This window comes from Phascolarctos cinereus, unplaced genomic scaffold (assembly GCF_003287225.1).
Source record: "Phascolarctos cinereus isolate Bilbo 61053 unplaced genomic scaffold, phaCin_HiC Scaffold_3;HRSCAF=262, whole genome shotgun sequence".
In the NCBI taxonomy this organism is placed as follows: domain Eukaryota; kingdom Metazoa; phylum Chordata; class Mammalia; order Diprotodontia; family Phascolarctidae; genus Phascolarctos; species Phascolarctos cinereus.
Genome location: NW_027555736.1, coordinates 166872884 through 167449599, shown reverse-complemented (window position 1 = coordinate 167449599; position 576716 = coordinate 166872884). Strand labels below are relative to the sequence as shown.

General features: G+C 38.8%; 1 protein-coding gene and 1 long non-coding RNA gene across 24 annotated transcripts; one reads left to right on the top strand and one right to left on the bottom strand.

Moving 5' to 3' along the window:
* Positions 1-17900: 17900 nt before the first annotated feature.
* SEMA6D (semaphorin 6D) lies at positions 17901-87634 on the top strand. Of its 11 annotated transcripts, none has more exons than XM_020973045.2 (19): positions 17901-18214; positions 68900-69066; positions 69489-69600; positions 70183-70243; positions 70378-70440; positions 70552-70653; positions 70898-70988; positions 72809-72928; positions 73555-73643; positions 74739-74956; positions 75047-75178; positions 76164-76319; positions 76416-76589; positions 78528-78668; positions 78773-78850; positions 79216-79316; positions 79683-79739; positions 81350-81517; positions 83889-87634. In XM_020973045.2, exons 2-19 carry the CDS (start codon positions 68958-68960, stop codon positions 85166-85168), a joined length of 3252 nt encoding a protein of 1083 aa, XP_020828704.1. In that variant the 5' UTR covers positions 17901-18214; positions 68900-68957; the 3' UTR covers positions 85169-87634. The 11 variants fall into 11 exon arrangements, with proteins under 11 accessions (XP_020828704.1, XP_020829147.1, XP_020829063.1 ...); XM_020973488.2 differs by having other exon boundaries at positions 17902-18214; positions 79255-79316; positions 81350-81505; XM_020973404.2 differs by having other exon boundaries at positions 17902-18214; positions 79255-79316.
* Positions 87635-335201: 247567 nt separating this feature from the next.
* LOC110199368 (uncharacterized) lies at positions 335202-565705 on the bottom strand. Of its 13 annotated transcripts, none has more exons than XR_002322000.2 (11): positions 565598-565705; positions 551338-551801; positions 547556-547747; positions 538690-538940; positions 530529-530709; positions 526739-526813; positions 525633-525861; positions 521161-522233; positions 489992-490447; positions 352817-352980; positions 349852-352154 (listed from the first exon to the last, which is right to left on the bottom strand). It is a non-coding gene; the product is annotated as an uncharacterized LOC110199368 (long non-coding RNA). The 13 variants fall into 13 exon arrangements; XR_013485369.1 differs by lacking the exons at positions 349852-352154; positions 352817-352980 and adding exons at positions 467338-468043; positions 559240-559414; XR_013485370.1 differs by lacking the exons at positions 349852-352154; positions 352817-352980 and adding exons at positions 467338-468043; positions 497686-499283.
* Positions 565706-576716: the final 11011 nt, after the last annotated feature.

Genomic DNA, 576716 nt, shown 5'->3' with positions numbered 1-576716 from the left:
GAATGAAAAGAGGTAGATCCAGAACACTGGAGGTAATGATCTTATTGTATTCTGCTTTGGTTAGATCCCATTTGGCTTGCTGCATTCAGTTCGGAGCACCACAGTTTAGCAAAGATATTGACAAAGTGGAGAGCATCCAAAGAAAGGTACAGAGGATGGCAAAGAGCCTTGAGACAATGGCACATAAAAGATCAACTGAGCAGAGTCTTCCTGACTGCAGGCCCGGCATTCTGTCCACCTCTAAATCTATGATCCTATGATCTTATGTTACTGTTGTTCAGTTGTTTTTCAGTCATGTACAACTCTTTGTGACCCCATTTGGGGTTTTCTTGGCAAAGATACTGAAATAGTATGCCATTTTCTTTTCCAACTCATTTTATAGATGAGGAAACTGAGGCAAGCAAGGGTAAGTGACTTGCTCAGGATCACACAGCTAGTACGTGGCTGAGGCCAGAGCTGAACTCAGGCAGATGATCTACATGACTTCAGGCCAGGTGTCCTATCCACTGTACCACCTATCTGTCCCCTGGCATATAGAAGATGCTTAATAAATGTTTATTTACTATATATAATATAGTAAATTTTTTCCAATATTAATAATTTTATTTTATGCATTTAAAACATCTGTGAAGGGGGTCCATAGGCTTCACTAGACTGACAAAGGGATCCATGACCCAAAAAGTTAAGAGCCCTGGTTCTAGATTTCTTGATATTTCCTAGAGTGTAGCGATGGACTAGCCATCAGTCATCCCTTAATTTCACTACTTCACAACCCATCTCTTTTGGGCCATGGATCTATCTCTATGATGATACCTCACACCACTTATTCTAAACAGCTAGACTGTAGGCAAACAAATAAAAGAGGAAAAAGTACATTTTGAGGAATTTTCCACACTTCCGTTCCCAAGCAAAAGCCATTTTTTCCAAAACACCATTTAAACTCTTGAGGCCTTAGTTTCCTCATCTGTAAAATGATAACATGATCTCAGAGGAGCCTTTCAGCTCCAGATCCTATGATGCTCTGTGTCTATTGCTATTCATTGAATGGAGGAAAGGGCAGCACTCCAGCCTTGTCCCAAGCAGGTATAGCCTGGGCCTCAGATTCCTTCTTAACTACAGTTTTTAGAGAATGTTTCTTACAAGATTGAGATGGGGATGGAGAAATCTTATTTCTCTGCCCCTCTGCAACTTAGAGGATGAAAACATTAAAGAAAATTCAGCAGAGGCTGATCAGCAATTCAATCCATGCTGAAGCTGTCCCCAGATCTCATAGCTAAAGTGGCATCTTGAGAGTTCTCTGGCCTATTAAAAATTCATCAAAAGCAAAGAATGACTTTTCAACATTTGACTGAATAATAAAAGTAGATCTGTCCCATCTCTTTACCCAGTTACAGAAAGCATTAAATTATGGTTCTAATGAAGGCAGTTTGAAAAAGAAAGAGAAGAATTCACAGAGGTTTGTCTCAGGCTTTCATTTTCTTTTAATTCAACCATAAACTAAACGGAATCATAAAATGTTTATAGAGGGTAATAAAGTGATTTTTTTGTAATACAAAGGTTGCTATTTGTAATTAAACATATATTCTGTGACATCCTGTGTAATTTGAAAGGGTTTGTAGAAACTTAACAAATGCCCATATCTGTTAAATTTTCCTTCCATTAATGATTAAAAAAAGAAGAAGATATATTCCTGCCAACTATGAACCTGCAGTTCAAAAATTGAAACTGCAGATGTTGCTAAAGACTTTATCTTTGTCTTGGAAGTGTGCCATTAAATTTAATTAGTCTTTTCTCTTTTTTCCTTGCTTTTCTCTTTCTCTTTTTACTCTAGATGTTAGGAGCAAACTCCATCAAATGATAAGTAAATGCCATAAAATAAACAGAGAAGCTAATCACCATAATAGAAAAGAAAAGTTTCTTTCCTTTCTGTCATTCCTCTAGATGGTCCTATTATGAGATCCCTTTGTGTACAATTATTCAAAGTGCACGTTGAACATTAAAGAATACTATAGCATCCATGGCACTCTTCTTGCTCATTTTTCAAAACCTTTTTTTCCTAAAATGAAAATAAGGCTTAGTTCGAAGAATGAAAACCATGCTTCTTTTTAAAGATTCTTCCTTAGAAAGGAATTGGTATTACCAAATCATTGCAATTTTTACTGGCTCCAAGTCAAGATATAATTTCTTACAGCAAGATGAAGAATCTTTATTGAATTTCATTTAGAAAAATTAAAATGAAACAGAATGAAGATATTCCTGTTGCCTGAGGTACTTGGGAGAAGCCACTAAACATTGTTTTCCCAAGATTATACTGGCTTCGAGGAGACTTGTTCCCTATAAAATGTGGTCACCCTGCTCTTTAGGGACTGGGGTCGCTGAATTTTGTGTTGGGTAAGAGTATCTCTTAAACAAGTCTTTCCCAATATATCTCTCTTGTACAGTAGAATTTCTCTGTGTGTGTGTATACATATATGTGTATATATACACACACATATATGTATCTGTGTCTGTGTATACCAGATATTGTTGTGGTCCAGTAGCAATCAACTTATATTCTATTTGAATCCCTTTAATTTTTGTTTCTTTTGTGTTTCTGTGGTTATATGCTCATTCCAATTAAGTCCAATAGTAGTCTTGCAAAAATAAAGTTCAATTGTATAAAAAAAAAAGTCTCCCTTCTCTGAATTAGGAAAAAATAAAGCCTAGAATTAATTCCCTTTGCAGTTAGCAAATACTGATTTCAGATAGTTTTGCAAAAAGTTTTAATGGCATAGATCAGCATGTTTTGAAAAAGTAGATTTCAAAGCTGCTACTGAGCAGTTATTAGTGAACATGTGATGAAATACTATAGCTGCTTTTTTTTTCCACCCTGAGGTAAATGGAGATAAAACTATGCTCTTTTTCTTTATTCTTATTGCATTTCTAGGCTGCACAATTCTTCGGTTTGATTGGAGTCAAGATTCCAGTAGTGTGGACAATGAAGTGTTTCTTTCCCTAAGTACCCCTAAGGGCATTTTGCTAACTAGCTCAAGAGGGCAGACAAATTAATCTTGCTAAATAAACAGAAAACTTAATTTTTAAAAACTTCTGTATGTACGTAGAGTTCTATATATATTAGAAGTGGAAGGGTCTACAGGGACCATTTAGTGAGTCAACTCCACTCAAATACTCACCTTCCCTCATTTTGTCGAATAGGAAAACTGGGCCCAGAGAGCTTCAAGTGATTTGTCCAACGTCCACCTAATCCTAGATTTAGAGCTACAAGTTACTTTAAAGGCGATGCAGTTGAACTGCCTTACAGATGAGGAAACTGAGACCTAAAGAAGTGATTCTCCTAGAGTCACATAGCTACCTGAGTCAGAATTTGAATCCAGTCCATTTTCCTTGTAGTTGCAAAATATATTAACAACAACAAAATGTTTTACAAAGGAATCAAAGCTGAGAAGACAGTCAGAACTCTTCAAGCATCTGCTTTTTGTTGTTGTTTAGTTGTTTTCAGGTTTTTGGGTCCAGTCTGATTCTTCCTGATCACATTTGGGGATTTCTTGACAAAGGCGCTAGAGTGGTTTGTCTTTTCCTTCTCTGCTTAGCCCCACCTAAGGGTAGTCACAACCCCCTTCTTTGCAGATGCCCAGAATGCCTTTAAGTAGCTTGGAGACTAATTCAATTATACTTTTACTAAGCTCTTACTGTGTCAAAGGTAGTCTAGTAAGCCATGAGGACACAAATACAAACTGAAACAGCCTCTGCCCTCAAGAAGCTTACATTCTACTACACAAGCCAGTAATAAATACCCCCTTGAGAAGCTGCTTCCCAACAGAGTTTGAGTTAAAATGTGCAAACAAATAGTTTGGCCCCTTACTTGTGTAAAGAGGAAAATTTTTCTTTTCGGATCTTGATTGAAATCCTGATTGTGGGAAGGCTTCCTCACTGAGACCTTGGGCAGTGGGCCTCAGTTTTATTATCTGTAAAATGAGGTAGTTCAACTAGTGGTCTCCAAGCAATACCCCTTATTACTTCAGAAGGTCTATGATTTCATCAGCGTGAGCTCTTTCTTCCCCAGTGAAGATCCATACCTTGTAGGCGGTCTTCATAGCCTTCTTTTTTTTTTTCTTCAAAGTTTATTTTAAAATGTTTTATTGGTGTTTTGGTGCTCTTTTCTTTTCTTTTTCTTATATCACCTTCATTTCCCTTTGACTTCCCCTTCCTCTTATATCCAATAGAAACCTCTCTTGTGACAAGTAAGTATTGCTGTTATGGGACTCTTCATGACCTCATTTGGGGTTTTCTTGGCAAGGATACTGGAGATCAGCCAGTTTCTTCTGCAGCTCATTTTACAGATGAGGAAACTGAGGCAAATACACTTAAATGAATTGCCCAGAGTCACACAGCTAGTGTGTGAGGCCAAATTTGAACTCAGCTCTTCCTGATTCCTGGCCTAGTACTCTATCCACTGGGGTACCTAGCTGCCACCTAGCTACAGTCAAGCAAAATATAACAGTACATCTGTCATATCTGGAAAAGTCTATCGCATTCCACAGGTGGAGTCCACCACTTTGCTACCAAGAGAGAGGAAGCATTTTCACAAGTTTCTATAGCCAAAAGATGTATCTATCTGGTGGTCAAACTTCTAATAATGAGACCCTCCAACCAAAGATGGTCTGGTCTTAGAATAAGTGCCATAATCTTTCACTAGGACAGACTCAAAGTCCTTTCAGCTCAAGAGAATCTGCCAGCTCCCACTGTTGGCCTAACTCTAGGCAGCAGGTTCCCCACCCCTGTCCTAACCTTTAAGAACCCAAGTTCACCACCTTCAGGCCACAAAGAGGCATCAGCATAGAACCTTGCTGGTAGAAAATCAGTCACCTTTTTTGAGAACCAATTGAATCCTCAGAAGAAGAAGCCCTCCAGGAGGGTGTGTGTGTGTGTATGTTTGTGTGTGTGTGTGTGTGTGTGTGTGTGTGAAAAGGGAAAACTAAAACAATGAGGAAAGCTCACTCATTAGGTAAGGGGTAGGCCAATTACACAAATTACTATTATCAAATGATCAGAATGAAAATAAAGCCTTTAATTCAATCAACTGGCATTTGATTATGATGCTGAAATCAGTTTGGCTGATTTGACCTTTTAAAATTTACTTACATCCAACTTGTTACTTGACATTTAATAGACACCTTGTTTATCTTCTTAATCCTTACTACTTCTCTGTGAGGGAGATGGCAAGTATTATTTTCCTTCTTTTAACAACCTCAAAACGATGAGGTCAAAGATTTTCAAATGCAAAGTTGGCTAGAGCCTGTGGGAAGAGGTCTAAAAAGACCTCTTTAGAAAATATACTTTTGAATACGTTAACAATTACCCAAAATCCTTAGTGCTTTAGCAAATAACTCCATTATTGGAATTCTCAATATCAAGAAGCAAATGTACTTGTTCCAATTGGGGTTTTTATTTGTTTGTTTTGGTCTAAACTTAGGATTTCATTAGTACATGGACCTCCTTCTACAAATTCTTGACTGGCAAAGCATTCTTAGTTCCCTGAATTACTAAGGGGTCAGGTGAATCTCCCAGGGTCACCTGAGTCAAATCATCAAGTCGCAAAACAAGGACCTGCTTTGTGCCAGCAATTGTACTAAGGGGAATGCAAAGAAAAACAGAATAAAACAAAGCAGTCCTTACCCTCAAGGAACTCACAGTCTAATGAGAGACAACATGCAAACAATTATATACAAGCAAGATATATAAACAACCAATTAGCTGTTGCTGCTGAGTCATTTTTTAGTCATGTTTGGACTCTCCTGACTCATTTAGGGGTTTTCTTGGCAGGGATATGGGAGTGGTTTGCCATTTCTTTCTCCAGCTCATTTTACAGATGAAGAAACTGAGGCAAATAGGCCAAAGTGACTTGCCCAGGGTCAAATAGCTAGTAAGAACAGGAGACTAGATTTGAACCCAGGTCTTCCTGACTCCAGGAACAGCATTCTTTCAGAGATAATCTCAAAGGGAAGGCATTGAGATCAAGGAGGACTGGGAAAGGCTTCTTGTTGAAGGATATACTCTAGCTGATCTGAAAGAAGCCAGTAAAGCTGGGAGGCAAAGATGAGAAGGGACAGGGTTCCAAACATGGGAGACACCCAATGAAAGCAGTCTGAGTCAGGAGATGGAGTGTTGAGAACAGCAGAGACCAGTGTCTCTGGGTCACAGAGTACATGGAGAAGAGTTAGTTATTGGAAGACTGGAAAGGTAGGAGGGGGCCAGTTGATGAGGGGCTTTACAAGCCAGGCAGAGATTTTATTTGGATCCTGGAGATAATATGGAGCAATTGGAATTTATTGAATAATTATGTATCTGAGGCAGAGACTTGAACTCAGGACTTCCTGATTCAGAGGCTAGTTTTCTATCTACCATGCTCTTTTCTCTCTCCAGTATCATGAATATCAGTAGTATATTTTAGGAGTCAGTTAACTTCTCTGGGTCTCCATTTCTTCATCTGTAAAATGAGGCACTTGGAATCAATGGCCTCCAAAGTCACTGGCAGCTCTAAATCTGATATAATGAACATTTTTTAATGAAGAGGGGACAGCTTTGTAGAAGAAAAGCAGAGTGGATTCGGAGTCAGATAAACTGGGTAGAATTCCTGTTCCCACACTTATTACCTGTATGACTCTTTAATAAGGATGAACAAGTTGTAGGATGTGATCGTGTTGGAATAATACTGTGCTATAAGAAAGGATGAGCTCAGTGATCTTAGAAAAACATGGAAAGACTAGCACAAAATAATGAAGTGAAATGAGCAGAACCAAAAGAACATTGTATACGCTAATAGCAGTATTGTTTTAAAAACAACTTTGAGGGACTAAGTCATTTTGACTATTTATAAATACCCAAATTAACTACAAAGGGCCTATTGTTGAGGTTTAGGAGTTAAGCAGTGCTGGGTCCCAAAAATCACAATACGGGGATCCAGTCCGAAAGAATTCAACCCAAGCCTTCTTTCAGCCAAAGACAAGGTTTATTAGAACATCCCGTCATATTAGGCAGACTCTTAAGGAGCATGAACATTAGTAAACTATTGGCTAGATTTTAAGAATCTGAGCACCTTAATGGAGACAAGATGGACCTTATATACAGAAAGACTGTGGGAGGGCCCAGGACTGGCCAAGTAGTTTGGGGTGACTGGAGGAGGGGTCTAAGAAAGATCTGAATGGGAGTGGCCAGTCCTTGTAGCTAAGGGAGAACTGGAGCCTACCTAGGATTAAGGGTGGGAAATGGCTGGGGATTATAGGGAGGTAAAACAATGGAGAGCTAGACTAGGTGAAGGGTAACAGAACTGGGAGACTGGCTGTAGCCACAATGAAAGGCCAGTTGCTGGGATTATAGCCTCAGGGGAACTCCAGAGACTTGGCCATGTGGGAAAGTCCAGAATTTTTCCTTTTTTGGGGTCTAGCTCCCATCTTCATCACTATGAAGGAAGGCACTATCTGCATGCAGAGAAAGAACTGATAAACAGAAGTATGTGTAGAATGATTTTACATATATATGCATTTTTGTGTCTAATGGTAGTTAGGGGAGGAGGGGAGGAAAGAAAAAGAGGGAAAAGAAAAAGAAAGTTACATGATGGCTTTATTGTATATTTAAAAGGAACAGCTGGTTGTACATAAGAGATTTGCAGTTTCATGTGCAATCATCTTTTTTTCTATTCTACTATGTTATAGAAATGCTTGTTTTATTTCTCAAATTGAAAAGGAAAAAAAGGAAGTAATTGCTAATATTTAGCAGTATGATAGCTAATATTTATCAATGCTTTAAGATTGACAAATCATTCTTTTTGGAAGATTTATTATCTCATTTGATTACTTCTTTGGACCACAGTCTTTTCCTCTATAAATTGGCTTCCATTAATGGTGCCAAAGTCTAAAAAAAATAGATCCCCATAAGCTACATATTGACTTAGAAAACCACAAATTAACATTATCTGTGTTGTATTTTTATTAAACATTTCCCAGTTACATTTTAATCTTGTATGGGCTTCACTGGGGAGTAAATTTGACACCTCTGGCCTGGATTATCTCTAAAGTCTCTTACATTTTAAAATTTGTTAATCCACCATTCATGAAGTAGAGAACTAAATGAACAAAATTCTCATCCAAAGACTCTTAGGGGGAAAGTAGTATGGTATAACCCTGGTTGAATACGCCTAGTGTTAGCACTCAGAACTTCAGCAGTAATCTATGCCATCTATCTCATTTTTCTGGTGAAAAAAACTGAAGCCTAGGTAGGTTAAATGCTATACCCAAAATTACAAAATTAGTTAGCATCAGTCAGTCAATTGCTATTTATTAAGTGCCTACCATATGCTAGGCACTGTGCAGAGCTCCAGGGATACAAAAACAAGACAAAGACAATCTCTGCCCTCAGGGGGCTTACAGTCTAATGGGAGAGGCAGAATGCAGACAACTATGTACAAAAAAGGTATATACAGGAAAAATCAGACGTAATCAACAGAGAGAAGGTGTTAGCTTGAAGGGGGAGTCAAAAAGGCTTCTTGTAGAAAGTGGGGTTTTAGCTGGGACTTGAAGGAAGTTAAGGAAGCCAGGAAGAAGAAATGAGGATTGAGAGCATTCTAGTCTTGGAGGACAGCTAGTGAAAATTTCTACAGTCAGGAAAAGAGGTGTCTCGTCTGAGAGATAGCAAAGAGTCCAATGTCACTGGTTCAGGTAGTACAAGGATTACAATGTAAGAAGACTAAAAGGTGGGCGGGGGGTGGGAAGAGGGAGGTTAGGAAGACTTTGAACAACAAATAGAGGGTTTTGTATTTGATCTTTAGGGTAATAGGGAGCCCCAGGAGTTTACAGAGAGACAGACAGAGAAAGAGAGAGAGAGAGAGAGAGAGAGAGAGAGAGAGAGAGAGAGAGAGAGAGAGAGAGAGAGAGAGAGAGAGAGAGTATTTTGGGGGAAGTTGGGGGGAAGGGTGACTTGATCAGACCTGAACTTTAGGAAGATGTAAATGAGTTGAAACTCACTCTTGAATATTGCAGCATGATTTAAGCACCCTGGCTTAAAAATATATATATATAATGGGGTCACAGAACACAGAGATGCTAAAATAGTCCTTCTGCATCTATTCTGTCCCTGAAGTACCCTTGTCTATGCTGCCTTTTCTCTAAACTTTTTAATTTAAACACAAATTCAGACAATAACAAATAATGTAAAGTTCCTTCTTAGCCATTCCTTTAGGATATAAAAACTAAATTATCTCTTTCAGTCTACCTTATGATCCAAACTCCCTCAAGAATGCTAAGATGAACTTCACCCTGTACTATATGGTGAAAATTAACTTAGTTTATTTTTAAACCAGGTAAGCTGGTTGTTATAAAAATTTATAGGCCTCACTGTTTCTTTACTTGCCTCCTGGACTGGTATGTCCTAAGCCTTGATGGGTATAGAAAACAGAAGTAGAGAGCGATGTGGATATCTAGCAACAATCCTCGACTCAACTCCAAACTCCAACCTTCCTGGTGGCAAATAAAAAGCCAGTGATATCAGAACCGCCAAAGGGAACTTTGCCTGCTGTCTCATGCTCCTCTTTGCCATTGCTGACTCAGGTGATACATGACCTGAGGCCCAGATTTCAACATCAAGGCTAGTAGCCAAATGCATTTTGCAAATATCTTGGTGGGTCTTGATTCTTCACCCTAGTTTAATTGGGCATTCGGGGCCTTCGACAGCCCTCTTTATTATATCTGAGTACCAATAGAGTTTCATATTGATTTTTATCTTAAGCCAAAATGTGTGATTTTTCCTATTCCCTTGGATGCTGACGGACTGATTTTTTTTTGAGACTGAATATGCAATGTAAATACAAATTTCAGTTTAACAAAGCATAAGGATAAGCATCTTTTCTAGTATATCAAAAAAATGAACAAGCAAGACAATGGAAGTGAATTTTGAGTTGGGAGTTCTGATTCAAATCCCAGCCCTCCCCCTTGCCACTTGCCTAAGCAAATCCTTTGGTACTCAGTTTTGTCATCCATGAAAAGAAGAGGTTGGGCCAGACAACCTCTAAAGTCCTTTCGAGCTTTAAACTTCTGATCCTATGGCAAATGACTCTGTCTTTTCTGTACCTTTATATGGAGACTGGTAAATTACCCAGAATGCCATTCATTTCTTTTAACCAACAGGTGGCAGTAGTGGTTATAACATATGAATCAATCATCTCTGGTTGCAATTGTAAATAAATGCCTTCACATATATTATGCAACATAATCAGGCCTCTGGTCATGAATAGAATATATAGCCCAAACCAATGGTTTTATTTTAATACCATTTGTACATGATAAAATTAATTCAATTCTCTTACCACTTATCAATTGCTAACATGTACTAGCAAATTCTAAAATTCTTACAAAGGATTTTTAGGGTTACTCCATCCTACAAAGACCGTTGCAAGGATATTATCAGCACCATTCTGCACATGGCTAGGAAAACCTCTAAAGAATCAGAAATTTGAATGATTCTTTAAAGGTAATTCTCAATTATTTGGATGTAGATTTTCCATTTTGTGGATTATTTAGTATTCATTTCTTTTAATCTCACTCCATGTTCTCTATGTCTCAATGTATATGCTGATGTGTTCCCAATCAGTTTTAATTTCAGTATCAGCCTAAGCAAAATATAATGGGGGGGCACGCAAATATAATTTTAAAAACACTTTAAATAAAATATTAGATGCCAAGTTATTTCTTTAAATTTACATATCAATTTTGATCATCGGCATTATTATACTCCTTCCTTAAGATAGATCACACATTAGTCATCGTATTAACTTAAATGCTTTCTATCTGAAAAACACGGTGCTGGGAGAGATCCAAAGGTAATTGAGAAATGTTGTTCAGTTGTTTCTGACTCATTGTGACCCCATTTGGGGTTTTCTTGGCAAAGACAGTAGAGCGGTTTGCTATTTCCTTTTCCAGCTCATTTTACAGATGAAGAAACTGAGGCAAACAGGGTTAAGTGATTTTCCCAGGGTTACACATCTAGTAAGTGTCTGAGGACAGATTTGAACTCACAAAGATGAGTCTTCCTGATTTAGGCCTGATACTATATATCTACTGTACCACTCAGCTGTTCTAATTGAGAAATAGACTCTTTTTTAGCTGAAGTATCATGTGATAACCAGGGCTTTGCCCTATATCAGTGCTGATATTGTGGAATGGGGGAGAAAAGTTATGCTTTTTTCCCCATGCCAGCCTTCTACCAATGCTATCCCCTCCTTCTCCCTTGCCCAGGCCCAGGCCATCACTCCCCTACTCTCTCCTGTTGACATAATGCCCTTCCCTCAAGGATTGGCCTTTTTTTTTCTTTTAAACTGCCACACCAGTGCAACTACACCCAATTCAAACAGACTGCCTGTGCCACATTGCCAGTCTTGGGGACCTGTGCCATGGAAGGTGCCCAGGATCAGAGACAATAGCTATGTGTGCCAGCCTCCCCAGCAAAAAGCCTCAGGCTTCTGTCTCCTTCTGGCCCACCTCTTTGCTCCACTAAATGTGCTGTCTGGTGCCACAATTGTTGCGTGTGGCACTAGCTCCTGAGCTCTGAGAGTTTATACCAGCAAATCAAGAATTGTACATTTCTCTGATTGTTAATTCTCTCTCAATTATTAAAAGCCAAAGGTCAGATTATTATAAATTCACAGAGGGAAGCCTTTTCCTGGGTTTTCTCCCAGGTGGAAGACAAAACAGCTCTGTTTCCTTCCTATCCGGATATAAGATAAAATCCATATATCTTCAATATTGCCTTTTAAAATTCTATTTTGAGAAAGCAGAAGCAACTGCCCATTTGGTGCCCTCTATCCCAAATTGCTTTTGTTTATTCTGAAAGAACAGTTTGGCCAGTCAGTGAGTTTACTGGTTTAATTTATGTATTTTTCCTATGACTATAGCCAGTCCCCTTTCCACTATGCCTCTCTTCCTTTTAAAGGGGCTTGCTCTGTAAATGTGCTTTAAAAGGCATGATTCTGTGCCTTTATGCTGAGCATCATCCTCAAACACCTTGGTCTTCTTTACCTGGCTTCTTTCAAGTCCCAGATAAAATTCTACCTTTTATGAGAAACCTTTCTTTTCCTTTTTTTTTTCAAGCAATTGGGGTTAAGTGACTTGCCTAGGGTCACACAGCCAGTAAGTATCATGTATCTGAGGCTAGATTTGAACTCAGGTCCTCCTGGTGCTGGTGCTGTGTCCACTGTGCCACCCAGCTGTCCCCTACAAGAAACTTTTACTCTCCTCCTTAATACTAGTACCTTCCATCTAATTTATCCTGTATATATCTCATTTGCACATAGTTGTTTACCTGTTGTCTCTCCCATTAGACTAGGAGCTCCTTGAGGGCAGGGACTATCTTTTGCCCTTTTTTGTATCCCCCAGTGCTTAGCCCAAAGCCAGACACATAATAGAAGCCAAGTAAATACACACTGACTTAACTTAATAATGGTTTGTTTTCATGATGACAGTAGAAAGAATACAAAAACAACTCCTATATTTTTCCCCAAGTCCATCATTGGTTTTCTTTAATAGGCACACCAACAAGAATTATTCATGTGAGAGCAGACAAATTAGTTTCATTCAAAAGCCTAACCATCTCACAAACAGGTATAGCTGTATGAGTACACTCTCGTAGTGTGTACTAATAGTTATAAATTATATCAGCAAAATCTGGAGGCATAAGATTTAAGATGACAAATTATTTGTATTAAGTTGAAATATCTTGGCAGGGTCATTTTCATATGCAGACTACAGACACAGTACTGGCCATCTGTGCCAATGCATATGCAGAGTTTATAGTCTGTATATTATTAATGATTTATTATGTTATATGGGGCTGAGATTAGTTTTTAAAGAACTCCCTTGCCACAAAAAGCTCTTTCTTTAATGTGCATGCACAAGTAATTCTGTATGTGTATTCCAAATTAAAGTAATCACATGAGCTGCAGTCACCTTTTAAATTTAAATACCTCTGTAGTTTTATTTTGGAAAAGTGAAATATAGGTCTCAATCTGTGCTAGTCATTAAATTCTTTAAACATCTTATTTTGCATCAACATCCTTATTGGTAAGGGATTATTAGACTTTAGCACTTCATGGATCCATGGTCAGTAATGATGGCTCAGACTGTATCCCCTCTGCGCTGTCATCAGCTCTCTTCATGATGTACTGTGGCCAGAAAGTTCATAATCTTGTAGCCATCTGGTTATGGTCTTCTTTAGCTCCGAGAGCAGACACAGTCTGTCCTTGGCTGGTACTAGCAGCTTTTACAGATTGGCGGGACTTGCCAGAGCTTGTACTCAGTTGGCACAGCTTTCAGGAATTCTCACCGTATCTCAATGAGGTGTCAGAGAAGGACTTTAGTGGAGGAAAACACTACAAGTATCTACTACTATAAATATAAGGGATTCAGTCTACAGCTATATTATCAAGAAGTGGGGCAGGAAAGACTTGAGATCAACTCTGACCTCTCACACTCACCAGCTGAGTGACCCGGAGCAAGTCACTTAATTTCTGTCTGACTCAGTTTCCTCATTTGTAAAATAGAGATAAGAATAGCACCTACCTCTTGGGTTGTTATAAAGATAAAATCAGTTAATAATTGTAAAGTGCTTTGCACGGAGCCTGGCACATAGTAAGTATTATATAAATTTTAGCTATTATTTAGAAGTAGTAGTAGTAGTAGTAGCAGTAGTAGTAGTAGTAGTAGTAGTAGTAGTAGTAGTAGTAGTAGTAGTAGTAGTGGTAGTAGTAGTAAAGTTATCCCTTTCACACAGTAGAGGTTAAGGGTGAAGATCCCAGAAATCCAGAAAACACATATGTAAAACTTTTTGGCCTTCCCTTCATACCAGAGAAATCTGAATTATTATAGCATTAAAAGATAAAACATGTTGATATTATGTAATACTATACATATATTTAAGCATTTCTGAGTTTCTAAACTTTTTCTGTCATCTATGACTTCTGTAAAACTCCCCCCAAATTTGCATTTAATTTCTTATGCTGACCTGCAATATATTGAAACCATGATATGGAGGGATAACTGTAGTAGTAGAAGTAGTAGGTAATAGGTAGTAGTAGTAGTAGTAGTAGTAGTAGTAGTAGTAGTAGTAGTAGTAGTAGTAGTAGCAGCAGCAGCAGCAGCAGTAGCAGCAGCAGCAGCAGTAGCAGTAGTAGCAGTAGTAGTAGTAGTAGTAGTAGTAGTAGTAGTAGTAGTAATAGTAGTGGTAGTAGTAGTTGTTGTTGTTGTAGTAGTAAGTTGATTTGCAAAACCTTAAAACACCATATAGGAAAATGCTAGTTTTATTTTTTAAAAGGAGGCATCCTTTCTATTTGTTCTGATTGTTATATTTTAAAACCTTGGTATCTGAATGTCCAAGCTGAGAAAAATGCCTTTGGCATGCATTCTCTTAACTTCTTTGAAAAATAGCAAGAAAGAATTTAATAATTAAATCAATATTAACAATTAAATACATGAATAAAAAGGTGTTCATAGAATCTTTGATCATAACACTAGTTCAGCAAAGATTGACCTGCTTTGTGACAGTGGGAAGACTTAGCTTTAGAATTTAGATTTGGATTTAGAAATCAGAGGACCTGAGTTTGAATCTCAGCTGCGCCATTGGTGGCTTCAGCCAATCACTTGACCTATATGGGCCTCAGTTTTCCCATTGGTAAAATGAGGAGGTTGGACCAGATCTAGGTGCCTTCTAAATCTAAATCTATGCTACTAAGTTGGTTTTCCTTTTGGTTCATGGATTTTTATGAAATCACATAATCACCTATAGACTTTCTGTAATCTCCATATTTCATAGAATCCTATTACTGGATGGCCAACTAACTGATATATAGAAGTTAATCACTGAAAATAGAGGCTGATAATATCACCCTCTTCAATGAGATTCACTGTTGAGCCCTTGGAAATTCTTTTCAGGGAATTCTCTTTCATGATCAGCTGTGTGATATTATTGAAATCCATCATGATTTCAGCCCCCATGCCAGAAATCTGATGATTGTGATTTTAGAGTTGAAAGGGATCTTAGGAGCCATGGAAGTCCAACCCTTTCATTTTCCAGACAAAGAAACCCAGGGAGATTAAAGTGAGGTTAAAGGAGGGTAAATAATCGGAGTCTTGATTTGTCCACAGGTCCTCTGACCCTACAGCCAGTGCTCTTTCCACTGAGCTCTACTGCCCCTCCAAAATTTAAAAGGAGTTCTCAGCATCAACATAATAACAGAACCTGAAGTCTGGAAGAACTCAGTTCAAACCCAGCCTTAGTCACTTGCTATTGGTGCAACCCTGGGCAATTTATTTCACCTTTGTCTGCCTCAGTTTCCTCACCTGCAAAATGAGGATAATAGCACCTATCTCCCAGGGTTGTTGTGAAGATAAAATGAGATAACATGTGTGAAGTGCTTTGCAAACCTAAAAGAGCTTTATAAATGCTAGCAATTATTGTTGTTATTATTACGTGATGCTTTAGGATTTGCAAATCACTTTACATATATTTGTTCAACATCTCTGTGAGGCAGGTATTACAGGTGTTATTGTGCTTATTTGCAGATGAGAAAACTGAGGCCAAGAGGGTATCTGACTTGCCTATAATCAGACAAATAGTCATTATTTGAGGAATGATTTGAACATAATCTTTCTAGATCCAGCACTCTATTCAAATTGAGTAAGAGTGACATGCATGAACAACACATGATTTTTATGACTGTTATCAGTAGCGCAAGGACTACTCCTCCTTGGACACTTGTTACCTATGTGTTACCCTGGGCAAGTCACTTAACTTCAATGGACTGTATATTCCTCATGTGTAAAAAACAAGGACAAGATGACCTCTGAGGTTTCTTCCAACTCTAAATCTATGCTCCTAGGATGCTTGACTTTCCCACTAAAACTCCAGAGTTCAGGTCTTAAGTGAAACTGCAATCCATTCCCTCCTCCCCATTCCCACCCTCCACCCCCACTGACAGAAGAACTTTCAGTCTGAGCAAAAGGAAGAGGGATTCCACTATCTTCAGGTCAGAGGCATACTTTCTTCCAAGACTTTCCTCCCCTGGCACACCACAGTAGAACATTGGATCTGAGGTTCGGAATGGTATTTTGAATGAAAACACCTCAGAATCTTGGCTCAAGATGCAACATTGGCCAAGTACAAAATCAGGAGAATGCTCATTATTAGATTTAGGATTCCGATTTGGGCACCCAGAGAGTGGTCCTTGAAAAGCAAAAAATTCTAGATTTTAGAAGCACAAAAAAATTCAGAAATATCTAGTGAGCTGAACCCTTTTCGCCATTGCAGCCACTCTGCAAATTACAAGCTTTCTGCCCTCGGGTTGGCAATTTGATTCCTAATCAAGCCAATAATCACCTCCCCAGCATCTTCATGCAGTGCACAGATTCCTATGCCTGCAGTGGGGGGTGGCTCCCTTGAAGGAGAAAATAAGGGATGAAGTGATACCAGGAAAGCAGGCACAACTTTCTGGGTCAGGAATTGGCTGTGGTGGGGCTCTGACTGCCAAGAAACTTGCAATGATGTCAGAGCCATCAGCCCAGCACCACCAGAAAACACTAGGGACCAGAGGACTCACAAAAGTCTCAAAAAAAAAAAACCCCTTAAAGTCCTGTATTTCCAAATCACAAGAAGAGCACCAGGAGGAGATTTTCATATTTTATGTTTGGTAAGTTTTCTCTCTGTGTGTCTCTTTGTCTCTGTCTCTTTCATCCCTTCTTCTTCTCTTCCTCCCCCTCTATCTCTTCCTCTCTTTTCTAGTGTTAACTACCACTGTAAGTAGAACAACTTTCTGCATGAGCTCTTAGCAGCTCAGTTCCTTAGAGTGTATTCTTAGTTTTGCTTCAAGACTGCCAAAGAAATTTCAGAATTGGAAGGAAAAAGGTATTTCCCCCCTCACAAATGTAAACATATAACTTAATTTTTGGGAAGAAGCAGAGAAATGAAATCCTTTTTTTTTTCTTTTCATCTTGTAGGAGGATGAAATGAAAATTTTAAAATGTGGAAGAAAAGTCCTTTTCAATTTTTTTTTCTCTTTAAAACGGGGGTCCAATGCTTTACTCAGACCACTTTAAGCCTTGGGCGATTCATAATTCATCTAAAAAAATTAATGAAACATCCCTTTCTGAGAACAAATGTGTAAATTAAAATCTTCTTGTTTTGGAACATGTTACTTTTCCCTACCTTTCCTTTCTAATACTCTTTTTAAAGGATGTCACTTCAAGGACATTTTCATTTCTCCCACAACATTTTACACGAAACACTTGTCTGTAAAACTGGCTCATTAGCCTGCAAAATTATACTGTACTGAACGACTTTCATTCAAAGTAGAAATGGGATTTTTAGTAGGCAATTTCTGTATTTTATAAAGATAAAGCCATGTTTGATTGCCTCTTCCCAGCTGTTTTGCTTAGTGGTTATAAAGAGACAGTGTGGATGTGTTTTGGGGGTGACAGCTGGGGGTGGCTCTGTGTGTTAAAAATGTCCCTTACCCCAGGAGGGGAAGGGAAAAAAAAAATCCAACAACTAAGGCAGAACTTTATCCAACCACTGCGCATGCAGATCCATTAGGCAGTAACGATTTGTCCTTAGGATGCCTAGAGTAAACCCTGAATAAAGAGAGGGAAGGAAAGAGGAAGCAAGACTGCAGCACAGAGAGAGGACTGAGGTGTTCCGGAGTTGCTGGAAGGAGCCCTTCGGTGGAGGTGGGGAGGGGATGCGAGGCCAGGAGGCCAGAGAAGGGTCACTGGACGCCCAGTCCGAGGGGGCGTGGGCGGGGGCGGGGAGAAGGGGGAGGGGGCCTTTCGGAGGCAGCGTCTGATCCGCCAGTGAGGGCGTGCAGTCAGTCCCAGCCTGCGTCTCTTTCGTGCTTGGGGGTGGGACTGGAGCTTCAGAGCTGTCTGATTGTTGGGAGGGAAAAGCAGCCTCCCTGGCTCTCTGGATGGATTGACTGGAGATGGATCGAATTACACCATTTGCCGTGCTTGGGTTTGTTTTGCTCTTGCTCTGTCCCGCTGCTGAAAGGGCTGGTGGCGAGTTTCGGGATTATACCGAGGAAACCAAAACCTAAGAAGACCGGATTTTTTTCTCCCCTCTTATATTTTTTTTTCCTTACCCTGGTGGGTTTCAAGCTTCCTTGCCAGCCTCCCCCCATGAGGTAAGCGCTTCCTTTGGAAAAAAGAAGAAAAAATCTTTGCCACTGTCCAAAAGGGGTGGGTGGGGGGACCCCCAAATCCCCGGACTCGCAGCCCTGTACCTCTCTCTTTGCATGTGTGTGTGCATATAGATAGATGGATATTTATAGTGTCACTGGAGAGTTGATTTCTTTTGCGACGAACCCTGTCAGCCTGGCGTGCAAGGAGCACACCGAGTCGGAGTAGGAGAGGTTATTTGTACTCGCCTGTGGCCAGCTCCTCTGCTTTGCTTGAGGTTTGGGGGGGAGGGGAAACTTGGAAGGGGAAGAGGGACTCTTCTCTTAGTGCACTCGCTACCTAACTCCCACCCCTCAAAAAATAAAAGGCAGAAAGAAGGGGGAAAGTTGCTTGCCCACGGTTAGGTCTACGTTGTTCTCCGCTCCTCCAGCAGTTGGACTGGGTTCTTTAGGGTGCTTGGGCACGGATGGTTTCTCCAGCGATGGACTGAGAGCCGGGGCTAGGGTGGGAACTGGGGACTCCCCACCCCTCCTACTCCTCCCCCTCCCCAGGCAGGGCCCCCAGACGGCGCTGGCTTGGAGGCTGGGACAGAGAAGAGCCGCAGGCTGGAGAATGGACGGACGCACGGACTCACGAGCCTCCGCCAGCCCCCAGGTCGGCGGCCCGCCTGCAGCCCGGGGGGGAGCTTGGCTGCCCAGAGCTGGGGAGCCAGCCACCCGACGGGGGCTACCTGTTCGTGCGGCCAGAGCGCTGCAGCCCTGGCTGCTGCTGCTGCCGGGCTCCCGACGGCTCCCAGAGCCTTCCTGAGCACGCCTGCGGCCCCTCCTTGGAGAATCCCTGGGGCCCCGACCCGGGATGCCGAAGTGATCCCACCGAGGGACGGAGGGGTATTGTCCCTCCTCCAGCCCGCCCCTGCTGCCGGAGCCTGCCGCAGCGGCCGGGGCTACGGGTTGGGGGTCCTTACCCTCCTTCCGTTCCTATGCCACCCCACCCCATCCCTTCCCTACTCCTCCGTAACTTTCAATGCTTTGTTCGGCTTGAAATGATTTACAGAAGCTTCTTGGACGGGGCCTCCGCCAGGCTGTAAGAGCCCGGCACTGGGATGTGTTAGGTTTCCATCTACCCATCAATTATGGATGGAAACAAATAAGGAAGAGTCAATTTTGCATGAATCCCTTCGCGAAGGCTAGGGGCGTCCTCCTGCCTGGAGCCGCCTCTTCTTTTGAAGGGAACTGGCAAAGGGGGGTGGGAGGAAGACGAAAGGGAGGGTGATGGGGGAGTGGAAGGTAGGAAAACTTTCTTTCCCCTTTCTTTACGGTGATTATCTATTTGTTCCAGCTCTGAAGAACCTGATACAGCAGCTCACACTGGGTAATTTGGAAGGACTTAAATAAGGCTCCTCTATTATTTATAACTCTTGGATTGAAATGAAAGGTCATAGAGGACTTGAAGGTGTAGATGAGCCTTGGGTTTGAAAGATTCCTCGAAAATTGACTCCCAGAACCATTGCTGTCAGGTGATTGAAAATAATCCTGGACTTAAGGGATAAATGTCATAGAGCGAGAGGGGGGAAAAAATAAGTGTGGATATTAATTGGATCCTTTCAGAAAATCATTTTGACCAGTCCCGATGGTCATCAGCTTATTAGCAATGCTATATACTGCACAGTACTCCCACCACCCAGTAGTACTTTCGCTGTATGCTTCTTCTACTATACACTAAAAGCCCAAAAGGGGAAGGGGGAAGGGGGGTGCGATTTAGCACGCCTGCTTTTAGAAGCAGTGAGAGTGTGCAGTTGGTCACAGGCAGTATTGGATAGGCAAGTGTGGATGGTTCAGGGCAAGTTCATTCCCACTTATGGAAAAACAGCTCAAAGCCCATGACCTACTGACAGTAGGTCAGTAGTGTCATCTTTACTTGGAAGGAGGACGAGTTATCATTGTAAATATGTAGATGGGGGCAGGGAGGGGGAATGGACTTAACCCTTACTGTATTTTTAAAATACATGTGTGTATACACACACAGCTATGTGGTTGTATCTGGGGAGGGGAGGGAGATTGGTGAGTCAGGAAACCCAACTTTAAAATCATGGCACTGGCATAAAGTATCTTTGTGACCTTGGACAAGTCTCTTTGCTGGGGTTGGGGTGAGGAGAGCTCAGTTTTTTCATCTGTAAAATGAGATTTCCTTTGTTGATCTCTAAAAATTCTGTTATTTCAACACTGCCATGACATTATCTGAAACTGTCTTTTCCTGCCAAGGATTCTGAGTTTTATTTTTAAAAGAAAGTATCAGGGCTTTGGATATCTTCTGCCTTTTGGATAATAAAGTTGGCTCTTTCCTCATTTCAGCTTTTGGGTCTTCATGAAATATGTCTTAAAACTTCTGGGCAAATATAAGCTTAGGAAAAATATTTGTAGAGAGGATTCTTTAAGATTCCTTCCTTCTCTTCTTGAGGAATCTTATCCCAGGAAGCTCAGTGTGCAAGGGTTTGCTATTCTTTTGTGCTGTGAAAGAATACAATTTTATGCTGCTTTATTCATGCTGAGAAAAAAAAAAGCTACCCACCTCCTTAGCATATGTATTTAATTCAGCAAATTAAGTTGTATGTAGTCAAGTTTACCATAATGAGTGACAGGCATATTATATAAACGTTTACTCTGGCATAGATAAATAGAACTTGCCAGTTGAGCTCTTCGATTTTGGTCTCTATTATATTAATTTAAACCTTGTACAGCAAATTCATATGTAGTTCAGCTGTAATGAAGGTGTTGGGGAGAAAAGGCTTGTGTACAATCTATGCTTTGAATTGTTTCTAAAGTGTCTCTAAACCTATCTCAAAGGGAAGGTACTTTTGAGAAGGACAGACATAAGGTAAACTTAGAATTTCTAAATGTTTCATTTAGGAGACCAAGTCACTTCTGCTTGTATCTTTAGTAACCTTAAACAACTACTTTTTTTTAATCCTGTAGGATATCATTGCCTATGCTTGTTTCTAGTAAGGATGCAAGGTAGTTCACATCATCCTCTAAAACATTTCAGTGATGCAGAAGAGTGTGCCAAGAATATAGTAGCTGCCCTGTCATCTAATAGATAGTTCTTGTCTGATTTAAGGTTGCTTCCCTTCTCCTCCCCCCCTCACAACTAGACCATCTGGACATTTCTTAGTGGGTAGAATGATCTGAGACAACAGCAGTAAACCCCTTAGTCCTTGGAATGATTATTACAGTTTAGGTATCCTGAAGCCGTAAGAAGTTTATGCTCTGAACTGGGATGAGAGCGTGTGATCACCCTTATCTGGATCTGTTAGCCCCTTTATTTGTATTTAGTGGGTTATGCCTGTAGTCCTTATGACTGAAACCCTCCCTCTGTTATAGTCATTGGGACCTATTACTTAAAATGCACAAAACTCTATAAACTAAACCCCAGAAACTTTCACCTAAAGATTGTCAATATTGCTGTTGACACTACTGTAAATTGGTAGGGATAATGCTTGGGAAAGCATGTGTTCTTAAGTAGCTTTGTCATTGTTCTTGAGGAAAATATATGATTTTTCAAGAAGCAGTAGAAAGAGAAAAACGTGAGATCAGATTAGTTTCTGCATTACATATGGAATATAACGTGTAGTCAATCAGTCATTAAACGTTTATTAAGTACCTGCTGTTTACAAAGAGAGGCCAAAATAATCCTTGGTCCCAGTGAGTTCACAGTCTAATGGAGGAGACAGAGTGAAAACAACTATGTTCAAACAAGATACAGACAGGGTAAATTAGAAATAATCAATCAACAGAAGGCAATACAGGGCATCAGAAAAGGCTTCTGACAGAAGAGGGGATTATGTATATGGAAATACATGGATGGCTCTGTATTTCCTCTTGGTATTGCCATAGAAAGTCAACCTAATCGTTATGACTTTACAGGTTAAAATTGTATCTTTTTGTTTTATGTGTGTGTATGTGTAAAGACAGATAGATAGTCAGTCTGGACCTGTGATTTTCATCAGTGAATGGAACTCCCTGTGTGGAAGCTCCCTCTATCAACTCAAACTGGCAGCTAATTTGCAAGTCTTAAGGAGTTGCTAGGGGACTGAGGTGTAAAAAGACTTGCCTACAGTCAAACAGCCTCTACCTATCCAGTGATCCTGGAAACCCAGGTCTTCCTGACTCCAAGGCTTTTTCCTTTAGGCACTGTGCCAGGCTGCTGTAAATTAATGTTCTTTATGACTAGACATTGGAGGATGTCTGTCTTTATAAGAGGAGGAAGGGGAGAAAGGGAGTTTGAGGCCATCAGGTCCATCGATCTCAAAGGCACTGTGCTAGATAATGGTGTCAGATGAACGAACTCTTTTTGTTTTGTTTTTTTTCTTCCTCATTTAATGCTAAACCCATCACATAAGTACAAAGTACATACATATCTTCCTTTAGAGTCACATGAGTGTTTTATCTCGGAAAAAGATAAAAACAAGATTAAAGACTTACAGGACCAACCTGGTGGAATTACTGATCTCGGAGTTAGGAAGATCTGGGTTAGAAGTCTGCTTCTGCCACTTATTTTTTTAACCATTGGCCTCAGTTTATTCATCCATAAAATGGGGATGATAATAGTACCTACATCACGGGCTTCTTGAGGTTTTCAACCCTTACTAATAAAACTGGTATGTTCTTTCATTATGACGGTTGTTAAAACAGGCGTGCTCTCTTTTCTCAGGCTCTCATAAGCTAGGATGTTTAGAGTTAAAATCCAAGCCATCTTTATTAAGTTGTTGCTGGTTTTGAGAACAGCTACCAGCTCCCAATTCAGAAGAGAGTGTCTTCTGATCTGCTCCCATGTCCTATGTAAGAAATGAAAATCACATTACTGTAGCAACCTGACAATACCATTCTCAATTGCTGTGAGGACTGACTGTCTTGAGTTTCCTTCCTCAGACTGACAACCATGGTAGCGTGGCTAAAATTGAGTTACTTCCTTTTGGTCAAGTGGGAAAATGGTTAGATTGTCTTTATTTTCAAAAGCAAGTGTTTATGGAAGCAATGAAATCAAACCCAGGGACACAGTATAGAGCACATGAGGTGTCCTTCTTTCTCAAACTTTTCTTTTCCATTAGGCTTTTGTTAACCAACCCAGATTAGCATTTTAACAACCCTGAAGTGAACTTCTGCCATTCTTTTGACTTGGACACAGTATGTATATCATCCATCATTCTGTCCTTGGCCACAACAGGCTACTGGCTCCATAACCGTTTGGAGCTACACAGAATTCATCCGACTGTGAACAGCACAGCTGGCTATAGCAATTTTTTCTTCCACACTACTGGCATCATTGTCTGGTTTTGGTAACTAAAGTTAACATCCAGAACAGGAAGTTTCTTTTGTTTGCCAACCTGGGCCAAGCCCCTCCCTCATCCAACTTGGGGGGCATACCTGCAGAAAAGTCATAGTGGGGGGGAGGGGCAACCATGGGCATTTTTTAATTGGCGAATCATCCTAACCTTAATGTAGATTCCTATGTAGCCTCTTCAGGCTTGATTATTAAACCACTTGAGTAATGGAATTAGAAGGAGCTGCCCAGACGCCACTCAGACTGGACTTTGAGAATACCGTATATTTTGAAAAGGAGAAGAAAGAAATTAAAGTAGTTTACAGCCTGCAGTTCCACTTGACAGAAAACAGAACGACCCAGACTAATTCTTTGGTGAACTACACATGTTATTGCTACACCTCTTTTTTTTTTTTCACAAAGGCAAACACGTGATTTAGCTAAATCTGGGCCCCGTGTCTAATAGTTGCACCAGATGCTTTCTGCAAGAATTTCCCCCTTTTTTTGCAATAAAATGATATAAAAGTACAAACTTATTACTTGTTAAGGCCTAAAAGGCATGAATCATCATAGTAAAATCAGTTCTCCATAGGTTGATTATTTGTAACCCTTTTCTGACCTATATTTTCAAGGGTTTTTTAGCCTTCTAAACAGAAAGTTCTGTTGTTAGAAAAGAACATTAATTAATCAACGAATATTTATTAAGCACCTGTTGTATGTTTGCTAAGCTCTGAGATACTAAGAAAAAAATTCCTCCCCTCAAGGAGCTCCTCTTCTAATAGCAGAGATAGCATGTATGCATATACACTATATGTATTATACTGTATAAATATATATACACACATACACGTACACACACTCAAATGCCTTCTATCTGTTGTGTGTGTGTGTGTTACATATATATGTATTGTATTACATATGGCAGAGACATGATGTAATGGTGCTGAGGATACCAATGGCATGTGTGTGCATACACACACAGGTACAACAACACAAAACAGATACAAGGTATTTGTGCATATATATGTATACACATACATATACATATATACATACATAAGTAACACACATATAAAACAAACAGAAGGCATTTGCCGTGGGAGAGGGGCATGAAAGGTAAGGAGGGAAGAGCATCCCAGACAGGAAGAACAATGCAAAGGGATGAAGATAGGATATGAAATATTTTGTGTAAGGAACAGTAAGAAGGCCAATATGGCTGGATTATAAAGTGTGTAGAGGGAAGTAATATGTGACATGTCTGGAAAAATGTCATACAAAGGAGATTATATTTGATTCTCAAGGTAACTGGGAGCCATTTGAGTTGGGGTTAGGGGGAAGTGCCATGGTCAGACCTGTGTTTTAGGAAAACCCATTTGACAGCTGTGTAGAGGATGGTTTCTGAAGTGCAGAGAGAGTTGGAATTGTAAGGAGTCTCTCATTTGCATGTTAAGATTAGATTTCCTTGATAAATGCAACCACAGAGAAAACTCTGTTCAATGACTTTCTGATTATTACTATCCAGAAATGTATAAAATGGGGAGATATAAGCTAGTAGTGCTTCTTGACATCATCCTAGGATGACCTACACAAAATCCATCTGAAAGGATTCATATTATTAGGAGGTGGGGTCTTTCTTCCCGATACTCCTATTTGTGGATGACTTTGTGCTTTTTGCATCAAGCTCCGGAATGTTTACAGAGCGTCCTACTTGATTGCTATCTAAGACTATTCAAAAGAAATCAGCCTAACAATCCAAAAAGGAAAATGAAGTGGATGAAAAATGACAATTTTGCAGCTATGGCATTCAGTTGGATTATTGGTTCATAAAGTTGATATATGTGTGTATGTGAGTGAGTGAGTGAGTGAGTGAGTGTGGGGATGTATGTGTGTGTATATCTTAGACAGACAATGCAAGTGGAATATGAACTGGGCCCAGAATTGAAAGAGGGGAGGACGAGAGAAGAAAGTAGACTAAGTTGCATTTGGAAAATAGCACCAGCTTTTAATGATCTCAAGACTGCCCAGATTCAAAGGCTATTTTTTTTTTAACCTAAGTGTTCTCCCAGCAGCATGGTTGTGTATCATGGAATACCCTCATGTGCAAAGAATCAAAATTACAGGTGACCAAAGGATAATAGAGAGAATACATACTAGGGGAGTAACAGATGGACAGCCCCAGTTCTTTACTAATGCTCCACTGGTGCTTATAAAATGTAAAAGGATTAGAGGAAAGCAACAGCATCCTTTATGGAGGAACAATTAAAAACAAGTACGGAAAGTCACACAAGATAGAAAGTTGTGGATGATTTGCCATTTGCACCAGTGTATAAGATCACAGATCTGTTGAAGTATGAAGGTACTGAAATAGAGAAACGAAATGTGTTCCTATATACTGATATTTATTATTTGAAACAGGCATGTGACATTTCTTCATAAACGTTTACATGCTAATTTAGCCCCAAAGCAGCTTTGATAATAAGAATCTAGCTTTACTATCTTCTAGCCTCATGATCTTTCTGGCCTTAGTTTTCATCAAGGAGGGTAAAGAAGATATTTTTTATAACAAATTCATGTTATATAATACAATGTATACAGTATTTATAGAAGCATCAACATCAAATAACTTATCTAAGCCATGCTCTTGCTCTCTGTCCTTGAAATTTTCCCCCTTCTGCCCCCAAATTATGACATCTTGCCCCTTTCACAGTATGCCAGAGAAGTATCTTGTCCTGCAATTTTTCTCTTTGTTAGGGTTCCCTGTCCAAGATTGCAATGGCATAGGACAAATGGTGTTATTTATCACTCTCCTTCAAAAAGTGTTTTTGCTTCTGGTGTGATTGACATTCATTTCCCAAATCTTGGCAGGTGAAGATCCATTATGTATCCTTGTCTCATTTCCCAAGAGTATTTTATTGGCCCCATCAGCAAAGACAGCAAGGGCTGCAGATGTTCAAGCATTAGTAGCATCAGCATGGAGAGAGTAGTACTGTAGTTTCACTCTGTGTTACAACATATATTTTTCTGGGTTATAGTTGAATGAAAGTGTCCTTTTGCTTGTATGAGTAATCAGATCCATTTCTGAGAAATTGCCAACTAGGCTGTTTTTTTTTTCGGAGGGGGGGAAGGCTTAAGGGGGTACTTTTAGAGTAAGTTAGATGCTGCTATATTAAAGGTTTATATTTGGAAAATAAACCCTAACACAGAATACTGACATGTCACCCTAAGTCCTTCTAAGTACATTTTGGAAAGAAAATCACGGGTTAAAAAGTCCTGGGATTCTTGTATGTGTATAATAAGACCTCAGAAAAAGCTGCAATTACTTTGCCTATTACTGTAGTCTGTACTTAAATTTAAAGGAGAGAGTTGAGCTATACCATGTGTCTCCTTTGGCATGTAGCAGCGCAGCAGAGAAGGAGGAGGGCACCTATGCTTTGGGACAGATGAAACTCTGACCAAAATAACATATTCATTTTCTAGGATTAGGCTGTCAGCAGCCCAGCAGATAAGAACACTGCAGCTCCTGCTGCTGGCCAAAGACTCTCAATGCTATTAAAAGGGTTTTGGGTAGTTCTTTTTAGTTTGTTCTTTGCCATCATTTATCAGTGGCGGAGTTCCTGAAAATCCTGTGGGTAGTAGGCAAGCAGTGGCTCCGTCGGTGGGGTATAGTAAATGCAATATTTGTCATCGATTTCCCTTTTTTGGAGCTTACTTTAATAGCTAGTCATGGAGCAGCTGGCAGCAGAGGCTTTGAAAGCACACCATCCTTAAGACAGAGCGAATGGAATCGACCTTGGGGTGATTTAGTTTAAGGTGCAATGATTTGCTTGGTGATTGGCAAACACAGTTCCAAGTCGGCTGCTATTCAGTGCTACATATAACCATGGCAAAAGGTAACATTTTACCTCAAATCACCAGTTAGGAAAACTACTAAGCTGATAGGAAGCAAAGCCAGCCTTGAATGTTGCTGCTTCCTTCACATACGATCCCTTTTTAACTTGAGAGGACGAGAGAAATACTTTTAACAAACCAGTCATTTAACCAAAAGGCATTTTGTTAAGTCTTTATTGTGTACCAAGTGCTGGGGCTAAGCACTGACAGATACCAAGAAAAAGTAAAAACAGCCTTTGCCCTTCAAGAGCTTCTATTTTAATAGGGGAGACAAGATATACATATCTGCATGTATGAGATACATAAAAAGAGGAAGGCAGAGAGGGAGGGAGGGAGGAAAGAAGGAAGGATTAATTAAGAAACTACTGTTGTTTCATTTGATACTGGCAACAACTTTGGGAGGTAGCCATTATTATTATCCCCATTTTATAGTAGAGGAAACTGAGGCAGAGCAGTTAAGTGGCCTGTCCAGGGTCTTGAGGCTGATTTGAACTCAGGTCTTCCTGACTCCAGGTCCAGTGCTGTGTCTATCACTCTACCAAGTGCCTCTATAGTAAAACCTTAAAGGGGAAACCTGTCAGCTAGCAACAACTGGCAGCACAAGATGGCTCTCGAGTTGAGTCTGGAAGGAAAGTCAAGGATGCTAAGTGGTGGACGTGAGGAGGGAAAGCATTCCGGACATGGGGGGCAGTCAGAGTGGAGGCAGCAAAACCTACACCTGTAGGTCAGTTTTGATTTTGTCTTGGGAAGAATTCTAACACAAAGAAATCTTGTGAATGGGTAGTATTTCAACAGCAATAAAGTGCTTTAAGGTTTGCTTTATACACACACACAAATATATACATACATACATACATACATATATATATATACACATATATACAAATATTTGTGTAGACATACACACATAGATACATATATGTATGTATTATCTCATTTAATCTTCACAACACTGTCAAGTAGGTACTATTATTATCTTCATTTTATAGTGGAGGAAACTGAGGCAGAAAAATAAAATGACTTGCCCACAGCCACACAACTAAGGAAGTATTAGGTCTTCCTTACCTCCAAGTCAAATACTGTCTGCTTGTACCACTCTACTGCCCCGTGTGAAAGTTAAATAAGTTTCTAACTTGAATGCATTGCAGATGTGGCCCACCATGGCCCCCAAACCACATTTCAGACTGTAATTGATGAGAACTGGATGCTTTTCATTTCTCTGAAACTCAAGAGCACCAGGGTTGGAGAAGAGAAGGCTGAAGGTGAATATGTATCTTAAAAATTACTGGTTTTGGCACTCTTGCCATCAGATGCTTCTTGGAGACCCAGAATGAGGGTGCCCAGTAAAGCGAAAAGACTGGTGAGAAAGAACACGTACAAAGATCAGTGGAAGGAAAGTGGGAATGTGTGGCTTAGGAAAGAGAAGACTTAGGCAGCTGGGAACATAATAGCAGTCTTCAAGGATTCCAAGGGCTGTCATGGGGAAGAGGGATTACACTGGTTATGCTTGATTTCAGAAGGCAGAGCCAGGAGCAATGGGTGGAGGTTAAAGAGACAGATTTTAAGCTCAAGGAAGATCTAGACATGGAGCCAGTGATCACAGAGAGCAAACATGGCTTTACCAAGAGTGGGTTATGTCAGATGAGCCTCATTTCCCATTTTGACAAGGTTATGAGACTGGTGGGTCAGAGGAAGGAATGCAGGAAATAGTTTACCTAGATTTAGTCATTCAGCCGTTCGTTTATTCATTCATGCACTCGTATGTCTATCCGTTCACTCATTCATTCACTCACTCATCCGTTTATTTATTCATTCATTCATTCATTTATTTGAATTTGCCTAGGTTTTAGCAAGCATTTGACAAGTTTCTTGTGCTGTCCTTGTGGATAAGATGGAGAGATGTGGGATAGATGATAGTGTAGTCAGGTGGATTTGAAATTGGTTGAAAGTCTTGGATCAAAAAAAAAGTCATTGATGGTTCAGTATCAGCTTGGAAGAAGGTCTCTCTGTCAGAGTGCTGCATGGACCTGTGAGATTTAAAATTTGTCAGTGTCTTAGATAAGGTTATAGATGGCACACTTACCAAATTTGCAGATGATACACAGCTTGGAGGAATAAGCTAGCTAACGCATTAGATATCAGAGAATGGATCCAAAAATATCTTGACTGACTGGAATGTTGGGCTGAATCTAATAAGATGAAATTAACTCCAGTGCTAAAAAAGGGTCTGTGATCTCACTGAAGTGCCTGCTCATCTTCTGTGTGATTCTTATGAGTTCACTACATCTGGTATGCTTAGAGACCTTTTTTTTAACATCAGGACATCAATGGTACATGCCGGGTATGCAGTGGTCATCATTTACTTTCACTCTATGATTGCTCCACATTCTTTTTTGATCCAACCTTTCTTTGATAACCTTTATACCACTTTTCCTGTGTAATACTTAATCTGTAATATCTCTTCAGGTTGGTCTTGTCCACCATTAATCAGTCAACAGGCATTTATTAAGTGCTTACTGTATGAGACAGGCAGTGGGCTTGTGGGCTAGACTAAAGGAATACAAAGAGGAAAAAAAATGAAATCTCCCCTTCTCTTTAGAGCTTGCATTCTGTTGGGATGTACTTTGAGTGAACCTAATTGTAATTCTTTGGAGGCTTTCATATTCTATGACTTGTAACCATACAACATCACCATCAGGATGGTGACATTAAAGAGATTTTCCTATTTATAGAAAATTTTTATACACCCATCAAGGGCCTCCTTGATGAGGCTATTAGAAAGGAATAAGCAAGATTTACTAAGCATATTCCACAGTGGACCACTTCATTACCAATTACCGTCAACGGATGGTGAGAATACAAATCATACTGCACGTCGTGTTTGTTGGCTGTAAGAAAACATGTGACTCAGTCAAGTAAAATACTTTGAAGGCTGTCTTTCAACAAAGTGTCTCGAATAAATATGTCAGAATTCTGCAAGAGTCCTCAGATGATATGGTGATCGACCCTTTGATCGTTAATAATGAAATAATTACTGATAAGCAGGAAAGCTTCCAAAGGAGTGTGACCAGGATGATGAAGAGCTTGGCAGACATGCAATATGAGAATTGGTTGAAGGAACAACAGATATTTATCCTGAAGAAGTGAAGGAAGACTGAGAGATGGAAGGAAAAGAGTGCACACCCACACCTATACACATACTCTCTCTCTCTCTCTCTATATATATATATATGATTTTTTTTTGAGTGACCCTTGAGCATAGTATGTGTGGAAATTGCAAAGAGGCATATTTAGACTTGCTATAATAATAATAATAAAAAAAATCCTAATAATTAGAGCTGTCCCAAAGTAGAATGGGCAGCCTTTAGAAATAATAGATTTGCCTAGATTTTAGCCAAGCATTTGACAAGTTTCTTGTGCAGTTCTTGTAGATAAGATGGAGAGGCATGGGTTAGATGATAGTCTTTAAACCAAAATGAGATGTCTGCTCTTCTGACTCTGTTAGAGAGGGGGTCTTTGTTTGGACTGGATGGCTTCTGAGGTCCTTTTCATGTCTTAGATTCTGTGATTGGGCATTTCTTTCCTGATCCAAAGTCACAGGCTGCCGGGGCAGCTAGGTGGTGCAGTGGATAGAGCTCCGGCCTTGGAATCAGGAGGACCTGAGTTCAAATCCAGCCTCAGACACTTGACACTTACTAGCTGTGTGACCCTAGGCAAATCACTTAACCTGGATTGCCTCATCAAAAAGTAAAAAAAAAAAAAAAAGTAAAATAAAATAAACAAAATAAACAAAATCACAGGCTGCCATACACCAATGATAGACCACCAATAAAGCTAGTCTAGGTTGACATAACAAGAGGAGGCTGAAAGTGAAGGTCTCGAGTGAAGAAAGAAAAGAGGGGACTACAGTTCTGTGTCCAGGAGTGTGCCTGAGACAGTTCTAACCAGTTTGTGGGAGCTTATCATTAAATTTTCAGTGTATGCATTTAAACCTCAGAAACTGGCAAACACTACAAATGAGGGCTTCAATTATTGTTTTGTTAATTGTCTAGACTTAAGAAAGTGTTAATAAAGCAAATTAAATTTTAGTGTGTGCATACTTTTTTTTTTCCTAGAGATTTATAAGCACACACCTGCATTGCTCTATAATCATTACTTGAGCTCAGTGGGAGTACAGTAGAAGGCCCTGGTAACGAAGGCATCATCAGACCAGATATCTAGGCTAATAATAATAGTAATAATAATGATAATAATAATAATAATGTTAATTGACATTTATCTAACACTTCAAAGTTTGCAAAGTGCTTTGTAATCATTATCTCATTTGAACCACATAACACCCCTGCATATGCCTCTCTGCCTCCGGGAAATTGTAACAGCAGCAACCAGTTTTGATGGGCTAGTAGGTAAGGGCTCAAGATCTATGAATGGGTATAGGCCTTTAAATTATCACTGTGTAGGCCCTAGCCTTATTTTTCTTAATGCCCTTCCATTTCAGAGGTGGTCAGTAACAGTGGTAGTAGTAGAAATCTTGCCAACTTTAGAAGGGAAGGGGGAGTACTTCTCCCTATTATAAAAAATGTTTTAAGAAAATTCAGTGTAATAAAAATTAATTTATTAAACAGATAAATTAGGGGATAATTGCTTAAGCCATCTGCTTTACAAGTAGTATATGAGCCCAGAGTACATTTTAAACATAAGCTCCCCAAGTTCATTTTTTAAGACCTTGAAAGATCCTTTACTACTTGACAGAAAGTCAGAGACACTTAGAGAATGTTAGAGCATTTTTTACAGATGACGAAGCTGGGCTCTGGAGGTCAAGGTCACATAGTCTGTCAATTCAGTGGCAGGGCTTAACTGAGAACCCAAGTCTCTTGTCTGCCAGCCCGGAGTTCCTTCCTCTGGACAGCCTCTGCTGCCCAGTTGTTGGGCCACTGTCAAATAAAGATCAATCAGAAATGAAGACAAAGCTTGTCTGAACTTATAAGATGAGCCATTGGAGAAATAGGATACTGTTTATAAAAATCCAATACGGGTAGCTTTTCAGGAGCACATCTATTGTATAAAGCAAGATACACCTATTGTCTTTTAATGTCCCTAGTTAATGGTCCTAGGCACAGCATGAATGCCTGTTAGCTTGATGGACTGACTGCCTCACCCTCCCAGAAGTAGAATTCCATTTCTAGACTGGTCCTGAAAAACTGACCAGACTGGTCTAAATTTTCACCCTCAGAAAAGATCTTTAACAAAATCAGCTTGGGAATGAGGAAGGTCTATGTGTTTCTGTTGGGGAGGAGGAGACAAGACAGGAATTTTGTTTTTTTGTTTTTTGGTTGTTTTTTTTCCTGTTTAAGGAAGGGTTACTTTCCATTTCTCGGAAGCTTTCAGATGACTGGGGTGGGGAAAAGATGCTGACAACAATAATAACTCACTGTTATATCATGCTTTAATGTTTACAAAATGTTCTCTTTCCTCAAAACAACACTGTCAGGCAAGTATTATCATGCCCATTTTACAGATGAGAAAACTGTCTCCAGGGTTACTTGAACTCTTATCCACGGTCACATAGCTGGGGTTAGAAATCATACACAAAGTCAGGTGTCCTGATTCCAGATTTAACTTTCTGACCACTCCCCCATACTTTTTTTTTTTAACCAGACCTATAATTACATTAGTAGTGAACTTGGAGAAAATTCCCTCTCCTAATCCAAGCCAACACTTATTCTGCAATTTCAACAGTTCTGCCACAGACACCCAGAGGTTAAATGATTTGCCCAGGATCACACAGTAGGCATCAGATGGGCCTCAAAGCCGTCTTCCAGGCCACCCAATTGAAACAGAAAAGACAGTGTTAGTAATGATCCTCCCTTCCCATCTTATATTTAGCAGGGTTTTCTGTACTGAGGTGACCCTGCAGGTTGATAAAAGGTTTAATAAAAAGGCCAGAATTCGGAGATTTTCCTCAAGCTTCTCCGGTCAGCTCTAACACTTAGTTCCCTGGGCCCCTGAGTTACCATCTTCATTGATTCATGCAGCAAGATAACTAGCAGCTAGGATGCCTGTTGCTTTTAACTAACAAGGAGAATGGTTATAGGAGAGAAAACATCCCTAGCTGTCTCGGGAGAGAGTGAATCGAGTAATAAAGCCCGCTCCAAGCTAAATGATTTCTTTCAGTTAGCAAAGATCTTCACAGGGAAACAGAAATTAAGGAAGCAAAAGGGCAGTTGCTGATTTCTGCTGACTAGCCTCTGTAATTTCATAAATGGAGTCGTGGGCCAGTATTTATAGCAACAGTTTTTGATTTAATGATAAACTGAGATAAGGGTAATCAGACTTCATGCTTCAGGGCCTAAGGTGATTGGCTGCTACTGTCAGGATGGATTTTTTTGTTCCCTTTAGGCTTTGCCCAATTGACTAGATACATTAAAGAGGATAGTTAGCTTCACCCTATAGATCTGAGACTAGGAGAACCCCACCTGCTAGGATGGAACCATATAGGAGAAGATATTTTCCAGGAAGAGACAGCCCATCATCATTTTATTTGACAACTTATTACACTTTAAGAGAGATGTAGGCCAAATATGGTAGCCTGTATATGTTTGTGTATGTGTATATATATATAGATAGATAGATAGATAGATAGATAGATAGATATAGATATGTGTAGGTATATACATATATGCTATGTGTATGTACATATATGCACATATGTGTGCACACATGTAGACAAATACACATGGGACAAATACACCAATCAGGTCCAGATGCTTATATGGCGAACTGTGCTTTTATAGAATTACTGATTAATAAAATTATTTTCTCATTTGAATCAATATGGGCAAATGAAAAGCCATCTGTGTATTATTACATTTGGGGGAAAAAAACTTGCTCTCATATTAGAATCATGAATTTTGGATTTTGGATTCAGAGGCAGTAGTATTCAAATGCAGGTGGTGAACGCTTGGCTGAGGAAGCTCGTACAGATCTCGGTAGCTACTCTTCGTGTAGAGGATTCTGGAGGTGAAGACAAGGGTTGAAGGTCTGTCTTGAAGGTTGCATGAGCAAGATCCTCCTGTTTCTCTTCCTTCAATTGTAGAAAGTTGGCAGAGATGGGGCAGCTAGGTGGCGCAGTGGACAGAGCATCGGTCCTGAAGTCAGGAGGACCTGTGTTCAAATCCGGCCTCAGACCAAACACTTGACACTTACTAGCTGTGTGACCCTGGGCAAGTCACTTAACCCAACTGCCTAAAAATAAAAAAAAAAATTTTAAAACAAAAAAGAAAATTGGCAGAGGAAGCAGCCCAGTGGAAAGTGTACTGGGCCTTACTAACTGTATGACCCTTGGCAAGTCACTGAACTTCTTTGTGACCCAGTTTCCTCATCTGTAAAATGAGGAATTAATGTCCTAAAGTTTCCTTCCAACTTTAAATCTGTGATACGTGAATATTGCTCCTTTGTGCCAGGGTCCTGCTCCAATTTATGCTGTATCTCTAGCTTTAAATTGAAAGATCAAACCACCTTTGCTGGACCTAGATGCCCAAAAGCCAACTGGGGAATCAAAGGAAGATGGCCAGTGGGTCTGATCAATTTACAAAGGAGTCCAGTACAAAGTTGCCTGGCATCTTTTAAGATGCAGTACCCCGATGTTAGTATAGTTCTGAAGTTCAGAACATGAGACCTCTGGTAAAATGCTTTTCATGTCTCCACATAATTGAATTGGACAGTCAATCGGCTCAGTTACACAGTAATTCTGGTCTTTGGAGTCCATTGTATGCAGACACACGGTCACGCCTGTTTTTTATTATTGTATATTTAGATAGACCCCTTGTGGTGAGTTTCTGGGAGAATTTGGATAAATGTCCCAGGATGGACAAACATAGATAGGTTTCCATCTATCCAAGTCGTTGGAGGAAATATGCATATAAGTGACATCAATCAACCAGCATTTATGAAACTTCAGATGTGTAGTGCACTGTGTTAAGTGCTGAGAATACAAGGAGAGGGCAAAAACGTGGACCCTGCCCTCTGGGAGATGAGATTCTAAGGGGGGGAGACAACACGTAAATTACAAACTACGTGTGAGATGTATGAAGAGTTGACTGAAGGTAACCTTAGGTGAAAGGCTCTAGCATCTAGGGGAACCAAAGAAAACCTCCTACAGACAGTTAGGATCACAAATCCTTTTGGGGATCAGTCTAATTCTCACTTATTAGAGTATATGAGGTCATGTATCTATCTTATCTTTGGTTATTAGTATTTAGTCTTTTCAGTCGTGTCTGACTGTGACCCCATTTGGAGTTTTCTTAGCAAAGATACTGGAGTGGTTTGTCATTTCCTTCTACAGCTCATTTTACAGATAAGGAAACTGAGGCAAACAGGGTTAAGTGACTTGCCCAAGGTCACACAGCTAGTAAGTGTCTGAGGCCAGATTTGAACTTGGGAAAATGACTCTTCCTGACTCCAGGCCTGGAGCTCTACCCACTGTGCCACCTAGCTGCCTTATCTATCTCATCTGTGTCTTTGTAACTGTATAGAACCTACCATAGAACGTTGTACATAGTAGAATCTTAATGACTGTTTATTGAATCAATATATCAATTTAAAAATCATTTATTAGGGCCGCTAGGTGGCCCAATTGATAGAGCCCTGGAGTCAGGACCTGAGTTCAAATTCAGCCTCACACTAGCTGTGTGACCCTGGGCAAGTTGCTTAACCCTGACTTCCCCCCACTCCTGCAAAAAAAAAAAATCATTTATTAAGTGCCTACTATGTGTAGGCATTGGGGATACAAAGACAAAAAGTTAAGCAATTCCCACCCTCAAGGAGCCTCCCTCTAGTGAAGGAGACGATATGTACAGGACAAGTAAATATATCTAGACCATCTTATGACATAAATATAAGATAATTTTAGGAATCAGGACTGTAGGGTGGAGGGGGGTTCAGTAGAGACTTTATACAGAGAAGGTCATGTTTGAGCTGCATCTTGAAGGAAACAAGAGATAGATATTAACGTAGAGGTGAGGAGGGGGTACATTCCAGACACAGGGTACAGACAGTGAATGAAACTAATTGCTTGGGGAAAGTTTTCAAATGGAAATAATCATGTTTCTCTTGGAATTCATGGACTGACACTCTCACTGCCTCCACCCCCCAAGATCCCCATAATTTTCAGTTATGCTAGCCCTGAAGGGCCGTCTCATGTAAGTGGCTACATTGCACTTGCTGTCTTGTTCTGAGATGCATAGCTCCCCTACAGCAATCTCACCCACTGGGGTGATAAACAGTTATCTTACACCGAGGTGCCACCTGGGCAAATGCCCAAGCCAAGAGTGAGAAAGGAGGGAGCTAGAGTAATCTCCCCCTTGAGAAGATGCTTACTGGCTGCCCTGAATGAGAAAAACCATAATGATCATTGTACTTAGATCTTGCCATATCTTGTGTGTTATTATGGTTGATATGGGGAGTACAAACAGCGATCCAACCATTTTTACTTTCCAGCTATTTCCCAACATTTTACTGTAGGATGCAGAAAGGTTTTGTAAAAGTATGTTTAGCAGTCTCTACAACCCTATCTGTACCCAACTAGGTAAACATATGTATATATCTTCATGTGTGCATGTATGCATGCACCTGGGTATGTGCCCACACTTAAGGTATATTACTGAAACATGTTCGTGCATTCATGCCAGCTGTAAAAGTAGAAAATGTAATCCAAATGTTTGGTGCATGGCTCAGAAGAAATGTTATCCTGCGTCTATGGGAAAATTTGCGTGACTGGAACAGAGTCTGTGGCAGTTTTTTAAAATGCAAGAGTCTTTACACTTGAGGGCAATGCTTCAAAAGAACCACCTAGAACATGTTCTAAAATCGGTTTGCCTTCACCAGGCTTCCACTCTGTCTGCAGTCTGTCTTAAATGAGGAGTGACCTCCCTTCACCTCAAGTGATTACGTTGAGACATTATATGTAAGTACAGGCTGTAATTACTGAGGTATTTTCATCTTCTACAAGGGAGAAGCAAAAACAAACTTCGTTGTTTTTTTTTAATCCTAATAGACTTTTCATTATGACGTGGTCAAATTTTTCTATGGTTTACCCTTCCCTCAGTAAAGCAGTATACATTTATTAAGTGCCTACTGTGTGTCTAGCACTATGGCTTTGCTGCTACCAGAAACTTAATTCTTTATTTTTTTTAAGTTAAATTAATTTTGTACATTTTAAATTCTATGCTGGCTTCCTCCCTCCCCACCACTTCTCACACACACACACACACACACACACACACACGCACGCACGCACGCACACACATAGGAGCACATACGTGGGCGAGAGTATCTTTCTTTCATAGGTCCTTTGTACTTTATTTGAATACTCTTGAAACCCTGAAGGCAAGTTTCTTGCATTTCTGTTGTATTTATTTAATCTTATCCCCATTTGAAAAGTCTTGCTGATGCCTTCCCTGCCCCATTATGAGTGCTATTTCTGCACAATCTGAGTCTGTTACTATCATATGTTATAGCTCACCTTTTTTTCTTTTTTAATAGGGCTCTACAAGTTTACAAAGCTGTCACCTACATGGTGGGAGGGATGGAGCATTGGACAGGAAATCTTGCTCCTACCTGCCAGGGTTGCTAACCAGAGATGCTAGCTATTATACTAGCACGTAACAATCTGGTGAGGCAAACAGTGCAAGTATTATTCTACCCATTTTAAAGCTCAAGAAACTGAGGATCCAAAAGGTTAAGTGACTTTTGCCTAGATCACAGAGCCAGTAAATGGCAGACTCCAAGTCTGACGCATTGTAATTGCATTACATGGCTTTTTTTTTTTAAATAAAGAATCCCACTCTTCATTCCATTTTGCTCTCTCCTTTGTGTCAGCTTTAAGACATCCATACTTAATTCAATCCACTTAAATTATCAGTAAGTCCTGGGGTACTGTAAACTCTTGAGAATGGAGATAGCGTTTATCTATGCCTTGGGCTACAACAAACTTTTATTGGGAGTTTTGGGGCCCTGTGAAAGACCCTCAAGGAGCTTAGAATCTACTAAGAGCAGCAAAACATGTACATAAATACCTGTAAGAAAGAAATGAATACTAGAAGGGAGAGAGAAAAAGACTGGAGGAGTATGGAAGGAGAAATTCCTTCTGGGTTGGTTAATGATCTGTGAGAGTCCATGTTTCCATTTTGTTTGCCAAAATTAGCCTTCAGTCTGGCTTTATTAAAATATTCAAGAAGACCTTTGCTCTCAATAATGTGGAGATTCCTTGCAGCCATATATATGGCCACCCATCCATACCTGCTCATCTTGTGTCATTATTATTATTACTAACAACAACAACTAACACTTATATAGTGCTTACTATGGGCCAGGCACTAGGCTAAATGCTTTATAATTATTGTCTCATTTGATCCTCACAACAACCCTGAGAGGTAGGTGCTATTATTATTCCCATTTTCCAGATGAGGAAACTGAGGCACCCATAGGTTAAGTGACTTGCCTAAGGTCACACAGCAGTAAGTGTTTGAGGTCAAATTTGAACTTGGGTCTTTTTTGCTTCAGGCACACTGTTCTAACCACTGCACCATCTCATGATTTCAACATACAGGAGCCACCCGATTTTTGGGAGGCTTTCCATGCTTTCCCTTAATACTGAGAGAATACCAGGGGAGTCTATGCGCTGTGTCCATTGATTATCTCCTACCCTAGCTACTCACCCATCTTACATTTCTTTGATTACTTATTTTATTCTGATCTTTTCTTTGTAAGTCCTTGTTTGTAGCATGTTACATACGTCTGCATGCCCACCATGAGCCTTTTCTTTGCCAACTGGCTTTACAAAATTAAAATGTGGCTTTTTAGGGCCAAAAAGTGTTTAAAACCTCTTCTTGTCCCTCCTCTACCTCTAGTCTCTGGAACATTGGGGGCATTAGAAAGAAATGTGCGATGGTGGGTGAAGTGCTGGCAGCTTCCTTATTACATAAACCTTGCAAACAGCAGCTCTCCCTTGTATTTGTATATCCTCTTCTATGAATACCAGGCCAGCTCTGTTGTCTTCCCTCCCAGAGGAGACCATTAATCATTTCCAAATAGCTGCCTTTCTGAAATGGAACGAAGCCAAGGTGATCAATTGTGGGCAAATATGACTTAAGTGAGTGTCTAGTGTGAAGCCTTCATATACCTAAGGCTGGTTTGATCTACTCCTGTGTGTCCCTCACTGCAGAGTCTGACAGCCCTGGGTGGGAGGACAAAGGAGAAAGCACACTTTCTTTGCCTTTGCCCTCTGTCTATGTTCTAAAGCCTCAGTTTCCCCATGTAGTGGAGAAATAGGAGGAAGCCCTGGGGAAGGCAGCATTGAAATCACTATAGCGTGGCATCATTACAGTATAACAGCAACAGGCATAGGTGGGGAGGAAAAAACATTTCTGATCATATTGCTTCCTCAGTCAACGACCAGCCTTATAAAGCATAAGATTTTGACAAAGTCAGTTCCTCTGCAGTGTCTTTGCTTCTGGAGCAAGTCTTTGGAGCATTGAGGTGATGATGCCTATCACTAGTGAGGGTGGCTATTTGAGCTTGGGAATCTTGGGATTGAAATGATGTATTGATCTACCTTGGGGCACTTTTCTTCTTGGAGTCCAAAGGTCCTAAATCATCACAGTCAACATGCCCTCAGAGGTTCACAGATCAAAGAAGATCATTCATTCATTTATCATTCAGCAAACTCTTTTTCTTTAAAAAAAATTATTTTTGTTCTGACCTTAACAAACACCAAATAAAATGACATTTCCATATACCTAATAGAATGAGGGAGGGGGATTGTACATGAGATTCCACTCTGTTGCATAGAGCTTGTTTTTCTTTTAAAGTGAGTAATAAATTCAACCTGTGGTTTTCAAAGCTGTTCTACTTTGTACTTCGTTCTGGCCTTCCTTCTTTCCCTTCTCTTCTGTGCATTCTTTAAAGATGCCCCAATAATTGTCTTTTCTTCTTTCTCTTTTTTTGGGCTAACCTATACAGTTTGTCTCTCCCTTCTCTCCCTCATCTTTTTCTCTCCCCTTTCCCATCGTTAAAAGAAAAACAAAGCCCTTGTAATAAATATGCAGAGTCAACCAAAACAAATTCCCACACAAGCTTCAACAAACATTTAGTAAAGCCTACAGGACCAGTATTATTCTACAGTCTATAGATGTTGAGGACGTCCAGTTGTTTTCTTCCTGGCCATTTTGTTGGCCAACTCCCTCATTTTACAGATAAGGAAATGGATCTCCAGATAGATTAGGTCACTTGCCTAAGGTTGTACAGGTAGCAAATGACTATGCCAAAATTTGAACCCAAATACCCTGAAGTCCAAAATTTATGCGCTTTATGTCAAGCCCCGCTTATTGCAGGGGCAATACAGATTTTGTAAACTGGTAAGTGCTGAAGAGCCCAAAGGTAGCCTCTAATGTATGGTTTAACCAAGCAAACAAGAACAATTCCAACATTAGAACTGATTAATTCTCATCCACAGAATGCCCCAATGGGGCTCACCGAGGACTAGCCAAGTTAGTTATCTACAAGGCCCTGTGACGGGGCCTTGGCTCTCCGGTCCCCTTAGTCATAGCTGTGCTGTGCGGCTGTAGTATTTTTTAAAGCTTTTTTCAAATCATGATGCCTGACTCTTACTTCTCAAACGTTATGCCAGTAATGCAAAAGCTTTAGATAGACTATTCTCTGGAGACCAGCCTACCTAAGTTCAGGGAGTCTAATTATCAGAAAGTTAGCCACCAGGTGATTTTTTTTTTAATAGTATGAGGCAATTGCAATCTCTATTGCTTCAGGGAATTACCCCGCCCCCCCCCGCCCCCCAATATCACAAATCATTTGAAGTGTGGAAGTAATATATCTATCAGTAACCAATAAATATTTATGTGTTAAGTACCTACTATGTGTCCGGTATAGTGCTAAATACTGGATATACAAAGAAAGGTAAAGACAGCCTCTGCTTTCAAGGAACTCGCAGTCCTAATGGGAAAGAAAAAATGCAAAAAAAAAAAGGTACAACCAAGCTCTCTCTCTCTCTCTCTCTCTTCATGTGTGTGTGTATGCACATGTATGTGTATGCATATACACACATATGTATACACACATTATATCTGTCATATAATATGTGTACATAACTCACACGATAGGAATATTGTGTATGTGCACATATAACATATGGTATGAGTATGTTATATATGATATAGGTACACGTCACATATGACATAAGTATATATGTGTATATCTCACATGTGTGGATATATTATGTAGGTGTATATATCCTATATAATAGGGTATATATGATATTTCTATGATAAATTGGAAAAAATCAGTAGAGGGAAGGCACTAGAACTAAGGGATTGGGAAAGGCTCCTATAGAAGGTAGCATTTTAGCTGGGACTTTAAGGAAGCCAGGCAAGCCAGGAGGTGGAGGTGAGAAGGGAGAGCATTCCAGCCATGGAGAATAGCCAGAGAAAATGCTTTAGGAGTTAATAGATGGAATATCTTGCTCTAGAAACAAGAAGGAAACCATGGATCCTAAGAATATAAAGTGGTATGTATTGTCAGAAGACTGAAAGTTGGAGAGGGCAGGTTATGAAAGGCTTTGAATGCTAAACAGGGGTTTGATATAACCACCTAGCCCCCAAAATAATAAAAACATTTTTCTGGGGACTCCGGAAACAATAACTCATCCTTTATTCTGTCTGAACCTAAACCTAAATGGATAATTTACTAAAAGACACCTTAGCGGCTTTAGTGTAGATGGGAAACACTAGATGTAGATTTGGAGTCAGGGAATCTGGGCTTGAATCCTGTCTCTATCACTTCCTACCTGTGTGACCTCTTCCTTCCTTCTTGTGGTTCATTCAAGTCTGACTTTTAGTGGACCCCATTTGGAGTTTTCTTGGCAAAGATACTGGAGATTTTGCCATTTCCTTTTCCAGCTCATTTTACAGGTGAAGAAACTGAGGCAAACAGGGTTAAGTGACTTGCCCAGGGTCACACAGCTAATAAGTATCTGAGGCTGTATTTGAACTCAAGAAGATGAGTCTTCTTGACTCCAGGCCCTGGGTCTATCCACTGTGCCACCTAGCTCCCCTGGGCAAGTCACTTAATCTCAGTGGGGCACAGTTTCCTCATCTAGAAAATGAAGGTTGAATAAAATAATCTGGAAGGTCCCTTCCAATTGTTGATTAATGAGAGTCTGATATGAGAAAGAGATATGGCTGCAAAGGTCATCCTTTGAGGTCATCCAATTCAACCCACTCATTTGACAAAGAATCCAAGATCCAGAGCGGTTCCATTTCTATCCTTATTTCTCACTGCCCTCCTCACTTTAACCTCAAGCCAAATGGGGCTGTTCACTTATGACTGACCTTCTTCCACTCTTTCTCACCTTTGTTGTTCACACTATATCCTTTGTGCTCCTTACCCATCTTAACCTGTAGAAATCCCTGGCCCAGCCCTCATCCCCACCCCCACCCCCCAGGAGGTAGCCTTTGAGCATTGACTCTTGAAGACTTTCTTGAATCTTTGTTGTTGGAAGTGATCTTTCTCTATCCTCAGAACTCTTATGGTCTATTTGTTTGTACCTCTCAGTTACTTCCCATTTCAAATTTGTGGACATGGATTAGTACCCCTGCTCCTAAATTCTGTGAGGGTAGAGACTTATTTATCTTGGTACCTATTCCTTAGACATTAGTGGTGTTTTTGTATTTAGTAAACAATGAAGCAAATTTTATCAAATTTTAATTTTTTTTGTCAACTGATTTTCCCAAGGTCCCAAGGCTACTTTGTGGCAGAATAGGAACAGGAAAGAACTCAGGTTTCCTGACTCCTAGGCAAGTGTTTTGTTTCTGCTATATCATGATGGGTTTTTTTTTCTGTTTGTTTTTTTTTCTTTTTAGGCAATTGGGGTTAAGTGGCTTGCCCAGGGTCCCACAGCTAGTGTCAGGTGTTTGGTCTGAGGTCACATTTGAACTCGGGTCCTCCTGACTCTAGGGCCAGTGCTCTATCCACTGTGCCACCTTATGATGGGTTTTTTTAACTGTAAAAAAGAAAAACATTCTCAGAGATTGCTTTTGTTTCGATATTTGCAAGTGACCTCAACTTGAATGAAAACAGGCAAGTATTTGAGGTTCAGATATTTCATGGAAACAACTGCATAGTCTCTTTTTAGATTATAATTAAATTTTGGTTTTTTTCCAACGAGCAAAAATGGATTTTCTTTCCCTACTTTTGCCATTTAAAAAAATTAAACCTTTAAAAAAATTAACAAAAATCTATTTTCTCTCCCTTATACCCCCCCCACTGAAAAAGAAAGAAAACCCTTGTATAACAAATATTCATCATCAAGCAAAATAAATTCCCTTTTTGTCTTTGTCCAAATAATGTGTGGTTAAATCTGCGCCGAATCCATCACCTCTGTCAGAAGGTAGATAGCACATTTCATCATGGGATCAATTGTGTTAATCAGAGTTTTTGAAATCTTTCAAAGTTGCTTTTCTTTGCAGTGTTACTATTCAAATTCTTCTGCTCACTTCACTCTGCATCAGTTCATAGAAGTCTTCCAAGGTTTCTTTGAAACCATCCCCTGTATCATTCCTTACAGCACAGGAATATTCTATTACATTCACATACCATAGTTTGTTCAACCATTCCCCAATTGATGACCATCCTCTTGGTTTCTAGTTCTTTGACACCACAGAAAGAGCTATTATAAATATTTTTTGTACAGATGGGTCCTTTTTATCTTTCTTGATGTCTTTTGGGTATAGACCCAGAGTACTGTTAGGTCAAAGGGTGCACAATTTAGCAACTGTGGGGGCATAGTTCCAAATTCCTTTCCATAATGTTCTAACCAATTTACAGCTCTACCAATAGTGTAGTAATGTGTCTGTTCTCCCATGTCCCCTCCAACATTTGTCATTTTCCCTTTCTGTCAATTTTATTAATGTGATAGCAGTGAAGTAGAATTTTAGAACTGCTTTAATTTTCATTTCTCTAATAGTTATATATGCTATTAGAGATTTTTTACTTGGGCTCAGCTGTCTATCAACAGTTGACCAATTGATCAATAGGATTAAAGCTACAATGATGAGTGTCTTTCCTTTTCAAACTCAAAACACTTTTACCTACGAAGTTGGATCATAGATTTAGAACTAGAAGGGATCTTTGCCGTCATTGAGTCCAGACTCCTCATTTTACAGATGAGAAAACAGGCTTAAAGAAATTAAGAGACTAACCCAAGGTCATATAGCTTACACGTTTTGGGGGCAAGATTTGAACCCAAGCCCTTTTCTTGGTGTAACACTCTGTCATCTAATTTCCATTTAATAAATAAGGATGAGCAGCTAGGTGGTGCAGTAGATAAGAGTGCTGGGCTTGGAATTAGGAAGACTCGTCTTCCTGAGTTCAAATCCAGCCTCAGATACTTGCTAGCTATATGACTCTGGGCAAGTCACTTAACCCTACTTGCCTCAGTTTCCCCATCTGAAAAATGATCTGGAGAAGGAAATGGCAAACCATTCCAGTATCTTTGCCAAGAAAACCCCCAAATGAGGTTACAGAGAGTCAGACATGACTTGCCTATAATAAAATAAGAGGGCAGATGGTACTATAATCTGAATCTTGTAGCCAGCGTTCTGTGTACCAGATAACCAGCTTGGATCTTCATGGTTTTGCAATATGAAATCAAATTGATCAAGCACTGGAATAATTCTGCTCATTTCATTTAGATCTGTCCTATCTTCTTTGTAGATTTAACCTTAATTTTTCAGGGGAAACAACTCACTATAGTACTTTTGCCACAGTTAAAAAAAAATCTATATCCAGGACTTTAACATAAATTTTGGCATCCTTCAAAATTTTAGGGTTTGGGGGGCAGCTAGGTGGTGCAGTGGATAGAGCACCAGTCCTGAATTCAGAAGGACCTGAGTTAAAATCTGGCCTCAGACAACACTTACTAGCTGTGTGACCTGGGCAAGTCACTTAACCCCACTGCCTAGCCAAAAAACAAAACAAACAAACAAACAAAATTTTAGGGTTTGAAAGTTTGGTATAATCCTGTGTGAACTTGATTCCTACAAAAAAGATCCAATATTTCTTCATTTGAGGCCCAAAGATCCAATCTTTGAAGGGTATGGACAGATGAACCCTATCCAGACATAGGAAGTATCCATTGATGCAAAAATTTGCTTAATCCTTCCATATATTCTTAAAGTCTGGTCCTTCTAGTACTGAGCCTGTGCGGCCAATTCAGTTAATCTGGCACGTTAGCAGAGCCCATGTTTTTTAAAAAAAAATCTCTTTTTAGAATATACAACTGTTTCTGTGGCAGATCTAAGCCTCAAATACTGGCTTGTTTTCCTTCAAGTTGAGGTCACTTGCAAATTGCAACATGAAAGCCATCTCTGAGGAAATAAGCAACCCCAAATTAAACAAGATTCGATTATCACAATCCTCTCTCTTTTGGACAGGCCTCCCTTTCTGCCTGAAGCCACCTTCTACTTCAGCAAATTTTAGATCACAAGAGAATTCAGTCCTCAAACTCTCTAATCATCCACCTAAAGCAGTCTGCATCATTAAAAGTCAGCCACTCGACATTACAAGCATTCTGTCAGCTTGTTTTAGGGAAAAGGAGGCGAGTACTTTCTGTAATGTTAAAAGCCTGCAAACAACTAAAGTGTAGCTAGCAGAACCACAAGCCAATTAAGATCAAAGCTGTGATACTTAGTACCAAGGTTTCATCACTTAAATATGAAGGCTTTTTTTTTTTACTTTGACACAGATCAGGAGGTGTTAATGCAAATTCTTTTAAACAAGTCAAATAGTTTCATTTTATGGAGTGCAAGAATTGTAATTTTTTTTTCTTTCCAAGTCAATTAGTATCCGGCCCCTGGGTATCCCCAAAGCACTCTGGTTTAGGGGGTTAACAAAATTTTAGCTGAGAACAACATGGTTCCCTTCTGTTTTTCTTCTATAGCAGTGGGATGCATAGAAGCCTTGGAACCCAATGGGAGTTTACATTTCAGCCTGTAAGATATTTCTTCAGCTCCCAAGCAGTTGGCTGACTGATGCATTTACATTTGCCTTAGCATCAAGGAGGCTGATTTCAAAGAGGGCCACAGAGATAGTTTAAAATCAGTGGTTTGTTGCCATAACAACTAGATGCAGCACTATTCTTATCCCCATTTTAGTTTATAATTAGCAAAAATGGTTGGATGATCCCAAATTCAGAAGCAGATTTAGTTTTTCAGTGAGGGGCTTATTTTCTGTGTAAATTATAAAGAGCTCAGCTGTAGAATTTGGTGTGTGAACACTCCCATTCAGCATTTAGTTACTGAGCCAAATAAAAATTCTCCCCAGAGCCAATGCTTTCACCTGTTTCTATCCCAGATGTTTCTGGCCCTCCAGAAAAGGGTTAATTCAAACTCTTCTTTTCCTCTTTCCTCCCCATCCCACCAAGAGAGCTTGAAATATAAACAAAGCAGGGCTTTTATTAATAGTTATTGCTAGTTTACCAGCTGGCTCTAATGCAAAGTTGGAAATTTGTGGATTTATTGATGAAAAATATTTTGATAAATTGAGGCACAAAAGGAGTTAGTTATTTTTTTACCTACTCCCTTGAAATAATTCAAATCATTGCCTTAGTTTTCCATTTCCCTGCCATCGGTGTAAAAATGAACCCCCCAGTGTGAATGACCACAGCAAAATCAACTCAGCCCTCCATGCCTTTCTCAACCCACTCACTTTGAAGCAAAAAGTTATTGTTCCAGTTACTTGATTTAAGAGGGCAGGAATTTGGTATTGATAACAGAAATCTCTGCTGCTACATCTAGTTTAGTAATGAGGGTGTTGGAAGGGGTGTTTCTTCGGGGGAGAAAGGGGTAGGACAACAGATAGGAAAGAAAAATAATATCCCACACTTTGTTTTAAATCATCTCTTAGTGTCATAGATTTAGGGCTATAAGGGACCTCCAAGACCATCTCATTTTGCCAATGAGGAAACAGCGCTTTGCCCTGATTCACACAGGATGTAAGGAGTGGGACCTGGGATTGGAACCCAGATCCTCTGACTCCTCCAAACAGCAAGGTACCGCTTCTGTTTCAAACAAAAATACCTTAAAGTTCATGATCGATCACTGAGCAGACATAGTGTGAATACTCAGCTCTCCAATAAGAGAGGTCTTGTTCTCGGGGATAGTTTAGTAACTCTGGCCCCGAGACCAGATTGGATCTCCAAGAGTAGCCTTGTATAAAATAGGCTGGATGAATAACAGGATGTTAGGAATAGTGAGGCGGCACATTCTCTGCAAGTCACACAACAGTTCATTTAACTTCATATATGATTTCTTAATGGCAGAACTGGACTGGCCCATCCAGACATTTCAGGGACAATTACTGGACTGCTTGACACTCGCTTATACAATATAAAGACAAAGGAGACTTGTTAGAACTTCTGCCTTTTAATCAAAGGCTCCCTGTGGCTACTGGGTATGCTTAGCTCTGACAGCTAATTTTGAGCCACTGTTGGGTCTAGCTAAAAGAGATAAAAGAAAGGGGAAGTTCAGGACAGTGTAATTGGAGAAGACTAGGTCAGAGTGTATAGGTGGGGGAGGGGGTACTCAAGCCTGATGGGAGACCTGAAAGCTAGGCCCCTTGCTTTCCCAGGGAAATACTCTGAAATTTGGGAGGGGAGTATGGTTATCAGTTTCTTTCTACCCCCACCATCAGGAGGGTCCAGAACCTGGCTCAGCCCATTCTCCTGATGTACTGACTACACCTAATTAATTGCCCAAATTTGGTATACCCTGTGTAGCCAATGGCTTCTAGAATCATAATCTGAAAAGAGTTGAAAGAGAACTTACAGGTCATGGCAATCTAGAACAGCTTTTCTGAGTGGTCATCTAACCTCTTCATGACCACCTTCAGCAAAAGAGAACTAATATTACTAGCTGGCATTTATATAAATATATTTTGGACTAGACATATGATTTTGTTGATGTATGGAATTCTTACTTAGTTAACTCACTCCATCAATATAGGTCCAGCTTCCAGGGTGAAACAGCTGCCTTGGTCACTGAGAAGTTAATTGATTTGCCCAAGATTATGAAGCCAGCAGATATCAGAGATGGTACTTTCATGCAGGTGACTTTTGACTTCCAAGGACAGTCTTCTGCCCATTATGCCACAGTACTGGTATGAAGGAAAGAACTCAGGACTAGGTTAAAATTCTACCCCAGAGGTTCAATACCAGTGTGGCCTTCCTTGGGCAAGTCACTTAACTTTCTGGGCCTAAGTTTCTTCATCTGTAAAATGAAGCAGTTGGACGAGATAGCTTCTGATGTCCTTTCAACTCCAGGTCTGTGATCCTATGATATGTTTTTTCTTTTTCCCCTCTTCATAGGCATATGTACATATTTATATATTGTTTTACATTATACAAGATTTAAAGTGTATACTGTAACATATATACATTTATATACTACTTCAAGGTTTGCAAACTGTTTCCACATATAGTAATCTAATTTCAATTTTTGCAACAAACCTGGGGTGTGGTTAGTTGCAAATACTTTTAATCCTCATCTTAGAGATAAAGAAAGTGAGACTCAGAAACCGCTGGCCAGTTAATATAATCAATGAAAGATAGACAGGGGCAAAGTTGGATTTGAATCTTGTTCTCTTGTCTCCAGGTCCAATACTCTATCCATATGTCCCTGCCTCATGAGTAGTCTTCCCGCCACCTACGTGGGCTCCTGGAGCATTTCCCATTCTCCACCACACTACAGCATCCAATTCCCTATCCTTTGTAATTATCGTTGCTATCTTTCTCCTCTATTAGTACAGATAGTAGAGATAGGGAAGGATATATGTACAGAACATATCAAGGAAAACAATCTCCTTAGGCATATTTTGTCATTTATAGTAGGTTAAATTCTACTTTTTTTTCTCATTGTTGGCCACCCCACATTGGAAAATTCTGCCTGCTTACTGATTTGGAGAACTGAGTGTGTCCTTGTCCAAAATCAGGAATACGGATGTTGGCCAGAGAGGGGCCATTTCTCTCTTTGTCTTTTCCTTCTTTTTTAAGTTCTTCCATTTGCTTTATTTTTTTTTCATAGTTAAAAAGAAAACATTCCATATTGGCCATGTCCAAAAACGTGTCTTATTCTGCATATTAATCTATCACCTCTCTGTCCATATTTGCCTTTTCTGGAGAATAGAGCAAATGTGCTACCAGGCCATAAATATCTGAAGAGAAAACTTGGATGGAGAGTGGACTGAAGTAATTACATAATAGAATACTAGATGTGTAAAGCTAGAGATCATCTCATTCAACTTCTTCATTTTACAGATGAGGAAACTGAGGTTTGAAGGAACCCTAGAGATCATCTACCAGAGGTGGGGAACCTGCAGCCTTGAGGCCACACATGGCCCTCTAGGCCCTTGGGTGCAGCCTTTTGACAGAGTCCAAGTTTTACAGAACAAATTCTTTTATCAAGGGGATTTGTTCTGTGAAGTTTGGATTTGAGGCCGCAGATTTCCCACCCCTGATTCTAGCCCAACCTTTTCATATTATAGATGAGGAAACTGACACCCTAAGAGGGGAAGCCAACATGCATAGCTAGTTAAATTGGTGTAAAGGGTACTAGTAGGTTAAAGGTTGTTGTTGTTGTTCAGGCTCATCGTGACTCCGTGGACGAGTGTACATAGTACACCAGGCCCTTCTCTCCTCCACTGTCTCCCAAAGGATGTCCGAGTTCATGTTCATTGCTTCTGTGACACCATCTCTCCATCTCATCCTCTGCCGTCCCCCTCTCCTTTTACCTTCAATCTTTCCCAGCATCAGGGTTTTTCCGATGAGTACCATCTTCTCATTTTGTGGCCAGAGTATTTAAGCTTCAGCTTCAGTATTTGTCTTTCTAATGAGTCTGAATTAATTTCTTTAAGTAGTAAAAATGAAACGTGTCACATTACTTTTCCCTTTCGGGGCACAGAAGAGCATTAGTTCTTGGGTGTGGAAGGAAGAAAGTCTCTTTGGGTATTCTCATTGCCAGGCATACTCTGTCAGCATCTTCATTCAGTATTTATTGACTCTGCTATTTACCATTAGCCTTGGAAGAACCTTCCAATCCTTTCTGCTTCTTTTTTCCACCTGTAAAATGGGATAATGGCCATTTGGCTAGATTTCATAACCAACAGTTAAAAGGTGTTGAAGATCAGGATTTCATGCCAAAGCCACTGAGAAAACCTTTTTCCCTCCAAGGGCTCATCAAGCCTTTATTTGCAGCTTTCTGATTTACATGTGCATTATTTAGTATTGTACTTATCTGAAAAGGCAGCATGGTGTAATGGCTAATGAGCTGAACGTCAGTTAGAAAGACCTGGGTTCTACCCCAGCTTCTGATACCCACTGGATATGTGACCCTGGGCAAGTCACCTCAGTGCCCTAGGCAATTTTCTAATCATTAAGTTACCCCATGTGTTGTAGCTCTTCATTAGCCAAGATCATTGAGTTACCCCATGTGTTGTAGATCACCACTCAGATCATAAGTCTGGTCCAAAACAAACCAAAAAAAAAATTATATGTGTCATGTGCCTTTGCTAAACTATAAGGTCACTGAGGTCATGACTTCCACCCTCTTTTCTGAACTTTTTATCTCCTCTAGGGCCTAGCATAGTGTTATTCACATAGTAGGTGACTGGTGAATTTTTGCTGAATCGAATTATTGAGGAATATCTAGGAGTATCATCTTTTCCTTTTACCCTTAAAAAGGGAGCGAAACCTTCCAGAGACAGGAGGTTTAGCCTTCTTCCTTACTTTTGGTTTTTTGCACTCCCTGGTAGACATGCCTCTTAGCAGCTTCTTGTTCAGTTATGTCCGGTTTTCCATGACCCCATGGACCATATCACGCCAATACTGTCCATGGAATTTTCTTGGCAAGGATACTGGAGTGGTTTGCCATTTTCTTCTCCAGAGGCAAACAGAAGTTAAGTGACTTGTCCAGGGCCACACAGCTAGTAAGTATTTGAGGCCACATTTGAACTCAGGTCTTCTTGACTCCAGGCCCAGTGCACCATCCACTGAGCCATTTAGCTGCCTCCGTCTAGCAGCATCTACTCTGCTCCTCAAAGTGTATTTGAAGAATACTAGAAAGGATAGGGCCTGGGACAACCCTGAAGAGTCTAGATTTAAATGCCCCCTAATACCAGACTGACTAAGTAGTGCTGAGAGCCTTGTCCTTACCCAGTGGCCCCACATGCCTTACCCTTTACAACTTGGCCCTCTTGGAGATGGAAGGTGAAGTAAGACCTTGACCTGTGCTATCTCCCATGTTCAATACCACTACCTCTATCTTCAGTTGGGGCATCAACACATTTCATCAGAGTCAAGGAAGATGGTAGATGTGGCCACCTTTCTGGATTTGGGTTTCAGTGGGTATAAGGCCCCAGCAGAGATCCTTAAGACTAAGGTAATCTTGTCCTAGCTGACACTTCTAAGGTACCTCTGCTCTCTTGGTTCACTTATGGCACACAATGCGCTCATAGTTGTATTTTTAACAAAGACTTTCTTGGGTTCTATTCTACTAGATGGTGGAATTGGAAGAGGGAATCCATTCCATTTTTACCTTAACCACGAACCGTATTCTTTAGTAAATATGGATGGGAAGACCATTAAGAGCTACACAATGTGCCTAATAAGTAATCTGGTACTTGGTGATAACCATGAAGTACCAAGCTCCTACCTGGCATTTGGATTGATGGTCTTAGTCCAAAGCTGCTCAGCTCTCAAGGTCATATCCCTAGCTTCCATCCAGTGTGGACCAGTTGGTCCTGCTCTGTTGTATGGCTGTAAACCTGCACTACTATTTAGGAGTCCCTCATACATCTATACCCAATCCAAGTATCTAGGGTATTTTACAGATATTCAGAATTTCAGCCGCAGGCTTCAGGGGTGGATAGGATGTCAGAAAGGGTCTGGGAGAAATTCCAGGTGTTGGGAGTTGAGTGAACAAAAAGACAGAAGGAGAAAAGCTTGAGGCCTATTCAGGAGAAGACAAAAAATCATATTTTACTGTATCGTTAGATTACATGAAGAAGAGTTTGAGATAGTGGCAGATGGTGGAGAACCTTGAATGGTAGACCAAGAAGCTTGAACTTTAGGAGACAATAGGAAGCCTTTAAATCATTTTAGTAGAGTCCTGGGTATGAGTCACTATAACGAACATGAATTTGACAGTGACATGAAGGATTAGAAGAAGGAGAGACAGGAGGTGAGGAGACCATTCAGGAGGCCATTGTACCAGATTATTAGGCATTTTATTTGCAAGATGACTACTGTGTTTGAGGTATAATCAGTAGTGGCTATGAACAAGAAATTTTCTCTATATGAAGTTAATTGGACCATTTAGATATTAGCTATAAACAGTAGGGGGATGCTTTGGCTGGAATATTTGCTCTAAGAGGTGCCAGTAGTGGAAGGCCTTCATCGGTACGTAAATCTTGAGGAATCTTAGGAACTCCCTATATCATCTTAAGGCTGTATTTTGAACCAGGGAAGGACCAAGAGTCCCTGGGTCTGGGCTTGTCCCAAAAGTCCTGAGGATTGGCGGTCCCAAGTTACATCTCTTAACACATTGTTTTTCCTTCCCTTTTCTTCATGCCTTCCAGTAGGTCATAATCTTGAGGGCAGGGGCTCTTAACTTCTTCTGTGTTATGTACCCCTTTGACAGTCTGGTGAAACCTATGGACCCCTTCTCAAAATAATGTTTTTAAATACATAAAATAAAATACATAGGATTGAAAAAGAAACTAATCATCTTGAAATATAGACGTATTTCTTTTTCCTATCCAAGTTCATTGACTCCCTGAAATCTATCTATAGACCTCTGGTTAAAAACCTTTGTTTTAGGGGGACTCTGTGATCAAACAACTTACCTGGTGGTCTGTCACACTAAGAAGCAGCACAGATCCAGGGAATATTCCATTTCGCTTATTGGTCTCATGTCTGGTCAGTAGCAAGCACTTATTAAGTTCCTACAGTGTACCAGGTACTGGGCCAAGCACTAGAGATATTAAAAAATCAAAAGACAGTACCTGCTTTCATGGGCTTCACAGCCTAATGGCAGAAACAACATGCAAATAACTATGTACAAACAAGATTTGTGTATGCACTCGTGTGTGTGTGTGTGTGTGTGTGTGTGTGTGTATACACAGATAGATAGATATAATGCACATACATGTATGCTTATACACACACACACATATATATATATATACACATACCCACAAGACACTGGTTTATAAACAAAATATATGTACGTATACATATGTGTATGTGGATATGGACATAGCTGTAGATATACAGTTGGCCTTATATCCCAAGGAATCTATCAATAAGAAAAAGTCCCCATACACACCAAAATATTTATAGCAGCACTTTTTGTGATAGCAAAGAATTGGAAACAGAGTAGATGCCCATCAATTGGAGAATGGCTAAATAAATTGTGTACATGAATATTAATGTGCTGTAAGAAATAATGTGTGTGACGAATATAGAGAGGCATGGAAAGATCTATATGGACTGAATAGAATGAAGTGAGCAGAACCAAGAAAACAATATTCACAGTAACTACAACAAGGTAAATGGAAAGAATAACTGTACACCAAAAAATTAAAGAGAATGTAAAGTGAACGTAAAGGTCAAGCATTACTGGAATGAAGGAATGAGAAGATACCCCCCAACCCACCCCATTGTGGAAGGGGAAGATCTACAGGTGTTACACATTGTACATGTTTTCAGAATTTTTCAACTTATTGATCAGTTATGCTGACTTTTTTTTCTCTGTTTAAAAAGTATTATTTGTTATAGGGAGTCTCTGGGAAGGGAGAGGGGGAAGGATCCTGGGGATAGTTATGATGATGTAAAAAACCAACACAACAATAAAAACATGAAAAAAAAAAAGAAAGAAAGAAAAGAAAATGTCTGGCCTTGGGAGACGGAGTATCTAATTCAAGAAAGAACGAGGGAACCAATGTCACTGCACCAAGCATACATGATGGGATGTAAGATATAAAAGCCAGACAGAGGGTTCTCATCCCAACAGTTCAGCATTAGGTATGTTAGTGTATATAATAGAAAAAGAAGCAGACTTGGATTTGAGACGTGGGTTTGAATCCCAGTTTATTAGCTTTGTGATCCTGGGAAAAAGACTCCAGTGGTTTCCTGTTGTTTTTTAGGATAAAATACAGATATCCTTCACAGTCTGGCTCTAGGCCATTACTTGTCTTTGAAAATATTTTTTAAAATTTTCTTGATGCTTTCTTGACTGGGGGAAAAATAAAGTACTTTAAAATAAATAAATGAATAAATATTCTTTTCTAGCCCAAAAAGGCAATTTACTGTTTCTCATAGAAGATATTTGTTCCTTCTCTACCACAGACTATCTTCTATGGCTAGAATTGACTCTTCTTACCTTCACCCCTTATTATCCCTAGCTTCCTTTTAGATGTAGGTCAAACGTCACCTTCTCTAGGAGCCTTTTCCCTGATTCCCAAGTTATTCAGTGTCTCTCCCCTGCCATGTTACTTTATTTTTGTGTGTGTGTGGATAAATGTGTGTGGATATATATATGTACATACATACATACATACATACATACATACATACATACATATATATATATATATATATACACACACACACACACACACACGTATATTTTGTGCTTACATATCTGTGCACATGTTGTTTGCCCTTAGAGTGTAAGCTCCCTTGAGGGAAGACAATAATTTTGTTTTTTCTTTGTATCCCCAGCACCTAGAACAGTGCCTGGGCACATATTAGGTGCTTAATAAGTACTCATTGAATGAATAAAAAGTTGCTTCTTTTCCGAACTTCAGTTTCATCTGTAAAATGGGGGTAAGCAAGCTTGGCATGGTGGCACACTCCTGTAATCCCAGCTACCCAGGATGCTGAGGCTGGTGAACTAAGCTGATTGGATGTCTGCACTACAAGTTCAATATTAATGTGGTGAGCTGTCAGGAGCTGGGGAGTCCACCAGGTTGCTAAGGAGGGCCAACCTGGCCCAGGGTGGAAAGAGAGCAGGTCAAAGCTTCCCTGCTGGTCAGAGTAGGGTTCCATGAGTAGTTAATCAATAAGCATTCACTAAACGTCTACCATATATGCCAGGCACTGTGCTAAGTAAGCACTGGGGATATAAAAAAAAAAGGCAAAAGATAGTCCCTGGTCTTAAGGAACTCACAGTCTAATGAGTGAGACAACATACAGAGAACTATGTGCAAACAAGGATAAATTGGGGATAACAGAGATGACTCCAGAACTAAGGAGGATCCAGAAAGGTAAAAGGTGGGCTTTAGCCAGGGCTTGAAGAAAGTCAATAATTATCTCCTACACTTCCAGGCTTGGTGAGATAGGGAGGTTCTGTCTTCTAAAGTAAATAAAAAAAAGGAAGGAAGGAACAAATAAATAAATAAAAAGGGTCATCATTCACTGTGACCAACAATGAAATGAAAACCAGCCCAAACATCTGTGCTATTACAACCCCATTTCTGCTAACAGCACTGCCATGCCAAAGCCCCATCCCATAATACCAGAGGAATTGTTGTTCAGTTGTGTCCAACTCTTTGTGACCCCATCTGGCATTTTCTTGGCAAAGATATTGGAGTGGTTTGCTGTTTGCTTCGCCAGCTCATTTACAGATGAGGAAACTGAGGCAAACAGAGTTAAATGACTTGTCCAGGGTCACACAGCTACTAAGTGTCTGAGGCTGGATTTTAACTCATGAAGATAAGTCTTCCTGACTTCAGGCCCATCACTATGATACCTAATTGTGTCCAGAGGAGATCTATCAAGTAAAATCTGAATGAAAAACCCCTTTGGATTTTGGCCCTGGAGATGAGAAGCTGTGTCTGTAGGTATCATATTCCCCCTGTCTTAGAAAACTAAGATAGAGAACAGGTACTTCTGCTTTTGGGGGAGTTCTGGCACTTCCGAATAATTAGAAGTTTGAACTGGAAGTGATCATCCATTTGGTTTGGAGCATTGTATTATGGGCAAGACAATGAGCTTCTAAAATTGTTTTTGTTTCTGATGTATTTGGGCTAAGATTGATATTGCCTTAGGAGAGTTAGGGGGTGAGCTGAGAAGCAATACCGATGAAGACGGCGTGATATGATTTTTGTGAAACCAGGCTGTGCTTTTTCTGCCGACAGCTAGAGTACCCACGTGATGCCGCCGGGACTAACGACCTCCCTGCAGGTATGCTTTTTGCCTTGCAGGCCTCCTTAGTGCCCACACCCATTCTCCTGTGCAGAACAATAAAATCCAGCCAGACCCCATTGTCTCCTACGTCACGCCCGTCTAAAGGATATCTCAAGAGACCCTACTGCATGTGACCCTTGGTCTCATTGCTACAGGTGATGGAACACTCAGTTTTGGAAGCACATGCTCTCAGGCTCACCCTTGCTACATGATACTTTTTTTTTCTGATCATAGAATTCAGTCTATGGCGTTCTTGGTCAAGGCTCCATTTTTAATCCGTAACTCGCACCTAAATGGACAAGTCATTGTAATGTTGTCCTCACTGTCCGTCTCCCTTTCTTATTTGGAATTAATATCATTATCCCATTTTGCATCTTCCAGATAGTTGCACAAGCATATTGAAAGCTATTTAAATCCCCTGGAGAAAGGTATTCTTGTACAATGAGAATGAGATAGACTAAAGGTTCACTTACAGACTGCATTAATCAATCTGAACTTGGAAGATGATTCTTCCACTCTTACTTCAATGGAGTTATTACATCTCATTTAATCCTCACCACAACCCTGTGAAGTAGGTTTTATTGTTTTTCCCATGTTACAGATGAGGAAACTGAGGAAGTCAATGATTAAGTTACTTGCCCAGTGTCACACAGCTAGTATTGGCATTCGGGTCTTCCAGACTTCAGGTCCATTGCACTCTTCACTGGCTGCTTTAGGCGTTGTCTGACAACAAAACAGTCAGCTATTAATGAACAGCCGGTGAGTTTTCCTTTTGAAAAGGCAGTGTTGATGATTATAAGTTGTTATGGGCAACTTAAAACAAATCCTTTATATATTTTGGATTTCTATTGAAATTTTTTTCCCCATGGCCTTCCTGTGAGGGAGGTAGGAGGTAGACGTTTACATTCCCATTTTATGGGATATGAAAATAGATTTAGATAGCTGTTTTTATGTGATGTCACATTTCTAATGATTCAGACTCTGCCTTAGCCAGTTATTAACTGAATGGCCCAGGGCAAGGCACTTAAATCTCTCCTAGCCTCAGTTTTCTCATCTATAAAATGGAGGTAATCATTGCCTCTATCTCAGAGGATTGTTCTGAGGATTAATTGAGATAATGAATGAAAAGAGCTTTTGCAAGCCTTAAAGCACTATGTCTATATCTGTCTATCTATACATACATAATATATCTAGATATACATACATCTATATCTATCTGTCTATCTGTCTATCTATATTTAAACATTAGCTGGTAGCTAGTGGTAGTAGTAATAGGAATTGGCAACACTGAAACTTAAACCCTGGATTCTTGATTTCCAGTTGGGGGTATGTTCTTCTGACATACTTTACATAGTGCCAAGTAATTCTAGCCTTTCGGTGGCATCAAAAGATGTGGCTTAACGTCCAGCATTCTTCTTGAAGAGTCACGTGTGGTTGGTGAATTAACCACCTCTGTATTATTGAAGCAGTTCAGTTCAACAAGCATTCATTGGACACAAGCTATGACCAATGCATAGTTCTAGTCCCTGGGGACACAGAGGCAAAAACGAAACAATCTCAGTCCATAAGGAATTTCAACTTCTTGGAGAGGAGTCATGCACACAGAAAAATAAATACAAGGTAATTTGAAGGAGAAGTTTCACTACGTGGAGGCCTAGTTTTTGCTAACACTGATAAAGAGTAAGTAATGGAACATTAGACTCTGGGTCAGAAATTTACATATCTAAAATTATGATCCAATGCTCTTAAGTCCATGCCTAAATGGACAAGTCACTATACTGCTGTCCTTACTGTCCATCTTCCTCTCTTAACCGGGATTAATATCATTATCCTATTTTGCATCTTCTAGATATTGCACAAGTGTATTAAAAGCAATTTAAATCCCCTGGAGAATGGTGTTCCTGTACAATGAGAGTGAGATAGGCTAAAGGTTCACTGAGAAACTGCATCAGTCAATCTGGCTGAGTTGGTACAAACACACACACCACTTCTGTCATCTCAGCATAGAGAGCAGAACCAGGCATGGCACCAGAGCCCTATTATACTGAACAGAATGTCAGCATTGGCCCATATGGCAACCCCAGCAGGTCATTTGGCCCACGAAGGCAATGTTTCAAAGGCAGGCTTGAATCTCTTGGCATCCCATTCATACCTTGGAGTTTCAAGCTAATTATCTAGATTCACTCCGTTGCTTGGAAAGCCCATGGGGAGGATAGGGGAGAGAGGGTGAAGAGGTGTCCTGATGTGTCTTGAAATATGAGAGAGACAGAGGCACAGAGAGACACAGAAGGAGAGACACAAACGCACAGAGGAAGGGGGGAGAGAGAGAAAAAAAATTAATTTCTGTAGTCAGTAACTAATCTTGGAAGACCTTCTGTCCTTCACAGAGAAAGAAGCAGATAAATCTGTGTTCACTTCTGTCATAGTACATATCGTGTTCTTTTTTTTGGGGGGGGGGAAGAGATTGCAACTACTTTTAATGCTTATATTCTTACAAAGTTAACCCTGAGCCCCTGAGATCTTCCCACAAATGAATTTGTCCTTCTTCCCTAATAGGAAGTGCTTTTCAAATGAAAGGGCCATCTTACACGGGGATCATTCTCTCGTTAGTTGCCACATCATTTTCACTTTAAATCATACTTCATTTTCAGGACGCTTTGGCTCCAACATGTTTTCTGACTTGAATTTGGGTGGACAGGCAGAAACTTGTATGAGCTGTGTCATTTGGGGGGGGGGGGTTCTCTCCAGAGTCATTGTTCAGAATTTTTAGCTCTTTGGATCTTCTGGAGTTTGTGTTCAGTTTACAGAGGACTAGTCACATCTTGCTTTTGTGTCTCTTTTTTCTGCCTGGATCATTTAAATTCAATCTTGTTCGCTAATGAGTCACTGACATTTTTATTGAAAGGACTGGTAATTCTAGTGTGTAGGTGTTTTGCTTTAAGAAAACCCAGTATGCAAAAATCCAGGGAGAAGGGTAGGTGGTTATTCACTTTACCAGTGGGTTCTTCAGTTTACATTTTAAGTAAATTTTATTGAGATCTTTTGTTTTTACATCACCTAAATGCCTCCCCCTCCCCCCCCTTATATAACTAAGAATATTTTACAGTTCCTTTAAAAACCAAATTTCTATGATTCCTTTAAAATATAATTAGAGTTAAGAAAAAAATCAGCTTATACTCAACTTTTGTGGGACCCATAGATTACAAAAACAATGTAGAGACTGGGCCAGCCCCAAACCAGATTGCAAAATAAGCAAAGTTTGTCTTATAGGCCTTCTTCTATGGCCCCTTAAGCAGTCCATAGATAGATTTAAGGGAGTCCCATGATTTTGGGATGGGAAAAAAAATTATATTTTTATTTTCACCAAACTTTGGTTTCCTTTGTAACTCTATTTATTTCATTTTATGTATTTAAAACATTATTCTTAGAAGTAGTCCATAGGCTTCAGTGGGCCACCAAAGGAGTTCAGGTCCAATGACACCAAAAAGAATTTATGTTCCATGGTATTCTTCTCCATTTTCTTATGGCATCCAGGGTCTTCATCTTCCCCTGACCTTTTCAGACCCTTTCAGAATGAGCTATCAGAAAAGTTTTCTCTGATGCTTACTCCTCCTGTTGGCTGATTCCTTCCTTATCTAATCTTAGAGCACTTTGCCCTCCTCTTCATCACTAATTTTATTCTAATCTGTCTCATTTGTCTGTGTACAGTTTTATCGTTCCTAGCCCATGGTAAACTCCTTGAGGGCAGCTACCTCTCAGGATTTTCTTTGTATGACTCCTGTACTGGAGGAAAATTGCCCACTGTGACCTTGATGCCTCAACTGAGACATGTCTTAATTATGCTAACTTCCCAGGGATATTAATATTTTCACAAAGGGAAAAAATATTAAATCAAAGAAATGAATCCCAATTCAAAAATTTTCCAGTATCTGGGACAGCTGATCCACTGTATTTGGGCAAAACCCTGCAATCACATCTCTTAAGGCATCTGCCAACTCATAAGACTGCATGTGGCACCACAGTTCTTGTTGCTTTGGGCTTTGTTGTCTTGGGAAGGCTGGAAAGGGGGAAGCACCTCAAGGAAGGTGGCTAGAAATAGCTTGTGTTGCCCTTTTGTTGACTTTTGGTTTGGGGCAAAAAAGCAATTTATTGATTTGATTGTATGTTATGGTGAGTACATCAATTCAACAAATATTTGTTACATGGATACCACTAGCAAGTCTTGGTTTTAATTGCTTTAAAAAATTCAAAAATAAAAATAAGGTTTTCAGGCTCAATCTCAATTCAGGAAAATAAAGTATATTTTCAAGGAGGCTTTTGCCACAACAACAATGAAATCTTTTGTCTGACCAGGCTTACTGATTTTGGGTTTGGAAGATGGGATCACTCTTAAGAACTCTGATCAACACAGTGACCCACTATTACTCCATAGGACTGATCATGAAACATGCTACCCACAGAGGTGATTGACTCAAGGTATAAAATATGACATCTCTTTTTTTTCGATATGGTCAATGCTGGAATTTGTTTTGCTTGACTGTATATTTGTTACAGGGGTTTTGTTTTTCCATTTTTTTTTATCCCCAAGGGGAAGGGGCTGTAAGGGAGAGAAAAAATCAATTTTTGTTAAATGAAAAATACAGTTAAAAATAAGGTGACTGATTTTGTCAGTCAAATAGGGAAAGGGCAGCCCTTAATTGTTTATTTAAAAAAATGCATTGAGGAAATTCTGTCTTTAAATTGCAGGAAGATACAGCTTTGGAAATTGAAAAGAAACAACAGATATACCAACACTGATTCATCAAATATTTGCTCAACTCTTACAGTGTATATGATGCTGTAGTATCCCACCGGCTAGGTTAGGAACCCAATTGGCCTTTGAAGGGTACCATCGGGTCATGAAAGATATAAGAGTGAGGGTAAGGTCTAGTTAACATGGCTAGAGATCAGTCAGGGTGAAGGAGACTTATCTTTTGTCAACAAAGTTGAGGCAATATCAGGGTCCTGGTCTGAAATTGTCAGTCACTAGAATTCATTCAAGTTTGAAATAGGGTCACCATGTTGAGATATACAGAGTACATGATCAAAGGAAAAGAGTTCCTGATGCTTCTTATAGCCATATGCCTCTGCATTGCCCTCCAGGTGGGTCTCCTGGTCCCAGGTGAGCCATAGTGTTATTGGAGGCAGCAGGAAACTATGTAAGGGCTATGGGGGACACAGTCCCTCTTCCCCACGGGCTTTGCAGGTAAGACTCAGACACAGTGCAGTAAGAGAGGTACAGAGATGTCTTACTTGTCTTTGTGTATCTCCCTTGGCACCTGGTATAGTGCATTGCACATACATAGCAGATGCCTAATCAATATTTGTCAAATTAAATTATTGAATGGGAGTTCAAAGAATGGAGATTAAAACACTGATGGTGCACTGCAGCGCCTCCTGGCATATATAATATTGTGTGAGTATTGTTGCTATTCACAACTAGAGGTTCTAAAAGCTACATCTTTTACAGTGGGTAAAGAACCTTAATGATATCAAGGTGCTTCTTGCAGCATCCAGAGACTGTAACTGGCCTGGAGGATACCAAGGACTTTGTGGGTAGGCAATAGGAAAGCAGTTGTTAGAACGGGAGGAGATTTGCTGATGCCAAGGGTACTACAGGTGTTATAGAGGTCTTCCTGGGTGGCATGATGGGAATAGCACTGGACTCAGGAGTCTAGACACCTGGATTCAAGTTATAGCTGCCACATTTTCTAGTTGTGTATCCATGGGTAAGCCACTTAATTTTCCTGAGTATCATTTTTCTGTAAAATGAGGATTATGCATATCTCTATATAAAATAAAATAATGTGTCTTTGTAAACTTTAAAACATTCTGTGTCTATCATTAATAATAATTTTCCGTTATTATTATTATTGCCATTACCATTATTATTATTATCAGTACCATTATTAATATAATAGATAAACTTATATAGCAATACATTTTTTATTAATGATGTAATATTTATATCATGGATATGTTGTTGTTGTTGGGAAATCACCTTGTAAACATGCACTGACTGGCTGACTGAGGACAAGTCACTTAACCTATCAGTGCCCCAGGTTAACCCTGTAAGACTACAAAGCTGGTCCGCATCTGTGTTGGTAGAAGGAATTTCCTTACTGGGAGTTCCTTATCCAGCACTTCTTAAACTGTGGTCCATGACCCCATGGTCTTAAACTAAAAATCCAGTGCTTTTTAAACTGTGGTCCACGAACCATAGTTTAAAGAAGCTCTTCTTATACCAATGAAAGCATAGGTCCAGCTGCCCTTTATCCCTCTTTTTGCCAAATACTAACTCTATAAATGTGAGTTGTTATTTATGGTAGCTGAAGAAACTAGATGGTGAGGCCAGCCATATATAGTTGGATACAAAACACAAATGTTCCTGTATAAACCATCACCTATTTCTTTCTTCTGTTAAGAATCTGTGTGATACAGCAAAGTGGTCTCCAGAATGGTGTCCCATCCCCCTAGGAGGCACTGATTTAAACACATAATTTGTGCCAGGCGCTTTGCTAGGTGCCAGAAATACAAAGAAATAAAAGTACCTGCTGCCCTCAGGGAGGTTTTACTGTATTGGCAGAAACATGAACATGTTTAAACATTATAAAATATATACCAGGTAAATAAAAGGTAATTTTTTAGGTGGGAAGGGAGGCACCAGCAGTTGGAGAGGATCAGAAAGGCCCTCATGTAGGTAGTGGCATCTGAGCTGCGTTTTGAAGGAAATGAAGGGGCAGGATTGAGGAAGGAGTGCATCCCAGACATGAGATGGAGGTGATGATAGATAGTTCACCTGTCATGTGAGGAATAGCAAGATGTGGCCAGTGTGGCTGGACCAAAGAGTATGTGTAGGATAACAACGTATGATAAATAATAAACAATGACCCTATGCTTTGAGAGCATCCTACAAGTGCCTCCTGGCAGCTTAAGAGTGGCTTAGAGAGCCCAGTTCTTTCCCTGGCAGGGAAAAGAGGGGCCTATCATAAAAATATAGAAGGGATGCTCTTGGGTTTAGATTTTTCCACTTTCCACACTTAGTGTTTTGGATTTGTTTGTTTGGTTTGTTTGGTTTTTTTTTCTTTATGAAACACTGACACACAGGAGGAAAATAGGATGTAGCCTATAAGGCATGTGACTGCCTACGCTGGACTGTTTGTGCAATCAGAGAACTTTCCTGACCAGTGTTTATGGAGGCATAGCAAGGCAAAGGAAGAATCTGCTATGAGGGTGGAGAGAGAATATTTTCCCTTAATGTTCCAAAGTCATTGAACTTCTCAGTATTGGTTTTCCTGTAAAATGGAGATAATAATAGCACCTCACAGGGGTGTTGTGAGGATCAAATGAGATCACATATGGAAAGCATTTTGCAAACTCCAAAACACCATATAAATGTTTGTTGTTGTTCAGTTGTGTCCAACTCTTCATGACTCCATTTGGGGTTTTCTTGGCAAATTTCTTTCTCCAATTCATTTTGCAGATGAGGAAACTGAGGCAAACAGGGTTAAATAACTTGCCCAAGGTTCTACAGCTAGTAAGTACCTGAAGCTGCATTTGAACTCATGAAGATGAGTTTTCCTGACTCTATGGCGCTCTATCCACTGAGCCACCTAGATGCCCCATATAAATGCTAGTTACTGTTATTATTATTGTTACAGTTAAAAGGGCCCATTATACAGGGTTCATCATTAGTTGTAGGATACCTTCAAAAATTCTCAAGAGTGAACCAATCCCCATCTCCTAACATGAGGGGTTTTTTTTCCAATTTTTCCATCACAATTATCCCAGCCTCTGATGGGATATATTGAACTGTTTTGCTTAAATGTCTTATGGTGGTGGTGGGGGCGGGAATGCGGGGGGCCAAGGACAAAGAAAGAAAGACACATAGAGAAGGAGAGAAGTGGGGGAGGGGGAAGGGAGAAAGAGAGAGTTTAAAGATGACATTTTGCTGTGACCGACAGGAAGCATTGGTTCTGTTGGGAAGAATGTGGTTGCTGTGGGGGGAAGGGAGGGTTGTAATTTGAAGAGAAATCATTTTATGCAGTGTCAGATGAATGAATTACAGGAAATGATAGCTCACTAGGCAGCTAGCCTCTCTTCTATGAGTCAGCACTGATTCAGTCTTCAACCTTGTTGCTAGGGTCACAACTACTGAAAAGACAACCTTTCCAGGAAGGTGCATTATCCAGTCCGACTCTCCGTAAGACAGCAAGTCTATGTCTACATGATATCAATAGATTCCTGGGCAAAATACTGAGGTGCTTGACTGATTTTTTTTTTCCCCTAAGACTCTAGGACTAAAGATGATTTCGTCTTTGTCTCGTCATTTTTAAATTTCTGTTTTCATGTAAGTTTTATAATATATTTAATTATTAGTTTCAGTAGTATCTGTATATACTTTATACGTAGTGGTTTGTACCTTGATGAAACACTAGTACACAGGGGAGAAATAGGATGTAGCCTACATTGTGTGTGATGGCCTGTGTGATAGACTATTTCCTCATGGCTACCAAAGAGCTTTCTGACTAACATTTATTCATCGAGTTGTTTGTAAGTATCCAGATAAGTGGAAAGTTTTTCCAGTTTTTATCTCATTGTATCAAAAAACAGCATAGAGATCTACTCTTTTTTTTTTCTCCCATCTATAGCACTGAAGGTCTTAGTTCTGGTGCCCTAGCATAATTTAATTATCACCAGAGCATCTCATATTTACATAATGCTTCACCTTTTCAAAGGGCCTTATAAATTTGATAACCCCCTGTGAGGAAGGTAAGGCTGGAAGAACTTACCTCAGTAGAGGTATAAGACCTCTAGAGGTCATTTTGCTCATCCATCAGGTTCATGCAGTAATATAAGCCTAGATTAGCCCCAGAGCAATGAAGTGATTTTTGCTATAGCTAGAGGAAGCCATTGACTGAGGTAGGATTCAAATTGTAGGACATGGATTTCCCAGACCCCTTCTTAGACCCAAAGGGCAATATTGGGTAAGCTTTCCTAGCAAATGAGCCATTTTAGGGAATTGTCATGAAAGATTCTGGTTTCCCCTCAACACAAAACTGCTGCTGGATAAATTTGTAGGGTCGCAGCCACCATTTAAGGGAAAGACCTCCATCTTGGGACTACTGCCTTTCATCTCTCAACTGGGTACCAAAATGGATAGAACACTGGGCCTTGAAGTCAAGAAGATGCAAGTTCAAATCCACCCTCAGATACTTGCTAGCTGTGTGATTCTGGGTAATTTATTTAACCTGTCTGCCCCAGTTTCTTCAATTGTAAAATTGGAACAATAATAATAATAGAACCTATTTCCCAGGGTGGTCGTGAAGATCAAATGAGATAGTACTGATAAAGGGCTTAGCAATAATGCCTAGAACATAGTAGGAACTTTCATAATGTCTTCAATACCACTCACACTCAGCCAGTTAAGGTGCACAAAACTGTTTCAGCAACGCATAAAGTGCCTTACGGTGAGAGGTCTCAGTTTAATTGTTGGCTCTCTTTTTCACTCTCAGGTTAACCCTGGTCATGTTCCTCCTCCGGGCTTCAGTTTCCTATTCTGTCAATTGAGGAGAGAGCCCTAAATGATGATTTCAAGGTTCCTTTTAGCTCTACTTTCTGTGATTCTGAAGAGCTCAGGAACCAATCTATATAAATAAGTAGATGTATAGACAAATTATAAGCCCCTTGTCTTTTGACTCAATTTGATAACTCCATTTAATATTCTAAGTAGAATTTTCAGAGACTATTATTCCTCATTTTATTAATTTTATATTTAAACTATATTAAAATTCTCTAATATGTTTAAACATAAAATAAAGAAATATTTATTTTCTACAACCCTGGAATTCATTGTTTTATATTTAAGATGTATTAAAAATATTTTAATATGGTTAAAATAAATATATTTTATATTTTAAATCTATTAAAATAGCTTAATATATATATATATATATATATATATATATATATATATATATATATATATATATATATATATATATATATATATATGGTGTTTCCCTGTCTTGTCGCCCCACCCACCCCCCAGACACTTACACTCTTAGCTCAGATAAAATTTTCCCTTTAAGGTCTCTTAGTCACTGTATAAGCAAGATTCTCTTTGTCTGTACATTATATTCAGATTCAGGAATGGACTGAATTCAGGCAGTCTCCTTACATCCTGCACAGTACTGTTTTCCTAGTCTTCTACTTACAGACATCTCTGGTTTAGTTTTCGATTTTTCCTAGTCAGATTTTATAAGCTGATCTTTGCCCTCCTTCTCAAGCCTTCCTAAATCTCTCCTTGAAGTAAGCCCAAATAATCATCCTGATTTCTGACCTTCCCCACTGCTCCCCCATCCCCACTCCCACCCAGTTTTTCTAAAACACTTTCCTATTTATTTTCATCTCTGTCTTCCATTTAGCAAAAGCTTTTGGAGGCTAGTATACCTTTCATCTGGGCTCCAATATATTTATTCCAGTATTGTTCTCTCTTTACAATGGCAGCATTCCCCAAACTCACATTTACATGTGTGATTGCTCTAAGAATGGTGTAAGCAGCAATCTTGTTGCCTCTGGCCAAGAGGTTGGAATTCCCTGGGAGTTGGAATAATCTCGTGCCTTCACATTAGCCTCTCAGTGGGGAGAAAATCCAGGTGTTTTTATAGTAGCTGGCAGTCCAAGTTGGCAGAGAGAGTGTGGGCAAAGTGGGGTCTTTGGAATTTTGCATACATATCCATCTGTCCCATTGAGAGCTATCAAGAGAGTAGAGCAAGTGCCCTGGGGTTTTGGTTGCTGCTTGGTTTTTAAAGTTAATTAAGCTTTAATAACATCCTCCAGAGTAAACTTTTTTATTTGGTGAATTGTAATCTCAAGGGCCTTAGGAGATATGTGGTTCAACCCCTGCCCAGTGGATGGTTCCCCTCTCCAACATTCCCAGCAGACCAGCTATTACTATCTTCATTCTGTGTAAGGAAAAAAAAATCCACATGCATTTAATTAATTTGTTTCTATGAAAAAGTGCAGGATTTGGTATCAGAAGATCTGGGTTCAAATCCGACTTCGACATCTTACTACCTGTTTGAGATACCTGATCTCTTTGGGCCTCATTTTCTCTATCTGTTAAAAAAAAAACAGGGGTGAAGAAGGGATACAACAAAATGGCCTTTTAATGTTTGTTCTAGTTTCCAATCTATGATCCTGTATAACTTGCTGTGTGTCCTTGGGCAAGTAGCTCCCTCTCTCAGGGTCTCAGTTTCTTCATGTGAAAATTAAGGAGCTGGATGAGATGATCTCAAAACTTGGAGTTCTAATATTGTAAGAAGCCAGGTCTACATAATGTATTTTAATATGGCATGTGTCTGAAGGTTTTCATTAAAAAATATTTATACTTGGGTGATCTCTCTATTTATCAACTCAGCTATTTAATCTCTGCCATCTTTTTTTTTTGCCACATTATACAGAGAACTTTTTTTTCCACTGCCATTTCCTCTTACCCGTCTCACCTGTACCTATATTCAAGGCTATCTATTTAGTAGCCGCCATATTTTGATTACTGCCAAGTCCAAGATAAACAAAACCAAACCATCAAAACTACTCACAAACTTTGGGGTTAAACTCCTCATTATGCTTACAGCAATAGCATAGCATCATCTGCAACCAATAGGTTACTAGGGTGACGGCCATCATTATCTCTCTGGATATCTGTGAGGGCAGCTTAGGCATTTTATGGGGTGGAGGGAAATTCTGTAGTGGATGCTTTTCAGGGGGGTTGGGGGAAGGGAAAGAAATTGTAGTTTAATTGAAATTCTAGTCCCAACTTTCACTGTCTTCTTGCCAAGTCAGCAGCCCGCATTTCTGTCTGTGGTTCTTGTGACTTTGCTGTGATGACATACATAGTTACCTAAAAAAAAAAAAGGCCTGTGAATTTGCCTAAAAAATTCACAAACATCCATACGCTTCCCAGATGCTAAATTTAATCAGTTCTGGAATGCTGCCACTTTCTCCCTGTGTTTGTAAAGGTGCCAGCGTTTATGGGAAGGGGAAGGGGGGGGGGAGAAATTGAGCTGATTACAAATGAGAAAACAGTTTTATCACAGCTCAGAAATCTTTTCAACCTGTTTCTATTTTGCAGGTAGCTAACCAGGATTTCTGAGGAGGCTCTGCTCTTTTTTTCTCCCCTTTGGCCAACCATGAGGCCCCCCCTGCTTTGTGCATATATACTGTTAATAACCATCTCCCAGCTGAGGGCAGTCAGCTTTCCTGAGGACGATGAACCCATCAATACTGTTGATTACCACTGTAAGTAAGCCATAGAATGATTCCTTTTTCAAGAGAAAGAGCTACTTTGATTCTCAATTCCTTGGCATGTTTTATAGAGATGTGCATTTTTATTTGCTTTTTTTTAATAAGGCATTTTTAATTTTGAATTTATCCCTGATCATTTCTTAGGTTTTTCTTTTCTTTTTTTTTAAAACCACAAAATTAGGCAGTTTTGTTCAGGTGTTCTTTTCTAAAGCAATCAGAAATAAGTCGTGTAATTTTGGTATAAAAAAAGACCATTTGCTGACATTTCCCATCTTTTATTCATTTACATTCAGGACATTACCAGAGGAATTTAGTTAAAACCCTTCTACAACTAGTATATACAGCTAATCAATGTTCTCTATTGATCTTCCAACTCCATAATCCTGACTGATGGTGTAGGCCATTTTTACTTGCAGATTCAAGGCAATATCCAGTTTTTAGAGGACGCCCTTCAGGCAATGAATCTCAGCACAGGCTGGACTTTCAGCTGATGTTGAAAATTCGAGATACACTTTATATTGCTGGCAGGTAATTTTCCTCTCGTTGGTTTATTAGATTAAAATTCTTTTCTCTAGTGGTGCGTGCTTTAATGCATCTAGTTCATGAAAAGGCAATATGTAGATAGTGATCAAAAATCAGAAGTAGGCAGGAGAAAAGGGGGGGGGGAGAACCAAGCTATGCAGAAAATTTCCAGAGTTCTGTAGCAGGGACAACAACCAGAGACAAAGCATTCATCAGCACTTTGTTACTCTAGCTGTTAAGGTCTCACACTTGACTGTCTTTCTGAAAACTCTTCAGAATAGCTGGGAAATAATTCTTCCCTCTTTCTTAACTTAGAATGAACCAGCTGAATAGCATAAGTAAGTTTATGCTTATACTTTGAGCTACCATGATAACACCTCTCCCTGACTAGTGGAATGATCCAAAGGCATCTTACTCATAAAAATATACCCTTTGTTGACTAAATTGTTTCAGAGGGTGAGAAATCTCTAAGGGCTTTACAACATATTAGAGAGACAGATCTGTAAAAAAACAAACAAAAAAACCCAGAGACAAGCTTCTCATTTTTTTGCCTTCCAATAACATGGCCTACTCCCTTATTTCCAACAGGGATCAAGTTTATACTGTAAATTTAAATGAAATTCCCAAAGCAGAAGTGATACCAAGCAAGGTAAGCAACTATTTTTTCATGAAATTGATTTGGATTTATCCATCTCTGCCCGCCCCCATGCATCCTCCATCTCTGAGAAAATGTTTCCAAGGTAAAAAAGAAAGTTAATCTCTTTTTTAATTTAATTAAAACAGAAATTAACATGGAGGTCAAGGCAACAGGATCGAGAAAACTGTGCCATGAAAGGCAAACACAAAGTGAGTTCAACTGTGGAAAGCTTGGAGTAGTTCTAGTTTTTAGAGGGGTATTCTCTCAGAAAGCCATGTGAAAAATCAATTGTTAATGTGTAACTCAATTTTTTTTTTTAGGATGAGTGCCACAACTTTATTAAAGTGTTTGTTCCAAGAAACGATGAGATGGTTTTTGTCTGTGGCACAAATGCATTTAATCCCATGTGCAGATACTATAGGGTAAGTACATTGGGTAGGATATGATTTGTCTGTTATTGTTATAGGTTTTTAAACCTTCACTATTTCAATGTCAGAGTTGAGTTTTCTAGTCTGTACCCCAGTGACTTGTTTTCTCTCTGATGCTGTGGAAGAATAGAGAAAGACAGAATTAGTCATATAGAATTACAACAGGAGTCAGACACAGTTGCCTTCAAGCTGGTACATAGAACAGATGTGATGCCTGCTCTTTATTCTTCTTTTGCAGTTGAATACCTTAGAGTATGATGGGGAAGAAATTAGTGGCTTGGCAAGGTGCCCGTTTGATGCCAGACAAACCAATGTTGCCCTCTTTGCTGGTAAGATTTTTTCTAGTCATGATTCCAAAGGACATTTGACATTAAAGGAGATGAAGGATTTTTTACAGGAAAGCCTATAACCACTTGGATAGTATCTTTGACACAGGTGTGCTGAAAGTCAGATCTTTAAATAGGTTTCCAGAAGACATTGATGGGAAGTGAAAATGAAAGTTATAATAACTCCAAAAGAGAAGTGACTATTTAGGTGATAACAAATCATATGTATTATAGCAGAAAGACTGCTCTGTGTGGAGTAAGGAGACCTTATTTCTAGTCCTAGATCTGCTATTTAATTAGCTATATGAACTTAGAAAAGTAATTTTCTTAACTACTCTGTACCTCAGTTTCCTAACTGTAAAATGAAAGTAATGATACAACAGGGGCAGTATGATTTGGTGGATAGATTTGCTAGATTTATATGCTGGATTTGAATTCAAAAAGTCCTGAATTTGAATCTGACCTCTGACACTTAGTAGCTGTGTGTGTACATGGACAACTCAATTTAGTTTCTTCGAATCTATTTCCACATCTATAGGATGGGCATAATAATACTGTCAGGACCTACATCATGAGAGGCAGCGAGGTATAGTGACCAGAAGACCACCATTGGAGTCAGGAATACCTGAATTCAAGTTCTGCCTTTGACATATACTAGATCAGAGGTTCCCAAATTTATTTGGCTAACCACCCCGTTTTTAAAAAAATTACTCAGCGCCCCCCTGGAAATCTACTTTCTTTAATCCTTTAGTGATTTTTAAAAAAAAATTTGTATCATTTCAAAAAATATATTTTTTTAAATGATGAATCTTAAATTAATAATTTATTGTAAATTTGCGGTTTTTTTCCTGCATTGAAATTTTTCTGATGCAATATTGCATCATGTAACCATATAGTATCATATTGTAAACAAGTCATTACACACACACATATTCCTGCCAATGCATGCTGGACTTCCTAACAATGCACAACATGTTTGCCTACCAACACTTGCTTGTTAAGACCTGTCGGCAGACTTGACCACTGATTGGTTATAACTTACATTTTGTGTGTTTATTTGGAAAATAATGTATTTACCATGACTTTAACTCTATTACACAACAGATGTAACATGTAGGAATGATTTTTCAAAATTTTCTTTTCTTCTCTTCTTTCTTTATGCTTCCACTGCCCCCTTATTTTTGTTCAATGCCCCCACAACTGCACCAGAGGCTACTACTACCCCCCCATTATTCTAGTGCTTCGGGGGGTGGGGGGAAATCACCCACTTTGGCAACCTCTGTAACTAGATGAATGACTCTTAGCAGTTTCTCAAGGCCTCCAGGAAACTCTGTAAAACTTTAAGTTAGAGAGGAGTTGTTGATTTGCCTCTGTTGGGGGAGTTTTCCCACCAAGATTTCCCCACATAGATGCAATTACAGGTCCAAATAAAAATGGAAAAAAAAAAGCCTACCTCCCAACGTTGCTGGGAACTTTAAATGAGATAATGCATGTAAACTATTTACAAACATTAAATCCCTAAATAAATGCTAGTTATTAGTATTTACCCTGATTATCTCAAAGGATTTTTGCATGTATCAACATAAATTTATAGCTTAGAGACCATCTGAGCCAGCCCCTGTTTTCAGATGTGGACTCTGAGGCCACATGACACACATACAAAGTATTATTATTGTGACTAAGAGATCATAAGCTATCTGAGAAACGGGAGCATCTTAGTTATCTTTGCATTGGCCTTTGTGCTCATCTCTGCACTTTACACATTGTAGAAGCTTAATGTTTTATTCAATTGCTATATACCAAATCCAGAACTCTTATTTCAGATGGCAAACTGTATTCTGCAACAGTAGCCGATTTCCTGGCAAGTGATGCTGTCATTTATCGGAGCATGGGCGATGGATCTGCCCTACGAACCATAAAATATGATTCCAAGTGGATAAAAGGTACCTTTGAAAAATGGAGGCATCTTAGAGCCAAAGATGAGCCAGCCAAGGGCCCTGGGAGGGAGGAGGTCCAATAACAGACCGTTGTTTATTATCACATTCTGCTTCTGGCAGAGTCTAGGGAAGGGAGCCTTTGACTGGGAGTCAAGGGACCAGAATTCACATCAGGAGTCTGACCTCAGCCAGGCTCTTTTTCATGTGATCCTCGGCAAATCCTTGCATACAATCCTAGTAAGGGTGAATTTGGTGAATGTCTACAGACATAAGAATTGAGAAACTGAACTGTTTCTTTGGACCTGGAATTCAAGGTTTTATTTGCAGTGTAAGAGTTTTTCTTTCCTGGTTAAATAGGTTAATGAATAAATCTGTAGAAACAAAGACCTTTGCTGTAGTATAATTCCCTGCAGACCTTTTTACAGTCCATTAGCTGACATTAAAGACTCCCAAGTTCATCGAAGCTTGAATGCACCTATATTTGAACTCCTTAAAATCTTTGGCATATCAGAGCTCCTGTTGACTTGTTTGTATGTAACTAAGGGACATCTGTCAGTCATTCATAGCACTCAGCGTCTAATACTAATTGAATTCTCCTTTAGATACCAGTTTGTCTTCAATTTTTCTTTCAGAACCACACTTTCTTCATGCCATAGAATATGGAAACTATGTTTATTTCTTCTTTCGAGAAATTGCTGTAGAACATAATAATTTAGGCAAGGCAAGTATATGGTAACAGACTTATGTTATGTGGCACTGTGTGGGAGTGAGAGGCTGATCTGGGAGAGTTAGTGATATAGTTGTGATACCTTCGTGTATGGCTGCACTGCATGTCCTCCATAAAGGTTTTTTGGCTATCTTGGGAAGAGTATTGAATTTGGAGTCACAGGACCTGAGTTCATATCTTAGGTTGCCTTGCCTCTTACTATTTGTGTGACCTTGGGCAAAGCATTGGGCCTCAGTTGACCTCTTTAGGTACCTTCAAACCAGACAGCTTTCATCTTACGATAGTGACTCCTGGGGAGACTTGAACAATGTCCAAAGGAGAAACAGCAGCTTTGAGACTCTCATTTTCTCTTATTTTCATGGGTTTTTATCTATAAGTTTCGTCTTTGCTAGTTTCTTAACCCTCTAGAACTAGTCTTTTTTTCTGAATGACACAAAGCTATTTCAAAAGTAGACTACTATAAAAAAAAAGACAAAAGAAGGCTACATCAGGAATGAGTATTCTGTAACTAAGACTTATATGTGTTACTCTCCATCCCACCCCCACATGCACATGCATGCATACATAGGTATGCACACACTTCCCTGCCAATAGTAGATTCCATGGACAGTAAGAACATCTGGGAAGAAGTTAGGTCAGATCCAGGAGAAGCAGCTAGGTTGCTCAATGGATAGAGCACAGGATCTGGAATCAGAATGACCTGAGTTCAAATATAACCGCAGACACTTACTAACTTTGGTGACTCTGGGCAAGCCGCTTAACCTCTGCCTCAGTTGCCACATCTTTAAAATGAGAATAATAATAATCACATCTGCCTCCCAAGGTTGTAGTGAGATTCAAATGAGGTAATATTTATAAAATGTTTTGCAAATCTTAAAGCACTATATAAATAAGTTTTAGCTATTATTACTAAGATAGCCCCTCTCTCTGATTTGCTTAGTCTGGTCTGAATTCATTTTGTTTAAAAAAGGCTTCCTCTAAACCAGACAGTTTTCCTGTTTTGTATTGATCTCTTGAAAAACAGCTTTCTTTCTCCTGATTTTCCCCCCTATTCACATCCCTGCTGTTCTTCTTTCTTCATCTGGGCAGGCTGTGTATTCTCGTGTGGCCCGTATATGCAAAAATGACATGGGTGGCTCCCAGCGGGTCCTGGAGAAACACTGGACTTCTTTCCTCAAGGCCCGGCTCAACTGTTCTGTCCCTGGGGATTCGTTTTTCTACTTTGACGTCCTTCAGTCCATTACTGACATCATACAAATCAATGGCATCCCCACCGTGGTCGGCGTGTTTACCACACAGCTTAACAGGTGAGGGACTCAGTGCCTGACCTTCAGAGAAGTTCTTGGTTTCCTTGTTAGAATCTCCTAGGGATTTTTTTTCTCTCTCTCTTCTTACAGCATCCCTGGTTCAGCCGTATGTGCTTTCAGCATGGATGACATTGAAAAAGTATTCAAAGGAAGGTTTAAAGAACAGAAGACACCAGACTCTGTCTGGACAGCAGTACCTGAAGACAAAGTCCCAAAGCCAAGGTAAAAAAAAAGAGAGAGAGAGAGAGAGAGAAGAAAGAAAGAAAGAAAAAAGAAAAAAAGTAGTTGAGGTAGGGGTCTTACTCCTGATATAGTAAAGAATCAAAATTGTAGAATCTTAGCCCCAGGAGAGATGGAAGGAAGCATCCAATTCCAACTTCCCACATAGTTCTGGAATTCCTTCCATGATATCTTTAGTAACTTGTCAGTAAAATTGGTTTGTGAATAGCACCTTTGCAAGGTATGGAATATGGAGGAATCATCGTATAAGTGGAAATAACATTTCTCCTTTGTGACTCTTCACCACTCCCCTGCCTCTTACTATTGTCCTTTCAGAATCATAGAATCACCCAGTCTCCCATATGGAATGGTCTTCTGAAGCCATCCAGTCCAGGGATTGTTATTAGTTTTCTGAGTCATAGACCCCACTGGTAATGTGGTGAAACCTATGGACCTTTCTCTGAATGTTTTATTTTTTCAATACATAAAATAAATTACATAGGACCACAAAGGAAACCGAGTATATTGAAGTATAGATGTAATTCCCCCCCCCCCATTCAGGGTCACAGACCTTCTAAAATCTATTGACAGATTACTGCAGAGCCCATGAACCCCAGGTCAATTACCCCTGATCTAGTCTATCCCATACCTAAATCCCAAATATTCTCTTCAACATACTGCAAGTGTTCATATAGGATCCATTTGAAGATCTCCAGGGATAGGAAAACCTGTCCCTTTTTGAGGCATCTCATGCCACTTTTGGACAGTTTTAACTGCTAGAAAGTATTTCCTTATTCAGTATGCTTCTCTGCCTCATATACCCATTGCTACTGGTTGTGCCCTCTGAGATCAAGCAAAATAAAAATGTGTTTCCCCAAATAAAGATGACATCCTCATTTCTCTATTACATATTCTCTTATTAACTTCATTATCTCGCCAGAACTTTGATTTTAGTGGAAGAAAAATTAATTGGCATTGGTCTTTTCAGGCCTGGCTGTTGTGCAAAGCATGGCCTTGCAGAAGCTTACAAAACTTCAATTGATTTCCCTGATGAAACCTTGTCCTTCATCAAGTCACATCCTTTGATGGACTCTGCTGTCCCATCTATCATTGAGGAGCCCTGGTTCACAAAGACTCGGGTCAGGTAGGTTTGTTCAGGGAATTACACCCATGTCTATTAGAGTTATTATTGGCTCAGCACTCAACTTTACCACATCGTTTTTCCTCTCTTCTTTGGTAGGTATAGGTTGACAGCTATTGCAGTCGACCATTCAGCTGGACCATATCAAAACTACACAGTCATATTCCTTGGCTCAGAAGCCGGAGTGGTACTTAAGATCCTGGCAAAGACTACTCCTTTCTCCTTGAATGACAGTGTGTTACTGGAAGAGATTGATGCTTACAACCATGCAAAGTAAGTATATTTTAGAAGAGTTCTTCTCCAGCACAGCCCAAATATTTCTAGTGTTTTCCCTCTAGTACTTTCCTCTTGGGGACAGCTAAGTGGTGCAGGGGATAGATTTGAGTCAGAAGACTCATCTTCATGAGTTCAAATCTGGCCTCAGATACTTACTTAGCTGTGTGACCCTGGGCAAGTGACTTAACCCTGTTTGCCTCAGTTTCCTCATCTGTCAAATGAACTGGTGAAGAAGATGGCAAACCATTCCAGTGTCTTTGCCAAGAAAACCCCAAATGGCATCACAAAGAGGCAGGTGAATAACAACAACCTGTCTTCTCTTAGACCCCTAAGTTAGTCATGGTTTGGTGTGGGAGTATTCTTTCAACAAAAAAGTCCCCATATTTGTCATTTTATTGGGTACATGAAGGCAGAGAAAGTGAATTATTGAGCAGACTAAAAATGGATCCCCTCTTGCTTTCACCTGGGGAAAGGGAGAAGTTTTTAACAACACCCCTGTTACATCTCTGAGTTATTTTAGGATGCCACATGCTAGCCAACAGTTACAAGTAAAAAAAAAAAAAGAATGTTTACACATCTTTTTCTGTGTTTTCTTTAACCCCCTATGAAATAATATCCAATAAAAGAGTTGGATAAAATCATGGTAAAGGATGCTTTTACCATAACAATATGGGGATTCAAACCCAGATCCTCTGGCTTCAGAACCATTACTCTTTCTGCTCTATCACATTGTTTCCCTTCCAAGATGTAGTTAATATATGCATTGAAGCATAAACTTGTTCCCTTGTTCCCTTTAAAAATCATGTTTTTCAACTGTATATAATCCAAACCAGAAAACTGACAATCTTTAAGAACCCTTTAGCCAACTTTAAATTTGATCAATCTTTTTACATCTATAATCATTACACAGACACACACACACACACACACACACACACACACACACACAGAGGTGCGCACACACACACACCACCTTTGAAACCACCTGATACTATGACCAAGCTGACAAGGCAGATGATATCCTGTTTCCTCTCTGGTATATGGGCAGAGGAATGTTTCCTAATCTGTTCTGTGGCATGTTTATTGGTTTTTCCAATGAAGGTGAGTCTAGCTTTCTTTTAGTTGAACTTAAGGAAAACTCCAGAGGGGAGTTCATAGGATTTAGACTTCAGAGGTCATCTAGCATAGCACCATTGTTTTATAGTTATTGAGCAGCTAGGTGGCACAGTGGACAGAGTGCTGGGCTTGGAGTCAGGAAGACTCATCTTGGTGAGTTCAAATCTGGCCTCAGACATTTACCTGCTGTGTGGCCCTGGACAAGTCACTTTACCTCTGTTTCCTCATCTGTAAAATGGGGATAATAATAGCACCTGCCTCCTAGGGTTGTTGTGAGGATCAAATAATATAATCATAAAGCACTTAACATAGTGCTCGAGTAGGTAGTATATAAACGTTAGTTATTACAGATGAGGAAATGGAGGCCCAGAGACATTAAATAAATTGTCCAAGGTGGGAACATGAGTCGAGTGGCAAAGCTTGTGGTTCAAACCCAAAGCTTCTGAGTCCTAAATCTGACACTCTTTCATATTTTTACATGTACAGGAAGATCCATTTTTTCCAAAGCAAAAGTAGAAATTCTGATTCTGGAGCTATGGATCATCAAAATTCTGAAGCTTCTCCTAACAGTCTTTAGGAACCCTTTACCCACCCTTAAACTTGACTTCCTTGGGCTTGATACTCTCAGAGAGGTAGAAGATAGAACGTGTAAATTATTACATTTAAGAGATGACAGACATCTACCTAGATTTCTGCAGGGAGTATTTATTCCTCAAGACATGCCCAGTTCCAGCAGACAGCTACATCCCAAGTGGCTGTCTTCTTCTCCAGCCCATGTGGCGTCTGACTTGAAACTTCCAAACGTTTCCCCCCAAACAGGTGTAATGCTGAGAGTGAAGAGGACAGAAAGGTCATCTCCCTGCAGCTGGATCAAGATCACCATGCCTTGTATGTAGCCTTCTCCAGCTGCGTTATTAGAATTCCCCTCAGTCGCTGTGAGCGTTATGGGTCATGTAAAAAGTAAGCTGCTTTTCTTTTTTCTACTTAACCTGGAAGCTGCCACGGGGAGACCTTTGGCTGATGGGAAGAACCCATGTTACCTTCTATTCTCATTTTTCATACAGATCTTGCATTGCGTCTCGTGACCCATACTGTGGCTGGTTAAGCCAGGGAGCCTGTGGCCGAGTGAAGCCTGGGATGCTGTAAGTGCTTGTTGTCACATTAGGCAAAATTTCATTTGTTCCTTTTGATGGTGTGTCAGGTTAAGGCACTGAATTCTAGCAAAGTTCTAAGAACTTGTCTCTTCCACTGTTACTGGGCATAGACATGAAGACAAAGGCAGGAAAACCATAGCCAGAAAAGGGATGTGGGTGTGGAGGAAAAACTACATACTGTTATCCTAATCATCCTCATTAGCAAGCTATTGAGCACGGACATTGTAACAAGGGAATATTTGTATGTAATGTTGTTTGCTTCTTTTTTTTTTAAAACCTTCCCCTATCTTGTATTTGCTAACCAGTTTTATGTTTTTGGTTCTGCTTTGATTGTCACTTGTATTCCTATGAAGGTTGTTAACTGAGGACTTCTTTGCTTCCCATAACCACAGTGCTGGAGGATATGAGCAAGACCCCGAATATGGCAACACAGCACAACTTGGGGACTGCCATGGTAAGACGAGATCACTCGGGCCTCTTGCTGCCACATTCGCACGTGGACGTTACTTGATGATCAACTTTCTATTAAGGACATTGTTCACCTTACCACCTAGCATTTAACTTAAAACTTCGCAAAAGCCAGGTTATTTGGTCTTGGGGAGTCAATAGGGAAGTTTTCCTTTTTTTTTTTTTTCTCCTCTTCACCTCTTAAAACTGCTTAGGAAATCTACAGAAAAGTATCAGAATAGGTTTTTTTGTTTTTTGTTTTTGTTTTTTGAATTTGCAGTCTTTTAATTTGACTTTTTTTACCTAGAACTTATAAATTTTTGCTTTCTTTTGGTTACTTTGCACTGATTACTTGTTCCTTTAATTCTTTTAGAAATTTTGCCTACTTCAACTACACCAGATTACAAAATATTTGGCGGTCCAACATCTGGTTAGTTTTTTTTAATTTTTTGAATTAATGACTTTTTCTTTCCTTCAGTTCAGCATTTTCAGCCCCCCCTCCTTTTGCGCAGTTTGGCACCCCTTCATTTTTGTGCTTTGACTCATAATCCCACTGATGGTAGTGAGAGACTTTTTGTCTTTCTGGACACCTCACCCCCGTGTAGCCGCATGTTAACAGTTTATCATTGACCAAGACTCATCCTTTAAAAAAAATTTTTTTAAAGAAGGCTAATTAACATAGACTGCATCTCAGCTGCACGCAAGTCAACCTACCTTTTTTTCCCCCTTCTCCTGCATTACGAATGTTTCTCTTGGCCATCTATGCCCAATGGATGGTAGAATTTCATTGCCTTCCCCCTCTCTCTCTTCACCTATCCTAAGACTTACAAAACAAATACGCATTTGCTAAAATGTGTATTTACAAGTTTTAGAAATGTTACCTAGTGTTTTGTGATCATGGAAATCATCAGGCCTTGTGGCCTGATGAGGGCTTTAGCTAATGGATTACAGAAACCAGGCTCTGATATATCATATCAGTGGGCTGTTTCCACATCTGCATCTGTGTCTTGTCACAGTGGATTGACCTAGGACCGTTTGCACGGGTCTGAAATGTGATCCTTGAGGTCTTCACCTAAAAGAAGTTTGAGCTTTTGTTTTGTTTTGTTTTCTAAACTTGCAGAAAATCCACTTAGCTGCTTTCTGTTCTAGGCATGCTAAAGCGTTTAAGTGTTTTTTGCTCCTACTGGCACTTCTAAAACTCCCTGGCATCTTCATTTCTCAGAGTAAAGGGTGGCAGGCCTGATCCAAGAGGGCATGTTTTCTAGGGAAGTGGTCATTGTTTTGCTTGTGGATTCCATTTCTTTTTGCATGAATCTCTTAACTCTTCTGAAGACATTTCTACAGGGATCTGGGGGGAACCTTGAGCAAAGTGCAGCTAGCCATTGCTTAAGGGTTCTGCCGTGGGCCATGATCACTCTGGAGGGAGGGGTGAATGATCTACAAACCGAGAATTATTCACACCTAAGAAGAGCATAACCAAAACTTGTGGGTGCCCTTTGTTTCCTGGGTCAGAAATCTATTTTTCTAATGTACCTCTTTTCTAAGCAAATTATACTATTGGTTAAGGTTTCTGAGCTTTAAAAAAATGCATATTAGGTTTTCATAAGCCCATATCTGGAGCACATAATATGCATTTTAAAACCTTCCATGAATATGCTTTTAAAAAAGAAAAACAAAACAAAACAGGAGGAAATTAAATAGCTCTCTGAAGGGAAGGAAATAGAAATTAAATAGGACTGACTTTTTTCCCCTCTCCCTGGATAACATGAATGGCCATGGGGTATTCAATGGGAGCTTCCTGGACTTGTTTATTTTTGAAACCTGTTCAATGTTGTTTCATACTTGCTTTTTTATTTTTGTTCCTCCCTTGAAAGGAAGGGATTCGACTTAGTTTCCTCAGATGCGTTTGTGTGAAGAGCTAGAAGAAGCTTTCTTTGAATGTCACTTATAATTTGCTAAGAAATGCCACAGACTAGTGAGGGGGAAAAACATTCTTTCCCCTACACACACACATTAATAAAAATCTGTTTGCCACCACAGACATGGAGGTATCCTCATCTTCTGTTACTACAATGGCAAGTATCCCAGAAATAACACCCAAAGTGATTGATTCCTGGAAACCTAAACTGACGAGCTCCCGGAAATTTGTAGTTCAAGATGAACCAAACACTTCCGATTTTACTGATCCTTTATCAGGTATCCCAAAGGGTAAGGCCTTACCAGGGAATACATTACAAACTGAGTGGAAACCTGACGTTTGAGGGCTCCCAGTGCAGGGTCACTGGGTCCTGAGGGTGCCTTGATTCCTTTTTCTCTGATGGCCCTTGAGAAGTGACACTGGGAAAGTTTTATGTGTCATTGCTTCTGCTGCTGGTCCTCTCAGGCCCTCGGGTGTCCTTAGGTTAAGTCTGAATGTGTTCTTTAACAGATGAAAGAAGTGAACAATTCATAAAGAGAGGGCTGGTAAAACAGCCACGCAGATGATCTTGATACATTGAATTTCTCCCTGAAGGAGCTAATGGTCTGAGAAAGATCTGGCAAGAAATTGGAAGCCCCTTCAAACAACGCCAGAAAACAATGCCAGCTAATTGGTGCCCACTAAATTAAAGGCATCTATGAGATTGTGTCCAGCAGCCCAGACTCTTGCTATATTTATTTTGGCATACACATACATACATACATATACATATATACACACACACACACACATTTTTTCCCTTGCTTATGATATCCCTACTAGTTAAAATTTCATTTAAATAAATATACATATGTGTGTATATACATATATATATATACACATATTTTTTCTTGCTTATGAGATCCCTACTAGTTAATGCTTCATATAAATAAATGTATGTATGTGTGTATGCACACATATATACATATACATACACATATATACTTATACACAAATACCCACATATATATACATATGTACACACATACACACACACATATTTTTCCTTGCTTATCATATCCCTACTAGTTAATGCTTCATATAAATAAGTGTATATATGTGTGTATATACACACTTATATATATTACACACTTTTTTCCTCACTTGTGATAGCCATACTAGTTAATCCTTCATAAAAATAAATATATAAAACATTTATATATTTATATTTTAAATTACACATAAATAAGTTTACTATACTAATGTAATTAAATATATTATAAATTAAATATATTAAATTATACATGAATATATATTTTTTCTATAAGGCATTTACTGGTATGGCTATCATATGAAACAAAGAATAGCAACCATTTTTCCACATCTGTCATTTTTATTACAAGAAATAATAAAAAATATGTTTGCTGGATCCTTTTGTACTGGAAAAAAAATCCATACTGTACTATTTATCTAACATAATATCAGGTTTCCAAACAGTTTTTATTTTTGTCAGTGCATTGTCATTTATGATTTCTCTTTGTTGATTTGGGATTTTATGTTTTCCTTTTAATCTGTCACTCATAAGTTTCTTTTTTTTTTACTAGCTTCTTTTTTTCCTCTTGTTTTAGTGAGCTCTTCATTCTGCCTTCTCTTTGAGTCTTTTATACAATGTCACTGAAATCTGTAATAACCATAAACATGACCCCTAAACTAATATTCAAAGGCCTTGGCAACTAACCCAAAGCAAGAAAATCTTAAAATCTCACTCTTATCTTCACTCACTCTGGGATAGTTGTGTCTATTGCATGTAACAGAGCTAGGTTCCTCCTTAAACTAACGTTGTTTTGACTGTGGGATGTCTGTGGTTGCATTAAAAATTCCAATAATTACTAATCCACTCTTCTTCTAGGTCTAAGTTAAATATCTCTCTTGAAGATTCTTGTACTTTGTTGCCCCACTAGTATGTAGTGCCTTTCACTAGACTCTGTGGATTTTTAAAGGAGTGTATAATTTGATTGAGAGTACTTCCCAGGCAAGAAGTATAAAAAAAAAAAAGATAATTGGAGCAAACACACTCCGGGAAACTAGTGACTCACAGCTGCCCAATGAATGCTTTCTAGTGTGTGAATAAAATATGTGTGACTATTAAAAAAAATCCTAACAAATTATCGTGATTTTATTAGCATGGTGTGTACATTTATGTTAGTTCTTACATGTTTTTTCATAATACCAGCTGCCCTTTGCTATGGATTTGTGGGTTAGGGAGAAAGGCATGAGACAAATCCCTTTACAATTCACTAATTGCCTAGCTAGACAACAGACACCTAACCCCAATTTTCTGGCAGAAATCCTTAAAGTTACTAAGATTACATAAACTTCTTATGCGATAAATAGCGAGATGTTGGAGGATGGTAGATAGACAGGCACTGGATCATCAGTGGAGCCTCGTAACAATGGATAGTCAGGGATGTGAATTCTGATAACAGTCCTTACAGCTATGGTAATCCTCTCACCTGGGAATCCCATAGTAAAGATGAAAAGTTGTGGGAGCTGTCACTCCAAATCAAGCTTGTTAACCCTATGGAAGTAGTTTTACTTATAACATGACAATAACCCTTTTTCAAAGCTACTTGCTGGAAGAATTGCTAGGCCCTTAACTTCTTTCCTGCATATCTATTACAGGTGTAAGGTGGGAAGTACAATCTGGAGATTCCAACCAGATGGTACACATGAATGTTCTCATCACTTGTGTCTTTGCGGCTTTTGTACTGGGCGCCTTCATCGCTGGTGTGGCGGTTTACTGTTATCGTGATTTGTTTGTTCGGAAATCCAGAAAGATCCACAAAGATGCTGAATCTGCTCAGTCCTGTACAGACTCCAGTGGGAGCTTTGCCAAACTCAATGGTTTATTTGATAGCCCCGTCAAGGAATATCAACAAAACATTGATTCGCCAAAACTGTACACCAACCTCCTGACTAGTCGGAAAGAGCTACCACCCAATGGAGATACAAAATCCATGATAATGGACCATCGAGGCCAGCCTCCAGAGTTGGCTGCACTTCCTACACCTGAGTCCACCCCTGTCCTCCAACAGAAGACCCTTCAGTCCGTGAAAAGCCAATCAGATAAGGCACATGGCGCTTCAAGGAAAGACACTCCGCAGTTTTTTCCTTCAAGTCCCCCACCCCACTCTCCACTAAGTCATGGGCACATTCCCAGTGCTATTGTTCTTCCAAATGCTACCCATGACTATAACACATCTTTCTCAAATTCTAATGCTCATAAAGCTGAGAAAAAGCTTCAAAATATTGATCACCCACTAACCAAATCAAGCAAAAGAGATCACCGGCGTTCTGTTGATTCCAGAAACACTCTCAATGATCTCTTGAAACATCTTAGTGACCCAAGTAGTAACCCCAAAGCCATCATGGGAGATATCCAAATGGTTCACCAGACCCTAATGCTGGACCCAATGGGAAATATGTCCGAGGTTCCACCTAAGGTTCCAAACCGGGAGGCATCATTGTACTCCCCTCCTTCTACTCTCCCGAGGAACAGTCCAACAAAGCGGGTGGATGTGCCCACCACTCCTGGGGTCCCAATGACCTCTCTGGAAAGACAAAGGGGCTATCACAAAAATTCCTCCCAGAGGCACTCCATATCAGCTATGCCTAAAAACTTAAACTCACCAAATGGTGTTTTGTTATCGAGACAGCCTAGTATTAGTCGTGGAGGATATATGCCTGCCACGGGAGGTGCGAAGATGGACTACATGCAGGGAACGCCAGTCAGTGTTCATCTGCAGCCTTCTCTCTCTAGACAGAGCAGTTATACCAGTAATGGCACCCTCCCTCGGACAGGAATAAAGAGGACACCATCCTTAAAACCTGACGTGCCACCAAAACCCTCGTTCGTTCCTCAGACTCCATCAGTCAGACCACTGAACAAATACACCTACTAAGACTTGTGTGTTCTATTCCTGGGTGTTTTAGCCTGTACTGGTTGTAGGGATGATGTTGGGGGGTGGGTACCTTAAGACAAGAGACTCGCTTGTATTTAAAGAGAACCAAGTGGCCAAAGAAACTGCTTGACTTTGGCAACTTCAGAACTTGCCACATGTAGCTACTGCAAGGCTTCAAAGTACTTGCTTAAAACAAACAAACAAAAAACAAAGGAAGGTGCTGGTCATTCCATTTCTTTTGTTTGGAGTTAAGGAGGTATAGCAATGGGGCTACTTTACGGTTATAAATAGGGAATACAGTACTCAGAAGAATCTGTAAGCAAATACTTGAAAATGGGTTCATTTTAGACTGCCATGATGTGTGGTCTTCCCATTAAATGTGAACATTTAATATGTATGCATTCACCTTGCCTCTTGCACAAATGTCAAAAAAAGGATGGTAATGTCTCCAAGAAATGAACTTCTAGATTACCAAGCAATTTGCTGAAAATTCAGTCTCTGGCCCAACTGTAGCATTTTTTTTTCATGTGTGGCATTTTGTCAGTGCCACCAACAAACTGTTGTGATTGTGCACGTGCTTATGCACATGTGTGTGTGTGTGTGTGTGTGTGTGTGTGTGTGTGTGTGTGTGTTGTGTATACACTAGGATCTACTTAGGTACCCATTGCATCTTTTATGCTTTGGAATTGTTTACATTGAGCATGACTGAACAACAGACACCAATGTCTTTGTACAGCAGTCCACTGGGTTGAGCTTTGATTTAGAAAATGGAGCCAGGATTCAAGTGATTTAGCTGGAATGATGTGGGACCCAGTGCCAGAATGTAAAAGTCCTAAGGAACTTTGTGCTGCTATTCATCCAACCTTCAATTATGATCTTGCCAGTTTTGAGGGATAGAGGTATTAAACATGAGTCCATGGTTTTTCCACCAGTATTTGGTAGCTTAAGCTACCTGTCCACTGTGAATCCAAACCCCAGTCATTTTAGAAACTTTGGACGTACCAATGCAAGGTTATGCCTTGGTTCTGTTCAATATTACCCTGTAGAAAAATTCTTCCGTGTCCTATCCCCCATATCCCTTTTCATGCCCACCATCTCTTCCCTTTTTTCTTTTAAGTGTATGAGAAAATCAACAATTGGCCCTACAGAAGCAGTCTGAGAAAGTTAACAAGTAGTGCAATCATTTTGTTTATGTTGTGTTATGTGAAGATTTTTCTCCAAAGTCATGCAGGTTATGACAATTTGCTGTAAATATTACGTGTGGGTTTACCTGAATCTGTGCATTTTGTGCCTTATTCATGAGAATGGTAAAAGTACTAGAATCTGTCCGGTGTTCTCACTATCGCACATCATTTTCCGAGTGCCAGTTGTGTTTCTCAACCAGCACCTGCAAAGTTGTTGTTGTTTTTTTTTTAAATCATAAAATGATCTGGAACAATTAATGGTTAAAACTTATACACGAACACACAGAAACCAGTCCAACCATAGAGCTGCGGCCTATCCTTTGCCATGATGAACATTCCACTCCTGTTTTCCTCCTGATGAAACACTGAGAATGTGAAATTGAATGAGGTTTCCAGGGTAATGTGACACCTGCCGAGATCTTGTAAAGAGATCATTTATGCGGTTTTACTGAAACGCTTGCAGCTGAGGATGTGCCTCACCGACGACTGTTTTAGTTAACACGTTGTTTATTGAAACTAATGTAGAAAGAACCAAGGCAGAGAGCATTCATGGATTATTAGGACAAAGAAAAAAAAGAGATAAAGCTGATTTCTATTATATTGTAGGGGGTGGGGGAGAAGAATTTGCTGAAGGCCAAGGTTTTTGTTTCTTGGTTTTTGTTTTTTACACACAACATAGAATAATGCAATTATTCTTTTCCTTAAAGGATATTGCTTGATAAAGAGCATTATTTCCTGAGAACTCTGGAAACCCCAAAACTGTCGTCTTTGTTCTTAAAACACTTCAATAGTGCAACTAAATTATCGTAGATTAATAATGAATTAAATCAACCAATCACCACCAACAAACACGGCTCAGTTCACCCACAACAAATGTTTGTTTGAATTCACTTTACCAATATTAATCCTGACTTGTGTAAAACTGAAACAATACTTGTGCGTGAGCCCTGATAACTTTCTGTAACATTGTGCTGCCTTGTAGAGTGTAATGTGAGTTCTATCAGTATTTATGTTGAAATTTCTAACATTCAATCTAGTCTCGATTCTGTTAATTTAATTTTTTTAAATGCTTTATCCATTTGTGCAAAGGTAAACACAGATTGTATCTTTTTTAATGGTACGGCATAAAAAAGTAACCCTAACTTGAAGTTACTCTATACTGTTTTATAGAGTACTTTAACATGTATAGATATCTTGTAAACTTGTATTGTGGATGTGTAAATACTATGTACTTTGGGTTTTTAACACCGCATGTAAAGTCAAAATAAAATATTCAACTGGATTACATCCTGCTTTTTTATTATTATAGCAGATAGGGACTGGACCAGCGATATCATTGGTATAGAGAGAAGAAACTCACTCTACCAGTGGTTGGCCAGCATCTAATCTGCAAGGTCATCTTAAGGAGTTGCTCAGAGTGTGGGATTAAGTTACTTTCCTAGGGTCACACTTGTCAGAGGCCAGATTTAAACCTGGGTCTTCTTGTCTCCAAGGCCAGCTTCTATCCATTACCCCACACTACTTTTCAGTTGTTATCAATTATTATAGATTATATAATGGAACTGGTCCAAAGGGTACTTGAAAACAAAAAGAACTTGTCACAGTTTAACTCTGTATCTATTAAACAGCTTAATAAAAAATTTCCTTAACTAGGAATATTTATCATCATGCTAAATGAATGCTACCATGACCTACCATTATGTCTCACACATTTTTTGCTGTGTAACTTTGTTCAGAGGCCTAAATTACACAGGCATTACAGTGAGTCATGGGTCATGGATGTAGTTATATAGACATTTTGAAAGACTCATGCTTTGATAGCCCCATATACTTTATTTTTTAGAATTTCATTTCAAAATTATAGCTGGCCGGTTGGGTTCCTCTGAATATTCCATCTATGTGGAGGTACCTTCTGGGCAAATGAGAGGTTGTGGTGAAGATAAAGATTTGGAAGTCATTTACAAAGAGGTAGGAGTGATTGAGTCTATAATTAAGAGTGTAGATTGGATAGAGGTTGGAAGAGACTATCTTTGAGTCTACGTGTAGCATGGTACTGGGAGCCATAGCTCCCAGGCCTCTCCCTGTTCCAAGAACGTTGCTTTTCATTCTCACCAAAATAAAAAAAAAAAGAGAGATAATTTTAGTGCTCTTCATATGTATGCTTCACAACTATCCCTTTAGCGTTGGGGATACATGTTAATAAGCACCATGCTATCTACTAGGGCATATATGATTGATTTCCCAGAAGTTGTGTCTGAAAGAATTCAGAGATTTGCTATATTGATTGCACTCGACCTGCTCTAAAAGAAAGATTTGTGACCTTGGCTTCAAGGCTGTGCCACTTAACCTGAGGTGCAACCTTGAACCACAGGTCTTGATTTCTTTATCTGTTAAAAGGAGGGGGTGGGACTAGATGACTTCTAAAGTCTCATCCAGCTTTAAGCTGATGGTCCTTATCTCTTGGTGTGTGACTCTGAGACTACTGAGGAGGAGCTTCAAGGGCTGCACTCAATCTGTCAATTAACAAGCACTTAAGCTCCTACTATGTGCCTGGCAGTGCTAGACACTAGGGATACAAAACGAATTCTTTTTAAAAAACCCTAAACAGTCCATGCCTTAAGGAGCTTACGATTCTGTTGAAGGAAGCAATAGACACCTATGCCGCTACATACAAAGCTGATGCAAGGTGATGTGGTGGGGGTGATGTATATTATTTGCTGAGGAAGGTCAGGAAGGGTTTCATGTAGAAGGTAGCATTTGTGCAGAGTATTGAAGGAAACTAGGAATTCTAAGAGGCAGAGGTGAGAATAGAATGTTTCTGAGAATGGGAAATGCCCAGGATGAAGGTATAGAGGTAGCAAATGGAGTGCCATATGAGTTACAACAAGGCCACTGAATGTGAGAACGGGAGTAATGTGCAGGAGACTGGAAGCACAGGTGGGGCCCAGGTCACAAAGACCCCTAAATACCAAATAAAATAGTTAATATTTATTCTTAGAGGTAGTGGGAAGAACTCAGGTTTGTTAAGTAGGGATGTAATATGGCCAGACTAGCTCTGTAGGAAAAATGTTGGTGGCTGTGTAGAGGATGTATTGAAAAGGAATAAAAACTGAGGCAGGAAAATCATTTAGAAGACTATTGCAATAATTCACATGAGAGGTGATAAGGGTTTAAGTTAGGAAGGGACCTGTGTGTGGGAAGTGAGAAGGGGATAGATGAGAGATGTTCTTGGGATAGAAATGACAGCCCATGTTGGAAGAGAGAACAAATGAACAAGTATTAAGTGCTCAAGGGCCAAACACTGTGGCAAGGGCTGAGGGTACAAATACATGAATGAAACAGTCTCTGCCCTCCAGAAGCTTACATTTTAATAGTGGGAGACAACACATAGGAAAGGGAAAGGCATTTTGGTCTGGAAAATCATAGAGATGGAGCCACTGGGGAGCCATAAAGGACTAACTAATTGATTTGCTTTCCAGAAGCACTAGTAAGATTGATTTAATTGCAGTCCCCAGAACAAGAGGTGGAGGGATATGTGCATATTAGTAGGGTGGATGGTAAGAAGATGGCTAAGGTGGGCAACTGGAAATATAGTCCAGTGGTCTCAGGCTGGCCAGCTATGGCTGGTTATGCAAGTTTGTGCTCATTGACTCACCAATCCAGACAGCTGGGCCCTGGAGCAGGAGTTTGCTTCAAAGAGTCCCCTAAGGAATGGTCTCTGGAGGTGAGGTCAGGTAGTCCACAGGAACACTGGTGGAGAAGATGGCAAGAAGATGACTGAAATCAGTGAGAACAAAGATGTGGGGTCATCACCGAAGCTGTAAAGTTGGATTACTGAAAGGATGGTGGTGCCCATGGATGCAATAGGGAAGTTGGGGGAAAGACATGGGTGTAGAGGGCAAGATACTGAGCTCTGTTTTGGACTTGCTAAGTTTAAAATGCCTATGGGATATTCAGTTTTAAGGATACACATAATGGGGAGAAAGCAGGTACTTAAATTCACTTTGTTCTGTCTTCAGTGCTAATGACAGACTTGAACCATATTTTGTGAGGTTCATGGCAAAAGAAGAAGGTAGCAGTTAAAGCCTCTAAGAAGACTGGGGCATCTTGGCTGTGATAGTCTGGGTTTCCTCTTCTTGTGGGTGGTCCTGGCTGCTGTTCCTGTGGGGGAACGCAATCAGGCGCTTGGTTGGGACATCTCTACTCTGCCAGGTGTATCTACATGTGCTCCATGCTTGAGCTTTATGCTTCACCCAGAGCCAAGACACAGTGTACATACATCGAAAAATGTGACTTGGGAATTATGTAGGTAATCTGCCATAGCAGAGGCCAATCCTGTCTATGAGAAAGATTACCCAGGGGTGGGGCACCTTCATGGGAAACACGCCAGCCTTGATGGAACCCCCTCTTTCTTATCTGGTTATTCTGGAAGAGCTGTGTGTGGGGGGGAGACAAAAGAGATACAGGTAATGAAAATCAGATCTATCTAGTGGCTCAGCAAGAATAGTAGTCACTATCACTGTTTCTTCTCTAGCTGCAGTTCCTTCTTCACTAGAGCTCACCAAAGCGTTCCCTTCGTTGTTCAGTCATTTTAGACTCTTCATGGCCCATTTGGAGCTTTTGTGGCAAAGATACTGGAGAGGTTTGCTATTTTCTTCTCTGGCTCATTTTACAGATGAGGAAACTAAGGCAAACAGGGTTACGTGACTTGCCCAGGGTCACACTGCTAGTAAGGATCTGAGGTCACATTTGAATTCAGGTCTTTCTGACTCCAGGCCTGGTCCTCTATCCATGGTGCCACCTTAGCTGCCTAGTGTCTCTACCAGTTTTTAAAGGAAGGAGAGAAGAGACATTGGCTTTTCTTGCTCAAGAACAGGAAGGAAGCCAGTGTCACCTAATTGTAGAGTATGTAGAGGGGAGTAAAATGAGAGAATGTCAGAACAGTGAGAAGTAGCCAGGTTGTGAAGGAATTTAAAAACCAAATGGAGGACCTTATATTTGACCAGAGAGGTGATAGATACCTTCAAGGTTGTTGAGTGAGAGGGAGACATGATCAAGCTGACATTTTAGGAAGATCACTTTGGCAGCTAAGTGGAGGATGGGCTGGAGTTGGGGAAAGCTTTGAGTCAGGGAGATTAACCAGTAGGCTATTTAATAGTGAAGGTGTAAGGTGATGAGGGCTTGCACTAGGATTATGATGAAATAGGGAGGCATAAAAGAGATGTTGTGAAGATAAAAACAACAAGATTTGGCAACAGACTGGTTATGGGGGATGAATGCGAGTGAAGAGGATGACATTGAGGTCTTAGGTTTAGGTGACTGGGAGGATAATGGCGGCCTCCATAGTAATACGGAAGCTTTCAAGGAGGGAGGATTTGTGAGTAATGATTTCTGTTTTGGACATGTTGAGTTTTAAATAGCCCACATAGAGCCAAAGAGCCAATTCAAGGATGGGGAAACAATGCAGTCAGAAATGAGGTGGGTCATCTCAGCTAAGGGGACAGACCAGAAATCAAGAAAACAGCTTGGGGAAAGTGAGGACTTCTTGCCATGCTTAGCTTCGAAGTAGAAATGCTTTAGGCAGCTGAAGCTTGGTTTGAAAATGGGGAGTACCTTTCCATATAAAGATGACACCTACTTATGAAGTGAAAAGTGACTCTTTTCTGGCATGAATGGAATGCTTAATGGCGGCTAAGTGTCACAGTAAATAGAGCACCCAGCCTGGAGTCAGGAAGACTCGTCTTCTTGAGTTCAAATCTGGTCTCAGACACTTGCTAGCTGTGTGACCCTGGGCAAGTCATTTAACCCTGTTTGCCTCAGTTTCCTCATCTGTAAAATGACCTGATGAAGGAAAAAGCAAGTCACTCTAGTATTTTTGCCAAGAAAACTCCAAATGGAGTCACAGACTCAGACACAACTGAACAATAACAATGTACAACAATGTGTGCTGAGTGCTGGGAATATAAAGCTGAAAAACAGGCAACAACAGACCCTGCCCTCAAGGAGCTTACATGCTACTGAAGGCTACAACCAGTACAAAGATTAGCAAATACAAAATAATACAAAATGATTTCAAGGAGAGAGGGAAAATGCAAAAGTCCTTGTGTAGAAAATGACAACTAAGTTGTACTTTGAAGGAAACTAGGAATTTTATGATCAAAAGGTGACATTCCAGATCTAGGGAACCACCTGTGTAAAGAATCATGGGTGGGAGGGGAGTATTATGGATGGGAAACTGTCGGCAGACCAGATTTATTAGAACAGGGTATAAGAGGGAGGAATTATATGAAATAACTAGAAAGGGAGCCATATTGCAGAAGGCTTGTGTTAAAACTGTCCCTTGTTCTGGCCATCCCTTCCCTCATTTCTAGTTAATATAGTAAGTTTATAACTAGCCAGTATAAAGGAGTAATAGCAGGAAGTAAGATTGCAAAGGGGAGCCTGTAAGGCATCCCAAAGATCAAAAGATTAAATCAAAAGATGAAATAATTTACAAATTGTATCATATATTAACCAAAATTCACATCCTAGTAATATGTGCTTAACCGGGGGGGCCATCTGGGCGCTACTGTCAGGGTCTTTCGGTCTTATGATATGTAAATCCCAGACAAATTCCAGGCAGGAAAGCAGATCACTAAATGGTACTGATAATTTTGAGGTCATGTGAACATGTTAATTTTTAAGTTTTACTCACAGCTCTGGAATGCTATGGATATGTTAATGAACTAACCCCAAGGTGGCACAGAAAAGAGCCTTTTCCCCCCAAAACACCCCATAAAAATGAGACCTCCAATTCCTGACCTTCCCCCAACCCCAGCCCTCTTCCCTCTCCAAGGGGCCATGCTGACTAGTGTGCCCAACTGTAATCCATGGTTACATGAGTGATTGTCTCTGCTTCTCCCTGTCCGGCTGACTTGCTGCCTTCCTTTACCACTGAATCCCCTGACCTCAACCTATCTGCCTCTATCAAGCCACTTCTCTGTCTGTGCTGTTTGCCCCCATTCTCTCTGTGGTTATTAAAGTGTGATTACAGCTCCGTTTCCCACTGCCATCAAGGTCTTTACCGGCAAGCACCCAGATAACTGGGTGTGCCTGCTCCCATTTCATAACTTCATAAATTAATTATCAACTCAAGGTTTTAAATGCCAGAATGAAGAACTGGAATTTTATCCTAGAGCTAATAGGGAGCCCCTTAAGATTTTCTTTTTAGTAGTTTTAAAACCATTCTCCTTATTTGCCAGACAGATGACAGTAGAAAACAAATATTTGTGGAGAATATTACAGTTAAGGTGGCAAGGGTAGAATCTGAGTTATCATGGTTATAATCATATAATCCCCTTATTCAATGGTTTCTAATTTGTTTTTATTCTACAAAACCCTTACAACAACAACAACAAATATTGTGAACCTTCAGGCTAATTTAATATAGTATTCAATATTCTTTTATATTTATTCCCAAAGGGCTTACAATAACTACAATGGTAACTTTTGCCCCCAAGAGCTCCAAAGTAAAATGTACATTATATAATTATAATTATTTATTCTACCTACAATTATTAAAACTTTAAATATAAAATTATAAAACTCTAACTATAAAATAATTATGAATATTTTATGTAGAACATTCTATAGGAATTAAGAGTACTACAGCAGGACCTCATGCTTACTATTATCTACAAGACTTCATATTAAATTCCTTCATTTTACAAATTTTGTTGAACATAAATAACATTTTAATGAAAAGAGTTACAACTTGGAAGATGTTTGACATAACATAATCATGTTTAATTTAATTTCAATGCTGTAATATTTGGCTCAAGGTGAGACAAATACAGTTTTCAGTCTGATTCTGCAGAGAATTCATTTTTTATTTTGATTTAAAACAAGAATAAAGTGAAAATGTTTGCTTATACAAATATGTGGCAGAAAATGGTAGGCAAATTTTGCAAGCTGTCTTGCTAAGAGATTTTTCAAAAAAAAATTGGTCACTTAACCAATAAAAGAAAATGAATAGTTAAGTAATACATAAAGTATTTACCTTTCTACTAGTTAATAACAGGCACTATATAAAATGATAAATACATTTAAAGTTCATTTGCTTTATTTTTTAACAATTTTTATATATAAATTAACTTTGTAAGGAAAGAATCCATTCAGACGTGACTTTTTTCTCTTCTACTATTGGCTCACTGGCTATGTTCTCATAGACACCCTACTGAATGATTGAGCATTGCTGCCAACCTATTCATTTGAAAATCCACCAGATAGAAGAGTTAGTAACATAAGTAGAGGATAAGTTAGGGAAAAGCTTTACTACTTCAATAATAAGCAATGTAAGGTTTGTTTCCCTAGAATATTTGTGATGGTTTATAATCTGGGATGGTTTATAATACATACAGAAATTATTATAAGATGGCTTATAATACACATGCCCAACAATCATAGCATTTATTTGCTTGTCAAGAACACAAATATTCATAAAATCTTGGACATGCAATTATACAGCTGATGAGGTAAGATTATACTATAACAGAGAGGATTGAGGAAGCTGCTCTGATGCAATGTACAGAAAGCAGATGAGGGTGTGTTCATGCATCTTACCATTTGTTGGAAATTGTTCTGTACTTGAATATCGAATCCTTGTGGTAGTTTGGAAACAATTTGATGACAGGTCAAGAAACTACAAGAACACATTGCACTTAGTCAAAATTTGTCAGTTTGGTGTAATTACTGAACAAATACTGAAAGCTTTGTGCACATACATGACCATGATGGTTTTGAGACATTGCAAAAACAAACTTATAATGCTTTAAACATGTGCATGTTTATTGTCTCAGAAAAATATATTTGTAAAATACTTAGTCAATTATTTACTGCTTAAGGCACTATTTAATAATTTATATCATGAACCCCTTGGACCATCACCACTAAATAGAAACTATTATTCTTTTTTTTTTTTTACAATATCATTTTATTTATTTATTTATTTATAGGCAATTGGGGTTAAGTGACTTGCCCAGGGTCACACAGCTAGTAAGTGTCAAGTGTTTGGTCTGAGGCCAGATTTGAATTCAGGTCCTCCTGACTTCAGGGCCGGGGTTCTATCCACTGAGAAACTATTATTCTTATTGAATGAGATTTGGGTCAGTGTAACTTTCCTAAATGGGGTCCAGAATACCTGCAGTAAGAGACCTCAAGAAGCTCTCTGAGGGCTGCAAGCTACCATTAAGAGGCTGAGTACTAGGACTTAAAGACATCTTTAGAAAAAGGAAATGGATTGGTTGCCAAGATTAACCCACTATAATTATAATTGCCCATAAACCTGCTCCATAGACCATTATTTCCTTATCAACGTGGTGTACTCTCTTAATGAACAACAAAGGTCAATACTTTGGGCATATATTCAGGAAAATGTGAAGAACTAATAACCCTGATTAACAGCATGGTCACTCCTATTCTTTGTCCCCAGCAAAGGGAAGAAGCTGGAACCCTGTAGTGACTAGAGGGACATCAATGATACAATGATCTAAAACTACTACCCGCTAACCTTATTTCTGACACCTTAGATCAAACTACAGGAAGCCAACGTACTCTAAATTGGATTTATGTGGGAATTATAGTTTGATGAAGATTAGAGCTTCTGTGAGGGTGAAATGAGATATAGCAAAGTGTTTTACAATGCTTATAACGCTGTATAAATGTTAGCTTATCATCATCATTGTTATTAATATTGTTATTATTATTGACTTGATGACTACGGAGACTATTTCTAGTTCTAATTAGATCAATAGTGTAAGTCCAGGGTCTGGCCCAGGAAAAGCACATGCAATAGCCATGAAATAGATGGGAGGCAAACCCAGACCACTACAACCAATATAGTGCCAGCTTCTAGGACAGCCTTCTTGCCATGCATTCCTGCATCATCCCATCAGCCTTGCAGATTAGTAATCTTGATGTTATCAATTCATCCAGGGACTGTTGGGCTCTAGAGAACTGATTCACACCAACCAAACTCATAAGGAGTTGCAAATGAATAAATTGGCATCTGGCTTTATCAATCAATAAAAAACATAATTGCCAAGTAGATCAAAATGTTTTTGTCAGATGATCAGCATTCTTTTCCCAGCAGGAAGGAAAATAGACTTCAGAAATTCAATTAATATCAGGTTGCTTTGTAAGTTGAAGTAATAGGATTTGGATGGAAAAGCAAATCATCACAGTCAGACGCATCCTTCAAACAGAATATTGGAGGTGTCCTCAACCCTTGGATAACTTTGGATAAACACTAACAATTTCAGTTTGGGGCTGCTGTAGGGCCCTATACAAACTGCCAGTCTCCCATTTACATTTGTTATTAATATGCTAGAATTTACAAGGTTAGCATTTATCCCTAACATGTACCTTTAGCTTTTATTTCTTTCAAAATCGTCAATTGTGGGAATCTATAGATTGCATTACTTCTGTAAGAGCTCAGTCTCCTCCATTTTATACTAATGATTATTAGTTTCTTCTTAAATTTTCTAATTTTGCTCCATAACTCTGGGATATTCCCTTTTGAGAAATTGTAACTCCTCATGCAACAGTACATTACAGAGAATGTTCTCCCAAACCTTTGAGAAATTATGCATTTACAATTTACAGTTAGCTTAGAAGCAGTATGCACCCTCTTGGGGGACACAAGGTTTTCTATAGCAGTTTCATTTCCATTCAGTTCTTCCCTTTGCTATAACAAAGTGAAGCAGCTGTCTTTGCTCCCGAACGTGGAGGGAGCCTGGTTTTCTATGCTGTGTTACCGCCTTCCTCTCATATCCTCTCCTTCCTTCTCACACTATAGCCTGGATGGAGAAAAGTAGCTTGAGCATGCCCCCAATACAGGTTTTTGCCACAAACTTTCCTCTAGCAGGTTCGAATTTACTCCAAATTTATAGAGGCCCAAAGGAAGACAGGACTTTCAAGAAGAGATGCAAGAAAGACAAACTAGGAAACTGTCAAGGTAGAGGCAATGGAGTAGAGTGGAGCCTTAATTTTGTCACAGATGTCTGAAGGTTTCTTGTGGAGATCTCAGTTTTTGCCAAGAAATAAACTACTTGACAAATTCTCCAAGTTCTGAGAAATACTTTGTAAAAAGTAATACACCAATACAACATTCTGAAAAAATGTGTCAAATCTGATTAAGCATATTCCCTAAACTGAATGCTCCGTGAAGGCAGGGATTTGTTGCTTATTCTTTACATCACCCTACAATGCTTAGAACACATGGAGAATAGAATAGATGCTCAGTAACACATGGATGAACTATTTAATTTTTATATTGTATTGCATATACACATATAATAGCAGAATCAGTATTTATTCTCCACCACATTGCATACTTTTGTCTATATCCTCCCCATGCTCCCTACAAATTTACACTTTGTAATTATAACATAAACCTAATATGGGCTTTATGTAAAAAAAAAATTAAAACTAGTGAATCACCTGGTGTGATCACCTCTTCTCATTTTGTAGTAGATTTTCCACAGGAGGCCTACATTACTTCTAGATGATGGACCAAAAGGAGAGATGCAGGGTGGCAGAATCGTTGCTGTCTTTTCCACATTCATATTGAGTTTTCTTCCATGTTCGATATGCGCTAGCCCTATGTAGCGGTAGTAAAGTCATGTATGATGCCATGGTACCCAGGCTCAAAGAAAATGCAATGAGGGGATTGGCCAATGAGGATCCAGTCCTTAGGGAATGTATAATATGCCCCGCCTAATTCCAATCTTGGAAGCTTGGTGAGTGTGATACCAAGCAGGAATAATGAAGATGCATTTTCCCTACTTCAAAGCATGGACAAGTATCTTTGTAGCTTACCCAACCCATTTGTCCATCTCTTTCTATTCCCACAGATGCCAACCTAACACATATATTTATTGACCCTTATTTGAATTACTCAATACACTCTTAAGATATCTGCTCATTACCACTTTCTCCTGCCTCTATCTGCCCTTCCTACTACTTCAAAACAGACCTTAGCATAGACATGATGATGCCACACTACTGCCCCCAAAATGTTGCCTGAATGTAATACAAACTCCTTTGCCTGTCATTCAAGATTTCTCATAAATTAGTGTCATTCTACCTTTCCAGCCTTATCTCATATCATTCTCTTCCAGGTACTCTATGCTCAATCCAATTTAATTCAGCAAATATTTAACTAGTGGTTATTATATTTTATTTCAGTAAGCTGTATATCTTTCCATTGGAGATGTTGAATTATGTGAAACTGTAACATGAGGTTACTTCCAAACCTCAACTGGCCCTCACTGCTGCTAGGCAATCCTATACTTGCCTTATCAACTCACTATCCCATTCTCCACAGAAGCTCTTCTAAACCTTTTCATTCCTCCTCAAACCTCTCATGGCTTTTTCTCTCTCTTCCCTCTTAGCTAAGAATCTTGACTCATATCTTATGGCAAAAAAAATTGGGGTCATTCACCATGAACTTATTTTTCTCCTCTCTTCCTCATCTAGTTTTTCTCATATGCCTTCTGTCACTATCTCTTCCTTAACCCTTGTCTTACATGATGAAGTGGACTTACTCCTTACCAAGGCTGACTCCTCCAACCAGCAAAAGTCTGTCTAATAGCTCCTTCCCTAACGTCTACAAGCATGCCTATGTCTCCCACATCTTGAAAAATCTTTCACTTGATCCTTCCATCCTCACTAACTGTATCTCTTCTGTCCTTTGTAGCTGAACTCTTTGAAAAGGCCATCTACTACGGGTGCTTCTACTTTCCCCCTTCTCATTCTCTTAACACCTTACAGTCTGTCTTCCAACCTTTTAATCCATCAAAACTGCTCTCTCCAAAGTTACTAATGATATCTCAGTTACCAAATCCAATGGCCTTTTCTCAATCCTCATTCTATTCAACCTCTTTCCAGTCTTTGACACCCTCTCCCCCTTGATACTCTCTTCTCTTTTAAGTTCCTGGTTTTCTTCCTACCTATTTGGCCTCTCCTTCTCTGTATCCTTTACTGAATCTTCATCCAGATTATGCCTTCTATCCATAGGTGTCTCACAAGGTTCCATCCTGGGTCCTCTTCTTTTCCCCTTCCATACCATTTCACTTGGTAATCTCATCACCTCCCATGGATTTAATTACTATCTCTTTGTCAGTGACTCTCAGATCTACCTATCCTGCCTGAACCTCTCAGCTGACCTCCAATCTCACATCTACAACTACCTTTTTAACATCTTGAACTGGATGTCTAGTAGAGATCTTAAACTAACATGTCCAAAAGGGAACTCATTATTTTCCCTCCTAAACTCTCCCTGCCCCTCTACTTCTTGAAGAAGCCTATTCACTGAATGGGCATTGCCTCATTCAAAGTGAGAACCTGAAGAGACCTTAGCTTAGAAGGGCCAAGGTCTTCCGCTGCATTCTGGGCCATCTCCAGTCGTCCTGACTGATATCTGGCCGCTGGATTTTCTTTGGAGGAGAAAGTGAGGCTGGTGACTTTGCACAGCTCTCACTCACTCAAATCAAAGTCAATTGCAAGTCATGTTATTGCCTCCCTGATGTCATGGTCCTCTTCAACAACAAAGCACAAACCACAGTACTATAGGGGACAACACCATTCCCCCAGGTCCTCAGGCTTGCAACCTAGAAGTCATCCTGGACTTCTCACTGTCTCTCACCCCCTATATCCAATCTGTTGCCAAGGCCTGTCGATTTCACCTTTGTACTTATGCTATGTTAGCACATGGCCTTATTTGGATATCATATGCATAAGGAAAAACAACGTGGCTAGATTCACTGCAAGTCAAATCAAGTCATCTAGATTCCCACGGTGTGTCTCAGACTTTACCAGACCCCATGAGGTTTCTCAAATATGCTCCTTTCTTTCCTCTGACACTGCCACCACCTTGGTGTAAGCTTTCATCAACTCACATCTGGACTATTGCAATAGCCTACTGATAGGTCTGCTTGCTTCAAGTCTCTCCCCATGCCAATCCATCCTCCCAACAACCATCAGTGATTTCCTTAAAGCATAGGTCCAAACATATCACCTCTCTACCCAATAAATGCCATCAGGATCAAATACCCTTTGCTTGGCATTCAAAGCCCTTCATAGCCTAGCTTCTTCCTACCTATCCAGTCTTCTTACACCTTACTCCCCAACATATACTCTTTGATCCAGTGACGCTAGCTTTGTTGTTCCATGAACAAGACATTCCATCTCTTGGTTCTGGGCATTTACTCTGTCCATAGCTGTCCCCCATGCCTAGAACACTTTCCCTCCTCATCTCCACCTACTGACCTTCCTGGCTTCCTTTAAGTCCAAACTAAAATCTCATCTTCCACAGGAAGCTTTCCCAACACCTCATTCTAGTGCCTTCCCTCTGTGAATATTATTATGTATAGCTTGTTTGTAGATATTTGTTTCATGTTGTCTCCTCCACTAGACTATGAGCTTGAGGATGAGTGTCTTTTGCCTCTTTTAGTATCCTCAGCACTCAGCACAGTGCCTGGTACATAGTATGTACTTGATAAACGTTTATTGATTGATTATATTAGGAGCCATTGCCCCCTACCCCCATGGAGTACGATCACAGTCAACATTTCTGGTTTTAAGTGACCATATACATGGAAAGGTGAGAGATCTTGCTTCCCTCTATGTGTGATTCATTGTTCATAGGCTTGCATTTTGTGTATCTTAATAATCTGTAATGCAAAGCGATTTAGGGAAGGAGAGAGCTATGATGATTGGGGAATATGAATGGACATAATTCTGCACTCCAAACATGCCCAAAGTTCTCCCATCTTTGAGCCTTTTCTAAAACTGTGTCTGGAATGGACTTTAAATCGGGGAAAACTGGATTCTTGTCATGGCTTTGCTACTAACAGAAAATCAAAATATTTCTTCATGCCTCACTTCCCTCATCTGTAAAATGAGAAAATTGCATTAGATGACCTTTAAAGTCAATTCAATTCAGTTTAACAAATGTTTTTAAAATGCCTACTCTGTGCAAGGCGCTATGCTGGATGTGGGAAGCGAAGGCACTGACTGACATTCAATGATCTAGGTAATGAATCCTGACATTTAAAACTTACTCTTTTAACGGTTAGCTGTTCATGCTTTGTGTGGATGTAGGAAGCATATTCTAGGGTAGCATAAAGGGGGTGGTGTACAGAAGAGATTAGCAATAAAATTAGATATGTCAAAGGATGCACTTTAAGCCATCATTTGACTCTTATATGTGGTTGGCATTTCCCTTCTTCACATAGATAACCTATAAAACATTTCAACCTTTTGCCAATGTTACCTTCTTTATCAAATAAATGAGATACTGTAAAGCAGGGTGGAAAACTTCCTTTAATAAAATTCATCTTTAGTTCTCAGTGGGGGAAAAAAGTTTGCTGTCTTCTTATGCTTTCAGGTCATTAATCACCTAGAATTCTCATATAAATGTGTATAACATGCTGGCCCCTGAAGAACGACTGAACCATTCTTTCAAATTGGGCATAAGATATTGTTTAGCAAATCTGCTCATGATGCATCATTCCACACCTCTTGTGATGCTTCCATCTGGGGGTAAGAAATCATTACATATACCAAATGCAGGGGCTGCAGCTGATTTTTCCTTATTTACATGAAAATATCAGACCCAAATGCTATTGTAAAGATTACCTTGAGACCAGCCAGCCAGGAAAATTGTGCAGAGGTAGTTATATTTGTATGAAAATCAGTTACTCTGGTTATGCCAGTAGCTGAGAGTGATCCAGAGTCTGAGTGCTGAGCCTGCTTCTCCAATCAAGTTGATGCTCCTTGGAAGAGCTGGCTCCAATTGTCAAAGGCACTCATTGGTTTGAAGAACAGTGGGACATTTCTGGTTTTTGTTGGGTTTTTTTTATGTTCTATGCCATGGAGTCTTATATAGCCCTAGACACACCATAGGACTCTGGATAACTTGATTCAACTTGCAGGGAATCTATCTACACTCCCCCACCCCCAACATATATGATATCTAAATAAGGCCCCATGCTAATCGATTAATCAATAAGGATTTGTTAAGCACCTACCATGTGTCAGGCACTATACAATGCCTTGGAAGGGGTAAAGGAAGAGCACATAAAATAGTGCCTACTATGTACCAGGAACCATGCTAAGTGATTTACAAATATTATTTTATTTGATCCTCACAACAATCCTGCTAGGTAGGTTCTGGTATTATTCCCATTTTACAGTTGAGAAAGCTGAGACAAATAGTGGTTAAAAGACCTGCCAGGGGTCATACAGTTAGTGTCTGAGACTAGATTTGAACTCATATCTTCCTGACTCCAGCATTAATGCTCTATATGTTGTCACCTAGCTGCTGTTGAAGACACAAATCCAAAGAATGAAACAATCTCTACTCTAAGGAGCTTACATTCTAATACAGAAAACATATATACATATATGCAGATGTATATACAAACATACACATATGTATTGCATATGTATATACACACACATTCATACACACAGAATAAATACAAGGTAGTTAAATACAAGGTAGTTAAATTCAAGGTTGCTTGGGAGGGAGGTCACTAGCAGTTAAGAGGATAGGAAAGGCTAAGGAAAAGAAGGATTCTATGAGGCAGAAGTAAGGAGGGAATACATTGCATGCATGGGTATTATCTACTGTTACAGAGAAAGGAGTTGAAGTACTGTATGAAGAAGAAAGAGAAGATCATTAAGAGGATATCCAGCACCTGGGAAATCATTAATTTTTTCTAAATGTGTGGAAGTTTATGTTTTCCCCTTCTGAACTTATACTGGTGAGCCCTAATCAATCAGTTCTCAAAATGACCTTAAGAAGAGACATGGTTTATTATCTCCATTTTGTCTATGGAGAAAATGAGATATGAAATTGAGACCTACCGTTCTTAAAATCACATAAATCAGAATCATCACCAACACAGATCATACATTTCAGGGGTGGATGGGACCATAGAGATAATTTAGTCCAATTAAGGAGTTGATTAAGGGACTTTTCTTGATGAGTTTCCAGGGAAGTAAAGCAAGTATGTTTGATAAGAACCTCTCCTTTTTGAGTATGGGTATGCCTGTTGGCACCTTGTTGAGAGTACTAATACAACTCCTGCTTGGTTTATGGTGACTGGGTCTGCTCCCAAGGTGATTTGGTTGTCTGGGACTCATAAGCAGGCAGAGTCTGGTTGTAGAGAACATTCTTCTGTGCCAGCCTATAAAGAGATAAACATACTGTACTCAGCTATTTATCAACTCTTTCCACATGTCTTTCTTTAGAAGTTGAGTGGGCCTCCCCCAAAGGAGTTATCAATGGCTGCCTTTTGTCAGAAGCACATGGTGAACTGTTCGGGTGACCTGAGAGGGGAATTCTTGGACCTACACTTCCTGGCCAACTTCTGCCTATATTTCTTCTCCAAGCTCAAGTTAGAGACTAGAAGACTCCCAGCCCTAGTGACAATAACAGCCTCTGGGGAAGGTGGAGTATTAGACCTTAAGGTACGGCAGCCGTGTACATACCCACATGACATAAGAAGGGAATTTGTGAACACTGTTCCTGAAACCCAAAATCCTGTGTAAAATACAAGACAAACATTTCTGCTGGCATGGCCAGACTGTAGCCTTCCAGCAGAGAGAGAAAAAGGTTTCTTGGATAACAATACTGGGGACTGCCTTGGGAGTAACCTCAAGTCAAGAATTTGTAAATCTGACTTTCAAGATAGAAAAGGAAAGTTCCTAAGCATCATATGCTTGTTGGAGAAAGAAGATTGTCCAAATGGCCTCATGTGACTGGAAATCATTAAAGGAACAAAGCCAAGGGGTATAGAAGTAGAAGACTTGTACTTTGTTCCCTAATTAAGTTACTAGAATAGTGCAGGTTCTATGGCAAAAGGTCTCTCATCAGCAACCCCAAAGTATGTTTGCCTTCTAGGAGGAATCCATGCCAGAGTGTAGTATTAAGATCATGGAGGGAATAGCCTGTTTAGAACTCTGTGGAAGAGTGAACTTTCACTGAAATATCTGTGTATTTTCCTATCCATGACATCAAGTTCATTCCCCTTCCAACAGAAGCTAAAATGAGTGCTTTATGTGTTTTCTGTGTCTATTTATGGACTCCCACGAGTCCTTTGAACTTTCTGCATTTTTAATGGGGTGGAATGAAGGTTGTCCTTCATCTGATATGTATTTGTTAACTTGAGAGTTTATACAGGGACTTGTATTTTGGCATTCATGGAATACATATTTGGAGATTTCACAAAATGAATTGCATGGGATCATATGACCCAAATGAGAAAACGATACTTTAGTTTAGGGTCAGCCCCAAAGGTTGGATCTATTCTATGGGAGCCCTTGGATTGGGTTGGGGATTCAGGAATGCCCTGGGTCATAAGCTACATATAGATGAAGCCAAGAGAAATTAAATGACTTGCCCAAGGTCAAGTTGATGGCAGATCCATCATTAAAATCCATGTCTCCTGTCACCCAGTCCACTGTCCTTCTTATTAGATCACATTTCCTTAAAGTCCCCAATTTCCATATTTATCCTCTATATATAAGCCCAAGCAATTAAAAAAAAAGTTAGAAGCAAACTAAGTATTAGATCAGAAACTATGGCCCTTCTCTAATACTTCATTTGTAATAAGTAGGAACAATAAAGAAACAAAATGTTATGAATTATTATAGCAGCTGGGAGTCTATGCTAAATATTTAATAGAGGAGTGAAGAATTCAGTTTAATCATTGGGACATCTTAACAAGCCCATCAAACTAACTGTTTAATTTTAGTCTTGACCAAATCTACATGATACTTTAATAAAAGTTGAGCAAATATGGGGCTGTTGAAAACAATCAATTTGACCAAATTTTCTCCATCCAAGTTCTTGGATGTATTACTTTAGTATCATCATTATTATTGTTAAGGAGAGGCAGTGCACATAGAGAACCAGCCTTGCCTTGGATGGACCTGATTTCAAATTCATCTTCTGACCCTATGTGACCCTATGTTTTCTCTGTACCCAAGGAAACTCTTCATGATTATAAACTATAGAGAAAATGTCAACTTGCACAGGTAAAAGAAATTTCCTCATGTGGGAGTTTCCTATGACAACTAAATCTCAGGTCCAGTCATCATCATCATCATAATTTTTTATTACAATACAGCTATAAATTTCTTTCACAGTTTACAAAGTGACCTTCTCCACACATATATACGCACCCACTTAGTATTTACAACTACCCTGTATAGATAGAAGGCAATTGTGTTATTCCTCATTTTACAGATGGGGAAATATAGGTTCAACAAGGTTAAGTCACTTGCCCAGGGTCACATAGGTAACAAGTTGTGGAACTAATACTTGAACCCAGATATTCTGATCCTAGTCCAGTGCTCAAGAAAATATTCCCTTTGGGATCTTTCATGTATTTAGGAAACATGGAAAAGAAACCTGGAAACGTTGAGCCCTCTATCAATTTTGAAAAGCAACCTAGATTTTAGGGACAAATAAGGTCTACGCTTCCTAAGGCCAGGATATAGGCTCAGTTTTGGGGCACTAATCTATTTGCTTATTCCAGGTCATCCATATGTCTGTCACTTTGTGGACAGGTGTGGAGTAATCAATGTGGCCAAGGCTCATCTCAGTTTGATTCAAAGGAGACTGATAGACACAATACATACAGCTGCCTGAGACAGCCCCATCTAATCCCTCCCATCTGCAAAGACAGAAGTCCAGGACATGAGATTTTTGGTTCCAAGGAGCTTTGTCAGGCCTCACGTCCCAGCCAATTAAACAAGAACCCTCGGTAACTGTTCAAAATTTTATTTCCTCCCATGGCACTTTGTCCTCTTTGGAAAATTATATTTATTTTTCCTAGTAATAGTAATAGGATCATAGGTTTATAGTTGAAAAGGGATCATCTAATTCAACCACCTCATTTTACAGATGAGGAAACTGAAGTTCATAGAAATTAAATGACTTGTTCAAGTCACAAGAAAACCAAAGGACAGAGCTAGAATTTGAATCCAGGCCTTCTAACTCTTAGGTCATGTGGGTGGTACAGTGGATGGAGTGCCAGGCCTAAAATCAGGAAGATTCCTCTTACTGAGTTCAAATCTGGCTTCAGACATTTACTGGCTGTGTGACCCTGGGCAAGACATTTAACCCTTTTTGCCTCTATTTCCCCATCTATAAAATGAACCAGAGAAGGAGATGGCAAATCACTTTGGTATCCTTGCCAAGAAAACTCCAGATGGGGTCACGAGGAGTCAGACACGACTAAAACACCTCAACAATAGCAATAACCTCTGACTCTAAGCCCCGCATTCCTTCCACCGTGCCATATTCCTTCCTTATTAATGGTTCATCTTTCCTTTGTGCTTAAGATGTCCGCACAGGGCATTCCTCACAATAACCCTGCCAGATTGGGAATAGGAGTGTTATTATCACCATTTTCATTAAATTTAGAACTGAGGCATTAGAGTTTCAGGCAAACTCCAAATCCCTTTTACAAAAGGAAAAACCAAGGTGGGACAAGGGAAAGTGGCTCTAACTAAATACGGTACTAAATAGAAGAAGTGACTTCAAACTTCAGTCCTCAGATGCCTGCAGACTTCAGGCCTAGTTTACTTTCTTCCCTGAATGACTCTCAGTGAAGAGATTGAGGTTGACAAATGTTTAAGTGACTTGCCCATGGTCTTACAGGTATTAAGGGAAGGAGCCAGGAAATGAGCCCAGGGGCTTTTGGTTCTCAATTAATTGCTCTTCCCTCTACCAAACCAGTCTGAGGGCTGCAACTGATTCATACAAGCTCTTTGAGGGTGGGGCTTGTTTCATTTTTGGTTTTGCATCACCAGGGCCTATCACATAGTAGATACTCAATAATTCATTTTTATTTTTTAACATTGCATTCTTTTGTATTTTAAAAAAAATTTGTTCTGTCTCAACTCCAAGTCCATTAACTCTTGGTGACAAAAAGCTCATCATAAACACCAAGTACAGTCCCAGGCACAAGTAGGCACTTTGTACATAGCAGGCATTTGTTTTAATCATTTATAAACAATACTTCACTTCAAAATGTGGCTCACGTAGAAGATAATAAAATAAAATAAAATTGATGGTAGCACAGTGGTGTGCTAGGGCCAGCTCGTACCAGTTCTAGAGAGCTGATTGTGAAATTTTCAGTGTGAGCAAATTCAGCAAATGCTACAAATTAGGGATTGATTTGCTGTTTTGTTGATTGTGAAGACCAGTGGTGTCAAACTCAAATGGAAACGGGGTCTATTAAACCATAGGATTCTTTTATGCCACATATTGGCTTAGAAAACCACACATTAAAATTATGTTTTGTCATAGTTTTATTTATTTGTTAAATATTTCCCAATTACATTTTAATTTAGTTCAGGCTGTACTTAGGAGTGCTGGGGGCCATGTGTTTGACCTCTCTGGTCTAGATTTGGAAAGTGACAGAAAAAATGTTAATAGTGCAGATTAAACTTAAAAGTGTGTTGTGGGTTTTTGGAGAGTTGGCTGTTAAAAACATTTACCAGTACACCACTGGTTCAGATTTGGGGTTTGTTCAGGAAAAAAAAAATCTAGAAAAAGGGCAAACAACTTTGTCTAATTATCTTGTTTTAAAGCAAAAATTTCTCCAGTCACCATAGAAAATAAAACAGCAGAAGTTTTTATTAAGTGAAAAGGGAAATAGCAGTGATTTTCATTGACCTTGAATGTACTTCGTATTTTTGAGTGGCTGAGTGGAGTATTTATGTATTTTTTAGTCTGGTTTGAACTGATGGAAAATGGAAATTGTGGGGAAAATGCTGAACAGCAGAAAAGAGGTTTTACTCAAGGAAAAAAAAATGGACAGGAGATGACTGGGGAGTAAGAGAGCGAAGGCGTGTCTAAGTCTCCAGAAAGTTCAGCCGAGGCGCTAAACACAGAAAGGAAACATTAGGTTTATGCTTCCTTTGGTCTCAAGGGGCAATAATAGAAGAAGCAATGAATTCCCATTTCCTCTTTTGTCTTCTCTTACCTTGGCTTACAGAAAATGTAGAGGGTGTGGGGAGGAGAGTTGAATGAGGAAGCTAGTGCCTGCGTGGGACAATGAGATTGTTATGGTAATGACAGCTTGTGAAAATACAGGGTAATTAGTACAGCAGAATTCTCTCTTCCTTGACAGCATGCCAGTTAAGGCTGTTGGGGAAAACAACACATGTTTCCAAAAAATCTCTGTGGATTTTTTTTCCCCTCCCAAGAAAATAAGTTCATCTCAATTTACCTGTGTTCTCTTTGAACACAGGGGTAAAGAGGAAAGAATATTGGATTGGGAATCAGAGGACCTGAGTTTGAATCCCAATTTTTCTAACTACTTGTGTGTCCTTGGACAATTTGCTTCCATTTTCTGGGCCTCGGTTTCTTCACCTGGAAAATGAGATGGTTGACTTGACCACTAATATCCTTTCCAGATGTAAAGCTGTGATGTGTGTGGCTAGCTATAGTATTATTGAGTGTAAATTGATAAAGCAACTAGCCATTTAACTGGATATATAAAGAACCAAACTGATTAATTGAGGCCCTAAGCGGGTACTTAGAAGGTGCTTTTTCAATGGTTCTAATGTTTCAATCCATCAATAATCAATCAATAAACATTATTAAGTAATCTCTGTGTGCCAGGCACCATGCTAAGCGCTAGGGATACAAAAAGAAGCAAGGGAGTCCTTGTCTTCAAGGAGCTTACAATTTAATAGTTGAGAAAGAGCATTACCTTGGAAGCCAAGAAGATCTAGTTTCAAGAACTAGCTCTGCCCCTTACTTAATGAGAGCTTAGAGTCAAGAAGACCTGGGTTCAAATATCACCTGAGATACCAGTTTAGGTATATGATGTTGGGTGAGAATGTAACATTTCTGAGTATTTCTTCATCTCTAAAATGGGGATAATAATAATACTTACTTCAGAGGATTGTTGTGAGGTACAGGATATAAAATGCTTTGTAAACTTAAATGCTATATAAATGTTAACTTTTGTTGTTTTAAATTAGCCATGTAACCTTGAGTAAGTCATTTCAAATGGTTTCCAAATGCCTTTTAGTTCTGACATGTCATGGTTCCATAGTTCTGACATGGATTTCATAACACAGAAAAACCAAGTTGGGAAGTTGAATGGGTCTATCATATAAAAGGGTGAATAAAACACCCAATATTTCACAAGAAACCAGTATTCCCATGTAGAACTAAGCCTGTTCTTTCTTTTTCAAAAAAATGTAATTCTTAGTCAACAAAAATCTATTTTTGTTTCTCTCATCTATGCCCCTTGACCCTGAAACCTTTGGGAAAAAGAAAAAAGTAATTTTTTAACTTTTTTTTTTTGCTTTTTTTTAGTGAGGCAATCGGGGTTAAGTGACTTGCCCAGGGTCACACAGCTAGTAAGTGTCAAGTGTTTGGTCTGAGGCTGGTTTGAACTCAGGTCCTCCTGACTCCAAGGCCAGAACTCTATCCACTGTGCCACCTAGCTGCCCCCCGAAAAAGAAAAAAGTAATACAAAAGCTTCATAATAAGTGTGCATAGTCAAACTAAATAAATTCCAACAATGTCCAAAAAAACCATACCTCTCATTTCTCCCCCTGAGTATATCGCCTTTCTGTCAGGAGGTAGGTAGTTTGCTTATTATTTCTAAAATAGCATGGCAATGGGGGAAAAGCTCTGGCTTTGCAGCTAGAAGACATGGGTTTGAATTTCCACTCTGTTATTAGGAAGTGGGGGTCTTTTTTTATTTTAAAGACAGTATATTCATCTTCTCAATTTAACTGTCACCTAGGTGATTATGGTCAAGGCCCTTAACCTCTCCAAACCTCAGTTTCCTCATACATCAAGAAAAAAATCAGGGCATTGGCAACATGGTACAGCCTTCCTCGGTAAGATGAAAAGATTGGATAGATAATCTCTGAGGTCTTGTCTAACTCTAGAGCTATCAACCTATCAGCCCCACGACCACATCAGAGAAGTTCAGTATTGGAAGGGAGCTCAGACACTATCCAGTCTAATGTGTACCCAAGCAGGAAAGCTTCTACAACATACCTGAGAAGTGTTTCCCTCTTCTCAGAGAAAACTTCCCCAGTGAGGAGTTTGGGGTACAGGGAAGAGGAAATGTATTTGATCTTGGCTGGGCCACTCTCCATGAAGTGGGGGGAGGGGGAGCAATATAAAGGACTGTGTCCTGGGAAAGTTTCTTCTGCTCTAAACGCATAATTTATGATCCTAGGGGCACACTATTGCTCCTTTATCTCTGAGTTTCAGATTGATGATGAGCCATGTATGGCCATATATACTTTTTCTAAATGAAGAGGGATGACTTCATCTTCCTCAGTGTCTTAAAATTAGTCAAGTGGGCAGCTTTCTTTTATAGATTTCCAAATCCTCAGTAGCTGGGTTCGGTAGGCTGTACCTTGCCGAAAGCTAAGTTGGAACTTTTTTTGGAAACGGCATGCCTCTTAATTGTCCTACTTATTACACATAACACGTTGGAGAGAGGCCACTTTTTTCTGATCATATGATTAATTTCCTTTCAACCCTTTCAGTTGCTTGGGCTCATGCTTTGAGAATTAATGTTTCTTGAATGAGAAAACCTGAGAATCCAGGATTTAATACTAGACATGACTCTCGTCTATGGGATCTTGGCAGATGCATATCTAGCAAGGGGCAAATGGGGCTTTTTTCAAGGCTGCCAATATAGGCAAGTAGGGCTTCCTTCTTGAATTGACCACAAAAACTACTCCTTGCCTAGATATGCTATTGACCCATTCCATTGTGTAGCATAATCACCACCAGGTCATTCTCTCCCTCACACACACACACACACACACACACACACACACACACACCCCAGTATCACACTGACATAGTGACAAGGAGTCCATGTTTCCTTCCAATTCCCTTCTGTTTGGCTTGTCCCTCATACTTTCCCCTCCTCTCATGCTCCCTCACCACTGACCCCACTAAATTCTTTTTGTCCCAAATACAACAATTCTTGGTTAAGTCTCTAAACCTTAGACAAGTCAGTTATCAGTTATCTGTTGCATGCCTTATTCCTCCATTTATAAAGTGGCACCACTGCTAGAGTTTTATAATATAATAAATCTTGTCCCTTCTGAAGGCTTCTGGGAGGACTAACGTAAAGCCCCAGGAGAAACACAGAGAAAGCCTGTCCCTACACTGAACCGCTTTATAAATGTGTTATTATTATTGACATATGCTTTTGTGCTGTTCCCCAATGTGTCAGCTGCTCATTGAAATTGATTCTGACAGACACAGCTACTGCCTACAGGTCCTTGCAATATGAAGGAGACAGGAAAAAAATGAATATGGAAACACATTCACTGAAAGCTGTTTTCTCAAAGGCTTTGACTTTCTAGCTTGGCTAGCTCCCCTTTCTGTGTTTTTGGCTGCTGGGGATGGGAGAGGAGGAAAGGCTTTGTAGAAGCAGGAGATTTGAGAGTGAAACTGAAAACTAAAGAGCGTGTGGGTTTAGGGTTTTTATGTTTCTCTCTCCTTTCATTCCTCTGGGGAGTCTTTGAAAAGGAATGTGTTAGAACTTGGAAGAATCCAAGTTTAATTTCATTCTTCCTGTACTTCCATGAGACTTACTTCTACCCTAATGTCCCCTACTTCCTTCCCCCAAAATAGGAAAGAAATGGAGACAGAAAGTAAAAGGAGGGGGGGAAGAGACAGACACAGATGTGAACAGACAGAGACAGAGACACAGAGAAACAGACAGAGAAAGGGACAGGGACAGACAGAAAGACAGACAGACAGAGAGAAAGAGACACAGACACAGAGAGGGGTGGGATTGGAAAGAATGAGGACTGAATGACAGTGAAGGGTTAGAAAAATAACCCAACAAGAAGGTAATCTCCCCCTTCTCTTTCTTCTTCTCCTCCTTTTCCTCCTTCTCCTCCTTGTTCTCCTCCTCCTCCTTCTTCTTCCTTGAAAAACAAGTCAAGGAGAAATAATTTAAGAATAATTTGAATCCCTGAAAGCCATGATTTAAAGAAAATCTGGACACTATTTTCAAGAAATCTTAAATGAAAACTGCCCAGATCTATTAAAGCCAAAGGGAAAAAAGTGAATATAGAAAGAATCTACCAATCACTTCCTTTAAGAAACTCCAGGAATATCTTAGCCAAAACCTAGAGTTTCCATGTCAAAGAAAGAATACAGCATGCATCAGGTACCAGCTAACCACAATCAAGAGTAACTAAATTTGGAAGCTTCTGATATAAATAAGAGAGGATCTTGGAATAAAAATATCCAAAAAGCAAAAGATACGAACTTACAACCAAGAAAAATTTACCCTTGAAGAACTGAATATAAGCCTATAGGAGAAAAGTAGACCTTTAATAGAATAGAGAGCTTTCAAACATTTTCTGAGCAGAATAGAAACTTTGAAATGCAAACACAAGAATCAAGAAATCTAGAGAACTAAATTTATTGGAACAATTGCAAGGGCTTATGTAATGATGTGGTATTAATCTAAAATTTTGAAGGAAAAAAAAGTACCCCTTTGGAACTTGAATGCTTTTTAAAAGATACTGATGAAGTTAAATAAGAAAAAACAAAGCACCTAGGGATAGATTGATTTTATTCAAGTTTTAAGAGGGAAAAGGATAGGTTTAAAAAAAGAGAATGCACTGGTATAGAATGGAGGAATGAGGGGATGGAACTTGCTATTTCTCATAACTGTGGGACCTGAGAAGTATATCTAAACAGAAAAGAGGGAGTACAGGGAGCAAACATGAGAGGACCACTCTTGTCTGACTTTGACAAAAGAGGATAAAACTTGCCATCTCTCTCTGTCTCTGGACTCGTCTGTCTGTCTGTCTCTTTCTGTCTGTCTCTCTCATACACACACACACACACACACACACACACACACACACACACACACAAAACCACATACACAAAAACACAAATACAGAAACCAAGTTTGATGCAGAAATACATTGAGATCAACAGGAAAACAGATGGAGATAAGGAAAGCAGAGAGTACAAGGAGGGAATATTCACAAGCAAAACAACCTTCCTCATTCTGGAAGAGCAAAAAGGTTAAAAAAATTTTTTTTTAAGGCAGTTGGGATTAAGTGCCTTGCCCAGGGTCACACAGCTAGGAAGTGTCAAGTGTTTGGTCTGAGGCCTAATTTGAACTCAGGTCCTCCTGACTTCAGGGCCAGCGCTCCATCTACTGCGCCACCTAGCTGCCCTTAAAATTTTTTTTAAAAAGAATAAGATAACTGGAAACTAAGAAGGTGCCCATAGTTAGCAAATGGCTGAACAAGTTTTGATCTCGTAATGGAATGGAATATTATTGCACCAAAAGAAATAATGAAAGAGATGATTTCAGATAATCCTAGGAAGCAGAAACTGACGGAGAATGAAGTGAACAGAACTAGAACAATTTATACAATGACAACAACATTGTAGAGAAAAAGAACTTTGATCAAAGCAGTTACCTACCATGTTTCCAGAGGACTTAAGACAAAGCATGCCCTCCACCTCCTGACAGAGGTGGTATAGCCAAGGTCCAAAACAGAAAGAGACATACATTTTTAGATACGGCCACTTGGTTTTGTTTTCTTATACTTATTGGTTACAAGTTGGTTGGGCTGCTGCTGTTATTATTTGTGTCTTCTTTTTAACTCTTAATTGGGGAGAGCTTGGCAAGGAGTGAGTAGATTGACAATAATGATACTCCCTCACCACCCCTCCCCTCAAAGGATCACTGAAACATTTTTTTTTAATGCACAGAAAAGAACAGAAAGAAGTTTTATGGAAATACAAATAAGCAGGACAGTTTTGAAAGTTATGTGTGGCATTTAGCATATACTTTTTTTTTAAAGCAAGAAGATTTCATACACAATCTTCTTGGGTTCTGTTGTGTATGTGGAAATCCTGTCTTTTGTGTTTAAGTTCAAAAGAAAAATAGGAGTAAAAAAAAAAGGAAACTAGGTTACAAAACGTAGGGCCAAGCTAATGAAGAGAGCATCACTGCTATGACTGAAGGAGATACTGACTCTTGAGGGAATTGCTAAGCACAAAAAAATTACTTTTTTGGCCACCAACATGTCACCAACATAGTTTAGCTATCAGAATTCATAAGGGCTATCGAACATGTCACCAGTTGGTCTGTGGGGTGCGTGTTTCATGGGGAATATAAAAACTTAACATCAGTAACTGCTCTTTATTTTTGACTGGAGGGCTGATGGTGGGAGTGCTCTGATCACCTTGATGAGCTTTCTAAGTTTGAGTCTGTGTCTGAGGTTAGAAAAGCAAGTATCCATGCAGAGTATGAGAGTAGCATTTTTTTTTGAGGGGCTGGGGATAGTACTTGGTTATATTTCAGTGTAAAGGGGAGTAGGTGTGGTGGTTGAGTAAGGAAATCAATGGATATAGCACTGGAACTGGAACTGCAGTCAGGAAGAACTGAATTCAAATCTAACCTCAGATACTTATTAGCTAGTTATGACCTTGGGCAAGTCACTTAACTTGCCTCCGTTTCCTCAACTGTAAAATAAGGATAATAACTGCACCTACCTTTCAAGATTGCTGTGAGGATTAAAATGAAATAATATTTGTAAAAGCACTTAGCACAGTGCTCAGCACATTTTTGTTATTGTCGTTCATTTGTTTCAGTTGTGTCTGACTCTTCCTGACCCGGTTTGGGATTTTCTTGGGAAAGATACTGGAGCGGTTTGTCGTTTCCTTCTCCTGCTCATTTTACAGTTGAGGAAACAAGGCAAACAAGATTAAGTGACTTGTCCAGGGTCACACAGTTTGTAAGTGTCTGAGGCTAGCCTGGTACTCTATCCTCTGCGCCACCTAGCTGCCCCTCCTGGTACATAGTAGGTGCTATATAAATGTTTATTCTCTTTCCCCTTGCCCATTTTACTTAAAGTAAGAGATAAGATACCAGGATACTTTAATGAAATGAGAACAAGTCTCAATCAATCAATTACATTTTAGATTGGGGTTCTTAATCCTGTTGGTGAACTTTTAAAAAAAATGTTAGCTAGTTCAATATAATTGACTTTCTTTGCAAACTTATGCATTTTATTTTATGCATTTAGAAAGATTATTCTGAAGAGTCCATAGGTTTTACCAGACCAAAGGGGTCAATGACACAAAAAGGGTGAAGAATCTCTGCTTTAGGCTGTTGAGTGAACAAGAATTGGGTTTGGATAGGTTATGCCGTGAGGGTCATCTGTAAAATATCAAACTACTTGAGAAACAGAGTTATTCCAGAGATTGGAACAAGTTAGACATCTCAGTAAACCTCCGAGGAGGAATTTCTTGGAAGGGAAAAAGAGGCCTTGGCTTTGGCCTCAGCCTAGGCCTCTTTGCTACTCCCTAACCCACTTGGCTGACAGAGGACCTTTCAAACTTCGAAGGGTCTGAAGGATTCTGGACTTTTCATTTTCTCATCAGCATCTTAGCACTAATCCTCATGGGATGGCAGCGGCTGGCAGTAGTGTCTACAAGGGAGCCAAGGACAAATTAGACACAGATTCACAGTTCTGTAAAGAACCCAACATAGAAACTATCCCATGCTTAGGGAGAACTTTTTGAGTATTCCACATAGAAAAGCACTTTCAGCAACCGAGAGCTGTGACTTACCACTTTGCCAAATGTACTGTCTTAGCTTGAACCCACTTTCATTTGGCCTCTGACTACTGGGAGAATGTGTCAGAGATTTTTGAGGGGATGTTTTGTATTATAAGAAATTGTAAGAACTATTATTACTATAACACCTTATAAACACCTCTTTCTAAAAGCTACTGAAGGCTGGCTGACTAAATTGATTCTTAACTGATAATCTTGGGAAGAATTACACTAGTAGGGGTTTATAAGTTATAGCCCTAGAAAAAATGTCTCCCAAATCCTCAGGGCTACCTATGGTTGTCTAAGGGATTATAGTAGCCAAAGGCTGGGACCTGCCTCACCAGGACCAGTGGGAGCTGAGTTAAGCATCTCAGAGCATCAGCGATTTGTTCTGCCCCTTGAAATACTTGACTACCTGGGGGTCAAGAGGATAGATTCCTATTGGAAGAGCCACTTCTTTAGAAAGGATTAGAAAAGTGATTTCACAGATATCATTAGCCCTTTTTCTGGACTCTTTTTCATCTTTTTTTAGGGGGAGAGGGGGAGGTTCAGAGGACATACCAGAATGCATCAGAGAAGACCTATGTTCTTAGGGGAAGAGAAAAGGGAAGTTGGCAGGGAACCTGTGTAAACACACAGTTTCTTCTTCCAGAAATGGAAAAGGGAAGCGTTAGGACAAAATCACACAGGAATCACATGTGTCTATCCATAACTTTCTTATCACAGAGCAGGGTCTGGAGACCAAAGAGTGGACTTTCCCAGCTCAGTAGGTGTCAGTAGCCAAGGGGAATGATAGAGCTCCCACAAAAGTACATGGAAGAAGCAGATATGTGTTTTCCCACTCAGCTTAAGTGGTGTTTCATGGACAATGTTCCTGAAGCCCAGCCCTTTCTGTAGAGTGGGGAAGGTTTTAGTTTCTTGTGCTGCATGATTCTAGAATCTAGCCACGTAGACAAATCAGGGATATTTGTTGGTCAGGAACAACCTTGTAAGCTGCCCAAAGAGTAGCATCTATTCAAGAATTTGAAGTCTTGTCTTTCTAGAGAGAAAGGGAATTTGTGGGTAGTATCTTCTTAGAGAAAGAAGAGGCTTACCTGTATGTGCTCAGCAACCCAGAGAGCATGAAGGGGTAAAGCCATAACTTAAATGGCGAGGGACTGGAATCATACCCTATTATTTGGGCAGTGGAGGTCTGATAGGAAGGGAATTTCCATCTAGCATCCCTAAAGTGTGTTTGCCTTTTTCTGGCAAGGGGAAATCCAAGCATTGGTAGACACTATGAGTCTCTTGGGACTGTGGGTGAATTACCAGAATGCTCATTCTGTCTCAATAGCAGTGTCAAGTTTAGTACCTTATGAGGGGAACTACTATGAGTTCTTTCAGAACCTTATGCATTTTGAGGGGATAAGATGAAGGTGTCAAATAAAGGCTATCCTGTACCTATCAGGCATTTGTTACCTTGAGTGTTTACACAGGATCTGGAAATTCTGTAATTCTCATTTATGTTCGTCTAGATATGAGCTATAACTAAGCTATAGTTGGAAATTGTCTTATAGTATACCCTGGGTGGAGGCTGTTAGGCAAAAGAGAAAATGATAGTTTTTGGATAGCCCTCAGTATCAGAATGCAGACAACATGAATCCTGTAGAAGAGGAGTATCAAACTGAAAAAGAAATGGCGGTCACTAAACTGAACATAAAGATCCAGGCTGGCTGTATATTGACTTAGTTTTAGAATATAATATTATCTATGTTTCATTGCATTTTCATTTTCTTATGTATTTCTCAATTATATTTTAATCTATTTCTGGCTGCAGCCAGAAGTGTTGTAGACCACATGCATGTTTGACACCTCTGCTTTAGAGCCATGTCCATGTTTTAAAAAATTGTTTAAAATACTGACTTAACATTCTGGAATTGGGTCAAATTTTATGGATAATGAACTCTGTGAGCACAGGGATTCATGTATTATTCTTTTTTGAATCTCTTACCATGCTTGGCACAGTGCCTTGCACATATAAAATGCTCAACACATATTTTTGAATTGAATTGGTGAATCATTGCATTATACTACATTGAAAGATAATTAGAGCAGAAGCAAGATTTATCTTTTCAAGTGCTACACCTCTTTTTACCTAAATCTCCACTCATCTTTCACATTTGGTGTTTTCACAAACACCTAATGTGTGCATTCTGTCAACTGTGATTACATGGTGTACCTCCTTCATGCACTACTGCAGTCAGCTTCCATTATGGCCAGGTTTGGAGGACAAATTTTGCAGGCAATTTTTATATCATTTCTTAAGTAATGGAGGCTAGAATACACATAATGCTGAAATAATAGATTCTTGAGGTGGTAGAATAGGCTCCTTAAAATAGGATTCTACAGATACACAGAGCTAGTCCCTAACCTCTAGATGCTTAACATCTAAGGTTTTCATATTTACATATGAGGGGAGAGAATTGTTGGCTTCTTCGACCTACCTTTGAAGGTTCAGTTCTCTTCCCCCAATAGCATATATTGTTTTAAAAATAATTCTGTCCAATGATCGGCCAAGTTGGATGGAATAAGAGTCATACAACATTAGGACTGGAAATGACCTCAGAAATATTCAATCTAATGGCTTCATTTCTATGCTAAGGAAACTGAGTCACAGACAGATTAAATGACTCTATCTAAAATCAGACAGCTAGTTATAAAGGAACAACAGAAACAGACACTGAATCTCCTGATTTACAGCACAATTACTTTAAAATTTTAGTTTTGTTTATACTTTTTAAAATATCAATTTTCACTTCTCAAAAACTAACTTGTTCTTTTCAGTGGGGGACAGAACCAAGATGGCAGAGTAAAAGCAGTGATTTGCTTGAGTTCTCCCCCAAACCCCTCCAAATACCGTAAAAAAAAAAAAATGGCTCTAAACAAATTCTAGAGCAGTAGAACTCAGAGTGACAGAGTGAAACAAATATCCAGCCCAAGACAACCTGGATGGTTGATGGGAAAGGTCTGTTGCACCGGGCTGGTGAGGAGCATAGTTCAGTGTGGGTCCCGCAGGCAAAGACCAGGCCTCAGCAGAACTGGAACAGGCCTCAGGGGGCTGAATTACTAGCAGCTGTAGTTGTTTCTGGACTTCTCAACCCACAAATACCAAAGACAACTTAGAAGGTCAGGAGGAAAGGTCTGTTATACCTGGGTGAGAGAGAAGCACAGTCCAGCCACAGTCCTAGCATAGCCCTGTGGCAGCTGCTTTCAGAGCTCTCAACCCACAGACAGTGGGGTGATCAAGCAGCTGATCAGAGCAGGATTGAAGGGATCTCTCTGCTGGCACTGAGGCAGGAATCTCTTGCTTTGCCCGTGCTTGCATCTGGGTCACAGTCCTGGGTGGTGGTCCTGGGGAGAGGAGTAGCTTTGGTGTGGTGGAGCTTGTAGTGGCGGTGAAGAGAGAATCCTCCTCACATTTCCAAGGCAGAAAAGAGTACTTGTGGTCACTCATAGACCAGAGCACATGCCAGGAAAGGTGTAAACACCTCACTTTTTGATCATAGTACCTTGGAAGAACTGAAAATTTACAGGTCTCTAGAAATATCTCTGAAAACAGCTGTACAAAACTCCTGAAGCTTGGGACAGTACATTCTCCACACTGGAAGCAGACCCCTACCTTAAAAGAGTTTGAAAGTCAAGTAATTAGCTGGGAACATGAGCAAACAGTGCAAAAAAAAGTCAGACTATAGAATCTTACTTTGGTGACAAAGAAGATCAAAACATACAACCAGAAGAAAACAACAAAGTCAAAGTTCCTACATCTAAAACCTCCAAGAAAATCATGAATCTTTCCTAGGCCATGGAAGGGTTCAAAAAGGATTTTGAGAAGCAAGTAAGAGAAGCAGAAGAAAAAATGGGAAGAGAAATGAGAGTGATACCTGAAAATCACGAAAAATAAGTCAACAGTTTGCTAAAGGAGACCCAAAAAAATACTGAAAAAAATAACACCTTAAAAAATAGCCCAACCCAAATGGCAAAAGAGGTCCAAAAAGCCAATGAGGAGAAGAATGCCTTAAAAAGCAGAATTGGCCAAATGGAAAAGGAAGTCCAAAAGCTCACTGAAGAAAATACTTCCTTAAAAATTAGAATGGAGCAAATGGAAGCTAATGACTCTATGAGAAATCAAGAAATTATAAAACAAAACCAAAAGAATGGAAAAAAAATAGAAGATACTGTGAAATATCTCACTGGAAAAACAACTGACCTGGAAAATAGATCCAGAAGAGATCATTTAAAAATTATTGGACCATCTAAAAGCCATGATCAAAAAAAGAGCCTAGACAATCATCTTTCAAGAAATTATCAAAGAAAACTACCCTGACATTCTAGAACCAGAGGGTAAAATAGAAATGGAAAGAATCCACTGATCACCTCCAGAAAGAGATCCCCAAAGGAAAACCCCTAGGAATATTATAGCCAAATCCCAGAGTTCCCAGGTCAAGAAGAAAATAATGCAAACAGCCAGAAAGAAACAATTCAAGTATTGTGGAAACACAATCAGGATAACACAAGATTTAGCAGCTTCTATATTAAGGGACCACAGGGCTTGGAATATGATATTCCAGAAGTCAAAGGAGCTAAGATTAAAGTTAAGAATCATCTACTCAGCAAAACTGAGTATAATCCTTCAGGTGGAGAAAAGGATATTCAGTGGAATAGAAGACTTTCAAGCATTCTTGGTGGAAAGACCAGAGCTGAATAGAAAATGTTGCTTTCAAATACAAGATTTGAGAGAAGCATGACAAGGTAAACAGGAAAGAGAAATCATAAGGGACTTATTAAAGTTGAACTGTTTACATCCCTACATTGTAACTCATGAGACCTTTCTCAGTATTAGGGTAGTTGGAGGAAATATATATAGACAGATGGCACAGGGATGATATCTAAAAAATAAAATTAAGGAGTGAGAGAGGATTGTACTGGGAGAAGGAGAAATGGGGTAAATTACTTCATATAAAAGAGAGAAGAAAAAGCTTTTACTGTGGAGGGGAAGAGAGGGAGGTGAGATGAAATGAATGAATCTTACTCTCATTGGATTTGGCTTAAGGAGGGAATAACATACATGCTCAATTGGGTATAGAAATCTATCTTACCCTACAGGAAAATAGTGGGGAAGGGAATAAGAAATGGGGGGAGATGATAGAAGAGAGGGCAGATTGGGGGAGGAAGTAATCAGAAGCAAACACTTTTGAGGAGGGACAGGGTCAAAGGAGAAAATAGAATAAATGGGGGTGGGATAGGATGAAGGGAAATATAGTTAATTTTTCACAACATGGCTATTATGGAAGCATTTTGCATGGCTACACAAGTATAACCTGTATTGAGTTGCTTGCCTTCTCAATGATGTTGGGTGGAAAGGGAGGAAGGGAGAGAATTTGGAAACCAAAGCTTAAAAAACTAATGCTAATAATTGTTTTTACATGTAACTGGGAAATAAGATATATAGGCAATGGGGTATCGAAATCTATCCTATCCTACAGGAAAATAGAAGGGGAAACGGATAAGAGAAGGGGCGGGGGGGAGATAGAAGGGAGGGAAGATTAGGGGAAGGAATAATCAGAATGTACACTGCCTTTGGGTGGGGGAAGAGATGGGGAGAAAATTTAGAACTCAAAATCTTGTGGAAGTGAATGTTGAAAACTAAATAAATAAATAAGTTTAAAGAAAAACTATCTTGTTCATAGAAACTTCCCTTGTAGCAAACATAGTTAAACAAAACAAATTCTTCCCCCTCCCCCCCACTAGATCTGTCAAGGTAGCTTTAGAATGTAATATTATCTATATTTTATTGTATCTTTATTTATTTTGTTAAATACTTCCAAATTACATTTTAATCTGGTTTGGACTGCACTCAGGAGCATTGTGGGCCACGTGTGTGTTAACAGACGTGCATTCTACAACTGTAGTTGACCACTTCTCATTAGAAGAAGAAGTAAGCTTCATCATCTGTCCTCTGGTAACAAGATCTGTCATTACATGGTTCCGAATTCTGATTGTTCCTTTTTATTGTATATACATATACATATATATGTGTACTTATTCATATATATCATTGGGATCACTGAAGGTTTTTTTTTCTGGTTCTGCTTTCTTTGCTCAGCATAAGTTCCTACTAGTCTTTCTAAGTTTCTCTGAATTCTTAATTCCTTATATTCATAAATTCGTATGATACATGGTAAATAGGTATTCAACTGAATTATTATAATGATATTCTACTGGATTTAAATGCAACAACTTATTGAGGCATTCTTGACTGACGAACAATTAATTTGTTTCCAACTTTTTTGTTCTTCCACAAAAAGTATGGCTATGAACATTTTTGGCCCTTTCTTTCTTTGGCCACCTTTGGACTTATATTCCAAGTCCCAATAACACTAGGTTACACTGACACATTTTAGTGACTTCTCACTATTCCAAATTGTTTTCCAGAAAAGCTAGATCTCTGAGGTAAAATCTCAGAGTTGCTTTAATTTGTATTTTTTTTTTGTTACTGATAATTTGTAGTATTTTTCCATATAGGTTGTTAATGACTTTTTAGAACTGTTTGTTCACGTTCTTTGATGCCTCCAGATCTTATATATTTATGTCAATTCCCTATATATTTTGTATATCAGTCTTTGCAGAATTGATACAAGATTTTCCCCCAATTTACGATCTCTTTTTATTTTAGTTGCATTGATTTTGTTCATAACAAAAAACTTTTTTCATTTTCTATTATGAAAATAGTGTATTTTACCTTATCTTACCTTATGTATTTTTACCTTTTACCATCCTTATCCTTCATTTGTTAAGAATGGCCCTAGCTAAGGAGCAGCTAGGTGGTGCAGTGGATAGAGCACTGGCCCTGGATTCAGGAGAACCTGAGTTCAAATCTAACCTCAGATACATAACTCTTACTAGCTATGTGACCTTGAGTAAGTCACTTAACCCCATTGCCTAGCCTCCTCCCCCCCAAAAAAAAGAACACCCCTAGCTATGGTTGTGAGAGATCTCTCTTCTGTTCTCTGTTTTCAAAGTGACATGACTTTTTATCGAGCTGATATTTTTTCCACTTTCACATTTTTTCCACCCAATTTTCTTCCACTTCTAATACTAACTTTTCTAAGAAAGTAAAGTATTGATTAGTATATATATTTTTAATCTCCCTGGTGGCCATGCAACCAAGAGTATTATTTAGCAACATATTGTCATTCTCTTAGGCAGCCTCCTGCCAGCAAGGATACTCTGGAGAGTTTGTCCTGATCTTAAAGTCCAATTCCTATTCCCAGAGAAGGGTTTCTAACAGTCTTGCAAAGAATCCAGCTTGACTTTTCTATTTCTCTCTAACCTACTTCTTCTAAATTTCACTGTGTTCCAGTGCCAGCATGGTCACTAACATTATCATGCCCAATTCAATTCAACAAGTATTTATTAAATATTTATTATGTGTAAGACACTGTGCTGGGCACTGAGGATATGCAGACACCAGGGATACTTTAATTCCTTCTCTATATTGACCCAGGTATGGAATCACCATTTTCCCTTAAGAAATCCACAAGCATTTGCAAGGACAAAGCGAAGCAATCAGACTAGAGTATTAGTTATATATGATGGATAAAGGCACAATGAAGGCATCTGTACTGAGCACAGTTTTCCAGATTGTCTGGATGATAAACCCAAGTAATATGCTTTTCAGCCTAGGTAGATTTCAGCTATCTATGTTTCTGGGACAGATAGGATATTCCTATTTCTTAGTTCTGTATCTCAATGTAGTACCCAGATGATAACTACAAATCAAAATCTTCTGCCCTGAAGTTACCCTACCACCCTCTTGGCTACTGAACTGGTCTCTTCTCTTTGGTGATAGAAGGCACATTTCTATGGGAGCACCAAAATTTCCATCTCTGGGCTTCGTGTCATCTTGTCCTGACCTAGCAGGACGCTTGTCCACTAAATTTCTGTAGTTCCTGGACCTTTCCACCTTCTCAGTCTTCTTACACTTTACTCCCCTTTGAGCATTACACTGGTCTGTTATTCCTCCTACATGACATTCCATTTCCTGATTCACTACCTTTGTCCTTATCACCCCTTATGCCTGAAACGTTTTGCCATTTCACCTTCTCCTGTTAGCTTTCGTTGTTTCCTTCTTCTGCAGGAGATCTTTCCTAACTCAATCTCCTTTCTTCCTTCCCTGTTACCTTCTTTCCATCTACTCTGCATACATCCTGGAGGTGCACAATTATTTACATGTTAATTCCCTCATTAGAATACCCTTCTAGAGGGCTGGGGCGGTGTTTTTGCCAGTCTTTGCAACCCCAGAACTTAGCACAAAGCCTGACAGATCATGAGTGCTTCATAAACACTTGCTGACTGATTGACTGACCCTTCTCTTGCCTTTAGCTCACTTCTCTGTGTCATTTTCATAATGAAGCATAATCACTAGTCCATTATTAAGGCTAGTTTAACTCTTCCATAATACTAGACTTCTTTTAAAAATCTTCCTTTTTTCTTATGAATTTATCATCCACAAGAATGTACATTTTAATGTGCAAAGAACAAAAAAGAGGATTGTATAGGAAACCATGAATTTCTGTTTTTCAAAGTGCATATTAAATGTAACATGGTAGTAATAAAATTGCCCAATACTAGGTTTCTTCACCTCTTGTTCTAACCTAGGACCTTGGCCAAATTTCTATTTAACAATATGACCTTGACAATGAGCATCATCTTTACCTTTCACGTAGTATCATCTCTAGTCACCTGTCAGAAGTAGACTCTCCATTTCCTGTTTCAAAGTCTACGCTTCCTTTAAACTCACTTTCCATGTTCATGCTTACTGTTTGAGGAATGCTTCCAGGCCTAAACTCACCTGGAGATCAGATATCAGGATTTAGAGCTAGAAGGAATCTTAAACATCATCCATTCTAATCTCTTTATTTAGTAGATGGAAAAAACAAGACCCAGAGTGACGAAGGGACTCATCCAAGGTCACAGAGGCTATAAATGGTAGAACCAAGATTTGAACCTAGTTACTCTGACTCAAAATCCAGTGCTCCCTTCATTACACAACTCTGATAAGTTCTAAGATCAAGTTGTCGTCCTGTCCACAATTAACTTTTTTTTTGTAGCTTAAAATTTACATTAATCCTTTTTTGTTTGCCACGTTCCTTTTAATTTTGTCAATTATCTAGCATTCATTTTTTCTCCCAAACACCTGAAAAAAAGTAAACAAAATCTATGAAACAAAATAAATTCCTATATTGGTTATGCTCCCAAAAAAGTGTATGTCATTCTGCATATTTGGTCCATTACCTGTCAGAAAATGGATAGCTTTCTTCACTATCAGTCTGTTGGATTCATGGTTGATCATTAGATCTGGGTTCTTCTTTCAAGACTATTTGTTTTTCAATATTTATATTAAATAAATTGTCCTCCTGGTTATAAGTCATCCCAGGTTTTCTGAAACCATATCTTTCTGCACATCTTATAAGACAATATTATTCCATTACATTCACATACAATAATTTAGGCAGCCACTTCTCAATTACCTGGTACTGTGCCCACCCCTTTAGCTTCCAGCTTTTTGCTACCATAAAAAGAGCTGTGGTATATATTTTTGTACATTTAGTATATTTTCCTTCTTTTTTGATCACTTTGAAGTGTGGGCCTAGTAATGTCATTGCTGGATCTCACAGTTAACTTGTTATAAAGTTCTCTGATTACTCATGAATTTGAGTGCCCCAAGTAAAGAGAGCTTTCAGAATTCTAGCCCTAGAGTTTCATGATATACAAATATTTTAAGCATGTATTAAAACTCTACACACAAAATCCCCAATGAAGAAAGAGAAGGTGCATTCCTTCACAACATCTTCATCACCATCCCTGTCATCATCACCATTAATGCTTTTTATTTAGTATTTTATTTTTCCCCAATTACATGTAAAAACAATTTTAACATTCATTTTTGAGATTTTGAGTTCCAAATTCCCTCCCTTCCTCCTCACCTTTTTCATTGAGAAGGCAAAAAATTTAATGTAGGTCATATACGCATCACCATTAATGTTAATCAAGAAAGAACCATATCTCATACAGTACATCTTCCAAGACCATGTAACTTTAGTCTCCCTCAGCCACCACAAACACTTACAGAATCCTAGAGTTGGAAGGGACCTAAAAACCATCTAGTCCAACTCATACATAAACAACATTTGCCTTGAAGGAAAAGAGCAGGGATTTGGAATGAAAGGACTTGGGTTTGTCTCTTGGCTATGACATTAACTTCCTAGGCCTCAGTTTCCGTGTCTGTAAAAGGTGGGGGTTGGATTAGATGGCCTAGGAGGTCTCTTCCTATAAGTGTATCAGGCATAAGGTCACTTATACAAGCTCTTCAACAAGTGTTCATCTGCTCTCTTTATTTGTAGCACCCAGTGAGGTTTGAGGTTAAAATATTTAAGGAGCCAGTTGCTTGTCTGAACAAAAAAGTCTAAAGTTGTTTTTACTTAGAGCACCTCTTGGAAACTTTATAACCGAGTAAAGTCTGGGTGGAAAGAGAAGTCTTCTGGATGCACAATTAGGGGACTTGGCTTATAGTTCTATCTGGGACATTAACTCTCTAAGCTGGGCCAGCAATTTCACTTCAGTCATCTCATTTGTAGAATGAGAGGCACTGGACTAGAGAGGCAGGGTGGCATTGTGGCTAGAGTGTTGGACTGGGAGTCAGGAAGATCTGAGGTCAAATGCCTCCTTTTTAAAGACCATGTTGTTGTTGTTGCTCAGTCATGTCTGACTCTTCATGATCCCCTATGGGGTTTTCTTGGCAAAGACACTAAAGTGGTTTGCCATTTCCTTCTCCAACAGATTAAGGAAAACAGAGGTTAAGAGACTTGCCCAGAGTCACACAGCTAGTGAGTATCTGAGTCCGGATTTGAATTCAGATCTTCCTGACTTCCCAGCATTCTATCCGCTGCACTACATAGCTGCTTCCTTAAGAATTGTAGAGACCATCTAGTGTAACAGTTATTTTATAGAGGAAAATGATGCCCAGAGAAGTTAAATGATTTGTCCAAGATCACACAGGTAGTAGGTGTGGCCCCAGGTACTCTGACTGCAAAGTCAATACTGTTCCTACCATGCCGCACTGAGGGTGCCATAGTAATGGAGGGCAGAAGAAATGGGAGGGGGGGAAATAGACAGCAGAACTAGATAAAATGAAGGGGTTCGACTGGAATTCCTCTGAGGTCTCTTGAAGCTTTAAACTTTGAACCTATGACTCCTGAATGATCTCTTGAGTTCTTTCCCAACTGTCTAATTTCATGAACCTCTATGAGAACTTGAGGAATGCAGCTATGATCTCTACCAGGTTTCCAAGAAAGGTGATGAAAAGCTACTCATTTGATGAAGTGAGAAAAAAAATACCAGGTTTAAAAGTGAAAGTAACTTCTCAGAGACCCTGAGTCTGTGTGTCAATGTGTAATGCACAACTCCACATGTACTTCTTGTTTTACAGGACACAAATGACCTAGAAGCTACAAATTTTTGACTAATGTAATGAGACCCAGAGCTACTGGTCCTATCAGTCTTACCCAGAGTAAGATCTAAGATCTCTTTGTTCTGGGTAAACAGATAAGGCCAACCCAACCCTAGGAGAAACATTCAAGTTAAGTCTTTGTGTGTGTGTGTGTCATTAGGTGCCCAAAATAAGCATTTCAATTAGATTCATTAAGACAGTTATTACTTGGTAATTGAATAGCAACAGATTGCTAAGGAACACTTATGGAGGGCTAATAAGTATGTAAGAGAGAAATCTTTTTCTCCTGTAATTCCATCAGCTATAAACTAGTGTAATTAGATTCATACTAACTCATTCAAAGTGAAGGGAATGTTGAGGTATATAATTGGCACTTAGGAAGGTACCTGTAGTAGGTTTGGGTGCTTTCCATTTACATACTTATTAAGTGTCAATTTAACTTGCTAAATAATTGAGACTAGTGGACGGCTGATAAGTTGGTTAAGGGTGAATTAAATTCTAAAACATATTAATAAATCAGGACCAGATATGGTTTTGAAATTTGAAATGCATGGTTGTTGAGCTCACTTATTATACTTTATAATTCATTGTCTTTCAATTCAATGCAGCAAACATCTTTTTAGAGGCAGCTAGGTGGTGCACTGGATAAAAAACTAGACCTGCAGACAAGGAAGACCTAAGGTCAGATCCAGCCTTAGACATTCACTAGCTGTGTGACCCTAAACAAGTTATTTAATCTTTTTTTTATTGGCCTTCTTTGTAAAATGGACCTACTGTTGCAAGGATAAAATGAATTAATATTTATAAAGTGCTTTGAAAAGCTTAAAGCAATGTTACTAGTGTTATTGGTATTATTGGTACTATTATAAGTATTATGATGTTCAAAGCAGGGAAGGAAAGAAGGGTTAAACCAAGGGTGGGGAACCTGTGGCCCTGTAGGTCCTCAAGTGTGGCCCTTTGACTGAATCCAAATTTGTTCTGTGAGGTTTAGACTCAGTCAAAGGGCCACATTTCGAGTGTGGCCTCAAGGCCACAGGTTCCCCACCCCTGGTAAACTATCAGTGAGATTAAGTCTCACATCTAGATCTGTTAATACCTAGAGATCCAATCTCTAGAGCTGAACTGACATCATACTTGGCCGTAGCTCATATATTCATTCCAATATGGAGGCACATCTAAAGATATCTTCAGATGCAATATACACTCAGCTACTTATCTTTGGCAGTTTCATAATCCCACATGGCAGAGGGCTCTGATGCCTCTGGCTCTCAGGGGCTCAGGACCTCCAGGGTTTCTGAGATGTAGGCCCTGTGGTGCTGCTGGCTTCCAGAAGCTAGAAACCTCTGGCAGTTCTCAGACCCCAAAAGGGCACATACTCTCTAATATTCTGGGATGGCCTCGCTGAATTTTTTAAAATGGAACTTTTTTAAGAAAATAGAAGGTTCTCAACAGGCCTTTCCAAATATAATATTTTGTGCTTTGGTTAGAAATCATTGCTGCTCTGTCTTTTTCTTTCAGACTCCACCCTCTTTGGAGTTTTCTAGTTTCCACCAAAGACATAGTTAGAAATTTTGCCCCATTCGAGTTGCATCAGAAAAAAATGACCAAAGGTATCCCCTTACTTTTTGTTAGTTTCAAAATAAAAGGCTCTCCAGGTGTTGCTTGGGTACTCGTTACTTAAAGTGGGTGTCTAGGTAAATAAGGGATTTCTAGAGCCTCACATAACCTTCTTTAAAGTTAATATGTTTATTTTGGGAGAACTTAAGCTTAGCCTGCTTGGCATTAAGTGTAAGCCAGGATTTTTTGGATCTAGTTTCCATCCTGCAGGAAAAGAAAAAAATAATTTCCTTCTATATACCATCAAGCCAACAGAGGCCCACTCTAGGTGTATCTCTTATATGGGCTCAAAAAGGGGGAGAAAGGCAGAAAGAAGGAGAGACAGAGACAGAGATGGACAGAGACAGACACAGAGACATAGAGGCACAGAGACATAGAGACACAGAGATATAGACAGAGACAGAGAGAGAGAGAGAGAGAGAGAGAGAGAAGAAGAAGAAGAAGAAGAAGAAGAAGAAGAAGAAGAAGAAGAAGAAGAAGAATCTACTCTAAACTTCAAATTTATTATTCCTGTGGATTTGAACTATGTCAAGAGAGCAAAGAGAATAAAATTTCTACATGATGGATGATATAGATGTACTCTGAAGCCTAGGGGAGGAAGAGCAGAGAGGAGGAGATTCTGGCTTCAAACATATTGGATTCAGTCCTAGGGTTTTGGGCCCCAAAGAGGAAGGTCATATTTCTCTCTTCCTGGTTCTGCCTCCATCCCTGCAGTGACTTCAGGGAAAGTTTCTAAAATAAAGCTTAGATGTGGCTCATGTCTAGGGTCTCCTCATAACAGGGTTCCCTCTAGAAAACATATGTTATGTACAGTAGGTGTAGAATAGTGGTTGATTTCTTCCACTACAGAAAACGTGTAAGATGAATACTCAATGCAAAGACAAATGCAGAAGTGATTTCTGTCCATGATGGCTACATGGATGGAAATAGGAAGATCAGCTCCCCCACATCTATATGAGGAAAAACCTAAATATCACACCAGGTCAAATTATGATGAAGAAACCCAATGAGAAACTATAGTGAATGCGCTTCACCCCCAGACTGCTCAAAAAATCAGTCAGTAGCTCACAGATAATAGGAAAGGGGCCTCTAGCAAAGCCAGTGACAGCTTAGGCAAACAAACCTGCATCTTCCCAGCATAACCAGAGATACTGTAGTCTCAAAGACTTTGTGTCCAGAAGCCGAAAAAGAGGAAGATTCCCTGAAAAAGGGAAACCCATTGTGGGGATGTTAGAAGCTATTAGGAGTACAAGTAAAGGCTGTGGTTGCTCATCACTCAGATTGGGATACCCCAGGTCCTTGCGTCTATGGTCCCTAGCACTCAGACCTGTGATGCCATAAAATGTGCTGAAGACAGAGCACTGGAAACCTCAGTGATCCAGGGGACCCTAACCCTGGCAGGAGGATGTCAGTGTAGCAACTCAGGTAACCCAAGGTAAGTCCAAGCAGGGCTGACTGCTCCATCCAAAAGTGCTACAAGAGAAACAGTCTGATCCCAACAAAGTCTCAGTTCAAGATCCCACACCGGAAAGATGAGCAGACCAGAGAACCATCCATTATACATTGTAGATCCAGAGATGGCCAAAAATCCAAACTAGGAGAACATAGCACCATGACAACTGCGGACAGAGACTCAAAAGGGAAAAAAAGGGGCTTTTCCACAAGGACTACATGAATACCTGAAAGAAATAAAACATGAATTTTTGGTTTTTTTTTTTAAGAAATGAAAGTTATGGAGGAAAGAATTGGAAGGAGAATAAATAATTTATAACTGAGAAAAGTATGCCTTACCCATGTAATGAAGTCCCAGAAAATTAGAATAAGTCAAATAGAAATCAATAACTCAATGAGACAGCAAGAAATATTAGAACAGAACCAAAATATTAAAAAATAAGATCTGATTATGGAAAAAAAAATACTGACCTGAAAAATAGATCAAAGAGATATAATTTAATAACTATTGGATTCTCTGAAAATGATTTTTAAAAATCCTGGACACTCTATTTCAAGAAATCATAAATGAAAACTGTCCATATTTCTCAGAACCAGAGGGCAAAGTGAAAATAGAAAGCATCCACTTATCACCTCATTAAAGAAATCCCAACAGGAAAAGTCCAGAAATGTTATAGCCAAAATCGTAGTTTTATGTCAAAGAAAAAATATTTTAAGCAGCCAGAAAGAATTAAAATACCAAAGAAGCATGGTTAGGATCACACAAGATTTAGCAGCTTCAACTATAAATGAGAGATCTTAGAATATAATATTCCAAAAGGCAAAAGACATGGGCTTACAACCAAGAATAACTTACCCTAGAAAGCTGAACATAATCCTACTGGGGGAAAAAATGGACCTTTAGTAGAACAGTACTTTTAAAGCAATTTTAATGAAAAGATCCAAGCTGGGTAGAACCTTTGAAAACTAGAAAGGTAAATTTATTTGAGCAATGATGATTTAGGGCTAACGTTCTAATAGAAGGATGAGAAACAAGTGACCCTTAAGAATTGTGAAGGTTTTAAGGGGTACTGAGAGAGTTAAATAAGAAAACCAGAGGACCTGGGGTTAGACTGCTTGAGTACATAAGGGAGGGCTAGGCAGCCTGCCTTTGTTCAAGCAGCCGTCCTTGGCCAGAAAACCTCTCTTTCTCTCTTTCTTTCTCTCTCTCTCTCTTTCTCTCTCTTTCTCTGTCACTCTCTGTGACTGTATCTCTCCCTCTCCTCCCTCTCCTCTCTCTCCTCTCTCTCTTTGTCTCTGTGTCTCCTCTCTCTCTGTCCTCTCTGTCCTTCTCTCTCTGTCTCTGTCTCTGTCTCTGTCTTCTGTCTGTCTCTCCTTTCTCTCCGTCTCTCTCTATCCCTCTCTCTCTCTCCTCTCTCTCTGCCTCTCTTTGTCTCTCTGTCACTCTCTCTCTCTCTGTCTCTCTGTCTCCTCTCTCTCTGTGTCTCTTTCTCTGTATATCTCTCACTGTCTCTGTCTTCTGTCTGTCTCTCTCTCTCTCTATCACACACACACACACACATATACACACACATAGACACACAACAGAGTTTGGACTAGAAATACAACAAAGTCAATAAGGAAACAAGTAGAGAGAGGGATAGAGAAGTTAAGAGGGAAGATAGCATTGGGGAGGAAATAGACACAAGTAAAATAAATTTCCTGATCCTAAAAGGGAAAACAAAAGGGAGTAAACTGGAATCTAAGGGATTGCCCATCACATGGGTGTAGGCTGAACAAATTGTGATATATGTAATATAATATCATTGCAGTGTAAGAAATGATGAAAAAGATACGATCAGAGAACACTGGAAAGGATGAACTGATACTAAGTGAAGTGAGAAGAACTGGAACAATTTATAAAAGGACAAAAACATTGTGAAGAAAAACCTACCCTGAAAGACTTAAGAACTCAGATAAAAGCAACAACCCATCATGGCTCCAGAGTACCTATAATAAAACATGCTGCCCATCTCCTTCCTGCTAGAGGTGATGGACTCAAGGTGCAGAAAAAGACACACCTTTTGGATCATAGCCGCTGTGTAGATTTGATTTTCTTGACCATGATTATTTGTATGGTTTTTTTTCTTCTCTCTTTTTTTTCTATAAATTTATTTATTTATTTTTAGTTTTCAACATTCGCTTTCATGAGATTTTGAATTCCAAATTTTCTCCCCATTTCTCCCCTCCCCCCACCCTATCTTTTTTTTCTTTTAATTGGAGACAAGATTTGGAGGGAAGGAAGATTAGCAATCCTCCAATTAGCAATAGCCCAAAAAAGAGGGTCAGTAGAAAAAAAATGAATGCATAGAAAAGAAAGAACTTCAGAAGGAAACATAGACAAACAGGACAACTTTGAAAGTAACATGTGGAATTTGATGTATAGACAGGTGGCACAGGGGTAGCTAGGTGGTACAGTAGATAGAGTGCCAGGCCTGGAGTCAGGAAGACTCATCTTCTTGAGTTCAAATCTGCCCTCGGACCCTCCATAAGTCACTTAACCCTGTTTGCCTCAGTTTCCTCATCTGTAAAATGAGCTGGAGAAGGAAATGGCAAACCACTCCAGCATCTCTGCCAGTAAAACCCCAAATGGGGTTACAAAGAGTCAGACACAACTTAAAAATGACTGAATAATAAATATTTTAAAAAGCAAATGGTAGGAAATGGAGATTCCTATATAATCCTCTTTTTGTGTTCTGTGTATTTGGAAATGTTTGTTTTGGGGTTTTTAAATTCAGAATAAAAAAAAAGAACAAATATATAAGATGCAAACATCTCAAACAACCCTTTAAATTCATTTTACTACCTGTCTCTTCTTCCCGCCAAGGGGGCAGTGGGACTCTCTGGGCTTGATGAACAGATATTTCCCTTTCCCCTCAGACTTATTCTGTCTTAACAGTCTGAGATCCGGATCTCCTTGTCAGCCAAGGCACAGCCTTCTTTAGTCATATGAGCTACAGGATGCCCCCGGCAGTCATGATCTCCTCCCTCTGTGGGCAGCTGTGGAAATCTCCCTCAGTTCAACTGATTCCTGAATCCAGAACCTGGGAACCCTTCACCCATAAGGTTACCACCCAAGCTAGTTACTCATGTGGGTTTGGGGAAGGAAACAGAGAGGCAAGAAGAAGACAGCCAGGGATTTGAGGTTCTGGTCTCAGGGTTTCACATGTTTCTGCTGCAAGCTGCCATTACCACCTCGGGGGAGGAGGGAAGGTCAGCAATAGGGAGCGGTAAAATCTCCTTCCTTCTCCTCGCTGGAAGTTCAAGGGAAAGAAAGCCCTGGAAGAATCCCCTAAGAGGTCAGAGCTACTTCTGCAACTCTTTCTCTAGGTTGATCCCACTTACTTCAGCCTTATAAATCCAGCCTTTTATCTTCCAGGCTAACCTCTCTCTCTTGCCTCACTGCTGGAGACACTCTTGTCTCCTCTTCTCTCATGCTTGCTATCACAGGTCTGAATCTGACACTACACTTTCCTCCCTGTCACTAAGAAATGAATGTCACTTTGCTTCTCCACCACCTGCCCACCCTCCCAACCCCTCTACAGCATCTCTAACACTACCTCCTACCTTACCCTGTCTCTAAAACCTTTACCAATGTTTCATCCTCTGCTGCAACACAAAATAGACTTAAATGACAGCTAGGAGGATTTATCTTATATATAAGGAAGAATTTCCTGCCCACAAAACACTGGGAAAAGGCTCTTGAGGGAATCTGGGGCCATCTTTAAGAATAAGATAGATTGACCTTGTGGGGGAAAAATGATTTTAAATTTTTCTGACCCCAATCCTTATCCCTGTGCTATCTGTGTTTATGACATAGATTTCTCTCCCCAAAGGATATAGAAAAAGAGATGATTTCATTATATTTCCTCTAATGTTGTTGTCCAGTTTCTATGCAGTCTAATTTCTTTTTATCCTTCAGAACATTCTTTTTTACAAGACCAATCATTTCATTGGTATAAAGAAACTCCCAGTAAGGATATTCCCTCTATCAATACAGATCAGCTCCTGCTCTGTGATTTTAAGGTCTTAGAGAGCTGCCTAGAACATTTCTGGGTTAAATGATTTGTCCAGAGTTACACAACCACTTTGTGTCAGAGGCAGGACTTGAACGCAGGTCTTCTCACTCCAAAATACCCTTCGGACCCCTTCTATGGTCTCCCTCTACTACCAGTGAGTTTTTTCTGGAACCCTCATTTTGAGGAAGGGGCCAAGCCAGCCATTCTTCATTTCTCTCTTGGCTCTACTTCTGAGTCTCTGGACTTTGTGCTGTCATCTCCACCCCAAACCACACCCCACACATCTTTTTCAGTTCTCTTTTACATATTATCTTCCTTCATTAGAATGTAAGCTCCCTGAGGGTTTTCTTTTTTTTTATATTTTTTGTCTTTCTTTTTTGTTATATTTATCCAGGGCTTTGTGGAGAATAGTGCTTGGCACATAGACTTAATACATGCTTGCTGACTTGTTGACTTTTTGACTATTAAGCCAACTGTCTTGTCATTGATAGATGCCTCTTAGCAATGTATAGGTGCAAATTTACATTCTAGGCAAGCTCAGAGAACGATTATAGGTTCCCTAGCAACTGGATGTTAGCTGTTTTGAAATGATAGCAAATACTCTGAGTCTCTCTGTTTTATTTTTCCTTTGCCATCCTAGCCATTGCCCCTTACATCTACTAAAAGACCATTTTGGAGCTGAGATCTTGTGGTATGAACTTCTGCCCCATGTTAAGCCCTTCCTGGACTAAGTATAAGCCAATGGTTTTAGCTAAACATTGGTCCCAGGCCCTAACAAAATCATCCTAACAGCATCTCTTCTAAGTTCTTGTTGCCAGCAAGGAAGGATTAGCTCTCTCTTACTGCTCTAAAAATAGTCAAATTTTGCCTTTAGAACAGAAAGGACTACGCATCACTGAACATCATATCAATGCTCTAAGCACAGTACATCGATGTGAATGCCCTGGGAACCAAACTGAAAAACATGTTCTTGGCATCTTACTCAGAACCTGGGTAATATACTAAGATAATGGCAGATCCAAGTTAGGAATCTTTCTTGGAGCAGAATATGAGAAAAAATAAAGCGGTAAGGCTGGGAAAACTCTCCTGTAAAAAATGAATTGGAAATGTTTGAACTAAAATGCTGAGACCCACTACAGATTTGGAAAACAACCTTGTGGGAGAAGAGATAATCAATCATTTCACAACATTTATCACATCCATACCTTCCTTTGTATTCATATAGCCACTATATGCATTGTGGCCCTCATTGATCCTCAATTGGATAATTGCAATAATCTTCTAAAGGGCCTCCCTGCCTCAAGTCTCTCCTTACTCCAATCCATTTTCACCGGGCCTGCCAAAGTAATTTTCCTAAAGCACAAGTCTAAGCATATCACATCCATACGCAATAAACTATGGTTACTCCCTAGTGCCTCTAGAAGCTAATATGAAATAATCTGTTAGGCATATAAAGCTCTTTACAACCTGGTTCCATCCTACATTTCCTGCCCAATCACACATTGATACACTTCATATCCTTTACTGTCCAGCCAAATTGATCTTCTTTCTATTCCTCAGTACTTCATCTCTCATCTCCTTGCCTTTGCACTGGTTGTCATTTGGGCTTGGAATATACTGCCTTCTCCATTCTGCCTTTTGGGATCCTTGCTTTCCTTCAAGACTCAGCTCAGATACTATCTTCTGAAGTCAGTCAGTCAAGTGTTTATTAAGTGCTTACTATACGTCAGGCATGGTGCTAAATACTAGAGATTCAATGAAAAGCAAAAAGCCCCCTACCCTCAAAGAACATCCATTCTAATGGGGGAGACAACATGCAAATAAATAGTACATACAAAATATGTACAGAGTAGATGGATGGTAGTCTGAGAGAGGATTCTCAGGAGGCATCTGCAGGTGGAGGGGAAGGGATTGAGAGAAACTGAGAAAAGCCTCCTACAGAATGTGAGTTTTTATGTGAGTCGTGAGAGAAGCCAGGGATAAACGAGGTGGTGGTGAGGCGCTCTCCAGGCGTGGGGGAGAACCAGTGCAAAAGTGTGGAGATGAAAGATGGAGTGTCCTGTGGGAAGGACTACAAGTAGACCAGTCTAGGTATATCACAGAGTGGATGGGGGTTGGGGGGGAGCAAAGTGTAAGAAGACAGTAAGTTGAGAAGGGGATAGCTTATGAAGAACTTTAAATGCCAAAGAGAATACTTTGTATTTAATCCTGGAAGTAATAGGGAGCAACTGGAGCTCAATGAGCAAGGGAGTAGCATGGTCAGACCTATGCTTTAAAAAAAATCATCTGGGAAGCTGAATGGAGAATGGACTGGAGTGGGGAGAGACTTGAGGCAGGGACATCAAGCATCAGGTTATTGCAATAGTTTAATTGAGAGGTAATGAGGGACTGGACAAAGGTTGTGGCTATGTGATGGAGAGAAGGGGATGTATAGGAGAGGTGTCATCAAGGTAGCCAAGGTAGTAATAGATTGGACATGTAGATGAGTGAGGATGTGGTGTTGAGAACAACACCAAGGTTGTGAATGTGGTGGCTGGGAGCATGTCAGTGCTCTCAACAGTAATAGGGAAATGCAGAAGAAAGAAGGAATAAGGGGAAAGACAATGAGTTCTGTTTTGGACATGTTGATTGTGAGATGCCTAAGAGACATCCACTTCAAGATGTAGAAGAGGCTAGTTGCACAAGGAAAGGTATACTGAGAGAGCAAAGCTTCCAAACCAATTAGTAACCACTTCTAGCCTGGGTGAGATAAGGAGAGGGATTCATCTAGGGGGGGCAGTGAGGGGAGGGGAAGAAGTGAAGGAGAGAGGGGGAGGGGGGGGAAAGAGAGAGAGAGAGAGAGAGAGAGAGAGAGAGAGAGAGAGAGAGAGAGAGAGGCAGAGGCAGAGCAGTTTCAATTGAATCATGAAGTGAGAAGCCCAGTTTGAGAGGGTTTAGGCAAGAGTGAGAGGAGAGGAAGTAGAAACATCAAGAATACACAATTTTCTCAAGGAATTTAGCCATGAAAGGGGGGAGAGATATAGGATTTTAGTTAGCAGAGATGGTAGGATGAAGTGAGGATTTTTTTTAAGGATGGGATAGACAAGAGTATGTCTGTAGGTAGTAGGGGAAGAGTCAGTAGATAGGAAGAGATTGAAGATGAAAGAGTGGGAAGAATAATGGGGGCAATTTGCTAAGGATGTCAGGAGGAGATGGAATCAAAGGTGATTGTAGAAATTTGAACTTGGCAAGAAGGCAGTTCACCTTTTCTTCTGAAGTCAGAATAAAGGAAGAGATGGAGGTGGGGAATAACATAAATTTGAAGTGGACTTAGTCAACATGGTTTTGTGATTTTTCCCTTGCTCTACCCAATAACATATTATTTCTTCTCCTTCTTCTCCTCCTTTTCCTTCTCCTCTTTCTCCTTCTCCTTCTTCTCCTACTCTTCCTCTTCTTCTTTGTCCTCATCCTCCTCTTCCTCATCCTCCTCCTTGTCATCCTCCTCTTCCTTTTTCACCTTCATTATTATTAATAATTTTTTTATAGTTAATAAATATATACTGATTGGTTCACTAATGTTTTGAGATAGGGAATGTAGAAAAGTATAGCCAAAGATGATCTAATGGTCTGGTAAAGAACTGAGAGGTGGAATAAATGTAGGTCAAGATAAAAATGGAGAACCCGGTTAGAGATCAATAAGGCATAGGGAAAAATAGAATGATAAACAAGTGTAGTAAGGATTCAGAACATTCCTAGGCTACTTAATGTGGTGTCACACACACATGAAAGATGCTGAGAGACCAGCTTCAAGGAGAATGGAGTACTGGAAAATCAGTGGGATTTTCTTTTGGCCTATCATGTGGTTGAGAATAGCCTTTTTTCCATTGGCTGCAATATCTTGAACTATCTGCATCTTTAAAACTGCCAGATTGAGCACAGTCGGAGTTTATTCTGCATTCATGCCCAAGGATAAAGGACTCCTTCACCCATAGCAGGTGATACCATATGGTAAGTGTGGAGGGTCTGAGGGTGGCTTTTTTCCCAATCCCTTTTAGGTCCAGAGAAGTGGGCCTGGGACTTTGCCCTTTTCCATTTTATGTATAGGGAGTTGTGTTTCCAATATGGGACCTTAAGCCACAGGAATCCAGGAGCCAGGGATCCAGGTTAGGTGTTGGAGTCAGTCAGGCAGTGATGTCTTAAAGAGCACCAGTCCAGAGCATGAGCAAAACAGAAGCCAGCACTGTCAGCCTTGGATTTTAAATTGGTGGAAATAATGCTATATAGAAACTAATTCCATGATCCTAATTCTCCTCCCCTACTCGGAGATGAAGGTGGTATAAAGAATAGTTTATGACTCCATCGTATTGGGTAAAATATCTTAGATTACTTTTGAACCAGGAGAGAGATATAATGAGGAAATGATTCCGTATCAGAAAGAGGTGAAAGTTAGTGTTTGTTCAAGTAATCACATACTCAGTACATAGCAGCTATCCAAAATCCTAGCTGGCAACAATATCATATTTACTTGTGTTTTCCTTTTTATATGTTTTATATCTCTCATATTTTAAGAAAAAATATTTTCATGTAATTCCTATCCCTGTATCATCATCATCATCATCATCATCATCATCATCATCATCATCATCATCATCATCATCATAGCATGGTATAGTATATAGAGTGCCAGGCTTGAAATCAGGGAGATCTGTGTTCAAATCCCACTTCTGATACTTAAAATATGTGTGACCCTGAGCAAGTTACTTAACCTTTATGTACCTCAGGCAAATCCCTAGGATTTATCTACCATGCCATAGTCCAGTTGCTACTGCGTTGGTGGAAAGAGTTTCCAGTCAGGGAATTTCCCAGCTGATGAAATCTTTTGGGTATTTCCATACTTTGAAATAGCAACTGCTGTGGCCAACAGAGGCTTATCGATGTGAAATGTCATTTGTTCTTGCCAGAAAAATAAGTCAAATGAAAAGAACTATTGGGGTTTTTTTTTTGTCTCTCACTTGAAGGAAGGGGATAGGAAATGAGAAAGAATAAACTAAGGTAGAGGAAAGAAAAAGAGAAGAGCTATTTAACAAAAACTCCTATATTACTGTCCACATCTATCTCTTTTAAAATTTTTATCTTTCTTGTACTGAGAATAAAGGGAGCTTCAATGTACATCCAATCTTGTAGAGATCCATCTCTCCCAGGAATATACACATTTTAAAATATTTTTTCACTTGTAGAATGAGAAATTTATTCCCCTACTCAAAGGATTTAAGGTATCAGGAAGTTGATGAAAGTGATTAGGAGGGTCATTAGGTTGACTTTGCCTGTGTCCTTGAAATCCTACCACTAAGGTGTTCTACTTTACCAACTAACCAAGGAGACATTAAATACCACAATATCTTTCTTAATCTGGCAAATGATGTGCCATTACTTTGGTCTCCCTTTTTCAACTTTCAATCTCTTCTTAGTTGGCCAATGGCTCCTTCAAGCCCCTACTAGCAAACCCCAATATTCACTGGGCTTTCTGGGATATCTACATATAATAGGAAGACAAAGAGCCAATCTTCTTCCTTCTAGTATTGTTTATTTTACTGCAATTGTTGTTTCATTTACATGAAATAGGAACAGGTTGACTTGAAAGGGTAAAAGGGTAACTTTCACTGAGGGGATCCTATAGTATTTTAGAAGTACCAAGTCTCCTGGAGAATACAGGAAGTGCAGAGTCTGATTCAAGAAAGACAGAAGCAGAAACACTGCGAAATCATAGAAGTTAGAGCTGGAAAGCTTTTCATCTAGTCTGACTGACTTATTTTACAAATGGAAAAGCTGTGTCCCAGAAAGATGAAGTGACTTATCCAAGGAAAATTTTCTTGGACAATATGTATCTAAGCTTAAAGCTTCAGTTGTATTAATTGTATTAGCAAAGATTATGACCTAGAGGTGATCATAGAATCATAGATTCTTAGAGCTGGAAGCGGTTTTAGGTAGCATCTCATCTAAAGTTCTCATTTTAGAGATGAGGAAAGTGAAGCCCAGAGTGGAGTGACGCCCTAGGTGGAGTGGGAAAATTTGATTTCTAAGTTTATGCTCAGGGTGATGTTAGATTAGTCACTCCAAAAACCAAATGTAAGACTCTAAACTACCAGATGATTAACAAGGGCAGGAGAGAAGAGAGAATTGTGAAAAAATGAAAAGAGCCACAGAAATACTGGTCAGGGCAATAAAAATGACTAGGCACAGATAGAGATGAGAACAGCCTTAGTTCCAGGGATGCAATGGTCTCTATGGCATTTGGATAAGAAGGGTCAGATCCAGGGGACAGCCAGCGCCCTGGGAAGCTCTAAGAATAGCTTCAAGAACAGCTGCAAGCTAATTGATCAGAAGTTTGCGTATCAAGTTGTCAGGCTGTTTTGTGACATGATCCCAACTCACTTGGCAGGGAGAAAGTCTTGGAAAATCTTATAAACACTTATAGGAAATAAATGTAATACATTCTAGGGAATGTGTAAGTAAGGATCAATGAAAGACCTTCCCTTTCAGTAGTTTTTCAAAAAAGAGATCACAGAATATCTATCACTCTTCTTCACAAAGGTTGTTTTCCTCACATACAGCCTGATTAGAGAAAACTTCTCTTATGGCTGGTGGGAGTTGTCCATATTCTTACCATGTGTAATAGAGGGACAAAGGGTATCTCAGCATTTGGGAATCAGACTTAGAAGGGACCTTAGAAGTCATATAATACAAACTGTACCTGGAAAAGTATCCTCTCCACATTGTCAATGGCAAGTGCTTCATCCAGACTCACCTTGAAGACCTCCACCATACCCATTATTTTCCTAGGCTAGATACCCTTTTATCAGTAAACTCGGACTGCTTTAGAGAACTTAGATAATGCAATGAGCAGAAAATAATAATGAGAGGACATTAATGTGCTCTTTGTTCCTTGAATTGTTTTTCTCACATTATTTCATTTTATTTAATTTAAAGCAACTAGCTGTCATTGCAGACAGATCATCAGATTTGGGAAGCCCCAACTTAAAATCCCACCTCAGATACTTACTAGCTATGTGAGCCTAGGCAAATCAGTTAATCCCTCTGTGCTTCAGTTTCCTCATCTGTAAAATAGGGATAATAATAGTATCTATTTCACAGGGTTGTTGTTAAGAATCAAATAAGTTAACATATTTAAAGCACTTTGCAAATTTTAAAGTACTATATAAGTGATAGGTATTATTATTGTTAATCCTTATAACAATCCTGTGAGGGAGGTTATGGTATTATCTTCTTTTTACAGATGAGGAAATCTAGACTCAGTGAGATTAAATGACTCTCCTAGGATCACACAACTAGTGTGTGTCTGAGTTAGGATTTGAATTCACATCTTTCTGACTATGCCATGCTATCTCTTCTGAATAGAATCATAAAAATATAACATTCTGGCAGTGGAGGGAATCTTAGAGGTTGTCCAGTCTCCCTTAATTTATAATTGAGAAAACTGAGGCCCAAAGAAATTAAGGAGCCTGCCCAGTGTCATGTTATGGATAACAATACACTGTACATGTCTATAGCAGCTCCAATATAACTTGTTGAATGGACTCCAAGAAATTGGAAACAGACAAAAGTAAAGACACTGACTATGATCATCATTTCTTGGGGGAAATTTAACTGATATAAGACATATGCTCCAGGGGGGAAGACAAAAGAGTCTAGAAACCACCTGAGGGAGAAAATTGTTTTATCTCTTTGTCAAGCAGAGAGATATGGCAGCCAAGGACAATGACAGTTTAGAGTAAAAATTCATTTGTAAAATATTACACAGAAAAATGACAGAATATGAAAAATGTCTCCTCAAAAAATTACTAAAAAATAGCTTAGGGGGTGGGTTTGAGCCTGCAAAGCTTGGCATGAGATTCATGTAAGCCAGATAATTACAAGAGCATTTGTAGATGAAACTAGAAAAAGCACAACAAATTAACCTGAAAGGGAATGGATCTGTAAGTTTTTCTCATTGGTGATGATAGTGGACTCACTTCATTTAGATTCTACCACCTTAATATTTAATGTTTTATGGGAGGGGGTGGCATAGCACTTATCAATATGAGAGCAGGAAGATGATATCCCTTGCACAGAGTAAATGCTTAATAAATGTTTGCTGAATTGTTAAAGAGAATTGGACTTGATGTACAAAAGAAATAGGTTTTGAAGGTAACTCCATTTTAAATTCTATTTTTTTATTATGAACTTGACAAATACCAACAAACATGAGCATTTCTATATATAGAGAAGAGCAGAAAAAGAAGATTGAATAGGGAACCATGAATCTCCATTATGCCCAGCTTGTTTCCATTGAAAATATAATTAAATGTTTATTAAATAACAAAATAGAAAACAATATTTAACAATTAATTTAATAAATAACATATAATAAATTCAACATGTTGAATTTGTAACTTCAAAGTTATCCTTAGTCTATATCTCTTCCTGAATTCCATTTTATTCTCTTCTGTGCATCTTAAGTATTTGACTGATACTCTTCTCTTTCTTTCCCTCTTTTTTACTATCACTATCTCTAGCTCCCCTCTCCTACCTAATTCACCACTCACCATAAAAAAAATAAAAGCCTCCTTTCTACCAAATAAACATAGTCAAACAAGACAAAATTACCTATTGGCCATATCCTCAAATGTATATCTCATCTTGTGCCTCTAGTCTCTCTTACCTCTCTGTCAGGAGATGGGAAGGAAGCTCCACCATCAGTCCTTCGGAGACATAGTTGGTAATTGCATTGGTCAGAGTTCTTGAATCTTTCAAAGTTGGTTCTTCTTTTCCTCCACCTCCTCCTTCTTCTTCTCTGCCTCCTCCTCCTCCTCCTCCTCCTTCTTCTTCTTCTTCTTCTTCTTCATTTTCTTCTTTTTCTTCCTCCTCCTCCTCTTCTTCTTCTTCTTCTTCACGATGTAGTCATTCTACAAATTGTTTTCCTGATTCTACTCACCTCACTCTGCATTAGTTTATTCAAATCTTTCCAGGCTTCTATTAAATACTCCTTTTCATCAGTTTTAAAGATACAATGATATTCCATTACATTTATATATAATAATTTTGTCAACCATTTTCCAGTTGATGGAGAAACTCTCTTAGTTTCTAGATCTTCAATTTTAAATGAATATAAATATTTTGTGCATATAATGGTCCTTCTCAGATATCAGTTGTTTATATTTCTTAAATTAGAGACTAGAGGAGAGGAGAAACTAAAAATCTGATAGCACTGGGGATAGGCTCACTCTGGGGAGCAACGCTAAAAGAATAGAGATCAATAAATAGAGAAGGCTAAGAAGGATTTGAACCAAGATCTAATTCCATTTTCTATTTTGCAACTTTCCAGTTTTGTTCATTATTTTAATCCCTAAAGGTGTCCTAATGGGAAGAGTTAGACAGACCTGTATTTTCTTCTTTTTTAATAAATAAATTTTTATTGATATTATTTGGTTTTATGTCATCTAAATTTCCCTCATTTCCCTCAATCTCCCTCTCTTTTAGAGAGCCATACAGTATAATATGATTTTGTTTATTTATTTATTTTTAGGCAATTGGGATTGAGTGACTTGCCCAGGGTCACACAGCTAGTAAGTGTTAAGTGTGTGGTCTGAGGCCAAATTTGAACTCAGGTCCTCCTGACTTCAGGGCTGGTGCTGTATCTACTGTGCCACCTAGCTTCCCCCTATAATAAAGATTTTTTAAAAAAAAAGGAAAAGAAAAAAAAAATATCAGTTAACCTGATTGATACATCAAACATTTTGTACAATTTATACAAAGTTATGCACTAATGGACCCTTCCCCCCACTTCTGCAAAGGAGTTGGGAGAAATCTCTCTCCATATCTTATTAAATACTTACTACGTGTCAAGCACTATGCTAAACTAAGTACAAAATTGAGCAGTTCCTGATTTGTCTTTAGGAAGCTTATATTCTTTTATTCCCAACATCTAATCAATTGTCAAATCCTATCAGTTCTATATCTATTATAGCTCTCAAATCTGTCTCTTCTTCCCTATTCCCACAAACATCAGTCTAGTTCAAGCCCTTATCATTTCTCTCCTGGATTATTGTAATAGTCTCCTAACTCTCAAACTCTCCCCTATGAGCTTGAACATTTTAAGTGACCAACATAATCTTCCCAGTGCAGACTTATTGCCATGTCACTTTTTTTGTTCAAAAACCTCTAATGGCTCCCCATTGCCCAAAATAAACTTGTAAGCCAGACATTTAAAGCCTTTAACAATTTGATTCCAATCTGACATTTTAGCTTTATTTCACATTATTATTCCCCTTCTTGCACTCTCCTATTTAGCCAATTAAACTACCAGCTATTTCCTAATGTTGCTCTGCCATCTCTCACTTCCAATTTTAATCCTACGTCAGAATCGACATAGAAAGAGAGACACTTTCTCAAAATCTGCTAGCCACTGATGTCATGAGTCTTAGGGTATCTGACAATGTTGATGTTAATCTGGGAGAAAAAAGGAAAAAAAGAAACTAGGTCAAGAGGTAGAGAATTTGGAATTTCATCCTCCATCCTAGAAGCATGTAGATTTTTTCCAGAGTTGAGCACTCAACCAGCCAGCCAGCCACAGATTTGTGTTCCTGTGGACATCCCTACAAAAACTTGAGAGGTAGGTGCAGCTATGTCTATGGCTGTGATCATGGCTGTCATTAGCAATGCAAATTATGTTGGGTAAAGAGAGATCATGACTAGCAGGTTTCACGCTGACTAGTAACAGTTTGATGATATGCCCTCACCTACCCCTTAGAGATATCATCCCTTTCCTGGAACTCTGAGATAGAAATGGAAGCAACTGTTCCAACCTCTCTCCTCAGAGGAGAGTTGTTTGCCCACCTCCAGGCTACCTACAGGCTGTTTCTTTCTCTCTATTCTCTGTTGTTTCCCTTGAAGTAGACTATTCCCACTGTTACATAAAGAAATTAGCACCACTAGCCCTTCTCTGGCGGCCACTGCTGTTTGTGGTGATGAGATCTGAGAAACTGGTCAATCTGGGAAAAGCAGGGACAGCAGATTGTTCAATCTGGAAAAATTTAGCACCTGGTGTGAGGCAAAGAGCAGAACATGGGAGAGCACTAATGTTCATCCTGGGAGTAGAAATCACAAATCTAGCTGGTGCTGCTCTGCTGTAGTAGTCCTTAACTAACTAGCACAGGATGATAAACAGGATAGATGGTAAGTAGAGAATGGCTGTTCATCTAAAGCAAATAATGAAATCAAAATGCTCCAGAAATAGAGATATTCTATAAGCCATTCTGGATTGAAAAGGAAAATTGGGGTCTTTTACTCACGTATGCCTGGGTTTCCCTCCTATCTCTATCTTGCCTTTCTGAAGCAGTTCACTAATGAGTAAAGCTGTAGAGTGAGGGACATCCCTCACTTTCTTCACTCAGCCCTGATGCCCATCATCAGTATTTTATATGAAAGGTAGAGCCAACTTTCTATAGGACTACTATGTCTTTACCAAAGAGACCAACCAGTCTGTGCAAAATTTACATTTAGGACACTGGGCAAATTTAATTCCCTTAATCTCACAATAATTCATATTGCATGTAGGAAGCAAGCATTTAGATTGTTATTATGCATTCATTTGAATGAGCCCTCTCCCATGCCTGAGATGCATTTCCACCTCATTTCCATCTGACGAAATGTTTTTCTTCTTTCGAGGCTTAGCACAGGTTCCATATCCTCCATAAAATCTTCTCTGGTATCTCCCTGTAAGAATGTTCCATCCTTTAAATTTTCCTGGAATGTTTTGCCTAGATATGCCATTTTTATATATGGCACTCTATTTGGATATCAGGGTTGTGTTGGAGTCAACTCATATGAACTCTGGAGAGCCGATTGTTAAATTTTCAGTGTAATTATTTGTAGCAAATAAATCAGCAAATGATACAAATCAGGGCTTGAAGATTTATTGTTTTGTTGATTATTTAGACTTAAGAAACTGATGGAAAAAATGTTAGGAATTCACTTTAAATTTTAAAATATTGTGCATACTCTTTTTTCTTAACATTTAACAGCATATCCTTGAGCAGACTTATGTGCATTTCATATCAACATAGTGCTCATATAACCATAAGTTCTTTCTGGGCAGAGACCATGTGTTTTTTCATTTTTGAATCCTTGCTGTTTAGCACAGTGCCTTGAACATAGTAGGTACTTGCTAAATTTTTCTCATGTTGAATTAGCGCAAAACTAAATTTCCTTCACTTTGTGCTTTCCTACTATTTACATGACCATGTGCAGTTTCGCATGTTGATGATCAGAACTCTATCAGTTTCACAAAAGATGGAAGGAAGAGGAAGTGGGAAAAACTTTGACAATATCTACTGCCATCATCAACTGTCAATTTCAAACACTGTTGAAACAGGAAGGACGACAATTCCACCAAGTATATACCCACCCTTTTTAGATACCAGAATCAGCTGAGGATCAGGAAGTAGACAAGTATGAGTAGATAATGGGTTAACCATACCTGAATCATCAGAGCTAGACTGGGAAAAATACCAGGAACTGAATCCAGACAACAGGGATCAGGATAGGGCCAGACAGGATGATTGTTGTTAAGCCTCTAGGGTACACGAGTGGCCTGACTAGATGCAAAGAACAAAGGAGTATGGTCAAGAGGTCAGGCAAATGCTGCCAGACATTCCCATCAAATCTTTGAAAGTCACATGAAGAAATATTCTTGTATTGCCATGCTTTTAGGAGCTCAGGCATCCGGGACCATCTCCAGTTGTCCTGATCTCTCCAGAGGAGAGAGTGAGTCTGGTGACTTTGAACAGCCCTCCCTCACTTAAATCCAGTTCGCTTCAGGATGTCATGGTCCTCTTTGAGAATGAAGGACAAACAACAACCTATGAATAATAGTAGCTGCCCCACTGGGGAACCAACTGGCCAGGTCCAGCTGGGCAGTGCAGCTCTGTGCCTCCTTCCTTCCTTCCTTCTTTCCTTCCTTCCTTCCTTCCTTCCTTCCTTCCTTCCTTCCTTCCTTCCTTCCTTCCTCCTTCCTTCCTTCCTTCCTTCCTTCCTTCCTTCCTTCTTTCCTTTCTTCCTTCCTTCCCTCTCTCCCTCCTTCCCTCCCTTCCTCTCTCTCTGTCCACATACAGTATCATACCCTTACCTGAGGGTGCTCTGCCCAAAGGAATATAAATTTTTATCACTAAAACCCTGCATGATATCTCGGGGTTTATCAGCTAGATTTCTTTTTTTTTTAATCAGTCAACAAGCGTTTATTTACTATTTGCCAGGTATTAAGTGTTAGCGATCCCTTCAAGGATCTGACATTCTAATTGGGGTAGATTTCTTTCTTAAGGACCATGCCTTAAACCCAAACCACCCTGGTTCTCATTGATTGGCCAACAATAGGTCCCAGCCCAAGATTCACTTGGTCATTATTTGGGCCCTGATGGCTCAGGGTGAGTATAAAAAGCAACTGTTTCTGTTTTGGCCAGAAACCTGGAAGGTCTTTCCTTCCCAGATTTATTTTTCATTAATTAATTAATTGATTGATTGATTAATTGATTTATTTATTGACTAGGTAAAAGAGGCCATTCTTTGCCTCATTTCTTACCTGGCCTTAATCACTGAATGGGTGTTGCCTCAGTGAAACTGAGACCTGGGGAAGACCTTAACTTACAAAGGCCAAGGTCTCCTCTGCATCTAGGGCCATCTCCAGTGGTTCTGCTCTGTCTCTTACCACTAGACCCAGCTGGCTCTGGAGGAAAGAGTGAGTCTGATGACTTTGAACAGCCCTCCCTCACTTAAATCCAATTCACTTACAAGTCATGGCATCACCTTCCTGATGTCATGGTCCTCTTTGAGAAGGAAGGACAAACAACAACGTCAAGGAGCTAATGTCCTTTGGAGTCATTATCTCATTTGCCTTCAGACCTGCCTGGCCAGTAAGTAGGTGTGTTTATCCCTACAGATCTTTTGTTCAGACTTGCTTTCTGAGACTTGGTTCCAGTCTCAGAGGTATACATTTCTATTGGCACACAATGGCTCACCATTTTGTTCTGTTGTTGTCAGTTGGGCTTTCAGGCTTTGTCACCCTCTGAAAATGTGTATCTTATCAGGAATCTCAGACACCTGCCAAAAGTGTCTGAACTATTTCTTCCTTAGCCAGTCCAAGATGATAAGCAGAAGTATAAGTAACATTTCAGGGCAGCCCTGACTGTTCCGCATTTACCTCAAGTGGAATGGGGAGTGGGCATGAGTTATAAATATTGGTATGAGATTCATGTACCCAACACAACAGAACAAAGTGGTGAGGCAGATCATTATGGGAGGGTGGAGCAAGGGGACAGGGGACAGGGGACAGGGGAAAAGGAGGTCTTTTTTCTTTGAGAGCTTCCAAGAGTTAGAAAAAAATGGATTTGGAATTTTCATAATATGCCTCTCATTTGTTGTTTTCTAAACAGAGTCACAGAATCTAAGAAGAAATCTCACAGATATGGGCACGCTACAGCCAGCTCAAACTGACTCACAATTGTGAAATTTTCAGTGTGAGCATTTTTACCTTAGAAGTTGGCAAACACTACAAATGAGTATTTGATGTATTGCTTTGTTGACCATCTGGACTCAAGAAAGTGATGGAGAGAAATATGAAAAACGAAGATTAAACTTAAAAGTGTGTCATAGCACATTCCTGCCCTTTCCCCCACTCAGAGCTAGTTATTAAATATTTACCTGCTTATAGACTATCCAGCCCAACCTGTACCTAACCAAGGATTCTTTCTATAAAATACGTAAGGGCTAGTCACTATTTGAAAACTTCCAGTGAGGAGAAACTCACTACCTCCAGAAGCTTCCCATTTCACTTTTGGGTGGCTCTAATTTTTATGAATTTTTTAAAAAATGAAATCTAAATACGGCTTTCTTCAACTTCACCAATTCCTTTTGGTTCTGCCCTGTGGGAGCCAAGTAGAAAAAATAATCTCTTCCTCCTGAGAATCGTTCAAACATTTGAAGACATACTCTATCGAATGTAAGTCTTTTGCAGAAAAATGAGTGACTGAGTCAAAGGGAACTATAGACTGCAGGTGATTAGGAAGAGTTAGTGGAGGTGGCACTGGATTGAGGAACAGTCTGTAAATACCAAGACCACTTGTCATTAGCACCCACAGTAACACTATCAGTCCCTTGGATGCTCAGTAGTTATATGCTGACAATGACCAACTGCATCTGTAACCTTTCTTGTTCAAAAAGGTAGCTTTGTTTAGCAAAAGAGTGCCAAGCCAAGTCACAAGACTTGGATTGATGGACCAAGTCCTGTGTGCCTGTAGACAAATCAGTAAGTTTTTCTGTTTCAGCTTCTTAGTAGTACCTGATTTTTGTGTAGCCTTTATAGTTACAAAGTACTTTATATATAGTAACTCACTGGATATTATTGGCACTACTGTGATGGTACAAAAAAAAAAAGCAAAGAAAAACCAACCTATCGGCTTTTGGGGGCTGGAGAGACTAGTATTTCTTGTAATAGGTGACTTCTCTATGTCCTAGCCCTCCTAGCACTTTTGCCCTAACCTTTGCTGGAATCTTCAATGCTTCATCCATGCTCCATGCATTCTATGCCTCACTGCCTATGGCACCAGATATTCCAAGGATGTGCTGGAGCTGCTTTATTATACCTGCCTATTGTTAAATTTTTCATTGTGAGCATTTACACCTTAGAAATCAGCAAGTGCTACAAATCAGAGTTTGGTTTATAGTTTTGTTGGTTGTCTAGTCTTAAGAAAGTGATGGAGAAAATGTTAACAATGTAAATTAAACTTAAAAGTGTGTCATGTATACTTTTTTTTTTGGATAGCTGGTTGTTAAACTTTTATCAGCACACTCATGGACATGCCTGAGTGAGTGAAAATCTGCAGTCCTCATTTGCAACAAGAAGTGGCCTGGCTGCATCAGTGAGGCATCCTGTGGTATTCCCAGCACTTAGCATAGTGACTTTTATGTAGTAAGTGCTTAATAAATGCTTCATTCATTCATTCATTCAGCTTCTTTATTTGGAATTCTTTAACATACCTCTTCTCTACTTTGGTTCTGAAGGTCTCAGCTGCTGCTCTCATTTTGGTGATGTAAGTTCCTTCCAGAGTTGTTTCATTCCCTCATTTTCACCTTTGGGTCTCTTTTTAAATCTTGAACTTTACCTCATGTGAATTAAACCACTTGTAATAAAGACCTGCTACTTTCAGCATTCACTTGCCAATCTCTTTTGTGAAACTTCCTTTATGTTTCCGAATGGCTACATCAGTCAAGTTTATCATAAGGTTAGCTGGCTTCTTTGTAAATCTGGAAGTGCTTATCAATGTGAGGCCTTTTTGGAGGAGCACATGGCAGCCACTTGATTTATGGGCTATAGGTGGCTTCACAACTGCTTACAAAAAAAATCCACATAGAGGGGTAAAGGTGAGAAGCCAATGAGACAGGCCTTTGCAAAGAATTAGCTTGGCTTTAGTAGTGAACAGAGAGAAAGAGAAGTAGTTGTGGATCATGGGGAAGCATGAATGAGAAGACATTGACTTCAAAGCAGTATTATTATTTGGAAAAGAGGAAGGAAAATAGAGGGAAAAGATAAATGGGAGTAAGGAGAAGGGCATACGGAAAGGAGCAGTTCCAGGTACCTAATTAATCCTTAGATCTAAGGTCAAGGCATAGGCACAGGGTTAACCTAATAGTTGAATCAGCAGGGTAGAACTCAAAAACAAGGTGCCCAGCACTAAGCTATGGGGAAAGCTCTGCTTGCCAGGACATGCCACTAAGGTCTCTATGATATACAGGTGTGTCCTAATCCACTGGTTGAGAAATAGGGCTCTAAAATGTCAGATGCTTGAGGGCAGAAATAATACAACATCTAAACAAAACCAAGTTAAAATGGCCTGCTACAATGCCACATTTAATTTGGGTGTTTAATCAAAGCTGGTTGATGAGGGATATGGGGCTAAGAATAGTCAGCCCTAGGCAGAATGGTGAAGAAGACAAAGTTCAGCACTAGGGCTTTCCCATCTATCCTTACAGCATCTTCCCCTATTTCTCTTTTCCTGATGAGCTCATACTCTTCTCTTCATGTCCAGGATGTGCCCAATGTAGCTTCTGTTTCTCCTCTGCTAACATACCATGCTCTTACTATAAGTAAACATACTGTTGGAAGAACTGAATGTTACCTATTTTGACATCCTTGCTATAAACAAAAACAGATTAACTCTCAGGTTCTTGTTGGAGAAGCAGATGAAGAAGTTGGCAGACCTGGCTTTATAATTTCATGGTCACCTGATATTGTAATGCTTATGAGAAGAATTTGCAAAAAGGCTAGCATGAAATAGTGGCAGGATTTATGGGCCAACATATCTTGGAGAGGAAGGAATACAAAAATCTATAGAATATCTCAGTAAAAGCCTCTCAATTCAACATATATTTGGTGACTTCAGTGGATAGATGGACATAGGGGAAGATGACAAAAATATATTGGAAAATAGAGTTCAAGAGTAAGAAATGAGAGTGGCTAAAGATTGTTCAGAAGATGCACGTCTATATATTATGAACGCTTTCAGAAGAATCAGGAGACATTAAACATAGCAAGCACAAAATAGTATAAAATTGAAGTGAATTATTTTTAATAATTAATTTTTTTCAATTAACATACATTTATTTTCTTTCTTTCCCACCTCTCCTTCCACTGACTCCTTTGGTGGGGGAAGGGGAGAGGGGGGAGGGAGGGAGAAATGTGAAACCCTTCTTAACAATTCTGTATAGTCAAGCAAAACAAATACTTGAATTGCCAATGTCAAAAAATGTATGTCTGGTTCTGCATTTTGAACCCACTATCACAGGTAGCATTCTTTATCATTAGTACTCTGGAATCATCACTGGTCATTGTTTGGATCAGATATTTTAAGTTTTCAAAGTTATTTGTTTTTATAATGTTGTTACTATATACCAAAAGTTCCCAAACTTCCTTAGTTTGTGGCACTCTTACTGCCTCAGTAATTCTTTCACAGCATACCTATGCCAAAAGAAATACCTACCTATTCCATTTATTAACTAGTTAATGCCAAACAACTTAATAGATATCTGTGTCCTAATAATTTAGTAGCTATTTGAAAAAAATAATACAAATAAATAGAAGTAAAAATATTTTTTCATTTGTTAATGAGATATGTATGCCTGTTGGGCACCGCACAGCTTCTCAAACTTTGAAATCAGAATGGACATCAACACCCTAATTTTTGTTCTACATTATTTTTTGTGTTGTACTTGCTTTTTCTCATAAAACGACATCACAAATATGAAAGTTCAAGAAGTTACAGCCATAGCAGAAATTACAAGTCAATAAAACCACACATCAAACATTTGAGAACCTCGTCAAAAGGGATTTAGTACTGATGTTGAAACTCTGAACTACCTCAAGCTAATAGTTTGAGCTGTGTCCAAGAGATGTCAAGAGTCACAATGTTTCCCTGGAAAGTATAAACTATTCTGCGGGCTGCTGTGAGCTCCCTGCAGAGCCCTGTGGTACGTAGCTTCAGAATCGTGGCCATCTACGTGATTTTGGTTCTACTCCCTTCACTCTGCATTGCTTCCTAAATCTTTCCAGGTTTCTCTGAAACCATTCCATTTGTCATTCCTTTTTTTTTTTTTAAATTAAAGAGGTCATCCCTTGACTCACTTCTTAAAAAGGCCTACTCACTGAATGGGCATTGCCTCACTCAAAGTGAGAACCTGAAAAGACCTTAGCTTAAAAAGGCCAAGGTCTCCCATTGCATCCTGAGCCATCTCCAGTCATCCTGATAGATACCTTGCCACTGGACCCAGACAGCTCTGGAGGACAGAGTGAGGCTGGTGACTTTGCACAGCCCTCACCCACTCAAATCAAAGTCAACTGCAAGTCATGTCATCATCTCCCTGACGTCATGGTGCTGTCAGAGAAAGAAGGACAAACCACAGCACAGTCACAACCTTATGACATAGTAGCATTCCATTACATTTATATACTATGATTGCTACTATGTACCAATTAAATGGTCTCCCTTTTAGTTTCTAGTTCTTTGCCAGGACAAAAAGAGCTATTACAAATATTTTTGTACATATGAGTCCTTTTCTTCTTTCTTTGATCTCTTTGGTGTATAGACTTAGTGATGACATTTTGTGGAGGGGGGAGTTGTTTGTTTTTTTTAACAAATATAGGATGGCCTTTATTTTTACCTGGTGAAAAACGCAAAATACAAAGGACTGGTATTTGATCTCAGTGCCTGGCAGATACAAAGCAGGCATTTGATAAATGCTTGTTTGATTGACTGGGCCCATAAAAGTCAAGACACCTCTTCTTCCCTCTCCAATGGTCTTGTCTGTCTCCACAGGGTCTATGCTTAGGCTGAGGTGTCTCATCCACTAAGAAGAAAACCCCTGGGATCAGCAGAATCCACCCATCTCCCCCTGTTGGCGTCCACCTTCCACCCTATTACTCTCCCTTAGGTCTCTGTGTTTTCATGATGATGCTTGGGAGTGGCTCATAGATAGGACTCTAGCCCCAGAAGTGGATTTAGACAAGCTTCCACCTGGGAGCTTGGGCTGCCTTCTGTTGAATGCTGTGCTTACACTTCAAAGCTTCTATGCAGCTCTAGGTTTTTCATCAGGAATGTTTGAACATCTTCCATTTCAATAAAAGTTCATGTTTTCCCCTGTGAGATTCTACTATTTGGCTGGGTTAGTTAACTTTGTTTGTAAGCTTATATTCTGCGTTCTCTTATTTTTTTATTTTTAGGCAATTGGGTTTAAGCGACCTTCCCCAGGGTCACACAGCTAGTAAGTGTCAAGTATTTGGTCTGAGGCCAGATTTGAACTCAAGTCCTCCTGACTTCAGGGCCGGTGCTCTATCCACTCTGCAACCTAGCCACCCCTCTGTGTTCTGAAATATCATATTTCAAGGTCTCAACTCCTTTAGGGAAATGGCTGACAAGCCTGTGTATTCCTGATTGCGGCTCTTTGGTACTTGCATCTTTTCTTTCTTTTTTTAAAATTAATTTATTTTGAATTATCAACAATGACTTCCATAAGCTTTTGAGTTTTAAATTTTTCTCTCCCTCCCCCCCCAACACAGTGCTCATTATGGTATAGGCTATACATATATATTCCTATTAAACATATTTTCACATTAGTAATGTTATAGGTAAGAATTAGAACCAATAGGAGGAACCCCCAGAAAGAGGAAACAAAACACAACAGAAAAAAAATAGCAAATAGTATGCTTTGATCTGCATTCAAACTCCATAGTCCTTTCTTTGGATGTGGATAGCATTTTCCATCATGAAGCTTTTGGAGATGTCTTAGAAGTGATAATGTTTTAACAAACATAAAATGCCTTTCTACCAGTATAAAAATTATTTATAAATCAATTATCTGTCCTAGGTTTGAGGTTGAAGAAGTAAAATCTTTCTGCTTTCTAAATGGATGGTGATGAAATAAGCTAGCAGCTAAGATAGTCAGTCAATGAGCATTTATTAAGCACCTAACATATGCCAGAGGGCAACTAGGTGGTGTAGTGGATAGAGTGCTGTGCCTGGAGTTAAGAAGACTCATTTTCCTGAGTTGAAATCTGACCTCAGGAACTTACTTAACAGGATGACCCTCGGCAAATCACTTAACCCTGTTTGCCTCAGTTTCTCATCTGTAAAATGAGCTGGAGGAGGAAATGGCAAACCACTCTACTATCTTTGTTGAAGAAAATCCAAGTGGAGTCACGAAGAGTCAGATACAACTGAACAACAATGACAACGATGACAACAACAACCACAACGACAAAAGACAGCCCTTGAGGAGCATACAATCTAATGGGAAAGACAATATGCAAACAATTACGTACCAACAGGCTGCATACAGAATAAATGGGAAATAATCCACAGAGAGAAGACACTAGAATTAAGAGAGATTGGGAAAGTCTTCTTTAGAAAGTGGGATTTCAGCTGGGACTTGAAGGAAGCCAGGAAGGCTAGTAGGTAGAGCATTCCAGACCTGGGGGATAGCCAGAGAAAATGCCTGGAGCCAAGGGTAGAATGCCATGTTCAAGCAACATGCAAGGCAGCTGGTGCCACTGGACTGGAGAGTACTGACATCACCAAGGTGAACGCATAACCCAATGTACCATGCACGTGTTCAAGTGGGTTGTGTTGCAAGATATGCTACAGAAGACTGGATTTAAAATAGTGAGCTCTGGCAATGCAACTGCTGCATGGCCAGCTCAGATGTTTCCAGATGAGGCCACATTTCTTCAAACAGAAATAGATTCTGTTCTCCCACCAATTACCAATGCTCCACCACAAGAACCAGTGTCAACAGGAGTCATGTGGTATAAACACGAGCAGCAAGATGGTTTGGGGCTCAGTTCTTCTCTAGTTGATGGAGGAAAAGATTTTGCTTCTGACATGTAATTAGCAATCTTTTGTATTTGATCAATGCCTTGGAGGTTTCAGGGATCCTGACCAGCCATGATATGAGCTCATGTGTGGTCTTTCTGAGTTCAAGATGTACCTTTTAGGCTGCTTGGCCCTTGGCATTCGCTCAGAAACCTTGAACATAGACTCATAAGTAGTTCTATTTGGATAATGGGGGCCTTCTTGTGGTGGTGTGTTTTTGTTTGTTTGTTTTTGTTTTTTTACAATATTCTTATGGATGACCTGGGAGAAGGCTACCAGCTCAGAGTGGGAGGTCTACAGAGTATCAACCTACAAAACCCAGAAATATTAGAGACACCAAGAACCAATATATATATATATATATGTGTGTGTGTGTGTGTGTGTATGTATGTATATGCATACATATGTATGTATATATGCATACATATGTATGTATATATGCATACATATGTATATATATGTATGTATATATGTGTATATATATATATACACATACATACACACACATATATATCTACTAAATTGTGTGTGTGTGTGTGTGTGTGTGTGTGTGTGTGTGTGTGTGTGTGTGATTTCATCTGAGGGATCTTTCATTATGTAAACTCCCTCTGTTGATGAAGATTGGCAACTACTTTCAATTTATGGGCTTAGAGAGTTGCCTGAGGGTACTGAAAAGTTGACTGACTTGCCCATGGTCACAAACCCATTATCTCTTTGAAGTAACTGGAATCCTTCCTAACTCCAAGGCTATCTCTCTAACTGCTATGCCCCATTACCTAGACTTTTAATAAGCAGAAAAGTTACAAGACATTATAGTATATTTCCCAAAAAGCTCTTAAATTTTTAACTAGTAGGCAAAAAGTTTATTACATTCTTCACTCAATGCAAACATTTTTTCTATTAAAGTTGAAAGGAAAAAGGACTCTCAAAATAGGAGTCATGCTGATTGTTACAGTATACATAGCAATAAATGCACACAATCGTACATAGAGACTTGGTTGGTTCAGCAGCTAGCTTAATACCACAGATAGAGATCTGCACATCAGTGACAACTCACTTTGTGATATGGGCAAAAGCAATTACATAAGTAATTGTCAGAAAAAGATGATCTATAATCCTGTTTGTGTACAATTGGACCACTAATTCTTTGGCACAAAAATATAAGTCAGTACAAAATAGAATAAACAATAAAAATGACAAGAAACATGGTGCCCAACTGAAATAAATAGAATTTGACTTTTTTGAGCAAGTTGTTTATACTGAAAAACAGGAAATTAACAAAAGCACAGATATCAAAATAGACTGGCTCCATTTCTTAAGGAAATTGAACTAAAATCCAGCACCAAAATGAAAAGATCAGAAGAAGCCTAGAAACTAATTCAGACAATAAACACTTGATCTGTTTGCCAAATGGAAAGATACAGCAGCCAAAAGCAACATTGACTAAGAATATAAACTTGTTTGTCAAAATCTCACAAAGGGGCAGCTAGGTGGCACAGTGGATAGAGCACAAGTCCTGAAGTCAGGAGGACCTGAGTTCAAACCCGGCCTCAGACCAAACACTTGACACTTACTAGCTGTGTGACCCTGTGCAAGTCACTTAACCCCAATTGCCTAAAAACAAACAAACAGAAAAAAATCTCACAAAGGTAGATGTTGGAAGATTATGAGTAGTGTCACCTCATGAAACAGTGAGCAGCAGTGGAAGGGGGTGGGGTTTGGGGGGGGAGAGAAGTTGATAAGAAACCTAACTAAAGCAAATCATTGCAAAGGCAATTAAAGGAAGGAAAATAAATGACTGAAAATAGGAAAAGAATTGTAAAGGTTTCTATGACAAATTGTCTTCTCCATCCGTGACAGAGGAACCACCATATTTGTATTCTGATAAAATATTTCCTGCTGTTCTACATGAGAAAGCACCATAACAGTAAAGAAAAAAGTATGGAAAAAGCAAATGGAATAGTGACAAGTCTACACATAGGTGTACTAGACAGGACACAATTTTTGAAGGTATTAGGAGATTGATTCTCAAGGTATCTGAGAGAAGGGATATCAAATGTCAGGTGGTAGTAGTGCCATGAGTTCAGAGGGTGGCAACATCAACAGCATAAACAGCAAGGAGAGGCAATCGAGTGTTACTGCCCTCTCCAATCTGGTACTTAATGTAATGGGTAGGGAGGAGCCCTATAAGACAATAATAGGCTAACGAGGGATGTGATTAGTCCACAATATATTACCAATGAAGAAATTTTTTCAGGAGAAGCATAATGAATATCATTAGGGAAATATCTGACTGGAAAAGTTAGTCAACAAGCATTTATTAAGTGCTTACTGTGTGCCAGATACAGTGCTAAATGCTGGGGAAACAAAGAAAAGTAAAAACATTTCCTGCCCTCAAGAAATTCACATTCATTTTTTTAAGTTAAAATTTTTTTTTTCAATTAACAAACATTTATATTCTTTCTCTACAACAACATCTCCCACCAGAGGGAAAAAACCTGGAACATTTGTAACAAATACGCATAGTTAAGCAAAACAAATTCTTGTATTGTCCATGTTCAGAAGTGTGTGTCTCTTTCAGCATACTTAGTGTATTACATCTCTGTCAGGAGGTGGGTAACATGCTTCATCATTCATTCTCTGAAATCATGGTTGATCATTTTGTTGTTCAGAGTTCTTAAGTCTTTCAAAATTGTTCATTTTTACAATGTTGTTGTTCTGATACAAATTGTTCCCTTGGTTCTGCTCACTTCATTTTGCATCAGTTCATATAATTATTCCCAGGTTCTTCCGAAACCATCCTGTTCATCATTTCTTACAGCACAATAGTATTTAATTACAGACAACAACTTGTTTAATAATTCTCCAATCGATAAGCATCCTTTCAATTTCCAATTCTTTGCCACCACAAAATAATTTGCTACAAATATTTTTGTACACGTGGAACTTTTTTGTTTTTCTTTTTTCTCTGTGGGGTTTAGGTCTCATAGTGTGATTGCTGAATCAAGCACTGGTTAGCAACTTTGGGGGCATATTGTTTTCCAGAATGGCTAAATCAATTCATAGATCAAATGCATCATTGTTTTCTTCAGACCTTCCAACATCTATCTTGTTTCTTTTTCATCAATTTTGTCAGTTTGATAAGTATGAGGTAGATTCTTAGAGTTCCTTTAATTTCTCTAATTATTAATGATTTAGATAATTTTTTCATATGGCTATAGTAGTTGGGTTTCTCCACTTGAAAACTTCCTATTTTTACCCTTTGATTAATCAATTGGTTGATAGCTCTTACTCTGATGAATTAGAGCTAGTTCCTTATATGTCATGGAAATGAAACCTCTGTCAGTGAAACTTGGTGAAAAGATTTTCCCTAATTATTTGTTTCCCTTCTAATCTCATCAGCATTGAATCTATTTTTGTGTAAAAGTTTTAAGATTTTATGTATTCAAATTGTCCATTCTATCTTCTGTGGGACTCTCTATTCTTTGTTTGAAGCTACAAACAAAGCCTAAAAGAAAAATGGGAATTGGACACAAGCTCAACAAGAATTCCTGGAAGAGTTTAAAAAATGATTTTCAAAATCAAATAAGAATGGTAAAATAAAAATTAAAAAATTAAAGTAAGGGAAGAAGATTATAAAAAAAAAGATAATTAATAGCCTGGTAAAAGAGGTATAAAACAATACTGAAGAAAATAATACCTTAAAAAACAGATTTGGAATTTCTGGTGCCAAGATGGTAGAGTGAGGAAGGAACCCTCTGAGGCCCTCCCCAATTCCCCTCCAAACACTAGAAAACTAGGAGCAGGGAAGCAGCTTAACAATATATGAGGAAATGTCTGTCTCACTAGAGTCGAAGGGGAGCAAGGCCCAAGAGCATCAACAGAAGCCATACTCACAGCAGGAGGCCTGCAGCAAGGCTCCAAGCCTGAAGCAATCCACCAGTGAGACCCTGCTCTCCTACAAACCAGCAGCCTCCTAGGAAAGTGAGCAGTCTGTGCAGGGCAGCAAGGCCCCACCCCAGTGACCCCACCTCCAGCACAAGCCACCAGAGACCTTGACCCCATTGCTGACCAGTAGTGAAACCCCACCCTGGGCTGGCCTACAGTGAAACCCCACCCCTGAGGTTTACCAGCAGAGAGACCCAGGTTCCATAGCAACCCAGCAGGAGGGCCCCGACCCCTGAAACAGAGTAGCAGCTACACCCTGCACCCAGGGGAGGCCAACAGAGAGGCCCCACCCTCCAGTAAAAGCCACAAGGGAAATCTACCTTCCAGAGAAAGCAAGAAGCTAAGTCCTGAAGCCCAGTGTAAGTCGGTAGTAAGACCCAGAGGCCCAGCACAAAAAGTTTGAGACAGTACAGGACCAGAGTCCAACTCTCACATAAAAACACCATGTTATAAAAAAAAAGGCAGAGTAAATGAGCAAAAAATCAAGAAAAAAGCTTGACTATAGAAAGTTATGGTTATATGGAGGTTCAAGGCACAAACTTAGAAGAGCACAATAGTGTCAATATGGCTACATGTGAAGCCTCAAAGAAAAATGGAATTTGGACTCAGGCCCAAAAAGAATTCCTAGAAGAGCTTAAAATTAGAGAAGTAGAAGAAAATTTGGGAAAAGAAATGAGAGTAATATAAGAGAATTATTAAAAAAGAGTCAATAGTATAGGGAAAGATACACAAAAATTTGCCAAAGAAAATAACTCCCTAAAAAAATTGAGTTGGCCAAATAGAAAAGGAAATACAAAAGCTTGCTGAAGAAAATAATTCCTTAAAAATTAAAATTGAACAAGACTCAAGGGAAACATAAAAAGATAAAAAAAAGAAACAAGAAAGAGAAAGCATAAGAAATTCAATAAGGTTAAACTGTTTACATTTCTACATGGCAAGATGATATTTGTGACTCTTAACAACTTTATTACTATAAGAACAATTAGAAGGAGTATATGTACACAGAAGGTACGGATGTAAGGTGAATCTGATGGGCTGGTACCCCAAAAAAACAAATAAAGTGGTGAGAAAGAAAATTGTACTGGAAGAAGGGAGAGGAGATAGAATGGAATAAATTATCCCACATAAAAGAAGCATGAAAGAGTTATTGTAATGGAGGGGAAGATGTTGGAGAGAGGTGTCAGGCAAAGCTTAAACATTACTCTCATCAAAATTGACTCAAAAAGGGGATAACACACACACGCAGTTGGATATGGAAATTTATCTTACCCTATAAAGAAGTAAAAAGGCATGAGAATAATAGAAGGGGGTAGAAGGACTAATAAAAGGGAGGGTATATTGGGAAAGGTGGTGATCAGAAGGAAGGGAAGGGTGTGAGGTAAGAGAGAAATGGGGATAAAAAAGCAAAAAATAGCATGGAGGGAAATAACACAGTTATAATAACTATAAATGTGAATGAGATGAACTCACTCATAAAATAGAAGCAGATAGCAGAATGAATTAAAAACCAGAATCCTACAGTATGTTGTTTACAAGAAACACATTTGAAGCAGAGAGATACACGCAGGGTAAAAGTAAGGGGCTGGGCAGAATCTATTATGCTCCAGGTGAAGCAAAGAAATCAGGCATAGCAATCCTGATCTCAGACAAAGCAAAAGCAAAAATAGATTGAATTAAAAGAGATAAAGAAAGAAACTGTATCTTGCTGAAAGGTATCATAGAGAATGAAGTCATATTAATACTAAACTTATATGTACCAAATAGTAGAGCAAATTTTTTAAAAAGTTGAATGAGTTACAGGAGGAAATAGACAGCAAAACTATACTAGTGGGGGACCTCAACTTTCCCCTCTCTGAACCAGATAAATCTAACCAAAAAATAAACAAGAAAGAAGTTAAGGAGGTTAATAAAATTCTGGAAAAGACAGATATGATAGATCTCTGGAGAAAACTGAATGGGAATAGAAAGGAATCCATCTTCTCAGCAGTACATGGCACCTATATAAAAATTGACCATGTATTAGGACATAAAAGCAGAGCTAAACACATCCTTTTCAGAGCACAATGCAATAAAAATTATATTCAATAATGGACAATGGAAGGAGAGATAAAAATTCATTGGAAGTTAAATAATTTAATCCTAAAAAATAAGTGGGTCAAAGAACAAATCACAGAAACAATAGATAATTTCATTAAAGAAAATTACAACACTGACATGATGCCAAAATTTATGGGATGCGGCCAATGTGGTACCTAGGGAAAAATTTATAACTCTATTGCTTCCATCAATAAAATAGAGAAAAAGTAGATCAATCAATTGGGCATGCCACTAAAAAAAAGAAAAAGAACAAACTAAAAATCTCCAATTAAGTACCAAAAAGGAAATACTAGAAATCAAAGGAGAGGTCAGTAAAATTGAAAATAAAAAATTCATTGGACTAATAAATAAAACATATTCCAAAACAACTCTGAAGGACTTATGATGGAAAAAATGTTATCCAACCCTAGAGAAAGAACTATCTGAATACAGATGGAAGCATACTTTTTAATTTTATTTTTCTTGAGGTTTTTTTTGGGGGGGTCCTATGTTTTCTTTCACAACATGACTAATATGGAAATATGTTATGCATAGCTTCATGTATATAATCTATATCGAATTGCTTGCCTTGTTAATGAGGGGCATGTGTAAGGAGGAAGGAAGACAATTTGGAACTCAAAGTTTTAAAAATGAATGTCAAAAATTGTTTTTACATGTAATTGGGGGAAAATAAAATTCTAAATTAAAAAAAAAGATTTAGACATTGAAGAGATGCCCATCAATTGGGGAATGGATATAGTTGAAATGGAATATTATTGTGCTATAAAAAATGACAGAAAGGATGATTTCAGAAAAACCTGGAAAGATTTACATGAACTGATGCATAGTGAAGTGAACAGAACCGGAGAATATTGTACACAGTAACAGCAATATTGTTTGGTGAAGAATTGTGAATGACTTAGCTATTCTCAGCAATACAATGATCTAAGACAATCCCAAAGGACAAATTATGAAGCAGACCATTCACCTCCAGAGAAAGAACTGATATTGATTGAATATAGACTGAAGCAGGGTATTTTTCACTTTCTTTCATTCTTTTTTCTTTTATTAGAGTCTTCTTGTACAAAATGACTAATAAGGAAATGTTTTATGTAATTGCACATGTATAACCTATATCTGATTGCTTACTCTCTCAGGGAGTGGGGAGGGAAGGAAGGGAAGGATAGAACTGGGAACTCAAAACTTCAAATAAAAATGTTTAAAAATTGGGGAAAAAAAGCAGATTTGGTCAAACAGAAAAAGAGGTACAAAAATTCACTGAATAAAAGAACTTCTTAAAAAGCTGAATTGACCAAATGGCAAGAAAAGGTATGAAAGCTTGCTCCTCCTCTCCCCAGGACTGCCACCCAGAACTGTCACCCAGATCCAAGCACAGGCAAAGCAACAAAATCCTGCCTCAGTGCCAGCAAAGAGATCCCTGCAATCCCCTTCTGATCAACTACTCGATTGCCCCTCAGTCTGTGGGGCGGAAGCTCAGGAAGCAGCCGCCATCCTCGACTTGGGGACTGGGGCTGGGACCAAGCTTCTCTCTCACCGCAGTCATAGACTTTTCCTACTGACCTTGTAAGTTGTCTTTGGCGTTCATGGGTTAAGAAGTCTGGAAACCGCCACAGCTTCCCATGATTCAATCCTCTAAGGGCTGTTCCAGGTTCGCTGAGGCCTGTTTTGCCTGTGCACCCATGCTGAGTTGTGTTCCTCTCTGTGCCCGGCATGATATACCTTTCTGATCAACCACCCAGGTTGCCTTGGGCTAGAAATTTGTTTCACTCTGTCTTTTTGTGGGTTCTGCTGCCTTAAAATTTGTTCAGAGTGATTTTTTTACAGGTATTTGGATGGGTTCGGAGGAGAGCTCAAGCAAGTCACTGCTTTTACTCCACCATCTTGGCTCCATCAACATCTGGCACTTTCACAAAAATTGACCATGTACTAGGACATAAAGCCTCACAACCAAATGCAGAAAAGTAGAACTATTAAATGTATCCTTTTTGGATCATAATGCAAAAAAAAAAAATTACATTCAATAAAGGCCCATGGAAAGATAGATAAAAGCTCATTGGAAATTAAATTATTTAATCCTAAAGAATAGGTAGGTTAAAAAAAATAAATCATAGAAATAATCAATGATTTTATTAGAGAGAATGACAGCAATGAAATAATATTACAAAATTTGTGGATGCGGCCAAAGCAGTAGTACTTAGAGGAAAATTTAAATCTCTAAATATGTACATCAATAAAAGAAAGAATAGATTAATGATTTGGGCATACCACTTAAAAAAAAAAGAAAAGAAAAAGAACAAATTAAAAATCTCCAATTAAGCACCAAAAAGGAAATACTAGAAATCAAAGGAGAGATTAATAAAATTGAAAGTTAAAAAAAACCCATTGAATTAATAAATAAAACTAGGAGCTGGCTTTACAAAGAAACCAATAAAATGTATATACCATTGGATAATTTGATTTAAAAAAAAAAAGAAAACAAATTACTGGTATCAAAAATAAAAAAGTTAAATGTACCCATGAAGATGAAGTTAAAGCAATTATTAGGAGTTATTTTTTCCAATTATATCCCAGTAAAACTAAGAATCTAACTGAAATGGCTGAATATTTACACCAACACAAACTACTCAGATTAACACAAGAGGAAATAGAACATGTAAATAACTTTATATTAGATGTAGGAATTGAACAAATCATCAGCAGTTCTATATACTATTAAAAAGGTCCAGCTGCAAGAGACAGAAAGAGAAATTCCATTTAAAATAACTTCAGACAACGTAAAATACTTAGGAGCTTATCTGCCCAGATAAACCCAAGGATTATATGAACACAACTAAAAAACACTTTTCACACAAATAAAGATAGATCTAAGCACCTGGAGAAATATTAATTGTTCCTGGGTAAGCTGAGCCAATATAATAAAAATAACAATTCTATCTAAATTAATTTACTTATTCAGTGCCATACCAATCAAATTACCAAAGAATTATTTTATAGGGCTAGGGAAAAAAATAGAAACAAAATTAATCTGGAAGAACAAAAGGTCAAGGATATCAAGAGAATCAATGAAAAAAAAATGTGAAAGAAGGTAGCTTTAGTAGTCCCAGATTTCAAACCATATTACAAAGCAGTAATCATTGAAATGATCTGGTGCTGGCTAAGATATAGAGTGGTAAATCAGTGGAATAGATTAGGTACACAGTACACAGTAGTAAATGAACATAGTATTTGATTAACCCAAAGATACAAGCTTTTGGGTTAAGAACTCAACACATGACAAAAATTGCTGGAAAAACTGGAAAGAAGTTCAGCAGAAACTAGGCATATATCAATATCTCACACCATATATAGCAAGATAAGGTAAAAATGGATTAATGATTTAGACATTAAGGGTGATATCATAAGTAAATTAGGGGAGCATGGAAAAATGTACCTGTCAAATCTGTGGATAAGGGAAGAATTTATGACCAAACAAGAGATAGAAAGGATCACAGGAAGTAAAATAGATAATTTTGATTACATGAAATTAAAAAGCTTTTGCACAAACAAAACCAATATAGCCAAAATTAGAAGGAAAAATTCTTTTACAAGTTTCTCTGATAAAGGCTTCATTTCTCAACTATGTAAGGAGTGAGCCACATTTATAAAAATAAGAACCATTCCCCAGTTGATAAATAGTCAAAGGATATAAACAGTTTTCCAAAGAAGAAATCAAAACTATCAATAGTCATGTGAAAAAATGCTCTAAATCACTACTGATTAGAGAAATGTAAATTAAAACAACTCTGAGATACCAACTTACACCTATTAGTTTGGCTAACATGACAGAAAAGGACAATGACAAATGGGGGTGGGTGAATATGGAAAAATTTGGGCACTAATGCATTATTGGTGGAACTGTGAAGTGGTCCACCCATTCTGGAGAACAATATGAAACTATGCTCAAAGTGCTATAAAACTGTGCATACCCTTTCACTCAGCAATATATCCCAAAGAGATCAAAGAAAAGGGAAAGGGACCTATCTGTACAAAAATATTCATAGCGGTTCTTTTTCTAGTGGCAAAGAATTGGAAATTGAGGGGATGTCCATCAATTAGGGACAGAACAAGCTGTTGTATATGATTGTGATGGAATACTATTGTGCTATAAGAAATGATGAGCAGGATGCTTCCAGAAAAACTTGGGAAGACTTATGTGAACTCCTGAAAAGTGAGGTGAGCAGAACCAGGAGAACATTGTACATAGTAACAGCAATATTGTAAGGATAATCAACTGTGAAAAACATAGCTACTCTGATCAAGACAATGATCTAAGATAACTCCAAAAGATTCATAATGAAAAATTCTATCCACCTCAAGAGAGAACTGGTGAAACTCTGAACGCAGACTGAAACATACTTTTTTTATTCTATTTTTATTATTTTATTTTGTTTGTGTCTTCTTTTGCAACATGGCTAATATGGAAATATGTTTTGCAGGATTTCACATTTCTAATCGATATCAATTTGCTTGCTTCCTCAAGGAGTGGGGAGAGGCACGAGGAGGGAAAGAATTTGAAGCTCAACAATTTTTAAAATGTTTGTTAAAAAAAAATCTATTCCTTGTTTCATCACAAATTCTTCCCCTTTCCACAGAGCCGAAAGGTAATTTTTTCCTTGCTCCTCTAATTCATTTATGATGTCACTATTTATAACTAGGAAGTATTCATTCAGACCTTCTCTTGTTGTGTAATAGGAGGTGCTTAGCTAAACCTAATTTCTGCCAGATTACTATTCAGTTCTTCCAGCAATTTTTGTCTACATAGTGAGTCCTTCCCCTGGTAGCTGGGGTTTGGGGGTTTATCAAACACTAAGCTATTGAGTTTATTCTAAAATCACATTATGGATAAAGCCAACCCTAAGGCGAGAGAGATGAATTCCACATCTTCAAAGACCAATCATTTACTTTGATGAAGGTGTCAATAGACTTCAGTGGATAAGCTCCATACCTCAGGGTCTGGGAATCAGTGGCCTAAGCCACTCTCTAATGGAAGTCACTGATGTTGGAAGGCAAGAGTGGGGAGTTCTCTAAGAACTACTTTCCTTTTCTGCTTTCCTCCTTCCTCTTTCATTTCACAGAAAACTAGTAGCCAGTGTTTACTTTCCTGTCGGCCTTTTTGAATAGCTGCTGTAACCATACTCTGGCTTAAAGGGCACAGCCAGTGATTTAAAAGAAAGAGAAAACAAATCAAGTTTTGCTGCCTTCTACAACTCATAAAGTAAAAGTAAGCAAACTTGATTATGCTAATAGAAAGCAGTGCAGCGTGACAACAGCCCCAATGTCCTGGCATTTTTGAAATCAGAAACACATTTTTCCTCCATCCTTCCCAGTCTTCATCTCTGCTACTCACAAACTTCTTTGCTTTTTCAAGTCAACCTTAAAAGCTCATGGATTCTTAATTTTTAATAAATGAGATATTGATTTATTTTTGTCAAATACCCCAGCAGGTAAACTTTAACTGACCGTTTTTAAAGACTCAGGCTTTTAAAAGTCCTAAATCCCATAATTATATTCCCTGGTTTTCTCTTGCTTGGGGAGGTTTTAGAAAGCATTCACACCTTGGAGACATTCTTTGGCTTTAGCTTGCAAAGGCATCCAGAGGCTTGCTCCCTGCCTAGAGGCTTAGGACAGCGGAGCACTGACCTCTTAGCCTCTTAACTATTCTGATCCTGGATTCTTGTCTCAGAAACCGCAGTTTGGCTCGAGTCTCAGCTCCATGCTGGAGCACACATGGGGAAAGATAACTCGTTTTCTAGGAGTCAAGTACTTCGTGGTGATGGAGGAAGGGGCAAAGTTACTGAATGTAATAGGCTGTCAGCTGCTTTCCAGGCAGCCCACTTCAGCTGAAATCTCTTCAAAAAATGAAGAGCCTTAATTATGGTGAGGGTAACTGGAGCTTTGCCCTAAGACAGGGAATTGTGGGGACACCCAGTTCCAGTGGTGTTTCTTTCCCCACCTGCCCCACCCCTATCTGTAGCAATGGTAGGACTCTCATCCCAGGGGTACCTTCTCACCTGCCTGGTCTGCCCCTAGGGGTAGTAGTACCATTGCCCTCCCCCCCAACTCACATCATCCCATTTCAGCAACATCCTAAATGAACCTATACCACCACCATCGAAGAGGGAATGTTGGAACGGTTTGCCAGATCATTGACAAGAGAAGTGCAGAAAGTAGGTGGGAGGGAAGAAGGTTTATTTGAGCCCTTCAGTACAGAGTATGCAAACTGCGTTTTCATGTGAGATAATTAAGCATTAACCTCTGACATAACAATTAAAAACATGATTATTAATCTAACAGAAGAGGCCAACAAGCTAAGCAGAAAAACCCATTTGTAGCAAGAATCTTAGCCTTTGAGCTACATACACCTTCGGGTTTGCAGCCTGGCCTGTACCTACCATTTTTCAAAATAAGGCAGCAAGCAAGACTTCTCTCTATTAAGGCATAAACGTCTCATGGTAAAGTTCATCCAGGCTGTTCTACATTCAAAATGCAGTAAAAATCAAAGCTATGTAGGCGTTGCTAGTGGCAGAATGCTCTGCGGACAACCTGATAGGATTAGCCACCCTGTTTGGTGATGGTGCAAATGTTATTGCCTAGTTACTGCTCTGCTAATTCCATTACCCTGTTGTTTCCCACCTCCCTCAGGTTTGTCCTACCTACTGTAATAATAGTTATCCTGTCAAAAGAGATTATGTCCTATTGCACAAAAGTAGAGACAGGATAACATATGGTGCTATGCAAATCAGGAGGGATGATGAAAATCACTTCAGGTGGAATTCATGTTGGAGAATCTCAAAGGGAAGAGAGGGTCTGACCTCATTATCAGGACCAGTGTAGTTCCATTCACCAAAATGTCTAACGAGCTGACTGCTATTTCACATTAAGCAAGACTAGAAAATTATCCGGGATTGCCAGGAAGGATGGCAGGAAAGAATATCCGATGAAAGATTAACACCAAACATTTAAATTTATTCAAATAGTAAACTATCCTGTAGATAAATTTCCTTTCCACGGATTGCCTCATGTATTCGTGAGTTATTTTGTTCTGTATAATTGTAATTTTGTGGAAAGACACCCAAGGATCTGTCAGCACAGGAAGCTCCTGGGCATGGGTATTCCTTCCACCAGCATTCAGGCTACAATTTAAAAGATTTTTTTTTAACAAGTTTCTTGAGGCACTGAGAGTTATTGGTTTGCCCAGGGTCATATAGCAAATAAATAGCAGAGGGGGATAGTTGAATCCTGAGGTCTAATCATTACTCCATTCTATTTCTGTAATTGCAATTTATATACATTTTAAATGTACTCTTTCCAATTCAAAACTCAGCACACATTCAACTGTACTAGATACCTCTTGGGAATAACTAATCCCTGAGTTAAGGTATTACCCTTCTCAAGATCATTTATGACTCTTAAGAGGTCAAATTCCTTTTATGTGCAAAAGAATGAGTCCCTAATAGTGGAATTTCAGAAGATAGTGATGGGAACATATTTTAGGAAAGTAAGCCCTGTTGATACTTATTACCTGTATTACTCTGGGCAAGTCATTTAACCCTGTTTACCTCAGTTTCCTCATCTGTAAAATGAACTGGAGAAGGAAATGGCAAACCACTCCAGTATCTTTGCCAAGAAAACCCCAAATGGGGTCATGAAGAGTTGAACATGACTGAAAAGACTGAACAACAAAAAGCCATGTTGAGTACTTTTCAAATAATATTGCAAAAGCAGCACTATTCTTACAGCCAATCCTATCTTTGGTTTTTGCCAAGAGTTTGAAGAACTGATTCTCATAAACCCAAAGAAGACAAGTGTGGAAAAAGAACATATCACTCCCACATTTTTTAGGGGATCAGCCCAATTTGAGTATATTTGAGAACTCCCTGAGAACAGGACGCAGGGATGGACTGGTCATGTATATTCTATATTTGCTTTCAAGTATTTCCCAGGAATGGAGAGGAAGAAGAAATCAGGGAGCTGACCTTTCACTACCTGTTCCCCCTAAATGCTACTCAGTCTAGGAGTGAATGTCAAACTTAGCAGCCTGCTACTGGCAAGAGATTCTCTCCTAAAGCTCAGAATAAGTAGTATTCAAGGAGAGAACAGAAGTGGGGCAGAGAGAGAGAAGCTTGGTTCTTTCAAGGAAATGCTGAACTGTTTTAGTTTAGTTTTGCTTTGTTTTTTCTTTTGCCCTCGCTCTGACAAGCTCATTACTTGTATGGTTGTAGTGGTACTAACAACACAAAGAGACACTGTAGTGCTACTTTTCGTTTCTTTGGTTTTTTTCTCCCTACTATTCGTACTGGACAAATGTGATTTTGTTGCTATGGATGCAGATCAGTATCTGCCATTCTGTGATTATCTTTTTTTTTTTTGGTTAGGCAACTGGGGTTAAGCGACTTGCCCAGGGTCACACAGCTAGGAAGTGTCAAGTGTTAGGTCTGAGGCCGCATTTGAACTCAGGTCCTCCTGACTTCAGGGCTGGTGCTCTAACCACTGCACCACCTAGCTGCCCCTCTGCGATTGTCTTAAACAACTGCTTGAGATAACAAAAACTTAAGAGATTTGCCCAGGGTCACAGAGCCTGGGGAGCCTTAAAACCAGATTAAGAAAAGGGTTTGATTGCTCTATTTCAATATAGTTGGTTTTCTTTAATCCTATTTTATTCGTTTTTTATGCATCTAAAGACATTACTTTGAGAAAGGGTCCATAGGCTTCACTAGACTGCCAAAGGGGTCCATGATACAGCAAACGTTAAGAACCCCTGCCACTATATGTAAGCGGCAGGACTTGAACCCAGATCTTTCTGACTCTAAAGTGGCATTATCCTAACTAAGCCCCAGTGCCCAAGGCTTCTTTTTCCCCTTGCATCATTCACTTTTTTTTTTTTTTGGTTCGGAGACACAAAGGGAAGAGGGGAAGACTAGAAATCTTTTCCATTATTGCTATTGCTGCTGTTTTAATTGTCCTGTTTGTGATTAAAATGGAGGAAATGCTGCTCTTTAAAAAAATTCATCAATAAGGAAAACTACGAAGGGGAGAGATATTCCACAATGGAACTTCTTGACCATAAAGGAGGCCAACAGAATCCTTGTTCTGGAATTGTATTGCTTGTCCAACCGATATACAACACATCTAATAGTATAAAGAACCATCCATGGTAACCAACGGTGCTTCTCTCTCTTTGCCTCTCCCCACCTTCCTCATTCTATCTTCACTTCCCAACTGCTCCCCGGCTTGTCTTTATATTTTATCCCCTCCTCCCAGATGGCCTCTTAAAAGCCCTGGGCAGATTGTCTGGCCCTTGTAAGCACTTCTTTTTTTCAATGACTGTATGAACTCTTATTAAGAAATTTCCTATGTGGCTAGTTACTAGTGGTGATGGTAGTCAGATTCTCTGGGACAGATTTTTTCAGATAGTTGGGGAAGAAGAAACAATACAACACGAAACACCTCAAAGAGCCCTAGATGAGGAATCACTAGAAGTGAGTTTTAGTCCTGGCTGCACCAGTATATGATGTTGGGCCAGTCACCTAATCTCTCTGGCCTTGACTTTCTCAATGGTAAAAGGAAGGGGATTGACCTCAAAGGCTTCCCGACACAATCTGTTGCTCTATAATGTCACTGCTTAGTATTAGACTCATTCTATTTCCAACATTTTCCCAGAAGGAGAATACCATGGTGGGGAAGGGGGAGTAAGAATCCAAATGATTCATTTCCTATTTTTAACAGAAGAAAAGATTCACCAGAGGAGAAACATACGCACGCTTATTAATTGATGTCTGGTTTGAATGAAACTTTCCATTCTTGGTGGGAACCAGGCAGAGAGGATACATTTGGCTTCTGCTACCACTTAACCCTTGATTTTTCTCAGTCTTTTCTTTTGCATTCAGGAAATCCACTACCAAGGGCATTTAGTGGAATGAAGTGTGGGGGTAGATTCTGAAGACCTGGGTTTGAAACCCAGATCTGCCACTTACTTTGGACATGACTTTGGACAAATTATTTAATTTCTCTGTGTCTTGGTTTTGTCATCTATAAAATAATGGTAATGGACTTGATGATCTTTAAGGCTCTTTTCAGCTCTGTGGTGTATGAACTAATCATAATTAATGTTTATCACTTTACATGTTACTTTGCAAGACACTTTCTGATCTGTCATCATAATATAAAGGCACAAGCAAGACAGTCCTTGACCTCAAGGAGTTTATCATTCTAATAGAAGGAGACAACGCATATGAGGAGATGGAAAGAGAAGGAAATTTTTGTCTAGGGAGTCACAGGAATGGTGAATGTATCTGCTGTCATGTCCATTAGAGAAGAAATGGGGGCAACGGTATTGATGATGGCAAGATAGACCAAGATATTCAGGGTAGATGAATATGAAGCACAACACAATCTTGCTAGATGGTATCATCACCAGTAGATGGATGAGGAAATTGAGGCAGAGAGACATTGGGCAAGTCCCTTCATTTCTTTCTATCTCAGCTTCCACCATCAATCAGTCAGCTAGTTTGTATTAAGAGAAGACTATGTACCAGGCACTTTAGTAGTCACTAGGGATAGAAGGACAAAGAATAAAGCAACTCCTAATTGAAATGAGCTTACATTCTAATAAAGGAGAGAGTAGTACAACTAAAATATACACAGCATAAATATAAAGTTAATACACTTTCTATTATAAAGTTAAATACACATGTATTCAAAGTAGCTAAATGCAAAGTAGTTTGAGTGGGAGATCAGGAAAGCTTCCATGTAGAAGATGGTGTCTATATTTCCTAGTAAAGGAAGAGAGGGACTCTATGAGTCTAAGGTAAGGAGGGTGTATATTCCACATGTGAAGGATGACCAGTGAAAAGGCATGAAGATGGAGTGAGGACAGTGTGGCTGGATCACAAAGCTTGGGAGGAAGACTCATATACAACAAAGACGGGCAGATAGATTAAGGCTAGAGGGCGAAGGGCTTTAAAAGTAAACAGATGAATTTATATTTTGTCCTAGAGGCAAAAAGCAAAACCTGGAGTTGGTTGAATAGGAGAATCATATGGTCAAATTTGTATGTAAGGAAAACTACTTTGATAGAAGTGTGGAAAACAGACTGGAGTGGCAAGAGACTTGAGGCCTGTGTTGCTGTTGCTGCAATAATATGGGCAAGAGGTAATGAGGGCCTGATCTAAGATGGTACCTGTGTGAATGGAGAGAAGAGGTTGGGTGTAAGAGATGTTATGAAGGTAGGAATAACAATATTTGTCAATCGATTGGCTATGTGGGATAGGAGAGAATGAGAACTCCAAGATAATGCTGAGATTGTGAACTTTAGGCACTAGAAGGATGGTAGTACCTTGAACAGAAAAAGGTAAGTTTGAAAGAGGGAAGGATTTGATAGGGTTGTAGGGGGAAAGGGGAAAAGAATAATGAGTTTAGTTTTAGACATGCTGAGTTGAAGATGTCTCGTAGGAAATCTGGTTTGAAATGTCCTATGGACAATTGCTGATTCAGGCAGGACTCAAGCTTCAGGGAGACTGGGGCTGAGTGTATAGATCTGGGACTTATCAGCATAGAGATAACAATTAAACCTTTAGGAACCAATGAAGTTACCAAGATAGTAAAGACTAGACTGTCTAATCATTCTCTTCCATCTCCATGATTTTATGATTTGCCAGTTACTGACAGGGGCAGAAGTAACACTGAGGTACCATGATTCCCAGTCCTTTGCTTTTTTCATTATGCCATGTTGTTTATTATTAATCACAGACTACTGAGCCTGGAAAGGATTCTAGGAGATCATTTAGGAAGGATGGAAATAAGCATTTATTAAGTGCCTACTGTATGTCTGGCACTGTGCTAAGAGTTGTAAAACTAAGATTTCATTTGAGCCTCACAGTAGCAACACTAGGAAATTGGTGCTTTTATCACCCTATCTTACAGTTGGGGAAACTGAGGCAGACAGAGATGAAATGACTTGCCAGGGTCATATAACTAGTAAGTGTCTGAGGCCAGATCTGGACTTAGGTCTTCCTGACTCCAGGCCAGGTTTCTATTCACAGTGTTATTTAATGCTTTTATTAGAAAGATAGAGAAACTGAGGACCAGAGAGATGATGACTTGCTCAAGTTCCCTTGAACCCAGATCTATTGAATCAGTGCTTTTTCTACTACAGTGTACTGTTCAGTTTGTGTGACACTAAACTCTGATCATCTAAAAACATTTAGGGTGACATGTACATGCCAATGTACATATAATTGGATGTGTGTGTGTGTGTGTGTGTGTGTGTGTGTGCGTGCGTGCATACACACATATATACATATTTTGTAAACTTTTCCTCTGGGCATCTGCCATCACACAGACACAGTCACAGAACATGTAGTCAAAACAATGTCTTGTTTTTTTGAAGAGAATATTGCCCTAATTGTGAAATATTATGTGTGATGCCTGCTTTTGAGGCCCTGGGGTTTAAAAGGCTTCCCCAAAGCTCTCACTGGCTGCTTTTTTGGCAACACTGATTGCCATCCCACCATCTCAGGACAGGACAAGAGAATAACATCAAGGCTATGATTTTTTAAAAAATCCACCTGATTCTGACTACATCGTAAGTTATGGCATGTCAGTCATGTCCTAACCTATAGACTTGGTCTCCTGAACTATGTTCCAGCCCCTTTTCTCCTTCAAAGTTCATTTTCTCCCAAATAAGCTTAAAACCCTCCAGTACTCAGGCCTTCACCCCCAAAGAATCTAGTTATGGCTTTGGTGCGATCTTTTAATACTTTACTCCTAGAGTAAGTGAGTGAAGTACAGGGAATAAAATATATTAGTAGACAACACCTATATAGGCATACCTCAGAGATATTGTAGATTCGGTTCCAGAACACTGCAATAAAGTGAAGTGAAGTTTTTGGTTTCCCAGTGCATATAAAAGTTATATTTATACTATACTGTAGTCTATTAAGTGTGCAATAGTATTATATGTTTAAAAAAGTATATACCTTAATTAAAAATATTTTATTGCTAAAAAATGCTAACCATCCTCTGAGCCTTCAGAGGGTTGTAATCTTTCTGCTGGTGGAGGATGGTGCCTCAGTGCTGATGACTGCTGACTGATCAGAGTGGTGGTTGCTGAAGACTGGGATGGTTGTGGGAACTGCTTAAAATAAGACAACAATGAAGTTTGCTGCATCAATTAACATTCCCCTTCACTTGAACACTTAGAGGCCATTGTAGGATTACTAATTGGCCTCATTTCAATATTGTTGTGTCTTAGACTCATAGGGAGGCCTGAGGAGAGAGACAGAGACAGGAAACAGGCTGGTTGGGGGAGCGGTCTGAAGTGCTTTGAGCTTTGTCAGGCATCAAAGACGCCAAGGTCATCCTCTGCATCTCCAGTTATGGCCAGTCATTTTGATTTTTGTCTTGTCTTGGTCTTTGATGACTCTGGAAGAGGGAGCGAGGCTGGTGAAGTTGTGCAGCTCTGTCTTACTTAAATCCAATTCACATGCAAGTCAAGAAATCACCTGTAATGTCACTGGTCCTCTTCAAAAAACAAGGACAAACAACAACAACAAAGTATGTACAATCACACTTATACACATATATGTATGTACTATATATAGTGTGTATGTGTACATATACACACATATGTATACATACATATATATGTATATATACATACATATAGATATGGATATCAATATTTGTATAGACATATGAATATGTAGTACTTTTTTGGAGTTAGAAGCTCTAATCCTTGGAGCTCTAATCTTATAAACACACATATACCTATATGTATATATATTGAACATGTAATTCAGGGTTTGACCAACTTCTCAGATATTCTCACAGACAAACACACCAAACTCCTCTACCCCTCAATCTGCTATTGACTTGTCAATTCATTAATTCTTTATCTCTCCGGATTCAAAAGACAATCTAGGGACTTACATTGCTCAGAAATTACCAAAAAAAATTTTTCTAATTTCTTGTCTCAAGCTCCCATAGTATATAAAAGTGGAGAAATCTCTTCTCCTATGAGCTATCTTTCCTCATTCTTATCTCAAACCTCAAATTTATAGATTTGAACAAATATCACCGTTACCAAACATGAGGTTTTATTGGTATTAAATAATGAGAAAATATTGATAGACATTTAAACAATGCATCAGCTATGATGTGGGTCACAACTCAGGTCGACTCATACAGGGGCCAGAAGATGCTGACTGGAATGCCTTTCACTAATCATCCCCAGCTGCTATCCTTGAGCCCTGTCTCATGCAGTCCTTTCTCCTCGTGCTCTCTTATCTGCAGTCGCCCATTTGCAGTCTCATCTGTTTGCTTCTCTCTACCTCTTTGCGTGTGGCATGGTCAGTTTCAGCCCAAACTGCCAGTTGCCAACTTTTCTCAGAACTGTAAATAATCTAGCCCTAAGATTCTCTATGAGCTCAAAGGTCAGTCTAACCCACAATCTTTGTGATAGCTAGGTAAGTCATAGGATCACAAATTTAGAGCTAGAAAAGACCTTAGAGGTTATTGCATACAACCCTTTTGTCTTACAGATGAGAAAACGGAGGCCTAGAGAGAGGTCAGTGATGGACAGGGCCACACAGCTTGTAAGTGTCTGAGTCAGAATTCTAACCCAGGGTTTCCTCACCCTAAGTCCAGTGCTCTATCCATACATCTTGCTGGTTCTTTGCAGAATTTTTGTGGAAGGGAGTATTTAGACTGGGCTAAATACGAAGTGTGTGTGTGTGTGTGTGTGTGTGTGTGTGTGTGTGTGTGTGTGTGTGTGGTGGGGAGACAGGGGGAGATGGTGGAGTGTGGCATTTTTCAGATGAGAAAGTAAGAACTTTGTGAATTTCCAGAGGCATGTAACTTGTAAATAGGAAAGATAAAACTGAAACTCATGTCTTTGGTCTCCATCCCCAGTGTTCCTTCCATTATATCATACTGCCTCACGCCTACGCATTGCGGATGGGTTTTTTTACTTGTTTGTTTGTTTTTGTTTTTATTGGACTGGGTTTATTATTTCATTGATATAAGGAAGTCCTGTTGAGGGAATCCCCTGGCCTTGGGTAGATGAGCACCTGCCTAGCAAGTTATAGTCTTGGAGAGCCGCCTGGGGCACTAACAGGTTAAATGACTTGCTGGGGTCAGATTACCAGTAGGTATCTGAGGCGGGGCTTGACACCAAGTCTTTCTGACTCTAACTTTGGCGCCCTATCCATTGCACTGTGATGTCTGCAAAATAAGAGTAACAAATATCTGAATCCCAGCTCTCTGAGTATCTTGTAGTAAATTTGATTAATAGCTAACATTTACATAGAATGTAATCTCATTTGCTCCTGATAACAGCCCTGTGATGTAGGTTCTATGATTATTTCCATTTTACAGATAAGGAAACTGAGGCTAAGAGAGAAATGTCTCTCACCACAGTCACGCTACTAGTAAATGTGAGGCAGATCCTTCTCCAGACTCAATGTCCAGCTCTCTGTCCACTCTGCCACCTAGCTACCTCAAGCAGCTTGTTTGTCCTCTAAATGACTGGGTTCACATTCCCTCGTCACAGAGGCAAGAAGGGCCTCTTTTGTCCATTATGCCGAGCAAAGCAGAGACTAGACTGGTTCTCCCCACGGCGTGTAAAAACCAACTAAGTGTCCTCTGCTGTCTCTACTCAAAGCCCCTTTTATTCTTCTCTAGCCCTGTGCATAGCCACAAACAGTCACAAATGACATCACCAAGATTGCTAGTCGAGCCACTGTTCCAACCCAAACCATGACTGCTTTGGGTCTTAGGTGGAGAGAATCTTAGGAAGGGTTCTTCCAGTCTTCCAGAGCGGTGGACAACGATGTTCCTTTTTCCATTCTCCACATGTGCTCACCTTGACTAGCTGATATTTTCACATGAGCTTGAGAAAAGGGAGGAAACTGGATTTAAAGTCTGTGTAAGCTTCTATGAAGGGTGCAGGACCAGGCCTTGCCCTCCACATCAAGGAGACTACCTTGCTATCTCTCTAATCCTACCGAAAGGTTATCTTGAGATACCCACTCTAACTTGCTTCTGTTTTAGAGTAAATTTATGTCTCCTCCTTAAGCTTCCTGAATCCTGGTCACAAAATGTACTCCCTGATGAATTGGCACCTGGACCATGTGACATCCAGACTCACCAACCTACTCTAGAAATCTATGCAAATGTAATTCCCAGGTCCTCTGTGAACAGTGTGGTGTGTGCTGGTTACCTAGGAGCCATTGTTTTTCCTGGCACTTTCCTGAAGACAGCTGCCCTTCTAGGGAGGCAGGATGGAAAAGTGGAAGGGGCACTGAATTGGGAATCAGAGGTCCTGGGTTGATTCCCAGATTTGACACTTATTAGCTGTGGGACCTATCAGGTCCTCAATTTCTCCTCCTGCAAAATGAAGACATTATTCTGGATGATCTCTACATTTCCTTCCAGTTTTAACATTCTGTGATTCCAGAAATTATCAGTTAATTATTTCTAAAACAGACTAACAAAATACCTCATTCTCAGGTACCACCTTCTTCACTGGTCTTAAACCTGAGTACCACAGATTATTTTCTTTTTTCTCATCTCCTTCCTGTCTTCCTTCCTTCCCATCTTCCTTCCTTCTTTCTTCCTTTTCCCCTACCTTTTCTTTCTCTTCTTTCCTCCTCCTCTTTCCCTCCCTTCTTTTGTCTTCTCTATTCTTCCTCTTCCTTTTTCTTTTTCTTACTCTTACTCTCCCCTTCCTCCCTTCCCTGCTTCTTTTCTTCCTATCTTACTTCCTTTCCTTCTTTCTAATTTATTTTTCTTCTTTCCCTTCACTTCCTCCTTCTTCTTTTCCTTTTTTACTCTCCTTTTTTCCTTCTTTCTTCCTTTTATTTTCTTTTCCAAAGCATGAAATACTTTCAGATGGAGAAGACTCAATGCTCTGATAATAGATACATTTTTGGCAAATCTCAATAAATATATCCTTGTTTCGTCATCAACCCCATTAAATAGGGTTACTGAGAAAACCACATTTCTAGTTTTCTTCTCTGTGATTTTTTTCCATTATGGTATCCAGCATGCACAGAGGTTAGTGCATTAGTCTCATAATGCACCCAAAGGCATTGCCTGCTAACCACCCCTGTGATCCTCTCTGGCTGCTTGGAAAGCAGGCAGCAGCTTAATGAGGCAAGTCCCCTCTGGGGACTCTTCTTTCCTCTAGGAATTTAGTAAGTGCTTTATATAAAACAGTAATAGGATGGTTCAGCCAGACTCTCTGGCTCAGAGACAGTAACTGGTGCTCCCTTTGGGAAGGAGGAGCAGGTAGCTGAGTGATAAGGCCATTAGGGCTGTGAGCTGGTAGTCCCTGAAGCCACTTTTCCTGCCCAATAGACATATGAAAAGGAGTCTATGAAAGGCCGATCAGAACAGACTTCCTGGTGTGATATACCACTGTCCATGGAGGGGCTACTGATGATAATGGGCAGAAGAGTGATTTAGTATCATGATTATAGCAGAAATGGAAGCTCAAAGCACAGAGCCCCCCAGATACATTCCAAGAAAAGGGATAGTGAAAGATCAGCTGCGTCTACCCCTCATAAGAGACAATGCCTGTTCCTGCCTTTGTTCCTGCTAGACACTCTCCCTAAGAGGCTGAGTGGCATATTGGATAGAGAGCTAGCCAGAGGGTATGGAAGACCTGGGTTCAAATCCTACTTGGTTTATGCCATGGGAAAGTTGCTTCACCTCTTAGTGTCCCTAGCGCTTGCTGTACATGAATCCCTTAGTGCTTATTGTGGAGAAGAGTGCCCATTTGTATTGGTCAAGGGAGTCCCTCTTCAGAAGCTCCTTATGACCCTGAGATCACAGATCTGGAGATGAAGGGAATGGTGGGTAATTGTTTTTCCTAGAGCCAAGCCCAAAGTATGAGGAAGAAAATGCTGTTGAGTGAAGTCCATTCGTTCTTCCAGCTAATCTAGGAATGTTTTTTCCCCCTAGGGAAGAACAAGATCAGAATCCAAACATGAGCAACTGAGCCATACTCTGAAGTCATTCACAGGATTTCTGATTTTTTAATTGCATTGTTGACTGCTCCATTCCACCCCATTGCATAGGCTGGAGTTTCTGCTAAACTGTACACATGCAAAATGTATGGTAGTCACCAACTGAAATATAAGTTGCAGAAGGCCAGTGTGGAGACCACACCAATGTTTGTCCAATTAATGCTTCAACTCATCAGCCTTTGTTTTTCATAAACCCCCAAAACACTGGAAGGAAAAATAAAGCAAAACTGTTCCACTTTGAGCTTGTATTTACTTAATTACAAATGCTATTTTAAACCATGTGTTTCAGTGGTTTATTTGTCTACCTTACCTAGGGCCAGGTGAATAAGATCTGCACTTGAAGAGATATTTAAAATTATAGCTAGGAATTCACACAATCATATTTTAAATGTAGTTTAACAAATCACTTTAGTTAAGAGATTATTGTCTGAGGAAAGCGGAATAGGTGGACAATGGGAATAATAGGTAAGAAGAGGAAAAGAGAAAGAGAGGAAGAGGAAAGCTAAGAGGAGAGAGAAAAGAGATAGATGGTGTGTGATAAGACAAAAAGGAGAATGTAAGAGAGGGGAAAGAAAAGAGAGAAGGAGGATGAAAAATAAAAGCAGGAAGAGAGAAGAGGCAGAGACAAGAGGTGGGGAGAAAAATATAGACAGAGACAAAGACAGGAAGAGGAGGAAGAAAGACAGTGTCAAAGAGATAGAGAAGAAAGACAGAGAAAGAAGAAAAGAAGAGAGAGACATGGACAGAGATCATATTAGGCAGTCAGCAAAGCATAGACTACATCAGGAAATCCCAGATGCATGTGAAAAAGGTGTCCTCCCTAGGTCCTAGTTTCTATGAATTTTGTCCCTAAGCTTTTCATACTCAGCTTGATTTATTAACCTTAGTCAGCATTTTATCTTGTAGACCTGCCAGAGGAACACAGTGAAATGAAACATCTGGTAAATTTTCTCAGATTTTATTATGAAATATCTTCCATTTTCAATTCAATGAAAAGTAAACAAGTCATTGTCTTTCCTAGAAGTGATTCACTTTGCTGCCGCAGCCCCTGGGCCATAAGCAATGAAGGTTTCATACTCCTTCCAGCTGATGGAAGAGCAGAGTGTGCTTCGGTTGCAGTATGGGGTTCGCTGGAGGGGTCAGGTGACTCTTGGCTGCTTCCACAAAAACAAATACATATGCTTGCCCAATGCTGTGTTGTTTTTCATTTCCCAGAGACATCTTTTGATGCTGTCTGGGGGTCATCTATGAGTTTGCATGATATCCATTCATAGTAATTGTTTAATTTGTACAGAAATGCCCTGCTTCCCTCCATCACTCGGTGCCTTTGATAGGTTTTAAGAAAAAAAAAAAAGACAAGCTTAGCTGGCATAACCAAGTACAGCTGTTTGTAATATTGTGTAGCCTAGATTTTTTTGTCTTTCTAAAGAGAGAAGAATTTTAGTAGATCTCTGACAGCAGCCTGTCTGCATTGGACTTTTAAAAGATTGTATACATCTGAGCAAAGGTTTGTGTACATTAAAGAGACACCTACTATGAATGCCTGACAGATAGAGTCTAGAGATTGTGAGTCTTGCCTGGATTTTTTTTTTTTGATGGATAAGGAAAAGAGCTATGCAGTCAGATGAATTATTGAGGCTATGAACACACATGAAAGGATAGATTGAGAGGTGTTTGAACTAGGGAGACATGAAATTAACACATACCCGCTGTCAAAGGGAGTTAGAACTGAACAGAGAGTTCTAAAAAAAAAAACAGAAACAAATCTAGAATCATTTCTGATTTGGGGAAACTGATGCAGTAAGAAGGAAAGAAAGTTCAACCAGAATCTCACAAAAATTGTTATTAGAATACAAATAAATTAGACGAAGGGAAGGATGGAGCAACATTTCTGGGGTATTATGGATAGAAGACTTATACATTCATAGATAATAGGTAGGTATAATCATTATACCCCCAAGATATGCTCAGTGAGTCCTTGTTGCTTACTAGTGAGTGAAGGAAGGAGAGCATGATAATAGGCTGGCATCATTACTATTGGTTCTGACTTTGAAAAGGGTGATTCCAAGGGCTCCTTCTCATTTCCTCTCCCTATAAAAAGTCCCATAGGAAGAAGAAGCTCTTGAAAGGGGCAATCTCATCTCTGAGACTGACAACAGTTCATGATTGGCAAGTTCAGTGTGCCCGTGTCCCTGCCTCATGGTCCTGAGACACAGACAAACTTCAGTGGAACCAAATTGAGGGAATTGTTTCAATTGTATTCCATTTGGGAACCCTTGGCTTGGCCAGTATCAACGTTTCTAGACATCCGTGGGCCCAGAGCACTGCCTTAGCTTCTCTTCTTCTTCTTCCTAGAATGGTTAGGACCTTAGAGCTGGAAAGGACCATAGAGATCCTCTAGTTAATCTCACAGCTTTTTAGATGAAGAAACTGAGGCACAGAGAGATGAAGTGACCTGTCCACGGTCACATAGCTTCCAATTCTAACTTTCTCCAATTCTCTCTTCAGTGAAAGAAATGAAGTCAAGTATCCTGATCAATGAATAATCAATTGACCAACTGATCAATGAGCAATTATTAAGTACATACATACTACATGCCGAACACTGTGCTTAGTGCTGGGAATTTAAAAAAAAACACCATTAGGGTTTAGGAAAAATTTAGGGATTAGCACTGGGAAAGTACTAAGGGGTAAAGGGTTGGAGGTCATGGCGAAGATGAAGAGCAGGTATATGAAAAGTAAAATGCAGAGAGAGGCAGAATAATAAAGTTAAATGCAAAAACTTTAGGATTCATGAATATGGAAATGGAACACCTGTTGGTAATAGCAAGATAAAAGCTCTGACCATTTTTATATGTAGCTGAGGTGGAAAAGAGGAGTGGATCATGGGAACTGAGTAAATTGGGGAACTGGAAAAATAGGGTATTTGAAGGAACATCAGCATTTGTGTTGGCGTCACCCAATATGAAGACAGGGGTTGGAGTGGAGAGGGAGGCTTGTACCAGATATTTATTAATCCCAGCATTGGTATTTCTAGTAATTTTCTTTCATGAATCATCTCCCTCATTTTTTCTTTTTAGAATATAAAAATTAAAAAAAAAGTTATTTTTAAACTAATTGATTAATTTCTTCATTTATTTATTTTTAGTTTTCAACATTCACTTTTATAAGAGGGTGAGTTCTAAATTTTTTTCTCCCTCCATTCCCCCCACACCCCTCCCCAAGACAGCAAGCAATCTGATATAGCTATACATGTACAATCATACTAAACAGATTTCCATATAGAATATACTTTAATAAGCTGTGGGGCATACTGATGCTTCCACCCCAGGGAAATGAGACACAAGAGATAGGAGGAGGATCACAGTTCTTACCAGCCTCATCTTTTCTCAGGGAACCCAATTATGTTATTTTTGTAAAAGTATCTTTCTTCTTTCTATAGAGTCAGCTGAAGTTATTTCTTGTTCCTTATGGTAGAGATCCCCAGCATGGGGGCTAGTTATCCTGGTAGGGATCGATGGTGGGCTTTTTAAGATGCCTGGAGCTGAGCTGGCTGCCTGCAATTCTGAGTGCTACTTTAAAAAAACATACCAAAGAGATGTCTCCTCAGGTGTGCTGGTATATAAAGTAGGAGTGAATATTTTCAGCTCCAGTTTCCTGATCAGCTATTGTTGAGGAGAGAAAGAGGCTCAGTGATAAGCAAAAGCAGGCCCCTAAGTATCCCAACACATGGTTCTTTTGTAAATAATTGAATAAAGCACCAGGAATTTGGGACAAAGACACGGGATGGTGTTCAAGGGCAGGATGGGAGTGCTCCAGCCACAGATGTTAATGTTTTCTTTTATTACAAATAGCTGTACTTTTTCAGAAAGTTTTTTTTTCTCTTAACATGTGAATCCAGCCTGCTTACTGATCTGAGCCAGCCACCCGTGTGTGTGACCCTTGTTCTTTAGAAAGCACTGTGGCTTTGTAGGTGAGATGTCTATATGGACACATTCAGAGCTTTCCTCATTAAACCAAGATAGAATTTGGCATGGAACCAGCACCAAGTGTTATATTTCATGGGAGAAAGTTTGGCAAAGCCCAAGGCTCATAGATTTAGAGCTGTAAGGGATCTTAGAGGTCATCAAATACAACTCCATCATTTTGCAAGCGAGGAAACTGAGGCCCAGAGAGGTTGAATGAATTGCCCGAGGTTACATGGGCAGTAAAATGAGTGAGTTGGGATTTGAAACCAGATCCTGTGATTCCAAAGTCCATACCCTTTCCTCAACCCCACACTAGGTTCTAGGTCACCTTGAGAGTGTGACTCCTGGAGAAAGAGCTCTGAAATTTCTTTTTTTTTCTTTTGTGCAAGGAAATCAGGGTTAAATGACTTACCCAAGGTCACACAGCTAGTAAGTGTCAAGTGTCTGAGGCTGGAGTTGAATTCAGGTCCTACTGACTCCAGGGCTGGTGCTCTATCCACTGTGCCACCTAGCTGCCCCTAACCTCTGAAAATTCTAACGAGGCTAGATTAAACCATGAGGAGAGGCTTAATTCCTCAACCAATCAGCCTCACTACATTGCATAAGATAATGTATATGGAACAACTTTTGAAAAACCATAAAACTCGATGCAAAGGTAGATCAGGAGTGGTGGTTTCATCAGTGTGAGAACCTACTCCACTGATATCCTGTGTCCTATAACTTCTCCATGACTTAATAGAGAGCCCCTTCAAGAGGTTCTATGGGTCCCAAATTAATCATAGTATAACGGTCTGGCATGTCCATGTGGAGAGTTGCTATCACAAGCACTCTACACCTATGACTGACCCCAACTCCTCACCCCATTACAATAGGATCACAGCTTTTAGAGCTGAAAGAGATCTCAGAATTCCTCTTGTGTTTCAATTTTCAGATGAGGAAATTGAGAACCCAGAGAGAAGAGATGATGACCAAAGTCATCCATGTCAGAAGTAGTAGACTTGGGATTCCAACCTGAATTCTCTGATCCTGAATCCATTTATCCTTCTGCCATGATGCAGTCAACTTGGTTAGGCAGACTCTGAATTTCTCTAGGTTAGTCCTCAATCAATCAATCAATAAGTACTTATTAGGGACCTACTTTGTGGCAGATACTATGCTAGACACATGGAATACCAAGACAAAATTGAAACCACCCCAGTCCCCAAGGAGAATACATTCTATTAGGGAAAATAACACATACACATATAAGTTTATACAAAGTAAATGCAAAGTTAATTTCTGGGTGGGAAGGAGGCATGAATATCTGGTGGAAATCAAGAAAACAACAGATACACTGTGCATTCCTGGTCCTTAAATAAAGCCTTTCTAGTTTGGTAAGAGGTACAATGCCAGATATACTGGGCAGTTGGGCATTGCAGTGAATAGAACACTGGACGTGGCTGGAGTCAGGAACACCCGAGTTCAAATCTGGCCTCAGACACTGACTTGCTGTGTGATCCTGCACAAATCACTTAACTCTGTTTGCCTCGGTTTCCTTATCTGTAAAATGAGTTGGAGAAGGAAATGGCAAATCACTCCAGTATCTTTGCTAAGAAAACCCTAAATGGTGTCACGGAAAGTTGGACACAACTGAACAATGAAAACATCGTTAAGAGCTGGTGCTCTGCTGGTATAGCTTTTGAGAACTCAGGGTCACCTCTAGGCCGTGCTGAAATGCTGGATTAGGATCTTGGAGTAGAGAGATTGTTATTATTAATAGTAATAATAATGGAACTGGGGAGTACTTTTCCCTTTTGAGGGTCATTCAATTGATATTCATAACTTTGGGTGACCGCAGAGATAACGTCCTACTGTTGTACCCCCAACATCTAAAAATCTTGCCTGTTAGGTGACAGAAGACATGGTGCTATCTAAGCTTGGTGTCCATAAAATAAAGAAATCAAATGAAAAATAAGGGGAGAAAAAGGATTTGAAGCACCATAATGGTATAAAGGAAAGAACACTAGAGAGGTCACAGGACCTGGTTTCTAATTCTCATTCCATCACTAACAGTGTATGTTTCCTCCTTGCTAAGTCTAAATTTCACTGTCTCCCTATTACCTCCAAGATCAGCCATAAACTCCTTTGCTTGTCTTTTAAAACTCTCTATAATCTGACGCTTTCCTATCTTTTTAGTCTTACATACTCTATGGTCTAGCTGTACTGCCTTACCTGCTGTAAGTCCAACTTCCTCACATATGACACTTCATCTTCCATCTCCACAGTTTTGAATTGGCTGGAATATCCTCCCTCCCACCTTAGAATCTCTAGCTTCCTTTAAGACTAAATTCAAATGATATAGCTCCCAATTAGTGAGAAAGGATCCTATAAAGTGGTTGCAGGTATTCAAATTCACATATTCAAAATTATAATTATGTAAAATATGGCCACCAGTTTGAGCCCAATAGAAGCGGTCAGAGGAAATTTGAATAGTGAGACCACTTCCCAAGATTCATTGTTTGCACTAGTTGTGATCTAGCTGTACCTTTTGGATGAGCCCTTTCTTGGTCTCTCCAGTTGCTAGTACGTTACCCTCTAGGGCTACCTGCTACTCTGTTTATCTTTTGTATACATACATACCTAAATATCCACCTACCTGAATACATGCATACACACACACACGTATATTCTTATCACTCCCATTGGAATATATAAGCTCCTTGAGGGCAGGGACTGCTTTTTACTTTTTCTTTGGATCCAGAGCATTTTGCACAGTGACTAACACATAGTAAACACTTAATAAATGCTACTTGATTAATTAATTGATTACCATATCACCTTCTCTGAGCTTTTGTTTCTTTATCTATAAAATGAGGGAGTTGACAAGATCCCTTTGAGTGCTAATATTTTGTGACTCTACAGAAGTTAGTAAATGGGTAAATTATTTCAATATCTTTAGGATAATTCTGCTAACTCCTCCCACGCCATCTACCTAATCCTAGGCTCTATCTCACTCTGTATCATGCTTACTAGACAGGAATTTCTTGCTCTTTTCCTATCTTCTTAAATGTTCTTTCTAAGCTCTTCAATCAGACTTTCAAGACTTTTTCATTATCTGACTCTGCCTTACTTTCCCCTATATGAAAGATGGATATGTAGAAACAACCATGAGGCTATACATCTCATATTCATGTGTTTCCATGATATGCCCATATACACTCTAAACAGGGAAGTTCTCCCTACATTCCATGATCATTCCTATCTTTTCTCTGAGGGGCCTAGACAAGTAAGTTAGATCAACTCATTACGGCAAGTGAAATGAGGAAGAGCTGGGAGAATTTTTAAATGAGGCTTGGAAAGAGTTTTAAAATCACATTTTAAAATGTGATCAGTTTCTTTTACTCATTCCAATTCTTACATATGGCAGGAAAGGTTTTTTCAAATGAGTGATTATGCAAAAGCCTAGCCTCAGCACTAGGGAGGGGACAAGAGAAGCTGATGAATGAGACCTATGTAACCAAAAAAAAAAAAAGATTTATTAGAGGATATTCTTTTTGAATCTCTGGAGACAGAAGACAGGTGATATTGTCCCCCAAAGCTGAGCCAAAATTGAGGTGATAATGTAGTAGATCCTTCAAGATGGCTTCCCAGATGACCTTTTTGCATGGAAAAGTCCCATTTAATGTGGGTTCATATTAGTGTCATCTGTTTTCAAGGATTTTAGGATCATGACTAGTAGGGAACAGGGCATTAATTATCACCTCCACTTCTTTATTTAATTAAATTTTATTTTTTTCTATTAATAAATAATTATTTTCTCTTCCTCCCATCCCCTCTATCACTTCCATTGAAAAAAAGAAAAACAAAATCTTTGTAGCAAATATTGATTATCAAGCAAAATAAATTCTCACATTGGCCATGTTCGAAAGTGTTTGTCTCCTTCCATAATTCATCATCTTTCTGTCAAGAGGAGGGTAATATTTTTCATCACCAGTCCTCCAGAATCGTGGCTGATCATTGCATTGTTCAAAATTCTTAAGCCTTTCAAATATTACTTGTACTTCTAAAGTTTTGCTATGAGATCTTTGAATGAATTAATTGGTTGACTGGAATGAGAGTATAGGATTATACTTCCCTTGTTTTCAAGTTTCCTTGTTCTAGGTTAACAAGTGGGATGTAGAGGATATTATTTATGATCCCAGGTTATGGGGTTGTTTGGGCCCAGATGGACACTTATCTATGAAGCTATCATCAGGTAAATGGGAGACACCATTTTGGCTAATTTCAATAATGAAAGTCCTGCCCCCCCAACCCCCCAAAAAACAACAGAGGGCAATTAAAGCTACACAGATATATAGGATAGTAGCCAATCCTAAATTCTAAGACAAGGTCCTTGAGTTGTTATCTTAGAGTGGGAATCAAAGGCCTTAGGGAAATGTTTATGGATTACCCCCTTGGGAGTCTACATATGAGTTCTATAGGGTTGGACTAGACAATAACAAAGGGAGAAAGGACTTATTTATTAATGTAGCTATGTAAAAATATGTTTGCATGTACTTATTCCATAACAAACTGTTAACAATTCACTTACATTCTACAGTGAGAAAGGATGACCTTTGTAGTTATACAATTCTTAGAAGCAAATAAATCCTTATACACATTATAAGGGTCATAGAAATGACAAACCACATGCTAGGAAATGAATCATAGTAGTCTTGGCCTTTACAACAACAAGATGGTATCTGAGTTCCCTGCTGACTCACATCTTTTGATTGTATTCTCCCTACCTGTAGTTTCCTCCCTCCTCTTCTCTGCCTCTCCAGATCTCTAAGGCAAGGGTTCATAGCTTTCTTTATGTCATAGACCCCTTTGGTAGCCTGGTGAAGATCAGAGACTCCCTCTCAGAACAATGTTTTTGAATGTATAAAATAAAACACATAGGATTACAAAGGAAACCAATTATATTGAAAGACAATTCCAGTTATCCCTTCCACATCACAACTTTCCCCATTGCAGTTTTGATATATCTCAGGTTGACATAAGAAACAAACTGGAAATTTTGGAGGAGTTCTGTCAAAGCTGCAGATAACATGTGAAGGCCAGCATATGACACAGAACCTATGACCAAAAACTTAACCCAAATTTTACAATAAGGTACATAACATAAAAGAAAAAGAAAAACTTTAGACTTCTTTTCTGGTACAAAAGGAGGGCCAAAATTTTTACCAAGATTTTCCAGATCCAGATTTTTTTCTTGAATGTATGAATAAATTTATTCCAAACTTCTCCAAGTACTGAAGGGAAGGTACTCAATGCAAACAACAAAGCAATTCTAATCTAACAAATTTAAAATTTTAAGGCTTTATTGGTGTGCGCTTTCCAAATCAGTCTGGCACCTCTAACCCCCAGGGAAAACTGTATAAAGGGATAACTTTATAACAGATAACTATATAAAGAAATATTTTTTAGAAACACAAGTTCATAGAATCAAGGCTAGGAAACCTTGCTTTAAGGGCTCTTCCACCTTTGACACAGTGCAGTGGAAAGAATGCTGGATTTGGAATCAGAGATCTGGAATGTTGGTTTGACTCTCAGCATTGCCACTACCACCTTCATGAATGCGGACTAGTCATATTCTCTGGGTCTCAGTGTCCCCACCTGTAAAATGAGGAGGGTTGGGCTAGATGATCTCTAAGACCCCTTTTAGCACTAAGTCTATGTTCTTATACTGTAGTATGGGCAATGGAACCCTATGATATTTTATGATTCTGTCCCTTCTGCCTAGAACGCCCCTGATACCTTTTTACCACCTCTCAAATCTCTAAGGGTCCTTCCAGCTTCAGAGTTTAAAGAACCTTTGGTGTTATATAAATCCTACCTATCTTTCAAAGACCAACTTAAGGCCCATATGCTCCAAGAGGAGTCTCCTAATTGTACTAACTTTCTCTGGCTTCTAAACTCCTTTAACCTTTAGGGTCATAGGTCATAGGATCATAGACTTAGAGCTGGAAATACCAGAAGGTCATCTAGTCCAATCCTCTCACTTTACAGATGAGGAACTTAAGACCCAGAGAAGTTAAAAGACTTTTTCTAGGTCACACAAGTAGTTATTAGAAAAGTAAGTTCTCTGAAGTTACATCTAGCATTTTTTTTCTACTACATCATATAATCATAGAATATTTAAAATTGGAAGGAAATTTAGAGTCCAATATGCAGTACCGTAAAAGGATTTATTTTATGCTTTCAGATATGAGTATTTAATTTCCACATGTATTTTGGTCTTTTATCCTCTGCTAAATTCTAGGATCCCAAAAGATAAGAATTGTCATAGAATCAGACCTTCAGAGTCAGAAGGGACTTTGGGTTCATTTACTTTAACACATATGTGAGTAGGAATTACCTCATTAATATCCCTTAAAAGGAGTCAGCTGATCCTCTACTGAAGACTTCCTGGGATGGGGAGAACTCACTAACTCTGGAATTATGTTTCATAGTTCTCATATACTTCAACCATAGGTAGAGATGTCTAGAAATTTCCAGTATGTTAGATTGTGTTTTGTCCTGTATTCTGCCCTGATCAGACTTCTTTGAGGATATTGTGTTTAATTCTGGATACTGAATTCTAGAAGCAAGATTGACAGCATATACCTGGCTGCCAGAGAGTTGACTAAGACAGTGAAGAGACATAAAACCAAACCATGCAGTAGTTGAAAGAATTTGGAATATTCAGAGAGAAGAAGAGGAAACCAGGAAAGGCACTAAATATTTTAAGGTTGGGTGTGGGGATGTCTCCTTTAAGATGACCCCTGGTGGGCAGAATTAGGACCAATGAATGGAAGTTACAGAAAGACAGATTTTGGCTTAAAGTACAGAAAAATTTCATGACAATTATAAATGTTAATAGACGGAATGGGTTGCCATATGAAGTAGTGAGTTCCCTGTCTCTTGAGGTTTTTCCATGGAGCCTAGAAGACCACAAGTCAATTTGAGTTTTATGATCATTCCAGTCCCTACCAACTGGAGGACAGTATGGTTTTCCTGAATACTCCATAGCATATGAACAGGAGTGATCATTTGTGGGGGGTTGATCCCTTCCTGCTAGGTCAACAGGGTCCCATTTTGCTTTCTCTGCTGAGCCTCCTATCTCACAATGATTTTCTAATAATGACTAGATCTCTGAAATAAATATTGTTGGATGCCAACAAAGGGGAGAGAAGAGGAAGGATCAGGAACAGGTTTTTCTTACCTCTTCCCACTCCCAACCCCCAACTTTGTAAGTCCTAATCTTTCTGAAAATATGTGTGTATGGATGTTGTTTTCATTCATGGTTCCTTTCCAAACTCATTCCTCAGTGGGAGTGCTGGTGCTACACCCTTGTCAACCATGGCAAGTGTCCCTCCCTTCTTGTTCCAGGGAAAGCTAGTGTGAGGTTTAAAACTTGGATATCCGTGCCAACAGCTAGGTCCCAGGGCCTTCCTGTCAAGTACCACTTCTACAATCTAATTTGGAAAACACAGATGTCCCATGTTGTACAATGTGGAAAGTGCATTGGGTAGAGACCAGGGAATCAGCATAACAGCATAGGGTGCAGCCCAGTTTCCCTGTGCCCCACTTTACATTGCCACACCCAAGAACAAATTCTTGTTATGCCTAAGGACTTCTGAAGAAATCTAGAATGCTCTTCAGGGCATATCAAAGAAATACATGAAGGTGAGATATCAGCCTCCTGGTTCTTCCCACATGCATAGATAGGAATAGCTATGTCTTTGAGATTTTTCAGAGCCCTAAAGAATACGCTGAAAGATATTGGAGATAATAGATAAGGAGACTGAATATGTGTAAAGAAGTAGATAGGGAAATAGGATGCTTTCTTTGGCACTGGGCTTGGAATCTTAAGACCTAGTTCATGCCTTAGTTCTACCACTTATGTGCCATGAGATCTTGGACAAATCCTTGCCTCTCCCTACCTTCCATTTTCAATGTGTGTAGAATGAAGATTAAAAAAAATAGCCGCCCTCTATAAATTTAAGTCACAAGGACCGGATAAATCACATTTTAGGGTAGTGAAAGAGCTGGCAGCTTTAATGATTATGTCGTTATCAGGGACCCCTGAAAAACTGTGAGAAACAGAAGAGGTACCAACAGACCAGAGATGAGCAGACATCATCCTGATAATGAAAGAAGAGAAGAGTGAGAGTACGCAAACTATGATTGGATGATCTTGACTTTGAGTCATAGCAAAATTCTGGAATGTATTACTAAAGGGGACCACTAATGGTACATGTCTCACAGGACCCTGTCTTGGGCCTTCTTCTCTCCTTCCTCTGTACTATTTTGTTACTATTTTGGTAATCTCATTAGCTCCCCCTGGTTTGATTATCTTCTCCAGGCTGATGATTCTTAAATCTAATTATCCAGCAGTGGCCTCTCTTCTAACCTCCAGACTCACATGTACATTGGCCTGTTGAATATCTTGAACTGGAGGTCCAGGAGAAATCTTAAAGTCAGTATGTCCATAACTGATCTCATTATCTTTCCCTCTAAATCCTCTTCCCATACAAATTTCCTTATTACTGTCAAGGCCACCACCATCCTCTTAGTCACCCAGGCTCAAAACCTTGGCATTATGCTCAACTCCTAACTTTTTCTCACAATTGCATTCTATCTGTTGCCAAGGACCGATGATTTTGTCTTTGTGATATCTCTCCTACATGCCCCCTTATCTCCTCTGACACTGCCACCATCTTGGTGCAAGTTTTCATCACCTCATGCCTGGACTATTGCAATAGTCTCTTGGTGCATCTACCTTCCTCAGATCTCTCCCCACTTGAGGCAATTCTCTACTCAGCTGTCAAATGGATCTTCCTAAGATGAAGGTCTGACCATTGCCACTGACCTATTCGTTAACTCTAGTGGTTCTCTATCACTCCCTGGAACAAATATAAAATCCTCTGTTTGGCCCTCCAACAATCCTTTTTTCAAAATCTCGCCCCTGCCACTTTCTAGTTTTCTTGTACCTTATTCATCCTCATGTTTTCTTCAATCTCTGGGCAGCTAGGTGGCTCAGTGGAGCTGAGCCTGGAGTCAGGAAGGCCTGAGTTCAGATCTGGTCTCAGATACTTATTAACTATGTGACCCTGGGCAAGTCACTTAACCCTGTTTGACTCAGTTTTCTTATCTGTAAAATGAGCTGGAGAAGGAAATGGAAAATCACTCCAGTATCTTTGCCAAGAAAACCCCAAATGGGGTCATGAAGAGTAGGACATGACTGGAAAATGATTAAACAACAACAGAATGGGAATGGAATGGAGCAGCTAGGTGGCTCAATGGATAGAGTGCTGGGCTTAGAGTCAAGAAGACCTGAGTTCTAATCCAGCCTCAGACACTTACTAGCAGTGTGACCCTATACAAGTCACAACCCTGTTTGTCTCAGTTTCTTCATCTGTAAAATGAGCTGGAGAAGGAACTATCAAACCACACCAGGATCTTTGCCAAGAAGACCCCAAATGGAGTCATGAAGAATCAGCATGACTGGAAAAAAAATGACTTTGCAATCTAGCGACGTTCGGCTCCTTGCCATTTCTCAAACAAGACATTCCATCTCCTGACTTGGTGAACTTTCACTGAAGGAGAAGGCTGTTCCCTATCCATGCCTGGAATTCTCTCCTTCCTCATTTCTGCCTCTGAGCATCCCTGGCTTCCTTCAGGTTACAGCAAAAATCTCATCTTTTTCGGATCCCCTTAATAACACTTTCCCTCTATTGATAACCTCCAATTTATTTCATATTTATCTTGTTTGCACATAATAGTTTGAATGTTGTTTCTCTCACTAGATTATGAGTTCCTTGAGAACAGAGACTATCTTTTGCCTTTATCTGTATCCTCAGGCTTTAGCATAATGTCTGGTATATAATAGGTGCTTAATAAATGCTTATTGACCAGCTGACTAAAGGGATGTATTATGAGCATTTAGAAAAAGAAGGTGTGATTAGTAAGAGCTAGCATTGCTTCCTCAAGCACAGGTCATTCTTAAATAGACTCATTTCCTTTTTGATAGGGTTACCAATGGGTAGACCAGGTGATTGTGATAGACATTAATATATCCAGAGTAGGCTAAGCATCTTGTGGATGAGATGGCAAGATGCAGTACAGTGGGTGGGGTCAGAGCTAGCCAAATGACTGCACAGGAGAGGTCATCAATGGATGTTTGTCAGTCTGAAGTGAGGACTTTAGTGGAGTGTCTTAGGAATTTCTCCTTAGCCTGTGAAGCTCAACATTGTTATCTCTGTTTTGGATGAAAACATATTTACCTAAATTGCCAATGACATAAAGCTAGGAGAAATTTCTAACATGGTAGATGACAGACTCAGAATTCAAAATGATTAAATACTTTTCATTGAGATAAGTATATAGTGCTATTATTGGTTTAAAAAATTCCGCTGCAGAAATACAAGATTGAGAAAGAATGGTTTGATATAGCATGTTTGAAAAAACTTGGGAGTTTTCAAGGATTGTAAGGTAAACATTTAATCCAAACCCAAGCATCTAGGTGACTCAGTAGATAGAGCAATCAGGAAGACTGAGTTCAAATTTGGCCTCAGATACTTGCCAGCTGTGTGTACTAGGATAAATCACTTAACCTCTGCCTCAATTTCCTCATCTGTTAAATGGGGATAATAATAGTGGGGATGTTTAGCCTATTGAAGAGAGTATTTGAAAGGCTGTTATGTGAAAGAAGGATGAAGGTTCCTCAGGGTAGAACTCATAGCAATAGATTTAATATAAAAGAAGCATATTTTGACCTGAAAAAAATTCTCTACAAATGAGTCATCTGACAGTGGATTGTGCCATCTTGAGTAGTGTTTTCTCCATCACTGGCAATTTGCAATTGGAGGCTGAATAACCTCTAGCCAGGAATTTTGTAGACAGGATTCACGTTCAGGTACAGGATAGCTTCTGAGGTCCCTTCTAATTCTGAAATTGTCTGTGTGAATAATTCTACTTCACAGAAATATATTTTTGTGAGGCTTGAATGAGGGAAAGTGTGTGAAAGTATTTTGGTAAACATGAAGAGCTCTGTAAATGGAAGATGTTCTATTAATAGGTTGTTTTTGGTTGTCAGTCAGCACTATTGCATTTGCATCATCTTCATGAACATTTGGAACTCAGAGCTCGTTGGAGCAGAGAGGGAAGCTAGCTATGTGAAGTGCCTTTTGGTATATATGCTAATGCTCCTTTCTGGTTAGCACAGAAAATTTAAAGTCAGCAAAAGGAGGTAGGGGGTTGATCAGTGTAGTGCCTTGATTAACTTAATGAGCTTATGGGAAGGTGAATCTTTGTTTGGGATCTTGATTGAGCTTTTCTGTGGAGGGTGTGAGCCACACACAACCAGCGACAGCCTCCTAGAGAGAGCCTAAAACAACTCCTGGATATTAGGGCTGACTGGATTGGTTCAATTGTTATAACCAGATAAATAGGTAGATAGGTATGAAGAAAGAAAAAGAGAGTCATAGAGAGAGACAGACACAGAGACACACAGAGAGACTGAAAGAGACAGAAGGACAGAAAGAAACAGAGGGAGAGACAAAGAGTAGAAGAGGAAGGGAAGGAAAGGGACAGGAGGGGAGAAGAGGAAGAGGAAAAGGGGAGGGGGGCTTAAGTATTTACTATGTACCAAGTATGATGCTAAGCTCAAGGAATACAAATACAAGAATCAAGTCATTCCCGCCGCTAAAGGTGATTAAATTCTAATGGGGAACAACTCTTGAAATGGATCTGAAAGGGAGTGGTAGTGGATGATAGCCCTGAAGAAGTGTGGGGACCTGGTTGTGGGCAAATTAGAGTAAAATTGTTATTGCTGCCAGAATCATCACTACCCCTTTTGCTGACTTATAAAAGAGAGTCTTCATTATAGATTTGGTCATTTTTTGCCTTTTTTTTTCTTTCCTGAGTGACCAGCAGAGCTAAGAGCCACTAATAAGTATCTTGAGGCTGAGGATGTGGGGGTCCCATGTGTTCTATCCCATGAGGCTTGAAAAGAGAGTTCTGGGGGCCCATGTTCCTGCCCCTAGCCTTGATCAGACAATGGGTGTGACTTCTCACCTGGAGAGGTGGAAGCCATGGAAAAGGGTCCCACTTAGCCATTTAATGGGAGTGCCCAGACCTTCCTAGAGTAGTGACCTGGGAGTTCTGGAACACCAGCTTTGTCAATGGAAAATGAGTGATTCCTGGGGGAGTTCAGTCCCAGGATCTAGTATTCTATCAAGAGAAAAGGAATTTCCTAAGCAGTATCAGGCTTGGAATTACCTCTTTAGCAATCCTAAGTATGAAAGTTTTAGGACCTAGACTTTTAGGGAAAGAAGAAAGGTTCCTGGATAAGTCTCAGTCTCTTGGAACAAAAGGAGAATGGAGGGGCTAAAGTCATGACATCAGTGAGCAAAAAGATTTGGACTTAGCCCTCTGCCATTACTATTGTTCTTTGATTACAATAAGATAAACATCCATTAAATGCCTACTATGTGCCAGGCACTGTGCTAAGTGCCAGGAGAACATACAAAAGGAAGCTGAAGGAGGGAGGCACAGGATACCAGGCACAGGGGCATGATGATGCTCGGGTTGAAATCAAGCAGAGCTGCTGGTGGCAAATGAAGAGCTGGCTGGAAAGTTGAGCTTTACATAAGGGGAGGCCACGGGAGGAGTTTTTTGCTCCACCCTCCAGCCCTCCAGTCAGAAGGGCAGAAGCAACTGAGGGTACTGATGAGGTTTGAGTACAAAAGCCAAGGCAGTATCTATGGTGATGAATTTCCTGGTAATGAGCTTTTGGGGGGGAGTGGGAGAATTATGATGATGATGGTTAGAAACGGTTGGGATGTTAAACCCTCTATAAAGGACACTTTAGATCTGATAGGAAGGAATCTGTGTCTTTAGGATACCCAAGTTCTTTTATCCTACCAGGGGGAGTTCTAGTCCTTAAGATGACTTATAAGACTGAATGTCTTTATGATTTTCTGGGACGAAAGGTTCAGACTTACTAGAATGTTGGGGAGGTTGCCTATATAACAACCCCAATTATTTTTCCCTTTCATGGAGAGTACAACCCTCAGGGTAGTACAATAAAGTTGGGCATCTATGTGAATTTCTTGGGAAAGGTGGAATCCACCAGAGAGGGAAGTGAATCCTATTTATCATTTATGGGCTATTGTTAATCCTTTAAGTATTTTTTGCACTCTTTGCGGAGGATAAAGGCTGTCCTATATCTGATATATGCATTGTTATCTTGAGTACTCATATGAGAACTAAGGACCCTTTAATCTACATTTGTGGAGACCTAGCTATGAGCTATATTTAGAGATTTTTCTGGAGATACTCTGGGTGGAGACAAAATGAATCAAAGACATAATTTTCCAGAGCTTCCCTTAAGATGGAGCATAGTATTCATAAGCACAGAGCTTGGGGTGCTAGGCCAAGAGGTTACATCAAAAAATAACAAACCAGACAATGTCATTACTAACTTATTAAATTTAATACACTTTAAAAAGGTATACACAATAGAAGTTCACAATACCATGTCAATCCTCCCTTTTGTTGTTTGTATGTTTTATTGCTTAAGTTGATAATTATTTAGTTCATTATAAAAAAATTTAATGAGCTTATGGACTTGAAAGGAGAACAGTAAAATTTATTTCCCAGAAGGATTGAATAAACTGGGCGGGGGGGGAATTGTCAGAGGCAAAGATCTTTGTAGTGGGAACTATCCTTGGGGAAAAGAGAGACCCTTAGTCAGATGCTTCAGATACACAGAAGGCAGTGCTGTCTGAGGATACTTGTCCCATCACTAGCTCTTTCCATCAGTGACAACACTAACCTGGCATCCACATTACTTGCTCTGACAAACCCAGACAGACAGGACTAGGTGTACTCTGGAGGCCTCTTCCTCCATGGAATACTACAGACAGAAGATACATCTGCTGGGAATTCTCTTGAAATCAGCAGACCTACAAGGAAGCCCTAAGGAGCTAGCACTCAAGTTATTGAATCCTGGACAACCCAAATCAAGCATCAGCTTGACTGATCAAAGACCACTCCCAACTCCTACACACCCTTAAATTGCTCTACTCATTCTTCCAGGGCAGAATAGAATTTGCCTAATTTCAGTCACCAGCTGCTATCCTGCTGAAGTCTGTTCTGCAAGAGCTGTACTCATGTGTTTTCCCCAGACACCATCTGCAAGTTGTTACCTTCTTCACTTATGGTGCCCTGTGTTTGAATACCCCCAAGGGTATCTGGAGTACTTGCCTTCTACTGACAGAAGTAGCTCTTTATGTAAAATAATCCAATTCAGTAAAGAATTATTGAGCATCTTCTATGTGCAAAGGAACTGGAATTAGACTGAGGAAAAGTTAGAAATGACACATGTAATTCTAGGTCACCTCCTAGTATTGAGCAATTTCATCTTGGCTGATAATTACTGCTAATTAATCAGTCAACGAGCAGGGAAGGGCCTACTTTGTGCTAAGTAGTATTCTAGGTACTGCTGAGTGTACAGATAGAAGAAAAGAATGAAATAGTTCTTGCCTTCAAGGAACTTACATTCTAATTGGAGGCAATATATACGTATGTGTGTGTGTGTATATATATACATATAATACACACACATACATATGGAGAGGGAGAGAGAAAACATACAAACAAAATAGTTGCAAGGTTACTTTGTGGAGTGGAGGGACCAGTGGAAGGAACTAGCTGTGGTGGAGGACAAGGAAGGACCCATGCAGAAGATGGCACTTAAGTCTTGGAGTAGCCCAGAAATCCCAAGAGGTGGAGGTTATAAGAAGGAGGAGGCCTACTGGGCATGAAGGACAGCTAGTGCAAAGGAAAATGGAGCATGATGTGTAAGGAACACCAAGAAAACCAGTCTGGCCAGAGGATAGTGTGTCCAGTGAACAGTAATGTGTAATTCAGGGGCAATCATGGGTTGTTGTGTCTGAAATGTCCTGCACCTCTCTCCTTGTGTAGGTCTGATACCAATATGGTGAGTCTCTGGGAGCAGAGACTTCCTATGGAGAAGTGAACTGGCCTAGATTGGGGGGGGGGGAGAATGGAGATCAGGGAGGAAGGAAGGAAGGAAGAAGAAGAGGGAAGAAGGAAAGAGGAAAAAAAGAAGGAAGCAAAGATGTAAAGAAAGGAAGAAAGGAAGGCAGGGAGGGAAAAAGGGAGAAAGGAGATGAAGGAAGGGAAGAAAAGAAGGAAGGTAAGTAAAGAAGGGAAGGGAAGAAGGAAGAGAGAAGGAAAAAATGAAAGAGAAAGGAAGGAAAGGAAAGAGGAAAGAAAGGAGGGAGAGAAAAAAGAAAGAGAAAGAAAAATGAAAAGGAGGAAGAAAGGTCTTCCAATTTCAGGGAAAAAAGACATTTTGGAAAAATAGGGTAGGTGATGGATGTGCCCTATTGAATCTAGGCAAGGGGAGACAAAAGACAGAACAGAGCTAAGCAGGCCTTACACAGATCCACACATGCCGCACATAACCTGATACAAAATACCCTAAGAACAAAAACAGGCCAGATGGCAGGGGATGATTGTGGGAAGGAGAGTGAAAAAGGTATTAAGAAGGTGCAGGGAAGGATAACCAAAGACTTATAAAGAGAGATGAGGAACTTAGGGAAATGATGTGAGGAAGAAAGTTAAAAGTGCAAATTTTGGGCACAGGAAGCGAAACTAAAGGATGAAAGAAAGATCACACGGGAAACAAAGAAAAAAAAGAATTTTTCAAGTATATTAGAAGCAAAAGGTTAGTAGCATTTCTCAAAGATAGCTGGGTTATTTATTGGTAGAAGAAAGTGAGATTGCAGAAAATTGAAATGAATTCTGTGCCTGAGCTTTCATGGGAAAGGCTAGAGGACCAGAGACCGAAACACAATTTTCAGAAGGGGAAAAAAAATACAGATGGAACAGGATCATACCCTAGCTGGTGATAAAGAGATTATATAGCTTCTGAAGATTGATGTAGCCTCAGGACCAGAGAGTCCACAGCCTAGTGTTCTGGAAGTGAGGAGAAAAACATAAAGATTCACTGTTTAAAAATTCATTAGGACTTAGGGGATGCCTAATGACAAGAAAGGAATCACTTTAGGACTGTGCTTATTTTATAGGCAGGCACCCAATAGTAGGAATACTACCCTGATAACAGAAAGAGTGAACATGGATGGAGGAAAGAAAGAGATTTCCCAAATGGGAAGTTTTATCTAACAATAATAGTAGGAAAACATTAAGTTCTTCATCCTACTGATGAGAAATAGGAAACTGCTCTATCTCCAGAAGGAAGGGGGACAGAAACAACTGTCCTTCTGCCAAATGATGACGGCAAATGAAGAACAGCCAGTCCAAAGCATAACTCTGGTAGTTATCAGCTGTGTGACCTTCTGTAAGTCAGCCTCTCCGAGCCTCAGTCTCTGCATTTGTAAGATGGGGATAATTAATAACACTTGCACAACCTACCTCACAGGTTTGTTGTGAGAGAAAAAAAAAAGGTTTGTAAGCCTTGAATTGGTATAGAAATGTAAGTCATTATTTTGAAATATTTCAAAGCATGAAAAGAAAATATTTTAGATATTTGGTTTAAAACATTTTAAAAATTAAAATCCTCATGAAGAATTTGGAATTATGTGAGAAGAATTAGGAAGCTATTCATATGCTTTGCCCCAATGGGACTTGTGCTGCTGTTACCGTAGGTGCCTGGGTGTCTTTAGCCAAATCCCAGTTCTAAAGCAGAAAGGTTTAAAAATTGCATAGGGGTGGAGGGGAGGATTTTTGTGAGATAAGGGTAGATGTGGTTGTGTTGAACATAAGCCCCATGATTGCAATTCATCTTATGACTTTTCCATTGACATCACTATCGCCTCCTTGGAGACCATGTACTAGAGTACGACCTTCTGATCCTGGCATGCAAGGCCCTTCATGACCCGATTTAAACCTAACTTCCAGCTTTATTTAATATACTCTATTTCCTACCAAAGGGGGGATATTCTACATTCCTCATTCTCATCTCACCCTCTCTATTCATCCTTACTCCAGCCATTTTCTTTCCTACACTATACTTGTCCCCAAGGATATATCAATGGGCTATGTACTTGTTCCATTAACTATCTTTGTGACTTCCCAGACCAAAGAAATTGAAAGGAAAATGGCAGGTGAAATTTGTAAGGGAAGGGAATAAGCATTTATTAAATGCTTATTATATGCCAAGCACTTTACAAATATTATCTCATTTGATCCTTGCAACAATACTATGAGGTAGATGCTATTATTATTTCCCTTTTTGCAGTTTAGAAAGCTGAGGCAGACAAAGGTTAAGTGACTTGCATAGGGTCATAGTGCTAGGAAGTATCTGAGGCTGGATTTGAATCAGGTCTTCCCAGCTCAAGGCCTAGCACCCTATCTCCTGCACCACCTAGCTCTTTTCAGCGGCCACCACTCCCCCACTTCCCCATATACATTATTTTCTTCCTCCATTATAATATAAGCTCCTTTGGAGTAGGAACCATCTGTGTTATAAATCAGTATCCTCAGTACTTAGCACAGTTCTTGATGTAGCAGTACCACTGGTCATGGGTGTAAGATAGGGGCTTTGGAGGATTGAGGCGTGATGGTTCTTTGAAGTTGTCATGTGGTCCTAATTCCTTATTTGCTAAAGCTCAGCAAGGACAGGTAGAAGGATAAGAGAGAAGCCAAGGATTTCTGCATAGTTAGAAAGTATAGACTCAGGTGAGAGAGTTTTTACTTGTTTTGTAGCCCATGGTCAAGAGACAAAGCATGGCAAGACCAGTCAAAGCAGAGTCAAGGAGGAGGTAGCTATTTTTTTGTTTTCCAAAACAGAAAAAGAAAATGTGGATATAACGGACCCCTAAACGTGTCAGGGGAATAATTGTTTTATACTTGTCATTATTCTATGCATGGAAGGGGTAAACAGGACGATTACCCTCTGCCTAGAGAAGTGTCCCTCAAGGCCAAGTGATGGAACACAGAATCTTTTGCTTTTCTATAATTCTGTACTTCTGTGTGTTTTCCCATCCTGCGTCACATGGCCAGCCAGTATTCATTTACTCATTCATCAGGACAGCAAATACTCCTTGAGCATCGACTATGTGCTAGGTATTATAGAAGACACAAAAATGAGTGAGACGAGGCTTCTGCACACTGTCTAGCTGGGGAGTTAAGACACGGACACAAAAAAACCACGTAGGAAGCAGCCATGTGAGTAGTACAGATGATAGAGTTGTAGGAATTAAGAGAGAGAGATCACTTCTGACTTCATAGATCAAAGAGAACTTCATGGAGTTTATGCCAGCCTGGTTTACTAGATGAGATAAGATTTTAGAGTCATTGTTCTGTATTACAAAATAAAGTGCAAGAAATGCCAGAACAATAAAAGCTGTCTTTGAGGTCCACAAAACACGTTTACATACATTAACTCATTGGAACCTCCTGACAGCCAGGTAAGGCAAGTACTATAGGTAACGTAATGTACACTTTAAAGAAGGGGAAATTGAGTCTTAGGGAGATGAAGTTACTTACCCAAGGCCACACAACTAATTAGTGTCAGAGGCAGGTTTACAATCTAGGTCTCCCAGCTCCAAGTCCAGAGCTCTATCAAATATACCATACTGCCTCTCAGAGGACAGAGATTTCTTTCACCAGGATTTATCAGAAAAGGTTTCATGGAGGATGTGGCCATGGAAGTGAGCTTTGAGGAAAGGTGGGAATTGAATAGTGAGAGATTGGGGAGGGCAGGCATTCCAGAGGGAGGACATGCATGAGCAATGACATGGCAGTAGAAAAGTGCAGGTTATATTCAGAGAATAGCCTAGTTTGTCTAAAGTTAAGAACTCTTTCTCTAAGTGTAATGTCTTTTTTTTTTTTGGCCCAGATGTATAATTTCACTGGTATTGGGAACTTAAGTCAATTTCTTCTGCCACTGCAGATCTGTACGTTTTCTGCATTTTATTTTATCACAGTTGCTTAGGGACACTGAGAGGTTAAGTGAATTCCCCAGGGTCACACAGCCAACATGTCTCAGAAGTGGGACTTGAATCAGTTCTTCTTAACTCTGAGGCTGGCTTTCTTTTTCCTCCATCATACTGCCCCTCCAGTCCAGTATCTGGTCCTTCTAAAATTTTAATTGCAATGAGAATAACTTTAAAGGCTTGTTTCTGAGAGAGGCCAGGTCTGTAAACAAAGTCTAATTGAAAGCAATCAAAAGATTTGGTCATCCTGAGTCAGTGCCCCCCAAGTAGTGGGGCCAGGGCCCTCCCCAGACAGTATTAACTAGCTGATCAAATCGAAACAGCACTATCTTACCCTCATGGGCTTCAAGCTCATGCCTCTGGACATGGTCACACAGCAATCACAGAGAGTGAAACTATGTGACTCTGGAGAACACAGAATTGGAAGCACAGATGAGCACAGATGTTTCAACTGAGACAAGTTGGCAATTTCATCAAAATTCAGAAACCAAGAGATCAGTTCTCTTTCTAAGTGAGACTAAAGTTAAGAGAAATCTTTTTTTTTTGGCTCTAGCCCAATTTATAAAAACAAAGAAACAAACAAAAGCAAAAACAAAACCAGAAAATCTTCTGTGTTTTTATTTCCTACCTTTTGATTACTTTGGTTTCACTTTGTGCTTTATTGTCCCCCAATTTTTCTTTGCCGCTGCCAGAGTACAAAGTGAACTTTTTTTGTGCTTAATTACCCAAATATGACCTGAAGAAGAGAAACGGCAGAAAAACGGAGAGGCCTCTGTCTCTGAATTCATAGATGTCAGAAACCACTACTCCCATGCTTCTTCCTCCTACTGCCAGAGCAGTCATTTTTGCTAAAACAAACAAACAAACAAACAAAAAAACCAAAGGACCTGAAGCCAGAGGGAAAGGGTGGGTTGGGGGCACTGGAAGGGGGTGGGTAAGGGATAGAAAAAGGCAGCTTTTTGTTCAGACAAACAGTGCTCCTGTGTGAACAGTTTCTTGGTGGGTAGAATGGTTCTAAAATACAACTTTCCTTCGGTAGCTGTCAAAGAAAAGGTTAAAATCAGTTGCAAATATCAGGAGGCTGGTGGTAATCTGAGGCCCAAATTGAACATTCCTAAAGCTATCATTCTGCCCTGACAACAAACAAGAGAATAAAGAAGGTGGGTCAAAGACTTTGCTATCCAGATGAGCGTCTCTGCAAAGAGCAAAGAGGAAATAATATTAATTTCCGTTATCATTACTTTATTTGTATCAAATGCCTTCGGTGCCTAATAAAAATACTTTATTGCCCTGGATTATTTCCTCACTGAGTTGCTATTTTATTTCACTGGTTCTGGGCATGATAAGAGGAGCAGAACAGTAACACAAGAGAACTTCCCCCTTTGAATTATAGGATTTCTCATTTGCAGTGTGGGCAACGGGACAGAACAGCCCAGCTTCATTTCACAGCCTTCCAGTCTGACGCCCTTACTGAGGGAGAGGCATGAACCCTTGAACACATTCATGTACCCTGGGGGACAGGGAGGATTGGTTGGGGGGAAGCCTTTTAGGTTTATGTAGAAACAACTGAGAAATTAAAAGAACATTTAAGGGAAGGACGAGAGGGCGAAAAGGAGGGAAGAAAAGAAATTATGGTTCAGGCAGGAAATTGAGAAGTCATCTGAGATAGGTAGAGAAAATTGGGTTTACTGGATACAGAGTCAGATAGTATCACATAGTTTTATTTATGTATTTATTTTAAATCACATTTTATTTTTTCAATTAATGAAAAATCTCTTTTTTCTCCTTCACACCTACCCCACCTCATTGGCAAAACAAAGAAACAAAGCCATTGTAATAAATATGCATAGTTAAGCAAAATAAATTCCTACATTAGCCATGTCCAAAAATGTGTCTTATTCAGCTCTCTAAGACCATCACTTCTTTGCCAGGTGAGGACTGTGCTTCATCATTGGTCCATTGGAATCACGGCTGGATGTTGCATTGATCATGATACAGTTTTAGAGCTAGAAGAGAATTTAGCATTTACTTCAAACCACCTCCTTTTATAAGACTGAGACCCAGGGAAGTCAAATCATCTGTGCAAGGTCATGAAGGTCTCTTAAAATCCAGATTAAATAGCAGCTCAAAGAAGGAATGTAGAATCTACTTCCTCTTCTAATGAGAGAATGGAAATAATTCTGGATATTGAGTTGTTAGAAAAGATCTAGATACAAATCCTGTCTTTGACACTTCTAATATGGTGGGTGAAGGGGAGAAATCACTTACCATCTTTGAGTCTCAGTTTCCTTCTTTTTTTTAATTTTTTAAAAAATTTTTAGGCAATTGGGGTTAAGTGACTTTCCCAGGGTCACACAGCTAGTAAGTGTCAAGTGTTTGGTCTGAGTTCAGATCTGAACTCAGGTCCTCCTTCTATCCACCGCGCCACCTAGTTGCCCCTCAGTTTCTTTCTTTGTAAAATAAACATTATAGTGCCCAGCTCACAAGGTCATATTGAGGACCAAATGAGGTTTTTTAGTGAGAGATTTGTAAAGGTTAATGCTCAATAGAAATCTCAGTATTATTGTTACTATTATTATTATTAAATCTTCTCAACTTAGATGGAGCTCAGATAAAAACAATCTGGGAACAAGTTGCTATCCTACTATACTATTGCCCTGTTACATTTAATGTTTACTGGATTATTGTATAAATGAATAAAATGATTGCTTTTTGTATTTGAATAAAAATAATGGGTGTAAGCATATCTTCTGCGGGCTCAAGGAAAGCATCTTCAGGCCAGCTTCGGTGACAGGTCAACAGGAATCATATATGCTCTATCCTGTCCCCACCTGGTTTTGATTTCTTCTCTTAGGTCTCTGTATTTTAAGAGCTCTTCATTACACATTTGGAGTTTATGAGTGTTCCATATGGTGACATCTATTAAATTTTTTGTTCTTGCATTTTTATGAGTCAATGTTATATCCGGGCAATTGTAGGCAGTAATTTTGTCTGGATTATTTTGGCTCCAGTATAATTTATTTGTTGAACTCTCAAGGATATTTTGAGGTTTATAGACATAGTTTATATTCAAAAGACAACATGGTGTGATGGCTAGAGAAACAGACTTGAAACCACTGAGACCTGGGTTCAAGTCTCTCTTCTGACACATACTCCCTCTGTGACTCTGAGCAAATTACTTAACTTCTTATGGTTCTAAATGATTCTCTAAGAGTCTAAATTGCAGAGAAGGTGCTATCCTGTACTGGTAGAGGGAATTTCCTTATCTGGGAGTTTCCTATAGCAATAAAATCACAAGCCTAATCCCCATCGTAATTCAGGCATTTCTAATCTGTTAGTTTATGAAAGATAGCAAGACATTTGATCATGGGTTTTTCTTTTCCCTAGATACTCAGTAGGCACTTTTTACAACCTGCAGCAGTGCACAATTTCTAATGTTTTCTCATAAAATTATTATTATAATCAGATCAGTGATTTCTTTGGTGTGGGGGAAGTCCCAGTCAGAAAATTGGCTCTACCAAAGCAGCTGCTCTTCAATTTATAGGCACCTACCTCTAGAATCATTTTGAGGATAAAATGAAATATTTGTAAGTGCTTTGTGGACTTTAAAGTTGTTTAGTCAATTTTTAGGAGTGTCCAATTTGACCCCTTTTTAGGGCTTTCTTGGCAAAGATGCTGAGTAGTTTGCCCTTTCCTTCTCCAGCTCATTTTACAGAGGAGCCTAACAGGGTTAAGTAACTTTCTCAGGATCACACAGATAGTCACACAAATACTAAGTGTCTGAGGCTGGATTTGAACTCATATCTTCCTTACTCCAGGCCCAGCACTCTATCCACTGTGACACTTAGCTAGCTTTATAAATGCTAATTGTTATTATTTATTATTATTATTGTAGCTACCCAATGAAAATCAACTCAAATCTAGGGGGACAAGTTTATTTTAGCAATAAAACCTCAAAAAATGACTAACTGCCAAGACTTCCTGCATTTTATTTTGTTTCTTTAAAATGATTGCTAATAATGAATCCCTTTTTAGATGTGGTTTTCAGGTTATTTCAAGGAATGACATCAGTGTTTTCCCCCCACCTATGCCAATGGAGAAAAAGGCCATGTTGCTGAAGCTTTCAGCAAACAACTGGTTGGTTTGATTAGTGAACACCAGGACCACAAAGCAGGGTCTTAGTGTATGCCAGCAGCAATGCTAAGATGAGACTAGAGTTTCTATCTACCTCCTCAGCTGATGTCCCACTAGTCTCAGATTTCTGTGCACAAGGATATCTGTTTTTCATGTCTCAGCATGAGATCCCTAATTTATATCTTCAGTCCTGCTTTATTTTTATTTCCATCTCTGGTGCCAGCTCCGGAGAGTTCAGACATGTTTTAGTATGCACTGAGATGTCAGAGAAATTAAAGAAGAGACAGATTTTTCATATCAGTCTGTTAAAGACTAATTACAACTGTGCTTTCCAGCAAACCAGCGATTGTAGGCTAATTTTCGGTTATGAAATAGAAACCAGGGTTAATGAGGCTAATTGTGTTTACCAGTGTTTCGAACAAAAGAAAGGAAGCCAACTGGATTTTGAAGAGAGTTCTTTGTCAGGAACAAATTGGGTAAAATTGCTACAGTTTTGTATCAGCATTTCCTAAAACTGCTTAGTATCATTCAGGAGAAACTAACACCCTAGAACATGATGAGCTGGTGGGACAGAAAATCAAGTCGATTAAATAGCTGGAATATTCAGATACAAAGGGCATGGCTGCATTACCACGAGAGTGGAAATCTTGAGAGTAATGCACAGGGACATATAAAAGTATCTGACCTTCAGGACACTGTCACTATGCGAAAGAAAGGGAGAACTGGAAGAAATCAGCTCTGCAGATGTCAGCTTCAGAGAAGCCAACAAGCCTTTGGCATTTCCCATGTCTAAAGCTCAGGAGAGTCAGATCCACTAAGGGAACAACAGCCTTAGATGAATCTAACAGCTGCTCGGGCATTCTGCCCAAGGATTAGTCCAGCCCTTATTCCTTAAGGTTGGAGTTACCTGCAGAGCTGACCTCCTGGCTTTTTGGGATGACGTTCCCTGAGCTGATCCGGTAACCTATTATCTCTGACAAAATCCAAAGGAGCAAAAGGATTGAATAGAAAGACTCTGAATAAACCTCATCAGCTGAGAGGGGGAAGTTTTCCGAGGCCACACACAACTTAAACGATGTGACAAAATCTGTCTTGATTTAATATGAAGCTTATTTTCAAAGATGCTTCGGTGATGTACTTGTGGTCAGCTCCAGCCCAGTGTCCCAGGAGCAGATACTGCAAAGATTTCCCTGCAGTGGCCTTGCCAACTCTGCCCATCCTGGTTCTCCCTTCTGATCTCATCAGATCACATGTGAATGGCAGACATAGCTCTGGAGAAGGTTAAAATGAGGCCACCAACAGCATGTTACCTTAGGCTCTCTATATAGATTCCACTGCACTGACTTATCATCCCTGCATCCATGGAGGACTTTCCAGGGACTTGTTTGGTGGCATAAGAATTCAATCAGTCCAGTAGCATTTATTAAGCACTTACTATATGCAACTATGTGCTAAGTACTGGGGATACAAGAAAGGCCAAAAAAAATTGTCCCTGCTCTCTAAACGTTCACAATCCAATGGGTGAGACAAAATACAAACAACTTTGTAAAAAAAAAAAGTAGACAGAAAGATAAGGTGGAGAGATAGATGAAGGATGAATAGATGGATGGATAGATATAGATAAATACAGGATAAATTGGGGTAGTCTCAGGAGAGAGGAACTAAGATTAAGGAGGTCTGGGAAGGGCTTCATGCAGAAGGTGGAACTTTGAGACTTGAAGAAATCTAGGGAAGCTAGAAGGTAGAGATGAAGAGGGAGAGAATACCAGGTATGGGGGAGAGCCAATGAAAACACTTGTAGCTAGCAGATGGAATATTGTGTGTGAGGAGCATGCAGAGGGACAATGCCACTGGAGTAAAATATAAGAAGACTAGAAAGGTAAGAAGGAGTCAGGCTATGAATGACTTTGAAAGCCAAATAAAGGATTTTATATTTGATCCTGTAGGTAAGAGGGAGTCACTGGAGTTTTATAAATAAGGAGGTGATAATGTTCACATCTTCACTTTAGGGAGGTCAGGTTAAGAGTGGTTCAGTAACTTGTTCAAAATCAACAGTAGAAGTAAACAAGGGGCAATATTATCAATAAGGTCCATTTCAGTTCTTGATCCTGTGACCTTTTAAGTTTAAATTCCTAACAGTTTACAGAGCACTACAAAAAAGCTCCACCAAATAATCAAAACCTGTTTTGTTATCAAATTGCCACCTGCCTTTTATATAGTTTAAGCGTAATTTTATTTCTTTATTATTAGGAAAACGATTTTATTTTATGTAACTTTTTCCACATAGAAAAAATAGATGAACATTTCTCTTTTTCCATGGTAAAATTATGGGAAATTGAGTGGGGTCAAGGAGGCTATTATGGACGATATAAAAAATAATTCTTAATGATTGTTAAAACTACATAGTGATGTCACCCATTTGGGGCTGTATTTCACTCCTTATATATACTTCTTATATATGCCTTAAACCCAAATTACTCAGGCTGTCATTCATTGGCCAACAATAGGTTCCAACCCAAGCTCCACTCGGATATTGTTCGGGCCTTGCTGTCTCAGAGTGAATGTAAATGTTGCCATTTTCTCTGTCTGTTTTGGACAGAAATCCTGAGGGTCTTGCCCTCCCAGACTGATTTTTTTTTTGACTAGGTAAAAGAGGCCATTCTTTGCCTCATTTTATACCTAGTTTTAATCACTGAATAGGCATTGCCTCAGTCAAACTGAGACATGGGAAAGACCTTAACTTAAAAAGGCCAAGGTCTCCCACTGAATTCAGGGCCATCTCCAGTTGCCCTGATCTATGTCTTGCCACCGGACCCAGACGGTTCCTGAGGAGAGAGTGAGGCTGTAGACTTTGCACAGCCCTCGCTCACTCACACCCAATTCACTTGCAAATCATGCATCATCTTCCTCATGTCTTGGTCCTCTTTGAGAATGAAGGAAAAACAAGTACCTTAGGAAGATCAATTTGATAGCTGACTTAGAAGATGAACTTGAGCGGGGAGAAACTTGAGGCAGGGAGACCAACTAGTAGTCCAGGGGTAAGGAGATCAAAGTCTGTGCCAGAGTGGTAGGAGCTCCAGAAAAAAGAAAGAAGGGGGTACATAAGAGAGATGTTATGAAGGTGGATGGGACTAGACCACTAATTGGATATGGCAGTGAGAGAGATTGAGAAAGTTAAGCATGACACCTGGGTAACTGAGAGTGGTGGTGCTCTTAACAGTAATAGGGAAGTTTTGAAGAGTAAGTTTGGAGGGAAACTAGAATAAGTTCATTTTTAGATATATTGAGTTTAAGATGTCTTTAGGCCATCCAGTTTAAGATGTCTTTAGGCCATCCAGTTTAAGATGTCTTAAAAGTGGTTAGATTTGTAAGGCTGGAGGTTAGGGGAGAAATTAGGAATGAACAAGTAGATTTTAGGCGTTATCTGCACAGAAATGATCATTGAAACCATAGGAGCTGATGAGATCACAAAGTGAAATAGAATCAGAGGAACACATAAAAGGGCCCTGGGGAGATATCCTTGATGAGTGAGTGTGATCCAGATGAAGGCCTATCAAAGGAAATTGAAAAGGAGCCATCAGATAGGTAGGAGGAGAATCACAAAAACTTAAGAGAGAAGAGAACATAAGGAGAACAGGGTGACTGACAATGTCAAAGGCTGCAGAGAGATCAAGAAGAATGAGGATTGAGTGATTTGACAACTAAGAAATTGTTAATTACTTTACAGAGAGGAGTTTCAGTTGAAACATCAGGTCAGAAGCCAAATTGCAAAGAGTTAAGAAGAGAGTGGGAAGAAATGAAGTGATGGCACCCACTGTAGATGGCTTTCTCCAGAAGTTTAGCCACAAAAAGGAAGAGAGATATATGATGATAGCTACTGGGGATGGACTGCTCAAGTGAGGGGTTTTTGAGGATGAAGGAGAAGTGGGCATGTTTGTAGGCAGGGAGTGGAGAAGCAGCCAGTAAACAGAAAGCAATATATTGCCTCAGTTATAATCACAGCTTTAAACCACAGTATTCAATGCTGCAAATATTTAGTCAATATCTAAGATACTGCACTAGAAATTAGGGATCCACAGGGGAAAAATGAATAATGCATCTCAAGACTTTGGGTGGCTTGCAGTTTGTATTGGTGGAAGGAGGATTTGCACTTTTGAAATCATAGGACCATGGATTTTATATGTGGAAAGAACTTCAAAAGGTATCTAGTCAAATCACCTCACTTTACAGATGAAAAAAAAAACAACAAAGCACTAGAGACTTGTGCAAGGTCATATAAGTAATGAGTGGCAGATTCAGAATTTGAACTTGGGTTTTCTGATTGTAAACCTAGCTCTCTTTCTCCAGCATCACTCTACTATTCTTTGCTGGAATGATTAGGTAGATCAGGACAAATTCTAAAGAGCCATGAATGACAAGGTATGGCATCATTCAATCTACTGATTCCTCGCTGAAACAGGAAAGAAGGAAGGAAGGGAGGTAGGGAGGAAGGAAGGAAAGAAGGAAGGAAGGGATGGAGGGAGGAATGAAGAAAGGGAAGGAAAGAGGAAGGTAGGAAGTGAGGAAGGGAAAAAAGAAGGAAGGAAGGAAGGAAAGAAGGAAGGAAGGGATGGAGGGAGCAATGAAGAAAGGGAAGGAAAGAGGAAGGTAGGAAGTGAGGAAGAAAAAAAAAGAAGGAAGAAAGAAAGGAAAGAAGGAAGGAAGGAAGGATTTATTAAGTGCTTACATTTCTTACAGTGATTTGTTACAAGTTCTTGAGGATAGACAACTAATTTCCCAGCCCTGTCTAGAGCTGCCATGGTGAATATAATGTGTTAGGTAGGCAGCAAAGGTCCTGCATTAGCACAACAGTCCTACATCAAAGGAAAGACCAGGGCAATGTTTTAAATGGAAATTCAGGCTGTGTCTATATGCCCAAACCTCTCTGATCCACTTGACTGACATACAGACACAGCCTCCCTGCTTAGGATTTGAACACTAGAGACAGCCGGCTTCTTGGATCATTTTCCTACACCCATGCCTTTGTGCATTCCACAATTTGTGCATAATGTAGATTTATGTCTGCCATTTTTCCTGCTTCCCATGGGGTCTCCAAGCTGTAGTTCAGAAAAAAAAAATCAAGCCTGTGACTATTCTTGGTTGCAAATGCCATCCAGCCTTCTCTGGGTGAGCCAGTCTTGCTCCTATCCCCATTCATCTTAAGGGGCTATTAGTCACAATGGAGCTTTGAGGTCCCTTGAATTCTAATACTGTATTCAGCTCTCTTTAGCTCTGCGTCCAGTTGAGACAGACCATGCATGGTGCAGAGTGAGTACAAAGACACAAAAACTGAGCTCATTAAAATGGTAAATCTATGAGATAAGGGAATCTTATTTTTGAATGTGAAATCATATAGAGAATATAATCCAGATTTCCTCCTTCCCAGATATTTTGTGTACGAAAGCTGGGACAATGCAATATGAAGTGTGGTCTTACCAGCCAGAAAAATGGCAAAAATGCAGCCAGACCATGTCAAATTGTTTTAGTTCAGTTTTTACTGGAAGATCCCCTTACCCCTATCTTCAAAGCATAAGTATTTTTTTTTAAGTCTAAAGGGTAAGATGAGATGAGACCATGTAGGCATGGAGGAGGAGTGGAGTGAATGAAGTCTCACAGTTGTCATCAGAAGAAAGGAAATACCTCCCAGACAGAGGAATAGCATTATGAGCATGGTCTCAGTAGCACGTGGGTCCAGGCTGATTCTTCTAAGGACCTGAGCTATTCTATGCTCTTATAGCAAGAGAACTTTAACTCATTCTTGGTTGAATGCAAACAGTCAAGGAGTGGGAAAAAGTCAGGGGCAGAACAAAAGAAATAGAGAAAAAGATGTAAAAAATCTTAGATGGGGAAGTCCCACTCCCAATAATGTTCCCCTCCACAATTACCCCAATGCCAATAAGATAACTCTGTATATATTTTTTATTGTGTTATCTCCCTATATATTGTTTCTCCAAGAAGAATGTAAGTTCTTTACTGCTGGGGCTTCTGTTTTCTAATTTGTATCATCAGTACTTAATATAATTCTTTGTGTTTGCCAAATTGAGTTGAGTTGAGTTGAGATGAATTGAATGTGGAATTGGGCTCCTTTCTCCTCCCTTCTTCCTTCCCCTTCCCTCCCTCCTTTCCTTCCTCCCTTTGTCTATTTCTTGCTCCCTCTTTTTCTTTTCTCCTTCCTTCATTCTTCCCTTCCCTCCCTCCTTCCTTTTTCCTCTCTTCCTTCTTTCCTTCCTTTCCTTTTTCCTCCCTTCCTTCTTTCTTTCCTATCTACCTTCTTTCTTTCTTTCCTTCCTTTCTTATTACTAAATCTGCTACTTTCAGATGTGTATAATTACAACCCTATCTTTTCCTTCCATTTTAAAGAGTTTTGGGATCTGGCAATATGATTAATATCAGGAAAGGGTCATTTTTGTCAGCTTGCTACCAGTTCTCTAACTCTCCAGGACAGTGGAGGATTGAACTAAACACCAATTCCATGCATGCGTCAGAGAAGCTATTCCTGGCCGCACACGATGTATAATGCATTGATCTAACAAATTGGGAGAAATGACTATAGTTGCATCAGCATTTCAAAGCCTGCATAATGCTTTAGTAGAAAAAATTCAAGTCTATTTGTCAACATTATCTAGTTTCAGAGGAAATTGTGTAGAGTAGTTATGGATTTCAGAAATGGGGAATGTTTTTAACTAACACACATGAAGCAATCAAATAAAATGTGCCTGTGAGAGGAGGAGAAAAGACCAGTATGCAGTGGAAAGCAAGAAGTCATTTAGGCTAGGCTTACGCCAGCAAAATAAGGAAGTTATCCAGATAATTCTTCCTTCCCTCCCTCCCCGCTCCAATCCCGTGAGATTTTGTGACTTATCAACCTACTCCTGACTTCTGATTTCATCAGTGTAGGAAGTCCCAGTGTGAAAACTTCTTCCACTGATGCAGATTAACCTGTCTTTAATTAAAATCTTAGTAGCTTGGAGACACTGAAATATGGTTACACTACTTGCCCATGGTCACACAAATAGTATGTCAGAGGCAAATTTTTCTCACTACGAGACACTCTACTAACTAGACGATGCTACCTCTTTTTACCTAATATGTTTGTTTCAATCCAAATAGTATTTATTAGATTTCTGAAATGTGTGCTAGGCACTGAGAATAAGAAGGTAAAATTTAAATAAGCAAAAAGCCCTTGTAACCTATCTTACTGGTGGTGGGGCATTTGGGGGGGGCAGGGGCACAATATGTACAAAACTAAGAAATGGAAACTAAATGGGAGAGAGAGACTAAGAGAGAACTAATATCTGGAGTGAATTGAAAAAGGCGTCACATTGCATTGTGCCCCTAAACTGAGGCTTGAAGGAAGCTAGGGATTATTAAGAGGCGGAAATGAGAGAAAGAACGTAAATTAAAGGAAACAATAAATATGTCAGGGATAGTCAGTAGGTGTTCTGAAAAATATCTGAGGATTTTAGTGGACCACAAGTTCCACAGTGTGGTATGGCAGCCGCAAAAGCTAATGTGATCTTGAGGTGCATTAAGAGGGGCATACCTTCCAGGAATAGGGAGGTGATGGTGCCACTGTACTTTGTTCTCATCCACCCTCATCCGGAGTATTATATACAGTTTATGTACTACAGTTTAAGAAGAATGTTGATAAGCTGGAGAATGTCCAGAAGAGGATAACCGAGATGGTCACTAATCAGTCAACATCATTTATCAAGCACCTACTATGTGCCAGGTACTGTGCTGAGTGACAGAGATACCAAAAAAGGCAAAAAAAAAATAGGAAAAACAAATCCCCATTCTGCATCTCATGGTGAAGACAACATGCAAACAACTATGTACAAATAAGGTACATACAGGAGAAAATGGAGTTGTCTCAGAAGCACGGTAGTAAGATTAAGAACAACATTGCTGAAGATAGAATTTCAGCTGGAACTCAAAGGAATCTAAGAGGTGGAGATGAGGATAGCGAAGAGACTTGAATCTATGCCATGTTGTTTTTCGTCCTTCATTCTCGAAGAGGACCATGATGCCAGGGAGGTGATGTCATGACATGCAAGTGAAGTGAGGATGATTTGAAGGACCTACTCAGGGGAGACATAAGAGCTGTCTTCAAGTATTTAATGGGATATCATGTGAAGGAAGAAGTTACTGCACTCCTTGAGAAAAGGAGAGCGAGTTGGAGGCTTGTAGATGACAGTGACAAGGATCCTGGTTGAGTGATAGAGATAGATGGAAAGAACATTGATAAAGAAGAGGCTGCGCAGAGATGGAAGTGGGGGTGGGGGGAGTTTGGAAGTGTCAGTGAGGAGCAAAACATATATCTACTTGTCCTCTTGGCCCAGTGGATCTGGGTTCCCTAGAGAAGGAGCACCTAGAGAGAGTGGCCAAGGATAGATTGCTTTTTTGGAGGGAGTCAGGTTTTTGTAAGTGCCGGAAAATCAAAAGAATGCTAGATTAAATTATTTACGATGGGGGTGAAAGGATTGCTAACACTAGAGGATGTAGAGTAGGTTCCAGAGGACAAAATTCAGTAGGAAGAAGAGGATATAGACTGCAAAGATGGGTAGGATTGAGGGGTCTATGGGTATGAGTATGGTGAAAGTTAGTAAACAGAAGGGATTTTACTTTAAAGGATAGTGACTCTGAATCACAGGAATGAAGAGAAGAGGAGGTTGGATGGAGATTGCTAGCCATAGAATGAGAGGGAGGGGGGAACCAGCTGATTTGTTATGACCCTCCAGAATAGTGTGATGGCTGAGCTCAGTATTGGTTTTAGGGGTAGATAATGGTTCTACTTTCTTTTGTAGTTTGTCCTTCCAAACACTGGGAAGGTATAGGTGGCAGGGCGTTCTACCTTGGCATCTGTGTCAGTGAATACCTGATGGCTGGATCCTCCAAGCCAGATGTTGGGGGATGAGTCACACCCAGGAGATAATGCTGATGAAGTGGGATATAACAATCTTGTGCAGTGGTGTCAAATTCAAATGGAAACAGGATCACTAATCCCTAAGTAAGGATCCCTGCAGGCACATAGTGACTTCGTTTTTTGAATGTAATGTTATCTAGGTTTTATTGTATTTTAATTTATTTTGTTAAATATTCCCAATTGTAGTTTAATATGGTTCAGCCCTTCTCAAGAGAGTTGAGAATGTTGGCCTCTCTCAAGAATGTTGGCCCTCAGTACAGTTTTTGACACCTCGGGGGTAGTAAACAGAACACTGGACTTGGAGTTAGGAAGACTAGGGCTTAAGTCTCAACTCAGACACCTTCTAGCTATGTGACTCTGGGGGAGGTCACTTAACCTCTCTGTACCTCAGTTTCCTCATTTGTAAAATGAAAGAGTTGGATTCAATAACTTCATTCTAGCTCTTCCAACTCTAAATCTATGATCTCATGGTCCTATAGTCCAATGAAATGCTGTCTTTTTGTTAATTCTGTCACCCTGATGTTCAGGACCTCAGATGGATCAGCTTCAGGTACCAGATGTGGGTACTTTAGAGGGCAGTCCCTTAATTGTGGAACAGTGGAAACAGTCCTGATCCTGAAATCAGAAGACCTCAGTTACAATCTCATCTCTGATGCTTACTCAACTTTGGGCAAATCACTTCACCTCATTGAATCTCAGTTTCCTTATCTGCAAAAATGAGGAGGTTAGATTAGGATGCCCCTGAGATCCCTTCTAGAGAGCTTGGGTCCTGTGGCTCCTAGGGATAAACTCTGAGAAGGCAAGTGATACTTGTGCTGGTGAGATCCTGGAGCACTGAACTAAATAAACTCTTGACTGCACCATCTCTATAACTTTATCCCACGATGGGAGAGGAGGAGAGGGAAGATGGAGGGAGACGGAGAAGAGGAAGGGCTGAGATACACATAGAACAGATGAGATGCTCCCTGCCTGTGAAATGAGAGGGCTGTACTAGATGACCTTTAAGGTCCCTTCCACCTCTAAATCCATGATCTTATATGAAAAATCACTTGGTTTCTCATTCTGAGTCCCCAGTGGCCCTCTTACACTATAGTACACTGAGGCTGGAGATCGCTAATGAATGACTCTGCTCTCTATTTCTAATGAATGTGAGTCCTCGATAGCACAAACCCTCTACACTTCTACATCCTTGAGAAAACTTTTGCCAAAAATACCAATTAACTTCTTTTTTTAAAATCATATGAAAAATTGCTCCAACTCTCCATTTCCATTTGTTTTTTGTTATAACCAACAACATTTTAACATTTTGAAGCCCCCCCAAAAAACTCTTTTAAAAAGGGAAAGGGGGAGTTTGTATGTTTAGTAAAGAAAAAAATACCTTTTCAGAGGAGTTTAAAGGTAGATTTTCATGTCTGTCAGACTACTATTCCTTCAAAGGCCATTCTACACATTTTACAAGTAAATATTCAGTATAAATGTGGGTTCTATTTGGCCTCTGATCAATTACAAAACATGTCAAGTGCACAATAAAGATTAGTCAAGTATGAAATACTACAGAGGGAAAATGTCTCAAAGTAGACAAACTGACCTAAATTCACAATCTATTGTTCTGTGTCATCAGGATTTCACTAACGATTTTATTTGTTCCATCTTGTCATGGTTGATCTGCAGGTTATGAAATCCATTGATCCAAGGACAAGAATTAATTGCAGAACCCAACAACTTCTGTCAAAGTAATGGGCTTAGTTGAAACTGTATCTTTCTGCTGCTCATCACTGTTGATGCTTTGCAAATTAAAATTCAGCCTTAACAAAGGCAGATCTCCCTGGGAATTTAGCATCATCAACTAGAACTTGAAAAGTTATGTCTCATTTTGCATTCCATGTTAAACCCAAGGTCAATTAGTAAGATATAGCCTGTGAATAAAAGCACAATTATTGGGGGGTAATTTTCAGAGCAAATGAAAAGAAATCATTGATGTTTAATTATGCATGAATCAAAAATCTAGAAGGAAAAAAAACCCACATCATAATTTTTAAAAAATAAATGAGGTTTTCTGACTTAGTATTCAAAATTGCAAGCCCATTTTTTACTCTTTGTCAAAAAAAGAAGAAAAGTTCTTACTTTAGATATTCTTGATAAAGTAAATTTCATTCTCAAATAATCTTACTACATGTAAGAACAAAATTAAATTGCCTTTTGTGCCTTGAGTATCACTTTTACCCATACAGAAATTTTTCCCAGTGTCTAAAACCATAAAGCTCAAATCACAGCTGATTTTAGATTCTTGAAATGCTTCTTGTCGAATTCAATCTAAAACTGATCAAATTATTTCTGACAAATAAAATAAGCTATACTCTCTGGCCTACAAATTGAAGATCAAGGTGGGATAGACCCTTGGATATAATTTCCTCGAGGTCAATGACTGTTTTCATTTTTTTCTTTATGACTTTAATACCTGGAACATAGTAAGCACTTAATGGTTTTTGATGGATGGATGAATGGATGGATGGAAGCCCATTGAAAGTTTAAACTGGGATGAAGGAAAAGGAAAAGAATAAAATTCCACCCTGATCCAGTGTGGTAACTAGGAATTAAGTTGAGGTTGGGAGGAAAAGGACAGCCCTGTCCAAATGAGAGAAAAGACATCCTACTTCAATGATGGCCAGGGAAAGTAGGCCCTCAGAAAGGGGTATCACAAGGATAAAACCCTCAAAGGGTGACTGTCTGACACCAGGGGAAGGAGGGGGTGGTCTGTAATACTGCATGGACTGACAGAGGAAGCATGCCCCTGGAAGTTGGCTACCCTCAGTGTGCTGGGGCAACGTCCCAATCATATTGCCATCATTGTGACTCTATCCTGAACTCATGAATTATAAAAAGTGGCAGTAATTCAGAAATCTATTCCCTGTGAAAAATCTGTGTTTAATGGCATGGTTATAGGTAGGGTAAGTAGTCATTACTTGTGGGGGTCTATTGCTGTGGGTTGCCACTCAGCATCCATCTCTAAGTGGTTTCCATTAGAAAACTGCTAGGAAGCAATCAGGAAAACCATCACTTAACAGGTCAGTACTACTTAAAAAAAAAAATCAAGCAGGAGATCTTCTTGCCTCCATGGATCTTCATAGTTGTATTTTATCCTATAAAACTGGAAGAAGTAGGCAAGATAACTACAAAATGTTAATTTTTGAAGATGACCATCTGAAAAAGAAAGAAAGAAATTGAAAGCTAACTATTGTTTTAGGGATCAAATAAAGACTCTGAATATAGAAAAGTTAGAAAGGAAATATTTTCCTTAAGAATTTCATTTTTTTCTCAAATAATTATTTTTCATAGGTGAGATTTATCTGCTAACTAGAAAATGGGTAAATGAATAGAGGGAGATCAAATTCATTAGGACCTGCACAGCAATTTTCAGATTTAAAATGGGTAGATCATATATTAATTTCTAGGCAGGAATTATAGCTATACTTACTTTTCAAGCGACCATTTAAAATTGTTTTTTATTTTCCTTAATCAAAATAATAACAGCAAAATATGTAAATTATACATTGTGTGAACAAGCCTTGATTCCTGCAATGTTATTATTAAGGAATATAACATGTAATTACTTTTTTTTTCAAGGAACACTGTCTTCAGGGAAATTATATTCTAGGCATTGATCCCATATGTAAGAGTTTATATTTTTCTTAAAATAATAATAGCTGACATTTACATAGTCCTTCACATCCATAAGCTCATTTGACTCTCAGAAGAATTTTGTGAGGTAGGTACCTACGGGCACTCAAGAGGTTAAATGACTTGCCCATGGAAACACAACCAAGAAGGAGGAAGACTTGGAAGCCCAATCTCTTCTGACCACCTTTAAACTGTTCTAAATGCTATTCATCCTTACTTATTAATGCCATGGCAGCAGCACCCAATGATTATTGATTGCTGATTCTTTCCTGGATATTGCACACATTTTAGGTACTATTTCGCTAGCCACAAGTAGAAGTGAAGATGAGAACTGAGGTGTTTTACATAATTAAGCTTTTTTTCACTTATGCCCAGAAATCCAATTCCTAATGATCTTCATTCCTCTCCAAGCTACATACACTACTCCATCAGACTTTCTCTACAATGCCATCCACCCTAACCCCACCTTTTTAGCTTCCTTTCATATTGTAGTCTCCCCTCCCCTATTAGAATGTAAGTTCCTTGACGGCAGGGACTGCTTTTCTTTCTATTTGTAATGGTATTGTCACAATTTAGCACAGTGCCTGGAACGTAGTAAGTAAATTATAAATGACTCTCAACTTGACCAATGTAGTATGTCTGTGCTGATCATGCAACCATAACATGAAAGCAACAATTCCCCTTGGGGTATTGTATAATCCCAGTGGTACATTTAGAGCATTTTAGAATTAAATTAAATAGAATCCCATTTTACTGCTTAATATGTTCTTCTGTCTCTCTTTCTCACTAGTTATTGTGGTTAGTTAGGTTGTTGTCCTTCATTCTTGAAGAGGACCAAATGACATCACTATGTTGGGGTCAAGGTAGAGTATGTCTGACTGTAGCTGATCAGCCCAATAGGAGCTCAGAAGGCTCTACCACAAGTTGGGTACAAATAATATCATAGTCACAATAAAAAGGCAGCTGATGTATTTAAAGCAACAACAACAACACTAGATTCTTGGTCAGAATCCTTGGATTCCAGTCCTGGCTTGTCTACTTTCGAGCTGCTTTAATCTCTCAAAATCTCAACTTCTTTCTCTGTAGAATAGGATAATACTTCGGGGAATTTTCTCACTCTTATAATCCCAGCCCACACAAAGGTATAGTATTTTCTAGTATGCTGGCATCAATTCCCCAAGTATAAGCAAAATAAAACAGAAGTTTTATTAAAAGGAGCAAAACTGAATGGAGACCCTAAAGAGTTATATGAATCTCCCAAGTCATTTAAAGTACCAAAAATGAAAATTGCACTGGTGAAGCCCAGCTCCCTCATCCCCCAAGTCCTATTTTGGCCTGTTGCTTCCTATTATCCAAAGAAATGGAGAAGCAGGAAAGCTTGCGCGGACACACACACACACACACACACACACACACACACTCACTCACACACACAGAGCCTCTCTGCATTGTGGCTCTCTGTCTTTCTCGCCAACTTCTTGGATTTCCTACTGATTGCATAACGTTGTCATCAGATCCCCTAGTCTCTCACGTATGGCAGGGAGAATGACCAAGAAAGATTTCTACACTGAATTGTCCACAAATAAAACTCAGAATTCTCTAGAATTTTAATATCACCTCCCTGGTAGAACAGGAGGGCAAAGCTATCAGCAATCAGTCAGCATTTATTATGTATTTACTTTGTGGCATGCACTATGCTAAGCACTGGGAATATAAAGACAAAAATGAAACAGTCCTTCCCTTCCAGAAGCTTATATTCTAATCATGATATTGGTTGCCATTGAGTGTCCAACTCTTTGTGACCCCATTTGAGGTTTTCTTGGCAAAAATGCTGGAGTGGTTTGCCATTTCCTTCTCCAGCTCATTTTACACATGAGGTACTAAGGCAAACGGGGTTAAGTGACTTGCCCAGGGTCACCCAGCTAGTAAGTATCTGAGGCTGGATTTGAATTCAGGAAGATGGAGCTTCCTGACTTCAAGCCCAGATCTCTACCCACTGACCCACCTAGCTGCCAAATCATGATGCTACCTGAGAATAACCCCCTTCTTCACTCTACCTTACCACTGCTCTCATCATTCTTTTTTTCTTCCTCTAGTCTCCACCAATTACCAAGTCCCACCCCTTATTCTATATGTTTTCAGGTGTGAAGAGCATTTACTGTGGTAGAGCAAAAAGAGGCTAGAGATAGAGCCTTGGGTTGTCATACCAGGGTGCTGAAATTTATAGGCTACCTACAGCACTCATACTCCTTTGGTAGGTCAAAATATCTCAGCATAGTACCTAGTTGGCAAGGCTTATTAGAATAGGCATCCACATACCAGCTGACCTCACATAATTCTCTCCCCTAACAAAGGCCTCCCTAGTACCAGGTACTTCAGGAGTTCAGATCCAGTCCCACATACTTACTATGTGTGTAACCCTGGGCAAGTTAAACCCTCTTTGCCTCAGTTTCCTCATGTGTAAAATGAGCTGGAGAAAGAAATGGTGAACCACTCCAGTATCTTTGCCAAGAAAACCCCAAATTGGGTCACGAAGAGTTGATCACAACTAAAATGACTAAATAACAATGAAGAATAAGAGGATTTCTATTACCTTCACTGCAATTCTCCATCCCTCCCTGACACACACACATCCTAGGCAACATCCAATATGTTTCTTCATCCTTTTTACCCTGATTTCCATCCTTATGGTTTGCTCCCCACCTTTACCTCTGTCCAGGCACATTTTGTGGGATTTTTTGCCCTAGAAACAAAAATTGTTAATTATTACTCTCAGTCAGGGCCCTATATCCACTGTGTATGGAATATTAGACATTGTTATTAGTATTTTTATCAAACATTAATCATTATCAGTTACTTTCTGGCTATGCTGAGAGTTTCTAAGACCTATTTCTAGTACTACAGACGTCAATCATATGCAAAGTAAGTCCATTAATGCTATGGCCGGCAGTATCCTGGACAGCACTTAGAAAAGTGGCCCCCAAAGTCTGACAACCACACTTTCTAGAAAACTCTCCTACTGACTGACAATCATAAATGGAAATGGAATAAACTTCCAAGGCATCATTGAGCCAGGAATTCTAGTCTCCTTTTCGATGAACATAACAGAACCTGCTAAAAACACAGTAGGCAACTAGCCTCCAGAACTATTCCTTTACTATCTTTAGCTCAGACATAATCTACTTCCTAGCTTAGTGACCCCGGGCTTCTCTCTGGAATTGGCACAAATTCAGGAATCCCTCTGCTTCCCAGGCACATCTGTTTTGGCAAGATGCCATCTTCTTGGAATTGGTGTGTATCTTGTATAGTAGCCATGTATTCACTTATCATCTGGTCCCCTGAAGAGAAATTCCAATCTTTGTATTGGTACTCCCTTGTGCAGGGGTGTGTTAGCACCACGCTGCCAATGTACTAACATTTAACATCTACATGCACTAGTCCCTGAAACTTCCCTCTCCAAAGTTTCCAGTGATCTCTATTTGCCAAATCCAATGACCTTTTCTCAATCCCCATCCTTTTTGTCTTCTCTGCAGCCTCTGACACTGTCAGTCATCCCCTTCCTCTGGATAATCTCTCTTCTAGGTTTTCCTGATACTGTTTCTTCTGGTTCTCCTGCTTCTTGTTTGACCAGTCCTTCTTGGGCTCTGTTGCTGGATCAATTGTTGTTGGACATCCAAGTCACATCCACTAACAGAGGTTGTCCCCCCCATGCTCTCTCCTGAGCCTTCTTCTTTTCTCCCTTGGTGATCTCATCAGCTCCTTTGGCTTCAATTATTAAGTTTTTGTTCAAATGATTCCTAGAACTATATATACAACCCTAGTCTCTATCCCAAGCTCTAGACAGTGATCACCAACTTTCTTTTGGACATCTAAAACCAAGTATTCTTTAAGCCTCTCAAACTCAACATGCTCAAAGCAGAACTTATCTTTGTCTCAATCCTCCTCCCTTCCCAATTCTCCTATCGTTGACAACCATCCTCCCAGTCAACCAGGCTCCTGTCTCCCCGACACCCTCAACTTCTCATTCTCATTCACTCTACTTATCCAATCTACTGTGAAGTTCTGTAGTCTACACCCTCACCTATCTTTTATTTTGGTTCCCCTCTCTACACTCACATTCCCATTATTCTAGGACAGGTCCTCATCACCTCTTGACTGAACTTTTGCAATAGCCTCTTCCTTGGCCTCCCTGCTTCATCTCTCCCATTCTAATTAATCCTCCATTCAGCTTCCAAATTACTTCTCCTAAAACATAGATCTGACCAATAACCCCATTGGTTCCTTATTACTTCCAGGATCAAAAATAAAATCCTTTTGGCTATTAAAACCCTTCTATAATTTTACTCCTTCCTACCTTTTCATTTGGTTTTCTTATGCTTTTCTTCTCTCCATGCAGTCTCTGATCTCATTTCACTGGTCTATTTATTCAGTAGACATTCCATTTCTTCTTTGGTCTCTGTACCTTTGCACTGACTCTCTTACCCACACACTTCTCACTCATTTCTGCCTCTTAACTTCCCTGGCTTCTTCCATGTCTCACCTCAGATTCTACCTTCTTCAGGGGCCCTTTTTTGGTCCCTCTCTCTGTTAATACCATCCCTCTGAGGTTACATTCAATCTACTCAGTATCTATCTTGTATGTACCTAGTTATGTTCATGTTATCTCCTACATTAGAATGGGAATTCCTTGAGAGAGAGTGTTTTAACCTTTCTTTGTATCCCTAGTACTTAGCTCAGTGTCTGGCACATAGTAAGTGTTTAATAAAGGCTTCATGACCAACGAAGTCAGGAACTTTGGGTGCATGGAGGAAATGTCCGTGGCTACATTTCTCCTTGCAAAGTGTATGAGTCAAAAACTAGCAAAGCAACGAAGATGTAGCTAGGTGGCACAGTCTCAACCTCAGTTTCCTTATCTGTCAAATGGGGATAACAGCACCTATTTCACAAGGTTGTTGGAAGTATCAAATGAGATAAAATGTGGAAAGTGCTTTCAAACCTTAAAGCAGTAGATAAATGCCAGTTATTATTTTAAAATAGCCAGTTATTGTTAAAATTTTATTTTTAAAATTTAATTATTTAAAAATAAAATTATTTGAATATAGAATGTTCTTTTTCTGTTCCTCTCTTTCCTGGAGGAATCATCCAATCCAGAGGCAGGAAACCTACAGCCTCCAGGCCACATATGGACCTCTAGGTCCTTAGGTGCAGCCTTTTGACTGAATCCAAGTTTTATAAGACAAATCCCCTTAATAAAAGGATTTGTTCTGTGAAATTTGGATTCAGTCAAAGGGCCGTACTTGAGGACCTAGAGGGCCACATGGGGCCTTGAGGCTGCAGGTTCCCTGCCTCTGGTCCAATCCAATTCAAAAGGAACTCATTAAGAACCTGCTTTGTGTGAGGTTCTAGATACTGAGGATACCATACTAATCATAAGAGGAAAAGGAAAAAAAAGTCTCTTCCCTCAAGGAACCTACATTCATTCACTTAACATGAATTTACAGCGTGCTTGCTATGTGCCATGTCCTATGCTGGAAGCTGTGCCCTAAGACATCTCTTTACAGAGACAAAACAAAAATGAAATTATGTTGGCCTCAAGTTTTTATACTTTATTGGAGGGAAAACATGTTTGCATGTAAATAAATCCTAAATAATTTCACATGAGAGTGTGCTGTGCTAGCAAGTGGGGCCTCAGGAAGTAATTTGTGGAGGAGGTGCTACTGGAGCTCGGATGTGTGAAGGAGGCTAGAACTTCTAAGAGGCTGAGGGAGTGAGGAAGGAAAGAGTTCCAGGTACCCATAAGGGAGGTGGAATGTGGCACGTGGAATTCACAACTGAAGAACACCAAGTGAGTCAGTGTAGCTGGAAGGTTGAATGCATGAAGGGAAGTAATATGTACTGAGCCTGGAAAGATGGGCTGGGCTCATATAAGAAAGGACTTTAAATATCCCACTGAGGACCCTGTATTTTATCCTAGAGACCAGAGGGAGCCACTGAACCTTCTCCATAATCATTCCCCCAATCACAGTCTTAGCCTACGTAACTGGATTCCTGTTGAATGCCTAGGAAGATGAGGAAGATGAGAGAAGCACAACAAAGCTAGACGAAACTAAAGTTCCTCCAGTCCAATTCTCCCTCTCCTCACTGACAGTTGAGGAAACTGAGGCCCAGACTACCTGGCCCTTTGAACCAGGTTATTTTTCAAAGTCTTGTTAAAAAATAGAACTTAGTCATTTTAAGATGTAAATGCTAACTTCTCAGGCCGCAAGCCTACGTAACACCTCATATTCAGTGAAGAGCAGTGTTTCAAGGCTGCCCAAGAGCCCTCAATTCTTCCTGGATACCTCAGAAAAGAATTTCGGGAGTGTTGTTTGCTACATTTTATTACCTTGCTCCCGACTGGTGCCAGAGCAAAGAGGCATTGACCTTTTATAATTGAGGCTATCTCCTTAAAGGTCAGCACTGACAGAAAACACTGTAATTGGTAGGGTAGGCTTTGCTTATTCCCAGTGCTGTTTGAACTCTCGGTGATTTTCTTTCCCTTCTGTTGCCCTGTGGAAAGAAACTCTGGTCAGGCCACCTGAGGTTTAAGCACCATCCATAAAAATTAACAAGAAAGAACATCATAATAATATTGAATAGTTATGGAGTGTCCCCATTTCCTTAGGCCGTAGCTGAAGGGATCCACGTGAGTTTACTAGTTTCAAGGGACCACCAGGTACTGCCACTTACCTGGAGCTTGCTAGTGGCAAATAGGACACATGCTAATTATTGAGCCATTAGCTGTTTAGAAGTCAATTTGATATGTGGTCCTCTGCCTCTGCTCCCGCCTTTCATTACCCAAAATCAAAACTGCCCAACCACACATAGAATAGATTGCACTGGAGAGTGAAAAGAGGATAAGACCCAGCATCAGGGGACCTTGTTTCTAGTCTTGGTTTTGCCATTAACTGCAACCTTGAAAAGGTCACTCAGTCTCCTCCAGCCTCAATTTGCTGAAATGTAATTCAAGTCATTGAAGTCACAATATTGTACATTTAGAACTGGAAGGTACCAGTTGGAAAGCTGATCTCTAAGCTCTCTTCTGGGTCTTGTGAGCTATGGTTCTAGGTAGCCACTTTTAGGTTGGGATTTAAAGGATGTTGAAAAGCCTATTTGCCAAAAAGAAAATAATTCTGGCCAGCTTTTGGCAGAGCTATCTGTCTGACAAACTGGGCTAAACTTTTTCCCATCAGAGTCACAATAAGATAGACAATAAAAATGGAGGTACTACTTCCAACCATTCACTATCTATCTGTCTATCTATGTATCTGTTTATCTATCTATTTACTATCAGTCTATCTATCTATCTATCTATCTATCTATCTATCTATCTATCTATCTCAATCAGCAGCTGCTAGACTTATCAACTAAGTTTTAATGGTCTTAGGAACATGTCAGTGATGAACCAGTCATTGTGAATGAACGTGCCATGTGAAGGGGAGGGGAACAAGTATTTATTAAGTAAACTACTGCCAGGCACAGCAATTTATAAGTGTTAACTCATTTGATTCTTATAACAATCCCCTGAGGAAGGTACTATTATTATCTCCATTTTATTATTGAGGAAACTGAGGCAGAGAGAAAAGCTACTTGTTTAGGGTCACAGAATTAGTGAGTGTCTGAAGCCATATTTGAACTTGGGTCTTCCTGACCCCAGGTTCAACACTCTATCCACCTAGCTGTCCTGAACCCTCAAGGAGACTTCTGAGGTTTGGGTCTGCATCAAGCATTCAAATCATGCGAGGGGGAAAAGGGAAGGATAATTTACTCTCCGAGGGAGGGAGGCACAGTGGAAAGGATGTTGGATTTGCAATTGAGAAGACATGGGTTCATTGTCACTTATTAGCTATGTGACCACGGTCAAGTCAGTTGATATCTCTGAATCTCAGTTTCTTTGTCATCTCTCAAAGGGGAAGCAATGATATTTATGGTAACTCCTTCACAGGATGGTGATAAGGTTCAAATGAAAGATGTAGGAATAGGGATTGAACCTATGATTTCATTTCTTAGATAAGAATGGCGGTCAACACCTTCTCTACAATTTATACTTGTCTATGTTGCTAAAAGGTTACGTGATTGGCCCAGGGTCAGCATCTATTGGGGGTGCCTCTTGAACCTGGTCTCCCTGACTCTGAACCAGCTCTCTAGCCACTATACCTTACTGCCTCTCAGCCTCTCAACTGAAACAATGTGGATATGTCTGTGTGCGCGCACACGTGTATGTATGTATATGTTCACATGTGTGCACATATGATGTATGTGTGTTTATATATACACACATGTGTATAAATGTGTATGTGAATATTTATGTATATATAATGATTTGCAAACTTTAAAGTATTATAGACATGTTTAATAGTTTTATTATTGGAACATTCCCAGAGTTAGAGGTGGGGGTAGAGATGTTACAGGATAATCTTTGCTCTATCCTCAGAACTTCCCCAAAATAGTTTTGGGGTGGGTCATGGAGAGGAGAGGGAAAAATAGTTTGTGGGGCTATTCCAGCTAATTGTCTCACCCAAGGAGACTCTTTAAGGCCAGACCAGGACTGAAAGAGGACTCCTCACATATTTTCCAGTGTGACTTATCTAAATCCCTAAAGTAGCCCTAAGGGGCCTCAAATGGTTGGCAGCATTTCTGAGGTTTGTGGCATTGGCCAAGGTTGGGGGTGAAAAGGAAGGCGGAACGGGGGTGAAGGACAGATGCCCACTCAGCAGTACAGGGGAGCAAGCAGCAGGCCCCGATTACCTCTCTGCAGCATTTGGGAAGATGTATCATGGGGCTGGGTGCCCCCTGGAGCATGATTCATTATCCCTTTCCTACCAGCCTGTGTTAACTTGGTTGAGCTCTGGTTCAGCCCAAACGCACTTCAATAAACAGTGCTTTTCCTGAAGATTGCCTATTATTGTACCTCACAGTCTTTTACTTCCCTGGCAAATTGTGAGAAGAAATGAGATAATATATGTGAAGGCTTTGAGCTCCTTGGGGAAGAAAAAAACAGGGGAGAGAGGCATTCTATAAATGCAAGATATTAATAATAGCAATATTTCTGTTTATGGGTTGAGTCCATCTTTCATATCTCCTTTAAGTCCTTTTCCCTACGGCTGCCCATTCTGGTAAAACGGTTCTGAATGAGGCTTACAAATCTCAGGATCTGAAAATACTCAGTGGGGAAAACTGTGGTTAGACTCAGCCTTCCCTTGAAGCTGCAATGCTTGTCGAGTTTACGCATATAATGGCAGCCCTGTGAAGTCAGAGATGATGAGACAAGAAATGGTATTGGTAAGCCTGGCCCTGGTCCAGTTCCTTCTCAAGAGTCAGGGATGGAGCCCTATCATTTAGGGCAAACACAGGAGTGCATGGAAGTGTTACATAGTGACAAGGATGTGAACCTTCATGTCATAAAATCAAGGTTGAAGCCTTGGATCTGTGACTTGCTGGTGGTAGTGGAGTTCTAGGCAGGTTGCTTAAATTTGAGAGGCAGTATAGTGTAATGGAAAGAGCAGTGCAGTGGGAGGACTTTGGACTAGATTTTGGATTGTTTACTAGCAGTGTAAATGGCACAGCTAAGTATAGTGACTGGCACATAGCAGGCACTTAGTAAATATTGATTGATTGATTAAATTTGATCGAGTCTTTTTTACTGTTCTGAGCCTCAGTTTCTTCAACTATAAAAATGAGCACAATAATACTTGTACTTCTTATTTTATAGGATTGATGTGAGGAAAACACCTTGCAATGTAAATTTACAAACTCAATAAAATATATACATATTTTATTATTAGTATTACTATTATAATTGGCAGTGTTATTGTTATCGTTAATAATAACCATTTTTTCCAGTTTTCTGATCTCTAATAGTAGAGATAATAATAGGGACTCTATCTGTCTTATACGGTTGTTGAAAGAAAAGTGCTATATAACGTAAAGAAATATAGTCTCAAATGGGTCTTTGATCTCTCTGATGTGAGTATTCCTTCTAACAATTTAGAACACAATCCATCTAGACTCATCCAACTTGTATGACTGGTTCACATCTCCCTATAAATTCGCTGCAGGGACTCCACTGTATATGCTTAGGGCATTTCTCAATTCTTCCTGGTATCTTGAGGACACCAATGGAGCACACAGGCTCTTGCTCTTGCTATGTAATCAGCTCACCTTTTTTTTTTCATCCAGGAATACATACGTCATATAAATATATGAATATATAGGTGAGTATGATTATTATTACTAATATAATTTTTGAATCTGTTTCCTACTCTATCTTATAGGGATAATAATAGGAATTCTGTTGGTCTCACGGGATTGTTGTAAAGAAAATGTTTTGTAAACATTATTTAACATTATGTAACTCAAGAGATACATGCTAGTTAGTATTACTATAACCAGCTGGGTGGTGGGAAATAGATCCCAAAGCACAGGGATGATAGGGAGTGAGCTTAACTGACATATTTTCAATACTTTTTAAACATTCCACAGTGGTAAAAGTAGAGTCCAATGTTATTAATCCCTAGTTAGTGACATAAGATTAGATTCTGTCTCTCAAGCAAAAATTTCGAACAGGGCAAGTTTAACTCTTTGTTAATTCCAAAGCAATCTGTTCTCCAATATACCGAGGAGCTTCTTTCTCTGTCTCCTAAACTCTTCCATGCCAACTAAAAGTCAAAGTAGTATTTATTATTTACTCATAGATCTAGATGTAGAAAGTACCTTAAAGGTCATTTATTCCAAACCCCTCATCTTACATTTGACAAAACCGAGGCCAAGTAGCTTGCCCAAGGTAATAAACATATTAAGCATTATAAGTAGGATTTGCAGGGTCCTCTGACTCTAGAACCATTGATTTTTCCACTATACCAGGCTATCTTATTCTTGTTTTCTCCATTATGTAGTTGGGAAAACAAAATTAGAATGTCACATCCAAAGGCTACAAGAGAATCCTAAAATTCAAGTCTCTAACTATTCTACTCAATAATCAACCTACTCACCAGCACCATCTTTAATCATCTCAGTTAGAGACTACCAATATCACAACTCATCAGGACTCCATGCTCTTTCTGAACCAAGAATGACAACAGGGTTGAAATAAGTTATGTATGCATGCTGGGCAAGATTTGCAAATCATAACCTTTCCTCTGGTTCAAAATAGCAATTGTTCTTTGTCTGCAAACCTCCTATGTCTGTGAAAGGAATAATTCACCAGGAGAACAATAATTAATGCTAAATTATCCTTTTTCATGCAAAATATATCTCTGTATTAGCCATGTTGCAAAAGAAAACACAGACCAAAAAAACCCCCAAGAAAAATAACAAAAATTTTTAAAAGTATAATTCAACATGCATTCAGAGATCATCACTTCTCTCTCCGGAGGTAGATAACATTTTTCATCAAGGGTCTTCTGAAATTGTCTTGGATCATTATCTTAATCAGAGTAGCTAAGTCTTTCACAGCTGACCATCCTTATAGTATTTCTGTTACTATGTACAATGTTCTCCGGTTCTGCTCAGTTCACTTTGTATGAGTTCATATAAGGCTTCCCAGGTTTTTTTTGAAACAATGCTGCTCATCATTTCTTATAGTACCATAGTAATCCATCATTATCATATACTCCAACTTATTCAGCTATTCCCCAATTGAAGGTCATCCCCTCAATTTCCAATTCTTTGACACCCCAAAAAGAGCTGCTATAAATGTTTTTTGTATAAATACGTCCTTTCTCCTTTTTGTTGATCTCTTTGGAATATAGAACCAGTAATGGTATTACTGGGTCAAAAAGGTATGCACAGTTTTATAGACCTTTGGACATGGTTCCAAATTATTCTCCAGAATGGTTGGACCAATTCAGAACTCCACCACTAGTGCATTAGTGTCCCAATTTTTCCACATCCCCTTCAGCATTTGTCATTTTCCTTTTCTGTCATGTTAGCCAAACTGATAGGTGTGAGGTGGTATCTCAGAATTCAATTCTACTGACTCTTTTGTTATCCTTTGGCCATGACATTCCAATTCTGTTTTCCCACTTATATAATGGGGATAACAAGAAGAAGATAGCCTGTTACAGTGGGGTAAAAAAGGTTTTAGAGTCTGAAGACCAAGATTCAAATATTTGATTTTTCATTTCTCTAATCAGTGGTGATTTAGAGCATTTTTATGGTGACTATTGATAGCTTTGATTTCTTCTTCTGAAAACTTCCAGTTCATATTTTTTGACCATTTATCAACTGGGGAATGGTTCTTATTTTTATAAATTTGACTCACTTTCCTATATATTTGAGAAATGAGGTCTTTGTCAGAGAAATTTGCTGTAAAATGGTTTTTTTTTCAGTTTCCTGTTTTACTTCTAATTTTGATTGCATTAATTTTGTTTGTGAAAAAGCTTTACAATTTCATGTAATCAAAGTTATCTGTTTTACTTCCTGTTATCTTCTCTGTCTCTTGTTTGGTCATGAACTCTTCTCTTATACACAAATCTGACAGGTACATTTTTTCATGATCCCCTAATTTACTCTTCTAATTTACTTATGCTATCATCCTTTATGTCTAAATCATTTATCCATTTTGACCTTATCTTGCTATATAGTGTGAAATATTAGTCTATGCCTAATTTCTGCCAAGCTGTTTTTCATTTTCCAGCAATTTTTGTCAAATATTGAGTTCTTACCCCCAACGCTTGGATCTTTGGGTTTATCAAACACGAGATTACTATGGTCATTTAATACTGTGTATTACATACCTAATCTATTCCTCTGACACACCACTCTATTTCTTAGCCAGAACCAGACTGTTTTGATGATTACTGCTTTGTAATATAGTTTGAAACCTGGAACTGCTAAATTCTCTTCTTTCACATTTTTTTCATTGGTTGCCTTGATATTTGTAACCTTTTGTTCCTCCAGATGAATTTTGTTACTATCTTTTCTAGCTCTATAAAATAATTATTTGGTAGATTAATTGGCAAGGAACTGAATAAGTAAATTAACTTAAGCAGAATTGTAATTTTTATTATATTGACTTGGCCAGCCCATAAGCAATTAATATCTCTCCAATTGTTTAGATCTGTCTTTGTGTGAAGAGTGTTTTGTAATTGTGTTCATATAATCCCTGGGTTTGTCTTGGCAGGTAGGCTTCCAAGTATTTTATACTGTCTGCAGTAGTTTTGAATGGAATGTCTCTCTGTATCTCTTTATGATGGGTTTTGTTGGTAGTATATAGAAGTGCTGATGATTTATGTGGGTTTATTTTATATCCTGCAACTTTGCTGGAATTGTTAATTATTTTAAATACTTTTTTCAATTGATTCTCCAGGGTTCTCTAATTTTATCATCATATCTGCAAGGAGTGATAGATTTTTTTCCTCATTGTCTATTTTTATTCCTTCAATTTATTCTTCTTGTCTTATTGCTATAGTTAGCATTTCTAGTACCACCCCAATCTTACTGGGAAGGCATCAAGTTTATCCCTGTTACTAATAATGCTTGCCCTTGGTTTTAGGTAAATACTACTTACCATTTTAAGAATGACTCCATTGATTCCTAAGCTTTCTAGTGTTTTTAATAGGAATGGATGTTACATTTTGTCAAAAGCTTTTTCTGCATCTATTGATATAATCACATGATGTTGTTTTTGTTATTGATATAGTCAACTATGCTGATAGTTTTCCTAATATTGAAACAGCCCTGCATGCCTGGCATAAATCCCAACTGGTTATAATGTGTGATCTTTATGATGTATCCCTGTAATCTCCTTGCTAGTAGTTTATTTAAAATGTTTGTATTGCTATTAGTTACGGAAATTGGCTTATAGGGTTTTTTTTCTGTCTTTGCTTCCTCTAGTTTAGGTATCAAAATCACGTTTGTGTCATAAAAGGAATTTGGTAGGAATTTTTACCTATTTTTTCAAATATAATATTGGGATTAATTGGTCCTTAAATGTTTGATAGAAATTACTTGTAAATCCAGCTGGTCTTGGACCAGCTCTTAGGGAGCTCATTGATGGTTTGTTCAATTTCTTTTTCTAAGAGAGTTATTTAAGTATTTTATTTCCTCTTCTGTTCATATGGGCAGTTTATATTTTTGTAAATATTAGTCCATTTCACTTTGATAGTCAGTTGTACTGGCATGTAATTAGGCAAAATAACTCCTTATAATTGCTTTAATTTCATCTTCATTGGCAGTTCATTTACCCTTTTCATTTTTTGTTCTAATAATTTGGTTTTCTTCTTTCTTTTTTTAAATCAAATTATCCAATTGTTTACCTATCATTGTTTTTTTTCATAAAACCAGCTCCTAGTTTTACTTATTAGCTGAATGTTTGTTTGTTTGTTTACTTTCAATTTATTAATCTCTCTTTTGATTTTCTGGGTTTCCATTTTGGTGTTCAGTCAGAGGTTTTTAATTTGTTTCTTTTCCAGTTTTTTTTTATTTAGTTGCATATCCAATTCATTGATCTGCTCTTTCTCTCTTTTACTGACATATGCATTTAGAGATATAAATTTTTCATAAGTATTGTTTTGACTGCATCCCACAAATTTTAGAATGCCTCATTATTCTCTTTAATGAAATTATTGGTTGTTTTTATGATTTGTTCTTTGACCCAGTCATTCTTTAGAATTAGATTATTCCATTTCCAATTAGCTTTTAATATATACTTCCACAGTTTTTTGTTGAATACATTTTTTTATTGCATTATTGTCTGAAAAGGATATATTTAGTATTTCTGCTTTTCTGCATATCATTGTGAGGTTTTTATGCCCTAATACATGGTCAATTTTTGTGTAGGTGCCCTATACCACTGAGAAAAAGGTAGATTCCTTTCTATTCCCATTCAGTTTTCTCTAGAAGTCTATCATATATAACTTTTCTAACATTCTGTTGGTCTCCTTAATTTCTTTCTTATTTATTTTATGGTTAGATTTATCTAGCTATGAGAAGGGAAAGTTGTGGTTCCCACTAGTATAATTTTACTATTTTTCTCCTATGATTCATTTAACTTTTTCTTTAAGAATTTAGATGTAATGCATCTAAGAAAGAAAGAAAGGGAGGAAGGAAAGAAAAAAGATAAATAACAAAACATTTAAAAATATGAAAGACATGAAAGAAGTCAAAAATAAATTCAGAAAGGGACACAAGTGAACATGACAATTCTGTCCTATATATTCAGTTAATATAAAGTTTATTTAAAAACCTCATCAAACAAGTTTATGACTTCCTACATTAGCTTCCTCTTTGTTCTTTGATATTGGAATGCTTGTGTTTGTTGATGATTGTTAAGTTCATGATAAAAAAAACTACTTTTAAAAAACATTACTTGAGTTTCATCATTTGCATGAGGACTGCATTCCAATTCCCCAGCTGCTAGTACCTTCCTCCTCTAAAGTAGCCTTATATCTGTTTTTTATATGTTTGTATATGTCTATTTATATATATGCATGTTGCCCACACAATTAGAATTGTATACTTACTGAAGGCAGGGACGTTTTGCTTTTGTCTTTGCATCTACAGACCCTAGAATAGTTCCTAGAATATAGCAGCTGCTTAATAAATGCTTGTTTATTGATTATTAAAGGAAAAAAAATCCCTTTATTCTTATCATAGGATCATAGATTAAGAACTAGAAAGTACCTTAGTGGTCACATATTTCAACACTCTCATCTTATGTAAGAGGAAACTGAGGCCCAGAGATATTAAATGATTCACTCAGGTTTGTATAGATAGTAAGTGGCCAAACTGAAGTCCTCTGATTCCCACTCCGTGCTCTAGCTTGGGAGCTGCATTGTGGTAGGAAATGTGTACATTGCCTACATGCATGAAAACACAGATCCTTCAAAATATCAAAGTTGAATATGAACATTAACAAAAAAACCCATTAAAGTGTACTCTTTGTTGTGTCTTCCTGCACGCTGTACACCTGGCAAGCTCCCTACCTTGCCCATCCTTAGGTTTAGACTTCTGGTGTACTAATAATGATTATAAAATATGACTTCTAACCATGTTAAAAATAAAACTTGTCATACCCTGGCCTGAATGCCACCAGGACCCAGGGAAGGCTATGATCCAACACAGCTGTGCTAGATACAAGCAAAACCTCCCCTCAATAGAAAGATAGGGGTTTTTTTGTTTGAATTTGGCTTTTTTTATTTGTTTTTAATAAAGTGGGAACAATGCAAATCGTGAGGAATCTATCTACTTTGCAACCAAATAAAGCAAAGATAAAACCACCCACTGAATTCTACCATAACAGTTTCAGCAGGACCACAAAGCAAGGGACCAAGGCAGATTGAGAGTTGGCTTATTAAAGACTGCCCTGAAGAGAGGACATTCAGTGGCTGCAGCCCCGGGGCAGCTCTGGTTTGTTAAACCTTCCTTCACCAGCCCTTACATTCTCAACAGAGGACAGACTGAGAGTATCTTGAATAATTAACTGTATTTTAATTTGCCCCACTGCTGGGCCTTTTTCTTAGGACCCCAAGAAGATAAATTTGGAGTTTTGCTTTCATGGAGAAAAAGAAACCTAAGTGGAAAAGCTTATGGGCTTTTTGTGTGACTGCTGAGGGAGTCCCAGTCTATTCTTTCTTACAAACCAAGCACCGAATTATTATCTTCTTACAGACAAAAATATCAGTGCTAGGCCTACTGAATACAACTATTTAAATTTATATCCTAAGGCTTAAAAGGGACAATGCCCCAAATTTTAGCAAATGTAGATGATTTGACCTCAGAAAAATAGGCTAGGATACTGGAGTACAAGACTGAGAACTATCTCTTTTTAAAAGGATTCTAAAGAGTGAGTTTTTACTTATTTATTTGCTATTTTGTCATTCTCAATCTGATGTCTGAATATGAAAATGTCCCTGCTGTTCTTGCCCTAGTTTCTGTTGCTTTTACAAATTTTTCTCATTCGACTTTTTTTTTTAAACAAAGGAGATATAAACTTATTCAATCAAGAACAGAGTAGGTATGGTCAGAAAGCCAAGACATTTCTTGCTTCATTTTTTCTTTGAATAAATATTCCACAACTTAAGAACCAAAGACTTAAAGGCAGAAGGAGACTTAGAGGACATTTAATCCAACCCTGAGGTTTTTACAGAGGATCATCAGAGTATATATAGACCTGAGCTGGAAGGGAGTCTAGAGATCATTTAAGTCAGAGGTGATGAACTCTGGTGCAGGCCCAAAACAAATAAAATTATAACTGGGAAATGTTCATGAAATAAATAAAAATGCAATACTAGACCACATAGATAATGTTCATTTGTGGTTTTCTAAGTCAGCGTGCAAACTGCAAGAATCTGTTTCTATCTGAGTTTGATAGCACTAATCTAGTCCAACCTCTCCCGCAGAAACTGAGACCCAAATAGGTCTGAACAGCTAGTCCAACACCATATGAATGTCAGAGTCCGCAGTTGATGGTCGGAGATAACAAGTGAATTATCCAAGGAAATAACTAGCAGAGATGGGACTTAAAACCAGTTCTTCTCATTCTAGATCAGCTAGGTGGTACAGTGGATAGAGCGCCAAGCCTGGAATCAAGAAGACTCCAGTTCCTGAGTCCAAACCTGGCCTCAAAAACTTACTAGCTGTGTGACCTTGGGCAAGTCACTTAACCCTGTTTGCCTCAGTTTCCTCATATGCAAAAATGAGCTTTAGAAGGAAATGGCAAACCCCTCCACCCAAATGGGGTCATGAAGAGTCAGACACAACTGAATAACAACTTCTTATTCTAGATAGTTTTTTTCTATTACACCACATTGTCTCTCATCGAAGAACTTTTTTTTCCCCTTTAAACCTATCACCTGGTGAGGCTATATATTGAAGCCAATTTATTTATTTATTTTTTGCAATGAAGAATGATGGGTTTGGAGTCAAATCCCAGCTTTGTCATTTACCAAATTTGTAAGACAGTTGATTTCTCTGGGTAACAACAACAATGATAATAACAACTAGCATTTCTATCATGCTTGTTATGTGCCAGGTGCTATATTAAATGCTTTACAAATATTATTTCACTTGATCCTCATAAAAACCCTGAGAGGTAGGTGCTTTTATTATCCTCCTTTTACAGTTGAGGAAACTAAGGCAAACAGAGGTTAAGTGACCTACCCAAGATCACAAAACTAGTAAATGCCTGAGAGTAGATTTGAACTTGGGTCTTTCTGACTTCAAGTCCAGAAGTCTAGCTTTCACTTTCCTAAGTTATAAAATGACAGGATTGGACTCGGTTAGCTCTAAGATTCCTTCCAGCTCTAAGGTCCCTTCCAGTTCTCAATATATAAGCCTTGGTTTAAGGAGAATTCATGGGCAAGGAAGTGATCACGTGAGTACAAATTACAACACTTATGTTAAAAAAAAATTTGCGTGATTTTAAGATCAAAAAGACTTAGCTCTTTAGCAGTTGTGGGGGTCCTACTGGACCACAAGTTCCATCTAAACTAATAATAGTGTGCAAGTACCACGAAAATTAAAGCTACTTTTAATTGCATCAATAGAAGCACAGTGTCTAGATCAAAGGAACCCAATTTAGTCACTAACGACAACTGACATTGATATAGTACTTCAAGGCTTTCAAAGCATTTTACAGACATTATCTCATTTAATGATAATAGCTAACATTTATGTAGCACTTACTATGTGCTAAGCACTATACAATCATTATCTCATTCGATCTTCACAACAATCCTGGGAGGTAAGTGCAATTATTATTCCCATTTTACAGCTGGAGAAGCTGAGGGATTAAGAGATTTGCCCAGCATCAGACAGCTAGCAAGTGTCTGAGGACAGATTTGATCTCAGATCTTCCTGACTTGAGGTTTAGCACTCTATCCACTGCACCACCCAGCTACCCTAGTCATATAGCTTGTAATAGGTAAAACTAAGATTGAAACACAGATTTCCTGATTCCAAGTCCAGTTTATCATTATTATTATTATTATTATTATTATTATTACACACTCCAATTATTAGGTCCCAGAAAGAATTCCTATTTCCCATATAAAAAACTAATTTATGCCACCCTGCCCTTGCCAGTGTATACATACAGGCTGATGGATCACACATTCAGAAATGGAAGTGGTCATCTAGTCTGCCTTTCCAGGAACCCGAGGCCCAGAGAAATTAAGTGACTTGGACAATCACGCAACCTGTAAGTTGCTCAAAGCCTGGGATTTGAGCTGAATTCTTTTGCCTCCTGATCCTGCTCTCCCCTCACTATACCATGTTGCTGTTCCTCCCTATGGCCCCCCGAAGGTCAAAGGAATTGGTTTGGACCTCAAGCAGATCACCTACTTTATTGCCTCCACACGTGGAGATGAATCAAACCTCAGAATCATGGCTTCATTTGGCTAGAGGATGTTCCTCTGTCCTGCCTTTTGATACAAGCAAGCTCACCTCCTCCCAGAGGGTTAAGACAGCCCACTCTGTTGAGTAAAGTTGTCCCTAGCAGTCCTTCAAAAGGAAGTACTTAACCCAGAGCTCTGTTGGTATACCTTACTTGTCTGGTACCCCTGTCCCTGTGTTGTTTCTGAAGAAAGACCAGTCTGATTCTCAGTTTTCTCACTCTAATCTGGAACTTCCAATGTGGATGTTTCTTCTTTCTACCCATTCCGACACTTCCACTTCTGAGATCTCTACCATTCCCATTTCTTCTCCTTCCTTGCCCTGGCTTGAACTCTTAATAGGAGATTCTGCTCCACTTGCATGATAAACTATAGTCTGCTCATAGCAGTGGCCTGAATTCCATGGCACTGACTCCCCCTTCTCCTCCCCACCCCATACACTACCCGACTGTTGTTGGGATAGGATATCCCCCACACCTGTCCCAGCAATTCTAGGCAGCCTGTCCCACCTGTCGGTTGCCAATCAGCATAATCTGCATTAGAGATGTCACTACATCCCCTGTGCCGACTCAGCTTGGCACAGCTGGTGGCCCCCCTCCTCCTAGAAGTCTCTGTCTAAAACCAGGCACATTCACGCTGCTGTCAGACTAATCTAGCTCAGCTCTGACCGTGGCACTTCTCCAGTTCACAAGTCACGGGAGTGTCTTTATTGCTTACTAAATAGAGTCCAAAATATTTTGCTCTAAATTATAGTCCCAGCTTCAATATTGATTAGCTGCCAAGTTGCTTAACTTCTCTGAGCCTCAGTTTCCTCATCTGTACCACACAGAAAATAATGCCTATCTAGCAAGGGTTTTGTAAGGAAGATGCTCTGTAAATTTTAATGTGCTATAATAATATGACTTATTATTTTATTCTATTTTTCTTCCTTTATGGAGTCCAGATAGAAAGGGTCCTGTGACAAATTGCTATCCTGCTACTATTCTTTTTTTAAATTGTATATTCTGTTGGAGTGTTGTACAGGTGGATAAAATGACTACTTTTGGTAAGTAAATAAGCATTAGGGTAAGCTAATCAGCTGAAGGTCAGGGTCCTCAGTACAATTCCAATAGAATGAGATGGATGATATTGACCTCATCCTGTTCCCGCATGACTTTGACTTATTCTGTAACATCTCTCTTTCATTCTCTCTCTCTCTCTCTCTCTCTCTCTCTCTCTCTCTCTCTCTCTCTCTCTGTATGTATGTATTTTAGGCAATTGGGGTTAAGTGACTTGCCCAGGGTCACACAGCTAGTAAGTGTCAAGTGTTTGGTCTGAGACTGGATTTGAACTCAGGTCCTCCTGACTTCACGGCTGGTGCTCTATCCACTGCGCCACCTAGCTGCCCCTAACATCTCTATACTTTAAGAGTGTTTAGCTCCATACACCTTGGAAAGGATGAATATTTGGTAGAGCAATTTCTATTTTAAAATACTTTTCTTTAGTTTTTATGAACCAATGTCATATCTAGGCAACGTGGGCAATGGTTCAGACTGTGATAATGTTCCAGTTCGAATACAGAATATTTTGAGGTCTGTAGTTTTAGTTGTAAGTTATGTAGTTTAGTTATAAGTTATAAGTTATAATTCTAGCTATCATTTTGTACCATCAGTCAGTGTCACATTTTTGCAGCCTACTTTAATATTGCACAGTTTCTATCAGTTAGTCATGTAAACTGTATTGCTAATTAAATAATATTCCCTTAACTTTAAGCTAACTTTTCTATAATTTCTGGTGATCACGACTACATCTTGAATTATCATCATAAACTCTTCCATTTCCATAGACAAACTGATATGACATCCATTTGTTTGACATTTCTTTGTAGGTATAGTGTTAACTGAATTCATGTGGATAGCACCCATTCAAGTGCTATCCACACCTTGGTTCCATAATAAATTATGGTAGCAATAATTCTTCTTATGAATTTCATTCTTATAATATTTTAATTCAATTTGTAAATAGTCAGGGTAGAGTTCACTATTCTACTATTATTTTTGTTATTGTTGAGTCATTTTTCAGTCATGTCTGTAACCCCACTTGGGGTTTTCTTGGCAAAGACATTGGCGTGGTTTACCATTTCCTTCTTCAGCTCATTTTATAGATGAGGAAACTGAAGCAAACAGAGTTAAATGACTTGCCCAGGGCCATACATCTAGTAAATGTCTAAGGTAGGATTTAAACTCATGAAGAGGAGTCTTCCTGATTCCAAGCCTATACTCTAATCCATGTGCCACCTAGCTGCACTGCTATTATTTATGTATTTATTATTGTATTTACTATTGTATATTTTATATACAATATATATATTTATATATTTTAGTTTTATAATTTTTGTGTCTAAATGTGTGTTGAGGTTTAAACTCATCTTCTTAAGGTCACTGAAAGCATCTTTAAGTCAACTTCAGTAGAAGACAGGATGATAAAGTTTGTGTGTGTGTGTGTGTGTGTGTGTGTGTGTGTGTGTGTGTGTACCTCATCCTGTTGCACATGACTTGGATTTTTTTTTCCTGTCGGTATTTATACTTTGAAAGATTTTCATTCCATGTAGCTTGGAGATTAAGAATATTTGGTATTTCAGCATGTATTAAAATATTGTTTTCACATTTTTATGGATAAATGTCATATCTTGGTAATTGTAGATAATAGTTCAATCTGTTTGTACTAATGCTCACATTCCAATACTTTGCTGAATTCTCAAAGTTATTTGAGTATATATCTATGCTATAGGGATTTGTAATTTGTTAATTTATAAAAAATAGTGAGTTTCTAGTGTGTAATTTTAGCTACCATGTCCTGTCTTACTAGGTGTTCAGTAAGTGCAAAATTTTTGCAAACCTGAAGTAATACATCAGTTTCTACTATTTCCTTGAAGAATCTTTATTGATTACTAAGTCCAGGTTCCTTAAAGATGGCCTTTCTGTTGAATCTAGTGACAAATACTAGATTATGAATTACATCATAAACCCATCTTTTTCTATAAATACATCCACATGAGTAAGCTACTTGTTTGATGCTCCTTGGTCAAAAAATTGATGGTTGAATTCTTGTGGATGTCACCCATGAAAGGCCTTTTGATTCCAGTCTTGTTTCTCAGCCACTTTATAAGCTCCATCAGAAATAAACCCACTTTCAGTTACATTTGACAACTCCAATGATGAATGCCTATTTTCATCCTTTATTACTTTTTGGCAAAGTGATGTCTGCTTTTTCCAAAATAATTTCTATAATTTTTTAACGTTTAAAATATCTATCAATTGTCTTCTTCCTTTTTGATGAGGAAATGTGAATTTCTCTATAGCTGATTTACAGTTATGAGCCCTGTGTTTTGTTACTGCTGTACAGGCTTATCAGTTTTGAAAGGCTTGAAAACTGACTAATGCAATGGGCAACCAAGATCCTAATAGGCTGATGTTGGTGCATTTTGCCTATCTCTTCACAGAGAGGAGACTGACTCACAATGCCAAATAAGACACAATTTTCAGACATCGCTAATGTGAGGTTTGGGTTTTGGTTTTGTTTGTTTGTTTGTTTGTTTTTACTATGCATACTGTTAGGTCTTCTTTTTTCTCTTTACGATGAAAGGTGGGTGGGAGGGAGAGGGAAGATAGGGATAGGGGAGCAAAAAAGAAAAAGAAGAGAAAAGAAGGGAAAAGAAAGAAAGAAAAGACAGTCACTGAATCATCATTGTTTTATGTAAAGAGGAACATAGAAGGAAGGCTAGAATAAATCACAAACAAGCAGGATAGCTTTGAAAGCTACAGGTTGAATTTATTATCTATTCTAAAAGAAAGATAAGCTGTATACAGTAGAGATTCACAGTTTAATACATAATCCTCTTTATCTATTCTACCATGTATGGGGAAATGCTCGTTTTATGTGGTGTTTCTTAAATTCAGAATTAAAATGAATGATTTTTTAAAAAAAAATTCTTAGGGGAAAATAGTATAGTTTTTGTGTGTGGATACTTTCCAAATTTATTAGTATCCATATTATTGTTCCAAAGGTGTATGATAAGAATGATAATGAAGAGGTATTAATTCAGTCATTCAATCATTTATTAAGCATTATTATGCCAATCCCTGCCCTCCAAGAGCTCACATTCTAATGGGGAGACAAAATGCAAAAAGAAAAAAAATTATATACAAGATATATTAAATATGTTCTTCCCACTCAGCTTTGATTTTAGGATGCCTGTAAGTTCCTTAACATACAGCTGCAATTTTCTCTTTGATATCTTTATGATTAATGTATCTTGCCTGGAGGAGATTGTGATATTTGTATCACCTTTGTCTGTTGGTTCCACTTGACCTTGGGATTCAGGCTTGAAGTATGTATTTTTACTTGACATACATTAAAATTTTTATATTTATCAAGTCCAAGTAATTTTTTAAAAATATAATTGGCATTATTGTTATCATTATCATTATTATCACAGGTGCTCTACCGTCTCAGTTCTCATCACTCCTTATCATGCACCCAAACTTACTAAAACATGTTTTCCTAAATTTTGCACTATCTCTGCCTTTCCAAATTTAATTATATGTGAAGGCTCAGATGAAACATTACCTTCTTAAAATACGTTTCCCTGGTTTCCCTAATAATTAAAAAAATCTTCCCCCTTACTTCATTATTTTAACTCTCGTGGCACTTAACTCAAATACCACCTTCGTTCAGAGGTCTGTCCCAGTCTTCCCTACAGGCAGTCTTATCTCTGGGATTACATATCTTGGAGGTATATAGTTCTTTGCCTATTGTTTCCCCCATTAGAATATGAACTTCTTAAACACAAGGGATGAATTTTTGCTTTTCTTTCTATCTCCAGCACTTAGCACAGTACCTAGCATATAGTAAGCACTTAATTAATGCTTATTCCATGACTAAAATCCCACTCAGATGCTCTATTGAAATGTGGAGGCGATCCTGGGTTCTTTCTTAGTGGCTAGGCCAGCAGAGTGCAAGCAAGTTCTGGCAGTCCTACCAAGTCAGACAAGCTTTGAGAAGATAATTTGCAAGGACCAGCCTCATTAAGTTCAGAGAAACTCATCAACAGCTTGACTCCAGCATGATGAGTTTTTCAGTCTCAGCATATACCCAAGATCATCTACCAAGTTTATAGAATAAGCAAGATCTGAGTCAGTGGAAGGAAGACCCGAATGAGCTGAAATTACAGGTCCTTGAAGCTTTGATGCACAGCGCTCACTACAGTCTTCCTTTTGATACAGTTACCTGTGCACATTTGTGCACTACTATATTTTAAATAACTTAAGGACAAGTACTATTTCTCATTTGCTTTTTATCCTTCCAAGTGCCTAACACAGAGCCTTGTATGTGACGGAGGAGGGAGAGGATAGATTTGTGATTTCGTTAGTGTAGAGAATATCTGTTTTATCACCTATTGACAGCTCATCTATAAAGTAGTCTTAGAGAGAGGCCTAGGGCACATATTAGGCACTTCAAACCCGAATTCAAATCCTGAATCAATCTCTCAGCCTCAGTTTCCTCACCTATAAAATGAGGGAGTGGGATTTGATGACCTCTAAGTTCCCTTTCAGCTCCAAATCTGTAATCTTATGAATGAAGTTATAGGGAAGTAGATCTGAGCTCAATTTAGACAGGAACTTATGAATAGCTAGTCATTGCACACTAGGATGGACTGCCTTACTAAGTCATGAACACACCATAGATGTATTTGCCAGTGTATTTGCCAGTGATGCTATGGAAAGGAATCCTATGTGAGATGGGAGATTAGACCACATGATCTCAAAAGTCTCTTCTAATTAAAAGTTTCTATGATTTCCTGTCCCTATATCCAAGGGAGATACCCCACAAAGACTTGCTACCAGGCTTTCCCCATATGACTCTCCGCGTACTCCTAGGACTTAGAAATTAAAACTCCCCCTCTGGTGGTAACCTTTCTATCTGTATAAGGGAACAATAGGCATTTGAAGAATAACTCTAGATCTTTCTGACTTTTTATGTGAGGGCTGGGTTGTGAAAAGGATTTTAGCAGTCATCCAGTCTAAAATCTTCATTTTTCAGATGAGGAAACTGAGGCCCAGAAAAGTGACTTGCCCAAGGTCACAAGTAGAAAGTGACAGAAGCAGGATATGAACCTAGGTTCCTATGACTAAATCCAGCACAACATTAATCTATTTGAATCCTTTCCGGTTTGATAGGATTTTCCTAACTCATAATTTTTGAGACCACTGGGTTACGTCCAGGCTGCAATGAGGCCATTTAGCAGAGAGAGAAGCCAACCCTCTTGTTCCTAGAAAAGAGGTCTGTTTCTAGGGTGATCCCTTGTGGGGGGAGGTATTTTTTTCTGGTGGCAAACACAAAAAAAATATCACTTGTTTTCTTCCCAGCCTGCTTTCCCCACTCTGGAAATGCCCCTAAAGGGCAAAGCCTCTGAAAATATGCTATAATATTTCTGGAATTTCTGATGTTGCAATTGGTTGTTTTCCTTGTCTTAAGAGGCAGCCCCGGCTAGTGCTGGCAGCCAGCTCCTCACAATACCACAGATTAGCAAAAGCAGGGAAGGGAGCAGCATCTCTGTGTCCCAGAGGTAGAGGCAGTCAGTCATGTGTTGGAACAAAGGATACAAAGGCACACAATTGGCATTTACTCTAGCTATAAAGCAGAGCACTAATCCTGTCCCCTTTGACCCTGCACTATATTCCAATAGGTCAGACCATCCTTGCTTGGCTTCCCTAATGCACATTATCCTCTTTGGTCAATAAAATTTCCCTCTGTCTTTACCACTTACAATAGATGTGAAGGTCAGCTTGGCCCCTCCAGCCTCAACAGAGTTTCTCAGCTGTCAATGGGAATTTAAATTAAGGCTACAGGTAATCATTTCGCTGCTTTTAGGCAAAAATGGATGATTCTGTTGCTTTAGCCACTATCAGCTTCTCGGAAGTGAGAAGCGGAAAGATCTCATCTCCCATAGGGATGTATTGTCAGCGCCTGAGGGGATCTAGAGTACACATTGGCCTTAAGATGTAAATTTCTCAAGGCAGGAAATTTATCCATTACATTTTCCTGGTATAAAGCAGCTCTTTTCCCCTTGAGAAATAATCACAAAATTGTGTAAGTTGGGGAGTGGAGAGGGGTAGTAAGGGGAGGGTGTAGAGAGGAAGAACGAGGGGAAAAAAAAAACTGGCAAAATTGTAATGTGTCCAAATTCCATTCATCTGATAAAACAACCAGTCTCACTTGCTGAGTCCTTGTTAACTCCCTGGCCTCCAACCCCTGGAAAAAAGGAAGAGATGAATTCATTCACCAAGGTGAGAAAGCTTCTGGGGGTGCCATTCCTAGGATTATCTGTTTGACCTACAGTAGTGCATAAAGTCATAAGACCTGGGTTTGAATACTGTTTCTGCTACTTAATTGTGTGGCTTATGGTGGAAAGGGCCCTGGCTTTGAGTCTAGGTTTAAGTCCTATCTCTGAATTGGGTGAATCACTCACACAGCCTGGACCTCAGTTTCCTCATCTGTAAAATGAAGGGGTTGGAATAATGGGGGCAGCTAGGTGGCACAATAGAGTGCCACACCTAGAGTCAGGAATACTCGTGTTTCTGAGTTCAAATGCAGCCTCAGATACTTACTAGCTGGGTGACCCTAGACAAGTCACTTAACACTATTTGCCTCAATTTCCTCATCTGTAAAATGAGCTGGAGAAGGAAATGGCAAACCCCTCCAGTATCTTTGCCAGGAAAACCCCAAGTGGTGTCACCAAGTCAGATACAACTGAACAACAACAGCACAGACTTATGGCATCTGAGATCCCATCTAGATTCAGAGCTAAGAACTTCAGTTGCTTAAACTCTCTGGGCCTCAGGTTTAGTTTGGTTTTGCCTATAATAATATGTGATTCTATAAATTCTAAGCTAAAAGAGATGAAAGTCCTCATGTCTTGCCTTCTAGGCCTGGGGTAAGGGCAGGTTAGGCTAAGTTTTTAGGTAAAGGGCCCTCTTCAGCCTGCTTCTGAGGCTGGCCCCAAAAGGACAAAACTCTAAAACAAGAGCAGCTTGGTCATACAGTGGATAGAGTATTGGACCTGGAGTCAGGAAAACCTGAGCTCTAATACAACCTCAGACTCTTACCAGCTGTGAGACTCTGGGTAAGGCACTTAATCTCTATTTGCTTCAGTTTCTTCAATCATAAAATGGAGGAAATAATAGCATCTACCTCAAAGGATTATTGTGAAGCTCAAAGGAGATGATATTTGCAAAATGCTTAGCAGAGTGCTGGGCAAAACAGTAAGTGCTTAATAAATGCTTGTTTCTGGGGGCAGCTAGGTGGTACAGTGGATAGAGCACTGGCCCTGAAGTCAGGAAGATCCTAGTTCAAATCTGGCCTCAGACCAAACTCTTGACACTTACCAGCTGTGTGACCCTGGGCAAGTCACTTAACCCCAATTGCCTCACCAATAAATAAATAAATAAATGCTTGTTTTCTTTCCTTCTCAGTCCTATCATTCTTTTGTTGTGCTCACAAGTGCAAATGGACTTTCAATCAGGGTGAAAATGATTGTGCTAATGCAAAAAACTACCTAATAAAATGAAATCAAATGAAAATAAAATCATTTTTAAAAAGCAGGTGTCCTTGGAGCCAGTGCCAGATAGTAGTAGCTAGAACTGGAAATCAGGAGTCCTGAGTTCTAATCTCGATTCTGCCAAAAGCTAGGTGTATGACCCTGGGCAAGTTAAATCACCAGCCTGGTCCTTAGTTTCTTCATCTGTAAAATGAGGGTATTGATCTAAAACGTTCATAGGGTTAGAACTGCAGAGGACCTCAGGTGCCACCAACCTGAGGCACAGAGAAATCAAATATCTTATCCAGGGTCATTCAGCTGGTTAAGTGTCTGAGGTAGGATTTGAACCCAAGCACCAATTCTAGCCCAATGTCCCTCTAAGGCCTCTTCCAATCCAAACATTCTATGGCATTATCCAACACTGGGTCACAGCCTTTGATTAAGAATCATTCTAGTTTGGATTTATTTTATGTATAGTAACCTCAAACTAGAGAGATGAGATAAGATACTTGCTCCCCATTGTCTACTTTGATATTTTCATTCACAACATCTCCCTTTCCTCTCATCCTTTAGCCATTTTAATCACTTCCCCCCCCACACACACACATTCTTGGTAACTCTGCTAATTCCATTTATGTTGGTCATCTCTTGTGGACCTACCTTGGATGCAATATAGGTGGCAAGAAAATCTGAGTACTACAAAATTACTTTGGAACCCCCATTGGTGTGGATAGTCAAAGCAATTGAATTGGCATTCATAGAGCACTTCATGATTTCGCATTTGATCCTTGAAACAACCCAGTGAAGCCAGTGCTTCAGTTATTGCTATCACCATTGTATACATGAAGAACCTGAAACTGGGAGAAAAGAAAGGAAGACTCACCCAGGGTCAAGTCAACAAGCATATTAGAGGGAATTCAAACCCAGTCTTCCTGACTCTAAGTCCAGCACTCTGTCTACTATGTCAAAGTCGACAGGAGGGGATGGGTGAAGCTCAATGTTTGCTAAGGCACTGCCTCCTTAATACATTGCAAGGGACATGTCATAATGTATGTCCTTGTTCATATATTCCCATAAGTTTATCATGAGAGTCCACTCAATGAACTGGGAGGCACGGAGCTCCTGATAGCATGAGGATGCCATTAGATCATGCCAGTTATCTATCACTTGCTTTCACCGCATGACCAACCTCTCTTCTAACCATTAACTTTCCTGAAGGCAACTTTTAGTCTGGTTCTTCTTCCAAGTTCCTTACTTATCACGTTGCAGCCTTCTGCAACTTCTGGGTGATACTCATTTTTAATACTTTGTGGACTTGTGGAGTTTCATGATTCATTGTCATATAACAACTAGTAGAATATTGATGACACCTCCAAATCTCTTCCATCTTTTATTTTTAATATACTACTAAGCAAGAGCTGGGGAGGGTGGGGCTATATGTATGACATGAATTGGATTCAGGTAAATGTTTAATAACTGGATTTCAAAAAAAAAAAAGAACAAACCATACACAGGACACACTTTTAAGTTTAATCTGCATTAACATTTTCTCCATCACTTTAAATCCAGACAGTCAAGAAGACATTAAATCAAGCCCTGATTTATAGCGTTTGCCAATTTCCAAGATGTAAATGCTCAAATTTAACAACCTTTTCTTAAGAGCCAGTTCACGTTGGCTCCAGCACAGCCCTGACTAAATTATTGTTTAGGTTACATAGGGATAAATGAATTTTGGCAGAGTATAGGGGATAGAGACTGAACCTGTTATTTCATTGGTATAGGGAACTCCCCTTACCAAAGCAAGTAAGTACTTTCCCACTAATTTATCTTCTTAGAGAGTTGCCTAAAGCACTGAGTCATTTGACCTGCCCAGGATCATAGAGCCAGGTACGTGTCAAAAGTGGGATTTGAGCCCATGTTTTGCTGGTTCTGAGGCCAGCTCTCTATCCACTACCTCAAAGGGCTTTTCACAGGGCCAGAGGGTCACAGATTCTCTCTCTCACTTTTACAAACCCACAGAAGATTTCCCTCCTCAGGTTTCTATGTGAAGGTGTGCTTCAAAACCCATCTAAGACTTTGGGCTGGTTGTATGTGCATACAAAAAGCCTAAGAATGTTGTTAGATGTAGAAGTGATGATGACCTTTCCCCCTTTGCTGAGATTATTTCTGTGCCTTTTTCTGACCTATTACTCATCTACAAGGAAGATGTGGATTTCTCTACAGGAAAGATGAGATATTTCAGAGGCCGGACTTGGAGGAAACAAGACAGGAGAAACTGAGGGAGGTTTTTTGATTGTCCGAGGCATTCCCATTTTACACATAAGGAAACAGCCTCAGAGAGCTTACGTGACTTAAGTTAATGCTTAGCTTGGAATTAAAAGGCCTTCGTGATCTGACTCCCATTCATTTTTCTAGCCTTATTTCATTTTATTTCCTTTCACGTACTCTCCATTCAGGTCAAATTTGCCTGCTAGCATACATTTGCTGTCTCTATAGCCTTGTACAGGTAGTCCTTTATGTCTATAATACATTACTTCTTCACCTCTACCTCTTATTGTCTCTAACTTTCTCCAAGATACTACTCAGGTGTCTACCTTCAACATGAAGTTTTTCCTAATTTTTTCCTCTTCATGTTCTACCTCATGAAATTACTCTGTACTTTGCGTATGCACTTTGTGTTTCTTTATCTGTGTACATAGATACATAGTAGAACATAGTACTATATATGTACAGATATATCATATATATATATATATATATATATATATATATATATATATATACATATATGGAATATAGTTAAATATAATTTCCTTGAAGAAAGAAATAATTTTATTTTTGTCATTGTACATTCAGTACTTAGTTCAGTTGTTCTGACTCTTCATGACCTCATTTGGGGTTTTCGTACACAAAGATACTGGAGTGGTTTGCTATTTTCTTCTCCAAATCATTTTACAGATGAGGAAACTGAGACAAACAGAGTTAAGTGATTTGCCCAGGGTCACAGAGCTAGTAAGTGTCTGAGGACTGATTTGATCTCATGAAGATGAGTCTTCCTCACTCCAGACCTGTCACTCTATCCACTGCACCACTTAGTATAATGCTTTGCATCAAGTAGTCTCTTAATACATGATTATAGAATTGGATTTAGTAGACATGTTTTGCCTTCAGTCACAGCTAGTTGGTAGAGTCAAATCCAGGTTTCTCATAATTCTAAATCTAATGCTTCCATCACTACACCATACTGTCTCTCAACCTCTTGGCCTCACCAACCAGGAAGAGTAGTGTTTGACACCTCTACTCCCACCCCCGGCTCCATGCCCTCCTTCTAAAATGTTAGTATCACTAGTCTTTAGTAACAGTAGTGGATTCTTCATAGTCAATGATTTGGTAAGGGCATGAAAATAAGTCCGAAATGCATCTTTGCATACAAAAACCAACCAACCAATCCAAGGCCTTTCCTCTAGCTCTTCTTTCAAATAGTTGTCTTTCAAGCTCCCAAGCAGAAAGCATTCCTCTCACGTATCATCTGGTGAGATTTTTATTTATTCCAATTCAGCCAAGTCACAGAAAAAGAAGAAAAAGGATCAGCAGGATGATTTTCCTAAGTGACATAGATCGAGCCTTATAAAGACCATAGAAATGCCCTGCCCTCTGCTTTCCTTTTCTGCTGTTGCCATTTGTATAACCTCTCCTTTATACTATGGGAATGGCCTCCTAAACAGTTTCTGTGGCTCCAATACATCCTCATTCTAATCTGTCTTATACTCTGTTGCCCGACCAATCTTACCTCAGCACAGTGCGGACAGATGACCTCTCATGCCCCTTCCCTAGCTTTTTTTTCCCTCTTAGGAGATAAGGCTGGAGCCTCAGAAAAGGATAACTCAAAAGAATAAGGGATGACTCGCCTGACATACAGTAACATCTCAAGCTTCACTAGTGGTTCAACAAAGGCCTGGACCAGGCCTTGATTCTCTTCAGCCCTTTCCAAACATACCCAGATCATCAGGGCCTTCCTCCTAGTGCGTGGAGGAAAGGATGTGCTGACCTTGGGCACGCAGCAACAACCCTGCACAGGGGTAAGACACACACCACTCATCAGAGATGTAGAGGTCAGTCACCAGAGCATGAGGTGGAAGTTGTCTCCAGCTGGTCAGGTCCTGCTAGTCATTATTGAACTCAAGTCTCTTATCCATCAGTAAGTCAATCAACAAGAATTTATCAACCATCTACTATGTTTCAGGCCCTATGGATACAAAGAAGAAAGCAGATCTTTAAAAAAGGCTATGAAATCTAGAAGTCACGTTTTAATTACTGTTCTATGAGGAGTCATCTGTGATGAGCCTTTTTGTCATAGTTGGAGGGAGACTGAGTGGGGGACAAAGAGGACATAAAGGACTTCTTTCTTTAGGAAACTACTGTAACCCCTATCTTTAAGAGATCTGAAGAGAATTCTGAAGAAGAGATTTTGTCATTCTGAGTGAAATTAATAGTGTTCTCAGAAGTGAAGAGAAGTCTTCTACGGTCACAGTGAGGGATTGGAATACCTGGTTGTTATCATTCACAGACAAAATATTGTAAATAATTATTTACCTCTTTGTTTTATTGCTAATTTCATTTTTAATAAATTGTATATTCAGCTACTTTAATATTTTTAATCTGGGAGAATAAGGAATTATATTTATGCATATATATATACATACACACATATACATACAAATAAAGATACACAGAAAAGACACAGATGGGGAGGGGAGAGAGAGAGACAGAGAGAGAGAGAGAAAGAAAGAAAGAGGAGTAAATACTATTAGGAAAGGAGGTTTCTCTATCTTACTAAATAAATATTTGATGAACTGGGGTAGATCTCTTAGCTTAGTTGATTAATTGATAGATACATTGAAATTTTATTAATTAATGAGGAAATAGGTAAGCATGCCTTTAGACTAACCCCATGGGAGTGGGGGAAGATCAAGAATGACTTCATGTTGAAGGTAGAGCTTGAATTGAATCCTGAAAGAAATCAGAGATTCTAAGAGGTGGAGGGCAGGAGACAGCACATTAAAGGCATGGGGGACAGTCCCTGTAAAGGTATGGAGAAACAGAGCATTTGTGTGTGAAGAGGAAACAAGCAGGCAATGGAGATGAACCACAGAATGTGTGGAAAGGATTAACTAAAATACTAAAAAAAAAATAACCCTTTGGGGTGGCTAGTATCAAAAATAATCAAGAAGAGGCAAGGCACAATGGAAGGGGGAGGGGTTTATAGGAAATGTTGACCCGTGGTTTTTTTTTTCCTTGCTTCTGAAGGGCCGAGATGGCTCCTGACCCATACTCTGCAAACCCCAGAGAAGCTAGTGAGTGGGATCTGTACCCATGCTCTAGGTATGTAACCTATCATCGTTAGAGAAGGTTCTAGTGTTATAGCAATGGAGACCAGTGACCAGGTCTGACTTCTGAGGCTCCTACAACATTGTCTTCCTCCCCTATGGACCTTCTGTTCAGCACTTTAAAAAGAAATTTTAAAAAATTATGAACAAGAAGAACAAATATGACATTTAATACACAAAGCAAGCCAGAAAATTGGGTTGTACATAAAACCACAGATCGATTAAATATAGCTGGGTCCTTTTAATATATATGAAATTTAACATGGCAATATTGACATTTCTATGCGTGTATATGTCCCACTCTGAACTCCACTCTGGTCTTGTCTGTGTATTTTTAAAATGTTTTAAAATGAACCACTTTTTCCTTTGTTCTCTTCCTCTTTGCATTGCAATCACTACTTTCCTACTTTCTTCTCAATGTCCCCCTACATACACATGGCTAATTTCCCTATGACAATTAGTCAGTCAGTAAGCATTTATTAAGTACCTACTATGTACTGGGCACTGTGCTAGATACAAACAAAAGTTTAGTCAAGCAAAACATATCTACATTTTAATTTTTTTTTTTTTGCGAATGTGTGTCTTATTCTATACCTACAATCCATCATCTGTCTACCAAGACCTAGGAAGCATGGTCTTTTTTACCCTACTTGGAGAATAACAGCCCTTTGCTAAAGGTATTCTGGGTGCTGAAACCACTGCAGCTATCAGAAAGGCTGTGGATTTATTTTTATTGTTTTATTGTTGTTCTGTTTTTTCTTTCTCTTTTTCTGGCAATCAGATCCAAAGAGATGCGTGTTTGTATGCTGTCCTGGGGGAAGGAACAGGAGCCTCATTATTTTCCAGGACTGCTAAGACAAAACTCTATTAACACTGACACAGGCAAGTGGAGGAACCTAGGTTATCTTCAAAATATTACAGAGGCTAGCTCAGGGCTTGGATGGATGGGGGAAGGATGTGAGTTAGAGCTGTAACTGAGTCCCAATCAGGGTATGGGAGAGATATGGGAACAAGAAAATTCCCAAAATGCTTATAGAGTAATGGTATTGAGTTCCAACTGCCATTGTAAAGTCTGCCTGAGTCACACAAAGAAATAGAAACATTCAATCCACACAGAGGTTAGCAGAAATCCGTGGATACAGATTCTGATCCATCCATACCTCAGACAGACATGCACAAATGACATACGATCGTTCTATCCCAGTCTTTGGCTAGCATAGAGACTCATTGCAAGCCCCCTGTGTGATGAGTCAGTTCCAGCCCTTAATACATTCCTGAAAACTCTTTGGCTAAAGGGAAAAACACCAACACTTCCTTTTGGTTTTTAAAGTCAGAAGCAGACATGAAAAAGAGAAAGAGCAGTCAACCTGTGGTTGGGTTTTTGCCTGGAGGTTAGTGTTTTAAAAAAACAACAACAACAGCAACAACAAAGCACACAGCTGTGGCTGGAGGCAGGAGGTTCATGAGGAATTAACGTTAGCCAGCAGACCTTGGGATTTTCTTTTGGTTCTTATAATAGAAGTCTGTTCAGTTTTGGGAACGGAGTACCGAAACTTAACTCCAGTGATGCATAAGTACATTTGCTACTGATGGGGTCAAGGATTTGTTACACAAGCTGAAAACAAAGATTTCAAAGACCTTTCTTTTCTGCTCTGGGCAGGCTCCCCTCTTTGGTCAATCAGGAGACCCCTCACATGGGCGTCGTGAGGTGAGCCTCCCTTCCTCTAGTCTGCTGGCTGACTGCTGAGGGTTTCCGGACGCTCCTCCCCCATATGGCTCAAGGCTGTTGTCCTAATTGCCCACATCCACTCAGATGACTAAGCTGAGAGACAAATGCAGAGCTCGGGGCCATAGCGATGTGAACACTTATCATGAGAAATGGTTCACTGTAGGGAGAACGAGCATAGAGTTTGGTGTCTGACAACCTAGGGTTGGGCCCTGGATCTGTCACATACCTGCTTTGAGACCTTGGGCTTCACCTTATCTCTCTGAGCTCAGTTCCTTAGTCTCCAAAATGAAGCTCATAACACTTGCACCCCTGAATCCAGGGACTATTCTGCAGAAAGGGCTCTTAAAGCTTCAAAGCACTACATCAATATGACCTAGTCTTAGCACAGTGCCCGGCATACAGTAGGCACTTAATAAATGTTTATTGATTGAGTCTTCTTTCTAGGGAATATGGTGTAAGGGATTAGGAGACAGGCTATGGGTACAGAATTCTGACTACCACATGTTACCTATATCAGTGCTTCTTAAACTGTGAGTCACAACCCCATAAGGGGTAGCAAAAAAATTGGCAACAGTAAAAGGTTTCTGAATGTACAATGACCAAAAATTAATTGAAAATTAAACACATAATAAAAACCAGGTGCTTCTGGCAGCACTTGCCCACATTGCATCCTGCAATTTCATTGCAGCCTTGGTTCTGAACACACAGCATGTGCACTTTGCACTGCGCGTCCCCTCACACCATGCAATGCCAACCAATACTGCCAAAACACAAGAAGAGGTCATAAGTGGACAAAGTTGAAGAAGCCCCAATCTATATGACTATGGGTAAGCCACTCAGTTTCCTTGAGCTGCCAATTGCCTTTTTAAAAATTATAGTCAGTAAAATGAAGAGATTGGACTACCATTCATTCATTCATATATCCATCCATTCAATAGGCATGTTCTGTGGTACCAGGATCTGTGCTGGTTGCTGGGAAAATTTTGACAAAAATGTAACAATTCGTTCTCTCAAGAACTTGCTATGGAGGGGGCAGTGGGGTAGCACACACATAGAAAGTGAAATACATTCAAGTAAATGCACCACGGGCTCTGAAGCTAGTTCCAAAATGGAACACCGTGGTTAGAATAATTATACTGCTTCCCATGATGACTACTTAAAATGGAACAATACACATTCAGAGATATCAATTCTGGGCAATTTATTTAAAAATCTGATATATTACTTTATAATATGTCTATTTCCTCTATGATTACAAGATTCTTCCAGCTCTAAATTCTGTGATTAACTTGTATGTTTGTTATGCTGGGGGTCTCAAAGGACTGACTCAAAATTGGGGTGGGAGGGAGGCGGGAGACTTTCTTCTACTTTCAGAGTCTCAGACTTCTGTGTCAGGGCTCCCATAGGGTCAGAGAACTCAAGAACAGCAACAGTGGTATTTTGTGGTACTGTCTATAGTCTTATATTAAAGCTGGTCTTAGACATTTAGTAACTATATGACCTTGGGCAAGTCACTTAACCTCAGTTTCCTCAACTGTAAGATGGTGATGATGTCATTAGCACCTATCTACCAGGGTTGTTGGGAGATCTAATGATCCTATTTGTAAAATGCCAAGCACAGTAGCTGGCTAGTAGGTATTTAATAAATGCTTCTTCCTATCTGTCCCCACCTCCTACCCATACATATATATACACACCTTAGTTATGGTGGGATATAAATCAAATCTTTACAAAAAGTATTGTGAAATCTAGGTGCCAAAGATTTTGACACTCAGTCAATGAATTACCAAGTATTTATTAAGTGCCTTCTGTGTCCTAGGCCTGGTATTGGGCTTTGGGAACAAAAGTACAAAGAATTAAATAATCCCAATTCACAATGAGTTGACATGCTAATTTTTTTTTGTTCCCGCCCCCCATTTACAAACAGGCCCATTGAAATGCTACATAAATAGTTGCTCTGGATTCCTTAATCCACAAACCAAAGTTCATTAACACTGGCATCTCTTCCTTCCTAGGGTCTTCTTCAGCAAAGAGCTATACCAATGCGAACTATTGCTTTTCCCCAAATGATTTATGCAGTGTAAGAAGAATGAAGTCTCATTGATGTATAGCTAGAGTGGTCCTGGCTGCATGGGGTCCATTCCACTCAGGCAGCCCCAGAAGAGACAGCGGCTATAGACTGTCAGAGGTGGTGTTTGAATTAGAGGCTTTATCAAAGTGGTGATTCCTCCATCCCCCTGCTGCAGGCCCTGCAGGGCTGTTAGCACATTAATGCTGCAGAAATGGACTAAATGGTACCTTAAGTGGCCTTAAATAGTTAATAGGCCCCTCTAAGCACCTAACTTACTACCAGGGAGTGATTCAGACACAGGGGAGAATCAGGATTATTGCTTATTACCTCCAGGACACAAGCTCCAGATAAATAATGATAGCTCATTTTATAGTCCCATAATAATATCATATGAATTGGAATGCATTGCGCATCCCCCATCTGTGAACTTCAAGTCAAAATGGAAATTGCATCCAATCAGTGGAAACAACAAGACCCTGGAAAAACAGAAGTCCATCAGTCTAGTTTACCACGTCTGGTCTCCTTGATCTACGTGGATAATCCTCTGAGTGCTATCAGGGGTCAAGAGGAAGCTTGATGTGATAATTCTAAGGCCATCTTCTACACAAGGCTTTCCTTTTCTAATTCCCACCAGCTGCTAGAGACCCTTCTCTCCAATTACCTTGTATTTATTTTGTATTTACTTATAAAAACACATATCAACCCTGAAAGAATGTAAGCTCCCTGAGGGCAAAGGTTATTTCAGTTTTGTTACTCTCTAAGAAGGCAATACTTTCAAAGTGTTAGCACAGTGCCTGGCATGTGGTAGGCAGGCACTTTATAAATGTTATTATTAATTATTATTTTTCATTACAAGGGATGACATGCTAGGCAGAGCAGCGGCAAGGGATCAATTCAGAAAAGACAGTGACATAAAAATAAAAGATAATAACAAAGACTTTGAAATCAAAATCCCTCTAAAATGCTTGTTGATCAATGATTGATGGTGGAATGACCGTGGTCTGGTCGCCTCACTATTTAGAGGCAAAGTCTGAGCTAAGCAAACACTAGTTTCATTCATTTTAGTATCCGATATTTAAAATGTTCACATTTTTCTCCTCTAAAATGTGTGCCAGGAAATCAAAAAGTATGCGCCAACAGCATTGTTCTGAGAATGTAAATATCCATGAATCACAGCTTTCAGTGGCAACAAAGTTAAACCCATAGATCATCATACACTTCTGAAAATTTTGGTGCTGAGTCCTAAAAGGCATACCATTTGTAGATACGTTTCAATTACAGTAATTTATTTGTCCAGTCATTCTGTGAAAGGGTGAGAGTTGGGCGAAGTATGAGATTCCGAAGTGACCCGAAGCCCCAAGTTGCTACAAATTGTCCTCATTTTTATGGGTCTTATTTCATGTCTCAGTCAATTATATTGACACAATTGTTTGTCCCAGTTTCAGTCTGTAATTGGCTAATTTTTTATCTGTGACTATGAGTCACTTATTTCTCTTTGATGCTAATTGTACGGAAAGCGGATAAAAGGAAAGTCCTGTGCTTTGGTGGCAGCTAATAAGAATCATGATTGCGAGTCAGAACAGAGAAAAATGAGGGGATCTGATTAGCCAGATGAGCCTTTGGAAGATAAGTGATGGTCATTGATTGTGTTAAAAGATTCGATTTTGCAACTATCTCTGATGCTCAGACCTATAGAATAGCACTGACATTATTTAGGGTCCCGCTGAGCAACAATCAATCAGCGTTTTTAAAAAATGAGAAGCTGCTCAAATTATCTGCTAGAAAATTGACCTGAATTGCTTCTTTCTTTGACCAAGGGACATTTCTTATTTTGTTCAAATTATGGGCCTTTTCCTATACCTCCTGGTTTTGGAGTTATATAGATTGGAGATGTCATGTAGGCAAAATGTGCACTGGCAATCTTTTGCTACGTATCCAAATGTTTTGGTGTCAGGTGGACCCAGGCTTTGAGAATTTAGACTGGGGGGGGGAAGTACTCTGAAACAATCTTTAATAAAACTCTTCGAAAAACAGAAACTGAATCTTAAACAATTCACTTAAAAATGCTCTATACTACAGGCATGTACCATTTTGATTTTTAATATTTGTCAACATATCTGGGTTCTTTAGCTGTTGTGTTCTTGTTTATTTTTTTAGGATTCTGCCAAGAGTCATAAGGAGTATTTTGCAAGTGTGTTTTTACCACTCATAGAATTCTAAGTTCTTAGGGCTGCTCACAACTGCCATATCAATCAACTTACCCTTAACGCGTGGCTCTGGTTACACCATGGCACTATTTAACTATTTTCTCTCTCTCTCCTCTCCTTGCTATCCCCAGCCCCCAATTACGTCCTGAATAAAATCCAGATTTCTTACCTTTTCATTCAATGTTTCTACAATCTGGCTCCTCCCTATTCTTCAAGCTTTATTCCCATAATACCTTATGGCATATTTTCGCTATAGCAATACTGAATTATTTACCATACCCTACACCTATTCCTTCTTTCCCCATTTCCACCTGTTTCATTACACTGTTTTCTACTACTAGGACAGCTTCTCCCCTCCCCATTTCTGTCTATTAACATCTTATTCTTCTATTAAGGTCCAACTCAAATGTTACTTCCTCAGCGAACCTTCCCTGATATCCCAAATTGGATCTCTCTTGATCTCAAGACCTTTCTTGATTTCATAGCATTTTGCTCTCTTCTTGTGCCCCTCTACACTAATTCGTATTCTGTTTATGTGTGTAAGTATCTCCCTACACTCAAAGGCGGAAAGTATTTTCTTACTTATCCCTCAGCTTATAGTAAAGTACCTTACAGTAGTTAATTAGTAAGCAATTAAGCACTATGTGAGAGGCACTGTGCTAAGCACCGACCAAACAAAGAGAGGTAAAAACAGTCTCTGCCCTTAGGCAGCACATAGGAGAGATAACATGCAAAAAAAACCCCTGTACATATAAGATATATACAGGGCAAATTGGGGGACTGGGAAAGATTTCTGGAAGAAGGTGGGATTTGATCATCTGTCTTGAAGGAAACTAGTATCCTAGTTTGAGATGAGAAGGGAGAACATTCCATGTATGGAGGAGAACCAGTGACAAGGCACAGAATTGGAGAGAGAATGTCAGATTCAAGAAACAGAAGAAGGCCAGTAATGCTGGATTGTAGAGAAGATTGAAGGGAATAAAACATAAGGTTCATGACAATCCCACGAGCAGAACATCTCAAGTGTTTTATAGGGAGGAAGGGGGGCCTGTTCAAGTAGATCTGATTGGTTTCCCACCCCTAAAGTCACAGGCACGGAGACCCCTATCAGTTAGGAAATCAGAAGGTTCTACTCTGAAATGTTCCAAGTTCTAAAGATCAAATGAGATAACATATGTAAAGCATTTTATAAACCTTAAAGCACTATATAATACTAGCCATTATTACTGTTATTACTGTCGTTGTTGCTATTTTCCAAGTATAAATGTTAATACATATAAGGTGTTCCAGAGAAGAGACAAAATAGAAAGGAGGAGGGGTCATGGTTAAGCAATAGATAACCTGTTGGATAGAGAAAGGCTAGACTAGAAAAACCAGAGGTCTTTTCCTTCAGATTGCCACATAGAAGGGGCTTACTAATTTTGTGAGAATATATGAATGAATGAATGAATGAATGAGTGAATGAATGAATGAATGAATGATTGTAAGGGAACTTAGATCTCAATCTAGTCCATCCCCCTAGAGTTTACAAACAAGATTAAGATAGACATATAGATTTTTGTTGTTGTTCAGTCATTTCGGTTGTGTCTGACTCTTCCTGACCCCATTTAGGTTTTTCTTAGCAGAGATACTACAGTGGCTTGCCATTTCCTTCTCCAGCTCATTTTACAGAAGAGGAAACTGAGGCAAACAGGGTTAAGTGACTTGTCCAGGGTCACCCAGCTAGTAAGTGTCTGAAGCCAGATCTGAACTCAGGAATATTAATCTTTCTGATGGGAGAAAGAGAGAGAGAGAGGGAAAGAGACATAGAGGGAGAGAGAGACAGAGAGAGACACAGACACAAGATAGAGACAGAGACAGACAGAGACAGAGAGAGCGAGAGAGAAAGAGAGAGAGAGAGAGAGAGAGAGAGAGAGAGAGAGAGAGAGAAGAGAGAGAGAGAGAGCATTTATTAAGCATTTTACTATGGGTACTGTGCTAAGCATTGGGTATACAAATACAGTAAAACAAGAGAATCCTGTTTTATCAGAGTTTATGTTCAAATACAGGAAGAAAAAAAGCACAAAAGTGATCTGGGAAAGGGGATAGAAGAGGAAAGACAATAGCCACAGGGGAAGTGGGAAAAGGTTTCTAGTGAGGAGGTTGAGCAGTCCAGAGAAGGAATTGAGCTGTCCGGGGCTCCTCACAATATGGAAATTCCAGCCAGGGACTCATCAAGCAGTAGAGATTGTTTCCAGAGTGCAGAGGTATCGGCAGGCAGGCGAGGTTGCTGGTAAAGAGGTCTAGCAGTCTGGAGAGTAAGGACTTCCACAAACTCATACAGTGAATGAACATCAGAGGCAGGTCTGGAGGCTGAGTCATCAGACTCCAGGGATGTATTGGAGCCTGCCTGAAAAGGTAGCCAGGACCAATTGCTAAATTTTCAGTATGAGCATTTATACTTCAGAAATTGGCAAATGTTAAAAATGACAGCTTGATTTATTGTTTTGTTTGTGGCCTAGATTAAAGAAACTGATGGAGAAAATATTAATAATGCAGGTTAAACCTAAAAGAGTGCCATGTATACCTTTTTTTTTTCTGGAGAGTTAGTTGTTGAACATCTGCAAACTCATCACTGCCTAACTCCTAGTTTGCGTCTCTCTCTCTCTCTCTCTCTCTCTCTCTCTCTCTCTCTCTCTCTCTCTCTCTCTCTCTCTCTCTCTCTCTCCTTTGACTTACTGAATCTCATTATTCCTTGGCAATCATAATAAGAGATTTTGTCATAGGTCAGCAAAGATTGGGAATTAGAACTGGAATTTCTGCTTATTTTTATCAGCAACTAAAACATAATGGAATAACAACAAAGCACTCAGATTCAGAAAATGATATTCCATATTCTTATATGCTGCAACCCACCTGGGGTTCAAATGCATATCAGCAATTTGTAGTAAATCTTAATTGAATGAGACAAATTTTCTTGGTTCCATACCCCTGGAACCCAGACAGCAATACATAACAGCAGAATTGCTCAAAGTGCCGTATTCATTTTCATGCAATGATCCTGCTTTCACCTAATTATCATCACTAGGCTATTTCTATCATAGCTCACCCAGTATATTGAGCGCTTGATTGACTAATGATTTACACTATACAATTGCTAAAGATCATGATAGTAGCAATTTAGAAGCCTATCAGAGCAATTTGTTTGTTGTGCTGAATCAATCAAAATATTGTTCCCAATTTTCCTCTAATGGTCTTATTGAGGCAATTTAAATATTTTGTGCCTATCTACCCATTTTTAGCTTCTATTTTATAAAGCTACAGAAATCCTCCAAATTTGAGGTATACAGAGAGGAGACATGGTACCATATAAACATGGGGCTTATTCTCCTATCTTCAAATAAGGCATTTCTATTTGCTCTGTGACAATGTTTTTTGAAATGGAAAATGCTTTGATTACTTTCGTAAAAGTTCATTAGGGGTTATCTGTATGCATTGAACAAATGGTTATTTAGATGATGTCTTAACAGCTGAAGCATATCAAAAAGCCAGGAAACCTTGCCAACTTACAAAAGGCTCAGTCCAGGCAATCACTGAGATCCAGCCTTGTGTTTTGTTTCTACAGTTCCTCTAACAGTAAGCACAGGTGCACAGCTATATACAAGTACAGGCTTTTACAATATTTTTGTCCCAGCTAATGTTCTTCGGTGATAAGAAAGTCTATAAACTGTCCCTTAGAGGCTACCTTCACTCTCAAACTAATGGCTTCTTTACTTAACCATCCCTCTCAAGGGATCTCAGCACATCAAGATGGTTCTTAGAAACACAACATTTAGCCTTAATCCAATAAGCCTATGCACAGGCTCAGGTTATTACTTTGCCCCATTCAATAAAAATTATCTTGAGGTCAACTATTAAATAAATAAACTATTAGTTTAAGGAAAAATTAAATTTGTTTCCATTCTATTTCCTCTAATTCATCAAACATTTATGATACAACTACCAATTAACAGGCATTTTTAATGCCCTATTATGCGCCAGGCACTGTGCTAAGTTCTGTCTATTCAGGTACAAAGAATAAAACAACCTCTATTCAAGAAGAATTTACAGTCTAATGAGACAGAAAACAAGTGCATATAAGTATATAGGATAGAGATGATAAATATGAAGTAAACAAATATAAGTGTGTCCAAAGTAGTTTAGGAGGGAGGGCACTAGTAATTGGGGAAATCAAGAAAGGCTTCATTCAGAAGATGGCACTTGAGTTGCACCTTAAAGGAGACAGAAGGACCTAACAAGACAGAGGTAAACAATGGATGCATTCCAGCATGTGGGAAGAACACAGTGCAAAGGGAAGGAGATAAAGTGTCATGTGTGGGAAGCAGAGAAGATCATTTTGGTTGGATCTCATTATGTGGGAGGGGGAATAAGATCCACTCAGTCTGGAAAGACAGGTAGGTGCTAGGTTAAGAAGGGCTTTGTCCTTGTTTGTTCAGTCGTTTCAATCGTGTTCAACTTTTCATAAGCCCAGTGGGTTTTCTTGGCAAAGACACTGGAGTGGTTTGCCATTTCCTTCTCCGGATCATTTTGGGGTCCTCTGTAACTGAGGCAAACAGGATGAAGTAACTTGCCCAGGGTCACACAGCTGTCTGGATGGATTTGAACTCAGAAAGATGAATCTTCCTGACTTCAGGCCCAGCACTCTATCCACTGTGCCACCTCGCTGTTCCATGAAGGACTACTGTGTTCAAACCATTGTGCTGTGTGTTGGAAGATACAAAACTGATAAAACAAAACAAAACCTTCAAAGATTGTACAATCTGGTACAGATACTTAAGAGGGGTTCACAAAAATGACTAAAGAACTTAGGTCAACGGATCTTTATAAGACAGTGCCTCCATACCCACCCTCACTTTGTCTCCTATGCTGTTCTTATCTATGTCCTTTATGTTTTTTAAAATGTGTTCTTTACTGATGCCTTTTGTTTTAAAGTCATAGTCATTTCCAAATACAGCCCTCCTCATTTCCCTACTCAGGGAACCACCATTTGTAATAAAGATTTAAAGAGTAAAAGAGAAGAAAAAAATTCCAAATAAACAGCTAACACTTTGACCCTATCTGATATCACATGCGATATTTCATACCCGCAGTCCTTCACTTCTGCAACGAAGAGAACGAAGTCTATTTTCACATTCCTCTTTCAGATTTAAGCTTAAATATTTTAATTACAATGTTCAGTTTTGCTTTACTATTATTTGCATTGTTGTAATAATTGTGTACATTTTTCTGGCTCTGCTTACTTTACTCTGTATCCATTCAGAGCAGTTTAGAATTGAGATAGAGTGAGGGAGAGCCAGAAAAAAAAATGTGCACATTGACTCCAACAATGTAAAACACAATGTTATAAATTTTAACTATGTAGAGACTTTTGTGGTCTTTCCATGTTCCTTTGAATTCTTCATGTTAGCAGCCCCTTACATTTATGTACCACAATTCATCTAGCCATTCCCTAGTTGATGACCATTTAATTTTTTCAGTTATTTTCTACCTCAGAAAGTGCTGCTCTCAATATTTTTGGGTATAAATGGGGTCTTTCATTCTGTCTTTTACCTCTTTGAGGTCTGCAACCACCAGTAATACCTCCAGGTTAAAGGATATGGGCATTTTTGTAATTTTTTTTTTCATAATTTGAAAGTTTTCCAGAATGAGTGGAACAATGCATAGTTCCCCCAACAGTGTACTAAGAAGCTTGGACTTCTTGCAGTCCTTCTAGAATTAGCTATTTACATGTTTTATTTAATTTGCCAATTTCTCAGGTGTGAGGTATAACCTCAGAGTTCCTTTATTTTCATTTCTTTTACTAGTAGCAATTTGGAACAATCTTTCATACAGATGTAATAATTTGCAATTCATCTTTTGTGAAACAGTTTCTTCAAATCTTTTGACCACTCATCTATTTGGCAAATGCTTCTTGGTCATCCATATTTATGCTAATTTTTATACATCTTGGATATTAGACCTTTACCACAGACATGAGATGCAAAGATTTTCTTCAGTTGACAACTTCCCTTCTTCTCTTAGACGAGTTGGTTTTGTTTATGCAAAAACTTTTCAATTTCATGTAATCAAAAGTATTCATTTTAATGCTGCTTCTAATGTACAAATCATTATTGGTAATGTGCTACAGCCTGAAAACAACTACCATTTCCCTTTGAGTCATTTGCAACGTTGATTGTTCTGAACTCCCAGTGTTTCATAATTGTCAGCCATAAAGAATCACTAGAAGAATAGTGTCATTGAAAAAAATGCCCAGGGAGTAAGTTGGCACCATCGAAAGTGAGGTGCATTTTCCCAGATATGATGGTCTGCCTCACTAAAGTACTTAATCCTGAGTGTATTATCTATCTCCAGTGTCTGATACACACACACACACACACACACAGAGACAAACTCAATGATTAGCCTACCCATCTATAAATGTAATAATATATATAATATGTACTCTTCATCTACTTGGTTTCTTCTTAGCCATGGATCTCATTGATGAGGTCCTTTAGCATTTATGGCTCAATATAATCAACACTATATCATCCATAGACGCAAGCATCTGGAGAGATTCCCCATCTTTAGGGAATCCATTTTCCTTTTGGGTATTGCACAAGATAGAGTCTATGACTGGAAAACATCTTGGGTGAGAGGATGTCCCAGTTTTAGACCTTACTTGATATTGATAGAGGATCATTGAAGAAAATGATCTCTGCAGTCAAAGAATATTTATGATCTTAACATGCACATGGGAGTCTCCTTGGTGGAGGACAGCCTTTAGTGATATATTCTGCCCTATTGAATCTAATACTGTTCCATGATCAATAAAAAAACATAGCAGGATCTTGTATTCTCTGCATTGCAGTCAATTATAAAACAGTGACTATGTGGTATATTACAGAAAATATCTATGAAACTTTGCCTGTTCTCATCTCATATTTTCATCAGGGATGGGAACATAGATCATTCTCATTAAGATTATATAGAGATGTGAAAGTAGACATATGGCTTAGTAATTGCTTATATCTTCTCAATTGTCTTTTTTCTTGGAGATGTATGTATTAATAACAGCTGTGATCTTTACCATTAAAAAAATCTATCTTTCCCTCTATTTACATGTTTTATTTAATTTGCCAATTTCTCAGGTGTGAGGTATAACCTCAGAGTTCCTTTATTTTCATTTCTTTTACTAGTAGCAATTTGGAACAATCTTTCATACAGATGTAATAATTTGCAATTCATCTTTTGTGAAACAGTTTCTTCAAATCTTTTGACCACTCATCTATTTGGCAAATGCTTCTTGGTCATCCATATTTATGCTAAAATACCTTGAAAATTAACCCGAGTTAAATACAATTACTTTGTTATACTTACTGTATATTTAATATGTGTCTTTATATATATGTACATGTAGTGTTCCTTGGCAGAATATAAGATCTTTAAGAATAGAAGTTGTTTTATATTTTTGTATTTGTATTTGCAGGAATCTAGAACAGTACATGACACGGTAAATATTTAATGAATGCTCATTAGTTATTTAATTGAAGACCTTTAAGACTGTGTCACATTCTGCAAAGATTTCTTTTCTATGTATTTGATCTAAGCCATCATTTTGTCTAACTTCATCTTAAGTGTCATTGACACTTTATTATATAATACATTTGGGACCTGAGGTATTAGAGTCCAAATATAGTGGTTCCATTGTCATCAGTGATGAGAACAGATTGCTGTAGAAATGCTGACAAATCTCCCAATTTACATGTATTTTATCTTCTTACCAATTTCATTTATGAATGTTCTCTGGATGTTCTAGGTCTCATGCCAAGCTTTCTGTATTCTCATCTTCCTCTATGCTGATTTTCATTGTTTTGTGAAGTGATATAAGTAGTAATTTTCCATCTTTTTCCTGGGCAGTGTTTCGCAAATACTACTGTCCTTGACCATGTCCTTCCATTTCACAAGAGAAGAAGTTTTTTCAGGCTGAGGCATTTTTTGAACTCCTTTGTACTCTTCATTGTGATGGATGGTGATAATCTTAGTCATTGTCTATATTTTTAGCCATTTCTCATTTTTTTTAGAGTCACAGTGTCTCCTCATTTTTGTTCTTTTGTTCCCCCTTTGGTGTTAATTTTTACTTAAGCTGTAAACAACCAATAAGCTTACTGAATAAAGCTGATTCTGACTTCAGTAACTAGCTATTTCCTATCAATTAACATTTAAGCAACAATTTTTGAGGGAGTTGAGGAACTGAGTCTCAAGCTGTCTGAAGAAGGAGAAGGTTCCAGAGGTATTGGGGGGAAAAAACTCAGACTATTATTGTTGTTAAAAATGCAGGGAAGAGAACCTATCCAAAATCTATGCACATATCAAAGGCACACTGGATAGGAGCATTAGAAAGACTAGGGAAGCTTTTGTTAATGATAGGATACATTATACAACACGCCTGAAAGATGTAGAAGACACAAGATCCCATTGAGCTTATTGTGTATTGAGTATAAGAAAGTTCTTGATTCAGTAAGATAAAGTGCTACCTTTAAGGCTTTCCTCCAATAAGGTTTCTCCTATGCAGATGTAAAAATTATGTAAAATTCCTTCAAGGCCCAAAAATCAGTGCTAATTTTGTTTGACAACTTTCTGTTCACTGGTATTAAGAGAAGTGAGTGGGCAGAGCCAAGATGGCAGATTAAGGGCATCAATCCAGCTAAACTCTCTCAATATTCCCCTCCAAACAACATTAAAATAATGCCTCAAATCAAATTTTAGAGTAGCAAGCCTAACAGAAGGACAGAGTGAGACATTTTTCAACCTAAGAAAACTTAGGACGTCATCAGGAGAGCTCTCTGACACTGAGGTGGTTGCCTATCTGGAGCAAGTAGTGGTAGCAGCAGCAACAGCAGTTTTGGGAGTTCTCAGCCCAGGCATAGTAACGGGGGTCGGACAACTTGTCAAAAAGAGATTACAGAGTTCTGCTTCTGGGATCCAAGATGGCGGAGTGAAAAGGTAGTCACTCTCACTCTCCCCTATTAACCTCTGAAAACCCAGAAAATATCACCCCAGAAAAAAAAAAAACCCTGGAACAACCTAAACTAGAAGAAAGACGGGGAGCAGCAGTGCAGCAGCCCAGCAAAAGGGTCTCCCAGTACCTCAGCAAAAATAAGGGAGGCAGAACTACAAGGGGCCCCAGGCAGATAAGTACCCTGCGGCATTCATCTGAAAGGAGGTAAAGAAAACAACCTAAAGGCTTCCTAAAGCCCGGCCTTGCTGATTCCAACCCAACACCAGGTGAGCTGTCTGAGCCCTGCAGCCTCCAATTGTGAAGAAATCCTGAAGCCCAGGTGGTAGAGCAGGCAAACACCAACACCTGGACCTCCAAGTGCCTCAGTGAGGGGGGAAGGAACCGGTGGAAACCAGCTCAGAAAACCACCAGGTGCCTCAGCACTCTACCACAAAGGAATCTCCAGTGCATTAGCAGAAACAAGGCAGACAACACTGCAGGGGCCCCAGGCAGATAAACACCCTGCAGCACCCATCTAAAAGGAGCTGAAGAAAGCTAAAGGAAAGGAAAAGCAGGCAACCTAGAATTGCCTGAAAGTTCCAGCCTTGCTGATTCCAGCCCAACACAAGGTAAGCTGCCAGAAACCTACAGCCTCCAATTGCCAGCATAAGAGGCTCCAGCACACAAAGCCAGTGACCAAGACCTAGGCTCCCAACACAAGAAGCTTGGGTCAGTACCCTCTGTTCCCCAGCAGGAGAGCTCAATCTCTTTAAAGGCCAGGGAATAAAGAAACACCATGAGTAAAAGAAACGTACCATAGATTCATATTATGAGAAGAGTGAAGATCAAGACAGAAATTCTGAAGAGGACAACATTGTCAACAAACCCACATCTGCAACAACAAAAGGGAATATGAACTGGTCTGAAGCCCAAAAAGCCTTCTTAGAAGAGCTCAAGAAGGATTTTAATAGTCAAATGAGAGAGGTAGAAGAGTCCTTCAAAAATACAATTGGCCAATTGGAAAAAAAATACACTGAAGAAAACAAGTCCCTAAAAAACACAATTGGCCAATTGAAGAAGGACAAAAACTAACAGAAGAGTACTGAAGGAAACAAGTCCCTAAAAAACACAATTGGCCAGTTGAAGAAGGAAGTACAAAAACTAACAGAAGAAAACAATCTGTTAAAAACTAGAATTGGACAAATGGAAACTAATGTCTCTATGAGAGAGCAAGAATCAAACAGAAACAAAAAAATGAAAAAATAGATGAAAATGTAAAATACCTCATCAGTAAAGAAATTACAGGGGACCCTTTGTTGGCATTGGGTACAGCTGGTGCTGATGGCCCTCTATTGCCCATATACAGTTCTGGGTCACAGTTCCAGGATGGAGAGGAACAATGCTGATCAGTCACAAGGGAGCAGGAGCCTTGGTCTCAGTTCCAAAGCAAAGAGAAGTACTAGCACTTACAACTGCAGGAGACCAGAGGCCCTTCCTTGGTAAAGACCAGAGTGCAAACCAGGACAGCAGGAACCACACCTCTCCTAGGATCACACCACTTTGGAGGCACCAAAAACTTTCAGACCCCCAGGATAAGCTCTGACAACAGCGGCACACAATAGCCTGAAGCTTGACACTGTGCCTCCCCAGCCCCAGGTGAGCAGAGCCCAACTTTAACCTAAAGTTCAAAGTGAAAAAATAGGCTTTAATATGAGCAAACAATCATAAAAGACCTTGAGCATAAAAAGCTACTATAGTGGCAGAGAAGACCAAGATATAAACTCAGAAGAAGACAACAATGTGAAAATAGATACAAAGCCCCAAAAGAAAAAATGGAAATTGGAATAAGCCAAACAAGAAACCTGGAAGAGTTAAAGAAAGAGATAAGTATGGAAGAGGAAAAATGGGAAAAGAAATGAGAGTGATGCAAGAAAATTGTGAAAAGAGAATTAACAGCTTGGTAAAAAAGGCACAAAAAATCACTGAAGAAAAGAACTCCTTAAAAAAAACAGAATAGACAAAATGGAAAGGGAAGTACAGAAATACACTAAAGAAGCTAATTCTTCAAAAAAATTAGAGTAGGGCAAGTGAAAGCTAATGACTCCATGAGACATCCAGAAGCAATAAAACAAAGTTAAAAGAATGAAAAAATAGGGGGAAAAAATGTGAAGTATCTTATTGGAAAAACAACTGACCTGGAAAATAGCTCAAGGAGAGACAATTTAAGAATTATTGGACTACCTAAAAGTCATGATCAAAGAAAGAGCCTAGACATCATATTTCAGAAAATTATAAAGAAAAACTGCCCTGATGTTAGATCTGGAGGGTAAGATACACATTGAAAGAAGTCATTAATCACATCCTGAAAGAGATCACAAAATGGAAACTCCCAGGAATATTAGAGCCAAATTCCAGAACTCCCAGATCAAAGAGAAAATACTTCAGGCAGTCAGAAAGAAACCATTAAAATATTGTGGAGCCACAATCAGGATCATACAAGATTTATTGACTGCCACCTCAAAGGAGCAGAGGGCTTGGAATATGATATCCCAGAAGATAAAGGAACTAGGATGACAACAAAGAATAAGCTACCCAGCAAAACAGAGTATTATCTATCAGGGAAAAAATTAATATTTAAAGAAATAGAGGGCTTTTAAGCATTCCTTATGAAAAGACCAGAGCTGAAAAGAAAATTTTACATTCAAACGTAAGACTCAAGAGAAGCATAAAAAGGCAAACATGAAAGAATAATCATAAAGGACTCAATAAAGTTAAACTGCTTACTTTTCTATATGGGAAGATGATACATGTAATTCTTAAGAACTTATTCATTATTAGGGCAGTGGAAAGGAGTGTACACAGATAGAGGGCCTGCATATGAGATTTTTAAGGAGGGACAGGATAAAGAGAGAGAGAGAAGAAACAGAAGAAAATGGGATGGAGAGAAATACACAGTTAGTAATCATAACTGTAAATGTGAATGGGATAAGCTGACCCAAAAAACAGAAGCAGATAGCAGAATGAAATAGAAACCAGAATCCAACAACATGTTGTGTACAAGAGACACACTTGAAACAGAAACACACAGAGTTAAAATAAAAGACTAGAGCAGAATCTATTATGCTTCAGCTAAAGTTAAAAAAAGGCAGGGGTAGCAATCATAATCTCAGACAAAGCAATTATAAAACAGATAATCAGGGAAACTACATTCTGCTAAAAGGTCCCACAGACAATGAAGTAATATCAAAAAAATTTACAAGTTTCTCTGAAAAAAGTCTCATTTCTCAAATATATACTGACTATAAAAATAAGACTCATTCCCCAACTGATAAATTGTCAAAGGATATGAACAGGCAGTTCTCAGAAGAAGAAATAAAACTATCTATAATCATATGAAAAAGTGCTCTAAATCACTATTGATTAGAAAAAGACAAATTAAAACAAGTCTGAGGTATCACTTGCCACCTATCAGAAATGACAAATGCTGGAAAGGATGAGGGTAAAATTGGTACACTAGTGAATTATTGGTGGAGTAGTGAACTGATACAACCATTCTGGAGAACAATTTGGAAATATGTCCAAAGGGTTATGAAACTGTGCATACTACTACTAGGTCTGTATCCTAAAAAGATCAAAGGAAAAGGAAAAGGACCCATATATACAAGAATATTTGTCGTGGCCAAGAATTTGAAATTGAGGGGATGCTTATTAATCAGGAAACGGCTGAACAAGTTATGGCTTATGATTGTGATGGAATACTACTATGCTAATAGAAATGATGAGAGGATTGGTTTCAGAAGAAAAATGGCAAGACTAATTGAACTGATGCAAAGTGAAATAAAAAGAACCAGGAGATCATTGTGCATAGTAACAGCAATGTTGTAATGACAATGACTGATCAATACAACAATCCAAGACAATTCCAAAAGACTCATGATGAAAAAATGCTATCTACCTCCAGAGAACTGATGAACTTTGAGTGCAAATTGAAGTATAATTTTCCTCACTTTTTTTTGCTTTTTAAAAAATATTAAAAAATAAATAAAAATATATAGCTAATATAGAAATATGTTTTACATGATTTCACATGTGTAATTAATAATTATATTGCTTGCTTTCTCAGTGGGTAAGGGAGGGATGGGAAGAAGGAAAAGAATTTGGAACTCAAAATTTAAAAAGAAAAAAATGTTAAAAAAATAAATTTTAAAATATCAAGAGAAGTATAAAGTAGGGTAACATATGCATGTCAAAGTTGTTTGTCACTGACATGGGGGAAATCCAACGCAGAGTCCAATTGTGATTTCTAATTTATAGTGAGTTTCTCTGGAGGTTTATTTATGAATGATATTTTGCTAATCATATCAAGCCCAAGACCTTTGCAAAGCCTCCACATTGAAATAGATAATCATTTTAAAGTAACTATCAATGCAAGGAAAAACTAAGTAGATGAAGAATTCCTATTGTCCAGTCTATGATACTTTAATATGTAATTGAATAGGCAACTAATGGATTTTTTCATATTTCCTGAGCAGATATTGTGATCAGAAAAGAATTGCTTATTTAGCCTAGAATTGAACAGGGAGAGGAGAGTAGCCTGGATTGCCGCTGGAAATTTTGCGTTTCTTTTAATGAACCCACACTTCTTTCTAGAACAAAGGCCTGTGTTTTAAATATCAGGATATTTTGCCTCAGATGTTGTCATATGGCTACAAGTCACAGTATACCACAGACACCAAAGAAATGAAATTGAGAATCATTTAAAGGCAATGGAAAGGTGCGTGATGAGCAAGAATTGGCTGAGACATATCATAAACAAGAAATTATAAATGAGAAGAGGCATGAAGGATAACACCAAGGAAATGAATGAACTAAAAAGAAAATGGATTAGTCACGTGGTAAGAATAAGAGCTAACTACTTGTGCTGTCAAAAGAAAGCAGGAAAGATCCACAACATGGAGCAGAACTCTAGAGAGAAGTCATGAGATGACGGACAATAGTGGCTCAAGATGGCCAGGCATGGATGAGCTTTGGTCTGCAGTTTGTCACCAACATTTCACCTGGATGAAATCTTGGATCTGTTTGAGTATATTTAAGCATAGCCAGGCTCATTTTGGGGGATATTGCTTAGTCTGGGGTCTTTTTACTTCCTTCTTGAAGAAAGTATTTATGATATACATATGTAAGGTTTCTGAATAATCTACAAGCCTTCGGTCTCCCATTTTTCTTAATCCTGGATGATATATTGTGACAGATTTTCCACTGTGCCTAACTTTGTATTGATGTCACTGGGTATCATATTCTTTTGTATGTGTGTGTATTGGCTTGGTCTGCAGGATGGTGTCAAATTCTTTGTGGCCTATCTTAGTCTCTTCATCCTCTGCAACAGATGTTGGGGCATAAACTACAATTAATCTTCATGATGCTCTTTTCACTTGTGCTCATTTTGTGCATTGTAAGACTAGGTAATCAAATGCCCCATGAAGTGATATTTCTTTTGCTTTGGAGTACTTGATGAAACCAATTCTACCACTCCTTTGTACTTGCCACTCCTAGAAGAACCTGTGCACCATCCTTCCATTGAGTTATAGCTTCCCTAGTTTTCTGGTTTTGTTAATTGTAAGAATGCCAGTGTTGATAGAGTTCAGTTCTTCTATTTGTACCCCAGCTTATTGGAGATTGGACAAGAATATCACATTGAGGTTTATAGTTTGTCTAATGAGGGCTCACTCGTGACCCCTTTTCGTGTTTTGGCAGCGTTTGTTGGCATTGCATGGCCTGAGGGCGTGCACAGTGCAAAGTGCGCATGCTTTGTGTTCAGAACCAAGGCTGCAGTGAAGTTGTACCATGTAACATGGCAAGCACTGCCAGAAACACCTCGGGTTCATTATGCATTTGATTTTGAATTAATTTTTGGTCATTGGGCAGTCAGAAACCTTTTACTGTTGCCAAATTTAAGAAGCGCTGATTGAGATAATAATAAAAGCTAGCATTTAAATAACATTTTGAAGTTTACAAAGTGCTTTACAAGTATTATCTCATTTGATCCTTGCAAAAACCCCGGGAGGCAGGTACTATTATCCCTATTTTATAGATGAGAGAACTGAAGCAAACAGAGGTTAAATAACTTGCCCAGGGTAAATGTCTGAGGCTAGCTTTGAACTCAGATCTTCCTGACTCTAAGTCTGTGTTGAGGGGGCAACCTAGCCAACCCCTTAGCAACCTCATTCTCCCACCAAGTAGAAAAAAAAGCTACAGAAGATTGTCTTATGTTTTTTATTTTGTTTTGTTTTTCATGTACAGGGTGTCCCTAAAATTTTAGTTTAATAATAGCTTAAAACTTCACTAAGACTTTTTGGGACACCCCACATTCCATGGGTTGCCATGGCCAAAAAGTTTGTCACTCAGTGTCAAATCTTCTGGTAATCTGTAAATCTATTTAGGTAGAGTTATCTCAGATACCAGACAGGCTTGTTTCTGAGATTGCACTTGAAGACTTTCCAGCATGGTAGAATCTTCCAGACTTTCTACTCTTCTAGCATGGCCTTTGTGAACCCAGGGTTGCTTCCATGCATAAGAGTAGAGGTTTTGTGTCCATGATCCTGGGTTGCCTGTAACCCAGCCTAGTCCAGGGAGACAAGACAGTCAGCAGAATAACTACCAACTTTATTTTGGTGCATCCATGACAGCATAAATTTGAGAACTCCCTTACAAAAAACAAAAACAAAAACAAAAAATTGGAGAACTCCCTCTGGCATCCTTTCAGTCACCTAGATTTGCCGCCTCTGAGTCATCCTTGACTCCTCACTCTCTATTACTTCCTATATCCAATCAGTTGATGAGTCATGTTGATTCTATCCCCACAATATCTCTAGCATCTATCCTTTTTTCTTCACCCACATGGCCACCAACCCAACGCAGGACCTCATCACCTCTTGCCCAACTATTACAACAGTTTCATAAGTGGCTGGTTGCCCTACCTCAAGTCTCTCCTCTTCAATCCATATAACTACCAAAGTGATATTCCTAAAGCACAGGTCTGTCTATATAATTTTGCTCCTTTAGAACCTCCACTGGCCCCCCATTACACAGAGTCACATAATTTGAGAGTCAGAAGGGACCTCAGAGGCCATCTAGTCCAACATGTACATAAAGTGTAATACACCCAACAAATGATCATCCACTTTTGCCTAAAGACCTCTAAAGAGAGGGCACCCACCACCACCCTCAAAGCAGCCCATTTCATTTTGGATAGCTCTAATTATTAGACACCATTTCCTAAGCTTCAATCTGACTTTGCCATTTTTACTGATTATTCTTAGGATTAACTCTATAGCTGTTACTCTTTTTGACATTTAAAGTCCATTACAACTGGGCTCCAACCTACCTTCTCAGTTGAATCATGCAGCATACTCTTTCATGCATTCTTTATTTCAGTCAAACTGGCCTTGCTGCTTTTTTTTTTTAATATATGGCATTGGGGGCAGCTAGGTAGCACAGTAGATGGAGCACCAGCCCTGTAGTCAGGAGAACCTGAGTTCAAATCTGGCTTCGGACCAAACACTTGACACTTAACTAGCTGTGTGACCCTGGGCAAGTCACTTAACCCCAGTTGCCTAAACTTAAAAAATATATATATATGGCATTGCATCCCCCATTTCCTATTTCTATGCCTTTGCATAGGCTATTCTATTTGCCTGGAATGCTCTAACTCTCTCCTCAATTCTGTCTTTTGAAATCTCTAGTTGCCTTCAAAATTCAGCATAAACTTTTAAGAGACTTTTCTTGATTCCCACCCAACACTCCCCTCCCCACAAACTGCCAGTGGTTTCTTCTGCCAATTACCTTGTATTTATTTTATATTGTGTATTTTTGTGTATAAGGGTTGTCCTCCCCTCCCCATCCCCCACCCCCTTGATAGCAGGGATTGTTTCATCTATACCTTTGTGTTTCCAGCAGTTTTCACAGTGCCTGACATATTGTATGTATTTAATAAATCCTTGTTGATCGATTGGTACAGATTGCAACATGAAGGAACTCCAATAAAAACTAGAAAATAAGCACAGTACATTGTTGAGAGACAAAGCATTTCTAGATTTCAAGGGGTGGGAATGATTACTTCCAGCTGGGGGAATCAAGGAAGGTTTCATCAAGTAGATGAGCTTCTGCCTTAAAGGATGGGAAAAAATTCAATAGGCCAAGACTGGGGAGTTAAGGGAAGAAAAGAAGGCATTCTAGACATAAGGAACCTCATGACCAGGTGGAATGAGTTCAGAGAACATTGTATGTGCCCTGTTTTGGCAGGAACTCAGAGTAAGTAGAAGAAAAGTATGAGCAATAAGGGTAGGGAAAAAAAATTAGAACCAGATTGTGGAGGGCTTTGAATGTCAAATTAAGGCTAGACTCTCAGACTTCATTTGGTCGGCAAGACAATGGGGAATCATTAAAGATTTTTTGAGCAAGGGAAAACATTATCAGAACTGTTAAACATCAGCCAAGATGTTCCCAAGCCAGGATGCACACAAATGAGAAAATCAAGATTATGAAGAGCTTGTATCTAACCCTATTTAGACCATGTAATGTGCTGCAAGGCAGGGCAACATAAGCAATTCAGTGCTTGTCATCTTGTAAACGTGCATATGTGCTGAACTGAGAAACATGAGATCCCATTTCACCTCTAACAGCTAATTTGTATATCAACCGTTCCCCAAGACTCTTTTCTCTCTGTAGTAAAATTGACTTTTGACTTTTAGATATCTAGTAGAGCATTTTGTGCTAGAAGGAACCCAGTAGGTAAAACAACTTTGCAGGTGACATGTAGAGCAGGCTGGCAGGTTCTAGGGTGCAGAAACCCTTACTCTTCTGGTGGTGAGAACTGGGTAGTTTCTCAAGCAGTAGAAATGCAGCCAGTTGTTAAACATTTACCAGCACATCTCTGCCTTGAAGTCAGATGCTCACTGTCCTCTGTTTTTTCCTGTGCGTGTGGGGGCTCAGCTAAAGTCCGATCCCCATCTCACTCCCCTCCTCAATCTGCAGCTTGAGTGGGCAGGGTGTAAAGGGAAGTTGTGGTTAGATTTGGGGTGGCGACTGAGAGAAAGAAGAACTTTAGGAAAGATTGCTTAGGGCCAGGCATTCATGTCATTATTCAACAACCATGGAGGGTCCCAGGCTTAGGGCAGTAGCATCAAATTCAAATAGAAACTAGGACCACTGAACAGTGCAAAGGTATTCTTCCCCCTCCCCCATAACAACTTAGAAAACCACACATTAATATTACCTGTATTTTATTGTATTTTATTTATTTTGTTAAACATTTACCAATTACACAATAGGAACGGTCCTGGCCTAAGATGAGGGAAATAAATGCTGCCTTTGAAAAGGCTAATCCAAAACAGTAGGGGGAAGAAAGCACTTTCTCTAATGAGTATTAAGATGAGCTGCCTCTGGACTTTAGACTGCCCACAATTGAAATAAAACACTCATATATGCTGAGAAGGCCAGGGACACATTTACTTTTCTCTAATGGAAATGTTATTAGATGTTTGCCACAGCCATTTATGCTTATTAAAGAGAGAGGAGAAAGGAGAAAGGAGAAGGAAAAGAAGAGGGGGAGGGAGACAGAGACAGAAACAGAGACAGGGAAAGACAGAGAAAAGGAGAGTCAGGGAGAGAGAGATTAAGAGAAAGAGAAGAGGGAGAGGAAGAGGAAGAGAGGGACAAAGACAGACAGTGATTGGAAGAGAGCTAGGAACTAAGTTAAGGAGAAAGAAATAGAAAGAAAAGGAGAGGGAGGGAGACAGACAGGAAGAGAGAGATAGAGAGAGTGAAGGAGGGAGAGAAAGGGGGAGAAGAAAGAGTCACAGAGAAGGAGGGAAGGAAGAAGAAAGGAGGAAGAGAGGCAGAGACTGTGTGTGGTAGCTCTAAGCTATTTCCATCCTCAGATTTCACAGACAGAATGAGCTCTTTTCCACCTGTATTCTGGTTACTTGGCCAATTTCTCAGGTAGAAATCCAGAGGTATTTAGCAGAGCTGTACAAAGAATGGGCTACTTGGCAATTCTGTCAAACTGGCTGTTTTCTGGTGACTTGTCTGTAATTCTAGGAGAGCTACAGAATGTTATCTGTTTGTAAATAATTGGAAATCCTCCTTGAGCTCTCAGGAGAACATTTTTATGGCTAATGGAGTTGTTTCCCCCTAGTTGTTTACGTTTCTTACATAAATCTCTGGGCTGACCTCAGAATGATCCCTGTATTTTCTTATTTTCTTATCCTTTCTTCTTAAAAACAAGAACAGGCAAACATCTTAGAAAACACTAGTTTATTAAAGTGTGTTCTAGATTAGTTTGTGATTATTGTTGTTTTAATTAACTTGGATATAGCAGATGACCCTAGGGGGATGTTATTTACCTTCAGACTGAGGTATCTATTTCAAGAAAGAAATTTAAACTGGACTGCTACAGAGGAAGTCATTTTTTGAGAATTAGATTCAAAGAGGTTATCAAGATGCTTAAACAATTAAAAATAACTCCAACAGTTTAATGATAATTCAGTTTTGAATTATTCCTTTTTTATTATTTTTAATTTTTTTCAATTAACAAGCATTTATTTCTCTCCTTCACATCTCCCCCACTTACAAAAGAAAAAAAAAACTCTTGTAATAAATTTGCATTATCAAACAACAAATTCCCACATTAACCATCTCTGAAAGTATACATCTCATTTTTCTTTCTTCCAACTAATCAAAAAGAACCAAATAGGCTGCTTTTCTCCCACCTGTGACAATAATGTAATTTGGGGTCCTTATTTAAAAACCGTAAAAGCTGTTTTAAATGAGTCTCACTACAGAGGGGAAGAGTAAATTCATTCAATAGAATGTTAGTTGTTTGATGATAGAGACAAGTTTTTGTTTTTTAGTTCAATTCAATTTAATTCAGCAAGCATTTATCAAGTGCTTATTCACGTGCCAGGACCTGTTCTGGGCTGGGAGACAAAGACAACGACAAGAGTCCCTGGCCACAAGGACCTTACATTCTATTTCCTGGATGGATTCCCAGTGCCTAACACAGCGCCTTGAATTTGTTGCTGTTCAATTCTTTCAGTCCTGTCTGATTCTTTGTGACCCCATTTAGAAAGTGTCTGAGGCTGGATTTGAACTCAGGTCTTCTTGATTCTGGAGGGCAGCTAGGTGGTATAGTAAATAGAGTGCCAGGCCTGGAGTCAGAAAGGCTCATCTCCCTGACTTCAAATCAGGCCTCAGATACTTACTAGCCATGTGACCCTGGGTAAGTCACTTAACCCTGTTTGCCTCAATTTCCTCATGTATAAAATGAGCTGGAGAAGGAAATGGCAAATCACTCCAGTATCTTTGCCAAGAAAACCTCCAATGGAGTCATGAAGAGTCAGTTATGACTGCAAAATGACTCGACAACAACTTCCTGACTGCAGGCCCGTCTCTCTATCCACTGCACCACCTAGCTGACCCTATAGTGTCTTACACGGTAAGCTCTTATTCAACCTTTTCTTTGGATAAGATCTGTGATGCCATTATTGTAGGTGGACTCCCAGTGAGAAAACTGCTACCAATGCCCATCTGTACCTGCTCTGTCTTTGAGACACAGAAGACATAAAAGGTTTCATGCATTTCCCAGGGTCATATGATAGATATGTGTCAGAGGTAGGATTTCATCTCAGGTCTTCTTTTAAGGAGGCCATGCCAAGCTTCCTCTCCCTACTCTCCTGAATGAAAATCTAGAGGAGCTCAAATCCCCTAAGTCACCCTATCAAAGTAATACCAGAAGTAAGTAAACTAAGGCTTGGCGAGCAATGTAAGACAGAAAGCCCAGCTTCCCAGCCTAGGTGAGTCTGAATATCAATTAGCCACCAATCCCCCTGGGCAGTCAGTCCCACTCCTCAGACATCAGTCCCTAGCCTCTACAAAGCTTTGGTCTGAGTTCCTGCTTTCATCTGCACCAAGGCCTGGCCCTGTTTGACCCAGATAAGAATCCTATTAAAAAAACCAAAAAATAACATTTCATTGGTTTGGGGTACCTAATTCTATCTAGGTAGAATCCAGCAGACTGCCCTGTCTCCAGCCTTCCTGACTACACCCTTAAAATTGTATTTCTGCCTTTTCTCCTTGCCTCCTCCCCTCTGTGCTGGGTTCGGTCTTGTGGTGTTCTCTTTGCCTCCTCACCACACCAGTTTTCTCCTTAGAAGCATTAGCAATTGCCCAGGGCTGGACTTGATTATCTTTGGCAGCTGTCCCTACCTCCCAAGCCTCAGCTTAAGGAATGGAGAGAACAAGTGCAGGATCAGACACCCATCCATGTCTGTCAATGGGGTTTTCTTCCTTCTCCTTGACCCTAGGTCTGTGCCCCTTGAGCTTTGCCCCTAGAGACATAAGTGGTAGATAAGGGAAATCACCACCTTTCCTAGTGCTGTACCTTGGAATCCTAAACCTTACTCATATTAAAACTTACTTATATTAAGACTCTCCCATCTGACCTTAGGGTCAGGTAGAACAAGCAGGTTCAATGTCACCTCTTAGTCAAGTGATTTATTTGCCTAGGGTCCCACAAGTGGGAAGCATCAGAAGCTAGATTTGAACTCAAGTTATCCTGACTCCAGGTCTAGCGTCCTTTCCACTGCACCACCTAGATATAACCTTGACCCTGGGGTCCATGCATTTGCTTTTTAAAAACATTTTGATAGCTATATTTCAATATAATGGATTTCCTTTGGATTCCTATGTATTTTAGCATATGCATTTAAGATTATTATTCAGAGAAATGTTCCATAGGTTTCACCAGACTGCCTAAAGGGTCCACAACCCCAAAAAAGTTAAAAACACAATCTTGGGGAGATGGAAATAAAGCAAACTTTTTTTTTAAAGGGCTTGGCTTCCTTGTGATGGGGAAGAGCAGGTACCTGAAGTCTATGAGGAAACTGGTAATTTGCTAATCAGGAAGAGAAGGGTTAGTATTCAAACATGCCCCCTGTTTACTATCAAATGGACTTGAAGCCAAAGAGGAGGCTCACACAATAGGCAGAACATTTGCATGGATGTGATAAAGCAACCCTGGTCCTTCTTTGCTGATTGAGGTCTCTGGAGGGCCAGAGCTGCTAGAACTAAATGAAAAACTGAAAGGAGGCGGCCAGTGTCCAGCTTATACATATCTTAGTGGTAATGCTGAAGGAGCCTGCAATCCGTAATTTGGTCCCTTATAGAGGAGAATATTTCTAAGACATAATGGCATTAGTGAATGATGTCTAACATCAAAATGGGCAGTAAGAGTATAAATAGGAGGGGGAGCCGATAACTAAGGTGAATTTAAGCATGTCTTTAAAATACACTAATTTAGACACATGGACAAAAATGCTGTCAAACTGATCTCACAGAAATTATGAGCACTGTGTATTCAGAAACAGCAAAGAGAGTCTATAATGATGCTTTTTTCAAGGCAAGTAATGTCCGTATAAAATGGAGAGTCACCTTAGTTCTTGACTCTGTCTTATATTTTAAAATTTGGGTCTCTGAAGGGGAAGTCTAGAGCTAGAAATTAAAGTATTTTCCTGTTCTTCCTCAATAGGAAAATTAGCTTTAAAAACGTCAACTATATTCAAAATGAAGTAAGTAGAACAAGGAAACCAACAGACCCAATTATTGTATTAATGCAAATGAAGGGCATACTAAAAGGTAGCCAGACTCACAATAATTGTAAGAAGAAATCTTGGTCCTGGAAAATGATGATAAAACATGCTTTGCTGTATTTGGTAGAGAGGTGGGGGTATCTGGGTGTGATATAATACATAGGGACCAACAGATGTAGTGTCTGTGTTGGCTGGGTTTGATTTTGCTTAATTAATAATAATGGCTAAAATTTATGTAGTGTGCCAGGCACTATGTTAATATTTATAAATATTATATCATTTGATCCTCACAACAACCCCGGGAGGTAGGTACTATTATCATCTCTGTTTTACAGCTGAGACTCTAAACTTAGAAAAACTGAGGCAGAGTTTAAGTGACTTGTCCAGGGTCATACAGCTAGTAAGCATTGAGGTCCGATTTAAACTCGGGCCTTCCTGACTCTGGGGCTAGCCCTTAGAACTATTATTCTTCTTAAAACAGAAAGTATGTGAAGAATGGGCTCTATGGAAATTATGTTGTAAAAACAAAAAAGCATCAATAAATCTGGTTTTAAATGAGTCTGAAGTACATGCATAATTATGCACATATAGTCAAAAATCCCATTTTTCAAAAGTGATTTCCAGCGTCCTCCTATCATTGCTTCGGTGTCTCCTCCTCATCCCTGGAGCTGGCAGTCCACTCAAGGACGGAGTCATGACAGCAGCCATATTCCAGATGGAAAGATCATTTTGACTCAAGACATTGTAACAACATACTTGGCAGTTCATAAGTAACACTCCTGCTGGGAACAGGTGCTTGCCATTGGATGAGATTCCATTTTATACAGAAGGGCTGGAAATGGACCATAACTGGGCAGCAGGTTGAACGAGTCTGTATTTTTAAAGAGGCAGGCTTGGGTAACCAGCTTGAGGTGGGGAACAGTGACATGGGAAACTAATTACCTCTTTACTAATGTCACAATAATATAGTCATTCGTTCTGACTGGAGCCATGCAGAGCTGGAGCCCTTTCCTGCCAGGCTGAGATTCTAGTCTCTGAATGCTTGTAAAAAAAAAAATGTTGGCTGTGAGAATAGCCAGTTTAAAAAAAAAAAGTACATGCAAGTGTTAAGAGCCAAAATGTGAATGTGTTCCCTGCCTCAGAGATGTCAAAATTAGACTTGGTTACAAAAAAAAGTCACACAACAGTGGGGGAAGTGTGATTTCCCTCCATGGCAGAAACCAGTCACCCAACAGAAGAATTAATTACCTTTGTGTTAATATTTTCAGCAAAGGATGCAGGATGTCAAAAGTAATAGGAAAACCCAAGTGCTGACTAGCTGTGAAAAATCAAATTAATCCTAAAGTTTTATTATTGAAATTTGATGATGGCTCACAGAAGCCCTAGATTACAAACAGAGACTTGGGGAACTCAGGGCAGAGGAAACAAGTAACGAATTTCTTGTTGAGAACCATATTTTTAATTCCCCAAACAATAAAATTCAAACCATGAGCCATCCTGGTTAGGCTTAAATTGGAAATGAACGTCACTTGTGTCTCATGGTGAGCATAAAGCTTTGCCTAGTGTGGAAAGAGTCTTAAAAAACTGCATAGATGCTTGAGAAAAAAATGTTCACTCTGTTCTTCAAATTATTCCTTCATCTTTCATTATCTACCAATCCATCAATGCTTTTCCCCAACCAGTGGACCTGAAGCTATTTTATTATCATTTGACTTTATCAAAAAGTTAAACTTTCTACAAGTTAGGTGACAGTGAGTCAACATAAACATGACATCAGCAGACCAAAGCTGGATATCTGCTTATACTGATAAAATTTGGTTTATAATACAGTAGAAAGATCATTCCGCCAGAATAGTAAAGGGAGATCTTTTCTCAGAGTGCTTTTAAGGGAAGTGGAGCTTTCAGAGATTGACAGAACTTGGGTAAAGAGTTCAGTCTCCCAAAGCAGAAATAATTTCAAATGGTTACGGTTGGAAACTGAAGGCCAGGAAGTTTAGACTTGATGACAAGTGTGTAGGATTTGGAGTGAGGAAGACTTGGGTTCAAATCTTCCCTCTGACTTTTACTAGCTGTGTGACCTTGAACAAGTACTCAGAGGCTGAGACAGTTTCCTCATTTACAAAAGGGGAGTATTAACTTAACACCTGCAGGATCTACTTTGCAAGATTTTGGTGAGGTTCAAATGAGTTAATGTATATAAAGTACTTTGCAAACTTAAAAGTGCTGCATCAATCGCATTTTGCTATTGTCATTAGATTGTGAGGTTTTGTTTTTAATTATCCAGTCTATTATTGAATTTCATTTAATCATATTGTTTAATCATTCACATTTAATAACATGCGTTAGATTTATGTTTTCCTCTGATCTCCTGTATTGTTTGTTTGTTTGTTTGTTTTGTTGCAAAATTAGGACCTTTTCTGGTTCCCTTTCCCTTTAAAAAGTTAGTACCTTCCCCCAATAATTCATTTTGTTTAATCTACTTTAATGTAATACTAACCCCACAGGTTATATAATATCCCTGGACCCAGCCATCCCTACAACTCCTCCTTCCTGTTTGCCAGTCCTTTTCCTAGTTTTGAAATTTACTTTACTGGTTTCATTTTCTTTTATTTAATTACCTCATTCTTCCCATATTTTTTTCCTTTCTAAGCTAAGCAGTTAATTCAAAATCCTCCTTCCTGTTCTCCCCAAATTTTGTTTTTAGGTTTTTCCCCCTGCACCTCTTTCTAAGAAGGATTTCTTTGTTTTGTTCCCTTCATTAATTCTCTTCCCTTTTTGTCTATTAACTTTTATTCTTTACTTGATGGTCTGTATACTTATTTTTTATTTCTTTAGTCACTTTGTGTTTCCCGTAGAATTAAAATTTATGAAGTATCAAGTTCAAGTACCCCCTTAAAGCCAATTTCTATGTTATTGCCTTTGTAGATCTTGCCCCAGCCCCCCTTCTTTGCTGTGCTTAACTCTTAGAAGCATCAATTCATGAGGAAAGTAATGAGGATAAAGGAATTATCCCAGAAATTTCCCTGTGTCCCGTTGCATTTTCCCAGCCTGGATTCCTTGAAGCCAACTACACAACATCCTCAATCATATCTTCCAATTCTATCCCTGTCCTCACTATAATCATCCTCTTTCTCATCTGCTACACGATCTCCTCTTTGGGTTCATATCCTTTCTGATTTCCCTTCTCTTGAAGCGGAATGTTATCCATGGAGGCACATCACTTTCTCAGAATCTCCCTGCATCTTAGACTCACTCATTGTGAGATATCCATCTTTCAACTTAGTAGATATCTCTTCTAACCATGGGTTAGTCTTCCCTGGGGTCCCTTCTCCCAAATAGGAAGAGATCTCCCTCCTTCCCCTCTATTTCAATCTCACCCCCTCTTAGCATTTTTTTCCCATTCTCCTATAGTCTCTTTTCTTATTGAGAGATTAAAGAAGTTATCTACCCTTCTTTGTTCACCTATGTGCTTGATAAGGGTTCATCACCCATTCCCTTCTATCTTCTACCTACCCTCTCCCCTTTTCTGCATCTTCCCATTCTGCAATTTAATCTAAAAAATACATAGATTCACCTATAGGGAGAGTTACAGGGTTTGGTTCAAGGAGTTTCAGGGTTGTTCCTCTACCATCACTTCTCCTATTTCTTTAAATATGCTTTCTTCTTTATCCCCTTGTGTACCTTTAAGAAGAAATCTCTTAATGGTCACTCCTTCGTTTTTATTGTTTGAAACCAATAGGCTCTTTCTCTTTTTGCCTTTCATTCTTTTAATAGTCTCTAGAGATGGAATAATTTATTTCATTACATATTCATTCCTTGGTGGTAGCATTTATTTACCTTTCTTGTGTTTCAGTTGTTTGGGGTGTTTGTAAATCAAATAATCTGCTCACATCTATTTTTTTTCTTTTCACAGAAATGCTTCAAATGCCTTTCTTTTATTGAAGATCCATCTTTTTTTTTTTCATTGATGATTTGGCTCATGTTTGTAGGGTAAATCATTTTGGGTTGCATCTTGAGCTCTTTTGCTTTTCTGAATATATTCTTCCATTCCTTTCTGTGGTTTCTAGTGGGCGCAGAATATTTTCCTGTTATTCAAATTTCCCTTCCTTTACATTTGAAAGCCTTTCTCCTAACAATTTGTAGAACTTATTGTTTTTCATTTGTTTATTTTTGTTTATTTATTTGTTTGTTCATGTTTGCTTCTTTGTCTCTACCCTCTTTCCTTTTCTTTTTTCCTTCCTTCTTTCCTCCATTTATTTGTTTGTTTTTATTTTTATATTTCCCCATTTATTTACTTGCTTACTTATTAATCTGGGTGTCTCTATCATGCCCAGATAGAAATGTAGAGGCTACTCAAGGGGCTGGTCTCACTTTTATTGTCAGGAGATCTTTGACTTGTTGCATTGTCTTCCTTGGATTCATTACCCCTCCTTAGACAGGGAGCTATTATTAATTCCAAACAGTGCAGATATCTGATCCGCTTTGCCCATTCCAGCTCAGCTTTTCTGAGCTCAATAGATCTGCCAGCTTCAGCCTCTCCAGTAGCAGGAATTACAAGTTTGTGCCACCATGCTATGTTTCTTACAGTGTGAAGCATGGGAGGTGTTTGGTTTTTTGTTGCTGTTATTTTTGCTTGATGAGATTTTCTATAGATTCTTTTCTGTTTTGTTTTCTGTATTGTCTAGATTATTTTCTGTGTTCAGAAGCTCTGGCAGGTTTTAAAGTTATTATTTCTTGTTTAGGTGTTCATTTGTTTGTTTTGTCATGTTCTTCTAGAGGCTTAAATTGTCTTTATACATCCTGTCTTTGAGATCAACAGCTCTTGCTTAGATAGAGATCATGTGTTCTAATATTACTGTCTTTTGCTTCTATTGCACATGATCTTTCACTTCAGCATATTTGTATTCCCAATCTATTGTTCTCTCTTTTACTTCTTTGGAGATATCATTGTGAATTAAAAGTTTTCATTCTGCTAATTATTTCTGCTGTGCAGGCCACAAATTCTGCTATCTTTCCCCTTCTAACTTAGCTCAAGATTCTTATTTCTCTTTTGAACCAATCTGCTATCTCCTGTTGTGATTCCATAATCTTTTGGGAATCTATAGGTTCTGTGCTTCATCACAGAAATGTTTCAATTTCCATTTTCTAGAAAGATTTATTTAAAGGGGGTTATAATTTTGGGGCGCATTTTAATATTCATCCTCCCTTCTAATATTAGTATCCCTATCTGCTGATTTATCTGCTCACATTCTGGGTTTTTAATTCAATTTTCCTTGTCTTGAAATCTTTGATGTTTTTAGCCTTTTTTCCTTATGTTCCCCAGGCATTCAATTTCAGACTCTTTCTCTTTTGACGGAGGTTTTACCGCCAAGTGGACCACAATGCTATCAGTCTACTGTGACATTGGCTGATTTACTTTTCTCCTACCTTAGTCCTTGCCCTAAATAGCTTCTGGTGGAGAACAGGAACCAGACTGGCCCCAGCTGGATTCCATTCACCTTTTCTTCAGGCCTAATGCAGCCACATATGCTGGCCTCCTACTTCAATTTCCTCTATTGTTAAATTCTTTGACCATGCTGAATCATCCTCCATTCCTTTTTGGTAGATTGGAGAGGGGCTGAGTTGAGTGTTTCAGGCCAATCCTCTGCTGCCTTTAGTTCTCTAGGGAACATCCTAGGAATTAGGAAGCCTGATTCTTCCTCCCTGGCATCTCCTCTTCTTCCTCACGTGGATGGGCAGAATTGTTGTTTATCAACTACTACACCAGGACGATGGAGAAAGGGCAGTGGATGGGTGTGCTGAAAAAGACTCTGCAACAGGAGGAAAATTTGATTGAGTCCAAAACATAAGACAGAATTGGTTTTGTGAACCCTATCAGAATGTGGAGGCTGGTGGGGACAGAAGAGTGAACAAGTATGATATGGATTAATGTAAATTCATAAGGCTGTTATCTCATTGAGCTTCTTGCTTTCTTATCCTGTGAATTAAGACATCTTTGCTTCTCCTTTGGAGCATAATTCCTTTTTTTGATCTTGGTTTTTATTTTTGAGACTTAGTGAGGACTACAGAAAATGCCTAGTCCCCTATCCTGTTGGTCACATGACCTAGAAACAGCAGAGTCCTAAAGCCTGTTTAAATTTGTTCACAAGAGCTGATTGTTAAATTTTCGGAGGATTTATACCTTGGAAATTCACAAATACTACAAATCAGGGCTTGATTTATTATTTTCTTGACTGTCCTAGAAAACTATAGCCTAAGGACCAAATCCTGCCCAGTCTATTTTTATGGCAGAGGGAGCTAAGAACAGGTTTTTATGTTTTTAAATACAATAAAACTTTGTTTTAAAATGTCTTAGTCCTACAGGGCTGTACGTGAGCAATAGTTTGCCAACTCCTTGTATAGATATAATAAAGTGATGGAGAAATGTTAATAATGCAGATTAAACTTAAGGGTGTGTTGTGTATAACTTTCTTTTGTTTCAGAGAGTCAGTTGTTAAACATTTACCAGCACTCCACCGCCAGAACTAATTGTTGTCGTCCCAGTTTGAACACTCTCTCTGACCATTGCTCATTATGACTCCTACTAAAAATATGGGCATCTCAATAAATACAAAAGAAAATTGAGCCTAATGAGCAGAACATGTCCAGCTAAAGCAATTTATATCCTGTTGAACTGCCCAAATAAGCCCTAAAACTGAAGCTCTGGAATGCTGTGATTGCAGCAAATCCACCTGACCATTCTATACCTGGAATCACATTTCAGGGTGGGCCATATTTCTATTACAAGGGTAAGAGTTCTTTATGAAATGACTATTTTGTCTGAAGGTAAGGAAATATTTGCCACCCAAGAGAGTAAATAACGTTCACTAAATTATACTGATCACTGTCAAACATCTTTATTTCTTACACATTTTCGTGCTGATAAAAGATATGAGTTGATCAAAGAGAGAACTGAAGTTCCACCCCCATAAGTCAAGCATAATATGAGCAGTGTCATGCTTTGGGGTTTGAGAAGAGGGATATTTCGGAATTGTTCAGTCCCTAAGTCATGTGGTGAAATCTGGCAAGAAGGGAATCAAAAAAGACTTCTTGTCATGTGCTATCAATCCAAAAAGAAATAAAATATGCATCAACGTTTCTGGATAAAAACCTTTTTCAGTTGTAGAATTTTAGGTTTAAGAATTAAACCTAAATTAGTTCATTTTCCATTCCCTTGACCAAATCATTTTAAAATGAATTCAGATATATGAAGGTTGGTGGTTCATTGTTTGAAGGTTAGCCATCTGGTGACAGATTTATTTTTGCAGTCATAGGAACTAAAACTACATTCTAATAAATCTATGGAGGAGTTATGATCTGTGTCAATTGAGGGAGAACCCAAAAACTGAAATCGTAGATCCTTGAAGTATGCTGGTCAGGAATATGAGACTTTCTTTCTTTTTTTCTTTCTTTCTTAGTTTCCCTTTCTCTCTTTCTTTCTTTCCTTCCTTCCTTCCTTCTTTTCTTCTGCAACATGAATGTTGGTAGTAATGGTATTAGATGCAGTGCTAAATGGTCAACTTAGTAACAACCTCAACCACCCTCGGGTCATTTCCCTGCTCTATGCTAGTACAAAAAGTGGGAATATGTCATGTGATCTGACCATATTTAACCATCTAAGGCAGGATATAATATTTTGTTTGACTACCAGTTGTTACTCCAGCTACTTATGAATAGTCTGTTCCTCCTTCTCCTTACCAGTCCCACACTTTCCACTGTGACTAAGGTGGTTACAGGTTCAGTAGAAGTCTAGAAAATCTGATCTGGAATAAACTCAAAATTTCCAAAAGGGCAAAAATCTCTCTCAACTCATTTAAGTCCCTATTTTTTTTAAGGCAATTGGGGTTAAGTGACTTGCTCGGGGTCACACAGCTAGTAAGTGTCAAGTGTTTGGGTCTGATACCAGATTTGAACTCAGGTCCTCCTGACTTCAGGACCGGTGCTCTATCCACTGCGCCACCTAGCTGCCCTTAAGTCCCTATTCTTAAGGGATGGCTTCGCTATATCAATCATGACCAATCAAATTCCTAGTCTTCAATAACTCACCATTAGTGGCAATGAGATTTATTATCATAATTGGGTAGCATAATAAACTCAAGTAAACTAATTTTTTAAGAAAAGTATTCTAGATCATACTGTAATGTTGCAATTTAGATTGTTTTCCTTTTCCCTTCATCCTTCAAACCAGTTGGCACCTTCTTCCCTCCCTCTCTTCCTTTCGTTTTCCTTTCTAATCCACTATCTTTTTGAGCCTTGCAAACTGAAACTGAGTCTTCAGTGCCTGCCCAAGGTCACACATTTGCCAAATGTCAAAGGCAGGATCTAGACTCAGTCCCCTCAAGTTCCAAACCCTATGTCCCTGTTGAGATTTCTCTTGGATCCCAAATCTAACACTATTTCTTGTCATTGTCATTATCTATCTTTGGGAGTAAGAAAAGGATAAGAAAGATGCTTTTTTTTTCCAGTGTGGACTCCATAGAGTTGATATATCTTGTAGGGATTACTTCTGGTTTTAATTTTTCTGTGACAGATGATTAGAGTTATGATATGGTATGCCAGGAATATATCATCCAGATCCCCTACACTGTCCTAATATCATAGAGGGATGGTCCTTCTCCACTTTCTCATCAGAATAATCCTAGATTCCCACATCTTCAAGCTATAGGTGCTAATTCCCATGGTCTAGGGCAGAATCTTCAAGGAAGCAAGGGTTGGGGAGGTTTCAGAGTGAAGAATTGGGACTATAGAATAGTGGCCCCACCAGCATAAATTCCTAGGGATACTTCTTGTTTTTGTTCCAACTCCTCTCCATATCTCTCTCACCTGCTTCCCTTTCCACCACTACCACCTGTTGCTTTTGGCCAAGCTTTCAAATCTCTTTCATGGTCCAATGGAGAACAGAGCCATTTTCACAGCTTCTCCCCACTATCCTTAAAGTAAACACACAACACCCTTGAGATTTTCCTAAGGATTTTAACTATTAGTCACAATATGAGGGAGGAGGGAAGAGGGAGATAAGACATTGGACAAAGAAAATAGATTCTCTCGTGTCCCTCCTACCTTCTCTCTCTCTCTCTCTCTCTCTCTCTCTCTCTCTCTCTCTCTCTCTCTCTCTCTCTCTCTCTCTCCCCCCCCCACTTTCTCTCTCTCCCTTCATTTAATTTCCATAGAGAAAGACAAAGTTTCACAAATGTGCTCAGAGGTCTTAGATTACATAAAAAGCTGAAGTAAAGTTCATCTACATTCCAGAAAGGAGCCAGAGTCAAGCTATCCTCCATATTTTGTCATGGGACAAACAATGGGGCCTTTTGGATGAAGAACATGACTTGGCCTCTGGGGTATACATGAGACAATAAGACTGGGACTGATGATGTTTTTCTATGGGACCATTACTGGAGTTAGAGGAAGTGATGGTGGCAGTGGGGAGAAGAACTGTCCTTGCTCTTAAGGGCCAGCTGATTACCCCTCTTCTCTACTCTGCATCATTTGTCTAACCTTTCTTCAGTTGCCTGTCCACCCAAGTCCCAGATCTGAACTGAAAATGGTCAAAATAGGGCTAGAAAGAGGGAAGATAGATAGTTGTATGGATATGATATATTGGGGTGGGGGAATCCAATAAGGAATACTTTTTAATGTTACTTTCTATAAATGCATGTATATTTTGTCCAATTTGAGGGGGCACTGATTAAGCCAGAAAACTCTGCTTCTGATGGCATGTTAGCATTTATTTTGTGATGTCAAGTGCTATGGGTAGAACCGTCACTATCTTTGCTAATTTAAATGTAAAATAGTGCCCATTGATCTCCCCATCTCTCAGCTCTGAGTTGAGGTAAAGGTGACTGCCCACAGCTAAATGGAAGGGAGTAGGATGCAAAAGCTTGATGAAAGAAATTATATCTGACATTCTCCTTCAGTTATCCTCTCTCAAATCTTGCCCCCACCTCTAAGTCATCTTCTATAATCTTCCCTACTTTTCTTTACAAATGGCAGCCAATAGTAATGTGGGTCAAAGGCCAGTGACCCCAATAGCCAAGAGTGGTTTGGGTCAGAACCCTTGGGATTAAAGATTCCTGATGTAATTAATCATGTTTCCTTCTTCCTTCACTCAGCACCACTGTTCTACTCCCAAGGTGAGCCTTCTTTGCTGTGGTCAGCAGCAGCAGCAACAGCTGGGGCAGATGGTCTACAGGGTCTTCTATCTCACAAAATGGTCCCTGAATTGAAAAAGTGTGGGGGTTCCCATCCACAAAGAAAAAAATCAATCTATTGGGACTTTGTCTTGTCACAAGTTGTTGGCAGGGTAAACATATGCGTGGAAGATGAAAAATAATAGTTTTGTCTTCCTACCTGGACTCTATTTCCTTCTCCTACTTTATTTATTCTTAATGCACAATAAGATGTTTTTTCTAATGTACATTCAGGTTGTATCAGAAAGATAGGAACGGTCATGGCAATGTACCTAGAATTTTAACGGATGTTTTCTTTGCTTGACACCTTTTCCTACAAAAGCATGCCTTACAAAATTGTCAAGAAATGCACAACCCTGCTGTTTGTCTTACTTCTGTGCATATGCCTATTTAACACAGAGTACCACAAAAGGAAAGTAAGTTTGCTTTTGCTGTGAACATGAATTATATTTACTAAATATTCTAAAGCTACAAGTTCAAACAGTCAGAGCCAGCAATGACAGGTGGGAAATTCTGCACATCTTGTCTCATTTTTTTTCAGAGAATAGCAAAAAAAAAAAAAAAGAGTTTTGATTTTCCTAAATCCCCACAATATGTCATGAGCAAAAAGCCCACTTTAGCTCTGAGCTTTATAGGAAGCGCTGACATGTTCAGAATATTACTATAGGAGAACTGAATAATATTAGCATATTTTCCCCAAATTCATTAGGATACCTGAAAACTCCATGCAAGATCTACTGAATATTTGATAAAAACTGAATGTTTTCCAGCACTAAAAGATTGTCAAAATTAACCAGTGGATCCCTCCCCCCAAAATGTTTTGTCCATAGTGGAATGCTCCTTCATGAAAGGAAAGAGGTACAAAGCAAAGATGTCAAATATACATAAAGATTACCCAAATTGCTGACGACAGATGGTGGCTAACGGCAAATGTTTTTAAACACATTTTATTGTTCCAGGTTGGGACATTAATGTATCTCTTGGGGGTTTTGTTTTATTATTATTTTTTATTTTTAAAAGTCACTTTGTAAAAATGACACAGACAATCCTTCTATTTTTATGTTCTTTCACAAGCCTCTGTGCCATGTTTACCCAATCATTTGCTCAATTGGGGGGGGCATTGTAGACACTTAAACAGACCTGGCATATTCTGGGTTTCCCCTCTTAGGCAATTAACAAGAAAACCCCTAATTCCTTGGGAATCAGAATGAGCAAGCTGTGCTCCATCTTCTGACTGACTAGAAAGACTTTAAAGACAGAGTAAATATAGCCTGTTTCCACATGCTAAGTGGGTTTTCCAGGGCTAAAAAAGCAAACAGCTCCAAACCTGTTAGGACCAGCTAAGCACCAGCTAACAGAAGTTTAGTGGCATTGGTAGGAAAGTCTTTTCAACACTTTCATTTCTAATAACAAGGCAAAGACCACAGATTTAAATCTGATTTCTGGATGATTATCTTTGTGTTTGATTTTTAAATCCCCAGTGTTTTGCTGAACTCCTGCTAGTTTTGACCAGAGCCAGGGGCATTTGATTAAAGGAGACATCAGGGGAAAAAAAGAAAAGAAAAGAACAGAAAAGCATATGACACATCCCCTTCACCACCTCTGATTTTTTTTCTCCTCATCCCTGCTACCATCTTCATTATTGACAGTAGTGAAACAATGACATCTAGGCCTGGAACAGGCAGGTGGGATTGATCCAGTCCTTTTAAGAAGAGACTTTCTGTTGGCAAAGGAATCTACATTGTCAGAGCCTTGTTAGTCCAAGAACCTGTGAGGAAACCAGGGAAAAGACAAAGAAATACCTGAATCTATAGTGTGTTTGGGCTTTCTAAGGGCCCTTAAAACAACACTCAGACACTAATTGGAGCCTCTTTCCCTAGGCCCAGAAAAGTTCCCCCCTAAAAAGTACTGTTTGCATTTCTAGTGCAAGACTAGACTGGGTCTATTGCATTCAGAGGATTTTTTTTTTTTGGCAGAGACTTAATGGTTGTGTCCGTGAATGTATACCAACAGGTTTGACTGAATCTATTTTTTAAAAACAGCTAGCTGAACTCAACCTACAAGTTCTTCCTCTCTACCTTCCCCTTTTTCAAAGTTGTCTGATGTCCAAAGAACACTCCTCTATGTGGCATTGAATCTTGGGAATATGTCATTCAACACAGCAATTTAATACATATTAACATGGAGAAAACATTTCTCTCTAATGTAGACTCCCAAAAAAGCACTGATTCACCTGTAGGCAGGGAGTCTCGAGGTTTTGTTTATCATGTCTCAAGCCCACCTCTCCACTGTTACCACCACCTGATGTCTAACTTTCACCCCTGTCTCCTTGTGTGTATTTATAAAGGAGACTTTTTGTGGTCTCTCTGCTGTTACTATCAGCTATTGCTATCCTTTGGCTGCTTCATTTATTTATCCTTCCTACAATTCTATCATCTGGGGTGTTTGAGAAGTAAACGTCTCTTCAGGTCTGATTTTATTTCTAAGAATGTTTCAAATGTGTCTTTATTATTTAATATGCATCTTTTTTCATTTAAAGTTAAATTAGATTTGCAAGGTAGCTCAATCTGTACTATATCCAGAGCTCGATGGCTCTTCAGGAGACATTGTTCCATTCTCTCCTGTGTTTTCCAATGAGTACAGAATAGTCTTCTGTTATTGAATTCCCTTTCTTTGTATTTGAAGGTCTTTCTCCTGGTTGCTCATAGAACTTGTGTTTCTGAATTGAAGTGTTAAATTTAATCACTATGTGTCTTGGAGTCTGCAGCTTTGGTATGTATATGTGTTTTTTTTTTCTGGAGGCAATCTATGAAATCTTTTAATTGATATTTCATTTTTTGTGATGAGAAGTTCTGGGCAATTTTTGTTTATTATTTCTTGTATTATGTTGTTCAGGTTTTTTGACCTGTCATGTTCTTCTGGGAGACCTATAATCAATCCTTAGTTTGTCTCTATGGATCATATCTTTAAGATCAGTATGTTTTTCTTGTTTAGAAAGCATATATTTTTTAACGTTGTTGTTTTTGCTTCTCTTCTTATAGACTGTCCTTCACTTCTACGTATTTGCATCCATGATCCATTGTTATCTCTTTTGTTTCTTCAATGACTTGCCATTATAGATTTGTGTTTTTATTGTGTCCATTATTTTTGCTTTGCAGGCTACAAATTCTGCTCTCATAGTTCTAATTTCTCTTTTAAAGCAGTGAGGAACAGTGTGTTATGTTTTCACATTGTCCTCAAATTCCACAAGGCTCTGTCTCATGAAGTGTGGGATCATTTTCCTTTGTTTTGTAATGTTTATTCATAAAGGCCTGAACTAATTTACTAGATCTGGAGGCCATATTTCCTTCTGCTGTTAATATTTTCCCTGGTGATTCATCTGCTTATGCTCAAGGTCTTTCAGTTTTGTCCTTCCTGAGATCTTTGATCATTTCAGTCATTTTTTTTTCCTTCTTGCATCCCCCTATTTCTCACTTTCTGACTCCTTTCCTTCTGATGGTGGTTTCCTTGAGGGCTGGGTCTTAAAGCATTTTAGTTTCCTTCCACAGTGGATAATTCATAGTTCACCAGCCTAGCTCTCTGCCCCAAATGATTTTGGGGAGACAAAAATGCCCCTGCTGCATTTGGGGCCCTTTCCTTCAGATTTAACGTAGCACTGCACACACAGCTTTCCCCTGCCCCACCCACCACACACATACACTCACATAGAGTGTCCTATCCCATTCCCTCTGTTCCTTAGTTCTCTTGCCCCACAGTTCAGAGTGCTCCATTCTGGTGTTACTGCAGCCAGGGGTTGATTTCTGTCTTTTGGAGTTGAGTCTCTTCTGGAAAAGGGGGGATTGGGCTATAGGGCTGAGTTCAGTTTCAAGTCCAAATATGTGTCCTTTCCCTCTGTTCCTCTGTTCTCCTGCAGAAAGTTTATACATCACAGAACACTACTAAGGCCCTAACAAACTTCGGCAGCCTGAAGTCCTGATCTCTACTGGCACTAGAAAGGGGAGAGTGGACCTGGTGTGGGATGGTATTTTATTACAAGCCTGTGAGTCTGGTCAGCTAGTACAGCCTCACCGCTGGTAGCACTATGGGACATGAAGGAAAGGGTATTGCTTGAGCTGAGGGTAGGAGGTGGCTTATATTTTTTGGTAACTTTCTTTAGGGTTTTGGATATTCTGGAGGGGTGGGGAAGCTGTGGCCTCGAGGCCACAGGATTGGTTCTGTGAAGTTTGGATTTAGTCAAAGGGCCACTCTTGAGGACCTAGAGAGCCACATGTGACCTCAAGGCCACACGTTCCCCCATGTCTGTTCCAGACTATGGAGATAGCTGGAGTTGCTTTATCTTTGGTTCCTAATTTCTGTTTTGGAAATGTCTGAACAGAAAATGTCTAGTCCTGTATTTTGTTGCTCACATGACCCAGAAGTCTCTAATGTTGACTTTATTAAAGTCTGAAGGAACTTCAGAACTCCTGTTCTGTTTTATTTTTTGCTTGTTTCCTCCCTGCTTAGACCTGCAATTTCTTCAGTGTGATGAACTCCCCATGTAGAAATTCCATTTATGGATTCAGAGAGTTGCCTAGGGCACTGAAAGGCTAAGTTCCTTGAACATAGCAATATAATTTCAAAGACAAGACTCAAAGCCAGGTTTTTTTGATTCCTAAGTCAGCCCTCTAACCTTTATCAGTAGAGCTTTTTGTTAATAATATCCAGGGATGTGCAAGAGCTGACCTGAACCTATAACATTTTTAGCATGTATACCCTAGAAATCAGCAGATACTACAACTTGGGGCTTGATTCATTGTTTTGTTAATTGGTTAAATTTTAAAAGTTTATGGAGAAAACATTAATTATGCTGATTAAACTTAGAAGTGTATTGTTCCATACCTTTCTTTGTTTCTTTCTTTTTTAGAAATTAAACCATCTTAGGTTTTATTACAAAAATAGTTTTGACCTTAAAGAGGCCACCTGAAAGGGTCGTAGGAATCCCCAGACCACACTTTGAGAACTGCTACACTAAGTCATTCTACCTCTCAGAGATTCTATACTTGCAAAGAAATCTTCTCTGTGTTAATGAGGACGAGTCAACCAGCTTCAGATGGACAACTTCCTGAGATGGAGAAACGGATACATTCTGCAGCAACCCATTCCAGTTTTGGATTGCTCTTACTGGAAGTTTTTCCTGATATAGAGCCAACATCTACCTCTGCAACTTCATTGCTCCTAGTTTTACCTGCTTGGGTCAAGCAGAAATCTCCAGTCCCTCATTCCCATGACGTACAATGTGGCCTCTGAGATCCCTTTCAGCTCTCAAACTCTGATCCCATGATCCTTTCAAATACCTGAAGACAGGTTTACTATGTACTCTACATCTTCCCTCTTCTGATTTAAACATCCCTAGTTCCTTCTATATAATATAGTCTCCAGGTCTCTCAGGTATCGTTCTCCCTTCTTTAAACATACTCTGGTTTGTCAAAGTCCTCCCTGAAATGTGACATCCAGAACTGAATGAAATACTAGCTACTATTAATGAGTTTAAACCACCAGGCCTGGATGAATTTTATTTTGGGGTACTGAAAAAACTGGCAATTTTGATCTTCAAAAGAACATAGAGCTTTGATGAGCTCAATAATCTTAGAAGGTTATTCAAAGACTTGCACAAAATGATGAAGAGCGAAATGAGAAAAACCAGAAGAACATTGTATATAGTGAAAGCAATATTGTTTTAAGAATGACTTTGGAAAAAAAAACAAAAACAAAAGAATGACTTTGAGTGACTAAGTCATTTTGACTATTACAAATATACAAATTAAAAATAAGGGACATATAAAGATGCTGTCTGCATCCAGAGAAAGAACTGATAAACAGAATTATATATATAGCATAATTGTGTGTGTTTGTGTCTATGTATGTGTGTGTAATGGCAACAATCTCTAGGGAAGGAAGAAAAAAAGAAAAAATTGAAAAAGAAATTTACATGATAACCTTGTTGTAAATTTGGAGGGAATAGCAAGTTGTACATGGTAGATTTGCAGTTCCATGTGCAATCATTTTTTTTATTGTACTGTGTTATGGAAATGCTTGTTTTGTTCTATGAATTGAAATTTTAAAAAAAACATTAAAAAATGGGAGAGGTATCACAAGACTGAAAAGAAAAGGAAAGGATAGAAGAAGAGAATCTATAAACTCTAGGCCAGTGATCTTGACTTTGATTCCTGTCAAAGTTTTAGAATACACTATTTAAGGAATGGTAATGAACATTTAGAAAAGGAAGCAGAGACATACAAAATATATAGGAAAAAAGACATAAATATATGACACCAAGAACCAATAGAGAAGTGGCTGAAGGATAAGAAGTTTCAAAAAAAGAACTGGAAATGACAAATTCCACCTAAAACATGCTCCAAATTACAAAGAGTATGAGAAATGCATCTTAAAACTACCCCAAAGTTTTCCCCCCCTGTGCAAATTGGCAAAAGTTACAAAAGATGGGAGCAGTTAATGTGGAGAGGCTGTGGGAAAAACTAGCAGAACCAAGATAAAAGTTCCTGAATAAACACAATAATAATACAAGGAGGGAAAAACACTTTGCAAGATCTCAGAATTCTGACCAAAGTAGTGACAGATCATGACCTTGAAAGGTTATGTTATAAACACCTGCTGCCTTTTGGCAGATTAATGGACTCAACCCAGGGTTTCTCAACCTCAAATTGGTGAACTTACTTTTAAAATATTTTGATAGCTATATTTCTATATAATTTATCTCCTTTGTAATCCTGTATATTTTATGTTATGCATTTAAAAACATCATTCTGAGAAAGGATCCACAGGCTTCACTAAAGGGGCTATGACATAATCCTAGGCTAGAGGTACAGAACATGACATACATTCTTGGATATGGCCAATGTTTTGATTTGTTTTGTTTGAGCCTACCTATTTATTACGAGGAAAGGCTTCTTTTGGGGGATAGATAAAGATAGGTTAATGGGTAGTGAGGGACATGGGAAAAAGTGCATCAATATGAAGAAAGGTTGAAGTAGCCTCTAGAGGCCATCCCAAGGAGCATGCTCAGACCTGCCATTCTTTGTTCCTTTATGCACTGGACTTGATTCCAGCATGGGTGCCTGATAGCTAAAGGACTTACTGTTTTTGAGATGAAAAAAGAATCTTATTGGCTGTTGGGAGCATCTGGAGGATCTGGTGTTCAGTGAAGGCATAAGAGAAAGACTTGCTCCTTCAACTGTTTATTTCCTTTCTGACTGCAAATTATATCTGCATTATTTCCAGCTTCTCTTTACTGAGAGGTGGGTAGGGAAGGGTAGCTCTCGTAACTCCCACCTCTAAGCATCAATGTGACCATAAGCACATGACATTTAAAGCACATGTCTTACCTAGGTAAACCTGAGCCTAGGTTTGTGTTACCTTTTTTGCCATTTGTTAATTCTTGATCTTAGGTAAATAGGTATCTATCCCAACATGAACATTTCTACGCTTGGAGGCAACTTTGGGAGCTCAAGAGGACCAGAGGTCCCATCAAGTTGGCAGAAGGGGAAGAGTCTTTAGTAACTAATTACTCTAGTTCTCTTGGAAAGGAAAGTCATTGACAGGAGGGCTGCTCCAAAGCTGGACATTTTATCAGTAGATATATGCCAGGAGTTGTTTGTACAGTGCAGAGCTGAGCAGTAACACAAAATAGCTAATGAGTAATTTTACAAACTACTTTATATATATACATATCATATATGTATATATACATATACATTTAAATATTAGCCTCCTCAAAGATTATAAGAGTAATTATAAGTTAAATTACTGAATACTTTTTAAAAGTTTGTTTTCTTAAAATGCTTGTTTTATGAGTCTTTCACGTTTAGCATTGTGTGTGTGTGTGTGTGTGTATGTGTGTGTGTAGGAATCTTTCTGTCCCATACCTGATTCATATCTTATATCAAGTTACTTTTTGCTACATCATGTTTAGGGAAACCCTAGATGTAAGCCATAACCTAAGCTATTAGTAAAATTGTCCATGGAGGGTTGTGGGGTGAGGATTTATTGAGCCAAAGAGTGTGAGAAAAAAGAATCTTTCTCTTCTCAATTCTCCCAAGACTGAACCTAGACCAAACCACATGCCTGGGTATTGGACAAGGTATGACAAAGGATCCCAACTCTGGGGGCCTAGAAACAGTTCTTCAATATAAGAAATGAAATATTGTTAAAATGCACAGAAGAAAATAAACAAATTTAGAAGCAATTTAACTTAAAGCAATTTAAAAGACAATGTTAAAGAATATATATGTAAATACATACACACATATATGCATAAATGAATGTCTTTTTAAAATGATACATAATAGTTCAAAGTTTCTTCTCTTTTTCTTTTATATTTTTTTTTCTTTTTGGCTAGGCAGTGGGGTTAAGTGACTTGCCCAGGGTCACACAGCTAGTAAGTGTTATGTGTCTGAGGCTGGATTTGAACTCAGGTCCTCCTGAATGGAGGGCCAGTGCTCTATCCACTGTGCCACCTAGCTGCCCCCTCTTGTTCTTTTATATAACTTAAAACGTTTGTGTTTGATGATGATTAAGCAAATAATAAAAGAAAAAAGTTAAATTTTAAAAGTTTCAAAGTGCACTGAGCTTTTTTTCATAGCAAAAGTGGGGAAACTGTGGTGTGAAACATTGTCTACACCATCAGACTTAGTTGTGATAATTAGGTTTCCTGAACTACTTTGCCCTCTCTTCTCCTTCTCTTTTATTCTTGTTACAAAAGATGGCTTTGAAGGGTGGGGAATGAACATATTCAGAAATGAAAGTGGTATGAAAAGAAAAAAAAATCAATAAAATTAACAGTTTCTTTAAAAAAAAAAAAGAGAGATTTCTTACAGTCATGGGAAGGTTAGTAGAAAATGATTCAGAGTTAAGTAAGCAGAACCAGGAAAATGTACATAATGACTACAACATAAATGGAAAGGACAAAGAAGTGAAACTGAATGTTATGTAATTGTAATGATCAAGAAGCATGGCCCTAGAGAAGAGTCTTCCAAAAAAGTACCTCCCTTCCTTCTTTGCAAAGGGACTGGGGAAGTCATACAAAGTAAAACATTTTATCTTGGAATGATGTGGAATATTTCATATAATATAGGGTTGGCCATCACACTACTTGGTTTTGCTCAACCATTTTTTTTATCTCTTTTTATCTTGGTTATAAGGATTGACAAGGGATGAGGGACATATCTGGAAATGAGTGATGTAAAGACAAAAGAAATCAATATAATTTTCAAAAGATGTAATGACAGTCCCATGGAACAGATAATGAAATATACCATCTTCCTCATGACAGAGGCAGACAGTAAGTAGTGCAAAATAGTATATATGTTGTCATATGCAGTCACTCTATCAAATGTTTTTGCTTAATTGTTTTTCTTTTCACAAGGAACGGCTCAATCAGGGACAGGGAAAGAAGTGGTTGAAATAACTAATGTAAAGACAAAAGGCATCAATAAAACTTTTTCTTTTTAAGAAAAGGAGGCAGTGATTTCACAGATGGCTTCATCAAGAGCAAGTCATGTCAAATTAGCCTCATTTTCTTTGCTGACAGAGTTACTAGACTGGTAGATCAGGTTAAGTACTTTAGATATAGTTTCTCTAGATTTTAGTAAAGCATTTGACATAAGCTCTCTCTTCTTAATATTATGGGGAAGACAGAAAGATATGGATCAGATAATAGTATAATTAGATGGATTCAGAATTGGTTGAATGACATTGGTGGAATACCCTAGGGATCTCTGTATTTTGACCCTCTGCTACTTAACATTTTTATCAGTGAATTGGATAAAGACTAAGATGGCATACTTATCCAACTTGCAAACGATACAAATCTAGGACAGATCATCAATATGTTTGGAGAAAGACTCAGAATCTTCCCTGACAAAATACTAAGCAGATCAGAATGTTGGGCTGAATATAATAAAGATCCAATTGAATAAGGATAAATATAAAGTTTTATACTTGGGTTCAAAAAGTCAACTTCACAAGTAGCAAATGGAGGAAGTATGCCAAACTAGATTGAAGGTTGTCTGAAAAATACTGGGGAGTTTTAGTTGCCTATAAGCTTAATAGGGGCACTACGTGGCACAGTGGGTACAGCACCTGACCTGGAGTCTAGAAGATTCCTCTTCATGAGTCCAAATCTGGACTCAAACACTTACTAGTTGTGTGACTTTGGGCAAGTCACTTAACCCTGTTTGCCTCAGTTTGCTCATCTATAAAATGAGCTAGAGTAGGAAATGACAAACCACTCCAGTATTTCTGCCTAGAACACCCCAAATGGGATCACAGAGAATTAGACAGGACTAAAAAGTGACAACAAAAAACCAAACTCAGTATGAATGTGCAATGGCAGATGAAAAAGCTAACATGAATTTGGCTGTGTTAAGAAAGACACTGTGTCCTAAATTGCAGAAATGTTAGTCCTACTGACTATGGCTAGTCAAACCACATTATGAATCTTGTATTCTGTTCTGGGTGCCATATTTTAGGAGGAACATTGATGTAGTAGAGATTTTCCTGCAGAGGATAATTGAGATAGTGAGGGACCTTGGGGTCATGCTATAAAAGGATCATTTAGGAAAACTAGGTATCTCCAAAGACAAAGGATGCAACTATTCTCTTCAAGTCTCTGAAAGGCCAGTGAGAAAGGCATGGAGTTGGAAGATGTAGTGTCTCGTGTGAGGAATAGCACATAGAACGGTGTTCCTGGATCACAGAGTATGTGGAGGGGAGTAGAGTGTAACAAGACTGAAAAGGCAGAAAGGGGCTATAAAGGGTTTTGAAAGTCAAACTGACCATTTTTTTAATTTGATCCTGGAGATAAGAGAGATTTAATGAAGAGGGGAGTGACATGGTCAAACCTGTACTTTAGGAAGAACACTTCAGCGGCTAAGTGGAGGCTGGATTGGACATAATAACTACATTAGAAACATGTGAAATAATATGTGACATCTTTGGGGCAGGGATATCAAGAAAGGCCTTCATGGAAAAGGTGACATTCCCATTGGGTTTTAAAAGGTGAATGACAAGGACATAGGGAACTGCAGAGCAGGGGTGCTGGTGAGGATGGGGATTAGTCTTGTTTGACATAGTAGGAAGAACAGGAAAATGGTATGAGATGAATCTGGAAAGGCAGACTGATTTAGACAGCAGGAGGTCCTGAGTTTCAGGCAAAGTAGTTTGAAATTTACTTGAGAGAAGGAGGAGGCAAAAATAAAGAACAAAGGATTTGGAGTTAGGAGACCCTGGTTTCAAATCTTGGCTCTGTCATCATTACTTATGTGACCCTAGGTGAATCACTTTGCTACTCTTGGCCCTAATTTACTCATCTATAAAATGATGGTGCTGGACTATATGAGCTCCAAGGCACCTTTAGCTCTACCTCCATGATCCTCTAATTCCAAAGCTCCATTATTTTACCATCTATGATTTGGGGTAATCCATTTGTCCCATTATCTCAAATTGTTTCCAAAATTTGATGTTTTTCTAACAAGAGATTATGCTGACTGGGGAATAGAGCTTGTGGGGAGCTAATTGATTATTTGTACCTACCTCTAAGGCTAATGAAAACTTTTTGTAATTTTTTTTTATGCATAGCTAATAAATTCACTCTTTTTTCCCCTTTCTGTTAACATTGTAAAAGTAGCCTGGTATAGTAGGTAGGGAAGTGAATTTGGAGTTCAGAAGACTTGGCTTAAAATCTTAACTCTGTGACCATGGACATTTGTCCATCATCATCATCATCATCATCACCATCAACATCAACGTCATTAACATTGTCATTATCATAACCAGCATCTATACTATACGACAGGTACCGTGCTAAGTTCTTTAAAAATGTCTCATTTTCTCCTCACTCAACTCTGGGAAGTAGTTCCTATTATTATCCCCATTTTGCAAGTTGAGGCAAACAGAGATTAAGTTACTTGCCCAAGGTCACACAGCTAGCAAGTGACTGAGATGGATATGAACCCAGGTCTTACTGACTCCAAGACTAGTGCTCTAGCCACTGAGCAATATTGTTGTTTTGTCGATTAGCCATGCCCTACTCTTTGTTACCCCATCTGGCACTTTCTTGGGTAAAGATACTGGAATGGTTTGCCATCTCCTTCTCCAGCTTATTTTGTTTTCATTTTCAACATTCCCTTCCACAAGATTTTGAGTTCCAAATTTTCTCTCCATCTCTCCATCTCTCCCCTCCCCCACTCCCAGACAGTGTGCATTTGGAATACCCCTTCCCCCAATCTCTCCTCTCTTCTATCACCATGCCCTCCCTTCTCTTATTCACTTTCCTTTCTATTTTCCTGTACAGCAGGATAGATTTCTATACCTAATTGCCCGTATATCTTGTTTCCCAGTTGCAGGTAAAAACAATTGTTACCATTTGTTTTTAAAACTTTGGGTTCCAAATACTCTCCCTTCCTCCCTCCCAACTCACTCTCATTGAGAAGGCAAGCAACTCAATACAGGTTACAACTGCATAGTCATGCAAAACACTTCCGTAATAGCCATGTTGTGAAAAACTAACTATATTTCCTTTCATCTTATCCCACCCTCCCCCATTTATTCTATTCTTTCCTTTGACCCTGTTCCTCCTCAAAAGTGTTTGCTTGTGATTACCCCCTCCCTCAACCTGCCCTCCCTTCTATCACCCCCCCCTTATCCCCTCCTATTTTCCTGTAGGGTAAGATAGATTTCCATACCCAATTGAGTGTCCTCCTTAAGCCAAATCCAATGAGAGCACGATTCACTCATTCTCTCTCACCTTTCCCTACCTTCCCTCCACTGTAAAAGTTTTTCCTTGTCTGTTCTATGTGAGATAATTTATCCCATTCTACCTCTCCCTTTCTCCTTCTCCCAGTATAATCCTCTCTCACTCCTTAATTTTATTTCTTAAATATCATCCCTACATCTTCAACTCACCCTGTGCCCTCTGTGTGTGTGTGTGTATATATATATATAATCTATATATTTTCCCCTTCAACTACCCTAATACTGAGAAAGTTTATGAATATCATCTTTCCATGTAGGAATGTAAAGAGTTCAACTTTAATAAGTCCCTTATGATTTCTCTTTTCTCTTTACCTTTTCATGCTTCTCTTGAGTCTTATATTTGAAAGTCAAATTTTCTATTCAGTTCTGGTCTTTTTTTCATCAAGAGCGCTTGAAAGTCCTCTATTTCACTGAATGCCCATTTCCCCCCCAAAGGATTATACTCAGTTTTGCTGTATAGGTGATTCTTGGTTTTAATCTTAAGTCCTTTGACCTCTGGAATAACATATTCCAAGCTCCCTGGTCCCTTTATTAGAAGGGCCTAGTAAGTGATTGAGGACAGATTTAAACTGAAGTCTTTCTGATACCAGACCCTGATCCCTTAATGTAGAAGCTGCTAAATCTTGTGATATCCTGATTGTGTTTCCATAATACTTGAATTGTTTCTTTCTGGCTGCTTGCAATATTTTTTCCTTGATCTGGGAACTCTGGAATTTGGCTATGTAATCAGAAGCAAACACTTTTGAGGAGGAACAGGGTCAAAGGAAAGAACAGAATAAATGGGGGAGGGTGGGTAAGATGAAAGGAAATATAGTTAGTTTTTCACAACTGAGTTTTCCTTTGGAGATCTATTTCAAGAGGTGATTGGTGGATTCTTTCAATTTCTATTTTAGCCTCTAGTTGTAGAATATCAAAGCAGTTTTCCTTGGTAATTTCTTGAAAGATGATGTCTAGGCTCTTTTTTAGATCATAGCTTTTAGGTAGTCCAATAATTTTTAAATTATCTCTCCTGGATCTATTTTCTAGGTCAGTTGTTTTTCCAATGAAATATTTCACATTGTCTTCTATTTTTTTCATTCTTTTGGTTTTGTTTTATAATTTTTTGATTTCTTACAAAGTCATTAGCTTCCACTTGCTCCATTCTCATTTTTAAGGAATTATTTTCTTCAGTAAGCTGTTAGACTTTCTTTTCCATTTGGCCAATTCTGTTTTTTAAGGCATTTTTCTCCTCATTGGCTTTTTGGACTTCTTTTGCCATTTGAGTTAGTCTATTTTTTAAGGTTATTTTCTTCAGTATTTTTTGGGGTCTCCTCTAGCAAGTTGACTTGTTTTTCATGATTTTCTTGCATCACTCTTATTTCTCTTCCTAGTTTTTCCTCTACTTCTCTATCTAAAGATTCTATGGTCTGACTTTTTTGCACTGTTTGCTCATGTTCCCAGCTAATTACTTGACTTTGAAACTGTTTGTTAAGATAGTGGTCTGCTTCCAGCATGAAGAATATACTGTCCCAAGCTTCAGGGGGTTTGTGCAGCTATTTTCAGAGATACTTCTAGGAACCTGCAAATTTTCAGTTCTTCCAAGGTGGTATGATCAAGGGCGAGGTGTTTGCTCCTTTCCTGACCTGTGCTCTGGTCTATGAGTAACCACAAGCACTCTTTTCTGCCTTGGAACTGTGAGGAGGATTGTCTCTGCATCACCGCCACCACACCAAAGCTCTTCCTTGCCCCAGGACTTCCACCTAGGATTGCAAAGCAAGAGAATCCTCTCTCTACACAAGCAAAGAGATCCCTGCAATCCCTCTCTGATCAGCTGCTCAATCTCCCCACCATCTGTGTGCCAAGAGCTCTGGAAGCAGCCACCACCATAGGGCTGTACCAAGACAGAGGCTGGACTACGCTTCTCTCTCACTAAGGTCCAACAGACCTTTCCTACTGACCTTCTAAGTTGTCTTTGGCATTTGTGGATTGAGAAGTCTGGAAACTGCTTCAACTGCTAGTGATTCAGTCTCCTGAGGCCTGCTCTGAGTTTGCTGAGGCCTGATCTTTACCTGCGTTGCCCACACTGAACTATGCTCCTCTCCCAGCCTGGTGCAGCAGATCTTTCCTATCAACCATCCAGGTTGTCTCGGGCTGGAAATTTGTTTCACTCTGTCTTTTTGTGGGTTCTGCTGCTCTAGAATTTGTTTAGAGCCATTTTTATAGGTATTTGGAGGGGTTTGGGGGAGAGCTCAAGCAAGTCACTGCTTTTACTCCACCATCCTAGCTTATTTTATAGATGAGGAAACTGAGACAAACAGGGTTAAGTGATTTGACCAGGGTCACACTACTGAGGTTGAATTTGAACTCAGATCCTCCTGAATCCAGGCCCAGTGCTCCATCCACTGCTTCATCTAGCTATCTCTAGTAAGCACTTCACAAACATCTGTTCATTTGATCCTCACAAGCCTGGGAGATAGGTGCTGCTTTTATCTCCATTTTACAGATGAGGAAACTAAGGGAGATAGAAGTTAAATAACTTGGGCCACATAGCTAGTAGGTGATTGAGGACAGAGTTGAACTGAAGTCTTTCTGATACCAGACCCACTGCCCCACCTTGCTCCTTCCCCAAAGCTCAAAGCAATAGGAATTTTTTTTTGACAAGTGTCTGAGACGTGTTTGCTTTAGATAGAGGTTCCAATGTCCTTCCTCCTCCCTTAAAAAAGTTCTCTGAAAAGAGGACAGACTAGGGGAAGGGATATTCGGAATGCATGCCATCTTGAGGTGGGGGGAGGGTGAGACAGGGTGAAAATTTGGAACTCAAAAACTTGTGGAAATGAATGTTGAAAACTACAAATAAATAAATTTATATTTTAAAAAAAGTTCTCTAAGCTTCAGTTTTGTCTTCTGCAAACTGGAGATAACCATATCAGTAGCACCTATCTCACAGGGTTGTTTGTGAGGCTCAAATGAGCTAAAGTATGTTATAAAACATTTTTTTTTGCAGACTTTAAAGCACTCTGTCAATTATTATTTTTGCTTACAATATTTCTGAGTTCAGATAATGCACGTATGAATCACAAATCCCTGTCCTTTCTTCCCCTTCTGAATGAACTTTGTACAGTTCAGGCAACAGGCATCAACAAAATGATGCTTTGTTGCCTGATTTTGAACAGTGATTTGTTTTCCCTTTTGCAATGATATGAATTAAATCATTCTTCTCCTGGAGAACATGGTGGCAGATTTCAGTCTCAGCTTGTTGAGTTCATCACAAAGGTTTGTTTTCCCCCGAATATAGATGATATGATTAAATCGATGCAGCAGGAATGGCAACAATGATTGCAAGAGGGAAATACAGCATTTCGGCTCTTTCCGAAAGCTTTTGGAGAATGGAATTGTGGGTCTTTTTAGATTCCAAGTGCAAAGACGGCGGACTTGTTGATACTGAAAAATGTAAATATTTTGTGATCCAACTAAATTCAAGTTTGCAATGTGAAAGGCATGTAAAAATCATTATCAAACAGTCATCTCTGAAAGGACTGCTTTTATTGCAGGCTGTAAAACAGACTCAGCTACTCTGGTCCTTCTGAAATTGCATATTAAATTGATATCAGCAGTGTTCTGAGGAAATCATGAATTCAGTTAAGTCAATGATATAAATCTACCTCGTACAATAAAAGGAAATTAATTATATAATGTATACAAGGCTGCAGTGCCCCCCCCTTATGGTCAGAAGGTAGTAGAAGTCACTGGCTAGGTCTTGTTTGGGAACATATTTATGACCATTCCCTGGAGTGTGCGAAATTACTGATGTGAGGAGCTGGCAAAAATCTCTCTATCTGCTAGGCTTACTGGATTGGCTGACTATCACACCCAAGAGGCAAGATCTTATGGGACAAAGTCTTTTAAATACTTGGCTGGCTCCTAATAGATGGAATCAATTACCCGAGAAATTAAAATGGTAGATGGTTAGTCATAGCTGCATGGATTACTGTAATAGCCTGTTTGCTACTCGGTCATCGTCTTGCATAGACAATGGTGTTCCCTCAGAGGAATATGCCCAAATGATAAAGATCATTGATAATTCACCATCACTTTTACTGAAACCTACCTCTGGTGCCCTCTTATGTCAACTATGAAATTCACCATGATGGCAACTTATAATTAGCTTTTAACCTCCTTTGTACACTGATATATCATCTATTCAAAAGACCAAAAGATTTGGCCTGTTTGGGGCTAAATCTTTTCTTTTTTACAGTCTTCAAAACAGATTTCTGCATAATTAGCTCAGCCAAAGGATCAATCTATTTGATCATTAAAATAGCCCCAAAGAACAAATCAGTTGTATTCTGGACAAATCAGCACAATGATTACTTTTAGAGGACAATGTTTGTTTTTACTGGCAACATCAAAGGGTTTATTTCAATCGTTCCATTGGGATCAAAGTGTTATGCATATTACATGAACCAAAAGCTCAAAGCAATGGGAATTTTTTGACAAGTGTCTGAGAAATGCCTGCTTAGCTGGCATAGTAGGATGGAATTTCCAATGTACTTTTTCCTCCCTTAAAAAAAAGTTAATGTTCTGGCCAAATTCAAAATCAATCATAAATTTCAAAGACAAGGAGAGAACTTTTGTCTAAATTCTGGCCCATTACTTGCAGGCCAAAAAAGAGAGCCCTGATAGTTATGTATGAAAAGTGTAATGAGAAGACATAGGATCTGTCAATGAACTACTGTCAGAGAATCCTCTCACTTTGCAGATTAAAAAAAGGCTCTGGGTGATTAGTTGATTTACCCAAGGTCACACAACTTGGCAATGGCAAAACCAAGAAGAGAATTTGGGTCTTTAATCCTCAGTCCAGTATTCCTTTCTAGGATGGCACAATTAACATTAAGACTGTTCACCTGACATTTCCAAGAAAAAAGTGAATGATTAGTGAATGATTAGAAAGCTGTTAAGAAACCCAATATGTTCTCACTAAAAACGAATAACTTAGAAAATTAAACTGGTTTGGCCATTTTTTTCTATCTTTAGACCAGTGATGTCAAACTCAAATGTAAACTAGACACATACATAAGGATCCCTGTTGGGAGGGAGGTGTGTGTGTACATATTGACTTAGTTTTAAAATGTAAAGTTATCTATGCTTTATAATAGTTTTATTTTGTTAAACGTTTTCCAATTCCATTTTAATCTGGTTCAGGCTTCAGCCAGGGCCCATGTTTGATACCTCAGCTCTTGACTGCTCTCACTACAAAACTAGCTGGTAGATGGCAACTGGTTGCATTTTCTATGCAAACCCCTCCAGGGCAGCTCTTTGTAAAGGAAATTGATGACTATGTAAGTATAGCATAGCACAGAATCAATCATTTTCAGTATTCAGAAGGGTTTGCCCACAAAATGTTCATTTGCCCTTGAAAACATTTCTGTTAGTCTTGCTGTAGTGCCAAAAATGATTTTAACCAAAATGTTTGATTTATTGGTTCTTTGTAAACATAGCCTGAGAAACATTAGAGACTGAAACATAGTCCTTCATCAGCTAGAAACCTAACCTAACCCTGCAGCACTTCACAGAAATATAGCATATATCACTTGTAAGGTCCAATACTCTAAGGCAGATTTTCCATCTCATTCAGGTTGGAAGCATAGTTCCTCCCCTGTTCATTCCCCCTTTCCTACTAGTAACATTGCTATTAGAACCTAAGCCTCACTTTCATTAGAATCAATGAACCTGAGACAAAGTAGAGTGGACTCGGATTTTCAGGTATTTATTTTTCTGGAGGGCACAGAAAAAAAGTAGAGATGAAGACACTGATAGCCTAAATAACAAAGAAGAGCAAAATAACTCTTTCTTTAAATCTTGCTCCTAGTTTTAGTCCTATGTTATGTATTTAATGTAGAGAGTAATCATATAAATCATAGTGTTATTTTAATTGAATCATAGCTGGAAGAAAAAAAATTGATTATTGATTTTATCCATTAATCTAAAGCAGTTAATTATTTGTACCTGTACTAAGCCTATGAATTCTATTTAAGTTATAAAACTGGGCAGCATTGCCACCTTATGTCTGCTACTGGAATTGTCAGAGATAGCATCCTAGAAATTGTTTCTGCAGGGAAACCTTGCTCATGAATTTGGTGATAATAAAATGTATAAGTACATGATATAAAAAATCCAGCTTAACTAATTTTCTTTCACTTTAATTACAGAATTTTTAAAAAAACTAAATTGATTAAAGATCCTGATCCTATAAGTTACTATAAGAAGAGAATTAGCGCTCCATCATCGTATAAGATAAAAATAAAATGCTTTCTTACTATAAATCGAGGTTCTTAACATGGAGTTTACAGACCCCAGGTAATCTGTAGATAGATTTCAGAGGGGCTCTATGAACTTAGATGAGAAAATTACATCTTTATTTTCATTAATTTTTATTTCCTTTATAATCTTTGTATTTTATTTTATTCCATTTAAAACATTATTCTGAGAAGGGGTTCATTGGCTTCACAGACTTCCAGATGGGTCCATGAGACACTAAAAGGTTAAGATCCTTTGATGTAGATCATGAGACCTTTAGCTCAGGTTTTGTCACCAGGAATACCAACCTATAATGTACTATACAAGGTCACCAACCCACAGGGCAATAGGGTGCTGATTTGAATCCATTTTGTTATTTTCTATGTAATAATTCATTTCTTACTTAAAGATAAACTGAGTCCTAGAAGTAATCCTGGTTCAGCAATTACTGATTACAATAGTACTGCCTGGTTCAGCAGAATTTGAATTAAGGTCTTCTTAACTCCAAGATCAGCCCTCTATCCAATGTGCCAACCTAGTGTTGTTTTCATTAATGTTATTATAATCATTGTATATTGGAATTCTGGTACTACTTCAACACCAGAACAATTCATATAAGTCCTTCAGTGTTTCAATTAATTCCTAATATTTGCCATTTCTGAGAGCATGACAGTATTCCATAAAATTCATATGTCACTATTTATTCAGTCATTCCCTAATTAAGGGGCATCTACTTTGTTTCCAAAAAGTGATGCCATGAGTTGGCCTCTATAGAAACTTTTTCATTGGTCATTCTTCTCCTTGGTATAGATGCTCAGTGATGGGATTATTTTGCCTCCTACTTTCTTGACAAAATTGAGGCCTTCTAAAGTAAGGCCCATAATAGAAAAAACAGTGGACTTGGAATCAGAGGGTCAGGTTCAATCTCAGCTCTTAAATTATTTGTACTTACCTTTCCTTATCACTGAATTAAACATAATAACACTTGGATAATAATATTTGAACTATCTCACAAGATTGTTGCAGAAAAGTGCTTTGTAAGCCTTAAATAAATGTAGAACCTTACAGAAATGGCAATGATTCCAATAAATGTTTGAGTGAAATGTTTATTGAATTTTCTTATTCTCTAATTATTTTATGTCTATGAGTCTTGCCTTACCAATAATACCTTAAGAGCATGAATTTTATTATATATTTATAATATATAATAACACTTGTACTTTATTCTAGCACTTAGCACAGTGCAGTGAACATATACAGTAGTTATTCTATCAATAATTCTTGAGCTGAAAAAAAAAAAGAAAGACTAGATGACTCAGGAGCATGAAAACACGGCATGTAGCATTGGTGTTATCCCTTTATTCTTGTTTGTTCAGTTAGAAATGCTCCTTGCTACTAGAAAACAGTGTCTTGAACTGTGTCATGGATGGTGCCCTGAAAAGAGTCAGCAAACTTTGGTTTGATTGCTAACTCCGTCATTAATTAGTTTTATCACCTTGAGCAAAGACATTTCCTCTCTCTGGGTCTCAGTTCCCTAATCTATGAAATGGATGGATAGTATCCGGCAATCTCTAAATTTCTTTCTAGCTCTGATTTGGTGTGATTCTATGAAACACATCATGCTTCAGAGAAAAGAGAGTGACACTTTATTCATATAACCTTTTATAATCCCAGATCTGCCTGCGCAATCTTGGGCAAACCATTTCTGTTCTCTGGGCCTATTTCCTCATCTATAAAATTTGGGGGTGGGGGGTGGGGTCTGAACTAAATGGCCTTTTTTTTTTCCTAAATGGCCTTTATGATGCTTCCCGACTCTAGCTCTCTGATCTGATGTGACTGAGGCATGGCGGGAGGGAGGGTGAGGATGGATGTCCTGTCTGCCTTGGGGAGGGGGAGGGGGCACCACGACGGAGCTGTCATCAATTTTTTAAAATCATTAAACCATTAAAGCTTCTGGCAGTTCTAGCAAACTCTCTTCCACGCTTTGCAACTAAATGTAAGTGAGAGATTCCAATACTGCCCAAGTCAGTGTCATGGGCTTTCATGCCCCATATGTATTTTGATTAAGCAAGGGCTCTTCATTGTATGGATGCTTATTGAAAGTGACTAGGAATGAAACTTAAGGGCAGATCAATTCTGAGGTTGCTGTTTCTCATAGACATAGACTGTAGCTGCTTGAACAAGACAAAGGAAATGCCCCAGACTTCCCTGGTGTTCCATATGAAACTCATCTCCCTAAACAAGGGCTGCAGAATCTATCTAGAGGCTTTTTAAAAAGCGATGTTTTGGAAATAAAGACTCACAGTGGCACCCCTCCCTCCCTAGGAATGCAGCCCCCAGAACTGAACTAGGAGTCAGGAGGCCAGGGAGCTGTCTTAATTCTTGTGCTACCTGTGTCTCCTAGCAAATCTGGTCTCAGTTTCTTCACCTATAAAATAAGGGGACTGGACCACAGCAGGGATTCTTAACTTTTATTTGTATCATGGACCCCTTTGGCAGTTTGGGGAAGGCTTTCGTCCCTTTCTCAGAATATTTTTTCTTAATTCATAATTGAAGGAAAATCTAAATTTCAGTTAGAGGCTAGTGAAAATAAAGATGCATTTTTTTTCTTTATCCAAGTTCACAAATCCCCCTTAAATCTACCCATGGATCCCTTGGGCATCCTTTTACCCCAGATTAGAATCCCTGGACTAGATCTCTGAGGTCCCTTCTAGTGCTAAAAGTCTCTGTGTTGGGACTTTCTGATACAGGCTCACCTTTTTTTTTTTCCAAAAGGCCTCTTCATAATGAATTCCATTTACATCTCATCATTTTCCTTCTTAGATTAGATCACTTTGTCGGTATTTGAGTGTCAAAATTTGGTCCCAGAAAAAAAAGAGGGCCATTATTAGTATGGGTTGTTGATATTCTCCTTTAAAGGACACTTAAGCCTTTATTGAATTCAATTCAGCAAACTTTTTTTTGACAATTTTTTAAGAATGAAGAGAGCCATCAAGTGAGAAATAAAATGTAGATAAAGCTTTGTTGCCGCCATCATGGAACTTAGAAGGGGAATGGGGCACTGTTCTGGTGCACTGTTGGGACCAGAGGGACATAGACAAGGGAAGAAAAGTAAGACAAGCAGTTGATGCTGGAAACTGTAGGTATTTTTTATTTGGTGTTCCCAAAAAGAAGGTTACATACACCATTGAAAAGGAGACACTTAAGTGAGTGGGAGGTAGGAACTTCAAGGGAACAATACCCCAGCAGCCCAGGTGCCTGTGCTTGGGCACTAGGGACTAATGCCCTCACAGCTGGGCAGCTCCTCACACTGGGACTAGGACCAAAGTGCCTCTAAGCCAGGGTAGTCCATTGACCTCTCCTGCATTGAGGTCAGGGCCAACACCTCAAAAACAAGAGTAGGAAAGGTCAGGGAAGGAACACAACTATGGATGGTATAATAGTCTGCAAGCAGGAAAAGGGAGCCCACAAGTGTCTAGGACTCCTGTGTCCATGCTTCAGCGCAGCTCAGGTCACCTGGGAATCAAGACAGCTTGCTAAGCTTCAGAATGAAGTGGTGTCCTGGCAGCAATTGGAGGGGAGAGGTCCCACTCATACATTCTGGGGATTACGGGCAGGGAAACACTAGTCAGTTAGGAAACTGAAAGATTCTAGTCTGGAAACTTCCAAACATAAAAAATCTAGGTGTGTATGTGTGTGGAGTGGAAGGATGGGAGGCGAGGTTTAAAGCCCAGTGCTTGGCAAGGAGAAAGGAAATATCTGGCAGGAAGAGGAGAAGAGCTGATGAGATAATAGATAGCCTGTTGGCCAGGTAAAGATTAGGCTAGAAAAAAAGAGTTTTGGTTTTTTTCCCCCAGGGCATAATAGATATACACACATGTCTATTTATGTATGTGTGTATATGTGTATATGTGTGTGTGTGTACTTGTATATCTGTCTATCTGTATTGGGGAGAGAATGGGCCTGTGATTTTATTAGTATGTGAAGAAATTCCCTTTACACTGCAGATAGCCATTTGCTTTGCCCCCTCTAGTTTTCTTGCCTCAGTGCCTCAGACACTAAGAAACTCAGCAGTTTACTCAAGGTTAGTGGTATGACTTATGCCCAGATTTTCCTGACTCTGAGGTCAGGTCTCTATCTACTATCCACTATTACCTCTCTGTCTATTATTGTTTTTTTCGGTCTGAGATGTATGACTGATTTCACTAGCATCTGAAGCTCCCAGCCTGGAAACTCTCTCTACTAATGTAGACCAACAATTCTTTTGTAACATAGATTTTTAGCTGACTAGGGGGAGGAGTGTGTGCGGCTTAAATAAGAGCTTAAATGGCTTGTCCATGGTCACACAGCTACTATTTATCAGAGGCAAGACTTGAATCCAGTTCTTCCTGATGTCATCATCTGCCCTGGATCTATGACACCATGCTGACCTCACAAAACATATACAAATAGTTATAACAATTAAGTGTAGAAGAGACATACAAATAAAGTCTTATGGGTGGTCCAAGAGAGTAAAAGTCATTGCTGACTAGATGGCATCAATAAAGGCTTCACGGGGGAGGTAGCATATGAGATGTTCTGTTTTTTTTTTTTTAAAGGACAGGTAGTAATTTAATAGGTGAAGAAAAGAGAACATGCCAACCACAGGGACAGAATGTAAACAAAGTATAAGCAAAGGTAGAACATTATATATATAATGGGACAGTAAATGGTCCATTTTGGCTAACGTTTACACTATGTAACAAGAGAAAGAACTGGAAATGTTTGAAGCCTCAAGATTGTAGAGAGTCTTGAATACCAGACTGAATGAAAGTTTTGATCTTGATTCATTAGGCAAAAGGGAGCCACTGAAGGGTTTTGAGCAGAGGACTAACATGATCAGATTTATCTTCAAGGAAGATGAGGCCATCTGTAGTATGAATAATGGATTGGAAGAGGCAGAGAATGGAGGTAGGAAGATCTCTTAGAAGACCACTGCAATAGATTATGAAGATAATAATGAGAATCTGCACCAGAACAGGGGGGTAACAGTGGGAACATTGTTGTCTGTCCTTCATTTTCAAAAAAGATCAATGACATCATGGGGTGATATCTTGACTTTTTCATAAATTGGATTTAAGTGAGGCAGAGTTCCACAAAGTTGTCAGCCACACTCTCTCTTCCAGAGCCAATGAAGTTCAGTGGCAAGACAAAAGTCACGATGACTGGGGATGACCCAGGATACAGTCTTAGCATCTTTGATGACTGACCAAGCTTTAAGCACTCCCCAGTGCCTGCTTTAGCCATCTTTATGGCCACTGGAACAAATTGTTCTCATCTGCCCATTCCATCAGGGAAAGTCTTCACATGCTATAGATTAGATCACTTTGTTGGTATGTGAGTGTCAAAATTTGGTCCCCCTAATTCATGGACAGCTTTGAGACCCATAAGTTATGATCAGCCTGGTTTAGCCCATCTGCCCAAATGGTTTACCAGAATATATCTGCTGTGCATGCTTCAACTTCTTCGAACAGCAAGTGAGAGTTGGGTGACCAGTTCTACACCAAAGAATGAAAAAGAACACTTAGATAATATTAAAATAGCACTTATAGAGTGCTTTAAGATTTGCAAAGGATTTCACAAATATCTCATTGACACAACAACTGTGGGAGATAGATACTATTATCTCCATTTTACAGATAAGGAAACTGAGGCAGATAGTGGCTAAGTGACTTGCCCAGGGTCACAAAGTTAGCAAATGTCTAAGGCCACATTTGAAGTCAAGTTTTCCTGACTCTGGGTCCAGAACTCTATCCACTGCACCCTTAGCTGCTTAAATAGGAGTGATGTTATAACTAGGGTAAGGCTTTGTTTCAGAACACTGAAAGCATTGAAGGCTCTTGACAACATATTTGCTTCTTTGACAGATAGAAGCAGCTGACTTTAGTCCTTAGCTAATGAGCAAGAATAATCAATTGACACAGGAAGTGACCAGATTGCATACTTCCTCACTCACCCTTTCTCTTTTCCAACCACCCATCCCATGTGAGCTCCTCCTTGGCCTGGCTTCCCTAGCACTGGCCTCTCAGAATCCCAGGGCATCCACCTGGAGTCTTATATCCTGCAGTCTAAAGTATTTCCTTAAAGTCTTCCACCACCTATCCCAAATGAATTTGTCTTAATTTTTTTCTTTCTTTCCCTGAGCATGTTTTGTGATGTTTGTTAGTTATGGCTCTGGAGGGGAACCAGCAGAGTGTGACATCTTAGAAATCCAGAGACCAGACAGAATCCAAAAGAATGTAGAACAGGAAGGTGGTCAATGGTGTCACATGCTGCAGAAAGTAATAGAGGTCACCATTACTGGGAAAGCTTTTCTCCAAGTTGGTCGTTTGCATAGTGAAAGGTAAAGTAGTTACCTTTTCCAGATTTAGAAAATAATAACACCTATTTTGTATTAGTTTCTCTTCTCTATGAAAGGAACATCCAGGCCCTCTAGATTGTAAGGGGGTCCAGGCATATCTTGCAAATCAAAGGTACTTTGTAAATAGTGTGATTATTTCTAGGGATGGCTTTATGGAAGTTACTGGTTAGTTATACAATTACATAGAGCTATGTCTGAGATTACCTCTTACTACAAAATAAAATCGTATTCTTAAGTTAACCAATGTGTACTTCAAAGAAAAGTGGTCTATTTCAAAATGTTCTCAATTTCTAAAGCATTTCCCACATATTATCTCACATTAGTTTCACAATAGCTTTGAGATACAATTTATTACTCCCATTTTGCAGATGAGAAAACTGACAAATGGAGCATTTAAGATATTTATTGAAAGGTTTGGTTCAGCCATGGTAGAGCCAATTTAATAACCCAGGCCTCTCAGCTCCCAGCCTTATGTCTCCTTTCCATAGTAGACTATGGAAATTTAGATGTATTCACATTTATTTTTGTAATCAGTGTGTACATTAAGGTATATTGTAATGGAGCTTTATTTTGAAATAGATTCTCTATTTTTATGATATCATGCTAACAATATTTTACTTCAATAGCCCTAAAACTTTCTAAGTATTTCAGCTTATGCCTAAGTACCATATATTATTTTGTCAACTGATAAGAGTTTTCCTCTACCTGTAATCCAGCTTCCCTTTGAGACTGTCCTTGATGTTCATTTTTATTTGATTTTGTCATTGTTCTTCAGTTATCATTCAGACCCCATTTGCGGTTTTCTTGGCAGAGATACTAAAGTGGTTTGTCATTTCCTTCTCCAGCTCATTTTACAGATGAGAAAACTGAGGCAAAGAGGATAAAGTGCCTAGGGTCACACAGCTAATAAAAGTCTGTGGCTGGATTTGAACCCAGGAATTTGAGTCTTCCTGAATTCAGGCCTAGCACTATATCTACTATGCCACCTAACTGCCCCTTAATTGGATTTTACCTGTATATAAACATGTGTCAGAGAAAAGCATTTAATAAAATATGTCCCAAAATCCTTGGGCACAGTCTTAACTATATCACCATGCCTTAGATATACAGTATAGTTCCTCAAAAAGTGCTCGTTGATCAATGGATTGTACATTTTAATATTCTGAGTTTGTAGAGAGCTCTCTAATGTCTAATGGCTCTGGTGAGCAAGAAAGGAATCAGCATATGATGATAATACATTTACATAATGAGGAAGAAAAATTACTGAGTGTATTTTTAAGCAGTGTTCACCTTTCTTTTGGATTAATCATATCTGTGCTGTTGTCTTCATCCTTTGGCACAATGCTAAAGGAAGAAGCAAGAGGGGGGAGAAAGGATACTCATGGCAACAGGCTAAGGATGAAGTCAGGTAAGTGGGAGCCCTTGGATGCCTCTAAGGCATATAAATACATCTAGCTGCCTCAACTGCTCAGGCAATTTGCTGACATATATATGTATCAGAACCATTTGCATGATTCCTTTAATGTCAGTCAGTCAATCAGTAAGCACTAATTAAGTGCTTACTATGTGCCAGGCACAGTGCAATGCCTTGGGAATAGAGATAAGGAAAAAACCCTACTCTTAAGGAACCTACAGCTCTGGGACCATCCTCCCAGGTTTAGGTTTTTCTTTGGTTCAATGTATGTTCAAATACACAGGATCAAATCCCCACTGCTATGAACCTCTGTGCCATACAAGATTGAATAATACATGGATTTAAAACAAAAGGGATTTAATGAAGCAGAAAATCTAGGTGATTACAAGGAATGACTCAAGGAGCAAATTTTCTTTATGCCCATAACCCATTTGTGTCTCAGGCTTCTAAGGGAGACAGCAAGTCAAATGTCCATTCAATCTCCCAATGTCTAGCGCTGGGAACAGGCACAGGGCCTGGCACATTATTATCATCAGTATATCTTTGTATTCCTTGCCTAAGTGTAACTGCCTTAACCAGTTCTGAATACAAAGGAACTTCCCAGTGCACAGGCAAGTTAGTCAACAGTCCAATATGGAATCATTTCCATCAGCTATTTAGCCTATCCCTAGGTTAATCCTCACAAAAAGCAAGTAAGGTTAATCTTCATGAAGTCATGGCTGGCTCTTTATGACCACTGCTTCCTTTTCTAGATGTTTATTAACCATCTATTTAATAATATATTCCATAATTTTTCCTAGAATTGAAATTAAAGTCATTGGCTTATAACTTGCAAATTCCATTCTCTTTGCTTTTTTGACAATAATGAGATTTGTTCCTCTTTAATGCTGTGATAACTCTTCCATATTCCAAGATCTTCCCAAGATCACTGTTCAGTAAGCACATTAACCAGTCCATTCAAGATCTGAGGAATACCAGATCTAAATTCAAATAACTCCAGTAGATCAGACATGCAGCTCACATATGGGAATGTGAGTATCCACCCCAAAGGTTCACACAGACAATGCATGCCGACCTGTGGTAGAACATGTCAAGTTCGTACTGGTCTGATCAGCTGCAGTCAGACATGATAAAACTTGACTCTAGCACGGTGATGTCATTTTGGTCCTCTTCAAAAACAAAGGATGACAACCAACCAATATGGAAATGTAACAAATAGTAAACACAGCAAAGTCGTATGTCACAGAATAAACATACAGGTCACGTGCAAAACGTATCACATAGCATCATAATCAAGATTTCATTCCAAGTACCTTTTCTCTCCTTCTCCTCTTGCTTTTATCTTTCTAGCCACAGAAACCTTCCTATTTCCCCTCTGCCAAACCACATTCGGGCATTTGGACCAGCTCTTAAGTATAGACAGATTATCCAGAGTAGGTCACAAGTAAGAAGTGCACATGCCCCAATTTTGCCTGAAGGAATCAATTAAAGGTCAAAGGAACCAACTTTTACCAAACACCTTTAACTTCTACAAAATCAGCAATTTTCCTTTATACCCTCCAAACCAACACTGAGTATTTCTGGATTTAGGAGAGTAAGTCAATAAAGCTGATGATGAAAGGAAAACATATATTTTTTTAATGAACTATGGTCAGCCTGAGGTGCATTATCTGCCAATCAATAGGTTAGAATTAAATATTGGCTTTTGCTCTCCTTCCTTTTATGTCAAAGATTCTGGAGTTTTATGACATGTTTAGAAAACTATTTTCAATTTATAATTAATTCATGTGGGATTTAAACTGGTGAATGAATGAGTTGGAGTCTGCTGTTCAAGTTCAACAGGGCCACGTTTCACTGGAGCTCATAAACTCAGACCTAATGGCCTCAGTATATTTTCAAATTTTCAACTACAGGTTTATTGGAATGTCCCAGAATCATCAGTGGTAACAACTTTGAGTCAACCAGTATCATCCCTCTTACAGGCATCTGTTATTCCTTGAGAAAAAGAGGAATTAACTATTGATGAGTTCCATTTAACTTCAGTTTACTTCCTCTTAAAATATATTCCTTTCTTGCCAATTTAGCATGATTTTCTAGGGAAGATTGTTTAGAATGAATTTTGTGTTTCTGAGGAGGTAATGATGTACCCTAATGAATAACTCAAATGTTTCCCATGAAATTACTACATCACTGACAATGGAGATATTTGTGCCTAGTTAATGCTGAAAGTGTTGATTAATCTCATCAATAAATAACTGGTCATTAAGTAAGGCAGAGCACAGTTTCCATGTTTTAAATCCCTAGACACATCTGTGAGAAACCAGATTACATAAACGTCATCTGAAATGCCCATCAGCAAACATCCAGAAATGCATTGCCTAGAAGACTTGGGAAATGACAGCCGAGAAGCAGAATGTTTGATAAGGCATGCTGGGTCTGGCTAACTTTCCTGATGCTGTAAAATTCAGTGAACCTATCTTCTGGCCACTTAGGAAAGACCCAGTCAGCAACATTAATCAAAATTCCCCATTGATTAGTTGTAGCCATTGGCCTCACATTGGTCAATAAAATTATTCTTTGAAAATGTAGTTTTAACAAGTTTTCCTCCCTCACCACCCATAGTGACCTTCCTCAGTTCATATAACATAATTTGAGATGAGCAGAATCTGTCTACTCTTTCACGTTTCTCCAAACATTTATCTTTTGCCTCTTCTTCCTCTCTTCCTCTTTAGACTACCTTCAGAACTTCCTGGTATGCCCTCTATTCATAATACTAAATCAAAGGCTTCTTATAAGACTCACATTCACCTCATAATCTTTGTTTTGTTGTTCAGTCATTCTGTTATGTCTGACTCTCTGTGACCCCATGGACCACAGCACTCCTGCTCCCTCTATCCTCCACTATATCTCAAAGTCTAAGTTCATGGGCATTGTTTCCATGACACTATCTATCCATCCCAACTCTGTTGTCCCCTTTTTCTCTTTGCCTTCAATCTTTTCTGACATTAGGGTCTTTCCCAATGAGTCTCAACTTCTCATTATGTGGCCAAAGTATTTAAGCTTCAGCCTCAGTATTTTACTTTCTAGTAAACAGCCTGAATTAACAGTACTGTCCATGAGGTTTTCTTGGCAAAGATACTGGAGTAGTTTACCATTTCTTTCTCTAGTAGATTTGTCAAAATTCTCCATGATGACCTGTCCATCTTGGGTAACCCTGTGTGGCATAACTCATAGTTTCATCAAGTTACACAAGCCCCTCTGCCATGACAAGACAGTGATTGCTCGGGGGAATGAGAAGGGCGGAAATCTTTACTTAAAGTGTAATCTTTACAGGTAGCCTAAAGGAGGAAATAGACCTAAGCAAATACTTAAGTAAACACATCTTTAACCCCCAGGTTCTGGATGACAAATGCAATTCTGATCCAGTTCTATGGCTATATGTCCAAACTGAGCTAAACTTGCCTAAAGTTCTATTTCACAACTGTTCAATTAGAAAAAGGGAAAGGACAAACATTGAAGTGACTGAAGGAAAACAGGCATATTAACATGCAGTTGGCAAAGCTTGTTGATGGGAATTGTTACAGCCATTCTAGAAAGAAAATGGAACAATAGACCCAAATCACTGAATTCTTCATGTCCTTCAACCCAACACTGCTACTAAGCCTACATGCCAAAGGGAACAAAGAAAAGGGGGAAAGACCCATATGTACAGAAATATTATAGCAGGTTTTTTTAGTAGCAAAGAGGTGAATACTATGGGTATGCTCATCAGTTGGAGAAAGGCTCAATAAATTATGGATGTGAATGTAATGGAATGCAATTTGAAGCATATGAAATGTTGAAAGGGATGGTTTCAGAGAAACCTGGGAAGGTGCAGAGTGAAGTGAGCAGAACAAGGAGTACAATTTATACAGTAACAACAATATCTTAAGGACACAACTTTGAAAAACTTGAGAACTCTGATCAGCTCAACGAACAACTACAATTCCAGAGAGCCTGATAATGAATGTGCCACCCACCTCCTGAAAGAGAGGTAGTTCTGGAATAAGACACATCTTCTGAACATGGACAATGTGGGAAATTGTTTTCCATGACTATACATATATGTTAGAAGGATTCTCTCTCTCTCTCTCTCTCTCTCTCTCTCTCTCTCTCTCTCTCTCTCTCTCTCTCTCTCTCTCCTCCCTCCCTCCCTCCCCCCTCCCCCTTCTCTCTCTGTTTCTCTCTGTCTATTTATCCATCCCTTTTTCAATTATTGATGGGATGGAGAGAAAATGAATTTTTGCTGATTAAAAATTAATTTTACAAAAAGTAAACTAAGCTAGACTTAGATAATCCATTCTGGGCTAAAGTAGTCTTGGGAATATCATCCCTAACCCAAATTCTTAAGTAATAATAATAATTCTTATTATTTACATAGTACCTTAAGGTTTGCAAAGCACTCTACAAATATCTCATTTATTCTTACATCAATGCTGGGAGGAAGGTGCTATTATTATCCCACCCTACAAATGAAGAAACTAAGGCAGTTAGCAGTTAAGTAATTTGCCTAGGTTCACACAACTGGGAAGTGCCTGAGGGTAGACCTCAGGTGGAGCTCAGATCTTCCTAATTCTGGGTCAAATGCTCTATTCACTGCACCCACTCTATCCACTAGCTGCCATACTGTGGAAAAGTAGTTTCATCAATGCCATCTACTCACCACAGATAACATCAGATGGTGAAACTAGAACATTATCAGCCTGACCAACATTTTCCAAATCACAGTCATTACAGGATTCAGAAGAGCCATAAGAAGTTGAAGTGGAGGGGTGGTGCAATGAATAGAGCACTGGCCCTGAAGTCAGGAGGATCTGAGTTCAAATCTGACACAGACCAAACACTTGACACTTACTAACTGTGACCCTGGGCAAGTCACTTAACCCCAATTGCCTAAAAAGAAAAAAGAAGAAGTTGAAGTGGCCAACCACACGTACATGTTCAGAAAGAAGAAAATGATGAGAGAACTCTGATGACGAGGGATCAATACTGCAGTAGAAATGCCTGGCAAGGAACACAGGCTACTCGTCTCCCCACTTCATCTGTCCTGCAATCAGACAGGTGGCTACTGTAGCAAATGAGTTTTTCAATGCTTCATTTGTATTACAGGCAAATAACCTATCAAATGGCTACAGACAATTGTTAACCAGCAGGGTTGTTTGTGAGTAGCTAATGTGCTCCACAGGTAATACATGGCAGCTACCCCAAGTATCACATAAGGAAGTGTTGCCTTTTATAATACATACACACATGCCTTTGACAGAAAAAGTGGCATGCATGACATGTATCTTAACTAAAAGAGACAAATTGGAATCAAGCATTATAGGTAACAAGAAGAAATTATGTAGCACATTTTTTTCTGGGTGTGACATGTCTCCCCCACCTCCACACACACATACCCCACATTAACTCTTCTACTTATTGTTACTTCTCTAAGGGATACCTGGAGATTAAACTGTGGGGCCAGAAACCCTGGCTGTAGGCAATAGTATCGAAGTCAGCAACAACCTTTCTCCAGCTCAGAAGCTACAAATATAAACCAGGCAGACAGACGTTTTGAGCTATTATAATAGGCTGGCCCATTAAACAGTTATTTAAAGAACTGGTTGGACATAATCAATCCATCAGTAAACATCTATTAAGCACTTACTATGTCCTAAGCATTGTACTTCCATTCATGGAGGAGGGAGAGGGAGAGAGAGAGAGAGAGAGAGAGAGAGAGAGAGAGAGAGAGAGAGAGTCCAGTGAGATCTCTTAATGAAGAAACAGTGTAGCAATGAAGCTCTTTCTTTCCTGGCTAATTTTCCATGTTGGTCCCTGTGTTCATTTATATTCCTGAGGGACATCTTATGTTCTGGATCATTCTGTAAGCTGCCTGAGGTCTTGGGGACAGAGAGTAGTGACAGGCCCTGTAACAATCACATCCTGAGATCACACTCTGATATCTCTAGCTTACTCGATAAGTCTAATTTCTATTATCTCCTGCCTTCCTAATGACTCCCTTCTACTGTCCCAGTCCTTGACAGAAGTGAGTCACTCTCTATCACCAATACTAAGATCCCAACATTAACATCATTACCCTGAATTACATAGCTTCATGCTTCTCTTGACTATTTATTGACACCCTCCACTCCTCTTGGTCTAAAGGTTTCCCCCTTCTTGTTGCCTTCTAGGTGGGCATTCAGCTGGACAAGCATGTCCACCAAACCCACTAGGTTATCTGAAAAGGAGTACTCTGCTAAGAGTAAAATGTAGCACTTTCAGCAGTGATGAAAAGTTTTTTCTGTCTATGAATTCTCATTGTCTAGCATAATACCTTGTACATAGTAGGTATCTATACCCTTGCTTCAACGGGCACCAGAGCCATATATTTCTCTGAGTAGACGAGATGTATATAAACCTTAGAGGGAAATATTACTTTAAGGAGACCGGGACAGCTGGCCTATGGAGTAGAGCAAGCAGTAGCTATGGGCAACAGTCCCAAGGACTGCACAGGCCACTGTCTCACTCTAAGGCTCTCTACAGTCAGCAGATGAAATTAAACAGAGGTAGAACTAGTGGGATAGTAGGGTTTTTCTGTTGTTAATCTGTACTGTTATACTGCTAGGGTAGCTAAGTGGCACAGTGGATGGAGTGCTGGGCCTGGAGTCAGGAAGAGTCATCTTCCTGAGTTCAAATCTGGCCTCAGACATTTACTAGCTATGTGACTCTGAGCAAGCCACTTAACACTGTGTGCCTTAGTTTCTTTATCTGTAAAATGAGCTAGAAAAAGAAATGACAAACTATCCCAGTATCTTTGCCAAGAAAAGCCCAAAAGGGGTAATGAAGAGTAAGATACGACTGAAACAACTGAACAACAAAATCAGATCGCTGCTTGAAAAGCTTCTAGAACACAAAGGAGTAAGAGAGAAAGAAAAAGATGAGATTTTTTTCATGGTAGGACAGGGTACCTGTGGAGCTGAGGTGTCTCAAGTGGCTTTCCTTGTATGTCTGTATTTGCATTCCCCACTTGGTATATGGCCTCTGGGTGTTGTTTTTTGGGTCAGGACATCCTGCAGAGCAGCCCAGAGTCTTAGGCAGAGAGAACACTAAAAGGCCCCAGTGACTCTGTGTCCAATCACATCATAAGCTCCTTTAGGGCAAAGATTGTCACATTTTTGTCTTTGTATTTGCCTGCCATATAGAAGACTCTCAATAAACGCTTATTAAATGAATTAACAAATGAATGTGTCATAAAGTAGAAATACCCTGACAACATCTTCTTAGCCTTTATTCTCCTAGAAATTTTTCTATCAGAGATTATGGCAATCAGAAATCACAGGATCATTGTGATGATCAAATTATGAAAGTGCAAATGCTTTGGGTCTTTATTGAGTTCTGCTAGTGCTCTGGATTCAGCTTTGTTTCTGTTGTACTCAGTTCATCCAAAATTTGATTTCCCCCCCCAAAAAACCCATACCTCGATATTTCAAAATTATGATTTCATTGATGTGGGTATTCCTATACTCAAGTGGATGTTTTTCTTTAGTTTCATTGACCAAAGATTCATCTCCTACTGACCAAACTTCATAATAATTATAACAATAATAATTCAATAACAATTCACCTTCATATGGCACTTTGCTTGGAATCTGAGGTGGATGCTGAAGTTATGTATTATCCCCTTCTTGAAGATGATCAAGCTGAGGCACAGAGAAGTTATTGGCACATAGTAAGTGGCAGAACCAGAACCTGAAACCATTTCTTTTGATTTCATACTCAACACATGTTTCTTCTACATACTGCCTGTATCTCTGGCTTTAGATGCAGCTAGATGGTACAGTGGGCAGAATATTAGATCTGGAATCAAGAAGACCTGAGTGTTGAAGCCTTCTGAACATGCAGAGAGGGGAGAAGACTGGGGGACAGAGTGGGGAAGGGACTTTTAGAGGGGTGTGTGGATTGAGATTAGGGGTGGGGGAGGGGACAGAGGGACTTTTGGAGGGGTGGGTGGGATGGAGAGTGGGACAGTGAGAGGAGAAGATAAGGTAACAGGGATAGGGTAAAAAGAGAGGCTAAGAAAGAAAATAGTAAAGAAAAATAAGATGGAAAGAATTCACAAATAGTAATTATAACTTTGGCCAATTCTGCTTTTGAAGGGATTCTTCTCCTCATTGGCTTTTTGGATCTCTTTTGCCATTTGGGTTAGGCTATTTTTTGAGGTGTTATTTTCTTCAGTATTTTGTTTTGGGGGGGATCTCCTTTAGCAAGCTATTGACTTGTTTTTCATGATTTTCTCTCTCATTTCACTCTCATTTTTCTTCCCAGTTTTTCCTCTACCTCTCTTACTTGCTTCTCAAAATCCTTTTTGAGCTCCTCCATGGCATGGGACCAATTCATATTTTTCTTGGAGGCTTTGGATGTAGGAGCTTTGACTTTGTTGTCTTCTTCTGGTTGTATGTTTTGTTCTTCTTTGTCACCAAAGAAAGATTCTATGGTCTGACTTTTTTTTTTTTTGCAGTTTGCTCATGATCCTAGCCAATTGCTTGAGTTATAAACCCTTTGCTAAGATAGAGGTCTGCTTCCAGTGTGGAGAATGTACTGTCCCATGTTTCAGGGGTTTTGTTTTCAGAGATACTTCTAGATACTTCCAGGGACCTGTAAGTTTTCAGTTCTTCCAGGGTGGTATGATCAAGGGCGAGGTGTTTACTCCTTTCCTGGCCTGTGCGCTGGTCTGTGAATGACCACAAGCACTCTTTTCCTCTTTGGAAATATGAGGAGGATTCTCTCTGTACAACCAGTACAAGCTCTACCATGCCAGCGTTCCTCCTCACCCCAGGACCATCACCCAGAACTGTGGCCCAGATCGAAGTATGAGCAAAGCAAGAGAATCCTCCTCAGCACCAGCAAAGAAATCCCTGCAATCTCCCTCTGATCAGCCCCTCAATTCCTCCTCAGTCCTGGGCCAAGAGCTCTGGAAGCAGCTGCCTCCGTGTGGCTGTAGCCAGGATGGGGACTGGGACCGAGCTTCTCTCTCACCACAGTCGCAGACTTTTCCTACTGACCTTCTAAGTTGTCTTTGGCATTTGTGGGTTGGGAAGTCTGGAAACTGCCACAACTGCCAGTGATTCAGTCCTCTGAGGCCTGCTCCAAGTTAGCTGAGGCCTGTTTTTCCTGTGCGCTCACAGCCCAGCGTGATAGACCTTTCTAATCAACCATCCTGTCTTGGGCAGGAAATTTATTTCACTCTGGGTTCTGCTGCTCTAGAATTTGTTTAGAGCCATTTTTTTTTTTTACAGATATTTGGAGGGGTTTAGGGGAAAGCTCAAACAAGCCACTGCTTTCACTCCACACTCTTGGCTCTGCCCCCCAGTAATTATAACTTTGAAAGGGAGGTTTATAATAGTTCTTTTTGTGGTGGCAAAGAATTGGAAATTGAAGGAATGCCTATCAATTGAGGAATAACTGAACAAGTTGTGGTATATGAATGTAATGGAATACTATTTTGCTATAAGAAATGATGAACTCGATGATCTTAGAGAGGCATGGAAAGACTTACATGAAATGGTAAAGAATGAAATGAGCAGAACCAAGAGAACATTGCATACAGCAACAACAATATTGTTTTAAGAAAAACTTTGAGTAACTAAGTAATTTTGACTATTATAAATATCCAAATCAAAAATAGAGGACATATGAGAAAAGACATTATCTGCATCTAGAGAACTGACAAACAGAAGTATATATAGAATAATTTTACATATATATATATATATCTATATCTATATATATATCTATATATATATATATATCTATTTGTGTCTAATAGTAGTTTTCTCTAGTGTGAGATGGGAGGAAAGGAAATTTACATGATAACTTTATCATATATTTAAAGGAATGGCAAGTTGAACATAATAGATTTGCTGTTTCATGTGCAATCATCTTTTTGTTATTCTACTGTGTTATGGAAAGCTTGTTTTATTCCACAAATTAAAAATTAAATAATTTTTTTTAAAAAGAGATAAGGCACCTCCCCCTCATCCTCCTTCCCCCTTTGCCTTCTGTGCAGAATGGAGAACTATGGTTTCAGAACATCATAGATAATATCAGGCTTTTTCATATATTGGTGTTTTTTCCACCTCTTTTTCATTTTCTTATAAGGGAGGGGAAGAAGATAGTGATGCATTGGGAAATGCAAGGTGTCCCAAAAGTCCTAGCGCTTTTTTTAAAAAAAAAAACTCCTCAAGCTTAGAAATGGCACTATGGCTTTTGAAATGCCATGTATAAAAACAAAACAGATCAATAAAACTATGTTTTTTGACAAAAAAATGCTTGCTGGATTGTATTGCATTCATATTAAATATTTTGCTGTTGTTCAGTCAAAGAAGAAGAAGAAGACATGAGTTCAAATCCAGCCTCAACATTTACTAGCTGTGTGACCCCAGGCAAGTGACTAACTGCTGCCTGCCTCAGTTTCCTCCTCTGTAAAATGGAAATAGTAATAGCACCTATCTCACACAGTTGTTGAGAGGATCAAATGAGAATATGTGTAGAGTGCTTTGCAAACCATAAAGTGCCAGATAAGTGCTATCTCTTATTGTGATTCTTATAATCATGAAAGGACGTACTATGATGAAGCATCAAAGCTGTAATTTAGCAGAAGAGATAAAAACATAACTGTTGGAATTCTTCCATCTTCTACTTAGGTACAAACAAACAAGTAGGTCAGTTGTCAAATACTTATTTATTTTGCAATTTTAAATAGGCACATGAGAGCACTTAATTAAGCCATCACAGTTGGCCTTTAAGTGAGTATTTATGTTAGTCACATAGGAGCAACCATGGGCAGGACTTAAGCAGTATAGTTTGTTTTTGTTTTTGATAACTACAGTAGAGTAGCTGGAATTCTTTTTTTTTTTTAACATTTTTTCTTCTTGTTTTGGTTAGATAAAAAGGGAAGAAAAAGTGAAAAACGAGAGCAGAAAATAAGAGTTTCATTTCTTTCCCCAAAGCACAAATGGAAATAGAAAATAGGACTTTGATTGAGATGCCTGGCATTTGGAAATGGCACAAAAACTCTTTTGAACCTGGATTTTTGTTTTTTGTTTGTTTTGTTTTTCCCTCTGATCATCAATCTGGTTAGAATCATAGAATATGAGAGTAAGAATGAGATTTTAGTGCTTAATCAAGTCCAACTTCCTCATTTTACAGATGAGCAAACCTTGCTCCATCCCGGAGGTCACAGAGCTACTTAATGATAGATCCAGTATCTGAACCGAGGTCTCCTGATTGCTATAAGCAATCTTTCTTCCACACCCATACGTTCCATTAAAATAAAAAAAAAATCTACCCAACAAAGTCGTCTGGCCCTTAACAAAGTTTAACCCCACATATCTTAGTTTATTAGAGTCAGTTGGAAACTCTAAAGATTGCCTTTCATTGGTCATCTTTGAAAGTGTCTTTTGCTATCATCGCATTCCTGATATAAGAATACACATCCACTTGGATATTCTCTGTTCCATGATACTATTCCTTCTTCACATTTAAAAGAGGAAGGTTGCTTTAAATTTTTGCAAAACATAGAATCTGGGTTTGTATAAGAGGTGGGAGAGAAGGAGTGACCTTTGCCTAAAATATTTAGGTTTTGTTCTTTAAAATTAAGGTGTTTGTGCATGTTCAGATGCAGCTTTTATGTCTTTGTGACTTTTGTTTTTTAATTCACCAAGAAAATGACAAACTGGCTATCCCAGTTCACATATGGCTATATCCAATCTGTAAGGAGTAAATGCTTACAAACACTGTGAAATGATACTGGGATTAGCAATTTCACACAGGGAATAAGGATGGGAAATATTAATTATAAGGTTATGATTCAATTTGGGGGAATCTAAGGACAATCTCTAAATTTAGAATGAGGGTGCCACTGAATGTTGGTAATCTGTCCTTCACTGTCAGTCATTTCATTATGCATTGAGAACTTAAGATTCATTAAAATTAAGCCTTATGAAACTAAGAAAAACATGGGCCATTGTTAACAACAAGCCATGTGGACAGAATGGAAATTCCATTTTAAATTCATAGCTATTTGTGTAGCAGCTGTAACAAGTGAGAAAATGTATGCAAAAGTGCTTTGAAAGGTATAAATCATTATATAAAGATAAAGTATTATTAATATGTAATATTATATACAATAGTACTTATAAGTAATAATAATGCAGTAAAAGGGACAGAGCTCACTCAGCAGAAAAATTTTAAAACCCTGGGCAGAAAAACCATACAAGTATATTTAAGCTTTGACAGGAGAACTAAAGCACATGGAAAAACCCCAAATAGGAAAGAAGTTAAGCCAGTTAGACTCTCTGTAAACGTTGGGAGTAGGAAAGGGAATGGAAAGGGATGCTCTCATGTAAACTTGCTGGACCTTTCATCTATCATACTGGAAGTAACATCTGCCACATCATTAGGAGATTAATATTCCAACAGTAAATTTTTAAATGTGCATAGACAATGGTGCTTAATGTTAGAAGGAGAGGATACCAGATTCACTTACATTTTGAAAATAAAATCACCTGTGCCTTCCATCAGACAATGTGAAAACACCTTAAAAATTCTTTAAGACAGCTAATTTAGATTTTTTAAAAAATTCATCAAAATAAGTTTCATTGTATGGTACAATTAGTCCTCCCTAATTATTAAGTGGAGGTGTTTAGAATATTGTGAAAATACTGTCTGCTTATGAAATTTTTGTACAAGTATGCTGTTTTTGGCTTCTACCCTCAGAGGAAGCAAGATCCAAATGGGAACAATAATTTATGAGCTTGAGAAGATAAAAATATTGGATCCCTAGCTGAGGGCCAGAGAAAGATGATTCTGCCCTGAGATGTGAATGTCAAATTAACTCAACCAACAATGGAGATGAAGTGATGAAACCACTGAGATGCACAGGTTCAAAATCAGCGAGAAAGTGAATCTGACAGAACCAACCATGAAATGAGAAGTTTCAGACATTCAGAGTGGGGCCTACATAACCTCAAGGCTGTGGCATACGCTGAATATTGTCATGGACCTAGTATAGTCACAATATTTTTCTCTGTGCCCTGTGTTATAGGTCCATTTGTGCCTCTTCCCTGTGCAATCTCTCTTCCTTTATGGAGACTATTAATTAGGAAGCTCATACCACCCAAGTATACCACACAATATGGAATCTGACCAGAATCTGACCATAACTTCTTCAACTAGTATAACTGTATGGAGGAGGGACACATTAGGACACATAGCACAGTTTAAAACACACTTACCCCCCAACACACCCACATACTCTGATCTTTATCTGCTTGCTCACTGTAGACAGCATAGCCTCAGTGGGATGGGAACAGTCTCCAAAATATATTTTGACGATACAAGCTCTTTTAATGAGAGTTACAAGGGAATTTTCTAACCTTAAGTCAGATAATTGTCTGAGACTAAGGATCTTTTTTTTTTGTTTTATTTTGTTTTGTTTTGGTATTCAGGATTAAGTGATTTGCCCAGGGTCACATAGCTAGTAAGTGTCAAGTGTCTGAGGCCAGATTTGAACTTAGGTCCTCCTGACTCCAAGGCTGGAGCTCTATCCACTGCACCACCTGGCTGCCCCGAGACCAAGGATCTTGAGGTGGCATCAGGTACAGAGAATTTTTTAAAAATTCATATTATTCTGGAGTGTTCTTTTGCTTTTTGTTGGCTCTCTGGCTAGGTGTGATGACTTATAACCTTAACTTTGCATTCAAAGTGCCAGCATGCCCTTGTCAAGAAGAGGATTTCTGATTCACTTCTACAGGCGGGAGCATAGATTAACAGACAGCCCTGTGGAGCTAAAACCCAGAAGTTAATAATAGAGTGAAACTTGGCAATCATGAGACTAATAGAAAATGCCTAGAAGACTCAGTGTGTTGGAGAATGGAGAAACGATACCTCATAGAGAATAACAGAGAACAAGTGATGTCACCAGAGAATTTCAGTATCTCTGTAGCTTTGGAGGTAGGAGTTGACTCACCCACAAATGTCCCTATGTGCGTACACATGCATGTACCCTGGTCATACGAGTTTCTAGAATTTGCAGTCTCCCTTTTTTCCTGGTCTCACCTGCCCTCTGTGAGCCAATCCTTTTCTCACTGATGGTAGGGTAACTTTTGGGAGAATGTACTCATGTACGCATAGGGTCAGAAGATATACAGAAAGTTGTATTTAAATAATTGGTGAATTTCTTTTTCCTTAAATTTCCTTAAACAGTGGAAAGAGCACAGCCTAATTCATCCTCAGAAAATAGGCAAAGACCTTCAGAGGGATCTGACATCTGGAAGGGCTGGTAGTGAATCCTCTACAGTACAATGTGGATATGGACTGATGAAAACCAATTTGACTGGTACTGCCCCAGCCCCCCAGGATGCATGCATGCCAAGGCTAATAAAATCAGAAACCGGTCATTACCCGCCCCCGTTCCCCCGCTGGATTGGCACCATTAAGTTCCTTACATCCTCGCCCTGCGTTGCTTACTCATTATTTGGCAAAGTAGAAAATACCCTTATTACACTAATCCCAACTATTGCCAGGCAGATATTTCCCTAAAACTCTGTGTCAGTTTGATCAGGTCCATCTCCAGTCATCCTGATCTATACCTGGCCACTGGACCCAGATGGCTCAGGAGGAGAGAGTGAGGCACAGCCCTCCCTCACTTAAATCCAATTCACTTGCAAGTGAATTGCTTCCTGATGTCATGGTCCTCTTCCAGAACAAAGAACAAAGAACAGCAACAATATAAGTTTGAACCCCGAGGGACTCTGGGGCTTTGACCAGAGGATCAAAGTTATTACATGGTTCCAACTCTGGAAGTCACCTCACTGTGTGGGCCAGGGGCACTGGGGACTATACACTGAGACTATTCCCTGTGGGCACTGGCTCTTCACTTCCTCTTGTGAGTCATAATAAAGTTTTAACTTTTCTTCCCGTGCGGCTTTGTTGCTCTTCATCCTAACTCCTTTGCCTTACAATATATTTCTTAAAGTTGGAAGAACAGCAAGAAGACCAGTTAAAAACTCAGTTGCTAACTGTTGTCAGAAAGGAAAAAAAAGCTTGCCACAGACAAGTCAGTACATAAACTGGAATGCTGAAAATTGGAAAAAAGGTGATTTTTTTAATATATAGCAAACTAATGAAACTCATCTCCACTGCATCAATTTAAGGAAAAAGAAATTTGCCAATTGTTTAACTACTGTAATGACAACTTCCCCTATATCTTCTGACCCCATCTCTCCCCCACTTCAACCTCACACAAAGTAAGAATAAAACTCTTGTGTTCCTTAGGCAACTTTTTAAAAATGGCTCCTCTGTGTCACTATCCACCAGAGGCTTTCAGCCTTTATTAAAACAAATAGTACTTGTCTAATCACAAGTAAATAACTATGTGCTATAAAGAGTTGAGGTTCTTTTAGCATTAACAATACATGCATTTATAATAAGTGATATTAAAGAATATCCCTTGTTGGGCCCCTATCACTGTGTGCTGTGTCCTTGGAGGCTCACTAATCTTTCGTCTTCCTAATATCCTTTCTGTCCCCCGGAATACCTTCAATAGAACTGTGCCAAATTTCATACTTACTCCTCCTTTAACCTATTAACCCAGCTTTAAATGTCTATTACAAAGAGGCAGTTTTGTCTCAAGCCATTCATTTAAAGGGAACTTGATGCTCACTCATGAAAAACAACTCTGTTCACACAGACTCTTTTGTCTCCCCATCTCTCTTCCTATCTGTCTCTCGTAATAAGCCAAGTGTATATGAGATGAGAATTTCTGATTTTTATGTATTCATTTGCTTCCAGCACTCATTCTGTCCCCCAAACTATATGTGGCATTACATGAGTAATAGATTACATTGATTATGACATCTCAGTCATGGCCCTATGTCTTCAAGTGGGAATTGAGTAGGAGTTGATGAACTTGGAAAACACAAATCTTATCCCCAGATGAAAAATATACATTTAAGCCAGAAATAGAGAAGGGAAATTATAAATACAAAATGATTTGGTTTCGCAGATGTAGTTTATCAATGTTTCTTATAAAGCATAAGATTTTCAGGAAATTTATGTCTTCTTACTACTTAAAAACATTTATTAATTCTCTCATATGGGCTCAGTGTAGGATGAAAAACTAGGTCTGATCAGCCCTCGGCTTTTCAAGGTAAATTTTTACCTTCCAATCCTTCCACCTAAAAAAAAAAGAGAGAAAGAGAAAAAAGTAACTAATACAACATCCCATCATTTTCTGAAATCAATTAATCAATAAACATTAAGCCAGGTACTACACTTAGTGCTGGGAATACAAAAAGAGGCAAAAGACAGTACCTGCCCAGAAGGAGGTTACAATGTAATGGTGGAGAAAACATGCAAACAAATATACACAAAGCAAGCTATGTACATGATAAATATAAAATAACTAAAAGAGGGAAAGCACTGGAATTAAGAGGGGTTGGGGAAGGCCTCCTGTAGAAGGTGAGATTTTAGCTGGAATTTAAAGGAAGCCAGAGAGGTCAGTAGTCCAAGTTGAGGAGAGAGAGTGTTCCAGGCATGAGGGACAGCCAGAAAAAATGCCAAGAGCTGAGAAATGGAGTGTCCTGTTTGTGGAAAAGTCAGGAGGTAAGTGTCCCTAGACTGATCAGTACATTTTGAGGAATAAAGTGTAAGAAGACTGGATGTGAAGAAAGGGGCTAGGTTATGAAGAGCTTTGAAAGACAGATAGAGTATTTTGTATTTATTTCTGGAGGCAATTGGGAGCCACTGAAGTTTATTGAGTAGGGGAGTGACATGATTGGATCTGCATTTTAGGAAAATCAACTTGGTGGCTGAATGGAGGATGGATTGGAGTGGGGAGAGACATGAGGTAGGAAGACCCACCAATAAGCTGTTACAATAATCTAGGTATGAGGAGATGAGGGCATGTACCAGAGGGGTGGCAGTGTCAGAGGAGAGAAGAGAACAAATACGAGAGATGTTGCAAAGGTAAAACTGGTAGGCCTTAGCCACAGCTTGGATATGGGGCATGAGAGATAGTGAGGCATCCAGGATGACTCAATAGCTATAACCTCACCTGTCTAGAACATACCTAAAAATGGTCTCTGAGCAGGTAGGCGGTGTAATGGATACAGTGCTGGAGTCAGGAAGACCTGAGTTCAAATCCAGCCTCAGATACTTACTAACTGTATGACCCTGGGCAAGTCATTTAACTCTATTTGCCTCAGTTTCCTCATATGTAAAGTGAGCTGGAGAAGGAAATAGCAAACCACTCTAGTATCTCCGCCAAGAAAACCCCAAATGGGGTCCTGAGGAGTGGGACACGACTGAAACAACTGAACAACAACAAAAAGGGCAGCCAAAATCAGTCAAAGTCTATACCCTGATGTTCAGATCTTCACCCTGCTCAACAGAGAACTGCTCAGACCCTCACTCAAATCCAATATATTTCATTTACATGCTATTCTAATGGCTTGGAGAGCCAACATGGCATATGGAATAGGGAACTGATCTCAAAGGCAAGAAAACTAAATTCAGCTCCCACCTTTGACACATTTTGGCTGTGTGACCTCGGATAAATTAGTTAACCTCTCAGTGCTTTAGGCCAGGAATTCTCCAAATATGGCCACAGGAATGCCAGAGGTTCCCAAGATCCTTTCATGGGGTCTACGAAGTGAATGTTATTGTCATAATAATACTAAGATGTTTTACTTTCTAATATGATAAGTATCTATAGATGTGAGCCAAATAAACAAAAATTCTTTGGGATTTCCAATAAGATCATAAAAGGATCCTGAGAGCAGAAATTTTGAGAACTGCTCCCTCAGGCAACTCTCAATGAATGTAAGTTGCAGAGAAGATGTTGACCTGCATTACCCTAAAGAGTGCCCTCACCTGTGTTTCCTATGCCAACAAAATCACAAATTTTATCCCTATCACTATCCCATCCTAACAAGCTTAGTGATAGAATCTCTACACCACAGTACAAGGATCAGATGAGAGAGATGAATTGAAAAATTGGATTGATAAGGCCAAGTACATGGATAACAATAAGACACAACATCTGACAACAAGGGTTATTGTTTCGATGACTGTCTAGACTTAAGAATGTGTTAATAATGCAGATTAAATTTAAAAGTGTGTTGTGGGCCCATTTTTGTTTTTAGAGTCAGTTGTTAAACTTTGCCAGAACACCACTGTCTTAACTCCAAACCCAGTGTTCATTTCATTAAGCTGTTCTCTTAGAGGGAAAGATATTTGGGGTCAGGGAAAACTTCTGGAATGCCTGGAAACAGATGATCACCTCCTCAGCTTACCCACCTGGATGTCTACTCTCAACCAGATCCCAATACAACCATATCAATTTGCAAATGCCATGAAAGACCAGCATCTTTACAGTTAAACGTCCATCGTACACAATGGTTTTCTAGCCCCTATGAAACAGTTTGATCTTAATAGTTTCCCATTCAAACAGCCTATCATTTATACAACCTGAATGAGAAAGGGAAATAAAATGTACTTGACCTTTTGCTTTTTTTTTATCAGTGTATTTTATTGTTTGCATGGCAATGAGATGACTGCTGGGGCTATATTTTGTTGTCTAATAGGTGGTAGCAATGGTTTCAACAATGACTTACAATCACATTTTCATTTGATTTACATTTTTACATTTACAAGGCAATTTTATTTTGCCTGCCGTTCTTTTTATAGGCTGGACCTTCACATAATCTAACATTGCTGTAAATAAGTTGATTGTGTTGTTAAATGACCTCTTCCTCCAAAAATGAGATACTAAAGAAATAAACTTCGAAGGCAGACTGATTCAAGATATATATATATATCTATATGTATACGTGTGTGTGTGTGTGTGTGTGTGTGTGTGTGTGTGTCCCATTATGCTTAGAAATGCATTGAAAAGGTGAAGAAGCAAAGGCTGGCTATTCTGGGAAACAGCTCTGCCAACCAGCAGCAAGAAGCAAGAAGTGAAACTCCTGGCAGTGATTTAAAGCAAGTCCAACCTGAAGGTCTAAAGGGGTGGTTCGGGAATGGGTGGAGGATGGTGACATCAACAGGCTAGCTACAGGAAAACTGCTTTTACACCAGAGCTTTCCAAGATTGAGAAAAGCTAGTGCGATGAGTACTCCAAGCCAGAACTTTGGGAAAAAATGAAGAAATAGCTTGAGGGAAATCACAGTGTCAAAACTGTTCAGGTATGTTCTGATAGGTCTGAACACAAGACTACTGGAGTTCTGCAGGAGGCTGCATCTTTAAAGGAGTCTCTACTCCCCAATTCCCTCGTGCAGCTAGTTGGTGCTCTAGGCCTGAAGTCAGGAAGATCTGAGTTCAAATTTGGCCTCAGATACATATTAGCTGTGTGATCATGGGAAAGTCACTTAACCTCTGCTGCTTCAATTTCTTCAACTATAAAATGAGCATAATAATAGCACCCACCTCCCAGGGTTATTGTGAGGATCAAATGAGGTAATATTTGTAAAATACTTAGTACAGTGCCTGGTACATAGTAGGTGCTTAGTAAATAAATGCTTGTTTCTTTCCTCCCTCCCTCCCTCTTTCCTTCCTTCCTCCTATCTTCCTTCCCTTCCATCCTTCTCTCCCTCCTTTTATTCTTGTTTCTTTTTTCCTTTCTTTCCTTCCTTCCTTGCTTCTATGCTTTGCCAGTCTTCCAAACTCCAAGTGATAAAGTGGAAAGAGAGGTAGATTTGGACTCAGAAGACTATATCACCTTGTAAAAGTTAGCTACTTAAACTCTGGGCCACAGTTTCCTAATCTGTAAAATGGGGATCAGGGAAGGTAAGAGGTTGGATTTGAGTCCACATCATATGAGTATTGGTTGAAAGAACTGGAGATATTTAGCCTGGAGAAAGAAGATTGGGAGGGCAGGGGTATGATAGCTATATTCAAATATTTGAAGGGAGGGGCTGTCAAGTGGAAAGGGATTGTTTGTACTCTGTTTGGCCCCAAAGGACAGAACCAGAAATAGTGGTTTGAAGTTTCAAAGAGGTCAATTAAGACTTGAGGCCAGGAAAGCATTCCTAACAACTGGTGCTATCTAAAGGTGGAAAGGGCTTCCTTGAGAGTTAATGAGTTACCTCCTCATTGGATGTCTTTAGCCTTCAAGTAAAGATTAGATGGTGACCTCTTCCGTCCCTTCCAAATATATATTCTGTGACTTGAAATTCTCTGACTTTGTGACCTCCAAGGTCCCTGCCAATGCTAAATCTATGGTCCAAAAATCTTAACAATGGCAATAGACAAATAAATTACATATATAGAGATCTCTCTGAAAACAGTAACAATCAGGCTTAGCCCCAAAGAGGAGAGGAGAGGAAAAAGTATATTTTCCTCCATTTTACAGAGGTCAATCAACAAATCAATCAACAATAATTTATTAAGCATCTAGTATGTGGCACATACTAGCTAGGTGGCACAGTGGATATAGCACCAGACCAAGAGTCAGGAAGACCTCAGTTCAAATCACCCTTCAAGCACTAGCTATGTGACCCTAGGCAAGTCACTTAATCTAGTTTTTTCCTTAACTGTAAAATGAGCTGGAGGAGGAAATGGCAAAACACTCTATATCTTTGCCAAGAAAAACCCAAATGGGGTCATAAAGAGTCAGGCATGACTGAAATGACTGAACAACAAAAATGTTCAAATAAGGCTAGACAGACAGGTTAGAGTTAGGTTGTAAATACCTGTAAATGCCAGACATAAGAGATTATATTTTATCCTAAAGGTAAAGGGGAGCCCTTGGAGTATATTGGCTAGAGGAGTGACATGGTTCAGACATGTGCTTTAGGAAAATCAGTTTGGCAGATCTGTGAAAAGCAAGATTTGAAGAGAACATTTAGGAGGCTATTGCAATATTCCAAGCTAGGATTGATGAAGGCCTAAAGTATCATGTGAGCTGACAGAAGGTGACAGATTCAAGAGATGTTGTGGAGGTAGAAACAGGATTTGGTAACTAAATGGATATGTGAGGTAAGTGAGTGTGGATGAAATGAGGATGACATCAGGGTTGGGAACTGGTGACTAGAAGGATCATGATGCCTGTCATAGAAAACAGAAAGTTCAGAAGAGGGGTGGGTTTGGGGAGAAAAATATCTAGTTCAGTTTTGGATACATTGACTTGGTATATCCATTCTGAAATTTCCAGCAGGCAATTTTTGATAGAGGTCTGAAGTCCGGGAGAGAGAAAAGGGCTAGAAATATAGATCTGTGTGTCATCATCATAGAAATGTAGAAAGTATATAGAGAGAAGGCTCAGGATAAGTATTTGGGAGTATATCCAGAATTATTGGGCATATTTACTATTTTGATATTTTAATAATCCAGACAAGGAGACTGAGAGGAGGTCAAATAAGTAGCAGTAAACCAAGAAAAACCAGAGAAAAGACAGTATGTAGGACAAGAGAATGATCAACAGTGTTGAATACTACAGAAAGGTCAAAAAAGATGATGACTGAAGAAAAGCCATCAGGATAGCATTTGAAAGATCATTGATGACTTGGGAAAGGGCAGCTTCTGTTGAGTGTGGAGGGCAGAGGCCAGATTATAAGGTATTTAGGAGTGAGTGAAGAGAGAGTGAACATCAGTGTAGACATCTTCCCTCCTGGAGTTTGACTGAGAAAATTCTGCTTCTGATACTCATTGTCTATGTTAGCACAATGGATAGAGTTCTGGGCCTGGAATGAGGAAGACCTGAATTCAAATCCATCTTCACTTACTAGCTCTATGACCCTGGGCAAATTACTTAACCTCTGTTTGCTTCTGTTTTCTCAATTGTAAAACAGGGATAATGAGAGCAGCTTTCTCCTGGGATGCTTATGAGAATCAAATGAGAGAATAATTGTAAAGTGCTTAGCACAGTGCCTAGCACGTAACAGGCTTCTGGTACTTGTTGTCTATGGTAGTGCTATGGATAGAGTGCTGGGCCAGATAAATGAACTGGTGCAGGAAAAAGAAAATGAATAAAATCAATCAACAGCTAATCTGATTTTTAAAAGGGAGAGGAAAACCAAATTACATCAAAAATGAAAAAGAACCCATAACAATTAAAGGAAATTATTAAAAAACTATTCTGCTCAATTGTTTACTAACAAAACTCATAACTTAGGGGAAATGGATGGATACTTACAAAAATATAAACTACCCAGAATGAAAAAAGAATAGATTATTTAAACAATCCAATATAAAAAAAATGAAACTGAAAAGGCCATTAATGAACTCTCAAAGAAAAATTTAAAAATTAAAGATTACATGGAATTACAAGTTAATCCTATCAAATATTCAAAGAACAATCAATGTCAGTACTACATAATCCCTTTCAATCCTTTTCTATGACAAAAAATAGTCTTGATTCCTAAACCAAGGGAAGGACAAAGAAAGGGAAAAAAACCCCAACTATAGAACAATAACCCTAACAAACATCGACACAAATTTTAAATAAAATAATAGCAATAGGTTACAATATCACATTATAAAGGTTGTGAACTATGACCAAGTTGGATTTATACAAAGAATCCAGGGTTGACAAGGAAGATTATAAATATAATAAACCATATTAACATAAAAAATAAAAACCACATGATTATATTAATAAATGCTAAAAAAGACTTTTGACAGAATCCTTAATAGAGTAAATAGTATATATCTAAAATAAAGACCAACATTATATGTGATGGAGAAAAGTTAGAGATCTTTCCAATGAGATCAGGGCTAAAGCAATGGTTTCTAATGTCACCACTACCACTTAACATATATGAGAAATGCTAGCTATAATAGTAATAAGAAAAGAAAGAGAAATAAAGAAATAAACATAAGCAAAAAGGAAACAAAATATTACTTTTCACAGATGATATCTAGAAATTCCTACAGAGTGAACTAAAATAAATTTAGCAAAATTGCACAATATAAACTATATCCATATAAATCATCAGCATTTATATATATTACTAAAAAAAAAGAACAAGAAGATACAGAAAGGGGAATTATTCTATTCAAAATAACTATAAAATTATAAAATTTTATATTGCACCATAAATATGTACATGCCAACATGTATAGTGACTATATAAATCATTACAATGCATTTTATTGTAGAAATATAGCCCTAAATAGAGAAATATTAATTACTTATGGGTAGATCCTATCAGTATAATAAAAATGACAATACTACCTAAATTAATCTACTTATCCAATACTATATGAATAAAACTACCAAACAATTACTTTATAGAATCAGGGAAAAAATGATGATGAAATGCATCTGGAAGTAAAAAAAGGAAAAAAAGGCCAAAAATTTCAAGGAAAATAATTTTTTAAAAGTTAGAGAGAGGGTTTATCAGAAATATATCTCAAGCTATATTACAAGCAGTAATCATTAAAAATGATTTGGTTAAAAAAAATAGAGTTCAATCAGCAGAACATGCAGAAACTAGCAGAGTAGCATAATGTACAGTCAGCCCAAAGACCTCAACTGATAGAATAAGGGTTCACTATTCAACAAAAAAATAAAGAGAAAATTAGAAAGTAATATGGCATAAATAAGCTATACAACTAAATCTTACATTGTACAACAACATTAACTAAAAACAGATATAAAACATGTTGTCATAAAAAAATTGAAGGAGCTAAAAGGAGATTACCCTTTTGATCCGTACGTAGGAGAGGAGTTTATGAAGCAACAAGGGATAGAGAAGATCACAGAAGATGAAACAAGTGATTTTTATTACTTAAAAAGTTTTTGCACAAACAAACCAATGTAGTTAAAAATAGAAGAAAAATGGAACTGGGGTGGGGGAATCTTTGCAATGAGTTTGTCTGATAAAATTCTCATTTCTAAGACATATAAGGAACTGATTTACATCAATAAAAAGACATTTCCTAATAGGTAAATGGTCAAAGGATGTGAGCAAGCAGTGTTCGAAGGAAGAAATATAAGCTATGTAAATATAAAAGGCTCCAAATAAGATAAAAGTTAATGCCTTTAAATCACCAAAAATTATAAAAATGTGAATTAAAGCTACTCTAGAGTTCCACCTTACATTCATCATACTGACAAAGATGAAAAAAGTGAAAATCATAAAATGTTGGTAAAACTGTGGGAAAATAGGCACATTGATGCACTGTTGGTAGACTGTGAATTGGCCAGCATTTAGAACTATGCACAAAACAAATCACTAAATGATGCCTACCTTTGACCCAGCCATATCAATTATTAGGCTTATCTAGATATTAGAGAAAGAAAAAAAATTATAAATATAATTTTATATATTACCTATCAGATTTCTGGATAGGCAAACACTTTAAGAATAAACAAGACATAGACAGCCCTATAAGGTATAAAAATGGACAATTTTGATTACATTAAATTTAAAAGTTTCTGCACAAATAAAACAGATGTAGCCGAGATCAGAAGTAAAGCAGAAAATTGGGGGGAAATTTTATAGACAGATCTTAGATAAAGGTCTCATATCTCAAATATATAAAGAACTTTGTTAAATATGTAAGACTACAAGTCACTCCTCAATTGATAAATGATCAAAGGATGTGAACAGGCAGCTTTCAGATGAAATCAAAACAATTTATGGTCATATTAAAAAATGCTCCTAATCATTATTGATTAGAGAAATGCAAATTAAAACAACTTTGAGATATCATTTTATACCTATCAGATTGGTTAAAATGATTGAAGGGGAAAGCAACAAATGTTGGAGGGGATGTGGAAAATTTGGTACACTAATTCACTGTTGGTGGATCAGTGAAATGATTTAACCATTTAGGAGAACAATCTGGGATTATGTCCAAAGAATTATTAAATTACCTATACCCTTTGATTCAGCAGTACAAGTACTACTAGGTCTATTTTGAAAAATGACAAGGGGGAAGAGAAAAGAAACTACATGTTCCAAAATATTTATAGTAGCTGTTTTAGTGGTGGCAAAGAACTGGCAATTGTAGGGATGCCCATCATTTGGAGAATGGCTGAACAAGTTGTGGTATATGATTGTGATGGAATACTACTGTACTATAATAAATGATGAGTTTGATGATCTTAGAAAAACATGGACAGTCTTGCACAAAATAATGAAGAGTAAAATGAGTAGAACCAAAAGAACACTGTATACAGTAACAACAATATTGTTTTAAGAATAACTTTGAATAACTAAGTCATTTTGACTATCATAAATACCCAAATTAACTACAAAGGAAATATGAAGACACTATCTGCATCCAGAGAATGTACAGATAAATAGAAGATAAATAGAACACACACACACACACACACACACACACACACACATACACACACACACATATTACATATTTATGTCTAATGGTAGTCATCTCTAGGGCAGGGGGTGTGGAGGAAAAAAAATAAAGTTACATGACAACCTTATGATATATTTAAAAGGAATAGTAAGCTGTACATAATAGATTTGCAGTTTCATGTACAGTTATCTTTTTTTCTATTCTACTACATTATGGAAAGGTTTTTAATTAAGTTCAGAATAAAATAAATAATTAAAAAAATTTTTATAGCATTTCTCTTCATAGTAGCAAAAAAAAAATGGAAACTAAGAAGCTCCTCATCAATTGGGAAATAGATAAGCAAATTATGGCACATGAATGTAATGGCATATTTTCATGCCATAAGAAACTATGAATTGACAATTTTAGAGGAAACTGAGAAGAAAGACATGTATGAATTGGTTCAGAATGAAATGAGTAGAATCAGAATTACAATTTTTACAGCATCAGCAACATCATAAAGAAATTCAATTTTGAAAGGCTTAAGATCTCTGATTAATGCAAAGACAAAAACCATGATTCTAGGGCCAAAGATGTAAATCCCATCTCCTGATAGAGAGGAGATGGATTGAAAATGTGGAATGTCATACATTTTTGGGCATGGCCAATGAAGGAATTTGCTTTGTATGACTATGCATTTTTGCTATGAGGCTTTGATTTTTCTTTTTGTTGTTTGCTTGAGTACTGAAGGATGTGGGAGGGAGAGAAAAAGATGATTGTAAAAATATAATGTAATCTATTGACAGCTATAGGAGACAACAGAGGGGTGAAGGACTCAAAATGCAGAATGAGACAAAAGTTTTTGGACATGGCCAATGCGGAAATTTCTTTTGATTCACTATACATGTTTGTAATGGGTTTTGTTTTTCTTTTGTTCTCAAGATGGGTAGCAGGGGAAGGAAGAGATGAGAGAATGAGAAAGCAGATTTTTTCTGATTGAAACAAATAAAATACTTTTTAATAAACAGCCATAGAAGAGAGAGATTGTTCCAAATCACTAATGATAAGAAAAATGCAAATCAAAACAACTCTGAGGTTTAATCACACACCCAGCAAATTAGAAAAGATGACAATAGATGGGCATAGTCAATCTTGGGGGAACTATAGAAAGACAAGCACACTAATACACTGCTGATAGAACTCTGGATTGGCCAAACTATTCTGGAAAGCAATTTGGAAAACGATGCTTTAAAAAAAAAAGGTAGTCAAAATGTTCATACCTTCATCCTTGAGATACCACTCCTAGTCATATAGCCCAAGGAGGTAAAAAATAAAAAGAAAAGTCCAATAGATGCCAAATTATTCATAGCAGTGTGTGTGTGTGTGTGTGTGTGTGTGTGTGTGTGTGTGTGTGTGTGTATAGAAACAGAGAATTAGATGGGTTGCCATAGTGGAAAACAAAAGAGGAAAGGAATGGAACACATTGTAATACAGAACGAGTGAAGAACTCCTAAGCTAGAAAGGGGATAGAAAGAGAAGATGGGCTTGTCCTATGGCAAGAGCGAGGGATGATAGGTAAATAGCCTGTGTTCCACCGTTACTCTCATGATATTTGGAGAAAATGAGGAAGGCCTCCAAGCAGATCTCCTATGACGGACATTTGGAAGAATTTAGACAAGGATACACACACAGGATGGACAGGTATGGATAGGTTATGATTTGTGTCCTTGAAGGGGAACTCAAATCGAGGACCTTGAACAGGTCCATTTGAGCACTGAGAGCCAATATGCATCAAAGGTCAGACCTTGAATCCAGGTATCTCTGAATTAGAGGAAGACTCAACACATTATGCTATGCTGTTCTCTCTTGACAGATGCCAAAATGATCTTCCTAATATTCCATCATCCCCTGACACCCAGACTCAGTCCATTCTCCATTCAGTGTCCAAGTGAGCTTCTGATCAAGTGTATGCCCCCAGTCCTATTCAATAAACTCCAGAGGCTGCCTATTACCTCCAGAATCAAACATAAATTCCTCTATTTGGCTTTTAAAGTCATTTGTAACCTGGCCCCTTCCTACCTTTATGGTTTTCTTACACCTTCCCCCCTTCTCCTTCATTCCCTATTTCTCTGAGATTCAGGGGCACTAGCATCCTTGCTGTACCTGAAACAAAATCCTCTATCTTCCAACTCTGGGCATTTTCACTGGCCCCATGCCTGGAATTCTCCTCCTCCTTATTGCCACCTCCTGGCTTCCTTCAAGTTCCAATTAAAAACCTTCTATAAGAAGCCTTTCCCAAATCCCCTTAATGCTAGTGTTTTCCAGTTTATCCTGTGTAGAGTTTATTTGCACATAATTATTTGCATGTTGTCTCCCGTATTAGACCGTGAGCTCCTAGGAAGCAGGCACTGTTATTTGTCTTTCTTTGTATCCACAGTGCTATGTGCCTGGCACATAGTAGGTACTTAATAAACGCCTGTTGACATGACTCGACTTCCTAAGGTCTAAGTCTGACCTTGTTACTCTACTGCTCAAAAATCTTTAATAGCATCCCTATTAACTCTAACATAAAATATAACCTCTTCAATTTGGAATTTAAAGCCCTTCCCAATCTGGTTCCAGCCTGGGTTCCAAGCATTATTTTCAATTTCTATCCCCCTCCTCCTACATTCGGTATTGGCCAAATGGAGATTATTAGCTGTTCCTTGAATTTGGGATCCCAATTCTTATCTCCATCTTCTTGTCTGGGTCATTACTCGTGGTTAGAATGGTCTCTCTCCTGACCTCTTACAATCCTTATGTTCCTTAAGGCTCATATCAAATGCTACTTTCTCTGGAAAACTTTTTCTAATCCCCCTAGTTGTTACTCCTCTCTCTTCTCAGATTGCATTATATTTACTTATTTCTGCAAGTGTTGGATTCCTGCAGTAAATGGGAAGCTCCTTGGGGGCAGGGAGAGTTGCATTTTTGTCTCTGTGTCCCCAGCATCTAGTCTAGTGCCTTGAATATAGTAGGCTATCAACGAGTTTGTCTTGAATTGAATTGAATTGAGTACACAAGGGAGTACACAAGAAAAATTTTTGTTCCCTCTCTACTACTAATAGGACACAGCAGTATGAACGAATACTTATATAGAGGCCAGAGGCTGAATCCCAGGAAAATCTCACATAGTTATAAAGATTTGTAAAGCCTAGAGTGGAGTAAAAGCTGAAATTATTTCTAACTGTTAAAAAAAAATTGGAAGAGAACATTTTATCCTTGGCTAACTGATTTGGGAATCTGAGACTAACCATTTCTTTAGAGACTATTTCACTAATGCTATTAACTGAAAGCCATGTACATTCCTGTGCAATACTCTCATAAAAAGGCCTTGTTTTCTAAGACAACAAACTCAATAAATGCATCTACTGCACAGAGAATACTATGTTAGATACTGGGAGAGGTAGGAAGGTTAACTAAGAGATCTTTCCCGACCTAAGGGAACCCATAGTTTAGTGGGAGGAAAAAACACATATGTAAAAAACAATGAAACTGCCTGGGGAGTAGACAAAAAAGAAAGCTCACTCCCCCCCCCCCAATTTCTCATTCCTTTCTTTCCTTTACTCTTTTTTTCTTTGTTCCCTTTCAATCCGATTTAATTATAGATTTGAAGGCGTTACCATCATGCCTAATGAACTTACCCTACCACAACTTATTGATACCATAACAAAGCAGTGAAATGAGATACAACAAGGATATGAGAGCAACAATGGTGATAAGGCCACCTCTAGTTTCCAGCTGTTCCTGATCCTGAGACACAATGGGACATCAGGGAAGCCAGGAAGCAATTTAGCTCTGCTCAAGTCTAAAGAAAAATTCAAGTAGACCATAAACTCAGGAGTTGTTAATGTTATATGCAGGAATAAATAAATCACTCAGGCACCAAAAAATCTAAATATGTCAATCACAGATAAGCCAAAATCCATGATCTTCATGAATCCACTGATTCAAGCTGTGATGCCCCTTAGGGTTGTTATCATTTCTTCTGGTACCTAATTAATATACCAGTCATCATGGCTGTTTCTGTGAATATGTCTCTTTTCAGGAAGGGGTCAAATGTGATTAGCCTACATCAAAATCACTAAATGCTAGGAATGGAAGGAACATTACTGATTATCTAGTACAACTTTCTTAGTTTACAAATGAGAAAACTGAGGGAGGTCATGAAAGGTTAAATGCTTTGTCTAAGGTCTCATAGGTAATAAATAGTAGAGTGAAGATCTGAGCCCAGTCTTCTGCTTCCAAGTTTGTTAATCTTTTCATTACATTTTAATAACCCAGCCGTTCATTTGTTTAACATGTATTTATTAAATGTCAGCATTTTAAGCTCTCCCAACTATCCGATCAATTAACTAAAGCAATTTACCAGGCCTACACTTTGTGAAAGGCAGGCAACGTAACCCGCAGCAGTCAGAGCTGTGGGAGAATACAAAGGTTAGACATAATTTCTGCCCTCAGGGAGCTTCTGGTGTTATGTAGATGATGTTTATACAAAAGGAAGCAATGATGTTGAGTACCAAATGAAGAGGCAGTATGGCTCAATGTAAAGGGCACTGTAGCCTTGGAATCAAGGAGATCTGAGTTCTAATGTTGATCTGCCAGTAACCGGCTGGGTGTCCTTATGGAGTCACTTCACTCTCTGGGTCTCAGTTTCCTTATTTGCAAACTGACGGGGCTGGACTAAACCATTTCTAAAGTCTCATTAGGCTGTAAACCAGGGGTGGAGAACCTGCAGCCTCAAGGCCATGTGTGGGCCTCTAGGTCCTTAAGTGGCTCTTTGACTGAATCCAAACTTCAAAGTTTCAGTCGAAAGGATTCAGTCAAAGGGCTGTACTCGAGGACCTAGAGGCCCACATGTGGCCTTGAGGCTGCAGATTCTCCACCCTTGTTCTAAACTCTTATGATTCTGCTTCAAAGAGAAAGCGGTCTGACAAGTGCCAACTTACCCTCAATTTCTTCATCTATAAAATGGGAATAATACTGTTTGAACCAGTTACCCCTCAGGGTTATTGTGAAGGTCAAATAAGATAATAGATGCAAAGTACAACTCCAAAACTTCCCTCCCAGGATAAGCTAATCACTTCCAAACTCATCACCAGGCTGCTGACTCAGCCTTGATTGATACAACTTCCCTCAGCCTCCTCTCCCCTCTGATTGGATGGCTGCAGGACGGAGTACCCAACTCCTCTCAGTGCCTTCCTTGATGGAGGGCAGAAACTGAACTCTTGGCCCATTCCACTTTGCATCTGCTGCTCTGACTCTGTTGGGGTGTGAGAAGTTGAGAGGTTGTGACCCCTCAAAGACTGGAATACAGGATGGGTCATCTGGAATGAATTCACAGACTCAAGCATTCTTTAATTCAAGGTGGCAAAGTTTATTGTTACGCTTTTCAGCGGGCAAGGATTCTTAAGGATTCCTGTGAGAGACTGAGAACACAGCTAGGGTTTACATGGAAAAGAGCATGGGAAAGAAATGCCAGGGACACTGATGAGGTAATCCACAGGTGCAGGTATCTTTAGGGGCTATAGACAGGAAAATATAGGGAGTATACCGGACAGGGTGGGAGATGACAGAGGTATGGATCTTTGGAGTCTGGCAGGAGGAAGAGTCCTTGGGCTGGCCAAGAACAAAACTCCTCGGGCTGGGCAAGGCATTCGTCTCCCTCTATCTTGATGAGAGAATGTTCTGCAACAAGGGAAAGCTATCTCACAAGACAGGAACTTACTAAGGAATTGGGAGGCTTCCAGAGATATGATCTGAGGGCTGGAGCCTCAGCAGCCCAGCTCTGTGTAGCTGTACCAGGGAGGGAGATAAGGGTCATGCTGAGGCCCATGCATGAATAACTGCTAGGCACAGTGTCCTGGGCTAGGGAGTGGTTGTCAGAGTCAGTGTTTCTGAGGCTAGGGAGAAATTGGGGTACAAGTACAAGCCCAAGCACCCAAGCACCCCATCACCTCCACACAACTGCACAAAACAAGCTCTCCTCACTCTGGGTACCCCTGGTGTCCTGCCTCCCTTCCCCCATTTTCCCGCTCCCTTTTCTGTGTTGTCTGTCTTTTTAGACTATAAGCTCCTTGAGGGCAGGGGCTGTCTTTCTTTTTATGGATTCTAACCCCAGCACTTAACACAGTACTTGGCAAATGTTTTAGACCAGACCTGTGATTTCATTGAAATGGGAAACTCCTGGTAAGGAAACTCTCTCTACCCATGAAGTCTGGCCTCCTCTCTGTAATTTATAGTCTCAAAGAGTTGCCTAAGGCTGAAGTGTCAAACTCAAATAGAAAAGAGAGAAAAGTATCTATATCTAAAGATTCTTGCAGGTCACATATTGACTTAGTTTTAAAATGTAATATTTGTTGTTCTTCCCGCACCTCCGACACTTCATGACCCCTTGGCGGGGTTTTCTGGGCAAAGATACCAGAGTGGTTTGCCATTTCCTTCCCCAGTTCATTTTACAGATGAGGAAACTGAGGCAAACTGTTAAATGACTTTCCCAGGTTTATACAACTAGTAAGTATGTGAAGTTGGATTTGAACTCATAAAGATGAGTCTTCCCGACTCCAGGCCTGATACTCTATCCACTGTGCCACCTAGCTGCCTAATGTAATGTTATCTATGTTTTATTGTATTTTTACTCATTTTGTGAAATATTTCCCAATTGCGTTTTAATCTGGTTTGGGCTACACTGTGACCCTGGAAGTCTTTGCCACCTCTGGCCAAGGGCACCAAAACTTTTAAGCGTCTTGCCCAGGATCACTCATTAAGTAAGTGCCAGTGTGTGTGTATCTGATTGCAAAGCTAGTCCTCTAACCACTTTGCCATGGCTGCCTCTAAGTTATTATTATTATTACCCAATTCCCCAAACCCTCCACTGCTTACAATAAACATTCTAAATGTTTCTTTCTATCCCTCTGTTCCAACTATGCTCATAAATCCCACAGACACACAAACATATACACATAGATTTCAGTCTTGGTCAGATTTCTTCTTACTCCTTCCTAAATCTGCTGCAAAAGTTAGCCCCACCCTAAAAAGTAAAAAAAAAAAAAGCCAATCTTTAGGATAATTGGTGGAAAGGAGAATGGTGAGGAGTGAAGCTGCCGAGGATATTTACAGAGTTCCAGAGGATTTTCCAGCTGAGGAGGGGCTTGTTTGAGGAGCACCAGGGAATTCTGGCCCTCAGAGCAGTGTGTTTTTAGACGTGACCTTCTCAGAGAAGGGACAGGCATATCAAATGTACTCCCCCTTCTGTGATTCCCTCTCCCCTTTGGCTGCCCTAAAAATAGCATCATCTCACTGCACGTGGCATGTAACAGTGTATGGTGATTCTTGCTAAGCATGTCAAGTGTAACATTTAGCCAACAACAAATATCTTTTTTTTTTACAAAGATGATATAGAGTAGCATTCTCGGGAAGCAAAAGAGATACCGCCCCAAACACATATACACAGACTAGCCAAACCTTTTAAAATTTTGCTACCTCCCCAAAACACCTCCTCAGCCTTGCTCGGAAGCAAAGCCTGCCGTTCCAACAGCTTGCCAATCTGGAGCTAAAAACACATCACTCAGCTGGAGCTGAAATCCCTGGAGACCTTCCTCTTGGCTACCATCAGAAGTGTCAGCCATGAAGCAGGGACCAGTGAAATCCACAGAACTTTAAAGGAAAAAAAATATTTTTAACATTACTAGACTATATGAAGTCATCTAGTTGTTTTCGATCTTTTTTTTTTCTTGTGAATTGAGACCACATGGCAAAATAGCTTATTTCTCTTCTATGTTAGGCCTCTCACTAAAAAAAAAAAAATTGGACATGATTTGTCTGCATTTGGCTTGTAACAAGGATTACCTCTGTTAACAGATATAGTTAACTTGAGATATGCTGAATCATTAGCGCTGGCAAGCCAGTTTTTCCCTCTCATCTGCTATAATAAATTTGTATGAATTCTAGGAATTGGGTAGCTTTTAAAGCAAAGAAGTAGGCTGTGGTCTTTCTCCTACTCATGCCTCCCAGACACTGGGTGTAATAACATTACATCAAGCTGTGTTACAACTTGTCACCATGAATGCTAACTTTGAGCGACAGGCCTGGGCAGGCCCAAGTAAACCCTAGGAGGCTGAGCTCAGCACATAATGCATTTAATGCAAATCTGGCAAATGGCAGATCACGACTGGGGCAGCTGGATTCAATAAGGCCTTCAGAGTTAATCTCTTTATTTCTCCCCTCAATGGAGGCACCCAAACTGTTGTGGAATATCTGAGGTTAAAAAAAAAAAGGAAGAACAATTGGGAATAAAAGAGGAGAGAATGGAGACAGACCATTTCTGCAAACTTGCGTAGACATCCTTAGGTGGCTTATCCGAGGTCACACAAGTAGTAAGCGGCATCTTTTGGCTGATTCTTTGACTGATTATGGAAATGATCAAAAACAGCTCAAAATGTGTTATTTGCAACTGAGTCACACAGAAATGGAATTTCCTCATCTGTAAAAGGAATGGACAGTAAAATGAAATGTGGAACTAGATGGCCTCTGAGGTCCCTTCTAGCTCTGGCTCTAAGATCCCATGGATAACAATGACAGCATTGCCAACGGTAACAGCAGTAAAAACAATGGTAAAGATGACAATGACAAAAACAACAACAGCAACAAATCACCATTAAGAGCAAAAAAACGACCACCTCCAAAGCCATCAATATTTGTAGTCGGGGCAGGTGGTCAGAGCAAGGAGCTTAGACCAAACCTTCAAAATTTACTTGGAAAGCGGTGACTTGCTATCTGATAGGTCATTTTTAATTATTCTTGCTAATGAGGTTTTATGCTCAGTTGTTTCCATGCTGCTGAAGAACTAGAATAGCTCATATAAACCCTCTAACTTTTGGTAATCTGGGGCAACGCCCCCGTTACTCTGCACTCTGATAATATCTGACATTCATATAGTATTTTAAGGTCAAAGGGTACTTTGCAGGAACTTTATCCTTATTTTAAAAATGAGGAATCTGAGGCCCAGAAAAAATTAAATGAAGTATATAGGATCACACAGGTAGCAAACAGAATAGCTAGGATTTAGATCCAGGTCTTCTGACTCCAAATCTAGAACTCTTTCCACTATACTATGCTATTTTGCAAAGTATATATACATACATACATACATAAATACATACATATGTATACACATATATACATATATACATATACACATATATACATATATAAACATACACACACACACACACACACACACACACATATATATATATATATGTATAAAAACTTCATTTTAGCCTCACAGCAGTCTGGTGAAACAGATTCTACAATTATTAGTAGACTCATTTTGCAGATGAAGAAACAGGTTCAGAGACATTAAATGGTTTGCCACGGTCAAATAGTTAATAAGTGAGAGAAGTATAAGTTGAGGATTTGGACTTCAGAAAGGGAAGTTAGAAGTATACAAAACTGTTTTCTTTTTTTTCTCTTTTACACTTAGAAAAATTACAACAGTCTAGCAGGTTAATAAGTAATTTACCTTTTAGGGTCATACTACCCTGACCTTTCCAATATGTGTTTCCACAGCACACTATATAGTTCTCTACATTTTAAGAGCCTAGATTTATTTAGAGTCATAAGAGACCTTAGAAATCACTAGCTCAACCTCCTTTATTTTATAAACAAAGAAGATAAGTATCAGAGAGGTTAGTGATTTGTCCAAGGTCACACAGGTAGCAGCATCTTTTGCCTGATTCCTTGACCCATTACAGAAATGCTGAATAACAGCACATGGTGGCTTATTTGCATTCAAGTTTTGCGGAAATGAAGTTTAGTAGGAGGTAGTAGCATATGATTTTTTTCCCCATTGAGCACTGATTAGTTGACAAAAATAAACCAATAATGGTACAAAACCAAGTGCTTAAATTTAAGGCTTTTAAAGTAATTAAGTGTATGCACATTGCAGGAGGTCGTGTTTTTCAGTGGCGTAATAATGTGACAGTATTTACAGACTAGCATTGACTTTCCTTTAATGACTTCTCTAACGGGATCATTTTCTTCAGCATAATCACTGGCTGATTTATTTTTGTGTTCCATCTTCCCCCTTGTTTTGGCAGCCTTGAGTGACAGCACTGTTCCCTACTTGTCATTATGACTCTGAGGCGGCAGAGATAGGGATTTTGTTTGTTTAGTTAACAAAAAAAAAAACCCAGCTCATTTCAAAAGCACACATGGAAGGCAGTGGGGGCATGCTGGTTAAATCCTGGTTCTTTTTTTTTTTTTGTACTTGCAGAGTGTTACTGGGGATTGGAGTACTCAGCAAAGAAAACTGGCAGGCCAGACCACATTCATTCTTTCTCTAAATTATTATTTTACATCATGTTACTGCCCTGGCTTTGTTTCCATTTATAGTTGTCCTTAATTCATCCTCTCCTGATTTTTTTTTACCCCCTTGGGGTCATTTAAATAGAACAGAATACCAGGGATGACACAGACTGGGGAGAAAAGAATCTTAGAGGCAGAAGGAGCCTAGAGATAATCTAGTCCAAGCCTTTTATTTTATGGATAAAGAAACTGAGACTTGGAGAGCTCAAGGAGCCGGCTCAAGGTTATGCATCACATTGGCAGCAAAGACTAGAAAGTACCAGTTCATTGTAAGGTGAGGCTATGGAAACAAACAAGCAAGAAGTCCTTGTGTCCTCTTTGAGAATGAAGGACAAGCAACCACAGCAGCAATAGGGCCTCAGACACATTCTTGTTGTGTGACCCTGGGCAAGTCACTTCATCTCTACCTGACTTAATTTTTTTATCAATTTGATGAGGATAAAATGAGAAGAGAATTCTAAAGCGCCTTTGCCCAGTGCCTGGCACATAGTAAGCTCTAAATAAATGTTAACCAATATTAAACGGCATCTTTTCCCTGGAGCGTTATTTCAGAAGTGCTCCCACTGGAACTTCTAGTGGAATGGGGCAGCTTTAGTTTACTGCACAGCATCACTGTTTCAGGATGCCTCAAATCAATCGTTTTAATCGCACCATGGGGAGGATAAGCAAGAGGGATTGAAATGAAGTTTACTATGGAATCATAGATATGAAAGCCAGACCACAGCAGATAGAATGCTGGACTTGGTTAGAGTCAGAAAATATAATATCATATCATACAATATCATATAATATAAATTTTATATATTACATATTTATATATTATATATTATTTATATAATAAAATATAGTATATTGATAACAATTGAGATAATGTCTCTAGCCAGAAAAACCTGAGTTTTAATTCTGCCTCAGTCATTTATTAGCTGTGTGACCATGGGTAAGTCACTTAACTTCTGTCTGCCTCAGTTTCCTCATCTGCAAAATGGGGATAATAATAATACCTATCTTACAGGGATGTTGTGAAATAATATTTGTAAAGTTCTTTGCAAACCTTAAAGTGCTATAAAAATACCAGCTATTATTATGATTATTATTATAGATCATAGGATCATAGATTTAGGCGGCTAGATGGCACAGTTAATAAAATGATGGACTTGGAGTAAGGAACACCCTAGTTCAAATCCATGGAAGAATCAACATGTACTCCATACTAAGTAGGCAAACTTTTCTTTAAAAGGTATTGAAATTTTCCTGAGACTTGATAGGATCAGTTGTCTAAGAACTGAATCATTAAGGATTTTGATCCCCTAAGCATGAAGTCAGCCCATGAGGCATCGAGGGGTTCTTCCCTCAGGCTTGACACAGGCTTCTGACCAGTGCAAAAACAAGGCAAATGTGGACAGGACACCTATGCCCAACTTGTGTTTTGTTCAATTGTGTCTGACTCTTCGTGACCCTATAGATTATAGCATGTCAGTACTGTCCAAGGGTTTTTCTTGGCAAAGATGCCGGAGGAGTTTACCATTTCCTTCTCTAATGAATTAAGGTAAACAGAGGTTAAATGACTTGCCCAGGCTCATACAGCTAGTAAGTGTCAGATCAAATTTGAACTCAGATCTTCCTGACTCCTAGCCCAGTACTCTGTGCATTATGGCACCACCTAGCAGCCTCTTATGCCCAACTAAATCAATGCTATGTCCCTGCTGAATATCCTTCTCGTGCTATTGCTAGGTAATCTTCCTCATGTTAACTTTTAGATGGTCTATATGTATCTTGTTTCATTCCAGTCCTCATCTGGAGAGACAGAGGCAGAAACAGAATAAATTTAGACTTGACGTGGCGGGGGGGGGGGGGAGAACCAGTGTTTATCAAGTCTGAGAGAATTAGGATACATAAAAGCCAGGGTCAGTAGCCCCTTGGGAGTGTGTAGAGACTCAGTGTAAAACTGTGCCAAGGAGGTAGACTGTGCCTTAAATTCTGATCTGCCCCTCTCCCCACCCATTGACTCCACAAAACAATAATAAATTTATAAAGCTATGATGAGCCAGCTTCATCAAATCCTATATCTGAATGGCAAATTTCTGCCCTCACTGTCATCCTCACACATCCTTGTGGGAGCACAAGGAGACCTAAGCCTTCAGACGTGAATCCCTATAAGTGGGGCTGTGACAGCAACAGTAGTACTATCACCCCGGCGCCTCTGCCCCACCCCATCCAGTCACATTTGAGGATCAGCAATGATGGTGGTGAGCTTATGGAAGCACCTTTGAGAATGCCAGTCACTTATTGCCAAGCTCTTGGCAATACAAGTCAAGCTGTCTGAGTCCACAATCCTCAAGGCTTCCTAGGAGCCAGTCATCTGCTCCTCTCCTGTTTAGTTGGGACTTGAGAGGTCACCTAGCCCAACCTCTCATTTTATAGATGAGGAAACTGAACCCAGAGACATTTGAGACTTGCCCAAGCTCAACTAAATAACTAGTCTATAATAATTTAGTCTCCAAATTCAGAGCTCCTTCCATGGCACCACACTGCCCTTCCCTTGCTTCAATCTTTAAGCAAGGAATTGAAGTAGAGGATGGTATATCAGGAAATACTAAAAAAAAAAAAAAAGATAAGGGCAGAAAGAAAAAAATGAAAGGAGGTAAAAAAAAGGAAGAGCAAAGAAGAGAAATTGCCAGGGAAGGAAGCCATACGGCAGAGCAGAGATGTAAAGAGCAGCTGCCAAAGAAAGAGCTAAGATACCATGGATGAAGAAGAAGGAATTTATATATGTATATATTCAAAGTGAAAAAAACATTTAGGAAGGATGTGATGCTATTTGAAACTCACAAAGTTCATGCCCAGGTAAAACCCTATGAAGGTAGGAATAATAGTGCCAATTTCTTTTCTGAGATCCTATTGATATTTTTATCCCACCCTGGTATAGAAGAGAGGAGGAAGGGAGAAAACAGAATCTGAAGGCATGAGAAGCAGTGGGAGCCCACCACTATTTGTTCTGTTAGCTTATTTAAGATACATAAGAACATATCCTGACACTGGTGTTCACAAGAAGCATAAGGTTAAAAACTAGCCCCAGGGTGTTTGTAAGAATCGAGAGGTGTGTTCATAGGAGGAAAAGGGAGAAGAAGTAATTCTAGGCTTGTGTTTGTACATGAGAAAGAAAGAGAGGCAGACAGACAGACTGAGAAAGACAGTGATAGAGAGAAGGAGGAGGAAGAAGAGCAAAAGAAGGAGAAGGTGGAGGAGAAAAAGGAGAAGGAAAATGTAAAGGAGAAGGAGGAAGAGGAGGAGAGAAGAGATTTAAGATTAGACACGGTATGTATGAAAGAATGAAGAGAAACTGTGTATGTCAGTCCTGAGGTGTGGAAGCTTTGCCTGAAAATACGTGCATATGGTAGAGAGTTATGTTGGGTTCTATGCCTTAGGGCCACCCTCACACCTTCCATGCCCTCCCCATCTACCCATGTAGTGATAACAGTTTGGGAAGACATGTTTAGAAAGCCTAGTCAGATCCTTCATCTGGATAGCAAGTTCCTGAGCCCATGGTCATCCCTGAAATGTAAAAATGACCACTTGGGGACATGGGGGAAACAAAAAACCTAGAGCCTATGGTATAAATAACTGCTAATAATAGGTTGGCAACTCAGTTTTCAAATGATAGGGTTAGACTAGATGATTTCATTCAATTCAACAAGCATTTCTTAAGTGCCTACTCCATGCCAAGTACTATACTAGGCACTGGGGGTACAAAGAAAAATAAAATTGTTCCTGTCCTCAAGGAGTTTATGTTCTATTAATAACAACTACGATTTCTTTCATCTCTAAAAGGCTATGATTTTAGATTTTATGTTGTTAGAAAGTAATTATATGCCAGTGGAAAGTAATAGAAGGCAGGAAAGAATAGAACAAATCTCACAAAATCACCTCCAGTAAAACACACTCACACAGAGTTTGTGCCAGACCCTGTGGTTGCCTGGGATGGAAATGAGTGTGACTAAAAGTCTTGTCATATTGATTAGCTGCAGGCCTCATTCACAGCTGTGCAAGCAGCTGGGACTTGGAAACAACACATCTCTCCATCCCATCATTTTGGGGGTCATCACAAGAAGTCACAGGGAATGATCTCATGGCCCACCGTCAGATCTAGGGTCAGTGTCTTCCTTTACAACATCCTTTATCAGTTACCATGGTAAGGAAATGGCCATGAAATAGGACTGCCAGGGCATAAAGTAGATCCTGAACCTGACACTGGAAGTACTTAACCTCACCTGTAAGTGTGAGGGCATAGGAAAAGGTCACAGTGAAAAGACGATTTCCAAACAAGGATAAAAAATGCAAAGGTGAATGCATTCCCTTCTACAAGTTATTTACATTTGTATATGTATGTATAGTCACCTTCCTCATCCCACCAATCCCCAAACTCAGAGTTTACTTAGAGAAAGAGAAAGAGGGGAAGGGAGGGAAGGGGAGGGAAGAACAGGGAAGGGGACAGGAGAGAAAAGGATGATGTTTTCTTAATCTCTCAGGGCTTCAGTCAACTAGGAAATCTCAATAATATTTCTCTAACAAAAATATAGATGGGGGCAGCTAGGTGGCACAGTTGATAGAGCACCTGCCCTGAAGTCAGGAGGACCTGAGACCTCTGGCCTCACATCAAACACTTGACACTTACTAGCTGTGTGACCCTGGGCAAGTCACTTAACCCCAACTACCCCCCCCCAAAAAAAAATTATAGATGACTTACATTTGTAACAGTACGTAGAGGGAGTTTCCATACTGGGAGTTCCTTGCTCCTGACTCCTAAATGGAGTCACCTCCATTTAGAAAAAAAAAATGTTGATTCAGATTTTGCCTAGGAAAAGTGAAATCCACCTATAATAACATGTTTTGTTTTGGTTTTGGGTTCTCTTGGTACTAATTGGCACAGGTTTGCCTCCATCCCCCAATAATTCCAGTTATTCTCTATTCCCTCTAGGTTAAACTATTAACTCCTTTGTTTGGCACTTAAAGCTCTTCACAAACTGACCTTCTCCTGGCTTTCTGATCTTTCTACCCTTCACTCCCCTCCATACACGTTTCTACTTACAGGTAATTTTTTAAAATCATGATCATTTTTGCAACTGGAATCTAGTCCAGCCATATTGTCCTTCTTGCTGTTTCTTACAAAGGACACTCCACATACTATTTTCATGCCTTTGCACTGGTTACCCCACCTATGACTAGAATGTACTCTCTTGTCCCATGTCTTAGAATCCCTAGCTTCCTTCAAGACCCAACTCAGAAGCTCAACACCACCTTCATCTGCAGGAAGCCTTTCCTAATCTAATCCACCCCACCACTAGTCCCTTCTTCTCTAATGATCCCTTCTATCTACTCCACATGCAGTTTGTATATACCTATTTATCTACTCATTGCCTCTCCCATTTGAATGTGAGCTCCTTGAAATCAGGGACTAAGTTTTGCTTTTGTTTTTACCGCTCTAGCACTTAATAAGTGTTCAATAAATAAATACCTGTTGATTGATTGCAGGTACTTCTCCTACATTCACATGAGGACTGGCCAGCACAGCTAGCTTTTTGATGGTAGCACTTGCTTCCATTCAGGATATATTCTTGGCATCATACCCATGTCCTATAACCTCCTGTCTCATTTACTTTTTTTCCTACTGTCTTCTAATTTCACAGCAATAGCTACCCAAGGGCAAGAACCACCTCTGTGTGTGTGTGTGTGTGTGTGTGTGTGTGTGTGTGTGTGTGTGTTTGTAATATGGTACACAGAATACTGAGTGTTTCCTACAGATGTTGATGATTTGTCTTACAATTCCAATAAGGTTCCCTTCAATTATCTTTATCCCTGGTCTAAACTTTGGCAATTCTGTGCTTCATGGCCTTTCAGAGCATTATAACCATTCAGACATTGTTCAAAAGGCCTAAATAGCCGGCGAATTCCCATTTTCCCAAATTGCCAAGAAGCAAAATAGGGTCATGGATCTGGTCCCTATACAACTGTACCTTCTGTCCCAAGAGGTTTCACTTTAATTTCAAAACCATTTCTAAACTATCCTATGAGTACATTCTTTCAAAACCATTTCTAAACTATCCTATGAGTACATTCTGACTAATTAACCTCTTTCCTCTTTAATCTAGGGTTTGGGGTATAGGGGCAATGAAGTGAAGAAAGACAGTCAGACACTCAGAAGGCTTTATGTATTACACCCCTCTGGAAAGCACGGGTTTATTTTTCCTATTAGTCTTTGTGAAATTCCAACAGCTGCAAAAATGATTATAATTTTAAAATAGAGCATAAGTATGTGTGAAAGGCAATAAAATGTTATCCCTTCACAATTAAAAAGAATAAATTTTCCTGTTCAGACTAGAGGTTAGTAGAGATCTTGTCAGCTCTTCATTATCTGAAGGGAGATTATCCGCTTTATCAATTATCTGTGGTATGTTTTTAATCCCAACAGATGACTGGTTTCTGGGGGCTACCCTTGCAATTACCTCATCAGTTTGTGTTCAGGGAATACAAACTCATTTTAGCATTAGCTTCATAAAAAAAATAAAACAGATAAGTTAGCTAATGGGAAACTGACAAAATTGATCACAAATGTGTTACAAGATAGCCTAAAGCCCAATGTCCATCCATCCTCACCATGTTCTTATTTCCAAAATGGGAGGAATGATGTGAACATCTGGCTGACAGCTATGGCCACCTTAGGTTCACAGGATTTGTAGTCGAAAGGGACCTTGGAAATCTGGTTCAAACTCCACTTTTTTTTCCCAAACAGGTGCAGAAAGGAAAACTGAGAGTTATTCAAAGTCATGGTAGTAAATAGCAGAACTGGGATTTGAACCCAGATTATTCTGACTTCAAATCCTGGACCCTTTCCACTACACTGTGAACTTTAATGTATGTGATGTTTGATTCCTAAAGCTATATAGAAACTAAATGGCAAAATTAATTGGATTCTAGACATCCTGAGAATGGGGGAGAGATACCTTTTTTTTTCTTGATTTTCTTTTCAAAATAGAGCAGAGGGAATACTTGAGAAGGAAATTCTGTGTAAGTAATTGTAAAAATAAATAACTTCATCATTACCCATTGATTTGTTATCCATCCCACTGTTTCTTCCCAATTACTATGGATAATTGGAAGTGGGTAATATACTTTTTATTTTCCATTATCCAAGTCAATATCTTCTCTTCTCTACATTTTCTCACAGTCGCATTTTCACTACAGTTGGGAGCTTTAACCCTGAAAATATACAGCTTTAACCCTGAGTTCTTCCTTATTGACCATAGCTATAGAGAATTTAGGAAGGGCAGCTAAATGGCTCAGCAGATAGAGCACTGGGACTAGACTCAAGAAGATGTGAGCTCAAATCTGGCCTCAGACATTGACTAGCTATGTGACCCTGGGCAAGTCATTTAACCTTGTTTGCTTCAGTTTCCTCATCTGTAAAATGCTCTGGAGAAGGAAATGGCAAACCACTCCAGTATCTCCATCAAGAAAACCCCAAATGGAGTCATGAAGAGTCTGAAACAACTGAAACAACAAAATAGAGAATTTAGTCAGGAAAGAAAAGAGAAGAAGAATGGGAGTTATCCCTAACAAATTCACGGGTGGTGAGTCTACAGCAGTCAGACTTCTTTCATAAACACCAACAGTGTCTGCTCCTAATTCATTCAGGCAAGTTGGGTTGAGAAAAGAATTGCATAGATTTTAGTTTAAGGGTCTGTATTGTTTTATGGAGCTTGCCATTTTGTAATAATATAATTTTTGAAAAGTAACATGGTGTAATGGATTGATAGTTGACCTCAGAGTGAGGGAGACCAAAATTCAAGTCATACCGCTGACACATATTAGCTATGTTACCCCAGGGAGAGTTGCTTAAATAGTGACTCAAAGAGCTCTAATGCTATAAGTGGTAGGTTAGTAGCTAAACTGCATTACCAGAAGGAATCTCTTTATGAGGAGTTCCCTACACCAATGAAATCATAGGAATGGACAAAATAATAATTATAATCTTTTTCTCTTAGTGCTTAGCAACTGGCCCTTATTTTGACTAGGGAATTTTAGAGAGTTCAAACAAACAATAAGTGGAGTCCCTTTGACTAGCACACTTTTGGGGAAACTGTATTGAGAAGAAGAAAATGGGAAATTCTCTAAAGAGACCCAAGTGGCTCCAGGAGGAAGTCTTCAGTGAATTCAGATTTTAAAGCCAAATGTACAAAAGATGGAAACAAAAGCAAATAGGATGAACACAAAAAACTGTAACATTCCTGCAAGAGGCCATCATAAAGAAATCAGAAAACTTGGGTTAATGCCAGTTATGGCACCTAGTAGCTGTGAGACCCTGGGCAAACAGATTCTGATTTATTTTTTCTGATTTTAAAAATTCAAATAATACCTCTTGTATCATGTAGGTCTCAAGGTAATTGTGAAAAACTCTTTGGTTCTAATGCTTCAGGACAATTTTCTTTAATTATTTCTTGTATTATTATATCAAGATTCTTTTTTTGATCATAGCTTTCAGGTAGTCCAATTATTCTTATGTTTTCTTTTCTTGATCTGTTCTCCAGATCAGTTGTTTTTCTTATAAGATGTTTCACTTTCTCTTCTATTTTTTCATTCTTTATACTTTGTTTTATTATTTCTTGATCTCTTATGCTGGTTTCCCCTTGCCCAATTCTATTTTCAAGGTGTCATTTTCTTCCCTAAGATTCTGGATCTCCTTTTCGAATTGGATGACTTTCTTTTCATAATCTTGTTTTTCTTGGATTGTTCCTTTTTTTCCCCCCTCAATCTCTCTCATTTGATTTTTAAAGTCTTTTTTAAGTTCTTCTATGAATTCTTTTTGACGTTACTCTTTAGGGCAGAAGAGGGTTTCTTTGCTCCAATATCCTCCTCTGAAAATGAATGATGAATCCCAGTCTTCTCTATTCCCATAATAACTTTCAATGGTTGGATTCTTTCTCCTTTGCCTGTGCATTTTTTGTAGAAATAGCTTAATTTTTGTAATTACCTCTAGTCCTGGGGTATGGGTCTGGTGCCTCTGGCCTCAAATCTTCAGTTCTCCCCTCTAGCCTGGAACCAAAGCCAAACCTCCAGCCTCCTCTAAGTGCCCCCAGCCAGTGGCATCCCACCCCATTGCTCCTGTACTAACCGGGTGTGTGCTGGTTCCTTTTCACCCCACCACTCTCCACAGCACAGCTGGGTCTGGCATTCCTTGTCAGCAGAGGTTTCCTTGATCTTCAGGGCTCAAACACCCAACTCCCTTCACTGCCCCAGAGTAAAAGCTCCTGTGGCTGGGGCCAGGACAGCCTCCCAACCCAGCTAATCCCAAGGCTTGCTGCTTGTTGTTTAAGGGGACCCTAGCCTGGAGGTGTTTGCTCTTCCCCAGGACCAAACTCATCTTGGGATTTTTCTTCTGATCTTCTAGGATTGTCCCAGGAAGACCCCTGTTGTGCCCCTATTCTTATTTATTTTTATCCACACTTTGTTCACCCTGAGGCTCTATTTCATCTCTTTTATGGGGGAAAATCTTGAGAGCTTGGAATTTTCTGACCTACTCTACCATCTTCCCAGAATCCTCTCTCATGAAAAACTCTTCGGAAACATTAAAACACTACATAAATGTAAGCTAATAATAGTGTAAGCAACACTACAGGCCAGAACAAGTTGAGGCTCACCATCAATGCTAAGGAAAAAAAATTGGTTTCTAAACCTATGTAGAAGGCAAGAGGAAGCTCACAAAAAGAATGGAACTACTGCTTAGAAATAATGACTGGAGATGGAGAGAAGGCAAAACTCAATTCTCATCATATTTCAATTTTAGCTACTAAGAATTATATTTAGGTTGTGACATATTGAACAAAATGATTAACAGGTGAGTTAAACGCATATACATTTTATATATATACACACACACATATACATATATAGGCATAGCTATGTCCCCAGCTTAAGGATATATAGCTATTGCTATGTCTTTTTCTAGCCATATAGATGTAAAAATTTGTATCTATATGGCTCTATATACATATATAGATATCTACACATCTATATCTTATAGATGTGTAGATATCTATATATCTAGAAAAGGATATTTTATTATCCTTTATATATATATATCCCATAGATATCTACATATCTAGAAATATATATATATATATATATATATATATATATCTTACATACACACATATATGCAGGCTATATAGATAGACTAGGATATAGATAGGATATAGTCCTATAGATATATAGATATCTATTCTACATATCCTTAAATTTAGTTTGATCAACCTGGAGAAGAGAAGACTAGGAGCATATGATAGCAATCTTCAAGTATTTGAAGGGTTATTATTTGGAACAGGAAATCGATTTGTTCTGCTTGGTCCCAAAAGGTGGAATTCATAGCAATGGATAGAAGTCACAGAGAGGAAGATTTCACCTTTATGAAAGGAAGAACTTCTTAGCAATGATAGATATCCAAAAATATAATGGGTGCCTTGGAAGGTAGTTGATTTCCTTTCAATGGAGCTCTTCAGACAGAACAGTCTGGATGAACAGTTTCAGAGAATCCTATTCGAACAAAGGTTAGAAAGGTAACTTCTTTCAGCCCTGAAATTCTGTGATGTGCTTTCCCTTCCTGCTCCAAACATATGCCCTCTTTTCCCACTTCCTCTCTTCAGAGCCCAGGGCTTACTTCATGTATGGGAATGATGAGTTACAAATCTGTGTGGTGAGAGCAGAGTGAGCATAATAATTGTTCTTGTTCTGTATTTCCCTGCCTTGACAGATTAGACTTGAGGCGTGGGTCCAAGTTTCAGAGTGACAGCAAAATACACTTTTCTGGCCTCATGGTGTTCACCTTTTACCACCACATACAGATGGATATTGCTTTGACTGCTGCAAATACCAGCACCAGATCAATCAATGCTTGGGGCTTGATGCATGCCAGTGACTGAGGTGGAGCATTCTGCCTTGGAGGCCAAAAGGATGTGATGGGGTTGGATCAGACTCAATAAAATTTTATTTTAAAATGTAGAAAGTATTCTCAGCTTGTGGGCTGAACAAAAACTAATGGTGGGTCAGATTTATACTGTGGGCCATAGCATGCCAATCTCTGGATCAGAACATCCCTATCATTACAAATGCTGCCCTTTGTTTTGGAGGAAGATTCTATTCAGAAGAAAGAAGTATGGATTTGAAGTCTGAAGACCTAGCTTCAATTTCTTACTGGCTGAGTGATCTAAGAAAAGTTATTAATCTTCTAAGTCTCTTCCAAATCTAAAAATGCTGAAATCCTAGAGTGTTGGGCCTGTAATCAGGAAGACCTGAGTTCAAATTCAGCCCTGACACTTACTAGCTGTAGACACTTACTAGCTATACCCTGGGCAAGTCACTTAACCCTGTTTACCTCAGTTCCTTATCTCTAAGATGAGCTGGAGAAGGAAATGGCAAACTACTCCACTATCTTTGCCAAGAAAGCCTTAAATGGGGTCACGGAGAGTTGGACAATTCTGAAGCAACTAAACGACAACAACAAAACACTTCAAAAAAAAATGCATCTTTAGACATTCAAACTTGCCCAGAAATCAATTAATCAATCAACATTTCTTAAGCACCTACGATGGGCCAGGCACTGTGCTAAGACAACAAAGTCATATGAAGTAGCAGTCAAAGAAAATAATCTAATTTTAGATTTCCTTAAGAGAAATGGCATCCAGAACAAGGGAGTAGGTAGTCTGTCTTTACACTGCCCTGGTCATATCTCAGTTATGGTATCACACCCACTTCTAGGAACCACGTTTTAGTTTGGATTTTTTTATTTTATTTTATTTTATTTTATTTTATTTTATTTTATTTTATTTATTTTTGGGAACACGTTTTAGAAGGGACACATGAAGTGAATCTTGAGTAGGGTTACTAGGATAGTATGAAGACTAGAGGTCATGTCATTAGACCATGGGGGCAGAGCATGGTAGCCTTCTTTGAATATCTAAAGGGTTATCACATGGTAGAACAACCATGATTCGGCTATACATACATAGAACCCTATAAATTGGAAAGACGCCTAAGACATCATCTTATCCAGCCTGCAACTAAATAGTAATCTCATCTATGATATCCCTGACAAGTGATTGTCCAAGCTCCTCAGAAGACTTCAAATGAGAGACATCTTTCTGCCTCCTCAGATAGCTCCCATGTTAGAAATGTTTCCCTTTCATTGCAATGTAACCTGCCTCTCCACATCTTTCCACAGTGCTCCTGGATATACCCTCTGACACCAAGCAGAACATGTGAACCAGACTACCCTGGGTCTTCTAATAACATGACCCCTAGTCCTCACACCATCCTAGTAACCCTGCTTAGGATGTGCTTCAGAATGCTTATGTCCCTCCTAAAATGTGGTCCATAGAGCTGGGTATAGTACCATAGCTGAGATCTGACCAGGGCAGAGTAAAGACAGACTGTCTACTCCCTTGTTCTGGATACTGCCTCTCTTAATGAAACCTAAAATCAGATTCTGTATGTATGAATTCTGCAGTAAGTAATCAAAAATTGATTTCATACAAATCAATTACACGACCTTTGACTAGATATAATCAAAGGACAGAATCTTATCTATTTCCTTCAGTCATATATTGCGTTATATTTAATAAGCATTTCTTTCTGAGGATGCTAAAGCTCCTTCAGAATATACCCCTATTCATTCTCCTGACCAAGGCCAGAATTAGAAACATAGAATAACAGTTTCACCATGGATACTGTGGTAGTCTGATGATGCCATTAGACCCTTTCACAGAATAATGTTTTTAAATTCACAGAATAAAATCTATAAGATTACAGTGAAAACCAACTATACTTTTACAGTTTTAAAAAGTGAAGAAAAAAAAACAAGCTCACAGACCCCAGATTAGGAACCCCTGATACAGTGCAAATAGATGAGGGGACACCAGGCACAGAACAGGTTAGAGGACTGAGAACTACCCATCCCCCACCCCCAACCATCAAGTCATAGTCCCGCAGGTTAATAATTTTCTTGTTAATGACCCTAATTTTGGTGAAAATGCAGATATCCCTGGGGGCCACTTTAAATGCCCTCATTCATGCACATGTTAGTGTACATAAATGTTAGTAGAGTAGGATTTAATTGGCAGGGTCAGAATGGGAATCCTTTGGGAGTTGGGACCCAGAGATGCAGAAAAGTGGTAGGTATGAAATAATAAGAATAGTAATAGCTAACATTTATAAAGTGAATTAAGATTGGTAAAGCACCTATCTCAATTGTTATCAATATATTATCTCAATTAATTCTCACAACTCTGTAAGGTAAGTGCTATTATTATCTCCATTTTACAGATGTGGAAAAATGAGGCTGGGATAAGTTAAATGACTTTCTCAGGGTCACATAGTTAATAATAATTAAGCCAGAATTTGAATTCAGATCTTCCAGACTCCAAGTCTAGTGAACTATATACTTTAGCCTCCTGGCTGAAAGCTGCCCAAGAAGAAAAGGATCTAGTATACAATGAATGTTCCTGTTTTAGCATTGTGCTTGGAGCCCTGATGATGGAGTGGGTGGTCAACATGTTTATCCTCATTTGTCCATGTTTGATTTCCTGCCGATAAACATTTTTGCCAGCTCAGTTTTCCTCCACCTTAATGATTTGCTTCACGCTAATCTAGGTTGCCAGCTGTAACCTCATATGTGACAGGACCACTACTATGTGATTCCTCAAAACTGCCTCAAGTCCAAAAAGGAGAGAAGAGTCTTGGTTATTTCTTTTCTTTTAAAAAGAATTATTTATTTACTTTTAGTTTTCAACATTCACTTCCATAAGATTTTGAGTTCCAAGTTTTCTCTCCATCTCTCTCCTCCTCCCACCCCAAGATGGCGTGCAATTTGATATAGGCTCTACATATACATTCATATTGAACCTATTTTCACATCAGTCATATTGTAAAGAAGAATTAAAACCAATAGGAGGAACCACTAGAAAGAAGAAACAAACAAAAACAGAAGAAAAAAAGAGCAAACAACATGTTTTGATCTGAATTCAGACTCCATAGTCCCTTTTCTGGATATGGACTGCATTTTCTATCATGAGTCCTTTGGAGTTATCCTTGCATTGCTAAGAAGGGATGAGTCTATCAAAGTTAGTCATCCCATATTGTGGCTGTTTATTTCATAAAAGTTATGACCCTGCTCTCTTTCTAGTGTTCTTAGCACATATTTTGTGGACATAAATTTTGCTGGAACTTCTCAAAGGGCCCATGGGACAATAAGGAGGGATTACTGAGCCCAAGTGAGTCTGTGAGGGAGTTTAGAGGAGCAATCCCTAAGGGAGTGCTTTAGAGACATATGTGTGCAGAAGAATGGAATAGGAGGTCTCAGGGTAGAAAGTACTGAGTCTGAGGTTCCAGGTTCAGTTTCTGGCTTTTCCACTTACTAACTGTATGACCTTAAACCAGGGATCTCCCCTCTCAGGTATTCAGCTTTTCTTGTAAGTAAAATGGAAGGAGTTAGACAAAATGACTGCTAAAGTCCTTTATAGTTGGGGTAGGACTCTGAGGTCCTATCCGCTGCTACGTCTATGTCTACTATAGAACAATAAGACTGAAAGCTTATAATCCACTTTAAAGTTTGCAAAGCAACTTCCCCAGTACAAATACTATCACTCCCATTTTCTTTTTTTTTTTGCATATTTTATTAATTTATTTTGCTTTATTAACAATCACTTCCATAAGCTTTTGAATTTAAAATTTTTCTCCCCCTTTCTCCCCACCACCCTCCCCAAGACAGTGCACAATGTGATACAGGCTATACATTTACATTCCTATTGAACACATTAGTGAAGTTGTAAGTAAAAATTAAAACCAATAGGAGGAACCATCAGAAAGAGGAAACAAACCTCAACAGAAGAGAAAAAAAAAGATAGTGATTCAACTTTCACAGTTATGATTACTATCGGTGTCTTTTTCTCCATCCTTTTTTCCCATTTATGCTTTTCTTTCTCCTCTCTACCTATCCCCCCTCACCAGTACTTTGCTTTTGACCACAGCCTCCTTCAGTCTTTCCTCCCTTCTATTATCCCCCCCCCCTCTTCCCCTTCACCCCCCCCACTTCTTCCCTCCCTTCCATCCCCCTCCCTTTTCTTTCCCCTTTTCCCTCCTACTGCCCATAGGGCAAGTTAGATTTCCATACCTAACTGATTATGTTATTCCCTTCTTGAGCCAAATCTGATGACAGCAAGGTTCAAACAATGCTCACCCCCTCCCTTCTTTCCCTCTGCTATAATAGGATTTCCTTTTTTTTCCTGTAATGTAATTTACCCTTGTCTGCCTCCTTTCTCAGTATATTTTCTAAGATCAGACTAATCCACTTACTTGGATCTATTTAACCCACTTGATTAGATTTTTTTTTATCATTACATCAAAGTCAACTAATATCCACCCCCTTTATGTATACTCCTTTAACATGGTGTAATAACAATACAGTTCTCAAGAGTTGCAAGTGTCATCTTCCCTTGTAGGGATGTAAACAGTCTGCCCTTATTAACAACATTTTGTATCTTTCTGTCCCATTTACCTTTTTATGTCTTTCTTGAATCTTGTACTTGAAGATCAAATTTTTTGTTGAGCTCTGGTCTTTTTATGAGGAAGGTTTGGAAGTCTCCTATTTTGTTGAATATCCATCTCCTCCCTTGAAGAATCATGCTCATTTTTGCAGGGTAGTTGATCCTTGGCTGCAATCCAAGCTCCTTTGCCTTACGGAATATCATGTTCCACACCCTGCAGTCTTTTAATGTAGAAGCTGCAAGGTCCTGTGTAATCCTGACTGTGGTTCCATGATATTTAAATTGTTTCTTTCTGAGGGCATCTAGGTGGTGCAGTGCATAGAGCACCGGCCCTGAAGTCAGGAGGACCCGAGTTCAAATCCGGCCTCAGACCAAACACTTGACACTTACTAGCTGTGTGACCCTGGGCAAGTCACTTAACCCCAATTGCCTAAAAGCAAAAACAAAAACAAAAACAAAATTGTTTCTTTCTGGCTGCTTGCAGCACTTTCTCTTTCATCTGGTAATTTTGGAATTTTGCTATTATATTCTTTGGCGTTGTCAATTTGAGATCTCTTTCAGGTGGTGGGCAGTGTATTCTTTCTATGGTTATTTTACCTTCTGGTTCTAGGAGTTTTCCTTTATGATTTCCTGAAAGATACTGTCCAGGCTCTTTTTTTCATCATGATTTTCAGGTAGTCCAGTGATTTTTAAATTTTCTCTCCTGGATCGATTTTCCAGGTCGGTTGTTTTACCGATGAGGTATTTTATGTGTTCATCCATTTTTTCATTTTTTTGTTTCTGTTTGACTGATTCTTGCTCTCTCATAGAGTCATTACTTTCCATTTGTCCAATTCTAGTTTTTAACAGATTGTTTTCTTCTGTTAGTTTTTGTACTTCCTTCTTCAATTGGCCAATTGTATTTTTAAGGGATTTGTTTTCTTCAGTGTACTTTTTTTTTCCAGTTTGCCAATTGTGTTTTTTAGGGACTTGTTTTCTTCAGTTCACTTTTTTTCCAATTAGCCAATTGTATTTTTTAAGGACTCTTTTACCTCTCTCATTAGACTTTTAAAATCCTTCTTGAGCTCTTCTAAGAAGGCTTTTTTGGGCTTCAGACCAGTTCATATTCCCTTTTGATGTTACAGATGTGGGTTTGTTGACAATATTGTTCTCTTCAGAATTTCTGTCTTGATCTTCACTCTTCTCATAATATGAATCTATGGTATGTTTCTTTTCACTCATGCTGTTTCTTTATTCCCTGGAATTTATTCCCTGAGCTCTCCTGCTGGGGAAAAGAGGGCACTGACCCAAGCTTCTCGTGTTGGGAGCCTAGGTCTTGGTCACTGGCTTTGTGTGCTGGGGTCTCTTATGTTGGCAATTAGAGGCTGTAGGGTTTTGGCAGCTTACCTCTTGTTGGGCTGGAATCAGCAAGGCTGGAACTTTCAGGCAATTCTAGGTTGCCTGCTTTTCCTTTCCTTTAGCTTTCTTCAGCTCCTTTTAGATGTGTGCTGCAGGGTGCTTATCTGCCTGGGGCGCCTTGCAGTGCTGTCTCCCTAGTTTCTGCTAATGCACCGGGAGACTCCTTTGTGGTAGAGTGCTGAGGCACCTGGTGGTTTTCTGAGCAAGAAAACCACCTCCTGCCCTCACTGAGGCACTCGGAGGTCCAGGTGTTGGTGTTTGCCTGCTCTACCATCTGGGCTTCAGGATCTCTTCCTGGTTGAAAGTTGGAGGTTCTGACAGCTTACCTGGTGTTGGGCTGGAATCAGCAAGACTGGGACTTTAGGAAGACTTTAGGTTGCTTTCTTTGGCTCATTTCAGGTGAATGCTGCAAGCTTATCCGCCTGGGTCCCTTTGTAGTGCTGCTTCCCTTATTTTTGCTGAGGCACTGGGAGACCCATTTGCTGGGCTGCTGCACTGCTGCTCCTGTCTTTCTTCCAGTTCAGGTGTTCTAGGATTATTTTCTGGGGTGATATTTTCTGGGTTTTCAGAGGTTGATAGGGGAGAGTGAGAGCGACTACCTCTTTACCCCACCATCTTGGCTCCCGGAAGCAGAAAAAACAAAACAAAACTATCACTCCCATTTTTAAGATGAGGATATTTAGGGGTAAGAGGTTAACTTTTAATGTCCAATAAATATCTAAGACCACATTTGAACCCAGGTATTCTGACAGCAAAGCCATCATTCTGTCAAGTGTGCCATACTGTCTCTAAAGGGAGCTTATTTTTCAAACTTGTAATGCAATGTTCTCATAACTTAAAGCAGAATAAATGAATAGAGATCACAACAAAGGCAGAACACCTTTTCTGCATCTCTATACTTGCTCTGATGATAACTGTCTTTCAAGGCCTAGCTCAAATCCTGCCTTGTCCACGAATCTTTCCTGTAAAACTCTGATGCTCTTTTCTAAAATCTTGCAGCACTTATATTCTGCAACACATCATTTAATAACTATTGTTAGAAATGTGCTTGACACCCAAAATTCAGTATCAAGAAAGCTTTTTACAGAGAAAGTCCAGAGGATTTAGCATTTCTGGCCAGAAGCAGGCTCCTCCTCTCTTCAAGAGGGCTGGGACCTGAGTGTTAAGGTACAAATACTTTTATACAGTTTAATTTGGCGCAAAACTTCCCAGGCCTGGATTGGTCCATCCCTTCCCAGGTTACACCTTTTCTTACATGTTTCCCCTTGATATGCTCAAGTATGTTCCCCCTCCCTTGGTCATAAGTCCCATGACTCGTTAATGAGGCTCTAATTTTATGCAGGGTGTGTCACATAATAGTAATGAAGTTCATTAAGCAGGTGCACTAACATTTTTCAGGTGTCCTCAGGTTGACCCTAACTGGTCTGAGCTGGCTCAACCTCTATCTTGATTTGGGGGTCTTTTTGGAACCATCAACTTACTTTTTATTGGCTAAGCTCGAGCCCACCTACAGTGTGCTACGTCCTGGAGCTGTTCTTTAAATCTCTGCATTATTCTCTTTCTCTGTGGAAATTTAACCTTTCCCTGACTCTCACAATTATATAATGTTATTGTTTTATAATTATGTAGTAATATAAAAATAATAATATAGTTTTCAAGTTTTATCATATCAGTTATATGATATTTGGTAGTCATATCCCTTCAACTATATTGTAAATGATTCAATATCAGTGATTGATTTCTACCTCTCTTATATTCTCTACCCTGCTTAGCACAATGTCCAGCACAGAATACATTTGCACCTCTCATATACTTAATATGCCCTATTTTATTTTTAATATTCTTAATCATGTATCGGTTGTATCTCTTTGCTCCAGGGAACATCAGTCATATCTTAATTAATGGGTATCACTTTCAGAGCCTGGCATAGTGATTCTGAAAATAGTAGGTGCTTAATAAATATCTGTTCAAGTGGACTCAACCAAAATGAATAAATTTGGGAGAAGGCACTTGGTAAATATTTGTTGATTGATTTGGATTTTTTTTTCCTCCAGATTCAAAACCCAAACTGCCAAAGCTAATGTTTAAATGACATATTGTAGGGAGAAGGAATAAAAAGAAAAATAGTAGAACTAACATAGGAGGAGCCTACAAAATATTCAGGTTGTGCCATTTTAAGTAATTAGTCAGGACACAATATAGGAGTATGCTGATAAATGTTTAACAATGAGCGCTTTGTTTAAAAAAATAGTACCCAAGACACACTTTTAAGCTTAATATGCATAATTAGCATTTTCTCTGTCACTTTAAGTCTAGACAGTCAACAAAGCAATAAATCAAACCTGGATTGGAAGCATTTGTCAATTACTAAAGAGTAAATGCTTGAGCTGAAAGTTTAATAATCAACTTTTGCGAGGTGTTTCAGCCCGTACATCAGTAAAGGGACAAGAGTATGAATCAGAGATGGCAAGAAAAAGAAAGGACCCCATTTAGAAGATGGGAATGGTGAGATACATACAGCATGGAAATAACATAGGAAAGACAGGGCAGACCTCTGATTAGAAACTCAATTTCTAGAGGAACTGACTTAATTCAGGCAGATGAACTTGACAATTCATAATTATCATGGTTCTAGAGTTCAAAGGGGCCTCAAAGACCACCTAGTCTAACCTCCACACTGTACATTTGAGGAAATGGGGCCCTAAGAGCTTTAAGACTTGCCCAAGGTCAGGTGAGCTGCAAGAAATAAATATTGTTCTCGCCTTTGCTTTTATTGTTTTGTTGTGTTTACTGAGTTTTGTTTTTGTGGCTTAGTCACCATAAAAGTACTGCTCAGAAACCTCAGGGTGATGTACAGGCCACCAGGGTTTTTAAAGGCTATGCCAAAGGAACATAAGCTCTGGCAAATGTTAGTATAGGGACACAGTGACAGCCTATTATGTGTATGTTGTCTAAAAATCAGTCCAAGTCTAGAAAGATTCATGAATAGAATACTCACTGCCAGCTGATGGCTTGGTTTTTTTTTTTTATTTTTTTTCAGCCACAGCAACTAAAAGACCATCTCTACTAAGGTATGGAGGCTTTGTACTCTGGAAGAGGGAGTACCCTCACCAAAAAGTCATGGATCTTAGAAATATTAAAATAAGGTTGTGTTACAGAAAGATTCGGAAAATCTATGATCCGTCCCAGCTCTTTCCAGTGATGAGTCAGGGATGGAATTGACAAAGATAAGTACTGATGTCTCCTGGGATAGAGAAAGGAAGAAAGAGGCCAAGGCCAGCAAGTTCCTATTTCATTAGGTACATTATTTTGGATTAATTCGTGGAGAACCAGAAGTAATTCTCAATGAAATGGAGTACAGAGGTTCAAAGAACTGGCAGAAATGGAGGTAAAACAAAATTTAAGGAGTGAATAAAGATGTGGAATAAGATGAAACTGAAAGATTTAATGCTGATTTATTATAGCCATGCCTCAGTGTGGCCCTACTGAAAGCTATGCCTAGGTTCAAGGCACCCTTTGGATCAGCATGTATTCAAAACCATATATCATGAACCCCCATCTGGTCCTTTCATTTTACCAGCCCAAACCAGACGATGCAGTACCTCAAAGCAAAAGCATTTAGTTAAACAGAAAGCAAGATAACTAGAAAGGAAAATCACCAGCAGCACACACACACACACACACACACCACAGTAAGCCCAGGGGTATACCTTTAGATAGATATCCTAGCCACTTGTGGGAGAAGGAACACTTGGAGATTGAACAACTCATACTCCTAGAGCTGTGTCCCTGCTAGAACACCTCTTTGCCTCTGATGATCCTACTTGTTACTTCTCTGACGAGCTATTGATACCATATGATAATCTGCTTTCTTCCCAGGCTACAAACTGTGGGCTTCTATTGTCACCTGCTGGGCTGCTTTTTCAAAGAAACGTATGTTTGTTCCATTGCTAAGATGGTACTGTCATCTACTATTTTTCCACTGAATTCCAGGTCCCAGGGAACTTTTTCACTACAAGAGATAGTTTATGTTTCTTTTACAAGCTATAATTTCAGGGACATTTCAGTCCTTTTGTGATTCAGACCTGAAGCAGTATACAGCCAGTACTAATACACCCAACAAGAGTCACTCAGGTCTGTCTTTTTTGACTTCTCTACTTCCTTATCATGAAGAATTCCACATTTCTGCTTGATGTATCAGAAGGGGTGAGCAAATTCCTCTCAACCACCATCATGCCTGTCTGTGTTTACTAGTGATCCACCTATATAGATTACCATGACACTTCATTTAGTCAGGTTTAAAGGTAGAGTAGAGGTGACAGCCTTTGTCTTGATTTCCTGAAGTTGTACCCAAATTTCTGCCCTACCTGGGCTGGTATGACAAAAAGATCAGACATCTCTTAATTCAAACTCTTCTCTCTGTAACAAAAGTGCCTGAGTTGGAGGAGTCATCTTTGCATTTCCCTCTTAGTTTTTGGAAGGTTTCAAAAAGAAGATCAGGATAATTCCCACAACTTAATCCAAACAAACTAGGTGAAGTTAGGAGGTTAGAAAAAAGTAAATGGAAAGAGAATGAAAGTTGCCTTTCTGAATTTCAAAAACACTCAGTAGATGATGATAGGATTCAGAACCAGAAAGCATCTCAGAAGTCACCCAGGTCACACTCCTCACTTTACAGATAGAGAAACTGAGGCTTGGAATGGCTTAAGAGTTCCAATGAATTTTGATTTGTGATCTGAAATCTGATATATTGAAACCGAGTTCTGGCTTTTTTCATTAACTCATTTTTCTGACCTTGGAGAAAGTACCTTTTCCCAATCTCTACCCCAACTGCCTCATCTACAAAATGAGGAGATTGGACCAGACAAATCTTAAAATGTTAACATCCCATAATGCTGTGAAATCTATTTAATGCAGAAACACTATGAGGATGCTCACACTGTCTTCTTTATTTTTAAAAATTATTTTAGATGATATTGAACATCAATAGGACTAATTAAATTTGCCCTGAGGAAAGGGACTGTTTTTCATTTACACTGAAATAAGTTAGTGTCAAGGCATAAGACGTCATAAAAACTCTTGAGTCACTTATTCTATATTCATCAGCATTATTTTTCTTTCTCATTCATTTTTCCTCTTATATTATCATTGGTAATATATATTCTCTTCTTCCAGTTTTGATTTTCCCCTTTGTATTGCTGTATTTCATAAAAGTATTCCCAGATTTCTTTATATAAATTTCTCATATTTTAGTCTTAATTGTATTAGAATATCCACTTATATTAATGTGTAGCAATTCATTTAGCCATTCCTTTATTATTCAACACTTAGGTTGTTTCCAGGCTTTTTCAGTTATAAGTAAAGCTGCTATGAAAATCTTTGTACAGTATTTTTCTCTAAATAACACTTTCAGAGTATTTCAAAACAACTGAATTATTGGGTCAAAGGCTATGATTATGTTTGAAACTTTGACTGCACACTGACAGATTCTCTTCCAAAAGAGTCTACATTCTACAATTCTAAGTGTAATGTCAGCAGTGAATAAGTGTACTTTCCCCCCATGAACCTCCAACATTGAGTTTCATTTATCCTGGTTATTTCTGACAATCTGATGGACATGAGATGGTACACATTCTGGCCAAATCTCCATGTATATGAATATTCTAAATAAGATACAACCTTATTAAGATCTTAAATTTTTATTCTGATATTTGACTGAACCTGGGTTCTTGCTTTTTGCTATTCTGTATTTCAAAACTCACTAATCTATATAATAAGAGTGGCAACCGAGGGACCATATATTGTATTGTATGCCATATACTGATCTATTTTCAAGACTGCATTTGGATTTTGGATACAGAGTTGTGCCAAGAAAGTGTTATTGATTTGATAGAAAAGGATATTTGAACACCAGATGGCACACCTATCCACTAAGCTGATCTTGTTGATTAAATAAAGAACTGGGGAGTCCACGCTCATTCCTGTACATATCCACCCTGATGGGGAGAATTGCTGAAGAAGTGCTATGCTTTCTATGAGCTTCAGAGAATTAGCCACCTTATACTCACCTGCTTTACCTCTGTCTTCAGAGCAACGTCAACTCAATCTCTACAGGATATGAATTATTGCTGATTTACCCAACTAGAATTAGCTCTGGATCCCCTAAATCTGATAAATCCCACCAATTCTCCAGACTCGTTACGTTCTATGGAGCTTTTGTCATGTGACCTTGGCATAGTGGACCTGTTCCCCACAGAAGCAAACAAGTATCTTTACTATACTTTCATTTTTGGTATAGCATCTGTGAAATCAATATACGATACATAATGAAACATCTACCAAGTGACTGTGTACCTTCCATTCCTCTAGATTTGGGTATCTCTAACATAGAAATTCTAGCCAAGATACAGTATTTTGATTAATTCTTAATGACCCACCTCCTGTCAGTATAAAAGGAGTGCAGACAATACAACACAGTTATCATCCATAATGGGATGGCATAGTAGATAGAGTGCTGGGCCTGGAGTAAGGAAGACTCATCTTCCTGAGTTCAAATCTGACCTCAGACACTTACTAGCCATATGATCCTGGTCAAGTCACTTAGTCCTGTTTGCCTCAGTTTCCTCATCTGTAAAATGAGCTAGAGAAATAAATGGCAAACCACTTCAGTATCTTTACCAAGAAAACCACAAGTGGGTTCACAAAGTTGAACACAACTGAAAATGACTAAAAAGCAACAAAAATCATTCATATTTGACTCATACATCTGGCAAGACCTGTCATTAGATGAAGATGCAGGAACATGTATAGCATAAATGTGTAGCACAAGTCATGGAACCTGAGATCTGACATGAACTTGAACTCCTGGAGACCTGTATTTTTCATGGTCTTAACCATCTTATCCCAGGGAGAGACCTCTTTCTGACTCTTGCTGCATCCAGCCCAGCTAGGAATAGGTGAGTGTTCTCAGTGGCAAGCTCCCATGAAGAGCAATGCTTCCATTCCACACTTAGGTTCCTCTTTGACCTTCAGACATTTACTCAGCCACAGTTCCTGTCTGCAATTTCTGCTTACTCTTACTCTGACTTCCCCCTCCTGCAGTGAAAATCCTACCATTTTGTTCAGTGGGTATAGGTGTGGGGAAGAGAGAAAAGAGTTGATAGAGAGGTTTAGTATATCTGTGTAACCCCACTCCCAATCAAGCTGGGTGGGTGAGTGGTTGCCTTGCATGGCTTGCTACCTGCTGATTGTGATTTTAGTTTGGAGAAGAAAATGATGACAACACTGTTAATAGACTTAACAGTTCTGTCTAGGTGAGGGGAATAGTTGGCACGAGACTTCAGGGAGAAGAGAGACCTTGTGCCTTCCTCCTCAGAGAGAGCACACACCTGGCTCCCAATCTTCTTTGGGGAGAAATCAGGAAAAAAAAAAAAGAGACAGAGAGAATGGACTTTGGAAGGCAAGCATGCAGAAGAATTAGTTCTTCTATTGAGGAAGACAGGATAATGTACAGTACATTTTAATACTAAAAAGGATTAAAGGAGAAAAACAGTTTTATGTTCACTCTTTTCATAGATACTTTTCCAAATTATGTTACCTATTTCTTTATGTTCCCAAATGTTTTGCACCTTTATGAGTTAAGCTTTAGTTATCCATAAGATTCATTTATGCAGATCAACTCATTCCCCAGCAGTGATAAATAAAGTGTTGTTATATGCAAGAAAGAAGTTTCTAGTCTTGTTTTGCAACCAGATGCCTTCTAAATAAACGTGACCAATGAAAGAGAACCTTTCAGTGGTCTTTCAGTCAAAGGCAGAGATTTGGGCCCGGAACACCTTGCTTTGGAGAAAGTGACAAGCTGTAACACTTGGAACAAGGAGATCTAATTCTCCAAATCAGCCTGAAGGATTCCGTGTCCTAGAGCTCTATCTGCCAAGGCTGTCAAATTCACTTTTCAGTGAGTAATACACTGACTGCTGACACCCATAGAACTGGATTACTGATCATCAGGGCTAATATAGATGAAGCCCTTTTCCCAAGCAAAATGAGAACACTCTTTCTTTTAAGATGCAGATCAAGCACCACCTTCTGCATTGTAGCCTTTCCTAATTCCCCCAAACAATAGAATCCTTCTTCTTGCAACGACCTTGTATTTAACTATTTTGCACCTATTTGCATTTATTAATTGTGTTTATGCTCTAAGTATTTGTATATATGCTTGTTGTCTCCTCCATTAGAATGTAAGCCCCTTGTGAGTGGGGATAGTTTTATTTTTTGTACTTGCACCCACAGCACCAAGCCTAGTACTTGGCACATTAAGTAGCTGCTTAATGGATACTTGTTAACAACTTTTTTTAGCTTCCCAAATTTGACATGGTACATAGCATACTTGCTATACACCAAGGTATCCTTTATTCCATAAAAAGGCATGAAGAATGGCATCTTATGTAAAATTTATATCTTCCCCTAGTGCCTAGCACAGTGCTTCTCACACAGTAGGTGTTTAGTCAACATTTGAATTGATGTGTCGAACTAGTAATTTGGATTTTAAAATCCTATTTTGGACAGTGGTGAAAAGACACTCAATTAACCCAACCATGGAAAAATCATCCTCTGGTGGAGGGTTACCTAAAGAAGTGTCTGATCTCATGTCACGTAGGGCCCATCATACATTGCAACCTCCCAAACAATGAAAAGGCTGGAAGAATAGAGATAGAGAATGGACTTATGATTCCATTAATATAGGGTATTCTTAAAAAATATATAGGGTATTCTTAGATAAGAAAACTGTCTTTACCAATGCAGAACAGCACAGTCTCTAAAATGTGTAGTCTTAGAAAGTTGCCCGGAACACTTAAAGGTTAAATAACTTGCCCAGGTCACATAAGTCAGTGTCAGAGCTGGAACTTGAACCCAGATCTTCCTGACTCCAAGCCTGGACTGGAGAACAGCATCTCTTGCTCTGGAACTATGCCTTCCATCAGAATCTGCATGGTCTGTAACCTATTCCTCCACACAAGGTTTTTGGGAATATCAAATGAGATGGGATGGGAAAGCAAGTTAAGAAGTATAAGGCACTATGGATGTCAAGGATTATTATTATTCCCTAAGGGCTTTTAACTCATCTTTTCATCTGCCTTGGAAACAAATATCAAGAATTAGTTCTTAGCTAAGATGTCAAGTTTAATTCATCACCTCTCCTACATACATTTGCATTTTAAAAGGGACTGCTAGAGACATAATGTCATAGTCTCAAGGCATGATTCTAGGGGGAGGATTTTAGGCACTGACAGGTTGGTGAAGGAAACAGCTCGAGGCATATGATATCTTCCCCAAACCTCTAAGATCACAGCATGCTATCAGCTACCTGTTTACATGTACAAGAATTCCCAGCAACAGTGCTGACTTTACAAACATATACTTTTCCCTCAGCTGCACTCCTTTGGACTCCATCACACTCCCAGGAACTTCAGCATCAAGAACTTTATCATCCTGCAGGACTATATCAGCCTTAGTATTCATGTCACATCAGTACCTTCTGCCCCTCTGACTGGAGGGTGGGATGATTAAGCCTCAGTTTAAGGAAGGCTCCCAGGACAGCTATTGCTTTGTTTCCCATCTGGCTGCACCTCTTTGGACTTCTCCATTATAATCTCACCTGGCTGCACCCCTTTGGACTTCTCCATTATAATCTCACCTGGCTGCACCCCTTTGGACTTCTCCATTATAATCTCACCTGGAAGTACCCCTTTGGACTTCTCCATTATAATCTCACCTGGCTGCACCCCTTTGGACTTCTCCATTATAATCTCACCTGGAAGTACCCCTTTGGACTTCTCCATTATAATCTCACCTGGCTGCACCCCTTTGGACTTCTCCATTATAATCTCACCTGGCTGCACCCCTTTGGACTTCTCCATTATAATCTCATACACTTTTGCTGAAAACTTCCTCTTGTGTGCTGTCTTTCTCCATTAGATTGTACACTCTCTGAGGACAGGCACTTTCTTTTCCATATTTGTATCCCCAATTGCTAAGCACAGTGTCGGGCACGTGGTGAGTGCTTTATAAATGTTTATTGGCTGACACTTGTTCTTTAATATAGGACTAGGGTCTGGACCTGTAATTTCTTTGGTTTTGAAGACTCCAAGGTAAAGAAATTCCTTCTACCAAACAGGTCAGCACCTTTTCTGCAGCTTAAGAGTCTTAGAGAGGTGCCTATAACACTGAGATGTCAAGTGACTTCACCAGGGTCACCCAGGCAATATGTGGCAAAGGTGAACCTTGAACCCAGGTCTTCCTGACTTTGAGGATAGCTCCCTATCCACTATGTCACCTGCCTCTCTTAGAAAAAATACATTAAAATTAAGTATCATAAAAGGGAATGACATGTTTCTTGCATTATTAAGTGTCCATTATAATATATGCCCATTACATTATCTGTGGTACATTGTAAAAAGCTCTGGACTTGGAGTCAGACCTGGATTCAAAGCCTACTTCTACTATTTGCTACATCTGTGACCATAGGAAGGTGATGATTTAAGTTCTCTGGCCCTCAGGTTTCTCACCTGTAAAACAGCAATGGAGGCTCTCTTGGTTCCAGGGACAAAGACCCCTCCAAACAAGTGGAAGGGCAAATGATTGTGTCTGAGGACACCAAGGCTGAGGGCACTCTTTTTAGTGCCTACTCAGAGCCAAGGATTTGGATTAGCTGATGTGTTTCCTGGGAAGTGTTGTTTTCAGGACAGCTGTCATAGATTAATTATGTTATTACTCCATTACCATCCATTCTGCTTTTAGCCACTAAGTGGCATTGCTAACCAGTATTCAACAAGAAGGATTAGGCTCTGGATAAATTCCATACTCAACCTGGAAATTGAAAGCTTTTACCCCACTGAAGGGAAGTTCTATGGAAGGGTTAGGCTCTCCATGGTTCTCAGAGAGTAAGTAACCTTCTATACTCTCCAGCTCCCTTCAGGCCCCCCTCCCCATAGACAAGCACATGCATACACACATGCACAAACATATACACTGCTTCTCTGGGTGACTGCACTCATCTCTCTAGTTTCAGGGCTATAGTTATTTTGAATTTCTCTAATCAGATTTAGTTGTGAACTCCTACTACCAGAAACCCCACCTCTTCCATGAAGACTTCATGGTGCCCTAGTCATGTAACCGTGTTTCCTCACAAGAACAGACAGGCATGATTTGATACTGTATAGAATGTTTTACCCCTTTGCTTAGAATCAATGAAAGGAACAAATAATTTGTACTAGAATATCTTCTACAAACTTCTCCAAGATGGGAAGGCTACATGGAAGAGTTTGCATCTGAGCTGATTTTCCATGGAAAAGAAAGATTCTGAAATGACTAGAGGTAAGAAGACAGCATATTTCAGGCATCAAAGATAGTCTTTGCACATTGCCATCATCATCATCATCACCATCATCATCATCACCAACATCTATATAATGCTTTAAGTTTTGCAAAGCATTTTATAATATATGTTATCTTGCTTGATCCTCATAACAACACTGTGAGATATGTACTATTATCATCTCTATTTTATAGCTAAAGAAGCTGAGGCTGAGAAGTTAACTTTGTTAGTTTGTTCCTGACTTGCCCAAGACCTCTGCTAATATGTGTCTAAGGCAGGATTTGAACTCAGATTTTCCTGAGTTAAAGACTTGCATTCTATCTACCATGATACCTAATAACTGCCTCCACATGCCCATAAGGAAGAGATGGTGGAGATCAGGAAATAAACTCATAGGCTACTTGGACTTAAACATAATTTCACAACATGTGGAATAAGGTGAAATAAAGTTGGAAATGTAGGTTTAAGACATATTGCCCAGAACCTTAAATTCCAAGCTGAGAGTCCAAAGGAAAAGATATGGTCGTACTTCTGAATAAAGAAAATCTGGCAGCAATATGAAAGATAGGAGAGAGGAAAAGCCACAGACAATGAGACCAGCTAAGAGACTATTAGAATAGTTCAGGTGAAAAGTGGTGATAACTCAAACTTGGAATGCTGGTGGTATTATTGGTAGGAAGACAATAAATGTATGAGATATTGTAGAAGTAGAAGTGATCAGATTTGGCAAAAAAAAAAGGGTATAAAGTGTGAGAGAGAAGAAAGACTGAAAGGTCTTTGAGGTTTTGAATCTCAGTGACTAGGAGGATAGTATTATCCACAAGAATGTTTAGAGGAAATACAAATTCCATACTGAGCATGTTGCATTCGAGGTTCTAACAGCACATTCAGGTGAAGATATTCAATAGGAGACATTCAACAGTGATGTGGGATGGAAGTCAGGAGGGAGATTTAGGGATACAGATAGAGATTTGGGAGTCATCTTCATAGAGGTGATAATTATACACATAGGAATGAATGAGATCATTAATATCATCTTTTCTACAGACATGGAAGCAACAAAAACAACAACAATGCCCTGCACATTGTCAGTTTCATGTATATTTAATTATGTGTGTTTATATCCAAGCATCGGAATATAAGTAATAATGAGCCCCAGACAGTCACATGATACCCTTAACAATTGGTTAGGAATCTATTCACTCAGTGACAATTAGGGGAGGAAAAGATGTCAAGTGCTTTGCATATAGCAACTTGCATAAAAATGAACCACTCTTTTTTTCAGTGACAAATTACAGTCACCTAGCAGCCTTTTAAAAATTTCATAACCAATTATGCACTAAAAGGTTTTGTCTATCCTTCCTCTCCTTCAGAGGCCTCTTTTGAGTTTTAGCTGTTTATACCCTCCTTATCATCCCCTATAAAATTATAAATTCTAGGGGTCAGGACTATCTATATCTTATTTATATTTGTATCACTCTTGCTGCCTAAAACAGTGCTTCACATATGGCCACCATTTTATATCTGTTGAATGTTGAATGTTAGCCTCTGCAGGTCCTACCTCCTCTAGAAAGCTTCGTTCAACACTCAGGACTATAAGCAGCAAACCATGTGGAGTGCATCTTTGGAAGTGAAGGACCTAGTTGGAATCCCAGCTATGCAGCTTTCTTGGGTAAGTCACCAACTGTCTTCGAGATTTTTCAGTGTCAATCTCTGAGATTCCTTTCATTGGAGATTGTGGGCTGAGGATCCTAGATGAGTGTAGAGTGTGAGTACAGCCCAGCCCCCAGGAATCTATTTACTATTTCCTTTTTTTTATCTCTGCCCTCCAGGGTCTCTCAACTCAGAGAGGGTGTCCAACCAAGGAAGGAGGACCCTTTCAGCTGGTAATGACCCTTATTATGGCTAAAGAAATTCCTGTCTCTGGCTTCCCTTACCTCTTGATTCAATCCTTTTCCCCTTCCATCTACCCCTGTACTCTCATCCATTGTTGTTGTTCATCCTTTGTACTAAAAGACTGATGATATCTTGATCTTGGGGTCAAGGTACATTGTGTTTGACTATGGCTGATCAGTCTAACATGAGCTTAGAAGGCTCTACCACAGGCTGGTCACAAATAGTCCATCTGAACATTTGGGATGGAGATGTCTAGATTTGTGCATCCCTTATTTCCTTTATGCTACTGTGATTCTGCTTTATTCACAGAGCACAGAGCCTTCTTTGATATGAGTACACGATAGTGGGCAGTCCTGGACCAGTATCTCCCATGTCTCACAATCAATACTAAAGTTCTTCAGAGACACCTTGAAAGTGTCCTTATGCCACTTCTTCTGACCTTGTGAGAGTTCTCCATAAAACAGTCTTTTAGGTAAACATACATGTGGCATTTGGGTTATGTGGCCAGCCCATCACAGTTGTGCTCTCTGCAGTAGAATTTCAATGTTTGGCAGTTCAGCTTGAGAAAGGACCTCAGTGTCCAGTACCTTATCTTAACAGATAATCTTCCTAGGACAATTCAAATGGAAGCTGTTCAATTTCCTGGCAGGGTGCTGGTAGACTGCCTAGGTTTCATAGGCATATAACAATGAGGTCAGCACTGTAGACATTCAGTTTTGTATGTAGCCTAATACCTCTTCTCTCCCATACTTTCTTCCAGAGCCTCCCAAACACTGAGCTAGTTCTTGCAATGCATGCATCAACCTCATTATCTATGTGGACATCCCGGGAAATTATACTGTCAAGGTAAGTGAGCTTATCCACAGCCTTCAGAATTTCCCCGTCTACTGTAAACGGTGGTTCCATGGGCAGATGGTGCCATACTGGGTAGTGGAGAACCTCTGTTTTCACATCCATCTAATCACCTCAACCCTACCCCTCTACAATTTATACCTTCCTCTTCTCTCTAATTCTATTAAAACCACTTTATTGTTCACAAACACCCCTTTGTCTGAGATCTCTTCTTTCACCCTATATATTTGCCACTGTTTTCTACTGTTATCTCTTAGTTTTCCTTCTACCTGTCTGAATAGTCCTTAGTTTCCTTTCTTTCTTCATCCTTCACCTGCCTGCTAAGTGTCATTGTCATCCTTCAAAGCTCTGTCCTAGACACTCTTCTTTCTCTCTAACAAATTATTTAATCTGATGGCAATACCCCTTAAGAAAGTTAAATGACTGTCTTCCTTATTCCATGCTCACCAAACAATCTTTTTGTTCTTTGTAAGATTCAAACTTCACAAACAAATGGGCATACCCTGTACAGAGATCCAGTACCCATCCTCTTGACTGATGTCTCTCATATATTCAGTAAAAGTTTCTGGTTTATTAATCAATTTCTTTTAGGTTTTGTTCATTTGAATCCCTTCCTCAAAGCCTGATCACCTCTAAGCAGACTGATCTGAGTGCCTGAGGCCAATGAACTAAAATGAAATCATGACCTAAGGGACTTCATCACCAGCAGTTGTCACTACTGAGCCACTTAAGTCTTCTCTCTCTTCATAGATCTCTTCAGTTCAACACCTTAATTTTGCATAACTCTTTATAGTTTCCAAAGCACATTCTATCTGTGAATCCATGTTTATAACATTCTCCCTAATCACTTCCACCTCTTGGAATCTCTGGTTTCCTTCAAAACTGATATGAAGCAATACCTTCTACCTGAAATCCTTTCCTATTCCACTCTCCACCTACCTCCCCTAAACACACATACATACATACAAACAAACAACTAGTACCCTACCTCCCCACATAGCCTGGTATCCTATATTCTACATACATACTTATACATGTATGCATTGTCTCTACTGTTAGAATGTGAATTCTTTGAGCTCAGGGACTTTTTCACTTTTTGTTCTTATATTTCCTGTGCCTTGCACAATACTGGCACGTAGTAGATTCTTAATAAATGTGTATTATCTCCAACCCTTTTATCTCCTCTACCACATAAATAAGGAAGGCAGAGTACCACTGTCCAAGGGTCGGGGATGAAAATTGTTCTATCCAAAGTCACTTAGCTGATAAATGGTAGAACTAGAACTCTCATCTTATGACTCCTTTTCCATGGCTATTTCTACAACACATTATGAAGATGGTGGCTGAATGGGGTAGAACAAAATGGAGAGGACTTGGAAGGAAGTTGAGAAGAATTCTCAGAGACTTAAACACATTGTAATTATTACCATAATATCCTATTCCCGACTTTCAACTTCTTTTGCTTGTTTTTGACACCCTAGAGACTGCCAGACAGATGTGTGCTGCTGGTTCCTCTGAGCTGTCTTCTTACTCTCTAGACTTGATAATGAACAACAAAAAATCAGTGTGATATTTTCTTCTTCTACTTATTCAAGCACATATTTATTATGCCCCTTCTTAACAAGGCAATCTGCTTACACTGTTTAAAATTTTCACTGGTGGTGTTCTGAGGAGGAGCTATGACAAACTGACAGGATTTTGCTACCACACAGTGTCTCTTCCCTTATCCCTCTCCTAGAAAATCCCCTCCTGCTTTCTAGGCATCCTTGGATATCATCTCAGAACAGGAAGGAGAGAATCTGTCCTTTATCATATTGTTTTTGTTCCAACAATTTGACTTTTAATTCCTCATTTCTCTTTTATATAATGCCATGGCAAAGTGCTGTTCCAACCATTGACATTTCCAGGCAGCATCATTCGCCACCCCCTGAACCTCCAGGAATGCCAGGCAAGTCTTTACCAAGGTGCATTTAAGGTTCACTTTTCAGATTACTAGGGACTAGCTCAGCTCCACACACATACCCCCTTCTGGTAAGGCTGACTTTCTTTGTGGCTTTTTTCTCTTCACTTTTGTAAGGGGAGCCCCGTAAGGCAAAAAAATATCTTGGGGTGGAAGGGTAGTTGGGGAAAGATATATGGTCCTCACCTCCTCTCCAAGCTCAGCTGATATAGTGAATCACTCAGTATTATCATGTTGATGCCCCGTTAAAAAGTATGAAAGTCTCTTTGGAATTGAGTCAGAAGCAAGCAATGCCTTTAGAGAAGGAAGAAGAGGAGGAGGAAAAAATTGGTGAGGTTTTACAGAACTTTAATTAGTTAAGCCCTGAAGACATTCAGCAAGCAGCCTTGGTGAAGAGTGACCCCTGCAGGGGAGAAGGAAGGGATTTTATAAGTCCTGGCTCTAATACTGCCTGGCTGTGTGACCATGAGGAGATCAATTGACCTCTCTGAGTCTCAGTTTCCTCATATATAAAATGAAGATAATAATAAATAAAGGAATTACCTTCACAGGGTTGTAAGGAAAACACTGGACCTCCTCACACCCTTACTAATAGTCATGTCCTGGGATACATGTCCAGAGTAAGGTTAGTGTCAAGGACTTGAGACAGAATTCAAATCCAAGGAAAGTTAAACTTATACACACACTAAGTAGGAACCAAGTTGAATTCCTGCTCTTTGGACACACTGTTGATATCCTCAGTAAACAATAAATATGAAAGCCCTTCTCCAATTGGTAACTCATGCCTGCTACTGGCTTCCATTTTTTCTTCCAGACCCATATCTAGTGTCTATCAGATATCCTTCTCTCCATATGTCTTACCATGGGGATCATGGTATTTGTGTTTGGCTCCTCATAGTACCTCAGGGACCCTGTTGGCATTTACTTTTTGTAAGGACTCTGGAAGGCTCTGGAGAAAAGAAAGGTTCAAACAGTAAAATGATGGCAATTCTGCAGATGTTTATTAAAACAATTTTTACCTTTCAACTGTACATTACAGCACTGACTCAGCGGGCTGAGGGACACTGACATTAGACCACTTTATACTCTGGGGTTTATGGGATCTTCACACATCTGAACATTCTCTTCAAATTAGATGCTAAACTCCTTGAGGGCAAGGAACGTTTTTGTTTTCGTTTTGCCTTGGTATCCCCAGGGCTTAGCAGTGCTTATGTACCAGTGCCTGGCACAAAATTAGACACTTAATAAATTTTGGTCGACTTGATTTCACAAGAACTGTGTCCAATGATCTCTTAAGCCACCTATTTCTTTACATAGATTGAGGCATGAGCTCAAAATACAATTCACCAGATTCTCTTCTGAAAAACTAAAGTAAGCCAATTATTACATGAGCTCTATACTACCTTGAACTTGCCCTCACAAAGATTTAAAATCTTTCTCTCTTATGGAAATATTCCTGAGGATTTTTGCTCTCCTGTAATGACCAGCTCTCTCTACTTCTTATTCCCCTCCTTCTGATTCAGAACTTGCTTGGGGACTTTGGGGTGCTATGAATGAAGAACAAGGCTACTTCATCTTGTTTTATGCCCACGGAAACGCCCCAGGCTGATCCCTACATCTCTGAAATGTCTGCCCTGGCTCTACACAAGGAGTAGAGTAGATCAGAAATTTTGCCACATTTAACTTCTTGTTTCTTTCTCTCTTTACAGTGAGGCTTTAGAAGCAGAGGGAATTCAAAATTCCAACATGGTCTGGGTAAAGGGCCCCTCCTCAGACAGCAGACAAAACCAGTGAAATTTCTCCCCTGGAACACTGATGACCACAACAGACCACACAGGCAGCTGTTATTATCTGAGTTTCCAGAAGCCTCCACAGAGTCTATGGCCTCATCAGGGACAAGACATGGGCACCAGGGACTCCTACATTAAACTCAAAGATACTAACAATGGGATCCCTACATCTCTAATCAGAAGGGAATGGAGTTCCTTGCATGAGAGAAGACCATGCCCTAAAATCACGATGAATCCCTTGTCTGCTTCATTTCTGTCATTGACATGGAATATGTTTGAAATGTTCTACATAGATGTGATCCTTCCCCACACACTCCAGACCATAGAAAATAATGTCTTTTCATACTGATTTTCTATCACAAACTGGCACCTATCATACCCTACTCTGCTGGAATCAGTGAGGAAAATTAGGGACTAGATACTAGACTAGAACCAATGCCTCCCTAAAAACAGCAGGATTCTCAGATGAAAAAAAATGAGAAGAGATGGATTTTCTTGGCCAAATCCTTCCTTGCTCTAAGGGCCAAGTATGAAAATAGAAATTCAGGAGTTCAGCCAACAAGATCTTGCTCCCAAGCTCATCAAACTTCCCACATATTTATTTCAGTCAAAATGAAATCCCTATAGATAAATGAATTGATCTGGATCAGATAAAGAGAAAGAAAAGCCAAAAAAATAGGGATGTCTCTAGAAAGAATTCTCACTCATTCTTGCAAATTCCAATGAAAATTTCTGCAGCCCAAAAACATAGTACTAGGTTATTAGTGACAATAAAGAGTTCTCTGAAAAAATCAAACTAAAAACAACAACAAAAACTATTTTTTCCCCCAAGACCTGAAGTGGCAGAAGGGAATCAAGCTTTTTCTGGTAGTTGGAGAGTGGGGAAATGTCACATTAAGTATGAATGGAATAAAAAAAGACAGCTGTACACCTGAGAAGGGGAGGAAAGGAGAGGAGGGGAGGGAAGGGGAATACAGCAGAGGGGTGATAGACAAAAGAGAAGGGTAGAGGGGAGGAAAAGGAAGGGGAAAGGATAGGAGGACAGAGAAAAGTGAGAGTAGTAATGGCGTTTGGTGATTTCCTTTTCAGGGTTACTGAAGCAACTTTTTGTTGACCCGATATCAACAGCGGAAAGGTAGGTCAATTGTTTTCCCGGGGATACGTGTGTAAGACACAAGAGAACCTTCCAAGACTTGTGAAAAAAATGACTACTACCCTCTTCTCGTGATTGATGTGGACACAAATGATAGAGCCAAAAGGAACATCGTAAACAGCCAAAGGATACAGAGTTTTGGGAAAGAATTAAAGACCATAGAGCCAAGGTGCCCTTTTCCTCACTGATACCCACTGAAGGCAAGGGATACAGAACTGTAAAAAAAGAAAACAAAAACAGGAAGAACAGCTGACCAAGAAGGTGGGGTCTGCGAATGGGATTTAGACTTCTGGACAACATCTTTAAGTAGGTAAATGACAGTCTTCCAGCTAGGAATAGAGTGCCCCTAACAAAGGTTGGTAAGAAGGTATATGTTGCCTTGCATGTAGCACACACTTGAAGACCATTTCCCCAGATCTCACTCAAATTGGCAGCCTGAGTCCCCAGAGGGTAATTGACTATGACTCTCAGGGTTCTAGGGTGACACTCAGAGTTGCTAGGGTGTCTAGTACAATCACGCGTGATCCCCACTGGTAAGCTTCCCACTGATTGAGTCATATTTAATTAGCTTTTAGAAAGTGTGTTTGGATCATTTCACAACTCCATCAACAATGCATTAGTGTTCCAATTTGCCCACATCTTCTCCAACATTTATCATTTTCCTGTTTTGTCATGTTGGCCAATCTGATAGGTGTGATGTGGGTACCTCAGAGTTGTTTTGATTTGCATTTCTCTAATCAATAATGATTTAGAGCATTTTTTCATATGACTACAGATGGCTTTAATTTCTTCATCTGAGAACTGTCTGTTCATATCCTTTGACCATTTATCAATTGGGGAATGGCTTGTGTTCTTATAAATTTGTCTTAATTCTCTATATATTTTAGAAATGAGGCCCTTATCAGAGAGACTGGTTGTAACAATTCTTTCCCAATTTTCTACCTTCCTTCTAATCTTAGTTGCATTGACTTTGTGATGTGATGGAAAATGCTATCCACATCCGAAGAAAGAACTACGGAAGTTGAATCACTATCATTTTTTTTCTCTTCTGTTGAGTTTTGTTTCCTCTTTCTGATGGTTCCTCCCATTGGTTTTAGGTTTTGCTTACAACTTCACTAATGTGAAAATACGTTTAATAGGAATGTAAATGTATAGCCTATATCAGATTGTGCTCCGTCTTGGGGAGGGTGATGGGGAGGAAGGGGGAGAAAAATTTTAAACTCAAAAGCATATGGAAGTGATTGCTGATAAATCAAAATAAATTAATAAAAATTAAAAAAAAAGAAAGTGTGTTTGCTTAGTAAAAGGATAGCTGTTACAAAAACAATTCCACTCTTCCCTACAAAAAAACCCAAACAAAAACACTGTTTTACTCTCCCCTTGAATACACAAAATCCCTGAGGCAGTGGGCTCAAACTTAAAGCAGTGAGGCATATTTGCAGAGAACACATCTGGCAAGAGTAACTTGTAATTCCTGGTCACTGGGAGTCCAGGTCTGCCCAGGTGTGGCTCTCTCCTGGCTGGTTACCTTTGTAGAGTCCACAGCTTGCATTTCTCTCCATTCATGCTCCCTGAAGCTGATTTTCCTCAATGTATTGGGTTTGCCCTTAGTGAGCCTCTCAGCTCAGCCTAGTCAGTCAACTAGCAGTCAGTAAGTACCTACTATGTGCCAGGCCCTGTGCTGAGTACGAGGGATACAAAGAAAGGAAAAAGAGAGTATCTGCTCTAAAGGAGCTCACTTATAATTTCTAATAATTATATTCACAATTTATATTTACTATTTATTTATATTTATTTACTGCCTAGAAACATCACAGTGGATAAAGCCTTGAACCTAGAGTCAGGAAGACCTGAGTTCAAATCTAGCCTCAGAAACTTACTAGCTTTGTGACCTGGGCAAGTCACTTAACCTCTGTTTGCCTCAGTTTCCTCAACTGTAAAATGGGGATAATAACAGCACCTACCCTCCAGAGTCACTGTGAGGATCAAATAAGATAATATTTGTAGAGCGTTTAGCACTGTAACTGGTATGCAGTAAGTGCTATGTATGCTAGCTATTATTTTTAAAACAATATTTATAGACATTATTGAACATTTTTATTTTTCACATTTATCCTAAACATTTTTGTTCCCTTTTCCTCTCTTCCCCTCCCCTCTGGTCTCCTCCTGATCATCACAGCTTTGACCTGCTACATTTCTGAACTGGGTCAGCTCATCCCCTAGGGAACCTGGGTCCCATGCCCTCTACCCCTACCTCCTAGAAGTTTCACCATGTTGGCACTGTGCTCAGTCATCCACTTAACTTTAGCACAACTCAGAGCTGAGCTAAAGAGATCCATCAGACCCAGCCTTCCTCAATAACAAGGATTATGGGTGTGTAATCCGCACAAAGGTACCCTATGCATTTTCATTCATTTTTCCATTATTAATGAAAATTTGCTTTGTTTTATGGTCTATGAAGGAAGTGCCCAAGGTTCTGGCCTTTTTGTATTTGATGCAAAATGATCTCCTCATGCCCTATTCTATGTTCAGTTTTTGTAAAAATTCAGTGTCTTGCATTTAATTATACTCTTTAAGATTATCATGTAATATTTTCTATTGCTATATAAAATTCAATTTCCTCAAAATTTTGTTTTCATCTGTAATTTTAAAAAAAATATTAGCTATGTTAAGTCTTAAAACAAAAACAGTATTGTGTTTTATAGCTATTGCTTTAATAGTTGGATATTTTTGTTTCAATTACCCTTTCCTTTAAGCAGTTAATTACATCAGGTGTGGGGTATTTAGGTAGTACAGTGGATAGAATGTCAGGCCTGGAGGCAGGAATAGCTCTTTTCAAGAGTTCAAATCTAACCTCAGACACTTACTAGCTGGGTGACCCTGGGCAAGCCACTTAACCCTTTTTGCCTCAGTTCCTCATCTGTAAAACGAGCTGAGAAGGAAATGGGAAACCACTCCAGTATCTCTGCCAAGAAAACTCCAAATGGGGTCATGAAGAGTCAGACACGACTGAAACAACTGAACAAGTCATCAGCTGTGTGAGTGGTATATATGTGTGGGGCAGGGGAAGGTATGGTATTTGTGTGTATATATACACATATATATGCATGTTTATATACATATATACAGATATACACATGTATATGTATATTTACACAAATACTACAGATATACGTATATACATATGTGCACATCTATTGATAATTTCATTAGTTATGATGCCTATGATACAAAATACAATTTCTCCATTTCTCTCTCTTGAAGTTATCTATTTTTACTGTTACCTTAAACAAAATCATGATTGCACCTGTGCCTCCTACTTTTTTTGGATGGATTGGAAACATAATAAATTTTATTCCAGTCAATCTCTTCAAAGCTATGTGGTCTCTGTTCTTTAGGCAGGTTCCCTATAGGCAGAATATCGTTGGGTTACTATTTTTCTAGTAGCTTCCTATTTATTATTAAGTCCAGTCTTTTAACTCTCAAAGTTATAATGGCCAATTGGTTTTCTCACCACCATATCTTATTTTACTCCTTTATTTTTTATCTGTAAATCTTATTTGGCTTATAAAAATGCAATCCTAGTCCCTGCACTCACACACAGACACAACTCTTGCCCTGCCCACATGAAACATGGATATTATCCCATTCTCCTTCCCTCCTAAAGGTGGTCTACTGCTGTCTACTCCCCTATAATAAGATATCTCTGAAATTCCTAGTATTTGCTTTCTAAATGATCCTCACAAAAGCGGGACTTCAAAGAGACAATGGCTCGTTTCTCTTCTTTACAACATGTCAACTCAGAGTTATTGTTTACTTATTTCTTGCTTTAAAGATTTTTTTGACCATTTTAATGTTTGGCTATGAGAATGATAGAGGCAATCAATAGATAGACGCTTAATAGATAGAGTGCTGGTTTGGAGTCAGGAACACCTGAGTACAAATCTGGTCTCAGACACTTAATAACTATGTGGTCTTGGGCAAGTCACTTAACCTCTGTTTGCCTTAACACACTGGAGAAGGAAATGGCGAACCATTTCAGTATCTGTGCCAAGAAAACCCTAAGGACAGTATGGTCCACAGGGCCAGGAAGAGCTGGACACAACTGAACAACAATAATGAGAATGATCTGTATATTAAAAGTTCTGTGCAACCTTCTTTTCCTCTGAACCTAAATGAAAGAATGAAAGCTATGACAATGTTGAAGAATGATGTTTTTTTCTCTTAAAGAGACATTCTTAGTTTCATAGGATAGAAATTTGGGGGTGCAGAATAATATGTTTTTAATTGATATCACTTTTCAGTCTCTTCTTCTTTTCCTCGATTCAAAGTGATACTTTTGCAAAGTAGATTGGCTTCTCCTACTTACTAACATGATTCTCACTTCAATAGTGATACTTTAGGGCTTGGTGACTCTATTTCTGGAAAAGATAAACTCTGAGTTCCTCTCTGAGAGCAACCTATGGATTCTTTGATCTGAATTTTGTCCTTGACTTCCAATATTTCCAGGCAATTTAATTGCACGGTTCCTGAAATATGGGATCCAAACTCTTCCCGACTTCATGTATTTCTCACAAATCAATAACCCTCAGATTGTCTCACACAATTCCTTTCTCTAGCTCCATTACTTTGTTTTATAGAGATCTCAAGCCTTCTCCCAGTTGGGCTATTTTCTTTTTTTTTTTAACTTTGTTCTTCATTGTTTATTTGGACCATGAATTTGAGCTCCACTCATGAGAAATATTAATATTCCCAGCTATGAGCATATGGCCTGGTTAAAAGCATCACAGGGTCTTTTTATTTTTAAGTCTTATTGATGCCCTTTCAATTAACAGGCGCTCAGCCTGATACACTGGAAAGAGTACTGGCTCTGGAATGAATACCTTGGTTCAAATCTTGGACATTTATTACTTACTATTTGTAAGTTTTATTGATTCCCTTTGTTACCAGGTCATATTCATTTCTGAACACATGCCTTCCCCTCTCCTACTAAGTAGACCCTTCCTTTCTAACACAGATGTATAATAAACAGTTTAGCATAACCATACAACACATCAATCATGTCTGAAAGTGTTTTCTCATGTTTTCTCAGGCTAGGCTTTGTCAGTATAATTAATGTTCACTTTGATTTTATTGTCCTTTATACTTACACTGCAGTAGTTGCATATGCTGTTTCTCTGAATTCTTCATAATTATCACTTCTTAGAGCACAATAATATTCCCTTTCATTCATTAACCACAATTTGTTTTCTCCCCAATCATTGGGTACCAGTTATTATTTGTTTTAATTATTGTGTTATTTATTTTTCCATCTCTACATTTTTGTTCTTTTTCTGTTCCATTATATTCCTCTGGGAATTCAGCTTTTTGTCTATTTTATAGTTCACTTAATTTTTTAAAACCACCTTGAAGGTTCTTTCTTTGGTGGGAATATATTAGTTAGTTAGTTAATAAACATTTATTGAGTGCCTTCTACATGCCATGTGCTGGTCAAGAAAGATGGGAGATATGGCATTCAATTAAATAGACAGACAGAGGGATAGATAGTATAGAACTGGAACTAGAATTAAAGACACACAATAGAATAATGTTTGGTAAACTTGAGATCTGTGATGAATGAATTCAAAAAAGATATTCTAACTTTGTTCAGTATGCCTGCAATTTGACCCTGACTGTTTTTTCATATTAATCTTATTCCTAGCTAGATGTTGAAGGACTGTTTATGGTATTTGCTCCCAGGAAGGGATGGCCACCCCTCCAGGAACCAGATATTCATAAACAGGAATACTCTCAAGGATAGCTTTGAGAGCAGCTCCTTTCCCATTGATCATGTATTTTTGGGGGCAAACTGCCTTTTTCGCCAGAAGGAACTACTAAAAGCAGGTAGCCCTGACTTTATCTTTGGAGTCTCCCTCCAGGTGTAGATGTGTAGCCTGAGATTTTCCCATTGGGACTCTGGAGGCTGAAAACCGGGACTCCCCAGCCCATATGATCCAGATGTAGTTGGTTCCCCTGACGGTGATGACTGATTGTGATAAGATTTGATACCAACTGAGACTTAAGTATGTTATTGTTACCTGTTAGGACTTACTAACTCTAAGTCTATTCTACTTACTAATCTTAATCTTATTTTACTATCTTAACAATAAGTACTTTTACTATATACTTATATAGAAATCAAACTTGAGACTGTGTCATTTCTAAACTAATCCAAACTGAAACTAATTTAAGCTGCAGTAAATAAGGCTGCTTAGCAAATACAAGATCACAACATATTAGAGCAGAATTTTATTTTTCAATAAAAATTTTTAGCAAATTAGATAGCAAAAACCAGCATTATAACCATATTTTACTCCTTATTCTTCACTTTCCATCAGCAGCTCTGCTTGGTTTCAACTCCATGAACTTTACGTTTCCCCCAGGATAATCTGAAATCTGTAAGATAACTTGGGTGGTATTACTATCTTTACTCTGGTTTCCATGTAGACATGGGAGCTGTATATCTCTCTAGTCATTTAATTATTCCTTTAATTCTGTGAAAATTGTTGTTCAGTTTTTTTATGAATTTCAATTAGGCATATTTTAACTATTTCTTTGCCTATAATTATTCTTTTAATTTTCCCTTTTTCTTGTTTTATTTCTATAGAAAACATTTCTAAAACCAGCAAATAAAAATAACGGAGAGAACAGCTAGCTGGTACAGAGGGTAGGGAACTAAACTTGGACTCAGGAATACCTTGAGTTGAAATCCCCCTTAGATACTTCAGGTCAAGTCAAGAAGCATCTTTTAAGTGCCAAGCACTGTGCTAAGCACTAGAGATATGAAGAAAGGGAAAAAGACACAGTCCCTGATTTCAAGGAACTCACATTCTAATACAGGAAATGACATGCAAACAACCATGTCCCTACAAAGCCTCAGATTAGAAGAGGAACAAGATTTCCCCTGACCTTGAGCCTTCTATCTCCTGATGCCTATGTCCCCTGAGGTCAGGCTACTAGGGGATGACAGTATGACCTACCTCCTGCTGCCAGCCTGATCTCCCAACCAACTTGTAAAGAACCTTCTGTTTGAAGAGGAGCAATCTTCCCGTTGACATCGGGCCTTCCCTCTTCTGCTGCCCTGGTCTCTTGAGAGCAGAAGAGGAAAGTCAATCAAGAGGGAGACTTCCAGCTCCTCCTGTGCTGTCTCCTACCTGATTTCCAGCCTTCTCTGGGAAAAGGAATGGCACCTTCCACTTAACGATGAACATTCTCACACCTGGTCAGACCCGACACATTTCTATCATTCTGAACTCTTATAAGTCATCACCCAAACCCCATTCCCCATCCCTTACCTTCTGAAATGGGGAAAAAGCACCACCATTCTCTCAGGCCCCCAGATTTACAATTCTGTCTTTGGTGTTCAAAGATTCTCATAACCTACCTCCACCCCACCCCCCATGCCCCACAACCTTTTCAGGCTCTTACGCCTTACTCGGTACCATATACTGTTTGATCCCCTGGCTGTTCCACTGACAAGGCACTCCATTTCTTGCCTTCAGCTGTTTTCTCTGGCTGACCCCAACGCCTGGAATGCTCTCCCTTCCTTATCTCTGCTTACTGATTGTGCTGTTTCCTTCAAGTCCCAACTAAAATCTCCTATAGGAGGCCTTTCCCCAATCCCTCTTAATTCTAGTGTTCTCCCTCTTTTAATTATTGCCTATTTATCCATTACATAGCATATATATTTGTTTGCTTATTGTGTCTCCATTAGACTGTGAGCTCCTTGAGGCCAGGAACTTTTACCTCTTTTTGTATCCCAGCTTGGCACATAGCAGCACTTAATGTTTATTGACTGATTGACCATTATAATAGTCCAGGGGAGAGGTGATGAAGGCCCTTACCATGGTGGCAGTAGCTCTATGGGCAGTGAGAAGAAGTATACAAGAGGTATCGTGAAGGGAGGACAAGCCTTGGCAACCAGTAAGTCATTTAACCCTTCTGATCCTTGGTTTCTTCATATGTAAAATGAGGATAATAATAGCATCTACCTTCCAGGGCTGTTGTGAGGATTGAATGACATGGCATATGTAAAACACTTTGCAAACACTGAAGTGCTATATAAAGGCTTAGTTGTTGTTGTTGTTGTTGTTGTTGTTGTTATCATTATCAAAGGAGGAAGAAACCCTCTTTCTCTCTGTTCTTAGTAGGAAAGCCTCAAGTGTTTCTCCATTACACAGGGATATTCAAGGTTTCGCATAAATACCATTTGTCACGGCAACAAGCATTGGGAGCATGTGCAGAATGCCCCTCATAGCTTTTCCTCAGAGGAGAGACTGAGGAACCTGTTTCCCGGAGAGCCACAAAGATAAGGAATGGATCTCCCTATGTGTTGACATTCTACAACTCTTTGCAATCTGCTACCCAGCAAGGTAGGAAGACTTTTCCTGACACTGGCTGCTTGACCAGAACTAGAATTAAGATCTTCAAAAAGACTTGAATTAGCCTCAGTCTAGTCTCTGAGCCCCATTCCCTTTGGCTACACTCTGGCTGTTTGATTCCTTTCCCCATGGTATCCAGTGAGAAACAATGCTTTAAGGGGAGAGGCCGCTGGGCCTTCTCCCTGTCAAGGCCACACGGCTTCAAGAAATGGGCCTTGGGTTCTTTGCTTCTGGATTTTCTCTTTTGTCTTCTAGGTGAAGGGATTGGAATTGTGGGAGTTTCAAAAGGCCAGGGCAATAAGGGTCTGGGCTTCTCAACATGTGGGTTTTATAACCAGTTCAGAATTAATGATGAGAGAAGCAGTGAGTGATTTTCAAGAGTGACCACTGGGACTCAACTCAGTAGGAGCTGAGATGAGGACTCATCAGGCAATCTTGCCACATCGGAACAGAACTTGGTGGGACTAATGCTATACAAGCTGTTTCTGAGAAGTGGTTAAATGATACTGGTGAACTAGTCACTGACACCTAACAGTGAGGCGAACACAACTAGTTAGGGGTTAAGCTAATAGATATACAATGAAAAGATACCTCCAACCACTCGAATTACCCTAGAATTCTGAGAGGAAAATGCAACAAACATAATGTAAATATAATCTCCCTGGCTCTGGGAGAGTGATCTAAGAATGCACAAGTTAAATCACATTAAGAAAAAAATCTGATATTTTTATCCTTTGTAATGTTTTGAACATAAAAAGCTATTTTATCTTATCAGAATCCTTAGTTGCATCTCTTAATATAAACAAGTAATCCTCATAGGTTTTCTTTGTTGTTTTTTGCTATTGTCCTGCTTGGTTTCCTGAAACTGAGCTATCCTTGCAAGGCTGGCATAAATCCTGCCTAATCATTACAAATACAATGTATTTTGGTTGTTAGTTTTATAATCATTAGTCACATTGGCCTAAAGTTTTCTTTCTGCTCCATATCCTTATCAGGTTTGAGGATTAGAATCACACTTGAGTCATAGAAAGAGTTCTTTCTCTACTCTTGGAATAGTTTAAATAGCAAAGGGATTATTTGTTCTTTTAATGTTTTATTCAGTTTGTTTGTGAATCCATCTGATCTTAGTGCTTTTTTATGTGACAGCTCATTACTAGTCTTTTTGATTTCTCATTCTAAGAATGCTTTATTTCCTGTTTTCTCAATTTGGGCATTTTATATTTTTGTAATTATCCATCCATTTTTCTTACATTCTCAGTTTTCTTGGCATATAGCAAAATGTAACAAAATCTGATCATTTTCTTTATCTCTTTTGTATTATCTACTTTTTTCTTTCTGTTTTTGTTATTTTTCTTCTCTTTTAAAAATAAAATTTGTTAATGTTATCAGCTTTATTGGTCTTTTAAGAAAACAGCTATTTGTTTTATCAAGTCAATTATTTCCTTCTCCGTTTTATTCACTTCCCTTTTCATTGTGTTGATTTCCTGATTTTCTTTATTTATACTCCATAATTTTGTTGGATTTTACTATATTAATTTGTTCATTTTCTAATTAGAAAATATAAACTTGATTTATTTTTTCTTTTCTTTCTTACACCTCCTATTTTTATATTGTTTTTGTATCCTTAAAGGCAACTAGGTAGCTCAGTGAATAGAATGCTTGGCCAGGAGTCAGGAAGCTAGAGTCATCTTTCTGAGTTCAAATCCAGCCTCAGGCATTCACTATGTGACTCTGGCAAGTCACTTAAGCCTCTTTGCCTCAGTTCCTCATCTGTAAAATAAGCTGGAAAAGGAAATGGCAAACTCTTCAGGTATCTCTGCCAAGAAAACCAGAAAAATGTCACAGAGAGTTAGATGTGACTGAAAAATAACTTAACAACAACTTTATATCCTCGGTATGTAGTATAACGGTTTGTACCTGCTAGGTGCTTAATAAATGTTGAATTAGTTTTTTGTAATTGATTATATGAACTCAAGTGTAGAAATTTTCTTTTCTCCATAATAAAAGAGGGAAGGGGAAAAAAACGGAAGGACGGAAGGATGCCAAGGGAAAAAGAGCTAATAGGAAGAAAGGAAAAAGAGAAGGAGGGTACTGATGGGATTGGGATCTGGAGCCCAGAAAGGAAAAACCCTGGACTTTCCCACATGGCCAAATCTCTGGTGTTCGCCTGAGGCTATAATTTCATCAACTGGCCATTCACTGTGGCTGTGACCAATCTCCCAATTCTCTGTTACCCTTAACCTAGCCTAGTCCTCCATTGTCTTACCTCCCTATGGCCCCTGGCCACTTCCCACCCTTAATCCTAGCTAGGCTCCATTCTCCCTTGGCCAAGTAGTCCAGGTCCCTGGCATTCTATTATCTCACAGTCCCAGAAGACTACTTGGCCACTTCTAGATCTCTCCCATGTCTTTCTGTATATAAGGTCTATCTTGTCTCCATTAAGGTCTTAAAATCTAGCCAATAGCTCAGTAATGCACAGACTCCCTAAAAGTCTGCCTAATGTGACAGATGTTCTTTAAAAAAAAACCTTTTATTTGGCTGAAAGAAGGCTTGGGTCGAATTCTTTTGGACAGGAACCATGTGTTGTGATTTTGGGATCCCAATACCACTAAACCTCAATAGGTACAAGTCAAGACCAGAGCCTCTTATTCCTATCTTGAAATGATCCCCATCAGAGGGTAAAATTTCTAGCAGTTTTATTCATTGTTTATGTGATAACAGAAGAAAAATCCTATGGTAAGAAAGCCACATAGTTCATAGCTCTTTCCACACTCACATAAGAACAAACAAATTCCCAAATAAAAATTGTTGGTCTGCCAGAGGCTAGATGAACTTTTGTGGGGAGTGCTATGCCAATGATTACTTTCAAATACATGTAATAGTTGACCCTGAGGTCCCTTCAACTATAACAGTAGCTTGTATGTAATGTGCATGAATAAATACATTTATACATCTCTAATATATATACAATGTGTCTCAAAAGTTTTAGTACAGTTACTGTACTTTTAAGCTATTAAAACTTAAAGTGATTAAAGCTCAAAAGTGCACTAAGACTTTTGGGATACTCTGTATATATTATGTATGTCTATGCATATACACAAATGCATGGAGTATTGTGAAAGCATGTATGATCCTGTATGTTAGTATGTTTATATGATATAATTCACATATATCTCTCTATGTATACATAGAGGGTGAATGTGTCTATTTATATAGAGTAGCATGGGTTGTGGCAAAAGGACATCATACCCACCACCTGCAACTCTTCTCTTTCTAGGCTGGGGCTGGCTTGCTTCTTCTACGTGCTTCCACAATGGCAGATAAGGATGGTTCTCCAAAGAGACAGCCACCCTGTCTCACTCTTGGGGTCCCAGAAGTAACCTAGGGAAAGCTATACATCTATTACTCAACTATAACCCCTGAGCCTCAATCAGTGTCCTTCTCATTAAAAAAAAAAATCCAAGTTCACACCATTAATATTTTTGGTTATGTTTTATTTCATTTAATAGATTTTTACTGATACAGTTTGTTCTTACATAATTTAGATGTCTCCCTGCATTCCTTTCCTTCCTATTTCCCTCCTTGACAGCCACCTTTTTTATAACAAAGATTTTTTAACCTATAAAAATAAAAATAGAAATCAGCAAAACTGATCAATACATTCCCTTCCCCAATTAAAAAACAAAAACAGAAAACAAAAACAAAAAATCCTTGATGCTATTTACAATATTTCATACTCATGGATGCCCCTACCTGTGTAAATGAGTAAAGGGGAATGTGTCCTCATATCTTTTATTTAGGACCAAGATTCCACTTTACAATTTTGTAGTATTTATCTTTTACTGTTTCGTGGTTGTGTGTCCTCTGTTCTTTCCATTTATACTGCCATAGTCATTGAGTCCATGGTTTTCTTGGCTCTGCTTACTTGACTTTGCATTAATTCAAATCAGTCTTTCCACCTTGTCTGCATTCATCATGTTCACTGTTTTGTAATTTCAGCACAGTAACATTCCATTACATGCATATGTTACAATTTGTTTAGCCATTAACAATAGATGGATATCTACATGGTTTCTAGTTCTTTGCTACTATAACAAATGCTAATGCAAATATTTTAGTGTATATGGAGCCTTTCTTTTTGTCCTGGACCTCCTTTGAGTATACGCCTGACAGAGGATCTTTGGGCCAGAGGATATGAACATTTTAGTCACTTTCTTTGCATAATTCCAAATTACTTTGCAGAATGGTTGTCCTAATTTACACCTCCATCAACAATGCATTAGTGTCTCTGTCTTTCCACAACCCCTCCAACAATGACTATTCCTGTCATTTGTCATCTTTGCCAATTTGCTGGATGTGAGATGAAACTTCAAGATTGCTTTGATTTGCATTTCTCATGTTTCACTGATATGGAACATTCTTTCATATGATTGTTAGTACTTTGCAATTCTTCTTTGGAGAATTGTTTGTTCACATCTTTTGACCATTTATTTACCGGGAAATGGTTGAGATTTTTAGCCTTGTTTCTTGAAACTACTTGTGGATATTTACGCCTCACCCTAAGCACCTGGTTAAAACCTTTTAGAGCCAATTATTAATTTTCTACACCTGGTCAACTGTCTAATCAAACTGGAGTTATCCTATCAAACAACCAATCTTGATCTTTCTGGCATCCTTTCTCCACGGTTCCACTTCTGCCACTAGTCAGGCGTTCTCTCCCCGGCGTTGCTCAGGTGCTAGAGAAAGCACTAGCAATACACCTTTTGATGCTCACAAGATCAATGTTAGAGGAAGGCAACTCACCAAAGAGGTAAACGCAGCCGCGGTGCCCAATGTAGATAGTTCAGTGCGCGTTCCACATGGAGGGTGGTGTTGGGGTCACTGTTTTTTCTGCCTGCTCTCAGGGCAGAGAAGAGCTGCTATCATATCTTGTCACCTGGAAGAATCCACTCGAGTGGGCCTACCAGGTAAAAGCTGTCTCTTCTTCCACTAAGTCTGGTACCCCACATCATCATCTCTTCTGGTTCAGCAACCAAGCAAGGGGCTCACAATAATGGCCATGAGCCTAGACCCCAGACATCCTTCATGCCACTAAGGCAGATCCGCATCCCCTCACGCCTCAATAGTCTTTGGGGTGGTTTCCTTGTGTCAAGTCTTTCCCCACTCCATTCCAGCCTTCACTCATTGCTCAAAGTAGCTTTCCTATGGCATAGATCTGATCATGCCATCCTTCTACTCAATAAATCCCCTTTCACATACTTTATGATCCATCCACACTGACCTTCTTGATGTTCCTTGCATACAATGCTCCATCTTCTAACTCTGTGTCTTTTAACTGGATATCTGGAATGCTTCCCCTCCTCACTTCTGCATTCTGGCTTCGTTCAAGACTATAGCCCAAATCCCATCCTCTACAGGGGGCCTTTTCCAGTCCCTGGTATGGCTTGTACCCTCCCTCTAAGAATATCTTCCATTTACATTGTATACATCTTCTTTGCATAGCTTTAGCATTTTAATTGGGGGGGTAGGGGGGTGGTAAATGTTATCTCCTCCATTAGAATGTAAGCTCCTGGAGGGCAGGGACCTTGTTTTTGCCTTTCTTCCTCTGTCAGTATTTAGAACAAGGCCTAGTACTTAGCAAGTTCTTAATAAATGCTTGTTGACTGGCTGACCTGCTAGACAATTCGGCTTTGGGCCTTGTATGAAAGGCATCACTAGGTCTCCTCATACTTAAAGGCCTTCCAGCTTAGGAGCACTTGCCCAAGCTTGTGCTTCACTGTTATAGCTTTCAAAAACTCACTCACTGAAATCTGAGATTTGCATTACCTGATACAAAGTGAAGTTAGCAGAACCTAGGGAATACTGTATACAAGGACAATAACCTTGTGAAGAAAAACAACAAATTCAGACTTAAGTAGACTGATCCCAAAGAACCAATGATAAAGCATATTACCTAGCTGCTCCTGACAGAGAGGAGAGGAAGTCGAGGTACAGAATAAGACACTTATTTTCAGGTGTGGCCAAGGTGGGGACTTTGTTTAGCTTGACTAAGTATATTTGATGAGAGTTTGCTATGGTGGGGAGGGGACAGAGATAGAGTTATCAAAATAAAGAAAACGTGGTCACTGAAGTATTTAAAATGCACAGAAGAGAACATAAGCAAGTTCAAATAGGAAACAGAGAAAAGCAGGACATCTTTGAAAATAACATGCTGGATTTGTTGGAAAGAGAATCAGATTGTGTGGTATGTAATCATGGTTTCATGCACAAGATTCTTTTTCTAATTTGCTTTGTATATGAAGGTGCTCATCTTAGTTGGTGTTCATTTCAAAATGAAAAAAAAAAATTAAAAACAAAAGTAAAAACTCAGTTGCCTCCAAACCATTATGACTCACCAGAGTAGAGTTTACTTTTAAAAAAAACCAACCACCTCTTTATTGTTTTTTTACATCAATCTTCATCTCTTACTATGTCATTCCCCCTTGCTCCCATCCAGAGAGTCATTCCTTTAAACAGAATAATAACTTATAAGAGGGAAAAAAATGTTCAGCAAAACCAAAACACTGACTAAGACTGACAGTGTTTATAGTATTTTGAACCCATATTCTCCCACCTCTGTAAAAAAAAAAATGAGGGCATACATAATCATAGTTCACTTCAGGGGTCTAGGGTGATCATTATAATTGCTATTCAGCTTAATTTTGTTGTAATTGCTCTTTCCACTTACATTGTTGTAGTCTATGTGTTATCTTTTTTCCTTGTTTTGCTTTCTTCATTTTGCATCTGTTCAGATAAATCTTCCTATGCCTCTCTATAATTCGTCCTAGTCATTGCTTATGGAACAATACTATTTCATTATATTCATGCACCCAATTTATTTAACCATTCCCCAACTGATAAGCATCTCTTTTGTTTCTTGTTTTTTGCTATTACAAAAAGCGGTGCTATAAACATTTTGCTGTGTATAGGATCATTCTTTCTATTTTTGGCTTCCTTGAGGTAGAGGTTTACTTCAGATATTAGGGACATAAAAATTAGGGATTCTCTCCAAACTCTTCTATATCTCTCCTCCCTATTACCCTAGTCCATTCCATTCCTGGATTTCCTTTGCTTCTTGCTTCTGCTTTTTTTCTCTCATCTCCTTTAATTTCGAAAGTTCTTCCCTCTTACAATCCTGGCCTTTCCTTTCCCTTTTTTTGCTCTCTATCCCTACGTTCCCACTGGGCAGGTAGGTGGCTCAGTGGGTAGAGTGCTTGGCCTGGAGTCAGGAAAACTCATCTTCCTGAGTTCAAATCTGGCCTCAGACATTTACTAGCTGTGTGAACGTAGGCAAGTCACTTAACCTGTTTGCCTGAGCTCCTCATCTGTAAAATGAGCTAGAGAAGGAAATGGCAAACCACTCCAGTATCTTTGCCAAGAAAACCCCAAATGGGGTCACAAAGAGTTGGACACGACTGAAAAAAAACCTGAACACCTTGCAATTCCTAGGGGCTTCAGATAAGATACTAAAAGAGACATCCAACATAAGGCTCCTGGCGTTAAACCTGGAATCAGGAAGACCTGAGTTCAAATCCAGTGTCAGATACTTATTAACTGTGTGACCATGGGTAAGTCAGTTGACCTCTGTCTACCTTAGTTTCTTCATCTGTCAAATAGAGATAATAGCACCCACCCCCCAGGGTTGTTGTGACAATTTTTAAAAATCACTAATATTTGTAAAGCGCTTTATAAATGCTCTAGCTATACAGAATGAACAGAGAAGTGAGAGTGTAGAATTTAGGTATCCAAATATAAGCAGTGTCTTTCTGTGCTAGTTATTCGATGCCCTTTTACTCAGAGTCTGATTGGCTGCTAAAAGCAATAAAAAAAACCATACTTTTCAAGATTTGGGACCCTAAAATCAAGGTGTGGGTCCAGTGGAAGGCTAAAAAATATGTAGGAAAAGTTATGAAAAAAATATAGTATTCAGACTTTTAAAACTGTGAAGGATTTAATTAATTCATTCATGTATTTATTTACTTATTTATGTGGAGTTATTTATTAATACCTATTCCACTTATTTAAGGGGGGCAGGCATTAGGAGACGTGGATTCTGGGCTTGTCTCTGCCACTTTTATTTCCTTGTCAACCATGGGTAAGTAATAAACTTATTTTCATGACTCTAAAGTGATGGGTTTAAAAGTGATGATTTATAGCATCTCCAGCACTATGATTCTATCATGTCTTCTTTAATAACACGTTACTCCATGTAGTGGAACAATAGAGAAGAAATTGGTTGTGGGCTAGAGTAAGGTATGTGCATATGGGAAGAATAAGTGAAAGAGTTAGAAAGGGCTAGAAAACTGAGTAAGGCGGTAGAACAAGTGCCATGGTTTAGAGGACCAGAGAACACTTTGGGAAAAGTGAAGAGGAGGTAACAAGCATTTGTTAAATGCTTATTGTGGTGGTAGGCACTGTGCCAAGCACTTTAGAAATATTATTTCATTTGATCTTCATAGTAACCCTGGATGGTAGGTACTACTATCATCTCCATTTTAAAGTTGAGAAAACTGAGGCAGACACAGGTAAAGTGACTTGCACAGGGTCACACACCTAATAAGTGTCTGAGGCCTAAATCTGAATGTGTGTCTTCTTGATTCCAGGCCTAGCTCTCTAACTACTGGGCCACTTAGCTGGCAAAAAGTGAGGGTGAGGGAGCTGGAAGAAATTACTTTAATATCTGAGCTATTAGCGCTCCCCAGTCCCTTTACCCTCAGTATCTTATGCTAGAAGATTAGGTCTGATGTGCACAACCACAGACCCACAGAATCCCAAGCCCTGGCTGAAGTCAGAGGCTTTTGGCTGAGAGACTGAGAAAGAGGCCTGAATGTGGAATGTGCCAGGGGAGGGTTGGAAATCTAAGTTCCAAAAGGGTAGAATTCTGGACTTCCAACAACTGTCACCTGGTGGAGAACCTGAACCCTAGTCAGAGATACTACAGGCACAAGTGGGGGCCTGGGGAAAAGCTATGGGTCCAGATGAGAAAGAGATGAGTGTATGTACAGGATCAGCCACGTTAAAATACAATTTTGGTAATTCGCTGAACACAACGACCCTGGGGCACCAGGAAAACAAGGACATCCTGGGTGAACTGAAGACTCTGGCTTACTTTGAGAATAAACTTGGAGTATGTGATCAAGGGCATGTTGGGAGTGAGAGGGAAGAAGGGGGACAGAAGGGGGGAGATAGTTTATCATTGAGAGGCAAGAATCCTCACCCTATTTCTCTATAGCTTGTCTGGTTTCATCTTCCTTTCCACCAGAACTTTTAGGAAAATGTCATTTTAAACCTAACATTTGGATCTGGTTTTCATAGTTTTACTCTAAAAGAGACAAAGGGTATGGCTAATTCAGTGGCTCTTCTTCCCATCTCTGGTTCTTGTGTCATTGGTCCCATCTGGCTCCTCACTACCATCCTCAAACCCACTGGGCTTCTGGTTCCTTGGCTTTTTCCCTCCTTTCTTCCTCATTTTTCACACTTTTATCCTCTTTGTTGTGCTTCTCTCTCTTGCCTCCTCTTGATCTTTCTTGCTTTACCTTTCTCAATGAGGCAACAGACCTGAAAAGCAAAAGGTGTTCAAAATGGACTACAGCATTTTTGATCTGACTCCAGTCTTCACTTGCAAGAACATGAACAAATAGATAATGCTGATATGTTATTAGCATAATTCTTGTTTTGAATGTTATTGTGTTGAACTTTCTTCACTTTTAAAGAGCTATCACAGTTTCTTTTTAAGAGTAATACAATTTCCTTAGAAAATTTCATTGATGTAGGTAATTTGTTCTCAAAGTACTATTGGACACTTATTTCTATGTGCCAGTAGAGGGCTCATAGTATCAGTGTTTTCCAACTCTTCTCTTCTGTTCCCTATCCATTCCACATTGGCCTGCTTTTGTAATAGCTGTGTGATGTTCAGACGGGACACAGAACTATGCCAAGATTTACAAGTTCCTTATTCTGCCATTAAGAAACACTTGCCTTTCAAGTCTCTGTATTGCTCCCCATATCAGTCCTTCCCCCCCCTTCCCCACCTACCTACAACACATGTCTCAATATAGCAATACAAAATCCAGGTGAGAAACAGAAAGCCCCTTTCTCCTTCTTGGGTTGAAAATTCTATGATTCTGTACAGGAAGATGGGGGCAGACTGGGTTCTCAAAGCAGCATAGTTTTCTACCGTGTTCTTCCTTCTTCCCTTAGCCCTAGTATTTTGGGGAAGAAGGTATCCTACTAGTGGCAAAAGGCGGCAGAAGGAAAGATCTTTGAATTTGCTTTGGTTTCTCAGGGATCAAAGGATATTCTATAGCAACCTGGACCATCAGCACCCATCTAGAGACAAAGGGAGTGCCTTTGTCCCTAGCCTACTCCTGCACGAGGAAGGCCGAGAGGTACACTGGCTTCTTTATGAGCTCCTTCTATGTGTCTCCTCTGATCAGAATGTCAATGCAACAGAGGACAAATGGGTCACATATGCATACTATACCAATGTCAGGACACTAATGGCTGTAGCTGTGAAGTGGTAGACTGAATCTGGATGCAGATCCATTTGGAAGAAGATGTCAATCAATGAGGCAGAGCTATTAAGGTAGTGTGGAGGCTTTCATGAGGAACCTAATCAAAATAAATGGAGACATGGACACCCTTCCAGCTGATGGAAATCAATGTGAGGATCCCAGAATGGGAAACTCCAGGCTCTCCCAGGAGATGGAGGAGAAGCCCATGAGGAGAAAATACCAGAACTCTCCTAGGAGTCAGAGGTAGAGAGAGATCAAGGATGGCCAACTATGACAGACAATAAATTCCACAAACTGGTTGACTGCATTATGTTTCTTACTTCAGAGGCCCTTTTCAAGCATCTCTTCCCAGTGAAGCAAGGTTTCACCTACTGGATGTGTTTTATGCTAAAGATCAGATGTGACCAAGAGAAAAACACCAGAAGACATAATTAGCCCTAGGCCTGATGGTTTCAAGCAGAAGCTGAGCTTAGTGCCCTGCACATAAAGGCACATAAGCCCCAAATTTAAAACAGCTGAATCTTAAAAAGGGAGATCCTTGTCAAGTCTGTCTGCATAGACCCCAATGCAGAAGAAATGATCCTAGGGTGGTTCACTGTTTAAAGGGCAAGCAATGAACTGAAGTGCTACAGTGATGAAGAGCAGAGGGATGATACCTTCTAGGACAATATCCACCCCAATTCACCACCACCAAGGAACAGAGACTGAATTAATGCCATGTGACCTAGCAATTGCTGTGACAGGGACAGAGTCTTGAGTCAAACACAATCTCAGAATCCACAAGCGAGAAGGCCCTGAGCGACATCAACTTCCAGGAAAGAATGAACAGAGACATGGGCAGCAGGAGACCCCCCCTGTCCCAGTGTCCAGGCCCTCTGGCCATGAAGTACCAGTATGATCAGAAGTAAGCTCATTTAGCTTTCTGAATCTCAGTTTCTTTATCTGTAAAATGATCAATTAAGAACAGATAAAAATATTCCATCTCTCAAAGCCTACCCTTCCGGTAAATTTAGAGACTGTATCCAAACAGAAGCCATAGTAGAGTTTCTATCATGTAGGAGGGAAGGAAGAGACCCAGGGAGAATCTGAATCAGTTTCTTTCCATACCCACACTCTCAATGTCAAAGATTAATTCTCAAAATAAGGTAAGAGTTGAGCAAGGTAGCGCTTCAATTAGTTTTGGGAAGTATGTGTTTAATACTCCATTCCCCATAGGGCTCATTTGTTTCCAATACATCTTTCTTAATGTTCCATCCTTTTTTTTTCCTCTTTATCTCTCCTTCCTTTTTCCTTTTTCTTTATCTCTGACTTTGCCTTAATTTGACCAGTGACACCCACAGTCGTTCTATTCAGAGCTAAAGAGATGGTAGGTTTCTTATCTAAGGAATGTTAGGAACACCAAATCAATCAATCAAGCATCTATTAAGCACATACTACATGTCCACAATGGATTAGGTAAGAGGAATAAAAAGACAAAAATGAGAATTCCCTGCTTTCAGGGTAGTCTAAATAGAGAAGACAACATGTACACAATAAATACAAATTAAAATACCATACAAACTAATACATAAATGCAAATTAAAAACACAAAGGTAGTTTAGGGAAGGAAAACACTAGTAGTTGAGAGGAACAGTAAAGCGTCCATTTAGAACAGTGATTGTAGTGAATAGAAGCGAATGAGTTGAAGAGATTCAGGATTAAGAACCAGGAGTATTATCCAATAAAGTCAGGAACTGTGTTGAACCTGTTAAAAAAAGTGATATTTCCATGGTTTTTATTCAGGTAATAATTTTCATAGCTGATGTTTCAATCAACCTACTAGCTGAGATATTTGGCATGTGAATGTTGCTTATAACTCCATCACCAAGAAAGAAAGCACAGTGAGCCAGGCTAATTCTGGTTGCACTGACCCTGTTACACTTGGGTCCATTCTGAAGTTCTGCCAGGGAGACACTGGAGGGGGCACAGGACTGTTGGAGTGGGGGGAGGGTTGATGCTTTCAATCATCCTCAACAATGTTTATGGTTTTCACAGGGATAGCAACAGAATCAGTGTTGCCAGGGAAGAAGCAAATCCAAGAAAAGAAGGCACATCTTTGTCTGCTAGAAGACACACATTGCAAGGCCCAGAGAGTACAGAAAGTGGTTGGACTTTTCCCTTCTGGGATCAAGATGGAGTTGATGAGCTGTGCTAACTTGGAATGGCAATACCTCTTAGCAGCATTCTCGAGAATGAGAAGAGGGGAACTGAAAGTCAATATTCTGAAGAAACACAAGTTGAAGAAAGGGTAAGTTTTCATCTTTTTAAGCTAAAAGGACACCCAGAAAGCAGAAGGCAGATTTTCAAAATGGCAACTTTGGGTGGAGAGAAGTCATACTCTGTGGTAAAATTGACTTATAAGCTTATAGTTCCTCCCATAAGGGCACATATTGTACCAAGGAAAAATATGTAGAGGATCTGCCTACCACATAAGGGGCACTCAATAAATACATATTGAGTGAATGAATAGTCACAGCAATTACTGATGGTCACTAGCAGGACTGCAGACTAGGAGGAAGTCAGTGCAAAGGAACCTTCAGGTTCCATAATATCTCCATATTGACTGAAGCAAACCAACTCATGAGGTGGGAATGGGTCGTTAAGGGCATAATTAATGTGCTTTTAAACTTCAGTGGGTTGTTCTCTTGATTCTTTCAAAAATCTTCCTTCCATGCTAGGAGGAACCATGGTCCCTTTGTAAAGCAGAATGAAAAGAGCTCTGGTGTATCAGACAGAATATGGAAGTTCTAATCCCATCTCCACCACTTATCATCATCAAGACTTTGATCAAGTCCCTTAACCTTTATGAGCCTCAATTTCATTCTCTGTAAAATGAAGGCAATAATATAAATTTCCCCTACTTCTGGGAGTTATTACAAGGCTCAAATGAGAAATGAATGAATGGAAAATTGCTTCGAAAAGCATCAAGAACTCTACAAATTTAAGATGTGGAAGTAAAAGAGAGGGTCTAGAGACGGAGGTCAACTAATTGCTCAGGCTGTGCATCTCATAGTTGAAGAATCCTAAGAGGTCACCTTAGGTCTGATCCTAATCTTCAAAGAATTGGGACCACATATATATCTGCCCATTCAGAGGTGATAGGTCTCTGAGAAAATTATTCATATCAAACGGATGCAAAGCCATTTAACGACAATACCAATTTATTAATGGATAGCTTGGCAAGAAAAATGAGATCAGTCATCTGAACAGGTCACCTTGCTTTTGGTGGGCAAAAGCACTTAGGAGATTCATTTACAAAGAACCACAAGCTTGCTTGTTGAGCACAGAATTAGGATGGGGGTGTAGGCTTTTCTCAATGATTGATTTCCATCAATCAACAATCATTTATTAAGCTCCTATAAGCCTGCATGTGCCAGGCACTGTGTTAAAGACTGGAGAGGCAAAGAAAAATAAAAATTTGTACTTGCCTTCAAGAAGCTGATAGTTTAACGGAGTTAATAGAGGAGATATGATACATAAATGTGTATATTTAAGATACTAAATGGAAAAGAGGTAACAGGAATTTTAGTGTTATGTATGCAGAACAGAAGGAGGCCAGTGTGGCTGGATCATCGTATACATGGAGAGAAGTAATGGGTCCACCTATGGTAGGCATAATTACAATCTAAAGATACAGAACTGGCTATCTATGTAGTATCAAAGCTGTGAAACATGGAAAAATTCTGACTTGGCTACTTGTCTTATCAAGATTCCATGCAAACATCACCCTCCTGTCTTGACATCACCTGAAAATAAAGTTAAGCGGATCATATCTAGCTTCTAATATTTTAAACAGTGTGTCCCTTGGGGAATTTCAGAAGTCACCCTAATCTTCCCAATAGCCCATGTAGACAACATCTCATGTAGTAACAACAACAACAACAACTAGCATTTATATAGTGCATAAGTTTTACAAAGAACTTTACAAGTATTATGTCACTTTTATTGTCACAATCACCCTGGGAGGCAGGTACTATTATTATTATCCTACTTTACAGATGAGGAAACTGAGGTGGATAGAGGTTAAGTGACTTGCCCAGGGTTACACATCAAGGAAGTGCCTGAGGCTGGATGTAAACTCAGATCTTCCTTATTCAGATCCAGCACTTTACCCATTAGCCACCTAGCTGCCTCTAGGATGCCCAGGAAGCAAAGAGCAGATTTTCAAAGTAGCAACTTTGGAGAGAAGTGAAACTATCATAAAACTACCCTATAACTTATAGTTCCTCCCATAGGGGCACATAGTGTACCAAGGAAAAATATACAGAAGGCCCGCCTATCACATAAAAAGTACTCAAAAAACATATATTGAGATATTCTTCAGATAACTAATCTCAGCCACTTTGATAATGGTTCTTCATAGCTCCTATTTCCTACTTGTTATCCTGTCTGCAGATTTAAGGTATACACTTAGCTTCTACCTATGGTATTTAATTAGTATTGCTATGAACGTCAGAGTACAATATAGAGGGCTGGCCTCAGAATCAGGCATCTCTGGCTTCCAGTCCTGCCTTTGACACATACCGGCTGCTTGGTGAAGGGCAAGTCACAAGCTCTCAGTGCTCTAGGCAACAGTGTAAAACCAAGAATTGCCAAGAAGGTACGGACCTGTGTTAGGAGAGGATATTTCCTCAGTATCCAAATGGATCTATGATCACAGGAGTTCCTCTTCCAGTAAAACGGCTCCCAGCTCATCCATGCTGCCCATATTGTGTGACTTTTTTCTATTTCCTTCCAAGAGCTCACCACAAGGAGTCCAATGTACTGGAGCCCTTCCTTAATTTCTCCTGACATCCGGAAGGTCCAGTGGGACACTTCAGCAAGCCCACTTGTCATCTCTTGCCATGTTACCTGCCCATCTTCTCTTTCTGTCTTATAGTTTTTTGATGACACCCTTTACTTTTGTCCTTCTTTAGGATTCCTCATTGGTAGTATGTCATAGCCTGCTCACACCTACCACACACACCTTCCATTATGAAGCTAATCTTAGGATTTTGGAGGCAATCGTGATTCAGGTCCTGCTATCATACACTGATAAAATGTTTGCATTAAAATAATAGGTCTATGCATTATGGGAAACTTTGGATCAGCAAAAAATGCTTTATAGTTTACTGAAAGCAATCTAGTTCCCTCTTCTCATTTTCAACTCTGAGCCCAGCTTACTGTCCATCTATATTGTCTGTCCTGGCTATACATGTTGCTGAACAAGCTCTACAGAGTGTTCATTCAGATGTTATGTTGAAATATGGGCAGTAGACCCTTGTTCACCCATTTGATCTTTCCTGTGTGGATGGACAGGCCAAATTCCTTTGGTTACAAATCACTTTCAGGAGACTCTGAAATGCCTTGGTACTTGATGCAGTCAACACAATGTGTCATACATAGACAGTAGCAGGCCCTCACCATCCACAGACATTTCCTCTTCAGTCTGGATTCTACATTGGATTTCTTTCATATTAGTGGCAATCATAAATTTCTATTTTAATGCTATTCACTTGATGTTTAACATCAGAGAGTCATCGAAGAGAGTTATTTCAGTTGCATCTTTTAAGGAAACTTTACTGATACTAATATTTGAATGGAAAACATCTTGTTATAAAGAGCCTTTTCATCACCATTTTGTACTAATGAGTCAAATCAATAAACAACAAGCGTAATGGGATCTCATACATTTTAGTCAGGTGTGAGATGATAAAGATATTTGATCCATTATTGAATACAGTTTGTGAAAACCTGCTTGTTCTCTACTAACACCTTCAATAAGGACCATCCTAAAGATTTTGTATAGATGGCAAAGTAAGCATATAGTGGGTATTGACGTTTTCTCTGATACCCTTTTCTGGAATCAATAAGGTCTAAGATTTTTTCTACACCTTTGGAATCTTCTCCTTTAGATACCTTGTAAATCACTCCCTCAATACCTTCACAATTGTATTGGCTCCTCTTTTCTCATCTTTGTTCTCTTTAGTGCCATTTCTATTTCCTTGGTAATCACCCCAGAAACCATTATTAGGGTCCATATATGTTGGTTGTGCTATTCTTAATGGAGAAAACAATTTAATTATAATAATTTTTGCAAGTCTTTCATTTTCGTCTGTGGGTACCTTTTCTGTTTTCATCCTTGAATGCCCTTAGAATGATTTTGCTTAGTTGAATATCTTGCCAAACTGTCTTTTTACAGTGGTTTATGCAATGATATTGCTCATAACTGTTCATCATTCTTCTTTGTAAGATTTTACAGATGTGTTTATAGTCTAAACCTCATTCTTGTCTTTGACTGCCATTTCTATTTAGTTCGATGCATAGCACATAGTTTGTGCTTAACACTTGTTTGTTGACTCACTGGCCAATACATCAAATGTTTGCTGACCAATGAACCTTTTGGACTTTTTTGGTCTTGTCACAGCAATTAAGTTACATTGGTGTAATCCCTGAGTGAAATTATTAAAGCTGGTATTGATGGAATGTTGATTTTTAAAAATGTTTCAATATCTTATTTAAATAATTTATGGTTAAATCTTAATTGTACATCATATCTTTTTTCAATACTATTCTTGGACCTTGTTTATTTTACATTCTGATCTTAGCTCTATGGAGTCAATGGCTTGACTGTGCACAGAGAGCTAACCCAGCATAACTGCGATATCCATAAGTATTTTCCCATCTGTTAAAATGTCAATTTTTACTCTTTATGCTATTGTTTGAAAGTGTTCATGATACTGAGGTGTGAGGTTTCTGCATAATCTGTAAATCTTTGGTCTCTCACATTTCTTTTTCCCAAACCACAATTTCCCACATATTTCTATCGTCTTTTCCCACTTTTACTTAGGATTTATCTAAGGATCAGAGTACATGACAATTTGATTTGGTGAATTTTATCAAGTTCTTCATAGAATTTCTCTACCACTTCATCCTCAGCTACTGAGACTGGTGAAGCTAGGTGATACAGTGGATACAGTACTAGACCTGGAGTCAGGAAGGCCTAAGTTCAATTCTATCCTCAGATACTTTACTAGCTGTGTAACCCTGTGCAAGTTTGCCTTCTGTTTGCCTAAGTTTTTTCACCTGTAAAATAAGGATAAAAATAGCACCTGTCTTCCAGGGCTGTTATAAGGATCAAATGAAATAATTGTAAAACATGCCTAGCACAGTGTCTGGCACACAGTAAACACTATATAAATGTTAGTTACTATAACTATTGTTATAAGTTGTGATTACTTCCATAAGGATCTTTTTTTGCAAATAGTTATCACTAGCACTTCAATACATGATGAGCAGACGTCCTTTGAATAATATTTCTTATAGCTCTGGGCATACAAGAAAACCTACTCCACCATTTCCTTCTTTAACCTCTCCCACGTACCTATGAGCTGTTCTTCTATTAGCTGTAGCTCTTTTGGATTTGGTCATAGCAAGAATGTCAGAATCAATATGATTTAGCTCTTCCAGAAATATGCTCATTGATCACTGGAAAAGAATCTCACATTTAGAGTACCAACAGTCAAATCAAAGCTTATTAACAGTCTAGAAACTGTGTGATTCTTAGTACCCTCTGTTCTCTTTCTCATTACTCTGCCACCATTACTGCAAAAGCAAGAAAAGGACCACCCAGGACAGAGGGACACCCCAAAAAATACCCCATTTCATGTGTTGTCATAGCCAAAAAGTTTTCATTATCAGGTAGACAGTCTTTCTGATGATGTGCCTCTCCATGATTAACTAGAGTTGTAGGACAATCAATTTCTTTCTGGGGTCATACTTACAGCCTTTCCATCATGGCAGAACTTGCCAGAGCTCCTTCACTGGCACTGCCTTGGAGAACCCAGGGTTGCTTCCACAATACAGTGAGGCATTAGAGTAGAACTTTTATGGAGGTTTTCTGTGCCAATAAACTCACAGGTCCAGACCCAATCACTATGAATAAAATTACTACTATTACTATAATTTCTTAGTACTCCTCAGGGATAGTAGTTGCCTTTCATGTTCACTGCTTTAGGGCCATTCTAGTCCAGTTTGTCAGTTCATATTTAAATACAGATTTGAATCAATTTATGAGATTTGTCATTAGGTTGAGTCCACTCCAAAACCTAGTATCTCTTCTTACAGTTGGCTGAATGTCTGGATACACAGGCTATTTACAATTATGAATGTGGATGGTATGCTAAAGAGAACAGGCTAAAATGTAAATGAATAAAAATCCATGTAGAATTAAAGACAAAAACCTGTAGAAGAAAGAATCTGTGGTGCTCCAAGGCATCTCCATTAGTATTTAAGGAACAAGGCGGTAGGTATTCAGTCAGTCAACGAAAAAGCATTTATTAAGCATTGACAATGTGTCAGGCACAGTGCTAAGTGCTGAAGATACAAAAAAAAAAAAAACCAACCCAGTTCCTGCTCTTAAGGAGCATACATTTTAATGAAGGAGCTTATAAATACATATATGTATGTAAGTGTGTATGTATGTATGTATGTGTGTGTGTGTATGTGTGTGTATATATATACACACACACATGTATGTATAAATATATGTGAATAGACAAAATAAATACTGCATAGCTACAAGGTAACATTGTCTCTAGATAACCATGTATTCTCGTGTGGGAAAGTTGATGGGAGGAGGGTAACATTTGAGATAAATCTTGAAGGGAACCCAAGATATTCCCGATCTTTGTATTTTCTTATCCTACTTATCCCTGAAAAGTGTCATTGGGAAAGGAGGTAAAATAGTCCTGTTAGAAGAATGAAAGATAAATGACAGACATCTTGAGTATTCATTGGTCACCGTAAAATGGTAAATAACCCCTGTAGAAAATCTGTAGTACAATTCATCATTTCTCTTTGGAGGAATTATGGGAGAGATGAATAAAAAAAAGCACAGGATAAATTGGGATGGGGTGAGAGCTATATTATTGGGAAGATCCATATCAGTGAGATCACAAATCTATTCAATGCACCAAAGAAACTCAGATATACCAAAGAATCTCATCTGATACAACAACAGGTGTCCATAGTAACTCATTGAGACATTGATTCACCCAGGTATGGTCTCGTCCAACCTTCTCTGCTGCAACACACAGATGTCATTACATGCCATCTGCTGTGGTTGTACCCTGCCTCACATGTGGCCCTTCTCCTATCACCGATCTCCAAGGACTCTTTCTGCTTATTTTTTAGAATAAGAATACCTAAGCTCCTTAGGCTACCCAATTCATCTTCAGTTCTGTGTTTAAGGATGTCAGCATCATCTATACTGAACTGATACATAAAATGGCCTCTTAGTTAGCTGACTTAAGCATTCCAATGGGAAGAACCCCAGCCTTTATTTCAAATAATCAACAAGCATTAAGTGCCTATTCTGTGCCAGGCACTGTGCTAGGTGACAGGAATACAAGAATTTAAAAATGAAACAATTCCCAATCTCAAGGAACTTACATTTTATCAGGGGTGACACATACATATGTAAGTATAAGGAGAATAAATACAAAATATATATGAGATAGTTAAATACAAGATAGGGAGAGAGGGCACTAGCAGTTAGAAGGATCAGAAAAGGCTGCATAAAGATGGTACTTGAATTGGATCTGGTAGAAAGTGAAATTCTCTGAGGCAGAGGTGACTCCAAAGTAACCTTTGTCAAATCACAATTCTGATATGGGTATAGTATGTAAAGCTGATCCAACTGTCCTCATAGTCAGTATTGGGAAGGGATTTTTGGGATGCTTTGAATACAGGGGAAATGACTAGTAAGACAAAGGTAAGTCTATTGTTGAAATATCTGGGTGCTGATGGTTCCTCTAGGCAGGCTGGGATAAAATCCCATGGATTCTTTATCCAATGGCTCCTGGAAAACCAATGAAAATTGGATCCGCATACTCAATGATTGCTTACTTTCCTTCTATATAGAACTGCTACATCTAAAGCAGGGAAAGTGGGATATCTGCATTATTGAGTGTGGGAGGGGGGAATGGGAAGAGGGAGGAATACAATTCCTAGTCTAAAGCACCTAACAGAACCCAGCCACCTACATCCTTTGAAATCACCAAGGAACAAAGAATGTTCTCTCCAAGAGGGAAGAGGAAAAGGGAGGTGTCAACCTCCCTCCTTTTCTAATCACCAAGTTCTCAATGAGAAACTGAGATGATAAATATGTAGACATGCACACAGAAAAGTCACTGCTACTTAATGGCAGAATAAAAGTCCTAAATAGCTTGGCTTACCTTCTCCCTTTCTTAAGATAGAATGAGAAAATTATAAAATTAGCTATTTTATTTATATAAAATATAAATTATCTATACTTTACATATGCATTTGCATAAATGTATATATGCATACTATAAATTGTAACTATTTCCTACAATCAAATTAATACATTTTAATTATTACATGTCATCTACTCAGCCACAGTAAGAACATTTTTATACAAAATTTTCAAAATGGGGCTTTCTCTAAATTTCTGAAAACAGGATTGCTTTTCTAAGAAAATTATTATTATAAATGAGGGGAAATATTAGGCAAATAAAACGTGAAGGCCCAAAATAGTTGTGTTTGCTTTCAAACTAAAATCATAAAAAATATAACTGTTCATTGATTCAAACAGATGCCCCTTCCCCTGATAAGTATGAACTAGTGAAATTTAAGTCTAAATGAAACTTTTAAGAAACCATGAAGATGTCACAGTGATTGTGAAAGAGCCTAGTTCCTCAATATTCCCCACAAGAAGAGGGAAGAATGCATCTAAATGAAAAATAAATAAAAACAGACAGAGAGATGTGAAGGAACATAATAGAAGAGCCTAAACTGAGAATAACCTATCTGACAAGAAAATCTAAAGGAAAAGTCTGTGGAAAAACAAACCAAAAAAACCCTACACTGAAAAAATATTATTATAGGTGAAACATTCTGAAGAAAACTCACCAAAAGGAAAAAAAAATTAATATTAATAACGACCCCAATAACAGAGCTAAATTTAGCATAATACCAAAATGAGTAATAAACCCTTTGAGGAAAATAAAATAGGATTTATCGCTAGATCTGATGTGTAATGAGAGAAGTATTAGCAAAAATGGATTATGACAAAAAGAGGACAAATATCAATAAAAAATATGTGGGAAAATTAATTTAACAATATGGAATAAATGAGAAAATTCTTATCTTAGAAGACAAATACATGGCTGGACACACAGCAAAGCAAGATGAAAGAACAATTCAACTTGGAAGAAATCTTGAAAAGTTTACAAGCAAAAGTGATGGGACTAAAAAACAGATAAGACAAATAATTTAAGCATCACTGAACTCTTCAAATGGAAAGAAAGGAAGAGTCTAACTGCCTTTTTTAAAAAAGCAAATACCACAAGAAAAAATTCCAGAAATATTGAGATCAAGGGACAAACTATAGATCAGTAGAATGCACTGAAAACCAATACAGGAAAATATCCATTTCAACTCATCCTGACACATTGTTGTCAAAATTCAGAGCTTCATTGATTAAAAAAAGAGAAAGATATTTTTGAAAGTAGATACGAAATACATTATTTATCATGTGTTTCTGATTCAAATTGCATAGGAATATGAATACAACATGTGAAGGGAAAAAAAAAAAGAAAAATCGAACATGATTTAGCCAAAGTCAAGGGCAAATCAGCTTTGAGCCTAGAATCTTCTACCCAGCTCAACTTGAAATGATATTTGAAGGTAAAGGAAAATCTATATATACTATCTACAACATTCCCAAGCAGGTTTCTACATGAATAGAACCTCTCTGATTTTTTTGATATATAAATCAGCACAGGAACCAAGTTGCAAGTAATTCTAGGGAGGCCAGGCTAGGGAAAGACCATTAGTGGTTAGCCTTGATACAGTGCTCTAAGGTTTGCAAAGCATTTTACATACTGTTAATTCATTTGGTCCTCATACCAATCTCACGAAATGGGTACTACTGTTATCCCCATTTTATAGATAAGGAAGCAGGCACAGAGAGGTTAAGTGACTTCCCTATAGTCACATAGCTCTTAAGAGTTTGACAGGATTTATACTCAGTTCTTCCTGATTTCAGTGCAATCTATCTGTGCTTTTTGTTGTCACGTAGATTTTATACACATCTGCTCAACATCCTGGATATCATCCTCTTCATCTATTTATAATAATTAATTACCAGTGCAACCACTGGATTCTCCCTTATCCAAGCTCTAACTACATGTCTGGCTCTCTTTAAAAGAAAGCTGAATGTTAAAGAAAATTATAACATAAATACAATTTATCAAAATGTATAGAACATAATATTGAAAGGCATGCTAACGCTCCTTAATGCTTTTATATTAACAAGAAAAAGTAAATGGTTTGAATTTGCAGTTAAATATCTTTAAACGAACAAATTAACACAGTAAGTATAGTGAAACAAAAGCAAAATTTAGATTAAGTTACTCTAAAATAAAGAAAAACATCTTATTCATTAAAATAAAAAAAATTCATCAATAGCTGTTTTAAAAGACCAGTACAAAGGAGGACCTGAGTTCAAATCCAGCCTCAGGCCAAACACTTAACACTAGCTGTGTGACCTTGGGCAAGTCACTTAACCCCAACTGCCTTAAAAAAAAAAAGACCAGTACAATAATAGAAATAAATTTAATCAAAAAAAGCATAGAGTAGAAAATCATTCTACCAAAAACAAAGAAAAATAAGAGATAATAATATAAAAGAATTTTTTAAAATTCAGATTTTTAAATATAAATATATATATATATATATATATATATATATATATGTATGTATATGTATATACACACTACACACACACACTCATAGTTGTTGTTCAGTCGTTTCAATCGTGTCTGAATCTCTATGACCCCATTTGGGGTTTTCTTGGCAAAGATCCTAGAGTGATTTGCCATTTCCTTCTCCAGCTCATTTTACAGATGAGGAAACTGAGGCAAACAGGGTTAAGTGACATGCCCACAGTCAGACAGCTAGTAAATATCTGAAACCAGATTTGTGAGTCTTCCTGACTCCAGGTCCAACCTCTATCCACTACGGCACCCAGCTGATATGTATGTATGTATGTATGTATGTATGTATGTATGTACACATATAGACATGTGTATGTATTATATATGTGTATTATCTATACTACATATATCCCAATAACACTGAGAACATTTAAGAAATGAATGGATAACTAGAAGAAAAGTTTTTAAATATCCAAAATAGGAAATCATTTCATCTTACAAGGAAAAATCAAACAAGCTAGCAACGAGCTGTCATGTAACAAGGCACTAGGAACCAAAAGGAATCACAAGCAAATTTTTTTATTAAGGTTTTTATTACTGACTTAGCAAACATCAACAACTGAAAACAAGGACAGTATGTGAAATCCTGAATCAATTATGTACAGCTTTTTTATAAAGTAGATATTAAATTTAATATGACAGTATCAATATTACCCTACTTGTCTACATCCCCTTCTGAATTTCCTTCTGCTTTCTTCTTTGTAGTTTTTAAATATCTCATTGATAGTCTTTTATTTCTTTTCTTCCTTTTCACTGGGGGGGGGTGGGGGTGGCCAGTGCTTTAATTGCCACCACCCCTATTACTCCTCTACACTTCTATAGGTGGGGGTGGGGTCCCTTCCCAGGTGCAGATCTCCATACACTGTTGTAGAATGTTGGTCAGATTTCACATGATCATATAATATCATTGGATCAATCCCCTCATTTTATATATGAAGAAGCTAACATTCAGTGAAATTAAGTAATTTGCCCAATTTTACATAACTAATAAGCATAAAATATATACTTATACATAATATATATATCATGTACAATGCATAAGATATAATAAAATACATAGAAATCATATTTAAATCTATAACCATAATGGCAAATCTGAAGAGGCTAAGTTGGAGCCAAGTCACCCATATTTACATATCTGGGCCATCTACCCCTTTTGCTGGTTATGGTTATCAACATTTTAATGATCTATGTAAAATAATGTCAGGTTTTGAATTCATATCTCTGACTGTAAATCTAGCCTGGTCCTCTGAAAATAGAGGGAATAATTTAGAAGGATTTACTAGAGAAAGACATTAGATCATATGACTTCTGAAGTCCTTCCATCACAAACATGCTAGGGTGGCCATTCCATTGATATATTCTTCAAGAACTCAGATTACTTTCTAGGCCTAGATAAGAACAGTAGAGTAGGATTTTAGTGAAGGCAACATACACATATACAATTCAATGAATTATGGGGTGAATGAACCAGTAAATTGTTTTTCCTTATTTTCAGGTCCAAAGACAAGACCATCTGCAAAGACCCTGCAGTGTCCATTTCCCCAGTAGCTTTAGCAGTTTTAGAAGCAAAGAGAAGAGATTAAAAGCTGGAAATGAGATGTTAAGGAATAATGATTATGTTTTAAAGCTTCAGTGGAAGAACTCCTTATCTTATTCTGCAGACTTCTCAATCTCTTTATTTACTAAGTTAATCAAGGAAAACTTTAGATCAGTGATGAAAAGTGTGGCCATAAAAAAGGGGTTCTAACCTTATCTCTAGCATTGTTCCTGTAGAGTACCTTGAGCAAGTCATATAAACTCTCTGAGGTTTAGATTCCTAGTGTGTACAATGAAGATAACACTCACCTTTGTCTATTCGAGGGGGAAGGGAGTGAGGGAGAAGTACAATATGTATGTGAAAGTGTCTTGAAAATTGCCAAGTTTGTACAGAATAGAATGTACAGAATAGAAGAGAGATGGTTTGGTGGGAGAAGTTTGTTGGTGAAGCTATACCTTACACAGTGGCAAGAATCTGAAGGGTTCACTTTAGATCAGAACCTGAGATATTCCTGGGCAGACATACAACAAGCATTCATTTTTATTTATTCTAGAACTCCCCCAAGTTGTCAGGCTTTAGGTAGCAGATTTACATTATTAAATCTCACGAGACAATGATAAAACTGAATGCCAATACAATTCCATTAAAGCTCAGTTCCACAAATATTTATTTAGCACTTCTGGAAATAAGACCAAGATATTGGCTACTTAATGAAGTTTTCCTGGAAGAATGGGAAGGGAAGGAAGGAAGATGCTGACAGTAGAAAGATGGAAAAGGGAGTAGGGAAACACTGACAGAAAAACAAACTTTGCTTCCATACCTTTCTGTAAGAGGCCAGGCCTATCTTCCACAAACCTGAAAAGTACTTAACTTTAGTTGTGGTTACTAGGCTTAAAATTCTTTTTCTTTTTCTTTTTAGACTTAAAATTTTTTACAGACTACTGGGACCTGCTCCATTCTCCCCATTATTCTACACCTAGCCACTCACTTCTTCAAATCCCTTTTTAAAAACAAAAACAAAAACTTTCCCATTCTAATTACCCTAAAGATATCCTTGCACATTGTTTCTCTTTCGGAGTCCTCAGAACAGTAAGGCCCAAAAAGATGATAATGGCTGACATTTCTCATCCTTTACCACACTCACTGATTCAATATCTTTCCCTATATATTTATACACAGACAATTTTTTGAGATGCTCTGTGCTTCAAAGTGACTGTGAATCACTGAGCGTCCCTTTTTCTTCTAAATAGCATTTGATGGAGATCCTCGGAATGCACTCCTAAGAAAAGTTCATTTTCAAATCCCCTTTCCCAATACTTTCCTGATTTCTGATTTCTTTCCCATGTTCTTATCCATTAGGCCTTCTGTAGGAGAAGAAAACCTGAGATACCTCTAGTATGTCACTAGTGATCAAACTTTGCCTCCCAACAGCTTGGTGCTTGTAACAGATAAGAGCACTGGCCCTAGAGTCAGGAAGACCTCTATCCAAATCCAGCTTCTGACACTTACTAAGCTAGATCACTTGGAAAAGTCACTTAATCTCTGTCTGCCTTTGTTTCCTCAACTATAAAATGAGGGTAATGACAGCACCCACTTCCAGGGTTGTTGTGAGGATGAATGAGACATTTGTAAGGTGTTTAGCATAACATCACGCACATAGCACTTAATAAATCCCGATTTCCTTCCTTCCTCCCTCCTCGCCTCCCTCCTCCCATCCTTCCTCTCCTCCCCTCCCCTCCCCTCCCTTCCTTCTTCTTTCCTGCTGTTCCCACAGCAGCTACTTGGGACAAAGGGCCTAAGAGATGACAGGAGCATTAGAAAAAATCAAAGCTTCCCTCCTCACAGTTCCCTTGCTCTCACTCTGCTTCCACATTTTCCCTGGTCCAACAAATCTGATTATTTGCCAAGAACAGACACAAGACACACCTTTCAAGCCTTGGAACACTAAATGTGAGCACTGTGATGAACAGAACATTTTTAAAATGTTACCGGGAGTTATACAAAGAAGAGCTACAATACATACAGGATTTAGGCCTTAAACCAGGCTCTGTGTGTGTGTATATATATATGTGTGTGTGTGCGTATCTGTATATAGTGGGATAAGCAGTGGAATAGGTATCAGAAGACCTGGATTTGGGGTTCTGTCCCTGGCACAGACCCCTTGTGTAATTCTGTGTAAATTAATGAACATTTATATGCCTCAGCTTTACTGACATTAAAATGAGTGGAATGAAAGAGAAGACCCAGAGCCCTGTGAGTCTATAATTTGTCTCCATGTATAACTGCTACAGGTAGCGGAGGAACAGGAAAGGAAAGAGTTTGTAGGACGGATGTGTGTGAGATGGGGGCAAGGAGGGGACTAGGTGGGAGTGGGTGGAGAGGAGATGTGGTAGAGAAGGGATATTTGTGCATAAATAAAGTCTGAGGTACTTGGTATCTGAATGCCATGAAAGATCTGGGTTAGAAAAGAGCAGCTCTGCAAGATAAGGAAAGACAGCCATGGTTTGAAGGACCAGGGACAAAGTGGGGATGGGGTGGGAATGAGAAGAAACAACTTTAGGGTTCCCCAGGCCCCATGGTCTCTATCTCCAGCAACTGGAAGACTAGTTCTGATCTGTGGGATCACAGAACCAGGGAACCTCCAACTGTGTCTGAAAACTGGGGGCTTGGTCTGAGGGCCTGAGAAAGAAGACTGAAGCCAGAATGTGCCAGGAAACTGTTAGAAAGCAACGTTTAAAGCAGTTAGAATTCTGAGTTTTGCATCAACTGTCACCCAGCAGGGGAGTCTGCATCCCAACCTGATGGAACGAGGGATCCCAGAGGAGAAGCTTCAGGCACAAAGGAAGAGGTGGTCAGAGACATGGTAGGTGTGCGTGGAGTGTGAGGGGGTGGGGAGGGGGTTATTCGCTTGTGGTCTTTAGAACTTGTAGGACTAAAGGACCTTAGAGACCAGCACCAGAAGATGTCTTTGGTGGACTGAGAGACTTGGGCTGACATTGACAGGAAACAATACGCTTCTGAGAGTGATAGTTTATCTTTGGGAGGTTCGCTTTTTCCCCTATTTCTATGGCCTCATTAGTCCTTGTTCTTCCCTCCATCACTAACACATTAAGAAGACCTTCATTTAAAATCTCAAGTGGTTTTTTTCCATTATTTGACCTTAACCAAGTTCTTCTTAGTTCAGTGATATTTCTCGTTTCCTTTTCTTCGAATTCATCCCTTTTACCTCTGGTACCTTCCTGTCCCCTCCAACCCAACCTCAAATCCATGGTTTTGCATACCTTTCCTTATTCCCTCTTCCTCTTAGTTTTCTCCCCTTCTCTTTCTTTTGTGCCTTTAGTTTCTCCTCTTCTACCTTTTTCTGTGGGGACAAAGGGCCAGAGAAGTGAGGAGTGCCCAAAGTGGACTTGGGAATCTGTTGAAAGAAGGATATAAACCTCAATGACCCCTAAGGTCCCTCCCCCTTCTAAATCTATATTTCTATAATCTGGTATTAAGAAGGGGTCTTTGATACAAGAATTATACTTGTAAGGATATTAACAATTAGATACCATCACTACTATGAATAGAAATTCTGTTCTGAGGTATTTCTCTCACAAACAGGTACATTTTGGGGGATTGTAATGAATTTAGAAATCACAGGGTGCCTCGGGAACTGTCATCAGTTTCATTTCCCCTTAACCTCATCATCTACAATCTGCCTCCCTTAAAAGATCAGGTACATGCAGTGATCCATACATACCTCCCTTCGGTTATTGCTGGAGTCATCTGCTGGGTTTCTCCTAAGGGAGATAGCATGGCCTAGCTTTCAAAGTCCCTCCCAAGGCAAATAATAGGGGGAAGACTCACAACTGACTGACTGCAATCATTATTCTTTCTCTTGCAGCCTTCCCCCCCCCATCTCCCTCCCTCTCTCTCTCTCATTAACCCTTCCCTGCTGGTCCTCACTCCCTACCATCCTAGAATGCTATGATTCTGGACACAGTCACTAGCAGTCTGTGTAGGGACATCCCTGATCCAGGAAAAATGAAGTTCTTTCTCTGTACCAGCAAAAGGGTTATCGTAATAGTACTTTTCCACTAACTGTTCTCTTTATCCTGTCCATTATACAGAAAGAAAAGATGTGGTTTTGTAGCATTATTTGCATGGGATCTTGGAAGGAGAGAAGAAAACACTAAACCAAGATTTGCAGGTTCTTTATTCTGCCATTAAATAACAACTACCATTCAACATACCTTATCTCCCCAGATCAAACATTCCTATCACCCTAATACAATTCCCAATATCACCACTTAGGGTGATACATGTGAAAGGCAAGAGAACTAGAACACACTCTCCTCTCATCTTCCTCTCCTGGGTTCAAAATTCTTTACCCAAAGTTGTAGAGGGAGATTTACAGAATTAGTCTTATCAATCTCCAGGATTTACAGAATGGTAACTAGGATTTTGGCCACCTTGCCAGGAACCCCCAGAATAATATGTTTGCCCGCTCTTCATTTACCTAACCCTAACATTTGTAGGCAGAATGACGTTTGTCATCTAGAGAGGAAAACATAAACTTAATTGATTTTTTTTTCTTTTCTTTCCTTTAGTAGTCTTTGCAGAGAGGAGGAGAGCCTAGACCTATCTGGATGGATCATCACCACCTTGAGTCTTTAACATTAACCTTATCCTTTCTGTACAAGACAGCGCAGAAAAATAAGTAAGGCTTCTTTCTTAGTCTCTTTTGTGTACAAGAAGTCCTGTCAGAAAGTTGACTCCACAGAGAACAAAAGGGTCAGGTTCCCATATTATATTGCGTCAGAACAGTGAAAGGCATAGCTGCAAAGTGGAAGGCAAAGTGTGGATTAAGAACCATAAAGAAGAAGACTTGGATCTACAGGGCAAAGCTGTTAGAGTAAAGTAATGCTGAGCGTCATTCCAGAAGCAGCATATTCACTACGTCCCAGGCCATGGCTATCCAGCTTACTAAGGAAGATACTAAGGGAAAAGAGAAAAAACCTTTAGGCCTTTCACAAAGGTGGTACCTAGTGAGGAACCCAAAGGATAGGAAACATTAGGGCCCTCTCAGAAGAAGGAGAGAGAACAAAGGTAGCAGCCACCCTTCACTGGAAAATTGGCCCCAAAAGAAAAGAAGAAACCATTCTCTGGCCTACTTATTTGATCCTTAGGCTCTTGTTGGGAATGTTTGTATAGAGCGAAGCTGGGGTTCAGTGCTGGGTGTTCTATGAACAGATACTGGAGATGAGACATAACCAGAAAAAAAATAGTGATGACTTAGCATCTTCAAACTAAGGCCTGGCAGAGTTAAGCTTGGGAACAGTATCTTCCAGCTGAGGCCCAGTATTAACAACTAGTATTCTGGCCTCAAGGACACAGAATCCAATAGATAGAACAGGCAGAGCTGTGTCTTCAATAGGGAGCTTGTTGTCAAGTCCTAGCACATAGTCCTGAATGCACCAGGAATCACTCCATGGTGGCTCACCCTCTAGAAAACCATGAGCTATGGAAGCCACAGCTACTATGTTTGGCTCCTCCTATGACAACACCCACCTCAATTCACCACCATCCAGAAGTACCACCAGCTGCCCCAACACCTACTGAAGCTGAATCAACACCACAGAGCCCAGCAATTGCTGTGACAGTAAGAGAATCGGAAGATGGACACAATCTCAGAGTCCATGGGCATAAGGGCCTTCAGCAACATCATCTTCCCAGAAAGAATGAAGAGAGATGTAAGCACCAGGAGATCTAGAGCACAACTGACAAAGAAGAAGTGAGACATTTTTATGAGAATGGAGGTAAGTTTGAACTCCCTGGACACTACCGAGTTGTGTGACCTTACTTGAGTCCATTCATCTCTTATTTCCTCATCTGTAAAATGACAGATTTGGAATAGATATTTTTCTAAAATACTCTCCAACCCTAAAAGGTTATCATTTTAATAACTTATAGAACTTAAGACATGGCCACAAAGAAAACCATAGGTTCCCTATAACCCTCTATGTGAGCATCTGATATGCTTCTCTCTTCCTTGTTTAACCACCCTTCTTTCTCTAACACTGCTTCACAGTAACCTCTGGCACGAGACAGGCAAGGTGGCAACTTGATGAGTTTCTGCTGCCATCTCTCTAACACTCCACACCATCTGTGCCTCATAACCGCTCACGTTGTTTTTCAGACTTTATTATCACCTTTTCCTTTCACATGTACTTTCTTTGGCTTTGCTTGATTACATGACTGCCACAATCCTTAGCTGGACCTAGCGTCCTTGGAAATATCACATTTGAAAAGCCCCTTGTTCCCCAAGAAAGGGCGGTGATTTTAGCACTTTTTGAGGAGATTCAATATTTAGACGTACAATGTAAAACACTCATGCTTAATTATCTTTCATTCTTTATGAAGTTCAAGGCTAAGATTTTTGCCTAGGAGAGAAGAGAGAAAAGGTTTAGAGATGAGTCTAGTTAGACTCTTGGGAGAATGGAAACTGATAGTATCAGAAATGGGGCTTGTAGATGGACCAAACTGGTGTATTTGGGACTCACAAGTAGGCAAAGGAAGACCAGATTGCAGCTACAGGAATTCTTGGCAAGAGAAAAGATAATGCTGATTCCAGTTGCCCTCTTCTACTTGGATCGCTCCTGACTTTCTGTCAGAGAGACCACTCAAGTGAGCACAGAACTGTTGGAGTGAGGGGAGGAGTGATGCTTTCAATCATCCTCAGCAATGTTTATTGGTTTTCACAGGAATAGCAACGGAATCAGTATTGCCAGTTACAGGGAAGAAGCAAATTCAAGAAAAGAAGGCAAGTCTCTGTCTGCTAGAAGACACACTCTGCAAGGCCCAGAGAGTACAGAAAGCAGTTGGACTTTTCCTTTCTCAGCATAAGATGGAAAGCACCGAGGAGCTACACAAATCAGGAATAGAGTATTTTTTAAAAGATGAGTGAGGAATTGAAAGTGAATGTTCTGGAGAGAAATGGGATGAAGAAATGGTAGATTATCATCTTTGTGTCTTAAAAAGTTGCCCAGGAAGTGGAGGAAAGAGTGTAGAGTTTTGAACTAGAGGCCATTTGGGGTCGAGAAGAGATGCCTTAAGGTAGGGCTGCCAAAGCATATCGTTCCTTCCACAGGGACACACCAAGGAAAAATGGATAGAGCACAATAGGCACTCAGAAAATCTATGTTGAATGAATGGTCACTGACATTACTTAATGCTTACTAGCAGGTCTAGAGAATAAGAAAAACTGATGTAAAGAAACCTGCAGTGACCACAAGGTCTCTGTGGCTATGGTAACAAACAAGGGCTCACAAGTTGGAACCTATTATTACTGTGTTTTCAAATTTCAATCATTATTATTTTCCTCTTCTGCAGTGGGAGAGACTGCACCCCTTTCAGCCACTAACTTTGTAGAGTAGAAGGAATACTGGGCTAGGAGTCAGAAGATTGAGGATCATTATCCCCATTCTACCACATATCAACAGTGAGATCTTGATCAAGTCACTGGATCTCAGTTCCCTTATCTGTAAAATGGGGTTGATTCTACCCCCCTCTTCCTACTTCTGGGAGTTATTGTGAGGCTCGAATGAAAATAATGAATGGGAATGTGTTTTAAATAGTATCACTACATGTCAAATGTTGAAGAAAGATGGTTTGGAATGGGAGGCTGACTGGGTAGTCAGGCACTGTGCCTCTCATAGTGGCTGAACTCTATTGGGGTTACCTCAGGTCTAGTTCTCAGCTTCAAAGATCCAGGAACACGAATATATCAGCTCACTCAGAGGAGATAAGGCTCTGGGAAAGTTATTCATACCAAACAAACTCCAAAGAGACCAAGTGTTTTACCAGAATACCACTGTAGTAACTGACAAAGAGAGACTCGCTTGGCAAAACAACTGGTGACAGTTATTCAGACAGGGCCCTCTCTCCAGATGGGAAAATCCACCTAGTTATGAAGCACATGATTAGAACAAAGAGAATAGGATGTTCTGAAGAGGTATTTGTAGACTAGCCATATATCTTGGCACATTTCTCTCCAAACAGAACTTAATTTCTTAGTACCAATGCTGGCTAAACATTGACAAATCCCTACTCTTGGGCTTTCCTTTATCAAGATTCCATGTAGACATATAACTTTTAACAAGACGATCTTAAAATACTGTTTAGCAGATAACCTTCTTGTATTTTAGATAGATTTCCCTGGAGAGATTTCAGAAGTTATCCTAATCTTAACAATCAATAACCTATGCAGTTAGGATCTCTTAGGGGAGGGTTAGTCTTTCAAATGGCTAACCTCATACATTTGATATTGGTTCTTAATTGCTACCATTTCCCAGTGGTAACATTTCTTATCATGTTTGCAAATTCCAAGGCATGGGTCTAGCTTGGGGCTTATGGTCCCCCAGACACTGACTATATAAATTATTAGTATAAATATGAAGGTAATTACTATTACTATTATTGTCTCTCAGCATTCTTCCTACTAGATAGCTCTTGCCTTTAATAGATGATGACTTTGTGTCCACAGTCTACATTGGTCTGCCAATCCATATTTACGATATGAATTTGAGCTAGTTAGAAAAGCATGAGATGGGCATAGGAGGAAAAGGCTGGGATGGACTGTGATCTCTACTGTTGGAGGAAGTATCTGCATCTATGAGATCTTGAATTCATTGATTTATCAAAGTGATTCAGATGTACTGAAGTCACTCATCTGAGGCCAACTCATTGATGTTGATAACTCATTGATGAGGCCACCTTCCTCATTAGTAGGAAAATCTCATGTGACTCTGACCAAAATAAAAGAGAATCTTATAATCTGGCAGGCCCTAGAAGGAGGAATCTACCTGCTCTGTATCTAGGTTTCTATTGTCCCACTGAAGCTACCCACACAGCAAGAGAAATTTTGATAAATTCATGGTCATCTACTCTTAGCTTTCTAATTGGTCTATTTGCAGCTTCATAAAGGACATTTACTAGTCAACATCTGCTCCTGTATTTTATAAATGATCACAGCTAAGAGTCTTCTCTAGTGCTGTAAGGTCTGGTAGGAAGAGTGAGTCCTTTTAGATAGCTTGGAATCTTTGGGATGGGGTGGACTGATTCAGAGCATTTCAAATGAAAGATCATCCCTCAACTTTCCTCTCCATTTTTTAAAGCTTCAAAATGGCACTGCCTTTTCTCTGTCATTCTGCTATTCCTCAGGCTTATCAGCTACCATCTGCTGAGGCTAGATCCTGCCCCTGAACCTGCCCAGCCTGCTGCTGCCTCAGGGAAGTGTTATTGCTCTTTTTAGAGCAAGACCTCTGAGCTACATGCCTCAGGCTAGTCAACACATTTTCAGCTCTGTCTATAAGCAGCTCAAAATTATGCTTCATATTGGTTCACAAAAGGACCACTCCAAGCTACTGAGGAGCCTCCCAGTGGATAGATTCCAGCCCCAAGTTCTACTTCTGGGCAAATGATTGCCTTCCTCTCTTCCCCACCTGATTGTGCAGGTATATTCCTCACACACAATGTTACTCCCACTGAACCTCTCTGAGGCTGTACGTAAACATTCAAAATCTTTTCTTATTTCTCTCAATCCTTCTATCCTGCCACTCTGAATATGCATTCAGTCATGCAAACAGTCCTGTGGTTCTAATAAACTCTCCAGAAATACTAAAGCATGGGAGAGGAAAGGGAAAGTTGGTGTCTTACATCAGTTTTCCTAAATCTTCATTGACAAATGTCCATGTTACTTTTAAATAACATCTGAGTGGGATTTGGGTAGCATATTTTAGGAAGGATTTTGACAAGCTAGAGTACATCCAGAGAAGGGTAAACACAAGATGGTGTAGGGACTGGAGACCATGCCATACGAGAATCAACTGAAGGAACTGGGGATATTTAGCCTGGAATAAATAGACCTAGGAGGTACATGATAGCTGTAGTTAAATATTTTGAGAGCTGTCATACAGAAAGTGGATTATCTTTGGTCCGCTTATCTCTAGAAGACAAAACAAAGAAAAACAGAAGTGACAGGCCAATTTGGACTTGATGTAAGAAAATTCTTCCTAACAATTAGAGTAATCCCGAAATGGAATGGTCTGCAGCACAGGGTTTTTCCCCTTACTAGAGAATTTCACTTGGTGGTGATGTGTCCACTTAGGGCAGTGAAGTAGCAATTTCTATAAAGGTGTGAGTTAGAAGTAGATGGCTTCAGGTCCCAAGTCTGAATATGGCTGTGGTCCCACAGTTCTGAAAGTGTCCTTTCTTGTTTCTCCCAATCTCATTGAAAAGCATGACTCTTAAATTGCTTCAGACATTCAGTCTTGTCACTGTTGAAAAATCATTTGCATACTCGGAGGCAATTTTCCACATCTAAATCTAAATAAGCCTTCTAGCCTCACTTAGAAATCTCAATATCATCACAATATTCCCTTTCAAACCATACATTTTGGTCCAGACACACACACACACACACACATATATACACACACCATATGCATATATTACATGTATATACATATATATGCATGTACACTCAAATAGCACAGACTCACCGATTCAAAGTTGCAAGGTATTTTAGAGACCACTAAATGCAAATTATATCACATTCCCAAGAAGACTGTAAACTCCATGAGATCAACGACCTCATTTCATGTAAATGTTTTATCTCCATTTTGCAAGCTTGGGGGTTTATATGCCTCAGTTGCTTCATCAACATTTTAAAAAATTAATATCTTTTGTTTTTAACTCCACCTTCATTTCCATGTACATCGCCCCTCTCTCCTCCCCTCCTCGGAAACCTATCTATAAGAACAAAGAATAAAAAGCAAAGAAAAAAGAGTAGTTCAGCAAAACTAAACAACACATCAACAGAATTTGGCAGTATATGCAATTTTACACCCCTAGTATAAACCTGGTGTAACCTTTGCAAATGAGAGAAGAAAGTACATTTGGGACCAAGTTACATCATCATAATTAGAGTGTTCAGTGGAGTTTTAAAAATTGTTATTGTTTCCATTTACATTGCTGTCATTGTACATATTGCTTTCCTCATTCTGCTTTCTTCTCTTTGCATCAGTTGATATATCTTTTCATGCTTTTCTGTAGATTTCATATTGTTTCTTATAGTGTAGTGATTTTCCATTACAGCCATGCACCACAGTGTGTTTAGGCATTCCTCATTTGATGAGTATCTACTTTGTGTCTGGAACTTTGTGACTCCAAAAAGTGCTATCAATATTTCAATTTATACGTGACTTTCTTTTTCTTTTTTTGTCCTTTTTGAGGTATATATCCCATAGTAAGACTTCTAAGTCAAAGAAGATCAACTTTCAATTGATTCATCAACAAGCATGTACTAAGTATGAATCTAGTTAACTCTACGATAACCAATGACTTCTTCTCTTGTTTTAAATAGAATTTCTTGGGGCAGCTAGGTGGCACAATGGATAGAGCACCAGCCCTGGAGTCAGGAGGATCTGAGTTCAAATCCGGCCTCAGACACATAACAGTCACTAGCTGTGTGATGCTGGGCAAGTCACTTAACCCCATTGCTTAGCCAAAAAAAAAAAAGATAAATGAAAGTTCTTTTTCTATATTTTCCTCCTGAATTTTGTTAATAATATACAGAAAAGCCAATTATTTTTCACAGACCTATTTTGCGTCTTACTGCTTTTCTTAATTATCTTGATTAACTTTTGGTCAGTTCTCTGGCATTCTTAAAGAATACCATGACCTAATTCACAAATATTCACAATTTGGACTCCTCTTTGTCTATGCTTATTGTCTTTGTGTCTTTTTCTTTTCTTACTGTCATAACACTTCTATCCCTATGTCAAATAATATTAGAAATGACTAGCATCCTTGCTTCAGCCCTAACTTTATTGGGAAAATGTAATTTACCAATAGTGCTAGCTCTTGGTATCATAATAAGCTAAGTTCTTTTCATGGCAATGCTTTTTTAAAAACATTTTTAGCTTACCATGAATATCATACTTACTCAATGGCACTATATTAATTAAAATACTGGGAGATTATTTCTAAAATTATAGACAATTTAAAAATTCACATGGATGAAAAAAAATTTCAAGAATCTTAATGGTAATACTGGGGAAAAAAAGGCAGAAAGGAGGGGAATTACCAGATCTCCAAACTACATTAACTACAAAATAGGAATTATTAAATCTTGTAGTGGACATTTCAATCAGTAGAACAGATTTCACAGGCAAGAACTAGACACAAATACAACAATCTAGGGCTTGATAAATCCAAGCACCCAAAATACAAGGGGAGGGACTCTATTCAATAAAGACTATTAGGAAAATTGGAAATCAGTAGGGCAAAAAAAAAAAAAAAAAAGAAAAACACTAAGATAAGTTTAGACCAATGTATTACACCATGTCTCATAAAAAATTTTTCTTGGAAAAGTGATGTAAAAATCACATTCTAAAATAATTAAATAGAAAAAAAATAATTAAATAGAAAATGGAAGAATATATCTCTCACAACTGTAGATAAATTATAACTTTCATGAGATAGAAAGATTTTTATAGTCATCTTTATTACGTCCAAAAAAACAATTCTGTAAAATCATTGTAAGAGCCAGAAGAAAAGATGCAAACTGAAAAAGACACTGCATTCAGTTCCTCTGAGAACAGTCTATTGGCAATTACTTGGAATATGTTTTATAAGTTACTCATCTGTCACCATGTTGTTTCCTCTGATAGAATGTAAGTTTCTTAAAAGCAGAGACTGTTTTGTTTTTGTCTTTGTAGCTCCAGTGCCAAGCACAGTGCCTAATTCATCCATAGTAAGCATGTCACAATGGATTGTGGATTAATTAATTCAGAGCTATCCTCCAGTGCTCAAGTGATCAAAAGATATGAGCAAATAGCTTTTAAGAGAAACATAAAATATCAATGACTACCTGAAAATTATGAACAGAATCAGTAATAATTAGATAAATAAGAATTGAGAAAAGCCTAAGGTTTCAAGTCACACCCACAAACTTAGAAGATCGCAAAAAAAAAAAGAAATTAAAAAATAAAATTAAATGCTGACGTGACTAGAAAAAAAAGGCAAGCTAATTCACTGCCAGATATTTTTTTGGGAAAAAAATGTAAGAAAAATGACTAAATTGGTTATACTATTTAAATAATAGATCATAATACTAGGATTATAACCTAAAATAGCTTATCAATACCCAGAATAGACTTTTTTTGTACAAAAATATCTGCAGCATCATTCTTAGTGATAACAAAAAGTTAAATTTTCATATGGTTTCTACCTGAAATGCATACCTTTTAGACTCTAGTTCTTTCTTGCATGGAAGACTCTCTTGTCCTTAATTCTTCTACTTCTCCTTGTCCTAGAGGCCTCTCTCCATGGCCTACAGTAGACTAGGATGATGTAAAAGGAAAGGAAGGTAACTCTGCTAAGTGGTGTTTTGCTTTTTTCTCTTTTGCTAGCAGTGTCTCGTGTTCACCATGTCCTCACAAGGGACCCAGCTGTCCAAAGCTTCTTTCATCTCATACTGCAAAGACTCAATGAGAACTTCTAGAGTAAAAACCAGTCAGTAATCCAGACAGGGGCAGTTCCTGGCTGCCCTAAACAGGCAGGGGTAATTACTCTTGCTCTCCCATCTTCTTTATCTAGGAAGTCAGCATCCCATGAATTAATTCCTTTTTCTCTGAGCTCACAGAGCTGGTTTATCATCAGTGGGCTCTTTGTCAATATCTTGACACAGTGATAACAGTGCTGTTGGGGTAGATTCAATATTATATTTTCCTCACAGTTTTTCCTAAAGGATCCCAGATTACTTCCAAATATGCCAGAATCCAGGCTGAAATTCAAAAGTAACTTTTTTAAGTTCACAGTCTGACATGGATGTAGTATGCACAGCTAACCTATTTGTCCTCTTAGTCAGGCTTGGGACTGGAGGAGGCTAAAAGTTTTTTCCTTGTAGTTCGAGTAAAGAGGCTGAGGAGTATGGCGGGGTAAATCTGTTATTGGGGTCTCTGTGCATTGGTGGTTCCTCTGCTCTGGCTGGTGTGAAGTATTCCACAAAAGCCAATGAAAATCCCATAAGCTCATTTTTTCCTTGCTATCTGCTCACTTTCCTTCCTTCTAAAATGTTAGTTCCCAAGCAGGAAAAGCAGGATGGTTATGTTGCTGTGAATACCCACTGGGGGAGAGAATTCTATTCCCCTTCTATAGGACTGTACACAACCAACTCATTACCTTGAAGTACTAAGACACAAGAAGGGTTTTTCACCCAAGGTTGGTGAAGAAAAGAGGAAGGTATTAACCATTCCTCACCTCCTTCCTGGTTCATTTTTGCTTTGGTGTATTAACTAGCTTGTAGTAGTGAGATGGCTGATATGGAGACATGTAAACAGAAATGAAAGGTAACTGCTAATGGCAAAATAAAAACATGGAATAACTTTGCTCAGTTTCCTTCTCCTTTTCCTCTCTTTTCTCCTCTCTTTCCCTCCTTCTCCCATGGTACAAAAATCACAATGTCAGTTATTCTCTGTAACATATAACGTAATGGACAAAAAGAAATCAAGAGTTTTTTATTATTTGTTGTAATATCAATAAAGCATTGTTATTATAAGCCATTCACTGAGACACATTTTGTTACACAAAAGCCTTAAAATCGGATTTTTTTCTGTATTTGTGAAAATGAGATAGTCTAAGAAAAATATTAGTGGGAAAGTGTAGTCTATTGAAATGCAAAGACCATTAACAGCTGCATTTGCATTCAAACCAAGAATGTAATAATTATAATTTTTCATTAATACAGATTGACCTTTCTGATTGCAATAAATTTGAATTAGAGAAGTTTGACTCAAATGAAAACTTTGAAGGACTCCAGTAAGATGTTGTAATAAGAGATGGTGAACAAGCCTATCTCCTCCAACAATACCTGTAAGCATAGAGAAAGGAATGCCCCTAAATTAAAAAAATATAGGGATAAATGAAGAGGAACAACCAAATGGCCTCAAAAAAGAATAATCTCAGGAGGAGCCAAGATGGCGGAGTAAAGGCAGGAACCTGCCTAAGCTCTCCCCAAACCCTTCCAAATACCTTTAAATAATGACTCCACACAAACTGTAGAGTAACAGAACCCACAAAAAGATGGAGTGAAATAATTTCCACCTCCAAGACAACTTAGAAGATGGATAGAAAAGGTGTGTTTCACCAGAGTGGGAGAGGAGCGCAGACCACATGCAGACCAGGACCCACCAAACTAGGAGCAGGCCTCTTAGTGACTGAGTCAGTGGCAGCAGTGGGAGTCTTCAGACTCCTCAGCCCACAGATGGTAAGGGGATGGGATAAATTAGAATTAGGCAAGTGTAAGCAAAGGAATTCATGAGACATCAAGAACAATCAAAACCAAAAGAATGAAAAAATAGAAGACAATGTGAAATATCTCACTGAAAAAACAACTGACCTGGAAAATAAATGCAGGAGAGAGAATTTAAGAATTATTGGATTACTTGAAAGTCATGGCCAAAAAAAAAAAAAAGAACTTAGACATCATCTTTCAAAAAATTATGAGGGAAAACTGCCCTGACATTCTAGCCTAAGGGTAAAATAGAAATTGAAGGAATCCACTGATCACCTCCTGAAAGAAAGCCCAAAATGAAAACTCCCAGGAATATTACAGCCAAATTCTAGACCTCCCAGATCGAGGAGAAAGTACCGCAAACAGCCAAAAAGAAACAATTTAAACACCATGGAGTCACAGTCAGTATAACACAAGATTTAGCAGCTTCTACACTAAAACATTGGAGGGCTTGGAATATGATATTCTGGAGGGCAAAAGAACTAGGATTACAACCAAGAATCACCTACAGAAAAACTGAGTATAATTCTTCAGGAGGAAAAATACATATTCAATGAAACATAGGATTTTCAAGCATTCCTGATGAAAAGACCAGAGCTGAATAGAAATTTTGACTTTCAAATGCAAGATGCAAAAGAAGCATACAAAGAAAGAGAAATCATAAGGGATTTGATAAGCTTAAACTGTTTATATTCCTACATGGGAAAATAACATAGCTCCTACATGGGAAAATGACATAACTCCTACATGGGAAAATGACATAACTCCTCTCATTATTAGGACAGGTAGAAAAAGTATACATAGACAGAAGGCAGAGGTGTGAGTTGAATATGATAGTATGAGTATCTTTAAAAAAAAATAAAATTAAGGAATGAGAAAGAAGAATGCACTGGGAGAGGGTCAAAAAGAGAGGTAGAATGTACCAAATTACCTGACATAAAAGAGGTCTAAAAGAGATTTTACAGTGAAGGGGGAAATGCGAGAAGTGGAGAAAGAAATACATGAACCTTATTCTCATCAGAACTAGCTCAAGAGCAAATAATATGCACACTCAATTGGGTGCAGACATCTATCTTACCATACAGGAAAGTAGGAAGGGAAGGAGATGGGGGTGTGTGACAGAAGGAAGGGCAAATTGGGGGAGGTAAATTTTAGAAGCAAAACAGTTTTGAGCATGGACATGATAAAAGGAGAGAGAGTTCAAGAAATATGAGGGGAAATAGGATGGAGGGAAATACATAGTTGGTAATCATTACTGTGAAAAAATAATCTACAGTTGAGTTTCCTTGAAAAAAGACTTCATTCCTCAAACATATAGAAAAGTGAGTCAAATTTACAGAAATAAGAGCCATTCCTCAACTGATAAATAGTCAAAGGATATGAACAGGCAGTTTTTAGATAAAGTAATCAAAGCTATCTATAGTTACATGGGAAAAAATGCTCTAAATCACTGCTGATGAGAGAAATGCAAATTAAAACAACTCTGAGCTACTACCTCACACCTGTCAGATTGGCTAATATGACAGAAAAGGAAAATGACAAATGTTGGAGGAGATGTAGGAAAATCAAAACACTAATATACTATTGATGAAGCTGTATACTGATTCAACCATTCTGGAAAGCAATTTGGAACTATGCCCAAAAGGCTACAAAACTGTGTATACCCTTTGACCCATCAATATTACTACTAGGTCTATATCTTTGAGTATCAGAGATAAAAAAAAAAAGGAAAAGGACCTATATGTACAAAAATATTTATAGTAGCTCTTTTCTGGTAGCAAAGAATTGGAAATTGAGATGTCCATCAATTGGAGAATAGCTGGACAAGTTATTTTATATGATTGTGTTGGAATAATAAGAAATGATGAACAGGACATCTTTCTGGAGACAGGTCCCCCAAAGGCCTCCTGGGACAGCCCTGGTTCAGAGTATGCAATGCTTACAGCTCTTGGAGGCAGGACTCATACAGAAACTGAAGACAGTTCTGGCAGCTCCAGTGGTCAGCTCCTACCTGAGTTAGGGCCCAGACGGGTCCACGGGCCAGGGGCATCCATTATGCCCAGTCAGATGATTGGACAGCCCCCAAACCAAAGATCATCGGCCTCCTACCTTCCTAGGTGCTTAGCCAGGTCCCATCTAAAAGAAGACTTAACTACAAGCCTTGACTGGCCCCTCCCTAGTCCCTGAGAGGTCTGGTCCAATGCCGGCTACCTTTGCCTTACTGACCTTGTGACCCTGACTTAGTCACTTTCCTTTCCTTAGCCTCAGTTTTCTTCTCTCTAAAATGAGAGGCTTCTACTAAAAGATCTTTGAGGTCTCTAATTGTTCACAATGTGTAATCCTTTGTATTCCTACCTTTTAAAATTGGAAAATAAATGGATGTACCCATGGAGGAAAAAAAAAAAAAGAAATGATGAGCAGGATGCTCTCAGAAAAACATGGAAAGACTTACAAGAACAGATGTAAAATGAAATTAGAAGAACCAGGACAACACTGTACATAGTAACAGCAATGTTGTATAATGATCTATTATGAATAACTTAGCTATTCTCAGCAATATAATGTTTCAAGACAATTCTGTAGGACTTAGGATGAAAGTTGCTGTCCATCTCCAGAGAAAGAACTGGTAGAGCCTGAATGCAGATCAAAGATACTTTTTCTTTGCTTTCTTCACTTTTCTTGCATTTTTTATTGTCTGTATTTTCTTTCACAGAATCACTTACATGGAAATGTATTTTGCATGACCATACATGTATAAACTATGTCAAATTGCTTGCCTTCTCAATGGGGGCAGGGAGAGGAGTGAGGGAAAGAATTTAGAACTCAAAATTTTAAAAAAATGTTAAGATTAATTTTTACATATAATTAGGAAAAAACAAAGCATTAAAATTTAAAAAAAAAATAAGTCTCCAACTTAAGAAAATAGGAAAAATGAGTTGGGATGGAAAAAAATTCCAAATAAAGAATACATATTGTATGTAGATTAAAAGATTCTCAAGAGAACTTATCAAAAGAAAAATATAAAAAATTAATATTAACCCATAGAACTAGGGATGAAGTAGGATATGGTCTGGGACATATCAAATTGTTTAATAGCTACTTTAAGGAAAGTAAGTTATGAACTGTCATAGGTAACAAAAGATTATTTCAAGATATTTTCCTCTGTAAAAAGATAGATTAGTGAATTTATATATGTTAAATTTACAAATGTTATATTTATAAATTATAAAATATACATATAGAAATTATTAAAATTTATAAATTATAAATTTATATATGTTTTTAAAAAAACACATGACCCTACAATAAAATGCCTATAGGAAAAACATTTGAGACCAAAAAAAAATAGAAGATAACGTGCTTAAAAAACTGGGTCAAATGCGATGATATAAGCTGAATTTAAATTAGAAAGCACCAACAGATAAAATACTCTGTTTAAAGGGTAATATTGACAATATGAATATCAAACAATACAATATCTAATAGCATCGAAACACTAGAAATTTTGGGAATAATTAAAGAATAATTAACAATGAGACATTAACTCAATGAAAGAATATTATAAATCAAGTGATATAACTGTAGATGAATAGTATGCTGAATGAAATGAATTGGATAGCTAAATGGAGAGCTAAACTGGGAAAACTGGGATTATACAGTTTAAAAATATCTATACAGGAAACATTTACAAAAAAGTAATCTTATTCTAGGAGACAAATTTACAAAGAAGTCAGAAGGAGATAAATTTTGAAGTATATGGTTCACAATACTTGGAACTGAGTGATTTTAAGGATACTGAGTGATTTCAATGAAAAGGACACAGGATAGGTGGCGATGGTGAGAAATATATTAGAAAATATGGATCAAGAATAAAAAGAAGGGCTAAAAGACTTGCAAATTCAAGTCAATAAGCATTTGCTAAGCACCTACTACGTGCCAGGCATTGTGTTAATCTGTGTACATAAACAGTTTCTGCTCTTAAGGAACTCAGGATATAATGAGACAGTATGCAAAAAAAAAAAAAAGAACATGTACTAACAAGATATATGCAGGATAAATTGGAAATAAGCTCAGAAAGCACTAAGATTAAAGAAACCTGGCAAAGGCCTCTTGCAGAAGGTGGGATTTTAGCTGAGACTTGAAGGAGGCCAGGGAAGCCTGGACATGGAGAAGAGAAGGGACAGTGACTCAGGCATGGGGGAACAGAGTAACTGGAGCTAGGAAATGGTACATCGTGTGAGAGGGATAGCAAGGAGGCCCACAAGATCACAGAGTGCATAAACACCTCATGTCCACACATTCCATGTATGTCTACACATGACAAGTCTCAAATGACATCACAGAAAATGAGATATTTGAACAACAAGAAACTATTATAGAATGTAGGAGTCATTTCTGAATCAGTTGTCTGTGTAAAGTCAGATCACTGACTTATTAGAGCAAGAACCAAGATAATACAAAGCTAGAAGAATAAAAATGAGAAGATACAGTACGCATTTAAAATGACTCCATCTTGACATTTAAACAAGCTATTATGTAAATGAGATATAGAAGAAAAAAGGATATAAAGAATACAAACATTTCATACAGCACCTAAAAAGTGCCTTAGCCAGCACACACTTTGTTGCTAAATGGCGAGAGCAGCCAATGACAGCACTAGTTGAGAATACAAATATGTTTGTAAAATCTTACAGAGAAAGATGATGGAAGATTATGAGAATTATCATCTCATAAAACAGAAGCAGTGGAAGATAGAATTGGTTAAGAAAAGTTTGGCAAAAAAAATTTTTTTTAAAGAATAAAGTCATCCTGAGGGCATTTATGGATGAAAATAGGAGATCAACATACAAATGAAAATGGAAAAGCTATACACATTTTTTATAACCAGTTTTTTCAAGGAAAGTAGAGCCACCCATCCATACACAAGAATTTTTTCAAGATTCTGTAAAAGATATAATGACAGAGATAAGCTCTTTCAATGACTTCTGATCATTAATATCAGGCAGGCATTAAAAAAAGGAAATGTATACTTGCTAAGGGTGCCTGACACGGAGGATGTTTAATGTGAGATAAAGTTGAGGGATTCCAATGGATGGTGAGATCCTCCAGACCCTCCTTTTTGTAGGCAATGTCATGTTAGTTGCATCAAGCCCCAGAACATTTCATAGCTTCCTAGTCTGATCATCTTCACAGAAAAAACAAAATGGATAAAGTACAGGTTATATCATGCAATTAAATAGACAACCCACAAAATCCATCCACAGATATCTAGATGTAGATATACATGTTCTGGGAGAATATATGCATGTATTATGTATGATATATATCGTATATTATATGTATATATGATATATATGTATACATATGCTGATTTTTATGTATATATATATAAATACACACATATACACACATATATACACATACATAAAAATCAGCAGTGCAAATACACAAGATAAGCTCAGAATTAAACAGGAAGAGAGCAGGCTGGATTGCATTTGGGAAATAGCAAAGCCCCTTAAATGACCCCAAACTTCTCCCAGAAAGAAAAGCCCAACCTTTTAATACCAGTACTCTACAAGAGTTGTTGTAAGATGGACTGCCTCTTCCCAACTAACACCCTGACACCTAACATTCCCTCAAATATAATGATTACTGTATAGATTATTCTAATAAAAAGGGTATATAGACGAGAAAGTAAGCATATAAGCCAATAGGTGTTCATGTTCTTCTGACTACTTTTTTCAGTACTAATAACATCTAGGTTTCTTATTTGTTTTTGTTTTGTTTTGTTTTTAAAGTTTCATTGGTATCTTATCATCCAGGTATTTTGTGAATTGATCCCTTAATACCCTTACAATTGTGCAGGGAATTAAAACCTAAGTATCCCTCAGAAGGCAATGGAGAGGTGCATCTTGGTTAGGAGTAGGCTGCAACACATAAAAAAGTAAGGAACTCTGGAGAATTAGAGTAAAGGATGACATCTAAGACATGGATTATTACTCATGTATTATTCAATCAACCAACCAACAAGTATTTATTAAGTACCTACTTCTAGACTATGTGCTAAGCTTTGGGGAAAGAAGCACAATGAAATAATTTCTATTTGCACAGAGCTACATTCTAATAATTGTTGAAAAAGTGGGCTATTCACACAGTGAGTGTAGGGGGGGACAGCCTGCATGATCCACTCATATCCTTTCAATATTACAAAAAACAAAGGAAGGCTCCTAGCATATAGCCTAGACTCCCTCTCCCTCCATCACTCTCCACCCAGCACACTTGTGGAGGAGACAAGACTTACAGAGATTGGCAGGCATGAAAGGGTCATATTCTATGGTGACAATTAAAAAGGTCCGAGAGACATAATTTCTGGGTGATTTAACCATTTTACTAATAATGGCAGCATTTCAATAGAAGGATGGCCATCTGGCTGTCTCTCTTAGACCAAAGACAAGCATGATGGCAGGCTCACAGTTTATAGAGTAGGTGTTCCCTAGGCCAGGAAAGTTGATTGGTTAACAATTAATGAGAGAATGAATATTACAATATGAAGCTGGACCTGAACTTTGATTAAGTCATTTACTTCTTAAGTTAACCCCAGCCTTGGGCAATCTACTCAAAGAATTTATGCCCCACCCAAGTCTGAGCAGAACACAATAGCTACTCTACCCCCTAGGGTCTGAACAAGAAAATTAGCCCGATCTCATTATCAGCAATGCCAAGAGACTGAACTTTTAAAATCAAGACTTTAGAAAAGGGGAGGGGGGCATGGAGAACTCTGGATCTCTTCAAATCATTGGTTATTTCTTTCACAATATCACTGGAGGAACTACGTACATCAATAAAGTCAAAGGTCCATATGAATATTATAAATAATGCAATAGATATAATCTTAAATGTAAGTAGATTGAATTCTTCTATAAAAAGCAAATAGATTTGTAACTGATTTTTTTAAAAAATGATCTCACAATATGGTGAACACAAGAAACACATCTGATGCCCCCAAATATACAGAGAGTGAATATAAAATGGACAGGTGATCCGATTAACAGTGATGTTATAAAAAACTGAATTTAAATAGGAAAACATTCAAAGAAGTAAGTTATGCCACATTCAAAGGTATTATTGAGAGAATATCAAGAGGACGCAGAGCCAAGATGGCAGAGTAAAGGCAGGGACTCTCCTGAGCTCTCCTCCCAAACCCTCCAAATACCTTTAAAAATATAATTCTAAACAAATTCTACAGCAGCAGAATCCACAAAAAGACAAGAGTGAAACAAATTCAGTAGGAAAGGTCTGTTGCACCAAAGTGGGAGAGGAGCACAATCCAGCGCTGGCAGCCCAGGCCCTAGCAAACCCAGAGCAGGCCTCTGGGCGACTGAATCACTGCCAGCAGTGGTGGTTTCCAGACCTCTCAGCCCACAGACACCAAAGGCAACTTGTAAGGTAAGCAGGAAGACTCTATCTCACCTGAGTGAGAGTGGGGAACAGTCTAGCACAGGCCGTGCCAGCACAGCCTCGGCCCCAGCAACCCAGGAGCAGGAATTGGGAATGCCTGAAACAGCAGTGACAGTGGCTGCTTCTGGAGCTCTCAGCCCACAGATGGTATAAGAGGATTGAATAACTGGTCAGAAGGAGATTACAGGGGTCCTTTTGCTAGCACTGAGACAGGACTCTACTGCTTTGCTCATACTCAGATCCAGGCAGCAGTTTTGCATGGTAGCCCCAGGGCGAGGATGAGCACTAGAACAGGAGAGATTGTAGCCACAGTGCAGGGAGAACCCTCCTCATAGTTCCACAGCAGAAAAGAGGGCTTGTGGTCACTCTTAGATCAGAGCACAGGCCAGGAGAGTAGTAAACGCCTCTCCTTAGATCATACTGAAGAGGTCTAGGACTTTTAGGGTGCTGCTGGGGGACACCCCAAGGTCGCAGTACTGGGCCCTACTGAATGAATTCAACTCAAATCTTCTTCAGCCAGAGGAAAAGTTTATTAGTGATAAATCGCATAGGCCAGGTGACACCCATAAGGATGGCTGGCATAAGACAGTCTCGGCCTTTTGACCTTCAGATTCTCAGCATCTGAATGGGGGCCAGGGTGTAATTTTTATACACTGAAGTCACTTTGGGTGGCCAGAGAAGGGGGGCTGGGAAAAGGGTCTAGGTGAGAATTCCCATTGGAAGGTCTGAGAGATTGAACAGACAATAGGAATAGCTAATGGAGGGAACAGAAAGGCAGAAATTTGAAAGGCATCTGCACAAGATCAAAGGGTGGGGCTAGGACTTTCAAAGGGAGATCAGGGGAGACCAGAGTAAGGCCTTTCTGGGGCCCACAGACAAAAGGGAGCCAGATTCTTTTAGGGCCAGGGGCAAAGGCGCATCTGAATAAGATGAAAAGGTAAGGCTAAGGCTTTCAAAGGCAGATGAGGGTCTGGGGCTTGTGAGTCAGATTCCCTTCGGGGCAAGGGGGGAAGATCTTGGCTTGGGCCCTGCCCCCATCATTACCACCTTGGAAGAACTGAAAATTTCTAAGTCCCTAGAAGTATTTCTGAAAACAGCTACACAAAACCCCTAAAGCTTAGGACAGTTCATCCTCCACCCTGGAAGCAGAGACCTACTTTAACAAACAGTTAAAAGTCAAGTACTAGGCTAGAGAAATGAGCAAACAGTGGGAAAAAATTCTGATTATATAAAGTTACTATGGTGACAAGGAAGATCAAAACACACACTCAGAAGGAGACAACAAAGTCACAACTCCTACATCCAAAGCCTACCAGAAAAATATAAATTGGTCTCAGGCCATGGAGGAGTTCAAAAAGGATTTTGAAAATCAAGTAAGAGAGGCAGAGGAAAAATTGGGAAGAGAAATGAGAGTGATACAAGAAAATCATGAAAAACAAGTCAATAGCTGGATAAAGAAGACATACATCTACACAAAAAATACTGAAGAAAATAACACCTTAAAAAACAGACTAGGCCAAATGGTAAAAGAGGTCCAAAAGGACAATGAGGAATGCCTTAAAAAAGCAGAATCAGTTAAATGGAAAAGGAGATCCAAAGGCTTGCTGAAGAAAAAATTCCTTAAAAATTAGATTAGAGCAAATGGAGAGACTATCGATATCAAACCTATACAGCATGAGCAATAGTTTGGCCTTGTGGTAAGAAAGACCTGGACTCAAATTTTGCTTCTGAGGCACGCTGGCTATAAGGTCACGTTATTGCCCAGTGCCCTTGGCAACTCTCTGAGACGAGAAATTGCAGAACAAATGCCTAATCTGCATTGGTAGAGGGAATTTTCTTGCCATAAGTTTCCTATACCAATTAAATGACCGGTTTGGACCAAAAAATTCAATTATAAGGAAAATGTGACCAAAAGGTGATGATCTAGCACATAAGTGACTTCCTGAATTAATACCTAGGTGGAAAAACATTTTTTTTTCTTTATTAGGTCTATGGTCTCATCAATACAGATTTTAACCTACCTATACCTATTATTACTTATAGTATTATCAAATGAGATATTTGTAAGGTGCTTAGGACACATAGGCACATGTGCCTGGCACATAGGACGTGTTTAATAAATGCCGTTCCCCTCTGCCTCCCCTTCCTTTCTTATATTCTTTCATTGAATTTGTACAGTGAACCTACTTTTGATCTCTGAAACATCACAAGATCTTTTGAGGTTTACAGGATTTCTTTTTTAAGGACCATGCCTTAAACCCAAATCACTCTGATTCTCATTGATTGGCCAACAATAGGTCCCAGCCCAAGACTTATTTGGTCATTGTTTGGGCCAGAAACCCTGAGGGTGTTCTCTTCTCCAATTCTTTTTTTTTTTTTTAACTAAGTAAAAGAGGCAATTCTTTGCCTCATTTCTTATCTAGCCTTAATCACTGAATGGGCATTGCCTCAGATAAACTGAGACCTGGGAAAGACCTTAGCTTAAAAATGCCAATGTCTCCCACTGCATCTGGGGCCATCTCCAGTCTTCTGATTTATATCTTGCCACTGGACCCAGACACTCTGGAAGAGAGAATGAGGCTGGTGATTTTGCACTGCCTCACTTAAATCCAGTTTATTTGCAAGTCATGACATCATCTTCCCAATGTCATGGTCCTCTTAGAGAACAAAGGACAAAGAACAATATATTCTTCCATTTAATTTGCACAGTGTGTACCTACTTAATATGTGAAAGAACTTCACCTAGATCTTTTTTAAAAAATATATTTCCTAAGTATCCATGCTTTTCTGTTATCCCTTGCTCTTCCTATATGACCACAGCACCTCGAGGAAAATTAATTTTAATGCTATATCATTTGATTATTAGTATTCAAATGTAGGGCAGTGAGCTGGTGCAGTGGACAGAGTGCTGGGCCTGGAGTCAGGAAGCCCTGAGTTCAAATCCAGACTCAGATACTGTGTGACCCTGAACAAGTCATTTAACCCTGTTAACCTCAGTTTCCTTAGCTGGGAAATGAGCTAGAGAAGGAAATGGCAAACCACTCTAGTATCTTTGCCAAGAAAACCTCAAATGGTGTCATAAAGAGTAGCACACAATTGAAATGAATAAACAACAACAAAGTTAAAATGTCATACTCCCTTTTCTGATTCTCCTCTCCCCCTTTCAGTATAGGTTTTATCCAGAGAGAAGTCTCACTCTAGCAAAGGAATGTGGTTGAATTCCGGCCTCTCCCAAGGCCTAGGCTGGGCCTTTCTGTACACCCTGTAACAGAAGCCAATCTGAACTAACTCCCCGCTTCACCCCTCCCCCACTAAAAGTTAGTCCTGTGTCCTTGTTCCCTTCATCAAAATTTGGGGTGACCTGGCTCACCATGGAGAAACGTAGCCAGGTGGATCCTGATTGCTGTAGTGGGGGTTGAATCCTGAGAAGGCCATGTTCTCAGCTTTCGCTCCTGACCCCCACCATGAGGAGTTGAAAACTCTTAGCCCACCTCCTCATCAGATGTCCACCAATCAAGGTTGTCTTTCTTTCATCAGGGAGGTCCCTGTCAGAAGGCAGACATCAAGATTTAAAATGGCCCCAATATGTCCACATCTGGTCAACAAGAGAGCCACTGACCTATGATTATTGGCTAGACTAATTAACAAATTGAGTTTTCATGCCCAAAACTTAATCTCTTAGAATTTTTTTTGCGACAACATCACAATATAAACAACATCTCCACATTCATAGGAATATAGCCAAAACAGTTATTGAGAGGCATATTTACACTCACCTTCCAAATACTTATATTAAGAAGAAAGGAAAGGAAGAAATAAATTATATCTGCAGCTTAAGACATTAAAAATGAACAAATTGATATAGCAAAAGGAAGCAAATTAACATACCAAAAGAAAATAATATAGCAAGTTGATACAGTAAAAAATCACAAAATTGTTCAAATAAGGAAAAAGTAAATAAAATAGAAATTAAAAAGATAAATTGACAGCTGGAAAAGGAGATAAACTCCTATAATCCCTGGGAAAGCTAATGGGGAAGTTGGGGCTAATGAATCACTTGGGCTCAGGAGTTCTGAGCAGCAACGTGCTAAGCCAATCACATATTCTCACTAAGTATGGCACCAGTATAGTGAGCTCCATCGATGGAGGCTAGGAGAAGTTTAGTGGGAGCCATTAAGGCTGTCCAAAAATAAGCAAACCAGCCCAGAACAGAAACGGCGCAGATCAAAACTGCCAAAAGGAACACTCGCAGCCTGAGCAAGACAGGGAGACACTCCAAGCAAACAAATTATGAATTGGTGAAAATAGATCATTTAAGAGGAATAAAATTGATAAGGCTAATAAATTTAATAAAGGAGAAACCCTGTTATCAAAACAAATGAAAAAAGACAACAGATGCAAAACGGTTAAGAAAAATTTCAGCTTCTGACACATGCCCTAAAAAAGAGACCGTAAAAGAAAAATATAGTTAATTATAAAATTATTAAATACCCAAATTGATAAAGTAGAAATGGCTAACAGCAAGAAAAATCTAACAGGCTATTAATGAGCTACCTTATAAAAGGTACCAAGTAAATTAATTTTATCAAATATTCAAAGAGCAAATAATATATACAAACTTTTCTTTTTTCTTGTGCCTAGGCAATGGGGTAACTTGCCCAGGGTCACATAGCTAGTAAGTGTCAAGTGTCTGAGACCAAATTTGAACTCAGGTCCTCCTGAGTGCAAGGCCAGGAAGGGCTCTATCCACTGCACCACCTAGCTGCCTCTATATAAACGTTTAAAAAATAAACGTGTTCTTACTAGTTCTTTCTAGTCCTTAGGTCCTTAAATGATGCTTAAAACACAAACGATCCTTAAAAAGGAGGACTGGATGAGTAGGATAGCTGAATTTCAAATTATGTTATAAAAAATAATTTATTAAACTCATCTGATTCTGGAGAAAAACACAGAAAAATACATCAGTGAACAGAAGTAGATATTTAAGAATTAGGACCAAAGATGTAAAATAAATTAATGTTAAATCCATGATTGTAACTCACCAGAAAAGTATCTTATCAGTTAAAAATGACAACAACAACAAAAACCACAATTGTGAAACTAAGATTTGTTGCACATCTAACACCACTACAATAATATTTAATGGAGCAGTGATCTAAATTTGAAAATCAAAAGAAAATAAGATATGTACCATAATTCTGGAGATGAGAAAAATTTTTACCTATTGAATAAAGCAACAAAAAGTATATGTGACAAAATAGATGTTTCTGACTAAATAAAAATAGAGTTTATCTACACAGAAAAACAAATCCAGTTCTTCCAGGATTAAAAAGAAAGAAGCAGACTAGAAAAAAAAATTCCCTTAAATAAACTTTATTAAAAAAAATAACAGGTCAGCTAGGTGGCTTAGTGGATAGAGTGCCAAGTCTGGAATCAGGAAGACTCATCTTCCCGAGTTCAAATTTGGCCTCAGACACTTACTAGTTGTGTGACCTTGGGCAAGTCACTTAATCCTGTTTGCCTCAGTTTCCTCATATAGAAAATGAGCTGGAGAAGGAAAAGGCAAACCACTCCAGTATCTTTGCTAAGAAAACCTAAAATGGGTTACAGTCAGACACAACCAAAATGACAGAAAAATTAAAAAAAAAAATCCAAAACACATTAAGTAATGAATGCATTTAAAAGACCATAGTACATCCTCCAGAGAAGTAATCTAAGGAAGGGAAAGAGGGAGAAGAGAATGAAAGAAAAGAGAGATGAAAAAGGAAAGAAGGAAAAGATTAAAAAGGAAAGAAAAGAGGAAGGGGAAAAAAAGAGAACCAGGGAGGAACTTTAAATGGAACTTGGCCTTACCCCATCTTTCTCAGGGCTTAGGAGTGGGACCAGGATCTCACTCTTGCCTGTGTAGATGAGTGGCTAAGGTCAGGGGAGGGGATCAGGGCCAGAAAGACCTAGAGAACAGGGATATCCTGACAGCTGACCTTGGAAGGGTATAGAAGGAACGCTTCAAAATCACCACGCTCCCATCTTCCACCCGTTCTGCCATCCTTTCTCCACACACAGTGGGAATGAGACCACCTTGCACTGCCTGGGTCCTACTGACAGCTAGATCAAGTAAAACAGCACAAGTTAGTTTGGGCAGGGGCCTCCTTTGTCCTTCTCATTCTCCCCACTATACTTCCTTTGCTTCAGGAAGGCTTGGGTTACAGTGCTTCCTCTGCAGAAGAAAAGGTAAGGAATGGACTTACCCCACAGCATCACCCTGGTGAGGAAGGGACTGGTTGGTGCACTCCCCAATCCCTTTCTTTCTGCAGTGTTCTCCAATGGTCTTGCTATTTCCACTTCTTCCCTTTCATTGCTCTGTTCTTCTAAGGTCATCTCTGGGCCAATTAGCAAGCAGACCAACGATGAATAATGTACTCCTCCAATCCTATCACTTCCCAAATGTGAAATGTCTTCTGGATTGTTAATCCTATCCAAGGTTAATTACTCTCAGCATTCTGGTCTGTTGATAGAGGCTACAAATGAAGGGCTGGGAGTCCTAGCAGGGTCAGATCAGCACTGAGTTCCAGACTTATAAATTACAATGAGGTGATGCTAAGATGAATGTATATGTAGTCCTTACTCTTTATATAGTATAGTACCATATAGTATAGTATAGATAGGTAGATAGATAATAGATTGATATTTCTTACTTTTTTTTAATCTGAAGACCCACAAACTGATTCCCAAAATATCTACAGCCTTAGCCTTCTAGATGATGCTCAACCTTTTGACTGACTCTGGTCTTCAAGATGCTCTAAATAATCTTGTTGGTGTTTTGTTGCTGCAAGTTTTTTGTCCTTGACTTTAAGTATTTTTTATTCATTTGTTAAAAAACAAAAGGTGACAGCTAAAACCTTTTGACCCCCATGATAAGTAAGTTTTTTGAGGAACTCTAAAGTGGAAAACACCTTGGCTGGCTAGCCAAGCCAAGACCAATGACTGATCATTATTATATTCATGCTATTTTTCTTGATTTCTTTTGAGGTCCTGGTGTTTTCTCCTCTGTTTCTTCCACACTCGTCTCAGACAGCAGACCAATAGAGGATGTATTTGGGGAAGAAAACCTGCTGTGTCCCCCTGGAACACAAGCTGCATGTCATGAATATGAATCCTCTTCTGGAATGACTCCAAACTGACTTCAATCTCCTATGCAATTACCACTGTCATTTTCAGCATTGGATAGTGAAGAGACAGAAGAAGAATAAAAAAGGTAGAATAAAGAGTAAACTGAAAGAAAAGAAACCTTCCGGTCCTATTGGCTCTCAGCAGTGATCTCCACACTGGACTCAGGATGGACTGGAGATCCTTCTTCTCTCATGGCCCCTAAGGAGAATGAATAATTTCTCAGCTTTGTTTTGCTGAGCAGATTTTACCCTGGTGAACAATCTCCTTGCCTCAAAGCATCATAAATTGTTGGGGATAAAGGGCATCTTTGCTTTCTTCTTCTACCACCCCAGCTTTGAAATCTAAGAGTTTTCCCCCTAGGAACCTAGAAAGCTCCCTGGCCATAATACTCCACCTACTGCCCTCTTTTCCCCAAAGAAAATTCAACCCACAAATGAAATGTCTTATTTTGTCTCTGGGGCTGGAGAATCAATCTGTTGCTCAAATCCCCCAAATCATACCCCCCAGAATCACAAACTTTACTTTCAACTCAGGCAGTAATCACTGAAACCTGGGCTATGATCAAGCCTTTTGAAGCCTTCCAAGTTCCCAGAAGAGGTTTCTGCTTTCCAGGGCTCCTTGCTACCCTGCCCCAAAGGACTCTCTGCTTTTTTTTTTTTTTGCCTTTACTCAATCACATTTCCTCTTGGATAATCCCAGGTATTGATTAAAAGTCTTAGATTTATCTGAAATCAAAACCTCCTTCCTATTTATGTGAACTGAAGTGAGAAGTGAAGTGAGAAGAACCAAGAGAGCATTATACACAGTAATAGCAATATTGAAACAATATAATGAGCACCTGTGAAAGACTCAGCTATTCTGATCAAAACAATGATCCAAGACAATTACAGTGGACTCATGATGAAAAATGCTATCCACCTCCAGAGAGAGAGAACTAATGAACTTTGAGTGCAGACTGAAGCATGCTTTTTTACTTTCTTTATTGTTCCTGTTGTGTGTATGTGTGTTTCTTTCGCCACATGACTAATATGGAAATATGTTTTGTATGACTGCACATGTATAATCAGTATCATATTGCTTGCCTTCTTAAGCGGCAGGGGAGGAGAGGGAAAGAGAAAATCTGCAATTCAAAATTGTAAAAAATTAATGTTAAAAAAATTTTACATGTAATTGGGAAATATTTAATGAAATAAACATATATTTAAAAAAAAAAGAAAAACAAACCTCTTTCCTAAAGGAATGTTGATCTTTATAATACAGTTGGTTTGGAATCCAGTTAAACACTTTTCCAGGACATTAACCACACATGTTTTCCTCCCCTGTGGAACCTCTAAATTAGTGAAATCCCCTAGAAATCTCTGGGAATGTTCAAATTGGGGAGATCCCATAGAAATCACCAGGAATCTCTAGATTGGGGAGCACTTCCCCCAGAAGTCTTTGCAAACATCAAAGCCATTCACATCACATTAGGACCCAGGAATATGAGGAGCCTCCAAGAAATGTGTCTGGGTCTAAAAGGAGGAAAAAGACAAACCAGGGAAGTTCCTAGGAAGAATTGACCCCTGATCCAAGATAAGGGCACGATTTCACAACTGAGTCCTCTAAGGTCCCAGAAAAGCTGAGGCCACTGCTTATCTTACAGTTTAGTACAAAAGAAACATCCGTAGGCCTCAGGGAGTGGAATCACATGGTTTTGAAAATACATTCACCTCGTTTGCTTCTCTGCAAAAGTGGAGGAATATAGGTGTAGCACATTACATACATAGACTGTCAGATTCAGCTGAAGAGCTGATTAGTTTTGCTGAACTGTTGTGTTTTTTTCCCCTGCTTTTTTTATACTTTGTTACAAGGGATGGCTCTCTGGTAGAGAAAGGGAGGGGGTGGGGAGAGGGAAAAACAGAGAGAGAGAGACAGAGAGAGAGAGAGAGAGAGAGAGAGAGAGAGAGAGAGAAGGAATGTATTTGGAAATAAAGGTAATATAAAAATAAAAAATAGCAATAAAAAATTTTTAAATTAATTTATTCATGAAAATTAAGGTAAAAAATGTACATTTATGTGTCCCCCTGCAAGTTGGGACATATGCAAGTACCCTTTTTATATACCCTTAGTCTTGACTCTGTCCTCAGTCAGGCAACTAGCATTTAATCCAAATGTTTCTAACATGTTTCCAGAATTATTCCCCTCTATGAATGCATCTAATCATTTAATTTTCACCTATCCTTACCACTGACAGTGCACCACCTCTGATGATCATGAATGTCTACACAATCAACTGCAAAAGGAAACTGAGTCTTAAGGTGATCTTCAAAATGAGCATCTTTTAAAGTAAGAAGCCATGGCTTTAAGTCCTGGCTCTGCCACTTACTGGCTGTGTGATTTGGACAACCATTCCACCCTTATAGTCTCAGTTTCCCCATTGGTTAAATGTATAATAATACCTGAACTACCTACCCCATAGGATTTTTGTGAAATTCAAATGAAATTCAAATAATGGAAGCATGGGAAGTTCTTGGCAAACTTTAATGCACTGCAGAAATGTAAGCCACTGCTAGCTTCCTAAACTATAAAATGAAAGGTTGTACACAGAGGTTTGCTTAAGCCAAGCTCTAGAGAGCCAATTGTTAAATTTTCAGCTTAAACATTTGCATTTTGGAAATCAACAAATCAGGGCCTGTTTTGTTGTTCTGTTGCCTAGACTTAAGAAAACAATGGAGAAAATGTTAATAATTAAGATTAATTATTGTTGAAGATTAAGCTTCATTATTATTATTCACTAAAATGTGTCATAAGTAGATATTTTTTTTCAGAGACAGTTGTAAAATATTTACCAGCATACTCCTGGCTGTACATGTCCTCTGAGGTCCTTTGCAACACTAAATGATCCTGTAGGTGTATGGGTGGTTCAAGGAGGACTAGCACATCTAGTGTGAGGGCTTGCTAAGCCCTTTTCAGGGCTGCTCATCCACCTTTGATGTCCACCTTTTTCACCCAACTCTCACCTGTGGCTCCAAGAAGTTGTAGCATTCACAGTGGCCACATGCCAGTAAAATGGTCTGTGCAGACAGGCTAAACCAGGTTGAGGGTAACTGACAGGCTTCAAACTCATCAGTGAGTTAGTGGGATGTCTATCCCAAGCATGTGAAGACTTCTCCCAGTGGAATGGGCAGATGAGAACAACTTATTCCAATGGCCATGAAGTTGGCTAAAACAGGTGCTGTGGAGCACTTAGAGCTTGACCAGACATTGAAGATGCCAAGGTGATCCATCCACTGGATCCCAGGCTACCACCAGTCATCTTGCCTTTTCTCTTGCCACTGAACTCCAATGACTTTGCAAGACAGTGAGGCTGACACTTTGTGCAGCTCTGCCTCACTTAAATGCAATTCATACACGAACCCAGACATTACCCCATGATGTCACTGCTCTTCCAAAAATGGACAAATAACAGACAATCCTGTGATTTTTAAGGATGCTCGAGGCCCATTCATGATTTGTCTGTGAGGCTCATGGACCAATATTGTCTTTAATATGTCTTTCCTCGGCATTGTAACATTAAGCCTTTGATTTTCAAGCTTAAAATTAATGGAGCTCTATGTTTCCACAGAATCAACCCACAAGTAACTTTTAGGGAGCCCAATAAATGCTGAGTGACTTTGCATAAATCAAGAAGATCCCTGTAATCATTTTAAAAAGGAGACTAGATCTCACTGGTATTTAAAGTAGTTTGAAACACATAGGTATAAAATGTGATGACTGAAATTTTTTTAAAATTGAAAATAATTCAACCATGCAAATTCCTCAATAGGACACTCAACTGTGACAATTTGTATATGGCACAGATGAAAGAGTACTGAAATGGGAATCTGCAGTCCTAGCTTTATAGTTTTGTTTCTCTAACTACTTATCTTTGTGGCTGATAATTCACTATCTCTCTCTGGGCTGCAGTTTCTTGCCTTTAAAATGGGGATATTACCCCTTATTCTTCCCAGTTCTCCTTAACCTTTGTGCCTTCTGAGATTACCTACAATTTACACTGCCTACATCTTGTTTGTACATAGTTTATACATATTTTCTACCCTCATTAGACTGTGAATTCCTTGAAAGTAGGAACTATTTTGGCTTTCCTTTATATCCTCAACACTTAGCATGGTGCCTAGCATGTAGTAGGTCCTTCAGAAATACTGGTTGCCTTGACTTATCTGCTTGAAAGACACAAAGATGTGGAATTAGAATGACCTCTTAAGAGTTCTCCTAGCTACCATGTATGACTGTAGTTATTTCAATGTAACCTTCATTTAAATCATGGTCAGGAGAACAGGTAATATTTGGGAGGAAATGATGCCAAGAGAAGTTGAAGGAAGGTGTTTCCTGAGATGTCTGGGAATCTAACTCTTCTTATATTGATATACTACTACAGGATCTCAGAGGGCAACAGGACATACTCTATTACATCAAACCCACTTCCCAGTTTGAGCACTGGTTGTGCCAATAGTTAGTTGGAGGAGGTCAATTAACGCCTATGACCTTCCAAGTCCTCATCTCTCAAGTGAATAGCGGGAGAAAATTATTTCTTAGGTCTATTCCAATTGAAACAGTCTATAATTCTATGATTCCTTTTCTATTGATAGGAATGTGAGGGGGGTTAGGATCAGATCTCTTTAGACTACTGCAATTTTTATTTTTCAAATGATGAAGACTATAAAGGCTTTCAAGAAATAGACTTGCCTGGGGAAATTTCTACCTTTGGTACATGGAATGGAAAGATTCCATTGTTGATATGTCTGAGTTTAACTCAATTAACACAGAACCAGGGCAATGTCACAGATGAGGTCATAAAACTGTGTAGAAGCTACAGCCATGGAATGCCAGAATGCTCAAGTTGAGCATCACTCAAAAGGCAATGGAGAGGTAGTTGATGGACTTGAGCAGGCTGCACTTCACCACCTTTTAAGAATGACAGGAGAGGTTACATAAAGGATGTCATCAGATAGATGCATGAGCATGAAAAAGAAGATTCCATCGGGTTGAGAGAACAAAGATAAACAAAAGATAGTCCACTGGTATCCACATATCAAAAGAAACAGAGGAACAGTTAAAGTGAACTGAGATGCAATGTGGTTAACAGAGAGTTGGTCTTGAAGCCAGGAAGACCTGGGTTCAAGGCTTACTCCTGACATATACTGGCTGTGTGACAAGTCACTGAACCTCTCAGTGCTTTGGGCAATTCTCTAAGACCATAAGTTATAGAGAAGCTGCCAATCTGCCTTGGCAGAGGGAATTTCCTCATCTGGGAGGATCTCTATACCAATGAAATCAAGGTACAATCCTTTTCCCTACAGGAAGACATCGCCAGCATATTGGGTAGATACCTCGTATATGATTTATAGGAGGATATGAACAAGACTTACAAGAAAGGACAAGATATAGCTAGGTTGTGATACGCATCATAAGAAAGAGGTCTCACACCCAGGAAATCACAGTACCATTAAAATACTGAAGAAGCATGTACTCTAATACCCACAAACACAGAATTATTTAGGGGCAGTTAAGTGGTACAGTGAATAAAGTGTTGAATCTGGAGTCAGGAAGACCTAAGTTCAAATTCAATTTCAGATACTTCCTAGCTATGCTACCCTGGGTAAGTCACTTAATGTCTGTCTGCCTCAGTTTCTTCATCTGTAAGATGGGAATAATAATAGTCCCTATCTGCCAGAATTGCTGTGAGGATAAAATGAGATAATATTTGTAAAATGCTTTGCAAACCTTAAAGCACAATATAAGTCCTAGTTATTGTTATTAAGTATACATATCTAAGTGTATAGATGCATGTATACATATATATGTGTGTCTGTATTTGATTTTTTGTAAAGGAGGATTAATATTTTCTCAGTGACCATTTTTGGCAATTATAAAATTGGAGATATTTTGCAAGCTTTTGCTATCCTCCCTTCTTTTGGATGAATTGAGAAGTGAACCTCCAAATCCTTCAAAATAGAGTATTTTCTAGCACTGTCCGACTCAGTACAGACTTAGTCTAATCCAGTTACTCTTTCCATTTTGTTTTCTTTAATAACATTCTACTTTATCACATATCAGTCAGGAGCCATGATGTTAGAGACTGACCCACTGTCATCAATACTTCAAAGATTCCAGAGCTAAATCTGGGGATAATGGGAATGATCCATGGGAGATAATAATATGGGGTAATCCCTTTTCAGGTACAGATCATCAAATCTGTGCAAACTATTGTAAATTCACTTCATGAATTGCTATGGCAAAAAAGAAAGAAAGAACAATTCTAGTACTCATTGATCAGATGTCCAATGAAATTATTTTGCCTAGTCTACTCAAAACAATAGGAATATCTTAGAAGGAATTTTTATTTTAATTCTGTTGTAATTCTACATGACTTGTGAGTGTCTTCTTCATCTCAAGCTCTGTAACTGATTGGCATGGATAAAGCCTGCCTGGTTCTGAGTAAAGCCAACTAGACAAGGCCCCACCTTCAAAGGATTTGGGCTGTTCTGAAGCTGGACCCTTTCTTGCCCCAAGGCTGTGGGACCTCTTCCTTGGGGTCTTTCCTTGCTGTTTCTGGGATGAGGGACTACTCCTGTGCTGGATTCCTTCCACAGGCTTTAGGGACTTCAAAGGCTGGATTTTGCTTAGAGCCTTTCTCTTGAAGCTGGGCTTCAGCTATTAATGTCTCCCTGGACCCACTGAGAATGCCCTTAGGATCATTCCTCTGGATGGGCTCTTGCTGCTATAGACTTTGGGGTGAAGAGGTAGGGAGTGAGGGCTGAGGAAGGCTAGGCCTTTGATAGAATACTAGTAGGCTCAAGCAGAAAGTGCTGGATTGGCCTAAAGTTCCACGGACCACTTGCACTCTGTTCTCTGCTCTCCACCCTGTGGCCCTGTTCTCAACTCAACATGAGTTATCTATCCCAGAGCTTCCACAAGAAAATAAGTACTATTAACCAGCTGATAAATGATCAATGATATGAACAGGAAGCTTCCAAAAGAAGAAATACAAGCTAACATTTACTCAAAAAAATACTCTAAATAATTAATAATTAAAGAAATATAAATTAAAGCAACTGAAGTTCCATCTCACATCTGTCAAAGTGGCAGAGATGACAGAAGAGGAAAACAATCAATGTTGAACAGTCGTTGGAGAAGAAACAGGCAGTGTCATGAATTGATCTAGTCATTCTAGAAAGTAATCTGGAACTATGCTCCCAAATTTATTAAATTGTATGTAACATTTGACCTAGCTATACCACCGCTAGATCTATACACCATCCCATCATTCCCCACCTCCCCCAAAAAAAAATCAAAGAAAGGAAAAGCATCTATATGTACAAAAACAATTATGATAACTTTCTTCATGGTAGTTCCAAACTGGAAACTAAGGGGACGTCCTTTTACTGAGGAATAGCTAAATATGGTACTGTATATGAAATAATGGAACATAATTACGCTATAAGAAATGAGGAAAAAGACAGCTTCAGAGAAACCTGGGAAGGCCCCTATAAATGTATCCTGAGTGAAGTGAGTAGAATGAGAACAATTTACTCAGTGATAATGATATTATAAAGAAAAATAACTTCGAAAAACTTTAGAACTCTGAGCAACACAATGATAAAACCCCATGTCCAGAAGAATGAAGATTAAACAAGCCCCTCACCTGCTGAAAGAAAGGCGATGAACTTAAAATGAAGAAAGAGACATGCATTTTGGATGTGATCAATATATGCATCTATGTGTGGGGGGGTTATCTTTCAATTTAAAAAAATGTTCGGTGGCTTTAATAGCTTAAAACTGTGTAAAAAATCTTTTGGAACATTAGATTTTGAAAACTGCTGACAATACAAATGTAAAGAGTGGATGTTAGGAGAGATGGCCTGGAGTAAGAAATTGAATGATTATAAATTTTTCTGGTGACCAGAACCAGATGAGCTCCCCTTAAGTCAATTCTCGACTGGAAAGTCAAGAAGTCAGATCGTAGAATGCCTGAAGTGTCAAGCTGAGAAGTTTTTATTTCATCCCAAAGGTAATAAAGGATTTGCTTTGAGGAGGAAATACTGAAGAAGGGAGAAACTAGAAACAGGAGGAATAATTAAGAGCCTAGTACAGTAGTTTAGGTTAGAAGTAGTGATAGTCTTAACTAGATGGTGGTTTACAGGACAAGAAGGAAATATGAGAGAAGTGGAGGTATACTGGACAGAACTTACGGACATGTGAATGTGAGAATTAGGAAGAAATAAAAAAAAGTGACATCAAGATTATAACATGGGTAACTGGAAGCATACTTGGTTGTTGACAAACTGACATGCTATAGATTACAGTAGGAGATATGTGTGGCAAGTGAACAGCTACATGTCATGTGTACAGACCTGGAGTCAAATCTTGATTTTTCTCTTTGGGGGTTTCATTTGTCATGATAAACTTTACCACAAAACCAAGAAAGGATTTGATAGATACATGGCCATGGAAAATTCAGTGTACCAGATTTATACCATCAGAGAAGTCTGCACCTTCTAATGATGCCATTGGTTAAAGTGTAGTCCTTGATGTGTGTGTGTGTGTGTGTGTGTGTGTGTGTGTGTCACACACACACACGTTCATTTATCTCTGTTACCTGGATGCTCTGGTCATCTGAGGAATGACAAGTACATGGTTTTTATGTTAAAATAAATTTTATTGCTATCTTTTGATTTTATATCACTTCTATTTTTCATTGTATAACTCCTCTCTCCCATTCCCAGAGGACTATCCCTTAGACCAAAGAATAAAAACAGATTTTTTAAAAGCTCTGCAAAACTAGCATAGCCTCAGACAAACTGAGACCTGAGAAAGACCTTAGCTCAAAAAGGCCAAAGTCTCCCACTGCATCCAGAGCCATCTCCAGTTGTCCTGATCTGTATCTTGCCACCAGATCCAGATGGCTCCAGAGGAGAAAGTGATGCTGGTGACTTTGTACAGACCTCCCTCACTTAAATCCAATTCACTTACATGTCATGGCATCACTTTCCTGATGTCATTGTCTTCTTTGAGAACAAAGGACAAACAATAACAACAATCTCCCTCACTCCTCAAGTCTTTGTAATTTGACTTCTGACTTCATCACTCCCCTGAAACTGAGCTATATAAAATTATCAATGAACTCTTAATTGCCAAACCTAATGGTCTTTTTTCAGTTCTCATCTCTCTCAAGCCATCTCCTGCATTAGATACTGCTGACCCTCTCCTTTCTGGATTTTGTGACATTATTCTGAGCTCTTCAATCTGTTGAGGCCCTCTGTTTCATTCTCCTTTGCTCAATCATATACAACCCCTAATAGTGGCAGTTGCTTTTCATCCCTCCTTGTACCTCCCATGACTCTCTCCTCTACCCATTCTCTTGGCTAAAAACGTTGCTTCATATTTCACTGAAAAAATTGAGGTCATTCACAAAGAGCTCCCTCTTCTCCCCTTGTCCTCATCTTATATTACCCAGATACCTTGTGTCATTGCCTCTTTCACCTGTTTCTCATGAAGAGGTGGCCCTTCTTACTAAGGCAAACCCCTCTGCATGCACAAATGATCACATTCCAATCTGTCTCCTCCATAAGATTGCCTATTCTATTTTTCCCATTCTCTCACTTATCTTCAATCTCTCCCTATCTACTGATTCCTTCCCCATTGCTGTGTCTCCTACCTCCAAAACAAAACAAAACAAAACAAATTTCTCACCTTCCATTACTACAAGCTATCATCCTATATCATTCCTCCCTTTTGTGGCTAAATGCCCTGAGAAGGCTTTCTACAATAGAGGCTTCCATTTCCTTTCCCTCATTCTCTTCTTAACTCTTTGTAGTCTGGCTTCCAATGTCATAATTCAGCTAAATCTCTTCTCTACAAAGCTACTAATGATCTCTTAATGACCAAATCTATTGGCTTTGTCTCGATACTCATCCTTCTTGACACCTCTGCAGCCTCTGACAGTGTCTACCAGACCTGCTTTCCAAGGTTTTTATGACACTTCCTCTCCTGATTCTCCTGTCTAGCCACTTCTCTGTTTCTTCTGCTGGATCTTCAACTATCTCACAGCCACTAACCACAGGAGTCTCCTAAGGTTCTGATCTAGGTCCTCTTCTCTTCTTCCTCTTTACTATTTCATGTGATGATCTCATCAGCTTCCATATTCTATTATCAACTCTACACAGATGATTCTCATCTATCTAAATTTAACTATTCCCCTGATCTTACTACATTAAAGCCAAATTTAATGGGGACACCCAGTTGGCTTAGCTCACTCTAGCTTAGAGCTCTCAAGTTCAAGACATCTGCTGGCCTTAATCTCCTACTTAGCAGATTATAGGTGTGTGCCACCACAACTGGCTGTATTTCTCTTATTATTAGTGATCTTGAGCTTTCTTTCAGATGGTTTCTAATAGTTTGAAATTTGGGGGACAAAATTTGTTCCTATGCTTTGACCATTTATCTATTTGGAAATGACTTTTGGTTCAGAGTAGGATATAGAAGACTGGCCTCAAAGAAAGAAAGATCTAGGTTCAAGTTCCATATCCTTATATACCCTGACTTTTTTGACCCCTGAACATTTAGGCAAATCTTTGAATATCATAAGTTGCAGAAAAGAAGCTAACCTTCAGCCTCACCCAGAAATTCCAAAGATGAATGAAATCACAAGTCCAGTCCCTATTCTTATCCCTATTCATTATCCATATAGGGATAATGACCTATATAACTTAGATACCACCTTTATATATATAACTACTATATATTAGATATCATATCTTTATATATATCAACCACAAAGATATTTTTTCCCAGTTGACTGCTTCTTTCATTTTTCTAGTTGCATTAATTTTGTTCATGCAAAAACCTTTCAATTACATGTAATGGTAATTATCTTTTTGATCTATAATCAACTCTATCCCTTATTTGGTTAAGAATTAATCTCCTACCCATATATAGGAAGAACATGTGATCTGCTTTTCATTAAATTTTTTTAGGTTGTACAATTTAACATTTAGGTCATGCATCTTTTTTTGAGATCATTGTGATTTATGATATAAGATTTCTTTCGTATCAATTTTAATCCATTCCCTCTTTTAAGTCAGTACTCTGTCTCTGTTATGAGTTTTGCTTATACTATTTTGATCCTAACCTATTCCCAAAGGTTGACTCCCTCCCCCACTTCAATGAACATTTCTTAATCACCTTATATATTCAAGCCACAAAGAAGTAAGCTTGGGGTGACCTTTTCTAATTTTTACAGTATTTTTTCAGCTTTGTTTAAAAAAAAAAAGAAAAAGAAAAAAAAGAACAGCCAATAGGAGTAGCAGCAGCAAGAGGAAAAAAAAGAGGATTTTACACTTTGGACTTTGTATCAGGCACTTAAATTGCTGGAGAGACATGCCATTCTGAACCAAAGGTGTGAAAAATGGGTTAAAACATTATGAAATTAAGTCTAATAAATGGAATTTCAGCAGCAAAGTGGAGGCATAGATTCAGCCTCTACCCATCCAAATACACTGAGACACATTTTCTAAAATGCCCAAGACAACAGCAGCAGCAGCAACAGCAATCACAGGTCATTAGTGTGAAGAATCCTATAGTTTCCATCTGGTCTTCATGTGGCAAAAAACCGAGATCATCTTAACATAAACTAGAATGAAAGCTTTTTACAGATTAAGGCATAATTCAAGACAAGAGGTCTGATTCAGTTACCACCATAACCTACAGTTGGCCCTGGAGTCTCCTCCAAGAAAAAAAAATACATATATATATATATATATATATATATATATATATATATATATATATATATATATATATGCACACACACACACACACACACACACACACACACACACACACACACATATATATATATGTATTGCACCAAGAAAAATATATAGAGAGGGATTGTCAAATAATACTCTCACCTTCCCTCCTTGCCCCTTCTCAAATAAGGACTTTTGTTAGAAGATTCAGAGTTAAGCCTTAGAAGGATCATGGAGCATTGTTTAAGGATGTTTGATTCCCTGTCAATTCCAGATCTCAGATCTCTACCTTGAGAAAGGAAGGCGTGATCTTGTTTTGAGAAGAGAGACAGATACTTATATGATTTAGCCCTGACAAGAGGGAAGGCCAGCTTTATCAGCAAGGAAAGAAGGAAACAAGCATTCATTAAGCATCTGCGATGTGCCAAGCGCTGTAATAAATGCTTTACAAATATTATCTCACTTGATCTTCACAACAATCCTAGAGATAAGTGCTATTATAACCCCCATTTTACAGTTGGGGAAACCAAGGCAGTTTTCTGAGACAACTAGGTCTGGATTTGAACTCAGGTCTTCCTGATTCCAGTTCCAGTCTTTATCCACTGTGCCACCTAGCTTCCTTTGTACTCATTGCTTCACAATATTATTTTCTTTTCTCCAAACAGGCATATTTAGGTTTGTTCTCTATTTCTTTCAAAACTGATCTTCATGCTGTTCTGCACACTGCACACTTCAAATCCCAATTCTAGGTACTTTCATTGGCTGCATTCCTATGCTTGGAATTCTCTCCCTCCTCATCTCAATCTCAACTTCAAGTTCCAGCTAAAACTTCACCTGCTACAAGACTTTCCTGAAACCCTCCTTAACGCTAGTGAATTCCTTCTGTTGATTATTTCCAATCTCTCCTGTATATACCATTTGTATATACTTTGAACGTTGTTACCCCCATTACAGTGTGAGCTTGAGCAGGGACTGTTTTTTGGGGGGTGTCTTTTACTATATCCCCAGTCCTTAGCACAGAGCCTTGTATATAGTAAGTATTTAATAAGTGCTTATTGATTGATGGTGAAGAGGTTAGAAGTTAGATTACAAAGGGCTGAATAAGGAGTGAACAGAAGGGTGAAACTAGATAGCTTTTTCAAGCAGTATAGTAGAGAAAGTGAAGAAAGATTAAGGTCAATGCTGACTAAATACTAACAGATTCCTGCTCTTAAGGATTTTAAATGATTTTTTTTTCAAAATTTCATGAGACCACCACCCTTTAGTTTTGTCAATAGTATCTCATAACTGACTGGTGTCTATTACATTTATGGATGTTTATACTCTACCCAAATCTTTCCAAAAACACATCTATTCACAATAACACATTTCTTAGTGACAGTTTATTGTTCAGATGGAAGCACTAGATGGCAGTTTCTTGACCTTATTTGCTGCCAGTTTTGTCCTGTTCCTGCTGTTGCCCCTGCAGCTACTGCCATAGGGAAGGCTCATTAGTCATTCTAGAGTAAGTCCTCTTAGGTTATATACTCTTGGCTGGTCAATACCAGCTCTTTCATTAAAAAACAAACAAATAAGCAAACAAAAAACTAACACAGTATCAACCACACTGATATGTAAAATGGCTACTCAGACAGCTGAGTTGACTTTTCTAATAAATGGTGCCCATCTCTTAGAGCTTAACTGCCTTTCACTTCTTTTCCTCCTTGGGGAATAGGCAGGCCGTGTCACTCCCTTTTACAACAGGATCAATCCTTCCAATAAGTCTTTTCGAGGCTGGGGAGAAACACTCACAAAGCTTTCGATTTCTCTGACATCCAATCTCTGAGAAGACTTTAGAAAGCACTAGAAACACTGGAGGAGAAGGGGCAAGTTGATTCCAACTGCTAATACTCTTGGGGCCTCAACAAGGGTCTCTGGCTCCCATACATAAAGAATTGTGTGCATTCTAGGTGCCACAGTTAAGAAAAGATTTAAAAACCAGCTGGAACATAACCAGATACAGATGAACTGGATGATGAAGAGGCTGGAGACCATGTAGTATGCATATCATTTGAAGCACTGTTGATATTTTGCCTGGAAAAGAGAAAGTTAATGAGGAATATGACAGCTGTATTTTTTTATCTGAAAAGCTGTTAGGTGAAATAGGGATTAGTCTTATTATGCTCGGCCTCAGAGTACAGAAAAGGATTAAATATCAGCAATAAAAGATTTTTAAAAACCCTAATATCCAAAATCAATAGAAAATTGACAGAAATTAAGCTAATACACAAAATTTCAAAAGTATAAAAAGTTTTCAAAAGAAGAAATACCAAATATAACAATGCTATGAAACACTGTTCAAAAATAGCAATAATGAGCAAAATGCAAGTGAAAACAGTTTTGAGTTGTTTGCAACTCAAATCAGTGAAATGAAACTGTTTTGTTGTTGTTAGTGAGGTTGAAGTTGTTTTCACCTCAAATCACCCAATCAAATTAATAAAAAATTATTTTTAAAAACAATATTTGTCATTTATGGGCTATAGATATATAGATAAACTAACATACCTCAAGTGTACCTGTGAATTGTCTTGGTTAAAACCTATCCCAATAATTTCTTACTGATGCAAGGATCTGAATGCCTACATTTTTGGCACAGGTTCACAGAATAGAATGTACAAATGAAAAATCCCACCCCTCCCATTCTGGACCCAAAGACAGATAAGACTATCTTTCACATAAGTGGACCTAACGATTGCTATACTGCTAAATTTTGTTTGAACTCTGATCCCAGGAGCCCCATGTAGTATATATCTTCAAAAATGGTTAAAAGCATAGAACATTATAACTCATGTCAAGAAGCAAGATTCTCTTCTCTAAGAAAAGAAAAATATCTCATCTTTGGTTGCCATGGACTTAAGAGGGCATGAAGACACTTGAGGAAGAAGACCTTATTTGTACCTTTCTAAGATATTACTTCTTAATAAATGTGAAATGTCTTGTGGATTGACTATAATCTGGCCCTATACTGCTTCTTCTCTCTTCTTTTCTCTGTTGATATTGTCCTGTGCCAATTCTGCTCTTCAGTTATCTGGTCTACTGAGAGATCTAGGTGCCATGAAAGGAGGATTGTGGGTCCTATCAGTACTAACCCAGCATAGAGTTATTGGTATGAAAGTTACATTGGGGTGACTGGGCTGGCGAATCCTTGATGAATGAAATTTAGCTTCTTTATCCAAAGCACTCCCAGCTAATGTTTTGTTCTGGTGATTGTGAAGACCATAGAGAGATTTCCAGTATGATAACTCTAAGATGTTTCTTTGTCTTAGGCTTGTTTCGACTTATGCTCAGCTTCTTGTCCTTGACTGCATGCACAGGATGATCTTTCTTGTATCTATCACTTCATTTGGACACTAATTTTGTTAATTTTTTTCATTTTTCATTTAAAAATTAGCTAATGCCCTCTTTGACCCTTGAGCATGTTTATGGAGGGTCACTAATGTAGGGAATACCTTGAATGAGGCAAAGAAATAGTAGCCATTGTTGTGATAATTTTATAGAGGAATTTTTTAGGTCTTGTTTTCCGATGAGTATCACCTTGAGAATCTCAGTGCTTCTGCTTTTTTCCATACTTCTCATGGAGATGAGTAATAGACCTTCAGTTCCCTAATCCTGCATGGGCTAGTAATTTCCTGATTAGTACCTATTTAGCAAAAATAATTAATTGAAGTAAGAAACTATTTTTCTATATCTCTCCACCCTTTCATAGCCAGAATCCAAAAGAAAGCCATTTACACTTCTTGCCTCTACTTCCTATCTGCCCACTCCCTTCTCAACCTCTTGCAATCTGGCTTTTACCCCAATCAGTCCATTCAGACTGCTCTCTCTAGGGTTATGCAGAATATCAAAGTTGCAAAATCTGATGGCCTTTGTCAGTCCTCATTTTTCCTGACTTCTCTGCAACTTTTAATTGTTGAACACCCACTCTTCCAAAATGACTTCTCCTTCCTTAGTTTTCTTGACACTGCTCTCTTCTGGTTCCCCTACCTATTTGATCATCACTTCTTTGAATGTCACTTCCTGGCTGGATCAGCATATAAATATTACTTGCTAACCACAGGTTCTTTTTTCCCCAAACAAGTCCTAGACCTTCTTTATTTTCTCTCTGCAATCTTTTCAGTTCTCATGACATCAATTATCTTTAAAAATGACTCTCAGATCAAGAAATAGAGTGCAAATCAGTGGTGTGCTAGTAAGTGTTTAACAACTGGCTTTCCAGAAAAAAAAGAATACAAGTGACACACTTTTAAGGTTAATCTGCATTATTACATTTTCTCCTTCATTTTTTAAAAGTTTGCTTAAATTATTTATTTTTAGTTTTCAACATTCACTTCCACAAGATTTTGAGTTTCAAATTTTCTCCCCCCAATCCCAAGACAATGTACATTCTGAATACCCTTTCTCTAATCTGTCCTCCCTTCTATCTCCACCCCACCCCCCTTCTCTTATCTCCTTCTTCTCCTATTTACCTGTAAGGCAGGATAGATTTCTATACCCCATTGCCTGCATATCTTATTTCCTCCCTCTCTACCCACCCTCACTGAGAAGGCAAGCAACTCAATACAGGTTATACTTGTACAGTCATACAAAACACTCCCATAGCAGTCGTGCTGTGGAAAACTAACTATATCCCCCTTTATCCTATGCCACCCCCCCCATTTATTCTATTCTCTATTTTGACCCTGTCTCTCCTCAGAAATGCTTGCTTCTGATTACCCCCTCCCCAAATCTGCCCTGCCCTCTATCATCCCCCTGCTCTCTTATCCCTTTATCCCCTATTTTCCTGTAGGGTAAGATAGTTTTCCATACCCAACTGAGTGTGTATGTTATTCCCTCCTTAAGCCAAATCCAATGAGAATAAGATTCACTCATTCCCTCTTACCTTCCCCCACTTCTCTCCACTGTAAAAGCCCTTTCTTGTCTGTTTTATGTGAGATAATTTACCCCATTCTACCTTTCCCTTTCTCTTTCTCCCAGTATAATCCTCTCTCACTCCTTAATTTTATTCTCCAGATATCACCCCTTCATCTTCAACTCACCCTGTGCTCTCTATCTATCAATCTAGCTATACATATTCTAATACTGACAAAGGTCTCATGAATTACAAATATCATCTTTCCATGTAGAAATGTAAACAGTTCAACCTTAATATGTCCCTTATGATTTCTCTTTCCTGTTTACCTCTTCATGCTTCTCTTGAGTCTCGTATTTGTTTTTGGTTTTGTTTTTTTTTAAGTTTTCAGTAATTGGGGTTAAGTGACTTGCCCTGGGTCACACAGCTAGTAACTGTCAAGTGTTTGGTCTGAGGCTGGATTTGAACTCAGATCCTCCTGACTTCAGGGCTGGTCATCTATCCACTGCGCCACCTAGCTTCCCCTTGAGTCTTGTATTTGAAAGTCACATTTTCCATTCAGCTCTGGTCTTTTCATTAAGACCTATTTCACTGAATGTCTATTTTTTCCCCTGAACGATTATACTCAGTTTTGCTGGGTAGGTGATTCTTGGTTGTAATCCTATCTCCACTGCCCTCTGGAATATCATATTCTAAGCCCTCTTGTCTCTTAATGTAGAAGCTGCTAAATCCTGTGTTATCCTGATTGTGTTTCCATAACAGTTGAATTGTTTCTTTCTGGCTGTTTGCCATATTTTCTCCTTGACCTAGGAACTCTGGAATCTGGCTACAATATTCCTAGGAGTTTTCCTTTGGGGATCTCTTTCAGCAGGTGATCGGTGGATTCTTTCCATTTCTATTTTCGCCTCTGGTTCTAATATATCAGGGCAGTTTTCCTTGGTAATTTCTTGAAAGATGATGTCTAGGCTCTTTTTTTAATCATGGCTTTCAGATAGTCCAATAATTTTTAAATGTCCTCTCCTGGATCTATTTTCCAGGTCAGTTGTTTTTCCAATGAGATATTTCACATTGTCTTCTATTTTTTTTCATTCTTTGGTTTTGTTTTACAATGTCTTGATTTCTCATAAAGTCACTAGCTTCCAATTGCTCCATTCTAATTTTTAAGGAAGTATTTTCTTCGGTAAGCTTTTGGACTTCCTTTTCCATTTGGCCAATTTTGCTTTTTAAGTCATTCTTCTCCTCATTGGCTTTTTGGATCTCTTTTGCCATTTGGGTTAGGCTATTTTTTAAGGTGTTATTTTCTTCAGTATTTTTTTGGGTCTCCTTTAGCAAGCTGTTGACTTGTTTTTCATGATTTTCTTGCATCACTCTCATTTCTCTTCCCAGTTTTTCCTCTACTTCTCTTACTTGCTTCTCAAAATCCTTTTTGAGTTCTTCCATGGCCTAGGACCAATTCATATTTTTCTTGGAGGCTTTGGATGTAAGAGCTTTGACTTCTTCTGGTTGTACATTTTGATCTTCTTTGTTACCAAAGAAAGATTCTATCATCTGACTTTTTTTGCACAATTTGCTCATGATCCCAGCCAATTACTTGAGTTTTGAACTCTACATTAAGGTAGGGATCTGCTACCAGTGTAGAGAATATACTGTCCCAAGCTTGGGGGTTTTGTGCACTTGTTTTCAGAGATACTTCTAGGGATGTGTAAGTTTTCAGTTCTACCAAGGTAGTATGATGAAGGGTGAGGTGTTTACTCCTTTCCTGGCCTGTATTCTCGTCTATGAGTGACCACAAGTGCTCTTTTCTGTCTTGGAACTGTGAGAAGGATTAGCTCTACACCACCACCACAAACTCCACCATGCCAGCACTCCTCCTTACCCCAGGATCACTACCCAGAACTGTGACCCAGATCCAAGTATAGGCAAAGCAAGAGAATCCTGTCTCAGCACCAGCAAAGAGATCCCTGCAATCCCCCTCTGATCAGCCACTAAGTCCCCTTAAGTCTGTGTTCCAGAAGCCCAGGAAGCAGCCGATGCCCAGGGGCTGCACCAGAACTGGGGCTGGGAATGAGCTTCTCTCTTACCACAGTTACAGATTTTTCCTACTGACTTTCTAAGTTGTCTTTGTCATTTGCGGGTTAAGAAGTCTGGAAACCTCCACAGCTGCTGGTGATTCAGTCCCCTGAGGCCTGGTTTTTGCCTTCGAGGCCAGGCTGAACTGCATTTCTCCCCCAGCCCGGCACAACAGGCCTTTATAATCGCCCATCCAGGTTGTCTTGGGCTGGAAATTTGTTTCACTCTGTCTTTTTGTGGGTTCTGCTGCTCTAGAATTTGTTTAGAGCCATTTTTTACAGTTATTTGAAAGGGTTTGGGGAACAGCTCAAGCAAGTCACTGCTTTTACTCCACCATCTTGGCTCTGTCCCTCCTTCATTTTCTTAAGTATAAGACAATCAACAAAACAATAAATCAACCCAATCTGTAGCATCTGTTCATTTTCAAGGTTTAAAATTTAACACTCACCTCTTAGGAGCTTTTCCAGCACACCATTAGACCTACTGTCTCTCCCGAGCTTTAGTCCCATATCACCAACTACCTACCAGACATCTCTAACTGAATGGCCTGAAAGCATGTGAAACTAAATATGTGCAAAATGGAAGTCGTCTTTTCATCTTTTCCCCTAAACCTATGTATGCTTTCACTGTGTTTCTCTATTTTTGCTAAAGTAATGACCATGCTTCAAGTTCATAACCAGAGCTGTTACCTTTGACTCTTCTTCCTCATTTATCATATTCGGTAAGCTTTTAAATCTTCTAGAACCTACCTCTCCTCTGTTCTGCATTCACATAACCACACTCTAGCTGAAATCTTCAATACCTTACTTGCAGTAGTAATCTCTTAACTGGACTTTTGGGTTCCAGTCTCTCTTCTCTCCAATCCATTCTTTGTGGAGCAAAGCTGTCAAAATAAACTTCCTAAAGTATAAGTCTAACCATGTTATTCCCTGAACAAGAAACATCTTTGGCTTCCTACTATCACTGAGTGAGAGAGAGAGAGAGAGAGAGAGAGAGAGAGAGAGAGAGAGAGAGAGAGAGAGAAACAGAGAGAGAAACTATTAATTTAGCATTTAAAGTCCTCTGTATTTCGAGCCAGCCTAACTTTCAAAGATTATTTATATTACATTCCCCCTTATGCTCTCTATTTCTCAACAAAGATAGCCTTCTTGCTACCCCCTGATTCAGGCATTCCATCTCCCTCTCCTGTGCTCCTGAATGGTCTGTTTGCTCCTCACTATCCTAGCCCCACACAAGTCTTGATTTCTTTCAAGTCTCAACTCCAATACCACCACCTCTAGGGAGACTTTCCAGACTGCTCCACTGCTCCACATTTCTGGCTGTCTGCCCACACTTAAATGATCTCATGTATCTGTTCACATGTCGTATCCTGGCAAAAGGACAGAAACCCCTTGAATACAATGGGGCCATTTTTGTTTGGTTCTGATTGTGTACCCCTGTACCTGGCACAGAGCTCTGCCCCGGGACAGCTGAACTGTTCACACATCTGAGGCCTCTCACCCACATCCTTGGCCCCATGCCCTCCTGGACCTTCCATCCTTCTGACATAAGAGCAAACCCAGGAAGGGTTGACATCAGCTCTCCAGACCTCTCTGTCAGGCCTGAGAGGCCCTGGAATTTTTACCCTGGAGAGTCTGGCTCTCAGAAAAGGGCAAAGGACAGCAAGCGCTTGAGGAAGTTCTGGCAAGAAGCACCCTAAGCAGCCCCAAGAGAACAGGGGTCTCCCAAGGAGCTATGGCTCTGGTGGCACCTGCACATGGCTCCTGCAGGGGCAATAACTAACAGAAGAGGCGTGTGTGTGTGTTGTGTGTGTGTATGTGTGTGGCTTTACACATGTATACATTCATGAAAATTAAAGCTACAAAGGCTCCTCCTGCAACCTGTCTGCTGTACCACCTATGGCCCTACCTCATTTATCCACTAATAGCCTCAGCTTTATTCCTACCTACTCTCTCCTAGATTCAAATGGAGCATTCTAGACCTCTCCTTTCTAGACTTCTCCAGAATCTGTCTCTCTTGTATCTAATGCCCTAAGTTAAATTTCCACTCACCCTTCCCTTGACCCCACACCGTCCTTGCACATCCCAAGGGTGGTCCTGTATCCACATACTTAATTAGCTATAACAGGTGATTCCCCTGTATCTTCGGCTGGTTTGAGTGCTGGCTCTGCTACTCCCTGGCTGGGTGAATTTGATAGTCATTCTGACATTATAGTATCAGTTTCTCCATTTGTAAAAATAAATTATATCTAAAATACATACTGCACTGGATTGTTATGAGAATCAAATATGATAAGGAATACCTGGACAAGTCTTGACAAACCTAAATGCACTGTAGAACTTATAGGCCATTTTTACTTTTGTTCATTCTTGTACTCCATTCCTGAGCCATCAGAGAAAGAAGGACAAATTTACAATATATGTGCCTCTTCAACCCTGTAACAAGTAAACCCTTGGTTTTCATCCTGAAAACTGATATAACTCCACAGTTCTATCCTAGGGGTTCCGAATCTTTTTGTGTTATAGACCTCCTCTGGCAGACTGGTTTAGCCTACGAAACCTTTCTCAGAAAAAATGTTTTTAAATGATTAAGATGAAATTTTGACAAGAGCACTAGAGCAGAAGACCTTGGGTCCTGCCTGGGCTAAAGTTAGCTATGTGAGCTTGGGGAAGCATCCTCACTAACAATCACTTGACTTTTGGAGTAAATAACCTCTAAGATCCTTTCCAGCTGTTGATAATAAGGTGATTACTCTTCTACTGGCAGTGTTACATAAGGGATGAGATCAAAGCTCTTCAGGCTACTTGAAAGAAAAAAAATTTTTTTCTTCTAATTATAGGGTGGCCTAGGATGCTTCTAGACCAAGGCCCTCCATGGGGAACTCCACCCCTCCCAAACATGTGATTAGATTCCCCTGTTGCTTTAGTCCCATATCACCAATTTCCTACTAGATATTCAATTGGATGTCCTAGAGATATCTTAAACTCAAAGTCTAAAACTGAACTCATAGGGATATCTTTTCCCCTAAATCTTCCCTCTCTTTTGGACTTCCCTATTTGTTGAAGGCACCACCACTCAACTGCTTACCCCCTCTCTCTTCCAATACAGTCATTCTTTTGGTAAACTTGGTCTAGATCAGAAGCTCTTCCCATCTTTGTTTTCATTAGTGCCACTTTTACTATCTCATGGGTCAATCAGGAATGGTAATATAGAGTCTGAATGTGGTAAAGCTTCTCTGCCTGTTCCTTCAGACATTAGAGCTTTCATTATTATGGGTATAACCTTTTTCCCAAATGCGATTTACCAAATCATGCATACCTCTGAGACTACCTTGATGAGTTCCTATGACCAAGAAATAAAAATTAAAAAATCTAGTATCTAGTATCTGTAGACTGAACTTTGATGATAAGCTTCCATGAAAGTAGCTAGGCTGAGTGAATATTGCAGAAGTGATCCTTTTACTAGTACAGTTTAGAAGACATATCTTTGGAGGTCTCTTCCCATTCAGGGAATTACGCATATTTTTTATTGAGATAGGACAATATATATCTATGGGCATTTGTATTTCTTTATACTATGGTTTTTGTTTTGAAAATGTCTCAATGGTTAACTATTTACCACTGACTTTGAACTTCTCAGATCAGTAGGTCTCTGCTGATTACTATTGTTGGCAAAAATGATGAGCTCAAAGATAAAGCACTCAAGTGAAAAAAAAAAGCTTCCTTTCAAACTGGGCCCATATAAAGAGAAAAATGTCTCTTTCATATATCTATGTCCAAGGATTGCTATAAAGTTAAATTTTAGGTTTTACCTCTGACTCATATGTCCTCTATCATTCTTTTAGCTTTTTGTGCATTTTTGTATTGGGTAGAGAAGTTTACCTCTCTTTGTCTTCAGTTTTCTTTTCTGGTGTTGCATCTGGGGTCCTTTCAATAGTTGTTCAAGTCTGTGAAACAGTTGAGTCCTCTATAAATTTTCATATTGCCATTTCAACTGGAAATGTGAAATTAATTTCATTCTTGGTCATGGGGTTGAAGTCAGAGGTGACAGGTCTTTGTATTTGGCTACTGCTCTGGGCTGGGTGGGTAGGGGGCAGGTATGGGGACGGATGGTAGAAATGAACAGTGCCTTGCTGGACTTTGGGTCCTCCCAGTGAAGGCTCCTCCAGGCTAGTATGTGAACAGAAGAGGGGAGATAGTTCAAAAAGCCATTCTAGGGGCAACTAGGTGGCAAAGTGGATAAAGCACTGGCCCAGGAGTCAGAAAGACTTGAGTTCAAATCCAGCCTCAGACACTTGACACTTACTAGTTGTGTGACCCTGGGCAAGTCACTTAACCCCAGTTGCCTCCCTTCCCCCAAAAAAGTCATTCTAGCCATCCCCTCTGGGCTCCTGTAAGTTGATTTTCAGGGCTAGATATTGAGGAGACATAAGAATAATAAGAGGAATGAATAATAAACTGAAGGACAAGTAGCTTCATTTTTCAACCAGAAAGTATTTGTCTCTTGACTGGATACTAGATAGACTAGAGAATCTTATCTACGTGCCGGGCCAGCCCTGATGCCTGGTGTCCCGGAAAATATAATAAACAACACCTCAGCTTCGCTTTAGGTAGCAGACTTTATCCTTGGTAAACCATCTCCTGCCTTGAGCATCATAAGTAGTTGAGGAGGAGGGTCATTTATGCTCTTAACTTTCTTCCAAGCCCCAGTTTCCCATTCAGGGAATTTCCAAAGTGCCTAGAATGCTCCCTGGGGTCAGAATATTCAACCCATTGACCGAGTCCTTGGCAGAAAACTGATTGAGATGTAGATTTCATCTACTATGTTGAAGTCTCTCCATTCTAGTCCCTCCCAACACCCAATAATTTCTTTCCCTGGAGTCCTTTATTTTCAATTCAGAAAGTAATCACTGAGAACTGAGAACAAGGTCATGCCCAAACCTTTGTTATCCTTCCCTTTTACTAGCAAGTTCTTCTGAATTCAGGTACTCCTCACAAATTTATTCCCAAAGAACTGTCAGATTTTTCCTTGCTCTTCCTTTTTAACCCAATAATATTTCCATGGAGATGATTCTAGGTGTTACATCAAAGCCTCAGACCTATCAGGAACCAAAACTTCCTCCCCCAGGGAAGGAAGATCCTGAAGGGTACCTCTTATTTGAAATCTAATTAAAACTCTCTTCCCAGGACATGAACAAAACTCTTATTTCTTGTAAGTTCATCTTTATCAGGAAATATTTATTTTTTGCCAGATCACTGCTGGTGGCTATAAAACTTATTTCACCTATGACCTCTAAATTTTGAAGTCTTGATGACTCTGAGCTCAGTAATTCATATATCTATAATGCTTTCCATCCAATTCAATCCAATACACTGATTCAGCATTAACTGTGAGTAAAGCACACTCTGCTAGTTTTGAAGATGTAAAGACAAAAAATAACATAGTCCCTATCTTCAATTCTTGTAAGTATAACAAAATATAATGTAGTTTATGAATAAAGGGGGGAATTAACAAATGAGGGAAAGCAAGGAAGGCTTCAAAGAAAGGTAGCATCTAAGTTGGACCTCAAGAGAAGATACTGCAAAAAAGAGATGAGGAAGAAGTGAACACTTATGTAAGATGATAACCTGAGAAAGGGAATTTGATTTGGCATAGCAGAAAGAATACTGGCTGTAGAATCAGAGGACTCGGGTTCAAATACTATCTCTAATGCTTATTACTTGAGTGACCTGGGGGTAAGCTACTAAACATCACTAGACCTCAGTTTCCTTATCTTTAATACAAGGATATGGACTAAATGGCATGGGAAGTCCCTTCCAATTCACTACAATCCTATTTCTGGTTTTTGAGGGCATTCATCCTGTTGCTATTCTGATGAGCTGCCATTAAGTTCCATTCCTCCTACAAAGCAGGGATTAGTCCAGTCTAACATATACCTGCCCAAATGGGTCTGGCTGGTGCATAATCTCTTGTCCACTTTCCTGTTTTGGCAGAAGATCACAGCTCCTTGCCATTTCTTGCCTCAGGTGGTTGTACCCACTAATCAGGGTTCTGAGGGAACAATATGTGCCTGAATTTTGCCTACATTAGATAGGAATAGTAAGAAGGAAGGAGACATTTCTCCTTGAGGATGACTGAGAAGTGTCAGACTGGCAATGACATCTTCCTTCTAATTCACACTCAGTAAGCAACAATATTTTGATGAAATAAAGAAGGGCTCATCTATTATCTCTCCTCCCTTTAACAGCCAAACTCCCAGAAAAACTATCTAAACTTGTCTTCACCATTCCTTATCCTCCCATTAATGTCTTACAATCTGGACATTCCACCAAAATACTCTTTCCAAGATTAAATATGATAATGTATATAATACACATTATATCATTTATAATTTTTATCACTCCCTCTCCATTATAACCTCTCTGAAGCTTTTTACATCTGACAAAAGTTCTCTTTCTGGATTCTTTCTCCTTTTGCATCTTTCTTGACCCTGCTTTCTCCTGGTTCTCCTCCTACTTGTCTGAGCTTTCCTTCTCTGTCTCCTTTATGGGATAAATACTAAGTCCTGATCCCTTATCCTATTTTTTTTTTCAAAAAACTATTTTAGGCCCTTTTGACTTCCTCTCTTAATAATAATAGCTAACATTTACATAATGATTTAAGGTTCTCAAAGCACCTTAAATACATGATCATATTTGATCCTCCAACAACCCTAAATGAGCTAGACATTATTATTAACCTAATTTTACCGAACAGAAACAGAGGCTGAGAAGGATTAAATGACTTGTCAGAATCACACAGATGATAGGTATCTGAAGTGCACTTGAATGCACATTTTTTCTGACTCCCAGTCCTGTGCTCTATCCACTATACCACCTAGGTGCTCTCTTGTTCAACTATTTAGTTCCCATGAGATCAGTTATATCTTTGAAGATGAGTACCAGATTTATAATTCAATCCTATTTTTCTCCTGAGCTTGTCTCACATTACTGCCAAATGGATTATCTACAATTGGATGTCCAGTGTTAATATATCTTACATTGCTGCCAGTTGGATTATCTACAGTTGGATGTCCAGTGTTAATATATCTGAAATGGAACTCATTGTCTTTCCCTTTTCATCATTTCCTCCACAACTCTATTTCTGGTGAAGGCAATGGCCATTCTTCTTGGCACCTGACCTCACAAGTTCAGCATCATTCTTGACTCTTTCTTATTCTTCACTGCTATATTCAATCAATCTTTAAGTGTGAAGATTCTACTTCAACAACTCTTGCTTCTGTTCTCCTCTATACTCATGTCAGCCACCTTAGTTCATTAGGTGGTGTTTGATTCATTGCAACAGCTACCTAACTGGTCTCCTGGTTTCTTTTCTTTGGTTTCTCCAGGTCATTCTCCCCAGGGCTTGTCTAACTAAGACAATACTCAAGAACCATACACATTTCCCTCATGCCCCTAGGTTAAAATATAATTCATGTTTCCAAGATTATTCCATATTTCTAGTCTTCATGCACAAAATTATAATTTGTGTAAAAATACATATACATTTTAGATTTACATCAATTAAAGCAGCCTAACAGTTATTTCCTAAGCTTGGCATTCCATGTTTTCCTCAATTTATTTGCCTAGGTTCTTCCCTGTAACCTAGGGTTCCCCAACTCCTCACCTTCAGCTCTTAGAATCACTAGCTTCCTTCAAGATTCAACTCAGGCACACCCTATTGGAAACTCCTGCCCCGCCCCCAGCTTTAGTTCTTAGTGAAGTCTCTCCTACCTGCATGTGTAAATATGAAAAGCTCTTGCAGAGGAGAGAAAGTGAGGGTGTGGCTTTGCAAACATGTGTATTTTCCTTCCCTTTTCTGAAGGGGGTGGGGGAGCGCTTATTGAGAGTGTAGTGCTTTTCATTCATTAACATACTTAATTGGGGGGTTGACTGGTTTGCTCTACTGCTATTTTCTTTGTTACAAAGGATGATTCTCAAGGTAATGAAGAAGTGAGAGAATGAAGATTGTGCACAAACAAAAAAATAGCAATAATCAATCATGAGAAGCATAAAAGGAAAGTGTGCAGAGGGCTGGTTTGGAAGCCAAGAAGACCTGGGTTCAAGTCCCACTTATGATATGTACTGTGCGTGTGACTTATCTCTTGGGTCTCTAGACCACTAAGACTATAATTTGCAGAAAAAGTATTGACCTGCATTGATAAAAAAGTGTTTCCATACCAGAGTTTCCTATATGAATGAAATCATGGGTTCCATCATTTCTAGGCTATTTAGTCCAATCTACTCATTTTACATGAAAGAAATAGAGGAGGAACCAGATGTCCCAAGAGGTTGTTCAGTGACATATACATACTAAGTGTCAAAGGTGGGGTTAACCAGAACCCAGGATTTCTGACTCCACAGGACCTCAGTGTTCTCATAAATGTGCATATTTACATGCATATACATGTCTACGCATGTGTATATATATGTACATATGCATTCATAAAAGTTAAAATGTGTACTTATGTACCACCTATGTTGGAATATAGGAAGCTGCATTTTTAACTACCTCTAGTTCTTTGGGTTTCTACTTAGTCTTCTTCATGTCCAAATACAAATTCTGACGTCTCCAGAAGCAACCCCCTCTGAAAATGTATCATTCAAATTTTTACCCAATTCTGTCCCTATGCAGTATATCATTGATGTAAATTATGAGCAGTCTAGACACTCAATTGTAGGTTTCCTGTGTTTTAGGATGACTCAAAGAAATGAGAAACCTGCTTAAAATTCAAATTCTTTAAATTTATTTAAAGTGTTCATTTCATTCTTTTACTTATTTACCTATTTCTCCCCCTCTTTTACCTATTACCCAGTTAAATAAGTGGTTCAAAAACTTCCCTCTCCTCCAGTCTGTCAGTAACTTTCTTTCATTGTGCCCTTTGTCAAGGAGTTTTACTTTTCTTAGTCTTCTTTATAATTTCCCCCTCTTCTAGTCTATTCTGAATTGTATTTTCTGATTTATGGCCAATACACTTAATTATACCTGTGTGAGACATGATCTCTTAAAAGTGAAGCCTCCTCAGAGGATTAATAGTTCTTGTTAATATTTCTTGATGGTTGCTTTCAAAACCCACACCCACTCAGACCCTGTTTTTAAGCACATAACAGAAAGAATAAGCCCTGCCTTCAACCTGAACTGCTTGCCCTTAGCTTCCCCTCCTTTTCTTGTCTCTGGGATAAGGGGGAAGAGGGTTAGGGAGGGGAAACTGCAGTGAAATTAGGTTTCCTAGGAATTACCTAACTCATGGGAATTTTGCCCTAAACCCCCTCCTGATTACCACATCACTGCTACATCAGCATTAGGTTTACTAAATAAGGACATGTATGTTTGGATTAGCTACACCCTGTTTCCTTGTTCTTTGTCTTTGAATTTTCGTGCCTAGAATATAAGCCCACCTCCCCAGCCCATAGGAGTAAGGGATAGTGGTGGTGGAGGTTTTTTGCATGAGGGTATATAATCTCATTTTGCTTTCTGTGCCTCGCTTCTTTCCTCCTGGAAGTGTAATGGGGGAGCAGACACCCCTTCTCTCGAGATTGTAATAAAAAGTAACCTTTGCTTCACCTTGAGAAGTCTCTGAGTTAAATTGATTTAGAGTTGCTGTCCCACACACCTGCATGGTTTTCAGACCTGGCCGTTTCCACACATAGTCTGGTATTTGTCAATATTCTCAGTCAGCATTTTTGATAATAATCAGGTCATAGTGTTTTGCAATTCTTTCATATTCTCAGTTCTTCTGAATGACTTCAAAAGTGATAATTCCTTCAAAACGGAGTCACCTCTAGTATTGTTAAAATTTCAATATACTTGGTCTAGGCAAGTTACTGTTTCCATTTGTATTTTCTTTAGTGCCATTTCTCCTTCACACTGGATTAAAGACTAGGATGATAGTTGTGAGTTATTTTGTTTTGCTGGTATATAAATGTGTAGAATAGATTCTCAGAATTCTTTTTATTTCTCATTTCTTATAATTTTACCTTGATTACTTTTTATGTTGCTTGATTCTCCTCCTTCAGCTTTTTTATTAGGACAACTACATTTTCTTAGTCTTTTCAAAGAACCAGCTTTTAGTTTTATTTAGAAATTCTGTAGTCTTTTTGTCTTCCTTTTATATCTCCTTTCATTTAAAAAAATTTCTCATGCTTATTGCTTAAAAATTCATTTTCTAATTTTAAATTTGCAGGTTCAGTTCATTAATCCTTTTTTAAAATTTTGTTCATGTGTTTTCAAAGGTAATTCTTTTCTCTGAAGACTTTAGATTCATCGCAGAAATTCTGATGTCATAACTGTATTTTCCTATTTCACACAATATTTCCTAAGATTACTTCTTTGACCCATTTATTATTTTGGCTATTATTATTAAGTCTCCATTTGGGTCTGTCTATATCCTTAGTTGGTTTTCCCAAGGCTCAAGACTATTTTCATTGAGTAACAATCTGTAAGGAATTTGTTCAGTCTTCCTATATCCAGTTTTAATTTCTTGTGTACTAGCATAGAGTCTATTTTTGTAAACATATCTTTGGCATGAAAAATACATTTATTCTTCAATATTCTTTGAAAGGGAGTATAGTGCAATGCAAATGGAATTAGTTCTACAGTCAGAGAACTTGGATTCAAACACTCTGGCCAATCACTTCATTTCTTGGGGATTCAGTTTTCTTGTCTGTAAAATGGGTAGTTTAGACTAAATGGCCTCTGGGGGACTGTCAAATTCTATGCCTATTAGTGACAGCCTTGTGTTTCCTCCATTTATTTCCTTTCTATTTATTCTTATGCCCTTCTTCATTTAGGTCACTAATAAGTCCCTCTGAAGAGCTGTGTTTATAGTACTTTGATGCTAATCTATTCCCATAGGCCCACTCTACCTCTACTGCTTCTTTTCACCTGCCCTAACCCATTTTTTTTCCTATTTATGTATTTTTAAAATTTTATTTTTATTATTTTTTTAACATGTGTTTTTAAAACTTTGGGTTACAAATTTTCTTCCTTCCTCCCTCCCCATCCACCCTCATTGAAAAGGCAGCATCTCGACACAGGTTATAGATGTGTAGTCATGCAAAACACTTTCATAGTAACCATGTTGTGAAAAACTAAGTATATTTCCCTTCATCCTATCCTACCCTCCATTTATTCTATTCTCTCTTTTGATCCTGTCCCTCCTCAGAAGTGTTTACTTCTGATTATCCCTCCCAATCTGCCCTCCCCTTATCAACCCCTGCTCTCTTGTCCCCTTCCCCCTTATTTTCCTGTAGGGTAAGATAAGATTTCCATACCCCACTGTGTATGTTATTCCCTCCTTAAGCCAAATCCTATGAGAATAAGATTCACTCATTCCCTCTCACCTTCCCCCATTTCCCTTCCACTGTAAAAGCCTTTTCTTGTCTGTTTCATGTGAGATAACTTACCCCATTCTACTTCTCCCTTTCTCCTTCTCCTAGTATAATCCTCTCTCATCCCTTAATTTTATTTTCCAGATATCATTCCTTCATCTTCAACTCACCCTGTGCCCTCTGTCTATACATACATACAATTTTTTCCCTCCCACTACCCTAATACTGACAAAAGACTCATGAGTTACAAATATCTTTCCATGCAGGAATGTAAACAGTTCAAACTTAATAAGTCTCTTATGATTTCTTTCCTGTTTACCTCTTCCATGTTTCACTTGAGTCTTGTATTTGAAAGTCAAATTTTATATTCAGCTCTGGTCTTTTCCTCAGGAATGCTTGAAAGTCCCCTATTTCATTGAGTGACCATTTTTTACCCTGAAAGATTATACTCAGTTTTGTTGGGTAGGTGATTCTTGGTTGTAATCCTATCTCCTTTGCCTTCATACTCCATGCCCTCCAGTCCCTTAATGTAGAATCTGCTAAATCTTGTGTTATCCTGATTGTGTTTTTGAATTGTTTCTCTCTGGCTGCCTGCAATATTTTCTCCTTGACCTGGGAATTCTGGAATTCGGTGACAGTATTCCTAGGAGTTTTCCTTTGGGGATCTCTTTCAGGAGGTGATGGGTGGATTCTTTCAATTTTTATTTTGCCCTCTGGTTCTAAAATATCAGGGCAAGATTTCTTGCAAGATAATGTCTAGGCACTTTTTTTGATCATGGCCTTCAGACAGTCCAATAATTTTTAAGTTCTCTCTCCTGTATCTATTTTCCAGGTCAGTTATTTTTCCAATGAGATATTTCACATTCTCTTCTATTATTTCATTCTTTTAGATTAGTTTTACAGTGCCTTGATTTCTCATATAGTCGCTAGCTTCCAATTGCTCCATTCTAATTTTTAAGGAAGTATTTTCTTCAGTAAGCTTTTGGACTTCCTTTTCCATTTGGCCAATTTTGCTTTTTAGGGCATTCTTCTTCTCATTAGCTTTTTGGACCTCTTTTGCCATTTGGGTCAGGCTATTTTTTAAGGTGTTATTTTCTTCAGCATTTTTTTGGGTCTCCTTTAGCATCACTCACTCTCAGTTTTTCCTCTACTTCTCTCACTGGCTTCTCAAAATCCTTTTTGAGCTGTTCCATGGCCTCGGACCAATTCATTTTTTTCCTAGAGGCTTTGGATGTAGGAGCTTTGGCTTCGTTGTCTTCTTCTGGTTGTATGTTTTGATTTTCTTTGTCACCAAAGTAAGATAAAATAGTCTGACTCTTTTTGCGCTGCTTGCTCACAATCCTGGTCAATTACTTGAGTTATAAACTCTTTGCTAAGATAGGTGTCTGTTTCCAGTTTGGGGAATGTACTGTCCCAAGCTTCAGGGGGTTTGTGCAGCTGTTTTCAGAGATATTTCTAGGGAACTGTAAATTTTCAGTTCTTCCAAGGTGCTACAATCAAGGGCGAGGTATTTACTCCTTTCCTGCCCTGTGCTCTGCTCTATGAGTGACCACAAGAACTCTTATCTGTCTTGAACTGTGGGAAGGATTTTCACTGCACAACCACTACAAGTTCCACCACAAGCTTTCACCACACCAGCGCTCCTCCTCACCACAGGACTGCCACCCAGAACTGTGACCCAGATCCAAGCACAGGAAAGCAAGAGAATCCTGCACCAGCAGAGAGATCCCTGCAATCCCCCTCTGATCAGCCATTTTATTTCCCCTCAGTCTGTGGGCCAGAAGCTCAGGATGCAGCCGCTGCCCTGGGGCTGAGCTCAGGGAATGGGGCTGGGACCCTGTAGAAACAGACTTTTCCCACTGACCTTCTAAGTTGTCTTTGGCATTTGTGGGTTGAGAAGTCTGGAAACCGCCACAGCTGCCAGTAATTCGATCCTCTAAAGCCTGCTCCAGGTACACTGTGGCCTGCGCGCCCACGCCTAACTGCGTTCCTCTGCCAGGCCAGCACGATATACCTTTCTGATCAACCATTTAGGCTGTCTTGGGCTGGAAATTTGTTTCACTTTTCTTTTTGTGGGTTCTGCTGCTTTAGAATTTGTTTAGAGCCATTTTTATAGGTATCTGGAGGGGTTTGGGGGAGAGCTCAAGCAAGTCACTTCTTTTACTCTGCCGTCTTGGCTCTGCCCCCCCCAATTCTTTAAATTTAAATTGTTCATTTCACTCTTGTGTTTATTTAAGTATTTCTCCCCCTTTTTTATCCCTTTTTCTACGATCTAGTTAGGTGGGTGGTTCAAAATCTTCCCTTTCCAACAACCTGTTATCAATAGTAATTTTAATTGTGCCCTTTCTTAAGTCTTCTTTATGACTTTCTTGCCTCCCTAATTTATGGTCAATACACTTTCTTGTTCCTTGTTTATTATTTGTCCCTCATAGGAATAAAGTTTCTAAAGTACTAGGTTTGAGTTCTCTCTTCCATCCAATTTCTATATTGTTGCCTTTGTAAATCTTACCTTATCTTCCCTTTTTTCCCTGCTGTTTCTGGCTCTAAGAAATAAAATTTATATGGGATGTTGGATAGAAATAGTGTTGTGTGATAGGAGTCACTCTGTGTCACAACTCTAGAGGCTGCTTCTATTTCATTCCTTTCCATAACTGTTCACTATTCCTAAGGCCATGTTATCAAACCTCTAGCTCTATGACTTCTTAGTACTCTGGGTGCCGGCTGCTCAAAATAACTGAAACATTCCCATCTTTGAGTGGAATACTTTTCAGGAGAGCACATTTTCTCAGAGGTAGTCTCCTAATTTGCAAAATCTCCCCAGATGAAAGCCATTATAAGGTCTCTTTCTTTTATTGCTGACATATAACTCCTCTCCCACAGAAATGATCTTTATTGGCATCTTTTCCTGTCCCATTTTGGGAAGAAGCCTTTTCTACTCCCTCACATACCATTCTTTCTCATTTCTTTTACTCGATTTTCCCACAGTCTCCCCACCCATCCTACCACCTTCTTGATAAACTACAGGAATTATAAACCTTTCATTGTTGATCTTTGTATTTGGTAAGGGAATATCACCTGCTTTTCTTAGTCACTTACCTCTCCTGTCCCCAATTACATAACTTCCCATTTTTATTCTCCCCCTCTCCCCTCCCTACTCAGACACTGATGCTCTAAAGGAAATCAAAGAGGTTAGTTCATGGAACATTAACGTTCTTTTTTTCACTTTTGCCCCTAATTCTTTGGGTTTCCCCTTAAGTCTTTAGCCCATATACTCTTTGATCTAGCAATACCACTACCAGATATATACTCTAAAGAGTTCAAAGCAAAAGGAAAAGGACTCATATGTATAAAAAATATTTTAGCACCTCTCTATTGTGGAAAAGAACTGGAAACTGAGTGGGTGCCCATCAATTGAGGAATGGCTGAAAAAGTTATGCTATATGAATGTGATAGAATATGATTGTGCTGTAGGAAATGAAGTGGATAGTTTGAGAGAAACCTGGGAAGACTTGTATGAATTGATGCATAATGAAATGAACAGAATCAAGAGAATAATTTATATAATAAAGAACAATTTATGTAATGCTGTATAATCAGAACCCAAAGCACAATTTATATAAAAGAACAACTTATACAATATTATAAAGACAAAGAGGTTGGAAAGACTTAGGAACTTTGATCAATACCATAACCAACCACAATTCCAGAGGACTCATGATAAAACATACTATCCGTATATACAGATAGAAAGGGAAAGGACTAAGTGTGAAGACTGGAACATATTTGTTTTGGATATAGTTAATAAAGTAATTTGTTTTGCTTGACTTTTATATCTGTAATAGGTTTTGTTTTTTTGTTTCTCAATGTGAAACTACTGGGGGGGGGGAGGAGAATCCTGGTCCTGATGGGCTTATAGGAGAATTCTATCAAACTCTGAAAACCTACAATTCACAAATTATTGCAAAAAATTGAGAAAGTACCCTATCAGAATCCTTTTATGAGACAAATATTGCTGTCCTAATACCTAAGCCAGGGAAAGATAAAACACAGAAAGAAAACTATAGGCCAATGACATACAAAGGGAGAAGACATAACAAACAAGAGAACGGGCAGCAGCTGTCTGGATAAGAAAGAGTCTCTGAATGAACATGCCCACCTAGACTTCTCTTTTCTTAAGATAACAAAGTTCAAATAAATACAAGCTTGTTCACTCATAACAGAATCAGGAGAAAGTATATAAGGCAGCTCTTCTGTAGTATTGCCATCAAACTAGGATATTTGCTGGGAATATACATGATAAACATTTGAGCTAAAGCTATTTCTATCCAACAATTGGGAATTTGTCATCCAGTACCATTGACTGAATAATGGTTGATGTCTGCTATTTGGATCTCCTTTTTCAAAATTACATGGGAGGTCACCAACCTCCTATTTTGAAAATACTGTCATATAATTGATTCTTGTAAATCACATTCTAAAGTAAGGCCTTCCAGGCAATATCCTCTTGGGTAGTCAAAACATCTTCAGCTCTTTCATTTAAAAAGCTTCACTGTATCAACCACATTGATGCACAAAATGACTGACTCAAGCAGCTGATTTAACTCTCCTAATAAATGATCCCAAAACCTTTGTTCACCATGAGCTAGTATTTTATTTGCCTTTCATCCTTTTTCCAATCTAGGTTTAAGAAGGCTGTCATCCTCTTTTTCAACAGGATTAGTCACTCCTAAAAAGCCTCTCTGAAGGTGGGGAGAAACACTTACAAAGCTTTCCATTTCTCTTTTGCCCATTCTCTGAGAAGTCTTCATAAAGCACTAGAAAGAATGGAGTAGAAGGTGTAAGCTGGTTCCATCATGGGGCCTCAACAAAGGTACTTGACCTCCATAAATAAAGAATTGTTTTCAGTTCAATTACTGCATTTTAGGAAGCATTTAGAAAATAGCTGGAAAACATCCTGATAAAGATGTACTAGATGGTGAAGGGCCAGAAAGATGATGAAATATGGGTATCAATGGAGGCCACTGGTGATAGCCTAGAAGAAAGAAGGTTAATGAGGGATCTGATAGTTGTAACAGACTATCTGAAAAGTTGTTAGGTGAAAAAGGGATTAGTCTTGTTATGGCCTTAGAAGGCAGAAAAAGGGTCAAATATCAATGATAAAAACTTATACCCAAAATCTATGGGAAACTGAACCAAATCAATTAGATTAAAAGTTAATATGAAAATTTTTAAGGGATATGAAGTTTTCAAAAGAAGAAATTCAAACTATAACAATATTCTGAAAAAATGATAAAATTACTAAGCAAAATACAAATGAAAGCATCCCCACATCATCACCTTATATTCACTCATCAGATCAGCAAAGTTTTTTTTTCAAAATATATGAAGCAATGGGGAATAGTGAATAGTCAGACTCAGTACTAAGAATACCTAGGTTCATGTCCTGCCTTTGACACATATTGGTTAAATAACTCTGGGCAAGTCACTTAACTTTACAGTGTTCTAGGCAACTCTTTTAGACTATGTTACAGAGAAGGTACAGATTATCATTGGTAGAGAAAATTTCCTCATCTGGGAATTACCCATAATAATGAAGTCACAAGCTTATTAGTCCCAAATCTTATCCCCTATCTTTAAAAGATTAGAAAATTCTCCATTAAGTGGACTGCAAATACCAAGAAGCTACTATCTTACCTGTGACTTGGCTTGACTCCTTGTCAGTATCTTGACAGTCATGACAGTGATGCTGGATGCTGCAGAGATGGACCAGTCTACATCATGCAACAGAAATATGTGTCACACACATTTTTACAGTTGTGTGACTTCTTTAGACAGTCAGTGCTTTCTCCTCAAAGCACTGCCTGAAGGTTCCAGGATTACTTTCAAATACTTCCAAGTATCAGAATCTAGACTGAGACTCCAAATTAACTTTTATAAATTCACAGTTCTGGTATGCGTGTAATATGCACACCTGACCCATTTGTCCTTCTTTCAGTCAGTTCTGGAATTGGCAGTCACAGGGATTTTTTGTTCAAGTTCGAGGTAAGAAGACTGAAAAGAAGAGCCAGGACAAATCTGTTATTGGAATCTCTGGGAGCTGATGATTCCTCAGGACAACTGGGTTGAAGTCTCCTTTTTAAGTTATGACTTCTACAAAATGAATAAAAATTGTATTAGCTTATTTTTTTCTTCTTCCTACTCTCTAATAGTATGAGGGTCAAAGCTTGTTAGCTAAAGAAGCCCTACTATGGGAAACAATATTCTGTGCCCGATTTGAAACATCTGAGTGAGCCCAAACTTCCCATCTCTCTTTGCAAAGGACAAGTAGTCTTTCAAAATTGAAGGGAACAGGGAAGAGTTTAGCCATCCCTCAATCCTTTCCTGGTACACGTTCTGCTATAGTTCTTATTTGAGAAGTATTCACTAGAGTGACTGAGGTAGTCGATGCTAGATACTTATAAATAAAAACTAAAAGTAATTGCTAATAGAGAGTCTGGGAGTTAAGTAAAGCATTTCTGGGAGCCTCTCTAGAAGTCCAGGCATTCACCAGTTAGGAAAAGAAGGTCTCAGAGAAGTTTTTCTAGGATGGGAAGGAGGAGTTGGTGAGGAAGTGGCAGCAGAGAAGGTGGAATGTGGAGATACCTGTTCACCATTAACCTCAAATACAAAATGCACAGAGAAAATATAAGGATCGCTGACCTCCAAAGTACACGAGAATTTTTAAAATAACACTTTAAAAGTTTTAAAATTTATTAAAAATCATAAAGAAGATAGCACAGGACTTCTAAATATACAGCAAGCTTCTAATCTGAAGCTAAAAGTGGTTAAATTGAACAATTCCAGTAACAACCAACAAATAAGGCAAGCGGAAAGGTGAAAGACCTTTAAATATAAAATAATGAACATCCAAATAGCACAATACTATTCTATGCCCACTAGAAACCACAGAAAGAACTGAAAGATCATAATCTGAAAAGCCAAGATGTTCAGGAAGTCATTCAGGAACATATATGCTCTTGTTGGAAACTGTAGGTGTTAACCCTCTCCACCTCCCAATCCCACTCACTGCCTTTATGCCCTGGCAGACAACCATGGTCCCTTGCCATTTTCTCCCTAGGGCAGGGCCATGCAATAGCAGCAGTAAGATAAGGATAAGCAAAGGGTTTGGGGGTAGGGAAGTTCTTTGTTTCAACATCCACTAATCGTGCCTCCTCTCATCTTCTACTGCTTCAAGTCAGCCTGGCTCTGTCCTGCCCTGTCATGCCCTGCTGCCTTTTGGACCTTCTGTCCTTTTGACAGAAGAGTAAACCCTGGAAAGGGGCCTCCAGGCCAGAGGGCTCATATCAGCTCCTTCTTCTTTCCCCCATCCCCTGTTAAGTCTAGGAGGCCCCAGAGCCTCCACTCAGGACAGTCTAGCCCTCACACAAAGGCAAAAGACGAAGGACAGCAAGCACTGGGAAAAGCCTGGCATGAAACACTGGAGGGCCTGCATTTGGCTCCTGCACAGAAGTGTGGGTGTGGCTCTGTAAATGTGTGCATTCTCCTGCCAGAGAGATGATGGACTCAAGGAAGGGACTGAGACATATATTTCTGGACATGGCCAACACAAGGATTTGTTTTACATGACTACGCATATTTATTTTCCTTTTTTTTCCAATAGGATAGAGAGAAAATAGAATTTTATTCATTGAAAAATTTATTTAATTTTTAAAAATACATGTTACCTGTGCTTGAGAAATAAAATTCTAGCTCCCTAGTCAATCTTTCCCCTCCCCTGTCTTTGCCTCAGTGGCCTGAGTCAGAATGGAGCAGGAGTCTTAAATAAGACAGAGCTGAAGAGCCTTAATTTAGGGGAGGTTAGGCTTGAGATGAGGGAGACATCTAGTATGAGCCTTGTCCTTCTCCCCCAAGTCTGGCCTCTTTTCACTTCTCTTCACTCCCCACCCCCAAATCCAGCCTTCCAGATTGAGGAAAACCCAGAAGTTCCCAAAGAGCAATTCAGCCAAGGCCACTGACACACAGGCAAGCAGCAGAAGTGCCCTGAGGGAAGGCCAAGGGAGTGAGGGTAGGTGGTTTGCACCATCTCTGAATTAACTTCCACAAGTTCCTTTGGGAAAGTGGCTATGAGATATTACCCCTTGAGGAAAAGCCAAATATTCTGCCCAAAGGTTAACCTTGATAAGCTATGGAGTATAGTTAGGAAGGAGACAAGAGTTAATGGTATCACAAACAAGACAAGCAAAATTAATATCATGAATGTCTGGTGCTCATGGTACTGAAAAGAATTAGGTAGAGGGACAGACCCCCAAAAGCCAATCATCTGAAGGTAAAGTTCTTCAGTGGGAAAGCAGAGGAAAAAATTATGGGTGTTGGGGGGAGCCTGTGTCCACGAGCCATAAAATCAAACACTATTAAATAAAAATTATTTTAAAATGCATACATTTATTAAAATTAAGGTAAAAGGGGGAGGGGTGACCTGCACAGCTCCATTCACAGTTTTAGCTTTTTTATACACTGAGATATTTCTGGTTTCCCCACTCACTCACACTGTCTCAAAAACAAATGGTGATTCTAGAACTCTCCAGAGTAATCCTCTGTATAAGTATGCCTTCATTTAAATTTCTACCTATCATTCCCTTGACAGCATACTCTACCTGAGCATCAGGAACTATTTCGAATACATATATATTCAATTAACTGCAAAGGAGAGTCCCCATACTCCGGCAGGTCTACACAAACAAACCAAAGGGCTTACAGCAGAACTCAACTCTGCACTCTGTAATTCCTTCCTAACACCAGGAAAACGAAAAGGCAGGAGTTCGTTCCAGATGATACTTAAGTTTGGCCACTCTCTGTTCCTCCCAGAAGTGACTTTGGAAAGAGACCTAGCCCAATGAAATGTGAATTTCCAAGTGTGAGAATGATGGGGATGGAATCTGGACCCCAAAAAGGAAAAACCCTGGACTTTCCCACATGGCCAAATCTCTGGCGTTCGCCTGAGCCTGTATCAACTGTTCTGTCCAATCTCCCATTTCTGTTACCTTAACCTAGCCTAGCCCTCCATTGCCTTACCTCCCTATAGCCCCTGGCTACTTCCCACCCTTGACCCTACCTAGACCCCATTCCAGTCACTCCCATCAAGATCCTTCCTAGATCCCTCCTACAGTCTTTCTGTATATAAAGTCCATCTTGTCTCCAGTAAGGTGCTCAGATTCTTAGAATCTAGCCACTGCTCAGATTTTTTTACAATGTAGCCAATAGCTCCCAGGTGATCAGATTCCTTAAGAGTGGCTAATATGGTGGATCTTTAATAAACCTTGTCTTTGACTGAAAGAAGGCTAGGGCTGAATTCTTTCGGACAGGACCTGTGCGTCATAATTTTGGGATTCCAGCATCCCTAAACCTCTAGACCTCATCAGGAAGAAGCTGAGATATCTTTGAGTTCCAGCTCCTAGGCAGGGGTGGGGAAACCTGCTCCCTTGAGGCCACATGTGGCCTTCTGGGTCCTTTGGTGGGGTCTTTTGACCCCAAGTTTTACAGAACAAATCCTCTTATTAAGGAGATTTGTTCCGTGAAGCTTAGGTTCAGTCGAAGGGCAGCATTTGAGGACCTAAAGGGCCACATGTGAGGCCACAGGTTCCCCACCCCTGCCCTAAAGTATCAGCTATCAAAGGGAAAAGAGACAGAAAGTGAAAGATGGGAGAACATAACGAAAAGACTCAAATTCCTGAAAATCTAAGGAGGAAGAAAACTTCATTACAGACCAATAAGCAGATAACCCAAAAGGGAATATATTTATATTATATTTATATTATATTTATATTATGTTATATTTATGTTATTTATAACAAAAGAAAATTTTTTTTCCATATCACCTAATTTGGTCCAAACATCTATTAATAAATATTGGAAGACAAATGAAAATTAATCAAAAGGCAGATGAGGCAGAGGACCCTGTAGATTCCCAAGAGAGCATGGGACCACAGCAAGAAGTTCCTGAATGGCTTAAAAGAGAAGTAAGAATATAGTGAAAGCAGAATTTATGAATGCTCTGTATGGTAGAAATTATCAGCAGAATTTAAAAAAAAATGTGAGTCTGTAGCGGCAAGTCTCACCAGAGAAACAGAAAGCAGAACAACTGATTAGAAATGCAAGTACACAGGAGTGAAGGGCAAGCAGGAAGAAGTGAAGTAAAAAGCGATTAACATTAAAAGGAACATATCTCCATACAGGCAAAATATAATGATTTTAAAGAAAGGATGCTATGAGATAACTTAAAGAATACAGAACACACTAATTAAAAAATGGAAATGGGAATCAGAACTCTGAAGAACAAATGACACCTTCAAAACTAGAAGCATATGCATCAACAGAAGAGACTTCATCAAATGTGGGAAGAATGATCATGGGGAGGACAAAGGTTAATAACAAACTGCACAAGCAAGGACATAGGGAAATTCCTACATTGCAGCAATGCTTTTATCCTTCATCTTACCTGAAGACATCAATATTTCTAAGAATGAGGCAAAAGGGAAAATGAGGGCCAGAGGACAAACTGTAACAAGGTAAAAACTTAAAACTTTTTAGAAGACAAAACTCAAAATAGATATCTTACAAGCTTTAATTCCATGAAAAATGCAGAGATTAAAGAAGAAACAAATAAATATAAAGTCTATGAAAGAAAAAATAAAAATCTAGTACACACAGAGAAAAGAAATAATGGAGGGAATAAGAGAAAAGAAATCCTTTTTTATGAAAAGGCACTGAAAACGAAAATTTAAAACTAATAAATTGAAGTAGAAGAAAGGAAGGAGAAAGATTATACTTTAAGTGAAAGATGAAAAAAGTGGGGAAGATTTGGAGAACTCTGAGATAAATGGAAGAAAGAACTAACAGGTTAAGCAAAGCCTCTAAAAGAGGTAAAGGTATAACAAAAAGCAAAGAGGAAGAAAGTTGAGGGGAAGGGGAAGAGGAATGCCTTTTTTTAATCAATAACATTTAAAAAAATTTTTATTGATTTTAAACTTAAATTTAAAAAAAATTTCCATGTACACAGCACAACATAGAGGATTCAATATAAAACCATAAATTTCTGTTTCAGACTTTACTTTCCTTTGAAAAACTATGTAACACATACTACACCTTGTTTTCAAGATTATCCAACTTTTCTGTGTTTCCTTCTAAGTTTTCTGTTGTTCTCTGTATAATTATTTTCTCCCTCCTCCCCATTCTTCCCTAGAGAAGGCTACAATTAAACATATAGATTATACATCTGTAACTATATATACATACATACACATATATATTCACACACATATACATATATGTAAGACCATACTATACATATTTCAATTTGTCACTTTTTTCTCTGGAAGTGGATAGCATTTCCCTTCATAGGTCCAACTCTTTCCACGTTTTTCTAAAATCAGCTAGTTCATCATTTCTTATATCACACTAGTGTTCCATCACAATCATATACCACAAATTGTTGAGCTATTTCCCAACTGAAGGGCATCTATCATTTTAGCTAATCTGATAGGCATAATACTATATCTCAAAGTTGCTTTAATTTGCATTTTCTAATCAATAATGATTTGGAACATTCTTCATATGGCTATGTATAGTTTTGATTTCTTTATTGAAAAACTTCCTGTTCATACCCTTTGACCATTTATCAATTGGGTAATGACTCATATGCTTATAAATTCAACCAAGTTCCTTACAGAAATGAGACCTTTATGTGAGAGACTGTCTATAAAATCCACCCCCAATTTTTTTTTACTTTCCTTCCCCCTAATCTCGGCTACATTGGTTTCATTTGTTCAATAACTTTTTAATTAAAAATAATCAAAATTATCCATTTTACACCTCAGAATGCCCTCTATCTCTTGTTTCTTCATAAATTGTTCTCCTATCCATGAGTCTGACAGGTAATATGTTTCATGCTCTTCTAATCTTCTTGTGATATTTCCCTTTATATCTAAGTCATGTATCCATTTTGACCTTACCTTGGTATATGGTTTAAGATACTGGTCTATGCCCAATTTATGTCCAGTTGCTTTCCAGCTTCCCCAACAACTTTTACCAAATATGAATTCTTACCCCTAAAACTTAAGTATTTACATTTGTCAAACACAAGGTTACTATAATCCTTTACTACTGTGTATTGTATATCTACTTGGTTCCATTAATCTACCTTTCTATTTCTTAGCCAGCACAAGATAGTTTTGATATTTACTGCCTTATAATTTGAGGTCTGGTACTGCATTTCATTAGTTTCTTCGAAATTCCTGACCTTTTGTTCTTCCAAACGAATTTCATTTTTTTCTAACTCAGTAAAGTTTTTTTTCAAGTAATTTAATTGGGATAGCATTGAATAAATAGATAAATTAATGTAAAACTGTCATTTTTATTATACTGACTTTGCTTACCCATGAGTAATTAATATTTCTTCAACTATTTAGATTTGGCTTTATTTGTATGAAGAGTGTTTTATAATTATGTTCATATAGTTCCTGGGTCTGTTTTGGCAGGCATACTCTCAGGTATTTTGATACTGTTTACAGTTATTTTAAATGGCCTAAAACAATGCTGAATAATACTGGTGACACAGTGTAATTTTCTTGTTTATCTCTTTTAATTAAATCTGTCTTATCTTTAACTTTGTCTGAAGTCATGATTACTACCCCTGCTTTTTTTTTTTAACATCAGCTGAAGCATAATAAATTCTACTCCAGCCCTTTGTTTTAACCCCATCATTTTTTGTGTTTCTTCTAAGCAACATAGCCAAATTCAGATTTTTAATCCATTTGGCTGTTTCTGTTTTATGGATAAATTCACTTGATTCACATACAAAATTATAATTGCTAGTTGTGTATTTCCCTCCACCCTATTTTTCTTCATTATCCTTCTGACCCTCTTTACTCTATCCCTCTTCACACTTCTAATTTATTTCCAACCACTACCTTGCCCTCCTATTCTTTAATCTACCCACCAAAGAGTCCCTCCCTTATCCTATCCCCTCACCCTCTTATTTCTTTACAAATTTAGAATCCTTTTCTACCTTTCTAGATGTGTATGTTGTTCCTTCTTTAAGCCAGTTCCTATGGTGAAAAGGTGCTAGCACCATGTTCCTCCACTCCACTTGCTTCCAACAGTAACAGTTCTTCCTTTTGCCCTCATTTGTATGAGATAATTACTCCCTTTTACCTCTCCCTGACCAGTTTTATTTTTCAGAATCACCCCATCATACTCAGCTCAGCCTAAGCCTTTCTTTCAAATTACCCACATAATGAGGACAGTCATAAGAGTACTGATAACATTTTCACATACAAGAAGTAAACAGTATGACCTAATTAAGTCCCTTATAATTAGTCTTTAATGTTTACCTTATATTTCTCCTATATCTCATGTCAAATTTTCCATTAAGTTCTGATCTTTTTGTCACAAATACCTGAAAGTACTTCATTCGTTAAACGTCCATTTTCTTTTCCATTCAGGAGTATACTTAACTTTTCTGTGTAAGTTATTTTTGGTCACAACCCCAGCTCTTTTGCTCTTCAAAATAGTGTTTCCAGACCTAAAGTCTTTTATTGCAAAAGCTTGTGGCTTGTAATGTAGGCCTTGTTTGATCCTAATTGTAACTCCATAGTATTTAAATATTTTTTCTTGTTGCTTATAATATTTCTCACCCTAGGAGCTTCAGAACTTGGCTATGATAATTTCTGTAAGTTCTCTTCCTGGCATCTCTTTTAGGTGGTGATTGATGGATTTTATTTTTTTTTCTATTTCTGCTTTTCCTTCTTGTTCTATAACTTCAGGGCAATTTTCCTTAGTAATTCTTATAATATTGTATCAAAATTCTTTTTTTGATCATAACTTTCAGTTAGTCCAACAATTCTTATATTCTCTCTCCTTGATCTGTTCTTCAGATCAGTTGTTTTTCTAATGAGATGTTTTACATTCTCTTCTATTTTTTTTCATTCTTTTGATTTTATTATTTCTTGATGTCTTATAACTTCACTAGCTTTGCCCAGTTCTAGTTTTCAATTAGTTATTTTCTTCTTTAAGTTTTCAGATCTCTTTTTCCAGTTGTTTGACTTTCTTTTCCTAATTTTCTTGATTTTCTTGGATTGCTCTTTTTCCCTCCTAATTTTTCCTTGATCTCTCTTGATTTTTGGAGTCCTTTTTAAGTTCTTCCAAGAACTCTTTTTGGTTTTGTGACCATTTGATGTTTCTCTCTGAAGAAGGAGTGCTTTTTAAACTTCTTTATCTTCCTTTGCATGAACCCAGATCTTCTCTATCCCCATAATAGCTGTCTATGGTTTGGGTCCTTTCCCTTTTGTTTACTCATTTTTATTTTGCTTTATTTTCTTTTTAGCAGTTTATTATTCTAATTAGGTTCTAGTCCCAAGGTATGGGGAATGGTGCCCCAGGCCTCAGGTTCTTCTTACTATTATTTTTTGAGCTCTGTCTGGGGGCCCAATCTCAGGTATCCTCTCCACCCCTAAACCACAGGTAGGGCCCCAGCACACTGTCACCACAAATGCTCTTGCTCCCTGTGATCTGCTAGCAGCTGCAAACCAGCTCTCCCCTCTGCTCTGGAACTGAAACCAGGGACTCTGTTCTTCTGTAAGTGCCCACAGTCAGCAGGGTGCCTGCCCCTCTGCTATCACACTCACCAGGCCTTCTTGCCCACAGCCACAGCCCAGAAAAGGTCTGGTCAACACAGCTGGGCCTTGCCTCTGGAGATAGCAAAGAATCCTTAAATCTTCCCTTGCCCAGCCCAGCAACATTCATAGTTGTCCTGGAGGTGACAGTTCTTGAGGCCAAGGTTGCTGCCCCCAGGGCTTATTGTTTGTAGATGCAAGGGAATCTGCCTGGAGGTGTTTGCACTTCACTCAAGCCAAACTTCCACACCCAGAGGTATGGTCTTTCCTGAGGTCCTCTCAAGTTGTCTTAGTGATGGATAATGGGACCTGGACCCCTAAAAGAAAAAGACCATGTCTTTGAAAGCAACCCAATCCCTGAATTTTCCCTTATATTTCAGCAGCCCAGATCACTGGCAACTCAAGTAAGGCATTTGGCCCCCCAGCCCACCTAGATACTTGACAGTCCTTTCACTTACTCTTGGCCCACCCCAGACTACTTAATATTCCTTTCACTATTATACCTGGCCCACTCAGCCTACTCACCACTCCTTAATTCCATCTAGATCCTTTCACTGTCCTTTTTGTATATAAGCATCAGTCTCACCCTCATTAAGTTACAGATTCCCTAACAATCTCATCCACTTCCACGGCCTTATAATAAACCTTGTCACTTGACTAGAAGAAGGTTTGAGTGCATGAATTCATTCCAGGTGGGATGTACCCTGGTTCATTCTCACACAAACAAAATAAAATATTGATTTAAAGTGAACTCTGAGTGGCAAAAATAATTAAAAGCTGTTCTTTTTGGAGGTTGTTGTTTTACTAAGGAGCAGTTTTTTAAGAAGAACAGCTTTTAGGAGCAGTTGATATCCTAAGCTGTTCTCCTAAGACAACTTGAGAAGACCTTAGGAAAGACCTGAGCTCCATCTAGGGGCTTGACATCCCCAACATGTCTAGAAATCACAACATGTGTAGAAATTACAAATGTGAATGACTGAACATCTATGTGAAAGTGTTTATATGTATCTTCATATAAACTGGAGGTCTAGCCTAAGTGAAAAACAAACACCTCCAGGCAGACTCCACTGAATGAACAGAAAACAAGGCCCTGGGGACAACTGGGTCAGGCCACAGCTTCAGCTTCAGAAACTTTCACCTCAGGAACAGCTTAGGGGTTGGAGAGTTGAATAAAGGAAGATTGAAGGACCCTCTGCTGACTCTGATGCTAGGCCCAGGTGTGGTGATAAGACAGTCCCAGGCTGCTGCTGTGAGTGAGGAGTAGTAAGCACATGCCAGATGAGTGTGATAGTAGAGGGGCATGGACCCTGCTAGCTGTGGGCATTCACAATAGAACCAAGTCCCGTTCCAGCTCCAGTGCAGAGGGGTGAGCTGAAGTTTGAATCCATGGGAGGGACTATAGACAGCAAGATCATTTGTGGTTACAGTGTATTGGTGACCCTAGCTGTGGCTCAGGAGTAGAGAGCAGTGCCTGTGGTCAGGACCCCAGATAGAGCTCAGAAAACAACACTTATGAAAAACCTGAAGTCTAAGGGCATCATTCCCTACACCTCAGGACTAGAAAGTATGATAATAATAATAATAATAATAATAATAATAATAATAATAATAATAATAATAATATGAGTAAGCAAAGGAGAAAGAACCTGATCATAAATAGTTACTATGGGGATAGAAAAGACTTGGGTTCACACTCAGATTGAAGTTAAAAGAGCCACTCCTACGCAAAGAAAAATGTCAATTAGTTACAAGTCCAAAAAGAGTTCTTGGAAGAGCTTAAAAAAGACTTTAAAAATCAAATAAGAGACACGCTGAGGAAAAATAGGGGGGAAAATGAGAGCAATCCAAGAAAATGATGAAAAGAATGTCAACCAATTAGAAAAAGTGATTCAAAAACTTAAGGAAGAAAACAACTCCTTAAAAAGTAGAATGGGGGGGGCAGCTAGGTGGCGCAGTGGACAGAGCACCAGACCTGGACTCAGGAGGACCTGAGTTCAAATTTGGCCTCAGACACATAACACTTACTAGCTGTGTGACGCTGGGCAAGTCACTTAGCTCCTATTGCTTCCCCCTCCCCCCAAAAAAAAGTAGAATTGGGCAAGGGGAAGCTAATGATGTTATAAGACACCAAGAAATAAAACAAAGTCATAAGAATGAAAAAATAGAAGAGAACATGAAACATCTCATAAAAAAACCAAATGATTTAGAGAAAAGACTGAGGAGAGACAATTTAAGAATTGTTAGACTACCTGAAAGTTATGATCAAAGAGTCTAGATGTGATATTACAAGATATCATTAAGGAAAACTACCCTGAATTTCTAGAAAAAAAGGTTAAAATAGAAATAGGAAAAAAATCCATCAATCCCCACTTGAAAGAGATCCCAAGATTAAAACTCACAGGAACATCATAGCAAAAACAGAGAAAGAATATAATAGACCAATTTCATTAATGAATATGGAAACAAAAAAAAACCTAAATAAAATACTAGCTAGGAAATTACAACACTATATTGCAAAACTTATACATTGTGACCAACTGGAATTTATACCAGGAAGGCAGGGATAACAACATAAATAAAACTGTTAATATAACTGACTGTATCAATAATAAAAGTAACAAAAATCAGCTGATTATATCAAGAGATACAAAAAGAGCTTTTGATAAAATACAAAATGCATTCCTATTAAAAACATTTGAAAGGATAGGTATAAAGGGATCTTTCCTCAAAATGGTAAGAAACATCTACCTAAAACCATGAGCAAGCATTATTTGCAATGGGGATGAGTTAGAAGCCTTCCCAATAAGATCAGGAGTAAAACAAGGATTCCCACTGTCACAAATATTATTCAGTATTTTATTAGAAATGCTGACAATAGCAATAAGGGAAGAAAAAGAAAATGGAAAAAATCAGAATGGGTAATGAGGTAATAAAACTATCTCTTTTTGCAAACAATATGATATACCTGGAAAATCCTAAAGATTCAACTCAGTGGAAACAATTTTAGCAAAATAGCAGGATATAAAATAAACCCATGTAAATCATCAGCATTTCTATATAACCAACAAAATTCTGCAAGAAGAGATAGCAAGAGATATCTCATTTAAAATAACTGCAGACAGGATAAAATACCTAGTAGTATGCCTACCAAAACAAACCCAGGAACTACATGAATACAATTATAAAATTTTTTTATACAAATAAAGTCATATTTAGATAAGTGGAGAAGAGCCGATATAATAACACTTATACCTAATCTATTTGTTTAATAACATCCCAATTAAAATACCAAAAAAATTTTACAGAGCTATAAAAAATAATCATAAAATTCAATTAGAAGAACAAAAGATCAAGAATTATCAAAGGAGAGAGGTGGCACCAAGATGGCAGAGTAAAGGCAGGGACTCCCCTGAGCTCTCCCTCAAACCCTTCCAAATACCTTTAAAAAATGACTCTAAACAAATTCTAGAGCAGCAGAACCCACAAAAAGCAGAATGAAACAAATTTCTAGCCCAAGGCAACTTGGTAGGTCAGCAGGAAAGGTCTGTTGCACCAGGATGAGAGAGAAGCACAGTGTAGCACAGGCTGGGCCAGTGCAGACCAGTAACCCCAGAGCAGGCCTCATGGCGAATGAATCACTGTCAGCCATGGTGGTTTCCAGACCTCTCAGCCCACAGACACCAAAGACAACTTAGAAAGTCAGTAGGCAAGGTCTGTTGCACCTGGGTAAGAGTGGAGCACAGTCCAGCACAAGCCATGCCAGCCAGCATAGCCCCCACCCCATCAAACCAGAAGCAGGCCTTGGGATTGACTGAATCAGCAGCAGGAGTGGCTGCTTCAGGACCTCTCAGCTCACAGATGGTAAAGGGGTTTTACAACTGGTCAAAAGGAGATTACAGGGGTCTTGTTGCTAGCACTGAGGCAGGACTCCGTTGCAGGACCCATACTCAAATCTGGGTCTCAGTCCTGAGCGGCATTCCCAGGGTGAGGAGGGGAACTAGGACACCAGAGTTAAGAACCACAGTGGAATGGGGCCCTCCTCATAGTTTCAGGGCAGAAAAAAGTGCTTGTGTTCACTCACTGAACAGAACACAGTCCAGGAAAGGAGTAAACACCTCTCCTTAAATCATACCACCTTGGAAGAGCTGAAAACGTACACCTCCCTAGAAGTATCTCTGAAAACTGCTGCACAAAACTCTTGAAGCTTGGGGTTCCACCCTGGAAACAGAGACCCACTTTAGCAAAAAGTTGAAAGTCAAAGAATAGGCTGGGAAAACAACAAAAAACAACTCTGACTATAGAAAGTTACTATGGTGACAAGGAAGATCAAAACACACACCACGAAGAAGACAACAAAGTCAAACTCCTACATCCAAAGCCTCCAAGAAAAATATGAATTGATCTCAGGCGATGGAAGAGCTCAAAAAGGACTTCAAAAACCAAATAAGAGAGGTAGAGGAAAAATTGGAAAGAGAAATGAGAATGATGGAAGAAAATCATGAGAAAAGAGTCAACAGCTTGGTAAAGGAGACACACACACACAAAAAAGGAGAAAATAACACCTTAAAAAAAAGACTAGGCCAAATGGTAAAAGAGGTCCAAAAAGCCAATGAGTAGAAGAATGCCTTAAAAAGCTGAATTGGCCAAATGGAAAAGGAGATCCAAAAGCTCACTAAAGAAAATACTTCCTTAAAAATTAGAATGGAGCAAATGGAAGCTAATGATTTTATGATAAATCAAGAAACAATAAAACAAAACCAAAAGAATGAAAAATAGGAGACAATGTGAAATATCTCACTGGAAAAACAACCAACCTAGAAAAAAAGATCCAGGAAGGATATTTTAAAAATTATTGGACTACCTGAAAGTCATGATCAAAAAAAGAGAGAGAGAGAGAGAGAGAGAGAGAGAGAGAGAGAGAGAGAGAGAGAGAGAGAGAGAAAGAGACATCATCTTTCAAGAAATTATCAAGGAAAACTGCCCTGATATTTTAGAACCAGAGGGCAAAATAGGAATTGAAAGAATCTACTGATCACTCCTGAAAGAGATCTCAAAATGAAAACTGCCAGGATATTATAACCAAATTCCAGAGTTCCCAGGTCAAGGAGAAAATATTGCAAACAGACAGAAAGAAACCATGCAAGTATTGTGGAAAGACAATCAGGATAACACAGGATTTAGCAGCTTCTACACTGAAGGGCTTGGAATATGATATTCCAGAGGGCAAAGGAGCTAAGATTACCATCAAGAAATCACCTACCCAGCAAAACTGAGTGTAATCCATCAGATGAAAAAACAGACATTCAATGAGAATAAAGGACCTTTCTAGCATTCTTGATGAAAAGACCACTGAACAGCTGAATAGAAAATTTGACTTTCAAATACAAGACTCAAGAGAAGCATAAAAAGGTAAACAGGAAAGGGAAATCACAAAGGACTTAATAAATTTAAACTATTTACATTCCTACATGGGAAGATGATATTTGTAATTCATAAGACCTTTCTCATTATTAGGTAGTTAGAAGGACTATACAGAAAGAGGACACAGGTGTAAGTCGAATATGAAGGGATGATATCTACTGTGTGGGACAAGTGAAAGTTTTGCACGTGAAATGTAAGCTATGCTCCAAAAATGTAGTCAGGCTTCAGCATGAGCTGGGCCTAAGTTTCACTTTCGTTTTTGGGGAAGGGGGGTTGTGCACCAGCTGCCCCCCCACCTGTTTTGTAACCACCTCCTCTGTTGTTTTGTGCCTTAACTTTACCAAATAAGGCAATCCTCTAGCTCCCAAGCTAGCTTTGAGTAAAATGTATCTCTTGGGTTCTAAATATAGATTGTGAGGTCTCTTGCCTCAGCCTATGAGGATAAAGAGATTGAGACAAACAAGTGGGGAGGGGGGCTTTTTGGAGTGGTTTGTCCAAGACTATATAAACTGTGCTGCTGTTTGCGCCTGGCCTCATTACTCCAGTCTGCCCTGGGTAGGAGATGCCCAACTCTTGCGCGAGACTTGCTAGAATAAAACTTTCTGTTTTCTACCTGGAGATACCTCTGAGTTTTTATTTGAGTAAGTGGTCTAAATCCCATTCACTATAAAAAAAAAAAACTAAGGGGTGAGAGAGGAAATCTACTAAGAGAAAGAGAAAGGGGGAGGTAGAGTGGGATAAATTATCTCACATAAAAGAGATAAGGAAAAGCTTTTACAGTGGAGGGGAAAGTGAGACATGACGGAGCAAGTGAACCTTACTCTCTCATCAGAACTGGCTCAAAGAGGGAATAACATACTCACTCAGTTGGGTACAAAAATCTATCTTATCCTACAGAAAGTAGGAGAAGAAGGGATAAGAGAAGGGGGAGGGATGACAGAAGGGAGGGCAGTTGGGGGACGGTAGTCAGAAGCAAAAGACTTTTGAGGAGGGACTAGGTGAAAGGTGAGAGAATAGAATAAATGGGGGAATAAGAAGGAGAGAAATACAGTTAGCAATAGTAACTGTGAAAAAATTTTGAAGCTCGTTTCTCTGATAAAGGCCTCATTTCTCAAACATGGAGAACAGAGTCAAATTTATAAAAATAAGAGCTATTCTCCAATTGATAAATGATCAAAAGATATGATCAGTTTTCTGATGAAGTAACCAAAGCTATCTATTGCCATATGAAAAAATACTCTAACTCACTATTGATTGGAGAGATGCAAATTAAAACAATTCTGCAGTACTAACCTCATACCTATCAGATTGGCTAATAGGACAGAAAAGGTAAATGACAACTGCTGGAGAGAAAAATGAGATATTAATGCATTGCTGGAGGAGTTGTGAACTAATTCAACCATTCTGTAGAGCAATTTTGAACTATGCCAAAGGGCTAAAAAACTATGCATACCCTTTGGCCTAGCAATACCACTACTAGGTCTGTATCCCAAAAGAAATAAAAAACAAAAAGTAAAAGAATCTGTATGTACAAAAATATTTATAACAGCTCTTTTCTGGGGGCAAAGAATTAGAAACTGAGGGTATTTGCCCACCATTTGGGGAACGGCTGAACAACTTGTGCTAGGTGATTATGATAGAATATTGTTGTACTATAAGAAATGATAAGCGCGGGATGCTCTTAGAAAAACCTGGAAAGATTTGGACTGATGCAAAGTGAAATGTACTGTGTACAGTCAGATGTATTGTAAGATACTATAAGATGATCAGCATTGAATGACTCAGCTGTTCTCAGAAATATAATCATCCAAGACATCTCTGAAGGACTTACACTGAAAAGTGCTATCCATTCCCCAGAGAAGAACTGATGGTGTCTGAATACAGACTGTAGCATACTTTTTTTTACTTTATTTTTCTTGAGGTTTTTTTTTTGTCTACGTTTTCTTTCACAACATAACTACTATGGAAAAGTTTTATTCAACTACACATGTATAACCTATAGTGAACTGCTTGCCTTCTCACTGAGGAGAGAGGGTATGGAGGGAGAAAGGGAGAAAATTTGGAACTTAAAGTTTTAAAAATTAATATTAAAAATTGTTTTTCCATTTAACTGGAGAAAAATAAAATCCTGAAGTAAATTAAGAAAAACAAACCAAAAAAAGACTCAAGATTTTGGGATGAGAATTCATTATTTGGTAAAAATTGTTGGGAAGACTGGAAAGCAGTATGGCAGAAAAAACAGACCAATATCTTACAGCATTTACCAAGATAAGATCAAAATGGATGCATGACTTAGATATAAAGAGAGATATTGCAAGAAAATTAGAAGAACATGGGACAAATTACTTATGAGAATTATGGATATGTGGATGATTCATGAATAATGAGATACAGAGCAAAGTTAAGTGTAAAAATTAATTTTGATTACATTAAAAAGTTTTTGTACAAATAAAACAAATGCCGCCAAAATCAGAAGGAAAGCAGAAAATTGGCGGGGGGGGGGGATTTTGTAGTTTCACAAATAAAGTTTTATCATCTCAAATACATAAGGAACTTTGTCACATCTATAAGAATATGAGTCATTCCACAACTGATAAATGGCCAAAGGATACGAACAGGCAGTTTTCAAGTAAAAAAAAAATTTACAGTCATATGAAAAAATGCTCTAAATTATTATTGATTAGAGAAATGCAAATTAAAACAACCTTGAGATATCATTCTATACCTATCAGGTTAGCTATGGAAGGGGAAAGTGACAAATGTTGAAGGGGATGTGGAAAAATTGGTACACTAATTCATTGTTGGTGGAATTGTGAATTGACCTAACCATGCCGGAGAGCAATCTGGAATTATGTTCAAAGACTTACTAAACTACCTATACCCTTTGACCTAGCAATACCACTGATAGATCTATTCCAAAGATGATTAAAGAAAAAAGAAAAAAAATCTGTGTTCTAAAATGTTTATGGTAACTCTCTTTTTGCTGTCAAAGAATTGAAAATTTCAGGGATGGCCAGCAAATGAGGAATGGCTGAACAAGTTGTGGTTGATGGATTACTACTATGCTATAAGAAATGATGAGCTCAATGATCTTAGAAAAACATGGAAAGACTTGTACAAAATAATGAAGAGTGAAATGAACAGAACCAAGAAAATATTGTATAAAGTAACAGCAATATTGTTTTAAGAATGACTTTGAGTGAATAAATCATTTTGACTATTATAAATATCCAAATTAACTAGAAAGGACATATGAAGAAAGATGCTATCTGAATCCAGAGAAAGAACTGATAAATATAAGTATGTATAGAATAATTTTACATAGCTTTAAAATCTTGCTGTTTTCACAGCTAGTTCTGTGAGGAGCTGTAAGTTTTCAGTGCTTCCAAGATGGTAGTGTCCTGGGAGAAGTATGGTCACTGCCCTCCGGCAATGGAGGACTCTGATCCTTATCAAAACTACCTGGTACCAGCTAAGAAACAGAAAAGGAGATTAGCAGAACAGAGCAGACATACCCCCTCTGGGTGCTGGACATTCTTGGTACCACTTTTGCTGTGGATGCCACCAGCATTGCCTCTAAGGTCCATAGCTGGTGTCATCTCAAAGGGCCTTAAGAGGGAAGGGAATTAAACAAATGGTCAGAAAGACATTAAAACAGACTCATGTACTAGAACTAGGCACAGCACAGGGTACACATTTGGCAACTCCATTTCCCATTACCAAGTTGCAGGGCAGAGAGGGGCACTTGCAATCACAAGGGAGCAAGGGCCCTACCAAGGTACAGGTACAGTTTCAGTGCAAAGAGGAGCTGTAGTAGCAATTATCAAACAGAATACTCTTTCCTGATGATATGATGGTATACTTGGAGAATTCTAAAAAATCAACTAAAGCTCTTTCCCTTCTCTCAGGATGGCAGACAAAAAAACCCCAAAGGAACCAAAGGTCAGAAAAGAAAAAATTTTCAGATCTAAATAATTGGAAAAATGTCAGATGCTCATGGGTAGGCCGAGCTAATATAATAAAAATGACAATTCTACCTACATTAGTTTACTTATTCAGTGCCATACCAATCAAACTACCAAAAATTTATTTTATAGAACCAGAAAAAATAACAAGAAGATTCATTTGGAAGAACAAAAGGTCCAGAATATCAAGGGAACTAATGAAAAGAAATGCTAGGGAAGGTAGCCTAGCTTTTCCAGATCTTTAATTGCATTATTAAGCAGCAATTATCAAAACTACTTGCTACTGGCTAAGAAATAAGAGTGGTGGATCAGTGGAATAGGTTAGTTATGCAAGACACAGTAGTCAATGACTATAGTAATTTACTATTTGATAAACCCAAAGACCCCAGCTTCTGGGATAAGAACTCACTATTTGACAAAAACTGCTCGGAAAACTGGAAAAGAGTATGGCAGAAACTAGGCATAGACCAAAATCTCACACCATATACCAAAATAAAGTCAAAATGGGTTCATGATTTAGATTTAAAGGCTGATACTATAAGCAAACTAGGAGAGCAAGGAATAGTTTATCTGTCAGATTTATGGAGAAGAGAAGAATTTATGACCAAACAGGAGATGAGAACATTATGAAATGCAAAATGGCTATTTTTGATTACATTAAATTGAAAAGTTTTTGCACAAACAAAGCCAACTCAACCAAGATTAGGAGGGAAGCAGAAAACTGGGAAAGAATTTTTTACAGCCAGTGTCTCTGAGAAGGGACTCATTTCTAAAATATATAGAGAACAAAGTCAAATTTATAAGAATACAAGTCATTCTCCAATTGTTAAAAGATCAAAGGATATGAACAGGCAGTTCTCAGAGGAAGAAATTAAAGCCATCTGTAGTCATATGAAAAAATGTTCTAAATCACTATTGATTAGAGAAATGCAAATCAAAACAACTCTGAGGTACCACATCAGATTGGCCAACATGGCAAAACAGGAAAATGATAAATGTTGGAGAAGATGTGGGAAAAGTGGAACACTAATGCATTGTTGGTGGTATTCTGAACTGATCCAACCATTCTGAAGAGCAATTTGGAACCATGCCCAAAGAGGTACAAAATTGTGCATACCCTTTGACCCAGCAATAGCACTTCTAGGGCTGTATCCCAAAGAGATCATAAAAATGGGAAAAGGATACAAAAATATTTATAGCAGCTCTTTTTGTGATGGCAAAAAATTGGAAATTAAAGGGATGCCCATCAATTGGGGAATGGCTGAGCAAGTTGTGGTATATGAACGTAATGTAATACTATTGTGCTTTAAGAAATGATGTGCAGGAAACTTCAGAAAAACCTGGAAAGACTTGTATGGGCTAATGCTGAGTGAAGTGAGCAGAACCAGGAGAACGCTGTACACAGTAACAGCCACGTTGTGTGATGACTAACTTTCACAGACTTAGTCCTTCTCAGCAATGCAAGGATCTAAGACATCTCCAAAAGTCTCATGATGGAAAATGCTATCCACATCCAGAGAAAGAACTATGAAGTTTGAATGCAGATGGAAGCACACTATTTGCTCTTTTGTTTTTCTTCTGTTTTGTTTTCTCTTTCTTGTGGTTCCTCCTATTGGTTCTAATTCTTCCTTAAAACATGACTAAAGTGAAAATATGATTAATAGGAATGTATTAGGAATTAAAGCCTAAATCAGATTGCACGCCATCTTGGGGAAGGAGTTGGGAAAGGAGGGGGAGAAAAATTTTAAACTCAAAAGCTTATGGAAGTGATTGTTTATAACTCAATATAAATTAATAAAAAAATTGTTATCACTAATAGTGCAGCTAGGGGTGGGTAACCTGCAGCCTCAAGGCCACATGTGGTCCTTTAGGTCCTCAACTGCAGCCCTTTGACTGAATCCAAACTTAACAGAGCAAAATTTATTCTTCTGTGAAGTTTGGGTTCAGTCAAGGGGCTGCACTTACAGCCTTGAGGCCACAGGTTCCCCACCCCTGATAGAAGGAATATACATAGACAGAATGTATAGATATTAAGGTGAAGTTGAAGGAATGACATAAAAACAGTAAAAGATGAGGAAGAGGACGACATTGGGTGCAGAAGGGAGAGGTAAAATGTGGTAAATTATTTCACATGAAGAGGCATGAAAGATCTATTATAGTGGAGGAGTACTTTATCACTGAATCTGTACATGCCTTTTGTGTTCTTCAGCAGACTGATCCCCAGATACTTTATGAATTCTGTAGGTGCCCACTATTCTATAATTATTTTGTTATTATTAAAATGCTGCTGTTTTTGCTGTTTATCTTAGAGCCCACAACCTTGATGAAACTATAAATTTTATCAATTAACATTTTCGAGGACTTATTAGGATTTTCCAAGAAAATCAGCAGCAACAAATAGGAATAGTTTTATCTCCTTTTTTACCTATATGCTACTGCTAAGATTTCCAGAACTATTTCAAAATATAGGAAGAGGGGCATCCAAGTTTTATTCTTGTATCTAATGAAAAAGCTTTTGGCACTTCCTATGACAATTGTGTTTGAGGTTATATATTTTACATGATTTTTTTTTAAAAAGGTCTCTTTATGCCCAAACTTTGTAGTTTGGGGTTGGGTTTATTTTGGGTTGTTCCCCCCCCCCCCATAAATAAGCAACATGCTTTTCGAACAGCTTTTTTCTGCATCTATCAAAATAATCACGTGGTTCTGGACTTTCTTGTTTGTTCTTAATGTTATTACTTATGTTGTTTTCCTAATGTTGAAGAATCTTTGCATCAATCCTGCGATATAAATATCCAACTTGGTCATAATGAATGATTTCTTAGAATAATCTGTGTGGTCTAATAGGATTTCATTTAAAATTTTTAATCAATATTCATTAATGATATCAGTCTATAGTGATCCTTCTATCCTTTATCCTTCCCTGACTTAGACATTAGGACAATATTGGTCTCACAAAAGGAATATACAAAGTGATTTCTTTCTCAATTATTGAGAATGATTTGTATATTATTGTTAATCCCTGCTCTTTAAAGATCAGAAAGAATTCTCCCACCATTATGAGAAGCTTTTTCTCTGGTGGTTCCTTTATTCAGTTCTATACTTATCTGGTTCTTTAGTTTAGCTTTTCTTAGACTAGGTTTTTAAAGATCTCTTTTTCATCTTCTATTAGTTTTGATATGTTATATTTTTAAATGTATTCCTCTATTTCTTCTGCATTCTCATACTATATAACTGCATATTAGGTTCTGGCAATTCTTTTATTTTTTCTAGTGTTATTATGACTACTTTGTTCATTTACTATTTATTGATTTTTTTTTTTGCCCTCTTCTTTTAAATCAGATTGGCTAAAGATTTATTGATTTGACTAGTCTTTCTAAAGAACCAGTATTTGTTTATTTTTTGGCTTCTAGTTTATCTATATCTTATTTTTCTAACTTATTTTTGGTTTAATTTCACAACAGCAATTCCTGCTTTTGTGGAATGTTTTTCCAGCCCCTCACTTTAATTTTATACTGCTCTTTAGTTTTCTTGTATATAACAGGTTTTTGAGTTTTGTTTTCTTACCCATTCAAGTCACTTTCATTTTATTTTTCAATTCATTCTCATTTAAAGTTATGATTGCTAAGATTGTCCTTGCCTTCATTTATTTCTTTTGCATTTACCTCTTTATCTTGTTTTCTCTTTTAAGTCAGTACTCTGCTAGATGATTGGTTTTGTTTATTTAATTAGCACTGATGGTGGTATATTTCCTCAGGTCTTTCCCACATTTCTACTTGGGTCCTATCTAAAATTCTTTTTACCTAAATTAATTTCCTTTCTTTGTATATGTAACATGAGGTAGTTTTTAATTCAGATATGAAGTTTTCTTCTTTCAGCCTTTCTCTAAGATTTCTAGTCATTTGTCTTCAGTTCTCCCTTTCTTTTTTTGCAACCTCACCCCATTCCACCTTCAGAGACAAGATAACCACCCTGTTTTCTTGGGTTAAGGGATCTAACAGTTTAGGATCTAGCCCTGAGTAAACTCTAAGAAGAAAGAAGTGGACACAGTTGAGTTTCCAATTGACTTTCCTTCAGTCAAAGAATCTTTTTCCTCTCTAGTTAGTGATTCTGAGCCCAGGCTTCCTCTTTTTCCATTCTCCTTTGTCTCTCTTCCCTACTCACCCCCAGTAGTATGCTTTATCCTATGCTTGGCTTGGTCAAACCAGTACCTTAGGATAAGACCTCAATTTTTTACCAGAAGAATCAGAATCAAAGGTATGTGAATTTATTTCCTTTCACAGAATAGAGATGGAAAAAGTAAAAGTGAGGTCTGCCTCAGTGGACCTTGAAATATTTAGATTCTTCAGAGGTTTTTTTTTTCCTTTTCTTTTCATTTCTATCTTTGTATCACAAATGACCAGCACAGAACCTGAACATAATAGAGGCTTAATAAATGCTTGCTGACTGAACATTACAGAGAGGAATTATTTTACATCTTGACAGTTATGCGCTGTCTTTCCTACTTTCTTTCTTTTCCTTCTCTTTGCCCCAGTCTGTCCCTGACACCCATAGCTATTCCACTCACAGCTCAAGAAATCGTATCCTCATGATAAAAGAAATGCTGGAAGGTCAGTGAAATGAATTAAGCAGAATCAGTAATGATACCCAAGAACACCACCTATGGAAGTCAAATTCTGTTTTGAGCTTACTAGACAGGTGTTAACTCATTGTTTCACTTTTTAGTAAAATAATTTTTCTACTAAATAATTTTTCTAGCATCAAACACCAATCCCATCAGTGATATTTAGTTCAAAGTATTCTATGTGTGTTGCAAATACAATTCAACTGAATCAACATTTATTGAGTACCCATTTTGTTCAAGGCTTACAGAAGTAAAGTGCAGTGATCCATTCTAATTTTCATTATTTCTCTCTCACTAAAGCAGAAGAGTTCAGTCATGGGGGGAGGAATCAGGTTCCAAATAATCTCAATGCAGAAAAACAAGTCTGTATTCCAGAGCCTACCACAGGTCCTATGTGCCTGGCAAAGAACAGTCAATTAACAAATTATTGCTAATTGACCAGTCTTAAAATAAAAGAGAGTGGGTAAGCAAATTCTGATTTATGAATGTAATAAAATATTGCTGTAAGAGAAGACAAAAGATGGCTTCAGAGAAACCTGGTAAGACTTGTATGCAGTGACACAAAATGAAAGAAGCAGAACCAAGATAACTTATATTCTAACACCAACATTGTAAAAAATTTGAATATAAGAATTTTGATCAATGTTATAGTAGGGACAATATTCGAATCCCTTCCCCCATCTAAATTGGGCTAATTTTTCCTTAAAAGGTATTGAAACCATCCTTGAATCTTAGTTGGTATAGGGAACTAAAGGGTCAGGATACTCACATCACTTCCTGGTCATGTGAATACAAACAAGGAACACCAAAGGCTCTTAGATACTCGTATGCTGGATCACAATGGGCAACTTAAGCAAAAGAGCTTCCTTCAACTGAATCAACTTCAGGTGTCTTCAATGTTTATACTTGTATTCAACTTCCTTTTGTTACCCCTAAGTAAACCTATGTGCATTAACTGCTGAATGACCTTTTTATTTATTATAGTATCCTCTTGTTTCACTATAGAACTAGAAAAATCAGGCAACTGGTCTGAGTCGGGCCCAGCCTAGGACAAAGTTATGATTCCAGGGGATTGATAAATGCACTATGCACCCCATGATGGAGAAGTGATAGACTAATATGCAGAATGAGACACACATTTTTGGCCACTGGCCCAGTGAAGGAATTTGTTTTGCTTGATTATGCATGTTATAAGGTTCCTCTCCCATTTCGAGGCAGGGAAAGTAGGAAGGAGAAAAAATAAACTCTTGATATCCTCCCCCCAAAAAAAGAAAGAAAAAAAAAACAAAGGAGAGTTGAGCCTGCATTCATATTATGGTATATTCTAAAAGGAGGTATCATTCATTCTTCACTAGATATCTAAGTGACCACTGTGACACTATCATTGGGTCTCTGTTCTACTTGGAAAGGGACACATATTGAACCAAGGCAATATCCAGATGCCCTAGTACACAATAGGTTCTTTGCTTACAGAATTCAGAGTTAACTATACAAAAATAATTGATAATCACTGCTTACTATTTGATTCTCTAGGAATTCCAGGCTTATATCCCTAGCACAGGACAGAACATAGGCTTCTTTCAAGATGACAGTCAACACATTTAGGTTCCAAGCCTAGGACCACCACTTGTCATAAGTAAGACATTAATCATAGTTTCAGTTTCCTTAAGTAAAGTCAGCACAAGATACTGGCTTGAGGAAGTACTCTGGGATAGAGGGAATGGAGGTCTAAAAAAAGACAATGAGTAAAGTGTAGGAGGGATGAAACATAGGAGAGATTTAATGATAGGAGTTTATCCTGTGGATTATCATCCAAACCCATTTCCTACACTCAACCATATGATTCCTCATTTCTATCCCCCTCAACCCTCCTACCCCAAAGTTTCAAACTAATTCCACCTAACCCTTCCACTATGCTCTCTGTAATAGGCAACAAACTTCCTTTCATCTTCAATCTTTTCCTCTCCCACTCCTTCCATCTACTAATTCTTAATGAAAGCTGGTTCCCTTCTGATGTCACAGCTTCCCTAGCCACGATTTCCATTATTAGCTGCATCTTCACTCATTCTCTTTAGATCACTGGTCAAGGTGGAGGAATCTGAATATTCCTTGATCTCCATTGCTACTTTCAGGTTCTCCTCCTACAGTAACCTCTCTATTTTTGAGGTTCATGCTATTCTTATCTACAGCTCAATCAAAATTCTGGTATTTGTTACCTATAAACCCCCAAGATCATTCCTCTTCCTTCTGCAATGAATTTGATACCTGGCTCACAATTTTTCTCTCCTTTCCAAATCCTGCCCTTATACTAGAGAACTTCAATGTACATATTGACTTTCCCTCAAATATCCTAATCATTCAGTTCTTCAACCTGCTCATTTCCCATAAGCTCACTCTTCAATTCTACCTCAGCCATATGGTCATACCCTTGATCCTGCCATTATCCACAAATGTACCACCTCTGTGTTCAAGAATTCCAAAATCTCCTTATCTGATCATAACATTAACTTTTACTTCTCCCTCTGCCTTTCCTTACAAAAAAACACATTGTGACCTCCAATCCCTTGACCACTCAATTCTCTCCCAGATCATCTCCCCTGTACTACCCATTCCCTCTTCTTCCCTTTTGTCCCCTCTGTGAACCAATTCAACTCTATACTGATATCATACCCTTCACATCCCAATGACTCTGAATATCTATAGATCATCATCCCAACCCCATTCTACAGTTCTTACCACCTCACCCCTCATTCCTATTCCCCAAAACCTTTCCCTTCACCCTCTGTCCCCCAACTCCTATCTCACCTATTACTGTAGAGGGCAATACCATCCACCCAGGCCCACTGGCTCAGTCATCCTGCACCCCTCACTATCTCTCATTCTCCATACCTAATCTGTTGTCAAGGCCTATTAATTTCACCTTTGCAAAATCTCTCAAATACACCAACTTCTCCACCACCATTATAGTGCAAGCCCTTACCACGTCATGCCTGCACTCTGGTGGGTCCCCCTGCTTCAAGTCTCACTCCGCCTCAATCCATCTTCCACTCTACCATTAAAGTTATTTTCCTTAAATGCAGTTCTGATCATGTCACTTTCCCACTCAATAAACTCTAGTGGCTCCCTACTGCATCCAGGAGCAAATACAAAATGTTCTGTTTAGCATTCAAAGTCCTTCATAACTTAGACCCTTCCCACCTTTCCAGTCTACTTACAACCTAACTCCCCAACATGCGCTCTTCATTCTTTGAATTAGCCTCTTGACTGTTCCATACACAAGACATATCATCTCTCAGCTCCAGGAATTCTCTCTTATGTCCTCCATGGCTAGCATGCTATCCCTCCTCCACTCAGACTACTGACTTCCCGGTTTCCTCTAAGTCTCAATGAAAATCCCACCTCCTATATGGAAACCTTCTATAACCTCTCTTAATTCCAGTACCTTTGCTCTTTTAATTATTTCTTATTTATCCTACATATAGCTTACTTTGTATATATCTGTTGGCACGTTTTCTTGTCCATCAGTTTGTAAGGTCTTTGAGGGCAAGAACTGACTTTTTCTTCTTTTTGTATCTCTAGCACTTAGCACAATAACTGGTACACAGTAGGTGCTTAATAAATGTTTAATTATTGATGATCTCGTTTATGGTCAGGGTAATATCAGACATTGAATTAGAGAAGTATAACACTTTTGGGTAACAATGAACTTTAATCTGTGACCATTCCTTTGTGTGGCTGAGCTGGTCATGGGTTTTAATAAGGCTGAGGACCTTGGAGTTTCAGGAGTTTGAGGGAACAGCTATGTAGAATTTAAGCCCTGATAAAGCCAGGAGTTTGGGAAGAAAGATGAAAGTCACGTTATGAACTCTGTCAAAAGAAGGAGAACCTGAAGGGTAGTACTCAATAAAAAGATGTCAAACATGAGTTTGATAGCATGTGGCCTGCAAAACTCCTGAGGGCAACTAGAATCTAGAAAATGTAAGTGGCAAATGTTTAATAAAAATAAATTTTAAAATATAATAAACCACAAATAATGCTATTTTGGGGTTTTCTAATTCAATATGTAGACACAAGGATGTTTCTATTTGAGTCTGACACCATTTTTCTACAGCCACCAGAATTTACCTTAGGTATAAAATTTTGATGAAGTACACTTTAAAGGAGACAGGCTGCTGAGAAGATGAATTAAAGGGATAATCTAGGAGTGACAGAAAGGAGCTAGATGTTTTTTGACTTAGCTGTCTAAGACCAGTTTGTCAGGTGGCATGAGAGAAGGTACATCCACTGCTAGAAAGGGAAGCTTAGGAAGTACTATCAGGTTTCAATAAGGAAGTACTGTCAATTAAATCTTAATGAAGGCCAGTTGATGAAAGTAGTCAAAGAAAGAGTTAAGTGCTCTAAATCACTATTGATTAGAGAAATGCAAATCAAAAGACTCAGGTACCATATCACACCTATCAGATTGGCTAACATGACAAAACAGGAAAATGATAAATGTTGGAGATGTGGGAAAATTGGAACACCAATGGCATTGTTGGTGGTATTCTGAACTGATCCAACCATTCTGAAGGGCAATTTGGAACTATGCCCAAAGGGCTATAAAATTGTGCATACCCTTTGACCCAGCAATATACTGCACTTCTATGGCTGTATCTCAAAGAGGTCATACAAATGGGAAAAGGACCCACATGTACAAAAACATTTACAGCAGCTCTTTTTGTGATGGCAAAGAATTGGAAATTGAGGGGATGCCCATCAATTGGGGAATGGTTGAACAAGTTGTGGTATATGAATGTAATGGAATACTATTGTGCTTTAAGAAATGATGAGCAGGCAGACTTCAGAAAAACCTGGAAAGACTTATATGAACTGATGCTGAGTGAAATGAGCAAAACCAGGAAAACATTGCACACAGTAACAGCCACCCTGTACAATGACTGACTTTGACAGATTTAACTCTTCTCAGCAATGCAAGGATCTAAGACATCTCCAAAAGTCTCATGATGGAAAACACTATCCACATCCAGAGAAAAAATTATGGACTCTGAATACAGATGGAAGCATACTATTTGTTTTTTCTTTTGTTATTTTGTTTCTTTGTTTCTTCTTTCTCAAGGTTCCTCCCATTAGTTCTAATTCCTCTTTGCATCATGACTAATGTGAAAATATGCTTAATATAAATGTATTAAGTAGAGCCTATATCAGATTGCATATGGTCATGGGGAAGAGGGAGGATAGGGAAAGGGAGAAAATTTAAAACTCAAAATCTTATGGAAGTGAATGTTGAAAACTAAAAATAAATAAATAAATAAATAGTTTAATAAAAAGGAAAAAAAGAAAGAGCTAAGTGCAGCATGAATGTGAATTTTTTGCTATGGAATAAGAATTCCAGAAGGCACAGCTGAAGAAGTGGGGAAGGTTGAATTGGTAAATAGGTAGATAGGGTTAAGGAGACTAGAAATGAAAGAACAGGAGAAAGGGGCTGGAGGTTTGCTCCAAAGTGGCCAGTGAGTGATGAGTACAAAGACAGGAAGAGAAACAGGAAAAAACATAAGGATAGTGACTAGTGAAGTGAAAATACTTCAAAGGATGTTGCAGAGGGAGATAGGTCCAGACTGGGTCTGCTTCCTCTCTAAGGCAGTTGGTGGAAGAGAGATGAAAGAATGAAGAAATGAGCAGTGGTTACCTTCCCCACTCTTGATCAGCAAAGACAGCTACTGGACAGGTCTGGATCTACGTTCATTCCAAAACTTCTGGGTGTTGGCAAGAGAAATAGTGGAAGGTGGATGGATAAGACAAAGCCTCGGGGTGGGAAGGTTCACTCAGATCAAATTAAAAAGAAAACCAAGCTTACTTATTGAAAAGAGAATTAGGGAAAAGTAAGAAGGCCATTCTCAAAGAATATTTCTATCAAGCTAGGAAATATCTTTGGTCAGGCCAATGATAAACTTCTGGTCCAACAATATTTTTGTCCAAAGATTTAGAACTTGTCATGTAACACTAATACTGACTAAACACTGAGAGATCCCTGTTCTCTAACTCTTTTTTATTAAAATTCCATGCAGATCATCAACCTTCTGTCTCAACAACATTACCTTACAACTGATTGATGTAAATTACATGTACAGCTTCTTATACTTTATATTGCTTTTTCCTGGGGGAATATCAGAAGCCACACTAATCTTCACAATAACACACGTATTCACACAATAGGTACTATTTGTTGTTTAGACGGCAGCATTGGACTATAGTTCCTTGGGTTTTTGGCTACAATCTGAGGCTGCTATCCCTACAACTGCTCCCTTAAGGAGGCCTTACTGCTTATTCTAGGGAGAGATTTCCTAGAAACATGCTCTTGGTTAATCAACACATCTTCAGCTATTTAAAAGTCCCAACACATCTTAACAATAACAGCTTACAAAATGGCTGCTCAGTTAGCCGTCTGGCCCTTCTAATTGATGATCCCCAGCCCTCAATTGCATGTGAGTGGGTGCTTAACTGCCCTTCACTTCTTTTCCACCTTGGGGCACACAAGAAATCTATGCCATCCCCTTCTCCAAGGGGATCAGTCCCTCCCAGTGAGTCTCTTTGAGACTTGGGAGATACACTCACAAAACATTCCATTTTACCTTCTGTCTCCCTTCTGCCCCACTATGACTAGCACACAGCCACACAGAGCTTGTACACTCCTTGAGAAACCTATATAAAGCACCAGAAATGCTGGAGGACAGGTAAGCTGGCTCCATCACTGATATCTGTGGGAACTCCCCAAGGATCCCTGGCTCCCATACATGAAAAATGGCATTTAGTTCAAGTGCCTTAGTTTAAGAAGGATTTAGAAATGAACTCGAACGCATCCAGATCAAGATGAATTGTGTGGTATATGTCCCAGAGATGATGCAATATGGGAACCAATGGAAGCCACTAAGGATACTATGCTTTGAAGAGAGAAGTCTTACGAGATACATTACTGCTATATTTCAGTATCTGAAAAGGTGGTGTTAGATAGAAGGTCTTGTCATGCTTGGCCTTATGAGGAAAAAAAAAGTATTAAATATCAGTGATTAAAAAAACCTATTATCCCAAAATTATAGGAAATTGATAGAAATCAATGAGATTAAAAGCTAATACAAATGTTTTCAAAGGATATGAACAGTTTTCAAAAAAGGATCACAAACCACAATAACTGAAAATTGTTAATATACAAAAACACAAATATGAGAGAAATTATTATTTCTCTCATATTAATAATCAACTACAGAATTAGGAATGAGGTTCCCCGCTCCTTGTATTTCCTTATTCCCTGTAGGCTATTAAAACAGCCTTTGAAGAGCTGAGCTGATAAAGAAAGTGGCAGATGGACCACACTGGGAAAACTCAGATCTGTTCAAAAAGTAAATTTTAGTTTAGGTGAATTGATGGATTCTAGCCCATTGTGTTTTAGTCAGACAGGTCTGGGTAAAAGTGATATGGGTATAGATAAGTCTCTTTGACCAAGATGGAGTGATAGGAGTCACGTCCCCCAGCCCCTCATTGGAAGAAGCCCACCTTTCATTATAATATTCATTCTCTCATTAATTGTTAACCAATCAGTTGATCTTCACCCTCAGGAAACCCACTCAGGAAACCCACTCTTCCGAGGGTATGTAAGCATTGGTGGGTTCCATGATGGGTCTTTGGCATTTGACAGTGCCACTGACTCCCTTTATTATCTGCTAGCATGATTAATAAAATGATTGGTTACCCAGAAACTACATCTCTTAAAGTTTTTATGTCACAAATGAAAACAATCCTGAGGAAAAAGTATTTTTAAAAGGTGGGAAAATTCATTGTTCAAAGGATTGTGCAAAGATGCATAAGCAAATTTATTTCAAGGGGAATTGCTTTTGTTTAAAAAATTGCTTACTGGCTATGAATAACTAAGCCAGAGCCAGCTTCCGCTTGGCATAGATATAGCATGCATATGAACATTCTCCCCTCCCAGCTGGCACCAAAGGCAGATGAAAATAAAACATCTTTTCACATATGTGGCCCCAAAGACTTACCATATTATTTTGTTTGAATTCTGATCTCAAGAGCCCCATGTACTACATTTCTTCAAAGTGGGCAAAAGTGATATGAACATTACTGCTTATGTGAGAAAGCAAAGCTATCTTTTCTAATAAAAAAGAACCAAAGCCTCACCTCTGGGTTGCTGTGGGTTTAAGAGAACCCACAAGATGAAGACCCTTTAGAAAGAAGACATTATTGTATCCTTCTCAAACACTTCTTCTTCATAAATGTGAGATGTCTTCTGGATTGACTCCAATTTGGCCTCAGACTGCTTCTTTTCTCTTCTGTTCTCTGTTGGTACTATCCTGGGCTAACTGTGTTAGGTTTTTTTGGTCCATTGAGAGATTCAGATGCTATGAATGGAGGACTGGGGGTCCTATTAGTGCTAGTCTAGCACAGAGTTCTTGATATATGTTACAATGAAGTGACTTGAGCCAGAGAAACTTTGATGGATGAACTTGTCACAGTCCCTTTTCACAAGGCACTCCCAACTCACTTCTTATTCTTGTGACTTTGAAGAACCATGAAAGGATTCCTAGTATAACAACAACAGGATATTTCTTCATCTTGGACTTGTCCTTGTTAATGCTCATCTTCCTATCCTTGACCTCACACACAGGACAATCTTTCTGGTGTCCGCTCTCACTTCATTCTGACCCCCAATTTCATCAGTTATTATAAAAAAATATAGCCAATACCCTCTTTGACCAATTATTGAGCATGTTGCTAGAGGGCCTCTAGGGTGGTGAAAAACCTCAGCAGGTCAAACAATGACAATCACTGTTCTGAACATCCTGTAAGGGAGTTTTAGGTCTTACTTTTTATTGAGTCTCCCTTGAGAATCTCAGTGCTTCCACTTCTTCCATTCTCCCAGAGGGTTCTGGGTAGTCTCTGTAAGCAGACAAATGGTAGATACACTTTGGGTAAGAGAATCTATTGCATGGTGTTATCCACCTCTGACACAAATTGCATATCACAAATTATTTCTCTTCTGGACTGACTCTGATCAAGTTTCAATCTCCCAAGGAACGACCACTGCTTTTAGATTTTCATCCCAGGTATAAGAGATGCTTCTGACTGGTCAGTTTTCCATGTTGGATAATAAGGACGCATAAGAATAATGAGAAAAGGAGTTTGAAGAGAAGCTCTCATTAATGGTCTCCCAACTGGACTCAGGTTAGACTGAATATTCTTTTTCATAGTCCCTAGAGAAAAGAATGAATAACATCTCAGCGTTGCTTTTACACACACACACACACACACACACACACACACACACACACACACACAAATATCCTTGGTATTACTACCATCTGCTTAGGATCCTAGATTTTAGAATCAGAAGACACCTTAAAAGGTTATCAAGATCAACCTCCTAAATTTACAGGAGAGGAAACGTAGGCATAGAGAAGTCAAATGATTTGCCTAGGATTATATTGCTGGAAGAGTCTAAGGTAGGATTTTAATGTGAACTCTCAATCCAGTGTCTTATTATTTCTACCATCCTAGGAATGCTAAGAATACCACTGGGAAGAAAGGGCAGCTTTGATCTTACCTTCTATCTTTTCCTCAGCTTCCCATTCTTGGAGTTTACTCCCACAGAGACTAGAAAGCACTCGTGTTTTGAACTCTTCACTCCCCCAAGAGAGAACTTCCATATATTAATGTTTTCTTTTGTCCTTGGGGCAAGAAATTCTATCTAGTGCTCTGAGGTCTCTCCCAATCTCCAACAATCCCGTCCCAAAGAATTCTCAGTTATTCCCTTTGAATCATCCTTACTCTATAGAATTTCCTCTAAGATTATACCAGGTGTTGATTCAAAGTCTTACACTTCTCTGAAATCAAAACCACCTTCTTAAAGAAATGCAAAAACTCATAATACAATGTATTTGGAATCTTTTCCACGTCATTGATCAGTATCATGTTTCTTCTAGAGCCTTACTTTACAAGAAACATTTGGTATTGCCAGATCATTAGTAATGATGGTAAAAGTGGATTCACTCACTATCTCTAAATAAGAGAATCATCAGCATGTACACAGACAAGTAAATATGAGTTAATTCAAGAAGAAATAGAGCTACAACCAGAAGATTCTCAGCATCCAACTGCTGTCTTATGAGAACAGCATGGGAATCTTATTGCCAGCCTCCTTTCAATATCTCCCTCCCCATATAGGGTGGGGAAAGGGTAGGACTAAGAAAACTAAGAAAAGCATCTACTCTGTCTGGGTCCCATGGGCTGATAATCTTCTGTTCACTCTTCAGTGACTTCTAGCCCTGGCAGAGGATGTCAGCCCTTTGTCACTCTCCAGCTTGGTCATAGCTTCACCCAACATCAGTAGGAAGAGTGAGGTGTGGATGCCTGGATTACACCTTAAAGAGGTAGGTAGTAAGGGTAGGGGAAAAGATACTGATGAATGGAAATTACTGTACCATCTCTTCTCCCATCCTAGACAGGCCACAGATACCCTAATATCTAGTCAGTAACAATAATTTGTTAAAATAAGAAACTATCATTCTGTATCTCTCTACCCTTTTCATAGCCAGTATCTTAAAGAAAGCCATTCACACTTCTTGCTTCTACTTCCTATCTACCTACCTACTTCTCAAATTCTTGCAATCTGGCTTTGGACCCAAGTTCATTAAGATTGTTCTCTCCAAGGTTACCTACCTAGGATACTAAAATTGCAAAATCTGATAGCTTTTTTGCAGTGGTCATCCTTGACCTCTCTGCATCTTTTAATTGTTAACTACTCCCTCCTTAAAAATAATCTTTCCTTCCTCAGCTTTCTTGACACTGTTACTTTTTGGGTCTTCTGCTATCTGTCTGACCATTACTTCCTAGTCTTGATCAATATCTAAATTTTCTTGCTAACCAGAGATTTTCTTCAACTCTGCCCTATACCCTCGACCCTCTGCCTTGTTCATTATTTTAGTTGACATGTGATCAATTATCTCTTTGAAAATAATAATCAGATCTATAAATCCAGCCCTAATCCCTCTTCTAAGCCTCAATCCCACACAACCAAAAACCCAGGGGACATTTCTACCTGGTTAGCCAAAAGACCTTTGAATCTAACCATAAACAAAAAGGAACTCCTCTTTTCTCTTGTAATCATTCATTTTTTCATCCCCTTTTCCAGTTTTTTAAATGAACTACCTATCTTTGCAGACACTCAAGTTCACAACCTTAGTGATATTTTCCCTCTGACTAGAGGTGTAGAGGGTAGACATCAGAGAGGTCCTACCAGATTTTCCACCATTTAAGCAAAGAGCTCAGGGCATTCACCTCATAATTTCCCACCCAGCTGTTCTTGTAGATTTCGTGATCTCCAAAAACTCATCATTCTCACACCTCCTCAGCAACCCTGCCCCTGGGGCTCCTCCCTCTCTGTGGTTGAAGAGGTCAGGGTAAACATCTAGGAGTTCTTCCCAGATCCTCCATTGAGGAAGGGTACCCAGGGTATCCACCTTATCATTTGCTACCTGGCTGTACTCCTACGCTTCATCATCTCCAGATATTCATCCTCCTTCAAGATGAAATCAACTCTTTTAACTTATATCTTTTTAGATCATTTCCTACCCTGGCTGCAGGACTTCATTACATTCTCTTCTTCTCCAACCAGACTTTTCAATTTCTTTTTATATGTTATCTTCCCCTATTAAATTGCGAGTTCCCTGCGGGCAAGGACTATCTTATGCTTTTCTTTCTATCTCCAGTGCTTAACACAGAGCCTGGCATATAGTAGGTCCTTAATAAATGTTTACTGACTCTGATTCTTGACTATTCTCCTTCACCTATCATATTCAACCAGCTTTTAAATCCTGTAGAAGACATCCACAATACCTCTCTCTTCTCTCCATTGTGCTCTATCCATACAGCCACCATTCTAGTTCAAGCCCTCATTACCTCTTGCCTGCATTACTTCAAGTGCCCTAATTGGATTCCTGGCTTCCAGGTTCTTTTCGATTTATTCTCCAAAATGTTGACACAATAAGCTTCCCAAAGCACAAGTCTGACTATGTCAATAAGAACTGTCCTTGAATCCCTATTATCACTAGGATTTTTTTAAAAAAATAAGTAAAATCTCAGTTTGGCATTTAAAATCCTTTGTACCTCAAGCCCAATTTAATTTTTAAGGACTATTTCACACTATTCCCCTGTGTGAACACAATGTTCCATCCAAACTGTCTGACTTGCTAGTCCATGAATTGGTCATTCTATCTCACTCGTCTACACTACTGAATAGGCTATTTGTTCCCTGGGACTATTACAAAGTCCTAGCTCTCCCTACAATTCCTAGTTTGTTTCATGCCTCAGAAGCTCAGGGGCCACCTCCTATAAGATTCTTGATTGCCCTGCTGTCTAATTCTTAAAGCTATCTCCCCATCATTAAATAATCTCTATATCTGTTCATACATTGTACTCTGACAATAGGATGAAAATTCCTTGAGGATATAGACCATTTTGTTTTGTATATCCCTGTACCTAGCACATGACTGATCACAACAGGCACTTAAATGCTTGCTATATTATTTACTAGTCTCTGTCTCTACTTCTATTCCAGGTCAGCTTCAGAAGACTAGCTCCCTCCAACTTCTCACCTGAATCTTCTGGGCTCTGGGCTGCAGGCTTACTTTTCCAGGGACTCTCAGGGACCTTCTATCATTCTGGCATGAGGATGAATCCAGAGTAAAGAAGCCTCAAAGATCTCTGGGGCACTCGCCACTTGCTGGCCCCATCCCTTCCTCTGCCTCAGGGACTAAGATCAGCTTCTCTTTGGCTTCTCTAGGAACCTTTGCATCAAGATCTCATGGAAATTACCAGGAGCCTCTAGAGCAAGAAGATCCATAGAAATCACTAGGAAGTTCCAGATCTGGGTGATTCCACAGAAATCACCTGTTTTTCATTGATTTTTATCTTAAATGCATTACATAGGGCCTTGAGCATGGTATATATTTTTAGACTGGTCATTGAAATAAATTCTGGAAGACCTGTGGGGTTGGGAAGATAGATAGATAGATAGATAGATAGATAGATAGATAGACAGATAGATAGATAGATAGATAGACAGACAGACAGATAAGATATTCCTTTGAACACAGTGATACCATTTCTCACATCATTTCAGAAGTCTCTCTGATGCACTGTTAGGTAATATTGACTCTTATATAGAAAATACATCTGTTTGGATTTGAAGGATGGGTAGGACTTCTTTCCAAGAACATCCCTTATGTTTAGTTTTTTGGAGTTTTTTTGTTTTTGTCTTTTTCCTCTCCTCATCTCATTAGGCTGCATTTCTCACTAACAGAAATATCTTATTTTAGTTTAACATATAAGTATGGTGAATGCATGAGCTATCTAGCCTGGAGTCAGATTCTGCTTGCTCTAATTTTAGGTTTATTTTTGTTGCACTGGCCCCCAAAGCAAGGAAAGTTTGGGGAAATTTTCTGGTCATGGAAAATGAGTTTTCACATTTTCTCTCCTGAGAAATCTACAGTTTTATTTTGTGGGGGACATCACTGGAATTGAACCCTTGTACTCCATATTTCCTAACAACACTACAAGTTTTCAAATGATAGGAGAAATGATATCAGTGTGTTCAAAGGAATCAGATGGTTTGGTTTTTGGGGTTTTTTTTGGTTGTTCAAGGTTTTGTGGGAGGGGGAAGAAGGACACAAATAGAATCGGAGCAGAAGACCTTACTCACAGTCCTGGATATGGCAAAACTAGCTACATGAGCTAGAGAAAGCCCGTTACTCACTATGGACTTCAGATTCTTCACCTGTAAAATGATAAGAAGTTTGGAGTAGATAACACCCAAGATTCAATCAAGCTGTAATAGTATATAATATTACTTTTCTCTTGGCAGAAATGCTTGAGGAATGAGATCAGATCTCTTTTAGCTACTTGAAAAAATTCTTTTCTAATTACAAAGTACCATAGAGAACACAGTACTATAGAGACTAGTTCCTTCCCTCTCTTGATAATTTCCAATTTATTTTGTACATAGTTGTTTACATGTTGTCTCTCCTCATTAGATGATGAGCTCCTTGAGTGTAGAGACTGTTTTTGCCTTTCTTTGTATCACTAATGCTTTCCACAATGCCTGACACATAATAAGAGCTTAATAAATAGATGCTTGTTGACATGACTTGATTCAAGACGCTTTCAGGACATGGCCTTACACATGGAACTTCACTTCTGAAAGGTATTTTGTAGAGATTCTATTGTTGTTGTGTTGAACCAGTGCAACGTTATTGATAAGGTCACAGATATAGAATGCCAGCACTCCAAGGTCACCCAATGGTCACAGTAAACTTAACCGTGCTGCAATGAATCACCAATAAAAAATCAGGATCATCATTTTAGACATAAAGGATCTCAGAGGCCATCCCGTCCAAGCCCCATAGGAACACTGCTCACTTCCCTCCTAGCACACTCTCTAATCTACTTCAACAACCCATCAGATTCCTTCCCCTTTTTTCTTCCGACATCCAACTCTACCATGTGGCTAGCTTGACAAGTGATAAGTCCTTGCTTGGGATCTCCACACTGTGACAAGTCCCTATCACCCTGATCACTCAAGTAGCTATACTTATACACTAATGACCTGGCACCCTGAAGATATTCCTCAATGGAACATAGATTAGATTCACATCCCATCATTCTCCCCATCCTAGTGATTCTTAACCTCTGACAAACCCTGTTCACTCTCATTGTCCCTGACAAACTCTGTCCTCTCACTGCTCAGCTCACTCCCTCATTCCCAATCACCTCAATTTCCCTCTCCAGATATACCTATCATTTCCACTGTGCTTGCTGGAATGCCTGCTCCACAGGTTACTAACTTTCCTCTTTAACTTTTTTCCTTTATCACTCCTTCTATCTTCTTGAACTCCTGGAGATGTGGAGCCCTCCTAATTACAGGGCATCCTCGGCCACCCTTTCAAGCACTGGTTGAACTTTCACCCATAACTTGGACTTTCTGGTTGTGGTACAGAGGTCCTTCACTATTACTATTCACTACTACTACTTTCAGACTTTCCCTCCATCACCTTCACTCTCTCCCTTTTGAGGTTCATTGAATCTATATCTGTCACCCAATTAGGATTAGTAACTATTATTTTTTGACTTTCAGAGCATACTTCTCTCTTCAATGAGTTCAGAACCTGGTTCACAGTCTTTATCTCTTCCTTAACTTCTACCCTCAAACTAGGGTACTTCATATGTATATTGAAGATCTTTCAAACACCCTAACTTCCCAGCTCCTCAATTTACTCATTTCCCATTACCTTCTCCACCATGCTTCAAAGACAAATAATAATGGTAATATTCTTCATCTTGCCATCATCCACAAGTATTCTCCTTCCACGTTTATGAACTCTGATATTCCTTTATCTGATTTCAGTCTTTTACCATCCCACCTTTCCTCTGCCTTAAAACCCCTAACTTTGTTCTCCATTCACACCATGGCCTCCAATCCTTCAACCCCCTCTGTTCTTTCTCAGGCCATCACCCCTTCACTACTTTCGTCACGTTGACACCTTGATGAAACAGTTCAATTCTATACTAACTTCCACTCTTGAGCCCTTACCTCCTTATCCAATCACTGATCTTACCCTGCTAAGTCCTAACCTTGGCTTGTTCTTACTATCTGCCTGCCTTTGGTTTTATTCATATGCTGATGAATGAAACTGAAGGGAAAAAAAAATCACAAAATCATGTGACTTCCCTAAAAATTTATGTTATATAATCACAATTAGGCCCTTACTGGGAACTTTGCCTCATATTTCACACACACACACAAAAAAGGACCAGACATTGAGAGTTCCCTCTTCCTTTTTTTTCATCTCACATCACTCAGATACCTTCTGCCACTGTCTCCTCCTTCACTCCTGAATCACTGAAAAGGTGGTTTTTCTCCTTGTTAAGGTAAACCTTCTACATGCACAAGTGATTCTATTCCATCCTATCTTCTCCATCAGATTGCCCCTCTCTATCATCCCCACTCTCTCACTAATCTTCAATTGCTCTGTACTGGCTGCTTTCTTGTTTCCTTCAAACATGTCAATGTTTTTCCCATCCTTAAAAAAAAATACTTTCATTTAATCCATTTATTCCTGCTGGCTCTCAGCTCTATCTTTCCTACCTCCTATGGTTAACATCTCTTTAAGAAAGTTGTCTAAAATTGGTGCTTCCATTTCCTTTCTTCTCATTCTCTTCTTTTTTTTTTTTTAAAGTTTTAGGCAGTTGGGGTTAAGTGACTTGCCCAGGGTCACACAGCTAGTAAATGTTGTGTTTGGTCTGAGGTCAAATTTGAGCTCACGTCCTCCTGACTCCAGGGCTGGTGCTCTATCCACTGCACCACCTAGCTGCCCCCCTTCTCACTCTCTTCTTAAGTCTCTACAATCTGGCTTCTAACTTCATCATTCAGCTGAAACTGTTCTTTCCAAAATTACAAGTGACCTCTTTACTGCTGAATCTAATTGGCTTTTTCTAAATCCTAATCCTTTTTTTACTTCTCTTCAAGCTTTTGACAATGTCAATCACTCTCCACAATACACTTTTTTCTAGGTTTTCATAACATTCTTCTCTCCTGGATTTCCCTCCTACCTGTACGACTAGTTCCATCACTCTCTTTTTACTGAATCTGCATCCAGCGTCTGCTGTTTTGTGTCTCCTAGGTGTCCCCTAAAGCTCTGTTGTGAACCCTCTTCTCTACTTCCTCTGTAGTATTTTTAATAAATGTCAAATTGTTTTTAAAGAAGGAAATCCTTGTGAACTCATCTCTTTTGGCCCTCAAGATCTTTCTTTCTTTTATTCTTCCCTTTCTCCTTGCCTAAAGACTTTTCAATGGCCTTGAGCATAATGTGAATGAAAATGAAAGCCTCTAGTCTGATCATGCTAGAACTGTCTCATTTACATTCTCATTGTAAGCAGTCAATGAAGACTTCTAGGATAAGTAACATAGAACAGCAATCTAGGCAGAAGCAATTACTGGTTGACCTGAACATATGGTAAGGATTTGTCACCTTCACACTATGTCATTCCTTCATAGAAACCCTTCTGTGTGGGTGTGTTGCCAGGTATAAGCAATAATCAGCTTTCTCAGAAAAACACAACTAATTCCAACCTCTCAATTTCTACTGGCTTATCCAGTTATTAATTCTTCATCTCTCTGGGTTCAAAAAGCAATAGAGGAATATATTCTCTTTAGAAGCAGATATTTTCTTGGGTAATGCCTCTTTCTCGCAAAACCTGGGAATTAATTTCATTTTAGCTCCTCATCAGACTCAGCTCTTTGGTGGATTCTTTATCAGGCCTTGGAATACAGTTGTGTAGGGCTTCTAGAAGGTAAAACCAGATAGTCTTCTTTTTCAAAGCTGAAGGATCTAAGATTACTTCAAAATGGATTAGCATCTAGACTAAGACTACAAGTTGAGCTATAAAAATTCACTGTTCTGAAATAGGTAGAATATGCTACTTAATCCACTCACCTTAGCTATTCTTGAGTATGGAAGAGACTTGAAGATTTTAGTTACATTTTAAATTATCTGAAGAGGCTAAGGACAGAAGCAGGAGCAAATCTGTTACCAGGGTCTCTGGGTATTGATGGTTACTCTGGGCAGACTGAAGTGAAGTCTTCAATCAGTGGTTCCTGAAACCAATCAATGATTTCTGAAAAAAGAGAAAGAAATTCTGTTAGCAAATTTCTTTCCTCTTCCTGTGTCTGTGCAAGTGTGAGAGCCCCACCATGGAGACAAATATCCTGGTCATAGGCTTTAAGATCTGAGAGACCCCAGTCTCTAATACTATTATTCTACTGGATTAATATTGGACAAGAAATGGCTTTTGCCATTAAGAAAAGGTAAAAATGAAGGTGTTAGTCATTTCTTAGGCCATTCCCAGTTCAAGTACTTCCATATTTCCTGCTTTTGGTAGACTGAGATAGTTTACTGAAGACCTATAAATAGAATTCAATGACAGATTAAGAACCTAGAAAAACTTGAATTAGTTCTCCTTGACCTTCCTAGACCACAATACAAGCATTAATAAATTGGTTATTTTCTTTAAATATAATAGCCTGAAACCAACAGTCGGTCATTGATTGATAAAATAAAATGAATAAATCATTGTTACAATGGGACATGAGAAAGCTTCATTAGATAAAAGCTTCAAAATGGGATTTTTTTTTGTTATTTGTGAAAACGAGATTTTCTAAGACAATTATTAATGGAAACTTCCAGGAGCCAAGATGGCAGAGTAAGTAGGAAATTGCCTTAATTCTCCCATACTTGTCGCCAAACAACTATAACACAGCATCCCAAAACAAATCCTGGAAAAAGAGAGCCAGCAAAAAGACAGGGTGAAACAATCTTCCAGCCTAAGAAACTGGGAAGGTCAGCAAAAAGGTCTGTCTCAATCTGGTGAAAGGAGAGTACAGCCAAACATCCTGGCTAGCCAGCAGCAAACCCCTCCTCAGCACGCCAGTGGGAGGTCCTGAGACCCAGTGTGGCAGAGCAGGGAAACACCAACACCAAGATCCTCTATGTGCCCAACAAGAAAGCCCAGTGCAGGGAACCCCCAAGTGCCTCAGCATAGCCAGACAAACTGATGGACACCAACACTAAAGCCCACCACATGCTTCAGCATAACCCTGGGCAAACAAGCAGACTCCAGCATTGGATTCCCTAAGTGCTTAAGCAAACAGATAGACACCAGCACTGAGACTGTCCATGTGCCTCAGTGTAGCCCCAAGCAAACAGGTAGTCACCAGTCTCAATATCCCTCCACAAGGGAAGATGACAAAGGACAGACTCCAATGTCCAGACCCCCACCATGTGCCTCAAGTCAGCATCAGGTAAGCTGCCAGACTCTTACAGCCTCTAGTAGCACCAGCCATCTCCCACTCCACAATCCCCTCAGTGTAGTACCAGACACGAGGATCCCCCAATGGCCTCAGGGTAACAGCAGTGCAGCACCAGGTAAATTGCCAAGGCCTGCAGCCCCTGGCACAAGAAATTTGGGACAGTGCCCCTTCCACGCCAGGAGAAAAGCTCAAATATAAAAGTAAGAAAAAAGGCCAGAAAAGACGATCAAAAGCAACAAAAAAAGAATCTGACCATAGAAAGTTGTTATGATGACAGGGAAGATCAAGACACAATCTCTGAAGAGAACAACATCATCAAAACACTTATGGGCAAAACCCCAAAGAAAATAGGAACTAGTCTCAAGCTCAGAAAGAACTCACTGAAGAACTCAAAAAAGAGTTTAAGATTCAAATAAGAGAGGTGGAAGAAAAATTGGAAAAAGAAATAACAGCGATTCAAGAGCATCGTGAAAAAAGAATCAACAGTTTGGAAAAAGAAAACAACTCCTTAAAAAGTAGAACTGGCCAAATGGAAAAAGAGATGCAAAAGCTAACTATGGATAATAATTCCTTAAAAATTAGAATTGAGCAAGTGGAAGCCAATGTTTCTATGACACATTATGAATCAATGAAACAAAATCAAAAGAATGAAAAAATAGAAGAAACCGTAAAAGACCTCACTGGAAAGTGGATCCAGGAAAAATAATTTATGAATCACTGGACTACCTGAAAGCTATAATCAAAAGGAGGACCTGGACATCATACTCCAAGAAATTATCAAAGAAAATGGCCCTGATGTTCTAGAACCAGAAGGCAAAACAGACATTGAAAGAATCCACCAATCACCTCAGGAAACAGATCTTAAAATGAAAACTCCAAGGAACATTATAGCCAAATTCCAGAACTGCCAGTTCAAGGAAAAAATACTGAAGGCAGCCAGAAAGACACAATTCAAATACTGGGGAGCTATAATCAGGATTACACAGGACCTAGTAGCTGCAATAATAAAGGACTGGAAGTCATAGAACACGGTATTCTGGACAGCAAAGGAGGTAAGACTACAAACAAGTTAGTTAAAGCCATCATTACAAAATATTTTGCCCAATCATATGCCAAAAAAATCTGACAATATGAGCAAAATCATTACCAAAATATAAATTACCCAGATTAAAAGATGAAGAAATAGAATGCCTAAATAACCCAATCTTAGAAAAAAAAATTGAACAAGCCATTAATGAACTCTCTATGAAAAAAATCCCTAGGGCCAGATGGGCTCATGAGTGAATTCTATCAAATATTTAAAGAACAATTAATTCCAATACTATATAAAGTATCTGGGAAAATAGGTGAAGAAGGAATCCTACCAAATTCCTTTTATGATACAAACAGGGTACTGATTCCTAAACCAGAAAGAGCTAAAATTAAGAACAAAAATTACAGACAATTTCCCTAATGAATATTGATGTAAAAATTTTATATAAAATACTAGCAAGAAGATTACAGCAACATGTCACAAGGACCATACACTACGACCAAGTGAGATTTATACCATGAATGCAGGGCTGGTTCAATATTAGAAAAACGATCAACATAACTGACCATATCAATAACAAAATCAACAGAAATCATATGATTATCTCAGTTGATGCTGAAAACCCTTTTGACAAAAAGCAGCAGTAGAGAGAATAGGAATAAAGGGAATGTTCCTTAAAATGATAAGCAGTATCTATCTAAAACTATCAGCAAACATTATTTGTAATGAGGTAAGTTAGAAACTTTCTTAATAAGATGAGGGATGAAGCAAGGATACCCACATTATCACCACTATTATTCAATACTGTATTAGAAATGTTAGCCATAGCAATAAGAGAAGAAAAAAATTAAAGCAATTAGAATAGGCAATGAGGAAACAAAACTATCACTCTTTGCAGATGATATGAGGGTATACTTAGAAAATCCTAGAGAATCAACTAAAAAACTACCTGAAATAATTAACAACTTTAGCAAAGTTGTGGGATGTAAAATAAATCCACATAAATCACTGGCATTTCCATATTATCACCAACAAAGCCCAGCAGTAAGAAACAGGGAAATTCCATTTAAAATAACTGTAAACAATATAAAATACTTGGGAGTCTACTTGCCAAAAAAAACCCAGGACCTATATGAACACAATCACAAAACACTTTTCACAGAAATAAAGTCAGATCTAAACAACTGGAAAAATATCAATTGCTCATGGATAACTGGCTGAGCCAATATAATAAAAATGACAATTATGCCTAAACTAATGTACTTAACTCAGTGTCATACCAATCAAACTACCAAAAATTATCTAACAGAGCTGGGAAAAAAATAACAACAAAATACATCTGGAACAACAAAAGGTCAAAAATATCAAGAGAATTAACAGAAAAATGCAAAGGAAGGTGGCCTAGCAATACCAGATCTCAAACTATATTATAAAGCATAATCATCAAAACTATCTGGTACTGGCTATGGAATAGAGGGTGGATCAGTGGAATAGATTAGGTATATAAGACACAATAGTAAATGACCATAGTAACCTAGTGTTTGATAAACTCAAAGACAACAGCCTCTGGGATAAGAACTCATTATTTTGCAAAAACTGTTGAGAAAACTGGAAAACAATATGGTACAAATGATGTATAGACCAACATCTTACACCATACACCAAGATAAGATCAAAATGGGCACAAGATTTAGACATAAAGGGTGATTCCATAAGGAAATTAGAAGGGCATGGAATAGTCTACTTGTCAGATCTATGGAGAAGGGAAGAATTTATGACCAAACAAAAGATAAAGAGCATTACAAAATGTAAAACAGACAATCTGATTATATTAAATTTAAAAGGTTTTGCATAAACAAAAACACAGCAACCAAGATTAGAAGGAAAACAGAAAGCTGGGAAACAATCTTTACAGCAAGTGTCTCTGACAAAGGCCTTATTTCTCAAATATATAGAGACCTGAATCAAATGTATTAGAATACAAGCAATTCCCCAATTGACAGATGATTAAAGGATATGAACAGGTAGCTTTCAGATGAAGAAATCAAAACTATCTATAATCATATGAAGAAGTACTCTAAATCACTATTGATTAGAGCAGGCCAGGCACAACCTGAGGCCCTCATGCTCCTTGCTGGAAGCAAAGGATTTTGAGAGGCCAGCAAAAAATGTAGAGGAAAACATCCTTTGTATATAGAGGAAATCCTCTGGCATGCTGTAAGTGGCCCACGGGTCACAGGGTGTGTAGGCCTGGACTAGAGAAATGTAAATTAAAATAACTCTGAGGTACCATCTCACATCTATCAGACTGGCTAATACGACAAGGAAAAGGAAAATTATAAATGTTGGGGAGGATATGGGAAAATTGAGACACTAATGCACTGCTAGTAGAGTTGTGAACTGATCCAACCATTCTGGAGAACAATTTGGAACTATGCCTAAAGGACTATAAAACTATGCATACCCTTTGATCCAGCAATAGCACTACTAGGTCTGTATCCCAAAGAGATCATAAAAAAAGGAAAAGGACATACATGTACAAAAATATTTACAGCAGCTCTTTTTGTGATGGCAAAAATTGTAAATTGAGGGGACACCTATCAATTGGGGAATGGCTGAACATGTGTTGGCATATGAATGTAATGGAATACGATTGTGCTATAAGAAATGATAAGCAGGCAGATTTCAGAAAAACTTGGAAAGACCTGTATGAACTGACGCAAAGTGAAATGAGCAGAACCAGGAAGACATTGTGATGATCAACTAAGAATGACTTAGCTCTCCTCAGTAATACAATGATCTGAGACAATTACAAAGAACTCAAGATGGAAAATGCTATCTACATCCAGAGAAATAATGATGGACTCTGAATGAAGATCGAAGCATACCATTTTCACTTTTTTTCATATTGTTTTCCTTTTGATCTGTTTCTTCTTTCACAACTGTGACTAATATGCAAATTTGTGTTATATAATTGTACACAGATGACCTGTATCAAATTGTTTGCCATTTTAGGTAAGGGGAAGCTAGGGCAAGGAGAAAAAACTGGGACTCAAAATTCTGAAAAAATAAATGCCAAAAATTGTCCTTATATATAATTGGAAAAAAAATACTATTTAAGAATGAAAAAAAAAGAAATTAACGGAAACAAGGAAATATTATGCTACTTATAAAAAACACTGGGTCTTCTCTAATGAACAAATCATTGCAAAAATGGAACAAGACAAAATAACAAAAATCAACACATTAGATAAAAAGGAAGAATATTTGAACAGGAACATGAAACCAATAAAGGAAACTCACAATCAGCAAGATTTTTTAAAAAAGCAAATAAACTAGAAGAAAAAATGAAAATTTTACCAGTAGAAATTCTATAACTAGAGTCAAGTTCAGAGAGATAATTTAAATGACTGGATATTAAGATCCTAACCACCGTTTTTCAGGACACAGAAGATTTTCTAGAAATACTGAAATTTAAGGATATATATCACTGAGAGAATCCACCAGAAATCAACAGAAATTTTTTTGTCTTTTTTTAGAGAGTGGGTCTCCTTATCTCCACTAAGCTTCAAGTGCAGTGGCCTCATGGGCTTGAGTCTACTACTAACCGACATGAAAGTTTTGCTCCATTTCTAACCAAGATTTATTTGTTCCTCTTTACATAACCTGGTGGCCCTTAAGGGCTCCTCAAATCAGTTCTGGACTTAGTGAGGACATCAGATTGGATTAGTCCTACTGCATCTTAGAACTCCTGAGCTCACGCAATCCATAAGCCTCAGTCTCAGGTAGGTAAACCATCATTCCTGAGGGAGATACACCTGTTTCAACTCATTCAGATACAATGTTGTCTAACAGTACTCCATCCTCTATCCAGTGATGCACTGACTCCCTGGACATTCCTTTCCCTTGCCTGTTGTACAGATGTTGCCTGTCTCTCTAAGGATGTAAATCCTGCGAAGGTGGGCTCTCTCACTTTTGTACTTATAACCCTCGATCTTGGCACATTTCCTGTTGTTGTTGTTCACTCATTGTCAGTTGTGTCCGACTCTTCATAACCCCATTTGGGTTTTTCTTGGCAAAGGTATTGGAGTGGTCTGGCATTTCTCTCCTCCAGTTCATTTTACAGATGAGGAAACTGAGGCAAACAGGGTTAAAGGGACTTGCCCAGGGTTATACACCTAGTAATTGTCTGAGGCCACATTTCAACTCAAGAAGATGTCTTCCTGACTCTAGGCCTGGTACTCTATCCACCATGCCACATAGCTGTCCCTGGCGTATAAGAAGTGCTTAATAAATGCTTTTTGATCATTCATTTTCAAACTCCAGGTCTACACTGATGAAGACAGGATTTTGCAAGCAGCTAAGAAAAATATATCACCGATCAAAGAATCCTGATTCAAATTGCATAGTACTTATTATTCAACTAGCATGAGAAAAAAACAAAAAAAACAATCTGAGATATGATTTACTCTAAGTCCAAATTGGTCTTAGACTCTTCTACCCATGTAAACTAAAAATACAATTTCAAGGTAGAAATTATATGGTGTATTTGCCACTGTATTTCAATTTTTTATAGGAAAAGTGAATATTGCTGAGGCTTTTGACAAGTACATTATCCCCAAAACAATATTCTAGGTCATTTCTAGATAGAATAAGCTAAGGGACCAATTTACAACTCCACCAATAGTGTACTAGTGTACTTGTTTTCTTGCAGCGCTCAAATACCAGCATTTATCATTTTCTTCTTCTGTCATCTTTGCCAATCTAATGGATATGGTGGAAATTCAGAGTTTTCATTTGCATTTCTATAATTAATAATGATTTGCAGCATTTTAACATGGTCGTTGATAGCTTACATTTCCTTCTTGGAAAGCTGTTCATATCCTTTCACTATTTATTAACTTGGAGAATGCTTCTTATTTTTACACATGTGAAATGGTTCCTTAAATATCTTGGATATGAAGACTTTTTCAGAGAAACTTGCTGCAAAGATATCTTTATCAGCTACCTATTTTCCTTCTAATTTTTACTATATTAGATATATTTGTGTAAATAATTTTACATTATCAAAACTGTCCATTTTATTTATATGATGTCTCCATTGCTTGTTTACATATAAACTTTTCTTCATCCATAGATCTGAAAAGTAATTTCTTCTTTCTTCTTTTAATTTGTTTATAATATAACCTTTTTATACTGATGTCATTTGGAGCCAGTCAGTTACTAATAAGTATTAAGAACTTACTATATGTCAGACACTGTGCTAAGCATTGGGCAGATAAAGAAAGGTCAAAGATAAATCCTGATTCTCAAGGAGCTTACAGTCTAATGGAGTAGACAACATGCAAACTATATACAAACAAACTGCACATGGATATTGGGAAAAGCAATTAAATCTTTAAAAAAATAATTATTCTATGACATTTATTTCCATATAATTTATTACTGTGCTATGATGTTCTGAATTAAAATTCAGGCATTGAACTACACTGCATGCACTGCACCATCTTGTTACTAAAACTGTGAGAAAAAAAAAAACTAAAGCACTTAGTAGGGTAGGACTGCTATTGTTTATTGCTGTTCTGGAGGAATGAATCCTGAGGAAAAAAAGGTATAACTGCACTATTTAAAATAAATACTTTAGCATTTTAGTATTAACATTTAATACTGGTATTAGTATTAGCAGTTTAAATCATTGTACTGTTAAGACTCATACACTGAATTTTATAAAAAAATATGAACAAGAAGTACTAACCTGAGCTTTTCCCAGTGTGAGGTAAATGGGGCAATTCCTCGGTGGAATAAAATTTAAAGGGCACAAAATTGGTCAGGCATAGAATTAGATGTTTCAATGAAGGATCATCATATGGATGGGGTAAGGCACACAATATTCTGGGGTTCTCTGTAAATGCTGTTTATTCACCATCGCTGCTCAACCAGGTTTGGGGGAATTCTGGGTCATAAATTTCCTCTGGCTAAGGTGGCACAGTGGATAGTATGCTGGGTCTGGAATTACAAAAACCTGAGGGTGAGAAGTGTTAGACTGGCTCTGGAATTCCCTAATTCACACGGGGAAAGCAACAATTACTAATAACTAATAAATAACATTTATACACGACTTTAAAATTTGAAAGTGCTTTACAAACATCTCATTTTATCCTCCTAAGCTGGGGGTAGGTGCTCTTATTACCCTCATTATACAGATGAGAAAATTGAACCACAGAAAGATTAAGTGATTTGTTCAGGGTCACAAAACTAGTAAATGTCTAAGGCCACATCTGAACTCGAGACTTGTTAACTCCAAGACCAATGCTCTACTGACTGTGCTACCTAGATCCTTATTTAACCACCAAAAAAAAAAAAGTTCTCATCCAATGTCTCTCCTCCATTTCAGAGCCAAACCCTCAGAAAAGGAAGCCAAACTTCTTTCCTCTCATTTATTTCCTACAAATCTGGCATCTTCTCAGGAATACAGGTATCCCTTGATATTCCTGGATTTCACATTCATGGTTTTGGTGACCACTGATAATCAAATGGAAATTTTGGGAGATTTGTGGCACACTGTAGAAAATTGCAGACAACATGCATATACAAAGAAAACTTCAAAAAATTATTGTCATAAATTCATGCCGTATTTATTAATCTATCCTATAATTTACTGCTACAAACATACATAAATTTATTATAAAGAGTTAAATGTTATTTAAAGTTTCAGTGCACTAAAGAACTATGACTACCTACTCTCTTTAGGAATGCTTTTTCTACTATTTAGACTCAGTTACTTTGCATAGGAGACCCTGAAGCAGTTGCTGCAACTCCATTAGCTACATAATATGCAGCATACTAATCTCTCCTGTAGAAGCTGCAACTTTTTCATGGGCACAGTATCTTGTTTAACTTGTTTTGTTCAGAATGATTAAAAATAGAGATTTGGGGTGGGGCCTAGAGTTATTTGTGCTTTTTCACATTTGTGGGGGTGCTGCACCCCTAAGCCCAACAAACGTCAAGGGAAAACGGTATTTCACAACTCTACCCTTCGTGAATTTCCATGTCAAACAAACTGATATACTGGCTATTGCTTGAACTTGGCACTTCCATCTCCTCCCATGCTCCCATTTTCTCTTCTACCTCTTCACCTCCAGCTCTTAGACTACCTAGCATCGTCCCAAGGCCCACCTCGTGTGCCAACTCCCATGGAAGTACATATGTGTATATACACATATGTGTACATACGTACACATGCACTGCTATAGTACGCTAGATACAATTCACATTTTACACATTATATCCTATCAGTATAATGTAAATTCCTTAAGAAAAAGTAACTTTGTGTGCGGTTTTTTGGTCATTTTATCCATGGCACCTACGTGTTGATTTAGATTACAGTGGGCTGGACTCTCTTTCACTCGGGTCCTCTATTTCAGCCCCTCCCCATGGCCCAGGGCAGCCTGGCTCTCACTTGCAGCCGGGCAGGCTGCCTCTCAGACCTTCTGACACCAGGAATGGGGCCTCCTAGGCCCGAGGCTGACATCAGCTCCTCACCCCCCACCCCCATCAGGCCTGGGAGGCCTGGGAGCCTCCACCCTGGATCTCTTAGAGGAGGACAGACAGCGAGCTCCAGAGGAAGCCCAAGCAAGAAAGCACAGGAGAACGCTCTCGGCTTGGCGCCCTCTGGGGGTGCCCTGAGGAGCTGCAGCTGCAGTGGCTCCTGAAGGTGTCTACAACACAGGAGAGAAAGTGTAGGTGTGGCTTTGCAAACGGGTAGATTCACCTCCTTCCCCTACTCCCATTTTTGGGGGAAAAGGGGGCAGAGCACTATGTATGTGGTACACCGCATATACGCTCAAATTAAGCTGCTATGTTAGATGATTTTCCTGTACTGCATTTTTCTTTTTATTCTTTGTAACAAAGGATGACTGCAAAGAGGAGGATGGAGAGATTAGTAATAAGAGAGGATGAGAGGCAGAATGACAGTGAACAGACCTAGTCTTGAAGCTAGGGAGACCTGAGTTCACGTTGTACCTCTGGTATGCATTACTAGCAAGGCTCTAAATTGTAAAGAAAGTACTAACCTGCATTGACAGATAACAGTTTGTTTGTTTTTTCCACAGAGGATTTACTCCATGAAATCACCAGTCCCATTCCCAGAGGCCATCTAGTCCCAAGCATTTATTTTACAGAAAAGGAAACTGAGGTCTTAAGAGATTAAGTGACTTGCTCAAGGTCAAAAAAGTACTAAGTCAAAAGTTCAGGTAATCTGACTCCATAAAATGCCCACATATATACATATTAAATATATATAGATACACACAGAGACATATATATGCATATAAATATTCATGTTGATTTATATGCATATATATGTCTCTCTGCATATATACATATAGATATATACACACACACACACACACACATACACACTCATGAGAGTCGAAGTTAAAACGTGCACTCATGTGCCTCCTGTATGTTAGGACACAGGCAGCTCCATTTTAAACTACCTCTAGTCCTTTCTGCTTCTACTTGGTCTGCCTCTGTATATGAATCCTTTCCTTTAAATTTTCACCTACCTCTCCCCTTTGCAGTGCACCACTGAGGAGGATCATGAATAGTCTGGATATTTAATTGGTTGCAAAAGGAGAACACTTGTTTTAAGCTAATTCAGTGAAATGAAGTCCCAACTTAAAATAAAGTCCACAGGTTTGAGTCCTTTCTTTACCCCTTGTTGTCTATGTGACTTTGGCTATAATTTCAGTCTTATGGACTCAGTTATCCCATTTGTTCAATGTAACACTTGCACTACTTACCTCGTGGAGGTTTTGTATGAATCAAATAAGATGATGAATGCATTGGCAACTTTTGGCAGGCTAGAAACTCCCTACAGAAATGTAAATTGAATCCAGGTCATGAGACCAACAAGAAAGAAGACTAGACATTTTCTTTAATTCTCACAATCTCCCAAATTTCTCTAAAATTGGAATTATATACAAACTATAAAATAATATTAGCTGTCTCCACTGTCTAGGACACCAAGAACCTTAAGACAACAATTCAATGAACTAATAACAGAGATGGCTCACCACAACCCCTTAACTTGCTCACTCAGCACCCCCTTCCCAAACCTCCCACCATGTAGGTAGGGTTGCTCCACTAGCTCCAGCAGCTTAAATTTCTACCACTTACTTCTCCTGAGCAAAAAACAAAAACAAAAACACAATAGTTTGATGCCTGTTTGGGCTGAGAAAGCAGTGTGACAGCAACCTGTGCAGCAATTAAGTGCTCTCTGAGAACTGAGGAACGGAGAAAATCAGGGTGTATTAGAGCAAATAAGCATGCATGTGCGTATGTGTGTGGCTGAGAAGTACTCCACAAAGCCTGAGGGAAAGAGCTCAGAATGTAGCCAGGGCCAGTTCTGTCCTCCCAGAGGTCACTTTGGCAGAGACTGAGGCTGATGAAACATGATTTGCCCAAAGTAGTGGGAGACTGAGACTACATAAAGTCTAGCCACCAGGTAAACTACAATCCATTAGGAGGAAGTCAGAAAGTGGAGAATAGTTAGGGGGAAAAGGCTAAAATTAGGATCTCAGGAAGAAGAAAACTCAAGTTAAAGATTTTGAGCAGCAGCTAGGTGGTACAGTGGACAGAGCTCCAGCCTTCAAGTCAAGAGGACCTGAGTTCAAATCCAGCCTCAGACACTTGATACTTACTAGCTGTGTAACTGTGGGCAAGTCACTCAACCCTGATTGCCTCACAAAAAAAAAAAAACAACTTTGAGCATAAGCTCAACACAGGGAAGATATTAACAACAGAAGGTAATATGGCTGCAAATCATCTAAGAGTTTAAGCATCTAGAATAAATACTGCAAAACAAAGGAAAATTAATTAATACCTGATAAAGAAGAGAAATCAGTGAACTCCCAAGAAGGCATGGAACCACAGCATGATATTCCCAAATGGTTTAAAATAAAGAACTGCAAAAGCAGAATTAATGTCTTGCACAACAGAAAAAAAATCAAAAGAACAGAAAAATTTGAATCTATAGTGGCAAGTCTCACTAAAGAAACAAAAGAGAAGATAACTAGGAATACAACTATTCAAAACTAAAGGCCAGTATAGAAGAAGAAAAACAAAAAGCAATAACATTCAAATAAAACATGATATCCATGTAGGTAAAACATACTGATCTCTAAGACAGGATGTATAGAGACAGCTTAAGGAAAAGTCTCCAGAAGAATATGGCAAGTCAAAAAACTTGTATGATACAGTGTTATAAATAATATGGAGAAAACTGCCCAAAATCTATGAGCGCAGAAAACACAGTGCCAAATGAAAGAATCCACAGATCACTTCCAGAAGAAAAAAAAACCTAGGCTGCAAACTCTTAAGACACATAGAAGTTAAATTTAATAATTCTAATGACAAACAATAAATTCTGCAACCCAGAATACCTTCAAATGTAAAAGAAAGAAAATTAAAATAACACAAAACTATTCTGCACCCACAAGAAACCGTAGGAAAGAATACAGTAATGTGTTCCAAAGAGCAAAGAAGTTCAAGATGCAATCTGAGGTGATATACCCTCCAAATCTGGATTTTCAATAAAAATGAGCATAAAAAAAATGTAAACAGTAAACGAAGCTGTAACTATCCCATGGGAAAACCTGCACATAACCTGGGGCCATCCTGGCACTATGCCTTCTTTCTTCTGTTTCTATATAATAACTGACCTGGACTGGGGTTGGTGCAGGGATACACAATGCTACTTTGTTCTGCTGCCACCTAGGATGACTGGCTTCTTGTGAGCAAACTCCTCTAATTAATCTAAATAATTCTAATAAAACTTATCAATAACCAAGCTGGTATAAGCCCCTTTTTTTTTGGTATCTCAGTATTCTCTCAGAGGGTATGCTACCCTACAATTGGCATAATTAGGGCAGAACAGATTTTCTCCCTTACAAGAGTCCTTTAAGAGACTTCTTTCTAAAATTACACAAGAAGACAAACACAAGGCAAAAAGAAGAGATGGTAGATAAGCAGGCCTGAAACTCATGGACTAAACCTCACAACACCATAGGGAGTAGTTGAATCAATGCTTTTGTAGGACTAAATTATAGAAAAGAAGGGCACATGAAAGGGGAGAGGGGAGGAGGAAGATGAAGAATACATGAAACACCCTAAACAAGTCAAGGGTTAACAATGAGGGATAAATGTAAAAAGGGGTAAAAAGAACTACAGTCTCTCAGGAAGAAGAGAGCCGCAGGAGAATGGGTAAAGAGGCAAAAGAAGGAACTGAAATAAAAGAAAAGAAGGGGGAAACTTTGTTTCAGTGGTGGGAGGGGAAACCACTGATGAAAACTCCCAAGGGCTAAAAGATTCTGTAAAAGGAGATGGGGACCCTATAAGGGATATAATCTGCAAGATTCAGTGCTTAGAGACCACTCATCCTATGGCTCAGGAATAGGGGAAATTAGAGTACCTAGGGACAAATGCTATCTAGGAGGGTTAGAAGGGCATGGACAGACAGAACAGGACCCACACACATTTGAGACTATTCACAGCAGAGAAAAAAATTAGAGGTGAGATGTGCTCAAGTTTGCGGAGTGGCTGATATGCTGCTAGGTGCTTCGCTGGTCTTGTTCACCCTACCATTATAAAGAGCACCCTGTGCATTCATTACATATTTTTATCATTTGCTTCTAAAATTCAAGTTTTGAGTTGCAGTTATGCCCCTAAAGCATCGTGCAAAACCTTTGGACTCTAAGTCCAAGTGTACAAAGCCAGTGATGTGCCTTAGTGAGGAAATAAAAATGTCAGATAAACTTCATGCTGCAATGTCTGCAACTGTTGTCAACCTCAAGTTTGGTGTTAACAAATCAACTATTCCTTAAATCGGCAAAAAGGAGGAAAGTATTCATAAACGTGTTTGTGAGTCTGCTCTAGAAAGTACTTCTCTCAAGCTTGATGAGGGTACTGAAAAAATGGAAAAGCAACTAAGGTAAATGAGATGGTGGTCAAACCGTCCTGTACCAAGCAGCAATCCCCACCCCTGCAGCTGTCCACAGGCCAGGAAGAGCTACTCTGGGAGGGAGTTCAGAGCTCACACCAACCACAGAATCAAAAGAGATGGCAGGTTGCCCTGCCCCTTTACCTTTCTTACATGGTGGTTCTGACATCACTGCCCTTGCTCGTCCCCATCCTGTCCCCTGAATTTTATGGGTTATGGTTACTGTGTTAGGAAAAGTCATATTATCAGAATTAATGTTTTGTTATAAAGAAATATATATGCAGAAAAGTTTATTTTCAGCAATTTAATTATTTTCAGCAATTTAGTGAAACATTATAGTTTTTGGTGGTAAAGGAAACCTGACCCCCTTATTTCCCATAGATTCAATATATCAACATTTGTGTTTTTTACTTTTGTGCAGTTTTCAGGAACATTAACCCCATAAAATTTAAGGACTGACTATATTTAGAATAGGGAACCTAAAATAAATACCTTAGAAGCTTTAATTCAGAGGGATGCAGAGACTAAAGAGGGAAAGAATCGTTGTAAGGTACAGAAATCAAAGAGTAACATCCTAGAACAGAAAGGGAAGATAAATAATAAAAAGAATAAAAGAGGTCCTTTATTTTTAATAGAAAATGGTACAGAAAAAAGTTTTAAGCTAATTTTAAAAATAAGTGGAAGAGGAAGAGAGGAAGGGAAATTTTACTTTACTACTTAACTGAGAGGCAAAAAAAATTGAAGAATTATAGAACTAGATAAAAAGAGGAAAGAAAAAAACTAAAAAGTTTAGCATTATTCAAAATAAAGAAAGAGGCACAAATTGGAAAAAAGGGAGAGTTAAGGTTGAGGGGAAATCAGCTGGCAGGAATAATGTATTCCTAAAATCAACATCTAATTCACAAGCATTAAGTGCCTGCCATGTGCCAGGCACTGTGTTAAATTCTGGGAATACAAATACAAGCAGAAAGAAAAACAGTTCTTGTCATCAAGGAGCTTACATTCTAACGAGGAAAAACAACACACAAAAGGAAGCTGAAATGTGGACTGAGGTCACCAAAAGATCCCATGGAAGTAAAAACTCTAGAAAGTCAAGAGTGTAGACTACAGAGGAATGAAGACACAGATGACTTGGGCATCCTCCTTCAGTCTCTTTGAGTTTGGAGAGAAATACTCACAAAGCTCTTAGTTTCTCCTAGCTCCTGACATAACCACTATAACCAACACTCAGTACAAATGCTGTCAAGTCTCTGAGAAGCCTTCAGAAGGCACTAGAAACACAGAAGGAACAAGATGGCTCCAGCTGTCAATATTCTTGTGGCCTTCCCCAGTATACCCACTTGTGCTCAGTTCCGGTACCACAGTTTAAGACGTATTTACAAACTACAAACTAACTGTTCATCCAGAGGAAGAACAAAATGGTGGAAAGACTAGTGAGAGCATAATATGAGCATCAACTAGTGATACTTAGCCTAAAAAAGAAAAGACTTATAAAGGATATAATAGTTGTATTTGAATATACAAAGAGCTGCCAGGTTGATAAGGGATTAGTTATGCTATGTTTCGCCTTAGAGAGCAGAAAAGAAAGATAAAAGTGATAAAATACTAACAATCAAAATCTACAGAAACTTGACAAATCAAATGGATTAAAAGCTAATACAGAAATTTTTAAAGCATATGAACAATTTTCAAAAGACACACAAACTGTAACGACCACAAGAAAATTTGTTCATAATTACAACTATGCAAAATATAAATGAAAATAACTTGGGATACTACCTCATGCCCAGCAAAAAAAAAATTATTTTTAAATATGAACAGAAGCATAAAATAGTGATAAAAAGCTGGCCTCAACACTAAAAAACAGGGGTTCAAGTTCTGACTTTTACAGTTTTTGGTCATTTGACCCTGGCCAATCATTTCAGTTCTCCATTCTCAAGGCAATTCTTTAAGAAAAGAAGTTGGAGAGAAGCCAAAATGCAGGCATTGGTAGGGAGAACTTCTTCAAGCAGGAATTCCTCGTACCAGTAAAGTCACAGGTACAATACCTGAAAATAGGTCTTAACCCCCATCTTTAGAAAATTACAAAATTCTCTGTTAAATGGACTATGGATGGACAAACCACTACCATAACTATGAACTGGCCTGACTCCTTGTCAGTATCTTGACACAGTCATGACAGTGGCGCTGGAGCTAGAATCAACATCTTGCTGTAGTGATGGACCAATCTACATTATGTGATAGGAATCAGTAACAAACATAATTTTTACAGATGAAAGATTTCCTCTCAGAGGTTCCAAAACTTATTTGGCCTACCACCCCCATTCCAAAAAAAAAAAAAAGTTACTCAGCACCTCCCTAGAAATCTATTTTCTCTAATCTCTTTTTTTTTAAAAAAAAATTTGCATCATTTCAAATTACTACCACCCTCTGGATTGTTCCAGCACCCCCAGAGAGTAGTATCGCCCACTTTGGAAACCTTTGCAAAACAGTGCTTTTTCAAAGCTCTGCCTCAGGGATTTAAGATCATTTTCAAATACTTCCAATTATCAGAATCTTAATGCAGACTCCAAATAACCTTTATAAATTCACAGCTCTGGCATGAGTGTAGTATGCACACCTGACCCATTTGTCCTCCTTTCAGTCAGTTCTGGAATTGGCAGAGACTCAGGGATATTTCTGTGGTTTTGTAGTTTCAAAAAGTTGGGAAGATTGAAAAGTAGGGCAAGGACAAATCTGTTATTGGCGTCTCTGGGTCCTGATGGTTCCTCTGGGCAGACTGGGATGAAGTCTCCACTTCATGTGATGGTTTCTACAAAATCAATAAAAATATCATTAGCTCTTTTCCTTAATCCTACTGTCTAATAATATCAAGGTCAAAGCTGGGTAGGTAGGACTCCCACACTGCTGCTGATGCCAAACACTGTGAGCTCACATCCATCTTTCTTCAACGGAACTAGCAAAGAAACAAGAAGTCTTCCAAAAGGGAAGGGGAAAAGGAAGGCGCTAACCATCCCCCAATCCCTTCCCATTTCATGTTTTGCTATATTTCGGGGGTGGGGGGGATCTTTACCAAAGAGTTTATAGTCTCCATAAGATAAGACATATTAAAACAAAGTCAATATTGAAAAAAAGAAGAAGAAAATGCAAACCATCTGACATAAAAAAAAGAATGACCTGGAAAACAGAACAAAGCAGAGATAATTTAAGAATCACTGGATTACCTGAAAATCATGACCAAAAAAAGAGCTTAGATATCATATTTCAAGAAATCAGGAAAGAAAACTGCTCAGATATGTTAGAACCAGAGGCCAAAGTACAGAAAGAATTCAATGGTCAAGTTCTAAAACCCACAATTAAAACTTCCAAGACCAGCCAAAATCCAGTGCTTGCAGGTTGAAGAAAAAATACTGTAAACAGCTGGAAACAAAGGATTCAAATACTGTGAAACCACATTCAAGATCAGTTAAGATTTAGCAGCTTCCAGCATAAAGGAGTAGAAAGCATGGAATACAATATTCCAAAAGGGAAAATGATAAGATAAAGAGCTGGGGATACAAAGAAAGGCAAAGGACAGTCTCCTGCCCTTGAGAAGCTCACAATCTAAAAGAAGAGACAATGTGCAAAAAAAAAAAAAAGTACTACAAGGTCTATACACTATAGTAAAGCAATACCTCCCCAATAATTAATTCACTATCCTACTCACCAAAGCAGCTTTTCCAAACTTTCCCATCCCTCCTGAAATCTCCCATGGCTCTCCCACCTCCCACCCTCTGAGTTGAGAGCCTTGCCTCAAATTTCACTGAAAAAATTTGAGTCTAATTGCTGAGAGCTCTCTCTTCTTTGCTCTTCCTCATGTAACAATACTCAGGTGCCTTCTGCCACTTTCTCCTCCTCCACCTTTGTTTCACATGAAGAGGTGGCTCTTCTCCCTACCAAGGTTAACCCTCTATATGCAACAATTGATCTTATTCCATCCTGTCTTCTTTGACACACTGCCTCCTCTAACATCCCTACTCTCTTACTTATCTTCAGTCTCTCCCAGTCTACTGGCTGCTTCTCTACTGCCTACAAATATACTGATGCCAACCTCTCCTCCATTCTCAAAAAATCCTCACTAATATCCCCTATCTCTCCTGGCTTTTGTGGTTAAACTCTACAAAAGGGCCCCCTACAATAGGTGTGTCCACTACTTTCCTCACTCTCTTCTTAACTCTCTCTAGTCCTGCTTCCAACCTCATCATTCAGCCAAAATAGCTTTCTCCAAAGTTATTAATGATTTCTTAATTACCAGATTTGGTAATGGCTTTTTCTCAGTCCTCATCATTCTTCACCGCCACTGCATTTGATACTGTTAATCACCCTCTTCTTGACACTATCTTCTCCCTAGGTTTTCAAACACGACTCTCTACTAGTTCCTCTTCTACTTATCAGATCACTCCTCAGTCGCTACTTCACTGAATCTCTATTCAGGTCATACCCAATAACCATGGTTGTCCCAGGGGACTTTATCCTGGGCCCTCTTCTCTTTTCTCTGCACTATTTCATTTGTGATCTCCTCAGCTATGCTGGATTCAATTATCATCTCTATACGATAATTCTCAAATCTACTAGTCTAGCCTGAACCTCTCTGCTGACCTTCACACTTCAAAATCCAATTGCCTGTTAGACATCTGGAAGTAGACGTCCTATAGAGGTGCTGGAACAATATACAAAATGAGACACAAACTTTTGGATAAGGTCAACACAAGAATTTGTTTTGTCAACTATGCTTAACTATTACAAAGGTTGTGCTTTAGTTTATGGTGTGAAGGAAAAGAAATTAAATTTTTAAAAATTTAAAGAAAAAAGAGAATGATGAGAGGCTGTGTCTTGAGTTATTCTGAGTTGAGTGGAGAAAGGCCAAAATGGGTAAAATTTAGAAGGCACCAATTTAGTTTCCCAGGCACAGAACTGATGTGGACAGGATAAAGAAAGTAATCTTCTGAGGTCCTCTGTAAATGTTGTTTATTCACTTTCCTCACAACTATGTTCTGAGGAATTGCGAATGAGACATTTTCTTTCTCTAAATCACTGTGACTCAAAGACCCTGAGTAATTCTTATTAGAGTTAGGAACTGTGAGGTGGAGAATAGTATCTTAACTTCTCTGCAAATTTCATCTGCTAACAATCTATTCCTTCTGGATACTCTCTTCGCCCTTAACTTTTTTGACCCTGTTCCATTCTGGTTCTCCTGCCCTATGCCCTATCTACTCCACCACCTAGCTGCCTGTCCTCTCTTTGTCATCTCTTCAAATGCCATGACATCAATTAGATCTGTGAAGATGAATCCCAGATATATAAATCCAATCCTAATTTCTCTCTTGAGCTTAAGTTTCACATGACCAACTGACTAGTTGGCATCTCTAGCTGGATACTACACAGGCATTTTTTGTGAACATATCTGAAATGGAATTTAGGAGAAAAACTTTAGGCATTCCTGTCACCAGAACAAGTCTTTATACTGGGATTTTGTTGTTGTTGTTGTTGTTTACACATCATTCCAGCCCTTACTTGCTGAGTTTGGACTTTGTATTAGGGCATGAGTAGGGGTCACAGTCACACAAGTGCTGCTTTCTTCTATGCTAACTCTTACTCAGTACACAGCCTAGGCCCCAGGGTCTATTACCACTCCTTTTCCCATCCCATCCTCCACCCCCACTGCATCTGTAACCCAGCACTAGAAAGTAAGCCACAAAATTGCCAGTGGGCATTTGTTCCTGTTCCCTGACCTTCTATGCCAGATCTTTAAGGGACCTCCTCTTACTCTGGTACACAGCTGTAGGCAGGCCTTCGTTTAGTCACTGCATTGGAAGGCCCAACATGGTACTTCCAGGCTAGACCTCCTCCCACTCCCCACCTCTCATCTCTCTCTCTATCTCATTTGAGCTTGAAATATGGCTCACTCTGATTTTTTCCTTTGATTTCACAATCAGAACTGAGTCTGAAATGTTTTCTAAATCTTTGTACAAGAATGGTAGGGAAAAATCTGCTATACTCTTACCCACTACTCTGCCATGAGCCAAAAGCTCACTCCCCCAAAATTATTTTCTGACGATAAAAGAGAGTGTAGAGTAATGGTTAGAAAGCTGGCCCCCACACTGAGAAAATACAGGTTCAAGTCCTGATGTATGCTTCTTGATTGTTTAACCCTGGGCAAGTCATTTCATTTCTTAGTTCTCTAGGCAGTTTTTAAGAATAATTGGAAAGAAGATGAATATCTGCACTGGTCGAGGGAATTCCCTCATCTGGAAGTTCCTATACCAAGAAAATCATAGATTTAGTCCCTATTTCAATGCTCTATCTTTAAAAGATTGAAAAATTCTGTTAAATGGGCTATGGATAGACAAGCTACTATCTTACCTTGGACTTAGCCTGACTCCTTGTCAATATCCTGACACAGTCATGACAGTGATGCTGGAGCTAGAATAACTGCTGCAGCAATGGACCAGTCTAGATCACATGACAGAAAAATCCACCAAACACAATCTTTGCAGTTGTATGACTTCCTTTGACAGTCAGTGCCTTCCCCTCAAAGTGCTCTTGAAGGTTTCAAGATTACTTTCAAATACTTCCAAGTATCAAAAATCCAGACTGTGACTCCAAATTAACCTTTATAAATTCTCAGTTCTGGTATGGGTGTAGTATGCACACTTGACCCATTTGTTCTCCTGAAGTCAGTTCTGGAATTGGCAGTGCAGGGATTTTTTGTTTAAGTTCAAAAGGTAGTAAGAAGACTGAAAAGAAGGGCCAGGACAAATCTGTTATTGGCATCTCTGGGTGCTTCACAACAACTGGGGTGAAGTCTCCTTTTTAAGTTACGATTTCTGCAAAATGAATAAAAATTTCATTAGCTTAGCTTTTTCTTCTTACTACTGTCATCAGAGCCAAAGCCTGGTAGGCAAGACACCTTCATTGCTGTGGGGAAATCCCATGTGATTCTGAATCCCTGTTGGCAATCATAAAAGTAGCATTCCCATCTCCCACTGCCCAACCTTTATTCCCATTCTCCTCCACTCCTACCCCCCCCTCCACCTTCCACCACAATATGCCACTCTACAGCTACTCACTTCTTCCACTGTGCTCTGTGGAACATATATTCCATAGACAACAAATTTTCTTTCATCTTAAATCTTTTCCTTTCCTACTCCTTCCTGCTCCCATTTGCTATTTCCAATAGGTGAGACCTAAGAGAACCCAGCCCATCCCACTTCTCTTCAACTAAATAGCAAGGCACAAGAAGTCTTCCAAAATTGATGGAAAAGAAGTATATTAACCATCCTTCAATCCTTTCCTGGTACATGTTCTGCTATATTTCCTTTTAGGAGATTATTTACTAGTGCAACTGAAGTGACTGATGATACTTATAAATAAAAATTAAAGGTAACTAGTATGAGAAAATCATGCGGGAAGTGAAACATTGCTGAGGCCCTTCCAGAAATAGCTGTCCCAGTACACCTCTCAGGAAAAGAGAGCCTCAGAATTCAAGTTCCAAAAAAGATAGGAAGGCAGTTGCTGAGTAGGAGGCAGGGAAGTATTGAGAACAGAGTCTGGCCCTTAAAAAATACAGGAGGCAGAAAGAAAAATTGATCAGAAGTTTCCAGAAGAACATAAAAAATTAAAAAACCTGAATATTATCATTATTACATTGTTATTATATTTTATATAACTTCTGTATTATAGTATAAAAATACATTAAAATTGCCCACAACTTCTGAATGCAGAAAACCAAATCAAAGAATCCACTGATCGCTTCTAGCAAAAATAGACAAGATTAAAAAAATAAACAAAACTTCATACATTTCAAATTCTAAACACAAAGTGGCTAGAATGAACAATTTCAGTAACAAACAAATTCTACAAGCAGAAAATATAAGTATGCCCATGTGAATATACCCAATACTGAAACTACAGAGAGAACTGAAAAAATAAAATACGAAAAACAAGAAGTTCAAAAATGAATGTCTCTTTGTAATATGGCCCCAAAGAATGCTATAAAGTTAAATTTTAAATTTGATCTCTGAGTCATGAGCCCTATGTGATATATAGCTTTGAGGGAAAAGCTGACAAGAACTGCAGTTAAGTGGTACAATGGATAGAGTGCCAGACCTAGAATCCAGAAAATCTAAGTTCAAATCCAGCCTTAAGCACTGACTAGCTGTGTGACCTTGGACAAAACATTTAACCTCTTTCTGCTTCAATTTCCTCAGGTATAAAATGGGTATAATAGCACCTTACCCCAAGGGGGAAGAAAGAAAAAGCCGAGAAAAACAAATTCCAATACTGACTATTTCTGAAAATATATTTCTAATTCTATATCTTTAGTCTATCATTTTTTGTTCCTCTGGAATCCTATGATCATGGCATTGATCAGAGTTCTTAAGTATTTCAAAGCTGTTTTTCTTTAAAATGGTATTCTTTTATAAATACGTTTTCCTGGTTTGAGCAGGTAGCACTCCACTACCACTTGTTGGTACAGGTTTTTACTTCATTTTGACTACATTATTTAACATGTTCAATGAGAGGAGCTACAGCAAAGAATACCCTAAAGCAGACTACCTTATAAGAGAGTTTTAAAAGTTTATGAGGCCCTGGTTTTTATTGAGTTTTCCCTGAAAGTCTCAGTGTTAGTACTTCTTCCATTTTCTCAGTATTCTTTCAGAGTGGTCTCAGCCAGCATACCAATGTGTGTCTTGCTTTGGGGAAGAAAATTTCATTTTAGGGAGAGAATCTATCATATCCTCCTAGGTCATGAAGCCTATATTATAAACACAAGTCTTCTGTCTCCAATCTGGTACTAATCTCCCATGAAAAGAACAATTCTTCAGTTTTCATTTGCATGTAATAGATGTCTCTGACTGGTTGATCTTCAGTGCTGGATAATAAAGAAACATGAGAACAAAAGAGAAGAATGAACAGTAGACTAAATTTTAAAAATCATACTTTTTACTGGTTCTCAGCAATGGTATCTTGGAGCCAGAATGGACTGGACAAACTCAGGCTATGACCAAGACTACTTTTAGCCTGCCCTAATCTAAATAGTGCTTCAGCCTTCAAGTATTTCTCACTGCTATGCCTCCTAAGGACTCTTGTGACCCTTACCCCTCCCCCTAACTCCACAACATTTCCTCTGGGAGAATCCCTGTGGTTGAGTCAAACAACAAATAATGCATTTATCTGAGATAAGACCAGTCAAGATGGCAAAGCAGAAGGAAGCAGTATAGCCTAGCTATACCATTCCCCAATCCTCTTTTCCCGCAAAGAAATAGTTAAACAAACTAGGGCTGTGTGCACTGTCTCTGGGTCGAACCCCAGGTTAGAATGGCCCTTCTGGGGCTCTGCCCAAATATGGAGTCAAGACTCATACCCAGGGACAGGAATGAAGGATTAAATCCCCATCTCTGCAAGCAAATGTGAATGTATTATGACATGTTTATACCAGCAAAGTCCTTATGACTAGAGAATTAGAAAAGGTACACTGTAAGATTTGACAGAGACTTGGCAAACTATCTCTTCAGGGTTTAGAACTGGAAAACTTTCAGGCCTGGAGGAATAAAAATTTTATTAATATTAAAAAAAGAAAGAAAAGAAAGAGTTGAACACTAGAATCAGTCTTGATTAGAAAACCTTAGGTAAAATAACAGTGAGCCATTTTCACAACCCTGGTCAGCATAGAAAGAAAGAGGTCTTTGGACACTAAGTGCAAGTTCTATCAAGGACAGCATAGGGATGCACATCCTTCCATTGTAGAGGACTGAAATGGGGCCTGAGGTTATTAATTATGGCAAATAAGGGTCTTGGGATACAGGAAAGAGGGACCTGCCACTATACATGGAGTAGGAACAGGTATTAATTGGGAACTCTCTCATTTATATTCCACAGCTGCATCACGGATCCAGTGTAGAATGAGAAGGGGACCTGCACCTATGGGTGGTGGTCCAGGACAGGGAATGATAGTGCCTAAGATTGTGTTCTGGGCAAGGAACAGGAAGAGAAGCAGACAGAAGCTGTGGCTCTGCAGTTCTGTCTCTAGATAGATCGACTAGGCTGGGGGCAGATACAATCCAGGAGCTCCAACCAGGAGAACAACGTACAATGATGTTGTTCAGACTCCAAACCGGATATGGAACCTGTTAAGCTCAGACCAGGAAGACAGATAGCAGACTTTGACCAGGACAAAAGAGTTTTTATATCCCTAGCCTGAGCTGTCCCTGAGATCACTGAAGAACACAGCATTCGATACTCAAAGCAAGACCCAAGAGAATAAAAAGCAAGACCAACAAAGGCCCAAACCTTCCCTGCAGAAGTTCAGAGTCTGGGCCTATCACCAAAACCCATTTTAGGAAGTAATGTTGAAATAATGTATAAATAAAACAAAAACAACAACAAAAGAGTCAGACAATGAAGAGCTCTTAAGGTTACAGAAGAACTAAAGACAAAAGAAGAAAATTATTCCAAAACATCTACTGAACTACAAGAAGATGTGTACAGTAATACAATAGTAGGAAAAGATTTCAACATTCCTTTCAATTTTAGGTAAGACTAAACAGAAAGAAAAACAAAAGGGAAAATTTAGAATTGATCAAATTTCTGGAAGAACAAGAGCTAAAAGCTTTATGGTGTCTTCTAAATAATACTGATAAAGAATATACATATTTCTCAGGACTACATGGAACTTTGAAAAAACTCATTATGCATTAAGGCACAAAGATACTATAAAAAATGTAAAAAGGCAGGAAAAGTAAACACATACTTTAATGGATTCATAACACAATAAAAATAGTAATAAGTGCAGGGAGCACAAACAAAATTTACAGAATCAAACAGATTTCACAATGATATTCTAAATAATGAATGGGTCAAAAAGAACAAATTACAGAATAACTATGTAAAAGAAAATTATAACAATGAAACAACATCTCAAAATTTCTGGGACCCAGCTAAAGTAGTCCTTGTGGAAAAAATCATTTCCTTACAAACATACTTAAACAAAACAGAAAAAAGAGAAGACTAATGAATTGAATATTAGTAAATAAATAAACTTAAAACAAGCACAAAAGAGGAAATATGAAAAATGAGAGGGGGCAGAGCCAAGATGGCAGAGTGAAAGCAGTGACTTGCTTGAGCTCTCTCCCAAACCCCTCCAAATACTCATAAAAAATGGCTCTAAACAAATTCTGAAGCAGCAGAACCCACAAAAAGACAGAGTGAAACAAATTTCCAGCCCAAGACAACCTGGATGATTGATCAGAAAGGTGTATCGCGCCAGGCTGGCAGCGCAGCGCAGCATAGGAGCGCAGGCCGCAGCAAACCTGGAGCAGGCCACAGAGGCCTGAATCACGGGCAGCTGTGGAGGTTTCCAGACTCCTCAATCCACAAATGCCAAAGACAACTTAGAAGGTCAGTGGGAAAAGTCTGCTTCTGTCAGTGCTCAGAGAGGAAGGCGGGGTTTCAGCTCCATTCCCCAAGAGCGTGGCCCGGGGGTGGGGGGGGCAGCTGCTTCCCAAGCTTCTGGCCCACAGACTGAGGAGGAATCCAGTGGCTGATCAGAGAAGGATTGCAGGGATCTCTTTGCCAGTGCTGAGGCAGGAATCTCTTGCTTTGCCCATGTGTGGATCTAGGTCACAGTTACAGGCTGCAGTGCTGGGGTGAGGAGGAACGCCGGCGGGGTAGAGCTTGTAGTGGCGTTACAGGATAGAAAGGAATATTTGTGGTCACAGGCCAGGAAAGGAGTAAACCCTCCCGTTATCACACCACCTTGGAAGAACTGAAAATTTACAGGTCCCTACAAGTATCTCTGAAAACAGCTATACAAACCCCTGAAGCTTGGGACAGTACACTCTCCACATTGGAAGCAGACTCTTACCTTAACAAAGAGTTTAAAACTCAAGTAATTGGCCAGGATCATGAGCAAGCAGCGCAAAAAGAGTCAGACTATATTATCTTACTTTGGTGACAAAGAAGATCAAAATATACAACCAGAAGAAGACAACAAAATCAAAGCTCCTACATCCAAAGCCTCCAAGAAAAATATGAATTAGTCCCAGGCCTTGGAAGAGTTCAAAAGGGATTTTGAGAAGCAAGTAAGGGAAGTAGAGGAAAAACTGGGAAGAGAAATGAGAGTGATGCAAGAAAATCATGAAAAACAAGTCAACAGCTTGCTAAAGGAGACCCAAAAAAATACTGAAGAAAATAACACCTTAAAAAATAGCCTAACCCAAATGGCAAAAGAGGTCCAAAAAGCCAATGAGGAGAAAAATGCCCTAAAAAGAAAAATTGGCCAAATGGAAAAGGAAGTCCAAAAGATTACTGAAGAAAATACTTCCTTAAAAATTAGATAGAGCAATTGGAAGCTAGTGACTTTATGAGAAATCAAGACACTGTAAAACAAATCCAAAAGAATGAAAAATTAGAAAACAATGTGAAATATCTCATTGGAAAAACAACTGACCTGGAAAATAGATCCAGAGAGAATTTAAAAATTATTGGACTATCTGAAAGCCATGATCAAAAAAAGAGCCTAGACATCATCTTTCAAGAAATTATCAAGGAAAACTGCCCTGATATATTAGAACCAGAGGGCAAAATAGAAATTGAAAGAATCCACAGATCTCCTCCTGAAAGAGATCCCCAAAGGAAAACTCCTAGGAATATTGTAGCCAAATTCCAGAGTTCCCAGGTCAAGGAGAAAATATTACAAGCTGCCAGAAGGAAACAATTCAAGTACTGTGGAAACACAATCAGGATAACACAAGATTTAGCAGCTTCTACATTAAAGGACCGCAGGCCATGGAATATAATATTCCAGAGGGCAAAGGAGATAGGATTACAACCAAGAATCACCTACCCAGCAAAACTGAGTATAATCCTTCAGGGGAAAAAATGGTCATTCAGTGAAATAGAGGACTTTCAAGCATTCCTGATGAAAAGACCAGAGCAATAGAAAAATTTGACTTTCAAATACAGGACTCAGTGGAACATGAAGAGGTAAACAGGAAAGAGAAATCATAAGAGACTTATTAAGATTGAACTGTTTACAATCCTGCATGGAAAGATGATATTTGTAACTCATGAGAACTTTGTCAGTATTAGGGTAGTTGAAGGACAAAAATTATACGTATGTATATACAGATAGATAGAGGCACAGTGACTGAGATTAGGATCTGAGATGAGGGGTCATATCTGGAGAATGAAATTAAGGGATGAGAGAGGACGATACTTGCAGAAGAAAGGGAGAGGTAGAATGGGTAGAGGTATAAATTATCTCACAAAAAAAACAGAAAAGAAAAGTCTCTCACAGTGGAGGGGAAACAGGGGAAGGTGAGAGGGAATGAGGGAATCTTATTCTCATAGGATTTGGCTTAAGGAGAGAATAACATACACATTCAATTGGGTATGGAAATCTGTCTTACCCTACAGGAAAATAGGGGGAGAAGGGGACAAGAGAGCAGGGGGATGATAGAGAGGAGGGCAGATTGGGAAAGAGGGTAATCAGAAGCAAATACTTCTGAGGAGGGACAGGGTCAAAAGAAAGAATAGAATGGGAGGGCAGGATAGGATTAAGGGAAATAGAGTTAGTTTTTCACAACATGTCTACTAAGGAAGTGTTTTGCATAACTGCACATGTACAACCTATATTGAGTTGCTTGCCTTTTCAATGAGGATGGGTGGGGAGGGAGGAAGGGAGAAAATTTGGAACTCAAAGTTTTAAAAACACATGTTTTAAAAAAAATGTTTTCACATGCAACTGGGAAATAAGAAATACAGGAAATGGGGTACAGAAGTCTATCCTGCTCTACAGGAAAATAGAAGGGGAAGGGGATAAGAGAAGGGAGGGGTTAGAGACAGAAGAGAAGGCAGACTAGGGGAAGGGGTATTCAGAATGCATGCCATCTTGGGGTGGGGGGAGGGTGAGAAATTTGGAACTCAAAAACTTGTGGAAGTGAATGTTGAAAACTAAAAATAAATAAATTTATATTTTTAAAAAACATATCACAAAAAAGCTGCACTAACAAAGCATATTCACTTTTGCATTAAAGTCAAAGAAAGTGCTATTATCCCAAGACAAAGATTAGTACCTCCCCTCTGGGACACCACCAATTTATCTTGTTTGTACACAGTGGTTTGCACATTGTCTTCCCCACTTTGACCTGAGTTCAGATCTGACCTCAGACACTTACTAGCTATCTGACCCTGGGCAAGTCACTTAACGTCTATTTGCCTCAATTTCCTCAACTGTGAAATGAGGATAAGAACATCACCTACCTCAAAGAGTTGTTGTAGGGATCAAATGAAATATTTGTAAAGTGCTTCACACAGTCCTTGGCACATAGTAGGCACTACATAAATGCTTATAAGACCATAAGCATGAAGTATTTTTTGGCGCTGTTTGTATTCCCAGTGCTTGGCACAGAGTAGGTGCTTAATAAATGCTTGCTAACTGATAAAAAAAAAATGAGAGAATAAATAGATACACTGGAAACTATAGAAATGATAAATAAAACTGAACTGGTTCTTTGAAAAGAGTAACAAAACTTACAAACCTTTAGCCAATCTAATTTTTTAAGAAGGCAGAAAATAAAATCAACAAAATAGCAAATAAACAACGTGAAGTCACAACAAAAGCAAAATAAAAAGGGTTATCAGAACCTATAAGCACAGCTGTATGCTACCAAACTGAGAACACAAAATAGAGGGATACCTTCAAAAATACATAATACCCAAATTAAGACAGAAGACCAAATAGCCCTTTGCTATTTGCTCACCCACAATCAGAAGGAAGAGGGCAGGATGCCTATATCTGACAGAGGTTAGGAGAAGGGAAGAGACGATACAGGAAAAAGGGTTGGAGGAGTTTCAGACCTACCAGCCATGCACCTCCTAACTAGCACCTGATCTGTTGAAATAAGAAGTTATTTTGTACTTTATTTCTCCTTTTCAGAGCCAAACATTTAGAAAAGTAAATTACATTTCTTGCCTCTACTTCCTGTCAACTCACTTTGGAATGTCTTGAAATCTGGCTTTTTACTTCACTACTCACTGAACTGCCTGGAGTTTCCCAATCTTTAAAAAAAAAAAAAGCAATGCTTAAGAGCAGACTTAAAATATACCTCTTCTCCAAAGAAATGCCTCAGAAATGCATCTGCTGTGGTTGGGTTCTGATGGCTAATAAACTCCTGCTCCCACTCCCCTCACTCTGCCTTTGACACTCTAGGCCTCTGTCTGACTTTAACCACTATCAGCAATAACAGGAAGGGATGAGTACCTGTGTTATATCTGCAGCATAAGGAAGTGCACAGGAGTGTGGGAAAGAGAGGATTAGGTGAGCCACACACAAAGTAAGGGGGCTATCAAATGGAGAAATACTAGACTTCCCTCATCCTAAATGGACAACCAGGAATGGATAAGTTATTAACAATAGTTATTAACTAATTGTTATTAACTAATTGTTATTAACTAGATATAACTATAATAATAGTTATTAAATAGTCATACAATAGTTATTAACAATAATTAGCTCAAATGAGAGCCTTTATTATCTCCCCTCCATTTTGAGGCCAAGCTCTGAGCTAAAGCAACGCATACTCCTGTCCTTTTTCCTGTTCTCCCACTCCTGTATCCCTTGAAATCTAGCACTGGGCCCAATAACTCTAATATAACTGCTTTCTCCAAGATTAAGAATATCTTAATTGCAAAGTCTGACAGACTCTTTTCAATACTGGTACTTCTTGACCTCTTTGAATCTTTTAATAATTGACTACATTCTCCTCAAAAATATCTGTCCTTCCTCACCTTTTTCAGCACTGCATTCTTCCTTTTTTCCTTGGCTGGATCACCTTCTAAGTCTTGACCATTAATCACAGATTTTCCCCAAAACTATAAATTCTTCTTATTCATCTCTTCAGCTCCCATGAGATCAGTTATTTCTTTAAAGTTTACTCCTAGATCTATAAATATAGCCCTAATCCTTTTCCTGAACTCTACTCTCACATCACCTAGCAGACTTCTCCAAATGGATAGTGTGAAGGCATTAGAAACTAAGTGCAAAATGGAACTTATCTTTCTCCCTAACCTATTCATTCCTCCAACAAACTGCCATATTCTAGAATTGTTGTTGTTTTTCAGTAGTTTCAGTTGCATCTAACTCTTTATGATCCCATTTGGGGGTTGTCTTAGGTAAGATACTGGAATAGTTTATCATTTCCTTCTCCAGATCGTTTTACAGATGAGGAAACTAAAACAGAGTTAAGTGACTTGCCCAAGGTCATATAACTAGCATTTGAGGCTAGATTTGAAGTCTGGTCGTCCTGACTCTAGGCCTGGTGCTCTATCCACTGCACCACATAGCTACTCCATTCTGAAGTGCTTCCTGACAAATAACAGTGTTAACATTTGCAAAGACAATGTAAAAACAATGCTGGAGCCTTATCCCAAATCAAGGGAGTGGAACCAAACTGTACCAGTCATCTTTGTATTCTTCATTGCCATACATAGAGCTTTTTTAAAAATGCCATTTTCCCAAGTAATGTCTTTGATGAAGAAAAAAATTATTAATTTTATTAAATCTCGACCCTTGATTTCATATATTTTTAATATTTTGTGTTACAAAATGGAAGGTTCCCATAAAATACTTCCACTACATAATGAAATACAATGGTCATTTCTAAGAAAAGCACTTGCATGACAGATTGAATTGTGAGCTAACTTGGCTTTTTTCAGAGAACATAATTTTTACTTGAAAGAACAACTACAGTTATTCAGACTTGGGTATTTGGCAGATATTTTTTGGAAAATGAATGAAGTGAGCCTATCATTTCATTTTTTTAAAAAATAATTTATTTATTTTTAGTTTTCAACATATACTTCCATAAGATTTTGAATTTTAAATTTTCTCCCCTCCCCAAGAGGACATGTAATCTGATATAGGCTCTCCTTATATATTCATATTAAGCATATTTTCATATTAGTAATGATTAGTCACAGTAGTATAGAAGAATTAGAAGCAATGGGAGGAATCATGAGAAAGAAGAAATAAAAGAAAAGAAAAGGAGAGCAAACAGTATGCTTCCATTTGCATTCTCAGACTCCATAGTTCTTTCTCTGGATGTGGATAGCATTTTTGAGAAGAGCTAAGTCTTAGCTGTTACTGTGTACAATGTTGTCCTGGTTCTGGTGAGCCTGTCATTTCAAGGAAAACAACTATCTGTTGCCAATAATAAAATTTCAAACTTTCAAACAAAAACTAAAATTCTGGAAAATTTGTATCTACTACCATGAGCTTGACAGCTTCTCAATACTTGAAAATCCTTCTGGTGATATTAATAAATGTGATTTTTTGATATTGTTTAATAAAATGTGTCAATGTCTGGAAGATAGGCTTAACTCTGTGAACCATTATTTCCAAATGACCAATGTATGAAGTTACAAAATCACTCATGGGTAAAAGACCCATTCAACGAACAAGATAGAACCTGCCAAGATACACACTTTATGGACAATATGAACACAATTACAAAACACTCTTCACACAAATAAAGACAGCTCTAAATAACTGAATAAATATGAATTACTCACGGGTAGGCTAAGCCAATATATTAAAAATGATGATACTACCTACTTGTTCAGTGCCATACCAATCAAATTAACAAAGAATTACTTTATATGGCTAGATAAAATAGTAACAAAATTCATCTGGAAAAACACAAGGTCAAGAATATCAAGGGAATCAATAAAAAAATGTGAAGGAGGTCTTTAGCAGTACCAGAACCCAAACTATATTACAAAGAAGTAATTGTTAAAACAACAGGTACTGAATAAGAAATAGTGGTCAATCAATGGAATAGATTAGGTATCAAATATACAGAAGAAACTGAGTACTGTAAACTAATGTTTGATAAATCCAAAGATTGCAGCAATTTGGCAAGAACTCACTACTTGACAAATGCTGCTGGGAAAACTGGAAAGTCTGACAGAAATGAGGCATACAACATTTCACACTTCATAACAAGATAAGCTCAAAATGGGCATGTGATTTTAGACGTATAGGGTGATATCATAAGCAAATTAGAGAGCATGGAAAAAAATTGCCTGTCTGACCTATGGGTAGAAGACTTTGTGATCAAGTAAGAGATAAAGAGGATTATGGGAAGTAAAATGGATTATTTCAATTACATAAATTTTAAAAGTTTTGTACAAACAAAACCAATGCAGCCAAAACTAAAAGGAAAGTAGTAAACTGGGGGAACAGATTCACAGAAATTTTCTGTAATAAAAGTTTCATTTCTCAAATATACATGAGCCAAATTTATATAAGAAACATTCCCCAGTTGATAAATGGTCAAAAGATAAAAACAGGCAGTTTTCAGAGGAAGAAATCAAAGCTATCAACAGTCTTTAAAGTGCTCTAAATCACTAATAAGTAGAGAAACGTAAACTAAAATAACTTTGAAGTATTACCTCATGCCTATTCAATTGGCTAAAATTTAAAAAAAAATGACAAATGATGGAGAGGATGAGGTGAAATGGGTATATGTTAATGGAGTTGTAAATTGGTCCAACCATTCTGGGCTATAAATTTGGGCTATAAAGTTGTGCATACCCTTTGACCCAGCAATCTAACTAGTAGGTCTATACCCCAAAGAGATCAAAGAAAAAGACAAAAAACTGGCATGTACAAAAATATTTATAGCAGCTCTTTTTATGGTGGCAAAAAGAATTGGAAATTGAGAGGATGCTTCTCAATAGCAGGATGGATGAACAAGTTCAGTTATATGAATGAGACAGAATACTTGTATGTTATAAGACATAATGAAGGGGATGGTTTCAGAAAAACCTTGGAAGAGCTATCTCTAATGCAAAATAAAATGAACAGAACCTAGAGAACAATGCACAAGGTAACAGCAATATTATAAAGATAATGAACTGTCAAAGACTTAGCAACTCTGATTGATGAAATAATCCATGACAATTTCAGGACTCATGAAGAAAAAATGCTATCCACTTACAGAAAGAGAACTGATGGACTCCTCAGTACAGATTTAAACATATTTCTCCTCTTTATTTTTCTTGTTTGTTTTTTCCCTCCCGCAACATGGCTAACGTGGAAATGTTTTGCATGACTTCTATGTATATGAGTATCATATTTCTTGCCTTCTCAATAGGTGAGGGAGGAGTGGTGGGAGAGTATTTAGAACTGAAAATAAAAGTAATAATTTTTTAAATGCAAGATAAACCAGTGGATTTTAATGTAACAGTTTATTAATGTGATTCCAGATTCTACATTGAAAGTAACCTTTAAGAAACTATTGCTTGTCAAGTTTTGGTATAGGATCAAAGAAGAATATCCACAATCGTCTGAAAATGCTATTCAAATCCATCTTCCTTTTGCAACTACGTATGGTATATGGCAAAATTTTTTTCATATACTTCAGATAAAGCAACATATTACAAAAGACTAAATGCAAAAGACACTCCAATTGTCTTCAATTAAGATATCATAGAGTTGCAAAAATGTAAAATAATGCCACTTTTTCATCAATTTTTCTGTTTTGAAAAAGTCATTTTTCACTAAAATGTTACTTAACATGTAACATGTTTATCATTATTTTTAAGAGTCCAAAATATTTTTTAAAATTTATCAATTTTCATTTATGATACAGTAAATACTGATAAATATAATCAAAATATTCAAAAGCTCCTTGAGGTCCTTGACAATTTTTAGGAAATTGAAGGGGTCCTGAGACCAAAAGTTTGAGAACCACTGGCCTCACCCTTTGTAACAGTCTTCTAATTAGACTCCTGGCTTTCAATCTCTACTCTCTCCAACTGATCTTTCAAAAAGCTGAAAAAACTAAGCTTCCTAAAGCCAAGTATGACTCCATCACTTTTCTGTTCAGGATCCATGGGCAGTTTCCTATTGCCTCCTGGATAAAAGACGAACTCCTTACCTTAAGATTTAAATTGCTTCTTATGTATTTCTTGCCTACCTTTTCCAGGATTATCTCATATTATTCCCTTCCATACACTATATTCCAGCCAAATTATCCCATTTGCTTTCCCCTAATTGGATATTTCATCTCCATCCTCTGCATAGGTTATTCCAACGCCTGAGGCATTCCCTCCTCTTCTTAGATTGTCTAGCTTCTTTCCAGACTCTGTTCAGATGTCTTCTACAAGGAAGCCTTTCCTGATGACTAGCGCTCTGTTCACATGTGGTAGCCTGACAGCAGAATGTAAACTTCTGGAGCACAAAGACCTTTTGCAAAAGTTTGTATTCATGAATCTAGCACAGGCCTGGACACAACAGATACGTAAATGCCAGTGAGACTGGAATGAACGCTACCAGATGATATGCAGAAATAAGATCTTCCCCCTTCCTCAAAAAACCAGATCTCATTATTACACTTAATTACACTTAATAATCACCCCACCGATCCCCAATTCAGGTCAGCCTTGGGTAGGCCTGGCTCCCCTAAGCGCGCCTCCCGTCCCCGCCGCCGGTCACCCTACCCTTCCCACCCCCCACTCCCGGCCCCCCGCCCCATGCCGGGCCCTCTCCGTCCTGCCCCTCCCCCATCTGTCCCCAGGTCGGCCTGGCCCTCTCCCGCCCGCTCCAGCCTCTCACCGGCAGCTTCAGTCCCTCTGCCTCTCGCCTCTCAGACATCCTTCTGACAAGAGAGTGAACCCCGGAAAGGGGCTCGAAGGCCCCAGGACAGACATCAGCACCCCGGCCCTCCCTCCCCACCCCCACCTCCCCCCATTCCCCCCAAGTCAGCCGTGAGAGGCCTCGGAGCCTCCGCCCAGGAAGAGTCTGGCCCTCAGACGAGGGCGAAGGACATCGAGAGTCCAAGAAAGCCCCCAGAGAGGCACGGAAAGAGCGCTCCCGATGCGGCGCCCCCTAGGGGTCTCATGAGGAGCTACAGCTGCGTTGGCGCTTGCACGTGGCTCCAGCACAGAAGAGGAAGTGTGGGTCTGGCTCCGCAAATTCACTCCCCCCCACACACACACACAGAGGTGGGAAATCCTGGCACCGCCTTCTTGTGGCTCTCCTTCCCCTTGCGAGGCCATTGCAGAAATGTCTGGAGGTACGGTTGTGGCTTGTAGAAAGGGGAGGTAGCATGAGCCTAGGGCGCAGGTGGTGCGTTGGCGGGGCAGACCTCCAATGGGCGTCATGCCTCATTCCCCTCCCCCAACCACCAGAAGTCAGTCATCTGAAGAAGTTGTACAGATCAGGGAAATATGAAGGGGAAAGAGGGGAGGCAGTGTGCTAGTGCCATACAATCCAATTATATTAAATAAAATAAATACTTTTAAAAAGGCAAGCATTCATGAAAGTTAAAAGAATCTCTCCTGCCTCAGTTTTCTCATCTGTAAAATAAGCTAGAGAAGGAAATGGCAAACCACTCCAGTATCTTTGCCCTGACTTTTGGTGAAAGTTATCAAGAAGGTAAACTGAGGCAATTCTCCCCAGCAAGATAATATTTATTAACAGGGGCATGCTGCCTGTCTATTTAGGTCAGTGGCTTGCCTCCATTTATCCAAAGCCTCAGCAAAAAGACAGCTCCCCTGTCATAGGTTTTGGGGACCACAGAACAAACAACCTCCATGCTGGGTCTTTGCTACCAAGAGAACAGGTATTATTATCATCCCGTATAGGAATGTAAACAGTTTGACCTTGTTAAGTCCTTTATGATTTCCCTTTCATGTTTCCCTTTTTATGTTTCTCTGGAGTCTTATATTTGAATATCAGATTTTCTATTCAGCTCTGGTCTTTTCATCAGGAATGCTTGAAAGCCCTCTCTTTCACTAATTATCCATTTCCCCCCTGAAAGATTATACTCAGTTTTTCTGGGTAAGTGATTCTTGGTTGTAATCCTAGCTGCTTTACCTTCCAGAATATCACATTCCAAGCCCTCTGCTCCTTTAATGTGGAAGTTATTAAATCTTGTGTGATCCTGACTGTGGCTCCATGATGTTTAAATTGTTTCTTTCTGGCTGCTTGCAGTATTTTCTCCTTGATCTCAGAGCTCTGAAATTCAGTTATAATATTCCTGCAAGTTTTCATTTTGGGATCTATTTCAGGAGGTATTTGCAGATTTTAATTTCTATTTTACCCCCTGGATCTCAGATATCAGGGCAGGTTTCCTTTATAATTTCGTAAAATATGATGCCAAGGATCTTTTTTGATCATGGCTTTCTTGAAGTCCAATAATTCTTAAATTATGTTTCCTTGATCTATTTTCTAGGTCAGTTGTTTTTCTGATGAGATATTTCACATTTTCTTCTATTTTTTTCATTCTTTTGACTTTGTTTTATTATTTCTTGATGTCTCATGGAGTCACTAGCTTCCACTTGTCCAATTCTAACTTTTAAGGTATTATTTTCTTCATTGAGCTTTTGTACCTGTTTTTCCATTTGGTCAATTCTAATTTTTTTAAGATCTTTTCTTAGTGAATTTTTGTGCCTCTTTTACCCATTTGACCAATTTTTTAAATGTTATTTTCTTCAGTATTTCTTATGCCTCATTTATCAAGCTATTAATTCTTTTTTCATAATTCTCTAGCATTCTCATTTCTCTTCCCAGTCTTTTCTCTACCATTATTATCTGTTTCTTTAGCTCTTCCATGAATTCTTGTTGGGTTTGTGTCCGATTTGTGTTTTTCTTTGAGGCATTGCTTATAGACACTTTCACATTGTCTTCCTCTGAGTTTGTGTTCTGATCTTCCCTGCCACCATAGTAGCTTTTTATTGTGAGGTTCTTTTTTGTCGCTGTTGTTTGCTCATTTTCCCAGCGTATTTCTTGACTTTATTTATGTTAAGGCTGGACTCTGCTCACCTGGAGGTGGAGAGACATTGATTCAAGCTTCATGCTTTTTGCATTGCTATTTTCAGAGCTAGTTCTGGGAATCTGCAAGTTTTGGGTTCTTCCAGTGTGGTATTAGTCTAGGAGAGGGATGGTCACTGCTCTCCTGTTCTGCCCTCTAGCCTTTATCCAGAAAGGGTCCCTGGTCTCCAGCAGCCACAAGCACTAGCACTCCATTCTGCCCCAGAACTGTGACCAGGTCCCCTTCTCTCATGTGACCAACAACAAATGCTCCATCATGGAACTGTGACCCAGAACTGTGTGTAGGTAATGGAGTAGCCATACAGTGCTCAGTCCTGCATTCAGTGTCAGCTTAGGTTACCCTGTAATGTTGCCCAGTCTCCTTACCATCTCTGGGTTGAAAGCTTCCAAAGCTGCTGCTGCTGCTGTCTCAGCTGCCTCCCACTCCCACTACTGGTGTTGTCACCACATGTTCTCCAAGCCAGCCTCCCCCCCTCCTCCCAGCTGTATCACAGACCTGTCTGCTGAGCTCCTAAGCTGTCAGATTTGAAGTATGTTTAACCTTGACCTTTTGCTGGCTATGCTGCTCCAGAATCTGATTTAATGCATTATTTTAAAGTTGTTTAGAGGGGAATGGTAAGAGAGTTTAACTGGGTTGCTGCCTCTACTCTGCCATCTTGGCTCTATCCTCTTCTTTTTAGATTCTTACCTTCATACAATTTTGTGTTATTTTTTTTCTAGTTCTATAATCTTTTGGTAGTTTGGTATGGTATTGAATAAGTAAATTAATGTAGGTGGTATTGCCATTTTTATTACATAGACACATCTTACCCATGAGCAATTAATATTTTTTCTGATTATTTAGCTTTATCTTTGTTTCAATAAATAGTTGCTTGTATGTATGTATATGTGTGTGTATATATACATACATATGTATATTCATCTACATATGTATGTATATATTTATATGTATACCTTGTGTATATCTTGAAATGTAGACTCCCAAGTATTTTATACCTTCTGTACTAATTTTAAATGAAATGGTTTCTTTCTGTCTCTTTCTGTTAACTTTTATTGGTATTACATAGAAATGCTGATGATTTCTGTAGATTTATTTTATATCCTGCAATTCTGCTGAAGTTATTAATGTTTCAATTAATTTTTAGTTGACTCTTGAGGATTCTTTAAGTATACCATCATATTATCTACAAAAGTGATCATTTAGGTTTTGTTTTTTTTTAACCTATAGTTATCCCCTCAATTTCTTTTTCTTTTCGTATTGCTATAGCTAAAACTCCTAGTACTACATCAAATAGAAGTGGTGACAATGGACATCCTTATTTCACCATTGAATTTAATGGAAAGGATTCTAGTTTATCTCCATTACAAATAATCATAGCTCTTGGTTTTATCTTTTTAAGCAAACATCTATTTATTCCTATGTTATCTAGCATTTTAAACAGAAATGGGTATTATATTTTCTCAAAAGTTTCTTTTGCATCTATTGGCCGAATTATATGATTTTCATTTATTTTGTTGTTATTATGGTTGTTTTTTAGTTTTCCTAATATTAAAATTTCTTTCTCTTACTCTTCCTGCTGGTTTTTGTTAGTAATATACAGGAATATTAATGATTTATGTGAATTTATTTTATATCCTGCAACTTGGCTGAATTATTGTTTCAATTAATTTTTTAGTTGATTCCTTATAGATTTCTAAGTAAATCGTATCTTCAAAAAGCAATTTTTCCTTTATGCTTATTCCCTACATTTCTCTTCCTTATCTTATTGCTACAGCTAGCATTTCTTGGACTTAAATAACATTTATTGTTTATTTATCTTGGATACCAAACTCTTTATCAGAGAAATTTGATAAAGATTTTTTTCCCATTCAGCCACTTCCATTCTTAACCTAAGTGCATTAATTTTGTCTATGAATAAGCTTTTCTGTTTCATGTAATCAAAGTTATTTATATGATCTTTTGTAATTACTTCTCCTGTTTGGTTAAGAATACATTTCCTGTCCAGAGGTTGAATGACAAATGATCTGCTTCTCTTCTAATTTTTTGTAGTATGATTTTTAAGATTGAGGTTACGTACCTACTTAGAATGTTTTGTGGAATATGAGAGAAAGATATTGATCTGAGTCTAATCTGTGCAAACTGCTTTCTAGTTTTCCCAAAAGTTTTTATCAGATAAGGAATTTTTTCATAGGTAACATGTTTTCTATTTTATCGAACAGTTATTGAGTGCTATTATTTCTGATTCCCCTTTGACTAGTCTGTTCTATTGATCTATCTCTTGTTTTTTTTTAACCAATACTAGATGATTTTGATGACTACTGCTTTATAATATAGTTTCAGGTCTAGAAGTACTATTTCTCCTTTGTTCCTACCTATTTTCATCATTTCCTTTGATATTCTAGATCTTTCATTTTTCCAAATAAATTTTATTTCCTTCAGTTCTATAAAGCATCACCTTGGCAACTTGATTTGTATAACTTTAAAAGTATAAATTAACTAGTAGTGTGGTCATTTTTATTATATTGACATGGCCTAGCTATAATCCCTGATTATGTTAGCTATTTAAGTTCTTTATATTTTAAAGAATTCTTTATAATTGACTCTATATGAATCTTTAGTATGCTTTGATAGCTCTACTCCCCCAAATTTTATGCATTTTGTAGTTATTTGAGATGGGGTTTTTCTTCCTATTATTGCTTCTTGAATTTTGTTATTATTATATAGAAATGCCATTGATTTTTGAGGGTGTTTTTTGTAGATGGAAATTTTGCTGAAACTATTCATTGTCTGAGTATTTTTACAAATTCCCTATGATTTTCCACATATATCATCAACAAATAAACATAGTTTTATCTCCTTTTATCTAACTTTACATCTCTAATTCCTTTCTCTTTTCTTATTGCCGTTGCTAGCTTTTCCAGAATTACATCAAATAGTAGTGGGCATTCTTGCTTTGCTCCCATATTTATTGGAAAACTAGTGTATCCTCACTACATAAGAAACTTGCTTTTAGTTTTTGTGACAAAGGTCCCTCTAGGCTTATGCTTCATAGAGATTTTAGTATAAATGTGTTATATTTTGTCAAAGATTTTTTCTGCATCTATTGATATAATCACATGGTTTTAGATATTTTGGTTTTCAGTATGGTTAATTATGTTGACTGATTTCTTAATGTTGAACAATCTTTACATCCCTGGTTAAAAAAAAAATCCCTCTTGGCTATAATGAATGATTTTGGGGGTAAGTTGCTAGAATTTGACAGAATTTTGTTTTAAAATTTTGAGTCATTCATTAGTGATGGCCTATTATTAATCTTCTATCCTTTATTCTTCCTTGTCTTTGATATTAGGACAATATTTGTCTCATTAAAAAGATTCTAGTAGGGTGCTTTCTTTTTTTGGTTTTTTGGCAATAAAGGGCCAGAAATCTTTTTTTTTTCTTTGATCATTTCTTTACATCTAGGTCCATTTCCTTTTCTAAAGCCGAGTTATTTAAGATCTCTGGTGATCTCTATCTGGTCTTCTATAGTCTCAGTAGTGTTGTTTTTTGAGAATTTTCCTCTATTTCTTTTGTGTTCTCAGTTTGTCAGCAAATAACGGCACCTAATATGTTCTGATAATTCTTTTGATTTCTTTTGATTTTGTTGTGATTTCACCTTGCTCATTTGCCATGTTATTGATTTGATTTTTCTGTCCATTTTAAAAATCAGTTCAGTTAAAAAGTTTGTCAATTTTATTACTCTTTTCTAAGAACCAGCATTAGTTTGATTTATCATTTCTGTTGGGGTTTTTTTGTTTCCAATTTATCTATCTCTCCTTTTGCTCAGTCATCAATAAACATTTATGAAGTTTCTACCAGGTGCTAGGCACTATGCTAAGTGATGGACATACAAATAAGAAAAAGAAAGATAGTCTCTTTGCTCAAGGAGTTTGTGGTCTAATAGTGAAAGACAATTTCAAAAAAGGAAGCTGAAAAGGAGTGGGACACCAAGAGGGCCCCGGGGGGGATGGAGGGGGTATGATGTTTGTGAAGTTGAAACCAAGCTGAGCAGCTAACAGAAAATGAACAGGTACCTTGAAAATTCTGAGCCCTCTATTAAGAGGAATTTAGTGCTCTACTCGCTAGCTTTCCGATAATAAAGGAGAGGCAACTGATGATGCTGAGGTTCTGAGTATCAAAACTGAGTTAATCTGAATGATGAGATTTGATGTGATGAGCTTATCCAAGGGGAAATATGAGAGAAAACAAAGCAGAGCAGCTGATGTGCTCATTTTTGTTGCCATTGTTGATTTGTTTCAATCCTATCTGATTCTTTGTGACCCCCCATTTTGAGGTTTTCTTGTCAAAGATATTGGAGTGGTTTGCCATTTCCTTCTCCAGCTCATTTTACAGAAGAGGAAACTGAGGCAAATAGCGTTAAATAACCTGCCCAGGGTCACACAGCTAGTGTCTAAGGCTAGATCTGAACTCAGATCTTACTCATTCTAGGCCTGGTGCTCTATCCACTGTACCACCTTACTACCTGAACTGCTCATTTTAGGTTTATTTGTTGTCTTTCCAAATTTTTAAAATTCATAGTCAGTGCATTAATCTTTTCTCTTTTATTTACTAAATGTATTTTTGCAAGGACATGATTTTTTTACCCAGAGGACTACTTTAATTGCATCCTAGAAATTTTGGTATGTTATTTCATCATTATCATTTTTCCACATAATTAATTGTTTCTAAGATTTGTCTTTTGACCTATTTACTGTTTAGGATTTAATTGTTAAGACTTTATTTGTGTCTGTGTCTTTTGTTTGTAGTTCCTAAACTGATAACTATTCTCACTGCATTATAGTCTTTAAAGTATGTACTTACTATTTCCACGTTTTTACATTTGTTTGCAATATCCCTGTGCCCAGTACATAGTCAGTTTTTGTAAAAGTAACACATAGTGCTGAGAAATACATAAATTATCTCTCATTAAAAGATGCAGAAAAGATACAATTTAGAAGGTGCCTTAAATTTTTTAGCTCTAGTTTCATCAGCAATTTATTCAGTTGCATATTTTCCTTTTTCTTTATCTTTCTCTTAGACTTGTCCAAAACTGAGAGAGGAACATTGACGTTTCTTATCACTATTGGGTTACTCTCTATGTCTTTTTGTAGTATATTTAATGTTTCCTTCGTGAATTTGGATGCTAAGACACTTGGAGTGTAAACATTTATTATTGATATTTGTTTGCTGTTTATAGTTTCTTTCAACATAATGTAGTTTCCTTGTTTACCCTTTTAAATTTTTGAATGTTTTTCCTTTGTCAGATCGCATGATTGCAATTATTGCTTTTACTTATTCTCTTGATGGCTAGTACTTTTTTTTCATTCCCTCAGTTTTATTTTATGTCTTTGTTTTTGTCTTTTAAATGTGTTTCTTGTAAGCAACAGATTGTAGGGTTCTATTTTCTTAGCAAATGAGTTACCCTTTTTAAAAAAAATTTTGTTGGATTGTTTAATCCATTAATATTTAAAGGCATGAAAGTTAGGTTTATATTTTCCTCTAATATTTTTAAGTTATAATTTTTACCATTTCTGCTGTAAATACAGTACTACGTCTCTTCAGTTGTTTTAGCTTAATCTTATGATTCCTCTGCCAAAACAAGGCCTCTCTCTTTCACCTCTCCCTTTTAAATACTTCCCCTCTTCTTCTTACCTACTCTCCTGCAGGCTCTTCTTTTCCTGAGAGACCTTAAGGATCTCTTCACCATCAGTATTAACTCTTATTTCCATCTGTGCACATCTCATACTCTCTTCTATCCTCCTCCTCTTCCCATCCTCCCTTCCATGCAATCTCCCATTTTGTAATGTAGTTCTACAAAAAACACTGATTCACCTGCAGGCTAAGTACTTTGAAGTTCTGTCCATAATGCCCCTAGCCAGCCTTTCCACTATTATGTCCACTTGACTTCTATCTCATACCTGTTTCCTTGTACACATTTACTGGGTCTGTGTATTGTTACTCTGTTACTGTTGGCAATCCTTGACTGCCTCTCTGTTTTCTGAGCTATTCAAGAAGCAAATAATCTCTTGCTGTCTGATTTTCTTTCTAAGAATATTTCATATACCTCTTTATTATTAAATATCCATCTCTTTTCATTTATGGTTAAGCTCAGATTTGCAGGGTAGGTCACCTTGAGCTCCATTGCTTTTAGAACACATTATTCTTTTCTCTCCTGTGTTTTCTGCTGGGTGCTGAATAGTCTTGTGCTATTCAGATTTCCTTTCCTCTATATTTGAAGGTCTTTCTTCTGGTCACTTATAGAATTTGTTGTTTCTTGCTGGAATTGCTAAATTTAACCACTACGTGTCTTGGAGTTTGCAGCATTTTTTTTTCTTCTGGAGGTGATCAATGTATCCTTTCCATTGGTATTTCTTTTTCTGTATTCTGAAGTTCTGTGCAGTTTTCTTCTTCTGTTTCTTGGGTAAGGTTTTGTACCTTGCATGCCAAATTGTTCATTCTCTTTCCAATTCTTTCTTTCATTGCTCTCATTTCTTTTCCATTTAAAAATTCTAGCCCTCTCATTTCTTTTTCAATTATTACCCCTAGGTCTCGTTTGATTTATAAAATTATTTTTAAACTTTCTTCATTTCTTCTAGGAATTCTAGATGAACTTTATGCCCAAGCTTTTTGTGTGTATATTTTTCTTTGAGGCTTTGCTTGTAGAATTTTGGAGTCATTCTCTTCTTTTGGGTTTGTATTTTGAGCATTCCTGATATCTTAATAACTCTTTATCACAGAGTTCTTTTTTGTTTGCTCATTCCCAGGGGTGGGGAACCTGCAGCCTCAAGGCCTCAGGTTCCCGTATTCTAGCCGTACTTCCTGACATTGGACTTTGTGTAAGGACCAGTGTCATGGTCAGAGTCATTTCAGTGTTGCTTGCTTCTGTACTTGCTTCTCCTATAGACGTAGGGCTTGTCATTTGCTGGATTCCGCTCCCCCACCAAGTGCAACTCTTCATCACACATAAAACTAGATTGGGGAATAAGCAAAAGAGCTACCACTAGTACTTATTCTTACTCCCTACACAAAGTCCCCTCAGTGAGTATCTGGGACTTCCTCTTCCTTAGCCTGATACCTGTCTGGGGCATGCTCTTGTTCAGTCTCTGCTCAGCCATTCCTGGATAAATCTAGTACTCAGTATTCACAAACATTTCAGTCTACCTTCCTATATTGATCTGGGCTGAGAAAATTACTGACTGTGATTTTCCCTTGGGTTTCATGATCAGAACTCTGTCTGATGTGTTTTCTAGAAAACATGGAACAATTGTGGAAGAAAGTTAGGCTGTACTTCTTCCTGCTACTCTGCCTTCTGTTTGCTCTCCGCCTATTGTCTTCTTTCAAAATTTGTCTAATAGGAGTTCATTAGTGAGCAGAGAGCCAGATCACAGGAACCTTATACATGTATGCACACATGCACACACAGAGGCTTATTTCTTTATTTTGCTTCCTATCTTTCACCAGACTTGTGAAGGCAGGGCAGCTATGTTGCTTTGGGGGCCACACCATAAAAGACAAACATCCTAATCTACAGGTTCTGATAAAACTAAGTCAACTCCTCACTTATTGTACTGAATTATCAAGGGGCATGAAGTGTTTCATAACCAAAAGGAAAGGGAAAGAGGAAGGTGTTAACCACTCCTCCCTCTATTCCTGCTTCATGTACTACTCTATTTTCTACTTTGGACTAGGCACTTTGGAAACTGAATTAACTGAATGGGAAACAGTGGTAGAATAATGGCAGAATACAAACCCTGAAAATCTTGACTTAGTTCTCTTCTTCCTTTCCTGGACTACAATGCAGACATTACAAAATTGATTTATTTTCTTTAAACATAGCATAGTAGATACCAAGAGTTGGTCATTGTTTGTTGAAATCAGATTCATAAATCCTTGTTTCTATGAGACATCCCACTGGGACTTGGAAATAGTGTCATTAGACAAAACCTTCAAAATGAGATTTCTTTTTGGATATGTGAAGAAGTAAATTTTTGAGAATACTGTGCAAACAAAGGAAATATTAGGGTATTGAGACAAAGAAGCATATGACTTCCTGCATGTGCAATCTGTCATAATAAAAATGTAAGACAAAAATGACAACAAAAACAACATGGGGTAATTGATTGAGTATTTGAACAATATGGAATCAATATTCCTGTAAAGCAAATTGGCAAAAATGATGGGATAATGAGCAAAATGAGATAAATAGAATAGCTCGACTAGAAGAAAGTTTGAAAATATCACCAGCAAAAATTTTGTAACTCAAGAACCAAAAAGGTCCTCAAAATTATTGGACTTCACACAAAATGCAGACAATAAGTACCATTTTCAGGAAATAACAGAAGAAAATGTCCTTGAAATATTGAAATCCTGGAATATTTATCAGTTAGCTAGAATCCACTAGGCTGCAAGAGAGAAATATCGGCAGACCAAGCTTCACATCCTATCCAGTCATCTTGCCATCCATCTCCTATGGCTGCCCTTCTTCTTACAACCTAGACCAGTATCTCTGGCTTAGAAAAAGCATCCAACCCAATCTCTGAAAGAATTAATCGACTTAGTTTTGTAACTCCCATAGTGGGGCTAAGTTGCTTCGTTGTTGACTAATTAAGCAAAAACTTAATTATCTCACTATATTTAGCCAGGCCCAGCTGCCAGAACAGACCATTAGACTGCCTTTCACCTCCCCTGTAGCCATCTATCACAGCTATCTTTTCATGTGTATACCTTCCCTCTTCCACCTTTTGCTCTGGGCATAGTAATCAAATTTATACATTTCTCCTTGAAAAGAGCAGTCAGTCCTGTGATTCATCACACTTCCTTCCCTGCCCACAACCATAAATGTGTTGTTTCTCTCTATTT

Bases quoted from the DNA above. Each gene is read 5' to 3' on its own strand.
- SEMA6D (XM_020973045.2), top strand. From the start codon at position 68,958: ATGAGGCCCCCCCTGCTTTGTGCATATATACTGTTAATAACCATCTCC. The intron at 70,441-70,551 runs GTGAGTTCAACT...TTTTTTTTTTAG, and splicing joins CCATGAAAGGCAAACACAAA to GATGAGTGCCACAACTTTAT. The intron at 70,989-72,808 runs GTAAGATTTTTT...CTCTTATTTCAG, and splicing joins CAATGTTGCCCTCTTTGCTG to ATGGCAAACTGTATTCTGCA.